We start from the raw sequence: 465,915 nt of genomic DNA on the forward strand, positions 1-465,915 counted from the left end.
ATAAAATAGCTATACTACTAAAGTTACTATTAAGTTAAAAGGATAAGATAAGCTACTAGGGCTAGTAGTGATAATTAGTAAGAAAGGAATATTATAAAATAAAAACACTATCCTATTAAACTCTAAGGCTAATATTTATATTTTTAATAACTAAAAGTAGTTTATAAATTTTACTCCTCTATAAGTCTTTATTAGCTTTATTAGCTAAAATATATAACTTTTAATTACTAGTAATAATAATATATTACTTATATTAGTAAATAAATCTAGTAATTAAAAATTACTTACTATTATAAATATAGTACTTTTACTTAATACTAAATACAATATTATTTCCCTTTTTTAGCTAAATATAAAAAAAAAACTTACTAAATATTAGAATATAAATAAGATTACTATTAACTATAACAGCTAGCAAATTAAGTTTATTATATAGTATAATAGCCTTTTCCAGTTAAAGTTTTATAAGCTAATAAATCTTATTTATCCTACAGATTATTTTATTAATCTAGTTAAATATAATAGTTTTATTTAGTAATATTATTACGCTATAGGGCATCTTTCTCTTCCCAATATAATTATCTTACTTAATATCAGCAAAGGCCTTTCTATTACTAAAGCATAAATTTAAAAAGTTATTACTTTAAGGGAAATATATTCTATTTATATAATTGCTAAAGCACTAAATAAAGTTTTAAAGGAACTTACTTATTAATAAAAAACTAAGCTTAGTACGCTAATATATACTAATATATAAAGACCCTACCCAATTAAGTTTTATAATAGACTTTGCTATTTTATATTTTTTACAAATAATATTACCTAGTTAACCTAGGAAAAGGGTTTTCATATAAAAAATCAAATTCCAGCAGTCTTTTATTCCCTATACTAAGAGATTAAAACTTGATTTAAAATTATTATTAGGGCATACTAGTTTAATAGAGAATTTTATTAAGGTTTAATTAATAAGTATTTAGAATATTACTATATTTAATTTAAGGTTACTATTACTTACAGCTATTACATAAGAGAAACTTATAAACGCATTAATTAAATACTATAAAACAAAGCTGCTCCTATAATTTAAAAACACACTATCACTAGCTAACTAATAAAATTAATTATAGAACTAGCGCTTTATACAATCTGAAACTCTAAGCTTCCTAAAAATCTATAGTTAAAAGCTATACAGTATAGCATATAAATAAAGAATCGGTTACTAATAAAGGCTTTTTGCAATTAAGTTCCTGTTTAACTTAAAATCTACTTAACTATACATTATCTCCTACTTATCTTTTTAACGTTTACTCCTAATAACCCTCAAAGTACTTTATTATCCTTAGAAATTCTATTTTCTAACATATCTATATAGCAAGTTAAGACTCACAAGAATATAACTCTATAGCAAGCTACCTATAGTATTAAGCTTAAGCTTAATTATAAATAAGTTTAGAGAATTAGAGTTTAAGTAATAATTCCGCCTAAAGCTTATAATATTAGTAAGCTTTATATACCTAAGGCTTAGCTAAAATAGTTTATTAAAATAAATAGTAAAGCTATTTATAAAGTTTAAAATAAGAAAAAGTATAAAATATTTTGTATTAGTAAAGCTAAAGTATAAAGAAGTTATAGAAAAAAAAACTTATACAATAGTAAATTTTTTACTTAAAGAAAAAAGCAAAAACATTAGTAAAACCGTTTTTTAATACAGCTTAGTAATAATAACGCTAATAAAGCTAATTATTACTTAAATTTAAATAAAATTTAATCAGCTACAAATAATATAGCCCTTAATAATAAAGATATTTTCTATAAGTTTAAGAATAATAATAAAAACCTACTTTTTAATAACTCTTTTTTATTATTAAAATAAAATACTAACCCTTCTTAATCTTTAAAAAATTAACCCTGCAATAATAAGCACAACATTAACAACACTACTTCTAAAACTCCAAGCTTTAATTACAACCAATAAATAAATCTCAAATTTAAATTCTTTACTACTACTATCTATATAATTATAATAAATAATTCCTTATTTAACAACTTATATATCTTATCCAATAATATAATAAATAATAATACAACCCCTACTAATAAAGTTAATTCAGTTAATTCTACTCCTATTTCCTAATAAATTCTGGAAAATAAAGCAATTAAGCATAAAAGCAAGGTATACTACTCTTGTATAATAAGGGGGAATTGTTATATCTTCATTAAATACATTAATAAAAACAAAGATATAAGGTCCACAATATGCACTAAATATAAAGGAATTAAATAAAAAACCTATTTTAAAATTAATAAGGCTAAATATACTTAAGTTCGCTATAAGGCTAAAAAGTAAAAACAAAAGCAAACTAACAAGCCTATATAACAATAAAGTATACTTAAGAATTAAAAATACTATTACTATTAAACAATAAAAAAAGCATATAATAAAAATATACTTTGCAATATATATTTAGCTACTAAATTTAAGTAAGTTATTAAAGCATATAAATCGAAATAAGGTTTATAAGCTAAAAAGTATAATTATTATTTATAAACTTACAGAATTTGCAATAATCTTTTATATATATTGTATATCTTTAACAAATTAAACTATATATTTATATTAATAGATAATTTAGTTAAAATAATTTATTTTATAGTAAAAAGGGAAAAAGCAATTTTAAATATTAATAATAGCAAACTTTATTAATTCTATACTAAATTAGGCTATTTAAAATAAATATATTAGTTTTATAACTCCTATACGCGTTATATTATAAAACCTATAGCCTATATAAAGGTTAATAAAAACAATAAAACTATCCTACAATATACAATTAAAGCTTAAAAAGTATCTATAAATATAGGAAAACCTAAGCTTTATAAAAACTAGGCAGATTTAGCCTATATTCAGCTATAGTAGTGCAAGTTTATAAGCAGGCTAAGGCTTATAGCAAAATTTTAACCTTAACTTAAAATAAAAAGGAAATATTAAATAAAAATAATATTAAAATACAATTTTCCCTATTTATAAAAACTAGTAATATTTAAATTAAGCAAGCTATATATATAAAATGCTTTAAAAAAGTTATAAATAATTCTTTACTAACAAATTATATAATATACTAAGGCTATTATATTAATAAATATTACTAATAAGCAGCTTAATATAGTATATAACAGGATTGCTTAGCAGAATTCTGAGTTTTAAATATAAAATTATAATATATTTCAAATTAACTAAATAGCTACTACTATTAGTAATATCCTATAAACCAAATTCTCTTTTAATATACAACTTAAATATATATATTTGTATAATTATTAGCATTTTTTTACTATTTTTATTTTAATATTAAATAACTTTTTAATAAATTACACTTTTTAAGTATATAATAATAATATTAAAGCTTAAAAATAGAATTAAGCATATTTTAAAGGTTTTATAAATAATATAAATAAAGTATTTAATTATAAAAAAGTTTATATAGTTTAAGCTAAAAGTTTTAATAGCCTTTTTAATTAAGATATTTTTATTTATAATAACTTATTAAATAGTAACTATAATAGTTTTTTAAAAAAACTTTTTTTTAATAGTAATATAATATTATATCTTTCTCTTTATAATATACTTGCTGCTATTTAATAAAATACTATAACTAATTTTTAGTTCTATATTAAAGCAATAAAAAGCTTTAATATTATAAAATAAATTAAAGGTATAGGAAAAAAGCGCGCTAGTATTATTAAAAATAAAACCTTTAAAAAGGTTCTAATTAATAGTATACTTAAAGGAACTATGTTTATTATATTTAAATAGGTATAAATAAAATAATTTACTATTAATAAATAAATTGTTAAGTATAAGGTTTAACTTTATATTAAGAGCTTTTAGTAAAAACTAAATATTAATTATTATAAAATATATACTATTATTATTAAAGCTATATTATAAAAAATTATTATTACTATTATTGCAATTTTAAAATAGCTTTTTTATATTATAAATATCAAAATAGCTTTTTTTAATAGGGATTTTAAAAAACTTATTTATATAAGGCCTTTTATAAAATATAATAATTATAGCTAGTTTTTAGCTAATAAACCTAATAAGCGGGTTTATATTTAAGGAATATTTAAAGTAGTAATATTTTAAATAATATATAATAATAGTAAATTAAAAGCTTTATAATTATTTTAAGTAAATATTTAGATTAACTATTAAAAAGCTATTTTAAGCTAATATTATTTACTAGTAATAAGTGTAATTTATATAGTTTATTTTTTTAGCTAAAGTAATAAGAGTATTATTTTTAGTAGCTTATTTAAAGTATTGCTTACCTAGAATAATAAGAGTATTAAATTATTTAAATTATTTAAAGTAAAGTATTGCTTTAATTGTTTTAGTTATTTTTTTGCTTTATTATATAACCTGCTTTTATTATATAGCGAATTTTTTTAAGCTTGCCTTGCTAGCCTATAAGGTTTATTTGCGTTTTTAAAGGATTAATAGTGCTTTCCTAGTTTTATTTCTATTATATTTATAATATTATTTTCTTTTTTTATTGCTTTTTTGTTTCTGAAGAATTTAAGTAAGTTCTTTTCTCTTTTATTTCCTTTTATGTATTTATTATATTTGTTTTGCTAATAATTATGTTGTTGTGTATAGAGAAACTATATTTTAAGAAATTAGATTAGTATAATTAATTATTTACGTTTATTGAGTTGTTAGGTTTTAAAGTTATACCTTATTTATTTTATTTTGTAAAGGGGTGGTTTTATTGGATAATAAAGAGTATTTCCTGTTATTCTGCCTATATTAAGTAAGGTAAGAGGTGTAATAGCTTTAAGGTACTAATAAGTGCTTATAAGTTTTAGTTTTCCTTATTTTTCTATTTTTTTTTTTTTTTTTTTTTTTCTTTTAACTATTTTTTTAGTATTTTGGGTTATTATAGAAAAAAAGAAGTTGCGTTTTTAAAAGCTTAAGGCTTAAAAGGCTTTATATAAAGCTTATTATTAGGTAAGTAAGGTAATAGCTTGTTTAAATTATTTGTATTATTAAAGAAAGTTTTTAGTTTATTATAAAGCTAGTTTAGTAAATAAAGGTTTAGCTGCCTTAAATACATTTAAAAAGGCTAATTATATTAAGGCTATTAACCGAATTATAGCTAAAAAGTTTAAAGCTATTTTTAATATTTAATAGAATAAGGGTTTTAGTATTATAAATTAAGGTTTTATAATAGAGTTTGCTAATATAGATTTTTTTAGCTAATTATTTAATAATATATTTAAAATACTTTTTAATAGTTTGCTAAGTTTTAAATAGGTTTTTATAAATTATTTTTATTACTATAATTCTCTTATTTAATTAGGTATTTTATTGTTTTTTTATATATTTAATAGTTTAGGATACGTTTTATTTTATATTCCGGTTTATAGTTATTAAGCTTAATACTAGTAGCTAGTGTTATATTAATTGGTATAGGTTTTAATATAGAAATGTGGAAGATTAGGTAAATTTTTATTTCTTTTAATAGTACAAGTTTATAGTTTATTTTTAATGTTTTTTTTTTGATTTTAAATGGTTTAATTTTTTTAAAGTTAAGTTTGTTATTAGGTTGCTTAGTTTTAATTTGTTTTTTATAGAGTAGGTAGACTATATTTTCCTTTTTAAAGGTTGGTTCCTTTAACTTTTATTAGTTTATCTATTTTGCTATACGTTTTTGGATAAATCCTAAGTTTGCTATAATTTTTCTATAGATGTTTTTAATTTATTCTATATAGTTGGTAGCTTATAGTGCTTTTATATTAGAAATTAGGTATTAATAGATATTTAAATTAAATCTATAGTTAATATAAAATAGCGAAATATTAGTAATATATATATCTATATTATTATATGCGAATTGTGCTAATAATAGTAATAGTATTTAATTATTTTATTAGTAGTTAATATAGCAGTATATATATTATTTTAATATTTAGTTAAGTTATTTTATTTACTTATTTATTTATAAATATACTGTTATTAAAAGTTTATATTTAGCTTTTAGTTATTTTATTAAAAAAGACTAGAAGTTTAATATAAATAGTTTATTTTAATTAAATATAATTTTATTTAATAGCTTATATTAGCTAATAATTATTCTAAAGAATATATAGGTAAGTTTTTCTACTATATTAGCTTTTTTATAAGGTATAAAGTACATATACTTTGTAAATCTATTTATTATAATTAGGATACTATTATAGCTAACTCCTATTATTAGTTTTTTAAATAAAGGAAGTTTAATAATAAAGTCTAAGCTAATTAATTTTTATAATTTATTTAATATTAATAGTAGTTATAATAGCTTATATAACTTATATTTTATAGGTTTACTTTTATTATAAAGGTTATATTTATTAATAATTTAAGCTATTTTTTATTTTATATTAGGGAAGTTTTAATATTATTTTAGCTTTAAATATATAGCTTAAATACTTTAATAGCTATATACTAGTATTTTATAAAGTTCTTTAATAACTTCCTTTTAAAAAGCTATTAAGAGGTAGTATTTTTCTTTATAAAATAGGGTTTTATTTATATCTTATAACTGCTTTTTTTCATTGCTTAAAATATCTTTATAGCTTTATTTTACCTAATTAAGTTAGTTTATAGTAAACTATACTTAATAAGCTATTATAATTTATTGCTTTAATAGGTTATTTTTTAGTTAATTTATAGTAAACTACTTTTTTAAGTACCTTATACTTAAGCTTTTATTTAGGTTTTTATAAAGTATTGTATAGGTTTTAGGTAGAACCTTTTATTAATAGTTTAACTATTTACTAAAAGTATTTGCTTTTTTATTTTTAAATTCCTTTTAATATATAATTTTAGTATTAAACTATAAAAGGTATTCTAACTATTAAATTTACTATTTATTAAGTTTCTTAATAGTTATAAAGTATATTAAATTTTTATAGTTTATAAATACTTATACTTAATATTTTACTTTAATTAAATAATATTCCTATTTTTTAAATATTTTAATAATTACTATTAATTCTTTATTATATATTAGATAGTTTAGTTTAGGTTTATTAAGTTTTTATAAAAAGAATATAATAGAGTAAAATTATCCTTATTTATTATATTATTTTAATTCTTTTTTAATAGTAAAGTTTAAAGTATTAATGCTTATTTTATAAACTTTTTTAAGGTTTATTTTTATAAGTATAGGTTTTAAGAGAATTTATTCCTTAATTTTATTAAATGTATTTTATTCTTTTTTTCCTTATTTAAAGAGTTAATTTTTTTTAATAAGGTTAGTTAATAGTATAAATAACTTTTTATAGTTTTTAATATATTATTAATAAAAGTTAATATAACTTTAGAAGCTTTTAACTTTTTTAATGTTAGTTAGGGTTAGCTAATTTTTAATTATTGCAATTTTAAAAGCCTATATTTTAATTTCTCCTAGTTGAATTGTATATTTAAGGAAATCAACTTTTTATATATAAAAATAACTCTTTTCTAGTTTTACTAAAAGTTTAGTATTTTAAAGAGTTTAAAGGACTTAGTATATATACTGCTTATATTGTTTAAGCGTTTTTAAAAAGATTAGGATATTATTTAGGTAAATTATTATAAAGTAGTTAAAGTATTTTTATAGAATATTATTAATTATTGTTTAAAAAAAAGTAGGTGTATTAATAAGGCTAAAAAGTATAATTAAGTATTTAAAGTAATTATATTTTATTTTAAAGGTGGTTTTCTATTTTTCTTTATATTTTATTTTAATAAGGTTGTAAGTACTTTTAAGATTTAGTACTATAAACTATTATATTTTTTAAAGTTTATTGCACAATTCTTTAATAAGCAGAAGGGGGTACTAATTTTTAATTATGATTTTGTTAAGCTGTTAGTAGTTTATATAGAGGCGTAGCTTTTTATTTTTTTTAAGTACAAAAAAGATAGGGTAGCTTATAGGTAATATAGACAGTTAGATATATCCCTTTTTTAGGTTATTGTTAAGGTATTTTTATAATGCTTTAAGCTGTTTTTTATTAAGGTTATAAATTTTGTAAAACTTAGGGTGATTTTCTTTTTTTAGGGGTATTTTATAGTTCTATTGATTGTGCTTAGGTAGTTTAGTATTAAGTGTTATTTAAAATAGCTTTAAGTATTTTTGGTATTTTTTTAGGATTTATTTTAAGTTGTTTGTTTTTTTTTGTTGTTATATAAAATAGATAAACTTTTTAAGTAGCAGCTGTATTATCTTATAGTGCGCTAGACGTTATTGTTTCTGTGTTTGTTATAAAGTTTTTTTTAGGGATGTAACTGTGATTTTTGGGATTTTTAATAGGTGGTATACTTATTTAAGTATTATTTAGATTTTTTGTATCTACTGCTATACTACTTAAGCTAACTGCTTTATTTTTTTTTTAATTTATAGCGGATTAAAGTGCTGCTACTGTTTATTTAACTTATTTAAGGGGTTAGCTATTTCTGTTTTAGTAATTAAGTTCTTTTTTTGTTTTTAGAGAGGTTTACTATATGAATTTGTATAAGCGCTAGTATTGCGGTTATTCTTAAAAACTAAATTTATTCCTTTATTTTTAACTTTCCTATTTATTAGTTAGTTTTAATAAATCTAGCTAATAGTTTAGTTAATTTAAGGGTTACTCTTTTTAAGCTATAGAATTTCTAGTATAATTTTGTGTTTTGTTATATTTATAATATTAAATTGGATGATTTCCTTATAATTGTTGAAAATAACTAGTAGATAATTAGTTTTTATATTAATAATCCTGTTTTTGTAAAGTACCTTTTGTTTATTAATAGTATTAAGTATATAGGGTTTTGTTTTCTATTACTATAGTATCTTATATTAGTTTATTATTATTAATAATATAAAGTTTTTTTATGCTTTGCTGTTTAGGAGTATTATAAAGGGTTATTATTTAATCTATAGTATGATTTTTATATGCTTGTATTCTTTAGTGTTTATTACGTAGAGAAACTTTTTTGTGTTAGTTAAAGCTGGTTAAGGCTTATTTAAACTTAGCTTTAGTTGTTTTTTATTATCTAGTTTTTTACTAGGATTTTCTTAATTTGTTAAATAGCTTTTTATATAAGCCCTTTTACTGCTTTTAGCGCTTATACTGTAATAGTAAGGTTTTTTAGTATTATATCTTTTTTATTAAATAGTAAAATTATATTAGGTTAATAATATTAGTATTAATTCTAAAGTTTTAGTTTAAGGTATATTTAATAGTTGGTTTATAAATAGTGCTTTTATAGTTTAAGGTTTTATAAGTAGTATAGGGGGTAATTTATTTAAAGTTTAAGAATTATATATTCTTAGCTTAGGAAGTATTATTAAATATTTTAATATTGTAGTTCCTTTTGCTTATAAAGCCTTATTATTTTTATTATATTTAGCTATTTAGGGAAAAAATCCTCCTTAATTTTGCTTATATAATGTATTTTATATTTATTAAAAATATATAAAGCCTATAAGATTTTCTTATAGTTTAAGTGCTAATAGTGTATTTAAGGGTTATTGTTGGGAAAATGCGCTAATAGTAGTATAGGGAGTTCTTTATAAACCGCTAATATTATTATACTTTTATTTTATTTTAGGATTGCAATTTAGGTAATATTAGTATTAAGTGCTATAAAGGGTGCTTTATTTATTTATTTATAGGGGTTTTAGTTTTTTAAATTTAAAAATACTATCTAGTTAGTGCTAATTATAATTATAAATAGCTTTTATTTTACTATTATAAGAGTTTTTTAGCCTTTAGGCGCCTTTAAGAACTATCCTAATGCTTTTTTACTTAAAAGGTATATATTATAATTATTATTATAGTATACTATTTAGCTTATAAATGTATAATTTTCTATAGGTTTTTTAATAGCTAGGTTAGCCTATTATTGCTTTAATATTAATTTCTAATTATTCTTTTTTTTATTTTAGTAATCTTATATAAAGTATCCTTTTTTATCATAATTATAGTATTTAATATTTTTTTTAGGTTTTTTTTAAATAGTATTAAGTTTTATTAGGCCTAAATACTACTTACTAGCTATTGTTTATAGCTAGTACTATTTTTTAAAGTTTAGCTTATTTTACTAGTAGAAGAGATATATTAGGTTCTACCCCTTTTTTTTAAGTTTACGCTTATAAATTTAGTTATTAATTTAAATAGCTAATTCTATATATTAAATAAAATTATCTAGTTAGTTTAATTTAAATAATTTATTTTTTACTTTATCTTTTAACCTATTATAAAATATAAAAATCTTTATAATATTAGTATAGTTAACTTTAGTATAAATTCAGCAAAACTCCGCAATATAAATTATAGCAAGTCCCTTCTAGCATAATCTTATAAGTTCCCTTTCTACTTACTATTCCTTATCTAAGTTCTAAAAAAGTAATCTAAAGGTAAGCTTATAATTTTTAAAATTGCTAAAAATATTCTAAGTTTCTTACTTATATTATTTAAACTTATCTTTTTTAAAAAAGTTTATAAAGTAAAGTTTAAACCATATTAAAGCCTGTTCTTTTAAAAAAAGAGGCTATATATATAACTCGTTCTCTATTAAACTAATTATTAAGGCTATAAAAGCACTAATAAGCTTTAATTTAAATAAAATAGGCTTATAATTATCCTAAGGAATTATTATAGAGGGTTAGGTTAATAAGCTTAATAAATTCCTTAGGTTTAATTGGAGTATTAATAATATTAGTAGCGCTTTAAAGTGTTTTAACTTTAGCTTTAAGTTTTTCTACTTTATTATTTTAGCTAGCCTATCCCTAAATATAGGCACAAAGTTTTTTAATTTTTTTAATTATTTTAAAGTATTAAGCTTATAAGAGTTTAAAGTTGTTATTATTTAGCTTTTGCTAGAAGTTTTTTTAGGTATAGCTAAAAGATATATTAAAGTAAAAATAATAACTATATAAGTTATTACTTAAGGTTTATATAAAACGTTTAAATAAGAGCAGTCAAAATATAATAATTACAGCTAATTTTTAGTTAATAAACTTAGTAAATAAGTTTATATTTAAAAAATATTTAAAGTAATAATATTTTAAGCAATATATAATAATAGTGGATTAAAAGCTTTATAGCTATTTTAAGTAAATATTTAAATTAACTATTAAAAAGCTATTTTAAGCTAATGCTATTTACTAATAATAAGCGTAATTTATATAGTTTATTTTTTTAGCTAAAATAATAAAAGTATTACTTTTAACAGCTTATTTAAAGCGTTACTTATTTAGAGTAATAAGAGTATTAAATTATTTAGATTATTTAGAGTAAAGCGTTGTTTTAATTATTTTAGTTATCCTTTTGCTTTATTATATAACCTACTTCTGTTATATAGTAAATCCTTTTAAGCTTACCCTGCTAGCCTATAGGGTTTATCTGCGCCTTTAGGGGATTAATAGTGCTTTCCTAGTTCTATTCCTATTATATTTATAATACAAAATAAAAAATTTTTAAAAAAATAATTTAAAAACTTTAAAAAACTATTTATAAGCTTAAATAAATACTAAAGAAATAGTATTTTAAAATCTCTATAAAGCTTATAAAATAGAGTTTTTAAAAATTACCTTTTAATAAATATATCTTTATTAACCTAACTAATGCTATTATTATTAAAATTTAAGTTAATAATCTTTTTATTACTATTAAATTAATAAAAATAATAATATTATTAAAAAAAAAACTCTATAATATATTTAAAATAAAGAATAATACTAAAGTAATGCTTTATTTAAAAGTATAAGTTTAATAAAAGTTTAATAAAATTATATTATACCAAGCTTATTATATTATTTATATACTTAAGCATTTTAAATAGTAAAAGCTACTTAAAAAAGCAATTCCGCTTTTATTCAAAGTTATACTATAAAAGAATTAAAACTTAATTAATTTAAAGTTTTTACAAAAATACTAAAAATAAAGTAAATATCTTAACTTTTTTATATTATAAATACAGCTAAATATTATATTTATAAATTAACTTTACTTTTAATATAATTTTACTTTATTAAGGAATTATAATAAAACTCTAAATTATATATATAAATATTTTTTTAAATTTCCTAATATTAGTATTAAATATAAAAGAAAATTTACAAATTTAATAGCATTTACTAATTTTAATTTTACTAAATATTTTAATACTAAATAATTTACTACTAAATAAGTTATTATCTTTAAAAAAGCACTAATTTTATAATATTTATAATAATAAAAAATAATAACTTTATTAATAACTTATATTAAGTATATTACTATAGCTAAATTAGCTAAAGAGCTAATTTAAGTTAAAGGATTTATAAATTTTTTCAATTTTTTAAAGTTTACAATAAATACTATACTTATATATATTAATAATAATATAGCAATTATAATTACTTAAAATCCATATATTTACAGTAAAACTAAATATATTAATATTTATTATTATTTTATTTAAAAGTATATAATAAAAATTAAAAATATTATTATATATTATATAAATACTAAGTTTAATATTATTAATATTTTTATTAAAACTTTTTTTTAAAATAAGCACTATAAGCTAATAAAGTTAATAAAATTAATTAATATTTAATTAAGCAGTAATCTATAAAGTAATTTAAAGAAAGTAACTAAGGAAGAATTTAAAAAATATAAAGGAAGCAAAACTTATAAAAGTTTTTAAAGTTAAGGAAAAAGTTAAAAATATACTCTAAAATATTCACTTATTCTCTACTTTATAAAAAGGTATCTATTGCCTATAAGGCAATAGTAGTTATAGCTTTATAATTAAAGCCTTTCCTCCCTTTAGGAGGAATTAGGAGTTTTAATAGCTAAGCAAGCTAATCAAGGTTTTCTCTTATTTATTACCCGCAGCGAGGTCAAACCAAGTTCATGACTTTCATCAGAGGACCGGTGAGTTGCCTCACAAATCTGGAGCCACTCCCTCAACCGATTCATGTCAGCTCGCTCCTTCTGCACCAATCTTCCGCCCAGAGGCTTTTTCGGCTCTTCTTCAACTCTGTGTATCACGAATCGCCTTGCAGTTCCCGATCGACTCCCGAGTTAAACCTCTAGCCTGAGAGCATATTCGGGACCCTCGTCGATTACGTTGATGGAGAAGCGGCTGTCCTTTGAATCATCTGCCGTCCCTGGGGGTAAGATTCCGTCGTGAACGATTTTCTGTCTTAATAGTGTGCAAAATGCACAGCTATTTTCGACATTCATGACATTTCCCACACCGTTAAGCTCGATCTGTGTGGGAAGCGAAGGGCTGTTATTACTAGGAAGCCCGTGTTGTTTCAACAGAATGTCGAAGTCAAGGTGCCGGCACATCTCGCAGAGATACCCAGAGTCGTCCTCAGAGAGAACATCCGGGTTCGCAATGAACCATTCTTCGTTCAGTGGTGCTTCGGGACTGAGAGGCTCCCATTTTGTCTTGAATTGGTGGCTCTTGTACTTTTTGTGAATCTTCCGTTGTTCTTCCTTCTCAAGCTCCATGATCCGTTCTTCTTCCCCATCCTCACCTCTTACAGTAATTGTGAGACGCTCGAGATCCTTGTCAGAGAGCATGTCTTTGCTGTACTTCTTGTGAGCTGTATCCATCGTTGCAATGTCTTTCGCACCTCGCCGCTGTAACAGATCTATCAACTTGGCGGCAGATGCTTCCTCGGCGTCGGGCGGCTGATTCGAAGACGTTGAGGTTGTAGACTAAGTAGTGTCTGACGAGGCCTCTCTAAGTTGAGGGTTTGATCAGTATTTTCCGCCGTAGCAGGGGGTGTGAGTGGATCCCGCGGCAAGCATAGATTAATAGATTAAACAGGGGTGCTGCAACATCATCTGAATCCGCTTGGGAGCCCCTCCAGGCTGGTAGGTCCCTTCTCCTGGACAGTTAACGAGGAACCAATAAATCACAGCTGACTTGTTATGGTATTTGACTGTAGTTGAGTTACATGGTCAAAGAGTTCCGTTCTGACTAGTTAATAGTGATTAGAAGACGCTACAGGGAATTCCGACATGTGCGAGATACCCGGGTACCTAGGTATGTTAGATGAGTTCATATGTAAGCAGGATGCTACCTGGGTGTAAAGCTATCTAGGCTGGCAGGCTCCGGAGGACCTGCCCTCGGGGCCGCATTTGCTCTCCGGGACTGCGCCGCAAGGTCCTATCAGCCCCAGCTCAGCCACCGGTTCAGAAGGGCGCAGAGAAGGCCAGGTCCAAATTCCGGGTCGGTAACCGGTTCCATCTGACCTATATTTAGGGTGTGCGGCTCAAACGATCAAAGCTCACCATTTTTCGGCCGCCCACGTGGAAATGGTCGCGTTCACGCGGTCCTCACAACGGGAGCACAACGATGCTTGCTCGTCTTGGTCTGGTATTTGAACCGATTGTCTGGTGTTTCAAGTACCCTCTAATCCCTGGAACGTCTTCGCGCCTTTTCCCTTGCCAACGCCAGAATATGCTAGATTACTCATCGTCTTGCTGACACTGGTCAGCTTTTCAATCTCACACCCCACCCAACATGGCCGCTACATATTACGGCCAAAGCTACCGGCCCCTCCCGTTTCCATCAGCCTCCGCCTCAGACAGAACCACGCTCTCAAAGCTTGATGTGACCTGCAGCCGCTTGATGTTGAGTGGCATAGGTGTGAGCGGTGCCGAGGAGCAATTCGATCGTGAGTCGTCCGTCTCACCGTTTCCCCTCGATTCGCTGTCACCGTCGGTTGTAGAACCTACGGATGATTCTGACCACGCGCTCATAGTCCTCTGGAAGCTCAGCCCTCGAGACCGTTGCTTGGGCTGCAGCTCGTTGGTCCCGCTACTTGTCCATCCCAACGACTCGTACCCTTCGTCTGACGCCGAAGGCGCTGCAGGCAAAGGGCCGCGCGCCGTGTTGGACCGGTCTCTTCTTGAAGCTTGATCAGCCGCCGTGATCGTGGCCGCGCTCACGCCTGACCACAGAGGCTTTTCGACTTCCTGGTCCATGCTCGTGTCCACCCTTAGGCTTGAGTTCCGCGCGGGTGATCTGGCTCTGAGATGGCCCTCGTTGGAGTGTGGTCGTAACGTGGCTTCAGGGTATGGTGGATTCTCGACCTCTACTTCCATCTCTTGGCCTTGAAGCCACTGCAGTGCGTAGTCGCTTGCAGCCCCCACGTCATGTGTGGCTTTACGCAAATGGCAAAACTCTGGGTAGTCGACAGCTGGCTTGGGGGTCTTGCCGGTGATCTTATCCGCGTTCGACATCGCTATCTCAAAACAGTGTGGACAAAACCGAGGTTTCGACTTAACACCGTTCTGATCATCCAAGTCGTCGGGATCAGCGCCAAAAAGACTCAAAGGAAATGAGACGGTCCGGTTGCTGGGATCGATGCTCATGGAATTACGCCGAGCCAGTGTGACCGGGGCATCCAAGTGAAGCCCTCCCTCTTCCAGGACGTCAACCACGCTGCAGAACAACTCGTCGTCGGTGATCTTGCCGATGTCAGGGACATGTCCTTCGTTGGAGTTGAACAGTCCAGCCATGGGCCGCTTCCCAGAAAAAATGGACCATATTGAGACGGCTAGGGCGTAGTAGTCGTCGAATGGTGTCGAAGCTGCTCCATCGTAGGATCGATCTGGTGACGTGTACTCCGCTGTTGGTGATTCCCCCGGCCATGTGCTGAGGTCGCTGTCATCTATCATCCGTGCTGACGAGAAGTCTACTATCTTGAGAGCGTCACTCCCTGGCTCCTTAACAAATTTCTCCGGTCTAATATCGCCGTGCAGTATACCTTTGCGATGTAAAGCCGTCACCACTACCAACATGTGCTTCGCGATCGAGACGCGCTCAGCTGGGAGGATCTTAGACACGTCAATGGGATATCCCAGCTCCATCAACGCGCCCTTCTGATACCACTGTGAGCTCATGTCATCGACCACTCCGACCTTGCTAACAACACCGAGGGTGAGGTCGCCAGCAATCAACATGAGTTTTGTCTCTCGCTTCCTGCAGACTGGTTTGTACGCCAAAGTGTTGCTGTACTTGTAGATGGGACACTGGCTACCATTTGAGATAATGGAGGCTGAGGAGTCTTCGAGATGCTGACACAAAAGTCGAGGATCGGTCTCAAGCATCATCGGAGGCAAAGACTCCGCCGTTGCGTCCGGGAACCACGCGACCGTGGCTGTGTGATCCATCATCATTTTCACTCAATCGAGACCGAGCCGTATGACCGTTTGGTTGGACCCAAACGAGATGGGAAAAGATTTCAACGCTCAAGAATTGTTTGGGGCAAATTGAGTGAGGCCGGTAAGCCCCTCGTCGTGAACAGGTGGGTATCATTCATCTTCACGAACGATCAAACCAATATTCTTGGGGCGATACTGATGATAAAAAGCAGAATTCAACTTTTGAAAGTCCTTGGCATCATTCTAACGAACGATTCTAATAATAACTGCTGGTGTTTGGGACATTCCATTGGCAGTGGAGTTTCGAGCCCGCGAAGCGGCCAGGTCGGGTCTGGGGACGGTTTGGCCACTCTCAGACCGGCCACTAACAGCCGAGCGGCAAAGCCACGCGCAGCCTCTGTTAGTGCAGGGGCTGACACTGCCGTGGCCGCTTTCAGACCACATCGTCATCAATACTGGCTTCAAGCAGCCCTACCCACCCGCTTTGAAACGGAATGCTCACGTTTTTTGCGGTCCATGACCGAGAGCCTCAAACCGGGACTGACTGAGGTCGACCATATGAATAGCCGGGCTCCGTGGTCCCGGCAGGAGACCAGCAGTCTCTCGGCCCCTGATGTCCAATACTTCCCTCTCTTGCTCAAAAATACGGCCTCTTCTTCCGGCACCAGCCGTTTGAGCTTCAAGGCCCAGTACGTTGCCTGGTCTCATAGATCCACTCTTATTTTCCGGCCAGGCCTGTCGATACACAGAGACAGCAGGTTGAACAAGTTTCCTTTTCTCTCTCTTCCCGTTTCGGTTGGACGCTACGGTCATACAATCCCGTAAGGTCGCTCATTGTGCCCTCGTCTGGTTTGATTCTCCGCTTCACACCCAGCGGCGACCGCATCGGTAACGCTTGCGTGCTCGCTAGGCCGGCCAAGCCAAGTATCTAGCCACGCCCTATCCACCCAGACCGTACGGTTTGATCTGCAAGGGTGATCGAGAGGCAAGTGTTTCTCGAAGTATAATACCCAAGTGGTAGAAACATTTCCAGGACAACACCACCAGACCACTCGACCCACCGAAACATTCTTTCCTTCGTTCACTCACCTCCCAATGCCCCGTGTCAAGAGTTCACTGCGGAGAGAAGGTCCACTCAGCCCTCCAGCAGTAACAACAGAGTTTGATTCTCAACCTCAATCGTTTCCTATCAGCCCCTGCTCAACCAAACTCTGCTCTATCGAAGAGCCTTTTGACGAAGAATCACAACTCGTCGACAACGAAAAGGAATGTGCAAGTTCACCTACCTCGGCTACGACCGCTGCGATGAGCCAGAGAGGCACTATCTCATCCGTCGTGAGAAATGTAGCGCCAAAGCCAATCTAAAGAATTGGTGCGCTCCTCACGAGCAAGAAGAAGCCTCCACGGCGGACCAGGCTGGCAAGTTCTGGGTGTCGCTGCCGTGTCCCATGTGTGCAGAAATACCTGTGGTCTATGATCAGCCTCTGCTGGAGATCGCTCATTCCCGTCGTTCAGTTCTTCCGGCGCCTCACTATGACGCCGTTACTAGGAAATATTCGCGTCTTCCCAGACACCACACGGCTGAGGATGACTTGCCAGCTGACGTGGTTCCGCCGCCGCTCAAGACCACACGCATGCAGGTCCAACGGGCAGCTACTGAGTCCATCATCACCAAATCCAAAGCCTCGAAGGCTGCTGAGTCTTCGAACGGTGAATACACGCTCCCAGCGACTACCTATGTTCCTCCCACGCGGGAGCTAAACCTTCCTAAACCACTCCCTGTCCCGCAACCTGCTACTCTTACACCACCTTCTAGTCGAGAGTCAAGTCGGTCGCCTCCACAGATTCGAATGGATGGCGCACTGCGAACTACTCCTCCCGGAGACGGCAGCCGTCGAGAGTTGGACTCTATCCGTGAAAAGGCTAGGGCTGCAAATGCCGCCGCGATGGAGGCGAGACCTCCCACGGCTGAGAGATTCCGTTCAGGCTCCGCATCGTCTGCTTCAAGCAATGGGACCGGTCGCCCAAGTCAGCCATCTCGCCAGGCCTCAAATGCATCTATAACAACAGCTTCTTCATATGCCAGTAGAGCCGCTATCAAGACAGGCCACAGGCCTCAGAGGCAAGCAAGCGCGACCCGCTCTCCTCCTCAAGACAGCGTTGCAGACACCCTAGCAAACGCGGCCCTGAGGAGTATTGGGATTGACCGCACCGGGACTCGCTCTACAGCGGCTTCTGACTCCCCGGAGCGTGGTCGGAGACCTCGTCGTCGTCCCACAGGGGGGTCAAGCAGTGACAGGTCCGACTCTCCATCGGTTTGGCGGCCCACCATCAGCCCTCCCGTCCTGCAGAAGGACAGTCTCGGCCTGGGCCAAGTCGATGACAGTGTCGAGCCATTCAGACAGCGCCTGGTTCCCTTTCCCCCAAACAAGGGAGCTGCCACTCTCAACGCTGTCTCTATCGCCAAAGGAAAAGGCCTAGTGGAAAGCCCACCGCGACCCAAGACTCCTCACCCACAGAGCAACAAGCCACCGGTGTTGAGGCTATTCCCCAACGATGCCGATGATGAGGAGATCGCAGCCGCTGCCTTCGAGAGGATGTTCGCCGCCGAGTCAAAGGCGCAAGCATACCAGGTCAAGGTTCAGGCACAGGCGCAGGCCGACGCAAAAGCCCAAGTGCAGACCCAGATCCAGGCCAGGGTCGCAGCGCAGTCGGCCTCACAAAGCGATGCCCAGACTGCCGCCGCGAAGAAGGACAAGTCCCTGCCCTCCGTCCCGGCGGCCCTGCGGCGTGTCAAGACCGGCCAGGTCAAGACGGTCAATGTCCCCCCGCCCCGGCCGCCGCGACGCCAGAACACCTCCGACAGCTCGAGCTCTGCCGCGTCCTCGTTCAAGTCGCCGCCCCAGCCGTCCTCTGCCACGATCATGAAGGTCAACATGGGCCCTACGTTCAGCCTTGCTGGAGTCAGTGGGAAGTCACAGGAGTTTGAGATCGTCACTGGACCTGATGGGACTATGCTGCAGGAACCGGTGCTGGGACAGGCTTTCTAGTTTGTCTAGAAAGAGATTGATTATTTTGGGGGTTGGAAGAATAGGGGGAGTGGTGAGGGCGCTGTGCCTCTGTGATCTCTTGCTGTGTGAGAGACGATACACTCTTTTTACCCATTTCTTTTGTGGCGATCTCGAAAATCATTTCTTTGGGAAGCTGGATCGCGTGTAAAACTATTTGGACGGTTGAAGTTGATTTATGGGGTGTACAAAAACAATACTTGATTTGTAGTTGGCAAAGGAATAGGATGGATACCACTTGGGAATATCAGTAGGAGTCATTCATTGTTACATACATCGCAATATGACTTCATATATCGCAATCAATGCTGTCCTTCCTGATGAAATGATGTATTCCAGCGCCCACAGAACATCCCATGCTTACGAATATGGTCTTGCGCTGAAAATGGCTCTGTCCAAATTTGGTTCAAGATGAAGTAGCCCATGCGCTACCAGACTTGGCAACAGCAAATATTTCGGAATCCTGCTGATTGAACCTTCTGATTATGTTATAATGGAGACGAGATGGAGTGAAGTGCCACAATTGAACGCGTAGGAGCCGAGGCCTTCAAGAGTGCTGGATTCCAAAGGCGTAGCCAAGATGATGTAGTGCCGGTAATCCCATTGAATTATGAGTCAAGAGTAGTAAAGACCCAAATTTGTGCCCACAGCAAGGCATCTTTAGCATCAAAACGCAAGCCACACAGATTTAGCGCTGTCTCACGGGCATGTGTGGTGTTTTGACATTGGAGAGGATCCGGGGATTTACCGCTAGGCGTCGTCGTGGTGGGTCTGGGGTAGTGGAATTGGTTTTGTGGGGGTTTTGCGGGGAAAAGCTTTCCCCAGCTCAACTGGAGAAGACAAAGTCCCAATTGCCGAGTGCCGCAGGACTGGCCTAAGTCAGGTGGACGAAGCTGCTCCTAGCGAGCACTTAGTTCGTCAAACCTCAGTTCTGGTTCAACGGCTCGTCGATTCTCCGCAAACATCGAGGCTCGTCAAAGTTGAAAAAGGGCGTCTTTCGCCCGGTCGTGCGTGCAGTACTCTCTCCATCGCTTCGTTACTTACTCTTCATACTCTGTAAACTCGTTCCTTTTTCAGACATTGGGCAGGACACGAGGCAACATGGCAGATGTCTCTATTCATCCGTCAACATGGCCGCTCTACGTCTGGCTATCGCTCCTGATTGCCCTGCCAGCCGTCACTCTCCTCTATGACATTGTGACCTGGCTCCGAATGCCACCCGGCCCTACGCCTTTACCCTTCATCGGCAACAAGCTGCAGCTCCCTCAGTCGAAGCCATGGGTGCAGTTCCAAGAATGGTCGAAGAAGTACGGCCCAATCTACACCATCTGGATAGGCCGCCGCCCCACTGTCATCATCTCCGACCCGGTCATTGCTACCGAGCTCATGGAATCGCGGAGCAGCAAGTACTCCAGCCGTCCACGGATGGTAGCAATGGGCGAGCTGCTCTGGGACGGCGCAAGCGTTCTCGTGAAGCCCTATGGAAAGGAGTGGAGCGTCCGCCGGAGACTTCTTCATCTCGCCCTCACGCCCAAGGCGTTGCGGCTGTATAAACCGGTCCAGGAGGCCGAGGCATCCCGGCTTGCATACGGGCTCTTGAGCCGCCCGAATGACTATGTCAAGCTCATCGAGACTTTCACGTCGAGCGTGGTATTCTGCGTGGCGTACGGGCATCGAATTGATTCGCTTCACGCCAAGGTCATTGGTCAGAGGTTCGAGTTCATGCATTACTCTGCATCGCTGAATGTCCCTGGCAAGTATTTGGTCGAGACGATCCCAGCTTTGAAGTATGTCCCTGACATATTGGCACCATGGAAGAGGGATATCAAGGAGCACGGGCGAAGAGAGGCTGCTGCGAATATGGATTTGGTCAATGTCGTTAAGGGAGACATTGCTAAGGCTGAGAAAGAGTCTTCACAAGAAAAGCTGCCAGATTCGCTATGCAAGATGCTACTGGAGATGCGACAGACGGAGAACATCCCACTCTCAGATCGCGACTTCTCCTTCGTCCCGGCCTCCCTGTTCGGCGCTGGGTCAGATACCACAGCATCATCCATGTGTACCGCCTTTTTGGCCCTGATTACTCACCCGGAAACTCTTGAGGCAGCGCACGCCGAGCTAGACGCTGTCATCGGCCAAGACCGCACACCGACGTTCGAGGATGAGGCGAACCTCCCTTATATCAGAGCACTGGTCAAGGAAGTCCTGCGGTGGAGGCCGGTCGCCGTCCTAGGCGGCACGCCTCATGCTTCGACAGAAGATGACCACTATGAAGGCTACTACATTCCAGCAGGCACGACTGTGTTGGGTAATTCATGGGCAATCAATTTGAACGAGGAGTATTATCCTAATCCGCATCACTTTAACCCATTGCGTTTCCTAGACGGGAACATCAATGCCAGACTTAAGCAAACTGCCACGACCACTATCCAAATTAGCGAGAAGCACGACCTTGAGCTTGGAGGAAAGGCCCATCCCTCAAAGAGCGGGCACTCATCTTTCGGCTGGGGGCGACGCATTTGCCCCGGCGCAAATTTGGCCACGAACTCACTGTACATCGCATTGGCTAAGCTGCTTTGGGCGTACGATATCAAGCCTATTCCAGGTCGCTTGTATGACACGTTCAAGTATACGGAAGGGTTCAACATCAGGCCTCAGCCGTTCGAATGTGTTATCCGCGTCAGGAGTGAGAAGCACAAGATGGTTTTGGAGGGGGAAACGGAGCAGGCCAAGGCGTTCTTGGAGAGATTCACGCCATTTAGCGAATAATTAGTTTGCTACTTAGTCTTGTGATTTCACAGGTTTATATTAATTACGGCCCGAGTCTCTGTAAACACGTGTGGGAACCGAACAACATCATAGTGACTTATCACGATCATTTTCGAACGGACAGAAATTTGGCAACAAGTCTCAATAGGTCTGAAATTACTATCACTGCACTATTTGCTTTGTGTCAGGACCAGCTTCCAGAAGCTAGTTGATAGTCCATCTATCTCTTAGGCTACTCCATTTGGGCATCGTCATCCTCGATCAGCCAAGCGGCAGTACCAGCAGTGTACTTCGGCGGGTTGTACGGCTTTAGAGGGTTAATCTCGTATTTCGGGGGGATAAGCCGGCCAACACTGCCGTAAGCCGCCTGCCACGGTATCTTCATGTCCTCGGGGATCTCCCAGCTCAAAGATTCATTCCGCAACCACAAACGAGTGAGCCAGCGCCGCATGGTGTCCTCCTCGATCCCATTCGTGACCATGGCCGGGCTTCCCTCCTCGGCTCCCTTGGCGTCCGCGTCGACGTACGAGTCCCGCTTGTGAAGCATGCTGAGGTTGTTGATAAACAGGATATCACCAGCTTGGGCCGGGATGGGAACGGCATGCTTCTCAGCGAGATCGTTGAGGACCTTGAGAGCGCGTAGCTGTAGCTCAGTAAGGTAACAGCCTTCGGACCGCTTCTCAGCCGTTGCAGGGTGAAGGCCGAGACGACCTGGGTCAGCAGAGACTGTGGATACATGGGTCAGAGATGTTCTACCAAAACGGAGGAAGTCTGAGAGCTTACTGATGACATGACCTCGATGATGAGCAATCAGAGGCATTGTTGCCATGCGAAGGGGATTAGCGCCAAGCTGGACTGGCCATTCTGCAGCCTCCAGAGTCTTGAGGATTTCAGGCTGCTTAAGGAGATCGTTGTATATTGCTGCAGCTGAAGCAAGTGATGTAGCACCTCCCTCAGCAGCAATCCGTCGGTACTGTAGGACGAGTATCTCACAGCCCATATCGGTATGGAAAGGCAACGCCGAATTGGTGTGGATTCCGTGGCGCTTTTCCGGTGGCACCTACAAGAAGATCAGTACTTTTGTTCAAGGCTCCGCAGTCATAGGCGTCGAAATGCCCCTTTATCTCCGGAAGCGAGGGCAATTCTACGTGATGAGTGATATTCTTCCTTCATGGCGCGTTCTAGGCAGCCGATGAGTTGTTTTTGAGTGGTGGCAGGAGCCCCTGGGGCAGTCGCTGGATTCAAGACATCATCCAGATTCAATGCAGTATTCTTAACATAGTATAGGACTCGGAAACATCTGTGTACTTACATTCTGCCACTCCTTAGCATCAGTAATATGAGAAATCATGTCACGATTCTTGTTCTGAGCACCTATCTCGCGAGTTAGCTTCCAAATCGATTTTACTCTGGGACACGCTGATCATTACTTACCACGCTGAGACCCAATGTGGCTACCTAGACCCAGGAACATAGTTATGTTATCCTCATTTGAGTATTTGGCAGGGTCTAGACCATGGAGTAGGGCAAATCCCGTGCCCTCGTGGAGGTTGCGGGCGATAGCCTCGAGACGTGGACCAACGGTGGGGAGAGGGAATGTTTCGGCGGAGACGTTGTAACTCTGAGCCTCAGTTGCCTTGAAGGTCTCTCTGGCAGTTTCGATTTCGGCAACCTCGGATTGGCTCAGGTTGACGGTGTAGCCAATCTTACTAGAGCCGCTACCGGCCCTTGGGTCTGCCATGTTGGTGTGCATATTGCTGGAGATATTCTGAGATGTCTGACAGAGCTTCTCTGTAGATGTTTATTAATTGAAGATTTTAGGTGAATCAATTGTGTGCAATATTGGTGATTTTGCTTTTTTTTCGGGCTGAGTGTCGATATGATGAGATTTCTTTGCTTCTCATGGGACGAAAGAGTCGTATCTCACAAAAAAGCAGATCCGACTGCTGAAGAAATCCTGTCTTTTTATAGCCCCAAGTTTTATTGTGGTTCACCTAAGACCATTACTCATGCACAAGTCGTTTTTCAAGTCATAAAAAGAAAGTAAGTGATCATCCGCTCCTGGAGAAACGCAGTGAACCATGTTCACAGGCTAGTCACATGCACACGGAGGAATATTACCGTCCAAAGAGCGAATGATTTGACCTGAATGATTTGACCCATTGTTGAAGCTTTCCGCTCTCATAATCGTGCTATGCTCTATTATATAAGTCACAAGTCGTGTCTGAATGCCACGTATCAAGTGAGCTCTGCTGTGTGGATGATAGTCATCCCTAAACGGCACATCCTGGATAGTCACAAGGGAGAATGGACATCCAGAAGATATGGAATGAGGGCTGCTTGTGTGACTAAATCATGGTGCGAGATTCAAACTAGCTTATCCAGGTACATATGTTGGCACATTTCTGACAGGCTTGATTAGTGATTCAGGATTGTTCTACAGCGAGCGGGCTGTGGACAAGTTTGGGACCCACTGAGGCTGTCTGCGCATCAAGTCGATTTGGCCTCCGATTTCCAGGCGTTTTGCAATGCCATTGTCAATGCCTGACACGGTCCTTACGTCGTCACGGCATGGAGGCTCGATTTGTCTGTAGAAAATTGTTGAGTTCTGTTAAGGTTCGCCTAACGAAAAGAGAGGCGACGGCAATATTAGCTGCGCGCGTGCCCTAGAAGCTATTTACAGTACGGCGGTGGGTTGATAAGATAATCCTATCGATAAGGGCCCTGTAGGTCCAAGCCCAGAGGGCCCCGCTGGCATTCAGTCCCACGCCCTCACATCTGATTTTCAGGCGGGTTGCAATCCCGTTGTCAATGCCGAGAATTTTCTCCCTGCATTGCCAATACTCTCTCGCCGATCGCCTTATTCTTCTTCGAACTCCCTTCCAGGCCGCCTAGAATATCCTCACTCCACTCTCCACTGCTCGGTATTATCATATCAAATGTCTCTCTAATTACCGCATACTGGTAGTAACCGCACCTTGCAATAGGTTGCGTCTTCCGCACATCCAGGATCCCATCCGTCAGCACATCATCGGCAATGTGGACAGCGATCACACGCCCAATAACCACATCAACGCTACCCATGGGTGGGTTGCCGGGCAGTCGCAGAGTGGTGTGGTAGACACACTCAAACTTGACCGGGCTCGCCTTGACCATGGGAAGCTGAGGGTCCTTGAGTGCTGTGGTGAACTCCTTCTCTAGCCCAGCCCGGGCAAACTCGTCAACGTCTGCTGGAACCTGCTCGGCGGTCGTGTTGACGGCCTCGCGCAGATCCCATGTCGCTAGGTTCCAGACGAAGCGACCTGTGGCCTCGACGTTGGCTACCGTATCCTTACGGCGGTTGGAGGGTGTCTGGTTGGCGGAGAACATGACATACGGAGGGTCAAAGGTGAGATTGTTGAACTGCGAGTAAGGAGCGAGATTGTGCACGCCCGAGGGTGAGGTCGTGCTGATCCATCCTATGGGCCGAGGGACAACGCACGCCTTGGGGTTGATTAGAGACGCAGGCTCCGTCACGGGCTAGAGGGTTTGTCCCTACCTTGAAAGGGTCATGGTCCAGACCGTGATCTGTTTTCCCTGGTTCGTAGAACATGTCGAAGACTGTGTGATGGTCAGGAGTGTGGCTGGAGCTAAGTCTGTCGAGAAACTACTCTGGGGGTAACATTTGAAGTCGGGCCGGGCCTTTCGTTGCGGAAAAGCCGAGGGGCATTGCAAGTGGAGTAGCCGACGTTCATGTACTGTACGGACGAAGCATCGTTGTTGTAACTAATACCAACGCGTGTGGTCAGGATCCAGTAAACAGCACGGCTTGGACTGAATATGGACATTTTCAGTAGCTCTGCTTGACCTCGGACATCAAATCCACACAGCAAACAAGCTCACAGTGGGTATTATCTACTGTCCACCCCTCACCTCGTGGATTGATTGCCAGCCCTGTGGTGACTAGTGCGCCCCATATGTGCCATCCATTGGCTGTCTTCCCTATTCAGTCACAGGTGACACTAAGCTTCTGTCGCCAGGAAGGAGTACTTCTGGAATGGCACCAGGATTAATATATTGGAACAGAGCGTCGGGACAGTAGACAACGCGCGTCATCAGGGAGGGTTTGAAAGACAAAGAGGTGCGTGTTTTTTCCAAGGCCTCTGGGCCTTGGATCCCGACGCTAAGGCCGCCCACCTCGGTTACGAATTGCTTATCTCTGTGTGCGAGCTCATTCGTGGTCAGGACACCAGGAAACTGGAGGTTCAAGGTACTTGTAGCGCCATATTTGACTCTCACCCCGCCCCCCACCTGCAGCTAGCACGCGAAGCAAGACAGGGGACCCCACCTAGCCCACCGTCTGAGGTGCCCTGCCATCGAACCGTTCGCCGCCGTCGCCTATCGCCCGTCGAGTCGCTCGTCCGCTTCCAATTTCCTGTTCCAAACAACGGCGATTTGCCTGTCAGCAAGAGCCATTTTCTTGCATGCTGATCGAATCTGCATTGTATCAATAGAGTTGAGGTGACAAATGGATCCACCCTGTCGGCGCCACTCCCTGCCTCCCTGCAGCTGGGTTCTGGGATCTTGTTGCGACGCCCTCACATCGCCGCCATGTCTCTAAAGCTAAAAAAACCATCCGACCTCCTTCTAAGTCTCCCTCTCCCTTAACACAGATCTGATCTGATCTGATCTAATCGTGTCTTGTGTTGTCTTTCCTTGGCTGGAATCTTGCACACGTTGCACTCCTTTGATCCAGCAAATTCGCAGTCTCGCATTGCGCTCTGCCAAGGACCACGCGATCCGCCAGATATGGCTTCCGATAAGGACATCCCATCAGCTCGGAGCGACGAGAAGACCAGTCTCGGTCCCTATGATGAGGACGTGGGCGTTGTCGAGGTCAGGGGGAATAAAGATGCCCTGCAGCGGCACCTTGGCAACCGCCAGATTCAGATGATTGCTATTGGAGGCTCAATCGGAACGGCACTGTTTGTCTCGATTGGCAATGGCTTGATGGACGGCGGGCCAGGCTCGCTGCTTATCGCATTTGCCCTGTACTCGGCATTGCTTGGGTTGGTAAACAACTGCATGGCCGAGATGGCCGTGTATATGCCCATCTCAGGTATGCAGTGCGCCCCTTGTTCTGCCCCCAGATATCCAAGCCAGCAGCGTACTGACAATCGCTTGTAGGCTCCTTTATCCGTTTTGCGGGCAAATGGGTCGATGAAGCCTTCGGTTTCATGACGGGTTGGAACTTCTTCCTATACGAAGCCACTATGATTCCATTCGAGATATCTGCCATCAACCTCGTACTGACATTCTGGCGGGATGACATTCCTGTGGCAGCCGTTTGTGCAGCCTGTATCGTCCTTTACGCCCTGATCAACATCTTTGCCGTCAAGTTCTATGGCGAGGCCGAGTTCTGGCTTTCCAGCGGCAAATTCTTGCTCATCATCATCGTCTTTTGCTTCACCTTCGTCACAATGTGCGGAGGCAACCCCCAGCACGACGCCTTCGGCTTTCGGTACTGGGCGAACCCGGGCTCGTTTGCAGAGCACATTCACACTGGCTCATTGGGCCGCTTCCAGGGTTTTCTCGGTGCGCTGTGGTCTGCGGCCTTCACCATTGTTGGCCCGGAGTACCTGGCCATGGTCGCTGGCGAGGCACAGCGCCCCCGGACTTATCTGAAGCAGGCTTTCAAGACGGTCTACTGGCGCTTCGGCGTCTTCTTTATCGGTGGAGCTCTCTGCGTCGGTATTATCCTGCCGTATAACGACCCAACCCTCAACGCCGGCGATGGCGCCGGCACCGCGGCAGCCAGCCCGTACGTGATTGCGATGCGTAACATGCAGGTTTCTGTGCTCCCACACCTTGTCAACGCCCTTTTGGTCACCAGCATTTTCTCAGCCGGAAACGCATATGTGTACTGCTCCATGCGGTCCCTCTACGGGCTTGCGCTAGAGGGACAGGCGCCGCGCTTCCTGGCCAAGTGCACGCGCTCTGGAATTCCTGTGTGGTGCTTCGCCGTCACCATGATATTCCCTTTCCTCTCCTTCCTCGCGGTCTCGAACGGCACCGCGCAGGCTGTGCAGTGGCTGGCCAACCTTACTGAGGCAGCACAAATTATCGATTACATCGTCATGTGCCTGACCTACATCTACTTCTACCGCGCCCTGAAGGTCCAGGGCGTCGACCGCAACACACTCCCCTACACGGGCTGGTTCCAGCCCTACAGCGCGTGGATCGGCCTGGTCGGCGAGATCTTTGTCGTCTTCTGCTACGGCTACGAGACATTCCTTCCTGGGAACTGGGACGTCGGCACCTTCTTCAGCTACTACCTCATGGTGTTTGTTGCTGTGATAACGTACACGGCGTGGAAGATAATCAAGAGGACCAAGGTCGTGAGGCCCGAGGAGGCGGACCTGGTGTGGGACAAGCCTGTCATTGATGCTTATGAGGACGCGCTCAAGACGAAGCCCGAGGGGTTCTGGAACGAGGTGTTGCAGTTGGTCCGGCTGAAGAAGAAGAAAAACGAGCCCGTTGTGGACGAGTGAGAAGATATCGGCTTCATCACTGTGTGATCGTACTTGATGGCTCTTCTCTCTTTTATCGTATATATTCGTGCCCCAATGCGCACAATCCAGCTCCGGCGCGAGTGTGCCACCCCGACTTGTCTGCTTAAGCTGCACGAGGCCATCACTTGACCGTCGCACGTGTTGTGAGGAAGCTAACTGACTACTTGGTCTTGTGTGTTGGACTTGTCTTTCGGCGACGGCTGCCCGAACCACTTGTCGCCTTTGATTGACCACCTGCGTAAATGATTGTTTGCCCTGACAGTCCGTTCCGGGACAGTATCTGCTAGCTGTAGCAGCTGGAAGCCCAGCGGCCATCGGCCCCTACTCTGCTACACCTGTACGCGTCTTTGAACGAGTGCGCATGGAGCACTTTCCCATGCCGTATTTCAATGTGCAGTGATCAAGTCTTAGGTGAGTAACGAGCCCAGATTTGGGAGTACTGTGGCTCCAATTGCTCGACATGGAACGGTCCAGCTTCGAAAGCCATTCTGGCCCCTGATCTCAAGAATTCGGCGTTTAACACTGCCTTAGTATCTGCACCGTTTCTGACATCTCCGTCTTCACCTTGAGGCAGTTATATAATTTGAATAACGGGAACTACCACTGGGTCTCTTCATTGCATGCGCCGTTGTGCTGCAGCGTGAATAGTTGGCATTGATGCTCCTCTTATACCTCAAAAACTGATTCTGTCTTGGTGGAGACGATGCGCTGTCGGAGCTGATGACTTGCATCAGTAAAAGTGCGGGCCTTTGAATTTTGCCCCCCCCCCCTGCAAGAATTCGCTGGGATGTTTTTCAAGTAGGCATAGCGGACCCACTACAAAACTGGCTCGTGCTGACTTTGAAAGTCACTTTTAACAAATTTAATACACAGTCCATACGGGTTAGTCCTTTGGGAACTCGGCAGCGCCTATCGGCATTGTTGCTCCTCGCCCCAGCCGGCCCTTTTAAAATTAAAGAAGACTGAATTACAATAGGGCTGGCTGGGGCGAAGGGACGAGCGTAAGCGAGAGGCCGGTAGGCCGTACCCGAGTTCTTAGAGGACCAACCCGTAGAGACTGTGGAATAATTGTTAAAGAGTGAAAAGTTGTTTTTTGAGGTCTTTGCGTAAAAATGGGTCCGCTATGCCTACTTGAAAAACATCCCAGCGAATTCTTGCAGGGGGGGGGGCAAAATTCAAAGGCCCGGTAAAAGTGTGTGGGGAGCCTGCAGGTCCACGTTCAGGCATCCTGCGTGGAAGCGCAGTCAATCGGGAACCTTGCTCAGCAATGAGCGACTGTAAGCCGCTTACAGATGCATTATAGGATATGCAGTGGGACGCCACGCATGGAATTGATTGGCATCGGCTACGTCTTGAATCTGCGGCCCTCAGGTACTCAAGAGCAGCCACGTCGTTCTTCATTACTTTGCCACATAATTACCCTCTTCATCCCAACTTACTTTACTGTCTCACACGAGGAAGCTCGTGTGACGGATGTCCCACGATGGACAACAAGCTGAATCCTCAAAATGACCCGAATCGACAATCTGTAGATGGCCCGCGCCACGCTGAGACCACGAATCATGGGCCTTCTTCCCTTTTCCCACAAAGTGCACTTGGCGGAGGAACGTCGTTTTGGTCTGAGAGCGTTGTTGTTATGCCAGACCAGCCTCTGGCTTCGTCTCAAGCTGTGATGAATTGGGGACAGATCCCACAGAAATCGCTCATCGATGACGCGACACAGACTACCTCTGGCTTCAATTCTCACACGCAATGGAGCACACAATCGGTATTTGATGATGGCAACCGTCCTCAAACCTCTGATTCAGAAGTAATAGCAAAACTGCTCGATTGCCTGCCCTTATGGAACACCCGCAACAGAAAGCGTTCCTCAAAGCTGAGGACCAAGTTCATGGGAATTCTACAAGATTACCCCGATGTAAATCTTAATAAGCTGGTCAATGGCAAGGCCTTGTTACACGCTGTATGCCGACAAAGCAAGGTTGACGTGCTCGACTTACTCCTTCAATCACCACATATCAATGTCAACATTCGAGACGGCCACAAATCTCAAACTCCTCTGCATGTTGCAGTCACTCAAGGAACACTATCATCAGTCGAGCAGCTCCTTAACGTGGCCGAAATTGACGTGCAAGCGGAGGATGCAGACGGCTATATTGCTGTGCATTATGCAGCAAACAGTGCGATGCCGACGGCTGATACGTGGTCATTGGAAAAAGAGATAAAAGATTACAGCCGCGTCTTTCTTCAGCTCTGTCGAGATGGAGCTGTCAATGCCAAGACACCAGAGAGAAGAGGTCCTCTTCACCTTGCCGCGGAAGCTGGAAACATTCCGGCCTTGAACGTTCTTCTAGCACAACCCGACCTGGATATCAACATGAAAGATGTGCATGGGGACACAGCACTCCATTTAGCTAAAAATGACGAAGTCATTGATTTGCTATTGGACAAGGCTCTGGACGCCAATGTTCAAAATATTGACGGAAACACGGCCTTGCACTGCGAACTAGCGCGGCGCTTGATGGTGTTGACCCAGCCTCTTTTCACACACACGAGACTGGATGCAGACATGCCAAACAAGAAAGGAGAGCAATTGATGCATATCGCAGCCGCCCAACGTTCCATTGATGTGTTTAATCACTTGGCCGCAACACCGCCGTCCGGAAACATAAATATGCAAACTGAAAGCGGAGAGACGGTATTACATATAGCAATTCAGGCTGAAAACACCGACTTTGTCAAGCATCTACTTACTCTACCCAATATCGATGTCAACGTTCGGGATGAAAGACTTCAAACGCCGCTGCACTTGGCGTGCGAGAAAGGGAACATCAACATTGTCAATGATCTACTGACTTTTCCAAGAATCGATGTTAATATCAAAGATCAAAGGCTCCAAACACCACTGCACCTGGCATGCGGAAAAGGGCACACCGAAATCGTCAAGGATCTGCGAAGTGTTTCAAGCATTGATGTAAACGCTCAGGATGAAAAATCTCGGACACCATTGCACCTGGCATGCGAAGAAGGGCACATCGACAGTGTCCGTATATTGCTGGACCATGCACATATCCTTGCCCAAGCCCGAGCCACGGATTGCCGCCACATCGCCAGCGGACTGGCTTCCGGAACACAAATTGTGTGCGATTCGCTGCCAATCACATTGGACATAGATCAGCGAGTCCCAGATAGCGGTGCAACTGCACTGCATTTTGCCGCCCATGGAGGTCATCTGGAAACAGTCTTCATTCTCCTTGAGCATGGTGCAAACCCGCAACTCACTTGCAGAAGCTTTGTCAACCCAAGCAACGCTGTCGAGCCCGACGCCGCTGGTGTGGCCACTAAGATCGAGGTTATTGACTTGATCCGGCGCTATCGATGGCGATCAATATCACTAAACCCAGATCCCCCATCTCCCGCTCAAGAGGCCTTGCTAGAAACTCATGCGAGTGGTGTCTACGTTGTCTGGGAGTGGCCAAGAGCCGAGCATTCGTTGAATGAGCACAGCAGAAATCCGAGACGCAGAAGGCAAAGAATTTTCCCCGACGTCAGCTCGATAAAAAGGATGTATGATCGTCTCGGATCAGGATTCCGAAAAGGACTCCAACCTTGTGAGGAAGAACAATGGCAAATAAGGCACGCCTCCAATCCGTCATTTCCTAAACTTGAAAGGAAGGGATATGATGGCCGCTACAAGAGAGTTTTTGAAAAGGAGCGAGAAACCAAGTGGGTTCACTTTTCCGCGCAGAACGTGAGTCATACCAGTGCAAAACTTGTCGATACTTGACAGAGAAGAGGCTGACCACGGACTATATAGCGTCAATGGGTTGAGGTCGGTCACATCCATGATCCGAAATCATGCATCTTAGTTGGCTCACCGGCAATGTCGTGCAGGACTTCTGCAGACTGATGTATTCTTATGACTCACTCCGTTCTGAGGGTATGGACGTATTGACTTTTATTGATGATACATTTGACCAAGGAAGCACAAGTGGAATTTCCAATGAGGATCTTTATCGAGAGCACTGTGTCAACGTTTCAAACCTTTCCGTGGTTACGGGTCAGGTACGACATGCCTCTGTAATCTCCAGGTACAGCCTTGTCTCATTGCATTCTGACACATGCCAAGGAGACAATCGAGGACTCTTCGACACCGCGGAAAAGCAGCATCACCTATAGCGGCGGAGAAGCAGGGCACGAGGTTCAGCATTACTCTGTCGCTGACATAGTAGTAGGTCTAGACAGAGCGGCAGCTTGCTGTTCGAGTGTCTCGCATTACACCGCTAAATGACCTCTATGGGCAGATACCACTCATTGATATCGACATGATGAGTCCTGGATTTGTCTCGAATGACATCTCATACGTCCATAACAACAATGGCCGACCATCAGTATTGACCATGGATCCTTATGAGAGCCAGGGACTCAACGTCAAAGAACAAAGACATGTTGAGATGATGAAATCATTTCATTCTGCCTTCAATGCCCAACGAGCAAGAACTCTGGACCATTATTTTCATCGTGACCTTGCTGACACAGATTTGCAAATGGTCAATGCTGAGCAGGTTGTGTCTCGCTTCATTCATTATGAGCAGGCAAAACGAGAACCGTGTTCGAGGCAGCATAATATTTGCAACGACAAGCTACGTCTCAAACCACGCAGTAGGGGCTACTCATTGACCAAAGTTCTCAAAAAGCCAATGGGGACGACTGCAGCTGATTTGGAAAATGCATGGGTTGACGAAGGACGCGAAAAGTCGAATATCAGATCTGAACCTTCTCGACAATTCGTCCTTGTTGTCCCTCAAATTTGGCTGTGGAAAATTGACAGTAAGGAGCAACCTCTGGCCTTTTATATGGGCATTCTAGTCTCTATCGATTCAGTTTCGCTGAATCTTCATCAGATGTCCTGATCACCGCGTTTCCGGCCAAATGGGACTCTTCCAACATGCATTCAGCCCCGGAGTATATCAGATCTCGGGTCGAGATGCAAAAGGAGGATGTGAGCTCGGACAAGCTGCTGCATGAGATCTTAGTGGCGTGCTTGGAATATCAACCCACTTTCTCGCTTTTCGGACGGCAGCTCACTTATCAGGACGCATTCTCTGGAGAGATTTCGAGAATTGTGAGTCTTTATTGGTCAACTACCATCCCATCCTACAGCCACTGCGCTAAGAAGAACCCAATGCAGTCGCGTGATATCGATTATTGTTACAAAAGCTTCCGAAATGACCTTGGAAAGTCCGATGACAGGTTTCTGGATTCCTTCAGAACGGCAACCACATCTTTGCTGGACATCGATGACGTCCTCAACGAGCTGACCATGATCAAGCGAGTTTATCAGAACCAGGCTCAAGTATGGGAGGATATGCACAAGGACCAGACCTTAGCAATGGAATGCAGTTGTCGCCCAGACCATGCCCCACGTCGGTTGTACACCGTGATGACAAGACTCGAAGAGGACGCACAGAGGGTTCGAGAGTCCGTAAGTTTTGAACAGTACCTCACATATACTATGGACAATGCTGAGTCCTCGACAGGTCGTCACTCTTTTGCAATTGACACAAGGCTCAGCGAGCACTGAGAATGCTTTGAAAGCATCAGAACAGTCCAAGATTCTGGCCATTTTTACCGTGGTGACCGTTATATTCGTACGTAATTCCATTCCCGGAAGCTCCTAGCTCACTAAAACGTCTCTAGACGCCGCTGTCGTGGATTGCTGCACTCTTTGCTCTGAAGATAGAAAGCTTCCATGCTGAGGAGGCATGGACATCTGGGCAGGTTGCTGGTGGCTCGAGTAAGTTCTCAGGCTGTGTTACATTTTCTCCAAGATAAAGATCATGCGAGTCATTGGGTACTAATTTCTAAATTCTCTAGTCATTTGTCTTGTAGGTACGCTCATTCTGTGCGCGTTGGGCTGGAAATGGTTGAATCGTGATCGCGCGGCCGGTGAACAGGGCGACGGGCTACGATCAGAGCGCCGCACATGCAGTTCGTGACCATGAGACTCGAAATAGCGTAGGAATCATCACGCACAATCTATGCACAATCATTATGACTTCTTCAAATCCTTGTATATTCCTTTAAGTAGAGTATGATATACAGCTATGTCTAGGAAACATTACGCCTGCGCATCACCATTGCCATTTTTCTCGATAGAAGATCCATGCGGTGACTGCCCAGCGTCCAGCTCAGGCAATGTCAGTTGGTCGAGAGGTATGAGAAATCTCTCCCTCCACGAGGCATTGTTCCTCCGGGCAGCGATCACCAAATGGCCAGCCCAGCACACGAACACCACAATAAAGCCGATGATATTCTGCATCGCAGTCTCGATACGAGATTGCGAATGCGGTATGACAGGTGGCAGGGCAGCGCTAACAATAAGTGAGACCATGCAACACACGATTATGAATGCAGCGAGATAGCTGCCCCAGACGCCCGTAGGTGATCTCCACTCGAGCTCGTTGACGTTGCGGCCTTGTCGCTTCATCGCGCGGTGGAGGCGTATATGGCAGACGCATATGCTCAACCACTGTAGTTGTCAGTCAAAATGTGAACTCGTTCCTATTTCTTTCTTGATGGGAGCTTGGGAAACTGTTTTTACCGTGAAGAAGTTGCTCGTCGAGGCCAGTGCAAGGAGCCACTCAAATATGTAAGACCCATCAGGAGCAGCGGCAATCCAGGCCAACTGCGCCACGACCAAGACAGCAAGAAGCGAGTTTAACGGCAACCCGCTCTTCATAGTCCTCGCGAATATTCTCGGGCCCATCCCTTGTTTGCAGATTGCCGTCAAGCTCCTCGAAGAAGCAAAGAATGCCGAGCTGCCCATACTGAATACCGCAGCGATAAGAAAGGCGTTGATGACATGCGGGAGAACCTTGATGCCAGCCTTTTGAACGGCAGCGACAAAGGGCGAAATGGCGTGAAGGTTGGCGAAATCGGGCTCGAGGAAGGCTGACGGTTTGAGGACGAGGCCGACGACGAATAGTGGGAGAAGGTAGCATACTATCAGACGGCCGACAACAAGCATCGATGCCAACGGCATGACCCTTCGAGGTTCTCGGCACTCCGCTGCCGCGAGGCCGAGCATTTCTGTTCCGCCGTAGGCCATTCCTGCGGCGACGAAGACGGATATGAAGCCAGCTCCACCATTAAGAAAGGCTTGTCCACTAGAACAAAGTTGTCAGCATAGTTGGACTCAATCATGAGTCTGATGCATAACCTACTTTTGCCAGTTTTCAAAGCCACGCCCATTGGCTTCGCGCGTTCCTCCACCAGCAATGACAACACCTGTAATCGTGAACATCACCAGGACGATAATTTTCGCAATGCCGAGGGCACGCTCCACCTCAGCATATGCCTTCGCTCCGAGGATATGCACTGCGAACAAACCTACTATGAGAACAGGAACCAGCGCAATGTCCGGCACTGCGTCGCCCCAGTATCTCTCAATGAGTATAATGACCGTAATTTCGAAGGGAACTATAAGCATGAAGTTGATATTATAGTTCCATCCCATGGCAAAGCCCCAGCTGGGAGAGATAAATCGGATCGAGAAGTCGTAGAAGGAGCCCTGGACGGGGAAGCTGGCCGACAGCTCGCCCAGCGCGCACATTGTCAGCCAGACCGCGAGGCCGACGATGGCAAACGCAAAGAAGAGCCCGCCTGGTCCGCCTTGTTGGAGGCCTTTGCCTGAGGCGATAAACAAGCCGGCACCGATGGAGCCTCCCAGCGCCATGAATATGAATTGGCGCGTCGAGATCTGTTCCCTGAGGCCTGTATTCTCAATTTCTCTGGGTCGCTCGCCGACCTCCTCGACAACAGTCCCATCGTGTGACGACCGCGTCGCACGCCTGATAATGTCGAAGAGTGACCAGATTATTGAGTCGATGAAGAGAATCACGCAGCACATTTTACAGATGTGGGAAAGGATCAATAAGGCAATCAGAAACGTTTCCAGGCAGCAATAATAATTAAATAGTGGGATCCGACAGCAAGGATCTCGTTGCACATGCGCACGTCGGGGTGGAAACGGGTTAATAACGTGGCCCAGCCCAGGCGAACAGCCAGTTCAGTGACATATTCGTAGTGGAACATGCGAAGTGTTCAAGTGACTATGCGCGATTGACCTAGTATCGCAGTAGGCAGCGATTGGCAGAGAGCTAATTTGTCTAGTGACACGTAATTATCTAGATAGCTGCACCAAAGGCTGAAGTCATATCCGTCTGAGTCAATTTAGCACTAGTGCAAGCCTACTGAAGTATTCAGATCCTGTGGCCTCCTATCTGCGATCAATCCACTCGAACGAAGTTCCAGCCCGAAAGCACGAAGCGTAGTCAAGGGCCACCTATGAGGATAAGTCAAGACAGCCAGAAAATCATCAAACTCGCGAATTTTAGGAGTCCTTGGCCAGTGTGATACTTTGGCGCGGTACTTCCTGCGTTCCCTACTCTGGAACCAGAATTTCAATGAACTCTCCACTAAATGATGTCGTTTCGCGCCGGGCTGCAAATAGAAGGAACGGCACCGGCCGAGCTCGAGTGGTTTTGTGATAGTCCATGCGCCATGATGGACGATGACAATCTGTGTGCATAGCGTAAAGATTGTGCTTGCTTGCGTTTTGAGAGCAGGAAATACTGAGAAGTCGTTGTTCATAAAGCGGGAGTACGTTTGAAGTAGTTCATCGTGACATTGAACGATGAGCTGTTGTGGCGAAGGGGTTGTCAGTCTGATCTCGATGACAAACGAGCTCACTGTGTGCTAGCCTCGTATAAGCGATGAGGTTGCTAAACTGCGCAGACCGCGAGCAAGACCGAGCAACATTCATGGTATCACGCTGATTGGAACGGGGATCCTTGGTCTTTTCGATGGTACTTGAATTAACTTGCAATGCTCCTCTTTAAAAGCTTCCTTAACGCCTCGCCATGCATGAGAACAGGGACCGGCAAAAGCAACAACGTAACAAACACCTGCTATAAAGAACAACTCGTGAAAGCAATATGAACCACAGACAAACCTTTCTTACCCGTGCCAACGGGGCCAAAAAAAAACTTACTCAGCACACACTTTGGCCCAAGCCATCAAGGCCCTCCCACGCCTTCTCCACAACCTTCTCGCCCATGCCGAAGACTCCGCTCAGTTGAACCAGCGAGTCTACCCTGAAGTGGTCTGGGCGAGTACCACCATAGTCAATACCATTCATACGCGCGACCAGACTCTGTGCCTTCTTTGCCCCGAAGCCGCGGAGGCCCTTGATCAGGTTCACATCACGCGAGTTCACAATATCAAGGAGCTGGTGCGTGCGTGGGTCGTCTGCTGGGAGGCGAGCGAGGGGATCAACCTCGGGAGTGGATGAAGCCTTGGCTCTGGACTTGGGTTGCGATTTAATAGGAGCACTGCCCACGTAGCTCTCATCTGCATCAGCGCCTGCGTCGTCATCGACGTATGCAGGATCGTCGCCATCGTCCTCTGCTTCAGGCTGGCGGCTTGCAGCCCTCTTCTTGCTGTTGGGCGGCTTCTGTTGTTCCTGGGTCTGCTCGCTAGCGTCAACTTTTGCACGCTTTGCAGCAATCTTTGACTTCAACTTCTCAATTTTGCCAAGCAGCTTCGGTTGCGTTGGGAAAAATCGCAACGCTGACTCGTAACAGTTCAGTGCAGCCTCGTCTTCCCCGTTCTCTTTGAGTTTTCTTGCTTGAAGTAGGAGCCGCATCCCTTCTGATTTGCCACCAGCTCCTTCACCCTGAGTATCTTCAATTCGTCGCTCGAGAGCGTCGAGTCTCCGTTGCACAGCTTCGCTGATATCAGCCGAAGCCGGCTGAACAGGAGGAGGCGCACGCTCCTCCTGTTGCTGAGACTCCGCTGCTGCCCTGGAAGCTAAAACTTCTTGTACTTTGCGCTCAACCATTTCTTCGATTTGTGCGGCTGACATGGTCGGTTGAGGTCGAGCCAACGCAGACGGCCGTGTCATTTTTAACGGGCGGGCAGGCGCATCAACGGCGTCAGATTTGCGTTTGCTGGAGAGTGGGTTCCTCGGTTGAGAAGACAGTGTTGCTGCGACAGGACGAGCAAGTGAAGTCTTGCTATCGACAAAGACACTGAACGCTTTGACTGGCTTTTCCCTCTCCTTTTCCTTTTCTGCCTTCTCCTTGGCGACCGTCCCCGCATGTACGTTGTGCACATTTGTCAGTGGCCTCAGAGGCTGTCTTTGGATTCCTGTTCCGCTCAAAGTCATGGACCGCGGCGCCTGCTTGAAAACGATTTCGTTCTCGATCTCCCGGACCTCAATCCTCTTCGCACGTGAGCTGACGTTCAAGCTGCTTAGGGTATCAAGGTGATAGCTCCGGACCGGAGCGAGGTTCAGGACCATGACAGTGATTCCATTATTTTGGCCAAGGGACAGGATACGCGTCATCTTGGATTCACGGTAGGGAATTCGCTTGTCACCACGAGAGATGGCATCGACGCACTGAGAGAGGACGAAGAGGGACTTGTTGATAGCAGCAGATTCGACAAGACGCTCGCGGTTGTTTTCAGTGCGACGATTGTCTTCTGATCCTGCTAGATCGATCATAGACACGGTACTCTCGAGGACCTGGTCACCTGTCGTCTGGGTGACTTTGACGCGCAAGATGGCATGACTTCGACTGCTGTGGGCATTCAGCTTCGTGGCTGCCGTGATGCGGTTGTTGTTCGCCTCAATGTATAGCGTCTCAAAATCTTTCAGGTCCTCACATGACTGCTCTGACAGACCAACTACAATCGTCTTGCCATTGGCTTCACGCAGAGGCAGCCCGGAAGGTGTTCGCTTCTCTGGAGGCTGGAGGAGATCAAACACCTTGTCGTTGTAAATTTCGTAGTAAGACAGGGTAACGTCGACTATGGTCGCGCCGTTGGAGTCCTTGGTGATCTTTTTCCCTCGGCGGAAGACATTGCTGAGGAGCCGGGGGATGAGGCCTCTGTCAGCCAGCTTCAGCCCTCCTCGCATCGTATATGTCTTTCCCGTGCCAGTGACTCCGTACGCGAATATTGTAACATCGAGGCCTTGGAAAAGGGCTTTCAAGTGAGGTGAGACTGTTGTAGAGCTTCTGTCAGTGTCTGTGTTGGCGGTGCGCATGGGTCAAGATTCGACCTGCCTTCGGCAGTAAACAAGGCCTCCTGTGTCGCTAACTGATCGTAGACACCGCCGAAGGAGAAGTTGAAATCCTCAGACTCGTTCTTTGGGTTTGGTATTCTGACGATGTTTGCCTTCTTGCTGCCATCCTTGCTGTCTGCGCGGACGATTACATCCTTCTCGATCTCGCCGTCCAGCAACGGCCGTATCCTTGCGACAACCCTCACAGACATGTTGGTACCAGTGCAGACGATGGTAGGGCATAGAAAGAAGGATAAGATTACGGAGTGAGATCAATTGAAAGGAAATAAGTGCAATTGACGCCTGGTCATACGATTCAACGGTTCCTTTCCCCTTCTCCGTACTGCGCACAGGTCCTAGGGGCTGAGAAGCCTCAAGTTTGAATAGCACGGGACAGACCCCTGTCCTGTATTGTACATATTGTGGAAGGTTTTGGTTGTCGCAGTAACGGCCGTGGAGCTTACCCCTGCCACCGTTCGAAAAGTTACTGTGGGGTCGACAGTTTCCAGTGCACTGCGCCAATTGCCCTGCAGCTCCAGTCTCGGTTGCCTGGCCCGTGCGCTGCTGAAGCTCTTCCGTCATATCCCAGGCACGCCAGGTACCGGGCTGGTCCGAATTTTGACGATGCAGTGGAGTGAACTTGTACGCATCCCACTCCAGACACTCCTTCTCTAACACTGCTGCTTCCGAGCAGCCCACAGCCCTATAATGCGAGGTCAAATGCCCCTTGTGAGGGCAGCACGGCCTCTAGGCAGGGTGCGGCCCTCCTGGATTTGCCTGCAGTGCCGCGCAATTCAGATCAGCGCATCCCCATCGACCGAGTCTCCTCGCTTGGGAGGTGATGCATTCGGCGCAGCGGTCGAGGCAAGAGACCCAGCAGGTACTTATGGACGTCTGTCTCGACTGGACTGAACCAGGTCACTAACATGACTTACAACCAGATGCTCGGTTCGAAGTACTCGGCTCTCCCTACTCCCTCCTCTCCGTCACCCTTTCAGCCTCCCAGAAGCTCTACACGAGAAGAGGTACTCTCGTGACTGTAGCAGGCAAGGCGCAGAACGTGAGCAGAACTGTGAATCGCTAGGGAGCTATACACAACTGACCACACGCCATTTTAACAGACACAATCCACCCTCCGACTTCTCTCCCCCTTCCGCCATGCCCTCCTCGCCATGCCATTCCTCTACCAGCGGATATCGTCGACCTCTCCAGTGACAGCTCTTATCGCCACCAAGTCGCCGAACACCACATTCTCCATTCTCCACCTGGACGGCACCACCGACTGGCAGATTGCCCAGCGAAATGCCCTCCTCGCCTGGACAGGGCACACCTTGAGCATCACACCTCGAATCCAACGCGGGCTGGCACCAGCACACTGGGGAAATCACCATGTCACAGGCAGAGGCCTAGTCGCACTGGCTGCACCGGGCCAGATATACCAGGTAACGCTGGGCGAAGGCGAGGAGCTGGTGGTGCATCCCAGTCATGTAGTTGCATACAGCGTGGATAGGAATTTGCCGCTGCCCTTCCGATTTAAGAGCTCATCCTGGACCCTGCAGCTTCCATCTCTGCCGGAGAGCCTGGTGCCGAAAGGCTGGGCCAAGTTCTGGAAGGATACCAAAGAGACGGGTTTCTACAAGTTTCTGGCCAGGGTTCTGTTCAGCCTCAGGACAACAGCTAGGAGGTCTATCTTTGGAGACCGACTATTTCTACAGTTCAAGGGCCCTACGACTATACTGATGTCTAGCCGAGGCGTCAGAGTCAGTGACGTTCTGACGAGGGAGCAAGTTAATGAGATTGCAGACGCCGAGGCTGGCGTGGTGCCCAAAGCAGTGGAGGCAGCTGCTAAGCCGCAGAAGCAAGTGACTGGCTCCGAAGCGCCGACTGGACCTACGAGCGAGAAACCGTTGGCTGTACATGTGGCCACGGTGGGCAAAGACGGAAAGGTTCGCTTCGAGGACAGCAAGGATCTGAACGACTTTGTCAGATCGTGAGCGAGGTGTCCCATCGCGTGACCGTCCTCGACCAGGAGGCAGCCACACTTGCAGTAATTCATATGTATCAACACAGCATCTACGAATAAACAATGATGATCCAACGTTCACATGGCGGCACAGTCAGCCTCGCAGATCGTTAGTTGGGAATTGAGCAGCGTCTTCATTGGCCACTTGTCTGAAGACGGAATCGATTTCAGTAATCCTTCAAAAGTTCGCTAAACCCAGGAAAGCGCCTCGTATGTTAGACTCGCTGTCAAGCCCTCAGGATGAGGAGGTGGGGCCGGTACGAGAAGGATGAGAGCGCATGAGATTTTGTCAGCGCGGGTGACATGATGTGAACCCGGACCGAGTCACCGGCTTATTCGGCCCCGAAGACACGGAAATGTCCACCCAGTAATCGGTGTATTGTGCGCATGCTTACGGCGCACTCGCAGGTCCGAATCCACGCTCCGGGAGCCCAGCTCAATGGTACGCCGATCAAATACCACGGCGACTTTATCTGATCTTTAGATAACTTTGCTTGGCACCAGCTCGAATCTCCGAAGACCCTAACCGAGGACAGGTTCGTCCCGAGTCAGTGGGGGCCGACAACAAGGGCCAATGTGTAAGGGCGTGGCGCTTGGCTTCGCTACTCGCGTCCCACTTACCTCCGATCAAGACGGCGTTTTTGGCCCGATCTTCGTTCGGCGCTAGACTCGCTTCCGTCCAGCGATATCAATGCCATGATTTACTCAGGGAAAGTATGTGCGAACGATGAGCAGTGGCACTTCGCCAGGTGACCCTCCCTACTTGGGCCACCTGCCCAACATCACCACGCCACACATCATTTAGGATCACATTGATATTGGTATTGACATTGATATCGATATTGATGTTGATGTTGATCATGATACCTGTATAAACTCCCAAGCAGTGTATTCTTGTGGCTTGGATCTTGTGAGTACCCTGGCAACGCCAGACCCAGGCAAGCAACCAACCCACATTCCGTTGGTCTCGCAACGGCTCCACGCCCTTTATCTCCGGATTCCTTCACCCAAGCAGCTTCCTTGGTCGTAGACGCTAGCGCCAGCCTGCTGCTTACCGAGCTCAGTCATAGCTGGCCGCATAGTCTAGATCGGGATCGGCCTAATCTTTCGACCTTGAAAGGGCTGGCCCCCCAGACTCCCTTGGTGCCGCAGTCTGGGGTGTAGCGGCAGCCTTGTTGTCTCTCTGGAAACTCGGTCTTTTGCAGACAAGAATGCCGGTCGTAGCTCCGAACTTGGAGCTGAAGTACGGAGCAATTTCCATACACCCTTTCCATTATCAATTTTCTTTTTCAAGGTGATCCATTAAAAGCCTCCTTTCTCCTCCCTTGGAACATACAAGTGTCCACTGTGCAAAATTTGACCACTGATCTTGAAGACAAGACCACATCCACTCTTCGTTCTGTCCAATCGAGCCTTTGCTGCACGCATTTAAAAACTGAACTGCCAACCCACCCCTGAGGCTCAACTAATGCGCGAAAACAAGCTTAATTCAACTTCAAATTGCCACGCCCGCGCTCTTGGCCTTCGAAGCCAAGTCAGAAGCGTATAAGCGCACAAACACCAACCAGGAACTTCTCAACGCTTAGCCAAACTTCAAAATGCCTGACTCTGTCAGCGCGAAGTCAGACTCGTCGAGAGACCTCGACGACAAGCAACGAAAGGAAGATGCGACCCCCTACCAGTCAAAAAGGCCGTCCTTGGATCGCATCCAATCGAAGAACAGTCAAACAAATGCAAACACCTTTGGAGAACCAAGAAACGTCGCCGAGGCAGACATCATAGAGGGTGAGAGGGAGGCGGCTCAGGATGGCGAAAAGAAAGCCGCTGGTCCACCGCCTGGCTCAGGTTTCCACCCCAGCGACTTCCCCGACGGCGGGCTTCAGGCCTGGATGGTGGTCTTTGGTGGCTGGTGCGGCCTCTTTTGCACCTTCGGGTTCATCAACTGCATCGGCGTGTTCCAGGAGTACTACGTTCGCGGCCCACTTTCCGACTACTCGGCCAGTACCGTCTCGTGGATCACGTCAATGGAGGTCTGGGGCATGGTCTTCTTCGGACTGATCTTCGGGCGCGTCTTTGATGTTTACGGCCCGCGGTGGATGCTCATCATCGGCACGGTAATCTACATCTTCGCCTTGATGATGACGAGTCTCTGCTCCGAGTACTGGCAGTTCTTCCTCGCGCAGGGAGTGTGCGCCGGAATTTCCGCGTCGGCCGTGTTCAACGCCTGCATGACGAGTGTCTTCTCCTGGTTCTTTAAGAAGAGAGCCGCAGCGCTCGGCATCATGGTGAGCGGCAGCTCCGTCGGCGGCGTTGTTATGCCGATCATGATCCAGAAGCTTATCCCCAAGATCGGCTTCCCTTGGACGATGCGAGCAGTGGCTTTTGTCTACCTAGGGCTGCTCGCCATCAGCTGCGTGACCATCAAGACCAGGCTGCCTCCACAGCCGAAGCCACTGGTCGTCGCAGACTACCTCGCGGGTTTCAGGGAGCCAGCGTTCGCCCTGACCTTGGCCGGAAACTTCCTCTTCTTCTGGGGCATGTTCATCCCCTTCAATTATGTCATTTTGCAGGCACAAAAGGCTGGCATGGACCCGACTCTCGTTGAGTATCTCCTGCCTATCATCAACGCCGTCAGGTAAGAGAGATCCTCCCCAACCCTATTGAGCAAAATTATATTCCCTGTGCTAACGTGTCACAATAGCATATTCGGACGAATTGTTCCAGGGATTGTCGCAGACAAGGTGGGCCGCTATAACACGGTCGTATGTATAACAACGCTGTCGACGATTGTGACCCTTGCCGTCTGGATTCCTTCCAACAACTCGTCAGCCGCTCTCATCGTCTTCGCGATCCTCTTTGGTTTCGCCTCTGGTGGCGTCATCTCTATCAGCCCCTCCCTCATCGCACAAATCTCCGACATCCGCCAGATTGGTAACCGCAACGGCATTGCGTTCGTTGCTATGAGTTTCGGTGCTCTGACTGGCTCACCCATCGCCGGCGCCATTGTGTCTCGCCAGCACGGTGACTATCTGGGCCTGCAGCTATTCTGCGGCTTGGCTATGGGTTGTTCGGTATTTGTCTACATTGCTGCACGGTTTGTGCAGGTGGGATTCAAGATGACGAAGATCTGACGGAGACCTTCGGGCGTACATGTACGATAGATGTGATGTGGATGCACTTTCATGTTCAATGATACCAGGGGGACCTATGATGGCATTGCATTACGACACCATTGCATTGAATGGATAGAACACGGCTTCACCGGGGCGTATCTACATAGACCAGGGGCGGATACAAGATGGCACAATACAGCTCCAGAGCAACACATAATTACAACTCGACTTCAACCATGTTCATTGAGTGCTCTGCGATCGCAGAATTCCGAGGCGCCTGCATGCACATTGGCACATGAAATCATCACGAAGTCTTTGGCGCCGGTCTGCCGCACTTAGCTAATGCAGGTCTCTGCCTGGGCCTCCCAACCACACAAATGCCAACGTTTCCCAGCCATTTCTGCCGTGCCGCCGCGCCACGGGTCATGTGCGACCCGCAAAAAGGACTCCCTCACCGGGCGGTGCCATGGCGCCGCCTGTCTCACTCGCAGTGCATGCGTGTTGTGTGGGTGGGTGGGTGCGCGCACATGTTGCGGCCCACATTTTCCCACCTCGCAGAAGCATTCGGGCTGTGTCACAGCCTCCTCCTCCACTAATAAGCGCTCGCACTCTTCGCTCTGTGGTGCAGCCAGGCAGCGTGCTGATCTGTCTGCCTTGGTACAATGCTGTGCCGCATGCGCGCTGCGCACTTTTGCTTCGCATTCCGTCTTTTGTTTCAAGCTGCACCTAAGAATGATGAGCCTCTATATCCCCGCATGCTCGGGCTTGTATTTGGTGGGTAGGATGAAAATAGTTCGCTCTCGCACGTAGTAGCCAGCTGGCAGCCTAGTTCTGTTTCAATTTCGATCTGTCTTATGTGCTGTTTGCGGAACTCCCGTCGCTAGTTGACGTCCATGTTTCCCACGTATCGCAGCATTACACACAATTGCCACGAGGCTCACACGTAGGCATGACTTCACCGTCCTCTGCAGCAGGAGCCGAACCATGTTCTAACACTGGACCAGTCTAGACCCTGAAATCGCCTATTCTTTCACCCTAAGAAGGCGTACCGCTCAGAAGCAAATCGAGAAATCAATTCTGACTCTTCAAACAACATGGACCAAGCTCTGGTCAAAGATGTCGATGACCAGCCGCAGTCATCATGGTACCGGAAGCCTGATGGGCATCCTCGACTAGCAAATATCCAGGGCCAGCCACAAATTGATTCTGTCCTCACCGACGACGACGACGACCATGTCAGAGAAGCCGATGGAGAGGAACCACATTCGGCGTGGTATCGAAAACCACGGCCCGAGCGGCTGTCGAGTATAGGGCCGGATCTCGAGCTCGCCGAGCCGGCAGGTGAAAAGGAGCGGAAGATCTGTGGGGTCTCCAGGCCGACTTTTATTGTCATCTTGTTCTTCTTGATAGTCGTGGTGGCAGCTGCGATTGCTGGTGGTGTTGCCGGTTCGCAGGCTTGGAGGTGAGTTTAGCATCATGCGTGATGTTGCAAGTGAGCTTCGCATGCTGACGGGATCGATCTAGGGGGTCCACTTCAACATCACAGTCGGCGGCTTCGTAATTGAACCTAGCACAGGTGCAATAATTGGTTTAAGGGGGTGGCCGAAGTGCTGGGTGTCATCTTTCCCAAAGGCCGGAACAAGGACAGGCTGGATTCTGGTCCTGTTCCCTATATGAGCCTTCGAACGAAAGAGTAGAGGGAGACTGAATTGAGGAATATTGTATGGAGGTGCAAGGGGAAAATGGCTGCCGCATGGCTTGATGAATAGTCAAAAATCTTCGGGGGAAGCTGTTGTGGTCGATGGGAAGAGGCTGGATCAACGATCCGCATCAGGGAGCCTATCCACACGTATTAACAAGGTAGCGAAATGCGAACCCACCGTGCCTGAATCAATGCCTTCGTCTTATAGCTTATCATGTAAGTCATACTGCATTCGGTACCGTAGTATATCAAATACAGATCCAAAGCACCTTTGATGATTTCCGACACTTCGCACAACTTCAGTCGTGTGTGGTCGTTGGTCAAACTCCTTCCACTCTTCCAGACTCTATCAATGAGGAGGAGGCCATGATGGCAAGGCATGGAATTCAGTTTCCAGACAGTAACGTACAAATATTTCTGCACTCTAGACTGGCTAAGGTGCTGTTGGTTGCAATATGCTAGAACTGGCTCTGGCTAGTCTCTACCAAGGTATAAAAGCGGTGGAGGCATCGGCTACGGACGGCTATGTATCGGCTACGGGCGGTGACTGTTTCTACACATCGGTTACCGACGATGACCGTTGTTATGAACTTTTCTGATGAATTTGAATTACCCGAACTGGGCAGTCCTGATTCAGACGGCGATTAGTCGTCGCGAAATCAAGATTGGAATTTTTGAAAACAATTCCGCTCGCATTATCTTTAGTTGAGCCAACAATGAAGCCATCATATGGATATTCTCACTTCAATGCCATTGTAGATCAACCCTGGAACGTCATCTTCGGCAACGGACTCGAGCCTACAATCCAGGCAGGACGACTTCGGAACGCAGTGACGAAACAAGATGGCAAAGATTCGGCTAAGGATTGGAGTTTGACGGATGCGCCTACTCTGACCCAGCAACGAACAAGCATTTAAATGCCCTTTCTCCAATTGCTATGAGGTAGAGTTCACTGCCATCTTCTCCAACTCTTTGGGCATCATAACTTTCGAGCAACATTTGAATTCAGACAAGTCAAGCCAACTCTCACCATGTCAGCCACCACGAAAACTGTTACCTTGGTCACCACCACAGCTCCCCAGATCAAGCAGTTGAAGCCTTGTTTCGGCGTTGTGGTTGAAGGTTTCGACTTTGCGGAAGATGTCACCGAGGAGAGCTATCACTTGGTAGAGGAATTAGTGAAGAAGGTAAACCTACTAGCCATTACTCTATGACCTTCTTAACTGACGGATTGACTACAGTACGGTGTAGTTGTTATTCGAAAGAGCAACCTGACCGACGGGACCCACATCAAGCTGGCTCGCAGTTTTGGTGAGCTGGACGATGTCAAGCCCTATAACAAGGCAGGTAGGAAGAACCGCCTCAAATATGATGAGCTATTCGACGTTGGCAATATAGAGGTTGATGGATCTATCGTGGACCCGAAGAGCCCCCGTGGCCAAGCCAACAGGGGCAACAGTCTATTTCACGTCGACTCCAGCTTCAATCCTCGTCGGGCTGGCCTTTCTCTCCTGCTCTCTCATGAGCTGCCTCCCCCGGGTACTGGTGGCAGCACAGAATTCTGCGACACCAGAGCAGCGTGGGACGACCTTGACCAGGAGACCAAGAAGGATCTCCTCGATAATGACTACATCGGGTGTCATTCCGTTATGCACTCCAGAAAGCTGGCCGCTCCGAACCACTTCGCAAACATTGAACCCACGGATTACCCTATGGGCCGTCATAGGATAGCACAGAAGCATGAGAGGTCGGGTCGTATGAACTTGTACCTTGCCATGCATATCCATCATATCGAGGGTCTTGAATCTGAGGCATCCAAGCAACTCTTCGACAAGCTCTTTACACATGCTACGCAAGACAAGTACCGCCTTATGGTTGAATGGGAAAATGTTGGAGACCTTGTCGTCTGGGACAACACTTGCACAATGCATAGGGCAGTAGGCGGTGAATTTGCCTTCAAATACAAGAGGGACATGAGACGTGCTACTGTCCACGATGACAGCAGCCAGGCGTGGGGCCTAAATGAACACGTAGACACTCGACAAGGCCTTCCTTGAGCGATTTACGTCTTCGCGTTCATGTTGTGTTAGCAAGAAATGTATTATAACTTAGGAAATTCAAGAATGCGTGGAATATCGAGCCAGATCACTCTAATTCTCGCGCACAAACTGAGACCAGCAATAACGGTCGAAGTGGACAGACGAGTGGTGAGGTTGAGGATGGAATCAGAACACCATCCATCCTCCTAGTTGCAAAGAACGAACCACTTAGTTACAGGTCGGCTTAATCGACCATTTCAAGTACTTCTTGGTTCTGTAACTTTATGAATGCTCCGACCGAACTTGCTGTCATCGGTTGGAATGACAAGCTATTTCATTGCCACCTCTGTATAAGTTTGTTTCTGAAACAAGCTTGCGAAGACAATAAAAGACCCCAAGAACTCGAAGTGAAGGTCATTTAGTCTATAGCACTATTTGATCACCTTGTAGGAATAATGCCTTCTCCCAAGATAATCTGTGCATTTTGCTTCCAGATCTTGGAAAAATGTCACTCTATTTGGTTCTCCGCAATGCAACCCTGGACCCCACATCTCCCAGATACTTATCGGATGCGGGAAATGTGAAGTCAGACCGCATGGCCGACCGTTGCCGAGTGAAGTTTCTACAAGAAACAATTGATATTCTCCTTCCGAACCTCCCCAATTCCCGATGCTTGGTACTAAAACCCTCTACCGACGGCATGACAATCGGAACCGGTAAACGTTCTTATCGGGCATGCTTAAGGTGCCGACGGCGCAAAGCCAAGTGCAATCTGTAAGGAATCCTGCCTCGATGCATCGTGAAGCTGTTTGGCTCATGTGTCCCTCGCAGTGATGGTGTAGGCGAGCCAAAGAAGCCTCCCTGTGTGTCGTGTCACAACTCGGGCAGCCAGTGTGTGCTGGTTGAGTCTAGACGAGGAAACAACTTTCGGTCAAATCGAGCAGGCCAAGGAGCAACGCATTCCTCAGAACGTTCCATCAGCACCCAAGGCAAAGCTCGCCGCGCTTTCGCCGCGCCCTCAATATCAGAACATGACGACGCTATCCCATCTACCGATGATTCGCAGATGGACAACGACAAATATGAAGAGCGGACAACAGACGATAGCTTACGCATGGAACTTAGAAACCCTGCAGATGCTCTGCAATTCCTGGCACGCTCGAGCGACGCCTCATCAAATCGGCCTTCAAGTCATGGCCGGCATCAGCGTGGGCGTGGTTCTCCTGCAAACACTACCACAAATCCCTCCATACCTGGTCCGTCTTCGTCCATCGACAGTGTACTTGCCATGAGCGACGGTGATCATGACCAGCATCACGGCAGACCGCCCACAACGGCACTCGATGATTATGATTTAGTTCAGAGAGGACTGCTGCATCCGAGTGTTTTGCCAGAGTTGCTCCTCACGTCAGCCTTCCGAGCCCATTGAATAGGTCAAGAATTCGACTGATAATAAAGAGTAGGTTTGCCCGAAACTACCATCCTTACTGCCCCATTGTTCCCTCTTACATGCTGGGGCCGTCGGGTGTGGAAAAGTTACAGCGATCCGATTACTTCTTACTCACGGTCATTCTCACCATCGCTTCAAGAGACTCACCAAATCACTCTCTTACACACCGGTACTGCTGGGATCACACTCAACGCCTCTTGCTTGAAGTACTTCTGGCACAATCCTGGGCCCAGACCCCGCGGACCGTAGAAGGCCTGCTGCTCTTATCCGAGTGGTTGCCCCACATTCAGACCAAGCAGCCGGCTTCAGAGACGCCGAAAAATCTGTTTAGCGAAGATAGAACGGCTTGGTCTCTAGTAGGTCTTGCGATACGACAAGGTTACCTTCTCTGCTTGGACCGAGCCGCCTTTAGACACGCTGGAGATAGTGAGTCGAAGGAACGAGAGGAGCGCAAGAGGCTCATTTGGGTCCGTGAGTACACATCGTAACGCAGAATTGTCATGAAAAGGAAAGTTGCTAATTGCTTCTCCAGACGTGTTTCTGGTGGACCGACAAATTTCTGCCCGCTTAGGGCAATCATTTTGGTCTCGTGGCCCCTCTTTATCCGCGCAATTCACAGCCGAAGACTTTCCTAGCCTCAAGCCTGTTCCAGGCATCAGGGATGAAGATTACGCATCCATCCTGCAGGCCAACATTGAACTCACCCAGATCTTGCACAATGCTCACGCGATACTCTACTCGTCGACAGAAATGACTCTGACCATGGTATATGACGGCGACTACGCTCGTTATCTGGACGACTTTCTTCGGTCAACTAACAGCTGGCATGCGAAATGGAACGTCGTTCAAGCATCCCACAAAATCAAAAGCACACTGCTTTTGACGTACGAGTACATCTGTCTATACATAAACGCTTTCTCATTCCAAGCTGTTCTTACGCGAACGGCGGCTCCTCGGCCGTCATTGCCAAAACGGCAAAGGACTTGCAAACGACCTCTAGCGGAATTGTTCTCAGGCGGAGTCATGTCTTCTCCCGATGGCCGGTATGTGTTTGACGCCATCAGTGCAGCGAAGAACCTTTTGGGTCTGGTGAATAGTCTCGATCCACAGCGAGTAATATGTTACTTGCCATCACGTTATTATCTGTAAGTTCCACCAGTAAGTCCAGTCTTGTTCGAAGATTGATGCCACTAAAATCAGCTGCTAGATATGGAGTGTACGCAACAGTCTTCCTCTACAAGGCCCAATGCGCCGGAGCCTTTCAAAACGACGTTCAGCGCCAAGAAGTCGCCGATTTAGTACTTCGGTTCATCGCCGTAATGAAAGAAGCTCCATCTATCGAAACACACATATGTCATGGTTACAGCCGGATGTTAAGACAACTCTGGCAAGGGCGACCCAATGCCCACCACGCCTCCTCACGAAACACCCACCCACAATCCAACACTGATACGTCCAGGTATGAGCAGGGAGGGTCTGAAAATGTTGCGGAATCGACTGGCTTACCGCTGGGGTTGTCGCCAGTACCACCCCGAGCTGACCAAGATGGTCCGGTGTTGAGCTGGGATGGCCTTGGGAACATGAATTCGGACTTCATGTTTGGAAACCTGGGGCAGGAAAACGATATAGCAGCTTTTCCGACGATCGAAGCATATCCTTTTGGGACATTCTGGCCTGGGATCACAGATTTTGGGCAGCAGGGAGAGATTCAGAAAAATTCATGGGAACAACAGGATCCTGCGGCCGATGGGGTTCATGGAATGAGATTCGGGCAAACTGGAATGGAATTTCCAGGGACGGTTTAGTTCACGACTTCGTTCACATCCGTAGTTGGTGGTATCACATTTGAGGTTTCAACAGTTCGCAATTTGTACATGAACACCATATAGGCAGTCTCAACCAGTGAGCTTTTCAGTGAAAACCCCCCTCCCTATTTCCACTTCTCAACGAACTTCCCAACTTCGTCGAGATTCTCCCTGTGATCGACATACACCAGAAACATAAGAAAAGGAGCTCAATAAGATAAACAAAAAAATCCGTTTAGCATCCATATGCAGATATCGTGCTCGCGAAGCCAGAGGCGACGGTAGCCTGCAAGGCATCAACCTGGCTAGTGTAGGCAGAATCGACTACGGAGTATCAGCACTGCACACTCGCGCCCCATGTGGGTGGAGTACTTACTGGTGCCTTCAAGGGCCGTGAAGAATGCATCCGAGTCCGTCTAAACCACATCAGTATCTCCCTATCCACGGAAGACGGAACAATGCTCCGAGGATAACACTTACAGACAGCGTTGACAAAGCCGAGCAGACCGAGCTCGTGTATCCGGACGAGGCAACAACCGATTCCTACCAAGAGCCAACATGTCAGTTGCTTAAATAACATCACCATTTCAGCTCAACAGGCCAGAACGCACCTTGGCCGTAGCATCGCTCAGAGTGTCGGAGATCTGGGTAGTCAGGCTCGACACGGACGCGTAGATGGTAGCCGAGTCGGAGGCGGCCAGCGCGCCGGTGGAAGTGATCTCTGAGGTTGCGGTGGTGGTGGCGGAGGCCAGGGTGTTGTAGCTGGTGAGCAGCGAGAGGGCCTGAAGGAGCGAGCCGGTGAAGGCGTTGATGGCCGTGTTGAAGGAGGTCAGGTCCGAGCTGATGGTGGCGATGTCGGTCTCGATCTCTGCCGCCGTGCGCTTGTCGATGGGGCTGGCGACGGCGAGGCCGAAGAGGCTGGTGATGAGGATCTTGGAGAATTGCATGTTTATTGTTTTCCCTGGATTAATGTGCTTATGTTGAATCGTTTTCGATGTGACGAGAGATAAGTTCTTCCGCTCCTCTTCTCCCATGCTCCAGATATGCAGACATCCTCTCGAATTTATAGATATCTCTCATACTCACCAGACTCTGGAAGCGGCGCCCGCGGATTTCCAGATGGCAGTGCGTCGTAAAGGCATTGCAGCTATCACGACCAACGCACGGTCGAGTAATTGAGGCATGTGCACTTCGTGCCGGCCTGTGACCTTGACATTGGCTTTGGTGCGGGCTTGACGATGCCACCTGTCTATCCTGTTCTGGAAGTGCCTCCGGAGGGCGGGGTCAGAGTTCGGAGTTCTTGGATACCACCTGTATAATTCATGACCTGTCTGGAGAAAGACTCAAGCGGGTACCACGGAGCCGATGAGAAGGTAACTTCCACCGCCCCAGTCCTTTATTCATATTGGTGCTACTTTGAGTTGCGCGTCCAGGATGGCGGTGACACCCAATGAGACGAGGCGGACGGCATTCTGGTGATGGTGGCATTTTCATCGCATACTAAGTTGCAGCCTCTGCTCCTTCCCGAACGGGCTCCGAGGTTATCATGGACTAGGTGCTCGGGACTTGAGTGGGGTCAACAAACTCAATCGCTTACTGAAGAGCAGCATACCACGTGCCCAGATGTAAGGTCGCAGTTGTCCGCAGTCAATCGAGTATCATTGATAGCGAAGAGATAGACTCGGCCAAGTCTGTCTCTCGCTGGCAATCTTTCGCCTTGAATTGCTAGGCGAGCCATCAATTCACAATTCATTTGCAGAGTCATCCAAAAGACACATTATCCAATCACTCAAGCATACGCCCGAAAGTGTCCGCGGACAGCCTTGGGCGACCAAATACCTGCTTGTCAGCAGTGGTGCCCCGCTTCGACGTTACAGCCGCGCGAGATCTCATGCAGGGCGGGACTGCTACCTCCTGCATACCAGTCAGCGTGCCAATGTGTAGTGGTCCCCGTGCTTGCAGAAACATGGCCCATTTGCTGGGTCATGATGGACTCCGCGGAGGAGCTGCGACGGGAAGTGGGAACATCTCGGGATGTTGAGGTCTTGTTTAGAAGGGGACAATTATCGTGAACCAAGTCGTTGAAGCCGGCTTTGCTTTGCTTGTGAGGCCCGGCTGGTGGCTTGGCACTTTTGTGTTTGAAAGCTACCAGATATATTGACTTGAGAATCTTGGCAGGTTGTATTCAATAATCTGCTTAGGTGCGTAGTGTAGTAAGTGGATGGGCCAGTAATGGTCCGGGCTGCTTTAGAGACTCATGCTGGCTTCGAGCTAAACGATTTAAAAAGCAACTAGGCATAGCAGACTGAACGTGAAGTTGTGTCCGTCCTTGAGGATGCAGATTTGCCTGTTGTTATGCAGGAGGCATCCTTACTAGATCCCTATGATACTTCACCACTGCTCGGAGTATATTTCATGAACGCCCTTCCCAGAAGACAGTTCAGTCAACAGATGCAGTCACTCAGAATATGTATTATGCGAGATCCAATTATTAGCCAAGATCTCTTCTAAAAAGGCCAGGGGTACGGAGTATATTCTCCCAATAGCCCGCCTCAAATTGTCAAAATCACGCGCACGCTTTCACAGTATCATCACAAATCGCGGGTCCCTATCATCGCCGCTCCCCTCAAACTCGGCATACTTGCCGTCCCGCTTGTCCTTGTTCACCTTTTTGCAGTACAGCACGTTCGCTAGCACAGCCACCCAGGCGTAGCAGAGTAGTCCTAGGATGACTGTGTGGCCCTTGTGGTACAGCGGCCCTTCAGAGCTAGGGTAGTTGAATGCTAGATGAAAATGTTAACACGAGAGGCCAGACATAAAAATACGGAAATGCGCATTGAAGGACGAAATAGTTCAGGAAAGGATGCAAGGGGCAGGGACTCACTAGCGACGAAACCCCCGGCGTTGGCGATGGCGAGCTGCAGTGCGGACGTTGTGGCCCGCTTGTAGTGGCCGGCGGAGTTGTTTGAGTTCCAGACCAGCACGCATGGCACGCTAGAGTACATGCCTATGGCCATGAGGCAGGTCATGCCGAACCGGACCTGGGCTGAGCTGACGTTGGCGATGACGGCGTAACCCACGATGGCGATGGGGAGGGTGAAGAGCATGATGGTGCCGCGCAGCTTGAGGCGGTCGGAGAGGAAAGCGACGAAGACTGTGCATCAGGGACGCGTCAGTATGTATCGCAAAGGATTGTTGAGGCGAATTACTGCTAACCTGTGACTGGGGTGGCGACGGCGTAGGGAATGACCGACCACAGCTGGGTCTGGTTGGCATTGGAGGTGATGTGCATGTCGTTGATAATTGTTGGTAGAAATAGGGCGAAGGAATAGAGCCCGGAGAGAATGGCGAAGTAGGCGGTGGCAGTCAGCCAGAGTTGTATGTTCAGAACGCCTCGCTTGACCTCGGACCACCGGAACTTCTCTTCTCTCTCGTGGTTGACGCTGCAATCCCAGATTAGCAAAGAATATTCCAGAGGTGAAAATGCAATTGCAGGATATATGACCAGTGAAAATGGCTTACTTGAACCTCTCCCCTGCAGTAGTCTCCCCAGACAGCCTCTTGGCAGCGAATTCCCGCTCCTCAGGAGTGAGGAAAGACGCAGTCTGCAGGTTGCTAGCGAGGAAGAAGTACGCGATGACACCACAGACGACGGTCAGCAGCCCCTCGATGATGAATATCCACCTCCAGCCTTCCAAACCACCTCGGGGTCCAATGGCAGAAAGTCCTCGGGCGAGCAGCCCGCCAAAGGCACCCGACAGCGACGCGGCGGTGTAGAAGATGCCAATTCGCAAGGCCATCTCGCCGCGCGTGTATAGACCGGAGAGATACAGCACCATGCCGGGGAGCAGGCCACCTTCTGTCATGCCCAAGATGGCGCGAACGGCGACGAAGGAGCCATAGTTACGGACGAAGCCTAGGCACATGGTCACTATACCCCAGGCGCAGGCCAGGGCGGCCAGCCAGACGCGGGGGGTGAGACGCTTCAGAATCAGGTTGGAGGGGAGCTCGCTGTGGGATGGCACGTGGTTAGCTACTTGATTGGGAATATACAGTTGAGAAAACAGTGTTGTATCGAGGCCGATCTGAACTAAGTTTGTTCTGACATAGGGTTGCACGGCAGTGTACGAATATGGTTGGTAGGTGGTATAGATGTGCCGTGCCAATCACTGACTGACCTCGCAACATAAGTCGCATAGAATACAGCCAGCCCCTGGTTGTACTGCAGGTTAGAGATATTCAGGTCCTCCTCGAGGCCGATGATCTTTGCGTTGCCAACATTTGTCCTGTCGAGAAAGGAGCACAGGAACAGCAGGGCTAGGATAGGCAGGACGCGTGTGTCTGTCTTGAAGAGGATGTTTCTTGTCATGTGGGCATTGTGTTCGTGGTGTAGGTGTGAGTCCTCGATGACGGCATCTGAGGGCTTGTCGACGTCGTTGTCGACGTCTGCCAGGGAGGAGGGCTTCATCTTTGTGCTCTAGTAACAACGGGCAGATTTGAGTATCTGAACAAGAAGAACAAATTGGTTTGGAGATAGATATTGGGGCTTAAAAGTTTTCCGCAGAGACAGCGCGGGCCAAAATATAGATAGCAAGACAGACGGATGCTACGTAAACAAAACCAAACACAAGAAACATGGGACGGACGCGGTGTGAAGGGAGAGAGTCACCAGTAGCCGAGTCAACTGCCCAGATGGAGTCAAGTGAATGAAAGGGCAGCGTAAGCGGAATCGGCAGCGTTGAGCGTTGAGGGCCAAGACCTGCTGGCATCCACAGTTGGCGTGGCCTTTCCCCAGACCCCACGGAAGCTTGTCAGCATCAAGCTCATTTTCTTCCCCAGGAGACCCATCTCAGCGACTGGAGCGAGCCCACTTCCCCGCAATCCACCACTGCTGACCCCCGCAGCAGTTCTCTGTCCAATGACTTGTTTGATTCAGAGTGTCTATGAGTAATCCTCCTCCTCCTGAGGGGTTCTTGGCTCTCCACATCCTGACCTAGGCCGTTCTGGGGACTGGGTCTGATCCAGTGCCGGGGAATTGGGAATTGGGGATTGGGGATTGGGGGATTAGGGATTGGAGGCTGGTGAAGAAGTGACTCGACTCGCTTATTATACGGGCAGAGAGCAAGAGGCTGAGACAGAGGCGGAGGCAGAGACATGTCAATCAGTCCTTATCTAGAATATACCAAGATACCCTCGGAAGAGACATGAGGAAAGGGATAGACTTGCTTCTCATCTGTCACAGTAAAGCATGCTTCCGGCATTGCGACTGCGATGTTGACCATCGCTCTCTTCTCTCCTTGTTCTCTCATCGTTTGGTCTTGGCCCCAAGGGTGGCGCTTACGTACCGGCACTAATAGGAAAAGTGAAGAGTGGACCCTGATTACGGCCCTGGCCCTGAGCGGTACTTGTTCTGACCCCCGACCCCGTTGACGTCAAGATAACGCCGAGCTTCGGCGGGCATTGATGAACGGTCTCGACGGGCTGTTCCGGCGTCATGAACATGGAGAACCCGAGCACTGCCCGAAGCATACAGCCAGCACCTTGTCCGCGGCCACCAGGGTCGAGTTGTGCATTTATTTGTTGATATATTGTCTTGTCTAGATTTTGCTTCATTTAGTACCAATTGGATCCAGCCATCACCAGCAACAGCAAGAAACATGGCTGCTACAACCCGCCAGCTGCGGCGCTCGATGCCCACCCTCGTCGCCTCTACGCGATCACCACAAGCAGCAGCAGTAAAGACGGTGCCATTATGTCTCGGCCGCTATAGCTGTCTGAGAACTAATGCCACAACCGCTCTCGCCTCCACAACAGTAGCAGCATCCTCCTGTCGCCTGTTCTCTTCCTCTACAGCCCGCCGCTCAGCCGGGCTCAGCTCCCATGAGAGTGAGAGCACGGCGCCAACGCCCAACCGCGGCGCGTCCAAGCTGTTCCCTGACGCCGACGCGGCCGTGGCAGACATCAAGTCAGGCTCCACCATCCTGTCCTCGGGCTTCGGCCTCTGCGGCGTGGCAGAGACTCTTATCACCGCCCTGCACCGCCGCGGCAAAGACAGCCTGCACTCGCTGACGGCCGTGTCCAACAACGCCGGCGTCGAGGGCAAGGGCGGACTATCGGTTCTGACCAAGGAGGGCCAGGTCAACCGCCTGGTCCTCAGCTACCTGGGCAGCAACAAGGTCCTGGAGAAGAAGTACCTGACCGGCGACATCGCCATCGAGCTGTGCCCACAGGGCACCCTGGCTGAGAGGATCCGGAGCGCGGGTGCTGGCATCCCGGCCTTCTTCACTGCCACCGGTGCTCGTAAGTAGACGATCCTCATCCTCGCTGATCGCGCATTGATCTGACACGTATATCCCCAAAAATTAGACTCCCTCCTCCAGGACGGCAAGATCCCCGTGCGCCTCTCCCCGTCAGGCAAGGTGCTGGAGAACGGGCGGCCGCGCGAGACGCGCATCTTCAACGGCAAGACGTACCTGATGGAGACGGCGCTCCCGGGCGACGTGGCGATCCTGCGCGCGTGGAAGGCCGACAAGGCGGGCAACTGCGTCTTCCGCTACACGACCAAGGCCTTCGGGCCCATCATGGCCAAGGCCGCGACCCTGACCATCGTCGAGGCCGAGCACATCGTCGAGATCGGCGAGATCGACCCCAACGACGTCGACCTGCCGGGTATCTTTGTCGACCGCATCGTCCCCGCCACGGCCGAGAAGCAGATCGATATCCTCAAGCTGCGCGAGGAGGAGTCCGGTAGCGGCGATGGTGCCAAGGCCGCTGTGAGCCCTGCACAAGAGAAGCGGAACCGCATTGCGCGGCGCGCGGCCAAGGAGCTCAAGGATGGTTTCTACGTTAACCTGGGAGTGGGCCTGCCGACGCTGGCGCCCAGCTTCGTGCCTGAGGGTCGCAAGGTGTGGCTGCAGAGCGAGAACGGCATTCTGGGCATGGGGCCGTACCCGACTAAGGATGAGGTCGATCCGTGAGTCCGACCATTCCTCCCTCTTACCTGCCCCCTTCCCCATCTATTCCATACATCATCTGTGGAACTTCCATGATGCTAACAGCAGTGTCACCCATCCAGCGACATCATCAACGCCGGCAAGGAAACAGTAACCCTCCTCCCGGGCGCAGCGACCTTCGACTCGTCCGAGTCCTTCACCATGATCCGCGGCGGGCACGTGGACGTGTCGATCCTGGGGGCGCTGCAGGTGTCCGCGTCGGGCGACCTGGCCAACTTCATGATCCCGGGCAAGGTGTTCAAGGGCATGGGCGGCGCGATGGACCTGGTGTCGAACCCGGACCAGACCAAGATCGTCGTCACCACCGAGCACGTCGCCAAGGACGGCGCCTCCAAGGTCGTCCAGCTGTGCACGCTGCCGCTGACGGGCGCCCGCGTCGTCAGCACCATCATCACGGATCTCTGCGTCTTCCAGGTCGACCGCGAGGCGGGCACCCTGACGCTTACTGAGATCGCGCCTGGCGTGGAGGTCGAGGAGGTCAAGGCAAAGACGGATGCTAAGTTTGTTGTGGCTGATGACCTCCAGGTTATGGAGTAGGTGTAATATTGGGAGTGGTTGTTTGCGAGGGCTTTCTTGTAGATGATGCATTTTGATTTTGGACATAATTTTTCATCTCTTCCTGGGCATTTCAGTCTGGAGCCGGCGCAAGTAGTGTGGATTACCGAGAGCACATAGAACGAATTGCAGTCAATATCCCAGAATAATAGGACAACTTCAATCGAGTTCTTGCCAAGTCGCAGATGCATATGTATTCTCAACATGAGATCAACGTTATCTGCAAGCGTTCTATCACCTCCACCATCAAAACACTTCTACAACTTGGAGGCAAAATTGTTCCCAATAGCCTCGACAATCCCATCCACGCTCCGCAGCACCCACTCACCGCCCTCATCCGAAGCAAGCCACTCGATCCCCTCCTTCTCAGCCTCACTCTCGGCCTCGCGCGCATGGATCCCCTGATCAACCGCCTTGCGCAGCCCAAACACATGCGACAGCACCTGGGGGCCCACGCCCGTCTGCGCGCGCAGGCACGCGATGGCCACGAGGCTGGTCAGCACCCGCCCCACGGTCGCGAGCCCGCCGCGCTCGGCGCCCTCGGGGTTCGACAGCAGCGGCGCGTAGTGGCTGCCGAGGATGTGCACGGGCAGGTCCGGGTGGGACTCGGCCAGCCGGGCGATGAGCTTGCCGTCGAAGGGGTCGTACACGCTGCGCCAGAGCCCCAGCCCCGTCTCGTTGCGGCGCGCGAGGTTCTCCGGGGTGATGGTGCGTGAGGAGCGCGTCTCGAGCCCGGCTTGGACGTCTTTGGGGAGCGAGGCGCGGAAGGCGCCCAGGCTGTTTATCGAGCGCGGGATGCCGTTGAAGGAGATGCACTTGAGCCCGACCTCGCGGATTAGTTCGGCTGAGGGGACCGGGTCGAGGGGACGGTAGGTCTTTGCGGCTGGGTTGGACGCTGTGGCTTGGAGCGCTGCGAGGGAGTCGGGGGAGTTGAGGGTGAAGGTTGCTGCTGACTGGATTGGGAGTTCAGCATGTTGCATTTAGCAGGGGGACAAGAGGATGGTGAAGTAGGTGTCGACATACAGATAAGGCTATCCATGGCCTTGGGCCCAGGTTCTTGGATTGTGCCTCGCTGGCTATGCGCTCGTAGATCTTGGCGATGCCGATCGGGGCCTTTGCCGGCCCAGGGCGGGAGAAGGGCGCATTGATGAGCTCCTTGAGGGCTGGTGAGAGCTTCGACATGGTGGACGTATGGTGTGCGTGTGCGCGCGTGTGTCGTGTGGGTTGCTCTCTGACGGTGGTGTATATGTCTCGGCAGATGCTGTGTGAGCCCCTCCAGACGAGAATACTCTTCAATTGGGCCAGACCTCTACTCTCAAATGAGCTCGGCTTCTTGCGAGTAGCCTACTTGACCATATAAGTGATGTGCGTGTGTGTCTGTGGGATCGCAATAAGCAGGACAATTGAAGGCAGCCAAGAAAGAGCCGAGAATGGCACGAGTTCTGGCAGCCGGTTGCATCATCATCTCGTCTCGTTCTCGTCCCCTTCGCGGCCGTTGGACCGGAACGTGGGGAGGGCGTGGGGCTGAACACACCCAGCTGCTGCAGCTATTGGGGCTTGGACTTGCACATGCAAAGAAAGGCGACTGGGAACGGGAAGCGCGGCGGGTAGAAAAACAGCCGTCCGGAAAAGCCGCGGAGCTGTGCTGGGGGCTGAGGTCGCGCTGGGCGGAAACACGGCCGAGATTGTGTCGTGCCGGGGCTCGGGCGAGTCGGACAAGCCTGCTGCACTCTTGTCACTTGTAGGAACCGACTGGCGACTAGGGTCATGGGCTGTAATGAAGAGTTAGAGAGCCGGAAACATAGATAGACTAGATAGCAGTTGAAATGAGAGGAGCAATGTTGACTTTTGGTCGAGAGCCTAGACCTGAACCTGACCTGAAGCTGTCGTGAAAAGTAAGAGGCAGATCATGAGTAAATCACAGAGAGAAAAGCAGAAGCAGCCCTGGTGGCTAGGGTGAGTTTGCACCTGAAATTGAACTGGCTTCAGAGGGTGCATGCGCTAATACAGTCCCGCCCTTCAGCGGTGCCGCTGCCTCTATGGCAGTATGCTTCAGTGAGCTGTCAACCACTGGGCCAGGAGCAATAGCACGGGTAACGCGAACTGACGATGACTTCATGCAGCACATCCATTGGACCAGACAAAATAGTGAGAAAACATGGAAGGCTGTCACAGATCACAGGATAAATGCTGACAGAACCAAAGTCGGATGCAAGTAATGCACACACGAGCCCCCATGCTCAAAACCCTGTCCTCCTTCGCAGCCCGTGACGGTGAGCTCTCATCCTATACTAAAATACTCAAAAAATACAACGAAGGTACAGGCCAATGCTCACACAGAATCACCCAGGGATCCCCTCCCTCTGGACAGGCCTCTCAGCCTCCATCCTCCGCCAGTCAACCTACTCAACCGCCCGCTTCGGCCTGTACAACATCCTGGCCCAGCACCTAAAGTCCAAATCGCCCACCGGCCAGCTCTCCTCCTGGACCACCATCGGCGCCGCAGGGGTAGCGGGCGGCCTCGCGGGCGTCATCGGCAACCCGGCAGAGGTGATACTCGTGCGCATGTGCGCCGACGGCGCGAAGCCACCACCAGAGCCCGCAAACTACCCGGATGCCGTACGCGGGCTCTGGCGCATCGCGCGCGACGAGGGGCTGGGCACTTTCGCGCGAGGGCTGGGCCCCACGGTCGTGAGGAGCGTGCTGATGAATGTTGGGCAGATTGCACCGTAGGTTTTGTTGATATATCCGCCTCTTCAGGTTGTTGGTGGTTGTTGGTTGTTGTGTAAGGCAAAGGAACGGAGGCGGCAGTGGTTATCATGTCTAACACGCCTGCCACCAGATACACCGCGGCCAAACGCGCCCTGCTAGCAAAGACGACCCTGCAAGACGACGTGAAAACGCACATGCTGTCCAGTCTCGTCGCCGGCACCGTGGCCACCACCATCTGCGCACCCGCCGACGTGCTCAAGAGCCGGGTCCAGGCTGCCAGCAAGGCCGGCGGTTCCTCTGTGCGTTTCTCATTTTCTTGACTCCACTCTCCTCCATTAAATCCGCTTTCTTTCGGCAATGATGAAGGAGCTGACTTGGGAACAGAGCCTCCTCCAGATCACAACCCAAGGCCTGCGCCAAGAGGGGCCCCTGTTCCTCATGAAGGGCTGGACGCCGGCGTGGCTGCGCTTGACGTGAGTTGAACACCGGTTTCCTTCCTTCTCCGAGGGCCTTATAAAAGCTTGGATCGTTCATGCTAACAGCTCTTGCATCCCACAGCCCGCACACAATCTTGACATTCGTCTTCATGGAGAAGCTGCAGGATGTGGTTAACTGGAAGGCGGTTGGCGGCCCGCCCGTGGAGATCAAGGTCTGAACTCTCTTGCCTGGGTCCAGTCAAAGAGGCAGGATTTCTTCTTCTTGTGCTGTTCTTGCATACATACCTGGTGTTCATGGTGTTGGGTTGGATCAGGCTTGGCCTTTGACATGATTTTTTATTTCGCGGTTGGCACGGCATGAAGCATTCCAGGTTCCCCCATTTAGGACGAGTGTCTCGAGATGGAATGCATTGTGTAGTATATAATACACCTTGCTTTTTATGCTGGATAGATGCTGACAGGTCTCTTTCTCAAATATCGCGCAAATGTCCGATGGCAATGACGAGAGAGCAGCTGTCATCACCAATCTGTATGGTTTTACAGTAGCCCAATTACCGGCCCATTAGAGTCCATAGTCTGGCAGGTTGTTCCAGTTCAACATATAATCGAAGTTGGTCGCATCCTCCCAGCTGAACCCACCCCCGCCGCCGCTGGGCCCACTCCCACCCATTCCGCCAAACCCACCAGTGTCGAACTCGCCCCCTGTCCTGTTGAGCGCCTCCACGATCTGGTCGTCGCTCATGGCCGAGAATTGGAACAGGTCTGCTGGATGCGACGACCAACCGGGTGTGTCATACGCCGCGCCGAGGCCAGCTGACGGTGGCTGCGGGATGGCGAATCCACTCTGGCTCATACTGGCCCCTGATCCCGTCCGCGGGTGGGACTGGTGCGAAAATGGTACGCCGCCTGCTGCTTGCCGTGCCGATTCGGCGTATGCCGCCGGTGGTCGTGGTGTTCCGTGTCCGTGCCGCGAGGGGCCTGCGGTCTCAGCCGCGCTGGCTTCTTTCTTGACCAGCAGCCTCAGATATCTCCCGTAGAGTCGTCCCATGCCTTGACGGTGCTTAGTGATATTTCCAATCTTCTCCATCATGTCCGCAGTCTCCTCAATCAGCGTCCGTACACTTGGCGCTAGAACGCTGCTGCTGTTCCCACCCGACATTTGTGTGCTCAGCTTCAAGGCGAAACAGGCTGCAAAGGACACCATTATGGCCGTGTTGTTGGGCATCGAGAAGAGTTGCACCTCTCCCTGGACCGCGGCGCGCATCACATTCAAAGCTGCTGAAAGGCCAGCCGTCCTGAAGAAGTGGCGCACCTCGAGTGGCGCGGTAGGGTGGTTTATGACACTGCTGTAAATGGAAAGGCGGGTGTGCGTGACAAGCACCTCCACGTAGGGAGGCAGGCGGTGTTCTATCCAGTCAGTAACAACCGAAATGTGCTGCACCTAGGAAACTTACGAGGTCCTGTGCCGCCCAGAGTCATGCCCCACTCAAGATGCCATTGCTCAAAAAATTTGTCGACCGTGCTCTGTATTCTTCGGGGAGTCAGTTGAAACCTGCGAATTCGGCTGGTTCTGCTCTGGAGATGGTGTCACTTACGACTGGGCGATGAGGGATCCGTCTGTTAGCCCTCCTTTGGCTCCATCGCACAACGACCTAATGGCGGCGAATAGGTCATCCAAGTCCCTCCTCAACACAGCCATAGACACCAAGTGTCCATCCATCGGGTCTGCTATGTCTGATATGTGCCATCGGTCACATTTTCTTATGAGTGGTGTCATCGGAAGTGTCGAGGATCGGCCTCGAGCCAGACACATCCCTCTCTCGAGAACGAACAGGGCAATCCAACATCGCTCCCTCCGTCTTACAAGCCTGCGCCCAAGTTCTGAGTTGGGGTCGACGCTCTTGAAGCCACCTAACCTCAGGGCGAGCTCTGGGTCCATGCAGTCTTGCCTGGCCAGGTCTCCCGAGATGCCATTCTTGAATGCTTCCATTGGCATCGATACCTTGGACATCTGTAAATCAATGGCAATAGTCGTTGCCAATGACACGTACCAGCATGTCTCGTCGTCGGTGCTGTGTACACCTGGGCCCATCCAGGGAACATTGATCATGAAAGCCAGAACGATCTCCGTAGATCTGTGCCGTTTCTCGATAACCTTGTTGGTCAGCCATCTGCAGTGATTCGACAGTCGCTTTGACAGAGCGCCAGCAGACTCGATGAACAGCGCAGCGGCGGCCATTATGGATGTGAAGAGGAACGAGGAACGAGACCGCGTCCAGGGCACGGTGTAGATGACAGGATCCAGGCCCCAGCGTGTATGTGCGAGATTCCTGTGAAAGCTAAAGGGGTGAGTGTCAGCAGCGGTGGTATGCGGTATCTCAGACAGGTCCATATCTTACAAGTCAAAAAGCCTCTCGGCCTCATCCTCCGTCACCAGGCCCAGTTCAATCGGATCGTAGCCTTCGCCTCGATCCACATTGAAGTGGACTGTGCCGAAGAAGCTTTCCACGTATCTCATCTCGGGATCATTCTCCTCCACACCAACGCTCGCGGGGGCCTGGGATGCTGCCGTGCCTGGGGACTGGCTGTGGCTTGAGACGGGGGACAAGTGCAGGTTGGATGCCCTTGCCAACATGTGCAAGGGGTTCTCAGCATCGTCAACGGCAAGTCGCTCCTCGGGCTTTACGGGGTGGTGGGAGAAAGTGGATGTTCGGCGCCTGTGAGAGTCCTTGCGCGGCCTGGGGCTTTCTTCTTCTTCCGACGACGAGTCCTGAAGCTCGCTAGAGGCGGCAGTGCTGAGCCGGGGCCGCTTATTGCTGTCGCCAGTGCTATTCAGGTGAGCACCTTGGCCAGCTGCTATCATGGCCTTAAGCTCATTGATGGCTTTTCCCGCATCAGCGCCTTGGACGCCAGGCCCCGCTCTTCGGATCGCCTCCTCAACCTGGTAGAGAGCCTTCTCCAGGCCCTTACGTTTGCTGTAGGGTTGTTCAGTATGGGGTGGCCTCATGATCCAGAGGCGGGGGGGGGGGGGCCAGCAGGACTCACTTCTTGACACCTTTCCTCCTGCCAACGTTGAACGTTGGGCGAACACATTCAGAGCCGGTCTGTGCGCATCGACGACAGCGAACTGGATCGACGCCCTTCTCGCAGCGAACCTTACTCCTGCGGCAGGACAGGCAGGCGGCTATCTTGGAAGCGCGCTGCTCGTTGAGTGGAGACGCACTCTGTGGGCCGTTGCTCTGACCATTCTGGCTCTGGCTTGGGGAGAGGGCTGTGACAAGAGATAAGTCTGGGGTATGGCCAGAACCATTGCCGTTGGTGGAGTTGATAGGAGGGGAGGGCTGCTCCGGCTTGACAGTGACGGAGTCGGCTGAGGCCTTAGGGCGATCCATTGGGCGTGGGGTGTGGATCTGGCAGGTCCGACACCAAGATCCGGGGTGAAGAAGTGAGGGCCGAGGCGAAGACGATGGATAGTGATGAGAGGACGGATCGAGAAAGTTTCAGGGATGTAGATGCAGAGCCAGGCAGGCAGGCCAGGCAGGTTCGCCTGACTACAGTTTGTATAGTTCGTCCTGCCTGGTCATCGAGTCTAGCAGCAAGGAGATGAGCCTCGTCTCAAGCAGTGCCGGATGGATGGATCATGAGGCTGAACAGACAAACAACAGGTCCAGCAGTTGGTGTGAAGTGGATTTGTGGGCACAACCTCGGGAAGCCGGGTAGACTGGCAGACCAGCAGAAAGACTGAAGACTGGTCCCTGGCACGTGGAGCGGAGCGGACGCGTCGAATCCGGCAGCCGTCTAGTCGTCTTGGGGTTCAGTTGGGCTGGGCGATGCCATGCTAGGTCAGCCTGGGGGGACAAGGGGCCTATGTCGAGTCGAGTCGTGTGTGTGGCCGTGTTGAGCTGCACCGGAAGCTTGCCGCAGCGGTAGGCGGGTTTTGGGTGTGGGACAAGACGGGGAAGTCAAATGCTTGGTAGAGGTCGGCTTTGAGATCTGGTTTCCAACGGCGGGTGGATGTGTTTTGACACCTGCGCACGTAAGCAGGTCAGGGGAGTCGTCAGGGCATTATCCACCCAAAAACCCACTCCAAGTCCAGTCCACTCCAGTCCAATCCAGTCCAGTCGAACAGGCCAATTGCTTCAGATCAATCAGGCGCAACACTGGAGAGACACTGGGCATGAGGATGGTACTCTGTCTGGCAGCGTCAGAAAAAAAAGAGCAAAAGCCAAACGAAGCTCCAGAAACTGGGGTTGGGTTCGGTGATGGTGGGTGGCCACGACGGGAAGGACATGGCCCGTTTCAAAGTACCTTGGTACTTGCACTCATTCGAACCTTAAAAATCCTCCCAAGTTTTGGAGTCGTGGTCGTGGTCGTGGTTGGGGCGGGGCGGGGGTGGGGCACGAGGTACCAAAGTACCTATGCCTACCTACCTGGTAGGTATGCTATGCACCCAAGCACCTGCCTGCAAGTACAGTGGTATTCGCCCATTCCTTCCTTCCCCATCCAAAGACGGCCCTTTCCTCCTCCAGCCCTTCTAGCCCTCTCTAGCCCTCTCCAACCCTCTCAACTGTCCTGATCTGAACAAAGAAGCAGTCGCACCTTCCTCCGTGCCCTCCCCACACCCTTCCAGCCTTTTTTCATATATCCGGGCAAGGGGAAGGGAACACTCAAGGAGCCACCACTACCGACGGCTGTAGCCAAAACCAAGCCTACCCGCAAGTGCTGGCACCCTATATGGCCTATTTGGCCTATATGGCCAATATTCCAGCCATTCAAGTCTGCAAGACCAGGACAGACCGACCTGGCAGAGAATGCACCGTTGCACCACAGCTCGGAGGGCGGAGAATTCGATCTACCTGGGTCGTCTTGGCACTATCTGCGTCGCCGCCGTACCTTAAAAGTACGACTGTACGTTACACACAGTACGTAGAATTCCAAGGTTTAATCAAAAAACTCAAAGTCTGTCGATTCTGGGTGGCCGGTCCCAGCTGCCTGCAGGGCAGGGCAGGGCAGCCTGCGCGTTGCGGATGCTTCCACCCTTCTCACCCACCAACCTCGGACGGTACCGCGTCTATGGTTCAGCTCTTCAATTGCCCACCTGTCCATGTCTCGTCTCGTCGTCTTGTCGCCTCCAATGCTTCGTCCGGTCTGCCCAGTCTTCTCCGCTGCTCTTTGTTTCACCCCATCATTAGACTCCCCCCAAGCAGCGCAACATCGCGCACAATCTCCAACCGTGAACGACTCCATCCTATTCCCCATGAGACAGTGGCCCTGGTAAAAGACCTCGCCCTGCTAGGCGTTAGGGTCTCCTTTCCCTCGGGGAGTTCAGCCAATCGCCGGCACATCTCGTACCGAACCGCGACCCCAGATACCCGATCAAGATGGGCCCGCAGATGCTGATCGAGCACCCTCACCCTTTCATGGATCACTTGCCAGGCCTGACCATGCAGACGACCGCACGCACCTTACCAGAACTGACTCCAGCCCGGGCACAAACGTTTGCTGCCGCAATGCAGACATCCCAGAAACATTTCTGCAACTTTGAGATCTGACATTGTTCCTAATATCCTTTCGCGGGAAATCCGCGCGTGTTTCTCGGTCCTGCACTTATAGTTCCTGCGATGGCAGTGCCTGCCGCCTGTTCTGTTGATTGACCATAGACCTGCAACTGGTACTTCCGGCTGGCAATATCAGGGGCATGGTCGCTGTCTCGACAGCTTCTCTTCTTGGTTGCGAGTCTTTAACAAGTGTTCAAGGCGCCACCAGTATGTCTTGACTTCCTGATGGTAGGCTGACAGATAATGGGTGCTTTTGAACTGCGGCTCGCGCGGCGTAGCTGTTGCGCTTGGAGATTACCTGCATTTGTCTTCCAATTCGCGCTTCCCGTCTTACTCGCTTCATATGAACGCAGGTCACCTCGATGTTTTGCCACAAGTATCACTCAAGTGACTGGACACGCGCGCGCACTCACAATTTTGGAATGGGTCATTGATAAGGTTGTAGATTGTTGGTATTCAATGCTACACTGATTGGCCCTGTCTGCTGTCTCGTGCATCTGTTGTGGTCGATCCCGTGCCCTGATCCAACAATGAACCGTTTGAAACTGCAGCACATGGATCCCTAGATACTAGATTCATGGTCAATGCGCTCATATACGTTGGAACTCCCTCGATGTCTCGCGGAATCCGCTTCAAACTGCCAGAGTCTGTGCGTAAATGCTCAGCCTTCTGAATCCGAATAGCTATCTATAGATGTATATCAAACGCCATGCTGCACCCAACACGCAGCAAATCCGACTAATCCAGACACAGTCTCGAGGAATTACTACGAGTTCCTTACCAACAGCGCAGGAGTCCGGCCCTCGATGGCAGTGCGTCGTGACTACCTGCCTCTCACTGAAGGGTCATGTGGTTGCAAAAGCCCCTAGACAATTTCCACCATCTTACAACACTGGCCGGGTGACAGAGCAACAGGAAGGCCAAGATGCCCACAAAAGCGAGGATATAAAGAGTAGCAATCACCAATTTATGGCTGACGATGACCGGCCGCGCAAACTCGAGACGCGTGTTCTTGTCCCTGTTTGCACAAACAGCACCAGCCCGCCGAAGGCAAGCAGGCCCCTTCCCCTTTTCCCAGGGATGTCGGGAGCGAGCCGGTGTTGATGTGCCAGTACGGCCGAAGCTGAACGACAACCTGGAATGGGCGAGAATGGCAGCTGCCATCATAACCGTGATGCCCCAGGCGAGCGTCTGTGCGACTCCAGCATTGTGGATGTTATCTTTCAGCTATTAGGAGGTGCATGAAAACCGCGCGGACGACGGCCCCTGTGACGAGGGTGATCCCGTCAAATGTTACCAGGGTCCCGGGCAGGGCACACATGCCCCTGATATATATGTCATTGAGCGTGACACCATTGAAGTAATGTTGTCGCTGCTGCGCTAGGGAATCACAAACCCAACTGAGAAGCAAATGACCCGTACGAGCAGCCCAGTGTTCAGCCGTACTCTTCGGGAACAGCGAGGAGTAGACTCCGCTTGTTATGAGCAGGAAGGTAGCGAGGATGAAGACACGAAGTGGACCCAAGCCGCACCGTCTATTTGTTGCTTGAGGTTGTCGTGGAGCCAGCCGTAGATGCTGCATGGGGCATAACAGGCGGGGGGCTTCGGACTTGTGCTGAAGGGATTTGGGGTGCGATTGCGCCTCGATATTGACTGACATACCAGGTGTGCTGTTTCTCTCCCCTTCAGGACACAGAACACTTGCATCCACCTGTCGAGGGGAATTGGTTCGCGCTTATGAACAGGACAGCCGAAGGCGTCAAAACTATTCACCACTGTGAGGCTCAAAGTCGTGACATCGATACTTCCAAATAGAGTGGTATCCCTGTGGAGGTGATCTCGATACCTGAGGTGTCTACAGCCACACGAATGTGAGATATTGACCGGCAGCTTCTCAGGAGGTCTTTCCTGTTCCGTGTTGCATTGTAAAATAAATACATATATATTAAAAAAAGAAAAAAAGAAAGAAAAAACGTCCTCACCAGTTTACATAGGTACTATAGACAAGCAGTGTTTATTTGACCTGTCCAGCGTCACATCCGGATTCCATGCTTTCCGTGAAATGCCGAGATCCTGGATCCGCCCATCAAAGTTTGCGGTTTGTTATCTTTTTGAATTGTGAGTACGGCGTCCAAAGACAGTCGAGATTTCGAAGTTTATATCCAAACATATGTTTGGCATGGGTCGGACTGAAAGCCAGTTGCATCAAGTTTCCCAATTCATGCGAGGCCACTCTGGCGTCCATGGTCTTCTTATTTCTTTGTTGAGATCCAGGCTTATCAGATATTTCTGTGACTCTGTCATCTGAGAGGAGACATATTGAACTGGGAAAAACAATGGTCGCAAATGAAGCGCCGGATCTTGAGCCTGACTCAGTGGAAGATTTCAATTGCAAGTATAATAGATATTGCGAGCATTTGTGCATGTTTCCCCGGAAGGCGCTCATATTGATCTCCAAGTGCGTCCGTTTAGACGCATATCATTCAATAACACATAAGGATTTACCAGTAGACGCAATATCGAATTTGTCCTGTCACTCTAGCACTGCCCGAGTCTGTCTGTGTGCGGATCCCTTCCCTATCTTTTTACAGTCTTGCTTCTTTTTGCATGATTTTGTCATCAAGCTACACGCTTGAATTGTTAAATGAGCAATGGGGAAAATATTGAAAAGAATCTTGGTAGAAAATGGATTGGCTAACCACCATGTGTGTCTCTTGGGAAAGAGCACGCTGACGTCTTGATGTGTTGTCCCTACAACGAGATATACTGCATCGTGAGTGATTCGTACCCCATGTCAGGTTTGCAGAGTTTTTGCGAAGATGAATAGAATCTCGGCTTCTCCAAACTTCGACAAAAACTGACAATGCGAGACTTATGTACAATTTTGCGACTCGCAGACAGACCAGTCATCTGCGGGGCGGCAAGAGAGGAGAGAGTAGCTGAGGGGTCCAAACCAGGAACATGAAACCCGATACAAGAGGACCAACGTGCAATCTGCCTTCAACCGAGGGAAAGAAGCAGTTTCAGCACAGTGGAGAGAGCGTGGCAAAGTGTTGCGCGGCAGCTACGCCGCACACATTGGCTAGGCCTATCTGGAACTGATTGTGTGCAGACGCACATATCTAGGGGTCTTGGGAGCGGAATGCAAGTGGCGTGAGACGACCGGCGACAGCATCGAGGAGACGCGGCCCGCAGCCCGCAAATATTACCGTTCAGAGGTCGGGAAAGAAGTAAGACTATTTCCTGTCCAAGGCATTTCTGACGGAACATGCGCAACAGTCTGTTGTCCCATTGGCAAGAAGCAAATCCCATGCATGTAGATCCTGCGGTACTACCTATACATGTACGGTACCTAGGGAGGGAGGTAAGAGCCTTGGAAGTCACGTGCAGCTTTAGCTGCACGGCCTAAGCCAACACTTAAGGAGAAGACAATGACAGGTCTGATCTCACTTGTGATCCTTTGAGCATGTGCTCTCTCACTCCCTCCCCTTCAATCAATGGCACACGGCCGCCAGAGATGAGAAAATGAGCCGGTGCATCAAGATCCACGAGCTGCCGTTCCGCGACCACGACAACAATGTGTCCCTGATGGTCTTCTGGGCGCCCTCGGACCAGCCATTGCCCCCCTTGTACAGCTTCTCCATCTACGTCACGTGTCCGGATATCGCATCACCAGACCTGTTCAACGCGTCTCAACTCCTCAGGGCCCTCTGCGAGTCCAGCTACGCGCCAGAGACAAATGCCTACCGCTTGGATATCTATTTCGCGCCATGGGCGACGGTGGAGCACTGCATGAAACACTACGATGCAGAGAGGGCTGTAAGGGGGCTCTATACTGAGCAAACTGAGGCTCTGCGGAGCCCGATAGGGTCAAGGAGCAGCGACGAGTCTGCGGGAGGGAGACAGAAGCTCCCAGGGCTGGTATCTTCATACCTGCGCACGCCGGCGACATACCACCACGACGTGCTCTTCATATGCGACGAGCCCGACTGGCCAGATGGCGATGACTTTTACTTTGTGCAATTCCGGCCCGCGACGAACCTCGAAGAATTCGCGTTGGATGGAGGGCAGAAGCTGGACGAGACGCTCGAGATTGTCGAGTCGACGAGGATGCAGAGGCTTCCGGTGTGCCCGGACCCGGAGACATACGACGGGTCCGGGACGGTGCAGGGGAAGATGTATGACATGTTGCTGCTCAAGGACGAGCAGCTGAGCGAGCCCTACAAGGAGGCGATGGAGCGAGGGTGGCGGTCGTGGTGAGTGCGGCCTGGAAAGCGGCGCCCGGGGATCTTGTGCCACCATGAGCACTTGATGCCGATGGGGCAGCTTCATTTACACAGCGCTGAGTTAAGCGATTCCTATCTACCGGACTCATTAATTTTATATAATATATCTACACGAGATTTGACACCGCGCGCTAGAAAGAAGTTCTATTTCCAATGATCTGGAAAGCTTAGACAGCTTGTCCTCTACAGATATATCCCTTCACCTCTATTGATCATCTATACTGTACATTGGGAGATATGGATTTGATGTGACCCATTGAAAGTCATGACTTTCTATTGGATGCTCGGTCCTGGTGCTACATATCCAAGTCTGCCTATGTCTCATTGTACCAAAGCCAAATTTCTTTAATGTGACAGAAAATGGCTCTGGCCGCACAACGCTGCACAGTTCCAAACTCTGCTCCTACTGATTTCAATTCACATAGTTATTATCCTCCTTATTTTGTCTTTTGAAATACCAAAGCTGAATATGAGAATGCTAAAGCACCACCGTCCGCGCCGGTAGAGGTTCGGTACAAACCATCTCAAGAGCAAGGGGAACGTATGTCTTCGCGTTTTAATCAAAGCCTGAGATCAATATTTGTGCATGATCATCACACCAAGAGGCATGAACACAAGACTATGAGTAAAAATTAGCTCTTTCCGTGCCGCTCACGAGTCAAAATTACAACCGAGTCCCAACCGAGCCAAACAGCTTAGGTGCACCAGCAAAGTACATTGTTACTTGGGGCTATCAAGATCCGGGCAAAGGATACAAAGAAAAGTGGAACCGCATTTTGTATCATTGCGACTGTACGCTCCACACCGAGGGGTGCAAGTATGGCTAGACTGGTCTAAATTGTCCTAAATTGGATGAGCTGCTAATGGGGACAAAGAAGCCCTCAAATTCCCTAACAGGGATGGCTCAACAATCTCTCGGTGTCTATCAGTCGCTTGGCATTGATAGTGGCTGAATAGCTGGTTGAGGCTGTCAGACTGCCCGAGAAGCTTAGAGTCACCGAGGTCTATTGAGCACCAAAACAATCATAGAGCAAGGCTTCATCACTGAGGATTATTTCGCTTAACTTAGTAATACACGATCAGGGGCAACAAAGACTCTACTGCTGCTTTCAAGAATGTGCTGTTACCATTGACTCACTAAATCGAAGCGACATCGCGCTGTATTTAATAGTGCTTGACTCTGATGACGCTTTGTACCCAGTGGCGTACAGCCTTGTATACAACATGCAGCCTTATTCAAAGTGCGCAATTCTGATTGGCTTTAAGGTAAACCATGTATTGTAAGGGGGCAGTGGCCCTAGTTCCCATTCATGCCGGGGTATGCGGAAGCCAAATTGATGAGTACGTATATACGTTCACCAACATAAACCACTAATGCCCTTGCGACTAGCACCGCAGTCCGCTCACTGCAGTCCCCTTAAGGTACTGTTAAGAAACTTTAAACACGAAAGATTTTGAATTATAAAGTGGCTACGCCTCAAGTTCCGTGTCATGAAGAGTTGGCTTAAGCCGGTACCGGACAGCTCGTAGCGGACCCGCTAGAGGCTTCGACGGTGGCTTCCTGTCGAACCCTTAGACCGAAGCCGACTTGTCAATATGCCGGCCAGGCGCGACAGTGTTCTCAGTCTCAGTGAAACAGTGTAGTTACTCTGACCCAAGCATTTTGAGCCTTGCAGATACGAGGAGAAGGCTCTGACAGACGCATATGCTGTCCCAATTTGGACCCATCCGTGCGCAGCCAAGTGACATCCATAAGAGCGACCCTGTTCCCAGCCATAAACATCGAAGTTGTGAAATATCCGTTCCCGGTCAACATATTTTGAATAGACCCTAAACGGAGATCTACCATATCAACACCGCAAACATGTCTACTCTCTTCTCCATCAGAGGAGGCGTCCTTGGCCTCCTCAGTATGGACTACACTGCTTTTGCACCATTCACGACAACCGCGCGCGGACTAACGATTCCAAAGGAGAGGCGAATTCAAGAAGATTCTGCGTATTTCAGGATTTTCCTTGGTGTAGACGATGGAGACTTGGGCCATTCTGGTGGCGAACTCCCTGATGTTCATAGTCAGTAGCTTCTGCATTACCCCCCCCCCCTCCGGACCCCCCAGCACTTTGAAATCATCCCCGTGCTAGAGACATAGACTGTCTTACTGCTGCTCTCGACTTAAGGAATCTTTGATAAATTGCAGCTTGTGGGACAGACTAAGTGATTCACCTCTTTTCGTACGAACCGGGTTCTCTGAAACATAATGATAGCTAATTCCAAGCGTTGCAGTGTTCAATTATTATGGAGTCAAGACCGGAGGGGTTTCAGACCCTGGCGAGTAGGTCTCAAATCGTTTGCAATGGTTCCCTTCAATGGGTGTTGTCGTTGACTCGTATGGGGGATCGGGGTTCAACAAGGCAATAGAGGCTGACATTGACATGCAACACGATATAGATGGGTTGCACCTGGCTCGTCCGCAATCTTATGGGCCGGAGGCGAAGGCAAATGGGAAGGACACGCACCGCAACCCATATATACCTTGTTTACAGCCAATAACGACGCGATATGCGTTGCTCTCGCCACCACAGCCTTTCCGGGTCTAACAGGTCACTATGCTTGGAGCGGTGATTGGGGCTCTGAGTGTGCGGGCGACAATACAACAATTGGCACATGGTACTGTGAGTCTTTACACGACAATCGATGGCTGTGAATCAGCCCGGTTTGGCTTTTGAAGAGCCGATCGGATCAGCTAACGATGGGAATCAGTCAGCGGCGTCGTAATCCCCGGGACCAACTACTATGTAAGTAAAGCTTGTTCCTCTCCATCTCACCTCAAAGCAGGGCCACAAGTGGAGCTCTCATACGATTACCCTTGAAACTTCGCGTCTGAATGTTAAACCGCTAACGCCAAAATCTAGCCCAATTGTTTGTGGATCGACCGGAATGGTGGACAGCCTGCCACAGCTTTCCAAGTAAACTGGGTCGACTTGAAGCCGGGTGAAGGCGACAAGCGCATTGGGAAAAGCCCCCATGACAAGTGCCAAACGCCTAGTTTCAACATCTGTGAGTCGATTAAATGTGTTCATGATGATTATGATGATGACGTTCCCCAATATTTGTGGGAGGACAGTTACGAAAGAGTGCAAGTGTATCTCTTACAAAGCGGCAGCATCATCTTCTCTAGTAAACCCGGAGTTCGTTTCGATACGTTTCTTGCAAAAACGTACTAACCGTTTCGTATAGTTCAGAGCCATGATCCCACAGGCATTATCTACGAAAAACAGGAAACAGACGACCATGGCGTGCCTCTGAGCTATTCGAAGCCAGCAACTTCCCGCGAGAACGCGAGAACACGACGTTCTGTCGCTGCGGCCAAATTTCGATTCGAGCAGAAGTGGAGCAATGTTTTGGTGGTGGATGACCTCCCTGCTCATTCTGCCCACACTCTCTGCGAATCCTCTTCCTCCGCGGGGCCAAGCTTCGTGAATGAAGAGGACGGCTACTTCTGCGACATGGAGACGAGGACAGTCTACCCAGTGTGCAAGCAGCAGAGCCACACCGATGTCTGCTTCGACACGGAGCAGAATGACCTTGGTGAGTTGCCCAACTGTGATATTTGCTATGTCTCGGAATGGTGATTTCGGACGCCGCTGGCCAATTCTCCATCACTGTCCTCGTGACAGAAACATTATGCTTTTTGCGCAAAAAACTGATCAATAAATAGTTGGCCCAGGACTCCAGAAGCGGTCGATTCCTTATAACGTGCAAGACTGGAGAAAGAATAGAGGAAAGTGGGTCGACCTGGCTGGACTCTAGCCTTCCACGATCTAGGCCAGAGTATTGGGGGTTTGGGGATAAACGATGTCTATGCTTGAAAGATCTAATTTCTGCTTTGGTGCCAAATACTTGCTCATTTGGATTGATTTACTATATTATTCAACTGATAGTTCTTTCAAGAACATAAAAAGAAATGAAAAAAAAAATCGCTACCGTTCTATGAGCTGTAAATAACTCCCACTTGAAGAAGACTCAGCCCGGCCCAAGCGAAGAGTGCGTGGGTTTCTTATTGGGGCTGTCAGCTGGCCATACTAGTCCTGTTTTGCTGCGATAGAACTTAATTCTACTTCGACATAAAAGTTGGGTTTCACTTTGAGACTATTGAAATGTGAAATAAATTACATTTGTAATAAATAGTGATCGTGATAGCAATAATTGTAACAAGGTGCAACCAATCAAGAGTGAACCCCATCTGTACGATTGATTTGTTGTTTGTGGGACTGGAAGAACCGATAAAGGGAGACGGGCACGTTCACGATACAAAGGACAACAGCTCATTGGAAGAACGAAGTCGCCATAAGCTATGCTCCACCCGGGCTTGATGGATGCCTTCAAGGCAGGCAGTCGCCCAATAGTAACTCGCAAAGCACGCCGAATCATCGAGCTAGAGACTTCAAAAGTTCAGCTGTCCATGTGAGGGCCGCGTTGCCCGTCAATCCTTTACACGCGTTAATATCCATCACCTTACGCCCCAAAAATCTCTCCGCACACCGCATCTTCCAGACAAACAAGAGGTGCCTGGGCCTATGTCACTCAACCCTTCGACCGGTAGAAGGCGGTGAGCACCAGTAGAAACACAGCCATGTCCTCCTGCTTTCGCAGTCGTGCAAGAACGCCAACAGATAGGGTGACACTGCAGAATGCGTGATATAGGAGTACAACTTCTAGTCGCCTCTTACACCAGGATTAGATGATAGGCTTACCCAGCCTGGCCACAGGTTCTACCACCACGGCGTCTCGGCGGTGGCGACACTGGCTCATATAGGAGGTCGGACAGGGTTCCGTCGTCGAAGCTTTCTCTCTGTGTCAGTGTCTGCCTTGCTGCTCGCACGCAGGATTGCTTTCGAATTCTTCTGACCTCGATCGTAAGTTATGTTTCATTCGGGGAAAACAGGTATGCTTCCCCATGATTTGGCACGCCATAGGGTTAGACATATCGTAAACGACTGTATGCGGAGCCAGTCTAGTCAGCATTAGAATTTGTGCCCTCGGAAAATCGATAGAAGTTTTATGGGCAAAACATAACGGGAGAGAATTAATATCAAAGTTCAGGTGCAATTGGATGAAAAAAATCCGCAGCCTTCAGGTATTCCGAGCAATGCAAGCCATCGGAGCTAAATTCCCAGCAATGCAAGCCTTCGGAGGTCTGTGATAAGCGTTGAGTTTGGTGCACAGCGTTGGAACATGGACGAGAGTGTCAGATATATAGAGCTTCAGAAACTTCTCAGCAAGTGAAACGTAGTACATACATCTGACCCATGTCTATTGTGGCCAGTTCTGGAGCGTGATGTTCTGACCGCTGGTAAAATTGTCCCCGGGGAGGCGGATAAGCTGGACCGTAAAACCTTTGACTTGCTCTATATTAAAAATGAGCAAAATCATCTTCTCGAGTATTCGTGGTTGCTGACCACACTTCTTGCCATTATCAGGCCCCTGTGTGACGAAAAAGCAGAACCCGCACAAATTCCACCATGTTTCTTCAGCCACCCAAATTATGTTTCTGAGCCTATTGAGAGTGTGCTGGGCCCAAATACCCGACAGTGACGTCGGAAATTACCCAAGCGGTGTTCTGACGTTGATAGGTGCCAGTTGGCTCTTCTTCAGGAACAGCACTTCTACCTTGTATGGCATGGTACCTCAATACTGGCTGCTACCAGGTCTTCAGACAGCGCGGAAACAGCATCGGGATGACCTCAAAAATGTGAGATGCTGCGAAAAGAACTGCTACAATGGTGTTTCCGCCGATATAATCGACCAAGCTGAGAGGCTTCGAAGGAAATTCACGGACCGGGGCGTTAACCTTGAGGATGCAAGCAAGCAGATTGTAGCTTCGGGGTCTTGGAGCTTTTCCACATTGGCAGAAGCAAGTGACGAGCAAGTCATACGAGCGAGTGAGCTATTCCTCGCAAGTCAAGCTCAGAGGGTCAGGACAAGCGGTGGATCTCTGATTTTGACTGCTGGGAGAGAGATGTGAATGCTGGGGCGCAGAGTTTCTGGACTTACGGTACCGTCGCAACTGTCGCGGAACTTCTGCGTAAAAGTGTCGTCGTAAAGACAGTCGACGCAATCACCGTCAGAGTCGGAAGTCGACGGAGAACAATGGACATCACAAGTGTTGCGGGCCTCCTTACTCATTCTGTTGCTGCAGCTGCAGCTCGAGATGCTCAAGCATGCGTCGTCTTCGAAGCCATGCTCATCTCGATATGGGCTGGCGTTGCTTCCATCAATCATCAGCGACCGACGATGGCCAATAACGTTACTCCGCCACAATGCGCCAACCCAGTTCTCGTTCCAGCCTCCACTCTTAAACTACGGTCGGTAACACCACCTCAAGGTGCCAACATAGCATATGAGCCTATCCAGACACATGGATTGTGGGTTTACATCGTATTAATCACCGCCGCTCGAGTTACTATCAGTGGCGCTACAGGTCTTGGTTCCTCGGGAAGTCTTTGGTTGGCTGTGTTTACTGGCTTGTACCTGACCAATCCTTCTGCTGCTGGCTCCTTTGGCCGGGAGAAGTATGATGCTCGCGCGGACAGTGGACTAATGAGCGGAGGTGGCTTCTATATGAACTTCAATCGGGACACGATGACCATGCACGTCAAGCTCCATGACAGACTAGAGAGTGTTTCTGTTGTTCTCTCGTTGATGGTTGTCGTTATTATCAGGCTTTTCAAGTTGAGGTTGAGGTCTCTTCTTGGCTATGGCACTTGGGTCCCTTCTGCCCCATGGCAAATGGTTCCGGGTATCTTGCTGTCTACCTGGGCCAGTTTCGTTTATTCCTCCGAGCTCACTGGAAACTTGGACAAGAAGAGACCGGAGTCCAAGGACATAATGTTTGTTTTGTACAAGGCCTTTATCTTAGCTTCTTCTGTTGCTTGTGTTTGCTTGGGTCTAGCGAGCATGACGGCTTCATACGGAGCATTCCCCCCGGCGAGAAGTCTGAGATGGGCAGCGTATGGGGTTGCAGAGTTCCACAGCTGGCATGTTGGAGTATACCAATTTGGAATTGGTAAGGTCGACGGGCCAGACATGTGGTTTGCCGCGACCTCGACACTAGCTGCGATGTGGGGAGCAGCACTTTTGGCTGTAGCAGCTGATCCGGGAGAGTCCTTATTATAGATAGTCACCTCATTACACAGATATACTTAATGTTGAGCTCAAAACGTGCTTATATAACCCGCGACTCTGGTGACTAGGCCAAGATTATTGTTCATTGTCGACCAACCTACGGCAACGTCCTCGGAATGGGAAAGCGCTGGGTGGGCCAAGTTGATCCTGGTGCACGACAATGCCCGGTGGAAGAGCGGCGATACCGCATCTCAAGAGGGAACTCGACTGGCGCTGATAAATTGAAATTGTTTATGATCATATAATATCGGTCGCATTGGAAATTGTTGCCCAGAGAGGCTATCCCACAAGGACGGAATGTTTGCGCTACAAGATTCCAACAGGTGAAGGGACTCGATAGCTCTAACCTTTACCTGCGACAGGCACTTGTACTTCTCCGAACCTCATAGGGACCCAGGCGCTCTCAGGCTTTGGAGTATTTATGCAGGTCCTTCGTCGTCAAAGAAGATCTCGTTGAGTAGACTGTACAACACTTGCTGGCCAGCCCACTGTTCCTCAACAGTCGGCCTGATCTGCTCAGGTGGCAGCACAAAGCCGAAGGTGCCCGTGTCTGGCAACTCAATTGTCCACGAAAAGTCCGCTCCTCCAATACTATACACGTGGTCGCGGGAATTTCCCACCGAGCGGTAAAGAATAGCACCCCCGGGGCCAAACGTGAATGTAGTCCTGCGATCGGAACTGTCCCGAATGGTCTCGCTCATTAGGGATCCGGTCCTGCTCCATTTCCCGAGTTGAGGAAGGTAAATAGTCTCGTTGTACCCGTAAGGGAAGAGGAAGTACTGGCCGTAGCTGTGCCAGTCAATGTACAGCTTTATGCCGACGGTGTCTCGCAGCTCACGCACGAGGCCGTCAAGGCCTTTGTTCTCTGGCGAATCTGAAGGGGCTTCTCCACCGTAGGTCTGCCCGCACGGGTCGGAAGAAGCACCACTGCTAGTTGGGTTCCAAGAAAACTCCCAGTTTCTGTTGATATCACGGCCGACGCAGGTTGAGTTTCCTGGGCCTGGCTGGCGATTCTTTCGCCACAGTCGATTGGTTGTTTGAGTGTAGACAAAGCCTATTCCATGTAAGTTTGATACCAGGCTCCAACGGCAAGAATCTCGACTGACCATCAGGATTGACTATGGGAATGATGTAGAAGTCAAAACTGTCCAGAAAAGCCCTCGTGTCATTATCACCCGCCTTGTAGCCGTTGATGAGCTGCAGTGTAAGATACTCAACAACCTATGTCGAGTCTGATCAGCCTAATGCTTCATGATGAGTGACAAGGGCCTCATTACCAAAGTCGTGATCCATTCCCGGGCGTGCACAGTACCGTGGTACAGGACCGCTGGCTTGCCGGGGCCGGCGTCACCCCACAGGTGAATGCCAAACAGATCCCGACCCTCATAGGATGTACCGGAGGAGATCAGCTCAGAGTTGTTTGGAAATAGCGTCTGGAGGTCTTCGAAATATTGTATATGCTCTTCATATGGATGGTAAGTATCGTACCAGGAGAGGTCGTCGGCCTGTCTCTTCCACGTGCTCAGTGGAGCGGACTCTGCCGCAATGGACTTCCCGAGATCTGCATGGAGAGTCGTGCTTCTGAGACTGAGGGACTCGAATTCGGCGAGTTTCTCAGGTGGGACGACAACATCGAAGTAGTTTCCCACGGTTTCTTCTTTCCACGGCTGCAAGGATATGCTGGCCAGTCTTTTCAACACAGCATTAGGTCGCCCGTTCGTCTCTACACGTAGCACTTGATGTCCGTCATATTGCTTTTTGTTGGACTGTGCATGGCTCAGTGTGATGGAGCCAAGACTTGAACAAGCCCAAAAGAAATTTGAGAAACGCATGGTAGGAATCGGCACTGAAGGTTCAGCCTGATACGTTACCTAGTGGGCTTGGATTCGATCACCATGGAGCAAGGCACATAATACTCAATCATGGATATATGCAGGTCAGATTGAACCATTTATACTGCTCAGGCAGGCATGGTTAACACTTCTATGTCCACTTTCATTTAGTCATGTCGAAAGGTTCATCATTGATAGCATGAGGGGAACTTTGTAGCCGTCAGCGCACATATGTACCTGCCACATCGGTTCTTGGAAAATCTTGGCTTTTCTTGTCCCGCAACTGCAATGCCCCTCTCGCCACTCACTAGAGGATGGCGCCATGCTTCACAAAAAGCTTTCCCAAAGATGGAGGTGTTCACGCCAAGCACAACGAGTCGACGACACGAGGTGGTGAGAATGTAATTAAACTCAAAGAAGTGGCCGAGTCAGGAAAGTTGAAGCATCTCGGGAGCAACGGAACAGCTTGTTTGAATATCTCTATACGTCAGGTAGTCCCTTTCATTCCACCACCTTTCGCGCCGCCAGGTCGTATCGATCTCCATTTCTCAGATAGTAAAATATAGCCGAAGAATCAGGCAGATTCTTCAAATCACTCCCCTCTCGCGACCAAAATCCCCCATCGTAGACAGCAATATAGCTCGCCCCAATCACCTCAGCATCATTCCCGGAAACAACCAGCGCCGTGTTCTCGTCGATCCCAAAGCCAAGCAGCTCAGGCCTGACCTTGAGGATGTCAAACATGTCGAACACGCGGTTGCGTACGAGCACATGCTGGTCGATAGCCGTGTTCTTGATATAACCAAACCCAACCTGATGATCTCCGACCATAACCTGGTTGTTGGCAGTGTCGCCGCGCGCAAGGAAGCTCCCCTGGATGCTGGCGCCTGCACTGGACCCCCCGATGACGCCGCCGCGGCTCAGGACCGCTGCAAATTCGGCTTCAGTCCGCGTGCCCGCGTACGCATCGACGAGGCGCCACTGCCGCCCGCCGCCGAACCACACGCCCCGCGCATCCAGCAGCGGCCGTACGAACTCCTCCGTGTCCGCCACCTGCGGGTCGTACGTGTGCAGCACCGTGACGTTCTTGACGCCGAGGCGCCGGAACGCCGCCGCGCCCGCCGCGTCCTGGTCGTAGGACTCGGCGCCGTCGGCCGTGGGGATCACCACGATGGGGGCGTCGCTGCCGCCGGCGAGGTCGATGACGCGCTGGTAGATGTTGTCGCTGAGGGTGCCACCGCCCACGATGACGAGGGAGCCTGTCTCGGGCCCGACCGTGGATGAGTTCTGCGCGTTGACTACGGCGAGCAGGCCCATCGCTGCAGTGGTGAGGCGGAGGAGGTTGGTGGTGATCTTCATCTTGCCGGGCTGGTGGGGTTCAGTCTGTTTTACCTGACGATATGGCCAGTTTAGTCCCGGCAAATTCGACGGCACACTATCTTATTTAAATCCTCACTCCCGCTTGACAAATCTATCACCACCATAATTGCAGAGATCGCGCCATGGCAAACCCGCGCCCAGTGATCGGCATTGAGATTCCCGCTTAAGGCAGGTGTCGTTAAGCATCCCGCCTAACCTCTTGGCTGGAACTTTGATGCATGGCACATCATCACCACTTCCACAAAAGGGTGCACTCTATCGCAGCCGACTATGATGCGTTGATGCCTTTCATCATCCCAAACCAAAATGATCACACAGGCTGGACGAGCTCACAAGACAGCGCGAAAAGGTTGGGGGTCATTTCTGGATTTTACGCGGCTGATTCTTTCGCTCTTTCGATCCTCAGTCTGACGAGTGAGGAAAGGAATAATCCCTCTGTTTCATGCCCTTCCTCCAGTATTGACTACTAGAATACATGGGTATCAGTATTGATGTTGCACATGGTAATCCAAAACAGACGCCGACGACCGTAGCATGAGTTGCCATTCTCCGTCCCATCATTTCCAGCTTACACCAGCAGAGCCCATCCAGGAGAGAGGCTTTAGACCAACCCAAAAAGCAAAGCAAACCATCACGGCCCAAACCCTTCTCCAACCATAGCAAGTAAGTAACAATATTCTCAGACGACACTGTGCTTCGCAAAGAGCAAGCCCGCACATCAAACCTCATCATAAGGATGGTCCCGGCCACAATCAAGGTCGTCGGTCTCGTACGCGCGGAAGTGGATCTCCCGCCCGCCAGTCTCAAAGCGAGAGATGCCGCAGTACTCCTCGAACCCGCCCGCGTTCCAGGTCTGGCCAACCTCTTCCTCGTCGTGCTTTACTGTCCGGTAATCGACGCCGAAGCTGAGCCACCAAGCCGTCTGGGAGTAGACACTGACGGCTTCGAGGCTCCTGAGGTTGCTGCTGAGTGACAACATCTCCGCGAGGGATTTCACGAAGTCGAGCGTCGACTGACCCGCATACGCAGGGTCGCTGGGCAAGTCTTTTTTGAAGTGGCGGAGCTTGTTGTTCCAGCAGCTGAGGCACGTGTAGAGCCGCAGGTTCACGAGACGGTCTGGCAGGACCGTGGGTGGGAGCGGCTGCGCCTGGAACTCGCCGCGCGGACCACGGAAGCGCATCAGATGGTGCATGCCGATCGTCAGATCCCTGAGATTGTGTAACCCACGGAGGCTGGTGATGCCGCCGTAGGGGCCCAGGTGCACGGGAAAGTTGATTTGTTTCGAGGCCTCTGGCTTGGGGTAATCTAGCTGCAGTTCCAGCTTGGCGAGCGTTGTCAGCCTGGCGAGGCCGCGGCTTAGATTTCGCTGACCAAGTTTGACCTGTTCAGGGTCCTTTTCAGGGTCCTCTTCAGAGTTCTGTTCAGAGTTCTGTTCAGAGTTCTGTTCAAAGTCGGAGGGATCATATAGCTGGTTTGTCTTTTTAGGATTGTTCCGGAGCCTGAGAACCGTCAAATTTGGGAAGCACTCGCAGATGCGGTGCACCTGGGATGGGACGATGGCAGAACTCCTCAGCACGAACTCCGTCACCTGGGGGTAATGGGGTCCGATGCCATGAGCGTCATTGAGGATCGTTTCCCACTGCCCTGTGTCCCTAACCGACACGACCCTTCGCAGTGAAGGAAGTGTAAAGAATATACAATAACTGTATGGTATGTCGTTGCTGGTAAAGTAAAAGTCTGTGAGTTGAGACAGGAAAGTTCCAGCGCCTTGAATATGCCATGTTACCAGGAAAAAGAAGTAGTCATAGCCGACTGCGATCGTACTAGTCAGTAATTTTCATTATCACACAAGATTTGCACCAGGTCAATGGCTCCCAATTTTGGGGACGCAAGATCTCAAACCACACTCAGTGATCCTGAAGATAGCCAGACTGCGACGGAAGTGTGATTGGAGTAGTGTCACTCACCATCAGATCCTGCATAGTGAAAGGTGGTAGGGTTACTATTGTACCAACAAGTCCGGCATTCTTCCAAGTTGAGATATAACAGCCGCAGGTTTGTGGTTACGGCGAGGACGCTGTGCAAACGCTGACCCACGTCGATTGCAAATCCGGGGCCGCATCCTGAACAGATCTTGGGGTTGAGAAACAAGCTGCGTACTCGCTCTCCAAGCTCGGGACGGGTATTGATGGTCCTTACGAACAGTGACAATGTATGGAGGTCCGCAATCTCTACTGATCGGTACAGAAAGTGCGAGGCGATAATTTTCCATCCCCGCGAAACCAAACAGAGATTGGTGAGATTTCGTCTTGCATCTGCTGTCAGGTCTGGTTTCGGATCTTGTTTTGACATATTTCCTCCGTCGATCAGGTGTTCAACGATTTCAAGATGCACTTCCGCCTTCAGTTCAGAGATTGGGGACGAGACTGGCGCAGGAGTCGGGGCTGGATTGGGGGTGTGGGAACTCATAGTTGACCACCTCAGCATGCCGTCCCCCTTTGGTAAATACTGTTGATGACTGGTTACCAGTGTATATAGAGTATGCGTGATGGGCGAGAGCGTCAATCGTTGAGCGAGAATCAACACAGCACGCGGCAGCTATTCTTCACCTTCAGCAGGAGTCGTGGGAAAATTCACGTATTCTTTTCGTTTTGATCGAATGGCGACGTCCTAAGATACAGAGATCACAGGGATAGGCCCGTGGCTGTCAGATCTCAGTCCATTGTCGTGGTGATGGCAGGAATAACGATGGTTTTGCAGAAGGGGCGATTAGAAGATCCAGGTGCAAGCTCCGTGGAAGTTGCGAACAAATTATGGCCACATCCCCACCGAAATTGTGGCCTGGCTTAGAGCCTCGTCGCAGCTTTAACACGATCTAAGTCCCTATAGACCGTGGCGGCTTCCACAGAGCCTCACACCGGGCTTGTCACTTGCAGCCCAGGTCCGTGCGCATTCACCGCACACAGCCTTTACAAGCAGTAGATACTGAGTTAATCGGCACATATGGTTGATTATATCACTTATCTCTGCGGCTGGCGGCCCCTGCTACCTTCAAGTCCGCCTCTGATGCCGAGATCGACTCAGAACTATGCCCACACTACCTAGGTAGTGTAACGTCAAGCCGCATATGGGATCACACACACACGGACAGAAAATTCGAGAAGAGAAAGGAAAGAGTAAAACAAGCCTGGAATTAGTGCATATAATTTCCAGGTATCAGTATCAGGCCTTGATGTGCTTGCCCACTGGGTGGGTTCGTCTTCGACAAACGTGCCCGAGCGTTCTCAGTGGCACATAGTACCGTCTGCAGCAATTACAGTATCCCAAGTCGCACAATGCGAACACCTCCTTGTCCCAATTTGGGTTTACTGTAGAGTCCCAGATGTCGAGTAAGCCGTTCATCTTCGATATTTTGAGATTGCCCTCAAGGTCCGAAAGGTCTGACACCGACCGTGAACTTCCCTTGTTGGTGTCCTGTGTATCGCCTATATGCACCGGGCTGGCTTCTTGGGTCTTGTGCGATTGACGGTCCTGGTGAGACGCCGGTGAATTCGTGACTTGTGAAGACCGTCGACGGTGCCGTGGTGGATTCGACTTGTATTTTTTGGAGGCTGACGACCGCCCGAAGGGCTTGGATGTAGGGGAGAGCGGTGTTAAGCCCGGTCTGCGCCCCTGTACCCTCGGGACCCGAGACGAGCTTGTTTGATCCTCATCATTGTGTTCATGCTTTACAGGGACGCTTTCGTCGTGACGAACAGACTTCCAGGGAGACGCCAAGAACTCTCGAGATATTCGCGTAGCCGACTGTAGAATCCTCTCTGGCGGGGGTCGACCTTCCCGCCTTCGAGAGACGTTTTGAAGACCGCCTCGTGTCGGTGTCTCGGGTTCGAGGTTCTGGAATTCTTTGCCGTCCACTTGGTTGTTGTTGTGTAGGCGTCTACTGTGGGGGCGTTGATGCCGCTTCCTGCCTCGAGGTCCTTCGCTGTATCTTCCAGTCGGTGGGCTTTCCTGATCATTTCTATCCTGCTGATTCTGGGGTAACGCTTGGCCTGTGTACAAGGGGTTCATCTCATAGGCATAGCTATTACTGAACGATGTTAGCGATAGAGTGCTGGTGCCGAGTGCTTGTCCATGGAGGGGAAGTGTCGCAGCTGACTTGTCTTGGAGCGAGTAGCTGCTGTTTTGTGTTGGCGGCATGGCAAGTTGTGTGCCGTAGTAACCAGCTTGGGAATTCCATGCACTAAGAGTGTAGTTTTCGAAGGTTCCATCCCAAGAATTGTGTTGTCCGCTGTGGTGGGATTGGACAGGCCTGAAATTGTTTGGTGATGACGTGTGGTAGTAGCGGCCGTTTGCGTCGTTGTATGGCAATGGAAATGAAGCTGCTGGAGGCAAATGTCGTGGTGGTGGCAGATGCCGTGGTGGTGGCAGGATGAAGTTCTGGGAGGATGGTTGGAGAGGAGACTGCATCTCACGATGATACTGTATATCTCTCCAGCCTCTATGGCGAAGAGGATCAAAAGGTGGGTTCATGGTGATTGATGGGACGGAAGGTCGCTTGGGGCCGATTGAAGGCTGTGGGGTGTGAGCAGAAGCTATTCTGGACGAGGAGCAAACGGGTTGTGATGCACTTTCCCACAAAGTCGTGAGTGACGTGAAAAGGCTCCCCTGCGAATTTCTTTGTGGCCTTGTTTCGAAGGTTGAACTCGAGGAGGTTGGGTCGATTCAGGATGACAAAGTCCCGTGCAAAATGGGTGGCCTGGCACATGGCCCCAGCTGCCCAAGTGCAACTGCCAGTTGGACAGCCAAACACCCACCTGCTGTGTTGACGATATTGTCACACCTGTAACTCCACTGGCAGGGTGGCAGGCAGTTATCTGCCCACCTGAGCACTTCAAAATATTTCGAGTGGGCCCTTTGATGGTTTGTTCAATTCACCCTTTAGCTACATATGTACAGAGGTAGACTGACTGTCAATACCCAGGCAACGCTCAGACATGGTCTGGCCGGTACTCGTCCTTCAACGCGCCAAATCCGATCCTCGCCTTGTAGCTCTCGGGCTCGAACCCTCCAAAGTCATGCACCGTGTAGTGCATCTGCAGAAAGTCCGACCCGAACAGGAACAGTCCATCGGAGCCGCTCGTGTCGAATGGCGGCCAGCAGTACTTGTCCTCGCCCGTCGCGAACCCAGGCTTCTTGAGCATGTCTCCCGTGAGCACAAGCGCGCTGGGGTTATACCCGTCGCCGATGTTGAACTCAATCGACCACGCGTCCGTGAACTCGGTGCACAGCGGGATGTGGTCGCCGCCGATGATGGCCGTCCAGTTCATGCCGATGCTGGCGTAGATGCTGTCGATCAGCGGGTCAGGCACCGAGATGCGCCCTGCGCCCGTGTCGAACACGCCCCACGCTCCGGAGAGCGTCACAGTCGACTGCGTCTTGTTGGGCGTCGTGCCGACCGCGTACTGCATGTCGACGCGCCACAGCTGGGCGCGCTCGTCAGGCGGGGACAGGTCGGCCCAGACGAGGTCGCCGTCCACATAAGTGTCCTCGTGCGAGCCGCCCAGCGTCAGCCTTCCCTCGCCGGCGCTGTCGCCTGTGCTCTCCAGCTCGACACCGTAGTAGAGGCCGAAGCGCGACTCGTCGAGCTTGCCAGACCACAGCAATGTCTCCACCAGGGTCGTCGTGTTTGCGTCGGAGATGGTGCTGAAGGCCAGGCCCAGGAACCCATCCGCTGGGATGTTGAACCAGGACGACTGGTACGCCTCCAGGAAGCTCTGTGTCCAGACGGTCTCGGGGGCGGAGGGGAACGTGAAGACGTCCTCCATGCCCGCTCCGGCCGTGACTCCTCCGAGGTAGTCGATGGAGGCGTACGAGCCCGTGGCATTTGCGGTCGACGACGCCGTCTCGTTGTAGCCGGTGCGGTTGAATCCGCTGTTATTAGGACACAGGGCTGTCCCATCGCAAGTTCCGGCAACCATCCAAGTCGTCGAGCTTCCAGTGTCAAACAACAGTGTGTGTGTAACAGGTGGCGTTCCAACCTCCACGTCCACCACGGACTGGACTGCACGTTAGTATATGTCATCCTCAAATGAGGGTTGCGTGGCACAACTCACGTAGCCGTTCTTCAGCCATATTGGAAGCTCAAGCACCGCTGAAAGGGCGCCTGGCAAGCAAGCCAGGGAGAGCAGAGCGGCCGACATTCTTCACAAGCGAGCGGAAGCTGTCCGGGAACCAAAAAAGCGAGTGTTGGTCAGCGCTGGGAGCCGATGGACGCGAACAGAACAACCTCTGCCATGCATTGGGCGACGGCCATGTTATATAGGGCGCATGCGTTCATCCCATGTTTCCAGCCCGACGTTGCGGGTGGGTTCATTTCGGGGTGGGTAGGCCGAAGGTGGCAGGTGTCATCCCAGCCCAGTGAGGGTTGCTGCTCCATAATGATGCTATTTGGGTTCATGCGTTCTCCACTTCCCGCAGTTGGCGTTTTTCTAGCAGCATACCAACACGAGGATTTCGTATTAAGGGGCTACCATGCGGCCTGTCGCAGCCTGTACAGCAAGAAACGATGACAAAATCCCGGAATTTTTTTGTTGATACTCGTGATTCACTGGCCTTTGGCAGTCCCATAAACTGCCCCGATTAGGGGTAGAACGCTCAGATGTCGTTGCCAGTACAAGTACAGATTTATGGAGATGTCTATTTGCCAAGGGCTCAATGATCTATGGAACATGCCCGTCCTTGTCCGTGTTCCCGCGGGGCCGCCCCTGAATGGGTGGAACCCCCACCCCCACCCCCACACTGCTCAAATTAAGCTTGTTTTCTTGGACTGTCACCGGTCAACTACTACACTCCATTATCCGGCCGGTGGCTCGACCTCAATTCCACAGTGTTACTGGCAAGTCGACCCGCCAGCCGTAGAGACACACTGAAGTGGTGACAAGCACGCCCCGAGCAGCCCCATCCAGTCATGCAGCCAGTGTTGCAGCACGTCCCAACGACAGTGTCACAAGGCCACGGATCCGCACAATCGTTGTAATCTTTGCAAGCTGCGCCAGGGCAACCCCAGAAGCAGGAGGTGCTGAGACAGTTGTATCGACAGGTGGCAGACGTTATAGCGGGTGACAGGGTGGCGGTATTGGTAACATTAATGGCTGCGTCCTGGTTCACGGAAGTCAAGACAGCGGCTGCCGCTGCTGACGAGGCGGGAGACGGATCTGATAATTGAGATTGTGATGTCGAAATGGGGTCCGTAGTGAACATGCTCTGTTCCGTGGATGTGGACGGGTCCGCACTCATATCTGAAGGATGTAACACATATGTGACAATGCACGGTTCTGTGCCTCGAGCACAGAAGAGGGATGTTGTAGATGTCCTGCACTGGGATCAGCCCTCTATATTTGTGTGAAGGCGAGATACCGGTGATTGTACCATGCGAGTTGCAAAGTGCTATCTTGCTTGTCTCCACCTTTCCTCGCCAAAACAGCAGTGATAGGCGTAGCAATAATACCCAAGACCATTATAACAATGATCAAAAAGCAAGCCACCCAGAATCTGTTTCGATTCAACCAGGGTGGGGAGTGGTGATGGGACTCGCGATGGTCGTAGTACGGACCGCAGAATTGCTGACCACCACCTGCCCTACCCCCTGTGAAGACTGCGCCCAGGGAGAGGTATCGGGAGATTCCATCTCTTGTTGGGTTGTCGGCTCTCGTTGGTTGGTTTGTCTCCACTGGCGAGCCCGGATGCATATTGATGTCTGTCACCTCGCGGCGCAAACTTTAAGCCGCAGCATCAGGCTGCATGTGCTTGTCTGCGATACGACACAGCTTCCGTCTGCTTGCAGCTCCGTGGGTGTATATGGAGGACCATTGAGACTCTGTGAGGAAATTTAAAAAGAAAAAGTATTGGATGACATGCAGCTGGCTTGACGATCCAAGGAGTGCGGTGGGCTACACTGCGTCAATATCAGGGGCGATCGCTCATGCAGCCCTTACGGTTTAAGTACCGACCATAGTTCGGAAATTAAATCATTACGTTATTGGACGTACAGCTATTCAACGAAGCATTCATAGACATGTTTGAAACACAACCAACAACGGCGAATGGTCTCCGATGGAAAGCATCTCCTTTCCCTATATCGTAACTCGAATGGAAGGAATTTTGTTTGAGCGACTGCTCAATTCTGAGAACGCAGAAACAATATTCCATGATCCCGGAAGACCGTGCTCCGTGAGAGAATCTCCTTCGAGGAAAGAATGATCACTGTCTTCATCTTTCGGTGTGACCATGTCTGCGGACTACGCCGCACTGCTGCCAAGTCTATGATAGCGGAAGTCCGGTAACGCAAGGCCGATAAAGCAAGACCAGTGCCCCAGAGCTCGCGAATGTAAACAGCTGATGAATCTGCCGTGCGCTGAAGGAGTGTTAAGATTGGAGGAAAATAAGCATGGGCATCGCATGGTCCTGAGGATCGGGCCAAGACGGACTGTGATAGAAGCTGCAATCAGAAGAAGAAACGTGGGTGGCAAGCTGATAACAACACGACGTCTATCTAAAGTTGGAGGCTGGTTTAATGCCCAACGTACCTAGGTGCCTAAGTAGTCTGGTCACGCATTACTAACGCTGCGGTTACACAGCAGGAGAAGCCGTTGCAACTAGGATATAAAGGCAAGCCAAGTGGCTCGGTCAGTACAGAATCATCATCCGATCACCGCTACTGCATTGCTGCGCCCAGCAAAGCACAACAAGGCAGTTAGGAGGGCTGAGACAAGGCTCCATACAGATCTCTGCAAACCCCGCAGAAGCAGTCACGACGTGTAAGTACACCGATTAAATCACTATTCACACCTTCATACCAACTTGAAAATATGTACCCCCATCATTCTTCAGGCTCAGCAGACTCGAAGGGAGTATATCGCGACCGCGACCTGGGCTACTCGGACCCTCGGTTTCCGACATGGAGGCACTTGGGGCAGCAGCGGCGATCTCGCAGTTTCTCGTACAATTCATTGCCACTGTGAATCTAGCTAAAAGGATTAAAGGTTCTTCGCAGTCTCTGAAGCAATACCAGGAGCAATTGGAAGGCCTCCGAGGCCTCTGCGAAGACATTAGTAACAATCCTGTGTTGGGTACCGAGGTCCAGAGGGAGACACAGTCCATACTACACACTATTGGCGCCCACCAAGACGTCTCCATCCTCTTGAAAAGGGGACGTTTCCATCGAGCCCTTGTCTTCATCCTCAAAGAACGATCGTTTGGGGAGCTGTTCGCTACCCTTGAAAACAAGAAGACAGCCTTGTCACTTCGCCTACAAAGCATCAATTACTTGGCTATACAGGACATTCGTATTGGGATCACTTCGATGGATGTAAGCAATGCTCTGAGAATCCATTTCCTGTGTCCCAGTTCCCTTTTCCGTGCTGACCTTGTCCAGGCTCACCGTCAGCAGAGCACTACTACCTACGGAGTGCCGACACCTCCATGCTCGCCGACACGGACCGAAATGTCGCAGTAAAATCAAATGACGCATCGTGGGCCACCTAGTCAAGCTCCTCAACCCGCCCGCTTTGAATACGTAGGCCAGGTCCCTCGTGACACTCGTCAAACACAAACGGCGGTCTACAGTAATTGCGTGGCAGACGATGGTGTTGAACAACACAATGGACCAACGGTTGAGGGGTTCTCCTTGACGGGCAACAGTCAGTTCGATACTAGAGTGGTGCCGCAATATAATGGAAACGTATCTCGAGGTCGCGGTACACAGGTTGCTGGTCTCACTTACCACCCCCAAAACAGACATGGCCATCAGGTACTTCAAGTTGATTATGTACCCACGGCCCCGGGTGTTTGGAACGGGCTGAAGGTGGAAAAGATGAAAGACGCCAATGGAAAGTCTCTTGTTGGGCGCCAGCAACTTGGGACGTGGGTCAAAAACTGACCGGTTGTGTAGCAGGAGTCAACGCACAGATACAACATACGATTACCATGGAGGGGGGGGGAGGCGTGGACACTTGTGTATAAGGACTACAGACTGATAAATTCTATGGGCGTTGGGAGATGCATTCGATGGCTGCTCATGCAGTTTCAAAGCTTGAAAAAAGAAATAAAAAGCTCGTTCACTACCTCGGCATTCATAATATCCACGTGCAAATATGCAAGCAGGTCTGGATAGATCCATTCACACCCAGGTCGGAGATCATGCCTTCCAATAAGACGGAAACTATAGTATTCCCACCACGTAACTGGTTGAACCCAGGAAGACGCTGTATGACGGCCAATCCACAATGAGGTGTGTCTCGCATCCAATCTCCCTCAGTATTATAGTGTGACCCGACCACCAAACTCGATTTGAAAGCCGTCCGAAACGGCCGCTCAGGCACACGGTGAGAAGGATTCGCAGAGATCGAGACCACCTATAACTAGCGTGAGCGGCCGCGTTGGGGATCTTCTCATCGCTGGCTATCGATCATCGCTGGCTATCGATCATCGCTGGCTATCGATCATCGCTGGCTATCGTTTTCTAAACTCTTGATCCAAAGCGTAGCACATAGGCGGCATATATCAGTGGATAAACTTGATAGACTGTAGTGGTCAAAAGCGGCCACTGAAAGTGCACATGCGGTGTTTGTACTGGTCTGTGAGCATGCAAACCGCAGTTCCACTCAAAACAGACTAAGCTCCTGCCCAAACTGGAGACTCGCTGATTGACCTTCTCTGTGGAACTGTCGGATACACTGAAACATGAGATTCACACAGCTTAGACGTAAATCAAAGGTCATGCATAATTCTTTTCCCTCTAATTCCACGGCCTCTTTAGTGGTCAACAAAGTGAACTATACCCTCGTCCGTCACAAATATGGGTCTCATACGGGCTCGCAACCTAGGCCTCAATTATTTCTCAAAGAATTGCCATTATTCCGAATCGCAAGTTGAGCGTGATCAGGTCGGAAGAGAATTGTGACAATGGTCTATTAGCATCCCATGGCTCATACGCCTGTCATGTTGGCGCAGACCTTCGCCTGACATTAACATAGTATCGATGTCGGCCATGCTCGCGTCAGGTTGCTCGGCACCACACTAGGTCGACTGCTTCTAGTGGACGTTATCCGTGACTCCAAACCAAATCGATTGATACGCGTGAGCGCTACTCAGGCCGTCAAGTACATACAAACACGTTGGCAGGCTCGTTTACCAACGTTTCAATTCCATTTGGGGTGATCGAGGCAGGCAACAACACCGCGACAGTCTCCCAACGCCACTTCTACTCAGCGGAAGGCAAGTAGACGGCTACCATCCGTGAGGCCCCGAACACCCTGTTGCACCGTACTGAATCGAGTGTAGCCACAGCTCTCGCTCTCAAAATGATTGACAATGGCAGCAAGGCTGACGAACTCCTTGGGGCATTTCGGACAATGGTATAACTTCTGCTGGTCTGCACGGTGTTAACAGCGAGCTCACCGAAGGGGATATAAAACGGAGGGCAACCCACGAGCAGGAGACTGAAGGTGCTGATTGAGGCTGGAGAGCTGGGTAAAGGTGCGGCTGCAGAGGTAGCACTCAAAGGCGCCCAGGTAGGGGTTCCACGCCCTGCCGGTGGCCTCGAAGGAGTCGGAGCCCGTCCAGCCGATGAGGTTTTTGGAGATGACGCCGGACGGGTCCTTCTGGCGCACGATCCTGTAAACGGAGTCGCGGTCAAGGCCGGCGGCCTTGGGGCATGCGCTGCTCTCGATGTGGTGCACCAGGCCCGTGGCGGAGGTGAAGCCGCGCTGGCAGAAGGGGCAGCTGATAGAGCCGCCGAGGTGGACGGACGAGCGCAGGTGCTGCTGGATGTTGTTGAGGTTCATGAAATAGCGGCTGCAGTCGGCACAGTAGTGGTGGACGTCAACCTCATGTTCCTTCCGCGACTCCTCTGTCGGACGTGTCTCATTGCAGCACGAACATTCATGTTCGAAGTGGTTTTTGTCGACCATGTGCTGCCATTGGGCGTGCGCCGAGTTGAAGCATCGCCAACATCGAGTGCAATTGAACGACATGATGGGAACGAGATCGCAGCTGTAATATCTTTGATGGTCTTGTTTGTCTACAGTAGAGTGAGACGAGCCAGCAACGGTTGATGCAGTGGGAAAGGAATTCGAAGGGAAGGGAGAGCATGAAGCAAACGGATCCTCAGAACTGGAGACAATGCATGTAGCCGCCTAGGTCTGTGCTTGGGCGCTGTTACTTCGGAGACCGCAATCTGCCCCTCCTTCCCTCGAATTACCATAGTCGCAACTGATAAAGACGTTGCTTCCTCTTCAGAACTGTCAAATATATTCGAAAACTCTCTGCACCCTTTACATACCTGATGTTTTGTGTCTTTACGGATTGAGTCAAGAAATGCGGTCTGGCGCCTTTCAGTTACCCACAGAGTACATCCAGCCCCACTCCATCCCTTGGCTCCAACATTTGCCCGAATACATTGTCCTTATAGGCTCAAGGGATGCTCCAGCTCAATGCCGTGCATGAGGTGAGATTTCGCGCTTTTCAACCCGGTGAAAGCAGGAGCTTTCAACATAAGATACACTCGAGCAGTCTGGACTTCCTAAGCTTAGTATCATATATATCTTATCAATCAACATTGCTGTCTTAGAGACCGTTTGTTACTACCCTTTTCATTCAATAAATGGAACCCTGTTGCTTTGGAGATAGCACCCCTTGTTTACATGTGTAAACAACTGGTTTTTGGTGAATTAGGGATAACAACATCGGCCCTGTTTCAACAAATGAAGTATATCTCGGAAGGAGGGCTTTCACAGCTGCTTACCTAGGCATACACTTACAAGGCTCGGGAATACGGACACACCCCACAACACCATGCGTACCCTCAACTTCCTGGCAGCAAGGCTCATTTGTATACCAAGCTACACCATATCATGGCTTCTGAGGTCGATTGTCTCCAATTTGACTCGCACACAATCCGTATTGAGAAGCATATTGCGCCAGTCTTGACATCACGCGGCTTAATCGTCCTGTCCCTTTACTAAAAAGTTTCCCCAGGACAGCTGCCGAAAGCTACACGATAGAAACTAATGCACAGAGCCCTAAAATGGCTACTCACAAGTGGTTAAGATGCTTTCTATGAAGGTTTATGACGCAGTATTAAATGTTATCGTTCACTTCGTTGATAAGGCCTCGATGCCAATTGCCAAAAATAATCCTGTTTACTGGCCGAATACGTCTATCATCACCTAGTCATGCGGCTATCCTCTTGGAAACTTGAACCTGCGTTTGTTGCTGTTCAAACTATTGAGGCTGATCCATTCACACCTGAGCGGTACCAACTCAGGTTCCAGTTTCCAAGTACCTTGGGCTATCAAGGACGTAATCAAAAGTCATTTCAGCGAGCCCAGGACCATCGACCTTCCGAGTAAATGACTAAACCCGGTCGTGCCAGTCTCCAGTCAATAAGCGTAGAACACCCGACTCGCTACATCAGTCTGACGAAGTCTCTTATTCTGCTGCCTGAGGTCCCATTGCATGAGCCAGAATAGCAACACAGACATAGCAGCACCAGAAGCACATGTGATAAGCGGAAGGGCATATCTTGGAGCAGACGATTCAGGCCAGAGGTACTGATCCCCAGTCAGTGAATGACGATGCATTGCGGATGGAAACAAGGAGAGAGGAAAAAGAGAATGAAGCGCACCGGAGTCCAGATCAACGTCGAACTAGCAGACATGTTCCCCAGCCCGATTGCCACGGCCCTCTTCTCCTTGGTCTGCGCGCATGTGCTGGCTATCCACGACTGCGTGATGGACGTGCCGCCCCATGTGCCGATGATGAACACGAAGGCCGCAAAATATCTCACGGAGGGGTTCATCGTGGCCGCAGCGAGAGCGAAGCCAACGGCCGCGAGCGTCTTCAGTGAGGTGAGGTGCCATGTGCGCTCATTGAAGTGCCCGGAAGAGATGGACACGCACATCGCCGAGACGCAGGCTATCAGGTAGGGTGGGCATGTCATGACGAGGGTTTTGAACTGGCCGAACCCTTGTTTTGGATGAATTGGTCAGTACCGGCTGACAGAGAAGCGTCTCAGGGCCTCACTTACCAAGTGTTGCAAGCAGCGTGGGCAGGAATATCCGCAGGCTGCCGGCAAAAGCATTGACGTGCTGTATGACCATAAACAGCCAGACCCTACGATCCCTCATCGCATCCTTGAACCCCTGCACCATGCTCCCGTCCTCTCCGAGCTCAACGGTGTCCTCGGCTATCCTGTCGTGGGCTAGCTGGCGCTCCGCCGGGGTGAGCCACTTCGTCTTGAGCGGCTCATCCGGCAGAATGAAGAACGACAGCGCGGACACGGCCACCGCGATGGCGCCGAAGATAATATACAGCCACCTCCAGCCCGACAAGCCGAGCTTGCCGCGCATGGCGCGGAAGAGAGGGGCGGCCAGAAGCCCGTTCATGCCCGTGGCGAAGATAGTGGCCGTGTAAACGAGGGTCATGCGCGCCGCGATCTCCTTCCTCTTGTAGAAAAGAGAGATGACATACATGCAGCCCGGGTAGATCGGTGCCGCGACCAACCCCAGGAAGAAGCGCTGGATGAGCAAGCTCCGGCCGTTGTGAAGGACGGCCGTGAGGGCGGTGCCGACCGACATGACACCCATCGTCACGGACAGGTATATCGGCGGCGGGACCTTGGTCAGGAGCATGTTGGAAGGGACCTGTACCAGCAGGTAGCCGATGTAGTGGATCGATATGGCGAGGGAGAACTCGGTCCCTGAGATGCCGAGCTCGCGCTCGAAGCCGTCGAGCCGCGCGACGCTGAGGGACTGACGGGTGAAGAAGTTCAAGAACACCAGGATCCAGACAACGGGCTAGTGGATGTTACTTCGCGGCCTGTCTGGGGAGGTTGTTGATGAGACTGAACTCACCATGATGAACATATCGAGTTTGCGGACAAGCTTGATCTCTGCAGGGTCGGTCTTCGCCGATGCTCCGGAGTAATCGACTCTCACAGCTGTGTCCTCGTGAGACTGCCCGGTGATGGGAGATCCTTTTGGATCTGGATATATCTCAACTGTGACATGATGCTCTGCCACGGCCGACTTTTCTTCAATTGAGTGCATGTTGCGTGATCTACGAGATTATACTCTGTTACATGTTATTACGACGTTTTAGAAAGCAGCATTCTCTGAAAATTCTTCAGAGAGCCTCACGCAGAGTATTTGATCCTGAAGCGATGTCTCTCGCCGAGCCCGAGAAAGTTCACCGTCTCCATCTTTTCATGCTCGGCATGTAACAGTTGGCGGGATCATATTGGAGCCATGAGAGGTAATGTCAGTGGTTGCATTCCCATTTGATGGAATGCAACTAACAGAAGCATGAGGTCTGGATAAGACTTTCGGTGACTTGGCATCCAATTGTAACCACTTTAGCCAGCTTGGCTGCGAAGTGTACTTCCAGAACATCCCCAAAGACGAAAGTCACGCAAGCCCATTCATCCATGTGTAAGCTTTGCTGAGAATTCGCAAGCTGGAACTCGAAGGCTGATCCTGATCGACTCCAGCTAATCTCAACAGGCGTTTTGGGACTCGCAACATCCTCCGCCAACTTCATACCCGGATATGGTTGTCTCCGTGACCGACTGGAGTATCTCACGGGCAAAATTTCCTTATGTTGCATCTCAGAATGGCGTTGGGCATCCATCACTGTCCATTATGCCCCCTCGAGTTACGCGTCCAGTAGACTAGAATCAGGAGCGAAAAGCACGACTGACGAAGATATGAAACCGGGCCTGCTTATCAAGCATTGGAAAAGGTGAAGAAGAGACCGTCGACGGTCAGGCTCAAATTTGGCGAGTCTATATCTTTGCGTGTGGATTGCGGCGCATTGCACATGTATGAGCTGGCCATGCATCATGCCGGTACGTGAGCAAGAAAGAGGTGTCAGCTGCGTGCTGACTTGTATCATCCATGCTCTTGCATGGATCCTACCCAGGTTGGCAACGGGCCTTGCCGACTGACACAAGAGTGCCCCTCCAGGATGAAAGAACTGTAGATTCCATCAGAGAACGGCGGTGGTTGGCGAGGATTGTTTGACTGTGAGTGTGAAAGGATACCTGACAATTGTTGTCCAGCGTGTACAGCTGGTGGCAGCTGGCTGACGGCCGACATCCATTCAAGCTTGACATTGGCATCGAGCTGTTGTGGAGCCCTGCAATAGCTGTCACTATCAAAGGCCTCTATCTCACCACGAAATCAACCAACGCGCTTCTCAATACCAAGAATTCGGCTCGAGTCTTCGAGTCACATCGTCTAAAGCATATCAAACTGCAGAAAAAGCGGGCGAGATGAGTGACAACCGGGACAATGCCGGGCCAAGTCCAGCCGCCAACTCTTCACTGCCCCCAGAAGCCATCGAGCTCGCAACGCGAATGTACAACGCAGCCAGGCAAGGCGACAAGGACCTCCTCACACAGGCAATTTCCGCCGGCCTGCCACCGAACCTGACCAACGACAAGGGCGACACATTGGTACGCGAAACCTTGGGGGCGAGGTCACATTCCGGACCGCCCCACATGTCCGGACAGTCCCTGTGCGGTGTACTTCGCGAGAGCTGACAAGCAGAGCAGCTCATGCTGGCGGCCTACCACGGCCACGCCGACCTCGTCAAGTTCCTCATTCAGCACGGCGCAGACCCCAACAGGCTGAACGACCGTCTCCAGAGTCCGCTGGCGGGAGCAGTTTTCAAGAAGGAGGATGACGTCATCGAGGTCAGGAATCTCAGAGCCCTTGTTATATATGTTATGTCCTTCCGACTATCAGGTTTAAAATTTACCATCCATGACATGCTTTTAAAGATGCCCGGGTTCTGCCTCATTGATGCCTTGATGCATTGCTGGCCCTCGCTAACGAGATCTGAACAGGCTCTAATCGACGGCGGCGCTGACCCAGACCACGGCACACCGTCGGCCCTTGAGTGTGTTGCGATGTTCAAGCAGGACGACAAGTGGAGGGCAAAGTTCGAGTCCGCACCCGGCCGAGGGAAGGCTGTCTCCAGCGAAGGCCAATGATATGCAATTTCAACAAGCTCGTGCTCAAACTTACATGTGATGTGGGCCGTCGTCCCTTCGTGCGAGCTGTAGCCTGTCTCGCAGTGTTTCTGCACATGTGCCTTGGCCGTGACTTGACGACTTATTGACTGACTGACTGACTGCAACGATCCAGCACTAGGTTAAAGTCTTGAAAAGTCAGGTTTTGGGAATTTCATGAACAGAGGTGGCTTTGATTAAGCCTCTCCGCCATCTAATCTTTCTCGCCGGTCTGCATCCAATTGCGAACGCAATGATGGTTTTGTCGGATCACTCTTTGTTATGGAAGCGTGTTGGGCGCATCGCACGACCCGCCAACATGTGCCATATTTGTGAGCGGGGATTTGGCCCTTTGTTTCGACCATTCGACTTCGAAAGAAGACAGCGTTTGCTTTGGGTAGAGGAGGCAGGTCCGGGCTTTTCTAGTCAAGTTGCATAAGTTTCAATCCCCTCATCGCGCATAAAACTGAGAGTATAGATATAATGTGTAAGACCCTGATATCGCGCTTCCCATCCCTTCACCTACTAACAAGGCTGCCGGAGCATTTAGGTGCAGAGTATCGAGTGGAAACATCATGTCCGTCATGCAAAACAATCAAGAGTGTGTCTAACTCCTACAGGCCCTGCCTGGACGCTACAGACCGAGGTGTTGGAATCTGTGAGAGGGTCGAAGGGAAATCAATTGACTTGAAGTGGCTGTGTGGCAAGGCAGAGTGCGAGGGGCTCGCAGACATTGACTGGAAAGCGGAGTGTCAATGGAGAGAGAAGCATGAGGATTGTAGAACGCGTTTGGGAATAGATTGAATGCAGCCCGCAAGCGAATGGGACCTCATTCGGGCTCTACGACTTTGCGAGACTAGGTACTGTCAGCGATTACTATTCGCACATCCAATGATTTTCAAGGCAACCGGCAAATCGGCAACGGAGTGTGAGTACCATCAAACATGGACAGCCCCAAAGAGCCCTGTCACCGACATTTTATATTTCTGGCAACCAGCATATGCTCTCTTTGATCTGCAGTCGCAGCAATGGAACTTGCACGAAACATGTGTTCGTCTATAGTACCAAGTGAGTCACATTCAGTGGCATATTCCCGTCGGTTGTTGACGCGGTATACGGTCTTCTCGTAGTAGATCCGCTTACCTAGACTGTCTGTGGTTATGAAGTAGTTGAATCGACTAGGCGAAGTTATACCAAGCTATCTTTAGGAATGTTTTAGCTCAGATATCTACCTGGATTTCTGTACTCTCCCCGCTATTTAGATACGTACTGCAACATCCACGGTTGTTGTCTTCACCAAAAACCTAGGCAGCTCCACTCGAACCAGCCGGTGACAGTTGATCTTGCTGATCCTGGGGCTGTTTCCCCAGCATCTGGTTATTTTTGGTTTTTTGCTCTCTGTTGTGGACCGCGAAAGCCAATCGACGCAACATCAATTATCAAATTCGTGCCGTCTCTGCCGTGAGAGAGCGGTTGTTTTTGTATCACGCAGCAGCAGCTGACCACGTTACCGTGTTGTGGCGTAGAGCCGCAGATCCGGGAGGGCCTCGGACGTTCCGGGGCAGGGTGGTTTCAAGGGGGGTCCCCTGACGCTGACCTGCGTCCCCGGATTTCAGGAGGCTCAGGGGCAACTGCGGGGCCCTTTCGGACGTGACACGGCTTGCGGCTGAACTGGATATGGTAACCGTGGTACTTGGCCCAAACTGCCCTACCGTCCTGAAACACCTCTCTGCTCGCTCACATGCACATGCGCATTTTGGGCCCGGACGGCTCAGATACCGCCAGCCAGACAAGGGGCAAGCGATGAGCCTCGTTGCACAGCATGATGCCACCTTGAACGGGAGTAGACGAGACTGGCAATTTTGCTGTAAGCATATACAGTTGCGTGTCAAGTATGTGTTTACAGATACGTGTATATGTTTTGTGCGGCTCTAACTTCGCCGCCCTGTGTCAGCCCTAGCGATGCAGCGAGCTGTCCCTGTTGGTCCTTTCTTGGCCTCGCCCGCGGAACTTCTCAAACACTAATGAACAAAAAATCAGACCACTATCAAGGCGCGCCGAGATGATCACCAGCGCTATCCTGTGCCTCCCGTCCTCGCGGGTTTCGAGTCTTAGGCTGCTATGGCGGCAACGGATTTACCTTTTTTGATCCTCAAACCACACCGCTGTCCGTTTTCTTTTCGGGCCTTTCATCCAACGTGACCGCATAGTTAACCTCCCGCCATACCCTGCCAAGCCAACCGTTGGGCGGGTTATTTCACAAAAGTCATCCCAAATGTATATGCGCAGTCGGCAGATATCACATTTTATCGTATGTTCCTAAGAGCTATTCGTCCCACTCTCACAACATCCTTCTCGGCAGCTACTTTGATAGTTCGCTCTTAATGTCAGATATCATGTCGCCTGCCCGAGCCTTACCTACAGTTGAGACTGTTCCTGAGGCCCGGGACGCAGGCCCAGCGGCCATTGGCGAGCAACAGGAGCAGGCGGAGGCGGCGCGGGACCGTCACGACTCCGAGGATATGGTCTGTGGGAATAGCGGGCTGCCCTCAATTAAGGACGACTACCCAAGCAGGAGGCATCAGAGCGGCTCACCACAGCTTCATCCTCTTCTGAAGGCGCGCCCGAGGAGCAGAGACCGGCGCAGAAGCAGTGCAATACCCGTCGCAAGGTCAGAGCTGCACCGACGTGCCTCGGCCGACTTCTCATGGCATGGATTTGAGGAAAACCAACTCGGCTCAAGTGGCTCAGATCTCGACCCGCGAGGCTCAGCATCACGACGGCTAACAAGGCAGCCGAAGCGCGCTCGACTGTCTTTCCCATCCGCATTCTCTGGTTTGACGCTGCCCGCAACCAGAACCAGTGCTTATGGCAGCTCAAGCAGTGATGATTCGACGCCCAAAACGACATCATTAGCCGGGATGGCTCCTGAGTCGCAGCTTGCAGCAGCTGACCAAGGCGCCGCCGTCAAGGTTGGAGCTCCCTCTATCCCGGACTTCCTCAACTCCCTGGACGAGGATACGCCCACCGTGGCAGTCGACGGTAAAGAGCAAAGCATCCCGGAGACTGCGTCATGGAACGCCACCACCACCGATGGCAAGGCGTCCCCAAGCGCCCAAAGCGCGTCTTCGTCATCCTCTACCACATCAGACAGTCCGTATAGCGATTTGTCCTCAGAGAGGACGACAGACACCGAACGAAGCTCCAGCCCGGAGAGGAGCGTGGAGGGGGACGAGACACCGGTGGCTCCCGTCACCAACTTGGCCGAGACGGGTCTGCACGCGGCAGGAAAGCGCCGTAGCAGCCTCTTCGACGTGGATCGGTATGGCACACCCGAGATGCCACGAGGAACGGCCAATCTGCCACACATCCCAGTCAGCGTCTTGACCCCGCGCGTACCAAATCAAGGCCACCCAAAGCATCTACCACGGGCTGAGAAATTGCCACTCTCTGGCTATGAGTTGCTCGCATCGCGGATCTCGGCGTCGTCTTCGCCAGGGGCTCGGAGCCACCCCGGCTCTGACACATCCTCATCGACCGCTACGCCACGAGACCACATCCCGAGACGCCACAGCAGTGCCAGCAATATGGCTTACCGGAGCAGTTTACTAGAGGCGGAGCCCACCATCCAGCCCATCTACAGGAGGTTCAAGGCTATGAACCACCGCTTATTACTTCACCTGCAGGATGAACTGAGCGAGTTGGAGGAGCAATTACACAGACTAGACACGACAGATACCCAGACGAGAAGACTGCAGAACCGTATACTACCAGCAAGCAGGCGAGCAGAGGCCCTGGCTGGGGGAGAGCTTCAGTCACACAAGACCGACATCCTGGCCAAGATTGGGTTCAAGCTAGGCCAGTACAGTTAGTAACCCGCATAAAAAAGGCTTGATCTTATTCTCTACAAGGGAATCCTTTGCTAATATCTTGTCTATAGACCATGCGCTATCTTCATACACAGCCACACGGGACATCCCATCACCGTCTCCCTCTGACATTCATGAGTATCGCCGCTACCTCGCCACACATCAACCAGTCACAGAAGTCGAAGCGCGCTTCCTTGACTCCAGCGATGACCTTGTCACCCTCGCCCCACCAACCTCATCACCCCCAAGCCGTGCCCCAAGCCCATCAGCCAGCGGCACGACTGCAGCAGCGCGAGCGCGGGACCACTACTACCAAACCCTAAAGACCCTCGAAGCCGAAGCCGAGCCCGCATCCGGGTCCGGGTCCGGTGCCGAGCCAGAGCCGGCATCCCCGATCCCCATCCCTGGCACCATGCACGGCAACTCGTGGCGCACCAACCGCGGCCACCTCCGCGGCAGCAGCATGAGCCACAGTCCCAGCCCCGGTCTAGCCCCGCTGCCGACCCCGAGACTGTCGCGGCCGCGCTCGAGCTCCGAGGCCATCTCGCCCCGGGCGGGCACCCCGGTCGCCGGTGGCAAGGCGGATGCCGCCGCCGCCACCGTCCCAACCATCACGGTTGATCATGCCAAGCTCGCACCGGGCCCCTGGGAGGCGGAGCTTACGCCCGCGCCCGCGCCCGCGCCTACGGTGGGCTCCTCGTCGGTAATGCACGTGGCCATCGCGTTGGCCGTGGCGGTCCTGCTGCCGATCCTCGCGTTTCCTGTCGTCCCTGGCTTTGTGGGCCGCCTGATCGTCGTATGTCTGGTGGGTATGTCAGTCGTTGGGTCGGTTGTGCAGTCTGGGAGCGTCGAATGCGGCGCCGGGGGGTTCAGCAGGGATTTGTTTTTGAGCGTTGCTATTTATACTGGCGTCATGGCCGTTACAGCTGGTGTGCTCCAGAGCTAGCGAGCACTTCGTTGTAGTAAGCTTGAGATCTGAGTAAGGATATACTAGTACGCATTTTGTGTGGGAGCAGGCCGTCTTAAACAGAATATCATGTGGAAGTCGTCATGTACCTTTGACGAAGCAACTTCAGATTGGATCAAGGAGATCAGGCCCGCAAGACTAGGGGAAATAATTCATGACTAAGGAGCAAATCAAAAGAATTATCCATCGATCATCACATAGCATACAGGTCGACTTTATGAGACTGAACAGACCAGGCACTTCGAATACGCATTCGCAAACACCTTACAAACCCCTAATATTCTAGTACAATTGGAGCTGTGTTCTTGAGAATATTCACCGGTGTAAGACCATCAGTACTTGGGGCGTTGCAAACAACTGGGTCTCAATTCACTTTGTCCGCCCTGCCTCGCTGCGCCAGCTACCCATCGATTATTTCTTTCTAGGCAAATTTCCATCTTTCGGCCACCTTAACCTAAATCTTTTCCCACTGTCCTTTCCAGTAAAAAGGATGTTGGCCATCCATCCGCACCAATTTGAGGTTGTGAGATAGTTTGGGGTCATCAACAGCAGATTTGGTATGTTCATGCCCTTTTATGAGAGCCTTACCAAACGTCAATTGCACATCATCATACTCGTTTGCGTCTACGCTTTGTTATGGATGTGACGAAGCTAACAGCTGCAGTACACCGCAAGAAACGTCCCGAGAGAATCTTCATCTATTCCTGTGCAAAGATGGCTTCGCCCTCTTCCACGGCCCACGACTGGGTCACCGTGGACCAAGCTGAGATTGAAAAGATCGACCGTGCACTCCGAATCCCTGGCTTTTACTTCCAGCCAGGCAAGTTCGTCATTGGAAGAAAGAGAGCATACATGATGATTGCGCTGGGGGCTTTGGACATTCGCCGCAATTGCGCTGGCAAGCAACCTCTTGTCGTTCAACGTCTCTGTACCATCTTCCAGGCCATTCTTGACAAAGATGTCATTGTCATCGATATCAACCAAGATGCCTTCTACGAAACTGCCCTCGCCAAAATCTCAATGAAGCACCCCGAGATCTCACAGCACCTGTCCGCCTCGTCCCTCCGTTACATTGTCGAGCACTACCGCCATGCGTTCTATCATGGCCAGAAGAAACAGAACCGCGACGTGCCCACCGAGGCCACGGGTCCTACTGAGCGCGCGACGCACACGAGCGCCCGCGCCAAACTGATTGAGCTCGTGGGAGATTGGTCGCGGGCACAGAGCATGGCGTGGCGCGACAAAGACGAGCAGGCCAAGAAAAAGCTGCCCGTCGAGGCGAGACCCGAGTCCATGGGAAACGTCTTCCTGCGTTTGAGGCAAGACTGCAAGGAGCTTCAGGTCAACATCAAGCAGCACGAGGAGGGAAACACCGCTTTAGAGCAGCAGAAAGCCATTCTAGAACAGGAGAACGCCGCTCTAGAGCGTGAGAACGCCGCTCTAGAGCAGGAGAGCGCCGTTCTAGAGCAGGAGAACGCTCGGCTGAAGAAGATGAGGGTCAAGGCGCAGAACCAGTTGAGGGAGCAGGCTGATCGCCACAAGGCGCAAATTGAGCAGCTCGACGCGCGCAGCGACCGAATGCGAGACAGGATTGTTGACATGGACGATGAAATCGCCAGCCTGAGGCGCCAGCTGGACACCGACGGGGACAACAGCCCTTGGCGCCCTGTCCGCGACCGACCTGAGTACCGTGGCATGTTCCCTCCGGATGGTCCCAGATTCCCTGGCTACTGATTTCGAGGACGACTCATGCCAAGCCATGTTCATGGTATATTGCGGGCCTGGCATCTGAATTGCCGATGTGGACATCGATCGGGTGAGCGACAGATGATGGTCCTCTATGGAGCGGAGCTAGCAATGTAAATCGACAAGACGGTGCGGTCCGTTCAGGATAGGCCCGAATGGCCTGCAAAAAAAAACAGGCTGAAGATCCTTGTTGACTTCACACGGTCGTCATTCGCGATTTGAGGTCGGATACGAGGATCGCACATTGTCTGAAGGCACTAGCACGGTTTGCAGAATATCTTAGAGCGTAACTTCGCTTCATGAGTGATCTGCCTGATAGGAAGCCTCAACGAAAAGCATTTTACTGAATACATACCAACTGCCGAAGACCATGTGAATTTGAATTGTAAGATAGCACGTGTGAGAAATAATAGCCCCTCGAAGTACAGAAACACAACTAGGCCATCTCAATATCGGTGGTCATTATGTGTACTATTTGCTTACATATTGATCTGCACTTACACCGTATAGCTCGTTGCTTAAGAAGAGCTGCGGCTTCTTTACTCTGGTCTACAAAAGTCGATGATTCTAGTTTCTCGTACTATATCCTTATAGTCCGGTACTGATTGCGTTAATCTTCCTTTGTGGGAAGTAAGACAGTCTGTAGCGTGCGTCTCATGCATACCTCAGTCATACCTGGGCATGCGTCAATTAGGCTTCATGAGACCATACGAATACCGGTGAATACCGTACCAAGGGAAAGCCACTCAGGCCACTTTCAAGCATGCGTCATACGCTGAGGCAGTTTCAGCAGACAGTAACCATTGGCAGGAGATTTAATCATTGATCACTTGGACCACAGTACCGCATGCAGCAAAAAGCTTTGTTTTTTTTATGAGAGAATAGTAGTTAACAATTAAGTACCAGGCACAGCAATTCAGGTTCTGCTGTGGATCTTAATGTTGTAGGTATGACATAGGAAACCCATTGCCTCCTCGGCCCCAACACCACAGGAACCACCTAGCCAGGCTTTCCATCGCTTAAATACCGTTTGACAAATTGTTTCAGACCTGACTCCTGCGTGTTCGATATCCCGTTAATTTCTGTGTAGGGGGGAGACGACCCAGTCTCCCAGCTGCTCCTGTGCCGCAGGTTTCTCGCACTCACTGCGGCCTCAGGGCACCGCCCTCGTAGGCGGAGAATCTCCCGCTAATGAACTGCCGCACACTCTTACCCCAGAAGGCGATCGGGACGGCGAATAGGCCGACGACCAGCAGAGCAACGCCGATTGCGGAATTAACGGCAACGTAGCCTACAGCGGCGTTCCACATGGGCAGCACGGCGGTGATGCCGTAGCTGGCGACGTAGCTCACGCCGCCGACCACTGCGATGCCCGCGGCGGCCCACTGAGGCAGGGACTCGGTCACCCACATGGTGTTGACGACACTGCCTGACGCGAAGCTGAAGGCGTTGAGGCCATAAGCGACGTGGTACGCGGCGGGGTGCCATTTATCGCGAGCGGCGAAGCCGTAGATGAAGACGCTGAGAGCGCCGCTCACGACGGGCAGGACAAACGCAGGTAGGTAGAACTCTGCGTGGCGGATACCCTTGTTGCGCAGCGTCAGGCGCTTCATGACGTTGTTGAGCATGAAGAAGGCGGCGGGCAGGGCGAGGAAGCTGCCCGAGGCGGCCGAGAAGTTGACGCGCGAGACGGCGGAGGCGGGGAGGTGGTAGGGAGCCTCGGCCATGCGCACGGGGAAGCCGATGCCGATGGACATCATGCCCGCGAAGTTGATGGCGTTGAGCAGCGTGACCCAGAAGACGAGCGGGTTCGCCATGCAGAGGAATATCTGGATGAAGCCCGCCCACGCGGCCCGCGGCTCGCACACCGACCGCTTCCAGATGCGGAGCGGCGTCACCCGCCATGTGTGTACCGGCAGGTCGGTCAGGCTCGGTAGGCCGTTCTCCATGGCCCGGATCGACCTCGTGTCGCCGCCTGGCACGTCCCACCACTCCTCGTACATGCGTACCTTCTCCGTGCCGGACTGGACAAGGACCCGGCCGTCGAAGGCGACTGGTGGTCGTAGGAAATATGTCTCGGGGACAAAGAAGAATATGACTATGAGAAGAATTATGCTGGGGATGGCCAGTCCCCTGTAGACACTGTGGTAGTCTTTGCCGACGTCGACTATCAACGGCAAGTTCGCGAGGACCAGCAGCGGTATGCCACCACCGACACACCAGAACGTGGCGATGGCGAGAGGACGTTCATGAATGAAGGTCAAGTCGATGAGTTGAAGGATGGTCTATGAGTCCTGTTAGTACCACTGAAATCCGGGCAAAACGAATGAGATGACATACTGTGCTCAGTGTAGCGCCACCAGCCAGGCCCATGACGCATATGGCCCCGAGTAGCTGGTGGTAGTTGTTGGTGAAACCGGCCCAAAAGCTTGCCACGGACATCATCAAGGCTGAGGCGATAATGATTGGTCTTCTGCCAAAGGCCACGGAGAGGGGAATCCAGAGAAAGAAACTCAGTCCCATCATCAATGTCGGGCTACCAGAGAGTGTTTCGACCGAGAATGGTGCCATTTCCTAAATCCTCATTAGTTGCCATCGTGGGAACAGCTCTCTGGTCGAGGCGGCCATACCTCTGTGGTGAAGGTGTGAAGGAAAGCCTTGTAAAGATTGCCTGGAGACTGTATGGCAAACATGCAGATGGATGAGTGGATCAACAATGTCGCATATATGAACAGCCGCCGGGAACGTTCGAAGTTGAGGGGGTCGGAGGGCGACTCGCTGGGGATAGGCAGGCTCAGCAGGCGGCCGTCAGAAGCGATGAGGAAGACACTGCCAGCGATGTCCATGGATTCACGCTTTGAACGAGTGGATGTGGTCGTCTCCGCCTGCGAAGGGTCCGCGATCGATTCCTTGTTGATACTGTCGACGGAGGACTCCCAGTCGAAGAGAGCCCGCTCCGTGTTGGTCATCTCGACTTCCTTGGCCATGCTGGGCTCGTGTTCTCGCCTTCAATGAGGCTGCTGGGTTGGGGCAGTCGAGTGGTGAACACCACCGGTTAGATATATGGAGCACGCTCCTGTGGTCATTCGCTATGTTGTTGATGGCGGGAAGGGAGGATAGGATAGGCCGGGGAAGAGAAGTTGGGTTTTCACTTCATTTTAAGCAAGATGATGACTTGCAGCGTGGACTTGGCTACTGGAACCTTGTCGAGTCGGCAGCATCAACCCGAAAGCAAATGATCGTTTTCTGCCAGTATCTCGGTATAGTCGCATTCGGGCACCTAGTGAGGTAGAGCGAGGTACGCCATTTGCATTATAGAGGTGTGCTCTCGGACGTCCATGTCGGACGCTGTCGCTTACAACACCCTCCAGAGGAACTCTGCATTGGCTCCCCAGGACAAAAAGGCTGTGAATTAAACTTTCGTTTTCGTTTCTTCTGGGCCAAGACAGTTCATTTGACAACGGACGGACATGTCGGCCTCGGCGCGCTCCAGGGGTAGACCTTATTGACTTTCCGCACCAGGGGTCCTGAAACAGGTGCAACCTCGCTCTCCGAGGCTGGCAAGGGCCCTCGCCGACCTATCGCGAGGTGCTGAGGGCTGCATAGGCAAAGTTTGTCGTTTGTGGGTTTCAAAGCTCCAGACGGCGACGATGTCGGGCTGAGAGTGGACAGTGGCAGTCCGAGGATAACCCTTCTCACCAACCTTCTTCCTCGCTGTTCACGCCGTGCTGGTGTCCACGCGCGAGCTAGCACGGCGACTACAGAGGTGTAAAATATATGCTTATTTTCGGATTCTAGCCGTGCCGTGCCAGTGAGCGTGAGGGCACGGGGCTGCCCGAAGATTCACCGCTTGGTTGTTGGCTGGGAGAACCGAACTGGCGGGCCGATGCTTTGTGCCATCTGGGTCACGGATTTGTGAGCGACGGAGCTTGTATTGTCGTTAGAGCCCGCCGGACTTGACATTGCTCCATAGACGCCCCGCTTGACTCTTGCTCGCGTGGTTCGTGACCGCCACGGCCCACTATTTGTTTCGATACACACTATACAGAATACCTAGGCTATAGCAGCCATCCGGGGAGATAGTGCATGCGGCAGTTCGTTTCCTACCCTAAAGCCCACCGGATCAGTCCCGCCCATCATGACCTGCCGCCTCGGTCACTTGCATGACTCCGATCGACGAGGGGTGAGAGCCATTGAACGACTCGTCACAGCCGCCATCGAGAAGATCGAGAGGAAACGTCTTCCTCATCGGGCGACGATGACTCCACCACCCATGTGATCGCTTACGAATGACCCACTGGCGCCCAGACCCGCGCGTGCGCACCTAACCTCAGCGTGGGGGAGACGTTGAGCTGGCTGGACAGGGCTGGAAGCCTTGGCTGTGCGTAGCAGGGCCATCTCAATCTCCCCCCTTTCTAGGAATGGATTGGGCACTGCGCGTCGAGCGAGCCAAGAAGCAAGCGAGCAATCTGAGAGGCAGGGTGAATTTCGGCCCCCAGGGATGTGTGATGGCTGAGCACGAACAAGTTCAGCTCCTCAGCTCTGCCTTTCTTGCGCGCGCAAGCCCCCTCCCTAGGCTCGTCGTTGCGTGTTATCAGACGACCTCAGAGCTGCTCGCCCTGAAGGTTTGGATGAAGCGGCCACGTCCGTGCCGTCATGTCAGGCGCAGGCGAAGGCGGAGCCTCGGGCTTCCTCCCAAGATCTGGAGCCAGCCCCGCCGCAGAAATGAGAAGAAATTTCAGGCGTTTGCGGCTCCATGAACCCGACCCGCAGAATAGGGTTGTCGAGAAACAATGGATCCCTGCCAAAGCTTATTCGAACCTCTCAAACCACTGTCAAACGTGGGGCTACTCAACACCTCCCCTGTCGGTTCTCCCCCCCACCCCTGCGCCCCCCTTGGAGTCTGCCTACGATGTCACCGTCGACGGGCTCTTGAGGCACACATCACCTATTCGTGACAGCCAAGGAGATGGGTACCATTGGGCGTACTGCGAGTCGAGATTCTACCTAGGCACTGGTCGACACGACTTTCTTTAGCAGCCACCTGCCTAGTCCGGACCACCAGCTCCCGAATTCGGCGCCGAAATTCCATCCACGGGACTACGGATCTTGGAGTCGACAACCATGACCAGGATGCTGCTGAGTCTCGACCGGTGAGGCGCTTGTTCTCGGCGTCTATGCAGTGACATTGCACAGACAAGTCTGGACCTGGGCAGGTCAGATCACCATGAGCCAGCAGAGTGAACGTGCGAATCGTCAGTCAGTGAAGGAATAGCCTCAGTCTGCCCATTTGTCCTTTACTATAGTACATGTGGGTTTCCACGTGGCTAGATGGGTATTCCACAATATCCCATGCTTTTGCGTGCACAATCTTATTGGGCACAAGGTTGAGACTCGTGGCCTGCGCAGCGTCATATTGTGATCTGCAGTCAGCCATTCGGCAGTATAGTTTCGACCGCAGGCTGATGGCGTGAGGGAGAGGAACGTCCTAACTTTCTGGTAGCGAAATCTTGCCCAGGGGATGGTTTGCATGGGAATCGAGATGGTCCCAAATAATTATACACGCAAAAAGTGGAAACCGTTCTGACGCTCGCCTAACCGTGACTTCGTCGTCCCGGGCCCCTCGGAAACTATCGATCAGTGCCCTGCGAGCATCATGGACGAGCTTTTGCATAAGCGCGAGACCCGTCTAGCTCTGTCTATTCGCCCATCACACGCTGATCCTCACCATAGCCTTGCAGGGGGCAACTGACAAACGACGAACCTCTGACTGCGTGTTCCTCCAGCGTTGCAATCCACGTATTTGGTCCCGCTCGCTAACACGCACGCAGACGCGCGTGCATTAAACCCGTCGGTTGGCACCCGGGGAATAGTGCCAATGATGTTTGACTGAAGATCAAACAGGCAATACTGCGCTATTTACCAAAAACTCCCCGTGATTCGCCCTAGACACCCGTCACGGCATGTGCTTGACCTGTTACGATCCTCAATGGTTCGTTCAGGCGGAGTGCCCAGGTAGCATGACATGCTTAGAGGCAGGTACAAGCTGACCGGTCTGGATGGCTGAACCTTATTGCGCTAGGACTCTTCCCGCTGTCTGGGATCAAGCGTGGGCGCCTGCAGGGTGAGATCTTTATTTCGTTGATTATGCCGCTTATGCTATGCACGAGAGTACGCGCAAACAATGACAAAATTACCCGACAGGTAAGGCGTGACGGGGAGCTCCACATTCTTGGGCTTTATGCCACCCCTGGCTCTTGAGTATAGTTTCTAACTAGACAGCGGTCCGCACGCCTCTCAAGAGCCGACATGTCGATATATTGACAGAATCATATTATATTATAGAGGGGTTATGATTGCTAAAGACCGTTCTGATATACTACACTATATGCAGCTAACAGAGGGACCGAGTCCTGGTGTGGTAGTAGTTCTGACAGTTGGCAGACACAACAAGCACGTGCACTATGACCTGTGAGTAGTTCATGACTTGCGCAAGCCTCTTCTCCTCGAACTACCCATCAAATTGGTTTTTCGTCCCATCACACAGATTCAAATCAGGCTCAAAACTCGCCGAGAAATAGCTGTCGCTTCTGACGGCTCTGTTAGGTCCGGAACCCCTGCATGTGCATGTGCATGTGCCTGTGCACAGAGCCGAGACCCTCATGTCCCAGCTGTGAACTCTATTCCCACCGCTCTGCTTGCGCAGGCCTCGGCCCCCTCGAATATGACAGATTTCGAAAGATGAGTTCAACGGGTGCCAAGATCTTTATTCTCCGTAGCTGACATTTTTAGACGAAGCCGTGCGGGAGTTGTCGTGGTTCAGCTCGCCAAGAGCGGACGAATGATCAGCTTCCGCTGGGCTGCCAGGCTGCGCGGACTGACACAGACATCCCACACCAGAGATGAGTTGATTGCTACGCTTGAATTGTTGCGATTTGTCGGCCTGTGGTAGCACTCGTCAGTCCTTGGGCCCTTGCAATACCACCTCCACCTCCCACTGGAATCAGCTGAGACGCGGGGCGACGTCCGAACAATCGTTGGGCATCCCGCTGCGCCATCTCGTCGGGCGATGCGTTGCTGATCACAGCCCGTCAGATATGCATTCCACGCGGCGGAGGAATCTGAGATACCACGCCATCGGTGTAGTGGAAACAAAACGGGGCTCAACGGGCCACTCGCATGAGTTGCTGGACCACCGTGACGATCCAGATAATGTCTCAACGCGTCGTGTTCCAGAGATCGCCGGATGTGTCCATCCATTCAGGCCGCTACCGATCTTTTGGGCTGTGTTCATCTGAGCCTGAGGTTCTTCTTTGGGTCTCGACGCAATCTGCGTTTAGTACTGTAGTAGAAGTCCCCTAAAGTGCTCGGAAGCCATTGGCGCCGGCGGAGGGTCCCATTTTTCCTTTGGCGGAATATGAGCCACTATTCGTAAGATCATTGTTTGTATGAAGATTCACAACAACTCCTCCAATAGAAATTGCCGTTTACGTTGTCAAGGAAGACGTGACCCATACCGCTCTGCCGTGTATTACGTGAGAAGGGCCTAGAATCAAAATCAGCAGATCACAATCTAAGGAAGTGGATGCGAAGGCGAGAAGGGTATCATTGAAGCCAAACTCAAACTACGCATATAGCTCACCGGTAGCACCGGGGCAGGACATGATACGCACCAGTTCGCCTTACATTGCTCAAGGTCTCTTGGTATGACCAGGTCTGAATGGCATTCGTGTGCTCTGTACCGCATATCCGGCTTGTTCATGCCTTGAAATGAATCGAGATGATACTTGGGATACCATCACTCGCTTCAGTTTGCAACCTCCTGGTTTCTAAATGCGCACCATATGCTGAGTATACTTTTCTCGGGTGTCCATTTCCGCGGGGATCCGGTAGACGCTGCTCACCGCATTTCATCATAAATTCCTTCATAGGATTCGTAATTCCAGTGAAACGTCAGGGGCCGACGTGCTAGGTAAACATTTACGGCATTCAGGATCCATACGCCCGCGGCTCCATGGACTTGCTCTATGCTAGGAGAAGGGGCGTCACAATTCAATCGCAATGAACGGGATGTTGGAGTACAGCCTGACCAAAATGTCCCCCATTGGGAACACTCATGTAGGAGGGCCTGTAGAAAGTGCTGGCTGTTAGGATAGCTTCCTGTATTTTGATAGAACAACTTGTAAATTTAACGAAACACGCTCCCGAGCCTAGTGAGGTCTTTCTTAGACCGCTTCTTTAATGGTGAGTACATGAACGATTTGTGAGTGTGGACCACGTAAAACTTTAGGTGCAGATGCAGTAGCTACAACAACACAGCCTGGCCGACATTGTGAGTATGAACACTCAAAGAAAGATTCCGAATCTCTTGTTGCACATCATTTGTGTTTGGCTAAGTTGCTTCTCGGGCCGTTCTCATCAGTATATACGACCGAAAGAACACTACATGGAATGGAAATGTCTCTTCTGAACCCTGACGCACTTGTAACTTCCCAGCCATTCAGTACAGCATAAGGGCCACCTCCCTACGTTTAACGGCAATCTTCAGAAACAAGGAAAGACTCAGCACACTTGTGAAATCTAAACATCTTCACAATCCAGAAACGTCCTATACCAAGCCCACTAATTTCGAAACTCTGCAAGCACCAAAGACCGCTAGCCAAACAGCAAAAAGGGACCCCGGGTGAGAAGGCTTCTGGATTGGGGAAGCTCCGGAGAAAACCGCCTTGAGGTGGATGATGCATGCAAGAACGCAGGAGATATCGGAGCGCCCAGTATCCCGTTGCCCGGAAGCAGATCTTGCTTCATCAGGAAGTCGGTAGTTCTTGAGATGGTGTTTAGACGATCGCTCCCGTCCAACTTACTTCGTACCTCACTTCATGGTAGAACGTTTGTCCAATTAACATGGCTAGCGATACCTTAGTGACTGCGCATCGTTCTATAATGAAATAAACACTGAAGACTATGCCGGGGATGAGGCCGAGGCATTGAGGGAGAACAGGATGGGTGTCTAGTAGACAATCTGTATATTAGTGATCAGTGATTGGCAGCGGCTTCGGGGAGATTCTCGTTTGCGGCAGGTGATTGTCATTACTTGGACATAGGAGACTGTGGCATTGTTAGCGTTGATGGCCAATCGGGGCCGCCTGTCATCCTTTCGTGAGATGTTATGTTTGGAAAGATCGGACATATCGCCACAAGCAGAGCCTGGGGAAGACGGCATATAATCAACTGTATAGGGCTGAACATTCGATCCGGACTGTTCAAAACGGGAGGAGTTCTTGAGACGTCACGCATGACGCGAGCGGGCACTAGGCAAGACCTGCATCGAGACGATAACCCGCCGGCAGTTGAATGATGCGATCATCCCGTCCCAACTCCCATGCACAACGGGAACCACGGACTGCCCACAGCGAGCCTGGGACAAAGCAATGGTCCAAAAGCCCGATTTCAGCGCTGACACGTCTGGACCGTACCTCCGACCCCGGCTTATCCCAAAGAGACCGGACCCTCCGACCGGGGATATGGATACGGGTCCGTCCACCGGCGGCGAAGCCGGGACCCAGGCAGAGCATCCACCGGCGGCCACCGCCGAGCGAAGCAAACTCTGGTTCGACGAGACGGTCGTCGTGCCAGACGCGTTCCGAGATGTCCTGGTGACCTACAGCCACATTCCCCCGGGGGACGTAGACGAGCACGTCATCCAGATCGTGAGTCGCAACCGGCCAATTGCTCGTGTCGACCCTAACCATTGACATATCGTCCGGCACAGCGCAACAAGGCCTGGGAAGTCCACCACTACCCATGCCTGGGCCAGTTCCGCTTCCTCGAGCTCAACCTCTCGAGCCGGCCGCAGGGGGACCTGTACGCGCGCCTCCTGTCGACTCTCAAGTCGGCCTCGTCGCCGACCTTCCTGGACGTGGGCACCTGCCTGGGCCAGGACGTCCGCAAGCTGATCCACGACGGGGCGCCGCCTGCGACCGTGGCAGGGGCAGAGCTCTCGCCCACGTTCATCAAGCTGGGCTACGAGCTGTTCCGCGACTCGCCGGGGGAGGTGGCGATGGTGCAGGCGAACATACTCGAGCCGCTGGCTGAGGGAGAGCCGCTGGACCAGTTCAAGCGCCAGCTGCGGGTCGTGCAGCTGGGCATGATATTGCACCTGTTCACGTGGGAGGAGCAGATCACTGCGTTTGAAAACGCGATCGCTCTGCTGCGCGATGAGCCGGGCGTACTGATTATTGGACAAGCTACGGGGAACTTGGATGGCGTTGTCACTCAGACGCTTACTGTTGGTGGTGCCAACAGGGGAACATGCAAGCACAATGTCGACAGCTTCAAAAGGCTCGTCAAGGAGGTCGAGACGCGGACGGGAACGCAGTGGGATGTCAAAGCTGAGTTGGACGAGGGATTGAGTGTCCACGATGGGAAGAGGACCTGGGACGACCCCAAGACGAGAAGGCTATTATTCGAACTGGAAAGGAGGCAATGAAGAGCTTTCGGGGGTAGGCTCGACTCTGCGATCACATGTTCATTTTCAACAGCCAAGCGCGAGAAGTGTGAACGTATCGTCTTGTGCCCATACGGGCGAAGTGTCATTGATTTGGACGGAAGCTACGGGAATCTGAACCTAACGCCGCTCGCTACCTAGAGAGGAGAGCGGCCCCAGACGCCGTTCAACCGTACCGTGGCATTCATTTCATGCAAATCGTGCAATTGCTTTTCCATGCCAGAACCCTTGTTCCCTGACCCTCAAGAATGATTTTGTTGGATCGCGGGAGAGAAATCAACTACCAGCTTCCAGTGATCTGCTTGCACTTCTTTTACGAAGTCTTGGCACCCTGGGTAGGAGTGATCTTCTTGCCGTCCTTGTTGTATCGGACACGTGGGGGAGGAGCACGGTTGCGACGACCCTCACGAGATCGGACACTATTGGGTGTTCTAGTCAGCATATTTGTTCGTCGGTCGGAGGGGGATGGCGATGGAGTCCGTTTGCCGCCAAGGTTCTTCTCAGCCGCCTGTGTCTGGCAGGTATACAGCTTGCCCAAAGGGCGGCCGTGATACCATGCCAGACACAGTTGTCCTCCATCCAGGACAAACGTACCGAACGATCTTGCCGTGAATGGCACAAGAGACGCAGTACTGCAGCTTGAGGTACATCTTGGGGACGGTGTACTCGGCGAAGACCGAGGCGTCAGAGATGTCACCTGCAGGAAACGTTGGTTAGCATGGTGGGCGACGAAACGATTGGGCTGGGTATAGCAGTGCAGCAGCAGCCGCAGCCTGGCTATCTTGACATACGAATAGCAGCAGACTCAACCATGTTGCGGATGGTGAATCTCTTGATGGCCTTGTCCTTGGGCGTGCATCGCGAGCAGTTGGAGCAACGGATGGGGTTCACGTGGCCGCGACCCTTCTTGTTGCGGCCATTGTTCTTTCTCTGTAGTTGGGTAGCAGTAAGTCAGCATTTGCGCAGTTAAGAAGTATGTCGTCGAAGAGTGGTGTCGATGGTTGGAGCAGAGAACGCGACAGAGCGGACGTCCAAGCAGCAAGGCGAGTACAATCCGTGTCTGTGGTAGCAAGGCCTCCAGACCATCGTGACGACTTGAAGCAGTTGTTGGAGGGGTACGTGTGGGCGCGAATCATACCTTCTTAGGCATCTTGACGACTTTGGCTGACGAAAATCGTTAAGTGTTGGTCGTTGAGGGGAGAGAGAGAAACAGAAATCTGATCTCTGGAAATTTAATGGAGGTTTGCTCTGCTGCAGCGGCCCAGTCCCAGCGAAAATGGCGGTCCACAACCAGAAAACCTGAGTCCTAACAGACTTTGCAGCGGTCCAAGGCTAACCGGTGTTAGCGTGGCGATGGTGCCCTACTGCCGTCACGTGAATGCCCCGCTAGTCTGGCCTGTCATTGGCTCAGATCCTGCTGCACCAGACAGTGGCTCGTGTGGCCCCAAACCTGCCAAAATCTCGACCTCAAATCGCAGCCACTGCTCTGATTTTCTTTCCTCCCTCCTCCATCAACGAACATCTTCACGGGACTGGCTTATGACGGGATAATACCCTAGGTACGTCTCGAACACGATGATGTTGTTGCTCGACGGCATCATGGCTTTCTTGTCCCCTTCATGATCATTCATGTCACTGCACTTTCGATCCCCCCGTCTTGTCTTCCTCTTGTTCATGATACCCGGCATTCTTCTCGTCGCTTGCGACAGTTGATCGCCACCACAACTTTTTTTGCATTTCCATTTCAGCTGGGGACTGCAAGCCAGACAGACCAAGTGCAGTGCGAATCTTTCGTCTGCTCGACGTCTCTATCGCTCGCACGCTCTCCCACTGAAATATCCTTATCGCCCCACATCACAAATTCCCACCCAAGCCCTGCACCTTTTTAAATCCAAGCCAGCCTCAGCCGTGATTTTTTTCTAACCCTTCCTCCTTCCTGCCAGTAGGACAGCCCATCATGCAGATCTTCGTCAAGACCCTCACGGGCAAGACTATCACCCTTGAGGTGGAGTCTTCCGACACCATCGACAATGTCAAGTCCAAGATCCAGGACAAGGAAGGCATTCCCCCAGACCAGCAGCGTCTGATCTTCGCCGGCAAGCAGCTCGAGGACGGCCGCACCCTCTCCGACTACAACATCCAGAAGGAGTCCACCCTGCACCTGGTGCTGCGACTCCGTGGTGGTGGCAAGAAGAGGAAGAAGAAGGTCTACACCACCCCCAAGAAGATCAAGCACAAGCGCAAGAAGACCAAGTTGGCCGTCCTTAAGTACTACAAGGTCGACAGCGACGGCAAGATCGAGCGTCTCCGCCGCGAGTGCCCCGCTGACACTGTAAGCCTACCCACGACAATCTCTTCGGTATCACATTGATTACTAACACTTCCCCTCTAGTGCGGTGCTGGTGTCTTCATGGCTGCCCACAAGGACCGTCAATACTGCGGTCGCTGCCACCTCACCTACGTCTTCGAGAAGTCCTCATAAACGGTGTATTTCGGTTCCATGGATGGACGGACGGAGCAACGGGTTCAATATTCACAGGGACGGGGAAAAGTTTGACACTTGCGCATTCAAGGGCTTCTGATACTACGATAAGGTATCACGGGATGTGATCATGGACTCATCTAGTACTCGTCATCTGGCTGGCGGAATGGGAAAATACCAAAAATGAAGGTCATGATCACGACTTAATTCCTTGCTTCCTTTATGATATTGTGACATGTCTGCACTCGACGACCTCCCTCGTATCTCAGGAACTTGGGCCTTTTGAACTAAGTTGGACTCTTCCTGCCCTGCAGCATTTACCTCGCAAATGGTTTTTGAAAGTGCGTTGTGGCTTGCTACCCGCTCCGCAATTAACAAATCAGCACAAATACAGCGTCGACCAGTAAGGGGCAGGAAATGAAAACCCCCGAAGCTTCACCTGGTCTATCTTTCTTGGTAAAAAACAAACAAGCCATCTTCGGCACGATGCATACCTGTCAAGGATCTCGGTATTGACTGTTGGATGGCTGCTTTAGAAACTCCATCCATGCACATGACGGCCCTTGCGTAGACTGATGCCCGGTCATTTATGGCTGTTCTTTGATGCTTTGGTCTGCATTCTCATAGGAAGTTACTTATTGTAGATCAGGACTTAGGGAGGAGTGTATGCATCAGGATTCAATTTCGAGGCTTGCTTGGCTGGAAACAAGTATGACTATATACAAGGAGCGATATTTGGAAAAGCTAATCGTTCTGACAAGGTGGTATCTTACTCCCTGAACCCGTTCCTCAGGTTCTCCCACTCGCTCTCGGGGCATTCCAGCTGGTTCAGGTCCCTCCTCAGAGCGCCGGGCCCGCCAAACACGTCCACCACGTTCTCGATCAGGCTCTCCCTGCCCCTCCGGTCCGACGAGCTCTCCCACCACATGCCGCCGCCGAGGTGGTGGTTCTTGATATACACGGCCTTGTCCCTGGCCATGGGCAGCGTGTCGTAGCTGACCATCATCCTCCTGCTTGGGTCGTAGCTGTAGCTCGCGCCGCTGTCATGGTCGTAGAACTCCTTAGCCCCCGCCAGCGGCAGCGCCTTGTAGTCGTACACGCCCCGCTCCCAGCTGCCCTCTCCGATGCCGCTGTACGGCCGCCCCACTCCGTCCGTGTTCTCGAATGCGCGCCCGTACAGCGGCATGCCCACCACGATCTTGGATGGGTGCACGTAGCGCGTGTAATACTCCAACGCCCTGGCGGTGCTGAAGGGTGTGGTGTTGGGGTGAACCTTGTTAGGGTATAAGTTCGCCTGGTGACCGGCGACCTGATCCCAGGACCCGGCATAGTCGTAGGCCATGAGGTTCCAGAAGTCCAGGTAGCGATCCATGCCGCGCAGGTCCAGCTTCTCGTAGTTCTGAGGCCCGGCCGGACAGGCCACAGTCAGTTCGAAATGGTGGTGGTTCCCGTGCTCGGGCGACGGCGGCAGTGACCGCGCGTAGGCATCCATTTCCTCCCGGCAGGCCTTCAGCAGGGCCACCCAGTCGGCGGCCTCTGAGGCGTTCTGTGGGTACTCCCAGTCAATGTCGAGCCCGTCAAAGCCGTAATTCTTGATAAGGTTGACGGCCGTCCTGGCGAAGTTGGCTCGGCCCTGTGGCGTCGATGCTGGCTGCTTGAAATTGGAGGAGTAGGTCCATCCGCCGATGGATAGGAGTACCTTCAGGTTGCGGTTGCGGCGCTTGAGAAGGTTGAGTTGTTTTAGGCAGCCGTAGAGCTTGTGCCCATCCTCCCACTTGTCACCATCCCAGTGGATTTCCGAGTCGGCCCAGCTGTCAGTAAGGTAGCTGTTGGAGGTGTTAGTCTAAGAGCGAGGATTCCTAGCGGCCGTGAGAGACTTACACTTCGCCGGATTCTGGTCGGACATTGGCGAATGCATAAAGGATATGGGTGAGATTTTCGACTGGCAGCTCCCAGGGAAAGTGTTTGCGGCCGTAGATGGCCCAGTTGACGAAGTATGCTACGCTTCGGTAGCCCTTAGTTACTGGTCCTCCGCCCATGGTGTCGTTCGGGGTCGTTAGGTGCTGCGTATTGAGGCCTTGGGAGTAAGAGTTGTCAAATTCCTGAATGTTGTGTTGAAGAAGAGGTATCTGCTGGGCCTGGATGAAGAGGGCAAGGCTTATAAGGAGAAGGAAGACTGATATAATGGACAACAGGCGGCCTCTAGCTAGCATGGTGAAGAGGGAACGAGGTGGTCACTGCCTCGCGGGTACGTGTAAACGAGTACGGATATATGCAGGTACTGTGGCGTAGCTAATACTAAGGAGGGGCGGCCAGCCGGCCAAACATGGCAGAAGGGGGGCGATGACAGCTGTTGTGTCAGGGGTGTTGAGGAGCTGGGGAGCACAAGGACGTCTTTGATTCGAGTGATTTGACAAGGGAATGGATGGATGTCCATGAAGGCGTGCGTCAACTAGCCAGCTAGCCTAGGAAGACACACGTTGTCGGCCTTAACAGAGACAATCAAGATGGCAGTTTCCGAGACGGCAAATGATGTGACATATCAGACAAACTGGAGAAGACCCGCCAGGAACATACCATGCTTCACCTTCTCCTTGAGTTTGTCGAACATGATGGAGATGGTGCAGGCGAGAAAGCCCGAGACCGAGTAATAATTGAGGGGCCGTTTTTGTTTACTTCCAATGAAGCTCGGATCTTGAAACCTGCAGAGGCAAAGAACGAGGTGGCTCAGCTGCAAGAAATGGAGCTTCAGCCTTGATGGGCGGCCGTTCGGAAGATGACGACACCGTTGAATCCGTGCCACCCGCCGACATCCAAACGTCGAGGGGTCCTCTCATACCGCACCGTACTGTAGGGATCTACCAGCTGGTGGCTGTGGCGACGGGCCGTCTCACAGCTGGGTGTAATGTGGGGTATCGCTAGTGCACTGAGACTAGCGTGGACAAGGATGTCCCACCATCCATGGGCCGGTGCAGTGCGCTTGGTCTGGGTGCAGCTCCAACTGCAGAGAGAAATTTTGGATCGTAAAGAAAAAAAAACTTCGAGCTGCCGGCTGTCTAAAGCAACGACATCCACACTCTCTGTCAGCAGCAGCAGCAGCAGCAGCAGCACTCCTGCCACAGCCGTCTTGCCAGACTTCCCCATCAAGATGGCCAACATCAATTATCTGCTGTATGAGTCGGCGGCTGGTTATGCCGTCTTCGAGGTCGTCAACCAGGCCGACAGCGTTGGCCTGCAGCTGAAAGAGGTGCAGAACTCACTTCAGAGCCTCGCGACTTTCAGCAAACATGTGAAGCTCGTCAACTTCACCCCATACCGGTAGGACACCACTTACTGCGACCGAGGACCGATATAATTGCTTCAGGGCCTCGTCGCTGACATATTTTGACAGAAACGCCGCCGAGACCCTTGAAAATGTCAACCTCATTTCCGAGGGTATCATGCCCGACTATCTCAAGTCCATCCTCGAGTTGAACCTCCCCCAGACCAGTGGCAACAAGTCCAAGATCGTCCTCGGTGTCCAAGACAAGAAGCTTGCCGGCGAGATCAGCTCCACCTTCAAGGGCGTCGAATGCGAGACGAGTGAGACCTCAGAGGTTGTCGCAGACCTCCTCCGCGGTATCAGGGTGCACGCCGAGAAGTTGCTCAAGGGCCTGCAAGATGGTGATCTGGGCCGCGCTCAGCTCGGCATGGGTCACGCCTACTCGCGCGCAAAGGTCAAGTTCAGCGTGCACAAGAACGACAACCACATCATCCAGGCCATCGCGACACTGGATGCGCTCGACAAGGGCATCAACCAGGGCTCCATGCGCGTTCGCGAGTGGTACGGCTGGCACTTCCCCGAGCTGGTCAAGATTGTGTCCGACAATGGTACTTACGCCAAGTTGGTTCTGGCCATCGGTGACAAGAAGTCCCTGAGCGATGACAAGCTGCACGAGATCGCCGCTGTGATCGACGACGATGGTGAGAAGGCACAGGACATCATCAATGCCGCTAAGATCTCCATGGGCTTGGACATCACCGAGTCCGACATGATCATGGTCAAGTCATTTGCCACCTCCGTCAGCAAGATGGCCGACTACAGGAAATCCCTTTCCAACTCCCTCGACGCCAAGATGGGTCAAGTCGCCCCCAACCTGCAGTGCATCCTCGGAACACCCGTCGCCGCACGTCTGATCTCACATGCCGGCTCGCTCACCAACCTCGCCAAGTACCCTGCTTCCACCCTCCAGATTCTCGGTGCCGAGAAGGCTCTTTTCCGTGCCCTCAAGACCAAGGGTGCCACACCCAAGTACGGTTTGATCTACCAATCATCCTTCATTGGACGTGCCGGTCCCCGTGTCAAGGGTCGCATCAGCAGATACCTGGCCAACAAGTGCAGTATGGCGTCTCGTATCGATAACTTCTCAGAACACCCCTCAGCACGTTTCGGTGAGGTCCTGCGGCAACAGCTTGAGGACCGGTTGGAGTTTTACGCCACCGGCAAGAAGCCCATCAAGAATGAGGAGGCAATGAGCAACGCAATGAAGGCCATTCTCGGAGATGGCAATGATGACCTTGCCATCGACACTGAGATGATTGACGCTCACCCCGCGCAGGAGGTCGAGGAGAGCAAGAAGTCCAAGAAGGACAAGAAAGAGAAGAAGCGCAAGAGTGAGGCCATGGACATCGACGAGCCAACAGAGAAGTCTGACAAGAAAGACAAGAAGAAGAGGAAGAGCGATGCAGATGGTGACAAGAAGGAAAAGAAGAAGAAGAAGGACAAGAAGGTGGAGGCCTAGAATGCTTCGTCTTCTGATAATTTGCCTCTTGACACCCCGCAAACTCTACCTGAACCTTCAGTCCTCAAGCCTGGTGGGAAAAGAAAGGTCAGCCTTCTGGATTCTCCTGAACCTCTGCCTTGCCCTGGCCGCAGCGCGGAAGACGCCGATGACAAGATGCGGAAGAAGCCAGAGCGGCCGGCAAAGGTTAAGAAGGGGAAGGCCAAGAAACTTTCACCTCTGACCCATAATTTCACGACGAAGAAGATCTTACGCGCCCAAAAGCGTCTCTTGAAGCAGCAGAAGAAGCGCCAAGAAAAGGCGAGATCCTCTGTGGAACACAAGGCACATCTCGGGTTTGCATAGAAGCAGAAGGCCGGCGGGTTTGGGGGTATCTGAGATCTGTTAGCTCGCACGGGGAATTTCCATTCCTATTGATCTGTTCTTGGGTTCGTCTCGGAGTTGCAAGGGCGTGGGAGATATCGGCATTGGAGTTAGGGATTCATTTTTTCTGTGTTTTTGTTCAGTCGAAATCTTTTTCTGATATGGCCGCTTTGGCCCACTGGCTGACTGGCTGACTGACTGGACACGACGTGTTGTATCATCAATCGATCAATCAAACCTCATACCCATCTAGCTGTAGTAGCTGCAGGAAGGGGAAAACTAAAAGAAAGAAAGTATCAGTGAAAAGTTCAACATCAGCACTGCGGTGCTCACAGTACTTTTTGTGTGTTTTACTCGATTATTGGATTTACAGAATTGCTCTCTTTTCTTTTGTCAATTCCCTTTGCCCTTAAATGTATCGACCAGCCCATCCGCCCATCCAACCACCCGCCGGGACCTTGGCCTATGCTTTGTGTGAGAGAAATTTAAACGCCGCGACGCCCGTCTGCTTGCTTGCTCGCTTGCTTCTTTAGTAGTTAATTTGATATCGACATCAACACCGTCGTCATAACCCTCCCCCTCTCTGCTCTGCATGCACCGCTGAGAGTGGCCTTCCATTCAAGCCTGGTACTGCTGTGCCCGCTCAGACTCTCCCCTGTTCCATGCTCGCCGCAACAACCTCACATAGCTCTCTCCCTCTCGCTGCCTAAACCCCACATGATCTTCATATCTCGTCCACGGAGCTCGAAGCCGTGATGCTCAGCGATAGCCCTTCCTACTGCATCTGCTGAGCTGCCGCGGCTGCCGCTGCTTGGCCCGCGGTGTTCTATCATCCGCACTCTAACGCATCTGCAGAAGCACGCGCACACTATGAGCCTTCGCTGCCAAACTCGTGTGTCCACTCGGTGTTCCGCTTCAGGTCCTCTTGCGACACCGTCGGCCGCGACGACTTGACCGATTTCACAAAGTCCTTGAAGTCGACGATGGGCTCGAGCAGCTGTTCCGTATCCACCTCCTCCCACGTCATCTCTATTGCATTAGGCTCGCCCGGCGAGCAGGGCGTTACCTTCTCCTGGCCGTCTAACTCGACCTGTCGTTGCCATACCGCGTTAGCCAAAAGGTGAACGATGCGGGGTCCTGAATGAACGTAGATATCAGAAAAGCGTCAAAGCACGTACCTTCTTGAAATGTGTAGCCTGCTGAATCTTGCGCACGGGTTGCATCAGCGCGTCCTGCACCGCGACAGCAATGTCGCTGCCCGAGTAGCCCTCGCTCAGCTTGGCCAGCTCCCTGTAGTCCTCTGACTTGAGGCTGGTCTTGGTGTCGCCGACGGCGATCTTGAACATGGTAGTCCGCGCCGCGATGTCGGGCAGCGAGATGTGCACGCGGCGCTGGAAACGCCGTCGGATGGCCGCGTCCAGCTGCCAGGGGATGTTTGTGGCGCCCAGCACGAGCACGCCCGTCGAGTCCTTGCCGACACCGTCCATCTGAACCAGCATCTCTGTTTTTATACGCCTCGAGGCCTCGGACTCGCCCTCGCCACGGGGCCCGCACAGGGCGTCGACCTCGTCGATGAAGATGATGGATGGCTTATTCTCGCGGGCCATGTTGAAGAGTTGTTTGACTAGCCTGTCGGGACGAGCATGTTAGCGCGCCTGTCTTTCCTCGTGCTTCCTCAGTCTGTTCCTCGCGGAGGCGGACGTACCTTTCTGACTCTCCCATCCACTTGCTCACCAGATCCGAACTACTCACGCTGAAGAAGGTGCTCTTCGCCTCGGTGGCCAGCGCCTTAGCCAAGTAACTCTTTCCCGTACCGGGAGGCCCGTAAAGTAGGATACCCTTCCACGGCTTCCTGTTTCCCTGGAACATCTGGGGGAACTTGATGGGCAGTAGGACGGCCTCCTTGAGGGCCTCCTTGGCGCCCTCGAGGCCGGCGACGTCCTCCCACTTGACATTGGGGCGGTCCTGCAGGATGGCGCCGGCCAGGGCGTTGCGCAACTTCTTGCTGTCCTCGTCGACGGGGGCGCCGTCTTCGCCATTCTCCTTGCCCTTGCCCGTGCCGCCGGTGGAGGAGCCATTAGCACCCACCATGCCAGGTTTCTTGCGCTTTGCGTCGGCGTCGGACAGGTGAGCTTTTAGCTTCTCGGCGCGGTCCATGTATTCGGCGGTCTTTGTGCGGATCATCTCCTTGGACTTGGGGTTCTTCTCCCACTTGAGGGCGAGCATGAAGAGTTCCAGCGACTGGTAGTACATCTGATAGGCCTTGTCGTACTGGGCCGCATTGTCGGCCTCGATGGCCTTGCGCACCTGGTCGATTGCGCGACCGAGGAAGTCGGTGTTGGACATGATGGCTGGTTGTGTTGTTTTGCGGTCGGCACCGCTTCTGCTGTTGCTGCTGCTGCTATTATTGCTCGGAGGAGGGGGGTTCAGAGGCGGAGGCGAATGTGGAGATGGAGGAGCTGATAGTGGCCCCGCTGGTTGAGGATGTCAACACCGGGCCGTGCAGGCAGGATTTCACCAGTCGAGAGCCGTGGGCTCGGTAGCTATGGTCGCAGTCGCAATCGCAATCGGCGTCACTCTAATGGCAGACAAGTCGGGTCGAGGGATAGTTGGAGGAGGTGCCGAGATACGACTGAGTAAGGACTCAGCAGTCAGTGGCCTGGGACGAGTGGACGTTTCGAGCTGGAGTCTTGCTGGCCTTGGCACGCCATTTCTTTTGGATTGGCGGGGTCGAAAGGGCAGAGAGACAGCGGCGCCTGGACTGGCAGGCTAGAGCACAAGTGACGTTACTCCAGGCCCCATACCTTGGTACTCCATACCTGGGTTAGGTAGTTTACTGTACTGAGGTACTGAGCTAGACACACACACAAAGCCTAAGTGCACCAGATCTGCTGGACCTGACCCAGTGCGCGGGAAGTGCGTGCTCCGTACCCCCAGGTACAGGGACAATGAGGCTCATCCACACTCACTCAGCTGGCAGAATTGAGTGCCAACCACAGGATACACACACAACACACAGATGGACAATGCAGACAACCTACCTAAACATAGCATTCAGTACTGGTCTCTTCTCTGCTGCATTTTCAAAGCACAATGCTTCATTGAGTGTCTGAATACAGAATCTATTTCATCTTTCCTTTCATAGACAGCCTAGTATCAGCACAGCTTTGAAGCCTGCCAAGGATCCTCCCAGATAAGATCAAGATCGCAAAACTCATCAGGGGACGGACGGAAACTCACCCTGACCCCTGAGCCAGCACCGCCGACGGCCACTTTGACCTAGTCTATAAACACTACAGCCACACCTCACATATCGCTCACAATATGTCAGAGGCACAGGCCAAGCTGCAGGCCCTCTCAGAGGACTTTACCAAATTACAAACAGGTTTGTGCACACACAAATGGAATCGTATGAGACCGCAACGCTAACCCTTCCTCACAGAGCTGCAGACCACAGTGTCGTCGCGGCAGAAGCTCGAGGCTCAGAGGCAGGAGAACAGCGGCGTCAAGAGCGAGTTCGGCAAGCTCAAGGACGACGAGGCCATCTACAAGCTCGTGGGGCCCGCGCTGCTCAAGCAGGACAAGGTCGAGGCGGAGGCTACCGTCGACGGCCGCCTCGAGTTCATCAACAAGGAGATCACCCGCCAGGAGGCCCAGATCAAGGAGACCCAGGAGAAGCTCGAGAAGATCAAGGGCGACATCATCAGGATCCAGACCAGCGCCCAGTCTGCCGCCCAGGGCCAGTCTGCCGCCGCGGCTGGCGCGGCCAAGGCATGAGTGGGTGACCGCGTGTGTGCGTGAGTGCATGCGTGTGACGGAACCTGGCAGAGAAGCAGGGAAGCAAGCAAGCTCACAGCGACGTGGCCTGGGCGGGTGCGTCACCTGCGGAAGCACCCAGGGAAGACGCTGATGACCTCTCAAAACATCACGGTTCGTTAAAATGTCACGCAAGTGGCCGGACTGGAAAATGGAGTTGAATGGAGAATGATATGTTCTGAGGGAGGCATTCTATTCATCTAAAGATACCAGATGCCAGGTCCAAAATGCAAAATGCCAATTCCAATCCCAACGCCACGCTCATGATTAGGAGATGAGCGCCAGGCCTGAAAATCCAAAAAACCCCAGTACCGGTACCAATGCTTGTGTTACTGCGCCTTTTATCCCCGCCTGTGATGCCCTCTATCGCCGTCCCAAATACCGCTGACTTTGCTTGCCAGCGCCCATGCAATGACCCTCTAGTTCAAAACCATAATTTGGAAGACATCGGGCACGCCGAAATCCCTCTGCATGTGAGGGCCGTCGTCCCACAACTGCTTGGTGACGAGGTCCTGCTCGCTGACCTCCACGACGGACACCTCGGTGCCGCGCTTCTTGTTCTCGGGTGCGGCCACGACCTCGGCCCCAGCGACGGGCTTGCCGCTGACGGCGTCCATGATCATGTTGCCGATGTGGGCCTTCTCGAAGCAGTTGGACCACACGGGGCTCTTCTCGATGGCGTCGAGCATGACCTTGCGCTCCTCGCTGGCGGCGAACCGCTGCAGCTTGGCGTCGAAGACCTCGGGCGACAGCGTGTGGCTGCAGGTGGCCACCTTGCGCAGCAGGTAGACCAGGCCCGCGATGGCCTGCGCGAAGATGCAGGCCTTGGCGTCCGCGTCCATGGTCGCCAGGATGCGCTGGTCCGGCTCGTCGAGCACGAAGGCGCGGTGGTCTGCGTCGAAGATGGACGAGAGCATCTTGCGCAGGCACAGGAAGTCTATTGCGTCTTGGTTCTGGACGGGCAGCTTTTGCAGGGCCGAGGCGAAGATGCAGCGGCAGAGGTGGAAGATTGTCTCATCGGGAATGGTGGTGACATGGTTGTGATGTATCACAAAGAGAGGGTATGAGGTCTCAATGGTTTCTGAAGTGGGTTTGTTAGCATGGTTGATTGGATAATACGGGAGTGGGTTTTGTTTGTGTTCATACATACCTCGGCACTTGGCATCGAGAACTGCGGTAAAGTCTTGATTTTGGAAACCCATGTTGTTTACTTTGTCTAAATTTATTTTGAGGCACTCTTGAGTGAGAGAGTCAGATGCGTGCTGATATATGAAGAGTTGGTTTGGTGTGTGTGTGAATACGGTAATGACAACGTGATGAACGACTTGATTATGGTGAGCAGCCCGTCTCGAGGACGGGCAGGCTTTATATCGTACGGGCAAAACTTTGTGCCAGCCTTACAGCCTCGTCTAAGGGCTGGGTAAACACTGGCAACCAGAGACACGGAAGTAGGCGGCCATGTTCCGAGGCGGGACGAGCCTCAGGATGGCGTGGCATGACAGACAGAATCGGGAGACTACGGCGTGCAGAAGGCTGGTCGAGATTGCGCTTGCAATCCCTTGCGTGGGGGCCAGCAGAGAGTCAGTGTGGGCAATGCAAGACAGGACGCAGAAATTTGTATCACTGAATCTGTGTGAGAGTCGGGAAAATCAGCCCAGCAGGCGTCAGAGTTGGCTGTTCGTAGGTTACAGAAGTTGGACGATGTGGTCCAGGCGCTGAGGCATGGTAAGAGAGTGCTGTCCCGGTTTCTCCCGACCGTCGGAGATGAGCGCCCCAGCGCAGGGCCTGGAACAGCAGGACCGCTGAACCACTGGACAGCATTTCGTCAGGGCGGCGCAGGGCAGGCTGACAGGGCAAGGGACAGCAGCAAGGACAGCAAAGTGTTTGCCTCATCAGCACCACTTGAGCAGGGGAGATATTGCGAAAATTATTTGCAATCTCTGCTGGTCCTGAGTTTGGGCCATCTCATTCTTGTTTGGAATATCAGGCCCACCGCATTCAAAATCTCGGGTGTCCGTGGAAGCATATGCCTAGGGTAATAAGTGACACCTCTCTTGCATTCTGTCTCAACCTGCTTTCTCAGTCTCTTGAAAGGATCGCCCTTGGCACGTAGTTCAGATCTACATTCCAAGATTGCCAACTTCAAGGGCGAATGTCTCTGCTTACTGTAGATGGTGACGAACTCTGCGCAAATTGGCAGAGATAGAGAGAGAGGCAATCAAGAAATGGTGGTAACGGACATGAAGAAAAGTTCCAGTGATTACCCTTCGCATATCTTGGCTTCAATCAGAGTTCAAATGCTGAATTGGGAACAGTAGATAAGCTCAATATCGTAATTAGGTACATGTGGAGATCTATGTATTGATTTGGAGACAACATCTGAGTTATGACAAGAGACTCGAGAAGAATTAATTCTGTTGTTGCTTTCTTTGGTCCCCTTATCGATATCGGTATCGGAATGCTTAGGTCACCCGCAGGTCCGATAAGCGCACTGACCAGGCGGGCTCATCAAGTGCCCCGCCAAGAATCCCCCGACGGCAGGGCGATGATCGATCGCGGGGCTCCCAGGCCGAGCTCCCAACAGTGATGTGTACGCTGCCTCTGGCGGGCGCAGTGCCATGTACCTTGGTAGCCTTGCTAGTCCGCTGCCCGCCTACGCGTGGGCGCCTGATCTGCAACACGAGCCGGCCCAGAAATTAATTAACTGACAACCATCGCCGAAACACACGACAACAGTCTACGCTGCAGTGATATCTGTCGTATTCTGCCTGCCTTCCCACTGCGCATGCTGGACCTCGTGTGTTCCAAGACTTTCAGTCTGTAGTCAGACAGTCTTCCTCTAGACTGACCGACCGACTAACCAACTGACTGATTGTACCACCTCGCGTCGCCTCCTCTCCTGTGCCGAGCCCAACCGTTTCCTATCGCATTCCGACATGCGCCGCCACCCCGAAGTGATCGTCTAGCCACCTTCTTCACCAGACCGTTTGACGGCACAGTCCAGCGAGGTCGCCCAATATGAACACCACTTGGACTTTGCCAGACCGGCCGCTGAGTGTCAAGGAGATTGACGTGGAGGCCAGAAAGTTCGAGTTTAATGGTCTCGTCGCCCTGAAGCAATGGCTGCGCGCCGCCGATACCCTCCTCCGTCAGGTACCATCGTCTTTGCAGCCACTCCGCCCTTTCGCTGCTAACACTCTGGTCCCTCGCAGGGCAACATGTATGCTCGGGAAGGCAACATGAGCCAAGCCTACCTCCTCCTCCTCCGATACTCGACCCTCGTTCTAGAGCACCTTCCCAAGCATCCCGAGGCCAAGACACCCGAAGGGAAAAGGGGACTGAAGCCGCTCGCTGCGGGCCTGCCAAAGGTCATCGACACGCTGGCCCACCTGAAGCCCCAGATTGCCGAAGCCCACGATGAATGGGTCAAGATACATGCGAGCCAGCGCGATGGATCCGTTCAGCTGGAAGGAGAGAAGTCCCCCTACGAGAAACAGGCGGCGAGGGATCCAGCACTGTCGTGGAACCCAAACGTCCGGGCCAAGCTGTTGGATGCAGGCGAGCATCAGGACCTGGCAGTCGACCTTGCCCAACGAGAAATCAGACGGCGAGATGCGGCTCGTAAGGCGACCCGCCAAGCTGGGATTTCGGAAGAGGAAGAGCAGGCACGACGCGGCGCTGGACTCTGGGACGACTGGGACATTCCTGTCCCTCGGGATGGAAGGGGCGCTCGTGATGATGGTGATGACATCAGGCGCAACATGGACGCTGCGCGACGCAGACTGGACCAAAGCGACCAAGCCGGACGACCACCAAGCCCGGACAGCAACTACTCATCACGACCAAACAGCTACAGTGTTTATGATCGACGACCATCTTACCAATACCCTTCCATTTCGAGATCCTCGGTGCCGCAGTACGAGGGTTCTGTCGGTGACACGTACAACCGCCGCCCTGTTCGCCCACCTCCTCGTCCAGCGAAAGAGCCCTCATCGCAGTCCCGTTACGAGCCACAGTCCGCCCCTCCGCGACCGAACAAGGACCCTGTCGCCTCACTCGACTCAGCATATAACACGTCCTCGCCGACCGGACAGCCCCAGGCCCCAGAGCTGCCACCGAAGTCGATGGACCGGAAAGAGCGCTACACCTTCAGGCCAGCGGCCTACCTCGAGAATGGCACTCCTATCCGGCCAGTGTTCCTGCCAGATAGGCTGCGTGACGAGTTCCTCACCATTGCTGCACAAAACACTAGAAAGGGACTCGAGATGTGTGGCATACTGTGCGGGACATCAGTCAACAACGCCTTGTTTGTAAGCTGCCTCGTAATACCAAAGCAGACATGCACCACCGACACCTGCGAGACGGACAACGAGGAAGATGTCATCGAGTTCTGCATGAGGGAGGACCTCATGGTGTTTGGATGGATACATACCCATCCGACTCAAACGTGCTTCATGAGCTCCAGAGATCTGCATACTCAGTCTGGCTATCAGGTCATGATGCCGGAGAGTATCGCCATCGTTTGTGCTCCAAGATCTGACCCTTCGTAAGCATTGGGCCCACCCTTTTCCTCTTGTGTTCCCACCCTGAACATGAGCATGGATGGATATTCGGATCTCGGCTAACATCCACATAGCTACGGCATCTTCCGACTCACGAATCCACCAGGGCTTGACCACATCCTCCACTGCACACAGTCCTCCACCTTTCACCAGCATAGCATCAACGGTCTGTATACCGACGCTAAGCACCCGGGCGGCCATGTCTATCACTCCAACCAGTTAGATTTTCACATTGAGGACTTGCGTCAGCCCTCGAGAATATAGGTGGCGCACAAGGGCTGCACAAAGATGATCGATTGTCCATACATTTCTCGTATCACCCTCACGGGATGGGGCGCAGGAAACCAAAGCGGAAGACACATATTCACTTTGACTGTCCGGGGAGTTTAATTCCAGAGGAAGATGGTGAAGAATCTCTTATACCTGGGTCATCTCAGTTCAGTTACCAGGACTTTTGTTCATATGGTGCTTGGTGACTCGAGCGCTGATCTCTATGACGAACCTGGAAGCTTATGTTCCCTCTTGTTGGCACCTTCCAAGTCTAAGCGGTGAAGAGCTGGGTTGAGAGGCCTTGGCCCTTTTGTATGCGAAGCAGGTCATGATTCAAGCCGGGTTAGTTGACCAGACCACTTGCATTCGACTGTGTGAAGCCCAGGGCTATTTTCAACACTAGAGCGCATAAAAGCTGCCCGGTGAGGATGACCTCTTCGATACGAACGGTTTTCTCAGAAAGAAGGATGCAGAGTGGTATTTAGGACCCGGAAGAGATATATCCGGTGCCTGAACGAGCCCTGCCGCGGCCGCCTCGTGTGTGTTGTGACCTTTTCCTAAGCATAGCGTCGGCGTTTGATTTGTGGATTGCCTTCTAGGTCGCGGGTTTGCTGAGCATATGGGGCTGCGTGGCACTGGAATACTGCTAGGCAGATGTTTGCAGGAAAACCGCCTTCTAGCGGAGGATGATGTGTAATGCAAGCTTTCCTGCTCCCACTTGCCGATATAAACATGTGCCGTCCGACCATGTCGGATGTCACCCTGTGGTCTTGGTAGTCTCTGGTGTGACACCGACCTTACCCGGCGTCTTGGGTTGCACTTGAGCGTCCATGGGTTTCCAGTGAATCACGTAAAGTCGTTTTGCCTCATGCGACGGCTTATTCGAACCTTGTCGGCCGCTCGTCCGGGCTCCTGGTTTTCGGGAGCAACTTCGCCTTTCTTGATAACTCACGGAGCCTCATATGGCCACCTATTACCCGACCAACACACCCTTCCTATAAGATAATCCATTACAGAACTACAACCTATACCGAGTATAAATCTGGATGTTTGACGACTTGGTGCTTGAATTGAAACAATTCCTTCTAGATCCCTTTCTATAATATCCTTCGGCAATTCTGCAACCTCAGCTGATTGATTGCAGGACCATGCGGTGTGCTTACATGCAGACTGCTGTGACAGACCTGGATGCTACCTGGCTTAGCTACCCTAGCACGCCTAGCTACCTGAACTGCCTAAGTGCAACACTGCTGGAACAACAGCATCTGAGCTCGCCCAAAGAACTTCGCCAGAGGTCAGGTCGAGACCGCCCTATATTCACATCACGGATATTCCGGTCAGGTGCCAAGGCATGGGAAGTTGCCAATCCCAACATGGTTCACGCCAACAAGGCGCCATCACCAGCATAGGATCTGAGCTCTCGCCAGACTATCTGAAACTGGAAATGTCAGCCCTAGTGGAGGAACGACGTCGCCTCCACGTGAAACGGCCTGCTTCCTATATACCACCCCAGCCCCGTTGGGTATTGCCATGCTGCCATGCTGCCATGTGGGTGGCAGGGCCAGGGTGATGGGGCGTGTTTGACGGCCAGGACAAATAGTCCGTGGGCAAACAGCCGAAAGCTTATTCCCAGCTGCCACCGAAAACGTCGCCCGCATGCAGGGGAGAGGCGAGTCAGACTATGTTTAAGCTTCGGCACTGCGTTTGGACAAGCATATTGGACGTGTGCCAACGGTGTCGGAGGCCCGTCGAGTCATTTGCCGGTCGCTTTGCTGACACGGGCGGAAATGCAATCGAAGCGACCTCAAGCCGCCCTATTGCCATTCTTGTGTCCCGTCCGTCATTTGAAGCCTGTCTCGTATAATGTTTGCATCGTATTAGCCAGGTATCCTCCGACGATCTTCCGGACGGTCGGAAGGCGAGGGGCCCGGGCCAGATTATATTGGCACGCCTTTCCGGGCGGCGCGCCTCTTATAGCATTCTTCTAGAGCTTTGCCCCCCACTATTCTGCCAACGCTTGGCCACCTTGAGGAATTATTAAGATGTAATGTTGGGCCTGGTTGCTCTTTCCCCTCGCTTGCTCCCATGGCAGACATGTCGGGCAATCTAAGCTCCACGGCGGCTATTGCCGACCATCGCACCTATACCGACGATGGACTGTCCTGGCCAAACCGCAAAACTGACTTCATTGCCGTGTTGGTCCCATTTCTAGTACGTCCACTCGACTGCAGAACGCTGAAGCTGAGACTAATGTAAATGCCTATTAACTAGGCTTTGGCGTGGATCGCTGTAGCTCTTCGGCTTTACACACGGTTCCGGATCGTTCGTGCGCCCGGATGGGATGACTTTTTCATCGTTCTCGCTTTGGTATGCGCAACTGTCGATCCTCAACTCAGACCACCGAGGATGAGTAGGCTGACAAGAAGCATTCACAGGTCTTCGGATCTACAAGTGGGATCAGCTTGGCTGTTGGTAGGAGGCTACCCATAACGTTGAGCTGATCCTTGAACGTTCACTCACTCTTTTCTAGCAACTAGATATGGCATGGGACATCATATGCGTGATATCGCACCAGGGGATCTGGAAATATTAGTTAAGGTAAACTAGCTCGACTGCATACAATCTTTTGGTGCTGGCTTTGCTGATACAGTTCAAAGATATTCTGGATTTCAAACGCATCGTTCACCACCAGCAACTCTCTGGTCAAGGTCTCACTGCTTCTGCAATACCTCCGGACCTTCGTGGACCCGCGGCTCCGACGGCTCTGTATCGGGCTTACCATCCTTACTTGCGCATATGGTCTCGCGTTTGCGTTCATGGGCTGGTTCCCGTGTTTCCCAGTGGAGGGTTTCTGGCGCCGACAAGTAAAGGCATTCTGCTATGGGTGAGCTCGCTATCCTCATATCGATGTCTTATCTAATACAAACCACCTGCTTACCCAAGCCATAGCTACGGTTCTAGAGACGGCACCGAGTTATACGCAGCAGTCCTTTCCGCCAATGCTATCAACATGGCGCTCGATATCATGATCTTCCTCCTCCCCATTCCCCTGCTGTTCCGGAGGGACACCTCGCGTAAGACAAAGGTCGGCCTGTTGGTTTTATTTGGCCTGGGGATTGCGTAAGTAGACGCCGCCTGTCGGAAATGACCCAAGGCTAGTGGATGATGCTGATACATCTTACTAGCATTAATGTGATTGCCGGCTTGCGCCTGGTTACAAACCACGTCTTGAACCAGGAGGGTGACAAAGCGGATTTGACATACGATTTCGTCAAGATATTCGTCCTCGGCGAAGCGGAAAACAGGCTCTCCTGCATTTTGGGCTCCATCCCCGTCTTCTGGCCAGTGGTCTCGCAAAAGATACAGGAAATATTCATCACGAGGGAGTTCAGGGTGGAAAGTACTTACCACATCTCCCTCGACCCACAACGGCGGTGGAAAGATGACGATCAGCCGCAGCCGTACAACGGGAAACAGGGAGGCGGGCACGACATCGAGATGCAGAGTCCGCCCCTTGGACAACATGGGAAGGGCGGCCTGGAGTATCAAGAGGATGAAGTCCTGGAGACAGGCTTACGGCACCCTGGACGACTGGTAGACGTGGATAACTACACTCGCGCCTGGATTGGGCCCTTTGCGGAAGATGAGAACATGCAGCAACCAGTCATAAGTGAGGTCAAAGCGGAAAAGTCGTCGGGAAGATAATCAATAAGGCATACCAAATAATCATTTTCAATTATTAATCTCATTACAGCCAATCTCGCTCCCCAAAGCCTTGACAAATTTTGATCGCCTCGGTCTCGCATCTTGGACCGATGGATCTACTAAGAGGAAACAAAGAGTCAGGATCGGCCGCACATCACGTTTCGCATTAGCTACTGGGGCGCTTGACTAGGTACTCAGTCTCGGGTAAGATGCATGAGATTCTGATAGTAGTCTCCTTCATAAGCTTTCCCTGAAAGCCCTTCCCGGTCCACGGTCTCCTATACCTCACGCAGAGACCTTACGCACCGACGTGTTGCCGAGCTTATTCTGGCAGAACCATCACTCGCAAGCCTTTATGACCTCGGCCAGGATAAGCATCAAAGCCGTCTATCGTGATTTTGATATCCCTCTCGAAGTCAACATCATAGAGCTCGAGTCGATGGCCAAACCGCGACACGAGGATAGCAGTGGTCAAGTACATCTCGGAGTAAGCGAGGTGGAGCCCAATACACATTCGTGATCCTCCACCAAAGACGGTAGAAAGCGCCCATTTACGACGGCGACTCGCTGAATCCTCAGTCATCTCACCACCATCATCTTCACCTAATGCCGCCTCTTCGGGAATCGAGCCGAGTGCCGATGGCAGCCAACGCTCAGGTCTGAAAGCGTCGGGCTCGGGGAAGATTTTTGGATCTTCCAGAATGTCAATGAACGACATGCCGACTGGGATCCCGCGGGGGATCATCTCGACGTGACCGTCTGGGCGTCGATACGAATAGTCCTCATCCGGAGAAACTCTGGCAAAACGATGAGGGGGCCCCTTGCTCAGCCTCAATCCCTCCATTACCACTGCCGTTAGATAAGGAAGCCTTTCAAGATCCGCAGTTGAACGAATTGTGGAGGGGTCCGGGTAGGCCCTGCGCAACTCCTCCCTGAGGCTTGCGAGGCACTCTGGTCGGCTGAGAAGGTAGTAGACTATAGCGTTCAGGGCGTTTGCCGTTGTCATTGTTCCAGCACCACTCAATGTGAACGCCTCCTCCGTCAGCCGGGAAACAGACTTCTCGAAGGGCGGTACGTCGGCATCAAGCATCGATGCGAAGACATTAGCAGGCAGACTATCATCTTCTGGGCTGTCGGGGACCTTCTCATCCGTGATTTGGGCAGAATGCTCTTCTACCAGAGTTGTCACCCGCTGATGAAGCTCTTTCTGTTTCTCCTGTGCATACAACAGGCTTGCCGCCACTCTTGACTTTCTTCCTGAAAGCCGGCCCAAGGGTAACAAAAAGAGCCACGGGAATTGGCGGAGAAGGTGATTTGAACGACTCCCGACAACCCGGCCTTCATACCAGTCTCTGCCCAAGTCTTCGAGGTCTAGAAAGCCGCTGGGCTGTCCAAAACATACTTTGGTGATGACATCGCCTGTGAGCGCCATGAAGGCATGCGTCAAGTTTACTACTCCCTTTGATGTCGGATCTAACTGAGACTTTTCTTCGAGCCTTGAGCAAAGCTTGTTGATCTTGCCGATGATGAGAGGCTCGAGTCTTCTGATCGAAGATTTCGAGAAGAAAGGAGCTACTTGGTTCCTTCTCCTCTTGTGCAGATCATGCGGGAGAGTCTTAAAGGATGACATGCGCGTCCAACTGTTCTCGGTGAGCGTAATCTCATGCTTTCCCAAGACGTTGAAGCCTTACGATTGGCGAACAGCCCATATCCACTTGTCGGTTTTCCTCTTTGCCGAGCTGACGTATAGAACATTGAAGAAATTTGGATCGTTGCAATGAACCTCACATGGGTTGATGCGGACAAAGGGGCCTCAAATTGCCAGTCAGCATGAAATGTCTCTCTTTGAGCTATGCAAACTTGCGTTGCACTTCGTTTCGCTATTGTGGCATACATACCGTACCTCTCATGGAGTTCACGAATCTTCCAAGTGTACTGTCCTTCATGCGGCCAAACGTCGTAATAGAATTCATACCAGTAACAGAGAGCCGCCAGTCGTGGGCCTGGGAACTTTGCCGAGGGACTAAGATACAGCCGGTAGATTGCAAGCCATGCTGAATAGATACCAATAAATCCTATGAGAATTGAGTAAAAATTGATCATTGGCAGTAAGGACGTAAGTGTCCCAGTGGAGGTCACTGGGTCGATTAGTTTGTCGAAATCCATGGCAGGGCCGTTGAAGCCGTTGAAGCCGTTGATAGACACTGACGAGACTGAGGCAGTCAGATTAAACAAGCGCCTTTGAGATTGGAGAACGCAAAATCAATCTATCACTTGTCCCCGTGCACGACGTGATGATAATCTTGGTCAGAGAGGGTGTCATGCTGAGTAAAGCCCCCCCTCTCTTCGTTAACTATCGACTGGCTCAGTCTCACCAATGCCAAGTCTGTCGGCAGTACAGCGGCTGCAGTGCTACCCGCCTTCATGCACTTGGGGCCAATTACTTGTATCCTTGACAGAGCTGTCATACACTTTAAGCTCGATCTGCAAATTTAATTACTCAAGCTGCATACGTCGCCGGTGAGAGCCGGTATCTGTAGCTCTCCAATGCTACAAGACCAAGATACACAGGCTCCACCAATGTAGTTCAAAAGAAAAACAAGTGCCACCTTCAGAATGTTCAAAACCTAGTGAAATCTCACCACCTGGTGAACGCATAGAGTTTGATTGCTGCCGGAAACTGAGATTCGAATCGGTAATATGACGCAAAAATCACCAGCGACCCAGCATACCGTTGATCTGGTGAAACAGTATGAGAACGTGAGAGACATCTGATCCTTGCTAAACTGCCAGACACTCAGCGCTGCTTAGAAATACTAACAAGAACAAGGGAGTTGACACAGCTGTTGATCTGGTAGCCGGCCACGAGAATGAATCCCTGGATCCTGCCGAGGCACGGAGAATTCGGAACAAGATTGACCGTGTTATTCTCCCTCTGCTATTCTCAGTATACATTCGTAAGCAGTGACCCAAAAGACATACAAGCGCACCCTCATACCGCCCCTGCTGACTCTTTACTGCCTTGTGCGTTAGTACAATACCTGGACAAGTGGGCGACACCCGTTATTTACTTGAGTCCAGCACTGTAGCTGACCCGCCGCCATGAATCATATATAGGACAACTATAGGAGCATCCTCCATCCTGGGGCTTATCACTGACAATCACCTTACAGCGGACCAGTTCAATATTCTCGGGTCTGCATTCTACATTGGCAAGCCCTTATCAATGACTGCGTCCGCAAGCTGTCTACTGACGAACATACCACAGGATATATTATCTGGTCATATCCCCATTCCTGGGCTTTGCAGCGTTTCCCCGTTGGCAAATATCTGGCAGCAAATATTCTACTTTGGGCTTTATTTCTGGGGCTTCAGTGCCTGTGTACCAATTTCGGTGGTCTTTGTCAGTCTCCCTTCGGTGGTCCTGCATTAGTCTATTGAATCATGCGCGGCTCTAACCTGTGCCGTGGACATACAGTCATAATTCGATTCTTATTAGGTGCTTCTGAAGGCTGTATGACCAATGGCGTGATGGTAGCCACCTCCATGTTCTACAACCGCACTGAGATTGGGCAACGAATCGGGTGGACCATTCAGTGCAACGGATTTGCTCAGATCATATCTGGCTTCCTCGCCTACGGTATTGCACATTCAAGTCCCACGAGAAAGCCTGCCCAGTGGCAATTACTGTTGATCGTCTATACATTTCTGTCACTAATTCTTGGCGTGTTATTTTGGTGGTTGTTTCCCGACAACCCTGTAGAGGCTCGGTTCTTGACCAAGGACGAGAAGATCAAAGCGGTAGAGCGCATTCAGTCGAACCAAATTGGCATTGAGACGAAGGTGTGGAAGCATGAACAAGTTATCGAAGCAATCAGAGACCCCAAGACTTGGCTGTTTTTCTTCCTTGCTGCAATTTCGTAAGTCCAAGCTCCAACCAAATATACCTTCCCATCTAGTGTCTGCAAGATCACTTTCCACCATACAGCCTACCATGTGCTTTGCCTCCGAAAAGTCTACCAGTAGCGGCTCTGACGATGGCTACTCTTCAGTAATCTTCAGAACGGCATTGGAACGCAATATAGCCTGATCATACAGTCATTCGGCTTTACGACTGTGCAGACTACAGCGCTCAATATCCCCGCGGGTGCAGCTCAAATCATATCTACTACACTTGCGACACTTATCCTCCGTCGTTTTCCTGTGAGTATGACTGACCCTGAAGTTATCATTTGTCATGGTTTAAGAATAATGAGGGCAGTTGTCTGACCTACATGTTTGAATTAGAATGCTAGAGGCTGGATAGCCATTGCGTTCTTCGTCCCATCGGTGCTAGCCGTCGTGTTGCTCATGAGTCTACCGTGGAGCAACCGAGTCGGGCTTCTTTGCGCTTACTATGTAATGTGCTTTGGTGGAGCGCCATCTTGGGCAATGATTGTGGGCTGGGTCGCCATTACATCTTCAGGCCACACCAAGGTAAATCACTTGAACCCATAACTCCCTTAATTTGATCTAGAGCATGAAGTACCTCAGCTCCAGCTTGACATAATTTGAACTAATCTCAGGATCATATTAGAAACTTGCTGTCAACGCTATTTTCCTAATTGGATACTCTCTAGGCCAGACCCTGTGCACGCTATTCTGGAGGGCTCAGTACAAGCCCAGGAATTATGTGCCATACAGCATCTGTCTCGTACGTACAACACTCATCCCATGTTCAACACGGAAAAAGGCACCGTATCCTGACATATTTACTCTAGGCATCTTACGTCTGCAACTTCGTCCTGCTATTTGCTATTCGTTGGCTCCTCAACAAGGAAAATCAACGACGAGATGCATTGCAGGCGGGAAATCCAGTGGACAGGAATGGTTATGTAGAAAGATCCGATTCTACAGGGCAACGCTATCTTCAAAAGGTTGACAAAGGTCTTTTGGACATGACAGACAGACAAAATCTGTCTTTCCGGTACAGCCTCTGAAATTGACCTACACTTGCTTGAGGAATTCAATTGTCATCTTCAACATGGGACAATCAACATGATAAATTATTTGGCTCAAAGATTCAAATACAGCAAAGCCATTGAGAAGACAGTAGCAGGAACAACATGAGGGTGAAGTGACATTTAGGAGGACTAGAAAGTAGCGGGTGTGAGGGAAAGGGCTGGTAGTAACGGAAGTAGGGACTACGCGTGCATTTGGGAAGAGGTGACTTGGAAGTTATTACCGACGGGATATATCGTGGGCACTCAATGCAGATACACAAGCTGACGGGCAGGCCTCGTGAGATGGCTCAATGCGCTTCCAACACAAAGACGTAATACTTCCCAGGACGAATGTTGGCATTTCACGACCTTCTCCACGGGACAAGAAATGGGTGAGTGATTATATCGTTTCATGTTTGGATTTCCGAGGATAGGAAGCTGAGAAGGCCTGGTGTCTGATATGTCCGTGATGCTTCGTAAGCTTTACGTGCGGGATGTAAATGCAGCTCTGCTCGGATTTACGGAATTCACAATAAGAAACAGTCTGACTACTCCTCTGTGCCAAGCACGTTATGCTCTGGCGCCTGCAAAACCTCGGCATCTTTTACCGTTACTACACTAGCTTCCTTTCGGTCTCATATGTGTATTCGGGTTCACGTGAAACAGTCCCCCAAAAGTGTCTCTTTTGCGGCGATTGCCCTCCCTCTATGAAGCAATTTTTCGCAGATCTGGAGGCAAACCACCCTCGTACTTTCTTCTGTAATTCTCACATAACAACATGAATTCACAGAATAGCAGCCAAGCACCGGTCGACGTTCCCGTACTTATAGTTGGCGGCGGAGCTAGCGGCCTGCTTGCTGCATATCTGCTTTCTAGGCTCGGAGGTTAGCATGTGTGACTTGTGGAATTCTTCATTTGGCCACTTGACCCCAGAAAGCACGTGCATTTACTAAGATACCACGCAGTAAAATCCCTCGTTATCGAGAAATATCCCCAACGATTAGCTGCTCCAAAGGCCCACGCCATCTGCCCCAGAAGCTTCGAGCTTTGCAGACAATTTGGGCTTGACACGAGAGCGCTTCGTCAGATCGGAACATCTCGTGACGATGCACACTGGGTGAAGTTTCTAACCAACCTCAGCGGAGAGAAGATTGGGGTTCTTCCATACGAGAGAATGGACCCTGACGTGCTAAATGATACACCCGAGGTATGTAGACTTCGAGGGAGCTAGGTTCTTGCACTTCGGGACTGGACTGATCTGGAATGTGTCACCATTGTAGATGATCCATAATGTCCCTCAGCCAGAATTTGAAGCTTTCATTGCTAAAAGTCTCACAGGAGATCCCAACGTTGAAGTTAGAAAAGGTGTTGCTTTCGAATCCTGCTCACAGGTAAGTTCTTCCCAGATGTGGCCGTTATTCAATGATACTTCATATCGCGTTCGATCTCAGTGATTGACAAACTTCAGGCAGGAAGTCAGGTTCTTACCACCGTGGCGATGAGAGATACCAAGGATACATATAAAATTCGTTCGAATTTTGTGTTGGGCTGTGACGGTGCCAAGAGCCAAGTTCGCAAATGGCTCGGCGTAGAGAGCGAGGGAGAAGACAGCTGTAAGATCGCATCAAACCGAAGCCTCACATTCGTATAATTTTCCTCCAACGTACAGCCAAATTCATGAATACTAATATCAACTTCTCAGATGAGACAATGATGACAATTCATTTCAACGCCGACCTGCGACCAGTAGTTGGGAAACGAGTAGGCATGTTGCATTGGATCGCTGATCCAGCCTGCTCAGGCTTCGTCATCGCGTACGATCTATCGGGCAATCAAGTCTTGATCAGCAACTTCGATTCCAGAAGACTGCCATTAGAGAGTTGGACTGAGGAGATTGCCCGCGAGATTGTTAGAGCAGCAATTGGGCGGGACGACGTCACATTCGATGTTCTCAGTTACAGGCCTTGGATTCTTAGCAGAAAAGTCGCCAAAAAGTACCACATCGGTAATGTCTTCCTTTGCGGCGACGCGGCTCACTCTTTCCCACCAACTGGGGGGCTTGGACTCAACTCGGGACTAGCAGATGTGCACAACATTGCGTATAAGATTGCTGCGGTGCTTCAGGGCCGGGCAACGCCTAGGCTTTTAGAGACTTACGTCGAGGAGCGCCGGCCTATCGCTATGGTGAACGCAGCTCAGAGTGTTAAGAACGGAAAGAAGATCTTCTCCTTCTTAAAGATTCTGGGCACTGCTGGGATCAAAGACGTCCAAGAAGCGAGGGCGACCCTGTTGCGGAGCATTCACGATCCAGAAAAGCAGCAGATGATCGCCGATGAGGTCGAGGGGCAGAGGGAACATTTCGATAATGTGAGTACACACACCTGATGTCACCAAAGGGAGACTTGCAAATTGAAATGTTTCAAGCTTGAAATTCATATTGGCTATGTCTATGGGAGGAACGAAGCTCCCGCCCACGCATCGCACTATACCCACAAGTTCGTGCCTGGGGCTCGGCTTCCACATGCATGGATCAGGATATTGGGGACTGCAGACTTGGCCCCCGTCGACGTCTCATACGTCAAGGAATTCTCGGAACAGGACATCAAGTCACGCCAGTATTCAACATTGGACCTATGCCCGTATGATAGTTTCACCCTTCTCGTCGGTTCGCGAGACCAATGGGCCCAGCGCTTCGGAGCGCTGGAGGCTGCGATGAAGCGGTACGGGGTCACATTAAACCTGAGCGTCGCTTACGATGACTTTGACTTTGTTTATGAGAGCCAGGGATATCTTTTTGCTACGGAAGCGAAGCTGAACTCCGGAGGCGGTCTTCTCATCAGGCCAGATCAGCATATGCTACGGCTTGTCCAGCCGATGGACTCTGTGACAGACATCGAAAAGTCATTGGTGTGGCACTTGGGCTTTTGATCAAGATTAAGTCATCATTTTATTTTACTATCAGACGTAAAGGGCCAGATCTGGTGATTGATTCATTGGCTCATTCTTTACATTTTGTATTTGACTGCGTCACGAGCTGAGGTCTCAGTTTCTTGCGCACCTATCTTATGCCTTCGCAAACGTCGAGTTTGGGTCCTTTGTCATAAAGGAGAAAAGGTAATCCCTCTTCCCCAGAGGAACCCCTTTCATCCGCAGAATAGCATAGGTGGTTTGTAGGTGGAAGTAGATGTTCGGAATCGCAAAGGTTGTGGCATAGGCTAAACCACTTGTCTTGTAGACAAAGGGTCCAGCTTTCCTGCATTGATATTAGCATATCCAGTTCAATCATAAGCTCCACATACTGGTCATTGACTTACACATCGACCAACTGGCTCTCTTTGTCGTTGACGGCTTCTGGCTTGACACTGTTTAGCAGCTCCCGGGTCTTGTTGATCCGAGCAAAGAGCTGCTCGAAGGTAGTCTCGTCGTCGTCCCATACCCCCACCTGCACACCCGCTACCCTCTCGACAAATAACTTGACCCCGTTAGAAACGGCTTGAACTTGGAAAGGCACAGGTTTCATGTCTTCATATAGCTTGGCTGTGGCGTATTCGGCATTGACGTCAACATTGTTCTCTTTGGCATGACTCTCGGCCTTGGTGAGAATAGCTTGAAGAGCGTCGAGGATGCTACCCATCATGGGAACAATCGAGTTGAAGAAAGAGGTGTCAGCCATCTTGACCTGAAGCCTGGAGACAGTGAGAAGTGACGATGTGCGATATTGATGTTCAGATGCGCCTAACGTGGAATGTGTGGGGCCAGTTTCAGTTGGGGAGGTAGAGATGGTGGGATCTAGAGTGGACTTCGTGCTAGACGAACTCTGCCGCTTTATAAGAGCCCAAGGGAATGTTCCACCGTCATTCATGCACTGGCGTGTTCAAACCAACTGGTCACCGAGGTGCAGATGAGGAGCAGCTCTGAGCTGAGACTTTTCTAGCGCATTTCGGGGACTTTGCGTTTCCAAGGTGACTTACCCCTGCCCGTCAGCCCTCTGTCCCATTATGTTTACTAATGCAAGCGGATTACACTGGGGCGTTGGCGTGCTGCAACGTCTTGTCACCAATCATGCTGGTAGACGCTGACAAATTCTCATCGGGGAATAGCGTTACAACGCGGAATAGCGGTGCAATTATAGGCCGTCTCACAAATCCAAGAAACAGATCCAATGTGAAGTGCATCGATGGAAAGTAGATCGAAATAAAGAACAAAGGAATGAGATGCATGTGAGAGAATGAAGTTATCGTGAAACGATTGCGACTGCGAGTTGTGATCCATCTTGTAGTGGTGGGCGGCCCTTTTGTCAAATAACTCTAATCAGGGCTAACGGCGCGGGCCGATGAGAATGGCCAATCCCTTTGGCGCCAAGGGCTGTTGCGCAATGGACAGACGATATGGCAAGATCGTCCGAACTGGGATTGCGTGCTCATGAGCACATCACGAGATATCAAAAAAGGGATGATCATGTATGGACTATCAATGATACCCTAGCCTGAACAATTTCTCCTATGCGATACAGCAGGTGTACGGTTGCGAAGTCGCATACTCGACTCCGAACCTCCAGTGAATTGCAGTAAGTGACATGTTGGGGACTGTCAAAACACGGAGCAGATTTCCTTTCAGTTATTTTGAGGATGTGCTCGTCAAAATGAATTGGGGGCTTTGCGCCTGTTCCTGATGTATGCTGCTATATTCTTTATCTAATTTGCGACAAAGGAGATCCCTCTCTATCCCAACCATGCGTCCAGACCGACTCTACCTAAAGCTTACAGAAGCAGTCCAACTTCCCTCCAAGCCTGGATATACTTAGCAATCGTTTGCGACGAGACACTTTGTGCATTTCTTAAGATTTTGGAAACTTTTCGGGCCCTTGATGTATCCAAGACAATGTCGCCGTCCGACATGTGCTGAAATTCCTTTCCAAGGAAGTCCGTCAAAAGGCCACTGCCCGAATCGTTCTCTGTGGACCCTCTCTGGTTTATTAACCTCGTCCACTCTTCAAATTCGACAAAACATGACGGCTTATGCCCCAGCTCCTTTGCGATCTCGCTCATCACAGCCATCCAATCTTGTCGAATAGGGTTTTCCATGTGATAAGCCAGTTTCATGGGACCCGATGAGAAGAGCAGTTCAACCATCGACCTCGCGGCGACATCGATCGGCAGCCACGACAGTGTCTGTAAATGCGAATTATGTCAGTCCACCGAGCACGCATGAATCAGTATTGGGAAGCTCACCCCATCAAGCCGCGGAAACACCCGGGACTCATGCGATATCTTGATCAAGGCAGGCAAATGCTCCTTCGCGTTCCAATACCCACTGCCCTCAGCCCCAGACAGCTGGCCCGCCCTGACAAAACTCACCTCCATCTCTGAGGGCCAGTCATCGGCGGCTTTCGCAAGGATGCGCTCGCATACCAGTTTTGCCTTGCCGTAGCCGAGACTAGTACATCGTGGATCCGTGATGACCTCTTCTGGTACAGTGTGACTGCCGTAGATGACGGGATATTTGCCTACAACTGCAATCGATGAGACAAAGAGCAGTCGTGGTTTCAGCAGAGGCCTCTTGGTACGGACATCTCGTGCCAGCTGCAGGAGTCCTTGCAGGAAGCCAAACTGGCTTTCGAAGGACTCAAGTGGCCGCTGAAAATCGACTGGCCAAGCTGCGTGCAAGATGTGGGTGATCTTGCTGCATAATCCCTCATAGGCGTCGGAGGTCAAGCCGAACCGAGCCGCAGTTGGATTTCCTTGGACAACGGCCACCTTGGTCCGCAGGTTCGACGGTATCGTGGCGCCCTTCTGTTCCGCAGCCTCAATGTGCTGCTCAACCAACGAAGTGGGTACATCATCATAGCTTCTAGAGCTGCGGGCAAAGCAGACAACTTCTGTCACCTGCGGCAGAGTTGCCAGATGTGAGAGAAGATACGAGCCAAGACTGCCGGTACTTCCTGTGAGCAGTATAGTCAGTCCGTTTTGCTCTTGCGATAAACTAAAGCGTGAGACGTATTCGTCGATCAGTGTCTCCTCTCCATTGATATTGGATAATGTTTGTCCCCTCAGGATCTGGCAGAGCTTGTTTATGGTGGGGTGTTTGTACACCAAGTCGGCTGTGATTTTTCCTTTGGGCAAGAGACCATGGCTCCCTTTCACGATAGCGATAATTCCTCTCTGAATGCGGACCACCTGAAGCGAGTTGACTCCCAATTCGAAGAAGTCATCATCAGGTTCCAAAGGCTGAGAAAGTTGCATCTCGCCCCTGATCATCGCCCCTAATGTGTCTTCGAGACGGCCGTTTTCAGGCTCCGAGACCGTTTGAACGCTTCTTTCAGAATCTTCGTTGCTGTACACCCGGCGAATTCTCCTTTCATATTGCTGATATGCTTCTTTGCGTAACACTGAGCCCTTGTCAGACCTTGGAAGGCTTTCTCCAGGGCCCAGGACCACAAGGTGCGCCAGGGATGATATTTGGGCGTGGCTGTCCATTTGCCGACATGCCTTCTGGACGAGTGGCCATATTGCTGTCTTGAACTTTTGCATGTCTTCGACTGGCTGTGAAGGCTCAAGCAGCAAGCCAATCTCGAATTCTCCTTCACCAAAGGCCAGAGCAGCTTTTACAAGGTTGCTATCAGACACGATAGATTCCAGTGCCTTTGGTTGTACTTTCATTCCATTGACTAAGACAAGCAGGTCATCTTGCCGGCCGATGGCCCGGAATGCAGGGGTTGATGATTTAGTATCACTCAAGAAACGATCCTGGAGGACAAATGGCTCGGTCCATCCGAATGGCGTTACAGAAAGCTGATAATATTGCTGTCCACTGGCCTCGTCAATACCACTTGGCTCAACATTGACGTGTACGTCGTTCCTCAGTGGCCAATAGTGCCAGTCATATCCTTTCCCTGGGACCATGAAAGGGCCGAGTGGACCGGTTTCGGTTGATCCGAAGTGATTGAGAAGCTTGACACCTTTCTCAACCAATTGGTCTCCGGTAGCAACACTAAGTGGGCCTCCACCACAGGCCACATACTGCAAGGCCTTGAGAGGTGCGATTCCATCATCATCAGGGAGCTTTGAAATCTCCTCCAGAATATAAGGAACTGTTGTGAAAGATTTGGCTTTATGTTTTCGTAGGAGTGCCACTGTAGAACACGCTGTTGAGATTTCATGGGGTGGCGGCAGGAGGATGGGCTTTCCGATTCCGAGTGCCAGACAAGCAACGACTAAGCCGAATCCCTAACATTGTGTTGTGTATTTAGTGTGTTTCTGAGGCGGAATATAGTTCTAGGTTTAAAATGTGACTCACGTGGTATAGGGGAAGCATGGACAAATTCAGCCCCTCAACATCTTCCATTTCGGTGCGGCGATGGCAGCATGCATATCCAAGCAACATTTTGTGTGACTGGTACACAGGCTTGGGAAGACCAGTAGTCCCAGATGTGTGAAGGATGATCACGTTGCGGTCCGAATCGCCGACAAAGTGTTGCGGCCAGAATATCTTGGCGTCAGCTGCGTCAGCTTTGCCTTCCTTCGAGTCTGACAAGTAGTCCTCGAAAGCCCTTGCCACTTGTATTTTGGTGCCACCCCGACCATACTCGAGACTTGTTGTCTCGAAGGCTGCCTTCACAGTGTCCACATGTCGAGGAGACGTAATGACAGCTTGCGCCTTGAGAGTTGTGAGTAGATGCTGGATAGACGCGGGATTGAGTCGAGCAGAAAGCAGAATCGCTGGAACACCCATAGATAGAAGAGAGAACAGGTGGATCAACAGGCTGATGTCACTGTCCATAACCAAGGCCACCGGGTCGGGCTTAACATGAGCCTGATCACTGCTGCTCACATTCGAATCGTCGAGGCCGGTAAAGCATCCTCGCAGATCATCGGAGCACTGCCATACCGCACGGCGGAGCTGAAGCATGGTGACCTGCTCAGCCTTTGTTGTTTCTCCATCACGTGGCTTCAGTGCTTGCACACAGTAAAGAGCACTCGGGTTGATCTTTGCGTTGTACTCGATGAGTTCGGGAATCGTGCGGATATAACTGGAGGATGAAGACTGTTGCAAGTCAATGTCCGCTGGCCTGAAGACTTGTGTGTGCTGTATAACGAGGCCACCATCGGGCAGAACGTTGTATGTCATGATGATTGCGCTGCAATTTCGGAGAATTCAAAGTGTGTTCTGAACGTAAACTCCGCAAAGGACATTTCATTAGCGGCGGTCAGACTCTTTATGGTGCTGCCGATGCGTCTTGTTGGATTGCACCCATACCAAGTCCGGAATGAAGTCCGCTCTACGGTGATATTTATGGTACAGCTGGGAAAGCAAGGGAAGCTCTCACTTTATCATGGTCCTTACTCACCGTACAGGCGGCTCTTCCACCCAAGATGTTGCATTAGTGGTGTTTGGTACCAGCTGGCAAACCTCCATTTCCGCAGCCGGCCAATCACACAACGGTGGACACACACCACACGATAACTGTGACATTGGCGGAGTGCTCAGCTCAGCCGCCCCCGAAGATCTTCGCAGCTGTGGAATGACAACGGTAACACAATGCGATTGTTTGTGTGCGAGTGTGGCACACTTGCAAAACACAAAGATCTGAACCTGGAACTCAATTCGTGGTTTCAGTTTGTATTTGTCCCAGTCACGGAACATCATTTACTTGGCGAGCGTCATTTTGTCCGCTACTCTTTCCAGGTGACCATTTTATTGCATGAAAGGAAGTCTTTGCAGAATTACTAGTGGCACAACCAAGGAATTCTCCGTCAGAAGGAATTTCCCGACAGCTAATTCCGGTTGTCTTCATTAGGCACTAAACTCTGCTGCATCTAGGCATGGCATTAAAGACCAGCCGATGACGGACTCCCGAACAGTTTCCAGCCCATGACTCCAACCACCAAATTAATAGTACCACTCCGCGAGTTGAACAAAAATCCAGGCAAGTAAGGCTGACGAACACAGACTCATGACGGCTACGACGGGTGACATGAGTGTGTACAGCTTTAGGAAGCGTCCACTTGCACGAACGAGTTCCAGCTCCTTGTCCACCTCTCGATCCAGACAGTCTCGGATCTCCCGACAGAGAGAAGGAATGAGCTCGTGGACTCCCGCACCGAAACGGATCGAGATCTCTTGCAGGCTGCGCCGAGCGCTGGCTTGACAGCCACCCATGACCGTTTGTAGTGATTCTAGATTGCAGTCAGCACAGGAGAGGAAAACAATCGCCAACTACGGATGCTTACCAGCGGGCCATCCTAAGATCATGGCCTTATCCTCCAAGATCTCTTCGGCGCAACCGTTGACGAGGCGGATGGTAAGACAATTGATCAAGATGTGGTAGGCGAGCGGCATGAGTGTGAGAGTCAGGATGAGGATCCATATCCAGATCCACATGTGGAGGGACATGTTGAGAAGTTCTGATGTTGTTAGATACCAGCGGAGGCTTGCTTGTTTCTGTAAAGCTTTAGAGAAGAAATGAAACGAGAGTCACAAGTCTTGAGACTGTGTCTACGAAGTGGCAGGTTTTAAGGCAAGTTTCAAATGCGTTGCTGGTAAGTTAACCAGCATTAATAATACGTCGTTCAGACTCGAAATTCACTTCAATCCACAATGAGACACAACTAATTGAGCTAAATCAATTCAATCGTCTTAGGTCTGTCGCTGACTGCTGTAGTGAATCCTTCTTCATTCACTGCCCAAGTGGTAGCGTGACTTAGATGCAGGCCGTGTAGATTCTCTGGATTCCTTGCAGACCCTAGCTCTTACAAGTGATAGTACAGGTAGGCGGACAATCGCGTCAGTGATCTGCGATGTTCACTCTATCTATCCGCTGCAGTATCTCGAATAGTCTTCCGCAATACTTATGACAGCAGCTGAATGCCACAGTGAAACAGATCTCATGGGACAATCGTCTGTCGGACAGCTCTCGTGAGACAGACTGCCCCATCATACCCCACTTGGCATCCTGTTTTCCTTTGTGCCGATGAAAGCAGATACTCCAGGTTTGATACATTGCCATTCCTCAACTTGGCCAATTTTGCCAGGGCGTGGTCCACATTTGCGGAAATCCCATGTCGAGATTTGCCGACAGCGCAGCATCAACCGTGTTCAAGTCGAAGCCGGGGTCAAAGTGCCCGAAGATGTCAACATCCAGCATATCGCCCAGAGCCGTAGCCGGCAGGGCCTGGGATGAACTAGGCTGTTGAGCCGCCACGACGCCTTCATCAGGCGCCGTGTTCAGTGGTGCAGGTGAAGGTCTTCCTGGAGCCTGCTGCAAACGTGGAGTGGGAAGTTGCTGCAAGGGGCTCTCGCCTGTCTGTGTATGGGTTGACCTTGGTGTAGCGGCGATGCTTCCTGGTGGCTGTTTGTCTGTTTCCCTGACGTACACGTTTCTCTTGCTGCCGAGTGTTACCTCAGCGGGCAACGCCCTGCGGCTTGCTGGTCTTGCGTCAGTCGGGCTTGGAGTAGTACCGTTTGCGACTCCTGCGGCTCCTGAGTTGACCAGCCCTTTTGTCGTCTTATCCATCTCCTGCAGAATGGCTTCACCCAGTCCTGCATTGACGCGAGCACATGTGAATATATCGCCCAGCCTCTTCAGTAAGGCTACAACCTCCTTGAATCTTGTCTTCCCTCTTAGCCGGTACAATGGAATTTTGGAATACCGCATCTTCCGGTACGAGACGGACAGCGACAGTGCGAGGGCGTAAGGTACAAATGGTGTGATTGTGATACGGTCTGGCGATGTTGGAAACGACATTGCGAAGGTTACCGAGTCAACTATGCGGTCCGCGGACAACGACCGACGGGCATTGATATTGGGATGTGGGAGATGAGCTTGTGCTGGGGCCGATGGGGCGAAGGCGCTGGATGGTTGTCGACAAGAGAGGATAGAAATGGCGTGGTAGAATATCTCTATGCTGGCTGAGTTACGAACAGGCCCATGGTTAGCTTACTTCCGGGTTTCGGAACCACAGATAAATCAGAGAACAAACTGTATATGGGATGTAATTTTCCGACATCGTGGAGATTGACATTGCAATGTTCATGGGAGTTGTAACAGCACGTAGAGCGAATCATTACTTACAGTGCATCCATGGAGCGATTTTGTCCGCCCCAGCATCCATGATCATGCTTTCGAAGACCGGAAGCACCACTGTGTCATCTTCCTTGCTGCGAGGACGATACAGGCAGATGACCTTATCTAGCATGGTGACAACACTCAAAAGCAACCTAAAACCGGGTTCTTTCTGGGCGGCTATGCACTCATTCAAGACGCGGTCGGTATCTTGTTCGTGCAGGAGGCAGGGCCGGCCGTGGAAGGCCGCGTTCATCCTGTCAAGGGCCCAGAGGGCGCAGTACAGCGTCTCGGCCTCTTTACTTCGCTCGTCCTGTACCCCAGACCCCACCAGGTGGATGCCTATGCTCTGAGAGTAATGCACGGCCTGGGAAAATATGAGCGCGGGCAGATCCTGCTCTGATGCGCGCGTTGGTTGGTAAAAGAAGGCAAGGAAGAGGGCTCGAATGTGGTCCGTTCGATCGGTGAGAACCTGCTCGTCCAAGAATGAAAGCAGGGCCTTGAACAATGGTCGTTGGAAGTCTGGAACTGATAGAATTGGACCACCAGAATCGAGGCGCAAGTATCTTGACGCGCATGTCTCAACACTTGTTGCAAGGGAAATAGCCTTCAAGATGCTGTTAGCAAAACACGCCATTTTGGAGACAGATTCATCATGGCCCGTATGGCGTCAGGCAGGGGACATGCTCAGCAGAACGGGATTCAACATCATGCCCCAGAGCGCCAGATCATTGTTAAGTAGATAATGCTACGGCCACCCAAAAGCCGTTACTTCGTATGCTTTCGAATTGTCCTATGGGCCAGGCTCTTTGCACAACAATGTGTTCTTAAGCAGATGGCTGAAGTTGGGCAACAACATCGGTATTCTATAAGGGCATCACGAACCTGTCTGAAAATAATGTCTTTTGCGCATTTTGGTCTGCGTGTAGCATGTACGTCGGCTTCCCTGAGTATGGGCCACATTGTCTGGAATCGGTCCAGATAAATTGCGTAGAGGTGATGATAATCCTCGTCAGGCGGACACACCGCGGAAATATTAGATGGTCTCAAGACTCCACCTCGATCACTGTTGAAACGATCAGTCAAAAGAGGGAAAAGAGTTTCAATGGAACAGCCAATCAACCATAGACGGATGCCAGAGCATGTCAATTGGGGAACCGGCTTTAACCGCCCCATTGAGTGCCCTCCTTCCGAAAATGCGAAGTGAAAAGTGAAGTTTTCAACAAAACATGGAGTGGACGCTCCAGTCTGGCACATGTGGACTGAATGAACTATGGGTGAGGATGGCAACGCGACATAACAATAGAACTAGCATGGAGTCTATTGTAACAAAAAGGTCATAGAATCGGCACCATGAGTGATCTTTCCAGGCTGGTCATGTAAGGGGGTGCAGGTTCAATTCCAACATTTGGTGAAAGAGGAAGAATATGAGATACATCGACTGAAGACATAAAGAGGTCCGGGTACTCACCGGGATTGTGGACCATCGTCGTGGTGTTCCGGGCTTCCAGTTGAGGGAGGCAGCCTCCCTGACAGAGTACGAAATGATATTGGGCCGTCTTGAGCAGACTGCGAGCCCGCGGGTTCGTCCTGTGTCGCCACTGAACTCTGCCTCCTGACATTGCTATCATCGTCAGATCGTCGAACTGGCAGCCAGGTACCAATGTCAGAGGTATTTCGCCGGGATGGATCTCTGGCTATCTTGCTTGTGGCTTCGAGGAAGATGCTCTCGGGGCTGAGGTCTCCTACAAACCGAGAGGTTGACAGCTCAATGAGCTGAGAAGCAACCTCTCGAGTTGAAGATGCCCCTGAGTTCTGCTCTGGTGATTGGGGAGAGTTTGGAAGAGTCCCTGAACGATTAGAACCGGAGCCGTCAGGCTGCTGCGGGTCGGCCTGGAGATGAGCATAGATACTTTTCTGATGAGAAGCATCGGCGAAGAAGCGCGGCCCTGGCGAGTCTGATACGTGAGAGCATCGTTTCTAATGCTCATGTTAGTATTACTGGTGACTCTTTGCCCCACCCCACAAATACAGTCACTGCTGTGCAGACCGATCTCGGTGATTCGCATGCTATATCAAGGCCGTCATGGTAGCACACAGGGCGATATTGGATGCGCATGAATGCCTCACCTTTCTTTTGCGACATGGATCGCAGGCCTGCTGAACCTGACGCCGTTTCACAGGCAAACCATCTTGATCCGAGGCAACGAACTTGACGGGTCTTTTCTGTGGGGGCTCAGCCATGGCTGAGAAGGGAGAATCCGATCGGAGTAGACGAATTCGGCGAGCAGACAGGTTTAGCCTGAGGGACTGTTAGACGTGTCGGAGTATTCCCGAAGATTGAGGCGGGCGGGCTGCGGGATTTACTGCGGCTATTCCTGAACTGGGCGGTCCGAACGTGACCGAGGCTCAAGTACGCTTGTCTGTGACCTAGACTTGAGACAAATGTCGGATTGACGGACGGCAACAGGCTCGCAGCCCTTGAAAGCTGCTTTTTCGTCGTGTCTGACTTAGCGGGTGGCTCGGCGGCGGTGAGGTGTCCTGAAGGCATGAAGTCGGAGCATAACCGTTTCAAGAAGTCCCGATGTGGGTCTGCTCATCTCAAGCTTTGGACTTTTCCGTCGGAGCCGCAACATTTGAACTCCACACGGTTCACCCACTTCCCCGCGCCCGAGACGAAGCTGGTGAGATAGGATGGAGTCTGGGGTAATTTTATCCCAGCCCACAGACCGAATATGACCATAGACTTAATTTAGTCTAAGGCGTATGCCATTCTCCAAATTCCCGGGCCCGTTTACTCATGGCCGTCTAAGCGAGATGGCGCACCGTTGACTTTGATCCGCCTGGGCGCCGTCTGGCTGCAATTGCGTCACTAGGGTGCCGAAACTTGCAGTCTAGGATATTAATCCAAGATCCATGTCCACTCATTTCGTGATCACGGACAGTAGTGTGAAGGTATAAGTCAAGTAAGTGCCCTGCGGTCTTTCTCAAAGAGGTAGTACCGACAAGATTCAGGAAGAGCGGCATCTTTATAATCCCCAAACCCGCATCTGATAGGAAATATGGTGAGACTCCCAGGCACTTCGTGTTTTGAAGGTAACTGAAGATTCTCTCACTTTACTATCACTCTCTTGAAATTGCGCAAGATGCTCCAGTCAGCAATCAAGCGAGCCGGCCGCCACTTGGCAGTCGCTGCCTCCCAACGGCGCGCGGTCAATATGGCGGCCGTGGCGACTGCGAGTCAGGATAAACGAGAAGGCGACATATCAGACTCGTTCGCCTCCTTGGCCGGTGTGAAAGATGAACCACTTCCAGATCATTTTCGCCAACTCAAATTGTCGTTGGTTGAAGGACGAGAAGAGAAGGTAAAAGCCAGCTGGCACAGACTACTCCAAAGACTGGAAATTGAGAATAGTGTAATCGACGAATTGGGCTCAAAAGTGATCCCAGAAGTGCGATTTGACCATCTCGACGAGGACCTCTCCACAGCCAAGGATGCAATCAAGAAACGCGGCGCCGCGGTTATTAGGGGAGTTATACCGGAAGACGAAGCACGCCAGTACAAATTCGATCTCGAGGAGTATATTCGCAAGAACCCACAAACAAAAGGTAAAGTCACACTTTACACCAAATCATAACGAGAGCCACCGAAGAAGAAATTCCCATGTACATGACCTGTTGTCTGCGCAATGTTATTAACTTACGCTGTTGTTAGGCTTTCCGCAAAACGACCCACAAGTCTGGGAGCTATATTGGTCAGCGCCACAGCTGCACGCTCGCACGAACCCGAACTTCATGAAGGTGCAAAAAGCCCTGATGCAAGCAACGTGGTCCCTGTCCGACCCCAGCTCGCTCATATCCATCTCGCAACCCCTCTCCTACGCCGATCGCCTCCGCATACGCCAGCCAGGCGACGCCGCTTTCGCCCTAGGGCCGCATATGGACGGAGGCAGTGTGGAGCGGTGGATGCGGGAGGGCTACGGCAAAGGGGGCGTGTACGACGCTGTGTTCGAGGGCGAATGGGAAACAAAGTACGACCCCTGGGACGGCAGCACACGGGTCAATGCTGTCAACGACCTGTATAATGGCCTCGGCGCGTGCAGCGTGTTCCGGATGTACCAGGGGTGGCTGAGCATGAGCAGCGTTGGGCCAAGAGAGGGAGCGGTATTATTCAACCCGCTGTTGAAGCTTGCGTCGGCTTATACGCTGCTCAGGCCATTCTTCAGGCCGAAGAAGACGGTCGACCTGGAGGTCGCTAAGGGGGGCAGTGCCGAAAGACTGGAATTCCTGGCACCTGATAACTGGGAGTTCACGGCTGGCGACCAAATGACAAGTGAGATACCTGGTGCTACTCCAGGATACGGTATGGAGTTTCCGAAGTTGGCTATGCATCCACACCTGGAGTTGGACCGAACGATGGTGCATACGCCGCGGGTGAACCCTGGCGACTTTGTTGTTTGGCATTGTGATAGTAAGTTTTTCCTCCTCTTCTACAGCATGCTTGCTCTTCCCAATGCCCTGGTGCCAGCTTCAATTGTTTTGGATATCGAGCGTATTCTCTCCCGTTCTTCACTGCCAGTTTGCGTGATCGCTTTGGTCAAATCCAGCATCGTCTGACACACCACAGCTATTCACGCCGTGGACTTCGAGCACAAGGGCAAGAGAGACTCTAGTGTGTTGTATATTCCAGTTTGCCCAATCACGGAGATCAACGCCAAGTATGTCTCCAGAATGCGAGACGCCTGGCGTAATGGAACCCCTGGTCCGGATTTCCCTGGCGGCAAAGGCGAGTCAGAGCATGTCGACAGGCCAACCGAGAGCTTCCTGAGATCAATTGCCAACACCGATGGTCTGGCTTCAGTGGGCCTTGAGCCTATCCCAGAGCCAAGGAACGGCAGCGAAGGAGAAAAGGAGGTTGTGCGTAGAGCAAATCACACGCTGGGGTTCTAATGAAGGAAATCGTCAAGTCGGATGCAGAGCAAAAGCGTCTTACGAATCTTGCTCTTGCTTGGGCTCTCGAATACGTACCAAATAATTAATATCAATCAGAAAGCATCCGCGATAGCACCTTGCATGTTGGACGAACATCATCGAGGTGATTAATCTCGGGCCGTGAGGCCACGGATTAAGATTTAGCACTAGATGGTCAAGTACATAGTCTTGGGGTACCAGCTCCCAGACTCTGCCTTCCTGTGGCTCAAACCAGGGGTATCTTGTACACAGCAATATCCAGCCATCCTCAGCTTTGTCAAGGCCGCCGGGGATCGCCGCCTCCAGTCCCCGACCTGGAAGCACGTCTCGCGCCGATGATCGACAGCCCGAAGCCATCCCTCGGGGCCGTGTACGGCTCACTTGCTGCCTCAGACCATGAGAAGTCCGCGTCTGACTCCCCATCCCAGGAAGACGGAGCATGGGAAGACAACCGGCTACTCAACCTGACGCTTGGCTGTCTTTCGACCGCCTCGACTTCCTCGAAAACTTGCTCGTCACGCTCGCCCGACTCGTCCTGCTGCCCCTGCTGCGTCTGCTTGCCTTGCTCGCGCGGTGACTCCTCCTTGAGCCCTTCCGGGCCGCCGCCATGGCTGCCACCCTCTCCAGCCTGCCGGCCCAGCTGCGCTTCTTGAATGCCGCCCTCGGGTTCGTGTTCGTCGTTTCCACCGCCGCTGCTGCCACCTCTGGCTCCCCAGCTGTCGCTTCTTGTGGCGTCTCCGCTCTCTCCGCTGCCGTCATCATTGTCAACCGGTGAGGCCTCTTGGCTGGTGGCCAGCGGGGCCAGTTGCTCACCTTCCACGACCATCGGCGTCCTTGGCGTCGCTAGCGGCGTGTCCGAGTAGGTCACATACGATCCGTGCCCGTCTGTTTGCTGGAGCCAGTCTTGAGCTGGCTCGTGCGGCCCGCCCACATACTCCGGCGCGAGAGCCTGCGCCGGTGCAGGCGCAAGACCCGTGAGATCGGCGTTTGATGCAGTGTGCCACGCATATTCAGGCATGCTGCTATCCGCTCCCGTACTTACTTCTGAGGTCCGTGGGAAGGCCGAATTTCGCGTCAGAGCATGCGGTGGAGGCGGTGGAAGCTGTATGTCATCCGGGAGAGGCTCGAGCCCTTGTGCGAATGTGGCACTAGGTCGCCAGGTCCGCCATGAGTTTGGCCGCGAGTATGGCGCCATGAAGACTGGATTTTGTGACAGGCCACGGCTGGGCTGTACGGATGCCATTTGCGGCTTCACGTCGACAGGGCTTGCAGTGTAAGCCATTGACTCTGCCTCGGACATGAGCGATTTGTGCATGTCGCCCCCGCGTCCGGATGGTCGGCGGACTGAGTCGATTCCTCGAGATCCGCTGTTGAACATTGAGTTGTTGGTGAAGCGTCTCGTCACCGGGGTTAGTAGGCGTTGCCGTGTACGACGAGAGCAGAGGCAGACTGCTCCGAGTATTATGAAGAAAAAGGAAAGTATTCCAACTGTTTCACGGTCAGCCACTTCTTCCAACGAACGCATCAAGCAGGCCAGAGTTGCGTACCAACGATACCCGCTATAGTTCCGGGAGCGATGGTTGGTGCTCGGGATGCAGCAGCAGGCGAGGTGGTGTTCGATGGGGCAGCTTGATATGGAGTACTGGCGATGAAGGGATTGCTCGTGGTGGAAGCCGTTAAGAGGCTCGTTTGTGCAGTCGACGAAGGAGATGCGGTCATGAAGGATGTCAGGGTCATACGCGGACTGTCGACCGGGGAGGTCGATGTGGTTGTTTGTGTACTCACGATGGTCGTCACTTGCGTTGATACTTGTGTGGAGGTTTGTGCCGTCGTGATGACGGTTGTCTGAGTCTGTACGCTGGTTTGTATTGTCTGGACTGAGGTCACCGCCGTCGAGGTCGTGAGACTGCTTGAAGTCGTCACTCCCGGCGGCGCAGGTGGTGCTGGCGGCGGCGGAGGTGGTGCAACTGTTGATGGAGGGTTTAGCGGTGGCACAGGCGTCTCTTGCGCAGGATCGCCAGCATTAAGGACGATTGAGTTCGACGGAGCAGCCGCAGTCGGCAAAGGCTCAACTGCTGGAGCTGGAGGAGGGGCAGATGGAGTAGATTTCCCCTTGCCACCATCCTCTTTACCTTTGCCATCTTTGCCACCAATGTTATTCCTCCTGCCGCTCGTGAAAGGAATAAATCTTGATCACTCACCTCCTTTGCCATCTTTGCCTTTTCCCTGGCGACGAAACAATGGAGGGGCCTTGACAGTCTCTCTCACGACTGTCTTCGCTGATTCGGCCCGAGCAATATTTGGCCTGTGGCGTCGTTTGTGAAAACCACGACCTCGCCTTATTGTCTCCACAGCCATCCTGACCGAGACTGTGCTGCGTCCCCAGCCTTGAGCTTGCCTGCGGTCACCGTTGGGTCTTCAGCGGAAAGAAAGACGGCACAGCCATGTGAAAGCATGCGGCAATGCGGTCACCGTAGGTCTCGAAAGAGTGCGGTAGGTGAAATGGTGGCAGTCGATGGTATTAGTCTAATATGAACATAAAGAAACGACGTTTCATGCATTGGCCTGGAGTCATTATTCGGGAAGGGCTTGGTCTCGGGTATTATGGTGCCGAAGAATTACACAAATCGGTTTTGTTTTGTCTCCTGCCAGGGAGATCGACGAGCTGCTGCAACAGCCAGGGCGACATGTGCTTCACATCTTCCACGGACTGCCCCTGCAACACGCCTCTTGGCCTAGAATTCCCCGCGGCACCTTTGGCCTGACAGGAGACCACCCGCACAAGCCAAGCCTAGGCGAAACCCTCTTACAACCGAGACGGTAGGTCGAGAGGTGGGACTCGTCTGGCCGTTCTGTTGGTTCCTTCTGTGTCTCGTTCATCGAAACGTCGAGGCATCATGTCAAGCTGTGTGCTACCGCGCCGGGCCCCACTGCGAGATCGATGTTGAGTTGACAGCACACGGGCCCGTTGTATCGAATTAGCAACACTTTAGATAGAACTTCGGGAAATTTTGCATCCAGAAAGATGAGACTCCTCAGGCGCTGTGACGGCCGTCTTGTCCGATATTCTTCAATAACGATCTTGCTTGATTGGATCGATCATCAGGCGTCGAGATAGGTTGAGGACGTAGGACGGATTGCTCAGGTGTCAACCCCAGCCCTCGGCGAGACGCAGACGGAGATCGGACCAGGCAAAACAAGCTTCTCTCTCAAACGGCCGAGCCCTGATTCAGCCAAGGGGCCTAAGCGCCTACTTGAAATTCCACTAAGTACTGCATGCAAGCAATCCCAAAAATGGTGTGGAGAAGCATCATCCTAGCGCCTATCAGGGGATCAAACAACGGGGTGGATTGGCAACTTATTCATCACGAAATATCATGGTACTGACTGTCTTCCACATACTGGGCAGCGCCACAAAACCTATCTTGACCTGCCCAGAGCATAATTAGAGTGGCAAACCCCACAGGGTTCGAAGCGACGTAAAGACCCCTACGCTGCAATGCGGGATGTTCCGAGCCATCAAATCCGAGCCATTCAAGCATGCCGTGGTACAGTAGCACTGGTATTTTCCGCAGAGTCAAGGCGACGCTAGCTAGGATCTTGACGATGCCAACGGAGGTCAAGGAAACGACTAAAGCCAACGCCTTCCAATCTATAGCGGATTGCATCGAAGTCATCTTGCCTCAGAAAGCGGTCATAGATGATCTGCAAGAAAAGCTATCCCAGGTCCGCACAATTCGTATTCGACTTGCACATGGACTAACCTAGAAAAAGGTGTCTCCGGGCTTGCATGGAAGGGCCGTGTATTTCCATGTTCATCTGAGGTCGGTCCGTGATCGATCCCAGGTAAATGAGGCAATATGAAAGATCGCCCCGAGCACCGGGTCTGTCCGGAATCCTGGGAAGACATGCGTATAGAGTTGTAGATCACTGACAAAGATCGCCCGTCATTTCGCGCCGAAATATAAGAAATGAGTGGAGTAGAGAAGGAGTATATGATATCGTGCAACAAAACCCGTATTGTATGGATGGGGCTCTCCACAGACGTGGCTATATGGTGCGTTATATGATCCGCGCATATGCTTTGTATGCAGACGAGTAAGCATCTTACAATGTGGGTTGACAGCTGAGGCGCAAAAGATGGGTCGGAGCCACCCAGCCCGCCGGCTTCCGGTTTTCCGGGTCTAGAATTTCGAGCATCCACTTGCGCTCCAAATAAGGGCTGGCACAGTTTGGTTTTGTGTTTACGTCGTCCGTGGATAACATGTTTGGTCTCGACTCCGGCTTGCGGAAGCTTGTCACATTTGACATTTCAAAGCTATGCCGTCAACGCAGGGTTTGATATGTCATAGTGGACACTACGTCAGCCTAGCCAAAATAATACTCCCTCCGAGAAAGGGGGTTCAAGAGACGGAAAGACAGATCGGTGTTACTATGGTGATCATGCTGAGTACAGTTTCCTCGAAGCTTGCAGCGGTTCTGGTGAGACCAGATCTAAAAGACGCTTCGTGCAATCTGAGACCCACGGCTGCGGGTTTACTGCCATCATCTCTTCACTCTCACGAGGCGCCTTGAACCTTGTTCCCATCATCACTGCAAGTGCTTGGCTGTCGACTGCCAAGATGACCAAGACACCTGAAGTTACGTTGCGAGGCCGATGCATTGTCGATGTACGATGGGAAGGACCATCTGACAGCATACAAATCTGCCATTAGATGATCCCTTTCTCTCCTTGCTGAAGTCTAATCCGTCGTATTTCCGGCCCAAGTTCGGCCACCAAGACAAGAATGTTTATCGATCATTTGCGGGCCATCTTTCTGTCTTCAAGTACCATTTGGTCTTTCGTGATGACAATTTGAATATATCGTACGCTGTTCATAACTCCGAAAAAGCTGATTGAGCACGCAAACTTAGTGCATCCGACAGTCAAAAGTGCAATGCTCAGCATGCTTTCTCAAGTCACAACTCCTCCTTCTCATGGTAGGATGATGACCACTAAACGTGAATGAAGTGCGCCATTGGAGTATCGAGTGCTTGCTACGTAATCACCATTGTCGGGTGGGCACGAGCAGTTGGCAAACAAAGGGCAGGTTCACAAGGCGCCAAGAAAACAGGACAGCGTGTTGCGAGAACTTTGGGCACAATCCCAAGTCTTGAGAATGGGGATTGACATCCGAGAAAAGCGCCGAAAGAAGAGTCTTGGCATGTCCATGGATTGATAGGTTGAGCATAGGATCTCGTACAGATCGGCGGCTAGAACCAGAACATTTGAGGAAATATTTTGAAAAGAGCGAGAGTAGCAAGATAAAGGGGCGACGTCTTTCGTTACATTGGCTCGGGTCAAGGCCGAAATGGAACAAGCGAGGAAGACTGTGGAAGGCAGCCCTCCTGTAGGAGTGGTTTGCAGTACAGATCTTTTGGAGGGAAGACCCGGTCGCGGTGCCCTGACAGCGGCCGGCGGGCCGCCGGCGGGAACCGTTCAAGGGTGACAGAGCAGTGACGCTGTGTCCCTCACATGTTTTCAAAACTCATGCCCCCCAATATCTGCAGCTCCCAACACGAACTGGACCGTTTCATCGAAAGAAGAGAAACAAGGAGCTGTATGGTGCTGTGTCAAGTCCATCTCCACCAATCTGTGTTTTGTTCCCAGTTGTCAGGCCGGGCTTATGGGCGCCTGATGAATTGGCGCTACAACCTCAAACTCCAATGTCCAGGACCACCATACTCATCGGGGAAAGTCCAATCTCATTCAGCTACTCATGTTCTTCATAGCTAGGAAGTAGTCTTCTGCATAATTACTGCCAGCTCTCACGACTGCGTACAAGAGACATAGACAAGAACTGGGCTGGGGAACTCACGTTGAGCAAAGGACGTGAATCTTGTAGAATCGCACAGGACATCCCACACGTTCCAGGACTATTGCCTAGAACAAGAAAATCTATCATAAAGGAAACTCATATATCACGGGAGAATATAAGTGAATTCCCCGAACATCACTCAGTACATACTGAGAAGAATCTGCAGCCCGTCACCGTTAGAGTCAATGCAACAGAAAAAGAATTGCAAAAAGCAAAAGAACGAAGGTGCTGTCGTACTTACTGACAGGCTCGTAGTGTTGCGGGGAAGGTCGCGTCACGATCCGGATCAGTGGACCCAAGCTCGTGGGTCTCCTGTGCGAGTGTGGGCCACGCTAGACCACATTCGGCGGTAAGTAAATATTTTGATAACAACAAATGGGGTCGAGCTCGAAACGCGTTTATTCCTCCGCCTGGTGAGGCACAGGGCAGCCCGATTCCGAATCAGCGCACCCTGGCCATCCCAGGTATTTGAATACTGCATCCCAGGATCAGGCCTAGGATCCTCTCACTCCACATCCAAACCCAGCCGAGCCCCGGATCGCTGCATACTGCTGTGCATGTGTACCATATTATTATCACCCCACGTCTAAACGAGGACTATGTCTGTTGTGCTTGAAGACCTCCCCATTGCACTGCGGCGGACGCGTCGGAGCAGCGCCGTGTTACACAGTCATCCTCAAGAACCGCAGCCGCCAAAGTCCCCAAATGTTTCGACGCCTAGCCGTGGAGCCAAGAAGAGAGTCCGCTTCTCAGACCCAGGTCCTGCCTCTGACCACAATGCCCAAGTCGATGACGAACCCGTGTCTGGATCGACGGGGTTGACACCGCACATCCGTCGGACAACGCTCGAGCCTGGCTCTGGAACTAAGAGACGTCGTCACTCTGGTCCAGTCGCTGTAGACCGCCCAGATGCGTTTGACTCTACCATTGACACGCGATATAGTGGCGAGGTGACCTTCCTCCCGCTCCGTCAAGTTCTGGATGGTCGCGTTAAGAGACGCATCCGGCGTAATGGACTCAGCGAGGAGATCAACGTCATCACTGCCGAGCGGAAAAGAAAGGCACAACAAACCAGTGACGAGATTGCTACTCTGAAGTCTGAGGTTGCTGCCAAGGACGCTGAGATCCGTCGCTTATCTGGTGCCACAGAAATTGGTCAAGAAGAAGACGACACTCAGGATAGCATCGACGAGCTTAAAAGGCAGGTCTCGCAGCTCAGACGGGTCCTGAAGAGTCCTGACTCGTCAAACGAGACCGAGGACACCATCGACTACAATACCACTCACATGGACTGGGCCATACAAGTTCGAGATCCTTGCCCCAGCGAGTACTCGGACATGGAGCTTGACATCGACGACGAAGATGAGGATCTCGAGTTCGGCGACAGGACAATCGCGGAACTGGCTTGCAGCACGCCTTCCCGTCGGTCGGCAAACATAAGAAACTCATTTCCCACACCCCCGTCGACCAGTCCACATCTAGGACCGATAATGCCAAGCAGGCGGCATCCTGTCACTCCTACTTCCCAGGCCGCAGTGCAAACCTCGTTCACCAAGGCCGACAGGGAAGAGCTGGAAGACGAGCTCGCATCGCTCCAGCTGGAAATTGCCAAGCTCACCGGCACGCTTGAGACATATGAGTCGATGACAGCACGCTTGTCCGAGAAGCTGTCCCCCTTCGCGCCCAAGGACGGCTCCGCGGCAGCTCTGATCATGGATTCACGCTCGCCTGCCGTCAAGGTCGAGGCCCAGTTCAACAACCTCCTGCAGGCCTTCTCGGACCGCAGCGCGGTACTCACTGGCCTGGACGCGTCTCTAGGTGAGCTCGGCTTCCCTGGTAATGACGCCGCGGAGGTCGTGCTGTCGCTGTCCTCCGCATTCAGGACCGCGCGCCTGGAGCTCGAGTACCTCACGCCCGGAGAAATCGCCCTACCACTCACGGCAGCCGGCGCGTCGGTACTGGACCTTCTCCTTACACGGTTGCGCGAGCTTGCGAAGCGGACTCTCGAGTGCGAGGATGCCATCGACGAGTACCATGTCCTCGAGCATTCGCTGCGCAAACAGCTCAGTGCCCGTGCGGAGATCATGGACGCCGTGAAGGCCGAGAAGGACGCACTGGCCGACCAGGCCAAGAAGAAGGATGCGCACATCAAGGAGCTCGAGATCGGGGTGCAGCGGCTCAAGGGCGCCGTCAAGTCGTATACCCGAGATGTGTCCGAGCTGGAGGGCCTCGTGCAAAGATTGGAGGGTGATTTGGACACAGCCAACAAAGACTTACGGGCGGCCAAGGAGCAGAACGATGCTGACGCGGACGAATGGTCCGAAGCTGTCAAGGAGAAAGAGTGGAACATCACGATGCTGGAGGAGAATCTGGGCTTGGCCCTGGAGCAGACCTCAGAGTTGAAAGACCAGCTCGAAGAGCTGCGGACAAAGCATAAGGAGGAGGTCTTCTCCATGTCCCAGAGGCATGGCGTCGATCTGGTTATGCGAGACTCAAGGGTGTCAGAGCTCAGACTCGAGGTTGACCGCGTCAATGAGGCCCTGCGTGAAGCCCATGAGACGGTGTCAAACCTCCGTGTTGAGAATGGCTCGTTGAATGATCGCTTGAACTCTGAAAAGGCGAAGGCTAAGGCAGCCATCGATACTATGAGGAACGAGCTGGAGAGGGTTGTGCGGATGGGCCAGGACCTCATGGCCACGCCTAGAAAGAATCCCGGGCGAGGATCACGCGCTCATTGAACGGGAAATGTTTCCTTGAACATTAATCTCATCATTGCCTTTGTTGTCACTCATCACTGGTGTCAGTTATATACAGCGTTCATTTTCTTTGGTACTAGCATTTCGGCGCAGGAGGTAGGCTGGAGCAACCTGCAATCAAAAGGCCAAGTTCCGCAATTGTGTCCATAGGACAAGCGCCTCTTCTGGAAAGTGTCCATGCATGGTTTCAAGAATGTTGTTGTCGCGAGTCTATTAAAATTTTGTACACATAAATCTCCCTATCGAACGCACTCAATCATCGAATTCGTTCCTGTCGCCATCCGGGTGCATAACGGTAGCTTCATTGCGATGCAACGTCTGGGCCTGGGCTTTACATCGGTCGGCCCCACTAAAGTCTGATTGATGAATATTGATTTCTGGCCGTACGAGATTTCAACCCAGCGTTATGCCAAGGATGCCGTCACGAACTAAACCTAGAATCGATCACTGCCTCTCCAAAGAGAACGAGGCACACAGGTGAGGGGCTTCAACTTGGCCTCTTATCTACGGAAGTCACGCTGAGCTAGTTCAGCTAGAGTTCGCTTGGCTGATGAAAGGGAACGGAGCCTCGGATTTTCCGGAGTAGCTTCGAGCTCAGCATCTCACCGCGGGGTGGAGATTACGCGGTAAGCTCTTGGCTCTTTGGCGATTTGGAATCGTTCGGGAAATACTGTATGTTGCGTGTTAGATGCGTGTAGGTCTCCCTGGCGGAACCGAAGAATACGAATTCGAGAGTTCAGCCTGAGCCTCACATGCGCAAATGAGGGAGTCTAATCCGCCGAGCTTGCCGCGTAGTAAAAATTGTCTGTTTCGACGCCCCTGAGAATCCTGCTGCATGCGAACTGACGTCTTTGCAAGCTACCAATATGCCTTGGGCAAGATATATTGAAGTCACGGGGTGGGACAAGAATGCCAATCCCATCCTTTCGCTCTCCCGACTGGAGTGGCTTGTATGCTGAGCCTTGCCAATGTCGCCCAGCCAATCCGCCGGCGGATCTTGGCATAATATTACGATGAATTTCTGAGTTCATGCTTCCAGGACAAATGAATGGTGCAAGCATGTACCGTTGTCTAAATATCATATAAGCCTTAAGCGTGCTCAGCTAGCAGTTTAACGGATGAACATCTCTGTTGTCCCAACTTTTGAGACTCGTAGGTCATCTTGGACCATTCCATCAGGTGATCAGCCTCTGAGCGCTGATTGATACTACTCGCCGATCACTCATACTCACTTGGTCTTGACCAACATGGCTTCCTTGAAAATCTTGCTCCTCTTACAGGCTGTACTTTTATCGGTCAACCATGCAACAGCAAAGCCCATCTCCTTGATTAAGAGACAGTCGGTTGAAGACGAATATGACTTCGTCATCTGCGGAGGTAAGCAGCTTACCAGATGCTGCGAAAGGCTTTTTTTTATTCTATTGCTTGCTACTGACTTAGCAAAATATTCCAACAGGTGGAACGGCTGGACTTGTACTTGCTAACCGGCTCACCGAGTCTGGTAACCAAAGGGTCCTCGTTTTGGAGGCTGGTCAAGAACCTACAATCGTTGCGGCATACCAAACCCCAGGAGGGAATCAATTCATTAAAGGCGCGTTTAACCTGCCAAAATTTCATTGCATTATGCCTTGATTAACGGAGCTTATAGGGAGCACCATTGACTGGAATTTTGTCACCGTTCCACAGAGAGGGCTAGAAGGCCGGCAGCTTCAATATCTGCGTAAATTGTCCTTCACTGTGAGGATCTGGTAGCAAAGCGCTAACGCGAAGATAGGTGGTAAGGCCGGGGGTGGATCTAGCTCCACAAACGGTCTGTATTACGCCCGAGGAAGTGCGAGTGTCTACGATGAATGGGTTGCTTTGGGTAATCCAGGATGGGGTTGGGACGATGTGTATCCCCTCTTCGTCAAAGTACGAATGTCTGTTATGTCGTTTATCCAGCTTCTGGCTCCTTTACAGCTTGCCGTCACCGGAGGAATAAGGCGATCCCCCTGTCCATGTGTCTGACAATTGTATTCACGCTGTGAAACTACTTGCAGCTTTATTTGGGTCTAGCCTACCTGATTGGCGTATGCATATGCTAACAATCAGATTTAGAGCACCCACCTCAACAAGCCTGAGGACGCTGTATATGCCCAGGCCAATGGCTTTGACCAGACTTTCCAAACATATGAAGCCGACGCTTATGGCGACGGACCCCTTCAGCTCAGCTACCAAGGCTACGTTCCTGACTCCAATGTCGGCTTCATGCGCGCACTCGAAGCAATCAACGTTTCGATCGTGAACGAGCTGAACACCGGAAATCCAACGGGAGTTAAGCAGGGGTTGGGCACACTGGATAACAGACTGCGTCGGAGCTCTAGCTTTGATAGCTTCTACCGACAGGCCCAAAATCGATCTAACCTGGACGTTCTTTTCAACGCACCTGTCTCAGAATTGGTCATGGACACGGAGGGTGACACCCCTACCGCAACTGGAGTCGTCTTTGTCGACCAGAGTACCGGGTTGATCCACCAAGTTAACGCATCAAAGGAAGTCATCCTGAGCATGGGTGCTTTCCATTCCCCTCAGATGTTGATGCTCTCGGTAAGCACAGATCACAAACAGACACCTTAACAACATTCGGAATATTGTTCACTGACTCGTCGGCTGATTATAGGGTATCGGGCCCGCCTCAGAGCTCGACGCCTTCGGAATTACGCCGCTGGTTGTGAACGAGAACGTTGGACGCAAGTAAGGTGCGAAGATTCATCCTGGCAATCAAATGCTAAAATTATCTTAGTTTGAACGATCACAGTGTATTCAGCATCATGGCCACTGCCCGACCTGAGTCCTCTACAACAGAAATGGCTGCGACCGTGCAGAACCTGCAGAATGCTCAAGCTCAGTACTTCCAGAACTTATCAGGGCCATATACTGCCCCCTCTGGTATTACCAATGGCTTCCTAAAATTCTCAGAAGACGAACTTGAAGCCCTCAATCTGACCGAGATCATCACTCGTAATCTCGCTAGTCAGAATCATATCGAGTTTCTTTACGAAAGCGTGTGGTATCCCTGGATTCCAACACCTTTCTATGCACCTCGAGACAATGAATCTTACATCTCGCTTACCGCGAGCTCCATGGTACAGCTATCACGAGGGAACGTCAGTTTACGATCAAGTTCCATGTCTGACCCGCCCGTGATCAATCCAAACGTAAGTGATGCCACTCTGCAACCAAGACTGGGATATGTACTACGAATAAAGCCGCTAACGTGTTATAAAGTACTACACCGAAGATACCGGAACAGACCGGGCTGTCGCCATAGAGTCATTCCGGGATCTGCGTCGGATTCTCGCTGATCCAGAGCTGTCACAGTACACCGTTGGGCCAAACAATGGCGAGGTGAGCCCGGGAGTTGAAAACGTGTCTGATGATGATGAGGATGCTATCTTCGAATATGTTAAGGCCAACACATTTCCAAACTGGCACGCTTCTGGTACCGTGCAGATGCTGCCTCTTGAGGACGGTGGTGTCGTCGATCCTCGCTTGAGGGTTTACGGAGTTGACTCGTTGAGGGTCATCGACTGTAGTGTGATGCCGATTTTGCCGGATGTCAATATTCTTGCTTCTGTGTACATGATTGCTGAGAAGGGATCAGAGCTGATCAGAGAGGACTGGGATGATTAAACAGGCGTCGCCTGGAAAACGTCGATTGGGGTACACGATTGAGTTATCAGTACACCTGCTCTGTCCGCCCGCTCGAGGAAAGGAATATCCTGTGAGACATTTCACTTCAGAGGGCTCGTCATGATGCCCAACTTAGCTACTTATTTTCCTGAATCAACCAACTACTTATCCATGGCATGCACTTGAAGTCCTGGACAGTTCGCAGTGATGACTCCAAGCACTTGTGCAAAGTCATTCTCGTGATGCGTTGAGGCAAGCTGATCTGGATCCTGAAAATAGGGAAGTTGATTCGCAAGAAGCATCATTACTATTAGGTACTATTGACGATAAGAAACTATTCTTCAATCTCCTTATAAACGGGAGGTTCCTTTGCTTTTGCCTTTCCTTTGACATCCAAAGCTCTCAATCTCTCTTGTTTCTCGAACTTCTTCATGGCTTTCTTCTTCTCTCGTCTCTCCTTCATCACAACCTTAGCCGTATTCTTCAGAACCCGTCTCTTGGATGCAATGATCCCACCATCAACCAACACGTCAGCGCCGGTGATGTAGCTCGCCCCCTCCGAAGCCAAAAACTTGATCACGGGCACGACCTCCTCAGGCCTTCCCATCCGTTCCATTGGGCCAGAATTAACGAGGGTAGACAAATTCGGACGAGAAGCATAGTGGAGAGTCATATCCGTCTCGATGACCCCTGGCGACACAGTCACTATACGCACTCCTCCTGGCCCGGTCGCTGAGGGCTGCGCCAGGGGTCGTACCATCTTCCTGGCATAAATCTGCATGCACCTCTTGGACATCGAGTATGCTGTGTACGGCCAGCGTTTGAGTGCCCACAGCGTCGGCGACCGCGACCCGTTAAGGTGCCGCTTCACGGCGAGGTCGACCACATAGTTTTGCACCAATTTCCCACCAAGTGACGCGACGAGGATCACCACTCCACCTGGCTGCTGCATTTCGGGAGCGAGTGCGTCGACCAGGCGCCTGGTAGCAGTGAAGTTGACATCGAAGATGCGCTTACCGTCCTTGATGGCCGGTGAGACGCCAGCTGTGTGGACCAGGGCCGAGATCTTTCGTCCGCCAAGCGCGGCTTTCACCTGAGAAGGGAAATCGGCGCGTGTGATGTCTCCAGTCACTGCCGTGATGGAGCGTGTGGACAAGAGGTTCCGGACGGAGTGCATGGCTGCGTCGACGGATTTGAGGTCGCAGAGGATGAGCGACCGGCCCTCGAGTGCGAACTCCTGGGCGATCGCTCGTCCGAGACTACCCGCCGCGCCGGTTATGACTGCTACCGGCCTGTTAAAATCGGTGCCGCTCATAGTGATTCAGTCTGGACGGTTGTATATTAGGCAAGCAGTTGCATGCGACAAGTGTATTCGCTCTCTCACAATTTTCGTAATAAGGAGTGAATATCACGAAACATCTCCGAATTGATACACCCGCCTCTCAATTCAATTCTCGATATATAATTGCCACTGTCACTGATACATATAATCACGGCAATAGTGTTGAGCCTGTGATTCTGTTTTTGATCGAAGCCGTCACACGTGCTAGCACTGCCTCTGCCGAGAGCCGTACGTAAGGAGACCGCGTCACGGCCTTGGCTTAGCAGGAACAGACGCAGCTGAAAACATCTAATATTGACCAATTACTGGATGCAGTTTTTCAACATGAAACTGTGAATGGGCATAGATCTCTAATTTACAAGAAGCTAAGTTTGTATGTATGGCAGAGTCAGCTTTTTCTCTCACACCCTCCTCACATAAACGCCAGCCTGAGGCCCAGAAAAGGTGTGTCACTGAAGGGATGATCAGCTGAAAATTTAAGGTATTGAATCATGGTTGCATCGAAGATCACAAAATCTGACTAGAGCAGCGGCACTTCAATATCTGCTAGACTCGATGCAACTGAATTCGCGGAAACAAAACGGTTTTATACAGCACTCCGCTGTAGCGGGTGCTTCGTTTGATCATTTCAAACAATTCTGGTTCTTGTAAGGTCATGAACACAATCTTGTTTTAGAGTATCCAGAGACTGAGTGAAGAGCTTATGTGTCCAATGTCTCTTAGTACAGCGAATATTGAGGTCTATGGGCGTGGCTTAAAAATGGTGATCTAACCTCAGTGATCTCGAAAGTTGATCTCACCGTCGGAATCTACCGTGAGCCTTAGGTCTCTCGATCTTGTCCCAAAATCCCAAGTATGTGCTCAAGTAGTTCATCTGAGTTAGGCCCAACAGGATTGGCCAAGTCCACAGCCTCCATGGCATCATCCGGGGGGTATATCAACTTCTGATTGATGAACTCCTTGACCTTCTTCGCCTGGTAGCCCTTCAAATCCACCTTCCTCTCCCATCCCCGACCAATTACAGCACCCCAAGGGCCAAGGTCGAGACAGCAGATGTATGCAGCCTGCGAGTACTCCACCATCGGTTCGCCCAACAGACCTGCCGCGGCATTGTGACCAGAAACGCGGCCGAGCTGGAGCGCATGCTGGCACGACATCAGAGCATGGTGGTCTTTTTTGTCTGCCAGAGCACAAGCGGCATCACCAGTAGCAAAGACGTGTTCGGTTGACAAGGTTTGAAGATAACTATCAACGTGGAGGCGAGAGAGGTTGTCCTTGGGCCCATCAATCTGCTGCGTCAGGGGTGTTGCCACCACTCCTGCAGTCCAGATAGTGGTCTTGGTCTCGATACGCTCACCGGATGTGAGAGTTAAACCCTCGGCATCCACAGATGAGACCGCTGCTCCAGTTCTGACTTCTATCTTCAGCTCTTCTAGGGCTTGGGTGATGACGGGCCGGGGCCCGGGTCCAAGGCCAGGCCCGAGCTGATCTGCGCTCTCAACGATGATGACGCGAGGGTTGGCAATGTGTCCAAGGAGACGCCTGGGTAGTTCGGTTGCAAGCTCGATGCCGGTGAAGCCGGCTCCGCACACAACAATGGTATCGCGAGCAGGACTTTTGGGGGCGGCTGCGAGGCCATTGAGATGCTCCTCGAGTCTAGTGGCAGATTCAAGAGCATCGATATCGAATGCAAACTCCTGGAGTCCTGGAATACTCTGAGGCTTTTTGACCGAACTACCAGCTGCGAGAATGAGGCGATCGTAGCTGAAAGGAGTTGTCAATTTCACATTTGATGTAGACCGGGCGTGAATATAGTGCGCTTTGGTGTCAATGGTTTCGACCTTGCCTTGGAAGAATTCAATGTCTCCAGAGCGTAACAGAGCACCAAGAGGGTGAGTCATGCTGGCAGCGTTGGCTTCGTACAGTCTTGGACGAAGAACCAAGCTTGGCTCGGGAGCGATGACCAATATCTTGATTTCTTCCTCTTGATTCCTGAGGTTGATGAGACGCTTAGCTGAAAGGGCACTCCATAGACCGGCAAACCCAGCGCCTATAATGATAATTTTCTTCGGCATTGTTGTGAGAATCTGAGGGGTGTGAATAAGACGAGAATAAACCTTTTTACCGTGGAATGTGATTTGGTCAGATTAAGATGTGGACATGGCATATTGAATGCGACCAGCTATTTATTACTTCCGCTGAGACCACACACCGTGTGCTCGGTGTCGTCATCAGGTGAGACATAGGTTGGCAACATCAAAGGTAGTCTTTCATGTCCGCGCTTTGGCGTTCCGGGTTTCCAACGGTCACTTAGTACGCAAATACAGCATGGTGGCACGTGTTATAAGAGAGGCGCGAAGTATGTGCAAGCGTTACCAGCTTGTGGTGCGGGCGCCCGCTGACGGTAGCACACCGGATACCCGCATTGCCGCAACGGATACCCGAATAGCCTACCCGGCAGGTTCCGCCTCTCTCTTTCTACTTCACACGCAAACCCAAGATGAGTCCCCATTTAAGCCTTGTTCCTTAGCCAGCTCACTTCCAACTCAATGCCCGTGAATGCTACCAGTACAGCGACGTCACAGGCCCGCGGAGCAACGCGCTCCTCTTTGGCTTGTCTGCCATGCCGCTCACGCCATCTGAAATGCGATGCCACACGACCACATTGCAACCGTTGTCTCGAGGTCGCAAGAGACTGCCACTATGCCCCGTCACGTCGAGGTGGACTGGATCGTGCCGCGCTAGCAGAGAGGCGCAAACGGCTCGCAGCGGCGGAAACCATCACCCCCGACTCCACGCACGACGGCCCTCCGCAAATAACGCCCGTGGTTCGACCGCATCGGGAATCAACGTCTCGACTTGTGGAAATGCAAAATACTTCCAATGACTTGATTATACCGGATGGCACTGGATTGAATAATGAAACTTCTACTCCGATGTCACCACGAACACCTCGGACCCAGATTGAAGACGTTGAGACAGATCCTCTGGTTACCTCGTACTATAGAAACTTTCACAAGTTTCACCCATTTCTTCCGCCTCGGAAGACCTTTACACATGTTTACAATGATCCGGCCAAACTGTTTGATCTTACACCACTTATCGCTGTTATGCGCCTGGTTGGACACATATACGCCGCTCAAGAATGGTCTGTCCAGCTAAAGGACCACGCTGAGGCCTGCATTTCGCAGACGCAACCAACAGACCCTGTACTTGTTCAGTGCCGTCTGTTGTACTCTGTTGTGTTGTTCTGGCATAGCTACAAGACAGAAGCCAATTGCCAGATGAAATCTGCAGTGAAGCTCGCCCTTGACCTGGAAATGTACCGGCAAGAATTTGCCAACGATCACGGTGCTGGAAATCCCGTGTTGGCAGAGTGTTGGAGGCGGACATGGTGGATGTTATATATTGTGGACGCCTACTACGCAGGGACGTTGGGAACAATGAACTTTGCCGTTGTGGATATCGACGCGACCGTTGATCTCCCGTGCGAGGAGCTCGAGTATGAGTCAGGAGTCAGTTCTGCGATCCTCTTGACTGTGTTACTTCTGGCCAGAAAGCTGACTTACTCCAGCGAATTCCAGTCTCGAAGTCCCTAGCAGACTTTGACTGCCGGGAGTTCGCCCCTGAGGGCTCCTCGTTTTCCTCGTTCGCATACCTGATCGGTGCAGTCAGGTGTGCAGCATTGGCGATATCAACCTCGCCCAAGATTGCAGCCAAAGAGGACTCAGTGGGTATGATTCAGTCCGCTGACTCCATCATTGACGCATGGTCACTCTTGCTTCCGAAAGACCGCAAACTGGTTATGACGAAGACCGGAGACATCGACGAGCTCATGTTTCAAGCACACCTGCTCATTCATGTGTAAGAATTCCACATAATCATTGTGTCCAATTGTTATATGACTTTTCCTGCTGACAATACCATTAGAGCCACGATCGGTCTGCATAGGCCGCTGTCTGATCTCAAATTTAACCCCGTTGAGGATGTCTCAAGCTGCGCAAGAGAGCCGCCTCCGGATAATCCCACACCGGATCTCATCAACGTACACACAGTCCGTGTACTAAAGTCAGTGGAAGCACAAATACGTCTCCTGGCATTACCAGCTCGACCGTTCCATCACACTCCCTTTGTTACCTGCATGGTCAGCGAAGGGACACTGGCCCTGCTCTCAGCCTGCGCCTTCCAGCTAAGCGGGAAAGAGTTGGCGATTGCCAGAGATCAGATCCGAATGACTATCGGTTGCCTCAAAGACTTAGGCGAGTTCTGGCCGAGGACTGCAAGCAATGTAAATGAAATACAGACTATTGCTCGTCATGTGCTGAGGCTCGGTGGCTCCAAACCCCCCACCAGTAGCAATACGCGCAAGTCGAGCGATGTACCGAGCCTCTCAGGTGCTGAAAGTCTTGAAAGTCTCGAATCTGCAGCTGAAGCTTCTAGTAGTTCTGACAGTCTCCTGGGATCTTTGGGGTCGATGGAAGATGTCTGTGGGTGGTACAATCTGAGCGATCTAGGCCCTGAACTAGAGCAGTGGATGGGCAATGAGCTATGATATGAAAAATTATCTATTTGAAGCAATTACAGAGTGTAGAGGAAGCCTATGTAGTGGTTCAAAGTACGCACATCTACTACCTAAGAAACTGGGCTCGTAATATTTTACTGCTAGAGAAGGTTGTATGCAGTAGAATGGAGTTTACTTCAGAGAGAAGAAAACTCCCTATATTGGTCGTATCAAGAAATTCACACGCTTGCGAAGGAAAAAAAAGAGAGAAAAAAAGAAAGGAAAAAAGTCGCTGAAAATAGCTAAAACGAATGAGAATTTGTCGAATTCAATCAGCTGCTGAATTCCAACCAAGGCCAGTTGGAGACCATACTCGACGCTATTCGACAAAGTAATTCAATTAATAGTAACTGTCCGTCCGTATATCCAGTTCTAACTATCACGTAGAATGGTTACTGTTAAGGTCAATTTAGTCTTCCTGGATGGCTTCCACAAAATTGACTACCACCTTCGGTCCCCGATTTCTCAGCCGCGCATGTGCCCATGCCTGTTCCGCCTCATCGACTGGGAATGTCTTTACTGCCAGAGCCTCGATCAAACCATCATCAAGCATTCCAGCCAGGCTGCCCAATCTCTCAGAATTTGGCGACACGATGAAGTGCTTGTACCGCACGCCAGGGAGGCTGGCAGACTCAGCAGGTTCACTTCCCCCGAATGCCCAGGGTGGTGGCGGATCCCCGACCGTGATGATAGCCCCGTCTTCCTTGATAGCTTCCCAAGACCTGGTCAGAACATCTCCACCCACCGTATCAAACACCAGGTCTACATCCTTGACCTGGTGCTCCCAGCTCGAACTGTTGTAATCAAGAACTTCACGAGCCCCCAGCTTCCGCAAATACTCGTGATTGCGTGGCGAGGCCAGAGCAATGACATGGCAACCGGTCATTTTGGTGGCGAGCTGTACAGCCAAGGACCCAACTGCTCCAGAGGCTCCCGTGATTAGGACTCTCTTGTCGGGTTCCGCCTTCCCGTGGTCCACGATCGCCTCCCAAGCGGTTAGAAACGGGATCGGCAGTGCTGCAGCTTCCTCATGAGACAATGATGCCGGCTTCAGGGCGACCTCATCAACAAGACAGATGGCGTATTCAGCCTGGCCCTCGCCGCGGTTGGCTGAGATGAGTGCAAAGACTTCCTGGCCGACTTCCAATGGCCCATGATAGTCGGGACCTGTGGCGGAGATGACCCCCGATATTTCATGTCCTGGGATCCGAGTCGCGGTGTTATAGAGCTCGGGCCAGAGCACCTCGTCTCCAGTGATTCCTGCAGCGTACACTTTGACGAGGAACTCGTTGCGACGAGGGGCGGGCTTTACCATGGAGTCACTAGTAGTAACTCGCGGGGATGATACGTCCCCAAGGACTTGGATGGCCTTCATTGGGCTTAATAAGAATTGTTTGAATATCGAAGGTGCTAAGACAACGCTATGGAGGAGACAACGACATATTCACTAGGGCTGGTAGAAGATCATTCGCGAGGGAGGCGTTTTTAAATTCTTTTGGCTGTCCTACTAAGTAGCCGTCTGCGCGTGTCGGGAACCCTTGAAGTGGCGTCCCGAGGAGAATATCCGTCTGAATTTGGGGATCATGCTACAGCTAAAAATAATGATATGAATGGGTCGTGCTATGGTGAATAGCTCTCGAAAAAAGGAACATGTCAGAAAAGGTGATAACCGAATGAGCTAGGGGTCGGATTCGGACCTGTGGTCGAATACCCGGATACCCGCCCGGGACGGGTACCGCCCGACCACGCCGGCCTCGCCGACTCGCATCACATTTGACCGGTCGACATGTGATACATTTCCTTTCATCCACCAGCTCGTACCTTGACATGTCTTCTATGATCCTCGTTGAAATAAATTAGCCCCTTGGTACCCGTGTACAGAAGCCGGCTGCATCGTCCTATCAAGCCCTGTATTAAGACGACAACGAGTGTTCAACTAGTGAACGAGTCTTCACAGAGCGCATCACTTACGTTCACTATGGAGTCCAAAGAAACAGACGCACAGTGAGTAGTGTGTTGGGACTTCTTTGCTAGTAAGCGAGATAAAGTACTGAATATAGCCACCTCACAGATCTCGGCCCTGCGAGACCATCACCATCCTATACGATTACGAGCTCAAGAACGCACCTGGGAAGTCCATCGTCGGCCTCGAAGTCACATACCCGCCAGGCGGCTTTACCCCACCCCACACACACGCAGGAGCCACAGTCGTGGCGCATGTGACCGAGGGGAGCATACTGAGCGGCATGAACGGGAATCCGCCCAGGGTGTACGAGGCGGGAGAGAGCTTCATGGAGACTCCCAGCTGCCACCACACGGTTGGGGAGAACAACAGCATTGAAATCCCTGCGAAGCTTGTTGCGATCTTTGTTGTGGATACTGAGGTTGTGCGCAAGGGCTACGAGGGTCTGACGGTGATTGATGAGGAATGGGTAGTATCCAAATAAATGCACATATAAGCCAGGAGGACGACAGGTCGCAAGGCCCCTAGTGGTTTGGAGTAAATCTTAAAAGAGGCCTCGCGAACCAGTCCGAGGAGAGGTGTTCCCGTGGCGAAAATGATGTTTGAAACCACTCACGTACACTATGATGTAACACTACACTATGCTTGAAGCCATGTGCACTAAGAAGTTACTCAGATATTTGGCAAAGTCGGGCACATACCGGTGATCACCAGTTCTTCTCCGCTCTATTTCCGTTTTGTAGCCTGGGTGCGTGATACTTTCCATCGCCAACAGGCTGTCAGCCGCGCACGCAACTTAGACGAGACGGCAGTGTGGTCTAAGCCGACAACCCTACGTGAATTCCCATCATGGTAGATGCTAGTATGTCCCGACAAAGCTATAAATATTGAAGAGTATATCTAAATCTACTTGATCCAAGGCACGGAACACATGCAACAACAAAATAAAGCAGAGGATGAAAAGGGGAAACATTGGATAATTAAGGCCGAGTATACTGCCAGCGGAACTGGGACGTGAAAACTTTGTCAGTTTGTCAGTGAGAGAAATTCCCGAGACGATTTTGACTGGGAAGGCTAGAATGTGTAAAATCCGATGTTTTCGCGAACAGCCTCAACAAATCCGCTCATCTCGGTGTTTGCAAAGTGCGTGCAACTTTTTCGAGTAGATACGCTGGACTTGTGCGCTCACCACTAGACTAATTGGCAGAACAACACGCATGAGACATTTCGTCAAGCAGTTTTGGGACCAAGGTCTAGTCTGGTCTCCTTGATCATTCGGGTGCGGTGTCCACAGAATAGTAAACTCGGCGGCGTGATTATAAAATTGTTCTCTTCTTCTAGCCGTAATAGCCGTATCACTACCTCCTCAATCTCCTCCTACTTCTCCCAACAAGATCAGGGTATCTATTGTTGACCATAAAAATGAAGTCCAAAACTATTCCAAATAGACCTAGTTGCTAAACACCTAGGCCTTCTCCTCATCGTGCTGCACTAACACACCATTACCACCTTGGGAGGACGAACCATTGTCCCCGTGGCTAGTGGTAGCCTTCTCCTCATCGCCGTGCCGCCCCAGACCGTGTCCATGGGCACGGCCCTCCTCGGTATCGGAATAGTCGACCAGCAGCTCGCCGTTCTTGCCGTACCGCCTCGGCTCGACCTTGGCCTGGTGCACGACCTCGAACACGCCCTTGAAGCCAGGCGAGACGTTGTGGAAGATGCTGTCCATCTCCTCGAGACTCCGGTACGCGGTCTCGGGGTAGAAGAAGTAGACGGAGGGCACCATGAAGGCGTTGATGACGGCGAAGATGATGTAGGTCTGGTAGCCGATGGTGTCGAAGGCGACCGGGGTGATCATGACAACCATGAAGTTGAAGATCCAGTTTCCAGATGTGGACAGCGCGTTCGCAGGTGCACGGATGCGGAGCGGCACAATCTCAGCAGGGTAGAGCCAAGTCATACCAAGCCACCCGACAGCGAAAAACGTGTTGAAGACGAACAAGAAGACGATGCCCGCTATGTTGGCACCTTTGTTGTTCGGGTCCGAGTTGACGCCCGCCAGGATTGCCATGGTGGCCGCCTGGCCCACAGCGCCGAAGAGCATGAGCTTCCTGCGGCCGACGCGCTCCACGAGGAAGACTGCAGGCCAGGAGGCGATGAAGTACTCTGTGCCGTTGAGGGCCGCGAGGAGACGGGACATGAAGTCGGACATGCCCAGGTTGCTGTAGATGACGGCGGCGTAGTATGTGATGAGGTTGATTCCAGAAATTTGTTGGAACATTTGGTTGATATAGGCGAGGAGTGTGCGATGCAGATTGCGGTCCTTCCCCATGGTGAACAGGTCGGCGAATGTCCCCTTGGACATCTCGAGAACGGTGTCCTTGATTTCGTTGAACTCGCTGTTGATGACCTTGTCGCTGACATCCACGTCGCTCAAGGCGGCGAGGACCTCACGCGCCTCATCCTCGCGTCCTTTAAGGATGAGCCACCGAGGAGACTCAGGAAGACCCGGGATGAAGGCCAGGATGAAAAGACAGAAGACAATCTGGAATGCCAAAGGGAATCGCCAAGCCACGGAACCAGGAGCGAAGGAGAGGCCAAGATCAACCCAATAGGATATCATGATACCGCCGGTGATCAGGGCGCCCTCGATCATGACGAGCTTGCCACGCTTGTGAGCGTGAGAAGTCTCGGACTGCCAGGTTGGGACGGTGGACGTATTGCCTCCGTTTCCTAGGCCGGTGATGATCCTGCCAACAATGAAGTGAGGGAGAGTGTATGCCGAAGCCTGGAGTGCGGCGCCAACGAGCATGATTGAGGTTCCAAGCATGATCATTTTCTTGCGGCCAAGGGGATTGCCGATAAAGATGGTGATGACAGCGCCGAGGAAGCACCCCAAGTTGTAGGACGCGACGGCAATGCCTTGGTACGTGGAGCGGGTAGCTGAGTCTGGGCCAGCGGACGGGTCGATATCTGGGAACTGAGCAAGGAAGATGGGCAGGGTCAAGATGCCACCCATGACACCTTGGTCTAGATTGAAGGTCAGCGGTGATTCTGAGCGATGTCAACGAGGACGATGTGAGCCGTACCATATCCAAACAGCAGGAAATCACAGCCTGCAATAACGCCGACAGCCCAGTTCAGGGAATGGCCCCTGAGGCCGTAGAATTTCTTCATGGTGAAGGCTTTTGATATGCTGTGAGAGACAGAGCTCGGATGTGGGCTGCTGGAAACTCTTCCAATGCTTGGATTTGTACTATCAGAAGCGGATGAGAACCGGTCGGGACAGGTGGAGTGTGACAAGGTTCGAAGTTATTATATGATGGCCACGTTGAACATGTCTACTATACTCTCCCGGTACGGTGTAGCTGGGATGAGAGATGGACCGGCGAAGGCGAGGTTGGTGGTGTAAGCACCATGAATCAGACTAAAACTGTCGTCGAGGTATGATGCCAAGTTCGGGTTGCCCCAAGAGGGAAGAGAAGTCATAAAAAAGAGGCAATGCCTGTAACTACTGCAGCCGAGCCGAGATCCTGGGTGTCTTGGAGCAGCGGCATGAGGGCGAAGTGTAGATTTATAAGAAGCGTGTCAGGCGAACCAGGCACGTCGCCGCTTGGACGGCATCGAGGTACCACCAGGAGCCGCTGCACAGACCAAAAAAAATCCAAATTGTCGGGTGAGGTACGATGGCAACGTACCAGCCGAAGGAGGGGACGTGAGTGGACGGAGAAGGCCGAGTTCGACAGGCGGGTTACCAGAAAAGGAAATCCGTGAGACGACAGGCTTGGGTAAGGGAGGGGGCCTAGCTTGGCGGGTGTCTGGGGAATTGGGGGATTTAGGCTCTCATCCCGCTGCTGTTGCAGGCTGGGGTTAGTGGTGCAAGCGGTTTGGTAGGTAATAGGCTAGAGTTAATGATGCCCCCAGTTTGTGGAGATCCCCATCTGTGTGTGTATGGATGGGTCCGGGGTCGAAAAAGCTGGGGGAGTGAGATGGGGACGGGCGACGTCATGTCAGGCAGTTTGCAGCTCCTGTGTGCCGTGCATTGTGGGACCATGAGCTGTGGTGTCCCCTGGAAACAAGCCAGTGCAGCCAACAAAACCTTCTCGACGTCTGAATACGCCTGAGCTGGCGAACGGGTCGAAATGGGTCTTGGGCTGAGATGGGCCGATTGCAAGGACAAGCAGACAGGGGAAATAATTGTAGATGAAGGGGCGGTGGCCAGCAACGTGTTGATTGATCGACAATCGATGAACGACTGCAGGTTGATTGTAACTGCATGTCGTCTGTTCATCCACCACGTGAAGGCAAGGGAGAAAGTCAATTCAGCACTGACGATCCGAGTGACAGATGCTGCTGCGCATGCACGTTCCAATGTTCTGGGCCACTGAAGATCGATTGGAGGCTGAATGTGCTCAAGGTTGTCTCACAGATCTATCCGACCTCAGCTCAGGGGAAAAGACAGCATGATAGTTGGTGACAGTGTTGATCGTTCCCTTGTTGACACTGCCACACGATATACGATGCACTCTGTCCCTTCCCACTCATACAGTAACCTCACATTCCTGCCTCTCCATACTGACCAAAACCGCAGGCGCAAGCGCTGAATGCAGTGTGCAACTGCCCTCGGCATCCCGACCAATAGAGTTGACGTCATGGGGCATCCCAGTCTGCTGCAGATCCGCTCTTTCCCCATGCTCAGCACCCGGATTTTGCCCGACGGATGGACTGAACTGTACTGAACTGAAGTGCCTGACTCCCCACCTGTACTTGACTCCCCGAACCCTGGACCTTGAAGAAGAGGTACGAGATGAAACAAAACTGCACCAGACAAACACCTCTGTAGTGGCGGCCGAGGTGGGCTGCCATCTTCTCTTAGCAGCAGATATCACTTGACGAGGCTGTTAACTAGCAAAGAAAACTTTACCTAGGCAAGGTTCATCTTGCTGTATTTGGAGATGCCCCAATCCTTCAATCTTACCAGACCAAGCGAAGCTCACGTCTTTCATCAAAAACCTGCTGTCGGAGCCTTGAATGACCAGGGCAACCACGACAGCCTCCTTCGGAGCGCAGCGTAAAAGTTTGACTGCACGATCCCAGATACACATCAGTGGCTGTAGGATTCACGCTGTCTCCACCGTGCTGAACGATCGCTCTTCGCGATGGGCAACCGCGGTAAAGACTAAACGTCTCGCTCGCCAGCCAGCCTTCGCCGGCCTCATATCAACTCACCGGCCCGCTGACGTCGTCATTCTCGGCCTTTTCGCGGCGGCGTATCACGGCGGCGGGTCCCGGGGCTGCATCCTCCCACGCGGCGAGATCCCTGCGATCGACGGCCCTTATCCACATTTTCCATGAAACCCGCCGATATGCGCGATCTAGAAAACACGCCGAGATGCTCTGATGTGCGATGAACGAGTCCCTTCATTTGAGGGTCCTCTCTCGTCATCTCAGACGTCGCTTGTGCTCGACTGGAGTCACGGGGCAACCTTCCACTCTTTGATCATGCGTCGACAAACCTCAAGAGCAAGACTCGGGATGTTGTCGTTTCGTCGCGTTGCGCCAATGATGTCGAAGGATATGGTGAACTGTCAACCCCGAGGTCTTTCACGTTCCTGTCAACGTGCGTTGTTGACGCGTTATAAACCAAGCGGCCTGGACGTTCCTCGACCAGCACACATCCTACGATCCAGGTTTGCCCGTTACCCTCTACATTTCACTCCGACCCAGCGGAACTGGCCGGCAAGATTGAGAGCAGAACACAGTCGCTTCATGGCTGATCATATCGCCAGTCATCCAAGCCTCACCCTCGAATCCGCCAAGCAAGAAGCAAATGGGAGCGAAGATAACCATCGACGCTGGCCTAACCTGGCTACGGCACTTGGGGGCGGTCGTTGTCTGCCTGGCCGAGTGGCTTAATAATATCCGGACTTGTCGACAGGTTCCAGTCACGCAGACAGTGTCGGCGAGCCCGTGATCTGCTTGCGCTCGGCAGTAATCTCAGTCAGCGCGTGCAAGTCTCACATGAAGGGTGACAAGAAAAGGGGTTGGCTTCTTCCGGAGGCACCCATTTGATCACTTGACTGCGGAGCGACTCGCGTTGCTTCCCTTGCTCTCATTAAGTTTTTCATTATTTGTGATTATGGTAATTACGTCGACGCTTCCTGGGTATCTCTACTCCTCGTCAAACAGATTCCTCTTGCCAACGAACGTCCCGTTCTCAGCCTTGTCCGAGTAAAACGTCACGGAATCCGTCGAGTTGTCATACTCGGACGCGGTACCACACTTCTCCGAGAATCCGCTAAACAGATCCGCCCTGTCCTGCACCCATGTCTCAAATGTCGACCTGGAGCAGGTGGTTCCGGGCCCATCGCCGCAATCCGGCAGTGGCTGCGGCGCATTGTTGACCAGCACACGGTAGTAGTCCCCATCCTCGTACCCATAGCTGCCAGTGCAGTTAAGTCTCTCAAAGGCAATGTTAGTCATGAAAGGCAAGACATGGCTGCTCTTCCAGGCACGGCGGTAGTTGATCCTGTCCAGGGGCATAGTATCATTGATGGTCGCCTCGGAACCGCCAAACGCCGAGTTGTTAAACAGGCCCATGGCCACCAGCACCGTCGGCGGCAACTCGCGATGCGTGAAGCTGACATACAGGTCCTGCACGTCCGAGCTGTCCGGCTCGGCCATCAGCAGCCCAGCGGTCGCGTTGACCCATGGCAGGCCGATGGCCCCGGTTACCTCGCTGCCGTAACCGACGTTGTAGTGATATTGCACGTCCGCGGTGTATTCCCACGCCAGCCAGTCATCCGGGCTGAACAGGTCGAGGTCGCAGAACGGCGAGCTGCCTCGGATCACGGACTCGTACCCGCATAGCTGCATCATGCCGTAGACGTCGTCGGACGTGAAGTTGAAGGCGGGCGCCGCGGCGTTGAGCCGCGCCACGATGGGCTTGGTGAACTTCTTCAAGTACACGCTGCTCTGGTCGCTACCCGCGCTGGAGCTGTACTTGGGGCAGGCCTTGTAGGGGGTCAGGTTGTCGGCGCCGCCCTCGTCGCTCTCGTAGACAGACACCAGGCTGATGGTGTTGTCCTCGCCGGCGGGCTCGAAGCCCCGGATCAGGGCCTTGGCCGACTCGTACGTCCGCTCGGCCGAGCTGGCCCATATCTTCTTGGGCAGCTTCAGGTTGGGGTACCGGAAGGACATGCTGGCCCCCAGTTGGGTGGCCTCGAGCTTGCCGACGCGTGTGAGCAGCTCGCTCTCGGCCTCGCTGATGGGCGGGGACCACTTGCTCAGGAAGCTGAGGTCCGGGATCTTGGACCAGTCTATCGAGGTCTTGTTCTGGAACTTGGAGATGAAGGGCTCCATGTACTCCTCGTAGTCGAAGTCGTTGGCGTAGATAGCAGCATGCCGCACCAGGTAGGCTGCGCGAACGGGCGTGCATCCTTGAGGCGCCGCAGGGTCTATCTCCGGGTCGAGGGGCTCGAAGTAGGGTGCCACGCCGCCAAGGTGTTCGAGGGGGTTGAAGGCATAGTTGCTGAACAAAGGCACGGCGGCTTGGGTGAGAGGGAGCAGGAGAGCTCCTCCCAGCAGGTTGGAGGCCACATGCATCGTGGGAGCTGGCTCTCAGGAGGTGGGATGGTGTGAGGGCTGGAGACCTAAGCTGAGCTGAACTGAGCTGAACTGAGCTGAACTGAGTTGAGCTGGCCAAGATCTGGTTTTCATGGAGGCAGCCGGGAGGAGAACAAGCATTTTGTAGCTCGCTGGTCAAGCTTTGTTCTCCGCCAAGGTGATCCCAGCGCCGTTAATGATCAAGGCACAGGCCATTGATGGGCCAAGGCCCAGAGAGGCAAGGCAGAGAGGCCTGTGGTACCGGGCCAGTGTGATGTCAAAGGGCAGGCCGGAAGATCCCCTGGAACCAACTGTTTACATTACATTATCACATCTGTGCCCGCAAGATTGGGATGACGACATGGGGCGTAGCATTCTCAGGCACAGCGCCCAGTGGGAGCAAACGACTGGGGCCTGTAAGTGGTGCTGGCAGGCTGAGCCCCACTCGGCCAGCTAACGGCAAGGTCCAGTTAAGCTTCGCCCAGCCAGCCCAGCCCCCTGGGAGAAATCATCCGAAAGCACGCTTGGGCTGATGATCTGCCGGTAATAACAACGGACGGATCGGGGTTCCATCAGACGTCATGTTGATCTCAAGTCACAATTTCTCAACCTTGCTGACCGCCTGAACATTTGGGTCATCTTCTCCCCAAAGCTGGGCCAGATCTTTTGGTTTGATATTGTTGGCCTGGATATAAATGACCTGTGCTCAGGCCTGCATCGTCATACCCAGGAATTTAATGTCTTTTGGGGTACTCGGTACCATATCCATCTCTCGTGAACCAGCTCCCCCGTCACGGCGCGGTCCGATCGCGACGCGTCGCTGGGTGTTTGCAGGTTTGCCTCGGCTCCGTGTCAAAGGAACAACCACCGGGCTTTCAACGACGGTCGACTGTCTGAATGTATTTCTGATACACATAATAATGATCAATTCGAGGCACTCATGAACATTGATTCGCTCGCATCAATGTCCACCTAATAAGCTGGTATCATCCAAGTTTTTCACTCCGGCCGGCGATGACAGCTGCCAAGAGAATTTCTCACCAAACTGCCCTATCATAGCACCCTGCTTTCGAGCCATGGTGTGTGCTCTGCACCGTTCCCATAAACATCTAGCGCTCTTTAGTCTCCCAGTGCTATGCCTCAGCTGGAATTATCCTATGGCCGCATTCAAGTGCCGCGACATCAGCGCATATGAGTTAAATGGGTCTATTGTTGTGAGGAAAATCCGAACGATCAGTGCATGCACTCCACACTATGGACAGGGACCAGAAGAATAGGTGTGCGACTCGAGGAAACCCTCTGTAAGATCAAGCTTACACGTGGTTAGCCCGTCTTACCTAGGCACAAGATATACGGTCCGATCAGTGTTCTCGACACGAATACCTAGTCTGCGTCTGGAAGCAGTGAAACGCAAAGGACCGTCCAGTACGTTCTCGTTCGATCATGTAAGTTCCAGATACAGGATATTCATATGTGAAGAAGCAAAGCCGTGAAGTCATCTCCCAGGGACAAATGACTTGCGCTCAAACCCAGTGTGCCAGCCGATTCAATCCACATATTTACAGCCTCGCATGTAGCAAACATTTAGGGTTGGCCATGTGGTATTGCCAGAAAGACCAGCCCTATGTGTCTAGAATTCGGCTTGTACTGGCGCCAAGCCGATTTTGTCAATAGGACGATGCTGGTGGGTCGCGAATGCAACCCATCCGCCCCGGCGACGTGCATGCAGAAGCCGGTCTTATCCCCGCTCGTTCAGCCGCAAATCCTTCACACAGTGGTTTAATAGGACATACCAGTAAGATTCATTGAAGGCGAAACTTCGACATTCAGTCACCAGATGCCACTCAAGCATGGACTTTCCTCCGCCCCGCCGTCGTGAAACATTGCCGGCCCGTCTAGGAGGTGCTCAACAGCAGCATACGCAACCTACCGCTGTTCCAGGTACGACGTATGCCCCTCCGCCGGGGCCAGGCTATAGTCATCATGCGCAGGTGAGGCTATCCGAATGTTCGGCATATAATGCGAAATATGCGACTGATTCTTTCCTCCAGCCTGTCTACTATGCACCGGTCTTTCCGACTGGTCCCTCGTCAGGCCCAAGACCAGAAACATATTATCCCCAGCAAGCATTTTATCCCCAGCCACCGGTCCACTACGTTCAAGCGGTGGCCACAAGGGTAGAAAATGATCATTTCTCACCAGCACCTCAGTCAAGCTCCTTGATTGATGAGGAACTCAATCGTCGGCGAACAAGCGAAACCCCTCGTCACAGGTCGCCATCGCCGATAGTGGTTGAGCGGAGAAGCGACGCAAGATCTCGATCTAAACGAACTAGATTCGAAGACGATGACGAATACAATTCCAGCAGCGACTCGTCTGAATCTGTGGAAAGGGTCGTCATTCGATCATACCATACCTCCCGCCGCGAATCTGGATATACTGAAAATGATAGCTCCACAGTCTACTCTTTCTCTCCTTCTCGCGCATCACGGGCGCCATCTTCTTCTCGTGAAGAGGATGTAGAAAAATCCGAAAATGGCTCAGTACCGCAGGAGAATGGAACACCACGTGTTCGGGCTACTTATGTTTTCGAGTCTCGGTATACTGGTGAGAGCCGTTTGGGAGACCCGCATACTGTGAAATTGTCTGTGCAAAGGACTACCGCTGTCAAGCAGAAGCATCTCTTCAGATGGATGTAGGTCTAATGCTCCTTTTCTGGAGCCACCAATCATATCTAATAGGTCTGGCAGACACACCACACGATCTTCCATGGACTTTGATGATTTTGCGGTAATTATAGAGCAGTGTTGTTTCTATGGCGGCGTCTGCTAATAAGAAATGTAGACTATCGCATCCCAGGTCCCTACCCTGAACGTTTCAGAGAGGAAAGCAATTGCCCAACTTCTCCCTCGCGTCAAACGCAAGTTCGTCAAAACTATACAGACGTCAAACGGTAAAGATGTACAGTACATGGAGCCATCAGTTGTTCCGTACAAAATACCCGATGGCGGCAAGGATCGCAGTGTCGTCACTCGGACCGCGATATGGGTCTGCCTTCCGTACTTCAGTCTTGAGAACTACTCTGGTCTACTCTCTGCTGAGAAGTCATCTGAATTCCCCGTCCAGACGCTTCTTCAGGCGCAGTTCTCAAAGAGTGCCCGTGAGCGCGACATGCAACAGGCAGTGTGTCAGAACGGCCGGGCAGCCAACGGACGTTGCTTCCACATCGCGCAGCTGTGGTGCCTAATAATCGACAAATGTAACCTACCTTCTCCAATTTCCCTTCGCCTTTCTTGCGCACGCATTGGAACATGGCACTAATTCGTATCATTTGCAGCTCTGCTCCTGACCTATGGACGGATGACCGAAGATACACTTTGTGCTGAGTCCAGAGGGAGCATGACTAAAATTGCAATAGAGAATGTCATATCCCCAGCCAAGTCACGGCTGATGGTATCCTATCGCGGATCTGTTACTTGGGCATTCCTCTTGGAAGAATGCCAAACCTGGACAGTAAGCTCCACTACCTCCAGATCTTATTCAAACGAGTGACGATCGCTAACATGATAAAGGACTTCTTGTCTCACTTCCGAGAGTTTTGGCCTAGGCGAGTAGTGTTTTTCATAAACAAACGCCAAATCAGTGCAGAAGACTGGCCCAGAATCTGGCACGGCGCCCAACGCGTCAACAAGAATTTGGTCATGGACGTTGATATCGGGTAAGCCGAGATGATTCTTCATCTTCTCTCTTCTCTACGAGACTAAATGCAAACCAGACCCGATCCCAAACCACCTCCACGACGTCTTCAACAATTGCCAGGTGGTACCCAAATTTCAAGCACTCAAGATTCTACGAAGAACAAACAGGCCAGTGGGCCTCAAGTTAAGTCTAGCGTCGAGCAGGCTGAAAAGCTTTCCCCGGACTGGAAGCCAGATCATGCAAGCAGGACCAACTCAATCCCCAGTCCTGAGTCCATTTCGATCTTTGCATTCCTTGAAGGGGTCTCGCAGCCCTCGGGTGTTGACGAATCAGTCTTGAACGAACACCTCCTCGAGGTCGAAGACTTCCTTCTGAACCAGACAAACTTTACTGATCGTAAAGCCTACCGAGGTTGTAATCCTTCTTCCCGCAACGATGTTTACGGAATATTGGAAAAGCGGGGCTCTCATCTGAGCCAATCCTTGGATTCCTCAAGCAAAGACCAACAAGACTATGAGGAAGACGTGGACATATTCAATGCTGCCGACACTATTTTTCGGTTCTTCTTCCCGGCGCATGTAGAGGTGGCAACTGTGGGCAAGTTCTGGGGTGCCTTGAAATTTCTTGTGGAGGTGAGAACCAAGGGCTTTGAAATGTCTTTGTTGTTTCAAATGACGTTTAAAAATTGACTGATTTCTCGAGCAGCATCCTAGAGAGGGCTCTCCGCTAGCCAAAAGGATTCGCAGGCATCGTTCCTTTGTCATCAGGGTTATGAGAAGTCTAACCGTCACCATCGCTTCATTCAACGAAACCTTTGGATACTCGGATAGTTCTAGCCAGATGAACATGACCATTCCCGACGACTTCAAAAATGCCTGGCTGCATCTTACGATGAGTCTCATTTTTGTTCCATACGATGAAGTTATGAGCGAAACTCTCCTTCTTATTGCTCAGCTGCTCATTGAGGGAGGCATCGAGGAGATCGTCAAGTCAATGTTCACAAAATCTCTTACGGAGAATGCTGTGATTCTACCAATGGAACTCTTATCATTGATGAGCCTGAAGATGCTTCAAGATTCGACGGCAGGTCTCCCTGACATCAGTCAGACATACTCCGCGTATCTTGAGTCTGTGGTTAGTAATATCTCCAAAAAGATTGAAGCATTGCTCCGCACACACAGTTGACAATTCATGATGACCAGGCGGCCGATATTGCAAACAAGCCTTCGGATCGATTACATGAACGCCGAATAGGGCTCCTGAAGCAGGAAATCACGGTCATACAGAAAACTCTCGACGCTCAACATCGAATCATGGATGTCCTAGAAACGAACTCCAAGCCACAAGTAGCAAGTAACGAGTACATGACGTCTATGGACAACCCCAACATCGGGTATGAGAGCTACAGAAGCCGGGTCGAGTCAAGCTCAAGGCGCAACTCCCCCAGGAGCAGGTCCTCCCCAAGGACTATCGACGTCTCAGTGAGATCGCCCATGTACAATGCCGAAAATACAAGATCCCACACATATGCCAGATCTAGATACCAAGACAACGACTTTTCAAATCGGACAGTAACATATGACCGAGACAACCGTACACACTCCGCTTATTATGACGAGGACGCACAAGTGTACTACGACACCACCCAGTCTAACCCTGACTTCAAGCTGGCACCTACAGATGCGGGTGGATATCGCAAGCTGTTTACCGAGGAGTGTTTCCGACACATTGACCGTCGAAAGCGGGAGTTTGGCGAGTTTCGATACCAAGCCTCGCTGCTGGAAGAAGAGGTTTGTACACCACTCCAACTAGTGGACCTACAGCTTTGCCTCCCTGAGCATGTATGCTGACAGTGTTTGCAGAATCAAAACAAAGTCGAGACTACCAAAGACCGCCAGGAGCGCGCCATCTATGCATTCACCATCGTGACTGTCATATTTCTCCCACTGAGCTCTATTGCGAGCATATTTGGCATAAACACAAAGGACGTGCGAGACATGGACCTTGGCCAGTGGGTGTATTGGGCCACAGCCATCCCGGTCACGGCGGCTGTCGTCTTCTTTGGGCTGCTTTGGACCGGTGAGCTGGGTAATATCCTCCGCTGGGCTGCCTCATTTGGCTCGCATGTGAGGGGTGGCTACCAGAGGATTCCCGATGAGTATTATGATGGAGACGCTATGTATGACCGCCGTGTAAGGGCTGCAGAAATGGTGAGAGTCGTGGAGAGGGAGAGGCTGGGTGGTTACCGTAGCCGGTCTCCCTCCCCACCACCGCCGCCGCCGCCAGCTTTTGTCCGCCGCCAAGTCTTTTATAACAGATGAGTGGGTGCAGCAGAGTCACTAGGTTGCATGAATATTGTATGAAAGATCGCCCTGTCTGGTCTTCTGATGAACAGCATGAGTGAGAGAACTACATATCGGTAATACGACCACACTAGACACTAATGCTAAAATTCTTAGCTTTCATCGCATGTTGTTTCCCTCCCTGACTCTGCGCGACGGTATCTCCCCTCGTCAACGCCATAACCTTCTTGACTTCCCACTCCCAAGCAGTCAGCTGACTGTCCTCGTCATCGTCTCCGTCGCCAACCAAACTCTTCATGCGTGCATTGCGCTCGGGCCTGACAAGAAGAGCCAGACTGAGCCGATCGCGAAAGCGCTGTGCACCCGGGGCATACTTGATACGATGAACATTGCTGCGTAGCAAGCCACCCGTCCACTGGACCATGGCGTCGCCGAGATTCACCACCAGACAGCCCGGACGCGGCCGCACCCACAGCCAGGCGGAGTCATCTGCAGGGGACCGACCGGGGGCCAGGATCTGAAGCCCGCCGAGCACGTTTGCGAGCAGGGTGATGGTTCCAAAGTCGGTGTGGTGGATCATGCTTGTGCGGAGGTCCTCTGTGGCTGGACTTGCGAACGCTTTGATTAGGCGGACGACAGTGCCGGAGGGCTTGGTGGGCTCCTGCAAGGATGTGAAGGTATCCGTCGGTAGACCGAGCTGGGTCGCGATGGCTGAGCTGATCGTGGCGATCACACTTCGGCCATGGATCAAAAACGAGGTGAAGAGTTCCAGGTGGGTGTGTACGAGCGGCGGGAGCGGCTGCAGAGTCGTGTTTCCCATGAGGCCGTCCTGGCCCACATTGAACCATTCAAACCGATCTGGTTCGTCGGTCTCGGTTTTGGCAGAGCCACGAGGTTTGAACCTTTCATGTGTAAGATGGGCATGGAATTGAGACTCCAATACCAAAAAAAAAAAAAGAAAGAAAAAAAAGGATCAAATCCAGGAGAGTAGCTTACCCGAGAAAGCTTCTTGGGACATCGTGCAGGTACTGCTCTTTGGTCTCCCTTGGGAGGTCCATGATGTCTCTACCGGCCAAGAAGAGCTGATCAATCTCCTTTATCAACTGATTTCCCAGCACGTCGCCATCCAGGTCGAGCAGGAAGAAACCCAGTTCTTGACAGGCGGCCAGAAGATTTTGGGCGGCGGCCTCATTGCCCGAATGCAGACTTGCCAGCGAGATGGTCTGCATGGACGCCGTGGGTATGTCATCCGGAAAGGGTGGGATATCTTGGAAAAGCTTATGCGACGCCATGTTTGGGAGACAGGTCTTAACACCTGGGTTTGGATGCGAAGATGGTTGGTGACCGAAGATACAGGAAGTGCTCGTGGGATGTAATTATTTGCCAAGTCCCGAATTCTCAAGTGCTGACATTTGCAAATGGTCGGCACGTCATGGCTTGGTCTTGGTCATTATTTTCATCACGGTATATGCCTGTCTGACCAGTTATACATTTGCAATAGCCCCGCATCGGAATCCTAATGCTACTGAGGAAGACTCTCTGTTGGTGAGACCAGCAATCAGTACACCATCTCCAGCTGAGTTCCCTTTCATCCTTTCCACACTTTGTGTCAGATTGATATTATTGCTATCTCCTATTCTTTTTCTTCTTTTAAATTTTAATCCGTCCAAAAGTGTTTGCTTCAAACCAAAAAAAGAAGCAACGAGTCCAAAAATATTCAGGTACTGCCGTGTATGCCTTTTCGTACCTTTCCCTTACACGTACCTGTAATAAGAGTCCATACCTGTTTGCTCATCAGTCCCATGATCGTCCAGGGCTCTACGTGCTCATTCATGCCACAGAAGTGATTCTTCACAACCAGTACCGTGATTCTGAGTACCCGTTCTGACGATTCCAAAGATCTTCGCTATATTGCTAGGCTTAGCGTCCTTTAAGTCGTTGCAGCCTCTTGTACTCGCCATATTGTGTTTGAAGGGCTTTCTTTGACCGACCCATTGCCGCTTCGATTGCCTCCCACTCCCAATGTTGTTCATCCTTCAACGTCACGAGCATCTTGTTTTCTTTTTCTGTCCATCTCTTGAATACTTTCTCTTGAGGTTGAGCGTGAGACTGCGGCTGTCTGAGTTCGCCCTTTTTTTTTGTAATATATCGATTTACAAGATGTATATGTCCGACCCAATTCCTTCCCAATCTCATACCAAGTCTTTCCTTCGTTTCTCAACCTGAAAAGGATGGTGAGTTCTGCGTCCGGCCAAGAGTCACCTGCTCTATCTCGGGGCTCGAGATCCGCTCTGCCTCCGAGAGATGGTTCTGTGCTTCGGCCTCCTGGCTGAGGGTAAGGCTGCTGTATGGGCTGCATGGGCTGCATGGGCTGCATGGGCTGCATCTGCTGCATGGGCTGCATCTGCTGCATCTGCTGCATTTGCTGTCGTTGCCTCTGTTGCTCCGCCTCCGGGTTCATACGGAACCGCAGATCTCGTAGGAGATCATCCTGAAGTCGTTCCAGCTCACGCTCCTCCTCAAGGCGCGCCTGTTCTCGTCGCTCGTTTTCTTGTTGAAGCTGCATTCGTTCCTCCGGAGTCAGTTCCCTTGGCTGTGGTTGTAGTAGCTCCTTCTTGGCAAAAGGCACTTTCATGTTTGCGAGTTGACTCGGGGGCATATTGTGAGATTGGGTGCCACCCTGCGGGCCGGTGACATAAGCCATTGTGCCGCCGAAGCCCTCACTCACAGAAGGTCGATTCGTTGATGATTCTCCCTGTAGACTTGTTCCAGGATTTGCATAGCCTATTTCCCCGGAATACTCATTGGCAACTCGAGGAAAGAGCGAGAGATAGGGAGCATGCTGAACGTACGCGGGAGCCGAGATTTGGCGGGAGGCACTGGCGGTAGAGTTCGGGTGAGCTCTGTACGATTTAGTCTGCTCGGCCATGTCGGTTTTATTGAAGATGGCTTTTTTGTCGTTTCCAAATAAACAGTTGTGGTAGCTGTTGGCTGTGCTTTAAGGACAAAATTGATGCGTTTGTCGATTTGGTGAACGCTTGACCGAGTCTTGGGGGCCTGGAGAAAGCTACGGAAGGGAAAAAGGTTCAAAGGGGAGAAGTCCCAAGTATTTATATGATGAAGAAAGTTAGTGACTGGTACAGTATCGGTTATGAACCACTGATTGCCAAAGCTCGTCCGTTGACGAAATGGATAAGAGTCGAGTCACAGGCGGTGGCTCACCTGGTACGTACTATTCATCTGCAAACGTAGTACCCGGAGAACAAGCCTTTTGACAATCCAACGCTCCCTGAACGATCCAATATCATCTGAACATGGTCATGAGTAATTTATATTCGTGATCTTGACTGCTCAGATTCTGTCGTGACCGAGTGTTCTTCTTAGGGTCAAACTTAGCAGAAATTCTTCTAAAGCTAATTCCCGCTGAATCAGATTTCCTCGCGCAATGCATTACTGCTCACTCCCTCAATCATATTTCTGGCTCACCATTTATCGGTCAATCCTCCCATAGCCTTTTGTATAATACACAAGGCCCTAGGTAGACACTGACAGCAGGGTCTCTGCAGGTTTCTTGCAACCTTCGTGAGCCTGAAATAAAGCCGGTTTCCCGCACTGATGATGGTAAAATAGTCCAATGGTGACATCACGATCCGGCCGCACACCTCTCACCCTATTCACACGCCGGTGCCCCAAAACCGCATCCCAATACTGATGCATATCCAGCCCTCCGTGCCAGCGACCTCTTTACCCTCGAGGCCATGGGCTATGACCCCAGTACAATAGCCGAGCGTGGTATCGTCTGGGCTGAGGACCAGGACTCGTTCGGCCATGTTCTGCATTCGCAGTAGATTCACTTCCTGGGCACCTGCTTCCATCGATTCGTGGAGAGCTACGAGGAGTTCCTCAGCGAGCAGGGATACGATGGCATGATTCACGCCTGAACTATTGTGCCTATTGTACGTAAGCACGAGTTGGACATCCGGAGGCAGGTCAAGTATCTGGACTCGGTGCGTGTGAAGCTTTGTCGTTCCCATGTGTGATAAATATTCGTCGTTTTGATCAAATAAGGAAGCTTACGTTGGAGACAGCTCATCGCGGCTCACCGGCACGAACGGCATTGAGCCAACGCGTAACAACGGAACCACATCTCTCTATTCGCTCAAGCAGCAGGCCATTCTTGCCCAAGTGAAAGGCTCCGTCACCTACGTGAATGTCAAGACTGGTCGCCCCATCGAAATTCGCACCCTTGGCGGTGGATGGCCGGCCTTGTATGATGTTTTGACACAACATTCCGAACGTGCTGGTACCCTTAAGGAGAAATGGGACAACAACAACACCAACAGGTCAAGAATACGAGTGGTAAGGGCAGCCGAAGCGAGCGAAGTTACTTCTTTTTCACCTCGGGTTGGGCTGACTTTTTGGGGAAGTAGTCAGATTTATATTACTGCTACCTCCTTTTTTTTTTGTTTCTTCTTTTAAATTTTATATGGTCCAAAATTGTTTTCTCCAAACCATGAAGAGAACCAAGGAGTCCAAAATAATCAGGTACTGCCGTGTATGCCTTTGCGCATTTTCAGCTCGCACGTACCTGGTCCCAAAAATATATTGTCATTCTGCCAATCTGTCCTGCGATGCTCCCATATTGCACCGGCCTCCGTCGTGCTGAAGCAATGACCCTTCAGGGCCAATGCCGTGCCTGATGCTGCGAAGGGGCTTGGCTGTATTGCTGGGCCTGGCTTGGTCCACTTTAGCTTGGTCTAGCTTGGCTTGACCCAGCTCGGTCTTTTTTGCCTTTTCTCTTTTTAAGATCGTCAGCGTGCTGTCGGGCAGCGGGGCCAGTCCGGCCAAGTTCCCTCCCGACATCTTCCCACTCCAGCCCTGCAGCCCTTAACTCCCGAAGCTTGGCATTGTCTGCCTCAGTCCAATGCGCCATTGCGAATCGTGGAGGATTTAAGTCATGTTCGCCTGGCCTATAAGCTCCCTGTCGCCCGGCTTGGCTTCCTCTGCCATGTTGTGACTGCGACTGTAGCTGTTGCTGTCTCTGTTGCTGCTCACGAGGTAGTTGCCCCTGTGGCGGCTGCTGAAAATTCATTGATGGGGCTTGTGGATGACTTGCCCGAAGAACCTCATATCCTGTAGGTCCGAAAGTTGGCGGAGGCGGCTGCAGGAAGTCTCTTGATGAGGCTCGTGACTGACTTGCATCAGGAGCCACATGGGCTGTTGGTCTGAAGTTTGGCGGAGGCAGCTGCGGAAAGTTAAGTGATGGGTCTCGTGGTTGATTCAGCCCATGGATCGCATACCCTATTGTTGCTCCCTGTGGTGGTTGCGGGAGATTCATCGATGGGAGTCGAGGTTGATTTGTCCCGGTAGTTGTATAACCTGTTGTTGCGAAGTTTGGCGGAGCTTGCTGTCGTTTTTGCTGTCCATAAGATTGTTGTCCCTGTGGTGGCTGTGCGAGTCTCATCAATTGGGCTTGTGATTGATTCGCCTCAGGGAGCGTATGCCCTGCTGTTGCGAAACTTGGCGGAGCTTGCTGTATCTGTTGCTGCTCGTGAGGTTGTTGCCCCTGCGGCGGCCGTGGGAAATTCATTGATGAGGCTTGTGATTGGCTTGCCCCAGAAGCCGCATCTGCAGTTGGTACGAAATTTGGTGGAGCAGTTTCGAGAAATTCCGCATAACTGTGAATGGGCTTACCCACAGCGTAAGGTCGGGTCTGTCGAGGAGCGTCTCGAGCAGAGGATTGGCCACCTCCACGATCCTGGTACTGATCGGACATATTGGAATATATTGAGGGTATAGTTGGTATTTTGCTATCTGTCTGACAATGATGCTCTCTGGTCGTTTTGTTTTGTGATGACGCGGGAATCCGAGTGGATTTGTGGATTTGGTAAATCGTGTAGGGGCTTAGAAGATTTGAGAAAATTGGGGATCCAGAGACAAAACAGACGAAGTATTTATATGGAATATACAATGAGTAACTGTAAGATTCTCAGTCATGAAATGATCGTCGCCAAATCACAAACTCCTAGTGGACTCAGCGTGAGACTCGAGGCATGTACCGTGGCTCGCCCGACAATTCCTACTCACCCGCAGATGTGATAACCAAAGAGCTCGCCCGTTGAAATGATAACGCCCCCTTCATGGCCCAAAATCATCTCAAGATTCTCATATGCCGCTTCGATTCTTAACGGTTTGAAGCACTAGATTAGCTAAGTTGAGCAGTTGTTGTTCTCTTTTTTCACTCGGAGAAAGGGAGTACCATTGACTCTACGAGAAATTATCACATTGATGTCGCTGCTACTTCCAGAATATCGTACCAAGAATCCAAAATGAGGTGCCTATAGCCAGACATAGAAGCATCCAAACCCATGTGTCCAGTGAAAATCTGATGAGCCTCGCGCAGCTGTCACTCGCGTGGCCCCTGAGTCAAAGACCATGCTGACGTTCTGCTCACCTTTGCCTCGAATCTCTGGCATCTGACATGAACTTCCTGAAAGTCCGTGATTATTATTTTCAGCTCGTCTCCCATGCAAGTGTTTTGTTAAGTCTCTCTGCATCGGAGCGCAGCTTGGCCGATTCCCAAGCCAAACCAATGCCTCCGACGCCATCCCTGTAAATTCGATCCCCCTCTGCGAGTTTTCACTCACCATTTCCGCCGTCCACTTGATCCTTACTCCTGTGTTTTCACGTGTGGTGGCATCCTGCGGCGCGCCGACGTCTTGCTGGGCCGAATCTTCCCCAGCCTTTACTCCCTTGTTCTTGATACGCTCATACTTTGTTCTGCATGTCTTTTCCGACCGTTCCATGAATTTTGAGGTTTGCGACCATCTCACACCCATCAAATCTCTTAGCACTATGAGCTGGTGGGCCTTTAGTTCGATCCAAATATCGCCCGGCTTTGGAACACGTCGGGGTTCAGGAGATGGATTCTGCTGCGAGCGTTAAGCTGCTCCTCCGACATTACCCTCCCTCGAGCCTCCTGCAGGACTGATAGCCACTGGATGGGCTGCGATTCGTTGATGAAACCAGGTCATCATAAGAGTAACCGGCGGTGTTCATGTATTTACGAAGGAAAGGCAAAGCTACCGATGAGGTTGTCTGCTGACTCATCGCAGGAGCCAAATTCTCTATTTGGCTCTAGGGTTTTGGGGAGCACTTGAGGGATACTGCGCGTACGCGTAAACAGGCTGGCTGAAGCCTTATTCAAGAACATTGGCTTAGGCTGAATACTGTGGAGAAGATTTCTTCTTCAAAAGCATCTAATACTTGCTGCTGCGTTGAAATTTGGTGCGGCGGATTCGTTTTCAATTTCCTCCCGATCCATCCACTCCTTTTCCAAAATCATGCCGAAAGTCGAGGCACAGGACGTGCGGCTCATGTGGCAAGGCGTACTCACCTGCAGATCTGGCACCAGAACAAGCCACTCGACGAAACAGTCCCATCGAGAAGGGTCAACATCATCACCAGATAATCAAAAGTTCTGGGTGTCCACAGGCCTATCGAGTCACGTCCGCCTGTGATCACTGCAAGTCGACCAGCCAAGTCATCGTACATCTGGCCCTCAGCTTCGGAAGCAGTCTTCATGCTGACGCCTTGATGGCGTCGTGAACATCGGATGCCTCTTTATTAATTCTGTCAATGACGATAGCCATGCTGATTCAAATGTCAAGATTGGCACAAGACATGTAGATTCGACGGAACATCTGAGGAAGAAGTGCAACGCAGGTGGCGAATGGAACAGCATCAAGGTTGCTGGCAGACGGCGCAAAACTCGGTTCAGGTGACAGGATTACCGTTCTAACTTAGCCGTAGCTTGGAACCTGCCGTTTAAAGAACTATGGCACAGCTCGATGCTGGCCACTCTGCTCTATCACTTCAAAATGATATACTTTAGCTCAGGGAAATCATGCCCGCTGCGCTCCCAGTGCATAACGCCATGGACGTACGTCTCGCCGACCAGGGAAAACTCATTGCCACGATCAAGATTCGGTCTCTTCCTCACAAGCATCGGCACTTTGGAGCCAGCCAGTACCCAGACCTCGTCGCCTTTCCTGACCGACTTCATACCTGTCCCAAGAAGGCCGTTGTCCGTCCGAAACAGTCGCCTTGAACTGCCGCTGGCGATATCAAACTCATGTTGCAGCTCTGCTAGATTTATCGGCGAGTATGAGCCTTGGAAAATGGCTTCCATTATCGTCGTCATGCACCTCTTGTACTCGGCAAGGCCTTCCGGCTCTGATTTGAGCAGTTCATGCCAGCGTGGTTGGACGTCCGGGGCGTGAGTATGACTCTGGTGTGGCATGAAGTCAATATCAGACCACGGCGCTAGGGTATGTCTGATTTGCAGGTTCAGGATGTACTCCATGAACAATTTCGCGCAATGACGCGGTGCTGGGTGTTGCCGTGAGTACACGTCCGTTATCAACGTTCGCCAAAGGACCTCGAGACGAGATTGGGGCATCGCTCCGGCCATGGTCCAGTCTGGGAGCTGGGGGTACTTTTCATCCAGACCCAGTGCTAGGTTCACAATACTAGCCCAGTACTCTGTCGAGCATTCCGCCTCGTGCTGCAACAATGCAGTATCCTCGACCACGCCGATCTTTGACCCCTGAACACGGAGGATTCCTCGGCTCATGCCTTCGTCGCTCACTGGAGGCTCCCATCGCGAATTCCCACAGGCCGACCAAGATACCGCGCCACGAAACCGAAGCGGGTAGGGCGACAGCTGGACGCTGAAGTCAGGGACCCAGCTCGGCAGACCCTCCAGCTTCGTAAGACTTGCATCCTGCACGTGTGACAACATATGCAGGCCTCGATGGGCGAACAGTAGCTGCGTCATCAACCGCGTATAGACATCTTGGACTGGAAGCTCGTAGTCCGGCCAGATAGACGTCGCCGGTGCTCCACATACCGACGTCTTCGTATCCGCGAGACCAGCGAAGGCGTACACCTTGTCTCGAGGGTCCGTGGCGAGCTTATCCCGGTGGACTTGTATGAGCCGGTCGAGAGGGATAGGGTCCGGTGCAGCTTTGACAGGTTGGGATAGAGCATCACTGTCACTACCAGGAACAGTCCCAACGTCCTGGGCCCTAGGACCACGGTCGCCGACCAAGTCAACATGGTGGCTGCGAGCCCGTTCCCTGAGTCTGAGAATCTTCCGAGTGCGCATGAGCGAGAGAGCTCCCGGGGGGAATTCGGTCCGCGAAGTCAGAAAATCGGAATAAATGCCCGGGTCGTCGCGAACGCTAGGAATGTGCCGCATCTTTTCGGTGCAGAGGTGGTGGTACCACCGCTTGGCGTGTATGAAGGATAACGTCGTGGCCAGCTGGGTCCAATAGACCATGCGGTCGCCACAGACGACGGTGGCCCGCCTCGCGAGAGCGAGCTCCTGAACCACCCAGGCCCGTTGGAACCACGGCCGGCTGACCAGCGCGAGAAGGCCCAGCCATTGGTGGTGGGTGATGTTGCCCCGCAGCCCGATGGCCTCGGCGACTCTCGAATACCAGCTGCTGTCGAAAAAGTCTGTGTAGCTGGTGTCGTCCCAAGCCTGTTTCGCTTTGGAGCTCAAATGAGAAGACCTTAGCGTTATCAAGGGCGAGATGGCTTCGACAACCTCGAGTGCGTCTGTTGTGAATTGGTCCTCTGGCCCAAGCCAGATAATCACACCCTGCGCCGAGCGGAACACATCTGCCATGATAGCGACCTGAGCATTCCGCTCCAAGACATTGGACTGGTCGACACAAATTGCGTCTATCCAGAAATACTGAGGTTTGCAGGAGAGGCCGCGTAAGAGCGGAGAAGGGTGCTGCCTCGAGCTGATGGTGGCTGTAATAGAAGAGGACCTTGAGGCGAGCATCTGCAAGGCAGAAAGGAGATTGGGCGTCACTGCAAGAGACTGGGAGTCAACAACGATGTGTGGGACTGAGTCTCTGCTCCTGTGATGGCGGAAATGGTGTTGCAATTGTGAGCGCTCGTCCGACTCTGGTTTGCAAGCTTTCGAGAAAGGCGTCAACGGATCACCCCAAGTGTAGGAAAGGGCTTCGAATTCGGGTGTCTGGGACAGCCTGAATATCTTCAACGAGAAGCTAAGCTCATTGCTTGAACTGCTCGGACGTCCTTCTCCATTGTGCCTCCGCACCTCCAGGAGACGGACAAATTTCTCAGGGTCCAGACATTGTGACGCATCGGGGAGTGGCCTGTACTGGTATGAGGCGAAAGCTCTCCGTTGTGAGCAGCAGCGAAGAGAGGCAGCAGCCCATGGCCTCAGCTGCATTGCATTTCAGATGTCGCGCCTGGGGCCGGGTCCATCATGCGCAGCATCAAAGATGTAGACATGGGGAGGTGAGGTGCGGGAGAGGAGCTGATATGCATGAGAGTGGGGAGGCAGCCAGCGGTTCCGTGGCCGCCAGACTGGTCTTGGGAATGAGGTCGCATTGGAGGACATTCCGACAGGGGTCGGCACGCGGGAGCATTTGAGTTTGGAGAGGCAGATGCCAAGGTGGAGGAGAATCAGACCACCACCATCAAGCACACGCGACCTCTTTCTATCTTATTCTATTTCTAGTCTAACCACCTGTTGCTTTCTACAACGTCTATCTTCTCTCTTCTACGATGCCAGTCTAATTATCTGGGGTAGTAATGATGTCTACCTCTATCGCTTCCATATTGCGCGTGTATATCGTTTCGTCATGATGCCTCCGTCTATTCCATCTCCACCCAGCCAATTCGGAACACCTTGTATCCAACCTCGTCAGCTCGCCCGACACCCTTCCTCTTCTCCAGCCTCTCCTTGCCCACAATCCGCAATACCATCTTCCCATCTTCCGACTTGGGACAGTCCTTGACATCCGCAAAGGATGTCTCGACGGTATCGGTGACGCCCTCAAACCGGCCATTAGGCCTAACCGATGCAATGAGCCAGAAAACACCGTCGCGGGCAAGCAACTTAGCGGCGCAGTCGCGCAGCCAGGCTGCATGCTCTGGGGCATAGACCACATCTGTCGCAATGAGCATCTCTGCTGCAATGTCAAGAGGCGGGTCGAGGCAGGGATTCGACCAATCGAGCAGACAGGTCTCAACAGCGGCATTGTCTCGCTCGGTGAAGTTTGCGACAATATTACTTTGCAAATTTTCAAGCACAGCGGGGTGGTAGTCTGTCGCGATGACCTTTGCGCAAGGCACACCAAGTCGAGGAAGCAACTTGGCCATAGTGATGCCCACCAAGCCCGTCCCGGCGCCCAACTCGACGATGCGCGGCGCGCGACCCAGCTTTTCGACAGTCAGATCGAACCTCTCTGGGTAAGAGCACATCAGATCCGACACCACAATCGACGCGCCCCAGCTCTGCAAGCCCACATCCGTGTGATCCGTCCCCGTGGCCGGAGTTCCGTCGGTCAATCGCACCTCAATCTTGTCGCCCGCCTGCCCGTCCTGCGGGAAGCAGAACTCCCTCTCGATCGCGCCCGACCCCTCGTCCTCGTCCGCGTCCGTCGCAGTGCTGAACGAGGCCAATATGTATGAGGCATCATCAACAAGTCGCTGCTGTGCATCTTCGTCGGCATCGGGCAGCAGCTCGTCCGCGCGCGAGATCAGGGTCGTCAGCCAGCGGACGGCGAACTGTCGCTCGTAGGGGTCCTGGCGGAGTTCGGCAACGTGGTCTTGATCCGTTATGGTATCACAAGGGTCGGCTTCTTGTTCGTCGCCCGATGCGTATCCGGAGTCGACAGGCTGGGGTGTCGATGCACCGCTGCTCGCGTTGGCTGTCGTGGCCCGGGGCACAAGGAGGGAGTCGTCTTGGCTGGGTGGCAGGGACGGCTTGCTGAAGGCAGCAGCTCGAGGAAGGGGGCAGTAGATGTTGCGGAGGTCATGTAACGCGCGATCGATCTTGTCTAGAGTCAGGTCGTCTGGGGACGAGCAGCGCAGCCGAGGCAGGCTGCTCGTGGGAGGCAGCAGAGTAATGGGGGCCCTCATCTGGACTGTCCCGAGCACAAAGAGAGAGAAGAATGATGGGGAAAGGACTGGAGGACGGCGGCGACAGAAGCGAAGGCCTGACGGGTGGCTAATCTTGGTTTTGATGGTACACCGAGTCGGTCAAGAGATGGCCACCAGGTTGTACAAAGGAGGGGCGCAAGGAGATTTGTCTGGTGGTCACCGTCGCGACCCGAGTTTGTGAGCCTCTGTCCGAACCGTCGCCATCCTGATTGGGTCTAAGGGTGTTTTGGTCGGTTGGGGCCAGGAGAAAGGGTCAGGCAGAGTCAGGGCAATGTGTCGAAATCCCAGATTTTTTGCCATGAAGCCGAGGACCCTGGCGGGCCCGGGGATCGTGGATCGTGAATAAGGATTGCCCATATGCGGTTAGCTTGCTTTTTTAGGCCCCAGGTCTAGATCCAGGGGCACATGTGTAGAGGGTTGGAGGGTCTGAGAGTCAAAACTAGATTCCACATGTGTAGAGTCAGTCCTGAAGTCGGGTCGGGACTCGCCTGAGGTCAGGGTTAGGGATTGACCAACGCTGCTTGCAAAGCAACTGGTTAGGGTGCCCCCAAAAGTGGCACCTATTGAAGTTTGGGCTAGGAGATCGCGGAGTGCTGTAAAGTGAGTGCTTCCAGATTCAGACTCCGCCTTACTTTGTCCTTCTAACACACATATTTAGGCAGGCATGTCATCGGCTGAAAGTCCCTGCATAACAGATGAGTGTGAGATTGTTTCCCCATCATGATGCGAGCGAGCTGCAATATGCTTTTGATTGAGGCAACGACGATAATGTTTTGCTATCCAATATAGGCCGCTTGAGTATCTCGATGATAATGTTTACAAGGAGTATCTACCAATCGTCATATATCTAAGGAGTGTCTACTAGCTGTTGTCCTTGATTTCCCCGCTTGTGAGAAAGCTGTAAAAAGAAACACATTTTCGAGCACATATTTTTCCATACTTTTACCGATGGAAGAGCGCACAATCAAACCCGCCGCCAGTCCTGGATTCTAGGAGCCTGACGCTTCTGTACCCCTGGCCCACGAAGCATGTTGGAGCCCTCAAAGTCAAAGCACGGCTTCTCATTACCAGAATGCCCAGTTTTGCCATTGCTGTCGCAGAAAGGATACAGCGTCTTGGTATCCATGTCGCAGTACATCCGGCCCCGGGCATCAGCAAAGCTGGGGCCGCGCGACCCCTTGCTCTTGCACAGGCCCTCGGCCGTATGCCGCTCGTGGTTGTTGATGACTAGGACGTTGGCGAACCTCTCGGCCATGCTTGGGCCTCGACGGACAGGTTGGCTGGGTTTCCGGGGCCGTTGCTGCTGCCTCTGCCGCTGCGGCTGCTGCTCGCCGTGCGAGGCATCTTGCTGTCGTTTGTCGATGGTTATAGTCTTGGTGATCCACGAATCTGAGGTGGTGGACGAAGAGGGAAACCTAGTGGTGCTGATTGTTGTGCTACTTGTTTCTTCAGAGCTTTCAGACCGCGTTGTCGTAGTCGATTCAGGATCCGTCTTTGTCTTGGTGATCTTGGTGGTCGTATACTCGGTTGTCGTCTCCTCAGTCGTCGTATACTCAGTCGTCGTACGCTCAGTCGTTGTGCTCTCACTTGTACTTGTATCACTTGTCGTGGTCGGCTCAGTTGTTGCTGTCGGCTCAGTTGTCGTGGTCGGTTCAGTTGTCGTGGTCGGCTCACTTGTTGTTGTCGGCTCAGCTGTTGTTGTTGTTGACTCAGTTGTGGTTTCGGAAGTTTCCGTTGAAGTTCGAGTTGTGGTCGTCTTAGAGGTTGTAGAAAGACTTGTCGTCGGGACAATGTCAGGCCTTTTGTCAATTTCACCCGGTCGCAAGTTAAGCTCCCGCGGATCATAGTTCTTGTACAGTCTGAATGAACGACTGTCACACAAAGCTTCTGCGCTGGTATTGAGACGGGGATCGTCTTCACTTGTTTTCATGTCTACCCAGTTCACATGGAATCCTTGGACGGGCCGGTTAGTTGCGTTGGTGCCTTTCGGATAATCCAGATCTTTTTCATCGTTCCAGTTGTAAACCCAGATGCAGTCGGGAACGTAACCACCGCTGCCAGGGACAATCATCCCGCTGTCTATGGTGCTCCGTCAGAAACTTCAAAATTCGTACACGGTAGTCTGTCGGAACAGGGTGGGGGACATGGTCTAGTCACTCACAGTACCATTGAGCGCCCAACTTCTCGCATGCACGACCCCAGCCTCCTGACCACGCGTGCTCTGTCCCTTTCGATGGCCAATGAATGGTGGCCCAAGCGATACTTGCAGTTGGTTAGTCATGAGAGATGTTTCACCATTTTATCTTGTCTTTCCATGTGGTTGGATGTATTAAGAAGTGACTGCTCTGCCTGCAATCAATGCAGGCGTTTCGCTTCGCGAACAGGGCATATTCGAAGAGCTTCACTGTAGATGGGCGGGCAGTGGAGCCATAGAAAAAAAAATGTTCTTACCATACGTTGTTATCACCGCCCTCACGCCCATCGTAGTTTCCTGAGAACAAAGTGTAGTGTCCCAACTCCTGCTCTGTTTGGGGAACCACGATGTTATTTGTGTCACCAGACCAAACACCCTGATTTATGAAATGCCACCGATCAGCAACCATTCATGGCTGAACGTCCAAGTCGTAAGAAACAGTCCAAACAATAGTATTTGAAAATATAAGTGTTGCGAAATTTCGCCTATCGGGTCGAGTCGCCCTCACCGCGGAACCTCGAAACCTTCGCAAGCACAGTCGGCTTACTCTCTTGTAATTCCAGACACCTAGATCACCGCTACTGAATAGTTGTACTCACATTAAAATTTAAAGTCTTGCCCACAAGCACTGCCCTTTGGCTATACACGCGAACATCAGGCATGATGCCGCCCGCGTAGCCCAAGCCTGGCCCCGAGCCCTCCGGGTCGACGCCGGCGGCTATCCATATTGTCGACGGGTTGGTTCCAGACCTAGATAATAAATAAGGGTCAGGGTCGCCCGTGAAGGCTTCTGTTCCGAAATTGACCAGGCCGAGGGTGTTTGGGACATAGCCCCACTCGGAAGTAACAATTCCCAGGGCCTGAGCCATTGCTGCAATTCTTGCGGGCTGGGTCAAAAAGAGGACGCAGAAAGGGGAGAGCAGAGAGAAACTGTCTCATAAGTTACTCCCGCCCGTCTCGGCATTCAAATACGCTGTCTACTAGGCATTTCGAATTCCCATCATAGACGACTGCTCCGAAAAATTACTCAAACCCGCCTTGAACGAATGTTTCACCGGTTCACACTGACTTCATCTTGAAATCATAGCGAGTATTGCTGTAAGCACTCTGTGATGGTGTTGCACTCCAGAATCTATTAAGACAGGCTAGGATGTACGGTACGTACTAGTGCAGCCGCCGACTCATGATGGTTTTTGAACGATGGCATTAATTACAGACATAGCCGGTGCTATGGGCTTCCACTATGGCCTCTCTAGCAAAGAGCACTCGCACCGGGACTATGCACTAAGCAAGAAAGCTTAAGTCGTAGCATAGCTAAGCACTAACCCTACGATGAACCTGACTCGGCACGATGTGACATTCGATCTTGAATAGATCAATGTTGTCTGAGGGAACACTACACTATTTGCACAGAAGGCTCGGTGCGTGCTCTCGCCTCTTGAACACAGTTCTGTGTTTTTCGGCAATTGAGGCGTAGAAGACCGCGAGTAACTGCCGGGACTAGACATGTTGGGTGGATCGAAATATTGCGCGGAGATCACCGCACTTCAGCTAGAGCACGTCACATTAAGCTAGCAGTCCCGATCGAAACTGCCTCTACCGGCTTCAGAGCAATAGCAGCAATACTGTACATGTAGTGCAAAGTTGACTTAAAGGACATGGAGACTGTTTTGATCAGCAGAGAAATGTTCCGACGCTGGGTTCCTGCGTCGTAGGGCGCTTGTGGGTCGTGGCTCGATGACGCCGATCAGAAGCATGAGCCTCCAAACTTACTGTCACCATTGGCACCTCGAAATGCCATCTACTGGTAAAAAAGTGGCTTGACAGCAGGCCCTGCACGTCAGATGCAGGTACGGATGCAAGGTGAGATCACGCGAATCCGGGGCATTGGATCGCGCTGGCCCGAGGGCTTGCAGACAGGCCTGGCCTGGCTGGGGGCCGAGACAAGAAAGACGGGTGCGGTGGCAGCCCTTGGCCTGGGACCAGGTCGACCCCTGAACTCCTGAAATAACATGATAGACAGGCCAGCGAAGCCGGTTAGACTGGCCGCCAACACAGCAGGTAAGTGCCTAGGTCAAGTGAAGCGCGGGACGGAGCGACTGGCAGGTGAAGCAGAAGCGGTCTCTTGTGCAAGCGAGATTCTGAAGGGGTGAAGGCTTGGCCGCGTCCTCGTCCTCATCCGGGCCGGAGAGTCGTCGACATCGACATGACAACGAGACAGGTAGATAGACTATCCATCTACGTACATCCGTAAATAATCAGAGCAGATAGTTACCCAGGCAGTCAATGTGTATCGGCATCTGCAGTGTCGCTCAATATTTCAGCTGCGAGTTTAAACTCTCGAATGCTGCAGCTGGGCGCAGATCACTTGTCTCAACTCGTGCATTCACTGGCAGACAGCCCGATCGTCAGGGGTCTCCCATTCCGGGACAAATAAATGGAGAAAACGCCATCGCTTCCACGGTGGGCCGAAATTGAGCTGAGCCCGACCCTGGGATCTACCTTTGATTAACCTGAAACCGTGCGAGCACGTTGCAAACAAGCAGACTGGCAGACGGTGGCAGAGGACGGCCTGGAGGGCCAGGGAAAAAAAGCTTGGGCCAGGACTGAAGCATGAAAATAATTACGCCGTCGCCAACGTTGCTGGGGGCGGGTTCTTCTGTTTGGCTGATGGATTTGAGATTTTGATTGCATGACTTCCGCTCCATTCGGCCCCCCCTGAATCCATTCTCCATCCATCCTTCCAAGGTTCCGTTCCGTTCCTGCGCACGCAAACACTTCTCTCTCATGCACCTGTCTGTCCGTTCCCGTCGTAGCATCACCATCACCATCACGCCCTGACTTGAATCCGGGCACCAATCTTGATCTTCACATCCGGATGCCATGAGGCATTTCAGTTTTCTGCATACGCAATAGCAGTAACCCACACTCCTTTTTTCCTCTCTGAATCGCAAACCGCATTGCATCTCATTGTGTCTACTCTTTCCCGCCCTTGCGCAACCCTACGCTCCTTTCCTTGCGTTTACGTTTACCCCTGAATCGTGTCCGTCCATCTATTCCTCCGTGAATATCGATCGAGACGAGATCTCCGACACGAATCCTAGGAAAACAAAGATTAGAAGACAACATAATCCACCATACCACAGCGCAGCACAGCACATGTAAGGGTTGACGACGCAGAAATGTCTTCCCAAACCCGTGTCAGATCCCGCTCGTCCGTCGAGCACATCTTCGACCTGGTCGAAGGTCTCGACGAGGACCAGCTGCACAACCTGCTGCACGAGCTCAACAGCTCCACCGAAACCAATGTGCCCGTGTCCAAGGGCGTCGAGTACTTTGAGGAGCAACGCCGAGCCCGAGCAGAAGCAAAAGTCCTGCGCCCGACGCCCTCCTTCCTGAACTCACCGCACGAGCCCGTCGACTGGCCGCGTCAGAAACCCAGGCCTGTGAGCGGCTCGCAATGGCGACAGAGCATGCGTGTCGTGTCGACGCCCTACGGTAACCTGGGGAGGCACCAGACTGAGCCCATCAGCCCTCCACTAACCGCCAGCCCACCATCGAGCCCGCCGCTCAGCCCGCCCAGCACCGAGAGCCCACTCAGCCCGAGGCGGACAGTCACCACGCCCATACTGCCCATGGAGAAGTCGGCCAAACACGAGATCGAGTCACTCCCGCTGCAGAGGCCACTCAGCCCACCGAGACACGACGACGACGGACGAGAGCGCGAGTCACGGCCATCGCTGCACGAATTCGGCGGCTTCAGCTTCGGCTTCGACGGTGCCGCCGGACCCTCAGAGCCGGAAACACCACATCAGCCCAAGAAGGAAGTACGCCCAGTCAGCCCACTCTCGTCGCAGCAGCAGGGCGGCACACCTCCTCCACCACGCGCCGACTTCAACAGGATCAGCACCATGCCGCTGCCCAGCTTCGCCAGCGGCTCGGCGATGGATATGCTGCACGACCTGCCGCGGCCGCGCACGTCGACGGGCGACGCCGCCACGACCGCCAACTCCTTCAAGCCCCGCGCGTTCCGCCGCATCAGCAGGCCGCAGTTCCTCTCGCCCGTCAACATCCCCACGCCCGACGCCCTCGCCGAGCGCCTGTCGGAGTACTTCTTCGACGGACCGTCGTCGCCGCCCGCGGCCCCCGCGAACTTCTCAGCATTCCCGACAAGCTCCCGGCCGTCCGAGCCCGAGCTCTCGATGGAGCAGATGCTCAAGGAGCCGCAGGCGCCGCGGAGCAAGCTCGTCTTTGGGCGGGTGGAGAAGGAGGTGCCGAATGTCGGCATCTTTGAGGTCCTGACGGAAGGCTAGGCTCGGGTGCTGGGTGGGCCATCTCGGACCCGAGGTTGCACTGGTGGAACGACGAAGCTTTGAGGGAACCGGGAAGTGGAGGAGGGCACAGATGGGAGAGGACGGTTTTGCGGCTTGGCGAAGGCCGAACCCCCCCAAATCACCCACCGAATTGATTTGATCAGTACTGCGTTTTAATCTGCATGCATCGCATGGCGTTGGTGTCTTTTTTTGTCACATGGAGCAGGCTTCATTGCCCATATCTTCCGCTTTATATTTGTTTTTTGTGTGTGTCCGTCTGTCTGGGAAGAAAGAAAAGAGACCTGTTTCGCTTCGTTTCGCTTCGTGGGTTCAAGGGTTCGCCAGTCAGTCAGTCGTACAGTTCGTACATATCGGTCTGCGTGGGCGGCCTGAATTGCCGTCCCACACAGGCTCGGGCCTCTCGGTCAACCGTCAATGACATTGGATAACGTTGAGATTTATTCGTGTCCGCCAGATGTTCTCATTTTCTGAGCACAGTTGGTGGTACGTGATTACCCATCTGGAGAGCGCAATGTAGTGTGGATGGACTTTATTGCTGAGGACCGATCCATCATTGCACCTCGTGAGCGGCCTGCTTTGTTCGTTCACTTTTCAAAAACGATGTGTCCGATCTCGCTGTCTGGCGCAATTGTACAAAGGTCTTGCATGCTATGACGTCCAACCAATTACCACTTCAATTGAACCATGCCTCTATGCATGGCTGAGCCTGCTGCACGGTTGTCTCAACGACGGGACCAACACACAGGCGGGCCATGGCTAGTGCTCAACTAGTTCACATTTCCAGGCGCGGATATTTGACGGGAATCATAACCTCCCGATTGAATTGCGTCCAAGTCGTCTCCGTTCGCAGCGCGTTGGACCTTGTTGTCCTTCTGCTGTATACCCTTTTGTATTGCTTGTGTGTCTTTCCCTTGCGAATGGTGAGTTCAACCCTCTCAGGGCTTTCATCACCCAGCTTGTGTCCTGCTATCGTGTGCATTAGTCTGAGCCCCGCCTTGCGAGAGACGATGAAGTCGACAGTGTAGTCTGCGGTAGGTTGAGTGCTCTGACGCCACACTGTCAGGGTAGCGTGAAACACAAATGTACTTCTTTTCTTGCTTGTTAGATATGAAAACGATGAATGTGCCTCGAGAGCCTTCTCCGCTTTTACCGATAGTAGAAATCTCTTAATTAATTGGGGGGGAAGCACCAGCTATTGATGTGAAACTATCGTCTTTCATAAAAGCTGGGCTCCTCACGCCCGAAGATTTTGGCTGAACGCCTTCAGATGCAAGTGAAAACAGAGACTATTTATAAGCCCCCTACGTTGTGCCTCAGCACGTAAAGTGAACGTCATGGCATGGAAGCTGAGCGGTGTGAATTCCTGAGCGATGCTGCTTGGTTTACTGTTTGTTTATTGTTGATTTTTTAATTTAAGAAAGTAAACAAAATAAAAATGTAAGAGGCTAATCAAATAGAGGCTTGTCATGTACTGCGAAAGTGCAAAAGTTGACGATATTGAAGGTCGAGAGCCTGAACGCCATTTGGCTTGCGGCTGCACATATGTTCCCGTCACTTTATTTGGCCCTTCACAGCATGCTTCTCGGTCCAGTCGTTCTAGTAAGATGGTAATGACCAGATTTTGATTGAAAAGGGCCAGATCTGATCAACGGTTTTCTAGGTATTGGCCACCTTCTGCGTGCACACCAGCACGAGCATGGTCTAGTTATGATCCAGATCGAGGATACTACGGTCTCCAGGGCCATGGAAATATTTCCCGGAAGAAAAAAAACAAGTTTTAATCTAGTTTGAGGAATTTTCTAGTGTCTTTGGGAATCTATAACAGGTCATGCGGGCTGCTTGTTGATAACGGATGGCTTGGATAATGGCCTTATTGTCTTACCTTCTTTCTTTTCCCCTGTTTTCATTCTATGCAATACCTCCGCTGAAACGTAGTAGAGTCATCTATAGCAAAGTGTACCATCCATCACGGTTCTCAAATTTTCAAGTGGCGCATATACTGGAACTAGGGCTCAGTAGATAGCCTGGACCAAGAAAATTGCGTGTAAATATTATGGACAAAATGAGTCCCCTGAGGGTTCATATAACGCACCATTCTGTACTCGGTCAGGTTTTCCGCCCCGAGTCTATCATCTTCGGATAGAATCTGCATTCTGCTACCATGAAATCTCGTCAATCTTTTTTAGTCTCAGTATCAGCATCACTTCTCGTCGCCGCAATCGGTGCATATTGCTCGCGAGAAACCATGGGCGCTATGGACACCGAAAAGATCATCAAAGATCCGCAGAGCCGGCAACTGCTTGGATTTCCAGAGGAGATCCTTATACAAATATTTCAAGCGGTCCATGACACACCCCCCGATTCCAACCGCCAGAATGATGAAGAGAGGGCTCGTTACGATCAGGGCACTCGAGATATCCAGAGTATTCGACTTACGTGCCGGAAATTCAATAGACTCAGCTCGGAGTTTCTCATCAAATTTGTCGGGGTGGACATTAGCGAGAACTCCCTTACTCGGCTCCAGTCAATAATGGAACAACCCGCAATCTGCAAAGGTGTTAGGATGATCCGCATTCGGCTGCTGGCATACGACCCTTTCTTGCACAGAAACCAGTTCGCATATGTGCATGAGATGGTTAGACATTTGGAACTTTACAGCCCTTTGATGAAAAAGGACGCTCGTCTGCTCGCCAACTATTACATTGAAGCTTGGCGAACAGGCAGGTGGACGGGAATTCGACACCTATTCGCAGGACTAGGAATTCATCACGAGCTATACAGCCTGCGGTACTGCGAGCAACATTTTGTTTCACAGCAAAAATTTCTTGCCGTTGTTTTGAATGCATTGCAAAGGAGCAAGCAGAAGCTGAGAATCGAAATTACCGATTGCAACGACTTTGGGCGACAATACCAGCAAACAATACGTCGGGCTACCATATACAACCTCCTTTCCACGATTGCGAGACCTCGAGGTTCCACATGGCTACAACTTCACAGATTCCATCCCCACGCCTCTCGAAGCTTCGAGTGGATGATTCCTTCACTTCTGGCGGCCTTTAATGATCCCAGTATTCACATCTCGGAACTACACTTCGAAATCACCAGAACCAGGCGACCACAGCCAATGGCTTTTTCTGAGGAAATGTCGAGATCGATTCAACTGGCATTGCAAGATTTGCAAAAGTTCAAATACACCAGCCATGCTTACCCCGGGAACAGGTTGCCTGAACCAGATATGAAGTGCCAACTTTATTCCTGTCTTCCACCCAAATCACTGAAAGAGCTGTGTCTGCGGCGCGTCGAGCTCGAACCGCAACGGCAGTGGTCCAATCTGCAGAAAATTGCGCTCATGGAAGTCCAGTTCGATGTCGAGAGGCTCGCCAGTCTGTTGCAACCAATTGAGCCTCACACAGCCGCCATCCGCCTGAGGAAATGCAGGCTTTCGGAAGGCTCATGGGCCGACGTCATAGACCTCTTGAGGGTCAAGCAACGAGAAGCCGTTCTGATATCGCCCATGGGGCAGGAAGTGATCTGGATGTCGCCAGAGAACCGCAACTATCTCTTTGTGCACCTCCCGGACTGGCACGACGGTAACAGCAAGGCAGAGCAGTACGTCCGAGGATGGATCAATGACAACCCTATTCGCCAGCATGATGGGTAGTCGGTGGTACAATGGACACAGGACAGACTACCGATTTTGTACTCGTGCTGCAGCGCCGGGTAGTATTGGTCAACGTCGTTGGTATATCGAGCGAGGCCGGTAATTAGTCATGGAGAGAAAAAAAACACTGGGACCAAGCCCTTTTTGTACGTCAGCCTGTTTACTATGATAGGCTCCCAACTTTACAATTTGATGAGACCAAGTTAGTTACAAAATTGTTCCTTTGGGGGATTGAGCCTGGGTATATTTATGCCGGGGGATTGACCAAGAATTCACGAAGAACCTAGACTAGCTAGGCAGTGCGGGGGACCTGAGGTCGAATCGTCAAATGTACCATAATAGCGTGTACGCATATATATACATGAAAGAGAAATGCCAAGTACTTTATGAGCCTTCGAAATATCTCAAGGGTTGTAACTCGTGACACTCAGATACTGGACGTCGAAGTAAGTAGTGGTCGTGGGTCCGGGAGAGCCGCTGGATCCAAGCATTTGGTAGTCAATGATCAGGTTGAACGGCGCTCCAACCATCTTTGCCCCGTACTGCGTCGTGATGAGCGTGCCATCCATGTAGAAGTTAATCTTCACCGTCGTCCCATCAGACTCAGCGCGCAGCTCTGCGAGAATCGTACGCCACGCGGTCGTGGGCGAGGGGTAAGTCACATCCACGGCCTTGACCTCTGAGCTTGTGTTGCTATATTTCTGCGCATTAGCGACCTGAGATTTTTGTCACGGCTGAGAAGGTGTCTCAGGAGCGATGTGGAGTCCTAGACCTACAAGGTATTGAAGCTGATCTTGCCAGTGCCTTTCCACTCGGCCAGATCAATCTCTGGAGGCCAGCTATTGGCTCCATTGAGCCAGAAAGCAGGCCAGGTACCCTTAGCAACGGGTGCCACGAAGTTGGCCTTGAAGTCGAGACCGCCGCCTTTCTGAACCGTGAACTTCTGCTTCGCATATACTGTTCCACTGTTGTAAGACAGCTTGCTGTTGCCCGATTGTGGCCCAGTGTAGTCCGACTTGAGCTGCAGGTAGGCGTTGTGAATAATGCTGACTTGTGCCTTGGACATCAGTGCGGCACCGTTGTGTGTGTCGCCCCATGGGTAGTTGTAGTTGAAATAGGACTCAAAAGTCTCGGTGGAGCTGAAGCTGGTGTCTGGGATGAGGGTGGTCGCTCGTTTCTTCAGCTCACGCTCGTGGAGTGGGCTGGAGGGCGAGGCAGCAGTGAGGCCGGCCAGGAAGGCGACGAAGAGGCTAGAGATCATCATGGTGGATGCTTGGAGAAGCCGCCTTAGAAGAAGACTCTCACTTTAGTGGAATGTTATAAGATCTGGCGAGGCGAGACAATGCAGGGATTCTCCGCGCTGTCCAAGATTAAGAATGCCCCAAGAGATGCGATGAACTGCCAGGCGCCGAATATTGTAATTCGACGAGCTTGCTCACATATTTATCAGTGCCTGTGGGCGTGGACCAGAAGTACTGGAAACAAAGTTTCATTTACATGAACCTACGGAGGCAGGGATCGTCAAGACGAAAGGGGTAGCCCGCGCGCGCCATTGGAGGACAAAAGTGACCCCATGGTGCCCACCTGGAGCTGGACCAGCATGGTGGTAGGCGCGAGGTGTCGTGTTTAAACGAGCTTCTCTAAGCCGCAACGGCAGTCGGCTTCGAATCATGTGGTTCAATAAGGTTCAAGGTGGTATTTTGCCGATCACTGCTCCACGAGCACCGTATTTTGAGTTCCATCATGTTTCCCATTCGGCCCGCCTCGGACCATACCGAATTGCTCCAAGCCAATGCCAAACATCATTGTAGGTATGCATGCCAGTTCAAGTCATTGTAGTCGAGCCTTTCAGTGGAATTTCATCACTTGCATGAACCGGTATGATCCGGGACGGGGCATCGAGGAGTCTAAAAGCGTGGGACGGAGTGAAGTTTGGGGTGGGCAGATGGGCAACACAACGGCTGAGGATGCTGTCAGTGTGAAAAAGAGGGTCCATGTTTCAAGCTTTCCGGGGTTGACCGCCTTAGCTTCTTCCCGGCTTGAGTATTGACTTGAGGTAGCACCCCTGAACTGAGCTTCCAAATTTATCGCCAGCTGAAAAGCTTGGTTTTGCTTTAAATGTTATAATTGTATTCACAGTGACGCTGGCCGGCTATCATTGAACGCTCGTGAAATCCTTGCTGGAATAGTGGAAGACCCGGATCACGCGGACATCCTGAAGTAGCAACGGTCATTACTCATATAATGCTTTATAATGCTACGGTGTCTAAGACTGCAGGTGGTGTGGGTTTCTAGCGCCTTGATCTACCACTTATGCCCCATACAAGGGAGGTCGTTTATCCAAGCACAACATGAAGCTACTGACGATTGGAGAAGACAGCCGGCCCCGATATACCCGCACTTGGTTCGGTGCACGGGTATTTGGATAAATATGGTGACCAGGATTGGGTCTAATCATCTATAGTTCTAAGTCCACCGCGGGACAAGTTTTGGACAACGTCAGCTCTAAAGTTGCATGGCTCAAATTGGCCGAGCTGCCAACTCTAACAATCAGTAGAACGAGACATACATTTGAATCTGTGGCTCCAATCGAGTCGCCTCACTGGCCGGACATATCACCAGTACAACAAATGACGCGGTATGGTTTCCACAAGCTGCTAGGTTGGGACAGAAAGGTACGGAAAGGGATATTCACTCGGGGTAGGGCTTTCACAACCGATCAAAGGCCTTGAATTCCAATATTGTTGACGCTTTAAGTGCACAGCGTAGCACCTCTCAACATTCCCGAAGTCGAGTCATCATTTTATTTGCATTCCGTCGATTTCACTGGGCATCAGTTGCAGACTGCTGAATACACCGATTCTCCCGGATCCGAGCTCATATCCCTGACACCGAGACCAACCATTTGATAGCGAAGCGTATTCAAGCTCTTTAATGTCTGAAAAGGAAATATTTTTTTTTCTTTTTCGCAGCAGTCTTTAGGAGCTTCTCGAGCAGCCTCGTCCACAGCTCTAAATTCATCTCCACACTGCTTGGATCATCATCTGACTTTCCGGACGCCAATTATCTGACTTGGCAAAGTGACTTGCTCACTTGCCAACTTGCCAATAACAAGGCCAGAGTCATGAGATTAGATCGGAAATGTTGTCGAATTGTGGTTCTCCTGTTTCCTTCATCATGAATTGCATCATCATGAGCAGTAGGGTATGCTGGGAGCAAGGACTGCTAGCAAGTCATAGAGTCTGGTGATAACGTTCACTAATTCCTCACTGATGTGGTGCAGGATTGAAGCTGGGAGACTTTTAAAGAGAACATCAGGCTTTATGAAGGATAGGTTGATGGACTTGGGAGGCTTTACTCGTCAGGGTGCACCTTGACATTCTCTATATCCCAATGGCAACCAGGTAGCTCCTACTTACCTGCCAGCCTGAGGATTCAATGTGCATGCATTTTGGGAGCACCAAACGAGTGACTTGTCAGCGGGGAGAGTCGAACTCAGACGATTCACAAAGATTGTGACAGGCTACCTGCTCCAGTCACTTAACCACTGCTCTCGTCTCGCGTTATGTTTCCATGCTATTTAAACGTCTCCAAATGCGCCGCGATGGTTTTCGAAAGCTTTCCATCTTCACACTTATCAGCTTATTTCTATCAACAGACAACATGAGTTCAGTGTACAGTCTTCCAAACCGTCAAAACTTTGAGGAAATACCTTTGAGAAACCTCAATCGAACGCAGCAGACCGAGTGGCCTGTGTATCAAGCCATGCAGACAGAAGGTAGAAGAAAGTGGATGACCATCATTATCCTCGCTATTTTGGCGTTCATCCTCGCTGCTTCAACCGCAACCTTGGGGGCGCTCTTGAGCAAATGTGAACACTCACTACAGACCCCACAGAATGACACATCTCAGACACCAGGGAATGATACAGCATCCACACCCGTCACCATCACTACCACGAAGATCGCAACAGTTCCAAGTACGACAACAACCAAGACCGTACCCCCAGCGACGCAGACCGCTGTACACACTGTGACCGAAGTGTCTTATGTGACCACAGAATTCACGAAGTCTTCAGTCTTAACTACCAGTGTTACAGTGAGCCAGACCAAGGATCCCCATGACGGACAACGCTGTACTAACAACCAAAAGTATGGAGGTCAGGAACTTCACGACCTTAATAACGATTACGATCTCCTGATGGTCGACGCTCTGGAATTTGCGGTGAGCAACGGCCTGGATCTTGGAGGTGACGAGTACATGGACGTCGCGATGAGGAGCATATTCTTATGTTCGAGCAGTGATTCCATCGAGCTCGTAGAAGCTTGTGAGTCCGGCTATGATCATGGTGATGGAGGCATTTCGTGCAACTCTGGGGGCACTTACCCAACTACATCTGCCAAACCTCTCAGACTACTGAAAAAGCCACGACCACAACCCAGAGTTTAAGAGGATTTATGTACGTAGAAGGTAGGCGGTAAAATAGGTGTGGTACTACGATTGTTTCAGATGTCTCGGACTGGCTCCCAGGGCTCAGGACACATTCAAAATATTTTTACGTAGTCATCGCCGACTCTGTCCTGGTGGTGACCTCGTCACCTACCGGTTGATCGAAATACAAATTCAAAATATAAGAAATAATATGTCTTGATCCGTCCGCCATTTTTCCAGTGGAATGTTTCGTCTATTACATTACGCAGTTGTGTAGATGCCATTCTTCTCGTGTGAGACCACCCTCAGGAACTCCGCTTCTACATCATGCTCTGTTAACCAGGTCATATCTGGCCTATTTGCGATACGGCTTCTCATTTCCGCATCAGTCTCTTTCTTTTCCCCATCCTTTCCATTGACCCCGGTCCATCTTTTTTTCTGCGCGGCGCCATGGACTAGATCTAAGACACGCGTCACAAGCGGCCGGCGCGTCTCGTCGTAGAGTGTTAGAGCCTTTCCTAGAAGCTCTTGAGTAGGCTTGCCTTCCTGTGGCCACACATGAGCTAGTGCAAGTGTCAAGGCGTATGCGTCGTTGATAGCCAGCGATCCTCCTGCTGCGAAGGCTCCGCCATGAGTATGTCCAGCGTCACCAAGCAGGGCGACCCGGCCCTCGAAGACGAGGCTGGAAAGAGCTGTGCCGGCGTGGTTGGGGTATGTCTTTGTGTACGGCACAGCGTTGACTATGGATTCCACTACAGGGTTCCATCCCTGCTTTGAGAGTCAGCAGCTGAGTCGAGAATTTGGGAGCATTTAGAATTACTCTGTATAGGCTCCTGAGAAACTCCACGTCACCTGGACCACTCCATTTAGCGTTGCGGTACGGACTACTTGGATCTTCAGGGTCGGCAATGTAACTGCCAACTACAGTATACTGGTTCTTTCCTGGATATGAACATTCAGCATTGAACAACCTTTATCACCGTCGCGTAGAAAGAGAGAGAGAAAGAGGAAGGTTCCGTACCTAGCCTCGAAGCGAACAGAGTCCTCTCATGGCCAACCCAGAAGACGGCATCATCAGGTAAACCATCGATATGGTCGACCAAGGACACATCAAATGCCGATCGAAACGCAACCTGACCAGTCCACTTCAGCTCGTGCTGGGACGCAAAGGCTTGCCTCACTTTCGAATGTATCCCATCTGCCCCGAGGACCAAGTCGGCCTCGATCTTATCACCTTTCTCAAAGATGATGACAGCGGGAGTCCCTTCTCTCTCGATCGTAACTTCGGCGATCCTAACCCCTAATCTAATCTCGACACCGCCGGCCTCCTTTACAGCCTGCACCAAAGCCGCTTGCAGATGTGCCCTGTGGAATCGGCCCATGAGGTGCCTCTCCTTGACCTCGCTTCTCACCTCATCGTGCCCCAGCTCTTCATTTGTCGACCAATGCCGGTAGATCATGGGCCATTGACCTCGCTGCCGGAACGAGATAGACCCATCAAGTGCTGCATCTACGCCGAGTTTATCTAGGATGCGCAGTCCGCTCGGGTTGAGACCAATACTGGCGCCGATCTCACGGAGCTCGGTGGCTTTTTCATAAATGGTGATTTGGATGAGTTGATTAGGGAGCAGCCTGCGGACCGAGAGTGCAGCTGCCAGGCCTGCGATGCCGGCACCGATGATAGCGATACGGAATGGGTCGCCGGCCATTCTGTTGACAACTCAAGTGACGCTGTTGGTGTATTTACAGTGCACAGGATGATCTCGACTTGTATCGTAGGATGAGTCCCGAATGACTTCTTCCGGTCTCTGGAAGGAGTGGTTCTCTATTAGTGATCTTGGCCATCTTGTATTACTACTATGCGGCTCCAACGACGCGTATTATAAAGTTTCGTGCGGCAGCTCCGACCCGGCCGACCAGTGGGGGCACAGCAAAATATGCGAACCACTTTCACCTTGGCGCCATTTACGAGGCGACTGACGTGCTAGACTCCTTTGCAAATAACGCACTTTGCGTCTCTTTATGAGCCAGACGGCGACTGATTGAGACTTGACGACGGTGGTCTGGCTGCACAAGTTCTTACAATAGCATGCCAAAGCCAGAGCACTAACCAGACCCGTCAGTTGGCTCACAAAACACCATAAAGTTGATTTTCACCCACAAATAATGCATTTCACGCGAAGAGCTACCAAGTTTCTCAAGGTTCTACCTCCTAATTAATGTCGTAAGCCGTAACGCATAGATGAATAGTGAGTCAGTTGTTCTCTGGATCATCAAATGCTTCGTCATCACTTGCACATTTACGAACTTTTTACCGATATTCTGGGAAGCCGAATAAATATGTGCGCCAGGCAGGCCTTGAATGCCTATCTGTCTACTAAATTATTATCGAGCAACACTAAAAACAAGACTAGAGACGCGAAATTTTCAGCATATGAGAAAATCGCGATGCTCCCTTCTCATATATAGTTGTCTCAGAAACTGGCGCTGGATAAACTTCTCCCTCATCAAGTTGCACATAGGAAGTGAATCCCGCATGTACTCAAGATGAGACTCAAGCTCTCTTAAACCACTCTCAATATCGACTTCATTCGCCCTGAGAACCCCGAGTATGGAAGATGCATCAGTATCGAGCAATAGTCCAAGGGCATTCATCGTGCCAACTTGCCGCAAAGAAATACCACAATTAGTCAGTAAAGAAAGCAAATACCTCACTTTACCGACAATGACCTCAAAATTCTCCACAGGCGGAAGTGAACCATCGCTAGTGCCTTCAGCTTGCCTGGGATCAGAGGGCTGTGTCTCTGGCAGAGATTGGTCCGGCCAAATCTCCATCCTGATCTCAGCTAGAGCCCGAAATGCCTCGGGCCAGGAGACTGCTTCCAATTCTGAAATCATTCTGTTCCAAAGGGCCAAGTCCTGCCATCGATCGAGATAAATTGAAACCTTCTTGAGAGTGTGTTCCAAGCCAGCAGAGTCCATTTCCGCCTCTGGGTAGTGGCTTATGTGGTCGACCCACTGCGCGTATCGTCTCCTATCTACTGCTAACAATGGAGAGGACACAACTATCGTTTCAGTGCCCACCGTATCTGAGGAAGGGCTGTGCGAAACATTTGTGAACCTCGAATGCGCCCAGGAATCCAGGAAGAGAAACTCTTGCTGATCGAAAGTAACTAGACGGGAGACGAGCTCATCACCTCTGTAGCTAGGCGCATGAGGAGATGCTCTTTGCGACTGGAATCCCTCACCATCATTCCATGCCACAGCGATAGCGAGGCCGCACACCGCCACTATGCGGTACACTCCGGGAAGTGCATCTATTGGTCTCAGGAGGAGAAAGTCGTCACAATTTGGTACCTCCACAATCCAGTCATCCTGTAAGGCGAAGGAATGGGACGGGTCGGACCCGTCACGCGCAGCGTAAATGGCCCATTTCACAGCGGATGTAGATGGAGTGAGAATGACGGAGTTAGATCGAATGTGGCAGAATTTGAGAGCTCCTAATCCTCGGTCATACCGGAGCACGGGGTATGCTTCCACCAGTAGAGCTCCGGTTCCCTGCAGCACTCGAAATGAGAACCCTTTGCGTCTGCTGTAGTTCAAGGACGTATGGCTTGCACTCCTCGGTCTGATTGTGTCGTAGTATCTAAGCGTCTCATCCCTGTCTGTAGAGAAAGTGTCACGCTTTTGATCCTCACGAAACTGTCTGTCGATATCATCCGCGAAATTAGGTCTATTGGAACTGGTCCACGAAGGCACCCACGAGGGTGAGCCTGGCACCGGACCGGAATATTCCCATTTATCCTCGTAAGCTGCCTGTTTCAATATATTGCCTTGCCCATGTCGAGTTAGAAAATAGGCTGCTATGCCGATATTTATTTCAGCTGCGGACTTTGAGTAGTCGGCGGCTAACCCTTCCAAATGAGCACCCTGCACCAGGCCCAGTAGCGCAAAGACTTTGTCTTTGGAGTCCGCTGCAAGGCAGCTCGAGGTCTCATTGAGAAGGGTTGAGAAACCGTGGAAGTCTTCTATGGGGAGGATCTTTCGCAACCGGAGCCATGACGGGATATTGAATGCTCTGTTGGATTTGTTGGGTTCAACTAAGCGGGCCTTGAGCAGAGATTGAAGGGGTATGGAGGAGTTTCCCAGGACGACTTCTGCCTCTTTTGACAATAGAATTTCCTGGACAACCCATACGCGAGACCAGTATGGCCGATCGAAAAGAGCACGAACAGCCATTTCATCTCTCCAAGCGTCCCAGGTGACATCCCCTTGGGTGCCGCTGTAGAACACGTTCTCGCTCGTCTTTTTCAAGAGACGGGCATCTGGGGTCTCCTCATCGTCACCGAGAAATACTGTGACCGACGATGCCCGGGAGTAGACTATGGTATCTGGAGTCAGCGACTAAAGCGCCAAAGCAGAAGCTTTTAAAACAAGGGGGAAAATAATTCGCCCATCATATGTCCATGGTGTCTCTGAATCTATATCCTGACAAAATGTTCTGAGGAAAGTAATAAGAAGGAAACCACGGATAGCAGATATCTCTTTCTTGAAAGGTTTAAAATTACATCCGGAGGCTGCTTACTATCACGCATCAACCCAACCTGATGTGATTTCTCGCTTGTGCTGAGCTGATCCATACACACGGAGTCGACCCATAGTATCTTTATCTCATGCACAGAGCGGATTCGCCGTAAAGCTGCTGCGCAATTCGAGGTAATGGGAAGGGGTGTCCATAAGTTGCCCAGAAATATTTCTTCACTCAGACTGCGGCTGCCATCTGCGTTGGCCCAGGTATAAGAGAGTGCCGTGTAAATTGGGCGCGTAGATAGGCTCGTAGTCACTAAAGTGCCATGAAGAACCTCATCATGTGTGAGCTTTGAGGGCGATAGATACAGCAAGCGTATTTCGTCAACGCCTGTGAGCGGGTCGTAAATCACGGACTTCGTGTCGTTTGTTGTTTTACTTGGATGTTCCTTCTGGCCTTGTTCGGCGCCTTTGTGATCGTAACTTGTCCCGAGATTAAGCTTCTCTAGCAGATCACCATGGCTGCCAGTGCCAGAAGGTCTAGGGCTTGTCTCACTATTGTTCTCTCGGCTCTGATTAAAACGTTGTTGCCGCTGCTGTTGTTCCTCCAGGATTCTCCCCAGTTGCTTCAAGGTGCCTCTTATACTGGCGTCTTCAACCTCATCAGGACGAGAAAACTCAATTGTAGGTGGCCAGTCTAGATTTAAGTTGGCGGAAGTCTCTTCACTTTGTGACTGGCCTTTGTGAAGTTCGCCGAAGTTGTACGTCTCATCGCGGCTGTAAAAGGACCCACAGCTCAAGCAAGTGGGCATCGCGTCAATGACTATTACATCTGCTCTTCGGCAGCTTACTTCATGCCAGTTTTCCATGTTGGTCAGTGAGGCTGGTAGCTCATTATCGGTAGAATCAAGGGGTTTGCCGCTTGTTGAGCATGTTCTTGGTGATATTTAATCGGTCGGTGAAGTCAGACGGGGACTGGATACGATGTGTATAGATGACGTGAGCCCTGCACGTGCGGGGTAAAGTCGATAAAGATGATAAGGTATAACAGTTGGTTTCCTACAAGCGGATAGATGTGCAAGCAGTCATCGTGCACCCATATCTGTAAACAGTGCATCTCATAACCTCAGTAATGCCAGCCCAACTGACACGTTTAGAATCTGAACCGCTATAACGTAATATCTAACAGGGCAACAATAATTAGGAGTGGAAAGGCTCGTATTCAGGTAAGACGGAAGGATTAAGTCCAAATGAATTAACACAATCCTTTCGTCTGATTTTTAATGATCATTTACTTTGAGCAACGTACTTTTACCAATAGCAGGCTCTCCTCCCCGGTCAAGTGCATAACACGATTATCGCCAAGGCTCTTCAATAGGTCTTTGTCTCACTTGACTAACTTTTGCCCATGTATTTTTCGTTATGCTGATGAGCTATTGCTCAAGTGCGTTAGATACTTGATCCATGGCGTTTCTCAGCCTTCGCTTGACGCCGTACTAACTTATTTTCTTTGTGTGAATGTAAGCTTATGCCGTGGCGCCTAGCCTCGCTTCGCAAACCTCTCGGTGACCCCAGAAGTGGCGACGAGGCTTAGACAGATCGCAGGCAGACATCTTCTGTATAAATATTGAAGCGACCGTCGCATAAATTATGTAGCTAAAGCTGTCTCACTCTAAACTAAGTCCTGAAACGTTCATCAAAATACATTCCCATCATGTTGTATTTGTCTTTTGTGCCCGTGCTGGCGCTCTTGTTGTCTGGAGTGACCGCCGAGTACACATCCACTGCCTCAACTTGTAGTGCCTTAGCCGAAAAGCTTCCAGAGCTAGTATTCTTTCCGGACAGCAACACTTACAATGCATCCATCGCCTCGTACCCATGGCGACAAACCCAGCTCCATCCCAACTGCGTCGTTCAGCCAATCACAGCCACGGATGTCGCAGCTGCTGTTACCGTCCTTCGCGAGGACGGGGCCAAGTTCGCCTTGAGGGGAGGAGGACACAGCATTAACGTGGGCTTCAACAACATTCAAAACGGTGTCACAATTAGCCTTGAAAGGATGAACAAGGTCGAGTTGGAGGGAGATGTTGCCCAGGTTGGCGCAGGGACCACGGGCCAGCAGCTGTACGAACAATTGGAACTGTACGGCATGTCTGCATTGGGACCAAGGCTTGGGGGAGTAGGAGTGGCAGGTTTCACTACCGGAGGTACGTTCACATATTAGTACTCTGTTGACAGCGTCACTGACAGAAGCAGGGGCTATCTCGTTCTCCGGTCCCGAGCGAGGATGGGCAGCTGATTCAATTCTCAACGTTGAAATCGTCCTAGCCGACTCATCAATTATCAACGCAAACTCCACTTCTCATGCTGACCTGCTCGCTGCTGTCAAGGGTGGCCAGTCTAATTTTGGAATCATCACACGCTTCGACCTGCAGGCTTTCCCAGCCCGTCCGGTTTGGGGAGGTCTCATCAACTATGAAGCTGAACAGGACAAGTCTCTCATCACGGCTTTCAGCGAGTTTAAGAAACCCGAGAACTACGATCCATACGCAGCCGGATGGATTTCGTACCAGTACAATGGCACCAACGGCAAGCTCATTCCTGGGTCATCGATGTGGTACAGCAGAGCCGACGAAGCTCCGGGAGCTCTGGGCCGCATCACTAATATCGGACCTCACTCTTTGGACCTTACACAGGTGGCACTGCCATCTGCACACTCCAAAGCGGCGAATGACGGGTTTAAGTCAGGTGGCCTCTACCGGTGAGTATTCATAGACATTCATCATCATCTCAAGTGCGCATCGTTACTAGATAGCAGAATGATCTGACATTAGAACAGTACAATCTGGACGACGCTGTCCTTCCACATTTCGCCCACAATCCTACACCGCATCTACGATCATTGGCTCACCAACATACCTGCCGTGACCGAGGCCAATTCCATCGGAACGGATCATCCCTTTTCGGAGCTGTACATTCAGTCAGGCATGCCGCGTCCATGCGAGTCCACCAACTCATCCGCACTTCCCAATGGCCTCGGCTGGCCTCCAGTACCTTCATCGAACGCTGGTCATCCCTGGAAAGACGTCGTAGTCTTCCAGCTGTGCCTGAGCTGGCAGGATGAGCGTGCCACAAATGGGCTCGAGGACGCAGCCAAGAAGATGATTGCTGAGTTTGAAGGTATGATCCGGGACGAGGGATTGGAGACTGAATGGTTTTATATGAACTATGCGGCAGACTGGCAGGATGTCATCGGCGGATATGGGGCCGAGACGAAGGAGATGCTGCAGAATGTTGCGAAGGAGTATGATCCTGAAGGCCTTTGGCAAACGCAGCTGGAGGGCGGTTTCAAGGTCTTCTAATACCTAGACACCAAAATAGTAATGTTTGACAAGGCAGTCTGCAGTTCAAGAACGGCCTTTGTTCCTGACCGGAATATCCTCTACTGCCATTCTCCGTGCAATCCTCTTCATTGCGGCGTCTCTTTTCTCGGTTTTATCTCGCCGATGGGACTCAGCAGCTGGGCCAAGCACTTCCAGCAGAGCCATGTTGGGCATGCCAAATTGTCCTGTCAGTGGCCAGGGCCGTCGGTCATACCGCCCGTTCCGAATCGCCACGTTGTCGTCGGTATACTTTTTCAGTTCCTCTGGCGTCCCCTTCTCGGACTGGCGGCTCTGGTGTTCCAAGACCTTGATGAGGTCGACGAACACAGTGCTGTCGGGCAGCTCGATGCCAAACTTCTCAATCGAATTGAGTGAGTCGCGCAGATCGTGACTGACAACGCAGATGGACACGTATTGGGAGTATAGCTCAGAGAATATCTCTCGTACTTTGGCAACTGCGTCATCGTGGTATAGCGAGAATTCTTCGCGACAGTCGTACATGCCATGCCACGGCCTCGGCCGGAGCCTCTTGTTTTCCTTTGTCTTTTCCAGGACGGTGATGATCTTCTTGCAAATTTGCCGCGTAGGGTGCCGCTCGCCAGTCTTTGACCCCCAGACGGGGTTCCCCGCTGGCGACAGTATGTCCAGGTCGATTAGCGGCATGCCCGGAAGGTCAGGCCCGGTCGGCTCGCACGCCACAATGACAACTTTCTCGCTCTTCCAGCAGTCTGCAAGTTTGACGTTTTCATTTACGCAGTCTTCGACTCTTCGCAACTCGCCCTTTGTGAGGAGGTGTGGTTGAGGCTGCGCCATTGCTTTGCCGCAAGATTTTCGGGTTTAGATCGTGTGCGTTTAATTGGTAAGGTAATGTTTTTGATATTGAAAAACAGAAGTTTCTACCGCAGTGAGATGGGCTTCTCAAGTCAAGTATTGTGTTCTCAGCATGAACTGCATTTATGGAATAGCTGTGACCATGGCTGTAACATATTATGTCTGTCGCGGGGCTTTGACCAGGGCATGAGTCACTCGGTAATGCACTCAGCGTATGCGGTAGTGTCGCAGCCACAAAACCAAGATCTGTTCCTGGCTGATATCACAGGCATTGCGGGCATGAGCAGGGCAACATGTCGCCGGCTGAACGTCGGTAAGGGTCATCGCCTCAGCGGTTCTCACTCCGCCATCACTACTACTCTAGCGACTTGTACATCTGGCATATACACCGGTGCATATATCCACTTTTCATTGGCGCCTCGCTCATGAATCATGTCCCTAGCCCTCGGCCAGGATTGAGGCAAAGAAGCGGAGGGAGAGCACTTCAACGCCACACTCAAGCAGCATTCGCCGGCGACAAGTTCCGACGACCATTTTTGGAAACAATTAGATCGCGAGAACTTCGGCAACCTATTCGGTCAATTCTCGCCCGTATCCTACCGCATAGAAGCCATGAGTCGTCTGCTATCAGTAGCTGCAGGCGACGACGGCTTCCAGTACGTCGATTCGCAAGTGCAAGGTCCATCTGTACGGACACGCCGATGAAAGTGTTTCACACAGCCAGACGGGCTGTTTTCACGCATGGCGGAGTTGCGCATCACATCGATTTCAGAAATGAGCTGCAGCACATCCTGCCCACTAGAAATGTGACTACAATTGCAATGCTCTTAGACATCACTCTTGCCCGAACTCGTGCGGCGGTGCCACGGCTTCCTTAGCAATTTTGTACATAATGACAAGTGCATCAGACGCCGACTTGTCTTCATGTTGAGGATCGTCTGTTTCAAAACTATCAAGAGCACTTCTCAAGAGCTGGACGTCCCTTTGGGCCCCAGAAGTTCGCTTGTTCAGCATTATATGTATGAGTAGGCTGTCCAAATTCCAGCCGATTTGACTGAGAGGCCGTCTTTTCATATTGAATCACATCAGTACTATGCAACCATAAAGACACATGAAGCCGGTACTCACTGCGCTAAGGGATGGTTGTAGTCGAGGCGCTTAGCCAAAGCAAGTAGCTCTCTCACTGCGCCTGCACACTGGCCCACTGCAGCTGCTGACTGGTCGCGAACGGCAGGGTCGCTGAAGAGCAGGGGATGGGTGAAGATGGAGGAGTATATAGCAATTACAGTCTGAAAGTAGATCCAATGTATATCCGTGATTTGAATCTGTTGGAGATTACCAGGCTCTGTGGGTCTTGCTGGCGGTATTATTGACGTCGGTAGGCTGTCCTTCCATTGTCGAAGCTGTTCAAGTAATCGATTACTTGTATCTAGGAACTCTTCACTAGACTTCGTGTAAGAAGATGGTGATCGAAGCCCCTCCCATGCTCTGTTTTGGATCCTGGCCACGGCAACTTGCTCTCGCAAGCAGTTGACCGTTGTGCCTCCAGGCAGGCAGATGATGCCCAGGCAATCTTCCGAACGCTTATCAGGCAAGCAAACAATGAGGCTTTCAGTGAGAAGCGGTGGTTTTCCAAGCCTTAGGGATAGGTCTTGATCCAAAATATAGGTACGATACAGGAGCCGGCTCTTCTGCAGATCTTGTGCGGATGTGGGGGCTGCACTGGAAAGGGTCGCGTGGTAACCGGCCAGTAGAACCATTTGCGCAGTCGATCCCAAGATCATCGACGCTGTGGAGCTTCTAGAAGTTGACGTGAGGTAGGTGGCCTGGATAAGAAATAACGTCAATATCTACAGCGCCTCGGTGTTAGAATGAGCATACCATTAAGAGCAACGCACCAATGTTAATACTATCGGGCACTTCCATCAAGATATCCGGCAGCATTCGGAGAGCGTTCTGGAAAAGTTTGTCCGATGCCCTGTTTTGTGCATCATCCGTCATCCATAAAGCACATGCACAAACCATATTCACAGCGGCATGCCCGCCCGATCTAGAAGGCTGTGTTCTGTCAAAATGATGTTGGAACACAGTCGTTATCTCATCGGTTTCGAAAAAAGAGAAAATGTTGTTAAAGTGCTTGAGAAAGGCTAAGTGGACTTCATTAGAGTGTGTCGAAGAATGGGACGTAGGCTCTCACTTCTCAGGCAATGCATCGCAGCGTCGGCAGCAGGAGACGGATAGTCAGGGCGGTCAGCGAGCATCGTCGTGGGCGAAAATGTCGATGGTTTCTCGGCGCACAATTTACTGAAGCTGTGACTTCCGAGCATGTAGTCGACGCACTTGATGTGTTCGGGATTAAAGATGGCGCAGGAGCCTTGGACTGATCAGCGGCAAGCTTCTGTGGAGGTATAGCGAGATATGCCCTGTATTACAACCCACTTTGAAATTTGAATCTAGGGACATGTGGACTCGGCAACGACACTCTTGCAATGGGAATCGCGTCACGAAGTATCAACCGATATAGAATGTCTGGATGGATTATGTAGGACTCCTCGAACAGATTATCGAATCCGAGATGGGCCAAGGGAGACAGATGAAGGGGCTTCCGTTGCAGCTGGCCAGCTGTCGTGGTATTAGACAGCAAATTGCCAACCATCTGTTCGTCCTGCTCCGTGATTCGAGCCACATCACCACGAGATCTAGTTGGAAGACGGAGATCAGCGTCGGGTGCGAACCTGCAAGCACACAGAGACTTACTTCCGGTTAGTGGGTGCGCGGAGTCTAGCGTGCGAATACGCACAATCCAGGCGTCGCGACGTACAGGCCGAGCATGCAGGCAGTCTGGAATCACATTTGACCTATGTTTCAATTAGCGGGGACGCCTGGAAATGGTGGTTTGTAGTACAACCTTTCGCATTCGACAAGGAGTACAAGCCCATCGGGACCGTTCTCCCAAACCCGCTGACCGCTGAGCAATATTCCCACTCATCATATCGGATGTCATCGGGGTTAGAGCTCAGGGGCTGGTCAGCATGCTGTTGTTCCGGAGACGTGTCTATCTTGTCCCGGGGAGGATAGAGCGATTGCGAAGAAGGCTATCATCATGGCCGGGACCCTCACTAGGTTGTTTGGGCTTAGCTGCTTAGTAATGAGGTTAGAGGCTCCGACAGCGTTTATACTTCAAAGACCCCACAGATGTTCCGGCGCTCCCCTTTGCAGCCTGATCAAAAAAGCGTTGTTTCCAAATACCCTGTGAAAACACCAATACCTATGACTTGAAATAATGAATTGTACGAGTTGCTACTTATGATATGTCAATATTTCATGATTCCGGTACAGTCAGTATAGACTGCTGTCTTCAGAGAGGCGGTTGAAAATTCATCAGGATCTGAGTTTCTGGTGGCTTTGTACTTAGCTGTAAGTCAGATAGTGCCGTTACGCGGGTCCTAAGCCATGGTCTTTGAATCGGGCTCCCTGTCCCTCCGCTGTCGATTGTTCCGGCATCCGACTCCCCGAACCCCCGGACCGGTAACCTCTAAGCTCCGTGCTTGGAATGATCGGACACATAGGGTCCTTATTCCGACTCTGTACTACCGGACCACCTGTCAATGTCGCGACGCATCAATGAGTATTGATTAGACGATCATTGATTGTGCCGAGGAAACCACCATTACGCCAGGAGACTGGATCGATTCTATTTTCAGGTATAGCAGAAAAGATGTTTATAAATGTGACAGGCCCGCTCGAGTACTTTTTGTTCAGTCCCGCCGACAATGTAGATTTTCAGTTACTGCCATCGTCTGATCAGTTTGATTTCTGGCACACACCATAATGTCTTCGGAAGGCATCAAAGTTGCAATTTTCGGCGCCGCCGGCGAATCGGCCGGGCGAATACTAAGCGGGTTGCTCGAATCGAAGACTCCTATATATGTGAGTTTCCTCATACTGACATATGCGTACGAGACCATCTCTGCCAACGGAACCTGATCTGATATTGAATGGTGTAGAAAGTGACTGCTTTGGCCCGGTCTGCATCGTCCTCGAAGCCGGTCTACACGGAGTTGGCCGCGCAAGGCGTCAACGTCGTCGCTGTTGACTTAAATGGGCCGGAAGCGGAACTTGTATCAGCGTTGCAGGGGCAAGATGTAATCATTGCGTCGGTTCCTCCCAATGCCCTGGAGTCCCAACTGCCTTTGATCCGCGCCGCCAAGCTTGCCAACGTCAAACGTTTCATACCCAGCGCTTTCGCCATGGCTATCACCCCAAACGGTGTCAGCACCGTTCAAAAGGAAGTATGTCATCGCCCCAAGAATGAGAGGAAATGTGCTTGTATTTTTAGTTTCTGTGTGTACATTTTCTGACACAACTGCAGAAAGAGGAGATTTACGCGGAGCTCGCGGCTTCTGGACTGTCCTACACAATAATCGATGTCGGCTGGTGGTATAACGGATTCATTCCCAAGATACCCTCGGGAAAGACAGACCATGCTATTGCTCTCCCTGATTCATCCAGAATCTAGTTCCTGGGGACGGAGAAATGAAGACATACGTGGTTGACAACGAAGACGTTGGGAATTTTGTCGCTCGTATCATCGCAGACCCCAGGACGATCAATAAGAGAGTAATGGCTGCAGGAGCGAGCTTATCTTTCAACGAGATGTTCGGCATCGCCGAGGAGTTGACAGGGGAGAAAGCTCTCCGCAAATACGTACGTCTTCCAGAATCTTTCAGCCTTCAGAAACCATCAGGCCAACCATTAACATGCGTCCTCCAGGCTTCGGCGGATGAGCTCAAAAGCATGATCGACGATATTAGCTCCAAGAGTCAAAATGATCCAAGCAATTATTTTCTCCTCGTGGGCAAGTTCTGGTTGGAGTATTACTACTCGTCTTTCATTGATGGCGACAACAGTCCCGAGGGAGCGAAGCGTCTAGGCTACATTCTTGCCACTGATCTCTACCCTGATATGAACCCACGTTGCTTCAAGGACTTTTTCAAAGATATCCTGGCTAAAAGGAGACGGCTTCCTTATTCCGATAGGTTTTAATTTTATTTACCCATTCTCGGCCGCCAGTGACCTAAAGTTTTGTTTTGGTGGTTCCGGTTTTACATCAGCAGAAGTGCATACGTTTGGCAAATATGCATACAATTAAATGCTGACTCCAGGCCCCTGAGAGGCGGTTCACCCCTGCATAGTCGATAGACTTCAAGAGTGGCACATAGACTAGATACGGTATGGTCAAGAATTATCAAGGTAGGAAGGGATTATATTACTAGGATATCAAGAAATCGCGATGCTCCGACCCAAAAAGCCGCTTCAGGGTACGCAACTGAACAAATTTGATCCGCAAATCATAGCACACAATCGTCGACTGCTCCATGAATTCCCAGCATGATTCCACTCCCGTCCAGTCTTCGAAGATTGTCGCTTCTTTGGCTTGGATATCTTCGACACTCCAGGTGTCTGGTATATTGTTGATACTGTTCCGCAATAACGAGCAGGTTTTCGTCGACATAAAGTGTCCTAGGCATTTTTCGCCTTCATTTGTTTCCAGAGGAATGTCCACAAGTCGTCCCACTATGTCATCAAAAAGTTGACAAAGCCTAAGTTCCCAACGCATGAGATCCTCCGTTTCGTCGTGAGAATCAGTCCACCGTTCCCTCTGGGTCAGATAATGCCAGACGTCCGCTTTTATTCTTGCGAGCTCCTTCAACTTTTCAGACCATGATAGTGCAACCACGAGGCGGTACATTCTAGACCAAAGATCGAGGTCCTCCCATCTCTCCAAGTACATGGACACCGTTCTCACCACAGCGTCAAACTTGCCAAGCCAGTCATCGCCAGTGGGAGGTGTGAATCTCGTTTCCAGCCACCGACTGTACTCCATCAAAATTGTTTGTGATAGGTCGATCAGTGAATCGCCAACTCCTGGCGCACGTGGAGCTATCAATTTGTCCATTTGAGTCGTGGAGTCCCACGTAGAGAGAAAAAGTAATTCCTGCAGGCCAAAGGACATTAGTGGCATCCAAAGTCTATAGTCCCTGCTCGGGGGTTCCTCCGACAACGACCCGTTTTGCTCAGTCAGGTCTGATTGTACTGGTCGTCGGGATCGTGTGACCAAGAGTACTGACGACAACGAAGCGATCTCATACGTGCCAGGTGCTCTGCCGGAGGGCGTAAGGTGTAGCAATTCGTCACAACCGGGCACTTCAATGATCCAGTTGTCATCTAGGTCAAATAAAGCGTCCGTCTGGATGCATATGCCCCAACTGGTTTGATTCGCCGTGAGTAGGCAAGTATGGCGGTCATATACCTGTTATAAATTGCAAGTCAAAGCGGTTTGTAGGATGTCGGAATCCACATGTGATACATGAACAATAGGCGATGCTCGAAGTAGTAGTATGCCATTCTCACCAAATACTCTGAAAGTATTCAGGGGTGCCTGAGAGGGCTCGTAGCTTCTCGGATGTATGACGGTCAGGTGATGGTATTCCATACGGCCCGGTCTCCTGCCACACGCGGCAAGAATCGCCCGCCATCGATTGAGAGTGGGAGGCTTCCTGTCCTGGAAGAGCTCGGTCTCATGGAGAGACAAAGCTCTGCCGAATGGAATCCACGATGGCAATTGACGATCCGGAGCATGGATATCATCTTGGTCTCGTATTTGAGTGCTGAAAGCCGCACACGCAGCCGCTTTGAGAAGCCCTGACTGTCCGTGGCGAATCAGGAAGTACGCGGCAAGACCAATATAAATCTCCGACAACGTCTTCGTATAATCGGCTATCAAGCCTTCCAGACTCGCTCCTTGCATAAGTCCAAACAAAGCAAAGACCATGTCTCTTTCATCAGATGCTTTGCATGTGGAGGTTTTGTTTAAAAGGTCAGAAAATGCTGCCACATCCCCAAAGGGCGAAGTGCCATGAGAGTACACCCATAGAGGCAACAGGTCCTTGGCAGCTTCTGGAAGTCTTTTCATGAAGTTTTCGGTGAACTCATGGAAGGGTATGCTTGCACTTCCAAATATGAGATCAGCCCTCCTTGCAAGCAGAACCTCCTGTATCACCCAGATGCGCGACCAATACGGTCGCCGAAATAGATCCAAGACACTGTGAAAGTCGAACTCGCCGCCCCAATCATATTTTACTGCTTTCCCGGCGCGAAAGCGATCATCACTCAGCCTTTGCATTAGTTGTGCTGATGGGCTGCTAGTGTCATGGCCTGTGTCTCCGCCCAGGAAAATAGCCACGGATTCGGCCCGTGAATAGATATCCCTCATCAGTGAGACCTGGTGAGATCTCTCTCCAGTATTTGCCTGATCAATACAAATAGCGTCTATCCAAACAGTGCGTGTACCCCCTCTCGATCGTAGCCGACGGAGTGCTGCTGCGCAGTTCCTCGTGATTGCGAACGGGGTCCAAGCACTCCCGAGGAAGATCCTCTCGCGTAAAGTTCTGTCTCCATCTGCATCTGCCCACGTATAGGACAAAGCGATATAATCAGGTCGGTGAGACAACTTTGTTGGCCTAAGGAACCCGTGAAGAGGTTGTGCTACAGTATCATAAGAGTCCAAATGAAGGAGGCGGATCTCATCAGTACCCATCAACGAGTGATACACAGCATCTGGATTCATGCTTTGCATTTGAATTCTTGAAGCTGCGTATGGATCCAACTTTTTGGTAGATTTCTGAGTTCCATAAACTGAAGTCACTGCATGATCCGTGAGGAGTCCTGTTCCTACGCTGTACCCGACTTCTGTCCTTGTCGTTAAGTCGTGTTCCGTGAAGGGCTCGTACTTTGAGGGTGTCATTTCGGAAGTTCCGCTACCTTTAACGATCTCTTGATCCAAGTTAGTATGAATTCTCCTGACTCCTGGGTCCGTGACGTCGTCTGGACTGGAAAAAGTGATCGAAGAGGGCCAGTCGAGAGTGAGGCGGGATGAGGCTTTATCGACCGCTGGGGTGTGCTTGCTCAGCTGTCCCTGTGCCTCGTCTTCATTATGAATGAAGAGTGATCCACAGCTGAGGCATGTCGGATTATTTTCCATCAGCACTACATCCGGCCGTCTGCAGTCTCTTTCGTGCCAGCTCTTCATCCTGGGCCAAGTCCAAAGCACTAATGAGGTCGTGGTGCCGGTGTCAGAATTCAGGCACAATAAGGCTGCTGAGGCGGGGTCAGGAAACAAGAATTGAAGCGTAGCCTGTCTGCAGGTAAGCGACATGAAATCAGTAGCGGTCAACCCACATTTGCAGTAGCTCGTCAATTGCATACTGGCGTATGCTGCGTAATTGCATAAGCAGGCAGAGAAGACATTCCCTCTGGCTGATCCCAAGTCGCCACGCCTCTGTAATCTCTGCTCTATAGTAGCCTTTGAACCGATACTGAATCGTTTGGAGCAAGAATCTTCCAGATCGAGGAATCCGAAATCGGAGTGGCCGAGAGGTCCAGAAACTCAGAAACGGCGGTCCCATACTTGCCTCAATCTGGGAACTTATAAGTTTGGCGTTTGCATGGATTCCGATGCTGGGACGGTAAGGTCAGAATAACAAAGTCATGGAGCACTTCAAAATAAATCGTCATTAAGTGGACCATGAAGCGCAGTCATGGCAGGTATTCCCTCGCGAGACAGAAGTGGTGATCTCATAGAAGGTGTCCACACAGGAGTCTATGGAGGGCATCACGTTGAATGCAGCCTATTGAAAGTCACCCCATGAGAGGCGTCCAACTCTCTTCATTTCATCCCGTATTATCTTAGGTATCAAGCTTCTTTCCTCTTGACCTCGGATCAGGCACAGGGATCAACTCCGTACTCAACCGAGCAGTCCTCACACCTTCCGTACAGGTCATCGAAGACACAAAAGGCAGGCTCCGCGTTGTAAGCATAGGAGCAGAAGCGCCACTCGATCTGACACATGCCCTTTTCGACCTTTCCCACATTGATGGTCTCAGTCTGCTCCTTGAAGCCCCACAACTTGCGTAGGGCGATGGGATTGACGATGGCCCTGGGGCCGCGGAAGATGACAACGCGACTCGCCGGCTCTTTCAGGTATGCGGGCTGTGGTCGGTGAGCAAGCGTGATCTTGGCCCTCTTTCCCTTGACGTAGATACCCTGGTCTGGCTTGTTGCCGATCTGAACCAGGCGCGTGGCAGCCTCGGGGCGCATGAACCGGACGCTGGCAACGGACATGGCGGGAGGGACGTTGTTGGGCCCGGGGATTACGTAGACGTCGCAGGCGAGAACCTTGCCTGGCTTGTGCTCGGCGATAGCCTCGAGGATCATGGACTCGGTGGAACCATCGGGGATGCTCCAGATCGTGACGGCACAATTGCGATTGGTGCCGACGGAGGCGATAGGATTCTCTGTTGAGCAGTTGTCAGTAGCTTTTTGAACAGTGCGCTCACGCAATGCATTGCGACAAGTCACGTACCAGTTTCCTTGCTCTCAGCTTTAATGCTATCAGTCATCTTGCCGTCAGTGTTGCTTTGTTGCATTCCTAGGGTCAAGATTTCAGTAAACCGCTCAAAGCCATCGTTCGATGCGACACTGACCTTTTTTGTTGACCTCAGCCATTTCATCCTGCTCTTCCACCTCGTTTGTAGATGTTGCCTGATCCTTGTGTGGTCTCAAAGCTGCGTGGTAGAGTGCAGTGTCTGTGAGATACATCAGTGATAGGATGCGAAGCTGTTAATTCTGGCGAGGCTTACCCTTCAGTCGGGACGCGAGCTCCTTCTCGTCGGAGCTGGTGCCTCTTGGAGCGACGTTGCTTGCAGTACTGGTAGAAGAATAGAAGACTGTGAGGTGATGAGAGACTTGTTCGGCTATCAGAAAATTTCTACTTGCCGTTTTTTGGAATACCGAGGGTCTGAGAAATCTTTTCAGGATTCTGGCTTATCGTTGTCGGGAGGAGGTCAGAGTAGGTGGTGCTGTCCCCCAGCTGGCCACTCTGGTTCTGATGGCCATGATGGGCCTGCCTCCTCCCTCGTCTGCGCGCACGTGACTCAGTCATGTTATATCTGCACGGGTGGTATGGAATAGAGGTGTGAAAAGGATGGAGAAGGGCTGTGGAATGGTGTTGAAATCCCCTTCTGTGTCGCTACATCGTGAAATTGGCCCAGGGGGCCTCCTGGGGATGACTCTTCAGAGGCCAATAACTGCAACAGTTGCTAGCTAGTCTAATGAGTCCATCGTATCTTGCTGAACGAAGTCGCGACCTAGAGGTTATTCGATGACATGTCCCCAGTACTCCCATGCTCGTTCAATATGGAGCCCGACCCCTTGACAAAAAATCATTGTTCACTAAATGCAATTCTCAAGGTGACCTCTTTAATTCTAGATCTCCATATGCCATCGACTTGTCGGCGACTACCTTTATTCCTTTACATGCCCCATAAGCTTTTAGACCACAAGAAAGGAATTGACAGTTCATCAAACTTTTTGAAGCTCACAGTCAAGAGATAGTATCAGACTCCCGTGTATGTCATGTCCATGCCATTTCCACTACTTAAGTACTCCCCGAGGGGCTTCATGCACAGGAAATTATCCACACTGGCATTTTCTCAAATTAAAGCCAGACTTCGGATGGACTCTTATAAGATATACAACAAAGAGGCTCGTTTTATAAAAGCAAAGCCTTTAGACGAAAAGTCCTCCCGTCTAAAATATTGTCATCGCTGTTGCGATTGTTGGACCAATCTGGCGAAGTATTCCCTGCCAATGTTGACGCAGTACGACTATTGAGACCTCGGGCTTAGTGAACCTTCCATTCTGCCTCTGATACTTTATGGTTTATATTTTGGGCAATCCTTTACTGCAAGCCTCACCGTGTTCTTGATCAAACTTTGAACAGAACGTTAAACGGTTAAGAACACTACACAGAATGCCACCCATAGAGAGGCCTTTTTAGCTCATTTCCAGTACATTCTATGAGCTATATGTCTCCATGCTCTCTAATTAATTACGAGAACCTTTATTGAGCTACTGAGGCTTATGACCTAGCAATTTGTGCATGACTTTCTAGTTCCAGCTAAGCATGGATATGAGCAGAAACATACTAGTACAGAGTGCGCAATACAATCATTGATAGATGCTTTGATTTAATGTAGGGCGTCGGTACTATTCATGTGAAGAGAATTTTAGTTCTGGTAAACAGTCCCAACTCAGCCCAGCAAGCACTACTGTGTCTGTCCTTAATCAGTCGTTACTCCATGATTCAAGAAGTCAGAAAACGCGTCCCTACAAAGTCGTGGCCTAGTAGCAAGCGATGGTCTGATTGCGAAGGCCGTCAGATTATGCATGGACCTTGTTCTAACCTGCCATCCGAACGCTTACTTCCATGAGATGTTAATCTGATGACAAGGTAGGCTTTTGCAAAAGTGACAGGTCTCATCAGAGCCTGTCATTGGTGAAGTGGCGGCATTCCAAGAGGGGGCTTAAGTATGTCCACCCACTATGTATGGGACTGGGGGCGGTTTTCAAGACAAAAAACGGCAAATGGGTATTTATGCGTGCGAGAGCGGAAACACCACCGGATAGAAACACATTGGCCGTGTGGTCTGGCCTGTCATAGCAAGCTTCAGTGTTGGGGATCAGGTGACGGCCAAAATATTGTGCCGCGGGCGAAGGATGCTGCCGAGGGGAGCATGGCGCCCACGGCTGAGGGTCTTGATGTTGGTGGTGACCGAGGTGACGCCGAGGGCGAGGGTAATGGCGATAATTAAATCGACCAGCAGGGCGGCGCAAATCCAATCAACGGAGACTGGATGGTGCTGGGAGGTGTTCTTGCGTTGCGCTTGTTTATAGTGGAATCTATTTCTGGTTTCAATAGTTGTGTCAAAGAAACCTTTGGAAGGCAACAGGATATTTGGATACGTGTATATGATGAGCTTGGCTTAATTGAAGTTAAATATCTCATGGCGCCGAGCTGTCACGCCCACGGTGGGCTTTACCCCGCGCCCATCACCCCACGAGCCCCACCGTCGCATAACCATGTACCTCATCGCGGACCGAGAAACCAGGAAACATGGAACATGCAAGCAGCCGCGGACCAAGCCCGTCCAGCATCAAGCACTCAATCGAACCAACCAGCTACAAAATAGCCTGAATACTGGCGTCTCCATGGCGAGCGGATGATTTTCCACCACGGCTCCTTGCGCTCCAATCACGATGGATTGCGCTTCACGAGCTCCAGTGTCTTGCTGCTCTATATAAACCTAGCTAGCTAGGTAGCTCGCACACATTGCCCCTCTGCCTCTTGTCGTCCTCAGAGCCACGCACGTAGCACGACCGACTGTACGCCAGACAACACCAAGGACATTCCCTAAGAGCACAGAGCGGACCAGCTGCAACCATGTCCACAGACGAGATCTCCTTCCTGCCGCTGGGCGCCATCCTCCAGTCATTCCACGTCGGCGGCATCAACATCGTGCAAGGCTTCCCAGCGCAGGAGCACTACGAGGCGCACAACAGCGCACACTTCGGCGCCACCATCGGCCGGGTCGCCAACCGCATCTCGGCCGCCACCATCGACTCGCTCAACGGCCAGTCCTACAAGCTGAAGGCCAACAACGGGCCCAACAACCTGCACGGCGGCGAGAAGGGCTGGGGCAAGAAGGTCTGGGACGGGCCCAAGCCCATCGGCACAAAGGAGGAGGCCGCCCCTGGCTTCGGCAAGTTCAAGGAGGGCGGCGAGAGCGTCAAGTTCACCCAGCACTCGCCCGACGGCGACGAGGGCTTCCCCGGCACCGTCGAAGCGACCGTCGTCTACACCGCGGGCAAGGACGACAAGGGCGCCACGATCCTGGGCATGGAGTACGAGGCCAAGCTGGTGGGCGGTGCGGATGAGACGGCCATCAACATGACGAACCACTCGTAAGTGGGCCCCACCTCCCAGTCACTCACTGCCTTTGCGCGATGTATCTGACCGTAGCGGATATGTGCCCAACAGCTACTTCAACCTCTCAGGCGGCCCCTCCATCGAGGGCACCGAGGTCGAGCTCGTATCAAACGCCTACCTCCCCGTCGACGACGGCGGCATCCCGACCACGACCAAGGCGGCCACTTACCCCGGAATCGAGAGCAAGAAGCCCTTCACGCTGGGCGCGGCCGAGCCCGACGTGGACGACTGCTTCGTCGTCGACGACGCCACCGCGTCCTCCGTGCCCCTCGACACCCGCGGCCGGCCGCTGACGAGGCTCGTCGCCGCCCGCCACCCGGCCACCGGCATCCACCTCGAGGTCTACAGCACCGAGCCCGCCTACCAGTTCTACACGGGCAAGTACATCGACGTGCCAGCCGTGGGTGGCGCCGCGGCAAGGGCGCCGCGCAGCGGCTTCTGCGTTGAGCCTAGTCGATACGTCAATGCGCTCAACGTGCCTGAGTGGAAGGGCCAGACGCTGCTGAAGAAGGGGGATACATATGGAGCACGCATTGTGTACAAGGCTTGGAAGGAGTAGGTGGGAGAGCTTGGGGCATTCGGTCTGCAGATTGCATCTTGCTGTCTCTGGGACAATGTTTGCATGTAGCATAGTCCTACACATCACACCACACCATACCCTTAGCATACCGCGCTGAATTAATCACATATCATCCATGCCAATGTCCTGGTCCTGATCGTCGACATCCGCGTCTCCTTGCGCCGGCGGAGCAGCAGCCGCCTTCTCGCTCTGCTTCCTATAAAGCCCAGCCAGGAACTCACTCGTGCTCGCCTCTTCGATACCCTTGTCCTCCCTCTTCTTCAGGAACCGCGGGAACCGCATACTCAACCCCCTGTCCTCGCTGACCAGCCCGATGGCAGCCGTGTACACGGGGCTGAGCGTGATGTCGGCAAATGCCATCTCCCACACCTCCTGCGGCTCGAACCAGACGTCGGGCTGCGGGCCAGAGTACTCGACGAAGCCCGGCTGACGGGCGTGCGTGTTTTTCGGCTCGCCGCTGCCGCCCTCGCCACCGTCGTCGTAGAACTCCTTGTTGGCCTTGTAGAAGGCATCCGTGAACCCGCTGATGCATTTGGTCACAACCTCGAGGCTGCCCGTCTCGTCGTTGCGGCACGCCAGCAGGATCGGCGACCACCATTTATTCTTCCGACCCTGCCCGTGCCACCCGGCCACGGGAACGAGGTCCAGCGTGTCAAAGGTCGTGCCGTAGTCTTTCTTGACTTTCAGCCACGAGTCGAGGCGCTTGTCCGGCTCGTATGTCGCGAGCAGGGGCTTGCGGCGGGACTTCTTCTTTTCTTCGCCGCCTTCTTGCTCCTCGGCCTTGGCCTTGCCCTTCTTCGCCTTCTTTCCTTTCGCGCTTGCAGGTGGTGGTGGTGGCTTTGTAGCCTCCTCGCCAGCCTCGCCTGTATCGTCGCCTTGGTAGGCGAGGTCAGGCAGGTTGTCGAGGATCTTGACCATGATGCCTTCACATTTGATGTCTGTGGCCTGCTTGAAGAAGTCCGAGACAGTTTCCGGGTCTTGTGATGTGGCATCGATGCTGTTGACCCACGTGAAATGGTGTGGAACCTCCGTGAACAGCGATCGCAGTAATTCTCGACGCTCGCGAAATGGTCGATCGAGGAGCGGCTGTCCATTCAGATACATTAAATCAAAAGCATACATGCAGACATCGATGGTAACGCTTCCGATTTGTACGTCCTTCCTGGCTCTGTTAGACAAAGTTTGGAAAGTCTTGAGCTCTCCATTCTGACGGTCGATCGCGACGACTTCGCCTTCCATGATAAAGCTGCCGACACCCTCACCTCGGATCTTGGGCATGAGAGCGACAAGATCGGGGTACTTGTCGGTCATCACCTCGAGGTGGCGCGAGAAAATCGTCACTTTCCCCTTCTCGTCGCAGTGAATCTGGGCGCGTTGGCCGTCGTACTTGAACTCGCAGGCAAACTCGCGGCCGTCGAGCTTCGTCAACATCTCGGCCAAATCTCTTGTGATACTGCCCAACATGGGCCGTAGTGGGACGTGTAAGGTCAGACCGCATCGAATTAATAATTCCTCACATACGCCGATCTCAAGCATGACAGGGACAAGATCGTTGTAATTGGGCCGCCGGGCAAAGCAAGCCTTCACAATCTCTTCAGCCTTCGCGTATATCTCCGTGAGTTCTTCCTTTTTCATTGCCGCGAGCTCCTTTTGGCCTCTGATGGGGAAGTCAGCTCCCGGCGGACGGGATAGCAGAAAAGCCCGAGAAAGGGCAATAAGCATGGTTGTTTTGACTGCACCAATGCGAAGGTGTTGACACAGAGTTCGCACGATATACCTGCTCTCCTCGCCGCCCCTCGCATCTTGCAATAAACGGTCCACGATCCTCTGCTTCTGCTCGACGCTCCCCTGGCCAGAACTGTTTGCGATCTTGACCAAAGACTCGTATACAGCCCTAATTGTCAGCGGCTTCGGCTTGCGCAAAGTGAAGCTCTGCTTCTTCTTTGCTTCAAAAGCCACGTCCCCTGGGTCGCCGTACTTGTCGTAAATAGTCTTGAGGGCACGGCCGTCCAAACCACAGACCTGTTTCAAAGCCTTGGAGATCGCTGAGCCACCCAAGCCCAGCTCAAGAGAGATGTATGGCGGTGATATAGAGTTCGTGGCGAGCCAAACCGCAGGCAGAAGGCTGGCAGGGTCTGCTTCGATGAGGAGGCGGACGCAATTGACCAGCGCATCGACGGTCTTTATCCGCTTTGTTGTCCCGCCCACTATTACGAAGCATCTTGTGAGCAAAGCATATGACGCGTTTCCGCCTTCCGCAGCCCATGCTTTTTGCAGATCGGGAATGTACTTCGCCGGCTCGAATGTTAAAGGACTCTCGTCTAGGGGAATTGTCGCTGAAGCCGATTCCTCAGCTTCTGCCATGGACTGCAACGACAGTGTGTTCTTTCCCATCTGCTTGAAAGCTGAGGGAGGTGCACTTTGGGGTGTTCCGGGAGTCTCGGGTGTTTCTAACCTGGTAGCTGGTGCTTTGGGCTGGTCGACATCTTGGATGCTCTCCGCTTCTGCACCAACCTGATCTCCATCAGGCCGTCCAGATTGAGCGTCCTCCTGATCCCATTCGGCCTGAAGCTTTCTGGCAAGCTCCTCGTCTGTCAGCTCCCGCTCATTGGGTGTTGCGACTGGCCCGTCCGGCTTCTCAGGAATCGGCTCAGGCGCATTTTGCTTCTGCTTTGCAAAGAAATATTCAAGGCCCTTTGATGGCTGCTTGCTGTCACCATTCAGCTTCCGCTTCTTCGCTGGACTGGCCATGATGGACGCTTCCAAGGCTACACGGAGTCTTATGATATGCTGATCATCCAGGAAGGCTCAGGTGGTACCCGTCACTCAGGGCATTTCTACTTCCTGATGAGTCTCGGGACATCATTAGATGCTAACGTCCCGTCGCCATTATGTGGTGTGCAATTCGTTCATGAAGATCTCATAAGAGGCAGTTGTCTTTGATAGACTTTCTTTTAGGAGATTGGTAATCCGATGGACTGATAGAGAATGAGACGTTTCCTGCGACGAAATTCCCTTGACCTCGATACTTGCTCTCCTATCGACAGGTAAACTTGGCATGGGATAGCAAACGTAATCTGGTAGGCAGACTCTACGTGAAGGGCCTCTGAGGTTGCCTTGAGCACTGGTGATGTCACTGCCGTCCAGGCCCATTGTCGCGTCTCGTCGGGCTAGACGCGCTAATTGGCCCGAGCGGTCTCTGACTTCTTCCGTCGACCGGGAGCTAGTCCACTTTGGGCCTTAGCGCATCACACACCAAAAGGGAGCCTGACTCCTCTTACCCAGGCGCGCATGTTCAATCTTTGATGGTGGGGCAACCCAATGGAAGATAGACCTCGACAACTGGACTTTTGAACCTCACCCAAGCTATACACACCTTGTCCGCACCTCCCAGCAACACCCACCCAACGTTGCCCAACATGAGCAACACCGAGGATCCCCAGGAGAGGCCGCAAGACATTAACCAGATAATAACTGGTCTTGAGCGGTACAACCCAGAGGCCGTCGGCCCCCTCGAGAACTACCTCCAGCAGCAATGCGAGCAACGGTTTTGCGACGGCAACTCCAACAGGGTACTGCTGAAGCTGTACGTTCACCTTGACTTCTTGACCATATCATCTGTGCTGCTTGTGTATTGTGACGATTCAAATTTAATCACGTTTCCTATTACCTGACTGTCCCGCGGTCCACGCGACTGCGGCGCATGAAGTCACATCTAATTATATCTGACCTACCTACATCTTGCACGCTGGACACCGCCTCGACGGACAATCGCATATTATGTCGCGATGACTGCTGGCTAACTTACTGCCCGTTAAGGTACCAACTCAACCCAGACCGCATCAAGGATGAGGTCATCACAAACATCCTCGTCAAGGCCATGACCGCCTTCCCGTCACCACAGTTCAACCTCGCCCTCCACCTCCTCGCTCCCTCATCCCTCGCACCCGGCACCGAGCTGAGCGAGGCAGTCACCAAGCTCCGCGCCCTCAACGCACACCTCCAAGGCGCATCGTTCAGCCGCTTCTGGGCAACCCTGGATTCGGACGACTTGTACGCCGATCTGACCACCGACATCGATGGTTTCGAGGACACCATCCGTGTCCACATCGCCCAGCTTGTCAGCGAAGCCTTTAGGGAAGTGCAGACAGACATCCTGGAGGGCTGGCTCGGTCTTGAGGGCAAGGACGCCGTCGAGAAGTACGTCACCGAGACCTGCGGCTGGAAAGTAGAGGGCGACAAGGTGCTCATTCCCAAGAATGCCGACAACGAGGCCAAGAAGGCTGAGATCAGGGAGGACGTTAACGTGGATATGTTCGCACGCATTATCCGGAGATCTTGGGAAGAGGTTGCATGAACCTCATGCAGCGAATGGACGAGTAGGGAGAACCCGAGCCCGGACGGGTAAGAGAGGGGGGGGCTTTCGGAGCGTGGCATGGTTGCATTTAGCACATTGGCGTTATGGACGGTGGGATATTCTTGGGCCCGAAGATGGCCTGATCGATGACTTGGTAGCCAGGCGTTCGCCGAGCTGAGGAATAAAAAAGTCTATAATTGCCTCCATCCACTCTTCGCAAGCTCGCACCAAAACAAGTCTTTCTTGAGAGGTTGAACGAGCACATCGACTGCGAAATGCAATAGCATCACTCGACCATCACCCAGTTGGCTCATGAGGTTTAAAATTGCCACGATATTTAACCTTGACCACGCTCGTTGTTTACCAGCCATCGCATCAGTGCTTTAGATCAAGAGGAGTCTTCTGATGCGCAAAGCTCGATAGCGGTAAGAAGGCCTCGGGGCCATTTTTCTGGTCTCACTTTGAGCCTCCTTCCGTCAATAGCTTGCTCGGCATTCAAACGGGTGTACCGCTCCTGGCTGCGTTCTTGAATGCTGTGTGACCGACATCATGCTCTGTACGAGCATGTCGCCCAACAAAAACTCTGGCCCAGCGTGAATGGGAGGCTGTGACCAAACATCGTGATACCCGGGATTCGTTCGGGGCTGCTTGAGCTCGTCGGATGCGGGCGTGTTTGTGCGGTTTATAAGTCGCCTTCGTGCCCCCGTCCAAAGTGGCAAGTCGTCCTCGCGCAAACATTCCTTTTCCCAGCAACCTCCTGGCGTGCTTCCGTACTTGTTGCAGTACGGCTTCGAGAAATCAGTCCGACTAGCCTCGAGCGAGTATGAATTACCGCATTCCAAAGCTAGCAGAGTCGGAAACTCGGCAGCCAGCTCTCCCGTGCTGGGATGAGGATGCCGTGAGCGAGGCTGATGTACGGCGCTTTGTCCACCGCAAGTCCCTTCTCAAACTGAATGAGTTTTGTTACCCCAGACACTGATCTCCCTTAAGAAACAGGCTCTTCCGATCCCTCTTTAGTCTTGGGAATCGAGGATAGACATTGCGGCATCTGGCAATCGGCCCCCAACTCAAAGTGCCATGCATCATTTGGCGATCAGGGAACAACGGCAACTGTTGGCGCCTTCGGACAACTTTTGCAGTTCAGCCATTTCCTCGGTACTGGGAGCTCTGGCATCTTCAGCGCGGACCAGCCTTCAGTGCAAGCGCCTTGTTGGGTTGGACGCAGAGCGGATGATCTTCGGGAATTGTCGCAGCAGCCGTTCCATATCGGTCCAGCAATCCCACATATCTGGTCCTATGGTCTGAGGTTTCCGGATCTCCTCACGAAGCCGAACGCTCAGCCCCAGCTTAAGTGGGCATACTGGAGATGGCCGCGCCACGAATATTCTCGAGGAGATTTTGAGAACTACCCCAAACTGAAGTTGACTACGCAATGGATGGTTCATGAGAAAACTATTCTACAGCAGTGCCTTCTGAGGAATGATGGCGACAATGATATCCAAATTGATGTGGAATTTTCCAAACCAATGGAAATCAGGGACCTGGATCAATTCTGCATGCCCAACGAATTCAACAGGTGGACAACCCGCAATCATTACGTGGGACCAGGGCCAAAAGGCTACAGTTGGGTCTGGATGCATAGATTCCCAGAGGCTAGTCTTGGGTGTGGGGCTACGCGAGCAACTGATTTTACGCCAAATTCTGTTGGCAATATCGACACGCGCCGTTCAGACACGTCGCCTGGGCGTAGCCCTTTGCCAAGAAATGAAGGTATAGAGACTGCAACACATAATTCATTGGAGGCAACTACGTAGATTTCCCCGGCTAATAAAACCTCATCATCTAGGTCACGAAGATGAGTCTGGGCCTTACGAGTCGTTCTATAGAGGAGATACCTTTGACGACCAAAAAGGGTCGACTCCTGACCCAGATAAAACCCAGGTGGAAAAGAAGACCCCATACGGAGTAACTGTCATTACTTCTGTCGCAAATGATGGACAAGTCCAACGTTTCGAAAACGGGATCACTCCGCAGAAGTGGCCTGTGGTTGTCAAGAGCCAGCAGATGCCAGAGCCAACTGATCGACGCCAAACTGTTGAGCTGGTCGTTGCATATAGACTGGTCCACTTCGCAACACCCGAGGTCCACTGGAAGGCCGCCATCATTCCCTATCAAAGCATGCATGTCGATCAATTTCTCAGAGAGCAAGCACCACTTCGCCCATTCCCAACCTCGATTTTCTCAACATTCAAAGAACACTATCCAAACAGAGAGCAGAGCAGGGACGACTTCGTCGACGGTGGTTGCATCGAATCTCCTGAGGATGTAAAGTGGTCACATCAAAACAAGGTTGAGGAAACAAAACGCGTCCAGACGCAACATGTACGTATGGATATCTTAGTCGGTACCCCTGGGCTATCATCACCACAGAACCACCTGGAATTCGTGATCCGAAGGAATTTAGAGCACATTCTGTCGGTTTGCTCAATCCAGGTGACGCCAGATAGTTCTGGTATCATTACTTCCACTGCCGTTCCACATTATTTGCATGATGTAAACGCAGTTGCTTTGACATGCGGCGACATGTCGGGCCATGCAATACGCTGGTCTTCTAGCTTGTAAGTCTTCCAGGTAACACCGAGGACATTGAATGTAGTAACCCTCGTATTTGTTTTAGTTTTGCATATCGATTTTTGGTTGAAGTCTACAAGAGACTTTGTCATCTTCCAAAGGAGCCAGACATTAATTCTATCCTCTCCCGAATCGAAACAACTTGTCGAGGCCATCTCAAGTGGCTTCACCTCATTCATCAAGAAGGAGACGGACGACGCTTTGAATCCAAGTATCAGGTCACAGGAAAGCCCATACTTCGGCCCCGCCGTGTCATCCGTTCTTGCCCATCGGAAGACAGTCTCCTTGACACAGGATTTCAGATCCTGAAAGCAGCAGCCTACACGGAACTATCAGCTGGGAACGATGTCGCGTATGAGCTAATGAGCAATTGGGCTCCTCCCTGGTTGGTGTTTATGGAAACCTCAGACAAGCGCTTGAAATATGCATGGCCGAGCGCTGAGGTTGAGGGCACTGGTGTCTTCCGGCTGAAAAAAACCACGTCTGGATCTGGCGAGCACTGAAGTCGCTGGAGAAATGTAATAGTCAAGCATGGAATCTAATGCTTAAGGTGTGTACCTTGAAAGAAACTACGGCGCTTGGAGTCAGCGTTCGAGTCAGCCTGCCGTTCCCGCTGACGAGCAGTAGAATTGTGACAGCGCGCCCACCCCGATTGCGAAGAACGATATCGCGAGGCTACGCAGGCATTTTGCTTCTGAAGTCTTCTTGCGTGAAGTTTATGGGCGATTCGTTACAGAAAATGATGTCTTGCGCCAACCTATGCTCGCTGTCACGAGGTCTACGAGGGAATCCAGATTCCTGTTACATGCCCGCGACACAGCGCTCTTCTACGACGAAATGTTTGATTTCTTTTCGGGCGATGCAGCCAACAAGGAAGGGTGGAGCAAAACAATAGATTGTCAGAAGTATCATGATGGAACCCAAGAATCAATCTGGAAAAATCCTTTGCGCCACGCGCTATGCGTTATGATGGGCACCAGAGGACTTAGTATCAACAGCAAGCTGCCGGATGAACTGGTTCAAACAGCGACAGAAGCTCTATTTCGCATGTGCAGCCCAAATGGTTCCTTTCCTGGACAGCAACACCTTTCGAGGAGGAATCCGCGATTTCGATCTACAGACAAAGACATGGACCGATATTATAATGCTAGTTTCGAGATACCATATATTCTATTGACCCATATGAGTCGATTAAGCGATGTTTACAACCGGCTTGCCTCGCCAATCATAGAGCCGACAAATTCCGAGCCAAACCTCGATGGAAGACTCAAAAGCAATATCCATTCACAAGGACCTGCAGGTAATGAGCAATTTCATCAAGCTCAGAGAGATGCCGGCCTCTGGATATGTGATTCAGGACAGCGTGAGATGCTTCTGCTTCTTTCGGAATTCGTTCTACAGCGATCACGAGCTCTTAATTCTGATGGTCGTGAGGTCTTGGGGAATGTCAGTCGAGCAAAGAATCATCAACGTTTCGTCATGAAGAAATCTGTGCCTTTCAACAATTCGATCGAATCCAGCAATATCATAGAGGATGAATGGTTGTTCAACTATCCGCAGTTCTTAATGACGAGGAAGCCCCTGAAGAGTGTTGTTTTCGAAACCGCTTCGGATGATCTGGAGACTGGGCCAGGGTTCTCAGAGGCTGACAGGATACCTAGACTATTCAACAGGTATGGTATGGCTTCTTTCAAGCATCCAAATACCGGAAGCTTACCCAGTACCGTGAACAGATATGATGAGGGAGAATTACGCTTTTGTGTCGTAGATGTCCCCAGCTCGAAGTCTATCGAGGGCGACCGGAGGGATCGCCGCCCCGACTGCCAATTTGGTACCTCTCCTGAGTTCCTTGAAAAACTGCTCACACCTGTCAGGACAGAGCGAGATTCTAAAAAACGTCTGCTTTACTTTTCCAGGGCTAACGGGGAAATCGTTTCCATCTGCTTTGGCGCAAGTGAAACCTCTGAGGGACGAAACATGATGGACTTCTTTCGAAGGCATTCTCGCCACGAAAAGCACGCCATCGACCGATGCAGTATCGTTCATAACTCCTGGGAAACGGAATTGCATTTGAGTTACTACCAAATCCTAGACGAATCTAATAATATGTGGCCTGGAATCCCTCCGTTCGAGAGCGAGCCGTTTCCTGGAAGTCGGGGGAAGAAAATTGCCCGGGCTTCGACCAGTTTTCGATTCAACGGTGACCTTTTTGACCGCTATTGGACATGCCATTGGCTCGCATACGTTCACAAAGGCTTGGAAAATGGCTGGCATGGGTCTCACAATTGTCTTAACAGACCGAAGGACCGCCAGCGAAAAGTTCTTGAGCAACGATTCTTTGCTGAAATACTTACGAACTTGACGTTGAGCGCTGGAGACATTTTGGCAGAGATAAAGTCCTGCTTGGGTGTTAAATCAGGATCATTTTCCAGCCCCATTCCCAACATAGATGCGTACTCATCTTGGAGCGCTCTCTGGGCGGGGTTCGAGCCTCTGCTCCAGACGTTGGAAGAGGATCTTGCATCCACTCAAGTCATTGTTGATCAATGGGAATCAAGAGAGGAGGAAAGAGGGAAAGAAAAGCCTCGCTGGACTCGTGATCGTGAGAGAAAATATGGAGCCTCGATCACGAAACTCCATCGTGAGATCAAGCGTCAGACTAGCACGCTACAATACCTACACGCGAATATCAGGTCATTGCGCGAATCCTGCTCAAATCGCCTCGTCAGAGCCCGAGAGGAACTCAGCTTTCGCAGCGAGCAGAACATTGCGTCGTTCACATATGTCACAGTCGTCTTCCTACCCCTTGGTTTTATCGCTAGCATTTTCAGCATGAATGGGTCTCCAGAAACAAGTCTTGTGATCAACATGGTGGTCACTTCAGTCGTTGCACTGGCTATCACGGTTTTCGTATTGATGAATGCCAAGGCTCTCGCAAGCGTCGTGGACAAGGTATCAAGCAATTTCAGCAAGCTCACTAATGATACGATGCGATCCAGTTTGATCATCCAGGGCCGGGAAGGACTGAAACTCAAGCACAAGGCTCATAACGGTGGCCGCCTCAGCCCAGACTCTAGGCGAGATTCTTCGAAAGACAAGATTCCGCGGAGATTGGTATTTTGGACTGGTTACATCTTCTTTGAGGTACCCGCGAGGAGAATTGCACTTGCCTGTCGCGCACTTGCACGGCCGCGAAACAATCTCAATGATCTTGAAGATTTAATAAAGTTCGCGCGCAAGAAAGCTGGATTCGACAACAACGAAGCGCCCGCCACGCCAATTTCAGCCGCGAACGCCGTACAATTCCTCTCCAAGACTACCGGACACGTGGCTATAGATTTTCATGGAAAAAGGATTGCTCGCGTCCTTCTAGGATTCATCCTAGTACCAGTTTTCCTGGCGACCTGGATCTGTCAGATCCTCTACTTCAACATTTTAGATATGCTCAATCTTCTCGGAGGTAGGTTCTCCAAGAACTTATTTTATCAGTACCGATGATTTCTTAACGAACGCGGACAACGCAGAACTACTACGCAGCGGGCTATACTATGCATTTTTGGCTGATGTCGACGGATCTGACTCTGCTCTGATATCCAAGCTGACGGAGCCGCCGCAATACTTGCGGCCGATTAGGGGCATCAGGAATTATCTCAGGCCACGAGAGGAAAGGTTTGAACCGATATCACGTGAAACTTCGTCGCTCTCGAGTGGTAGTGAGTTTTGAAATTAACACTCCTGTCTTGAGATCAATTCCTAGGTATCTTGACGAGCGTTAGCTGCCCAAAAGCAATTGGCGGTATCTGCCTAGGCGGTTGGAGGGGCTGTCTTGCCTGGACTGTACATAGGCGCAGGACCTCATGCTGTCGGTCTCATCGTAGCAGCAGGGTATAACTGTCAGAATATATAAATCCCCTAATCTGCACACTGTCAGCGCTTTTTGATTCCGACAATAACCAACGTTTGGGCCACGTGTTGTGTCTTGGGTGCTCCATGGAAGGTTGAATACATTGGGCTGTAATGGAGTGGCAGGCGAGCAAGTCCATGATGTTTGAACAGACATGCAGAAAGCTCTCAAAGTGATCGTACCATTGATATGCCTCTATTCCAAGTCAGTATCGCTGTCCCGTGATAAAAGTTGCCACGTTTGCACTGAATTGCAGTTACAGATGGCACTTTCCTGCGTAGCAAAGATAGATACCCGTGTGTAAGTGTGCAGTCTGAAGATGTCTCTTTTAGGCGCAAGATTTAATCTCTGACTGATGACTTGGTCACACAATAAGATGAATATCGATGCCATTTCTATAAGAATTGTCTATTCAAAGTCCACACAGGATGTTCCTCATGCTAGGACTAAAGTCTGGAATGTCCTGGAAACACCAGTAATTATCAAACCAGAAGAACCGTGACTGTTTAGTACACAGCTTCTCCCCCCAAATTCTGGACCGAATGAACCATCGAGGTCCTCCCTCTGATTGCGGTTTTGACGGCGCAAATCTATCACCAGCCCTCTACCTCCTCTGCGTCAACTCCTCCCACTGCACACCAGCCCACTCCTCCAGATACCCAGCCTCGCCATCAGCAGTGCCCGTCGGGACGCAGTCCGTAGCGCAAGTGCCAACGATGACAGTGCCCCAGTCCATGCCCTCAAGCCCATCCTCCTCGCTCTCCAGCTCGGCGATGGCGCCCGGCACGAGCTGCACCTCAAAGACCCTCTCGCCGCGGCAGTTGGGGCAGGGCGGCACGCGACCGCCCGCCCCGTCGTGTAGCCTCCGGCCCACGGCGTCCGTCTTGCTGTACAGCAGCGGCTGCCCGTTGAACTCGTAGCGGATGCACTGGTCCGGGTTCTGCGCGAGCCGGTCCGCAAACTTCTGGAACGTGCTGTCGATCGTGCTCTCGAACACGTCCTTGTCCTCCTTGCCGCCGCCTGAGCCGGCCCCGGCGCCGTCGTCGATGTCCATGCTGGTCGGGACATCTTTCGGCGCCGGGATTGGGTCAAGTGTCTCGTAGTCTGCGTCGGCGAGGTAGCTCAAGGGGTACAGCTTTGGCTGCTCGGACTCTGACGGCCACGGCTCTGGCGGGGGAGGAGGGCCGAGTTTCTCGGCTTCTTGGGGGTTGTTGAGGGATAGTGTTTCGGCAAAGGTCTTGGGTAGGTCTTTCGTGGAGTACTTGGATGATGTCGGTTCGGACTCCGGTTCGGGCTGTGGTGATTTTGTTTGTGTTGTCTCGGCGCTTCCTGTGCTAAATGGGTTTCCGGAAGGCTTCGCGAAGGGATTCGCGCCAGCAGAACTGCCGCCTGAGGAGAACGGGTTCGCTGCTCCGCCGGCCCCAAACGCTCCTTTGCCTTGGACGCCGAATAGTGCCTCGCCCAAGCCCTTTTCCTTCTCCTTCCTCTCCGCCTCAGCCTTCTCTTTCTCTTCCTTGTCCTGTTGCTCCTTCTCTTTGCGTTGCTTAGCCTTCGCAGCCGCCTCAGCCGAAATTCGCACTCCCCTCAGGGCACGTATGCTCCCCTCCTTCCGCCGACATGACTTCCGCCGGCACGAGAACACGTATAACCGCCTCTCGTGGCCTGGGAAGCGCTCGTTTAGCTCGGCATTGAGCTGGAGGAGGACCACCATGAGGTCATTGCAGACCTTGCAGCGAGCGAGAGATGAGGATGGTGCTTTGGAGGAATCGAGCCATTCCTATGGAGGACAAGTCAGCTTCTGCGGTTTTGTTCGTGCTTGTGGTCTTCTTGGATGAGATGGCCGGCTCACTGGTCTGCCCCCTAGGCGGCTGATTGTGTCCTCGTCTGCATCTTTGGAAGCGTATCCGAGGAGGACATTGGTTTCTGTATAGTCCTGATCTTCGTCGAGCGAGTCGTCACTGTCGTATGGCGCCATTTTGTCTTGCTTTGCAGAGATCGCCGTCGTTATACACCAGCTGCATCGGATGGCGGGGTTCGAAATTTGTCTTGGAGCTCGCAGCTCACAACAACTTTAAAGTGGGTCCTTCTTATCAGCTCTGATAAGCATGTGAGTGGTTTGGGGAGAAGCCTGCTAATGTCACATCGTCCAGCTTCGCTGTCGAAATTCTGCTGAGCTGCCCCAGATTGGCTTGAAAGAAGACTATACCCATGCTGGCATATGTAGACTTGATTAGGCTGCCGAGGACGTTGACGAAAAGGGACCACATGGTACCGATGCGTCTCTATACCGTTGGCCATTCTGATATAGACACTATAAACGCCTTGCCTCTACAATGGTATCATCTCTTCGACGTACATCTATCTTTTCCCGTTACATGCTGTCATTGGGTCCGTCCATGCCTGGACCTGGGCCACCTTGACGCCCCATTTGCCTGGCCTTCAGCAGCTCGTCGCAGAGTAGCAGGTTCGAGGCAATACCAGCGCTGGATGCAACGCAATTCCTCAGCACGCGGAAAGAGTCGAAGACACCCTCCAAGGTTGGGTCCATGGGCTCGCCTGTAGACAGATCCAAGCCGACGATTGCACCTTCGCGGTGCTCGTCTTGGAGCGCAGCCACTGTAATGAGGATTAGTAGACGGTCTGGATTGGTGAGAAGATGAGTTGCACTCACAAGCATCCTGGATATCGTGGCCAGCGTTCGCCGCCAGCGTCTTGGGAATGATCAGGAGCGCATCTGCGAACGCCTCAACACCCCACTTGGCCTTGCCCTTGACAGTCTTTGCAAAAGCATCGCTCTTCAGGTGCGCCGCGCACGCGACCTGGAAAGCACCACCACCAGGCACAACGCTCTTGTCGACAATCATGTTATACACGCTCCTCAGACCATCACGGACCGCATCTGTGACTTGTGTGATGGTGTGCGCATTGGGGCCCTTGATCAGTAGCGTGACTGACTTGGGGTCCTTGACGTCCTCAATGAATGTGTACTTCTCCTCGCCCAGCTGCTGCTCATAGACTTGACCAGCCCAGCCTAGCACGTCGGGTGACAAGTCATCGACGCTGTTCTGTGAAATGCCACCGCAGATGAGCTGTAATCTCTCCATGTTCCTCCTCTTGGCACGTCGGAGTGCTAGGATACCGTTCTTCGCCAGAACGTCCAGCGAGAGAGGGTCAATACCCTTCTGGTTGATGATGACGAAGTTCTTCTTGGGATCATTGCCGCAAACCTCCTTCTTCAACTCCACAATCTTCTTGAGCTTGGCGTCCACGAATCGGCGCTCACTGTCAACGAGCTTGTCCCGCTGGTCAGCGCTCGAGTAGAAGAAGCTCGAGTTGATCTCGGTCTTCTCGTACTCCAAGCTAACGTTCAGTGTCAGGATAAACGCGTTTTCCACCCTCTTAGGCATGTCTGGGTGTCGTGCACCGTGGTCCAGCGCCAGTCCCTTGATCAACTGAGTGTCGCTTGCTGTACGGTGCTGCATCTTCATGATCTCAACCATGTGTAGATCGGGCTTGGTACCGGCCTCGTAGATGGCCAGGACGGCGTCCACAATATCAGGGGTAAGTTTGTTTGCCAGCGTAGCGTTCAACTTTGTCGCCAGGGATGTCCGCGCCACGTTGAGGAGCAGCTCACGATCCACCTCCTTGGAAAGCTTAAACGAGTCCAGAAACTTCAAAGCCTCGGTCTTGGCTATCTCGAAACCATCGGTGATGATCCGGGGGTGCAGGCCTTCGCTGATGTAACGGTCGGCTTGCTTGAGCAGCTCGCCGACGAGCAGGACGACCGAGGTGGTACCGTCGCCGCAGATGTCGTCTTGGGCGGTGGCAGCACGGGCAATCATGACGGCGGTGGGGTTCTGGATCTGCATCTCACGGAGGAGGACGTTGCCGTCTTTGGTGAGCTTGATTTGGCCGGCGCCATCGACGAGCCTGTGGTCGACGCGTTGAGGGTCAGTTCAGATTGCGCTTGAGAGCAAAGGACAAGCATATGTCGGGAAAGGCAGGCGTACATCTTGATCGTGCCCAGGGGGCCGAGGTTGGACTTGAGGACATCTTGCAGACCCTCACCGGCGCTGATGTTGACCTTGAGAGCTTCGCCCCGCCGCTGTAGACAGATACCCGTTAGCAGAGGATGTGGAGGGGTTCACGGAAAGGAGCTCCGTACTCTTGACTCGGCCTTGGGGTTGAGGAGTTGTGCCGCCGACATCTTGACAGAGTGCGATCGAGAAGGAGGGCTGAGCAGTCGCGTGTGAGCTTTCCAGGGGGGTGAGAGAGCTCGAGGGGATGCAGTCGTCTTCTTCAGGCCGCCGCGGTGTGATGAAGCTGCAAGCTGCTCTGTGTCCCTCTCTCCGCGTTCACCTTCTAGAATTTTTGGCCTTGCCGCTAGGAGACGCTGCCGGCAGGGGTAGGGGACGTGGGGCCGCCTGGCAGTCCTGGACAGTGCAGGAGGAACCCGACAGGAGGGAGAGCTTGGGCCAGCCAGGCGGTGTCAACCTTGGAAGCTCCTGGAATGGGAGGTACTTGTCATCTCACGCGTTTCAGTGCACATGCAAGGTACTCGCCATCCACAGGGCTGCATGAGACAATGACAAGTGTTTGGAAATGTTCCACCACTTCTCCCCCATCCCATAGACCCGTCAAGCTTTCGTGAGCAGGTGGTTGCTTCCTCATCATACTCGAGCCAGTGAGGGGACGACGTGCGCGTCTTTGTACTTGTAACAGAAGGAGGCATGCTTGAGCCTTGTTTTTAATCTTGCCGTGTATTGATTCTCTTGTTTACTTTGCATCCCTTTGACCGTTGCTCTGTCGACTCGGTCAACATACGTCTGAGCTCGGCTCCGTCTGATCTTACCTACGTCGACCTTGTCGATCTCATTGATTATCCTGATCCTGATCCTGATCCGAAGCAAGGATGAAGTGGCTTGATAGCTTCAAAGCGGCCATCCCTGGTCTGCTTGCTTCACCAGGAGCAGACAATACGGACACGTCGCAGTCTGTCTTGGTTGACGATGCCGCGAGCAATGTGAGACAGGTTGCTATTATAGGTCAGTGGGCCGTTCAGCCACGGGCAGCATCGAACACGTGTTCCTGTTACCCATGCCATGCATGGAACTGGGCATGAAATCCTTTTCAAGAGGGGCCTCGATATGAAAGGCAGCACCACGGGTGGACTTTTCAATGTACTATCTGGTCCTCGCTGCTGACACGATCTCTAGGTGCGGGTGCTGCCGGCTCTTCCGCTGCGTATCACTTATCGAAGTATGCCTCTGAAGCTGGAGTAGAATTAAACATAACTGTTTATGAGAAGACGGACCGCATCGGTGGCCGGACTCTGACGGTCGATGCTTACGGCATCCCCTCGGAGCCTGTCGAGGTTGGAGCCAGTATTTTCGTCGACGTTAATAAGATTTTGTGGAATGCTAGCCAGGACTTCGATTTGGATCTCCGGGACCCCTATGGCGACGCCGATCGACTGACCGTGATCTGGGATGGCGACAACTTTGTGTACGAGTCTGCCTCCAGCACCTCATGGTGGTGGGATATAACGAAGCTACTATGGAAGTATGGCACGTCACCGTATAAAGCACAGAAGCTTATGCAGTCGACCGTGGCCACGTTCCTCAAGCTATACGAGGAGCCATATTTCCCCTTCAGATCGTTGAGCACGCGGGCGTTTGAGTTGGATCTGGTGAAGGTCACCAGCGTGACTGGGGAGCAATATTTGGCCGACAACGGCATCTCTGCGGCATTCTCACATGACATTGTCGAGGCGGCCACGAGGGTCAACTACGCATCTAACCTCGACTCCATCCATGGTCTTGATACGATGGTCTCTATGGCGCCCGAGGGAGCCAAGGCAGTGGTCGGTGGCAACTGGAAGATTTTCGAACGGATGGTTGCAAAGTCGGGAGCTCACCTCTACCTGAACACCTCAGTCTCTTCCATCTCTGTGGGAACGAAGCCGGGAGCGGCAAACCCCAAATACTTGGTCAACGGCGGCTCGGCTGGCGTCGCTTTCGACAATGTTGTCCTTGCCACACCATACCAGTTCAGCGACATCAAGACCTCCGACGACGTCCTCCAGACCGCCATCGACGAGATTCCCTATGTGAAGCTATACGTCACGCTGTTCGCCTCTCCCTTCCAGCTGAGCGCCGAGTATCTCGGTCTCAAGCCTGGCGCCCAGGTCCCTACGAGCGTCCTCACCGCTTTCGCCAAGGCTGCCGACGGCAGCTCGGGCCTCGAGGGCGCAGGCAAGACGGGATTTTTTTCCATCAGTACTCTACGTTCCATCACCAACCCATCGACCGGCAAGACGGAATATCTGTACAAGATCTTCTCGCCCATGGAGGTCACATCCGAGTTCCTCTCCTCTGTCCTGGGTGTCGAGGTCCCTAAGACGCTCACTGGCGCGGCCCCTGCAGCTACACCTGCTGGAGACAACGATACAGTTGTCGTGGAGCCAGTCTCGTGGCTGCACAAGCATGTTTTTCACTCTTACCCCAAGGCCCTGCCGCGGGTCACGTTCCAGGATCCTATCGTTGGCAACGGAGTCTACTATACGTCTGGTATGGAAGGCTTCATCTCAACAATGGAAACGAATGCTCTTATGGGCAAGAATGTGGCCAGGCTAATTGTGGATGACGCATTGGGCCTGAGCACAGGGCATGCGGTGACTGAGGAGAAGGAGACGGAGAGCATGGAAGCGGACGAGACTGTTATGGTTGCGGAGAAGCAGACAGAGGTGAAGAGTGAGGAGTCGCATGTGGCTGCTGAAGAGCTGTAGGTGACCTTGTTGCAGCGGTTTTGGGCGGAGTTCGTCAAGATATCGTTCCTGAGGTAGGTACTCAGACTAGACGTGATTGATGAGGGAATGGATTGGGGAATTATTTGGTTTCGTTGAGGCTCGGAATATTTCTATCGGGAAGGAAAGGAGTAGGCATAGCGAGACCAGGAATTGGACATGGGAGATTAGTTCCAACAGTTGAGTATGGCACGGTATCTTTGCACACCATGGAAAGGAATGTGACTTGAGACCACTGCTACAATAAAGTAGAAACGCTGTCAAGTTCCCTGAGGAAATTATTAAACATTTTAGCCTGTTATGTTGGGCGCAGAAGTGCCCTCCTTGTGAGCAATGTCCTGGACGAAACGCGACGTGTGTATCATTTCGGCTCAGGAAAGAAAGTTCGCCTGGTCGACTTTCCCTGCTAGAGCCCGTAGGCATGTGACTGGGTTCTTTCGAAGGAGGAAGATATCATGGTCTGGTACACATACCAACTGAGCCAGGATCTTTATGTATATACATGTATGGAAGGCAAGTGACTTGTATTCTCAAAGCGAAAAGAGGAACGATCTGTGCGCACGGAGTCTTAACTTGCTGGTACGAGAGTGCCCCTTTCGTGCATCTGCAGGTAGCATGCCAGATCAGACGCTGCTTTGCGCCTTGCCTTCCTTGGCCTAGCGGAATCGATGTCCGTGCGTCATGTGGCAAGCTCAGGCCTCCCAGCGGCCTGGGCCAATTTTCATTCACTCGCTTAGAATGACGCAGCAACCACGACCGGGGGCCTCCCCTGTGCCTGCCTTCCCAGAGGTCTAGGCTGATCATCTTCTATCAGTAGCAGGTGCAGTGACAGGGCTTTGCGAGTTCATTCTCCTTCAACCTCTCGCAACATCCAGCACCTTTCCACCTTTCCCTCGCATCGCTGGCCCGGAACTGAAAACAGCGTACAGCCTTCCACGCCATCTTGACTGTCGCTGACCTGTCAAGATGTTCGTCCTGCGAAATGGTGAGTCCTCATTGCACTGCACTGTCCTGCCTTGCCGACTTGTTGCCCCGCCAATCTGCATAAACACCAGCACACACACCCCTCAGTCACATCATCGCCACTGGTCTCTGGCCAGGGAGCTGGAACCCAACCATCCATTCTATCACACCCAAGACTTTGTCTTGTTTCACTTCCAACCAACACCAACTAACATCTGTCTCAGTCAGCAAACTCATCTTCGGCGCTGGTGGCCAAGAGTCCATGATCGAGCTCCCCCAGGGCCAACTCTACCTAGTCCGACCTCTCTCTCCAAAGGGCTACTCCGAGCTCATCTTCAAGGATGCCTCTGCTCGCATCCGAAGAACCGGTCAGGATTTCCAGTACCAACTAGTCGTCCAGCGCGTCTTTGAGGAAGGTGAAGCCGAGTTGCTAGCCGAGGAAGAAGGTGAGGACGCTGAAATCGACGCTCTTGCATCCGATCGCGACGAGAAGACATTCCTCCTCGACGAGGCCATCCACTTCCGCGTCAAGAATAGAGAGACTTCGACTGAGAAAGTCCTTTGCTGGAAGGATCTCAGCGGTGACGCGGGCGACGTCTTCGAGTTCGTGTGCGACCCAGCCGCAGGTGGCCAGCAGATCGAGCAATTCGAGCTCGTGGCAAAGCAGTGCCAGTACGAACGCAAGTACCGCAAACCTTTCACAACGGCTTCCGACCAGGATCTGCAGCAGTTCGAGTTCGACGAGCAGCCTATACCCCAAGCGAGTCCTATTCACAGCCCCACCCTTGGTCGTTCCATCGACTCAGTTGATCAGATGTCTCTGAACAAGCGCCCAACTACTACCAATATTGGGGTCAAGAGGGGCAAGCAGCCAGCCGAGGAAGAACACGAGGAGACGTCTCCCAAGGCAAGAAGTACCGCTCCTCCCAAGTTCGAAGCTGCACCGGAGCCGAGTGAGCTATTAGCTGCCGAGTCTGCGGAGCTTCACTTCTTCGACTTTCCCTCGGGCGCCTTCGTCCTGCAGGACGCCTCTGTCACTGCAACAGTCACTGAGGTTGGCAACTGGAAGTACTGGCTCAATGTGGAGAGCAAGGACCGCAGCTGGCTTGGCATCCCCGTCATTGCCGACATCAACCCTGTGTTCAACTTTGAGTTCTTATCCTTCATCTTCAATCAGTTCTCTGATGATGGCTCTGCCTACTCGTGGCTGCTACGGTTTAAGGATCAGACACAGCTCGAGCGTTTCCAGGAAGGGCTGCTTCGGGCTCTTTGGGAGCAGCTGAACGAGATCAAGTGGACGAAAGTAAAGGAGACAGAGCGTGACTATGTTACGGATGCCTTTGCAGATCTTGCGATGGAGGACGCTGAAGCTCAGGAGGCTGAGCCTGAGGAAGAGGAAGAGCATACCGAGGAGGAGGAAGAAGAGGACGATGACGCCCCCCGGAGCGAGCACTACGACAGCGACGAGGACGAGGACGACGTCGCGGTCAAGCCAAACGACAAGGAGACAAACAAAGCCATCGCCGTTGGCTACAAGCATGACCGGTCATTTGTTGTTCGGGGCTCCAAGATCGGCGTCTTCAGGCATACGCCCAACAATAAGCTCGAGTTCAGCACCACCATCTCCAAGGTCGAGACTCCTGATGGCAAGCTCTTCACGCCCAAGAAGGTGATGCTGCACAACGAGGACAACAATATGATCTTGCAAAACGACACCGATCCTAACAAGCTCTACCGCATGGATCTTGAGTACGGCAAAGTTGTCGACGAGTGGAAGATCCATGATGATATCGACGCCATCACGTTTGCTCCGGAGAACAAATTCGCACAGATGACGTCCGAGCCCACCTTCCTCGGTATCAGCCGCAACGCCCTCTACCGAGTCGATCCTCGACTGTCGGGCAACAAGCTCGTTGACTCACAACTGAAGCAATATGTCTCCAAGAACGACTTCTCGTCCGTCGCAACTACAGAGAAGGGCCACATTGCTGTTGCCTCTAACAAGGGTGATATCCGACTATTCGACCGACTCGGCATCAACGCAAAGACGCATATTCCCGCCCTCGGCGAGCCCATCATCGGGCTTGACGTCTCTGCTGACGGTCGTTGGGTGTTGGCAACTTGCCGTACGTACCTGCTCCTCATCGACGCGCAGCAAAAGTCTGGCAAGAATGAGGGCAAGCTTGGCTTTGAGAAGTCCTTCGCCGCAGATGCAAAACCACAGCCCCGCCGTCTGGCGCTGACGCCGGAGCACGTTGCCCAATTCGCCTACGAAACCGGCAAGGGAGTGTCTTTCACCCCAGCCAAGTTCAACGCCGGCCAGAACTCGGAGGAGACTTCAATCATCTCGGCCACGGGCCCTTATGTGATCGAGTGGAACCTCAAGCGGGTCCTGAGGGGACAGAAGGCGCCGTACATGATCAAGCGCTATGCGGATACTGTCAAGGCGGATGACTTCCGATTTGGAAGCGACCGCAACGTCATCTACGCGCTGCCGAACGAGGTCAACATGCTGCAGAAGGAGAAGCTCAAGCGACCTACCCGCGAGAGTATCGCGGGCCCGAGTACGAGACGCAGCGCTGGTGCCTATTCCACGCCTAGGAGGGGTGGTCCTGTTGACCGGCTGAGGAAGGAGGATATCGTCAACTCGCCATACTAGATGTCGGATATTGGCCTTAGTGGCTGCAGTGTGTTGTGAGATACCTCGACTAGCGTGTTAGCTTTACAGTGGGATCGCCCTTCCTCTAGGCGAGCTTAGTGTCGTTGCCTCAAAACGAGAATCAAGGGGCTTTGAATGTGGGGACATATGAGGGACAACAAGGGCAGGGACAGCACCGGAGTGGCTTATTTGATTTCACAGCTTGGGGCGTTTTACCAACAATACGGCTTGTTCGGTCCCTCCTGGGATCGAGACTTCTTTTTTGTCCTTGATTTCGCTTCACCTTGACTGATTACCTACTGCGTGCTTCTTTTCTGTCTATTTTTGACAAGTGCTTAGATACCTCCCCCATGCGAGTGCGTATAAGAATGAAATGGTTCCAGGCCCACCTTATTTCTTGCCGTTCATGCTGTGACTGAAACAGGCTGGGCTCTATGGGTGAATGACGTGGGATCATGATACATAAGATAGATACCTTAGATAGCTGGAATACCAAACGATTGATCACTTACTGCAGAGGGCAACGGTATCTGATATGTGACACTAGATATTATGGCACTGATTCATACAACGGCTCACGAGAATGTTCCAGAAGGGAAACGCCTGTATTGTGCCTATTCCGAGACTCCAACTCCAAATGCTACAAGTAGTGATAACCGGAACTATGTGGGTTTTGTAGGTTAGGTTGTGTCATCCGTCCAACCACCCACCCAATCTTGCTTCTCAAGCGGTAGTGCCACAGTGTATGTGTCGAAACGATTTCCCTGGTAATTCTCAGTTCAGTGTTTGCCACACCATGTCATTTCTCAATATTGACTCCACGGGTGGCTGCCCGACTTTGGACGTCCGCGGGCTTTCTAGGACGCCTCTTCGGTCTCTTTGTCGCCAGCCTTTCCGCCCGTGACAGTCTCTACGGCACCCTTGATCTTGTCGTTGATCTTCTCCTTCAAGGGGATCTTGGGTGGTCCATTGCCGACGGGGATGCCGCCCTGGCCCTTGCCTACGGTAGCGTCCAGCCGCTTCATTTCGGTGACAAACTGCTTGCCCCACCACGCGGACGTGTACTTGAACACATACTTCTCCAGTTTTCGGTAGTTGGCCTCGCGCTGCTCGGCCGACATGGTCACAGCATCATGGATCGCATTTGCCATGTCCTCCGTGTTCCAGGGGTTGACGATCAGGGAGCCAGAGAGGGACTGCGCGGCACCGGTGAACTCGGACAGGATCATGACGCCGTGGCGCTCGCGCTGCGTGGCGATGTACTCGTACGAGACCAGGTTCATGCCGTCACGCGTCGAGGTCACGAAGCAGGCGTCGGAGACGGCGTACAGGGCCGTCAGCTCCTCGAAGCTGACGCTCTGGTGCAGGAAGTGGATGGGCATGAACTCGATCGTGCCAAACCGGCCGTTGATGCGGCCGACGAGCTCATTCACCACTGCGCGCAGGTTCTGGTACTCTTCGACGTCCTGCCGAGATGGCACGGCAACCTGTACCAAGACAATCTTGCCGATCCACTCGGGATGCTCTGTCAGGAAGACCTCCAATGCGTGAAGCTTCTGAGGCACGCCCTTGATATAGTCCAGTCTGTCAACACCAACGATGAGCTTGACGCCCTCGAACTTGCGTGCCAGCGCAGCGATACGCTCCTGGACCTTCTGTTTCTTAAGGCCTTCGACGAACTTTTCCGGGTCGATACCAATGGGGAAAGCGCCGACAGTTACAAACTTCCCGTTGAAGTCGACGCCATTGGGTGTTGTTGTTGCTGACAGGATACGGCTGCATGAGGACAAGAAGTGACGGGCATAGTCATAGGTGTGGAAGCCGATCAAGTCACAGTGCAGGACGCCATACAGGAGGGCCTCGCGGACGGGGATGATACGGTAGACTTCGGAAGAGGGAAAGGGAGTGTGGAGGAAGAAGCCGATCTTGACGTTCTTCTTGGAGTCGCCAATCAGCTCCCGCAGCATCTGGGGAAGGAGCATAAGGTGGTAGTCATGGACCCAGATCATGTCATTGTCCTCGACGTCGGCGACGACAGTCTTGGCAAAGAGCTGGTTGACTTCATGGTAGGCGGCCCAGGCAGACTCGTCGAAGGTGATCTCGCCGGGGTGGTAGTGGAAGAGTGGCCAAAGAATCTCATCTGTGTAACAGGATGTCAGCACAATGTGGCGTGGTGTTGCGGGAGGGGGTCAGGACAGGGCGGGGAGCATACTGGAGAAACCATTGTAATGCTTGTCGGCCAGATCGTCGTCGATGAAGACCGGGTGAGCATTGCACTCCTTCTTGAGCATGTCCTTCATGTGGCCAGTCTCGTTTTCGGGTACTTGCAAACCAGGCCAGCCGTACCACTCGTAGGTCATGGTCTTGGACAGACCGCTCAGGCCGGTGACAAGGCCACCAGAGGACATGGAGAAATTGTACTGGCCATCGTCACTGCGCTTGATGGTCAGGGGCAGGCGGTTCGAGATGATGCGTAGGCGGCTGTTGCCGTTTGTGTTGGGCTCTTCGTTCGGCATGCTGAAGGTATGTAATGTAGGATATTGTCGATGCGACCGAGAATGCGCCCTGCTGTATTTGTTGGCCTCGTATGGACGGTCGCAATGGGGCTTGGATGGTTTTCTCTGTGTTTAAGAGGTTCCTTGTCTAAGAACAGGCAGGTCCTGGAGGAATCGACCGATGGGAGGAGGACAGGCTCAGTCGATGGCGGGGTGGGTATATTGGGCCTGAGGTGACTGTTGAGTGGTGCACTGGATTGGGCGACGAGAGGTCGAGAGGTCGAGATATGATGTGGTCAGAGGGCAGAAATATTGCCTCAAAGGAAGGTGGGCAGGGAAGAGGGTGCTTGGCTGGAGCGAGAGAGCAGATAGGTTGGATTGGTATGGCAAGGTGTGACGACGATGGTTCTAGAATGGAAGTTGGCAGAGAGGAATCCTCAAAATGTAGACACAGGCTGAGGCTGGAGCTTTCATTCCGCCCAAAATGCTTTGAGCTACATGCGACCGACGTAATTTTGCGGTCAAAAGTGGATGGGCGCTTGTGCCGGGGTAAGTACCTACCGTTAATTTTTGGGAACCAAGTACCCATTTCCTTGAATTCGAGTGGCACTTATTCAGGTAGACCAGCACCTTGATCGCCTGCATTCCTGCGCTTTAGATTTTTCTGACCAATGCTAGTGAGGTAGTTGAGATATTTAGCAACTCTGGCTGAATTTATCTGAATTCTCCCCATGTTTGTTGCGGCATATCGTTTTGTCCATCTTCTGTTGACTTCGACTGCCGATACCAGGGTACATGAACAGTACTTGAATATGACACATCCTTGTCATCCCGCTATCGATAACGAACAAAGCTGCCCCACTGCCCCGCCAGCCAGCCGTTATCCGTTAGACGTTGGGCGAGGTGGGTTGAGCTTCACAGTGTCTCGTCTCAGTTCTCCAGTGCTCTCAAATGGTCTGGATTGAGCATGACTATGTGTCTCCTCAACTGTCACGGCTCACAAGCAGGAAGCACCCTACATCTATGGAGGACGTCTTGGTCCGGCAGCATGCACCAACCCTGCTAGGCTCTAATATCACCGGCCAAGACCGCTCCAAGCGTGATAACAACATGGCAGGGGCTTGGTGACAGCCCTATTAAGCTATCTGCTCTACTGCCGCCCAATCGTTTTGCCACGACCCTTCCAGACCATTCAACCTTGGTCTGCCTGTCTGGACAACCAAGTAGACGGTGGATTACTGGATTTGCGCACCTCCAGTATCCTGCTCCTCATTAATTCGGACTGACTGTCCCGGCAGCTCTTCCAACATCCGAGCGCCCGTGATATTTGAGAAGACAGGAATGGATACACTCATCTGAGGAAGGGGTAAGGGACTCGTCTTGAGCCCTATACTTGCCTGAGTCTGTACCAGGGCCGGCTATTTGCATCAACCCTTGTGGGACATGTATGCGAAAGTTGTCAACAGGGAATAATTCCACACAATCCAGCCCTTCAGCTTTGGATATGAGTTCTAGTATCTACTCCAACAGAGCTGGTCTGTCTTACAGAATTGCAGATTCGGCGACTGAATGCCACTCGATGATCGAGTGAAAGGCCCAAGGGCAATGGCCAGGCAGCCTCAATTTTCAACAGCCGTGTACCAGTACGAGTTGGTTGAACATGATGTACTTGGCAGACGACTCTAATAAACGAACTCTCTAATCCATTCGTCCTAATTCTAGCTCGGATCTAAATGTCTCTCAACCGCTCCTTGCGATCTGACTGACTTTCGTTACCAGCTCTCCAACCGCCAGCACCGTACTGCCGCCCATGATCTCAAATACCGGCACATCCGCAGCAAACTGCTTCCCCATCCAATTCCGCAGCTCCACGGCAACAAGGGAGTCTACACCGAAGGCATGAAGGGGCTGTGTCACGTCAACATCATCAGGCTTGATAGCAAGGGCCCGCGCCAACTTCTTGGCGAGCGCATCCACCACCACAGCCGCCCGATCCTCGGGTGACGCCGCCTGCCGGAACAGCTCTGCGGTGTCGACGGCGTCACCGCCGGCGGCAGCAGAGCCGGCGTGCTGCAAGGCGCCCCCACGGGGCCGGCTGAAGTAGGCGAACAGCGGCCGATGGAGGAACTCCAGGGGCTCCAGCGCGCGAGACAACCTGTCGGCTGGTGTCATGAGGCCCATGGAGATCTGACATCCGGCGGCGTCCGGGCCAGTGATGGGCCGTATAGGGTCGCAGCACACGTCCAGCAGGGAGAGGAATTCGTGCTCCTCGATCGGGTCGAGGCCTTGTGTTCGCTCCAAGTGCCTCTGCAGGTTCTCCGTCTCGGCCACACGGCCCACGTCGCCCATGACGCCGAGGTCGATGGATAGAGCGTTCTGGCCGTGATAGGTTCTGTAGTGGGCCAGGGAATCTTGGAAGGTATTCCCGGCTGCATAGTTCGTCTGGCCGGGGTGTCCAAGAACGCCGGCGACAGATGACAGCATGATAAAGAAATCCACGTCGGGAAGCAGGAGATGTAGGTTCCAAGAGGACGGGACCTTGGAGCGGATGGTACTGGACCACTGGTCATAGCTCATATTGTCGAAAATGGCGTCCTGTAGGGGTTTTGTCAGCGACTGAGAGAACCGAGAGCAATTCAACGCAGGTCTGGGTCTCGCCGGAGGACTTACACTAAGCACCATGGCTGCATTGATGCATCCACGGACGGGTGGCATCGTGCTGCCACATTCCTCAAGCACTTGCGAGATTGACTCGAGCGACGAGACATCACACTTTGGTGCCACAACAGTGACGCCTTGCTCACGAAGTTCGCCCACAACATCGGCAGCTGCTCCAGAATCTGCTAATCCTGATCTTGATGGGACAATCAAGTGTTTCGCGCCCCTCTTCACTAGCCATCTCAGTATGGACCGGCCGATCCCACCCAGCCCTCCAGCAACAAGGTACGTGGCGTCCTCCTTGAATGACCAGGTTCTCTTGTTAATGAGATATTTCTGAACACGAAGTCGTTAGTTATCTGCGTCTAATCCAGAAATTGATTCTTGCGAAGCTCCTTACCTGGACTTGAGTTGAACGATCCACTCTTATCACAATGCGACCAGTATTTTTGCCGCTCTGGAAATAACGGAAGGCATCCTCCACAGCGTTGACATCGTACACATGCAGAGGCCGGGGGTAGTAGATGCGGCCATCAGAAGCCAGGCCCATGGCCTTCTCCATAAGCCTGCTTGCAGTCTCTTTCCTTCCCGTGTCGAAGAAGAGGTGCCTCAGATCGACCGCACAGAACATGACGTTGTTGGCGAAGTGCGCCATGGGCAATGAGGAGTTTGCGTTGATGTCGGCCTTTCCAATCTCAATGAACCTTCCATACGGGGCAATGCACTCCCACGAGGCCCGCAGACTTTCCCCGACCAGCGAGTTGAGGACAACATCGACGCCATAGCCACCCGTTACCCTCATAATACCACTTGCGAACGAGGTATTCCTGCTATAGAAGATGTGATCCTCCGGGATGCCATACTGGTCCATCAGCAGCCTCTTCTTGTGTTCATACCCTACCGTGGCAAACACCTCAGCGCCGGCAAGCTGTGCGATTTGTACGGCCAGCTGTCCCGTCGCGCCCGAGGCCGAGTGGATCAGCACTTTATCGCCCTCGCGTAGGCGTGCCACCTCCATCAGGGCCTGCCAGGCCGTGATGGCTGGGTTGATAACGGCGCAGGCCTCCTCAAACGACAGCGACTCCGGGATTGGGACGACAAGCCGCTCACCTGCCCGCGGGAACGTACGCATACAGCCCGTTGCAAGCATGCAGACGCGGTCCCCAGGCTTAATGCGTGAGCACTCCCGGCCAACTCTGGTCACCACTCCGGCACAATCCGACCCAAAGGAGAAGGCCTCGTGCTCCAACCGGCCAAGGGCGCCGAACACATCGCGGAAGTTCACGGCCCAGGAACGAGCCTCGATCTCGACTTCGTCCGGGCCCAGGTCCGCCTCGTGGTAGTCAGTGTCCTCCTCGAAGCGCAGCGTCTCCAGGTGCCCGCGCATGCCCATGTCGAGCTTGAGTGGCGGGCCTGGGAGCCACGGCTCGGTGCGCATCTCGGGGTGGTCGCATGAGGCTAGTTCCCGGTTGCTCTCGTTGTCCTCAACTAGACGCGGTACCAAGATCTGACCGTCCCGGACACGGAATTCAAGCTCAGTGGATGGCGGCGCACTCGCGCCGGCAGCTCCGAACGCGCAGTCCAAGACCGTTGCAATATGCTTGGTATTGCCGGCTGTACTATCCTCCTTCTTCCCCGATCCCTCCAGTGAGAGCGAGACGATATGTTTGCTGTTGAACTCTGCGCGCAGTGAACGGAGGAAGCCGTCCTTCAGACCAGAATGAGCAAATAAGCTTGCTGCTGTTGAAGTGTCTTGGATGTCCGCAGACGTGACCCATAAGAGGTTCTCAGCCTGCTGTATCCAGTTCTTGAGGACGTCGAACGTGGGCTCAGGAATGTTGGCCAGGAACGGCCTGCCTAGATCGGCGAGGAAAACCACCAAGTCGTTTTCTTTCACCTTTGCATCGGCCCAAGCAGTGACGGGATAGACATCGGCCTTTCGTCCGCTTGAGACGGACAGGTCTCCAGCCAAGGATGTAGCCACGCTCCTCTGATGCTCATCGTCGCCATCCACGACCAGCAGAGTCCTGCTTTGGGTAGTTGACGATGGAGCTGTGGATGCATCCAGGGCAGTGGAGAGTATGATACTAGCGTGATGCGCAGCATCGGATTGATAGTCTCTTACGACCAGGTCGTTTCCAGAGAATCCACTTTCCTTTAGCAAAGAATGCCACTCAGCATCTGTCATGGTCGGCCTCTGAGTGTCTTGCGTCTTGTCCTCAGCAGACCACCAACCCGGCAGGACTCCGAATGCGAAGTCCGTGATAAGCGAATCCGTCGCAGTTATGTCGTGCAGAATAAGGTGACCTCCTGGCTTCAGAACATGCCGAATACTCTTTAGGGTCGCTGACAGACTGCCAGCTACGCGCGAGGCGTAGCAAGCCACGATCAAGTCATATGAACCGGCCTCGAAACCTTGCTTGGTCATATCTTCTCTCGGGTCCAAACTCTTGTACATCATCCGATCTTCGTGGTCCACGAGCTGCTCTCGGGCCTGGTCAAGGGCCTCCGCTGATGCATCGGTATACACATATTCAGCAAAGGCCATGCCAGCCGTACGGTCTTCAACCTGATGGAGTATGGACAGCAGGAAACTGGTGATAGAGCCCTTGTCGCCACCAGAGCCGACCTCGAGAATCTTCAACTCGGGGGTCTGATGCACCAGAAGCTCCAGGTAACGAGTAAGCCTGCCATCACAGATGCGGTCGAGGAAGTCTTTGTGAAAGTCTTGTGCTGCCGCCGCTGAGAAGGGCTGTGCGTCAACATCGCATTTCGCACTGGCAAGAGTGGTCAGGTACTGAGAAATCTCTGTCAAGATCCTCCAGGATGGTTTCTCCAATACCAGGTCCTCCAAAGCGGAATTCAGGCTGGCCTCATCGAGAACTTCGGCATCTGTGCTGTCTTGCAATGATTGGTATTGGCTGATGATCCAACCCACATACTCTTTGATATGCGGCGGCATCGCTGATGAGTCGAAAGACCTAAGCTCCCGAGCCTTCAGCCGCACGATAGACTGCAGTATCTTCCTGAGCTCGACCACGGGTCTCTCTTCTTCCGAGGAAGAGGGTGTCCCACAGTAGGTTTGCAACGCGTCCTGCTCAAGCAAGGACAGCTGCGGCTTCCACTCGATGAGATGGATCGGCTTTGTCTTCCTCTCGCTGCTGCTTGGATCGTTGCTCAGGACTGGGGATAGTTCAAAGTCCTCAATGTGGCAGAGCGGCGACCCATCATCTGCCAGGACCACGACGGACGTCTCTATGCCCGATCCGACGGTCTTCAACTTCGATTCCGTCGCCACCCTGATCTCCTTTGTCTCCGGATGCTGCCAGCCCTTGGCTGAGATCCAGGCGGACCGCATCCTGTGGGGGATGATAGTCGGTAGGGATACCGATGCGCCTTCTGACGGTGCGGCGTAGCAAATATGGCAGGCGGCATCGAGGACCGCGGGGTGAACAACGCCTGCATACGCTTCCAGCGGTGGTTCGACGCTGACGCGCGCTGTCGTCCGCTCATGGCCGTCCCAGTGTAGGTCCTCGGCTAGCGAGAACTTTTCGCCATATTTGAGGCCGTGGTTGTAAAGCCACTGGTAGAAGTTGTCCTTCTCGACACGCTTGTTGGAGGATTCTTTGGCCTGCATGTAGCGTTGGGCAAGGCTCTGGGCCGTACTTTGCGCCTCATGTCCACCGTCCACCTCGTCAAGGGCCTCTTCATACTCAATATGGATAGTGGCACTGAAGCACTGGCTCCAGAAGGTGTCTATATAAGCAAAGAGCTGGACTTCGAAGCGCTGAGAAGTTTTCTCGTAGGCCTGATGCAGTGGACGCAAAGCTGTTGTAACCTCGGTTGTTCCCTCTTGGTGGATGATAATAGGGGCTGTGAAGGAGGCTTCTTTGACGTAGTAACCGAGGATGTGCTTATGGGGATTGGCCATCTGCTTCACGGCCTCTAAAGCCATCATGATACTCCCTGTCGCGGGGTAGAGGATGGTCTTGTCAATGATGTGGTCTGCAATCCACGGCATGTCCTCCACGCTCAGAAGCTTTCGCCATCGGGGGAGCAGCGGATTCCAATCCGGCGAGCGTGTGCCCAAGACCGTCCTGGGGACGGGCTCGCGGAAACGCCAGTCGCGGCTGATACGGGACTCGTGCCAGTGCAGCTGGGTATGGTCAAAGGGGTATTGGGGAAGATCGACGAGATATGAAGGGTGTTGCTCGCTATCACTACCTTGTCGTATCGCCGCCGTGATGGACACCGGGTATCCCTGGGTGAAGAACGCGCCCACCGTCGTCAGCACGCTCTTGACTGGCGATTCGAATCTGGAAAGCAGAGATGTATATCTGAAGCTTCCGCCGCCAACGGCCTGTCTCAATGTGTCTTGCACAGGCCGCCGCAGAGCCGCATGAGGTCCAACCTCGAGGAAGTCGGTCACCGTCTTGAAGCCACTTTCCATTTTGGGTGCTCCAAGAACGATGTACTGCAGTGCATCGGCGAACCGGACAGGCGAGACTAGGTTGTCCACCCAGTACTGTCCATTGGAAAGCGAAGCGGGTGAGATGCTCTGACCTGTCACGGATGACACCATGAAGGCGGCCGTGTTGTGGGCTGAAGGTCTCGCCTCCACAGGGCCGACACAGCTGAGGTACTCCTCGACGATGGCCTTCATGACAGGGGAGTGGTAAGCAACCCCTGTCCTCAGCTTCTGGCTGAATATCCCGTCGGCGTCAAGGTGTTCCTTGAGCTGATCAATGGCCTTCTCGTTGCCAGACAGGGTCACGTTGGACGGACTGTTGACGCAGGCGACATGTATCTTCCTGGTTGACGCGCTTACGTCCAGCCCGACCTTCTCCAGATATGCATCGACTTGGGCCTCCGGGAGGTTGGCAGACATCATAGCACCGGGGTCCGCGCTGATGGACTTCACCAGCTTTCCGGTAAGCCATCCTCTGTAGTAAGCAACCTTGCAGGCCGACTCGAATGACAGAGCCCCAACAGAGTACGCCGCGGCAACCTCGCCTGACGAGTGGCCAACCACGACATTCGGAACAAGACCGAGATCTTCAAGCAGATCAACGAGCGCAAGCTGCAGGGCTGTGCACAGCGGTTGACTGATACCGGGCGTGTCAATTCCTGTTCCGTTCTGTAACACGTCTGTATACACAAATTTTGATCGTCAGTATTTCCCGTGAGCGTGTTGGGTCAAGGAATATTGTCCAGAGAATGGGGTTTCTTTCTTACCTAGGATCGACCACTCGGCGCCCAGCTGGTGGTAAAAGCTATCTGCCTTGGCAAGTGACGACTCAAACACAGGATACTGCAGAAGCTCCAGACCCATGCGTGCGTACTGGGCTCCCTGACCAGTGAAGACGAAGGCTAGCCCCTTCTCGCGGGAAGGTCGAACCCCTCTGGAAGGCTGGAGACGGGCGGGGTTCTCAGCAGACATGTCGGTGCTTACAACAGAGTAGCATCTCCAGTTCATGACGCTGCGCCGAGCCGCAAGAGTGTATGCGAGCTTCTCCAGTCGGGGCGCGGACCCATAGATGTTAGTTGTAAAGTACTGCTCGTGGTCTTGCAGCATTTTCGTCAGAGTGGCCTCGTCTTTCGCCGACCATACGAGCAGTTCGTAGCTTGACGCTTTGGGAGAGGAGGGCACATGGTCAGCTGTCTCCTGCGTGGGCTCCTCCTGTGTGCTTGTCTGCGGGATGGGCTTCTGCTTAACACCGACAGATGCATGCTTTGACCCGTTGAGGCCATTAGGGGTACCAGCACCATTGACACCATTTGGCGTAGCATGACCATTTGTGACGACATGGCCATTTGATAAGCCATCGCCATTTGGGATATCGTGACCATTTGGCAAGCCATGACCATTCAGCATGCCATTGCCGTTTGGGATGCCGTTCTCGATCTGTGCCGGCTTTGGGGGCGATAAAGGGGCGAGAGTGCGGCGAGCCCCGTTGACAGCGAGAATTGCTAGCATGCCTTGCGCGTCATCCATAATGGCGTGTCCATTGGACCCGCCGAACCCGAATGAGTTGATAGAGATCCGACGAAGACCGTCACACGGCCATGCGATGCGTTTTGTGGGAATCTGAAAGCCATTCCGTTAGCATACTTGGGCCATTGACAGTAGGATTGAGCGCACGCTGCAGTACCTGGATATTGCTGGATCTCGCGGGGATCTTGGGGTTCAGCTTCTCGAACAATGCATTGGGTGGTATGATACCCTTTTCGAGCATCAAGATGCACTTGATGATACTTGCAAGTCCACTGGCGCCTTCTGTATGGCCGAAACTGGCTTTCAAAGAGCCTCTGTGTACATTGTTAGGAGAATTGCGATCGTGTCGAAGGGATTTGGGGTTGATGAATTTCAAAGAGCACTTACACATATAGCGGTTCTTCTCGAGAACGGCTCGACCTGAAGATTCTACCTAGGGCCTTCATCTCGGTCGTGTCTCCAATTTGCGTCCCGGTACCTATTCAAATCATTTCAGTCCGGATGTCTCAATCAGTAGGGTTCTAAAGTGCCACTTACCATGGGCTTCTACGTATCGTGTCGATTCGAGGCCGAGATTGCAACTCTGATATACCCCTCGGATGAGCTCCTCCTGGGCGGTGACGCTTGGCTGAGTTATACCCGGGGTCCTTCCATCTGAGTTCGATGATGTTGCCCTGATGACTCCGCGGATGACGTCTCCATCTCTGATGGCGTCGCTGAGTCTCTTCATGACAAGCACCACGATGCCTTCGCCCCTTGAGTATCCGTTTGCTCGCTGATCAAAACTGTAGCTCAGTCCATCTTTGGACAACAGATTGAGGTTGCCCAGATACATGGACGTCTCCGGGCTCAAGATCACGTTAGAGCCGGTGACCAGTGCCTGAGAAGAGGTCAGCTATGGGATCTTCTGATGAGTTATCGACGCATTCTTTTCCTCACCATGGATGCTTCTCCTCTCTGCAAGCTCTGGCAGGCCAGATGGGTGGCAACCATGCTCGAAGAACAAGCAGTGTCTACTTGCATATTTGGTCCCCTAAGATCGAAGTACCATCCGAGTCTGTTGGCCAACAGGGCTGGCGATGTACCACTAGATACGTGTGTTGGCGCTTCATCAGGGGCCTTGACCACGATTCTCATGTAATCCTCCGTCATGGAACCGGAGAAGACAGCCGTCTTGGTACCCGCCACACGCTCAACAGGGATTCCGGCTATACTTCATCAGAAATGATCACACAAGAAGCATTCACAGGTTTTAGTGAGACAACAACATACCATTTTCCAGGGCTCGATACGCCGTTTCCAGCAACATACGCTGTGCAGGGTCCATAGCGGCCGCCTCTGTTCTTCATTTCAGCATATAAACTCGGTAATTACAAGCTCCTGGGTTTTGCTGACCTTTGGGGGTGATGGAAAAAAAAGGTGCATCGAAAGCAGCAGGATCTCCCTTCAGGAAGTGACCTCCTCTAGATGGTAGCTTTACATAAGGTTAGGATTATACTCTTCCACAAGTGCAGAACTCATGAACGTACGTTATTCTGGGCAGCAGAGTTTGCTTCGTGAAAAGCGTCAATGTTCTTCACTCGAGACTCAGGATACGGTGTCATGACATTTCTTCCACTCTCCAAGATCTCCCACAAGCTGGCCTCATCTTCGGCCCCCTGGGCCAGCTTGAAGGAGAAGCCCGTAACTGCTATGGGCTCCATGTTGTCCAGCTCAGGAAGATATTGGACTTCAAAAATGAAGAAGAATATTAGGGAGATGAAGTATGCTGGCGTGTTGTGTTTGTGCCTCAAAGATGGACGGTAAGCACTTAGACTTTGGACTGGGTGCCTAATTACTCATCTCAAAGGGTATGGAATAGCACCGCATCAAAGACTGCACATGGACGTGGGCAAGTCTCAATACGTTGATTTGAACAATCAGTGCAGAGTGTTGACTGTATTATAAACAATAAGGCCAACACCAAGCCAAGGTCGACTTCAAGCGCCAGTCCGAAGTGATGGCATCAGTGAGCCGCTTGGGGCTGAAGATACTTGACTTCATAATACAACCCAAATCAGGCACATCCGTGACAGGGTGATGCACCTGGGGGCTATTTCACAGACAACACGACATTGATCGAAAAGGCATCCGGGGTACCTTGACATGACATTACGATCTGAAGTACAGTGACAACCACCACCAAAGAGCTCTGGACGTAGCAGACTACCTTGTCTGGGCAGGCAGATCACAGCCAACTTTTCATAGAACCAGAACTGACACCTCACAGCGCAGACAGTGTCTCACACACTCGGTTACTGACCTAATGAATTTGAAGCTAATCAGAGTATAGAAACATGACTGCAGATCAAGTTCCAGGCCCATGCTCGCATGGAGCGTAGCTTCAATGTTAGCGCTTATCCACTAAAGGTACAGCTGTTGACTGCACAGTCTTCAATCACTGTATGTGGGTGTCCGATTTTTTCTCGACCAACACAAGAGACAGGTCACACGTCTAACCCAACTAGATTGGATAAGGCTGAATCCATCAGGCCAGGTGGAAGGATTCATAGGAATGAGTCTAAGCGCCAGGATTGGTGCCAAGCCGTTTTCCCTGCATCGAGCTGCTGAATTAGTGAAAGGCGCTGCTTTGTGTGACATCGCTGTAGCCAGACGCTGTGGCACGGAGACTGCCAAATTACGGAACACCATCTTCGCATCACGAAAAACTAAGTGGCGCCAGAAAGTTCTGACATCCGTCCAGGTGGCTGGCCCCCACGCAGCCACTTTGCCTAGGCCAGGCTTCTTCGACGAGTTTCGGCTTTTGACGACCAGGCAGAAGAAGGCTAGGGTGATTGCAAATCGCCACCAACATGTGAATTTGGATCTGCATACATCTCCCGCTCCATGTTACAGCCCACGCAACTAAGAGTGCTGGGTATTGAATTGAGTATGCGTCTTGTAGAATTGCGACTCTTCTATTGTTGTTCTTGTACTGAATTTGGCTACTGACAAAAACCAAAATACAAAGTGATAAAACTACTCGGCAAAGCCATATCCGCTTAGGTTTTCTTCTTTCATCCATGTGTAGAACTCCTTTGCTGCCTTTGACACCTTCTCTGTCGTTGCTCCAGCTTCTATCTCCCTCATTTCCTCCACCCACGCGAATGTCGCATCTATAAATTGGGTAACCTGCTCATGAGTGTTGGAAGCGTGGAGTATGATGCGAAGCCGGCCTTGTCCAAGGGGCACAACTGGGTAATTCACGGGAAAGGTGCAGAAACCAGCTGATAGCAACGCGAAGTATAGCCACCATACATATTTCTGGCGGGTGGATACTGTGACAATGTGAGTGAAAAAGGGGCGTTCTTCCCACCCCTCTACCAAGGGAACGGAAAGAAGCCCGTCTTCTTCAGCCTTTTCCCAATCAGGATGTGAGGTAATAGACTCATAGAAGTGCCTGGCCAGTTCCTGAATGTGTTCTTGGGCCTAGAATATGTCAACGTGTGTCCTTTGAGTTTGGTAAGGTAGATCTCACCTCAAGTGTGCGGCCACTTGTCAGCAAAGAATAACCGGATTTGATGGCTGCCACAAAGAGAAATGATGGCGAGGTGGTATAGATGATAGAGCGGCCAAAGTTGACAAGGGCACTCTTTACGGTCCTATTCCCTAGAATAATGGCTGCGAGTCGTTAGCAGATGGGTAATCGGAAGTAGTAACACCGTACATATGCTAGAAGAGGAAAGCGTACCACCTGTCGCGCCCATTGCCTTCCCATATGAGTGCACAACAACCGCGATCTCATCCTGCAGACCCAGTTCACAAACCAACCCTGCGCCCTTAGGCCCAATGACCCCAACACTATGTGCCTCGTCCACCACGAACTGAACATTTCCCTCTTGGCCATGGAATACTTCCTTTGCAACGCTGATAAATTCTTGGAGTGGGCACACATCTCCGTCCATGCTGTAGAAGGACTCAAGCGCAACAAGAACACAACGCTTTCCCTGTCGCACGAGCGGCTGCGTATCAAGGGCATCCTGCAATGCCGATCGGAAGGCCTCAATGTCGCTATGAGGAAATTCGATCTTCTGGATAGCTAGGGATTGTTTGATACCCTCAAGAGTACTGGCGTGAACTAGGGAATCGTACAAGATGACGTCCCCCGGTCGTGGGATAGCAGTCCAGACGGCGATATTGGCCTCGAAGGCCGAGCTCACAAGAAGCCCGGCCTCTGCGCCGTGAAAGGCGGCGATCTGGCTCTCGGCCTCCTCTAGGTAAGGGTAGTTGCCGTCCATGAGCCGGACGCCGGTTGATCCCAGGCTGAAATCCGGGTGGGCCGCCTGCTCGGCCAAGAACTCGGCACGCCGTTCCGGGCTGGCTGCGAGGCCCAGGATATCTCCTGAGCAAAAATCAGCGACATGGTCGTATGTCTGCCAACTGTTTTGTGAGATGGAGTAGAAGTTGTGTGCGGCGCGGCGGACGTCGAGAGCGTCCTCAATGTTGCGGTAGAATAGCGGGAGGGCTTTGGTCGCGTGTGGCCGCACGCACTGTTGTCGAATCCGGATCGCAGCGGACCCAGAAGGGCCCAGTGGTGAGCCTCTGTCAACCGTGACTGTCATGGTGAGTAAATGCTCCTTGAGCTATGATAGTCGAGGCGCTTCTACAGTTTCGCACCTTCTATCTTCATTTCCGGAGACAAGGATGAAATGTAGGAGGCTGCGTTGACAGATGGAAGGCCCATGGTGTCTGATATTGCAGGCAGAAGAAAGGGAGGCCGACAACCAATATGCATGTTGACTTCATTGATTGATCCACTTCCCCTTAGTCTTACCTGCTAAGATCAGCTTGTGGAGGTATACTTCCACAAAACTCACTCTTCAAGTATCGATACATTCCGTCATGTTCTTGCTCGTAGGCACTGTGTCCGGAAGGTGATCAGCCTAACCAGCCCTACCGACACCACAAAAGTGGACATAAAAGTTGAGCCCGGGTATTCCCGTATGTCCACGGCCCGTATTAACCGGGTGACAGGAAGGATCAGCTTGAGAAATGTTTCCGCTAAAAGACGAACTAAGGATGCATGTGACGGCAGTGAAAGAGCCGTTGACGGAGCTGAGCCGCGGTGCGGTCCGGAAGTCGAACTATCCGTCGTACAGTCCTTCAGGCAGCTGGGGCAAGACAGAGGGTCTTTTTGCTGTACGACCCCCTTTTCTTGATGGAATGCAACTCTGGACGGGCAGCCTTTCCCAAAGAAGACTGAAGAATCTCTCAAACCGGCCACTATTGATGTTATCAAGAGGGCCGAATCCTTCGTTCGACCTTATGCACGTTGCCGCTGATGTATGCAGACTAAAAGTCCCGATTTCGTGCTCGTGTCTGCCTACACTGTCCCTCCGTGAACAAACCGCGTAAGCCAGTCAATTAATTGGACGAAAATGAGATCTCAGCTCGGATTCAGGGTTGCACTTGGAAGGATTCTGACGTTACCATCAAGCACCCGAGCAATATTGTCGTTTCGTAGTGAACCCATGCCGTCTTCTCGCGACTGAGACCTTGTCAGCAGTCGGATTTTGCACTACCAGGATACGCCTAGCCAGGTCTAGATGGCTGGGCAAGACGACGTGGCTAAAGGCTGAATGTGACCTCGTCTCTGTTCGCGGCTGGGCATTGACGTTTTCATTTTTGTGTGCCAACTTCACACAACAACATAAGGCTGTTTCGCGATATTACGAATATCACATAAGTCTTTCACTTTGAGAATCGATGTCAAACATATTTAATTACTAGATACAGCCAGAGATAGCGATGTAAGTACTCGAAAAAGAGGTGAAAAGAATTACACAGGTATTCCGGGGGTACCAAAGGACCCGCCGGTCTTCTAGGGGAAGTCGTGGGTGGAACCAAGGTGTCCAAATGCTTTTATCCTTTTTGTCGTCGAATCGAGTACTGCAATCACTCGCCGCTATGCCGAAGCTTTAACCTCTATCACGTGCGCTCATAAGGCCCCTGCTCCCTTTCCACGTCCACATCCCATCGAGTCTCCCTGATGATGGCATTGGGTGGGTGGTCTGCCTTGTGGGCCGCTGGGTCGCCGGGTGTCGCCTGTACCGAGACCAAGCCAAACGTATCCGCATCGCTGATGTCCCAAAGCCCACGTCGCTTCCGCGGCGTCGTACTCCTGCCAAAATTCTTGATACTGGGCCGGCCACTGGTGGGATCTGACTGCATTTGCACGGTGGAGATTCCGAGCTTGCTGAGAAGATTCGTAAAGGAATCCGAGGCCTGGATGCCCTGGACGACCTTGGGGATACCGGGAACACCTACGATGAGGAATCCAGCCGCGATCTCGCCGGCGCCCCAAAGACCGACGTTTGCTATCCAGAAGTACTCATCGTCAGAGTAGAGCAGCTGCAAAAGATAGACCAAGCGAGCTAAACCGGCGGCAGTGGCACTTTGGGGTGAAGAGTAAAGTCAGTATCGAGTCAACTGGTTATTCAGGCAAGTTGTGCCCAGCCGGCGGGCACTTACAAGATACCAATAACAAACAGCAGTGATATACCCATCCTCTTAGCCTTTGACATATGCAATTTCCATATAACCCACTGAGGTAGTAAGAGGATAGCAATGTCAGAGGCCAGGTTAATGAGGGTGGATGCGAAGTTGTTGGCCGCGATGTCGATCGGGCAGCTGCCCCCCACAAACAATGGATCCCAAATCTTTTGTCGGGGCCAGCACCGGAATATTTCGAGAAAGGTTCCAGAGACGTAATAAATGACATTACCCCAGATCAAGAATTGAAAAGTCCAGTACATCTTGTTCTTCTGACCCCTGGGCACGAAAATGCGTAACCAATCGAGTAGGATGGCGAGCTTGACAAACATAATGGAGACGCCATAGTTGATCGATGCTAGATGTATGAGCTTTGGGGTTGTCAGTGTGAAACTGTGACGCACAATCCATATGCAGATGCTCAAGTTGTGCTCTTACCCACAAGATACGTTCAAGGTCCCTCAGCTTCACGTCCCACTCGTGGACATTGATGCCCGGCCATATTGAACACTCGTAGAGCGGGTACATGTATCCAGCATACACTCCCTGAAACGAGTCAGCAGCGCCCAGTGAGACATGTGCGCAAAGAACTTCCACATACCAAACCCATGACGAGGAACACATCTTCAATGTGGAATCTTCCCATGTGATACCTTGAAGCCAGGCGTAGTAGGACGGCTAGGGTCGCAAGAATGCTGCAAAAGATGACCACAAAGTATCCGACAGCATGATGGCGGTCCTGAACGTCGAAGTTGGGCGTGGTCCCCGCTGGCGGCTCGATCGCGGGTCCGTCGAGGTCCGTTAAAGTCGCCGCGCGCCCCAGAATGGCCCACATCTTGGTAGACGTGAAGATGGGAGTGGATTTGGAAGAGCAGCAGCAGCAGAGCTCATGGTTCACAACGACATTGCAGAATTGGGGGCAGACCGTCATGTAGTAGAATCAGCCGCATGAGATACGTGTAAGCCGCCACTTTGGCATCCCACATCCGAAGAAGCGATTGGATGTGGAGTGCGCCATTCTTGCTATTTCGGTGGGCTCGGCATAACGGCTAAGTGTGAATCCTTTCCCAAGCAGGGCTCCCGCAGCCGGAAGGATTTGGAGGATTACTTTGATGCATAGTGATGCAATGGTCATTGGTTGACAGGCGAATGGGTTGACATACCGGTGCTGACTATCATCTGTCGTGTATCCCACCTGATCGGAAATAAGAGATTGTATGAAATGAGGGGGCCAGGGATCGTTTGGAGCCCTGCAGCTGTTGGGTGGCTTGGGGGCCAACTCGCATGCACTTATGTTGGTGTCGCCTGCCGAGGCCCAATCACAGGTGAATTCCCAGGTGCACTTTTCATTAACGTGGTATGATTGTTCGAGATGACTGCAGGCGAAGAACTCGAGCTCCGGGCAGTGTAAGACAAACAAACTCGCACAGTCTGGTGCTCGCACGGTGTGTAAGTAACGTGTTCGAATGTTTCACAAGACGGAATGCATGCAAGGAAGCAATATACGATTCCAGACGCGGCTATCCAATGTTCTTGGCCGATGGGGGTCTCAGCTGTTACACAGACTTCTAGGCAACAACGTATTGAAGCCTGTGATACCCTCCGTTTTCAAGTCTTTTGAGGCTCTTCCGACTTTGTGCGACACCAACACTCAGCCCTTCTTGTCATCATCGTTTTGGCGCTAAACGCTCCCTTAGCCAGCTACTCGCTTCTCGGCAAGACGTACCGAGGATATTCGTCGCACCTGAGAGCACCGGAGCCGCCCACATGCACGAACGTCCATCGGAGACCAGGCACCTCCCCATCTGACCAGGCAGGCTACCCGGACATTGCATCTCCTATGAGGTCTTCACGATGTTCCGTTCGAAGCACAAAAGCACAACAGACCGCGCAGAGCCCAAGCTGCTACGCAAACTCGGCAACAAGTCTGTCACCCCACTGCTATCTTTAAGCCGCAAGGCATAAGCTGACGCACGTAGTGAGGTATACCAGCTTGCTATGTACCTGTTGGACCAATACAGAGGTACCTCTGTTTCAAGCCGATACTCGATTCCCGTGACGCTCTCGGGTCCTGAGTCGCGAGATGAGCTGGTTCGAGCCGTTGAAAACGCCATTGTCGACGCGGTTCTCAAACATGGTGTCCTGCAGGTTGCAATTGCAGATGCTCACTCCAAGAGCCCCACGTGGGTTCAGTTAGAGACCCTTAACTTGCGCCAGCACGTCACATGGCACTTCAAGGACTCTGAGGCGGAGCTCGAAGGTATCTTACAAGAAATCCTCGCAGACGAGGTTGATGCCACGTACCCTGAACTTGACAGCCGGCCAGGATGGAGAGTTGTCGTCATTCGTCCTCAGCAAACACAGTTTGTGGAGATCGTGTTCACTTGGAATCACCCTCACTGCGACGGCATGAGTGGCAAGATATTCCATGCAAGTCTTCTGGAAAGTCTGGACAGCGCAGCACTGGGGAAAGACGCAGAGAATGACACAGACGACTTGTCAGTAATCAAATTGCCAGACTCGCCTCCCAATTTACCTCCACCGGTCGAGGAAATTTGCAAGCTGCCTGTGACGCTCCCTTTTATCCTCAAAACAATGTGGGAAGAATGGGGCCCAACAATGCTCACAGCAAAGCCAACACTGGCAAAATGGGCACCGATACCTAGCCGCTCAAGCCCATTCAAGACACAGGTTCGCGCCTTCACAGTCGAGGCCGAACCGCTGGGGAACATCCTACGCGCTTGCCGACAGCACAAGACAACACTCACCGGCCTCCTCCATGTGCTCACACTCACCTCACTCGCCTCGCAGCTGGCTGAGGACGCCGCGCCTGCTTTCGCAAGCGGCACCACCATGGACATGCGGCGATACGTGGACCCGAAACCCCCGGCGTACCCCTGGCTCGAGCCCGACCGAACCATGGGGAACTTCGTGACTATCATGACGCACGAATTCGAGCGCGGGCTCGTGAGCCAGATCCGCTCCCTGGTCTCCCGCTCTGCAACCGACCCACCCACCTCTGGAACAGTCGAGGGAGGGAACAGAGCCGAGGTATTGTCCGCCGAGCTTGTGGACCTGATCTGGTCGGACGCCGCCAGGGTGCGGGGAGAAATGGAACAGAGGCTCGCAATGGGTCTCAAGAATGACATAGTTGGAATCATGAAGTTCATCGGGGACTGGCAGCAGGAGATGGCCAACGCGGCCCGCAAGCCCCGGGTGCACTCGTGGTGGATCACGGGCACCGGTGTCCTGGACGGGAAGTCGTCCAAGACGGGCCCCGGCAGCGGTAGTGCACCGTCCCTGCCGCCGGTATCGTCTAGTACTGATGACGTCTGGGCGATCCGGAGGGCGCAGTTCGCACTGAGCACGGAGACGACTGCCGCTGCGATCAACATCTCGCCCCTGACGGTATCCGGAGAGCGGCTGTGCGTTGGCGGCAGCTGGCAGGATTGCCTTTTTGATGAGTCTCTTGGGGAACGTGTAATGGCTGACTTGGAGGGCTGGCTGGGCCAACTGGCTCAGCAATCGTCATAGCTAACCTACAGGAGCGAGAGAAAGGTACATGGTAACCTGAGGCTGGAGCCACTTTCAAGACCCGGCTGCTGAAGGTATAGGGCTGTCATGGCTCAGGGATACTAGTAGTGACAGCCACTTGGGAAGCTCGACGTAGACGTAAGGAATTAATGTTCATGTGCTGAGGTGCACTTGCTTGATAGCTCAGCTCCTCTCAGTCTCAAGTTGCTGCACGTCTTCAAAAGTCTTGCTCACTCGGCAAAACTCATTCTCTTCTACTTAAATCTCCCACTGCCTCAGCTTTGAGTAAAGCTTCTCATGATAATAGCATTACTAAATGCATAGAAAAGACACTAGTAGGAAAAACTCCATTGTACCGAGTATTTTGCACTTGACATAAAAGAATTAGACTCCTATGGTGTTGTATTTAAGATTTAGTCTAAATCCTTTTCGGGAATAGCAAGAGTATATGTTTCATTTGGCCTCACGTGGTTAATCCATTGTCTGCACGGGTTACCTCAGACTGACTATTTGCAGGGGCATGTTTTGAGTCCGAAAGTCCGATGTCAATCAACGACTCGCGCAAGCGTGCGAACTATCCCCCTTCTCTTCAGACACCCCGTTGGGACACTGCCACGGCATTGACGAGACCGTTTGCAGGTTGCGAGTACAAGCTGCCGGTATCAGATGTCACTGCCACGAGGTGAAGTTGCTCTGCCGAATCAGGTTCAATCAGCCTCACAACGGTCCGGAGCCCAAGTTCGTCCAATGGCTGAGTCGATTCTGCAACGTTAGATGCAAACCGTGCGAGCAGGCGTGACTTGCAGCGCACTCCTGCCAAGAGCAAAGGCTAACGCTTAAACGACATTTACGGCGACGACGGCGACGACTAGCAGAGACTCTGTCATGTTCGTGCTTCTTTTTGTCCATCGACTCGGACAGGCGGGTTGAAACTTCGCGAAGCTTGTCTTCGCCTCACTTGGTCACCCCGTGGTTTTCTGAAACTGACGAGAGAGGGCTTGTGGATCCCGTGAAGTGGGACCTCCCCCAGATCACGTCAAGCCCGCCGAAACTCGGCAAAGCTCGCTCGCTCAAGCGAGGGTTGGCGATAACAGCCGCAGTAAGACCGCGCTGCGGCTATGCGCGACACCACACTCCATGCGGTCCAGCCATTATAGATAAGCTTCCCCAAAGGATCTGTATAAGCGACTTGGGACGATGCACGGCAGCTGTAGGGCTTTTGTGCTTGGCTGGAATGCCTCGCCCGTGTGCTCAGACCTTTTGCTGCGAAATCAAACAGCCGCCCGCGCGCTTCACCCAATCTGCATAAACGTCAATTTTTCAGGGCAGGCCCGAAATAGACATTCCAGGACTTGGCCCTCGCCAATCCAGGTTGCTGGACCCGGTCGGGTCATTTGCGGATCAGGGATCGACGTGGAAGCCCGCGCCAACCCCTGAATTCATCTTTGTACGGGCCACGAGTCAGTCGTGATATTTACGTGCGGCAGCACTCTGTACTGGTATAATATCTCGGAGTTCTTGATGGCGATGATCCACTCGTCCACGCATGGGTTCCGCTGCGCCCTGCTTGGCTCCATGGGTAATCGAGTAAAGCCATCTCTTTCCTCTGCTGTCAGCCTTTTTTCGCTTTCCTGAGTTTGTTCGCGAGTCGAAATTATCACCACTCGACCGACGTCCTGCCCAACGACCGAATTGATGGCACGAATCTCATGACCCGCGACCCCTGACTTCGACACCTGCGGACGAAGACCCCACGATCCACTCTGGGGGAGGGTCATCACTCTCTTTGGCAGTGTCTATTTCGGCTGGGTCGGCGTGCTCATCCGGTGTGACCGCCGCTACCAGTCATTACTCTCAAATTATCGACATCACTCGAGCCTGTGGTGCTTATACAAGTCACGATGGATCCAAGGGCGGGCTTCGACGGGCTCGTTGCCTCAGTCACCTTCTCCGGCAGTCTCATTTCATTCATAGCTACATCGTGCGTCCTGGCCTCGTACGCCTATTATCGCCATGAGCAACGTTCTTTTCGTCATGCCTTGGTCTTCAACCTGGCATTGGCTGGTACGTGCCCTTTGCCCTCCACATATGGCCTAGCATAATCGATTCATGTCCATTGCATCGACTGGTTACTTCAGTGAAGACGAACACTGACGTCGTGTACAGAATTCGTAAATACACTGAACAATACAGTATCAGGAATTATATATCTACGCGATCATGCTCTGTATCCCAGCACAGCATGCACAATAAATGGTTTTATTGGCCAAATGTCCGTGCAAGCATCGGACTTCTCTATCCTCGTCATCGCGCTCGTCACACTCCTTACCATAACCCGGACGACATATATGCCAAACGCCTCGACATGGCGTAAGGTCGCAATCTGCGTCTCCGTATGGGTGATTCCCTTCATCACCGCGACGATAGCAACTTCCATGGGCAAGATGGGCCCCGTGAGCGGCAACTGGTGCTGGATTATGAGCTCTCAGACGGGCCTTCGGTATGCACTGACGCACGGGTGGAGAATTGCCATCATCTTCTTTACCGCCGGGATCTACATCTTCGTGTGGTGGTACATGAACCGGCACTTCCGCTCGATGGTCAGCACCACTATCACTGACCTGAGCGGCGCGACGGAGCGCTCCCGGCGCCGGCGGAAGGGATTTAACAAAATGGACAACGGCCAGGACGACGAGCAGCAAGACACGGAGCTGTCGACAGTCAGCAAGTCGAGGATATCGAGGGTGCTGGAGGACCAATGGGAGATGTCAGCCCCCGAAGCAGCCTACGTGAGGACCAATGAAGACGATATGCACGATGAGTTCGCGTCCGGGGACCGCAAGAGAGCACGACGCAGCAGGGCCAGCTCGATGTGCTCCGTGTCCGACTCGGATGTCGACTACAACGACATCCACGACCAGATCATCGAGGAGGAGACGGGCCACCGGCCACCGACGATGAAGACGACTGCGAACCGCAAGGCACCACCACCGGCGCTCAGCGGGAGCAAATTCGACGCCATGGTCACGACCGACAGCGAGTTCCCACAGCGGCGGCAAACGCGGCAGATGGAGCGTGAGATCAAGCGCATGCTGTTGCTCAACGCGTACCCGATCATGTACGTGATCCTGTGGATCCCCGGGCTGGTCAACCGCTTCATGGAGGCGACGGGCAACACGTCGCAGAGCAGGGTGCTGGCGGCGCTGCAGTCGAGCAGTCAATTTGTCGGGCTGGCGAACGCGCTGACGTACGGGTTTAATACGGCGCTCAGAAAGAAGATCAAGGTATGGTGGCGGAGGAAGGGGAGGAAGGGGAGGTCCGGCAGGAGACGGAGTGGGGCTTGAGTGCTCCTGTTAGGGAGCGGCTAATGACTGACGATGAGCGTTGATAATGTCTTTTATTCGATTGATACCACTTTTGACCCATACAATCCTCTACGCGGCTCGTCTATGTCGTCCGTCAACTTCCCGACTCGTCCCACAGCTGGCTCTTTGTTGAACTTGATAAATAACCTGTGTATATGTTCTATACTCAGCTTATGTGCGATGCCATGGAATGTTGTGGTCAAAAAACCTCACAAAACATCGTCACATGTTCAGTCTTGGGAACGCTGATTGTGAAATGTCGTGTCACGTCGCTGTAGTGAGAGAAACGAGCCGGGTTGAACCCTGGCCCCGCTCCCTTGTTCAACCTTCGACCACCTTCCACTCACCCTCACCTTCAGAGGCCCTTCAGCTCTCGATATCCCACCAATTCTCATCCACCGGCCCCCAAAAAACGCATAGTACAATGGCAGGCTCTTCACTGTGGCTGACGCCACCACCAACCCACCCTCTGCACGGGATCATCACCAAGCTCATCGATACGACCCTCCCAGCGCACTTCCCAGATCAGTCCCCGCGCCCACCAACCTTCGCGCCACACCTGACCCTAACGTCCGGCATCGACCCCAGCGTCTACGGTGATCAGCCCCAGAAATGGCTGGATAGCATTCCGTTTCCTGAGGCGTCCAAGTCAGTGGTGCGCTTCGAGAGTGTGAAGTCGCAGGACTTCTATTTCCGGAGATGCTACATCAAGTGCGATTTCGATGGCGCGAAGGACGTCGCAGCCATTGCTAGGGCGCGCGGTGTCGAGGGGGAGGATGACGTCGGCCCAAAAACGAAATCGTGGCTTTCGGATTGGAGGGAGGCCTTTGGACCTCATGTCAGTCTGATGTAGTGAGTCCTGTCCATTCATTTCTAGGCGCTGGTTATTTCTGAGGCCCAATCTCTTTATTGGTTTGACGTTAGTTGACGATGCGCGGCAGTGGCGATGTGACCATCGATGAAGCGAAGCTGAAAGAAATCGAAGACGCAGTAAAGCAGTCTGGCGTGGATCTGGGGCATGAGTCTCATGACATGGGTGGCTGGGAAGGCGGCGTCGTTTGGCTCGTGTCCACAGAGAGAGGGATTGAGCATTGGAAGCCTATCGCGACCAGGACATTGTGAAGCTTCATGACACGGGTGAGCGTGGTGGTTCAACAGATGGTCCTAGGCTTTCAACGATGGTCTTGTGTCTCCAGACCGTGAGTGACTAAGTTGTGATACTAAAAGCAAATGCGTATCAAAGATGTGGTTTTATAATTCGTTAGACTTCCGACCGCCTAACAGCTTTTGTGTCTCATTGAGTGCACAATCTCTGAGTCGCCCAAGTTGCTCAAATCCTTATTCCCAATGTCATTCTGAACTATAGCCCTGAATGCAATATCGATAGCGGAAATGGAGACGTCTTGAGGGGACACTGAGACGCTCGGGAAATTTTGGAACAAAATCCCCCAAGTAGCGGGATCTTATTGTTGTTTTTGTGAACTCCAAAAGCTTTGAGCTGTTGAGGTTGGAGGGGGTAGATCGGCGGCCGTGTAATTAAGTAGCCATCTTAGTGAGTTCCTAATGTTGTCAGATCTAGTTCCTCTACTTGAATCGAACGCTTGAGTAGTAAATACTTGCAGACCACAGATTTGAAGAGACATAAATTATCACGTAAAATGCTGTCCATGATGCTGTGATTCGACCATGCTGCAATAAGAGACACTTGAAGAGTGTTAGCTGTGTTGTCATGTTTATAACTGCGTGGTGCTCGTCAATTGTCTATACCCCATTGGCAGGCAAACGTTCCTATTTGATTTATACTATCATACCTCTATGATGTCTTCGATGTGAAGCATACCTGCTTGAATCGACCATGGGTTGGACCGTCCTGGTGCTCAGCACAAAGTAATGTCGGTGGCCATCCGAGAAGTCTCAAAGGCATCGCAGTCTGATTCCTTGAATGTATCCATGACATGGCCAGTAAGATCTCCGGATCGACGGAGCGTGCTTCATCACTATTGACTGATCGGCATGGCTCTATGGGACCTAGGATACCACCATTTCAAGTACACCAAAAAAAAGTATAAGACATGCATAGGTTATCAGAGTATTCATATGAGTAAGCAATTACCGATAACAATGGATTCACCGTAAATATGTATGCAGCCATGAAATATGTACAATGCAGTGTTTTGTAGGTGTAGGAGGATCCAATGGACAAAACCTCTGAACGGCTGCACGAGTGATCTGTTGAAGGCACCCACTCACGCTGTAACCGCATAGGCATGGGCTGTGTCGTATATAATTTTCAGAGAAGCGTCGAATTTTCCAAACATTTAAGTACAACGTCATGGTTGGCACACGTGGACGCGTTTAACCTTATGGCAAGAATGAATCTTTCGAAGCACCCTACTCGATGGATTGTTCTAAAGTTACATTTCAGTAATTTTGTTGCTCAAGGTGAGAACACAAGACGGTAGGACTGATGGTCTGACCTCAAAAGGTCTTTTAAGTCCAAACAAACTACTCACGGAGACAGTAAGTCGACATTGCTTTGCAAACACAGGTGACTACCGCGTTGGCACACAAGCCACTAGTTTTATGACTGAATGTCAATGATCCTACTTGTCTAAGTGTGATCATTCCGTCTATTGTACTTATGAACATTTCACGATTATATCTATTTGGAAGCATAAAAAGGTTTCACAATGGGATGACATGTATCCGGATTGTCGTAACTAGAACTGCAACGCTTAGGTCCCATATGCACAAAGATTCCAGCAATTTTTCTAAAACAGAGAAGATAAGCAGATAGGGATGCGAGCAAAAGGTATTACCTAATCAGAGAACTTCCTTTCAAATGGCAGATGAGTTACAACAATTTTAGCACTCCAGACAACCATCTTTCAATTACCTCCGCACCTTCGCCTTTCTTGCTCCTGAAGAAGACCTCATCAATGATCATCTCCTCATGCGAATGCTTCGGCGTTACAACGAATGTGAACCTGTCCGTCCCTTTCTGCTCGTCACGATTGACTCTCTCAGCATCGGCCTCGGAGAACCCGTTCTTGACCGTCGCGGCGAAGGCCCGAATTCCATCAATCAGGACCTCGCCTCCTCCTCCCCAGATCATCATCTTGTCCACCACGCTGCGGGCTATGTCAGCCCACCACTCTGCCGGAGAAGTGACGGGTTGCGAGTATTGATCATGCTGTCCCCCCGGCTCGATATAGGCGTTGGACGCTCGCCTCAATGCCCTTGGCGTCAAATAGTCGGATTCGGCGTTACTGGAGATAGATGACTCATTGACTTGGAAGGATATCCACGGCGAGATCAGGAGGGCGGCATGTAAGGGGCGTGAAAGCGTAACGGCCGGGACTTGAGGGTGCGGACGAGCAATATGTTCCAGCAATGCGGCAGCCAAATTTCCACCGGCTGAGTCTCCGCCGAGTAGTATTGACGATGGATCGCGATGCTCGTCCACTAGTAGGTAATTGAGTGCCAATGCGGCCTGCTTGAGCTGCGTGGGGTATGCCGCGCCGGGTGAAAGGGTATACGTCAAGGAAAATATCGCGAAGTCCTGGCCTCGTTTCGCCATATCACGTTGCAACGTGAACTGATATCTTAGATGCCCCATGGTTGCTGGTGCATAGAAGCCACCACCTGGGAATCAGTCAGCAAAGGCAGCGAGGACGTACAAGCTTGAAGAACGCACCATGGAAATACAGCATGACGTGGTTGGCCTGTTCAGGCCCGATCCAGTGCCCCTGAGCACCTGAGCCCAGTTCTACGCTTTTGAGCTTCTCGTGTTTCCATTTGGCCACTCTCTCATACACTTTATCCGTCGTTGGAACAATGGCTTGTATCTGTTGCGTGCTCAATCCGCCAAGAAGCTCTCTCACTGCAGCACCCAGTCAGCTCTTGGGTTCCATGGAGGAATCTTCGCTACAACAAACAATGGACCAAAAATGGATTATTTCCTGCCCATAGCCTGTCTTTCAAGCATAGCCCACTGTCAAGTCTGGCAGGAGTGGTCCTCTAGAAAACAGACCGCGGTGTCCGGGTGATGCTTACTGGCGGCATACATGACATCTCGCTTGTAGGTCGGGGCCCCCAATCCCTTTGTGCGCTTGCCGGATGAGGAGGTCAACGCACGCTTCACAAATGCAGCCTCGACTTTCAGTAGCTCCAGCGGGATTGCCGCCTTGCTGGCGGAGTCCTTAGGATCAGCCATGATGTTTACTCACACCTCGACTGTCAGACCACATGCATTTGACAGAGGGACAGTAGGTGAGGGATGATTGAGTTCACTTTAAAACATTGACAGTCTTGAGCAAGGCAATCGAAACAATGTATATCAACAGCTTCCGCATGTGAACCGAGGCTGGTGCTAAGCTAGGTACATGGATCATCTGGGATTGGAGAGGAAAGTGACTCTGTGAGCCAATCGCATGGATACCACCGTGTTGTTTCAGACTATACTTCCAGGGATGACGCCAGCTTCGCTATCACAGTAGCATCGTTCACGGCAGACAAAATACTCCGTCGCTGCCGGTTGTCTCTGCGTACAGTTCAGAACAGGTATGCAAACATTACACCTGACCTGAGCGACGGAGGCTGTCAGACTTTCGGGCGATAGGGCATTGCCGGAAGTTTAACTGTGATGATCGCACTGAGGGACGCGAATGACAGGCAGGTATGGATTATTGTGTTATTATTCATTGGGTATTCTGTATTTTGCTAACACAAGCTTCATTCACCATTCAGCTGATCACTAGAGACATGGATAAAAGTTAACGTTTTAATTTTCGGTCCTTTTGGTACGACATATTATAATCTCTCTTTCGACTCCATTACCTGCCCAACAATCATTTCGGAATGGTAAACCCTAGAGTCAAAATTGCAACCTTTTGCGCCTCCTTGCCCTGTGGTCAACGACTGCAACAGCGACATATCCGTAGCTACCCTACTTAAACACAAGAAAGAAATCACCACTTGCTAGATGATTGCACATCCAGCCGAGACGCCTACACGAAGCGCATGACCATCGAGCCACCCAACGAACCAGCTGGGCACTCAACAGCACAATTGCACGATCCGTCAGGATTGATAGATCCCATCCCGGTCAGAGGCTGCGACACAGCATTAGCCGCTGATGCGGCCGGGGCCGGAAGCGTGACAGGCGCGAGGTCACCTGGAGAAGCCGTCAAAGTCGGTGCGGGAGGCAGTTGTGAAGCGGCCCCTGGGTTCGCGCCACTAAACGCGGCGATGGCCCGGTCGAAGATGCCAGAGAGCTCGTTCAGAGCCTGGACGACGTTGGGCGTGTTCGGCGCGACCTTGCTGGCGAGTGCAACGGCCAGGTCGTTGCTGGCATCCCTCTGCTGCTGCAGACCGGCGGCTACCAGCGCAGAGGAGCCCGTCTGATCCAGGATAGGCTTCTGCGCGATGAGGTCGTTGATGGTGAGGTTGGTGTTCTGCCGCAGTGCAGACGTCGTCGTGGCGAGGTTGAGTGAGTCCTCAAGACTCAGCGGCTCGGATTGTCGGATCTGGGCGCTCGCATTCTGAAGCAGTGGCACGGCTTGCATGCCGAGCTGTAGGAGGGAGGCGCCTGTGCCTTGGGCGATTCCCAGGATCGCTGTGTCGACTCTTTGGAGACCGACGTTGATGGCGTCGAGGGAAGCTTGAATTGACGCCAGGTCTCTCTTGTGGTTGTCGGGAGAGGCAGCGTAGACTGCCCCCAGGTAAATGAGCATGTATAGCCAATACATCGCGACCTATATATCGGTGGTCGGCCCAACCAGCACTGAGTTGAAGTGGTTTAGGATCTCATGAAGCCTTTGCAGGTGGCTTCATCGGCTGTGACAGCATCGAGGGAGGAAGAAGACCTTCAAGAGCCACATCCCACCAGAGACAAGGCGCACACACGTTATGATATACTCTCAAGCAGGTGTGCATTTAAGCCCCTTGGCCGGGGTAGGAGCTTGGGGGCTGTCTTTTCCGGATCCGAGCTGTCTGAACCGATAGAGGAGTCATCCGGAGCAGATCGTGACCAGATCTCCGTGCATGGATTCTCCTTAATGCAAGATGTCTCTGCGACACCCGCGAGTGCGGCGATTCGTACCCCCTGTTCAATACTCCCTGTGACTTTTTAGCCCAAATAGGCTATCATGCTGCCAAAAAACTCAATCAACCCCTGCCAGCCAAAATAGCATATAAACCCTTACATCCTTCTTTATACTTTATAAAATTGCTACTTTTTTATTGCTTAGTTAGTTGCTTATTGCACAGTTAAGCTATAGCTATATTACTTTTTTTAATGCATGCAATCACTACTCTTATATATGCAACTACCTAAATTAACTTTATCATTTATACAATAATCACACTTTTTTTATTACTAAAAATAGCTTTATTAGATTTAGTAACTTTAAAAATAATTCCTTTAGTTATACTTACTAATTTAGCAGCCTTAAAAATAGAGTTTTTTGATAATTAAGATAATAACCTTATAAATAACTTAAAAAGCATAGCTATAGCTAAAAACTAGCCTATTATACTTATAATGCTTTCTTTACCTTATAATTATCAATTTTTAACTAAAAAAGACTTTAAGTTATTTATAAACCTTTATAGCAATATTTAGGGCTATATAGTTGCTAAAAAGTAATTTTAAAATAAAAACAAATTGAGTAAAAAGATATAGTTTTATTATACTTATAGCAGCTACCCTTTTCCTAATGCTAATACTCCCAATACTAAAACAGTTAAAATTAGCTATTTTTTTACTTTTAATATTAACTGCTTAAAGAGGATTAGTTATAAGTGAAAAATTAATTTCTTTAAAGTATTACTATATAATTATAGCTTTAAAATTACCTTTTATAGTTTACTATCTTTATAGTAAATTAATTATAAGAGTTGTAAATATATTAAAAGTATTGCTTTTTTAATTAAGCAAACTTATTAATTAATTTAGCTGTTTTTTAAAGTAAAGAATAATAAGTATATATTTGTTTGCTAAAAAAATATTAAAAGCTTGCTTTTTGCAATTTAATAAAAAGAATATAGCAATTATACTTTTATTTAATACTTTATTCTTTTAATAGCGAAAACTTGTAATTATTATAACTATAAGGTTAATAAAAAGGGCTAGCTAAAGTATGCTTATTAGTTATTTTTTAAGAATTTTAATATTTTAGTAAAAAATTCAAAGGTTATTATTATTAATAATACTTATAAAGCAAGTTTTATATAACAGCTAATTCTTTTACAGTAATTTTATACTATTGCAAATTAACTTTTTTAATATTCCGCTTTTTAAAATTATTATTTAGTTAGCTGTTAAAACTATACTAAATTTAGCCTATACTATTAGTTCTGTAAAAGATGAGCCTTTTTTTATATAAACATTTAAGCAGGATAAAAAATTATATTGTTTAGCTAAAGCTAACAACCCTATTATTGCTTTAACTAATTAAAATAAAGCTTAATGCAATACAATTAAAAAAGTATATAAAATAATATAATTGCAGTTGTATATATAGTATATTTTTAAAAACTTTATTAAGGCAATAAAGAACTTCTAAATTGAATTCCTAATGCTAACTGCTAACCTATTTATGCTTAAAACGCTTGCTTAATGTAATTGCTTAATTAACACCTTTCCTATAATAGTTAATAATAATGCTAGCCTAAAAGAATATATATAGAACTCTTAGAGTATATATAAATGGTTTAGCGATTTTATTTATGCTAAATTGTAAGAGAACTATAATGCTTTTGTTTAAAATTTTAAGTACTTTTAAGAAAAAAACTAATTTAGTTAGTTTATAAAGATATTTGCATAGTTTTTGTATATTAATACTTTTGCTATAAACTTTATTAACTATTATTATAAAATCTTTACTTATTGTATATAAATTTTAATTGCTTATACGTTTAACTATTGCAATTATTGTTTAATAATTATGCAGCTAAGCAAAAGTAGCTATTATAAGTTTAAATTATTTTTATATGGTTAAAATAATAAATTTACATAAATGCTTAAAAGCTTGCTTTTAGCTAGTAATGTTTATAAAGACTAGTATAAATTTTAAATTAACAAAGAATTCCTTAATTTGCTTTAGAAGTATTAAAATATTAATTTAATATAAAATCTTATATTTTACATTTTAAAAAGTATAATAGTATTAATTTAAAAGTAATATATTACAATAATAAGGGTATATAAAAATTTTAAAGCCTACTTACTTAAACTTTACATAAACAAAATTTAAAAGCAAATAAGTATACTTTATTGCCACTATATTTTTATACAGTATTTATACAAAGTTTTAAATTATAGTAAATCTTTAAAAATTGTGTATATAAAAAAATTACAAAAAGAGAATATTTCTTACTACTAATAGTTAAAATCTTAAAGGGTATATATTTACCTTATATAAATTAGTTAAGCTAATAACTTTTTAATAAGCAAATAACCCTTTTAAGAATATTTATTACTTAAAGCTTTTACACTAAAAGGAGCAAAAGCTATATAACGCACTATATAAGCTGCTAAACGTTCTTAAACTAAACAAGTTCTACTAAGCACAAAAAGTATACTTTTACTAAACGCTAAAAGGGCTAAATAATACTCCACAATCAAGTTTAGCTACGCCTTTATTAACAAACTCTATACTAAAAGCAATACTAAAAATACCTTATCGCTTATTCCTACTATTATAAGCAGCTTATTCAGAATCCTTATAAACCCTTTCGAGTTAGAAAAAAAGCTATACAACAGCTAAACCAGCTATAGTACTACCACTACAGTAATTTAAGCTATATTAAGAATATAGCCCTCTCTCTAAAAGTTAGCAACTGCTATATCCACTAGCTTAGTAAAGTAATAGTAATTATATATTAATAGCAAAATTAATTGGATTATTTATATAGCTAATATCAAATTAGCTGCCGCAAAGCCCAAGCTAAACAGTATTAATACAATTATTATAAAATTAGTATTAAAATATACTTATTATATATAAAGAAACTATTAACTATTACTTTTATAGCCTTTAATAATTAGCTAGCTGTTTAAGCAAAAAAGCAACTTTTAATAAGTTTATATAGTAATTCCTTTAAGGCCTTAAATGCTAACTATTACCTATAAATAAATAGCAATAATTTAGTTATTAATTATTAATAAGCATAATACCTTTTTAATTAGCATATTAGCTAATAATAGCTAATTATTAATATTTTAATTAAATAAAAAAAAAATTAAATTTAAGTAATTTAAACTAAAAGCACTTACTTTATAATAAACCTACTTTTTTTACTTAAGTTTAACTAAGTAAAAATGCTACTAAACTGCTTTACACTATTACTTTACACTTTTATTAATTAATTAACTTAGTAACTAATTAATTAGCTAAGCAGCTAGCTTTTAAAAACTATAAGCTTTAGCAAGCGCCTAACCGCTTAAGGAACTTATAGCAGCAACAGCTTTAATAGCTACAAAGGCTCTAACCATTACTATAACCCTAGGGATGATTGTTCTGCTATTCCTAGTAATGATAAGTGGCGGCCTGGCCGCTAACAACAACAACAGCGACAATAGCAGCAATGGCAGCAACAGCAGCCTGCTTTTATCACTATTATTCAACAGCAGCCCACCCTTATTACCCCCAGCTAATAAGCAGCAGCCCTTATCTCCCTTAACTAATAGGCAGCGGCCCTTGTTACTCCCAGCTAACAGCAGCTGGGCGATGGAATTGGCAATATCACAGCATCAGCAGCAGCAGCAATAACAGCCCGCCATCATCCCCGCCACTCGATAACAGCTCATCCTTACCATCACCCAAAAGCAACCCGCCCTTATCACCCTCAGCTAACAGCAGCGACCCTCCTTTCATCCACTTAATAGCAATTAAGCAATAGCATCGGTAATATTACAGTATTAGCAGTAGCAATAGCAAAAAAAACGCTGCCCAAAAAAGAAATTACAAAGGCAACTTAAACCCACAGCCCCAAGCTCCAAAAAAAAAAAGCTCAAAGTTACCACAAAAGTGTATCATCATTTAAGCACTAAGCTTAATCAGAGTTTTCAAATATTATTATCACCCTTTAATCAGCTACACCACATAACCAAAATTATTAATATTATTACAATTTAGCGGTTTATTAAGCAACGCGCAATAATAATAACAACATTAAGTCAAACAAGCAACCAGCCGCTTAAAAAACTTATAGTAGCAATAACAGCGGCAGTAGCAACAACAACAACATTAAGCTAAACAACAGTAAAGAACTACAAATTTATACTTAACGGAACGCCAGTTAGCTGCTAGCTATTACTAATATTTTAATTAAACGGAAAAGACTATAGATTTGAGTGATTTAGCCTAAAAGCACTATAAATAACAAATATATATATACCACCCCTAAACCATTACTTAACCTTAAAGTAATCACATGTATAGCTAAATAGGTGTTTAGCGATAGCTGTAAGTTAGTTAACTAATACATACGCGCCCCAGCCTGCTAGCATACACTGCACTTTAGGTGTATAAGGCTATTAAGCGTGTACTTATACAGACCTAGTGTGGCGTAAAAGTACTCCCTAGGGAGGGTACATCTGCGCCGGCCCAGCTACCCATTTGGGTATAGTAAGTCACAGGGGGTGTTGAACAGGGGGTACGAATCGCCGCACTCGACACCCGCCAAGGACCCTGACACTGGCAGATGGCAGCTGTCCGGATAACCGTAGATCAACAGCTGTGGGTACCATGAGCACAGAATATCTCTCAAACAAAATACATCATGTTATGAATGCGGTTCATGGTATATGTAGCATTGTGGCTGCAGATCATTCGTTGATGGGACGGCCGTTTCAGATCAACCCCTAGGCGTAGCCGGCCCTCTCCCTCACTTCATGCTTTCAAGTCCTCGCAGTAGCCTGACTACGACGCTATAATTTGGAGCAGAAGACTGCCAAAAATTCAAAATCAACCACGGAGACAAGTGCCGTCTGAGTGCAACCCACCATCGTACCCTCGAACGTGACGAGTCGAAGAGCTAAACCATAGGCAGTAAAGTGAATCAATCGACATGCAACCCATGCACTGGGTGAACCTGGCCATGCTGCCCCGGTCACACGCTTACCGCAGTAGTCGAACTACATTGACCAGCAACCCTTGCGGGACAATGGTGGTCAAGTATACTATAAGGCATCGATATTGAAAGAGTCCGGAGGCTCCATTGGACCCTGGGACCGGATCGCATACCGAGTCGTACCACCAACTCAGATTCCTCGGACATGGGAGGCACGGGGGCATTGATTAGGCATAGACATACCTCTAGCCTGGCCAGATTAGGTACTGTGGCCGGATGAGATGAGCACGGAGAAGTGTGCTTCCGTCTGAGACGCGAGTGGCATACGAGTCCAGTATTTGGAAGACTCGGATATTAATGTATTGTTTTGCTGACATTTCCTGACATGGGTGCCACAAGAGCGTGTATGCCATGCTAAATCATCTTCGTGTCAACAGCATCCGCAATGCTTCGACTGAGTGCCAATAATCACGCATGCATCAATAGCATCAAGGCAGGCACATAAGTGGCACACGAATCGAGTATGGAATAAGATGCAACCAAGATAAATCTTCCTCGTGAGGCCGCCGCAAACATGTGCAAGAAGAAGAGAAAAAGCAAAATAAGATTAAAGGAGGAAGAGAGAGACCCTTTCCTTAGCCAAACACAGGTCCCGACTGTTCGGGAAATGTTCTCATCGTAGTCCGCGATCTGCCTCAATGTCCAGTCTCAAAAGTCAGGCCATTTGAAATCTAAGAGATGTGTCGACTGAAGAGGCCTATCGGATCAACGAGAGCATAAGCTACAATATAGACGAGAGAAACTTCTAGTACCGAAAATTTCAGGCAGATGCGAGTCGCAGAATTGACAAATCAATATAATCACATTCAGCCTGGCCTCGAACACCTGTGATGAAGAGACATGTGCATTGATTTATTTATGTACAAGATCATTCAATATGCACACATAAAAAGCATGATCCGTCTCATCTTGGATCAGAGCCTCATCTCGGAGCCTAGGCAGCCGCGAGATCGGATGAAGTAAGACCGATTGTGAACTCATCTGAACTCAATCTATCTAAAAGGCAGTTTGCTGAGCATAATATTGTTGGATGAGAGAGATTTTCGCCTCTGAGGTCGCACTACCAATGGTCTCGTTTCCTGCAAGGCTGATGTTTTGGAACGAGTCACCAATGTTGAACATGTTTCCGGTATCGGCGGTGTTGGGCGCCCAGTAGGGCAGGCTGGCGCTGGCGTTGCCATATGAGTCGCCGTAATTTGGGTTTCCCGTCTTGACAAAGTTTGCCCAGTATGCAGAGACCACGCTCTGGATATAGAAGTCCTGATCGACAAAGGGGTAGACATCGCTGTTGGCATACAGCGCATTCAGCACGTACATGATCTCGGACTGGTGGAAAGCGCCCTGGTCCTGTCCTGGGGGCGCGTGGTTCCAGAGGTATGTCCAGATAGGAGCGGTGGCGTTCGAGCGGACGACGCGATCGGTCGCGTACATCCATTGGGAGACGGAGCCGAGGTCGAGGGTCGCGAGATTCCACGCTGCATTGGCGGAGGTGGTGGTGTTGCCAGTGGGGTACAGCTCAAAGTACTGCGACGACAGATTGGCCCATTTCAGTGCACACACCTCGTTGATATAGGAGGCGTTGTAGGAATTGGTAGGAGACGCGCCATTTTCATCATGGGTGCCACCAGTGATCAGAGGAACATCGTTAGCTGGGCCCTGCAGCAACTGGTCCATGTATTTCTCGGGCAGGACATAGTTGTCCAGTACGGGCTTGAAAATCAGAGGGTAGCCAGCGCTGACGGCAGTGACCCACCACATGTCTGCTGCGCCGACGCGATCTTGCGAGCCCACGAGCAGGTCATCGACGGAGACGCTCTCAGACCGCAGCTCCGCGATGCTGGTGGCGTTGTGGTTGGTCGTGTAGTTTACACCGTGCTCAAGTGCGCGGGACATGTTGACATATGAGGTCGCTAAACCGTTGATCCACGGGTTGGTAGGGTAGTGGATGCCGGACTCAGAGATGGCACCGGCGAAGAGCCCCTTGAACAAAGCACTGTTCACGGCGTGGTAGACCTGGGAGGAGCCGAAAGACTGGCCCATGATAGTGACTCTATCTGGATCTCCACCAAAGTTGGCGATATTGGACTGAACCCACTCCAGGGCGGCCTTGTGGTCTAGAATACCCCAGTTGCCTGAGGAGTTATGGCCGTTCTCAGCAAGAGACTCGGCGTTCAGGTCCGGATGGGCCAAGAAGCCGAAGGCGTCATCGCGACGGTTGAAAGTCACGACAATAATATCATGCTGTAGAGCCATTCCACCACCGTACCACCATGCATTGTTGGAGGTCTCGTCGGAGCCCTGGTTCCAGACTATGACAGGGAGCTTGTCGGTCGAGGAGTTGGCTGAAGTCCACACGTTGAGGTTTAAGCAGTCCTCGCTGTAGCCCGCGGTATCCTTGCTGGGGCATGGAGCGCCCCATGTGTCGGCAACCAAAGTCTGGTTCCATGGCTCTCTGGGTTGAGGGGCCCTCCAACGGTTCTGGTAGGCTGTTGAGGCGGCGAACGGAATGCCAAGGAAATTGGCAACGTTGCTGGACGAGACGCCGAAGTAGGTCTCGAGCTCGGTCTGGTTGGTGAAGTACTGGTAGCCCTGAACCGGACCAAGGGTGGTTTGGATGACCTTGCCGTACATCTCGGCATCCGCACGGGCCATGAGAGCGGCCGCAGACAGAGCCAACCTGAGGTTGCGGCGGGCCATCATCATGATGTGATAGGATGCTCAATACTCCAGAGGCTAATTTGGAAGAGCAGTTGTTGTGGCAGAGGAACGTAAGAATCCTGGGGACCTGGGAGTGCTCCTTACCGCAAGGCACAACTTCAAATGATTTATATACATATCGATCGCCGCTTGTGCCACTCTGCTGTCGTTATGTTTGCGTAAACAGGCGGATACTGCTGTATACCGGTTCGGACCTGCACCAAAGTATCTGTGTGGTGAATCTCGGAGCTCCGAGCCAACTCGTCGTGCTCGATGGACCCTGGAGGTTGTCAATCTGGTGACGGACCCATCCTTATGAGTCGTTCGAGGATGCTCTGATCCCTGCCTGACAACCCTGAACGCAATCGCACATACCACTGACAGATGCCACTCATTGTGGTCGACGGTATCTGGAATCAAACTTGGTTGAGAGAAACCATCGGTCGACTTGAAGAGGGTGCACATGTGTAAATTTACGGCTGAGAAACGAGTCAATGACTAGACAAAAAGCCTCATGTGCGCAGCTCAAATCCTGCGGCGAACATCCACAGAGATCACGCGAGTTTGTGATAAAGTTGATGACATGGGCCTTTTTCATGATCATGAAGAACATCTGAGAGTTGGGCACCACAAGTTCCTTGACCAGAGCATGCTGTCTAGTCCGACCGGCTCCGAGTCCTCCTTTTTATGATTAGATGATTAGTGGATGGCTAGTCAAGAACTGACGCGGCATCCCTGCTCTGCGATCGGCAGATAAACAAATGCAGGCCAGGAAGTGCTCGTATCCGTATTGCAAAGAGTATTCAAGCCAAACAGCGGCGAAGCCACGCAATCGATGCGAAAATGTCATTAGGCCTTTTAAAGCCAGCATTATGACTTGGCCGTGGACAAGACATGTATCGTATTACCTAATATGACCTGCATCGCACCGAAGTCCCTTCTTGATGAATCATTCAGTGAGATCTACTCAAAACACGGCCGAGCTCAGTTGCTGCACGTTTTGCTCGCCCTAGCTAGCTATGGGTACACCCACATTTACCAACTGTGATTGGGCTGCGAAGCTCGCAATTCGATCGTTAGCCACGTTGCTCCATCTAATATCTAAAGCACTACGACCAGCGTGGCGCCGTTCTAACCACTGAAGACGGGCGCTTTTGAGGCCGCATAGAGTGTACGTATACACGTATCTATGTATAGATATGCTCGAGGAAGAGGGTCAAGTAAGAGGATCCACAGGATATACAGAGCTGCACTATAGTAGAGTTGGCCGCATTGCACTGGGCACCAACGGCTTGGCGCATGGCATCTATCGAGATGATAACATGGGCATCCAAGTACGGTACGCGCAACGTCAGTCAACCTATAATATTTCTACATGGTACGTTGTGGGCAAAGGAATCACATGCGAATTTTCGCAGGTCGTAGAAAGCAGTTGCAGTACTGTGCTGATTAATTGTAAAGTAGAAGCAACTTCAACGACTTTGCAATTGGACGATGGCGATCATACCGGCCGCGTATTCGCCCGACCCTCCTCGGGGATCTGATCATCCTCGGCGCTATGAATTGTGAACGTGGACAGATCACCAGGAAGAGAGAGATGGAGCAAGGATATTTATATACTTCTTTTTTCTTCTGGAAACATATTAAACTCATGGCTATGGGAAGTGGTAGAACAAATGCGAAAATGAAGAGCGCCCCTGCCCGCCCTTGGATGGAACTCCACAGACGGAAACGTGCATGTTGAAATGTGCACTCAATCCCACAAGTCGATTGCACACCTCTCTTTACTTATCACCGAGATGCAGCACATCGATTGCAATATATGTGATCTTTTCAAGAATGTTTGCCGTGAACCTGCTGATCAGTCTAATCCAAGTCGCGAGGTGTGACTGATAGTTGATGTGTGATTCCGGAACAATTGTGTGCAGGAAAACGACAAGAAGTCTCAGGAGATAAAATCAGATGGAAGTTATTTGCAAAATTCCATCCATTGAGAAGGCTCCTTGAGTTTGCTGCTGGGCTGTCTGATGACCGCATCCGACCAAGGGATGTGTCGGTGCCCCCTACTCCTTTTCTACTGTCCCCGGCGCAACCACAGGCACGCGCCATCACCACCTCAACTGGACCCCTAGCAACCAGCTACTGGAATTCGCCCACCTTGGACTCACTGCAACGGCCAGACACCTCTAATTGAATATTTCGATGCAAGACTCCCCCATCTCCTTCGCCTTGTTTTCTCGCAAAGCAGTTTCATTCATTTCACACCAAGTTGATTTTAAACCTCATACAAAGCAATCACACGCACGCTTGGCCCAGCTTTACTCCAACTGCAACAAGACGCGTACTCGACGGCATCAACCGATTAAGACAAATGCGCACATTTACAACAACCAAATAACCATTCCAACGTGAGGGTTCGGTCTGAGACCCCGGGACTTCTGCAACTTAGCATTGATTTTGAGTTTCGACCATCTCGCGGGGGCATCATTCGCATTCACTGCGTAGTGGCAGTCGATAGCTGCGAAGGAAGTCTTCATGATGAGACGCCCTAGTCTGCCAGCGATTCGTCACACGAGCATGCTGGGCATAAACTTGGCAGGGACTTGCCAACCCACATTTTGGGTCCGTATGTGGCCAGCCAGCACCACAGCCACGCCCGAGGAGCCATGCGATCTCGCTACTAAACCATCAACGCCCACGGTCTCTCACCAAGAGCCTCGGCCGAGCTATCTGTGTATTCTCGACGAGTGCCTCCAAAAGTACGGGGCGATGGAGCCCTTCCGCGCTCTTTTCGATCCGAGCATTTTTGGCACTGATGCGGACGAACTTGAGACGACGGACACTACGAGCTCAACCGAGTCACTGCCGATCCCTTGTTCGCCTGGCAGCGAGGGTTTCTCGTTCCAGGACATTTATACAAGTACCACAATGCAGCATTTTCTTCCTCCGGTTCCTGTGCTCAAGAAATCACACCATAACCTGGTACACATCACCACCCCGGCGCAACGGCAGGAGTTCTCATTGACCCTACCCGACTTATGTCTGTCGGGTAGCGGCGCATGGGCCTCTTTCTGCACCTCGTTCCCTGATGAGTTTCTGTGGGAAGGAATCGAAAGAGGTGAATACGCTGACAGGGAATATTCTCGAATGTCAGACCCACATTCACCTTGCCATCTGAATATCCACACACCTGGCAGCGACAGCATGATACTATTTCGCAAAATGTTCGACGACCAGTGCAGAGGTATCAAAGATAGCGATCTGTACGGTCTGGTTGCAAATATATCTAGCATGAATATCAACGGATGTACTTCTCCATCTCTGTCTTCAGTATCCGTGGAGAACTGCTCAAGCCTGTCAAGCAGTCTCACTTCTAGTCGACGGTCTTCGTGGGCCACCAGCATCAGCACATCTCACGACGGTGAAAACGATCAGAAATCAGCTTATTTCCATACAAAATTTGACTTAGAGTCGGTTCGGACAGAAGATGATCTGGATCTCCTGAAAGATTTTCAGCACTACCACAAGCTTATTGATAAGGGCACTCCACAAAACTATCACAACAGGTGCATCGGCGCAGAAAGAACAAGCCAGCTGGGAAATGAAGACGTGCTCACACCAGAAACGGCCGAATCAATCTCAGCGAATTTTGCACACGTGGCTGGAAGGGATGTAGTCTCCGACGGCCAGAAAGCATCTGTCATCAAAGCCGTGTGTCATATAGAAGCAAAACATACACAACCAAACAACGCACCAGCTTTCAATAGCCACGGTACTGCTACTCCATCATCACCTCCGGCAGAGGCAGCCGCCTGGGCGCACTCGTACTGCCACGCAGACCCCGAGTTTGCGAAGCTTAAACTACTCACGGACGACGGGGGCCGTGAGTACGTGCTATACCGTGACTGTTTTCACTGCGTGCCCATCGAGCTGGCTCCCGAATTCGTGCGGGCTGTCGAGGCAGATGAATACGGGTGCGGGACTATGTGCGACGACGTTATAGGCGGCACTACGCTTGGGACAATCCCGGAAGAAGAGAACGAGGGCTAGTAGTCTTCGTCTGTCCAACAAGCCGTACATGGAGACAAGCAGAACGTTGATGCATCGTGCAAGAATGAGGAAGACAATAGGATCGAACACGCCGCGCTGTCCAATCATTTCCACCCAGCCTATGTCCTTCAGAAGGTCAACATGGAAGATTGATATGAACCGAAATTCATGGCAAGGGTTCGTGCTCCCTGCCGCGTCGGGATCGGTGCTCGCCTGCCTTTCAGGGACCGCAGCTAGAGAGCGTGCGGGAAACGAATTACGACCAGAAACACTTCAGTGGGAATGGATGGGGCCACGAATACGAGTTGGCTCTCGAATTTGAAAAGGAACGGAATCTGCTCAACTCTTGCTGGGGTTTACAGGCCGATAAAGAGCGTCAAACCTGATCAATCTGGAAGGAATTACAGGCGTTTCGGTTAGGACAAGCAAATGAAGACGGGAATGACTGGCCTCTGTGCCGCAAACAGAGATACGATTATCAGGGTTGATGACAAAAACACGCATGGATTGAATAATGAGATCCGCGAACATTCTGAGAAACAACTCTCTTTGTCTTGTAATCCTGGCCGTGAAAAATGTGATTATCATAATCATACACTCACACGTGCCGTCTGGCCCAGTCAGACTGGCATGACATGGTCTATGGACAGACAAGAACCTTAAGCCTAAGAAATATCCTGTTGCATCACAGGAAAGCTTCGCAAACCCGACCGACAAGAAAATTTCAGCAAAGCTCGAGAAAATTTCAAAATCAGTAAGAATTCGACGAAATCTGGTAGAACATGAGTTATCCTAGCAAATTTTGGGGTTGCAACAGGATCTTTGAGATCCCGCACACATGTAGACCGCCTCCTCAGAATTTTTGGTCTTCCTCACCTTTCTTCTTCTTGTGGTCCTGCTGTTAAGCGACGATCGAACGAAGCTGTTGCTAGGTAGAGTCTCAACACAGTTGATCGCCAATCGGGCATCCATGTTTGACTCTGGAACCCCCCCCCTTCGGTCAGTTGCAATTGCGTCGGCAGGATTCTGATGTCTGGACTATCTCGGCTTGAATCTAGGTTGTGGCATTCGGGTGCATGTGCTCGGTCGACATGAAGTTTTCTGGCCCAAGGCTTAGAACTGACGGTGATTCACCATGGAACCACCGAGCCCATGTAGAGAGCTAGCTAACACATTTGGAGGGCCATGAATATATTTGTTGAATTTGATTTACATACTAGTACGTACCTAAATGAAAGACAGAATGGTAGAACAGGGCTTACCATACAGCTCGGGTGGGACCTAAATGTATAGTACGGCCTAGTCTCCGCCGGACCATGGGCGAAAACATGCATATCAATTATGTGGTCGTTTAGAAATTTAAATGCAGTAATTTGTAAGTTCGCGCGCACATGTCTAAATTAAATGAGAGGAAAGAATGATATTTGAGCAGAGCAACAGAAGCTCGATCCTCTTTTCAAATCCGTTGAAACTTATATTTCACAAATCTTCCTTCGTGACCAAAACAGCATTTTGAACCCTCAAGCCCTCTTGATTAACCAAACCCAGCTATGGCTCCATTGACTTCTTTTCGGGGGATGATCTACTCCCTCCCGCCTTTTGATGGTAATCCATTCATCGACCACGCCAGTATCACCACTCGAGACCTACACTCAACAGCTCCATTGCTTCCTAGGACGCCGCCGCAGATTATCGCGACGGCGGTGGTATCGGGACTCATCCTAATTACGGCGATCATTATCGTCTTCATGGTCTATAAATGTTGGGCGCGGACCACGACGCGTGATGAGCCTGTTGTGTCCCAGACCAATGCGGACCCCGGGAATGAACACGCCGCCCGCGCTGCGTTGGCGGGCACATCAAGCTTAGAGTTTGGCTTCGCACCTCGCTCTACCCGGGAAATCGAGGAACGAGCTTTGAATTGGGGGCGAAATCAACCTCGTAGCGATCGCACGCAGGGGGACAATGTTGTGGCTCGTCCAGCCGCGGCCGTGACACGCGGTGCGGACAGGCAAGAATCGCCGACCCCGGCCCCGGCCCCGCCGCCTTGTAAGCACCTTTCAGATAGTATTCTCCTCTTCCCCATTTTTGGCATCTGCCATATCCAGAAGGATCTTCTCTGTTTACTTTCGAAACCTGGCTACCTGGAGCCTGCCAGGCAGGCTAGACGCGTACTGTGTCCAGCTTCACCCTCTTCCACAGCATTCCTTCCCCAGCGCTCCGGTAGCTAACTTGATACTTCACAGATGAGCAACCGCCGAAATATTCCCCTCTTGGTTGTTAAATATATCAACAACGAACGATGAGCCATCAGAGTGTTGAAACAGTTATGTTATTCGGGAAATTCAGAGAATTAGTTCACCGCCTGCTTTACAGTTCATAAATATCGTGTGTGGCTCAGCATATTTGGAAAATGTCGCTCAAGGGTGGACTCTATTGAACTATGGGAAAATGAAGAGGCCAGACTTCAAGGGATTGGGAGCGACTGCCTCAGTTGCAAAATTATGGTCATTAATTCATTATTTGTTCAGAATCGTGGAACGATGTCTGGGCCCACAATGACCGCGGTCTAGTCCTTCTGGCACGTTTTGGTCAGATACAGATAGAAACGTATGAGATTTCACCGGCCACTCCAACTTCCAGAGAAAATGCACACGACTGTTGAGAATATGTCAAGCCCAAGGCACCTGACTGGAACCAAGTAGAGACTAAAGAAATTGGACCACCAATCGCCTAGCCCTTTCGTCTCCTACAGCTGGAACTTGTGGTCCTGCCTGTCCTGCCTGACCTGTTCCTCACTGGTGACCATCAGGTACTCCCACCTCTTGCGAACAGTGGTGTAACCAAAGAGGTACGAGCCACCGTGATCCACTATGTATTCGGACACCAACTTCCAGGGAACATTGTCACGGGTGATTTCGTCCACATCCTTCGTGAATTTGATCACGGCCCTCTTAAGAAGCTTGTCCTGCGTTACGGGTGACACGAGATTAGTACATATTGGTATCATGAAAGGGAAACGAAGCCACGTAAGCTGAGACCACTGAACAGGGAAGGGAATGGAAGCAGCAGCCGTTCTCTGATAAAAGAAGTGAGTACAAAGACTTACGTCAATCTCCAGGAATTCAGGCTTCCGCACCCTCGCCTCCTTCGGCTTGGTCAAGGTGCGGAAGCGGCCTCGAAGGGTAGACTCTGCCTCCGTAAAGCCGCCCTTCTTGCGAATCTCCTTGTATGTCATGCCCGCCATCTTGGATGTGACCAGAAACTCGTCCCTCTCGGAGCGAGGCGGGGTCACAGACGCCTCCGCGGCACCGTCGGAATTGGTGCTGGCGAGGGCTTTGGACGATGCCTTGCCATGAGTTGGCTTAACATTGGCTTCGGATCCACCTGTGTGACGCTGGTGAGATGAATGTGACTGGGTGTTGGAAGGAGCCTTGGTTTTTGGCTTTGTTCGCTTGGAGTTGGTTGCTGAAGCTTTATCAGCAGCCGCCTCACCCCCATGGCGGCGTTTTGGTCCACTGGCGGGAGCGGCAGCCTTGGCACGGGGTGCCTTGTCCGGCAGCTGCTTCCGGCCCGCAGGGTTAATCTTCGATGCTGATTCACGTCTTGCTGGCCGGACAGAGGATGACAAAATCTCCTCCTGAGACACAGGAACGCCTGACGCCACGTCAGAGTCACTGTCCATCCGGAAAGGATTGTGCAATGACTCGGAAGAGGATGAGCTAGGTAGGCTGGGAACGTTCTTGAGACGGAGCATATTGGGCGATATGGTCTCCGGTTCCGCAAAGACTGCTCGGGGAGCGATGGGCAAGCTGTGCGTAAGGGAGGTGGAAAGGAAGGCTTGTGGGATGGCGCCGGGGTTGTGGCAGGACGGAGCCTCGGCTGGAAAAACGGAAGGGCTATGGAAGCACTCGTCCGTGACATCCATGTCCATCATGTCAGGTGGCCCAATCGAGGATGAGAAGCTGCCAAACAATGTGTTGGGTGAGCTCCCGTTCACACGGCAGCTAGAGGAGGAAGAGCTGTCGGGGTTGGGTACACCGCCCGTCGCCGTACCCAGATCGAATGATGGGCCGACGGTCTGGCTACTCTGAAAAATGGGTAGTCCATGGGCCAAATGATCATGAAAACCATATGCTTGGATGTATTCGTTGTTGCCGCCAGGGGCTGCTGGCCATCTGTGTGAGCCTTGAGGATTGGCGGCACGAGAGGAGGCATCATTGACCCTGGATGAGTTTGAGGCAGTATTCCAAATGCTCTCAGCATTTGCGAGATTTGCTTCGGGCTGCGGAGCACCATTGTTCGCGTGGAAACTGCTCTGTCGGCGGGCACGAACATTGCCATGGTTGCTATTTCTCGAGGATGGATGTGAGACATGTTGCGAGTTGTGACCGGGTGCCAGTGTAAGCTCAGTCGGAGCATGGTGGTGGCTGTTGCCGGCCAGTGAACGGAATGCTTCGTTTGGATCTTCCATCTGCAAGAGACTTCGAGGTCAGTGTCCCACCATTTTCCGAGACATGGAACAAAGGACTGGAGAAAATAAGCATCTTACATTCTGAAACCACACCATGGATTGATCAAAGTCGTTGGTCCGAAGCTGGTACTGTTGAGACTCGGGTCTGTCCACATTGAAAGTGCCGTAGGAATTATCGCTGCGACTGGGCGCCATCTTCTGAAGGCCGGCACAAAATGCAACCTGTTTTGCATACAGGAGGTAGAGACTTTGGGTATCTTGCTTCAAGAACAAGTCTGTGTTTGAGAGATCAAAAGCGAAGTTGGTCTCAGGTGATGAGCCCCATTGACCTTGCCATTCATTGAACACCTCTCCGACGGGACCCGTGCTTCTGATAAACATCTTGCAGGCTTGCGTATCCTTACTGGCTTCTGTGAGGTTTGCCTCCGGAGAGGTCGAAGGGACTGAATGGCTGAAGCTCCTCGCCGTCGCCGAGACTGCCTTTCTGATGACGTTGCGCGAGTGAAAGTTCAGTATTTTCTCACCGCTGATGCTGTGCAATCCAGCCCTCTGTCACGTTATGTGTCTTCCGGCCTGACAGTCTTGTCGCGCTTGTGATTCTTTCCCCACTGTGGTTTGTTTTCTGACTGTGGGTAGGCTGAATGATATTGGCGAGATGGGATGATCGCTGTTCGCAAGGCCGCAGCACTGAAAGGCGGAGAGGAACGACTGGCTTTTGCCGGATGGTGAGGCAAATGGTTCTGTGAGAGAGGCGGTCTAAGGTTCTGGTTCCGCATGCAGGTTCAAGGCAGGCTGCCGATGAGGCCCGCCGAACTGTTGGGCACGGCGTGGAGTCAGGTAGGGGTCCAGTATTTGAAGCGCAAGAGCGTGTCGGTGATTCTGGTTGAATTATGATTATGGCTGCTCACACCGTAAGCGGTCAGCCTCTTGACTTTGGAGTTGGAGGCAGAATTGTGAGGCCTTGGGTTGTTTTAGAGTTGGTAGGATGAAGGTGCAAAACAATCAAGGAAGTGATGAAGACGGTGGGCAAGCAAATCCGGAAAACTCATATCAGACTCTGTTATGTTGAAAGCAATTCACGAAACATTGGATGAAAGATCAAGAATTTGGCCAGAGGTTTAAGTTTATCTTAACTTCACACGCATTGCGAACCCTTCCATGGAACATGGCCATGTCGAAAGTGGTTCAGATGGGCAACGTCATTCCATTTTACAGCTTATCACGCATTACAATCCCTGAGGTTCTCATGGGCGGGAGACCTGCAGGACCCGACATGCAACGTTTTCAAAATTGTATTTCAGTCTTGCCTCTTTTGTGGCCTCCCCCTCCCCCATACGAGATGATGAGGAAGTGTGTATGTCTGCCTACCCTACAAAGACCTTGTCGCGCGGGACAGCAAATGGGTTTGTCACTTGTCACGGAGGATTCTCACATCTCAATATTGGCTTGTCAACATGGACATCGTTCCGTCAATAAATTAATCGGAAGAAACTAGAAGTATCGACGAGCGGACTGACTCTCATTGGCTTCTCCGTTCGCCCGCGGGGTTTCGATGCGGATCTCTTTCCATAACTCACACGCCGCGGCCTAAAAGGCCTGAGACATCGATACGCGAATAGCCTGTGAGTGAATGTGTCGCAGCAAGTGCCAGTACCAAGAAGCATACCAAGTGCGGAATGATGATTGCCAGTCAGGGTGTGCGAATCGTATTGAATCATGCTCGGGAGAGAGGATGGGAGCACGACATCCAGAACCTTGTCTTGATGGCAGGTATCAGCAACTGCAGAATCGCTCGGTACAAACCACATAATATGCAAGATCCTGCACGCCATTCTCCTCGTCCGATTGGGTGGTCAGCTCTGGTGCTCGTAAGGGATCCCGATCACCCTACCCTGCACTGGTTTCTGCAAGTTTGCCTAATAACAACCTTATTCGGCAGGAAATTGAGGGCTAGACTCCATCGAGAGAGCAGCGAGATCTTTACGATTGCGAACAGGTTCTCGTGACCTCGAGATCGCTACTTGACGTTCCCGAGTGTACTGGGTCTTCACTAAATTGCTAGACTGGCTTGGGATGGGTAGGACGGTCAACCATTGGACGCCAGCAGCTATTTGCTAACTTTCAGTTGGGACAGATGTTGAGTCATCCAGTACTACAAACGAAGGCCCTCGGTGGCAAATGTGGAGTTGGGCCCTGATGCAGGCAACCGTTGCCGTCTACTGTGTTACCACAACGACTGGGGATGTTTCTGGCTCAGAGGTCGTTCGCGAGACGATCTTGACCCAAGCTCAGACCATCAGCTTTTCTCAGAGGAGAGAATCAGAAAGCTTCGGGAGGGAGACATGCAAGTGATGGCGGGTGGGTCGCCCAGGAACCCGGTCATGATGCTGCACGGGAGGACAGTCCCTGGTGACTGCAGATGCCATGCATGCTGAAGTGATAAGGGTCCATTTCCAGCAGCCATCCATCAATACTTGACGAATAAGTGGCCAGAACGAGTGCACTTACACAGCTTCTGTTCGCAGACATCTCCCCGACCCCTGGTTGGATCAAACTGCAGACGACGCAAATGCATGCTTTATGGCCACAGTACAACGATTGGAAGCGCGGATCAATTAACAGAGGCGAAGAAGACCCTGAGGATGGTCGTATGTGAAGACACGGGCCCATTTTGACCGACATTGGCAACCCAGAATGTGCATCTTCACATTGGACTGGCGACAGCAACTTGGCAGCAGCTCCACCCCTTGTGAGACAACGTGCAGTCTGCCGAGTACCAATTCAAACGCGGCTTCGGACTTCATACTTACAGACGTATCTAAATTGAACACACTCTGGTAATTCCTAGAATGTCCGATATTTGCATCATCCCTAGGCCCACTCCCAGGGTAAGAGGCAAGCTTCTGCGAACTAAATTCAACGTCGGACAAAACAAATGCTTAATAATATCAACCACAGTCGAATTTGATCCATCATAGCATTCACAAATGGGCGTGAACGAATAATTGATGAGGGCTCAAATAGCTCAAGTGCGTCCACCGCGATCTCAATCTTTAGTAATTATGAATCGTCAGTTAGTTGAGATAGCGTCTGTATTTTTTTAAGGTGCTCCTAATCCACTATAATAAACCCAAGGAACTTGGACCGGAATTTTTATTTGATCTACCTGGTCTTTGCCTCCATGTTCTTTGACTGGAATTTCTCATCGCGGACATCATTACATGTTGCTGCCAGACCCTAAATGCAACTAATTATATTGAAAGAACGTCTGGAAGCATTGTATTTGAGTCAGCTCAATTTCGGATGCAGAAAGAGATGCAGTACTTATAAGCATAGTGACCTGACCTCAGACGGGAACAGGCGCGTCAAATGAGCGCAGACAATGATCAAACAGCACGAGGGTCACACATGGCAAACTCTTCCATCCTAATATCATGTTGTAATATACTGAAGTGAAGGTACCAAGGCTGATGTCGCTCCTGTTGAATTGATGATAAACCTGACTGACAACAAGGCTTGAGCCCTTGGTCTTCAAGAGCACAAGCGTGAATAAGCAATGAGTGATTTGTACGATTGCATACTACCTCACTTGCTTTGTCAATCAGCCAGGCCTAAAGACCTCATGCCCTGAGCAGATTCGAGTTGAATCTAAGCAACTTTATGGCAGCTAGCATAGGCTGTCTAATAAGCAACCAGGCCGAACAATCATCGTGTTCACTCAAACGCTTGCCAGGGGATGGAGTCTATCTGTGATATTTACCTAGTGGTTTCTTCTGATACCTAATTTAAATCTGTATGTCAGCCTACTGCAAGGATATCACTACTACCCACAAATCGGCGACATTCCCCCTTGATGGCTGTTTGGTAATACGACCACGTCCATCCCAAAAATCATTTTCTTTGTCGGACATGAAACGAATTTCATAGAAAGGCATTGACCAAGATGAGATACTGTGTGGGCTGCTGCTATACCCGAAAGCATCGAGCTGAGGCTCACAAGCTGGCCAAGATTGTTATCTTGAGCCGGCGAATTAGACTCAAGGGCTGCTGAAGTGGTCACTCGGTCCAACGCTCCTAGCCTCGTCTCTCCGCCTCGCGTGCCCCGTCGGCCTCGCTGAATCAGCGAGCAAAGCCTAGGCCCTTGCGAGGGTGTTGTCCCTCGGGGACGGGGCACTGGCCATGTTTTCTTTTCAGTCTGTTACCCTCGTCCATTCTGTCGTTGCTCATTGTTTCCTAACGAGGCCAACAACGACATCATCATTGATCAGCTGCAAGTCTGCTCTTCCCACCAACGGCGATCGTAAGAAGCTGCTCTATGTCGGCCCCCCTTGTACTGGTCACTGAGAGAAACAGCAATATGGCTTCACCTGCTGACAACCTGGAGGCCAAATCCTCCCACGGTCTAGCTAAGGCTCATCGCGTCACCGACGAAGTAGACCCCGGTCAGTATCCAATTCATCTACACTCCTTGCTGCACTGGATTGAGTTAGCTGACCCTGGGTACCAGGTATGGAACGAAGCCAAGATCGTGTTGGCCCAACCACTCAGTCGGTTGAGTGTGAGGCGAGCACCGCAATCCCTGAGACCGTTCATCAATTCATCGACGCTGCCAGTAACGGCTTACCCCATTGCCAATCCTTGATCACCCAGGAAGACCTGCCCCAGACCTACCCGGCAGCCCCAGCCGCTTCCACTTCCACAGTTGCTACCTCCACCACTGCGTCCACCACGACCATCATCCCGCGAGACTTCCCCAGATGCTGGTACTGCTTCAAACACCTACGCATTTGCGACGGCGCCCGCCCTTGCAGCTCCTGCATCAAAAACAAGAGGACATGCCGTGACGTTGACCGGGAGCTACTCGGCCAGTTCCCTGAGCGTGCGAGAGCCTTGGTTGAGGAAGGCTACCTGCGGAAGCCGAGCACTGGCAAGGGCACGAAGCGTGCTGCTGCTACATCCCATGGTGAGCAGAATGTCCAGAATGTGAAGAAGAGCAAGGTCGCGACGAGCACTATTACTGTCCAGTCCGCCCTTGAGCTCTTCAAGCAGAAGCAGGCGACAGAGCTCAAGCACTGTTACCGGGTCATCAATGAGCTGCTCAGCGACAAGTATTCCGATTGCAACGTTCACTTTCTGTACCCTGTTGACCACGTTGCATTGAACCTTCCGCACTACCGCAGCATCGTCGAGTTTCCTAGTAAGCAGCTTCCGAATACCATCTCAATCCTTTCAGGAGCAAACGTCTGCCATCTGTGGTCTATTTGATTACTTGCGTCAAGGCCTTTCGTCAGTCTGCAGATTCTGAGACAGGCCATCGGCACATGGTGGCTTGATTATTTCTCCCAGTTTCCGTAACAGGTTCTGCTTTAGCGCTTTGGTGGCTGACTCCAGATGCTGCAGTGGATTTGAGCACGATGAAAGAGAACATGGAGGACGGCGAATACAAGACTGCGAAGGAGTTCAGGGAGGACTCCAAGCGGGTGGTACATGCCGCCAAGCTGTTCAACCAGGATGGCTCTGAGGTCTTTGAGGCCGCAAACAAGCTAGATGAGGTCTTCAAGACTGTCTGGGACGAGACGAAGCAGGAAAAGAAGAAGAAGCCCGAGAAGAAAGATCCAACGGCAATGAAGAACAGCGCCTGAATGAGACGCCAACCACGGAGGAGAGCTATCTGAATATTCGGATGCTTTGCGCACCATTACACCTCGGGTGATTTGAGGATGGATATTGGCGGCGCAAAGACGTATGTCTAGAATTTCGGGTACTCGAGAGGGAGGCGAGAGGAGCCACAGTGACCGATGCGATGCGACCTACACTTGATGGCCGCACAGTTATCGCTGCTGTCATCGTTGGTTTCAAAAGCCGCTCCAGAGGCGTACAAGGCCTACCATCTGACCAGTCTTACCTCAACCTGAGTGTAAGAAGATGTTTCTGAGAGCTTGGAAGGAGGAGTGGATGAAAATGAGGAATTTTGAGAGATGGGGAAGGTCCAGAGCGATGTTCTGGCATGGCCGTTTTCAAGTCCAAAAACCTGTTCAACTATCAGCCCACCTATCCGTTCTTTAGTTGACCATCAAAGTGCTCGTGTCATAAAAAATTCGAAGCTGTTTAAAGAAAGCAAATGTCATGTCCACTACAACGGCTTGCATTGTCTTTAGCTCCGGACTTGTGCAGACCGGAGATTGCTTGCAACCCGAGAATGTGATCCCTGGCCCGCTCAACAAGGTCGCCGCCAACGCGGCTAAGTCAAACCTGTTCCCGCCAAAGTTTATGACCCAGACTGACGTTGATCGTCAGTATCCGGGCGATCTTCAGCTGTCTAATCATGTGGCCTGCTCCCCATCTTCTTCCACCCCGCCTACAACCTTGACCCGCATATCAAGGAACCGCCCCTCCCACGCCGAGAGTGATGAGAGTCAGTACCTGCATTATCTTGGCGGCTTTCTCGGCACCCGTGTATTCGTTCAAATCTTGAGCCCGAGTCAATCCTCTGAGCTTTCATTTTTCAGTCAATACTTTAATGAGAAGATGATTTGAAAAGATGAAAATTACCACTTCATTCATATAGATCATGTTACTGGCTACTCGAAGACAACTGTTTAGCATGATGCCCAGTTGTGACCGAAGGGTTGTGGATAAGCACGGTTACTCACCGCACAAGCCAAGTCGCAAAGCACCACGAATCAACGACTGGGAAAATCTGATTTATGATCGATGTACTTCAGGGATCCAAAGCCAGGGCGCTCGGATCAGCCTTGCCATGCCAGATGAGCACATGCAATGTCAGCAGCGTGCAGGACATCATACTATGGGGCCCCAAGATTTGGGAGGGCACACCAGCACGCAGATGATTTCCAGGATCTACTTAACCAACGTAGGACTTGGCGTAGGGAATGGTGTGAAAATAAAATCGATCTTGCACAATGGCTTTGCTACAATAACCTGCGACGACTGCGTGGATATTCGTCCGAGATTGCAGCTAGACCCTTTTGTGTACACTGTTGGTCGTATACTCACAGCAAATGAGAAGATGTAGGTGTTTGAACAATGTCGAATGTCTAGCGGAATTGGAATTAGGGTATATTTCATAATTATGCTGCCTTATACATCTTGCGTATCCGACTTCTTCAATTCCACAACTTCGTACTCCTTTGTGACGGTAATTATTCCCTTCGTTGATGCTGATGAGTCAACATTCTTCCAGACGCTTCTTCGAGGTGAAGAGAACAGCGAAGGGAAGTTGTTTGACTTGAAGAATTCTGGCAAAATGGTTTGCAGCAGTGGCCTCAGCGCCGGCACAGAGCCAGTAATGATAATGAAACCTGTCTCAACCACAGACCAGTTGTAGTAAGAGACGGTGACAACTACAATTGAAATCATGTCAATGATAGTCCAACGAGACAGGAGATTAGGTACTCACAAGTAACGTCAATGTTGTCGGCCAAACCCCGAAGAGACACAACCCTGACAATACTGAAGGCACAGGCACTATCACAATAGTTAGATGATAAATCCCCTCTAATCGTGCGACGGCATGGATGAGACTTACATCAGCCCAGTCAGAAACAGGGCACAAAGACATGCCTTCTGTGCTGCCGGCATCTTCAACCTCAGAAAATACGGGATAGGAGTGAGGCATATCACAAAGTCGGTCACGACGTTCACGATCCCCAGGGCAAGGACCACCGTCTCGAGTCCGTAGCACTTTCCTTGCTCCGGCCCTCCAATGACCCAGCTGAATTGCACAGGCGAGCACTGGAAGATGACCAAGAAGGCTTGGCACGTGCAGCACAGGATGACAAGAGCAGCTGTGGCAAAAAGGAAGAGTCGAAGGTATTTCAGTGGATTGGGAAAGATCCTCAGTAGGGTGGCGATGACTGAGATCTTGGCCAGCACGATGGAGGGTGAGAGCAGGATGAGGGCGAGGTAATTGAGTTTCTGGACCCGGGTGGCGACGGCGAATTGCTCCTCTTTGGTATCGCCTGGTAGATCCCAAATATGTCGTCCGACACCAACGGGCACAGCGGCGAGGTTGACAGCACAGAATGAGAAGAACCAGAAGGCGGAACCGATCATGAGGTCTATCGTCCGGAGCATGGTTAGTACAAAGGAAAGAATGAAGTCCTTGAGCCAACACTACTTACAGTCATCCAGATACAACTTCCTTGTCATGGACAGCTTGGTGAAAGCCCTCAGAGAGACAAAGATAGCCACCAGACATATGAAAAGAATGTTGACAGTCAACACGGACCATGCCCTGCTGCTGTGGTCGGCGGTGCTGAAGGCTGTCAAGTCATCGTGCCCTAAGGACTCTTGAACGAACATATTGACAATATTACACCATTACCAAACCAGGCTGGAGCGATGCTTAAGCAGGTGAGTACCAAGATTCTAATAACATTAGTAGCTAAGAACGATCAACACGAACAGCCTCAGGGGCCTCCGTCGACCTTGTCACCCGGGCAGCCTTATATTTGAAGGCCGAGGCGGAAGTGCACGGCTCCAACTCAAATGGCAACATCCGATGGCTGCTCATCCGGTGTTGGACCCAGCAGCGAAGCGCTAGGACCCATTGTTCACCAGGCATTTACCGCAGTGGGCTGTGGAATCTGTGGAGAGTTCGAGCCTGAACAGACTGATTGTCCGTGCTCATATCCACAGCAGATGGGGACCCGGGTCTCAAAGTGGTGAGAAATGTCCGGCGCCTGCGGTGCGGTGATATGTTAACCTTATCGCCCGCTTGATCGTGTCACTTGGGCAAGAGTCGGCGCTCGCGTAATCTGCCGCTGCCCGGATTTGCCTGATGTTGGTCCTGGGTTGTTGACTCGACTGCCGCGGTCATCAGCACAACTCGCGCGGCGACATATACCGGCTGGGAGGATTTGGCAATCGGCTATCAATTAGACGTGGAGCCTGCATCGAGTAAGCAGGTCATTCGACAGGGTGCGATTGTCGCCTGCTGTTCCGCGGTTCCCACATTTGCCGCCAGCCTATGGAGAAAGGGGCCTGTGTCACACCTCACGTTTCGACGCTTAACAGCTACACGTGTAGCCCACGTGGGCGAAACCTCGGGTCAGACAATCAAACATCAATATCCGTTGTGCTCTGCTCGTCAACGGGACAAGCCGCTATAACATTTGAGGCAATGAAATTCTTGCAGGAGTAGCCGGTCACGTCAATGTTTTGACAACTTGGTGTCACGCGTGTGGGAAACACTGACGGATTGTGATTGTTCAATGCAATGCAAAGTGTTTGAATTTTAACCTTACGCAAGCGTTCAGCACGTTGTCGCAGGGACCATCCCTCCGGTACCCCCTGGCCACCTCCACAAGCCGTCTGTGCTGCAAAGTTGCTCCTTGATACATTAATGAGACGACGTCTACACGTTCTCGGCGTGCTCGTCCCTAACCTCTGGCTTACTATGCAAAACACCACCGTCGCTGCTCTCCTTCTCGCCGTCGCTGGGCAACTCTTCCATACCAGCCTTCCTCCTTATTCTTGCCATCTCCTCTGCTGAGGGAGGGACCCACTTGGCCGACTGGCGCGGGTTCACTCGTTCTAGATACATCGTATCTATTTCTTCTAACGTTCTGCCCTGGCCTTCAATGACGAAGAAATATACCAATATGCCGGCGACCAAGTTGCAACCAGCAAAGACGTAGCCCAGCGCAAAGTCGATATCTTCGGTTATGAACGGCGTGAAGAAGGCAATGAGGAAGTTCCATGTCCAGTTGCTTGCTGTTGCCAGAGCCATGCCCTTTGCACGGTACTTGGAAGGGTAGATCTCTGCAATGAGCGTCCAGACCATAGGCCCCCAGGTCGTCGCGTAGCCCAAGATGAACAAACAAGCCATGACAATAAGTGCGATGCCGGCTTCGGGAGTGCTCGATGGGTCGTTAACATCGAGAACGAAGTGACCCACAGATGCGAAAACCATGAAGAAGACAAACATCCAAATGGATCCAGCCACGAGACACTTGCGTCGGCCGTAGTGCTCCACGAGGTACAGTCCGATGAATGTTACTCCGAAGTTGATTCCGTTGAGAATCAGTTGCGTGACAAATGATGAGATCTGAACTGAATTGAAAATTGTCTGTCGACTGCCATTAGTATGGACATCTAATTGGCTGCACCACCTATTGTGCCGCAAGAGGGGGTACACATACCGTTCCGTAGTAGAAGAAGTAGTTGGCACCAGTAAGCTGCTGAAACATTTGAAGCATGATTCCAAGGGCAATCCGATATGCCATTCTAGGGGCTTTGAACATGTCAACCATGCCGGCAATAGGACCTGTTCCTTTCTGCTGCATCTCAGCGCGGAACTTGTGCTCCAGCTCCTCCATCTGTATATAGATAGCGTAGTGGTTGTCTGGAGCACCGTACACACGTTGCAGAGTCTCCTTTGCCTCTGCGCTACGGCCCTGGCGGTAGACATACCGCGGGGTCTCCTTGAAGCCCCAGATGCCGACACCAAGAATCAGCGTCCAGAGCCAGCCAAGGCCGACGACGATGCGCCACGAGCCGGAGTTATCCCGCTGGTGTGTGTACGTGCCATAGTTGAAACATGCAGCGAGGAAGATGCCCATCGTGATGAACAGCTGGTACGTGCACACGAGGGCGCCGCGGATCCATGGAGGGGCGGTCTCGGCCTGGAACATGGGCACCAGCAGGCTCAGTGCGCCGACGCCAAAGCCCGCGACCAGCCGGCCGATCATGAACTGCTGCCAGGAGGAGCTCGAGGCGACCTGGATGACGAACCCAACGGCGACAATGATGCTCCAAAAGCATATTGATGGCCTCCGCCCGAACTTGTCCGCGAAGGGGGCGGCGATGAGGGCCCCGACCAGGGTGCCTATCGACAGCAGACCGACAATCAGGCCGGATCGTACAGTACTGAACCCGTAAGACCCGTCGGGTTGCAGCTCGCCGAATCGTTGTAGGAAGTCGGGCATTTCTTGAAAGCCCGATATTTGACCAGTGTCGTATCTGCAGTTTCTTGTAGTCAGCGACTGTGCGTATGCAACATAAATTATGCATAGTTTGGAAACTCCAATGCGAGTGCATACCCAAAGATCAGACCACCCATGGACACTAAGAGACCCATACAGAAACTCCGGCCTGATACCCGCTTGAGAGGGGAGTAGTCAAGATGAGCAAGCTCTTGTCGAGCATCAGTGCTCGTTTCGGAGTTGGGATTGACATGGTCAAAAGTGACCTTGCCGTTTAGACTTAACATATCGAGGAACGGACTTCAAAAGAAGGAAATGGAGTATAATTGTAGCTCATCAGTATAGAGGAAAACAATGGAAGCAGTAAGTAGAGGCTGGAGAGATGAGAAGCGCGAAATGTTAGGAGCTCAAATGTAGGCAGTAAAGGGAAGTAAGGACGTTTTATGGCTGTACTATGTGATGCAACGCCGAAGAAGGGCCACTCTAGTGCAGTGTCGATGTGCCGTTCAAACCTTCTCCATAAATGATAGTCAGTCTCTCCACGGGGTCGCAGTTGTGGATATATGGGGAAGGTCCCAGCAGCAAACTCCACCAAATTAATGCTGCCCACGGGGTTAAAAAAAACCGCGAATCCTGCTTCCGTATGCCCAGGCCAGCATGACATCGATACAACGGCATGGGTTGTTCCTCCAGACTCGACCGTTTTGTCATTTCTGACCATCTGACCGTTGGGGGACTCGAGCTGATTGGCACATCCGCCCTACAATGACCACGACTCTTTGCGGCTCTGTGCGGCTGATCTCCCTGCTTGGCAGCGTATTGCCTGGCGACAGTAAAACATCCCGTTGGTCGGATAGACCGGGTACGGCACGGGTAACCGACGTCATACCCGCAAAAGCCTAGTCGACGTCATCCGCTCAAAAAATGTGCTTTCTTTTTGTGTACCACTGACTACCCAGTCGAGAATCGACCCACTTATCAGACACGTCTGTTGCTTTGTTACGCAGCGTTATTCCCTTCCCCAGATTGGCCCCCCGAGATTCAACTGGAGAAGAACCCACCGCTGAGGCAGATCCAATTCGGCCCGTTTCCCGGCGCAAGCTGGACAAGATCGTCGAGCGTGTCTTTTTCTCTTGCTGGCGCGGCACCACTCACCTTCACCGAGGTGGCACCGAGATCGATGACCATCGCGAGTTTATGCTCGCCCGGCAGCCCGGAATTAAGCACGTGCTGACCCCGTATCCATTGCAGTGGGAGTGATTACCAACATATCTGGGTAGCTTTCCTCGCGGCAAGAATACAAACCTGTGGGCCTGATAAGTCTCTGCTCCGCCGTGACTTCCGCGAGTGTCCATACATGCGCCTGTGACTCTGATTCTCCTGCACTAGAGACCATCTCTCAACTGCGAGGCGGTGTCTTCTTCGGACCGATTGGGATGCTGACCATTCTCCACGCATTATGTCGGGCAAGTTCCACGTTCCCTTATCCGTTCCTCGATACGATCAACATGTAAGCGGACCACTGGATAATTCTGAATTTCATCGGCACTACAGTGTTATTCGATTTAGTTTTTACTTCATGTCCGGTGGACGTCGACCTATCGGCCTAGATTAGACAGTGCCGTCGGTGCTCACAATCCCGAGGTCAGTGCCTGCACTGTCAATACACCACCAAGGCGGCATTCACGGATGTCAACGTAGGTATTGTAGGTGGAGCACACGGAGCTTGATTACCGGATCGCCGGCGAATCGCCGGGGCTGTTTCGGACCCGGCAGTCTATACTCCTTCCTCTGTAAAGGTTGATCTAGTCTGCGTGTGAAGCTCTCTGAAGTCCACATATACTCCGAACTTCCTGGGAACTGGTGCTCTAGTGTCATGCCATCCAATGAGCTACGCGGCACTCCTTTTTGGGTGACCGCCACGTGCAGGATCGGCTCTAGAGTTTCAGGAGAGCTGGCATGGTGGCAAGCAAACCGATTGATTGCATGCCAATGCCGATCATTGTGAATCTGGGACATGGCTCAACGTCAAACGGCCTGGTCCGATGTAGATGTGCCGTTGGACATGCCTGTCAGTGCACGGCCGGTCGATGTGAGAAATCAGCTTCAACTGCGGGTAGTTGTTTACTCTGAACGGGACTTAGTTGCCGCCCCCAGGGCACTACAAGGATGGCGAATGGCTGGCCCATGAACAATATTTCCAAGGTAGGACATTGCGCTGCTGCGAAATCTTGCTTACACATCCCGGACGCATCAATAATTGTTTCCGGTAGATGCGAGGACTAAACCCTTGTCACTGGTCAACTGGTGGCAGCTCAGCTACCAACACCAATTACTCATCTCAAGTCTTTCCTTGACTTCAGATGTCATGCCGAAGAAATGAACTATCCTCCAAAGTGCTGGGACCAAGTCTCATTTTATGACAGCGGCAACAACTCCCGAGATTTGCGGTTTCATCATACTAGCGAGCTATAGACAAGGGCTTGAAACCCACATAATTCAGCCAACCGAGCAAATTCAGGCTTCAGGAATTGACCGCGTTTCTGGAAGTGGACTGTTGTTACTAGGCGGAGATCACGGACAAAGTCGCCTTACGTTATGAAGGCAGAGGCCGTCTCGTGCTTTTATAGCAGCCCGCCTTAGTGTAGTAAGTATGCTTCAATAAGGAGACAGAGCAAAGAACCTTGGTTAAGAACTAGGAAACATGTAAAAATCCCAACAGATTTTGCCAAACCCTCCAGATAAGTAGATGATCAATTATCTAGCTGAAATTGTTGAATGAGACACAAAGGGCAGCAAAGTCCTCCCCAGAGCCACGAGCGTAATGTCACCAAGGTCGAAACAACTGAAATATTTCGTTCATTTTCTTCCATTGCCTCAATATTTTCCTCCTCACCTTGTTCATATTTCTTCTACTCCTTTCTGTCTCTTGTTTTCTTGTCTTCGCCATTTCATAGTGTCGCTGGCAAATAACGAGAGCCCAGTTGGAGCGCATTTACTAGAAAGACACATCTCAGAACAATTTTTCAAGTACGTCAAATAGGAGCTCTCAGTGGCTTGATAAAAAAGCTTTTGCAGCTTGCAGCGAGATTTCTCAATTTGATTGAGCTCTCAGCGCCATCACATCCATGCCTGAGACACGTGAAAGCGGACGTGTCATCCTAGCTACATACATTTCTTTCTAAAATCCATTAATTATCTCTTGATATTGATTTTTGGGAATGAACTAATAGACGATTTATACGCGTCATGAAAGCAGAGTTGGCCACACTGAGGAGGCCAGAATGGAGACATGCAAGTGTCCAAGACATAGATTCGTACAATGAACATGCCTGCACTGAGTCTTCATGACAGGACACAGATCAAAACTATGAGCATTCTCCGTTTAAAAATGTCGAAATGATGCATTTTAGCAATAACAAGAGGGCGGGAGGACCGATGTACTGCTAGAGGATGTGTGTCCCGGAGCTGTCTTGAGATGCGGCCGAAGCCGGGCTTGCGGGACGAACCAACATCCTATCTATATGTAGAAGGAGAAGTAGAGACAAATCAATTCATGGTACTTAGAGCTTTCAAGGGGCTCGCCAAGTATCTATCATCCCGTACGACATCAGTCTTACGACAATTCTTCCTCAGCATTCTCAGAGACCAATACTATTCTGGGGACCACCAGTACCGCCGCCGTTGACCGTTATCAGCATTCTCAAAGAGCTGCCTTCATGGAACTGGCCCTTTCTGGTCCTCATATAGTCTTCTCTACTTCGGTCTCTGATAGGGTTAGATTATCACTTTCATGCAGCCAACTTTGATAATCAGTTATCATCGCCATTGTCAAATGTGCGGTCAGAAGTACACCCTGCCCAACGCGCTTTGACCCGCTTCTGTTAGAAACATGAAATGCTAGCAGAGTTTGTGATCCACGACGATGAGTATTATTATGCACGAATCATCATGATATAGAAACACCTTGCTCGTTCAAACAATGTAGGATGGATTTTGCAAATCATGGAAGAATCCCGTAATGCTGAGTATGTTGGCTCATATCCTCCGTTTTGATAATATTGAGCCGTCATTAAGGCACCAAATGGTAGTCACCCTTCTTCGAATGAGTATTGCTGAAAGCAGGTCACTGATTGTCGCCCTATGCTATACGGTCCCAAATACCGAGGCTGGTAGCGATGAAGCGCCGTAGATATCCAGGGATTCTATATTAGTGGATCCAGGAGCATGGAACAGTAGTCACAAACCCTCAGTTAATCCTGCTTAGGTCAAGCTGAAGTAATCTCCCACTATCAATTGGAACAACTAGGTGCTGAAAGACCTAAGGGGTGCCTACGAAAGTAGTTTCCCACCCGTCATTCCAAGCTTGACCGCACGGATACGCCGGGCTACAGATGCCCGCCAGTCGGCTTTTTGCGCTAGATTAACCGTTCAATGCCAAAGAGACTGCGAAGAGTCATTAATTATATTTGAAAAGGTGGCGATATTCGCATAGTCGAATCCGATTTTCGACTTGTTGTTCCAGATGTAGGTGTAACGCTGCCTCTGATCTGATTCAATCACAAAATGTTCACGCGCCGGGTAATCTATTTTAGGTCCCGCCGACGACCTATAGATGCATGTATGCGAATACAGAAGAAGTTATCAACACATAATCTATGACATGTCCGCCCTGAGGCCGAATCTCTGGCATAAGGCTGCGTATTCCACCTTTGGAGTAGGAACTCTGGGAGTGGTTACGGCCACCCGCTCAATGCAGCCATTGCGATCGGACCTTGGTGTAATGATACATCTTTCCAAGGCATAGTAGTACGTTGAATCGATCAGTCAGTTTAGTCTGGGTCGGCATTGCCATTTCCCCGCGCATCTATATGCATGTCTCAAAAATCTATCTCTCAGGCGGAGAAGACATAACACGCACAACTGTATAATGTTGGGAAGACGATTTCTTGCTCCAGGGAGTCGTAATCGACTATCTCGATGATTATCCCACGGCATGCACAATCCCTGGGCCAATGCAGGCCCGGATTAGGCACACAAAGCACAAAGTATGGCCGGTCGTCTTCCGTGTGCTTTACAGAGCATTTGGCGCCTATTGTATAACATTTAGAGACGCCGCAATTCCAGATTTGCATGAGGAAATTCATGATATCAGACCGTGATGCTGCAATTGAGGTATTGATTTCTGGATTGTGCTATGCAACCCGATAAACATGCTGCTATGCTCATTCTTGTGTGTTTCAATCTACCTAGGTATCAATTCGTCGGAGTGACTGAATCTTCCGAAGAATCTGAATGCAACAATAACAAAGTCTAGATTCTACCGCAATTGTTCTAGGACAAATTTTGAATATCCACGTTGGCCTTTGTTTTCTTATCATCTTTGTAGGTAATGAGTTGATGGAGATCTCCGCTTGACTAAGCTTTAGAAGAGAATTTTGAGGGGACCAGAAATTGTCGGCTAAGATGAACTAATAATCCCGAAGCAGCAGCGCGATTTTAAAGTTGATGTCTCACACATGTAAAATTCTGGGCCCACGCCAAAACCCGAATTTCCCCCAATTTTCTTTTCCCCCTTACCACTCACTCAACACCGGCTGCCTCAGTGCATGTAGCACTAACCTGTGAATCACCACCATCTTGTGACGACAATTGCTCTAAGTTGCCACCGAGACCTTCCTTCGCTTCAATCTGATGAGTGATGAATTGATTCGCCTCTCATTCCATCCCAACAATTCGAATTCACTTGCACTGGAGCTTGAGCTGGACATCAACATTGAAGTTGTCTCGACGTCAGCATTGATATCATCGAGGAGGGAAGAAAAATCACGTCTCGATCAGGAAATCAGATTATCTGTCCCTTCCCATCCCAATTGGCAGGTCTGCAGCCAGGTCGGGTTTTCTCTGACGTCGCCCACACTTGCGATCCATCTGGCCATTTTCATGAGATCCGTAGCCAGAGAGAGAAACACACGTTGAGGAACTTGAAAAGTGGGGCTGGTCCGGCGCCAGCGAAAAAAGCATACCAGCGGCGAGCAGCGAGCAAGGAGAAGCGAGCAGCTAGGAGCTAGGAGCCAAGCACCCAAAGATCTGGCCGAATAAGGAAGAAAGAAAGCACGACCCCGGGAACCAAAAAAATTGACAGGGGCAGAAAGCAACTCCCGCCTGCCGCCAGGGAAAACAGAGAAAGAAAAACTTTTTTTCTTTTCTTTTCTATTCCCCTGGCCCTTCTCCCATCATCAAACACCATCCATCCCGTCCCCGTCCAAGCTTCAGACTCGTCCACTTCCCCGCCCTAATTGTTTTCGCCCACCATTCCATTCCCACTTACCATTGATTCACATCAATTCGGCAACCACTTTCTGTCGCCTTTCACTGATGACCGTCCATCATCCACTCAACAACGAATATTAATTGGGCCCGGGAATTCAAACTCAAAACAGCGGCCTCTGTTTAGCGCACCTGCACTTGACATTTCTGCACACTCCAGCGCAACCACCTCGTCTGCCAACGTGCACGAGATTGGTGTATATTTGTTTTATTTTCTTTTCTTTCTTCTTTTTGCTGCGCCTATCAGACGGCACCTTCTCACCTACACTACGATAACTCAAAATGCCTCGCCGTCAAGCTGCCTCAGCCGCTGTCGCCAGCGACGAGCCCCAGCAGCGACTTGGTCCTCTTACGAAGATCCTCAATGACCACGACTTTGCAGATGTCTTCCATGGTGAGGTAAGTCATCTTAGACTGATTTGAGTGTGCACTCAGTCCTCCCTGGCCACTTCAAAGCCCAGGCATCGCATGTGACGTGAATGCGTCCATTCATCAATATTTGCGTCACGCCACATCCACAATTCATCTCCCGTGTGATATTCGCTCATCAGACCCACTCTTACCGTTGCGCCCTCGCAGACTTCTTCCAAGTTCGGCCGCAAGATGACCAGCGCCCCCCACGGAGATGCAGATGGTGATGCCGACATGGTTGGCGATGATGGCCGCAACGGTCATGCAGCAGTCATAAACGGAACCACCAACGGAACTCCTGCTGGTTCCCGACTGCCTCGCAAGGGAAGCTTCGATTTCGAGAACACGCCCGTTGACCTGAATGAGCTCATGTTGCGCCAGCTGAAGGAGGATCGTGATGGTCTGCGCTACGATGTAGAGTGGACTCGTCATCAGGTCGGCATGGTTAACATCACGCCCGCCGAGTCTCGAAGCTACCAGTTGCGGCTCTTGGATCTTGGACACCAGCTCCGCCAGGTCAATCACCGCATCCACATGCGAGAGGCCGAGATGCACAACGCTTACCGCTTTGGTCCTGCTCCTGCGCCTTACGGCCACCAGATGTACACGCCCAATCCTGCTCAGCAAGTCTCATTCATGAATGCGGAGCCTCCTCAGGAGCGTCGTGGCCCAGGCCGTCCCCTCGGATCCAAGAACCGCGCTCGGGAATCTCTGGCACCGGCTTCCACTCCCGGCTCTCAGCCTCCTCCCAACAGCGCCCAGAAGGCTGCTGCTTTGGCGAGCGCCGGCGCTAAGCGCATACTGCCCTCCGAGATCACTGTGGCCACCCGTAAGTCTGGCAGCGCCGCACCCTGCACCCCCTTGTTCCGGATGTTCTGGTCTTTTTGGCCTTCCAACCGGGGCAAAAATGAATACCCCCTGTGTATTTGGTCATTCAGTCACACTAACCACGGAAAATGTAGCGAGCGGAGACGAGGGCGAGTCTCGTCCCTTGGCCAAGCGCCCACGTGTTGAGGTTGGTTCACCGCTGGGTAGCCCCGCGGAGGAGGACAACAAAGTTACGGGCGATGCCACCACGGTCGATGTCGCTCACAGCGGCGATACCACTAATGAGGATACCACCGTGGAGAACGTCGTAGCCGACGCAGCAACCCCGAAAATCAAGGCAGCGACGGGATCCGTCCTCGCCGCTCCTACTCCATCGACCCCCATCGTCCCATCCATCTCTGCCAACCCCAGCGGTGCGCACGTCGGCCCCAACGCCGTGGCCCAGGGCACCACGCCGGGAGGCGGCGCGGACGAGACCGGGCCGGGCGGCAGCGCATACCAGCGCCTAGGCCACTGGATGTGCACGCTGTGCACGTCGCAGAAGTACCTGCAGCACCCGGCACCCAAGCAGCCGTCGGAGCCGTCGTCCTGGCCCCTGCGCGACGTCAGCAAGATAGTTACGCACTACACGCGCATGCACGGGGAGCACAACCGTATGGAGCGCTGCATGGAGCTCGGCACCGCCCTGCAGGCCAACCTCGGGCCCTTCCGCTACTGGATCCAGGAGACCAAGCGCGAGAAGATCCCCCTCGAGGACGTCCGCGAGGCCCTCGCCACCCTGCAGCGCGGCCAGCTGCCCGACCTCCTCCGCCGCTTCTCGACCGCCGCTAGGGCGTTTCCTAACTAGAATGCGGCGAGAGTCTGGCGGTTGGGCCCTTTGTTTAGCTTGATTGTACGTATAGCTGAATGGAAGCTGGGATCGCGGAGGCTTCTGATTTCCCGTCCATTGTGGAGGAGATCTGGAACGCAATGGCCAATTGGAGAAAACGGTGAAAAGTGGAGCACGAAATTGGCTGTCACGGCGGTCTCCGACGGAGAGGTGATCACGAAAGACGAACAGAAAAGGGGCGATGTTGAAGCAGCACCAGCTCACCGATCCCTGTGTCCACACATCTGCTTGGAAAGATGCCTCCATTGACTAAAGAAAAAAAAAAGGTGGGGGGGTGAGTCACCCTCTATCACGGGCAAAGTGCCAGTCACCTTGGTTTTTTGTCAAAGAAGGAATGCAGCAATTTTTAGGGGCCCAAGCCCCTGTGTGTCACTATCACCATGAGGGTGGCTATCATTACGGGACCGGACCAGTATTGATCGGATGCGTTGAGTACACCATTTCAGCAAATCAGGGGGAACGGGCAACAACAAGCATTAACTGTGGATGATGAGGCGTACCGGCTTGGCTTGGGAATGACAAAAAAGGCGTTGGTGTTAATAGCTCTACGGGGTCTCCCCCTTGACGAATCGATATTTTTGGCCTTGAATTGAGTGTGCTTCATGTCTTTGTGTGACTCTGCTGCAAATCTGCATGACCTCAGCCAGCTCACTACACCTTCAGCCTGGCCTTTCTGGGTTTTGTCCCCCTTCTGCTGCATGTTTGCTAGAATCTGTGATTTACGGCCTGTGACGACCATGCGTGAAATAATGGGCTAAGTCATTATCAATTTTTGCGTCAGTCTCTCTCTTTGGCTTCTACACACATGTTGACAGCTTCTAGATACAATTGGACACCGCTGTCGCTGGTTTCAAAGCATATGCTTACCGACTACTTTAGAAGTCCTCATCATTATACCTCAATTTACCATTACAAATTCTACCCTGTTCAAGGACCTTCGTCCCCACTGCTGGCTCACGAGCTTGCTATTCTTATGGTTGCGAGACGGCATGCTTGACGGGGTTTCTCGCCGAAGTTGGTGGGACTGTTGATGTTGCGCTCGTAGGATTCACAGCGCGAATCTCATCCATCCGAATGACATGATGTTGGTTCTCATCATCAGACTCCCTTGTGCTCAACCATAAAGAACCACGCCGGCGGCGACTGCCCAGCCCAACCGGCCTGTCTGCGGCGCCGACTGTGTTGCCATGCGGGCGGGCGCTTGCGCCAGAACTGGACCCGGCGCCGGCATCCTTGGCGTCGCTTCCTGACAAGCTTTCTTCTTCAACGGGGTTGGAGAACTTGGTGTGCTTCTTCATCCGCTTCTGCCGGGCTGCTTTGACCTCGGATTTCATCTTTGTGACTTTGTCTTCGACCTTGCGCACGAGGTCTCTGCTCTTCCAGTCCAGGCTCAAGTATACTCTATCGTACAGGCCTGACTTAATTATCGTGAGGGTGATGAGGTACTTGTAGATGAGCCAGATGACAGTCCTGACGTAGTCGCTGAACGCGATGACGAGGGCAAAGAAGATTATGCCAGTGGATATTGCGACTGTAATCAGCAGTTAGTTGGAGCTGAGGGTTGCGACTCGAATGGTGTGGCTCTTACACATGTATCTGAACTGGCTCTGAAGAGTCATTGGATTGTCGTTACCCGCGATCTCCTTGTTGTTCATGCCGAAGATGCTCGCGATGAAGCCCAATGGGAGCTGTTGTGTTCAATCAGCCTAGACCTCACAGCCCGCTCAAATGAAAGAGTGCTTACGAAGATGATTGTCATAACAGTGAAGATGATGATGGCTCGACCTTGCCTCATCGTCTCCTCAGCTTGTTTAGTAGACTGCCAAGTCTGGAAGACGGAAGCCTGTTGCTGTTTGAGATTGAGGAGGTGGTCCAGCTACAAATGTCCGATATCAGCTGCAAATTCTCTTCGGGCCATTACAGAATCATCATGGGACTTACACTTGTTGACGTACTCTCCGCGCTCTTCCTCAGGCCCTCGAGCTCGCCGATCTGGTCGTCAACATCACTCAACAACTCGTCGGCCGTGTTGACAAACCAGAAATAGTCGTCGTGGCGTTTCCAATTCTTGTCCTTGGATTCGCCGACTGGGGTAGTGGGCAGCTTGTCCTTCCAGGTACCCGAAGGATCTAATATGTGAGTCACTTCTTTCTTGAACTTTTTCATGACATCCCTTTGCTGAGTTGTGATATATATCATTATGTCAAGCTCATCAATGATATCTTTGATCTCACGCTGTAGTTGTCCCTCCTTGTTGATGTTCAGTAGCGGGATGACGAAGTCGCTTAGGTTTGTTGGGAGATGACCCGGTCTAGCGAAGTTTCCGAGCTTTCCAGTCCATTCCCAAAGATGCTCGAAGCTGATAGTCTGCTTGTTATTCTAGAATGTTGTCAGTCGCTTGAAGCCGTGGTGTCTAGCCATGGTGTCTAGGAGCTGTACTTACAACGTTGCCGATCGACTCCGAGAAAATGTCCATTACTTGAGGTTGACGGTCCTGAATGAATAGTAAGCTAGGCAAGCTACTAGGAGAATGAGCGCCGAATAACCACTCACCTGGGTCTTGGTTCGGTCAAAAAAAGTGTTCGAACATTCATCCAGAATGATCAATGCCAGGTCGAACACCGTTCTTATGTGATCTTTTCTGAGGTTCTTCATCCTTGAGCGGATGGACTTGTGAACGCCAGAAGAGTCCTGCTTGTTCACGCCGTAACGTTTAGGGAAGCAGGTTATTATTGTCTGTTCGTCGAGAATCCACATCCACAACTGGTCAACCATGACCACTCGTGAAACTTTCCGGATATGATCTCGGCAGTGTGGACACCGATTGGCAATGTTTTTAATTTCCTCGGGAGTGCAATCTGTCGAGGTGGCGTGGTCTCGGGGGCGCCTATGTGAGAAGGCTGGTCTATTTTCATTGTTCCTTTCTTCACAGTCCCATTTGAATATTTGCGTTCTATCGCACTTTTCGTGTTTCAACTTCTTCAAATCCAGTCCTCGGCCTTTCAGTTTCTGTGTTGGTTTCAAGTTATGCCGGAGGTTCTGATCAACGGTCGTTCCACGATAGACGACTTGGTCTCGGTCTCTCGATTTAGTTGTCTTTAGGGTCCAATAGTAGGCCTGATCCAAGGTACGGCGTGGATGTAGAGGAGGATCATTGTGAAGGTATTTTTGGATGAACCTCCTATCTCGATAGTTCGCCATGGCTTCGTAGAGCACGGCAGCATCCAGTAGTATTTGCCCTACTGGGGTTCCTGCAATAATTCTGCTCTTCTCCTTCTTGAAGGGAGAAGATTCAGCGGCTCCTTCTTTGCGATTCTTGAGCCAGTTTCGCCAGAGGAAAGTACTAGCACGACGGGCAGGGCTCTGGGAACGTTGGTCGTCTTTCGGCCACGCCACATCCTTGCCTTTCTTGGACAGGCAAGGGATGGTCAAATCTCCGCGATCACTCTGTCGTTGTTTCTTTAGTCTGCTGTCCCTCTCTTGTCTCTCATCCCAATGTCTTTTAGACTCAGTATCAAGCGTCTGGGACAGCTTTTCCCTTTGTCGATCTGTCTCCCAGTGCAAATATGGCATCTTGGAGGTAGATAACCATACATCAGCTGATGGACTCTACGTAATTAAGTATGAATTACACGCTAAGAAAGGACTCACAAATAGAACAATATTCTTAGGTGCAGCTTCAACTTGGTCCGGATCTGAACCTCGTCAGTACATAACAGTGATGTCTGTGGCTCCGCGAAGATAAAGACACTTTGAAGTCTTTGGAGATGCCGCCAAGAGAATAGGAATGAAGCTCACTAGATGAGACCGTCTCACAAAGTGGCCGGAGATGTCGAGCATGAACAGAAGCCGACCGGCCCCCGTGTTGCTGTCCTTTCCAGAATTCGGGTCGCAGAATTGCAGATGTCTTAGTTCTCTTGTGCAACTTTCCTCTAAAGATTCCATCGTACTTTAGATCATCCTCGTCGAAATATCGCGCAATGGCTTTCTGACTTTGGAGTCAGCACAGTGTCCTGGAACTTTGTCTCTCGAGTAATTTGCTATCAATGGGGTTCATACCTCAATCCACTATAATCTGTTAAATGAACTGCATTGAAATTGAAAGGAAGTGGTTCTAGACAATCGCTTTGCATGAGGATATGGGGGCGAGACTGACCTGCATGTTATTTGCAGGGAAGTGAAAGTAGCTAATGCTTTCTTTCGGATGTGATTCCTTGGCCAAAGGATTCGACTTTTCCTTTTCTTTCAACAAATGAGACACAGCAATCTTGTGGTTCGGAAAATGGCCGTTGAATCGAGGGTCCTTGAGTTCTTTCTCCGGTTGAGACTGCACATATCGGATAAGGTATGCGTTCAAATCTCGATCGGGGTCGTAGGCAGGGGTTGAATACTGCGAATTAGAAGTACCTGGGTCTCTCTGCTCTTTGGAATTGGGCCGGCCCATGGTCAATCTCCAAGTCTGTACTGCCCTGATGCCGTCCGGGTCTGTGTATAACTCGCACGCTCTCCATGCCTTCATACTTTTCGCCAAGTTCCGTAGCAGAGAAGACTCCTCTCTGTCGTGTTGTAAGACGTGTCGTAGGTATTGGATGCGACGCAACTCGGACTCGACCTGCTTCTGATGCTCTTTGTCTAGGCGTTCGAAATATTGTTCCCTTTCACAAAACTCTAGACAGCCAAGATAGTGAAGTATCATATCTCTAACTTCATCATCCTTGTGTTCCTCTGCACTGAGGCATGTAGGTGTAATGTCGTGGTCGCCCATGCTGTGATCCGTGTATGCAGTGGACAATTTGGCATTTCAATGAATTGTAGGGCCTGCAAATGCGCAGAATTTCCGGAAACGCGGAAATGACCAGTATTTATCAAGGATAAATGTATATCTATACATCTTGGGCTGTAGGACAAAAACAAGCCTGGTGCGCATGCACCGACGCCCACTTGGCGACACATGTGAATCGGGGCCACTGAAAACCCTGGTAGATGAGGCTCTTCTGCACACACACCAATGTTTAGAGGAAGCAATAGCCTGTGCCGTTCATGCAGGCATCCAGTCAGCGCTGTCATCATTGGAGAATCTGCACTACGCCCCGGGACGCTTATTTCTCAGCGCCGAGGACGCCATCAAGATACGGGCGAATGGCCTTGGCTCGATCAGACCGGGATGGAGGGTGATTTGCAGCAAGTCTGCTCAGCTCGCCAAAATTTCTAGCCCTACCAACCATTATTTTGCAGATTGTGGTCCATTTTTCCTAGTAGTCAGACGGTCTTTTTGACTAGTCGCTGTGCTCGACGCGATCCTCGTAGGAATTCAAGATGGTGTAGGGACGAGGCTGTGGGATTCGCATGACAAATTCGGGTACACCGAGAATCGTGATGGCTGTGAAAAATCATCAGATGGTAGTCAACAAATTCAGACGGCGCAGTTGAAGTTCGCATGCAACCGATATATCGAAATAGCCAGATCAAGCCAAGCAGGGAAAATAGGCACCACGATCCTGAAACGGAAAGATTGGCTCAACCACTATGCAGAACAAACGAATCGAAGATTTGAGAGCCATCCGAGCAGAGCTTCAGTATCAGGTGAGCCATCATCTGGATCAAGAGTCACCATTGAATGTCAACCGCCACCCACCACCCACCACTTCATTATTTCAAGCTTGGTCGAGCGTCTGCACAAGAGATTCGTCGTTCCAAAGTCTTGCGCATGTCTGACAATATACGGAAGAGTTGATCGCCGCCAGGATGAAATGGCTGCTCATTTCCAGATCTGCAATGTTGCAGGCATCCAGGTCTTCACATCTGAGGGCGTCCACCGTTGGGATGTACTCAAGATTTCGTGACACTGCCGTCGACTTCGTCATTGCGCCCAGGCGTTCTTGGTTAGGAGGTCTGTGCAGCTGAGTGCCCATGATGGAATAGCCTAGGCAGAAATCAACGCTGAGTGAGGGGGAAATTCGACTCAGGACGTTCGATGAACAACTTAAGAAGTCGGGCGAAAGGCCGTCATTTGTAGCTCGGATTCTGTAGAGTAACTGACTATGCCGGAAACGGACGGTCGTCTAGCCATCGAGGGACGGGCGACGCTGAGACTCATTAGCCATGCATCGCTAGACATGAAGCCTCAAGCATCAGATAGGAAGTCAAGCATGACCGCTTGCTATTGAAATGACCATCTGCAGAATCATGATCAGCTTTGGGTATCACCTCCAACATGAGCGTGCGTACGCGTTGATCCGGACGAGGATATCGAGGTAGGACGTGAAGCGCGCCGCTTTGCTGAGTTCTCCTTGAAACCGGGCATGAGGACATGATGATGACCCGAAATTCATTTGGTTAGGCGCAGTCCTTGCGCAGATCACTGTCGAGCCCATTGCAAAGATAGTGAAAGTTTAAGGTTGGGATTTACAACTATGAGGACGGTTGATTGCGAAAACGAGAGAGTTAGAAATTCGCAATCGGGGGCTAGCTACAATCCGGAGCTAAAGCACGGTTTATTGTAAATCTTCCTGAGTGTGGGTGATGTGGTCGCTTAGATATTAATAGATCACTGAGTATGTGATGTTCCACCAAGAAGGGAACTCTCGTGGGCCCTCAACAATAATAGGGGTCTTTCCCGGGGACGCGTGCACTATTTTGGAATGACGGTTTTAGCTGCTCGTCACTGTCAGACAGCGATCGGTGTTAAGATATCGCTGGAGTCTATCGGCCTGGAACAACGACGCTTGGGCTTTTATGCTTTGTCCTCCAAGCAAAAATAGTATTAGCTCGATCTGCCAAGCCAAGATCGGTAGGGTCTTGCAGTTTTTACTGGCGGTCAATTGTTATGAGCCACCCTGGGAACCGCGTTCTCGGGTCCCAGACGTCAGCCGTGGGCCGGGCTGTCAGGTCGCTCCCGTATTCGTACTTCAACGTTCCGTGTGTGGTCTAGAAGCTTGCAGCACCACAGTTCTTCACCGCGCAAATTGAGAGCAGCTACCCTACCGACACGCAGGGCTGTGGCTTATCGGGCTTAATGGATTCAGTCGAGGCTATGGCTCTCTCGCTTCGTTCCGAACTTTCCATTATTGTAGTGCCTTCGCATCACAGGTACGAGAGCGATGAAGATCAGTTTAGCAGAATGTAGAAACATGGTCTATAAGATGAATGACAACTCCACGACTTAATGCAATGATTCTGAATATCCTCATCAGCATCTCTCCTATCTTGTCTATTGTTTCCTTCTTAGCCAGCTATACTGTTCTGTAATCCCGGGTCTCAATATCCACCTCGAAGCCCACGCTGCTGCAGCATCTTTGACCCACTGCCGCCTTCCTTGATCGAAACCATTCAATACACAAGACCGGAAACACATACCGAAAATGGGTCTCTTCGACTACCGATTCAAGCTCCCGGTACACCTCGTGGAGTTAGTCCTGATCATTGGAGTGTGCTCCATCTCCACTGCCCGACTCTTTCTGCCCGGTGTGAACACCAGGACCAGGGCCAACACGATAGCGCTGGGATTTGTAAGTCGGGAACTGCAAACTTTCTTTGATATAATCATTGATCGAGGCTAATTGATATATCTGTTGTTCTCAGTCGGCGAAATCCATTAACTTCATCCTTTACCAACTCCTGACGGAACACGTGCAGCGACTGCGCAGGTGGAGGAGCCTGAAGGCCTACAGCATCATCAATGGCTTGGAGGTCGTCTTCTGGGCGGCAGTCGTGTTCCTCCTCATCCAGGCGAATATTTCGGTCTGCGTCGGTGTAGGGTGCACCCTGAGCTGGGTCGTCGTGGGCATGTCCATCTGCTTGAGGTAAGGCTGACCCTCCCTCCTCCCCGACCGTCGAGATCCGAAACAGACCGTAGAACTAACCTTGTCTTCATAGTATGCTATCAGCTTATGCGTTCGGAATCGCCTTCTTTGCCTTCCGTGAGATGCGCGCGGCGCAGAGAGTCGGCCGCCACGGCGATGACACCCACGAGCTGCGACACCAGGTGCACCACGATCGGTACTCCACCTCGGTCAGCAGAGAAGATATGAGGAAGTAATGAAAGAAAATTGCTCGATAAAATCCACTAGGATGGAAAGTTCAAATGTCATGGCGTAGCTGGGAAGAAAGGGCTAAAAGGAGACCCGGGACTATAGGATTTGTTGCTGGCTCAGTGGGTACTGCATGTGCAGCATTGGTCGTTTCATGGATGTTATTTTTTTTTGTTTTCATCGTTATACAGGAGGACATTGGACCGCTAAGCGAATAGATGCTCGACAAGATGAAACGGGTAGAATGATGAATGGGATGATACCAGGGTAGAAATTGATTTTTGTTGGCTTTACCACGGGCCCACTGAAGTGTGGAATAGGCCAGAGCAAACTTCATCCGAGAAAATGCTACTAATGATGCGAAGTAAGACGTAGCCCTGATAGCATACTCATAAAAGCCCAAGCCGGAAAGAAAATTTAGATGGTATGATGGCGCCGTAGTCGTCACACTACGGCTGAGGCTACATGCCATGGAAAAGGTTGGAATGTGTGAATGCCCTCTGGAATCCGGTATACTCTTGCGTGGCCGTGTCGTCACACGATATTTGGCGCAGCGATACTCGAACAGCTATCATGATATATCGCGACTACTGACCAACATAATATCAAAACACCAGATACTCCGACAGCAGAAGCAGCGCGATATACCTGCAAAAACAAGATCAAATCCCAACGGCAGTGCCTCTACTGACAGCACGCCTTACCACCCTCCCCAATCTTCAACTCAGCAACGCCATCCACAACCCCGTTGAGCCCCACGCTGCAGTTGAACTCCTGCCGACTGGGCGGCACATCCAGCGCCGGGTTCCGATCAAAGAAGTTGACAGGCCGCATGGTAACCTTGAGCATCTCCATCGGCATGACAGGGAAGTCCTCAACCCGAGGAATATGGTTGATGCCAAACTGGACCCAGACGACCGGGCCGGGGCTACCGGCAGCAGCAGGGGCGAGGTCATCCTGACGGCCCGCCCACGCCCGCACGCCGGTGCCGCCGCGCGACTGGTTCGTGTAGTAGCCGCCCGCGAAGAGCTCGTTCTCCGCGTACCGCGTGACGTAGATGCTGTGGTCGGCGAACTCGGCGCGCCGGGCGTGGTAGCTCTCGGCGTCGGCGAGGATGGGCTGCATCGGCGGCACGTGCAGCTTGTAGGCGACGCTGCTGCCGTTGACCGGGTTCTTGACGCCCGTGTTGACGATCTTGAAGGTGCGGTTGTTGGCGGTGTCCAGGTCGTACCCGCCTGATGTCGTGATGGGCGTGCGCTTGACGGTGTAGCCCACGCCGTGCGGGTTCTCCTTTGCGTCGCGGGGGAGCGCGTGCGCCTCCTCGTAGACTACCTGCTGGTTCTCTGCGCCTGCGATCATTGGGTCCACGCGGAGTGAGAAGAAGTGCTGGTGGTAGGCGGCTAGCACGCCCGGGTGCACGACTGTGCCGTAGGGGTGCGGCTCCTTGGTGAGGTCCAGGTCCACGGGCTGCGTCGACAGGATGCCGGTTGCACGGACTTCGTAGGTGATGTCTCCGGCCAGGCTGAAGTTCCAGGCGAGAATGTATTCGTAGTTGCTGACCGTCAGGATGGTCTGCAGCACTAGCTCGCGGTTGCGCACGGCGACGGCACGGTTGGTGCGGTAGTTGGTGTGCTTCCACAGGAGGCCGGAATCTTGCTCGTGGATACAGACGACGTTGGGGTAGTCCTGGGGCTTGCCCTCGGTGTCCGCCAGTACGCTTGAGATGTAGTAAATGGAGCCCAGGCAGTCGCAACCCAGGCTGAGATTGTTGGCCATGATGCCAGCTCCGACATCACCTAGGTCGAAAGCCTGCTTCTTGTGGAAGGGGTGACGCGGATCAGCGTAGGGGATGGCCATGTCGGAGAGGGATAGACGATAGAACAGAGGCTTGCCGTCGTAGTGCACATCGTACAGGACCATGCCCTCGCGCTGGTTAAAGCCGACTTTGAATTCCCACTTCTGCCATTTGATCACCTTGCCCAAGCCGTCTGCACTGAACTCCTCGACGGTAAAACTTGCTCCCTCGGGTTGAACCACCCGCAGTGGCTTCAGGTCCTTTCGGAGCCCATTAGGCTGCGCCTCAGGAATATATTCGTTTGGTGGCACGGGACCCTTCCACGCCTCGAGCGGCTTCACGGTGGTGTCTTTGCCGGTGGGCACGATGTCGATCCGAGTGACCTTATAGTCAACAGTGTCGACAACAGGCGAAATGGGAAGTGGGAATGCGTAGTGGCAGCTGTCTTCCTCCCGTGAGTTTTGTGGGTCGCGCATGTACAGGAAGCACTGCTTGACCCGCTTGTGGTCGGAGAAGAGGCCCTCGTGGACGCCATCGGACCCGTAGATCCAGGGATCGGAGACGACAACACTGCCCTCTGGCAGCTTCAGCTTCTCCAGCTCGGCTTGCACGCCGGGATCGGCTAGCATGGCTTTCTCGATGGCGATGATCTCCTCCCCATCACCGGGAGCGTGAATGAAAGGGCCGAGCCGGACATTGCTCTCGACTTTGGCGGTGCTGAGGTTGACGACAGCTTCGTGCAGTTTATCCTATGAGCGTATGAGTTCTTGCTCGTGGGTTTAGTGGGAGAATTTTGGTGATCACGGAATGCATACAGTGTTGCGAAGGTAGTACACCACCTGGCTCCTTCTATCAATGGATTTGACTGGCCGGCCAGCCCTCTCCGCCTCCAAGTATGGAGCCAACTCAGTCTTTGGTGGCTCCAAGAGGGTGACAACCTTGAACTGGAACTTGGTGCCCTCGGGCCATTGTGCCCTGATCAGATCTGATGACTGAGTGATCTCATTTGCAGTCAGGGGGCCCAGAGGGTGTGATGGTGCCGACTTCTTCTCGACGCCGTTGGCACTGGTAGTGGTTTTGGTCTGGCTGAGGGCTGCCGGCTCCGATGCTGTGGATGTTGTAGTGTCGTTGGCAGTCATGTTGCTGGTTTGAGGACAGTGCTAAGAACCAACCAAACAATGGGGCAAGATATGTGAGGGTCGAGTCAAGCCCAAGCGGATAGTGAATCTATAATTTGGCTTGAACTGGTTTTATACTCGTCTACCGGGCCGGTTTTGGGGAGAAACAAATTCCCTTCAGTGAGGAAAGCGAGACGAGATAGAAGACGCCCGTGGTGATAAACCGGCAAGTTTATAGTCTAAAATGCCAAACACGTTGCCTACTATCGTTCTGCTGATGACCCGTCGAGGGGGGGAACTCTGTTTCCAAATTTGGATGTTAAAGGGAGAAACCCACGGGCGACGAGGGTCATTCTGGGCAAACGCTTATCGGAGATCTGCCCCACGCACCCCTCCCTCCTCGCCTCGAGGCCGGTCCCGATATCGAAGTGATTCGGGTGGGAAACTAAAACCGGGTGGACATGCCGCAACGGGTCTAATGCAAGCCAAAGCCCAAACTCAGGATGATTTAGAATGGTCATTGGGTCTTCCCAATTGTGCTCCTGTCGTGCGGCCGCCTTCTCAGGGATGATCGTTTCCCAACTCCCTCCGGACCCGGCAGATGATGCCGCTGTGGAGGCTTACTCCCGGACGGAGAGTCCATGGCTGACCTCCGATGCCCACTCGGCTGCCGACGGTCCCGAGTAGCCGATGATACCCATCTCTCGGGAAGAATATATATGCTGTGCTTATGGTAGAAAACGCAGAAGCCCCCGATTCTGCGTATCGCCTGGCATGCTTTGCTGACTCGCTGAGTTGCTGGAATGCTCGAATCGGCCGACTGGAAAAAATTGATCATTGGCTGCGTCGACCATGAATGTAATGTACAAATTTTTGGACCGCAGCGTCGCTCCTCGCCGCATTGAAATGAACGCGTCGCTCCACTATTAATGTAGCCGGCAGCCTCGAGCCATCCTCCACACCTCTCCCGAGAGTGGTCGTTCTCCCATGCAAGAAACCTGTCCGATCCTCCAGAAAGCTGATATGTACCTGACCTTGAAGCAGTGCTTTCATAAACTGGCTGGGCTGGGTTCCCAATGCTGAATTCGACTAAACTCGCGACCTGCCCCATCTTCCCACCACCTGTTGATCAGAAGATGCCCTTGGTCACCCAGCGGCTGGCGCTGACCATCCACAATCTCGAGTACCACTGGTGAGCCTTCTCCATGTACTTGGGCATGGGCCCCAGGATGCCGTCGTGCTTGTTCTTGGAGTCGAAGAAGCAGCTCTTGAGGCCCAGCTCGACCTCGCCCCGCTCCTTGTCGACCTCGGCGTACATGACGAACAGGCCGTCGCTCTCGCGTGGGCCGGGGTTTCGAGAGGGGCTGTCGCCGCAGCGCACGGTAATGGCCGAGGGTGTCTTCTCGACGACCTCGAAGTGGTCTGTTATTCGTGTGCCGGGCTCGTAGTTGGATGTGGCCAGGTCGCGCGGGGACCAGAGCTGGTCGGAGGTCTGGGCTTGGTACTTGTTGGCGAGGATGCGGCGCTGGGAGTGGTAGCCTGATTGATTTCCGAGTTGTTAGTATTTGGGCCCATCATTAATCATAGACCCAGCGCAAGAAGAATAGAAGAGAAGCATAGAAAGGTGTAAGGAAGCCTACCCCAGCCGGCCCAGACGCCGCGGCAGAACTCGAGCGCTAGGTCGCCTTCCTTCTCCAGCAGCTCTGGTCGGATCTTGGATAATGGTATGCGTTTGATGCAGACATCTTGGGTGGAGGGGTTGCCTTGCACGTTGTAGCGGCGGTAGGTATTGGAATTCCAAATGGGGTCTTCGCGGGGCAGCGGGCGGATGATGGAGGTGGAGCCGGCGACGTAGCCCACGAAGGCGGTGCCTGTGAGGACGGTCGTGTATAACGTCTTTTTGATGATACCCATTGTGTCTGGCTGTTTTCTCATGGGATAACAAGAAGGGGAGACACAGGCAGGGAGAGAAGAGACAATGACAGGCTGGCGTGGTGCTGCAAAAATTAGCTGGGTTGGAGTTTTGGAATTGGAGCTGGCAGGTGGTTTGTCGCGTGATGGTTGCGTCGACACAGTACAAACATGCGCCTCCCCCCAATGCCTCATGGTCAGGGCGGGTGGAGAGCACGGCAGAGCTCCTCAGCCTGCACCCATGCTTAACTTGGGTGTTAGACCTCGGATGATGAGCGACCAGCCCTGCCTTCTTTGCAGCTTTTCCGATGTGCCCCTAAGATTTCGGCCCTGGGAGCTCCCCCAGCCCCCTGTAAATGTGCCGGTTCGCGGGGTAACTCGGGACGGTCGACGTCGCTGTTCGGGCTGTCCCGGCCCCGAAGCACCCACAATCATCAACGCTGCACAGTGTTGGTACATGTCTGCATCTCATCTCAACGGCGAGATCCGTCTCTCAACACCAATTAAGAAATCCAATTACAGTCAGTCAATTACTGTTGGATGGCCACCGAGGGTGGTCAGCAAGATCTGCACCGTGGCCATAATCTCACGTCTCCATTATTGATCCTCACCTGCCAGCCCCTAGCCATGGATCGAGTCCATCAGCTTGTCATATCAAACACCTCTTCAACACAACAAAAGGCACTGGAGTTGCCTACTCCCTTGTCTGATCTCCACTCAACGTGCTGTCTGTCTGAATAGCCTCATCGCACAAGATCATGTCTGTGTTGCATCCAGTGATGCCTCTGTCACAGGCTACAGTGGAGCAGACGTCCCTGATGAGCGCATCTGACACAGAATTCGTCTCAACCTAGGCTGTCAAAGCTGAACCTCTACAGCTTCTAGACGCTTGTCATAATTGTTTCAGCTTGGCATTTTCCTTAAATCCCATAGAATCTCAACCTCGTATTATCTGGTTGAAGAGGTGGTTGAGTGATTGACTTTGCCAGAATTCGTGCATTTGTGAGCGCGTGTACGCATATCCAAGCTTGCAAAGATGGGCCTCTACCGGAGACGGCAGCTTCGCGCCGCCCTGTCGTTGCTGTTATATCCTTTCGCTTTCGCAATTCTACTCACCTTCATTGTCAAGCTGCTCTTTGGCCGCCAAACACAATCTCCTTCACCACTGACAACCACATCGAGCAGCCTTCAGCCCAGCACTATATCCAAGGCCCTGGTCGTCGCTTCCACCACAAAGGAAGACACGGCATGGCTTTCACAGATCCCCTCCTCCCTGAACTGGACCCTGAACCACTACCGCGTCGACGCGCCCCTTTCCCCAAGACTCAGCGTCCCCTCCAACCGCGGCAACGAGGCCATGGTCTACCTGACCTACATCATCGACAACTACGACGCCCTGCCGGACGTCATATTCTTCCACCACGCCCACGCTACCGCCTGGCATCAGAAGCTGTCCAGTGTGGAAGAGGTCTCACGCCTCAGGCCAGAGTACATCCTCAAGGCGGGCTACGCCTCGGCCCGCTGCCTGCCCGGCTGCGAGAACGTCGTCAAGCTCGAGGGCGGCGAGCCCGCCGACTGGGCTGACTTTCCCCAGCTGTCGCGCAAGGAGCACCTCGTCACGGTGCTCGACGCGTTCCTCGAGCCGGGCCGGTTCCCCGAGGAGGCGGCCGTCCCCGCGCACCTGGCCGCGCCGTGCTGTGCGCAGTTTGCCGTCAGCAGGGCGAGGGTGCTGCGCAGGGATCAGGAATGGTGGGTCAAGCTGAGGGAGTGGTTGATTGAGGTGCCGTTACCGAGTATGAACTCGGGGAGGCTGATGGAGCACTTGTGGCATGTCTTCTTTGGGATGGAGCCGGTCTAGTAAGTCTCTTCTTTTTGACGAATAGTTGCAATGGATGTCGGTGGTATGGTTCGCTGATATTTCGGCTATAGCTGTCCGAGTCTTGAGGCTTGTCAGTGCCATGTATTCGGCGTGGGGGACAATTGTGAGAGCTATTTCGAGCAGGAAAAATACATGTGAGTCGATAGGCTGAGTTGAGGCGTATTATGAGGGGTACTCCCAATTGAAATCTGGCTTGAGTATGTCTTCCAGTTTCTCTATTTCCTTTTAAAATCCTTGTTGACTGAAGACAGAATGCCCGCCAAAACGAGATCTTTCGTATGAATTCCCGACTTCACAGTCTACGCCTCGTACCTTGCTCAAGATGGAAGCTTTGCAACGCCTGGACCCAAGCTGCCACTGGAAACCCCCCAATCTCGGCACGCCGCATATTGTACTGTAATGTACTCCTCCCCGTACAAGTACGCTCACGGCTGGCGCCATGTGGAATACACGGATCATTCGTAGCCGGGGATGATATTCTTGTATTGCTCCCAGCTTCACCGGGACCGCCGCCAGAAAGATGAAAAAGGCCCAGCCTTTCCAACCCCCATAATTCGACCAACTCGTTCGGCCCTCCACCCACCGACCGCAACAGATCACCAACCAGCGGACGACCAAACCTCAGCCCAACTTCGGGCCCGGCACATCCGAAACGAAGTGCTTCATCAGCACGCTGTTATTCTTGCGTTCCATTCTGCCTGTTATTGAATCGTCATCAGCGCATGCTTACACAAATCATTTCTTCGCGGTCTTGTTGCCGCGTAGCTCAACCTTACTCCAATAACTGCGCGACTGCTGCCGCGCCTTATCCTGCTGCTTGAACTGTCGCACCACGAAGGCCCGCTGCTCTGCTGGCGGCAGGTGCGCCAGGGCGGTGCGGTCGTTGAGCGACATCTTTGCCAGCGCGACCGAGAGCGTCGAGCGGCTGTTGGTCTCTGCGCGGCGCTCCAGACGGGTCAGGGCCCGGCTTGTGTCCGCAGAGGGCTCCGCTGGGGACACCGATGGGTCGATGCCGTCTTCGTTGGGTGCAGCCGATTGTGTGAAATTGGACAGTGGATCCGATCCCAGAAGGGCCTGGTCCGCGCCACGGCGGGTGGGCTTTGGCGTCTCGGAGAGAGGGCGGTGGTATTTCGGAAGCTGCGCTGAGCGATGGGAGAGGAGCTTGCCCGAGGAAAGGAGGAGGCTTTTATCCCTCAGCCTCAGGGGCGCACCACTCGTCCCCCTGCTCGATGCCGGTGCTGCTTCCACCTCGTCCTCGGAGCCAAGCCCGTCCTCGGTGGAGCTGCCATCGCTTCCGTCCCCGAGGTCCTCGTAAAAGTCCCGGAACTCGCTCTCATCGTCCTCCAGATCGACTCGACAGTGGCCCTTGCCCATCATGTGCTGCTGCACGGCGTGCGCGCTCTGTCTCTGCGTGTGGCAGAAGAGACACTCGTGGTAGGTCGATATCACGAGGTGCATGTACTGCACCAGGGTCTCCAGGTCGACCGCGAGCGTGAGGGAGTTGTTGTCTATGGCTGAGGGGATGAAGAAGGAGTGCTTCTTGCTCATGTGGGACAGATTGGACTCGAAGTCTGGAGAGGCGGTGTTGCAGAACAGGCATTTTGTTGAGGTGAAGGTCGGTCCTTCGGGCTCACTTTTTGACTCCTGGAGCGTGGTCTCGTCGATATCTGAAGCTTCCACGTCGTCTTTGTCTTCTTCGGTGGGAACCTCTGGGCTATTGGTTCTGATGCCATGTAAGTACGGGCTCAAGCACTCTTCTCGGATATACCAACGCGAATGTTAGAGTGAGTTACCTATTTGGAAGCGACTTCTGTGATGCAGTGGCCTTGCCCTTTCCTGTGGATGGTGCCTCTACTACGGAAGCACCCATCAGGTCCGTACTTGCCGTCATTTTATTTGTGTGAGCTGTGCTGGGCGAGGTCGACGTAGCTTGGGTGTGAAGCATTCTTAAGGCACACAGTCAAGGACTGCTGGAAGCTGGCTGGCTGATCTTAACCAAGTTGCTGGGCTCCTCTTCTGCCATTGCGCGTAGCGACATGTCCACCCTTTATATCCACCCAATTTTGTTTCCAGACTCACCATCTTCGACATACATCAATAGAAAATCCTGTAACGGTTGCGTCACTTAGTCCCATGTAATTCAATTGGTGAATCAGGCATGGATTGGATCGTATGTGAAGCTGCTTGGGTTGTGATTAGTACCCAGGTTGTCCTGAGAATTTCAGGGTCTAGGCCTTCGAATGGTGGTACAGCAGTATCAATTAGTCGGCTAAATAGTGCGTGATCCTGCTAGTGCAGTACGTACCAGGCCATACTCTCGCTCAGAATGACTCATGCCGATGCAAGGCGATCCCGCGGGATCCTTCGCCGCTTCGCCGAGCTTGAACAGGGAGGTGGAAATTCAAACAAGACGACAACAAAGGAACCTGGTATGTGTACTATTGGATGTCTGCACCGTTGTATAGCCGATGTTCCAGGCTATGATCTGTCTACCAGTGTGGAAATGCTTCTCGATGCCTCGAAACTGTACAGATTTAAGGGTCTTGACGTTCCCAACCTTGACCCCTTACTTTTGAATTTGTGGTTGAGCCATCATCAAATTGGGGAGACCCTCGTCATTTTTTCTATCTGCCTTTACTTAAACACTCACTGGCGCTCTTCATGATTCCATTATTGAGTTTCCAGCCAATTTCTGGGTGTCTTTCACCTCTAGGTGGCGTTCTCATCAGGTTTTGTGTGGCGAATATCAAATGCCACTTCTGCTATCATCATATATTAGCAGACTTTCTGCGACCAACACTTGCGGAAGAATTTGTCAGATCAACGAGCCATTTCATTGGCAATCTACCAACCTGAGGGTATTTTAACGGATCCTGAAAAAATCTGATCCGCTGCCTTCTCAGGCCTTGATCGTCTTTCGACGCTTGCTTGCCTAGGCCAAGCCGTCTTGTCCGGTAATCTTTCATACATATGTGTCGGGTTCTACTGGATCCGGCCAAATACCCTCTGATTGAGGGCTCCTGGTCTGCAACGACTGCTCTGAGATTTATTTCTCGTCCGGTCAATCGGCCCAGGCCACTCACCATCCAGATTCGACTAATGCTTATCCAGCGAAGCGTTGCGACAAAGGAACAAGAAAAAAAAGAACGATATTCGCTAACTAGGTAGCTCCGCGTAGATTTGATCTAGAAGGAAATGTATCCTAGCAAGCGACGAAAACGAACACCAATATAGACAGCATGGTTGCTAGAATAAGGAAATAGACTCGCCGGCTCTGCGCGATGTTGAAGATGATTGGAAAGATCGAGAACAATACCTCTATCATCAACCCTCCTGTTTAGCGACCCCTAGATCCGGAATCATTGTAATTCACAATATAACTGTGCTAAAGTGAGGAAGGGGTCAAGCTAACATGCGCTTCACTGAACTTGGTACACCTCGATCAAACTTGCCCCAACGGCACGAACCTGTCTCCAGGCACCAGGTCCAAAAATACTACCAGCCGCCTGAATCCTGTGTTAGGTTAGATACTCAGGTATATAGCCCACAAAGCGCGCGACGGTGTAGCAAAATTCTGTTTCGACATGAGTACTTATTAATGTACTTACTTGCGGTGTACGGCGTAGCCGTATTAACGCATGCAGGTCCTGTCTTGTAGTTCAACAAGACCGACGATGAATCATCAGAATCATCAGACTGTGAAGACTCAAGATGCTAGTTCAACGAAATTCGATTCGAAACCACCACCGAAGCTGAGAACGGGATACAAAGCCTAATACACCCTACCGCCCAAGAACGAGCCTGAAAAACGCTTGAATCCCACCATCGTTGCCAAGGGTGAGGCTAGGACCCAGCGACTGACCAGGCAAAGCGGGACCGAAATCGACGCTAACCCTCGTTCGTATTCTACACGACGGCATGGCTTACCCCCCACCCATTTTGGTCCTCACGATCGGAGTTGTGGGTCAATCGATACTTCCGATTTGTGTGTTATGCGGCTTATAATGAAGTGATCATAGGTATCTGCTCCATCGCTGAAATCATGAAGCACTTAGGTACGAGTATTTAAAACCGCTCGCCACATCCAGTTCAGGCGTCCGCAGGTCTCCATGTGTAGCACTTTCATTTGCATCTGCCTGTCTGTAATTGCCAAATATTGACACCAACACTCTCATATCACTTCTAATAACAGGAACGTGCATATAACTCTCACCAAAATGCCACCATCAAACAAAGCAGCCTGGCTCCAGAAGCCCAAAGCCCGCCTGACCGTCTCGTCCGCGCCATACACCCAGCCCGGTCCAAACGAGATTGTAATCCGTTCCCGCGCCATCGCGGTGAACCTCTGCGACTGGGCAAAACAGGACCTGGGCGACATGATATTCCCTTGGGTCAAGTACCCTTTCGTGCTGGGCGAGGATGTTGCAGGCGAGGTCGTCGAGGTCGGTTCCTCCGTGAGCGCCTTCCAGATCGGGGACCGCGTACTGGGCCACGCGTTCGGGGCAGACAACAAGAGCGCCGGGGCCAGTGAGGGCGCCTTCCAGGAATACGTCGTCCTCCAGGCCCGCTTGGTTGCGCGGATACCGGATGCAGTAACGTTCGAGCGCGCCTGTGTGCTGCCGGTCTGCCTGAGTACTGCCGCCAGCGGGATCCACTGTGAGAAGTATATGGGGCTGAGCTTGCCTTCCATTCAAAATTACTCTCCAAAGGAAGGGAAGAAGGCTGGCAAAGTCCTTGTCGTTTGGGGGGCGAGCACCGCCGTCGGGATGAATTGTGTACAGCTCGGCGTTGCGGCTGGGTACACCGTCATTGCTACCGCCGGCAAGCACAACTTCGACTATGTCCGCTCACTTGGAGCGCACGAGGTATTCGACTACCGCAGTGCGGGTTGCGTTGGGGACATCATCAAGGCCACCCAGAAAATTGGGACAGGATGTGCCGGGGCCGTTGCCATCGGAGCCTGGTCGATCATACCATGCATAGATATCGTCTCAGCCTGCTGTAAGGGCACCGACAAGAAGTATGTCGCGCAAATGTCCCTGATTGGGCCGGGTCCACCGCAGCCAGGAGCATTGAATCTGATGTCGTGGTTGGCCCAGGTAAGCTGGGCGTGGGCCACAACCCTGGTGAAGAAAAGTTTGAAGGGAGTCAAGGTCGAGTTTGTCTGGGGATCTGACCTGTACAACGATGGTGTTGCAGAGGCAGTGTACGGTGACTTTTTGCCTAGTGCTCTCGCACAGGGCAGGTTTGTGCCGGCGCCGGAGCCACAAATTGTCGGGCATGGGCTGGACAAGGTCCAGGAGGCGTTCGAGGTGGGCAAGAAGGGTGTGTCGGCGAAGAAGATTGTGGTGACTGTTTGATAGGGACTCTCCTGTACTGTCTGTCACACCAACACAAAACTCAGTTTGTAATCCAAGTCATATATAGATGTTTGACACACAGCTTGAGACGCATCAATATAAAAAGGGCACAGGTTTCAGAAGAATGCCAGAAGACATGCGACTCAAAACGCAACATAATTGAAATCCAGCATTGCTATCAGCGTCCAAGCACTAGAAGCAACAGGAAAGAAACCAGCATTGCCATCGACAACACAGCATCGGACGCCACGGAAAAGAAACTAGCATCACTATCGACATCGCAATTTCAGAGTCAACAAGACAAGAACCCAGCTGATTCATCGATTTCGTGAAAGCATTAGCAATGCCTCAAGACTCAGACGCTCAAAATTCGGGCAGTCAAGGCTCGGGCAGTCAAGGCTCGGGCAGTCAAGGCCCAGATAGTCAAGGCTCAGGCACTGACGGCTCAGGCACTCAAGGCGGCTACAGTGGCCAGACTGGACAGAGTGATGGTGCCAGCGTGCGAGGGGGGCATCATGGGGGTTCCGGTTGGGGGAAGTGAGGTGACTTTGGGAGGCAAGTGGCCGTCTTCATAGGGCAAGGTAGCTGGGAAATATGATACCTGATTCACCTTGATCTATGCCCCGACCCAGTCAAGGTTTCTGAGTGACACCAGCGGCGAAGAAAAGATAACAGAGGAATGTAGCGCATCACGATCTATGCTCTCCAACTAGGAGAGCCTAGGTGGAGCATGCTTTCAACAATGGCGAGTGGGACCTGATGTGACGGGATTGATCATCAGTTGAGGAAACCCGAAAATCCTTTGTTGCCCGCTGGGACAGAACAACGCCAGCATGACTGGAAGAAGCCAACGCAGCCCCCCCCCCCCCTTATTTCCCAAGCACTACTTGAGTCTCCCAGAGAACGCCAGCATGTGCCACTGCAAAAATTGGAGCGTTTCTCCGTAATGTTTCTCTCGTTTCCCGCCCAGGCTGTGCCATATTTTGCAGATAACGTGAACACGATCCACGCGATCTCATCGAAAATCACGCTGTAGACCCATGGGAGCGTCTAGTCTGCCTCTTGGATAACCCGAGGACCAAATTTCTGGATGCTCGCGCTTTTCATCATGTTCCATCGAGTCGTCCTCGCAGGCTTCAGAGACTCTAGATTGGAAAGGCGGGTTGAAGGAGCCTCGTCGAAGGCATCGGTCGTTGCAGCCCTGCATGTTCGAGGACGCGTGCGATCGGTTTCATGGATTCGAGGACGACACGACAAGGTTTGAACTCGATTCGAGCAGACCCAAAGAACTGGCCTTTCAGAGGACTGGGGCTTCGACTGCTCGCATAATTGACCCGTGCCGTCGCGAAATGGTCGGTCGTAGTATTGTTGAATTGTTGGAAAGGACTGCGGTCGATGTCGAATCGATTAAGCTCCAAAAGGGACAGGGAAGCTCCAGGTGGGGCAGCTGTGGAGGGGGAGCATGGGCCAGCTTGCACCCCAACTTTGGGCTCAGTGCACACTGCCCCATTACTTACCACGCCGAAACACACCAGACCTCAACCACATCTCACAGTATCTGATATTTCGAGAACGGAAGAGAAGACACGTCTCTCCTCTGGACTCGTTCTGGCTTATCCTCGCCTGCGCAGCTAGCTGACCAGAAAGATTATCGTCTAGTGTTCTCCTCACGTAGTGCAGTGGAGCTGCGAGTCAGCCCTACTTGGGGGACTATCAACAACTTGGGCGAGCTGCCGGCAACAACATCGCACAGCATGAGCTGGTCACGGGGTCCCTGACCAACCCATTCATCCATGGCAGCTCCCTAAGTCTGAATACCGTGGCATCGCCGAGAGCTTGTCACTATCGCCGTTCTCGGACCAGCTCTATCCTCCAAGCTTTCCCCACACCTTCTCCGGGGCTCCAGATTGGAGGCCGGAGCGCCGCGAGATAAGACTGGCAAGAGAATTGGGGACTTGCCATGCGGGAGGAACATCTATCCCTCAGATGCCGTAACTGCCTTTGGCGAGAACGGCGATGTTGGCTCGAGATGATGAAATCCGGCCTTCTCAGATGAGGAGGTCTCTGGAGTTTAAATAGATCCACGCTGCTTGAACATCAGCTGTTAATAGAGCCATTCAGCCACCGCCGTTACCCACACTCAAGCTCTCGTGTTGCTGTATACCAGTGTAAGTGACGACCAGAATATCTGGAACACTGACATATTGGTGACTGATGCCCAATTCAGTGAACTAGATAACCGAACACAACCAAGGACCTCAACACCAGTACGTCTTGAACTTACACTGGCGCAATGGCCACCGAGGAAAGCAAGCCACTCGCCTTCTCCGTGTACAAGAATGCCCCCAAGGAGTTCAAGCCCAAGCTCCTGGCCGAGCCCAACGTCTACCTGCAGGATATCTTCAGCTCGGAGAAGGTGAACCCGGAGAAGCCGATGTCATCGGGTATCTTCCGCCTTGAAAAGGGCAAGGAGCTTGAGTACCTGTACATGTATGATGAGATGAAGATCATCCTCGAGGGCGAGTTCACCATCAGTGACGAGACGGGCCAGAAGACCAAGGCCGTGCCGGGCGACCACTTCTTCTTCCCCAGCGGGAGCAAGATCACCTTCACCACCGAGGACTATGGACTGGCCCTGTATGTTGGGCAGCGGAACAAGGACCAGGCTTGAGTGGGGACGGATTGCTGCAGTGATGGTCTGAAGTGGGTGTGGACTAGCCAGACATTGGGGCTTGTCCTTGACATACTGTACTTGTTCAGCTTGGCTTGCTTCATGGTGTGCGACAGCTTTCACTATGTGCAATGTGCGGACAAATTTGCCAGTAGCCTGTGTTGTGCCTCAAATCTAGCATTCGGAGCAATAAAAGTTCGATTTCGGTCTTCTTGTGAGCTGCGAATCCTGGCGCGCGTAAGTGAGAAATGATGACCGGCGTTTTCAAGGTTGAGGTGAAGTCGCGGCAGTCCCCCACTCCCCTCAGCTGTTAGTATCACAGTTGTAAGCAAGTAGGTTTCTTAACACGTATTCGAAGCAAGCAGTGACTTTCCCATCCACTCTCCCTGGATCAAACTCCGAGGGGATTCCGGTCTGTGAAGACAAATGACAACCAGATAATGGGCTTTTTGTGCTGGTGCACAACGTTGAATGGTGGCTTTTGCTTGGTGCGAGGACGGGGCGGAATAGACAAACGACGGTCAGCTTCTAGGCCACCACTAACGTACACATGTCTCCATGCACACGTGCCCGGCAACCCAGCAGGGAACATCGCCTCATCCCAAGTTCCTGAGTCTAAACGCCGTCATTCCATCCGACGCGCTCTCATTCACCCATCGCTTTGACCTACTCCAACGAACGAATACTATCCTGGGTTGCTGGCTTTCGTGGTCGCTTGAAGTTCCCATATAAGACCGCAATCCAAGGACCAACCGCCTCTCCCAGGAGGCGTCCATATCGAGCGACCCCACACTGCCCGCATCCTCAGGCACGACATCAATTGATCCCAATCTGGGAGGCCCTTTTGATACCAGACCCACAGCTCGTGGCTATTTCCTGTTTCCTATCTTTTTTTTTAAAAAAAAAAAAATACTGCTGGAGTTATGGCAGATGCATGCGACCGGTTGAAGGCACTGCCAAATGAGCTCTACAATCAAATCCTGTCCCACCTGGACCTCCTCTCAATCAGGACCCTCCGCCTGGCATCGCTACTACATGCGCGGAAATGCCTAAGCCCAGCTTTCCTCGCATATTATAGCGAGCAGGAGACAGACCTCACACCAACCAGCTTGCGGCGCCTGCGTGAGGTAACCGCGCATTCTGCTTTCAGGCCCGCCGTCAAGAGTCTCATTGTGGTCGCCGTCTTCCACGATCCGAGTAGCCTGCTCGCGAGGATCCGGCGCCTACGTGATCCCGTGCGGACAGCAAGGAAAATGACTGCGACCGAGCGGAATAAAGAACTGCTGGATAGGATAGGGCAGCTCTATGGCATCATGAGTAGCCGTCATGAGCAGAAAGGACAGTTTAGTGACGACATCGTGGCAGGCCTGTCCCGTAGTCTCGAGAACCTCGGCTCACTGGACGTACTGAAATTGACGACACGGGTGGTTCGCCCGCGTCTCGACAGTCCTGATCCAACAAATGCCGGCCGAGGGGTGAATTGGAACTGTCTCTGGGCGGACTGTCACAGGCTACTCAAAATCGTGACATCTGCGATGAGCAAAAGCCAAGTGGAGGTCGCGACTTTTTCTATTTTCAACGACTGCTTTGGCAAAGTACAAGTAAGTGCGGTCTCTATTTCTTCCGCCTGGTTTATTTTCTAGGATGAGATCACTGAATGAAGCATGTAGTCACCGCTATTCCTCGATCTGGATAAAGACCTCGCAAATTCCGACTTTCTAGCACGCACAGGCACCAACATTAAGAACCTAAATCTCGCCTTTTCAACAGTAACCTTAGTTTCAGTGACATCAGATATCATCTTTGACAATGATGGTTCTATGAGACATCTCCCTGCGATCCGAATGCCCGCAAACGACACCGCAGTCAGGGCAGCCGAAAACTTCCCAGGGGTCGCTGCCTTCCTCAGGCATACCCCAAACCTCGAAACCCTGGACCTCTTTATGTACAATACCATGGAAGGTGCTCCCTGGGCATATAACAATATCTTCAACCACATTTCCAAAAGCTTGCGCTTCCCCAAGCTCCAGCGTCTCACCCTCCGAGGTATCTGGGCCGCGCCAAATTCTCTTCTGCTCTTCTTGCGCAACCACCCGACTTTAACGCACGTCGATCTGAGGGAGGTACATATCACCGGGGGAACCTGGGAGCCGATACTGAAGCATTTCCGGTGCATGCCCAAGCTGGCCATGCTGCACCTCGAGAACCTCTGGAGCGGTTCCGAGCACCTGCTCAATCTCCTGCCCAAGGATCCCGTGTTCCAGGACAGCGAAAGGGTGCCTGGGAACTTTTACCCGATTAGACACGGCGCGATGGTCCACACTAGAGATATTGGCATGGAGGAGCTCAAGAAGGGCCTGGATTTCGTGAAGAGCCGCGGCAGCAGCCGCGGAAAGGGGTCTCGCCACTTGATGCAGTGGATCCAGAAGCGCAAGCTCGACTACGGCCCTCCAGAAGATCCCTACGTCAGTTCACGATAGAGGCAGGCGCATCTTCAGCTTTGGGTTGTTGGTCTCCTACGGTCTGGCGTCTACTACGCACCGACTCTGGACGGAAATGTTAGAGGATGCGCGCGATACCAAGCGATGGCAATCTACTGCCAGGGCTTACATCGTACAAAAGTACGGCTGGAATAACGAGAGCGAGGCCGGGCCTCGCTGATGCACAGTGTGCTAGATGCTATCGCCAGATGTTTGTACGGCCAGACAGAGGCCTATAGTGAAAGATTTGGTCAGAAAACTTTGTTAAATACACGACAATACAGAGGAATAATACGGTTCAAAGGAAATGTAGAATTCATCAATTCAATGCCAGCCCTTTACATCCGTTTGCTTATAAAATGAGCCCATTGAAGTATTTTGTAGCACTGGTCGATCGACTTTCCCAACCTCAACCAACCATCAGAGGGCATTGCCTCCTTTCGGCACCCAAGATATGAGAGCCCTCCCCTACACCGCAGCTGACCTGACCCGAGCCCTCCTAGATAGGCTTCAATTGGTAGCAAATTGAAAATTCTCAAACCAAGGTTGCGAGCGCCCCAATGTAAGGGCCGAAACTGCCGCTGAGCCTGAGGGCATGTACGTTTTCATGATTGTTGCTCTGCTCTCTCCGCCACCCTGCTTGGCTACTCAGACCTCTTCTTCGCTCATGCGTTGGAGTCTGTAAAGGCAGGGAAGCCACTAGGCCAGATAGACTGAGCCTCACATGCCAGGAGATTTTGCAAAGTGATAGCATCTTGTCCTTTGTCGTCGTAGAATTCGGGTGCGAGCGTTGGCCCCGCTCCTTGGCCAGAGCATCAACAGTGTGAGGCCCGGCTCGGTTCACCCGACCAAACGGGAAACAATCGCGTGGCATGGGGCGCTCTATAAATAATTTCTCAAGGCATATCTACCACCAGTCCGATATTATTGCCAGTCGAGTTTCGAGGGCAAGTGCGTTGCGACGTGGCAGCCTTTGATAGAGCACAGCTTGAATCGCAGTGGCGGTGTCGGGATAGAAAGCCGGAGAACACAGCCATTCGAGTATGCTTGTCCATTTATTGACCTCTAGAATAGATTGTCACGAATCGAGAAGAGCTTATCATAATTTGAGGAGTGTCTGCACGTATAGACATGGGCAATTCTTGAGATTTGCTGAGCCACAATTCCATTTACACGTTTCTCAACAAACCGGCATGGCTACAATGACAGCCAAAAAGAATATTCTGCTGGGATCTGAAGTAAATCGGAAGAGAAGAGTTGGCAAACCGACTCCACTGTGCGCTGGCGCAGCAGGGCGCATGCCCGACCGTGAATCCTACGCACCGGGACAAGCGATCTTTTAGGTGAAGCCTGACCGCGGACTTTGCCGATTGGGCATTTTGCGTTACAGCATATGCGGCCAAGGCTCGCTGGGATGCTGCGGATTGACCCCCAGTTGTGAGCGTCGGGCAGGACGTCGTGGCCGTTTGAACCACAGATGAGACGGCCGGATTGACCACAGAGCTGCGTGGAAGGCTGTTCAAAGGCGTGTGGTTGGTAAAGGGCAAAGACAATAAGATGTCGAATCAGTGATTAAAGTATGATAATTTTGAATGTCAACAAAATGTCATGGTGCGGAGAGAATGAGACCGACTGAAAAGCCAGGGCTGTAGCTGTGATGATGCTACACTTCGAGAGACACCTGCAGTATCGTCGCCACTGAATTTCTCCTAGCACAAGTATTGCCCTTGACTATTCTATCCGCTTTCAGAATTCTAAATCATCTAAGACTTTTCTTACATCTACAAGTTCGTGATATATTTATACGGTTCTTCATTACAGACCCTTTGTGCTCCATTTTCGCAGCCGCTCCCCGTAGAACCACAATACAACTGGGGACCCAATGCCGATGAATACTGTCATGAGTCCTAAAAACGTATTCCCCCAGCCCAGACCCATAACATCATACATTCGTGGTGCAAACAAAGGGAAGCCAAATCCAGCCATCGTGCGCATGAAAGCTCCCACGGCAGCCGCCGAGGCGGCATAGCGATGGTCGTATGCATCGGTGACATATGCCTGTGCGGATTGGAAGGCGATGATCAGACCTACGGCGAGGAGGAAGCAGCCCGTATTTGGAACCATCCAGTGAAGTTGGTTCTGAGCGGACCACCCGTAGAGGAAAAGACCCGCGGGCGGGAGGATGCCGCCTATGATCATTGGTGGGATGCGCCATTCTGGTAGCCCATCCGTTGTATTGTATCGACGTTGGTAGTAAGCATATAACTGTATTGTGTTAGAGAGAGCTGTGTCTCAGTTCTGGGGTGAATTCACTTACTTTGTCCATCACAGGATGGCTTATTTGAAGTCCGACGATGAAGCCTGCGCCTAGAGACAAATAGTTCAAACTTGCCTGGCCCTTGTCCATGTCGTAGATGCCGTCCCATACTTGTTCATAAGTGGAAAGACTGCATTTTTGTTAATACCAACAGCCAACATCTTCGGAGATTTGTATTCGAATCAAATGCTACTTACACCAAATACATGATGCCATAGAGAAAGGCCCGGTACAGACTTGGAAACTGGATGGCGGGGTGGGCAAACAACATGATGAAGGGTAGGACAAGGCGTCTTCTGACAATACTGGCGTAGCTTCGATCGGGATTGTCATACTCCGTCCTTAGGTCAGGATTTCCTGTGACCTTGCGCATCTTCTTTGCCTTATCACCTAGAATCTTCGGGGCATATGTCTCGCGGAGAAAGAAGTATGCTGCTGTTTGAACTAGAAGATCGAATATTGATGTGATCCAAAAGATCCAACCCCAGTAAATCTTGTCGACCACGTAGGCGCCCATGATTGGTGCCACTGTGGGACTGATGAAGGTGAGCATTCCGTAGATGGCTTGGCCTTTGCCTCGTTCTTCTTTGCGCCAGCAGTCAGCCAGCACGCCATTGCACAGCTGCGAGGGTGAATGAAATCAGCACGGGTCGTCTTGATCTCTAGTAAACAAAGCTTACAGCTTGAGGTGCACTTCCTCCTATGCCGCTGAGGAACCGGAAGAGGTACAGTTGTTCTTTTGTCTTGGCAAAAGGGCAGACGGTATTGAAGATCAAGTAAATCAGGTTGGCCCATTGTAGAACCTTGACACGGCCGAACAATTCCGACAATGGAGCAAGAACGAACGGTCCCTGTGCAAAGCCAAGGAGGAAGATTGAAAGCACCAAGGCCCTGGCAAAACCTTCAGGTATGTCATATTGATCACCGATGTCTTCGAGGGCAGGCGTGACCATGGTGGACGAGAATGGCGAGATGAAGGTGAAGCAGGAGACGAGAATGGTCGCTGTCCATTTCCTACCAGCGGACCAATTAAGAGGATTCTCGATATCGTATGGGCTATCCCAGGTTACCTGATGAGGTTTGCTGTCGTTAGCGGCTTATCGCAAAGTTTCGCTGTTGAAGGGTATGGGTAAATCGAAAACGGTCAGCGATGTGACCACCTACCAAATTGGGATCTTGCTTTAAGCTTCTATTATTGCCTTCTCCGGCTTCTTCTTCTTCTTCTTCTTCTTCAGAAGGCCGCTCCAAGAGCGAGTCTAATGACTCTGTGGTATTGTTGCCATGGTTGAACCGTAGTACACTGTCGAGTTTGATGATAGGTGTGCTATTGGTACGAGTCTCGAAGGAGAAAGTCTGCAAGCGACTAAGCCGATGGATGCCATCTTCCGCTGGATCAGGCCTCTCGTATCGGTGTTTTCTGAGTGGCATTTTGGTTTGTGATCTACCAGTGCACCAATCACACGAACTGCCCGAGATTGCTTTGTTAAAGCCTGACGAAGAAGCATCGTTGGGCCATAAAAGGTTTTATCCAATTCCTGAACCCGCTACAGCGGTCTGGCAGAAGACGTATTGAGCCATTGTGTGTCAGTGACAAGCACGTGCTCATGGCCTGTAGGAATAGCCACAGGGGCGGAGAGAGTCCGCCGCAGCTCACATCTACTAGCCTCCGTGAATGGACATTATTTCGGTATACGAACAGCTGGCGATGAGTGGCCATGATCCGCCGAGGGTGGCTGCATTCTGGCCAAGACACACTTGTACAGCACTTGAGCAGATCAAGATACCATGCCTTGCAAAGGCCGCAGGGGCCTGTTGTTGTCGACCAGTGACGGTTATTCCCCCCGGTCGACCACTCACACCATCGGCAGTTATACCTGGGCGTGTCTTCCGATTGTTCTTTGGGGGTTGCATATAGCCCGCCGAACCCGAGGCGGTGGTATGTCCACTGACCTGATAGAGGTACTCGAGCGTGGATCAAGAGACGCCGAGAAGATTGGCTGTGTTATCGTGCCCCATCTTTCAGACCCCAACTGCACTTGTCTTTGGATGTTCCAAACTTAGCAACGACAAGCGCACCTGTGAGTGGCTATGCCACAAACGGTCGACTTTCTAGTGCCTATCAAACCAGGTGGCCAAGCACAGCTAACAGACTTGGCATTGACGTCAAATACATATCCATGTTCTGCAAGAGACACTCTGCGGCCACACAGAAGCTGGATTACTAGATTGATCGTGAGGCGCGGTCCTATCTCAGCGTGACATTGTTCAGCTTGCGATAAAAGGCGATGAACCCATGCTAGTCAAGAAAATCCCCTGAGAAATGACACACTTGAGCAAATGACGGTAGTTTCACCGTATTAGTGGACTGGGCTCGCCGCAGGACATGGCGACATCGGAATAATTCGACCGCAGACATGTTGGCAGCGAGATAGCCATCATGTCAATCATACGACTTCAAGTCCTTGTAGGTCTTTGTAAAAGGTGGCTGTGGATGATCCCCGATTGTTTCTTGCTGCTGCTAAATATGGAGTGTCAAGGCTGAGCTTGCATCCTCAAGCTCATCTGACAGCGCATTTGTCCCGGGCAGGGCTGGAAGATAGGGCTATTCTCTAGCCTCGGTGTTGGTCGACAGTGCTTCGTTCTGAAAGAGGTAGTCGAGCACGCGAGTACAAAATATCGTGATGAGAACGTCCCGAGTAATTGTCATGATAATGTTGACCAAGTCATTTGAGACAGTGCAGTGAAAGTACTCAACTGCAACACAAACCAAACGTCTCAGTCTCTGCCACTCGCTTATACGTTCACTTGCATCAATCCAACTTGGAGAATGACATCTCCATTCATCGGCAACCGAGCTCGCAAGGCGAGCGATCTTCGCAGACCACCTCCGCGGACCTCTCCTCCCTCCAGCCTGTCTCCGCCTCCGAACCGCCTCTCGCCAGGAAGCAGCATTCGTGGTAGCCACTCGCCGGTACGCAGCCGGAGTCCTCGTCCTCTGGATCTTCGTATTCTCATTGCACCATCCGGTTTCAAAGAAGCGCTTGGGCCAGAGGATGTAGCTGCGGCAATCGAAGATGGCATTCGCCGGGTGATTGTTGAGGACACTGCCACCGTCATCAAACTTCCGCTCCACGACGGTGGTGAGGGCTTCTGCAAGGCTCTTATCGCTGCCCAGGGTGGGGAAATCATTGAGACCATCGTCATGGGACCCATTGGGGAAGCTGTTCAAAGCCACTTTGGTCTTACCGGTGAAAACAAGGAAATCGCGGTCTTGGACATGGCGGCTGCTGCTGGCCTCCGGCTTGTTCCGAAGACACACCGTGACCCGACGCGGACAACAACTTATGGTGTGGGAGAATTGATGAGAACTGCTCTTAATACAGGTGCCTCGAAGATTATCATCGGTTGTGGTGACTCTGGCACCTCGGATGGTGGAGCGGGTATGCTGCAGGCCCTGGGTGTAAAACTTCTTGATGCAGATGGAAACGAGCTGCCGCCTGCCAGTGGCGGAGCTTTGCTGCCACAGCTGACTAGTATCTCCATCAAAGACATTCACCCTCGTCTTCGACCAGGAGCAGCGGATTGCGCCAAAATCGAAGCCGTCTGCAACATCAAGAACATCCTCTGCGGCCCTGACGGCGTGGCTAGAGTCTATGGTCCCCAGAAAGGTGCAACGCAAACCCAGGTCGAGGTATTATCTGACGCCCTGGACAGATTTGCAGCCGCCCTACAACCTATTCTCGCTACCGATATCTCCCACGTCCCAGGCAGTGGCGCCTCTGGTGGGCTAGGAGCAGGCTTGATGCTGCTAGGCGCTGAGCTTCGCGCCCGATCTGAAGCCATCAATGATTACTTCCACATCGACGATATCCTCGAACAGCGCTGGGACTTCGTCTTTACTGCTGAAGGGAGCTTAGACTCGCAGTCTGCCAAAGGTAAAATGACTGTTGAAGTTGCACGCCGAGCTCGCGACTATGGCGCTCAGGTCATCGCGTTGGCTGGGACCATCGGGGACGGGGCTGACACGGTGTACGAAGAGGGCATTGAGGCATTCACGAGTATTTTGAACGCGCCGCTGTCACTGGAACAGGCGATCAGTGACACCGAGAAGTTGCTCAAAGATTCGAGCGAGAGAACAATGAGGATGATTCAGACAGGGATGTCTATCAGGCAGTTGGACGGTGAATGGGAAACTCTAAATGAGAGTCGGAGGGAGTCGAACCTGGCTGGTTTGGGAATCGTCAGAGCGTTTACGAGTTGAGTTATCTTATGGCGGTTCGTCGAAACATCTATCCTGAAACCTGACACCGCTGTTCATTTCGCTTGCTTGGCTGGCTCCTTCATTATCTTTATTCCTTTATTTCATTCATCAACAGTCGCTCTCTAACTTCCATGAACGAGTAAACAATCCATGTGTTTAACACAGCACAGGTCTTCATTTCAGATTTCAATGCTGACATGTTTGAGTATGCGTGGGCCACCTGCGTCGAAGCCTTCATCGAGACCTTCACAGCCTGCAGCCTGGTCTTACGGAAACGGCCTTGTCGGCGGGTCCTCATATCCATCCACGCTCTATTGAAAGAGGATATAATTATTGTCAACTTATGTTCGCCTGAAATGGCCCGAAGACCGATAAGGCCCCATCTTTCTCTTATTTTCGCCGCAACCCTTTATTCGTCCTTGAATTGTCCAACTCAGGTGCGCACACACATAGCATGACGCCTACTCGCAATCGTCATATCTAAGACAGCGAATGCAAAAGATAATTTGATTGCATGTAGTCTAGAGTGCCCTGAGCCATTCAAGCCCGCTGCCAGGCTTTGCGTATGACGGTGGCTCCATTCCCACTTCTCCTCAACGACAGAGCCCTCTGCCCCCCTGGGGTAGCTTATTCCAAGCCTTCGGAGATCTCGACGTGCACCAAGTCATCCTGTCCATCTCCAACGAGAACATCAGCGCTGATGTGACCGCGGACGAGACTCTTCCGGGGCACAATCTGAGTGCCAGATTGGCCTTTCTTGTCTTCGATATCAAGTGTGCCTTTGCCAAGCACGTGGTCGATGTACTTCTGGCTTCTTAGCTTCACCCCAAGAATCTCAGTCCCAATTTCCCACACCGGAGTGGCACTCCAACCATGGCAGTCGCTCCGCATCATGCTCTCGCTTTCAGCCCAAGTCGTCAAGTTGTCGGCAATCATCCTCTCCCACGGCTGAATCAACGTAGACCAGCACTCTTCGTAAACATCGGCGAGGCTGACGGCCCTGAACATGTAGAATCCCAAAGCAAAGCTCGCCTTGACAAGACCATATTGTTCTCTCTGAAGAATTGATCGCCTCAAGAGCACCTTGGCGTCCTCGCCGCTGACACATCCTGCTAAGACCGCAAAGATCTGGCAGTGTTGGCTGACTTCGCCATTTGTTCCAGGCCCATCGAGGAAGAAACCGGTTTCCCTATCGAAACAGTGCTTTCTGACTGCCTCAATGAGTTCATCGCGTCTTCGAGTGTACTCTTCAGCTGTGTCATATCTTCCCAGGAAGCAGCACAACTCGCTTGCTCTGGACAAGACGTAAGCATAGACAAGAGAGTGGTACGTCGCCGATCCGGTTTTGTAATATGCCGGTGGCACAGCGAGGCCCCAAAAGCCCTTCGACGGTGTCGCCCATCCTTCAGCCCAGTCCACAAAAGCCCAAGTGTCTTGATCAAATTGGCCGACAAGGCCGGTAACTGGATTGACTCGCTGGTGGAAGTAGTTCAACACACCGTCAACGGCTCCCAAGTAGCTCCTGACCAGTGCTTCGTCTCCGAAGTGCACCATGTGGTCCCAGACCATCAGTACCCAGAACAGCGAGAAGGTGGGAATGTTTGTAGCTCGCCCAGGACACGGGGCATGAGTCTCAATCAGGCCGTCCTCGCGTCGGGTGGCGTAGAATTCTTGCATCGCTTTGCGGGCCAGGCAATCGTCGCGGGAGAGGAGGTACGTGAACAGGATCATGCTGCGTGTGTCCATGGCGAACTGATTCTGCTCGTAGAAAGGACAGTCTTCGTATGTTTCATGCATGCAATTGCGCAGGGTATTGACACTTATGTCCCAGAGCTTGCGGGTCAGGGTATCTGATGTTTGAATCTTGGTTCGTATTTCGAGGGGGTAGTGTGTTGAGCGGAAAGTGAGAGAATCAATGCTGACTGGAGCACTGGATCCGGTTGTCGTGACGGTAAGGCGAATGTAGCGGAAAGTGCGGAACCAGAAAGGAGAATAATGGTTGGATCCCTTGTGAAGGGCGTATGTGTCCTTCATCCCATACAAGATTCCATTGTTATAATCAGTTCTGTCATTTTTAACGCGGCTAGTGACTGATTCCATCGGAGCTTCATAGCATTCGGAACAGAGTATCTCGACTCTTGGCGCCGATGTATTGTTGTCGAATTCATTGGAAGTCATAAGGAGGTCTATGAATCCAGTTGTCAACTCACTTGTCTCGATCTCAACCCAGTGTGATGAGTTCGCAGGAACGCTGACCGCAGCGTTTCCTGAAAGCAGCTGTCTCCACTCTTCGGCCGACGCTGGGTCTGAACATCTCACGACACCATCGAAGCGAGTGGTGTTTTCTGGCAAAACTGGTATGCCTCTGGGGAACAATCGCCAAGGATCGACCATGGGAGACATTTTTCGTTGAGGTGTTGCGGGTATCGCGGCAGGCCAGGTACTGTCATCGAATCCTGCCAGTTGCCAGCCATTTTGCAGCTTGCTGCCATCCACATTTTCATTTAGGCTGAGAAATTGAGGTCCCAGCCTGTAATCCCAGTCTTCATCTGGAACTAGACTTGTTGCAGTATCCTTGCATGTTTTCCACCCATAATCGGTACCGAGATTGAGGTCCTAGAAGACAGTTTATCAGAGGTGAAATAGCAAGAGCCAACATTAGAGAAAAACTTACCCCAACTTCGCAGCTTAGAATGAAGCCTGGAAATGGGCTCCTGATCATGCTAAGGCAGCCATCATGGCTACTTGAGAAGCGCAAAACTCTCGCTGCCAATACATTTGAGCCTTGTTTGAGATGTCCGGCTATGTTTATCGTGTCGTAATACCACCGGGAAAGATAGCTCTTGGCCGGCCCGAAGCCGACGCTCACTCCATTTAGATACAAGCGAAAGCGAGTATCAGCTGACACATGCAAGAGGACTTCTGATGCCGGCTCCCTTTCGAGCTCAAAGGTCTTCCGAAACAAAACAAATTGTCCCTTGGCCGCTGAATCATCGAAATTCGGCGTCCATATCCAACTGGACTTGCCTGGAACAAATGGTGAATTTTGCATGTTTTACCTTGAGCTGCCTTGATAATAGCCCCAGTTTGATGGCAACGAATGAGAAAGAAGGAACAAAGTGCCGCAAGGACTCAACTAATTGTTTTCTTGATCAGCATGTTGTGTGCGGAGATAACGTCGAACAGAGCCGCGTAAGGCTGTGTCCGGGATAGCCGGCGGATAAGCCGCTGATGCAAACAGGGGTTTTTCATAGTGAGTCGGCGGGTTTTCCGAGTGCAGGACCCACAAAACTAAGCGTCTTCCCCGTGGGGTAGGCTGAGATACTCTGTTGAATACCGGGGATGGCGGTGGCCTCGCTGCAACAGTTCCCGAGACTGTAATTGACAAACTATTGTGATCCACTTTCTCTTTTCTGCTCTCCTTCCTCTTCTTTCTGATACCGAACACGACAATCATCTACCTCCAGAGACCTGTTCACTTTTCTGACCAACATTTTCTTTGAATATCAAAATGGGGCCTGAGACTGGACTACAGCCGCTCCCCGAAGAGCAGAAGTCGCAGACTGCCCATATTGAGGAGGCAAATCAATCATCATTTGGACAAGATGCCGGGCACGACTCTTTGCTGGACGAAGATAGACTTGGTGTCGCCCAGACTCTACTCAAGAATCCAATCATTATCCTGTGTGCTTTGTATGGCAATATCGGGGCATTGATGTATGGCTTCGACAATATCACCTTGTCTCTTTGTCTAGACATGCAACCGTTTGTGTGAGTAGTACTTGCGATTCCTGATACTGACGATGTGCCCGATATGCTGACTTCGTATTCAATTCGCAGTAAACAATTCGGCATCCTCGAAAATGGCGAATATATCATCCCAGCTTACTGGCAATCATTGTGGAATGCCATTCCACAACTCACGACAGCACTCGGAGCTTGGGTATCTGGACCCATCTCAGATCGACTCGGCCGTCGGTATACAATGCTCATCGCGGGCGCCTTATCGATAATTGGGGTGGCAGTGGTGTTCACTTCCTCTGCAAGCCCGCAATTTCTGGTGGGAAAGATGATCAATAGCCTCGGTCTCGGCATGGCACTTGCTTCTGGGCAGACATATATATCAGAAATCGCACCGACAAAGATCAGAGGTATCGCGCTGGCCGTATACACTGTGTCTTTGGTATGTACCCACCTCAGCATTCATTCCACGTTCATTGTTATTACCAAAGACTGACTATTGTGTTTTTATTAGAGTGTCGGGTACCTCATCGCCGCATCTGTCTCACTTAGCCGTGTCACAATCATGGACCAGTCATCGTACAAAGTAGTTTTTGCTGCGGAGTGGATTTGGCCGGCGCTTCTTGTCCTCGGCGCTTTCATCGTTCCAGAGTCACCATACTACCTCATTCGCAAGAACCAGACAGACTCCGCTACCAAGGCCCTTACCAAGCTACATCGAACCAACACTTGGATTCAAGTTCAAGCCCGCCTCAAGACTATGCAAGAGACCATTCAACGCGAAGCTTTGGTCGAATCCGGAGAGGCATCATTCCGTGACTGCTTCAGGGGTACAAATTGGCGACGAACTCGTATTGTGCTATACGCCAATGGCCTTTCGCAAATGACAGGCGCAACCTTCATCAACAACTCACCTTACTTCATGGTTCTCGCGGGCTTGTCCGCAACAAACACGGCTATGATGGTAGAAGTCGGCATCGCCATGTCTATATTTTCCAGCATCTTGACCCTCTGGGCGATGGCACGTGTCGGTCGTCGGACCATCGTCTTGTCAGGTATTGCCCTCGCTGCTGTTCTTTTCTTCATCATGGGCATTGCCGCGTCTGTGCCAACACAATCCTCGGCGTCTTTGTGGTGCGTGGCAATCACCTTACAGATGGTCTGGCTCAGCATTGGCCCTGCCAACGGCCCTGCTCTTGCGGTCGCTGCAGAGGTTTCCAGCATCAGACTGAGAGCCAAGACGCTGGCCATAGGCTTCTTTTTCAACTACTTCTACAGCACGATATGGAACATTGTCGTCCCATACATGTTCAACCCTACCGAGGGAAATCTCGGGGGCCTCATGGGTTGGATCTTTTTCGCCACGTCAGTTGTTGCTTTTGGAGTGATGTGGATTGAGCTGCCCGAAACCAAGGACCTGTCTTTTGAGCAGATCGATCGGCGGTTCGAGCAGAAGGTCATCACAAGAGGTTTTGCGAACTTGTCCATCGACCCTAGTATTTCAACCAAATTGGATGACATCGAAATGGGAGGTGTCGCGAATGCGGAGGGATCAGGCCGTTGAAGGCTGGGGATGTGGATTTGGATCTTGTAGATGGTGAACACTTGATTTCATTTGCAGACACCATTTTTCGAAAGCCTGTGATAATGAAGAGACTGTTGCATTGGCAAAAGAAAATGTGCGCACATCGCAGTCCAGAGGAATCCTTTCAGCTCAGTTTCATGGAACGGACAGACTTACCGAGGCCGGAACCACGTATGCTATCCACTTCTCAGGCGTATGAATGAGACGATGACCCACAAGAGGTTTATTGAGCCCAATGTTTAACTACATAGAAACTTTGGCGAATCTCGAGTCTGAAGGAGCGCGTATCTAAAACATACCCAAATCTCCGAGTGTCCTTGTCTTTACCCCTTTCCGTTCTCACTGGCACTCTGGCATTAGTAATGAATAATCCAGATTCCATTTTCACCGTACTTTTGGGACTAGTCTGTCAGACCTTAGGGAAAATATCCTCAGCGCAGAAGGGAACTTCAGTTAATATGTTTCGATATGTTGGTGCAGGGAATCCTTGCTTGTGCTGATGTGGAGGATCGCCATAAAATCGTTGAGCCGCAAACCTTAATCCGACTTCGCAAATATGGTTATTATTTTTCCCCAATACATATTGAACCTGGGACATTTTCCAACTTTCAATTAAGAAAAATAAGCGGTTTTGGGGTTCGGAAAATGATTCCCCTTTAAGGTGAAATGCGTCCTAGTGGCCGTGTTGTTGCGGATTGAGGCTTTGCGGGGCCAGCAGCCGCCCCTTTAATTTCTTGCCGCGCGTTGCTCGGCGATGTTGTCCGAGGTGCTTTTCGGAACATGGCCTACCGTTTTATCCTTGCCGACGGCAGCCCCTTTCCACCTGTTGAAATGCTGGAATTTTTGGCCAATACTTGTTTCGTTTCTTCCTGTATCTTTGTTTCCATTCCACACCTTGTTTAGTTTCATTTGCAGCGGCGTCCAGCAGCATTTTTTTCGTTCATTTCTTGAGATCGCTCACGGAACTGGTTTCCATTCCATCCACTCTTTACTTACACACTAGAAACAGCTCAAAATGTTCTCTGTCAGCCAAATTATTGCCTTGGCTACGGCCTTGTCTTCTGCCTCTGCTGCGTGCGTTCCAAGGGGAAGCTCCGGCTCCGGCTCCGAGACGACTCCAACTTCGGCTGCGCCGACGACCACCTCGTCTTTGGTCGCCAGCAATCTCCCGGTTCAAGCTGTTTCTACCTCGGCCTCGAGCGCTGCCCCGACCAGCTCTGCAGCTGCCGCTTCGTCCTCCTCATCAGCATCCAGCGATGGCACCAAGTATTTTGCCGTGTTGTCAGTGAATACTTATCCCTGCAAACCTGACCTTGATTTCTAACCTTTCTCAAATTCTAGTGGTGACTCGTACTCGTCAACCGGCTTCTACATCGAGGGAGGCTTCCCCTCGGCCTCAAATCCTTTAGGATCAGGCGGCTCCACCACCACTGGCGGTCTGAACTGGGTCGGCATGGTGACCGAGCAGCTTAACAGCTCCCTGGTGCTTACCTACGACTTTGCTTATTATGGCGCTGACATCTCTAATGCCATTATCAACACTGGCGTCACTACAGACTTGATTGCACAGGTGGGCGAGTTTGAGGACAACTTGGTTCCCGCCCCGACCGAGGCTCCGTGGACGGCTGAGAACCTGCTTGTTGCCGTCTGGATAGGCATCAACGATATTGGTCAATGCTTTTGGCAATCTTCTCAGTATACAACATGCCCCATTGATGAGGCACTGACAAAGTACTTCGATCTGTTGCAAAACTTGTACACAGACGGCGCGAGAAACTTTGTGCTCAACACAGTTCCGCGTGAGTCCCCCTTTCCGTGAAAAATACGAGGTCACCGTTGTGATTGAATTATAACTGACGCTTCTTTTACTGCAGCCTTTTACAAGGCGCCAGCGTTCAAGGACCAGTCTGAAACTTCCGTGGAGGGGCTCATCTCCAACCTCGACTCGTTCAACTCCAAGCTCGCCACGAAGCTTGCTGACTTCAAGTCCAGCAACACCGGTGTCACTGCTCAGGTCTTCAACACCACCTCGTATTTCTGGGAGGTCTTCAATGACCCGACCTCATTCGGCCTGGACAGTGACATCACAGCTGCGAATGCGGACGGGACTTCTGCCGTGTGGTATGACAACTACCACCCTGGACAGGCTATTCACACTTTGGTTGCCAAGGGATTCGTGGCCGCCTTGGCGGACTTCTTTTGAGGGAGAGATAAGAGGTAGTACATGGATGCTCACATGAGCTTCTTGATGGAGGCCGAGGTGACAAGCGTTTTGACGTGTACATATTTCAAGCCGCAATGCAACTGCACATACAGAGAATTTATCGAATGAGACTTCATCTCTCGAGCAGAGCAAACCCAACCGCTTCCGTTTTGAATGTGAAGTGACAAGCAATGTTCTTCTTTTGATACCAGAGACCGTCGCTATTGTCTCAGCCGAATCAAGGTTTCCCCTATCCAAACCTAGTCATCTGTGAGCCTGGAGACATTGCGCGCACAATTTACATCGCGTGACAAAGCTGATTATTTGCCACTTGAAAATGTAAAGACAGCACGGTTTTCACATGCAAGGGTCTGGTACCGCTTTAGTCAGACATGATTCCTTGTGGATGGGGATACGTGCATGCTGTGCCGTGAAAGGCGTTCTTGGCGATGGCGGTGGGAATGGCAGAATTTATTCTTGAGACAATAATGTCCCGAGACTGTCGCAACAGAATGTCCGGGCAGTAGAGCAATGTCGGTGCACTGGTAGTCAATGTTGAAATCGACCAGGACAAACGTCTCAACGTATCTCTCAAAATAATGATCTCTTGAATACTTTGAATACCCACTCAGCCAGAACAGAGAAGCGGTGCAAGACATCTGTCGGCCGCTATGAACTCTCGCTGCGTCATAAAAGTGTGCTGGCCAGCCAAGACTGATCCATGAGGTGCGGCTTAAATGTAAGGGTGCGGCGAGTGACCCGAGATGAGAAGCTTAAAATCCGGTTGGCTACGCCTGAAGGGGAACGGTCTTCAACCAAGTAATTTCTTCTACGCGTGAGTAAAACGTGACCCGAAGATCATGACAAGGTGTCAGCTAAGCGTGTCTAGAGTGTCATAGATCATGTGGGACGACCTTATATGGCGAGTTTTAAGGTGCGAAACCAAGCAAATGGACGTCCGGAACTTGCGATATCATTTCTGAAGTTACTGACGAACAGGTGACCAGCTCTGAGACCACAATTGTGTATCCCCACGGCGAGCCCGTAGCTTCGACGCAGAACCTTATTGATCCTTGAAAGGAGGCTGGGTTTGAGTCCATCCTCAATGACAAGTTCAGCCGACGGGCCGGATGAGGCTCGAGTTCTGGCTTCGGGGAGAAGGTTTTGAGACATGGGGCGCCGAAGGCATATGAGGATGCTTAATCTGGTGATGCGTATAGTGGCATCAGGGCGCCCGCTCGAAAGTTCGGACACAACGCCCGTAGGCGCCGCCTCGCATGAAGACTATGCCCGCGCCGGGCAACTGTGTCATCTGTCAAACCAAGCATTGTCCTAAGTGACTTCGGCTTAACCTTGTTCGGGCGATTCTACCACCCAGAAAATTAAGCCTTGCTTCAAAGATGCTAAGCGCAGCCACTTTGTGGCGCCTTGGCAGTTCGACCCCTGTCGATCGGACACGCGCAGGACAGTTTCATCACGAAGCCGAACCCCTTGATAGCATATAGGACAAACTTTACGGGAGTTGTCGTCTCGTGTGTGTTCGGAGGAAAGCCAATCGGGCATGACCCAACCTACTTTCTCACCTCTGGGAAGGAAATATAAGACGATTCGGTCGAGAGCTGCCAGGCACTATGTTCAGGCTTGACCGCCACCACCATCTGTTTCTATTCATTGAGAGGCGAGTACATGAGGATGTCCAGCTTTACGAAAGATAAACTAACACCCACTTAGCTGTGCTCAACCGTCTCGGCGACCACTTTTAATTGAACAGTCCCTCGTTTAACGTACTATCTACTCGTCTAATTATTGCAAATATGAAGCTGTCCCTGGCTCTCGTTACCCTCTTGGCGACTTTCACCGTAGCCTTGCCTCAGAACAAAGCCGGGCAAGGCACTCAGGCCCAGACCCAGGCTCAAGCTCAAAAGCAACAAGGCAAGGCCAATGGTGCACAGGCCAAAGGACAGGGCAATAATGCTGCTGCTGCCGCTGCTAATGCCGCTGCCGCAAAAGCTCCTCCTGCTGCGGCCGCAGCTGACAACGGAGTGAATGCGAAGGCCAACAATGGCGCAGACGTGAGTTCAGCCAGCGTCCATTGCCACGGATAGCGGAGAATATGAACACCGAGACTTACCTAACATGTAGGGTATAACCGCCGCCGCCAAGGTGGACGCTGCTGTGTTGCTGTCTCAAAATGGTGACGGTACGTCAATGGCCCGCAGCTCCCATGTAGCCAAAGAACATCTAGCTTATAATGACAACTACTAGCCGGAGCCGCCGACTCTGGCGCAGCCTTCGAGAAGGCCGTCCAGGCCATCGTGGACTCTGGCAATCAGGCCGATGTCGCAACCCTGAAAGCTGCCGGAGTCGATGTCGATGCAGTCACTGGGGGAGGCGGTGCCGCTGCGAAGCAGGGCGGCCAAGGCCAGGCTGCTCAAGGAGCTGCTGCTGCTGCCGCGGCGGCTAAGAAGGGAGGCCAAGGACAGGCTGCCCAAGCAGGCGCTGCTGCGGCCCAAAAGGGAGCTCAAGGCCAGGCTGCTCAAGGACAGGCTGCTCAAGGCCAGGCTGCTCAAGCAGCCGGTACTGCTGCCAAACAAGGCGCTCAAGGTCAGGCACAGCAGGCTAAAGGAGCCGCGAATGCAGCTCAAACCCAAGGAGACGCAGCTGCGAATTAGGTTCCGAGTGATACTTGAATAGTACGATCAATCTCGTTTTTCTTCCAGATGAAATTCATGTTTACTTTTGACCTCTTGTCTAACGCCTAGTGCAGAGGAGTTGGCCTGCTTCACATCTTCCCCTCTCTCCTTTTCCCGTCTGAAGTATTGGCGCGCGCTCCTAAGTCTGTCTAATCCTTGATCCCTGTCTCAATTCTATACCCTGTGGACGTATATGTGCAGGAATCCGAGTCAATTAAGGATGAGGAAGTGACCGGGTCATGAGAGCCATACTTGCATGGAATTGCCATTGTCGACTAATCTATAGCTTCCAAGGATACCAAGGTTGTGCAAAATATTCACAAAATTGGAAAGTGACAAGATAGACGTTACTTATACATAGATATCTACAGATAGTTGTGCAAGTCACAAGAGCTTACGTCGTCAGACGTGATCGCACGGACGTCTTCTTCCTGGAGCAAGACTTTCTGACTACATGCCGAGTTGTTCGTGGTTCTGAGGGAACCCTCCCTATTCTCGCTCGCAACATTGAGTTGATGCAACTTAAACTCTTGCTTTATGTTTATTTTGAACATCATTCACATGCCACAGGCGGCACTGTCCCCGATCCATATTATTCGGTCGTCTTCCATCTTGGCGTGACTTCGTTTTGATTTGTCCCTCTCTCCCAGGTGTGGAAAAGCAAATTGGTGATGTGCCTCAATCATACGGTGGTAGGCATCTTACTGTTGCATCACCTAGTCCATATTGGACTAGCACGCGCATGTGGTAAGCCGGGGGGCATCCGTATCATGCTGACACCCACAGCCACGCCCGTTATCAACAACACTCGTCAGAATCTTCGCTAACCGATATCATCTCAATCGCTCGACGCTCTGAGAAGCGATTTTGGTGACCATGGCCGGCAATGCAGGTTCAGTCGCCGTGGTCTTGGCTCTTTTTGCCACGTCAATTCTAGCGACAGTACCGCAACCTCTCACATTCACTCACCGCGGGGCCGCATCCGTGTTGCCGTTGCTGCTTGATGCGACTCTGACAGATCTTTCTCTCGGGCTTGAAAGCGGCGCATTCACCAGTGCGGATCTCGTTCAAGCTTACGTCGCCCGGATCGAGGAAACAAATCACCGCCTGCATGCCGTCACAGAAATTAACCCTGATGCTCTCAGTATCGCCGTATCCCTCGATATAGCCCGACAAAATGGAGATGTCCTCGGTCCCTTGCACGGGATACCCGTCCTTATCAAGAACAACATCGCCACGGCAGACAAAATGAACACCACCGCCGGATCGTATGCACTCCTAGGCGCAACAGTACCGTATGATAGTACTGTTGCTGCAAAGCTCCGTGAAGCAGGTGTAATCATCCTAGGAAAGTCCAACTTGAGCCAGTGGTCAGAGGCAAGGAGTCAAAATTCGAGCAGTGGATGGTCTGCGCATGGTGGGCAGACTGAAGCTGCTTACTATCCGGGTCAGGATCCTTGCGGATCTTCAGCGGGAAGTGGCGTCGCAACTTCTCTTGGGTTAGCGTGGGCCACACTGGGTACGGAGACTGCGGGTTCGATACAGTGCCCGGCCTGCTTCAACAATGTCGTTGGAAGTAAGTTGTTTTCCGCAGATTATGTTTTCCCCCAGGGCGATCTTCGTTGGTGAATTCTGCCTAAGCGATCGGCATCCACCGTGAATTTGTTGGCAGTCCACTTGACTAACAATGACCCAGTCAAGCCCACTGTGGGACTCACCTCGCGACATCTTGTGATCCCGATTTCCGAACACCAAGATACCGTGGGACCACTGGCGCGGACCGTGAAGGACGCAGCTTTTCTACTCAGTGCTATTGTGGGCAAGGACACTTTGGACAATTACACCTCTGCTATTCCTTTTGGTACCAATGGGTTCCCCGATTACGTTTCGGCATGCCAGCTCGCGGCTCTCAAAGGCAAGCGCATTGGGGTCACTCGCGGGCTCATCGACTTCTCCGAGTTTGGCATACCTGAAGCAGTCGCCGAGCCCCTGATAGCCGCCTTCAACGATTCTCTGGCCGTCATTCGCTCCGCTGGTGCAGAAGTTATCGACGACATTTTCCTTCCCGGCTGGAAATCATATGTGGAGGGCCAATACATGTCGAGCGTCCTTCGTGCGGACCTTCTCACAGACATCGCGAGATATCTCTCTCACCTTGATTCAAACCCAAATAATATCTCCTCACTGCAGGATGTCTGGAACTTCACTCGTCATTTTCCAGAGGAGGAGTACCCAGCCCGCGACACCTACGTATTTGATCTTGCACTTGAGAGCGGCTTGAACAACACCCATCCTGACGTTTGGTTTAACCGTACATACGGTATGCAATTGATCGGAAACCTGGGAATTCTAGGCGCGATGAAGAACCACTCGCTGGATGCCATTGTGCTGCCCACATATTTCGCGGAGTACCCACCAGCAATGCTGGGTACTCCAGCGGTGACTGTTCCAATGTGCCGGTATCCGGACGACATGCCGATCATAAAGAATAATTTTGGTAATCTTGTCGAGATTGGGCCAAACGTGCCTTTCGGCATCAGCTTCTTAGGGGAGAGTTTCTCCGAAGAGAAGCTCATAGGCATGGCGTACGCATTCGAACAAAGGACGATGGTCAGACAAAAGGTCCGTCCGTACATGTACCCTAAATCGGAAATCAGGGATTTCGTCCACGCCACTGTGGAATCGGATGAGTTGGAGTTATGAGCATGTGGATAGAACCTTGCCATTCTTGAGGCTGTCCTTTCTGCGACGGTCAGCGCTTCCACATTCTCTCCACGGGCGACGCGACTCATGGCTGGAGTCATGTTATCGTGTACTCCGTGTCATCCCGTTTCGGCATGTTGAGGACGATCCAGGCTGAAAACCAGAGCTGAGAGGCGGGGTCGACATGCATTACAGCCTGTCATTGCGTCACACAGTGGCCTGTATGGCAATATGAAGGTCGCGAAGATCATCAGCCAAGGAAAACAGTTGAAGTAGGGATCGTTCATCAGGTAACAATTCGGATTTGATGTACCCTGACCGTCTTTATTAGCCGTTCGTGTTGAAAAATGCTTGAAATTGTGCAGCGAGTCATATAGGGCTGAAGTGGATATTGTCAAGCCCAATCGGGCGGACGACCCAGCATTATGGACATCTTGATTGGTGTAAAGGAGTTCGCGATGTTTGAGGTTATTTGAAGCTTGGATGATCCCCAGCGTTATTCCAATTTAGGCCTCCCCTGATGAAAGGCTCGTGGCCTTTCCGAGCTCTGGTATTTTGTTCACATGGTCCGGCCGGGGATAACCTTTTCTATCCTTTGACTAGACCCGTGCACTAGTCGACTTTGCCATCTCGCCCCAGACATCACTTGTCTACCTTGAGACATGGCCGCCTCGGTGGGCATTGAGCTCCAGCAGCGCTCACGGGTAGGCGACTCAACACAGCCACCCCGTGGAGAATCCTCCTCCAATGCCGCCAGTGCGCGAAGCTCCCTGGAAATTGAACCTTCTCACGCAACAGCGAACCCTGACATGAAGTCCCACGGTATGACGGCAACAGATAAAGAAATTGGAACATGGTCGGCGAAATCATCACCCACGATGGAAGCGGGGAGGTCAACAGATCCAGATACGCCATCTTGGCCTTTCCAAGAAGACCACCAGCCTCGGCACAACCAGCACCCGAGCGGATCAAGGAACGCAAGATCGCCAAGCCATCTTTCTGAGGTTCTTCAACACTGGTTCCTTGAGATTCTTACCATCCTGGTCGCAGTCCTCCTCATAGCCGCCATCATCTTTCTCCTGGCGCATTATGACAGGAAAACCATGCCAGAATGGCCGTTCGACATCAATCTCAACACTGTAATCGCTTTGCTGTCGACATTTCTGCGGGCAGCAATGCTTGCGGCTGTCGCTGAGATCGTTGGTCAGATTAAGTGGACATGGTTCACCGAACGCACACGACCCCTACACCACCTGCAAGACTTTGACTCTGCCTCTCGATCCGTACTCGGAAGTCTGCGGTTGTTGGCGGTCGTCTTGTGGAATTTTGGCTGGACCTCTGCTGGACTATTGGGCATCGCAGCTGCATTGGTCACGATTGCCAGCCTCGCAGTGGGTCCATTTACCCAACAGGCACTGAAAACAGCAATGTGTCCAACGTTGCTGCCAAATGCGAGGGCAGAGATTCCATCCGCCAATTATGTTCCAGGAAGGTCAGCCTATTACCGTATCGGAGCGGGAACGTTCGAGCTCGAAATCGATATGAAGGGTGCCATGATCGGAGGACTCACAAATCCTGATGGCAAGGACAATGAAGTCGAGGTCTCCTGTGCTAGCTCGAACTGCACATGGGAGGATTATGGCACTGGTGCGACCCACGCGAGTATAGGTCTCTGCAGTGCATGCCTGGACACGACAAAGTATGTCAGTGGACCTGACAAGGGAGGCAATCTGACTCTGCCAGACTATGAGGCCTTCATCAATTATGGCCCAGGCGGACAGTACATGTGGGTGGGCTACAGCAATCTCACTTGGGCAACTGATCTCTTCAGTGAGGACTTCGCTACAGCAGCAAGTGTGGCCATCAGCAACTTTAGCATGCTGCTGTCCTCAACGTCGCCCTGCACAAAGAGGCCCAACTCGGGTTTTTACGACTGTCCGCACAAGATTTCACAATCCGATAATCAGTACTTCGACGGTCTCGGTGACTACATTGCCACCTCATGCACGCTTTACCCCTGCATGAAGGAGTACCGCGGGCGATATAGAGGAGGCAGATACTCGGAGGAAATTGTCCGAACGAAACCCGCGCTTCCCAACAAGCAGGAAACAAGTTCGTATACCTACACATGGAACTACACTGCCGTTCGCTCGCCTTGCATTCTTGACGACGGTGATTACTTCACCAATATTAGCAACACGTCTCTCGCCTCGCACATCATGAACGCCAGTACCTGGTACATGCCGAATAACATGTCAGCCGCGCCGCACATTTCGGGTCGAACCTGGGCAAACATATCACTAACCAACCAACTGGACAATACCGTTACGAACACCAGCGTGCCAAACGCCTGCCTCTACAAGATGGACGGGACCTACGCGTCAGCCATGAGCAACCAGATGAGCAACTCACTCTTCTCTGGAGACTGCTCCTACGACAGCTCGCAGGCGGGCCACATCAACTGTGGCGACTCATGGTGGCTCGCACCGCTGTGGGGCCAAATGAACGCCACATTCGAGTCCCTCGACCAAGCCATCGAGGACTTTGCCACTACCGTCACAAACAAGCTTCGCATGACCGGCAACGGGCCGGACGTCAAGGTGGGGGACACCCCTCAGCGTTCGTCGACGCTGGGACTGGTCTATGAGAGCTCCACGTGCACGTATTTCGACCAGCGGTGGGTGTCCCTACCGATAATCCTAGTTTTGATCTGTGCCGTGCTCCTCCTGTGGATCATCGTCAAGAATTATACCGATCCGGATCAGCCCGTGTGGAAAGGGAGCTTGTTACCGTTGATGTTCTTCGGGCTCCACGGCCCCGGCGGATCGTCCCATGATCGAAGGGATGGTGATGGGCTCAATAGGAGTGAAACGTTTGTAAGGAGTAATGGCCGTGCGGCGCCTGAGCTGGGCAGGATTCGTGACGAAGCAGGCCGCATGTGGGTCAGATTTCACGGCGGTAAGGACCCTGGGTTCGTCGATCTGGGTACTCCGAAGAATCATCGAGACGCCGAAGCGAGTGTTTCCTCTTTATTGGCAGATCAAGGGCAGTCTAAGCGACGGTCTCAATGGCTAGACGCCGATATCCCTCCTGGAAGGCCGAGGAGAGGGACAATTTTGTAGTATAATCAGTTTAGATATTAGTAGACTTTAAATCATAATAGTATAGTCCTATATGACGTTCTCTATTTTACCGAAAGTCCAAGTCCTGACATGACAGAGCTACTATGCCAATACTCACGACTGAATGATCAACGTAATTATGAAGAGACAGTTTTATGACTATAGCAAACAGGTTTGGGCTCTGAGGTTCAGAGGCACGTTTGTGCTCTTCCACGTGCCTCCCGTAGATACACAAAGTGGTTCATGCCGAGACTCCTCTGTTTCGTCGTCCAGAATGGATTCCCACCGTAAGAGAATGATTCAGCCTTCGGCCATCTCGGTGGTTGGTCGCTTTGTGAAGAGAGTGGTAAGTAAAGATTGCAGAACGGGCATGAAGAACAAGATACCGACACAATTCGGAAATCCATGACTCCAGCTCCACCACTACCAAATTTCCGACGTCATTGTCGTTGTTTCGATGTTTACTCAACGGAGACAAGGACAACGTCCAAAGCACCGCGGAGGACTTAGCGAGAACTATAAGCAATACTACGGGCCTGTCCTGAACCGACATCATACCAGGTTGCGTTCCCTCATGCACGTTTCAACTCTTGATTATTTTCTGAGATTTACCATGGCGGATCTCACTGGTAAACTTCGTCTCGTTCACGCGAGGGAACTTGATCGTAGCAAAACTTCCTATATCGAAATCTGCCATGGGACAATCGGTTGTGGGATAACCTGTTACAGGAAGAGCTGTTGTTCCACAGTAGAATAACTTGTTATGGGATAACCTGTTGTGGACTAATCTCTCCTAGGTTTACTTGCTATCACCCAACTTGCTGTGGAATCATCTTTTATGGGATAAATTGCTGTTGCTTGTCTTGTTATCGCATAACCTACTGTAGGATAACCTATTGTGGGATAATCGACTGCGGAATGACCGACTATGGGACAATCTTCTGCGGGATGACCTCTTGTGGGATAATCTGAAATATCTCAAAAGATTTGGCACAGATCACTACACATATACGGGACAGCGATAGGAATGGCCGGAAGACTTGATAAATACGAGAAGCATGGTGGTGTCTGCATCAACAACTGTTGGACATTTTTGACGTCATTGCAGTGATTTCCGAATCCAAGAATCTGTGAAATGAAAAGAATACCGCTTGTTTTCCCGTTATCTACAATTTAGTATCTGCCTCAGTCCTGTGCTATCGCCAAGCAGTCCACACAAAGATGAGAGGTAATCTACATGCATTGACACTTTTAAGTGTACTAGACACTATGGAGGATACAAGGGAATTCGTAACTCGTCGCAAGGCAGCGTACCATCTCGCTACATCAAGCAGCAAGCCGAGAACGGAACCCACACTCGCCAGTTGTTTCACTGGGCGACACCACAGGCCAGAGCTGACACTCTGCTTAAACCAAGCTGAGGGCGAACCGCTTATGCAGCACCGCCGAGAGCTCCGAGGAGAGCACCCTGAGATGATGTTAGTTGAGGAACCTTGAGAAGGAAGAATATCAAAGATGACTTACAAGTCCACCAGCTCCACCGGCCGCACCACCAGCACCGCCAGCCGCTCCTCCGGCAGCACCCGCACCGCCAGTCAAGCCTCCCAGGAGGGCGCCCTGAGTATGTCGTTAGCACTCTGTTCATGCTCAAAGTCGGCACTTGCCAGCCGGCAAAGCTGAGTACAAATCGCAATGCCATTTCACCGTGATATCGGGGAACTTACAAGTCCACCAGCGCCACCAGCCGCACCGCCGGCGCCACCAGCTCCGCCTCCCGTAAGACCACCCAACAAAGCGCCCTAGAAGAAAATCCCAAGTTAGCAATGTGATTCGAAGAATCCAAGTCCGGATACGAGCCAAACCATTGCCGTGTACGGCTTTACGGCTGGGCTCGGGCCAGGCGATTGCTTGAAACATCGGTGAACACTTACGAGGCCACCAGCACCTGCGGCGCCGCCAGCTGGCGCAGCAGCAGGGGTGCTCGATGAAGTACCGGAAGTGCTGCCAGCGCCACCAGCCTTAGGAGCAGCGGAGGACTTGGGAGTGGCACTGGATGTGCCTGAGCCGGATCCAGCCTTGGGGGCCGCGGTCGAAGTTCCGTTGCCTGGCTTAGCACTAGCACCTCCAGTAGCGGCACCTATTTCGAGTCAGCTTTCAGGGACCAAACAAATAAGAAATCTTTCTGCAGGGGGGAAGAATTACCAGTCGTTGCACCGGCGGAGTAGGTCTGGATGGCCGAATCGAGGACAGTGTTGATTTGACCGAGAGACTGCTGAGCAATGCTCTGACCGATGGCGGGGATCTTCTGCACGACGGCGTCACCGAGGGCTGAGGCAGAGGTCTTCTGGTCCTGGAGTTGAGTGGCGACAACTGAGGAGACACCGAGCTGGTCGAAGACGGGCTTCTTGGCGATGAGGCTCTGGACGGTCTTGTTGGCCGAGGTGGTCAGGCCGGTGGCGGTCTGTTGCAGGGACAGGGCGTCTGTCAGGGACAAGGCGTCGGTGCCCTGGATCTGCGTGGTGGCGGTCTTGATGGTGTTCTGTGCGTTGGTGCTCGCGCCGAGGATGCCGGTCACGCTGTTGGGGTCTTGAGCGTTGACGGCGTCGACTGCTGTTCCGAGCCCGTCAAGAGCAGTCTGGACAGAGCCGATGGCTTGCTGGATCGTCGCCAGATCCCTCTTGTTCAATGATGGAGCCGCGATGGCGGAGCCCGCCAGGAGCGTGGTCAGGAGTGTGAACTTCATGGTTGCTTGGTATTACTTGTTAAAGTCGCCTGGGCTTAACTGGCATCCAGTGCCGCGGAAATGAAGGAGAAGGAAGGGTTAATAACTGTTATCGAAAGAGTGATGAGCCGAGTACGAGGGAGGAAAAGTAGCTCGAAGGGAATGCCGTCGAGATAAATAGTCCCATCTTGAGAGGCTTTCTTTGGACGTTTTGAGTCGCAACGAACGGGCCTTCTTTGACATCTTGGAAGCCGCACTTCTCCCAACCTCTCCTCATTAGGAATAAACACAGCCACGCGAATATGTGACAAGTTTCTAGATTTCGATGCACGCAGGAAATACCCCTGCCGCTTGACGTTCCCAGATCTGGAAGCGCAAAGGAAGTTTTCAAACTATGATCCAAGCTTGTCTGTCGAACCGCTGTGTTGGAAGATCGGTCGAAACACGACCAGGTCTCGGTAGGGGTCAAGGCGGCTCCCCACGTCGCTCCCAGCATGGCTGCGGGACTAAGGGCGATCGCTGGGGAACGGCTTGGAGATCCAGACAACCCAGGCACTTGGCTCGCCGGCAACTTGCGATTGGTCCGCCATCTTCCTCCCGACTTGCCTATATTGTCCGCCTTCGACCTGTCAACTCTCCAGGTCGCCGCATCAGTGGATGGATTGAGCCATCCCACCGTCGACGCATCGATTGCCAAGTAAGCCAGTGGACTGTTCATCGCATTTGAAATTACTTGACCCGGTCGTCCCAGAATTGCGTTGACAGTTGACAGCCTCGAAGAAGGGCTGTCTACCGAGAGCGAAATGCTGCAGATGAAGTCGTCTCAAATCCGTGCTTCATGTGTTTCCATCGCTAAACCGCATCCGGAAATCCATGAGAAACACAGCACAAGGCATTGCTCATTGTGCTTTCCCCCTTCTACAGTCCATGCGAGGATTTTCTGGTAAGCTTTGCTGATCAGTCACACAAGGCTCTGGGATCACCGCCACCTGGGCTCCCCTCCCTGGCGCGTTCTAGGATCTCTGTTCGTCTGCTCCATTAGGCTTCGCTGGCCGCCTGGGCGCCCGGATTCGCTTGGTGAGGCAGACTAGGAACCACAAAAATAGACCGCGCGGGCCAGTCAAGTCTTCCCATCCATCTTCTCGCTGTGCTTGGGACGACGAGAGTGGCGATGACATGGAATGCACATGCGAATGGCAGACGATTTCGGCCGAGGCCTTTACCTGACAGCACGTTAGGGTTCAGGGTCTCACCTCACATCTGCCGCACACGCCGAGATGAGTGGCCAGAGTATGGTCTTCGTCTTGCCCGATTTCATGTTTGGCATCTCTCGGCGTGGAGTCACTCCATCTTTGGACGTGTCGTCTCATTCCATGTTTCCATCTCCGCGAAAACACACTCGGATTGGTGCTTTGCGACAATATAGAGCCCCAATCGTACGTCATGTCTCCAGTATATGTTTTTCTTTATGGTTAACGTCGATCAAACCTAATCGCCGTGCTTGGTACTTGAGCAGCAGAAACAGCCAAGACGTTGCAATCGCTCTCTCGCACCGCCTCGCAATCTCTCCTATTCGGTGTTGCGTATATCGTCAATTTCTCGTTGTGGCAGAGATGTTAGTCGCTATTCACAGACTCCGTGACGCCGTTCTGATCGCTATTCTAGCAGATTTCTGCTCGCAATCTGCCCTGTGGAAAGACTTTGAGCGGTGTTCCAGTCGCACCAATGACTACCCTAGGGTAAATCCGTTTGAATCTGTATCCACATGTGTTGCGACTTACAGAGTTGGCAGGCCCAGTTGTGGTGTGTGCAAGCGCCATATATGACACACTCACAAGGGAATTCAAGACTTGGAGAGAATCAGCACAGTGATTTTCGATGTCGGCCTTTCCATTGTTTGAAGGGGCTGCCCGAGTAGGTTTTGAGTGTGCCTTGCAGGAGAAGGGACGAATAACCCCAACGTCCCCTACGGACCCCGGCTTGACTTTCGTGATATCCTCTTAGATACGCGTGTTACAAAACCCTAAATCAGAGCTCGAATCTATCGCAAACGATGTGGGAAGCGAATAGTTGATGTGAGCAAAATGAAATTGTTCGGCTTCCAAATCTTCCCATCTAGCGCCCGTGGGGTCGTGGTCGAATCGCATGCACATGTACCAATGTGGCAGGCGATCGGTGACTACACTAGCCGTGTTGCTAGACCATCACCCCGCGAACGCCATCTGTGGTGACCTGACACCATTTCTCTCTGCTGTAGACTGAATCATGATTCGCATGCTGGTGGAATGACAGTGTCGGCTGGCCCCGAAACGTGAAACCAGTGCCGAATGTCACACCCGCGCCCCTGGCGTCGCAGCACCGGCACGACGGGTCCCCGGCCCAAATCGTAAGGCGCCCCAGCAGCCTGCATCGATTTCCTATTACGGTATGGCCTTTCGAGAAAGGCGATGGAAGGCTCTCTGTCTCAGTCCACGGTTGCATTGCCTGATGGACAGGCCTCAGAGACTTGGGTCAATACGCCAATGACTCAATATTGCGAATTGAGGGCGATGAGATTATTGCCAGTATCTGTGAATCAATCGGAAAATTAGAGATACGCAAATGAAACGTGTCATAACATAGCTCGGCAGAGCCGGATGCTCTAGTGGAGGCCAGACGAGCGCGAGCAGGCTTTGTACGGAAACAAGGCAGAATGCATGCGCTTTGAGAATTTGTGCGCGTGTGAACTATTGGTCCGGACCCGACGTGGCGAGACTCAAATAAAATTCCTTCAATACTCCAAAAAAGATTTGATGACTTGGCAGTCAGACAGAGTGAGCTCTGATACATTCTAGGAGAACCAAGGCAGTTTGGAGGTCCGCACGGCCTGGCTTGTGGCGTGGCTCGTTCTCAAAAACACGCATATGATCGGCCGAGACCTCATGGCAGATCTGGAGAGCACGGCCTGTGTCCCACAATCGATCTGCCTCTTCCGGATCAGATTTACTGCCTCCGTGTCTCGGTCACTTTTCGGCCCTTGCTGCCACGCGAATCTGTACCGTCCTCGACGTGGTAAGTCTACGGCTTGATCTTGCAAAGACGCCCCACTGTGTGCCGTGTTGCTTCCACGCCTTTAACCAGAAGTTGGAGTAAAAATCGATCAATCCATCATCTCCCATGGAATGATTCTTCTCGATCGCGTGGGGAGCGTAGTCTCTGTAGAAAGTTGCGAGACAGGCCGCCTGCCCTGAGCCGTCTAGCTTCAGCCTTCGTTTGATACTACATTCCTCAGAGTCAGTTTCCAAAGCCCCAACCAACCTTTTGAAACAAAAGACAGATGGAGGAGAGTACTGACTGAAGCTTGACATAGCGCTGCAAGGCAAGCATTCATATACAGCGGACTCACCACATCCCCACCAGTGCTGGAGTAGTGCATACCATTGGATTCGCAAACTAATCCAATATCAAAATGCGAAGTCACATCTCGGTGTCGCCGTGAACCATACGACGTTGGCTCCGATCCATGCCAGGCCAGAGAATGCTCATCACGGTGCGAGTGTCATCGATCTCTCCCTGACTGCGCTGGTCAAAATCGAGGAAGTCGTTGATCTCATGGACGAGAATATCAACGACGTGGTTCCTCAGCTTGAGCATGGACATATGGCTGGCGAACATCCAGAGATGAATCAGGTTTGGCCCCGACATGCTCGGCCGAGCACAGCAAAGATACATGGAGTTTCGGGTGGTCGGAGAGAATGCTCTGAGTACACAACCATTTCAAAAGGTAGGCCAATGTGCTGACAGACTTGGTAGGCAGAATCAACTCTTTGGATTCGGGCTCCTGCAGGGTGTCGGCCAGCGCTGCTCGGCACTAAGGGGACTTCCCGATAAGAAAATAACCATGAACAAGCATGGGTTGGTCGCTGCCGGGAATCTTGATCTTCACTGCTGCCTTGCAAGGACGAAAATGAATCACCGATGATGCTTATATCTCATCCACAATAGAATAGGACAAGTAGAGAAGTAGTATGAATAGAAGATTGAACATACCCAAACCTGTCTATGATACCTTGAACCTTGTCCAAGAGATTCTTCACAGTAACCCCAAGCTGCTCGTCCGAGCCCTCTGCAATAGTGGCACCCGATTCTGGGCTGGTGTTTGATTCAGTTGTAAGATTCGCGGGCTCGGCACGGTACGGTCTCCAGCCGACTCTTCGCCAAGGGCGCTGTCCAAGATCTTGATGGCACGAGTGACCGGAGTATCGAGCACATCAACCAGAGCCTTGGTGTCCAAACAATTTGTCTTGAGTTTCGCGACGTTCGAGCCCAAAATGAGCTGACCAAAAGGAATACGACTTGAAGGTATGACGTTTGCTTCTGGCCTGTGAACCTTCCCAACTGCTCAGTCGTTGTGGAATAGGCTTGAGGAAGATAGCACAAGCCCCTACAGTCGCGGCAGAACAACTGCTGAGACTAAACATGATATTCAGCTCAAGGGTCAAGTCTCGGCCAATAAGTACCGGATACTAGTGAGATCAGCAGCAAGTCAGCCTTTAGCATTGATTTGAGGTTGTAAAGAATCTCAGGGTAACCGCCCTCAGACTCTGAGTTGTAGAATATATACAAACACTTCATCTATGCTATATAGCCGGAGCCAGGTACTTCGTCGACTGATCCAGATCCCGATGAAAGAGACTTCTTTGAAACTAAGGCTCGATGATTGTGTAGTATAATAATAGTAAAGCTACTTTCATTCTGAGGTCAGTGTAGAAGACCTGAAAAACACGTGGCAAAAAGAATATTTAGCCTGCCTCATTACATGTAAGAACCTGGCGCATATGTCTCATTTGTACAATATTTCGAGACTCAGCAGCCTTGTCTGGAACACTTGTAATGACAATCACCTCAGTTACTAAAGCTATTTGTGGCACCCAACATTGCCTGATCATGTAGAGACGGTAATTGAAAATACCAATTTGAGAAAAATGAGAGATCTGTGAATACAAGTCCTTGAATCTCGATCTCACAGCTCATCAAAACAGTGCCTGCAGTCATGGAAGCATGCAAACACTGACTGCAGGTAATTGACAAAGTTCACGATGTCTCAATTCCAAGGTTGTTCTCTGATGCCTGCCATACCCGCCTCCTCAATGATCAGCGAGTTCTGTTCTGCAGGGCAGTTACGCCAGATTACCTGACCTGCCTACAGGCGACTAGCATAGTGACATCAGTAAGTTACTCAACCTGATACGGGTCAGTACATACCATTAGAAAGCTCAAGCCGGACGCATTAGAGAGGAAATTATGTCGTCCTGAGGGTTAGGGCTTGACCACCTTGGACAGCAGCTCGGAAATGATCGCGGCACCCAGTCCGCATTCGGCATCAGACCCCGGGCGACGGGCCGCTCCCTGGCAGAATGATTCGCGCCATTGGACGTTGAGATAGGCATGGCACCATGGCTACATGCTATACCATATTGAGGTCTCAGGTACGACCTTACGCGTTCGTATCGGACCTCCCACATGATAACAGTTCATCCAAGGTGGTGCCCGCCAGGATGGTACTGCGCATGTAATCACGAACAAGTCTAGCCAGGGGAACATTCCCCACATGGTTCTATCTAGGCAACTTCAAGGTTCAAGATCACCGGTAACGTTACCCCAACAAACGCTTCTGGAGTGCGGAGTCAGTCCAGGATATGCTCGATGACGATTCTTCGCGTTGATGGCGACCGGGTCTCGTGACTGGTGACAGGCCCGGATAAATAACAGCCATAGCTGGCCAGCCTCAGGTTGACACGATGGACCTCACCATTGTATCTACGCAAAAGGTTCTGTCGTGGCTGACAGAAAAGACGAGCGTGGCAATGAAAGTTTCGCCTGTGAAGATGGCCCTCGCGGGCCTTTGGGCAACATGTTGGTTGAAGCCCTCCGCCACGAAATCAGTTCGCCCCGCTGACAGGTTCTTACAGCATACGTTGCCGGCGATCTTCTCGGGATACCAACACTGCCGTACAGCGTGTCGGACGGGACTTATGACTTGTCCAGTGTCCAAAACATCGTGGTAGATGCCCAGTATGCCTCGTCCGTGGATGATTCAATGGCTACCTTGATCCCGCCCACTCTGTTCGAGTTCGCTCAAACATTCGCGGATGATCTGGCAAACATCTTCAACATCGACGCGACAGTCACCAATGGTACCAATGGCACGTCCGATAGCATCTTCCTGACGCTGGGCGATCCAAGCGCCTATCTCAACGCGTCAGGAGACCCGTCCCCAGAAGGTTACACTATCTCTGTGAACTCGAACGCGATCACCATCACTGGTGCCAGCCCGCTCGGTGCCTGGTGGGGAACGCGGACAGTCCTGCAACAAGCCACACTGAACAATGGGTCCATCCAACAGGGCTCCGGATCAGATACACCTGGATGGGCTACTAGAGGCATGATGCTTGATGCCGGCCGCCACTTCTACCCCAAAGAGTTTATCACGGAACTGTGTTCGTACATGTCATTCTTTAAACAGAATACATTCCACCTTCACCTCAGCGACAACCTATACAACAATGTGGCAATTTACTCCGAAGAGCGCTCTCTGGAGTTGTATGCTAGATTTAGGTTGTGGTCTGACGCTGAAGCACTTGCGGGCCTGAACAAGTACAAGAACGAGTCATATACTCGCGAAGACTTTGACGAGATCCAATCGACATGTGCTTCTCGTGGTGTCACCATCATTCCGGAGATCGAGGCACCGGGTCACGCACTGGTCATTGTGCAATGGAAGCCTGAATTGGGATATTCAGGTGACTTGAGTCTTCTGAATATCAGCCATCCTGAGACGATTCCAACAATGAAAACGATCTGGGGCGAGTTCCTTCCTTGGTTCCACACCAAGGTGGTCTCCATCGGCGCAGATGAGTACACCGGACCATCGGCCGACTACAATACCTTCGTGAACGCCATGGCCAGCTATGTCGGCGGTGAATCAGGCAAGTTCATTAGGATATGGGGCACGTTCCCACCGGTCTACAACGACACGTACCACAACATCTATCAAAACGTATCTGTTCAACACTGGGAATTCTTCGAGGATAACCCCTATTTCGACTACATACTGAACAACTACTCCGTGGTCAACTCCAATGACGATTTCTACATCGTGAATAAGTGGGCTCCTGCAGGGGGATACTTGAACCACATCAACTTGACCAAGACATTTTATGGCACGCCGCCAGACGAAAGCTATTGGCGTCCACATGTCTTCGATCAAAAGAACGCGTCCCAAAACCCTCCCGAGTCCAATCCATTCGTCCTGGGGTCTATCGTCCCGATGTGGAATGATTACGGCGCCAACACATCAGTGTATACCGAAGCGTATTACGCCTGGCGTGACGGTATCCCTGCCCTCGCCGACAAGCAATGGGGAGGAAACCTATCAGAGGCAGACTTTGGCAACGTATTTGAGACCCTACATCCTGCCGTACCCGGACAGAACCTCGACCGCACCATTCCTTCTGAAGGCGAGGTCATATTCAATTACACTTTTGCAGGCAACGCCTCGTTCGCAGACGCTTCGCCCAACAGCTTCAGCGTAGAAACCGACTGCGTATCCAGTGGATCCTTGCTCGCAGTGTCGCCTTCTTGCTCGGTCGTGACGCCGTTGTCATCCAAAGGACGCAATTACACACTCACACTCTCCGGGCTGACTATCTCGTCGCTCGATCTTCCCTCGAACGCAACGCTGCTGACTGGTGGCGACTCTACGCTCCTTTTGACGCCGAATATTACCTTCTTCGCTGGCGGCAACTACTTCCGTCTCAACACCTCGCTGCCTCTGAACGAGACGCTTGATTTGAGCATCATCGCGCGAGGGAACAGGACCTATGCGTCCGTCAATTCTGCGCCTGAGGAAGAATTTCTCACCAAGATTGGGTACAATGGCTTGAGCTTCCACTGGGCGGAGATCGCCTTTGAGGCTCCTTTGAACAAGATCGGCGGAGAAGGAAGTGGATGGAGTGGGACGCTGGGTGGGTTCAGTTTGACTTCGACAGCGTGATGGGAAAGCTTCGAGGAAAGGCCGGACTGTTAAGTGCATACGTCACAATGTATATAACTTAGGTGTATATGCACAATCACAAACTTGCAAAACATTTACTTACCGCTAAGACGGTCATCAACGCGCCTAGAGGGCCTGAAACACAGGTCAGATGATAAGCCATCATCATATACTCTCCCTATCCGTAAGTACCACAAAAAGGACAAGACTCTATTCAAGTACTGTACACTTTAGCCGAAGCATACTAGGAGCGACCAATGCTTTCCATAAGCTCGCATTATCATCTTGACTGAGTGGCACTTGCCCCAGATGCTAGGAGGTCAATTCGTGATGTCTTTCGTGTGTTCATAAATACATTCAGTACAGGAAAGAAGATGCTCGGTCATTGATTTCGTTTGGTTGTCAGCCTCTTCGGCAGATCACGAATTATCATTGGCATTCATGCTAATTCTGGGTGTGAAACCTCCTCCTTATTCATCCCTCCTTATACTAGGGTATACGTTGTACCACAAAATGAGGGAGCCAGGATACCAGGAATGGCCTGCTCAATCAGAAATTTGAACTTGTATCCGGTGCAGTGCCCGGGCATGAGTACCTTAGGTCCCAGGCTCTTGAGGTCTGCAAGAGAAGACTCCAACTTCTCAGGCTGGTTGTCAGCCAGGTGGAAACCTCCAACCACGGCGTATAATGGTACTCCTTGCACAAGATCAATGGCATGCTTGGAAACATTGATAACACCAGCGTGGCTGCAGCCTGTGAAGACGACAAGGCCTTTGCCCTTGAGGTTGCACATGACCAGTCGCTCGTCGCTAATGGACTCATCTGAAGACCATTTGCCAGTGCTCTCGCTGAATCGCATACCGCCTCTGATTCCGAGCTCATACGGAGTCGCGCGAGGAATGGCGCCGGAGGTGAGGAAGAACCCATCCAACACAGGATGCACGTCACTCTTCTTGAGTAAAACCCCACCAGCGTCCTTAATCTCGTCGAAAGCAGGATCTGCCTCTAGGCTGACGATCGTGCCGTCGGGCGTCATCATGCCCCTGTAGTCCGGTCTGTCCGGATGCAGATCGACAACGACCTTGGGAGGCTTGGTGTTGACTCCTCTCTGTATCTTGGACGCGTTTATCATTCGTATGGCCTCGAGCATCCCTCCTGAGTGGTCGCGGTGCCAGTGAGACAGGTGTATGTGCTCGATCGAGGCGATGTTAGCGCGGATTCGCGTGGCATTCCGTTCCCATGTCGACTCCTCCGGGCCAGTGTCAAACAGCATTGTGTGCGTTGCGTCACCTTTCTTGGCGGTGATCATGAGTGACAGTCCATGGGCTCCGCAGCAGATGTTTCCCATCTTCAACTCGGCCACCGCGCCCCCTCTGTCATCTCCCGAGGGTAGTCGGTCCAGCGAAACTCCTTGGAGGAACCCGGTGTACTGTACAGCGGGGTTGTTGGATGGTGAGATGGGGTCGACTTCATTGTCGACTATGACTTTGATCTCAATATAATCGACTTCCAGTAGACCGTGTGATGCCATCATAGGTGCCGAATTTGGGAGTCAAGAGTATTGAGATTTAGTGTGTAAATGTAGGAATGAGGAGATGTAAGACGGACAATTGAACGTTCGAAGTCTGTACTAGTCGCAGATGTTGAGCGAGATCTCCCGAGGTTTTGCCGGACGGTTCAGTCACTTGATCCGAAAGTGCAATCAAGCAGCCTTCAGTTTTAGCCCTAGTAACTATTGGAGTCGTGTATATTGAAAGTGACATCATATGAAATATGTATTCGGCAACATGCGATACTTGCAATTGTCAGTACGCTTGACGGTGGACTGATTTCCGTCTTTAATTGCTCGCCATGCCCAGGCGGCTCCATAGCTATTCAACACGACTCTCAGATTCAAGCACCTTCATTCATGTGGAGTAATCGTGAGAAGGACAGCTTATATAGCACGCGAGACATTCAAAAGACGTTCGTTGTGAGACGTCGAGCTGGTTTGAAAAATGAAGATGTCCGCTTACTTAGCATCTTGTCGACGTCTAATTATGGCCTCAGCCTCAAGATTCAGCGCTGCAAAGTGCATCTTAGAAGCAAGAGTACTATAGAATCTCGTGGTATCAGACCTGATAATGCCACAGATTCTACAGTTATTAGGTCATTGCTGTTTCGCGTTTTGCGATCACTAAGTGCCTAAATATATGCGGTAGAAGCCATGGTTGAAATCCGGCGCCACTTATTCAGAAGAGAGCAAGCAAGCCTAAAGTTTATGACATTCTCAAGAGGCTTATGATGGGATAGTAGCTAGTTCTGCATGATCGAGCCTCTTCCCAGGAAACACAACGCCAAGGTGTCGAATGTGGGTGGAGCTTCAAACGGCAATATTGAAGTGGTCACTTGCCCACCCTCAACACTACGTTCGAGCTAATTCATTGTGCAATGGGATATGGTTCCATAAGAGTTGTAAACAAATCTCAACTATTCATTATTAGGGTATCATGATGTGGGTGCTTCTCATTATCAGTTGGGATCCCGGAATAGCTTCGTAAACTTATGGGGCTGGCCGGACCGCAAGCATTTCACCCAGCATTCTCGCAATTCGCTCCTTCCGATCCAAAATACCAAAGGTTCCGGTAGAGGCCAATTAGTGACGACTTTGTGCAGGGCCAGCTCAAGGGACTCAGTAGCCCCTTCTCGATTCGGTCATGCTGTTGCGTCAAAGCAGCTGTGATGCAGCATGGCCCACGTAGCGTCCCTTCCTTCAACCCTACCAAGGACATCGAAGACCATAATTTTCAACCCGCAACCAGCACGTCAAGTAGACAGAAGGGCTTGAATCCAAGCAAAACCTTCAAAAACTTATCGCTTTTGCCTCTGGAAACCGTACATGCTGTTCATGTCTCCTCGTCGTCATTGCTGGGGGCCCTCTCCTGGTGTCTGAGGGGGCTCGGAGAGGAGTGAATCACAGGAGGATCGGACGCTTGCACATCTGTCGCTAAGAGTATACGGTCCCCTGCTCTTGGATTGCAGTCTTCAGGCTCAATGGTGCGACCAAATACTGTAATACCTGCAGATGCAACTGGAGAGGATTTTACGTAGCAATCATATCCGTACCGCGGACGTTGGTAGAGTTCCGTCAAACGATCGAAAACGTGATCATCCAATTGTTCCCCAGTCATACCCAATATTTGCTGCTGGTGTTTCCAATAGTCGTTTTCTGGGGCGCCTAATGGTAGACCAGGCAGTAGTAAATATGTAATTGGTCCATTGAACGAGAACCAATTCGGTAACAGCTGGCTACCCAACAGTCTGTAAAAACTGTCTAAAAACGTTGGACAGAGGCCGCTGCCACTGTACTGAATCATTGCATGTTAGTAATACAGAGAAACAATATAAACAAGTAATAAACAATCACTTACTCCGGTTTGTTCGTCATTTGGGTCTTCGCGCCATTTGATGTATATTGACTGTATAAAGACAAGATCATGGCCTGTGTCGCGAAGCGAATTTTTCACCTCATCGCTGTTGATGCGTCGCAATGGCTCGGGTGAGCTGTTAATGCCTGTACCATACAAGGCCCTTAAACAGTAGGCTAGCTCCTTGTCACTGTCATTATATAATCTAAGGTTTGGACGACACCACTCATCCAACCAGTATCCCGGATTGATGTTGCGATTAGCCCCCGTCGGTTTGGAAATACGCCAGGCTGTGATATGTCCGATCTCCCTTTCTACGCTGCTGGGGCGCGTAATGTAAAAATTGGCGTGATATCCTAAACGGGATCTGAACCCTTGAGGACATGTTTGTATAGTAACGAGTGTCCGAAGGGTTACTGTCTCCTTCTTGAAACTCACACCCGTTGTTATAGCTTGGGCCCTAGCCAGGGTTTCCCCGCTGCTGGAAGACCCAACCGTCCCTGGCGCATTCGACACAGCTGAAGTGGACATGCCTACCTTTGCTGTTCAACGCACTCTACTGTCTCCAAACGAGATGTCCTCGTTGCACTTGACGTTGATGTAAAACGTATTTGTGTTGTTGAACCGAGTTAGGGAAAGTGAAGCTGTGGGCGAAATGATGACCCGGTGCAAGTGAGCACAGGCTGCGAGTTACTAAGTACTGAGCTTTCACATCGTTTGTTAACTTGGATAATTGTATTGAATTTGCTTATCTGGAATTAAGACTAGTATCTCACGTGGTCCTTGTCTGGATCCGGATGCGGGAACACAGCCGTAGTTCAAAGCAACAAGTAATACCATTCCGGAAAAAGCATCACATTATTTCATCGTATGACTCGAACACGCATGCGAAATACTTCCCTTGGAAGACCTTTGTCTACTGTGAGTATAGTCACCTCCAGTTTTCCACAAAGGTCTTCTTGAGGAAGATATTGAGGAATTAGAACTCGCTGAGAATTTTGTGGATTGCAATGGATTTCACTGAGACTATAGACAGGGAAATCGAGCAATCAACACAGCTGCTACATGTGCATAAGAGATATAGAGCTTCCCAGCGACAGTTAGGTTGATCTCTGACGTTGACTCATACGTGAGTAGATGCCGTATCGCCATAGGAATACAACAGAGCCAAACACCATGCGACTTGCTACCAAAACCGCCTAAGTAAATGATCAAAATTCTACCTGAATGCAAGAGAGGGGATAATGAAGGTGAATTTCGACTTATCACATCATAACACCATGAAGGGTAGGAAAATTCATAGCCAGAATCCCATTACTTTAATAGGGTTTGCAATCGCAGTGCATTCCTTTCCTTTGGTGATAGCTGTTCCAGATATTCATACCAATCAAAGATATATCACTGCTAATATCTCTTGATATGAGAAAATTGAAGAAGTTAGGAAACGAAAGCTCGCTGGCTCGCTGGCTCCCTTCGCCATGTATAGACCAGGCACGTGCTCAAAATTCCGCGTACTACTGACGGCAAACACTGGAGACCAAACTTCGGAACTGATAAATTGAACTCACAGGTATCATTTTCAATGAATAGACAGAACACGCGAGACTTAGGACTCGGATCACTCCAGCTATGTGCAAATGCACGAGGTGTGCGGGCGCGGATTATGTTCTTCATGGTCACCAGACACAGGCCAGAGTATCAAATTACCCGGTGCCTAGGCGAGGGAGGAGTACTCCGTCAAATCTTTTGATATGATGATTGAGGCCTATCGCAGCTAGTCTCAAGGGACCTACGCAACCTCACAAAATCCACAGGCATCAGCTGGCCAGGGTGTCAGTATCCTCTGATGACGATGACAAAGTCATTCTGGTTGGATTTGGCTTCATGTTGATATATCGTGCATCAGAGTTTGAAAAGAGAATTTGGTTCCCAAAGTTCTCAAGTCGACTCCCATCTTGCGTGACATGGCCCCAAACTCCCATCCGTGGCCTTGGCCATTGGGGACGCTGTTAGGGCGGCCTGACCGGTGGCCATTTCTCACACACCAACGCACCAACACAATCAGGCCACCCAAGGTCGTTTGCTTCAGCCGGGAAAATTGAGACCATGCGACATCCAATCAGATATCCCGAAACCAGCGTTGGCTTCTTCGTAGCATATAGTGCGCCCTTTGTTGGTTAATTCGTGCAACGCTCAGAGACCACCATTCGACCACGGCCAGCGGACTATTTATATCACTACATGAAGGTTATGGAACTGCAGGCAGATTTGCAGCTATGAGGCCACAGAAATCACACCCATCGATGATTTAAGAGGCTGGAATGTCTCGAATGGCAGCTATCAGCTAATTGACTTCTTCCAACACATCCCTTCCAACAAGAAATCACACCCCCCCCCTTTTTTTTTACTTTCACTTGAGGCTTTGCAATCATGGCTAAGACCGGAGACTACCTGAATGTGAGGTTCAAGGCAGGCTATGACGGGAAGCCTTATAATAGCTTCCAGATACGGCGTACTTTCAAGAGGATTCTCAACGCTGCGGGTATTGTTCAGGAGGAGACAACCAAAACCCTGGTAGATAAAGAAAGCATGGGCTTAAATGGAGCGTTGGTGAGAAAGCCATGTCTGTTGTGCAAGCTACGACTCAAGAAAGCAATTGCAAACAAACCGTCTTCGAGCTTCAAACTCTGCGGACATCAGATCACAAAATCTATTAGGGACTTCAACAATGCGAACAAGGACAATGGCAAGTGCCAGAAACTCGTGTACGTCCTGCGGCACGGAGAGGCAGATCACAATGTGTGGAAGAAAGTGTTTGGTGTCCTGAGATGGACAAAGGTAATGAGAAAACTCACCTGAAACATGCACGAACATAGAAACTTACTTTTCGAAGGACCCCGAGTACAAAAGGCAGCCAATATTTACATATGAAGGGCAAGAATATTGCATTATTGACCCACCGCTCACTAAGCGAGGGGTTCAGCAGGCCGATGATGCAAATGCGAAATTGCTACAACTTAAGAAACAGGGGTTCATGATGCCGAAGAGGGCCTTCGTCAGTCTATTATATCGTACCATGATGACTTTCGAGCACGCGCTCGCAGGCATTGGCATTCCATCGGGAAAAGCCCACGTTCTCGATGAACTCCTCGAACAGAGGACAGGAAATGGCCCAGATATTTTACTGAGGGAATACACTCGCGCAAAGAACCCTATAGAGCCACCGCCCCCTACTAAAGGCGGAGCTCATGGGTATGAGTGGATTGAGACAGACGAGAATTTGGACAGAGACGAGAGAATGACCACAGATGAGATTATGAGGGCCAGGGTAGAAAGATTGCACAATGCCATCTTCGACATGGATGACAGCGACTGCATCATCCTAGTCACGCATTCTTTGCTCATCCAACACGCCCTCAAGAGCATGGTAGACGGCAACGCCAATGTGCTGAAGGACTTCATGCTAGATGAAGGGGGTCTATTTGCCTACGTTGTGGAAGGCAAGAGGACAGGTCCGGGCGCCGCGGCGGACGAATTAAAGCGCAAGAAAATCAAGCTCGTGTCTGAATGGAAGGAGGAGATGGGTCCGCGACGAGAATCAGCATTCTCTGATAGAGAAGCCCCCCAAAGGCCTGCTCCAGTCAGAATAGAAGACACGATAATGGCGAAGCACACCAAACCAACGAACCCGACGAAAGCGGACAGCACCAGCCAAAGCTTGCCACCACCGACTGCGCAGGTTGAGAGAGCTCTTCCTGCAGCTCCTCAACCTCTAGCGGCCACACAAGCCCCGTCTCCACGCAGTGGCCGCTCTCGTGGATCAGCTTCAACTAAGTCTACCGTTCAGCATGTCGGCAGGTCTGGGAACACCACAAGCAGGGTTGGCAGCACCACGACAAACAAGAACAGCAATAGGAACATGAGCGCGGTACCTCATGAGAAGAGCTCAACAGGGGAGAGGAGGGGAAAGACTGCGAGAGGCACTCAAAGTGACAGCCGGAAGTAATTGGAGCTTTGTTTCGCAGCCATCCTTAGAATGGTGGGAAAACAAAATGACGGCAGTTGGGTGATTGAAGCAAGAGAATTAGATTTATCTTGTCAGTGATCAACTAAGCTTGCTGTGAAGACACCAGTTCGATTATTTTGCTTTGAATGTGCGAAAACTGTCTTGATTGCGTAAACTGTTTCCACTTTTTAACGTAGGTATGACCAGAAAACGTAGATCCCCCATCACTCCTCATTCACAGACGGCCAACTTGTCAGGCCACCACCTAGCCCATCAGCATCTTGATCCTGTGATTGTTGCAAAGATACAAGAACCAATCTTCGGAGAGCAGGTCGAACATACAATGGCCTCTCTGCATACACCACTTGCTTCCCGCCTGATGAGACACCAACCTACAACACGGCCTACTGCTTCGGTCTTGTAATCATGGTAACAATATGATGGACAAGTGTTTCTCCTGGCCGCTAGTCCGAACAGAAACTGCAATCAGATACGGCTTGTCATATTCATCTCGTCCAGATGTGTTTCCCGGAGGTCTGAGGCGCATCTTGTCTCTGCGCTACTTAGGTAGCCCACGTGCCCAGTGCTCTTGATTGGTCCAGCGCCCTAGAAACAAAGATCACAAGCAAAGAAACATAGAATCTTATCTAGACGAGTCCTTGATCGAAACGTGCATTTAGACCTTGCCGGTTGGCAAATTGAGCCAGTGGTAGTACGGACGCAGGGCCTGATTGGATGCGATCTGCGTGGCGTCCCGGTCTTCATCAGAGGCCAGAGAATGTTTGTGGCAGAGTGGGGATCAAGTTCCTTTCTCCGCAAACATCAGCCATCCATTATCTCACGCACCTGAGGGAGCATACGCATGTGCGCGCATCTTGATTGGCACCCTGGCCACCTGAGCGGGTAGTTCCATGCGCCGTTTGGTCGACCTCCATGCAAAAATAAATTCCCGTCTCTAGGCACCTATCATGTCAATTGAGAATGGGTAAACTGGCGCGTATTGCTCGCAAGACGTAAATATGTGGGCACGAGCGGCATTTGATCGGGCTCATGCGGCCGGGATTTGAACACAAAGACCGGGCGTGGGGCCGAACTTACCGAGTCTGCACCGGTCCGAGAACGCGTTCGATGACATGATCATGTTTATCGGCCGGCCCCGTAGTCCGGTGATGTGAAATTCAGTCTTGATTCAGTGGTGACATGTTTCAGAGATGTCATCGAACCCTCGGGTGGAAAGGGTTGGGGCAGAGGCCCACGGAGAGGTCCACAGGGGCAAAGGTCGCGCAATAATTAGTAGCAGATGTGCCAACCACCAGCAATATTAGACTTTAGTCAGATTGACATCAAGTAATCCCAGTTGATACGATCATCTCATAGCCGAATACAGATTGGGAGTGTTTGATGCGCAGCTGCAGCTAAGTAGAACTGGTGGGCCCCATAAAACGGTCTCCATTGATATTCTCTCAGTGAGCAAATAACCCAAGGCACAGTGGTCTGACAGCGGAAGACTCAGTCCCGAAAAGGCTTTTGGTGCATAGAAGCCGCGTTACCATCGAAGCCCTGACGGCATGTTGCAGAACTGTGTTCGGGATTCTTCCACACCAGAGCCCGATGCGTGGTGGTGTCCCAAACCAGCGCCCAGTCGAACTCGTGAGACCATGACGTTGATGAGCCCCAACAATCTTTGTGTTACACTGGATGAGAATGTATTTAAAGATGAGTCCTGCATAAGCAGCGCCTTTTGAGTTTTCAAGAAGCATCCTCGTTCCGCAAACACTTCAGCGAAAGCTTCACAAAGGACAAACAATCTATTCTTACACAGTCGAAGAAACTCATTTTGAGCAATCCCTTCATGATGCCTATCACCAAGTACAAGGCTGCAGCTGTCACCTCGGAGCCAGGAGTAAGTTTGATGCATTGTAGACACTACGAAATCTCTCATGGCCCTGTTGCTCACATGTCGTAGTGGTTCGACCTCGAGGCTTGCGTCCAGAAGACTGTCAACTTCATCAACGAAGCTGGCCAAGCTGGCTGCAAGCTTGTTGCCTTCCCTGAAGTCTGTGAGTAGGATATCCTCCTTGGCGAACTCGTTCTCTTTGCAAGTTCGAGCCCCAGTCTCACTGTCATACACTAATTCCCTGGCAGGGATCCCGGGCTACCCCTACTGGATGTGGAAAGTCAACTACCTGCAGTCACTCCCGATGCTGAAGAAGTACCGGGAGAACTCTCTTCCAGTTGATTCTGAAGAAATGCGCCGAATTCGTCGTGCAGCCCGCGATAATCAGATTTATGTCTCGCTTGGCTTCTCCGAGATCGACCACGCCACGTTGTACCTCGCCCAGACTCTTATTGACCCGGAGGGCAACATTATCAACCACCGACGCAAGATCAAGCCTACCCATGTCGAGAAGCTCGTCTATGGCGACGGGTCCGGCGACACTTTTCAGTCTGTTACACAGACAGAGCTTGGAAGATTGGGCCAGCTCAACTGCTGGGAGAACATGAACCCATTCCTGAAGTCCCTCAACGTTGCCCAAGGCGAGCAGATTCATATTGCTGCTTGGCCAGTCTATCCCGGCGTCGAGCGTCAGGTTGCGCCTGACCCCGCGACGAACTATGCAGACACCGCGTCCGACTTCGTCACGCCAGCGTATGCATACGAGACCGGTACCTGGACCCTGGCTCCATTCCAGCGCCTCAGTGTCGAGGGACTCAAGAAGACCACCCCCGAGGGTGTCGAGCCCGAAACCGACCCCACTCCTTACAATGGACACGCCCGCATCTACCGCCCTGACGGTAGTCTGGTCGTGAAGCCAGAGAAGGACTTCGACGGGCTTCTCTTTGTGGACATTGACCTAAACGAGACGCACCTGACCAAGGTCCTGGCCGACTTCGCCGGCCACTACATGCGACCAGACCTCATTCGACTACTAGTGGACACCCGCAGGAAGGAGCTCGTCACGGAGGCTGATCCGGATGGAGGCATCGCTACGTACACCACGGCGCATCGGTTGGGCCTTGACAAGCCGCTCGACCCCAAGCCAGAGAGGGAAGGCCAGGGCGTTGCTGGCAGGCGAGACCCCGCGTCCAAGACTTCGAAAGTACCAAATGACCTGTGAGGGAACAATGGGCAGCATTGGCATAAGCAAGGATATCTCTACTCTGTAACTTACTAAGCATGATTCTTATATAAATGGTGCCGCGAAAGAAGTTGTGATAGCCTCGTTATCATCTGGCCTTGGTCAGATTCACTCTTTTTAATACATGAACGAGAGCTAGAGAACTAATCAGAAGCTGTACAACGGGCGCCTAGTTTCAAGAGAATCGCGCCAACCAGAAACCGTGTACTCTCTAATCAGTCATATCGAACTTTTACTTTCATTCTTGTCGAGCTCTTAGAGAAAGCATGGGAGTCATTCCACAGTCTCCTTATTGTGCTATGTATTACATATTACCTGCTACTGAATGTTCTGAGTTCAAATCAGTTCTCTGCGAGCAGCCCTTCGCAAGTGGAGGATTTTGATCTGAAGTGGAAACAGGGTTGAATCTTGCCCTGAGCTGTCCATTTGCGTTCCCAATTGAGCCAGGCCTGCTTGGCTTTTCGGTCTCAAAAATGAGTCCATGTCGTTACATGCTCAAGCAAGCCCACAGTGCCAAGGTCACACGAATGGCCTTTGAGGCGGGGATGAGGGAAATCCTTTCACTGCCTGATAACTCCGGATTTGATTGGTTAAATACAGCTTTCTCCATCATGGAAATCCACAATTTATAAGTGCTCAAGTGCTTTCAGTATCACATCTTTGTCACACCTGTCCGGAATTGCTGAAAGCTACTGCCTTTTTGAGCTTGCGATGTTCCTGGAACACTGGTCGCGTGACGATTGTAAGCATCATCTGCGATTGATCAAACCTTCGACGTTCAAAAAAAAAAGGGAATGGTGAGTTTTTGAAATGGACTGGCCTGAAACTTGACTGACATGAAGTACAAGAATGGGATTCGAGTTGTCGTTCGAGGCGGTAAACGCGTTTTCCCCCAACTTTTTGCACACATTTGTGGGGCGCAGGGACATCTCATCAGTTCAGCAGAGATCCCATGTCAAGTCCACTGTCACCCGGCAATTCAATCTAGTGGCGGCCGATACAGTAGTGTATTGCTGAAGACGGTTGCCAGCACTCTAATAGCAATCTTTTTTTTCTTCTTGAAATCGGTTGCGCTTCCAGCTTTCTACATCTCTCCCCAAGTGTGTAATACAGTCATTCGGTACCGCATGATCCCTACAAACCGCCTTCTCGACCTCTTAGTGCCGCTGAGAGGGCAACAAGCATTTCTCAAATACAAAGCTGACGAGCCTTGTTGTAAGAGTTTAAGTCTTTGCGACGGTGTGATGATTCAAAGATGTCAAGCGGGCAGACCATCCGCAAGGAACTTTCAAATAAAGGCTTACTCTTTGAAATCAAAATTGGACATCTATATCGAGATAGAGGGTATTCCAACTAAGCGGTACATTAGTAATTGTCCCTATGAGCTCGGAAGGTTAGTCCATGATCAAGGCTTTGATCGGTTGTGCAGCAAAGAGGGCTCGCAAGAGTCAAAACTGCTGGCTCCAAGCAAGCGAAAAGGAATGCCGAATGATGAGCCGCTTGAATTTCAGAGTACCCTTTCAAAATTTATGAAGTACATGAACTAGTACGTGGGCTCACTCCGTGCGGAGCCCCATTCCTATGGCTCTTTCTGAGCCTTAATTCGGTCTCAGCCTTGGGTGAATCCCTAGGACTATTCTAGTAATACTGCCGCGATCTCGAAAAGTCCAACACGTCATTACCGAGCTCCATATGGCTTACTTACCCTCTGCCCAGCAAAAGAAAAGGAAAGAAGAAAAAATGACAACACGTTATCATATGGTTTTCACATCTCACTGCACGCAAGAACTTTAGTTCAACTTCCAAAAAAGAAATTGGATTTTACAGCTGCCGTGGGGCCGTGTGGCCCTACGGCTGTACTGATTTATCACATAGATGCCACGGCAGCGTAGCGAACACCCGAGCAAATCTAATACTTTACAAAGGACTAAGACGAATTCGAGTTCATTTAGCATTATACAATAACAAATTCCCGCCGCTCACCCTTGGGACATGGATGAATAGCTGTTCCAATCTCAGGAAATAGCCTGGAGGAGGGGAATATGCCAATGATATTCAAGCCATCTGTGTCATCATCCATGTCAGCATCGCGAAACATCAATCCATAGACATACGCCTCCCCGACAAGAGTGAAGCCTCCCGTTGACAAGGGCCTCAGTATAGAGGGCATTTCGGCGCCGTCCAGGTATGCAACCACGTCACCTTTCTGCATCTCCGCCGGACCGAGGCCCAAGTACCCGTCCGTAGACAAAAACGGCCTCCGCCCTTTGCCGACTTCCTTCACGCGTTTCAAAAAGGCCTCAATGCTAGTCATCGTGTCCTTAGCCCCTTCGACGTTTACGAGGTTGCCCAGCACCGAATCGGCATAGTCATCAAAGTAGATTCGATAATACAGACCGGGGTGACGGCAGAATTCTGCAATTGGAATGCTGTCGATTACAGGAGGGTAAGAGTTTTCCTTGTCCATGAATGTTTCGGCGATCTCCCAGCAGGCATAAAAACTGTGGAGCTTCATCTCGCGGGATGGTGACTCACGGCGCCACAGGGCGTTGAGGGAGGTTTCCGCGGACACAGGGTCAAGAAGCAGCCTATACCCTTCGAAAAGCTTGTTCAGAGACCACTGGTTCTCGAAACTTCCTCGCCCGCTTTCCCAGCCGCCAGCGAAAATTGTGCTCGCAAATGCCTTATGGCGGTCTTCCACGGTTCGGTATGCCGTAGCAGACTGTTCAATCATGTCCTTTGCAGCGAGTAGCTTAGCCTGGATGCTCCAGATCCGCCTAATGAGACTTAAGGTTTCTGTACGGGCGTTCCACATGGCCGGCAGAAAAGATTGCACGGTGGTGAGAGTATTGCCCCCTACAACCAGGGCTGGAAGACCAGCTGAGGAGACTGTGAACCTGTATGCTCGAGGTCCAGCATATTTGCCAACACCTGGCTTGGACAGTATTTTGAGGAAGGAGGGGAGCAAGGGTGCATGCGAACGCAAGATGCTCGCGAGTGTTTTGGTGCTCGACAGCGCCGACCAATCTGGTACCCACGACGGAAGCTTGGCCACTTTTTTAGGCCACTGGACATGAGTGATGACCACGAGTCCTCTCTTCTTGATGCACGAGCTCGCCAGCTCTATGTAGATATCCGCGACGTCCCTGCTGTAGTCCAGCCGAATCCCAAGCTCCTCCACATCAGTTGCAATCCCAAAGAGCCCAAACACATGGTCAGCAGGCATGGAGGCCTGAAGCCCCCCGGAAACGGCGTTCCAGTCGATGAGATCCCACAGTTCCTTTTTCCCGTCTCTATCGTGTCTAAAATCCAGCATGGGACATATGGAAATCTGCTGTGTATCCTTCGCACGAATCCATTGCTTCTCGGAGGGCAGCACGTTGTCGGTGCCTTGTGTGGAAGACAGCGGGTCGCAGCTGTCCGCTACTTGCATTGCCTTTATGATGATGCGCAGCGCGGTGAAGAGGGTTTCTGACGATATACACCACGTAGAGCACGTGAACAGGATCTCGTTCGCGAGCACCAACTCCTGCAGGATCCACACGCGACACCAGAAGGCCAGTTCAGAGAACCCGACGAGCGCCAACATTGAGATTTCGTAAGTCCCATCACCATTTGCCCGACTGAATGGGCCCTGAACAAGCTTGATACCGCGCACCCACTCGATAATGTCCATTTCAATGAAGCGCAGATCGGCAGCCGTTCCCAGAATGTCTAGCGGCCGCCAAGCGCGATATCCAAATCTTGCCAGGCCTTCGCGCGAGAGCGCCGCGAAGACATTGATAAGCTCGCCGGGCCGGAAGTAGACGCGTTCCGGGTAGGTTCCCATCCAGGCGTGGACCATGTGTGCCGAACTGTAGACGTCTCGCATCATGGCCACCTGCCAACTCTTCTCGTCGTTGTCGCGCTGGTTGATGCACAGAGCGTCGATCCAGAAGTAGGTCTGCTGGTCTGCGGATTTCATGGTGCGGTAGTGCACGAGGGCCGAGAAAAGGTTGTCGGTTACCTCAATCTCGCAGCTTTCCAGTGTCTCTTCTTCTGCCACAGCAGTGGTATCTTCGATGGACTCGCCTTTCAGGCCTGCCTTCTGGGGCACTTGCAACGTGATGCAGCGGCCTTCTTTAGACGGTCCCCATACGTACGACAGGGCTCGAAACTTGGGTGGCTCGAGTAGGCTTGCCTTTACCATGCGCAGACTGAGGGGCCTCTTCGCCTCTTCGTCTATGTCGATCACCCTGGTGAAGAAGTCATCGCCAGCCCCCTCGAAATGAAACTCGATCAACCGGACCTCTTTCTTGGATTGCTCCAGGGGCAGACGCTGATAGGGCAGTGCCCATGTATCTGTGCCAGACATAACGGAAAATCACTTCCAACGTTGGGATACTTTATCCCCTCATCGGGTGTTGAGCACAACTAACACATGCGCGAGGTTGATAGCGACAAGTAAACCCAATCTTCCCGATTTGTGAACCTTTGGACGTTTGAATAGGTCTAATTGCGTCTTAATCGAGGGTCTCTGCACTGGCTTCCGGCTGTAGCTGAAATTAACGCAAGGAAGGTGGGGATGTATGAAGGCAAAATCTTGACGACCAACAGGTACTATAACGTGGAAGAATGCTGTGGGGCTTTGTTGGAAATTACAAATCAAGCCCCAGTTGTGCAACCACTAAAACTGCAGCAGTTGTTGTCGTACATTCACCCAGTATTTTTGTTTCGATGACAATAATTATTAGAACTGTGTATTATATTAAACAAATAAAATAGATTTTATAAATTTTGTACATCATTGTTCAAACACGTAATGCTATTCCAAATATCACAGGATCAAGAATAATGTATAATGATACCAAAAAGAAACAATGTTTTTTTTTTTTGCCTTCCAATTTGGGCATTCACTTGGATTATCAAAACATCAGAAAATCGACCTACAACCGGCAGGAAATCAGCCTGAAACATATAGACGGTGTGGCAGAGCGTTGTTTAGTGTGGCCGAGTCTGTTGACGTCGGGTATTTTCCAGGACGCATGGATTAGACGCACACTTCATCTACCCAGAAAACCTCTCTCTGCTGAGAAATTCTCACATAAAGAGTATAGTTTAGAGCCGAGATATGTCATTGATATTGTTAAACATTGGATTCAAAGTCGTCATAACTATCTTCAGCCACAAATGGCATCTCAACTGTTCAGACCTGAAACTTTTACGTCCCTCTGCCAAAGTTTCCAGACTTACTGTAAACGGCAGGATAAAGGTCTGAACCTCGGTCTTCCATTTCAGAATGAGAATCTAAAGCCCGCAGAATACTGCTTACCCTTGACATTGCCATCGGCATCCAACACGTCACTATTGTTGAAGTAGAACCTAGAACCATCACCCGAAGTTGCTGTGCCTTGAGTCCATGCACGCTGGATGTCCGCATACATTCGCTGCATGTCCACATCCATTCGCCGCATGTCCTCTGCAAAACGCCGCCAATTTGCTCTGTGCTGGGCATCCATGCGCTGCTTATCGATTCTTAGGTGGGCATTCATGCGCTGTATATTGGCTCTGAATTGAGCTTCTTGCGCTCTTTCTCGATCCCGTTGTGCTCTGGCTTGAGCTTCCGCACGCTCCCTGTTCGCCATAGCTCGATCTCTCTGGTCCTTAGATGGTCGGGTTGAAGACTGATATCGATTGGTGTTGTGCATCCTAGAGGGCTCTGCGAAACCCACTTTTCTTAATACGTGACGAAAGCTCTGTAAGCGGCAGGGTAAGGACAACGTACCATACTGACGAGTTGGGGCTAGAGCCAAGCTTTCTCTAGATTCGGAAGTTACACGCGTGTTCTCGGTCCCAGATACAGCTGGGGCTGGGACATTTTGTGTAGCCGAGTGTTCGATTCGTCGTACTCCATGGCCATTTCGATCAGTACTGACCACGACTAGTGAAAGTTGCTGGTTAGTCTCCTACAGATTGTCTTGCTTCGCTGATTATATAGCAGAACAGACGATACGACCCTTACCTCTACCATCAGCGCCAGTAGAAGAATAAAAAGATACAGAACCGCTCTCAAGTGTCAAGGTGCGTCCGCCGATGTTGACTCGTAGAGGACGGGGTAAGTTATATGTAGTAGTGTTGGCGTCTCCTCTCGCGACTTCTGATAGATTATCACCTTCTGAATCAGTTGAAGTGTCTGAAAATGGTCTATTTAACGGCCGTGACTGCCCGACCGGCCGAGTTGGCTTGTTGGTCTGTTGAGCTGGCTCTCGTTCAAATCGACGCGGGTCAGTGTTGGCAGCAGAAGAAAACCCAACACGGTTTCGTTTTGGCGGCCTAGGATTTGCATGACGATTGGCATCAGGCTGGTCGACGGGGTCATTCGGTCTTTTCATCACCGTGCTGCTCTGCATAATGTCCGGTGTCTGGTAAGTCGTATTACCAGCAAAATCGAAACCAGAAAATATTCTGTTAGGGCCAGTAGAATAAAAAGTACGGCCAGAGTATGCTATGTGGACACGATCTCGTAGGGCTTGGATACTCGATAGATTCAGCGGAATGGACCGTTGGAGACGTGCTATCCAGCCAGACCAAATCGCTGCAAATGTTAGGGTCAAAAAGATAATAGCAGATGTTATAGCCCGTGATGGGGATTCTTGTGCAAGCAACACAAAGTCGTCCAGCGATTCCAGGACGTAATTCATAACAGATGTCATTTCGCTGCGACTGTAAGCTGAAGACCTCCGAGGTCTGCGAGACATGAAAGGAAAAAGGAAATAGCATATTGGGTTCATCCTAAATATCGAGCTTGTTGAAGCGGTAATGCGTGAACAAAGGCTGTCTTGAACGCTCTAGGTGGTTTGATTCCTTTCAGCCACATTGACCGACTCGCTAGATTTGTGAACAATGGCAGATGCTGCCGCAACCGGTATACATACTGGATGTCTCAAAGAATCCGCCCACCTGATGATTTCAGGGGCCTAGAGCTCACATTCGAGATAACCTTTGGTGTGGACAGCCAGCCCGACTACGGCTTGCCTGATCTCCTCAACGCGTTTGGCCATTCCTGGGAATTTTGGGTTTCTTTGTCCTTGAATTTTATTGCTAACTTTCGTCATTGTGAAATAGTACATCAACCTTGCGCATTCATAGAGTGAGCGCAATTTGGCGAACGACCAGACGGAGTCGAACTCTCTTTGTGATGTAGTTCCTAAGGCAATAAGAAAAGGCAGCAAAGCTTAAAGCCACTAGAAAGAGAAAGTTGTATCACTAACTCTGAGCTTTTTATTGAGCTCTGCTGCTTCACAAGTGGAACGCTCCGGGTAGCTCATTTCCATCTTCATTGATTATGACATCCCGCTATGTTGATCGAGGCCTCCATGCCGATACAATCAAAACAGCTGCAACAGCACCCACCATTAGGCCGAATACAAACCCGGGTCCTTGTGTCGACTCTTGCTTCCTGTTCGACATCTCTAGCAGAAAATCGTTTGCCAGCGGATCATCACTCCGGTTCAAAAACTGTCCCCAATTGACGTATTTGACTGGCCCACCCTTATCAAGCGGACACTCAAGATTCAAACCAAACCAAGGCCTCCCGATATTCAAGGATTTCACACCGTACTCATGCCACTGCGCCATCGTGCTAATTTGAACCGTGCTGAACAACAGTGTGCACCACATCTGAAGCATATTTAACAAAAGTGCCTGCTCCCGCCTGCTAAACCCGGCGGCAGTTGGACCCGGCGGCAGCACCGCTAGCACAAAAAAGTAATCCCATCGGCTGTTATGCATAGCGAAATGGTGAAAAGAGGGCTTGTCACGACGGTAGCGGAAGTTTTGGTCCTGTCGGCGGACGCGGTATGACATGTCCTCCGCCTGCCCGACGAAGAAACGCCATTTGTTGTCTCTGCCCTCGATTATGTGAAGGTATACACCTCTTTCACCCTTGTAGATGTCGCCCGCATTTGAACGGATCCTAGACGCATGAATCAAGGTCAGGCTTCTCACTGTATGACGCTGCGTTGTCGATTGTGGTTACAGGATCTCACATTTCCTGCCATGGCATCGAGTTCGATGTCGAAAATGTCTTGAAGACTTCATCACGCATACTGGAGAAGATCAGGTCTCTAACGGCAACGCAGTGACGGCCTTGGCGGCCTGGGGTCGGAGCATTGTCGTAGAGCCCTTCGTATTGTTTATATCCTTTTGGTGGGTCGGATAGCTGCGCAATAAGATGAGATAGTAGGTCCCGGGCATTTTTTCTGTTGATGCCGAACATCTTCGGGTTTTAAGCCTGGCCGGAAATTTTGAGGAAGAGAAGAGAAAAGAGGAGGACATATGCGGCCGGAAATTAAAGGACCAGAAAGCTGATATTACCTGCAGGTCACGTGAAGATTGAAATGGTGGTACTGCATCAGACATGTGGCGGCTGCTTGAGGGAGTACACCTCTCTGCGAGGACCTGCCGTAGTAGATCATGTTCATGGGGCGTTCGTCAAGATCATTTCGTCCCAATCATCAACGTTACATCTACATGACTTCATACTGATTTATCAGGCGCATTGGGACAAGGCCGCGTAGAACCACAACTCCAGCATGCACGATGCCCCACCTGACTTTTGAAAGCACATCTGCGACAACCCAGACCAGCCCGTTCGTTCGTTTCCTCCCTTGGTTCATTATAACTTCTCTCATTGAGCCCGCCATCCCTGCGACCAGATCATCCATCTCCTTCTTTGAATCCCAGACGATTTCGTCGCTGCCGTCACTGTCATCATCTTCGAAGTGGCTTTCATCTTCGAAGCGCCCTCTGCGGGTCGACTTAGCATGGTGAAAGGCCCAGCAGCTCAAAGTGGCCAGATAAAGACACCATGGGACATGAAACAGGCTCGTCAAGTGAGAAGACTCCATGATAGGTTTGCCTGGCCCACCGGAGTTGGCGCTGCCATCACTCGTCATGAGATCGCCGAGCATCGCCGCACCATGCCAAGCCGCGGTCGCAGCTCGCTCTCTACTGTTGGACGCCCAACGCTTAACCACGCGCGATGAGCGGATATAGTCTTGTTGCTGAACGGGTCTTCCCAGAATGTGGCGGGCGCCCGCATAGATCTGCACGTCAAGGAAGTCCATGTGAAGCAGTGCTTGAGCCGCGTGGTAGACGGCCCTGTAGGCGGCGGAGAAGGCTGGCCACTCGGAATCAGAAGCACCACCTGGCTCAGCCGAAGTCAGTGCTGCGTGATGACAGTACAAGTCGAAATCGGCTTTCCAGCGATCGTATCCTTTGCCTAACAAGTCCTTCCACGACGCCGGGCCAGTAGTGGACACGACACCAAGCGAAGTCTGGTCCCGTCTTTGCATGTCCCAGGCAATGGACATAAGCCCATGCAGGACTAAGACTTGGCCTAGTGCATCCAGATTGTGGACGCCGGTGGCCGTAGTTTGAGGAGTCAGATACGATCTCAGCGTCGGAAGAAACATGGGTGTCGCACTGTTGTCCGGAGATGGCGATGGTGCATGGCGGGTGGAGCTGGGCCATGCTCTTGCCCACAGCTCAGCATCTGGGGCTTCCCACACGGCCTGGGCGCATGGCATCGCGCAGCGTAACTCGAACGCGGACATACAAAGACTCTGGCAGAACAAAACTGCGTGCTGTGTGTCCCACATAAAGCACAGAAGCGCGAGCCTCTTTTTCTGTTCTGCAATTGCCCAGAGCTTCCAAGCCTCGGCCAAGGAAACACCGTCTTGTGGCGCGGGGGTCTTTGTGATACTCTGGCAGTCTGACCTCCGGATGAGGTTTATCAAGAGGCCATGAAACAGATGGCTCATATCATGTTGCTTCTGTCCGGCTCTTGACTTCCCAAAGCATTCTACCAGCAAGATCGTTTGCAATGTCCATAATTCGGGTCGGGGAGAAAAGCCAGCATGGGCAAAGATGCTTGGCCGAATAACGTCATGGATGCACACAGCGAGCTGGTGGGCCCCCTTATCTAGATAAGTTGCTCCAAGTAAAAGAATCGAGAGTAAAAGTAATGGCTCGGCGGTGCTAGGATTGAACGTGGGCATATGTATCAAAGGGTAGGTAGTGTTGAATTGCGTAAAAAACAAGTCCAGCCAAGTTTGGACGCTTTGGAGGGACAATAGAGGATGGTCTCGCACCGACGTGTTGGGCGGCTGGTCCGGGATGTTGGGGTCGGCAGCTTCGATGACAACAAGAAGCCGATCTAGTATCTCTTGATCGATTTTTGGTATCATTGTGAAAGCCTCCAGCATTGACAATGGTCGTTCGCGATTGATAATCCTCTTTGACATTTGTGGGCGAAGCCGAGGATCTATCTCATTCCTGCTTGGTGCCCTTCTGTCGGAGGTTTTTTGCTGTCTCGAGCCGCTCTCTGCGCCTGTTCGCTGACCATGATCATCCAACGTATCGGATTGCCTCGCTGTCCTTGTCTCCCTACCGACTGAGGAAACTCGCATCTCTGCGGATGAACGCGCACTCCCCCGCGCATTTTCATCCGACTTATCCTCATGCCAGCTGCGCCAAGTCGCGCTGGTTAGAGACTCTGGTGTGGGATTTTGAGCTTGTTGAGGTGGCGCCATATCGGCCTTCTGTGGCTCTCCAGCCCCGGTGTCGTTGAATATGGTTGGTTCTGAAAAGCTATCTCTGGCGCTTGTGAGCCCAAAGCCAGATGCAGTAGCTGCCTCTAGATTAAAAAGCCAGTTGTAATCCAATGCAGTGGTATATGGCATATTGAAAGAGCTGGCGGTATCGGGTTGGAAAACGGGATGGTATTCCAGTTGCCCATTGTTCGGTGACGGGCCTAGTTGTGTGTTTGTGAGATTTGACTCTTCGGCATAGCCCAAACCAACATGTGGAAAGTAAGTGGCCACAGAGTCTGTTGGAAAACCAGCCGTATTGTCGAGGGCATCAATACAGCCACCAAAGTCGTCGTCTGTTTCTTGAACAATTTGATATGGATGAGTACTCTGGTTGTATCGACCCTCGTCGGACACAGGTGGTGAAACAACTTGTATCGCCCCGTCGAACTCGGAATTGACCCACGGGCCGGGGTCGTCTGCCTCTGAGGGCCGGGGTCGTTTGGAGACAACCGTTCCGTCCGGAGCTTTCCAGGAGCGCTTGCGGGTGTCGAGGGTGCCAAAGCCAGGTCCACCAGCTTCTTCGTCTCTCTGACGGTGGCGATTCATGTGTCTGTCTGTATTATAGTCAGTGGGACCATCCCCCAAGGTAATGGCAAGTTTCCCGTGATGGTTTCCAGGCTTACCTAAAAGATCCGGCCGCCTGAAGTGAGCACTACAGCGAGAGCAGGTAAAGTCCCCTGCCTCAGAGTGGTTCAGAGCGTGTCTTTGCATGTGTTCTAGACGCGTGAAGCGCTTGTTACATCCCGTATGCGTACATTCGAATCTCTTGGAGCTCTGTTTCTTTCCCGCACTCCTACCTTCGCCAGCCCCTAAGCTCGGGTCGGCTGCAACATGGATGGCATCGGCCATGGGTGCAGTCTGCCCGTCCATCCCGTCCATTTTCGGTAATAGCGTCAATCTACCCAAGAGTGGGCAGGACGAAGTCGTTGGAAAGGTGATATGGCGAGAATAGCAGCACGCCGTAGATGGGGGAGGACGGTAAACTTATTAGTGGTGCCAAGGCACTTGTACTCGTCAATGCTCGTCTGCTTGTGTCGGCCTTATCAGCTCCCCACCCGAGCCCTCCGTCCCCGGATATGTCTTCGGGTGGCTACCCCACCTCCGCCGCTGGCGTCTGCATGTGCATACATGCCGGCGGCGATCATTTTGATGCGACTCGAGCAGATAAGCACGCCCGCTTATGTCGCGATAGAAGCCCGTGTATCTGTGTAACTGTCACCAAGACACTGTACCCCAAGTGCTAACGGCAACTGGAATTAGAGGTGCTTCCCCACTTGATATTCGTGCCACACTGGGGTTAAGTCGAATTCCCGCCAGCATGAAGCTTAGGTAAGAATGTGTCGCTGTGAGGCTTCGATGGCACCCTCCGAGCCGACGTTCCGATGAGGAGGCCCCAGCCGTGTAAAGATTCCACTGACTCCAACCAAGGAAACTTCTTCGACAATACTAGAGCTTTGTGTAGTCCCAACCCACATTGAAAGACGTGCATTTCTAATTCCACAGCTACTAGTAGTTGTCTGTACTTGACCAAATCCGAATCCAGCATCAAGACTCTTGCTCTACGGCAGCAAGAGAAGTCGTCCTAGACCCCGGCCTTGTTTACAATGGCGTTTTGGAACGACATCCAAACCCAACAGAAGGTTCACAGAGATGAAGCAAGCAGGCTTCATGTAAGTTGCCCATGATTGTGGTTTGAAGGCAACATAAGCTGACATATTCAAGGTAATCATCGTTGGTGGAGGTCTGGGAGGCCTGGGAGCTGCTATCGCCTCACTCCTAGCAGGACACGACGTGACAGTTCTCGAGGCTGCATCTAATATTGGCGAGGTCGGCGCAGGGATACAGGTTCTGCCCAACTCGGCACGGGTGCTCTTCTCGTGGGGGCTGAAAGATACGCTCGAGCCATACGCCACCAAGCCTACGCAGTGTAACTTCATCGGATGGAGGGGAAATCACCTCTCGGAAATGGATTATGTTGCGTACGCCTCAGCCACAGGGGCGCCGTTTTGGGACTTCTACCGGATGAACCTCCACAAATGTCTTCTGGATAGGGCAGTTGAGCTGGGTGCTAAGCTCGTTACGAATGCCAGGGCTACTGATTTCACCGTGAATTCTGATCAGTCAACTTCGACAGTTACTTGTGCGGACGGGAGGACATTCGAGGCAGATCTTGTTGTTGGGGCCGATGGCATCAACTCAAATTTGCGGGAGGCGTTCTTGGGGAGGGACGATCCTCCTATTCCAACTGGTGACCTGGCGTACCGTCTCATGCTCAACACCGAAGAAATGAGAAAGGACCCTGACCTACGTGAATTTGTTGAGAAACCACAGGTTAATTACTGGGTTGGGCCGGGCAAGCATGCGGTCAATTATGTCCTCAGGGGCAAAGCAGCGACAGGCCACGATTACACCAGCGATCCAAACCTCCTGTTTAACATGGTACTGTTGGTGCCAGACGATATGCCAGCAGGGGCAAATACACTGGAGGGGAACATCGAGGAAATGCGAGCCCATTTTGCAGACTGGGACCCTCGAATTCCAAAGTTACTATCAATGTGTGACTCAGTGCTGAAGTGGCGGCTGATGATCCGTCCCGGTCTTGAGCCGACATGGTCTCATCCGTCAGGGACGTTCACTATGCTTGGCGATGCAGTACATGCTACACTTCCTTACTTGGCCAGTGGTGCCGGAATGGCGCTCGAGGATGCCGGTGTGCTTGGCCTTTGCCTAGGCCGTCTGGAAGGAAAGTCGTCTGCAGAGAAGAGGAAAGCATTGGCTGTGTACGAGGCATGCAGACGGGAGAGGACTGAAGAAGTGGTTAGGAGGGGCACCTATAATCAGTGGATCTATCATCTGGAAGACGGGGACGAGCAACGAGACCGAGACGCCAAGTTCAGACTTTTCGGAGATTTGGATAGACAGTGGCTGAGTGAGAAGAACCCCGTTCTGCCCGCAGCCAACGAAACAGGGAACGATCCTTTCCCGTGGCGGTATCACGGTGTTGCTCGTTGGCTTCTGACATATGATATGTGGAAGGATGTCGCAGCGAGATGGTCACAAAGCGAAATACCTGAGACTGCAAGTATGGAAGCAGCCCGGCTTTGATATAGGGGTCTTATTCAAGTTCATCATAAAGAGAGATCTTTGGTTTGGTTGCTTTGAACCTCATCGAAGTCGGCTATCGGAATCGATTTGTGCTTGAAACGTCAATGTATTTCACATAAGCTTCGTTGACATATGAGGGACGTGACACGTATTTGTGGAACATTTTTGCCCAGTATTGGAATTTCAATGCCCGCAACACCATAAATTTGACATTACGAAGCCATCTTTTGAAGCTCAAGATAAGCACTATAAAATGCTATGTTGTAGGAACACTGAAGGGTTCAGTGAGCAGGCGACGAATGAAACAATTTGACGGCTTCTCCTTGCGCGAAGGCTTCTATAATAATACTATTCCACTTCAGTCATTACCTTGATGCGCAGTACCTCAATATTGGTATATAAGTGAATATCAGAGTCACCTTCAGATGTTCAAAGTAAAACTCTGATACGCCAACGAGAGGGAATCACACCAAAGCAATACGCTGGCAAATAATGCATAAGATAGTGATCAGTAGGCAGAAGTAGTTCAGTCAAAGTTGAACAATGTCTTTGAGGACTTTAGGAAACGGTGGTTAAACGTGAATTCTTTTCTATTACTCTGTATGTGTGGGTCGGTGTAACCAACCGCCAGGTCTTCTGGCCGGCATTCTGACAAAGTATCCCAGCCGGGTCTCTCGCGAAGAGCTTTAATTTTTGATATCCGCGTAAAATGGATAGTCATTATAACCCTTCTCAGGCGGGTCAGCGCCATAAAAAGTGGTCCTGTCGTATGGATTCAACGGGAGTCCACTTCTCAGCCGTTCTACCAGATCAGGATTCGCGATAAAGTGTCGACCGAATACGATCAGATCAGCATCGTCACTCTCTACCTTCGGTGCTGCATTTTCGCGGTTGAAGCTCCCAGCGGCGAAGAATCTTATTCCCCCAGACTTCAGAATATTCCGGAATGGTGTCAATGAGTTCTTCTTGATGGGAGCCGTGTCTGATCCGGTACTGGCGGTGTACTCAGCAAGCGACTCCATCTTCTGTTGCTCATCGAGAACTTCATCGAAACGAGGTTCTATCCTATAGTTGTTTCAATCATCAGAGTCGCCTCTTTGCAACGAATATCTGGGATAGATTGCTCACATGTGAACATAGGCAGGTCGTTGCGTTGCAGGCAGGCCGGCAATCTTCTCGCACAGGAATGCCCAATGTTTGTTGGGGTCGCTGTCTCGAGTGTCCTGAAAGTAATTGTATGGAGACAGGCGAATACCAACTCGCTCCGCCCCCACGGCGTCGCAAACTGCTTTTATGACTTCCAGAACGAATCTGGATCGGTTCTCAATGGAGCCTCCATATTCGTCAGTCCTCTTATTGACATTGTCATGGAGGAATTGGTCCAGCAGATATCCATTGGCACCATGAATCTCAATACCGTCGAACCCAGCCTCATTGATAGCTCTCTTTGCTGCTGCCGCCCACTCAGCAGTCAACTCGTGGATTTCGTCCACTGTCAAAGGCCGAGGGGGTTTCTCAGCACATGAGCTTCCGTCCAAGTAAGATCCCGACATCGGAATATCACTTGAAGATACGCATTGTTTACCCCCTCGCATCCCGGTTGATGAGGCCCGCCCTGTGTGCCAGAGTTGACTCAGGATAAGGCCTCCCTTGGCATGGACGGCGTCAGTGACTTTGCGCCATCCTTCCAGTTGCTCCTGAGTAAATACTCCTGGGCATCCTGGGTACGCGCTGGCATCCAGGCAAATATCCGTAGCCTCAGTGAGCTGGAGGCCACCGGGAGTTGCACGGTCTGAGTAGTACTTGACGACTCGAGGTCCTGGGATGTAAACTCCTCGCGACGAGAAGTCATTTCTCATGCGTGTGAGTGGTGCCTGAGACGAAATGTGAGCCAATGACACCGCAGTGGAGACCCTTTACTGGCAAATATTGGTGCACTCACCTGGGCAATGCGATGCTGCAGCTGCCATTTTCCCAGTTGAAGAGGCTTGAAAAGTGCAGTCTCTCCAAGAGGTGCGAAAGATGCAGAAGGCGAAACAGATCCCATCTTGTCTCTACCGGGCTGGTATAACCGTGATAGAAAAAAATGATGTTCGAGTAATCTAGGTGAATGTTGTAGAGACAACGCCTTGTTTACTTGAATGAATGGAGATGGCCTTCTGGACAAAGACATTGAAATATGTTGGCCATGTTGAAAGCGACCTGCCACGGCCCTACGTCTGCCAGGTTAGCCCCAATAAACGGCTCCAGGGAACAACGCTGGTGCCGCCATGTTCAGATGTCCTTGTCTCGGGTAAAGGAAGTGGAGTGTTTCTCCACTGCAGCGGTCGGGTCGAAAATGGGGGTGAGGGACAGGGGTGCCAAGTGCCAGTGGCACCCGGGCGAGGACAAGCCCGCTTGCCACAATGACGATAAGATTCGTAGATTTCAGCAATATGTATCACGCTGCCTGGTAGATTGAAACCAGACCTGGTAAGGAGTTTGATGCCTGTCGTGGGTCAACGGCCCAGGTGCCACTAGAAGGTCAGGCCTCTGGGCTGACTGCGTCAAGCGAACACCAGTGACATACTATCATGTCTTCCTGGCCTTCACTGGACTTGCAGACAACTTTTGTATCGTTGAGAACCATCTCCGTGATAGAGACTAAGTGCGATGACAATTCTAAATGGAAAGACTTGCCGAACATCATAGCAAGAACAGTTGAATGTAGGCTTTACAAGCGCAATTACATTTCACATGAAGCCAAATATCAAAGTCCCGAACATATGTATTTCAATTTTACCTCTCTTCCGGTATACACAACCAATGATACACCAAAGTAAAATGATCAGCTTTGGAAATCATATTTGTCCAGGAGCTTCTCAGATGGAGGCATGACCATGAGTCTCGAATGGCAGGCCCAGACAAAAGAATCCAGCCACAATCCAAAGCGCAGCGCTTGCATAAATAGGAACCGTGGAGTATCCGGCGTAAGTTGAAATAAAAGACGCTACCAATCCACCAACTCGTAGCAGCGTTGCAGCAATTCCCGTCCCAGTTCCTCGAACCGGTCCTGGGAACGACTCTGGCGTGAATGCGAACATGATCGCGTATTCTGTGAAGACCACGTTTAGTTTGTAGTTTTGCCAGGAGGGTATGTTCAAGATTGAGTGGGTCAACTCACCGAAGTTACCAAGTATGGCAGTGGCACACTGGAATCCGATATCCGCCGCCTCGGTTCCAACGCTTGTGTACGCAAACAGGAAAACGCCAGTCAGGACAGCTGATATAGCCATCATCCAACGACGGCCCAAACGTGTCTCGACGGAGAAGCCGGCTGCGATCGGCCCAACAACACCAACAATAGATACAATGCAGTAGACCATATAAGTATGATTGAGCGAGCTGTTGACGGAGTATGTCGTTTTCGTCTCGAGATACGATGTGATGAAAGCGAAGTACAGCGGGTACGCCACCCCGATGGTCAGCCAGATCAAGAAAATCACCGAGCTGTGCCGAGCCATTTTGCGACTCGCGAAGAGCTTGCGGTAGCTATGACTGCTGTAATCTTTGAAGTTCTCAGTGATGATCTGTTTATAGGAAAGCGGTGCTTTTGTTTCTCCAGCTGCAACATGTTCGGTCTGTTCAACTTGTGTGGGAGACGCCTGTTGGGCTTCATCAATGGCTTTGAGCATATCCAAGGTCAATGTTTCGGGCTTCCCGTTGTATCGAGCGACGTAGTTCACCGCCTCTACTGCCTCAGCGTCGCGTCCTCTGGAAAGAAGGTACCGGGGGGACTCGGGCATTTTGAAGATGAAAATTCGAATGAGGGCAAAGGCGATGGCTAGAGCGCCGAGGGTAATCATGACATAGCGCCTGGAGACAATTTGGTCAGTACCATCAAACTGGAGGTTTCTTGGGGGAAGGGTTGCTTGCTTACCAGCCCATGTTGGATCGCGCAGAGCAGGGTGCCTCGGAGCTCTCGCAAGCGTAGTTCGCGAGGAATACCCATGCTAACAGCGAGACAATAACTTGCCCCAGGTTCCACCAAGCCGAAAGGCTCGTCAACATCCACTGCCGTTCTTGCGGGATGAACTCCAAGAATATAATACTGTCCACAGGGACATTTCCACCGGCAGCTGTGCCAATTACAGCCCAAAGTGAGCAGAACGTTACAAAATTTTGTGACCCGGCCACGGCGCAGGCAAAAATTCCACCGATCAGAATCGTGGCATTGAAAGCGGGCTTTCGGCCGATCAGGTCCGCGGTGATGCCCCAGAAAGATGCGCCGATAATCAGTCCCACGTAGTAAGCGACGGAACTGAAGCTGAGATACGTGATGTCGGTGAACTCGTTCGCAACCGGTGGCCTGACGGCGGTAATTCCTTGACTCCAGAAATTGTCGACGACCCAGCCGAAGCCATTCACTATGAAGAGGTACCATTGGAACCTGACAAAGAATAGTCGTTAGATGCCATCCATTTGGTTGTCGATGGCGTACAAAACTTGCCTTCCCATCCCAATTTCAGCCAAATGATGTGCTACCAACTCTGACTTCAAACGATATGCATCGCTAACGGAATTGCCGTAAAAGTCGGAGACTTCTTGATCGTCCGCGACACCTAGTTCGCCATGGCCTACTGAAGGCTCCCTGGTGAGCACTTCTTTGCCCTTCGACTCCTCACTCTTCTCTGATGACATATTGAGACGAATGGAACAAAGTCTGGTAGTTGAGACTGTACGGAACAATTGGAATGTCGGAAGGCCTTCAAGTCGTGGCATTCATTGCTGAGAATACTTTGTGAGGACAGGTATGCATTAAATTGAGAAGCACGCAGAGCTACTGTTCATCACAACGACCCCTGGGCATTTGTTCAGCCGGTATCTGGTTAGGAGCGTCTTCAACGAGGCGGCTGGTGCTATAGCGAGCCACCAAGGCATCGAAGCCCAGATAATCGGTGTTCTGTGTCCTGAAGAGCTGACCAATCAGCAGATGGCAATCTATCAACTAAAAGATTCTGGCCGTTGCTTCCACTGGTCCGCTCGTGTCAGATCTCCTAGCGAGGTCATGACCCCGAGTACCAAGATTCCCACCCCTGTAAGGTTTGCCCTGCCAATTTGGAGTTTCCCCATTTACGATAACAAGTGATATGGCCGATGTAGCTCTCTGATATCCACTGAGAAACTCTAAAATGCGTGTCTTCATTTGACTTGCTCAGATAAGCCCTCTACTTGGCCTGACACATCAAGCTGGCTTCTTGATCCCACGTGCTCGCATTTAGGTCAACTCTTGCACATTCTAGCGCCCAGGGACATCCATGAATAGAACATTCAAGGCGACAAGATAATTCGAAGCTGATCTGAATCGCAGATATTCTGGCATGTGTTGTGAGGGAACTTGTTGACATGATTTCAAGTCCTACACAGAGCTGGAGAAACCGGTGTGATGTTTGATTCTCACTCTGGTTGCCGTGTCTCACACTTTCTATATCTGTGTGATCAAATTAGTGGCATCTGCAAGAAGCCATTATAGTAGCTCTCCAGACAGCGAGCGGCCTCCTGGCCTGCGTCATCACCTGCTGTGCTGAACTTCATAACAGAGCCAACATAGCCGTCAGGTCGCACAGTGACAACAGCCGCCTGGTCAGATCCAAATTCTCCGAGCCACTTCTCCATACACCGTTGACCTTGTGTGTCAAGATGTGGGACATTATCCAGGTATACAGTCCATTTGCTTCTGCTGAGCAGAGGCGGCAGTGAAGTCAGTTCGAATTTATCCTTCTCCGTCGTTGCTAAATCAAAGTTAGCGGAGCTTAGCGATGCTGTGGCATCTTTGACCTACTTATAAGAGAATATGTGAATAGCTGGCTGAGTGGTGTATATCTCTCTGGCCGATAGTAGACGTCCTTTGCCCTGCGTGGTCTGGGAAACTCCTGATATGATTTGCTGGCTGCAGCCGATACTTGGGACAGAAACGAGGTTTCTGACATGATCGTGTCGCTAAACCTCCGTAGAAAACTCGACGACCCAATCACGTCCGGCACAATGAGGAAAATGCGGAACTGCCCCAGAATCGGTATGTCTAGCTGAACATCGACAGGGTTGTCATCAATGTAACGTGTGGCTTTGGCAGGCGGCAGGTTTTGCCCGGGATGTGCTGCACCTTGCAACACATGCCCGTTTTGAAGACCCTTTGCAGGCGGCCCGAGGTCATTGAGAACGTTGCGCCCGTATTCAACGCCAGCGCCGGATATGAAGCCTATGTTCGTGCGAAAGTTCTCCGCAAGGGCTTTGGCATCACCTCCGGCAATGCTGTTGGCATGCTCGTAGTCAAAGTCGATCAGATCGTGAGCAATTTTCTTTCGCTCTTCTTCGTATGTCCCCAGCAGGATGTCCTTCTTCGCCAGCCCTCGCACAGCAAGGTTTAACTTCCAGCCCAAGTTCCATGAATCATGCATGCTAGTGTTCATCCCTTGGGCTGCCTTCGGACTGTGCGTATGGCTGGCATCGCCAGCGATGAAGACACGAGGAGCCTCGCCGGTGGAATCTGAGAAGCGGGCTGCCACTCTTTGCGTGACGCGGTAGTTCCCAAACCATTCCACGGAGAGCCATTCCAGGCTGTAGGGTGACATAATCTTCCTAGCTTGGTCCATGACGAATGTTTCGTCAACGGAGTCCTGTTGGTTCTTGACTTCGATGTAAAATCGCGTGAGGTTGCGTTCCCGAGGAATGATCAGGACTGAGCCATGCTCCTCCGAATAAACCACAGTCTTGCTCCAGATATCGGGGAAGTCGGTATCAAGTTCACCATCCAGTACGCCCCAGTAAGAATCGTGTGGGTTTCCTTCCGCGTATGTTCCAGGGATGCCTTGGCGAACTCGTGAACGAGCTCCATCACAACCAACGAGGTAGTCAGACTGTAGACTTCTTTCCGCATCTGCATGCGTATACGTGACTTGAATTGGAGCGCCTGCATCTCCTAAGTCGTAGCCAAACGTCTCAAATTGGCATCCACGCTTGACCTCAACTCCACTTTGCCTCAAGTCTTCGACGAACATGCCCTCCACCATGCCTTGGTGGCATAACAGGATGAAAGGGTGGAGCACATCGACTGCCGCAGGTGGATAATGAACCTCACGCCCGACACGCAGCAACGCGGCTGCTCCGTTGCCGTCAAGCTGAGATCGCCACATGCAGATGTCAAACACTTTCACTCCTGTGTCCAGGAGCTCACCCCCAAGACGCAGCATCTGAAAGGTCTCGATAGTCTTTGGTTGAAGTCCATCAGCCCTGCCAACCGTGGTCTGATCTGGCCGGTCGTCAAGTATCTCTACTTTGATGCCGAACCTCGCCAGCAGTGCTCTAAAAAGTATCAAGTCAGTAATTGCTCGGTCCGAGGCAATGGGATCTCTTACGCCAACATGATGCCGGCCGGTCCAGCACCAACCACACAGACATCGCATCTTGAAGGTCCACCAGCCATGTTCCCCTGACCATTTATCGCGTTAATCTTGTTGAGTGTCATATCAAATTATTTTGCTAGGAAACAAATGGCGACAACTGAGGCCCGATTGTGCGGGAAATGAGGCGACAGAAAGCTCGACTTTCATACAACAAACGATGTTCTGTTGTTGCTCGGCCACTTGGTCTTTGGTCGGCCCATTCGAATTACCCATCAGCTCATGGCATGTCGTGAGTCTGCTGACTACAGCAGTTCTATCGTCCTACCCTTGACGGATGCCCAAAGGCCGTCCGATGACTTGCCATCTGCGCTCGGTACATGCCGGAGGGAGGCGTTTGGACGTGGAGATGGCACGCACCAACCCCACTCTTGGCTACTTCGTCGATCCCTGCAGCAGAACGAAAGGCATTCAGATCAGCTACGTTGTAATCAATGCCGAATTAGGGCAGATAAGCGCGCAGAGCTACGCAAAATCAGACACGCGCCAGTCAATCGACAGAGCGGTGCATGCCTCGCTACCTACCTATCTCAGGATTATGCAATTAGCGGAGCTAGAAGCCGCTAGCGACTTGCAATTGATAATCAGTCAAATTAGTACGTCGAAAATGTGGGCTAGCGAACGAGACTGTAGGCGGTAATCACCTTCCGTAACCGGGCCGGATAATCGTGACCGGCATTCATTGCCAACTCGGACGTTGCACAGTAAATCTCTGATGGAAAAGAAGTCTTGCCTGCGACAACAAACATTTGTGGCAAGTGACTGATGGTATTTCGGTGCTAATCAAGATGACCTGGCAGGATATTGTTGATGAGAAACGCCGCATCCAGGCACATGCAGTCGAACAGTTCGGGGCCTCGGATGGGAATACAGAGTTCGAGAAGGTAGATTTCAATGGCAATGGCGACTTGTCCAGCCTTGTCGAGGAAAGTGTTGTCCTGAGCCAACTTGCCAGTTCAGAGCTTTCTTGTAAGAGTCTCATCGCACGCCGAATTAGACAGTGAGTGAAATCATCGAGCTGTCCAATGCTTCCTCAGGGCTTTGAACACAAATCCAATTAACTTTACCCAGGATCTGCACAATTCACAATTTGGTAAGCAAGCACTGTAAATGAAATCTCATAGTGATTGCGTCACGTTGCAATGTACCCATGGGAGGGCGAGACTGCTAAGTGAAGTTTTCTATTATCAAACAGACAAACTGGTAAGCCCAAATCTGGTCATACTGGAAGGAAGACCTCTAAGTACTTATTTCAGCTTAACGGAAGTCTGTTTTAAAGATGCTCTAAGCACTGCCCATGACTTAGACAAATATCTCGCTCAACACAATGAACCCTTAGGGCCCCTGCACGGTGTCGTAACAACCTTGAAGGACCAATTCAATGTTAAAGGTTACGACACTACACTGGGGTATGTTGGAAGGGCGTTCGCTCCGGCAGAGGATGACGCTACAGTGGTCAAGATGTTAAAAGTATTGGGCGCTGTCATCGTGGCAAAGACCAACCTACCCCAAAGCATCATGTGGTGCGAGACGGAGAATCCTCTTTGGGGCCTGACCACCAACCCTTATAACCATGACTACACACCTGGCGGTTCGACGGGAGGGGAGGCTGTCCTCATCGCCAGTGGTGCTAGTATGCTTGGCATGGGAACGGATATAGGAGGAAGTATACGCATTCCATCGCACATGATGGGCATATATGGCTTTAAGCCAAGTGTATGTATCATCGTCCACTGCTCTTCCCTCATTCCACTTGGTCTAGTGGTGACTGATGATCAATGCGATTTACAGAGCTCGAGATTGCCTTACAATGGTGTGCCCGTCTCGACGGAGGGACAAGAACATGTGCCATCGTCTGTTGGGCCTATGGCCCGAAGTCTGGATATGATCCATCTGTCAATGAAGTCACTGATTGACTCAAAGCCTTGGGATCTTGATGCCAGATGTGTTCCAATTCCATGGCGCGAAACTGTGTATCGCGATGTTACCTCGCGACCCTTGGTCATCGGAGTCCTTGCAGACGATGGGGTTGCTCGGCCACATCCGCCAATATCCCGTGTGCTTCAGGACGCTGTGAAGGCTCTCCGAGCCGCAGGCCATGAAATCGTCGAGTGGAATGCCGACCTACATCCTGAGTGTATTCAGGTCTTGGACGAATTTTACACAGCGGATGGAGGTGAAGACATTCGTAATGCGGTCACAGCCGCAGGCGAACCGTTCATTCCACATGTTGAGAAACTTATCAACCGAGGCCAAGCTATCTCTGTATTTGAATACTGGCAGCTGAACCGGCGGAAGTGGGCCTTGCAGCAGGCATATCTCAAAAAGTGGGACAGCTTACGCACGAGCGACGGGAAGACCGTTGATGCACTTCTCATGCCTCCTATGCCACACACTGCCGTGCCTCACAAGGGCTGTCGATGGGTGGGGTACACGAAAATATGGAATGTCCTCGATTACACAGCCCTGGTAGTACCAGGTGGTACTGTGAGTGTGGAAGATGTTCAGGCACCCTGGGAGTTTGAGCCGCGAGGCGAGGTGGATGAGTGGAGTTTGGAGCTATGGAAAGCGAATAGGGAAGAGATGGCGAAGCTTAGATTGCCTGTCGGGCTGCAAATAGTAGGCCGCAAGCTAGAGGAAGAAAAGGTTCTTGGAGTTGGAAAAGTCGTGGATGATCTTTTGCGAGGTATCAAGGGCCATTAGATGTAGATATAGACTAGAGTATTGCATTTTGGTTGACAGTCCTCCTTTTCTATCTTCGCTAAAATGAAAATGAAGATGCAAATCATTTGAACGGTCATCATATTCTCCGGCACACACGTTATAGACATGTATATAGGGACTCGAGTTTTCAGGTGCGGGAATGCATGAGGACATTTGTTGAATTTGGTTCTATGGATATCACATAGCTGACATTGACTGTGATGTATTACGCCTCGAATAATCACCATTTCGTTACACCCCCGTCCACCACAATGTCCGTCCCAGTACAATACTTGCTAGCGTCGCTCGCCAAGAACACACATGCCCCCTTGATATCATCTGGCTCTGCGACCCGACCAAGCATGATCTCATCTTTCCAGCTCTCCAACAAATGCGGGAAGGGGCTCGTCATTTCCGTGCGAACATACCCAGGGCTCACAGAATTTACCCGTATACCATACTTATTCATCTCTGCAGCCATTGGCGCAACCATTGCCTTCACGGCGCCTTTGGTCCCGCAATATGCACTTGAGCGCTGAGAGCGAATGGCAATATACGAAGCCATACTGGCGACAAGAATGATGCTACCACACTTCGTCCCATTTTCAATCATTCTCTTTGCCGCCATCTGCGCAGAGAAGTAGACACCCTTGCAGTTGACTCCAAACAATCTGTCGAAATCTGCCTCTGTGGTGTCCAGGAGCTCAACATTCTTATTCACGCCTGCACATGCAACGAGAATGTCAAGCTTTCCACCAAAGTCCAACTTGAAGGCTTCAAATCCTGTCTTGAGACTTTCGAGGGAAGTCACATCGACAGTATATGCTTTCGTTTGCACGCCATGATCGACTGTGAGTTGTGCTAGAGCCGGCGAAGGTGGAATCACATCGAAGACGGCCACGTCTGCACCTGCTTCAGCCAGGCCCTGAGCGAACGCAAGGCCGCAGCCTCTGGCTCCCCCGGTGACCAAAGCGACTCTGCCTTTCAACGAGAACTGAACATATGAAATATTTGATTAGCTCTTACTTGATCTTCAAGTGCGATTCGCTTCGGCTGCCCATTTTGCACGTACCTTAGACATGCTTCTTGTTCACAACTCAGTCTTTTAAGCTGTAAATGATGTTCAAGAACCTCTCTCAAAATTCAATATCAGTGTAGATTAGATCTGTAGCATTTGAACATCGATAGCACAGAGTGATGTGTGCAACTATGCCTGGGATACCCGCACCCGGGCATTTTCCGCAAACGACATCGGCGCTGTGAGTACTCTTTGAAGCCACATGTCTAAAGCATCATCATTGAGATTGTTGCTTCTACGGTAGGTGTCTATGAAAAAAAAATCGAGATAACGCGAACTGCTTGTAACACGAGAATAAGTGGTGAATGAGAGAGTGGGGTTGAGCATCCCAGCCAACTCGTCAAGAGTGGGAAAGGAGGGGAAGCCCCAGCCCAATGGTGGGCTTGGCCGTCCACTATCGGCTGCCCGTTTCTTTGCCGTTACTACCCTCACTACCGACGAGCATTTCGTACAGTGTCGAACGCTCCACGGAGTGATAGCGAGTGTGCATAGCCGGAGTCACATTTTCAGAAGTCACATTGGATGCGAACCCCACTCCAAACACACCTCCATTGTGCTAACCCCAGAAGGACTGACTGACTTGTACCGGCCACCCAATATATGGTAAACAAGTACATCAGTGAGCGAAAATCAACACCATAGAGTCGATCATTGTCACTTCAGAGCGTGCAAGTCACTGCGGAAAGCATCGCGATACTAGCATCACGATGGGCAAGAAGGAGGTTTTGGTCTGGTGAGTGCTGCAAGGTCAAGTGTTTTTGGACCAGCCAGAACAAGCTAATATCGGATAGTTACGGGGTAGATATCGATGCGGTGGCAGGTTGGCTAGGATCCTATGGAGGCGAAGACAGCACCAGCGACATCAGTCGAGGTAGGTTTGACAATGACACCACGAGCCGTGGTCTTGCAGTAGATTCTTACTTAAGACAGGAATTTGGGCTGGGACTATCGGGACTCGTAGGCTCTTGAAGCTCTTCGAGAAGTACAACATCAAGGCATCCTGGTTTATTCCGGGCCATTCCCTGGAGACTTTTCCGGAGGAGTGTGCTATGGTCCGCGATGCCGGGCACGAAATTGGCCTGCATGGGTACAGCCATGAAAACCCAAGTGATATGACGATCGAGCAGCAGAGAGACGTGTTGGACAAGACTTGGAAAATGCTAACAGACTTCTGTGGCAAGCCCCCTCGCGGCTCTGTGGCTCCCTGGTGGGAAACCAGCAAGGAAGGCACCGAGCTTATGCTGAGTTATGGAATCGAATACGATCACTCAATGTCGCACCATGATTGTCAGGCATACTGGCTCCGCACAGGAGATTCGTGGACGAAGATTGACTACTCGAAGAAGGCTGAAGAGTGGATGAAGCCGCTCGAGAAAGGCCAAGAAACTGGGCTTGTGGAAATCCCCGGTTCTTGGTACATCGATGACCTGCCCCCAATGATGTTCATTAAGAATAGTGCCAATTCGCATGGATGGGTCAATCCTAGGTAATGTCTCATTCGAGCTTGTCAGTGAGACGTGGAAAGCTGATTGTTGACAGAGACGTTGAGGATATCTGGAAGGACCACTTCGATTACTTCTATCGGGAATACGGTAAGCTATCGTTTCATCCGCTTCATACGAACATGCACTAACATTCTCGATCTTGAGATGAATTCATCTTCCCCATGACAATCCATCCGGATGTTTCAGGTCGTCCACATGTCCTGCTTATGCACGAACGCATCATCGAGCACATCAATAAGCACGAGGGTGTGCGGTGGGTGACAATGGCAGAGGTATGTCATATTATTCTAACAAACGGAACTACCGAGACACTAATTATGGTGCTTTGAAGATGAGTGACCACTTCAAGAGCAAAAATACGCCAGCACCTGGAGCCCTGATGCCTGCAGATGCGCAAGAGGTGATGCGCAAGTATCGCGAATCGCAAAAGAAGACTACGTGAATTCTAGATAGACCATGTAGAGTAATTGAATTCTTTATCCATTCATCGACTGCTATAAAGCTGCTGCTTGGCTCGTTTGACTTTGTCTTGTGAGACTGATTCGAATTACTTGTGTCATGGTTGAGGCTTTGTACCTGGAGTTCTACGCCGAAGCCGTAGCTACGGACATTTGTAGGGTCGAGCTCTGACCAACCGGGCCAACATATGACCAAAGTGAATCTTGAACAGCACGACTGAACCTTCATACGAAATATCGCCACCTTGGATCTTTGGCCCCCAACGCACTCACAGCTCGCGTTTCAATGTCTCCAGCCTTCAAGACAATTCCATGTTCCCGATCTTTCTTTGAGTTTTCCCTCCGCATCCAAAGACCCATGCCTAAGGTGAAGCAAATGCAGACCACATTGCACGCGGCGGTTGCACCGAGTGTTGGGATATAACGCGGAGCATAATTAGTTCGGAACGTTGCCCCGGATAATATACCTCCAAGATTTCCAAGACCAACAAGCAGACCCGTTGTCGCTGCCCGAGATGTCTCGCTGAGATTATTGTTATTATGCCAGCTGTGTACGAGGCAGCTGGGGATGTAAGCGCCGCTACATAGCAGAAAACAAGCGAAGTATGCTACTGCAATGTTGGAAGTGTTGGAGTCAGGTGGAACCGCTGCCAAGATGACAAGGCCTGCTAAGCTGAGGAGCAATGCGCCGATGATGTGAAACGAACGTTCCCGGGCTTTGTCTGAGCTCCGCGTCACAGCCAGAAGGACCAAGAATCCAACGACATTCGGCGGAACGGTAAGAAGGTTTGTGATAACAGTGCTGTATCCGAGTCGCTTGAGGATTAGAGGCAGAAAGTTTGCTGTTGTGGCAAACACCACGGGATAGGTGAAACTGATGATGCACCATACCGCAAATTTGCGGTCATTCCAGCTGCGGAAACAGTCCTTGATGGTGAAGGCTTCGCCGATTTGTCCCGATCCATCACGAAGCTGTCTCATCTTAGCCGTGGCCTTCTCTTCTTCAGTAAGAAACCAGGCAGTCGAGGGCGTCGCTGGAAGCCAGAAGAAGGCGACAATTCCCATGACGACTGTCATGCCTCCTTCAATGATAAACAGCCACATCCATCCTTTCACATCTGAATCTTTGATCTGGAAGACACCAAAAGCCAGGAGACCAGAAAATGCCCCGGCTAGCAGTGCGCTTCCGAAGAACAGAGCGATACGGAAGCCCAGCTCCCCTCGAGTGTAAAACAGGGTGAGATAGAATACAGCACCAGCGAAGAATCCGGCTTCCAAGGCCCTGGCATCGACATGAGCGATCAATCATCGACAAATGAATAAATCGAGGGGAAGGCTGAAGGAAAGCTTACGCTAAGACTAGACGAACAACCAAGATGCTGGCGAAGTTGGTGCAGGCTGCTTGAAGCATAGACATTGCACCCCAGCCGGTCATGAGAAGCGGGAGCATAATCTTTCCGGAGAACCGCTTCGTCAACATGTTCAGGGGGAGATCACAAAGACCATTGGGTATGTAAAATAGAAGGACAAGCAATGAGTACTCCTGCCCGACAAAGTGTAAGTCTTTCCCCATCCCGTCTGTCTCGGCGTTTCCCAGATTGCTCTGCCCAAGGTCTTTCTGTCAGTAAGGTATGCGGGATTTGGCTGGACAATTGTACGACTGACTCTGTCGATGGAGTTGAAGAAGTACATGACGCTGAGGAACGGTAAAAGCCACAAATCTAACTTTCGAACTGACGCAATGGATGAGCATTAGTGGTTTAATTCCAATTATATGAAAACGTTGCATCCATACTCACCATATCTTCGTTCAGTGTTGACGTCCGCATGTAGCACCTCAGATGCACATACTTGTCCCTCCGCTGTCGAGCGGTCATCTGTCGATGGGACGTCCAAGATGACACGCTTCTTCTCAAAATCACTTGACTCTGCCATTTCCCGAGCGCTTTACGAAACTCAGGTCGCAAGTATAGCCGCGGTTTGTTGAGCTCGATGTTAAAAGTGACTGTTCGGTTTCGGGGTCGCTCTATGCTCAGATTTGTACTGTCTGACCAGATCCACTAAGGTTCTTTTCGCCGACGAAAGCTATCATGAACATGATGATAAGTGGCAGTTTTGGTGACCAAAGTAGTACAAGTGCGTCACTTCTTGATAGGCATGCAGCCACATCAAGCTGCATGGTTGCATGACCGGAATCAAAAGTGGGAAAGCTTACCTAAGAGGCTCACTATCGTATTTCGCTCAGGTTTGATGATGCTGTAGGCCTTTCACATCCAGCAAACCAATTCCCGATAGTCAGTGATAATGTTTGGGACAGAGTTTTTGGGGGGGGAGGGGGAGGGGGAAAGGGGGTGCTCGTCTTTTTTCCTTTTCTTTCTTTTTTCTTTGCACCCTTTCATCCTCTTTCTGCGCCTCAGTAATGGTCTCGTTAAGTCAATTTGCTATGCGAACGATAAGTATAGTCAAATTTCGCTCTAAAAATGTTTCAGGCATTTTTCGCTATAAACATGGATGAAGACCAAACCGGCATTAAGGTCGTGTTTATGCAGGAAGAAATGGTCGATTACCGTGTAGATCTGATTGATTCCCCTTGTGAAATCATCGATGAGCAATCATGGTCAAATATTGGTCCAATCTTTATTGTATGCTACATGATTGTTCTCAACACAAGAAAACCACCAACGCCACAGACAATCCACATCTCAAGCAGCAGCGATCGGTGCATTAACTGCTGGAGATGGCATTGTCGCCGGAGTACTTTCAATCACCTTCTCTAGACCCTGCTTGAAAAGCTGTGCCCTGCCATAGGACTCGGCATAAGCTGCAGATACGGCCTCCTGCACTGTAATGGGAGGGAACTTCGCTGGCTCCCCCGGTGCCTTGCATGTCGGGATACACTCGACTAGGTAGTCGGGATTACCAGATACAAATAAAGGAATGGAGTAGCGCTCCTTGCCTGACTTGTTGATGACCCGATGTACGTTACTCTTATACTTCTCATTGGTCCATCGCGACATGAGATTGCCTAGGTTTACGACAAAAGCGCCCTTTGTAGGCTCGACCTAGGATTCAGGTTAGGACGTTTAACTCAGTGGGGACGTCAGTTATTGAACAGGTACTCACATCAATCCAAGTTTCAGACCGTTTGTCCCAGACCTGCAGACCATCTACTTCGTCCTGCAGGAGTAGAGTGATCGCCCCGAAGTCTGTGTGAGCGCCAATACCACGAGACAGTTTCTCATCTGCATCCGCCGGTTGACTTGGGTAGTGAAGCAGGCGCATTGTTGCCACCGCACCGTCCATATACCGAGAAAAGTAGTCCTGCTCAAGGTCCAAGGAAAGTGCCAGGGCTTTCAGCAAGTCCGCAGCTAAGTTTACGGTTGACTTGTAGTATGTCATAGTCGACTCCTGGAATGTAGCTCCCAGCGGCTCAGGCCATTGATTGGGCCCGCTGTTGAGTTTCTTGTTGATGAAGTAGGGATGATCGGTCGAGATATCATCGCCAATATAGAAGCCTTCTTTCAGCTCAGGCTGCGTACCCTCCTCCAAAATTTGTGATCGAAGCATCTCATATCCGCGGTTCCAGGTGTTGTTGTTCTTAGAAACCCTCTGCTTTTCCTCGAGATCAAGCGCAAAGAACTCCTTAGCGCTGTTCATGACAGCGCTCTGATGGTCAAGCGGAACAGAATGGTTCTTGATTTGGAAGAAGCCATTATACAGGCAACTCTCCCGGATCTGGCTCACGACCTTTTCTTTTACCGTCGGGTCAGACGAGTAAAACTCTGAGAGAGTGTGATATAGTCAGCCATCGTGGTCCAGAACACATTGATCGAATGGTGTGGGGCTCATACCAGAAAAGTCAATGAGGGGGATTTCATTGGACATTTTGTCGAGATTCGAGCGAGGAATGCTACGAGAAACGATAACGCAAGCAGGAATAGATGGTAGTGGCTACGACTGCTGGCTTCAACTTTGATGTTTGTTACTCAAAATTTCCAGTCACGAAAGGTCGATGCTCCTCAAATGTAGACAGATATCGCATAAGACCTTCACGCAAGCGTTGCCAAGGTGGGTAGGCGACTTGTACAAGCCGGCGAGCTGCGATTTGTGTAGCGTATCCGCTTAGGATCCCCAAGATGGGGAAGCTCCTTAGATCCGACGCAAATGTCAACCAAGGCCCTGCTTGCACCGATTTCCCGACTCCCGAAGCTCTGCCGCCATCCTGCACGGAGGGGTCCGGCCAACCTCCTTCCAGTGAATATCTAGGGAGATTAGCTCTCGTATGCTCCTTATCTGCGAAACCCAGACGTGCACAAAGTTTCCCCACTCTTATCACACCTACAGGCAATCCGGCACACATGCCGAGCCAGGACCAGGGTCCAGCCCATTTGGCAGTCATGCTGAGCTCATGTCTATTATGGCGAGAGCCTCGAGCATACCTACATGTAGGCGACAAGCAATGAAGACGGGTTGGACTCGAGAACAGCATCCATTGGGAAGTACTGCTCTGTCTTTGATCATCCAATCAACCCCTCGTTTGCTAGCATCATGTGGCGGCTGTTAGGCATTTCTCAGAAAGATGAACAAACTAAGCCCGAGCCAAAAAGAGGGCTGCCAGCATCGTGGTATCGCTCGCCCGCGATGTATCAGCTTGAACGTCGCGCGATATTTTCTCAGAAATGGATTTTGGTGACACATGTCCTCCGGCTGAGCGAGTCTGGGAAGTTCGTCTCATTTACACACGCCAACTACTCCTTTTTCCTGATCCGTGATCGAAGCGGCTCTATCAATGGCTTCCACAATATCTGCCGGCATCGTGCGTACCCTGTCATCGAGAAGAAGTGTGGAACGGCCAGCATTCTCAGCTGCAAATATCACGGATGGTCCTACGGATTGAAAGGGAACCTTGCCAAAGCTCCCCGGTTTGACACTGTCGAGGGTTTTGACAAGAGTCAACATGGTCTACTGCCTGTGCACGTCCATGTCGATAAGACTGGGTTTGTGTGGGTCAATTTGGAGGCTACCGGCGATGATGGAAAGCCCAGCCTCGCATGGGAAGACCAACTCAACGGCGTGGATGAAAGCCAAAGGATGAATAAGTTCGACTTTTCCGAAGAATTCGATTACGACCACGAGTGGGATATGGATGTCGATGCAAACTGGAAGGGGCTTATTGAGAACTATAATGAGTGCTATCACTGTCCAACGTCTCATCCACTAATTGCCGGCGTTTCGGACGTGTCAAAATATCGCGTTGAGCCGAATGGAGACGGTATTCTCGAGCACGAGATCATCAACAAGGATCAAGAGGCCAAGCAGTTTCGAAGGTCTATCACCTACTTTTATCCCAGTACCTCTGTCACAATCACGTGCGTATTTCCCCTCGACCAAGGCAAGGCAAAAAGTCTATACGATGGTGCTGACGTTTAAATCCAGTGAGAATATGTTCTACATTCAGCGCATGATACCTGTAACAGCAACAACTAGCAAAGTTGAGAATGAGGTCTACCGACACAAAAATGCCACAGATGAGGAGTTTGAGAAGATAAATGCATTTTATCATCAGGTTCTTGCAGAGGACAAAGATCTCTGCGATGGTTCACAAAGAAATATCAGCGCAGGCGTATACGTCAACGGAGAGTACCACCCGGAGAAGGAAAAGGTGAGCATCCCTTTCTGGACCGGAATGTTATGGTGAATATCTAACATTTTGGTGCATAGGGACCATTACATTTTCAATCCACAGTTCGTAGGGATGTGATCGGGCATCGGAATAAAGAGGAAGAACAAGGTGGGCGTGAGATATGGCCCGCTGTACCTCGAATAACGGGTGAGACAAGGACGAGTAAGTTGGACGAGGAGGAGGAGTTCTGCTCGAAATTAGAGGCCACAACCTGTGTAGGTGCTAGAGCTGAACTTGTATGGTAGAATATGGAATAGCTTTCACTCGTTCTCGACAGTGTCCATATCCAAGGTACGACACAATGGATGGGGTGCTAGAGGCCATCAAGCCAAATGCAAATACACCTTGTAAAATCATAAGCAATTTTGTCCCACGCCCTTTTCTTCTTGTTCTTGAAACGGGAACTAGATTAGTGGGTTCCGCATACTATGGGATACTCTTTTTTCAACCTTAAATGCAACAGCATGAGAACGAGCTCTTGCGCCTGGGATAGTGCCAGGAGCAACTCAGGGTACTCTTAATCAGTCCTGCCATTCGCATGAAATGTTACAGAGTACTTTGGGACCTTTACGAATCATTGGCCAACGCCGTGACTTGATGAAGCCGCGTAAAGACATGCAAGGCTGTCCAGCACCAATCAAGAAAATGCTCCTCTCACGTAATTAGATCGAGTCTAACCATTGATTTGCAGGTGACCGTAGAAGACTGTTTGGGAAGGGAAAAGTTGATTTCTACCTGCACATTTTCAATCACGGCTGAGCGACTACATGAAGTTTCATAAAAACTTGCAAAGACCATTGCAAATTTGGCCCAAACGATACTGCCGCCAAAGATAGCAAGCCCTATCGGCAGAAGCACAACGAATCTGGTTATTCAGGCCCGCAGGGCTTGTCGTTCCACTGAATGCGTTTGTTGTCTGCTCCTTTTTACCTCTAGCCTTCCAGCTACAAACATTGATTCAGCACCAGCTATACACACGAACTCACAACACTCGTTGCGAGCCAACATGGACCTTGCTTTCATCCTCGTCGTGATCTGCCAAGTGCTTGTCTCCAGTGCATGGCCAGAGCTTCACTTTTCCGATGATCAAACCTTTCACATCACAATATTTGAGGACTTGCACTTCGGAGAAGGGCCAGACACAGACTGGGGCCCACGTCACGATGCGAACACTTTGAAGACTATGAAACGCGTTCTTGAGGACGAGTCCCCGGAGCTTGTGGTTCTTAATGGTGATTTGATCACTGGGGCGGACACTTTTAAGGAGAACTCAACCGATTACGTGGACATGATCGTGGCGCCCATTGTAGAAGCTGGATTACCTTGGGCATCTACGTACGGTAGTGAGTCAAGCACCGAGTCTCTGCCCAGCTTCAATTCACTAACAGAACTTTTTGTCGGTCAGACCATGACTCTGATTTCAATCTGTCCAGGAAAGACATTTACAGCCGGGAAAAGACCTATGAAAATAGCTTGACTGGGTGTGATGTCAATCAGAATGATTCTGGTGTCTCCAACTACTACCTCCCTGTTTACACCAATGATACTTCTTCAATCCCAGTCATGATCCTTTGGTTCTTCGACAGCGGGGGCGGGTGAGTTCCTTCCACACCAGATTTGTGTCAAGAGATCACATGTGCTGACATAATTTCCGCGACGCAGCCGTCAGCAAGCCCAGAACGGGGCGGCTATCAGCCGGCCGGATTGGGTTGACGGCAGTGTGGTGTCTTGGTTCGAGGAGACCAGAGATCAGCTCCAAACCACGTACGGGACAGCAATACCATCTCTTGCCTTCTTCCACATCCCAGTCCGTGCTTCCGCAGCTTTTCAGTCAGCTGCAGTCAACTCAAGCACAGCACCTGGGATCAATGCAGACGGCCAGTTCCCCGGACAAGGCAGCAAAGAGCAAGACACACCACTCATGCAGGCTTTACTAAATTCCAAAAATCTGACCGCAGCTTTCAGTGGCCACCAGCATGGTGATGACTGGTGTTTCAAGTGGGATAAGCAGCTGAGTGGGATGAATTTAATTGGTGATGGACTGAACCTTTGCTTCAGCAGGCGTACGGGATATGGAGGCTATGGGGACTGGAAGAGAGGCTCTAGACAAATTCTCGTGAGTCTTGAGTCGCTTGGAAACTCAGTTGAGACGTGGAATCGTCTTGAAGATGGGAGTGTCAGTGGAGAGGTGACTTTGAACTCCACATTTGGCACAGACAATTACCCCTTGGTTCAGTCTTAACTCACGTACCGTCGACAAAAGTTGCCCCATTGAAACTAAACCTAGGTAGAATTATGAGGTGAATTATACATGACACAGGCAAAAGTCAAGAGTTAAACAAAAGATCATGCTGGAGCAGCTAGGTAAACACATGATCAGAAACATGAGCCGTTGCTTCCCGGGCACCTGTCTTTTACAATCCTGATTTCTGTCAACGTGGGAGAGAACTCTTTTGCAGGAACAGCTTCATAATGAGTTCAGTCAATGTTGGTGATGAATAGATGATGAAATTGTTCTCTGCTGGCTCCCTTATCGAGATGGCCCTTGCTGCCCTACAGCTTTCCTTTAAAACAGCTGTTTGTTTCTTCCCTTTCTCCAAGTCCAACGTATTTTTTGTCAGCGGCTTTTTTCTCATCTTCCTATTGTCATTGTTGGTACCCGAGAGCCCATCTTTTATACCCCAGTCCGAACCAAGTTTGGTATTATGTCCACCATCAGGAGACAGACGAGGCATTGATATTCCGCAACTACCATAGCAGGTTTCTTGACAGTCTCTGTGAATTAACATATTACATAATGCAGCATGTTTTACAAATGCGGGAAGGTTTGCCGAGGACATATATAAGTTGCTCCTCATCCATCTTTTGATCACTTGCATACTTTCACAAAACTCGAAGGCATATTGTGTAAGTGCGTGTGATATGCATCTTGAAAATGTAATCAAGGTAATGGACGCAAACTATACACTGGTAGACTGAGCTTATAACTACATCGCAGCGGGCTACCAGTCGGTGGACATGTATATTTCCATAGGTTGTTCAGGAGATAGATATTTGCCCAGCTACAACATGTCGCAACTGGTGGGGGATGTTCCAGAGAGTTATTAGTGAAGAAATCATATTCTCGAAAGAATAGTCCACTAATTCATGATACCCCTTTATCCCGTCAGCAATTGGCTTCTAGAATACTCTGACTTTGAATGATCCCATGAGCTCCTGCCCATTGTCCAATCCCACTCCCAATACCTTCCAGTCGCCTCCCAAAAGTAGATCTGTGGTCACGGGTTGGTACGTTGTCGGGTTTGAGATGAGGCCCTTCCCAAAAAGTATGTCCTTCCACCATGACTTTCGCAACAAATCATCAAATGAGGCAAGGTTCTCCGGCTTGAAGACATCCAGCATTTGGTAGAGCGTTGCCTTATACATGTTCCGAGGGCTGTGGTGGAAAAGAAGGAAATAAACTGAAGGATCAGCCCCAGCTTCTAGATATGCCTCGGTGATCTTGGATAGTCGCTCTAGCCATTCCCGATCCAGATGAAGTGGCCAGGAGGATGCAACCCGTCTCTTCCAGCAATATAACTTAACATTACTGGCGAAGTCTCGCAAGAAAACCATCCAGACTGTGGTGTTGTAGTCAAGGCCACTTGATTGATGTCCCATGCTCTGGTGAATGGACTCCCAGGTCGGTGGTGCGCCGCTCCATTCCTCTATGTGGGCCTCTTGGTTTTGCCGTTCTCGGTCTGGGCCCACTTGAAGGTCAAATATTTTTAATGACTCGTCCGGGCGGTGGCCATTGCTGAGAAGATACCGTGTTGTCTCTACATCCGCTGCAAATGACGATGATAGGAGCAGGTTAAGTTCAGAAAGGGACGCGGGGTTCCTGCTGCGATGGCTGGTAATAGAAGATAGTCGAGCTTTCACGAACTCCCCTTGAGCCCAGTACGCTGCCCAGTGAAGGAAGGAAGTGCTGTCTAGAGCATTCCGAGAGTGATATCTCCAGGAGACCTCGTCGTTGATGAGCATTCGACCGAGTAGAAATGGAGGGAATGAATCTTGTGATTGAAGTAATGCCTTTTCAAAGTCTCGCAGACATTCCTTTGGAGGCGGATCGTTTTTACGTGAGCATGATCCTAACCAGACAAATGTATACTCGAAGAGGGATCTCAGATTGTTTGTGACGCTGGCGTCTGCATCCTCCCCAAGTCCACTAATCTGATCTGCATGGATGAAACGTCGGCGCGTTCTGCATTTGGCTTCGAGGCTTCGCAGTCGGCAGTAGGCTTGCGCCTCCAGCTCTGGGCTTGAGAAAGGGCTTGGCCGAACACCGGTCTTCCAGCGTTGTGTTAGGAAGTCACGGACAGAGCGGTGATAGAGGTCGACACGGTATCTGAAATAAGGAGCAGGATCATGAGTATCGACGACTTCGAGGAGACCTTGGGTGAGCTGATGTATCAAGCTTGTGACACGTTGTATTCTTGGAGAAATACTCTCTTCGCTGTAGTCTTCTTGATCATCATCGAGCGGAGCGTTTGCGTCTGGAGAACCAAGGAACCACTCCAGTTCGTCCAGCCAGGAAAATATTAGCGCGTTTAGAGGTGATTCAAAAGGATTATGTGCAGCAAGATAGAGTACCATATTCGAACGCATCTGCACATACGGCGCTTTCTCGACTCTTTGCAAAATCAGCTCGAACAGGCTGTCCAAGCTATCGCGCTCAATGCATTCTTGCAGCCTCCGGCGGAGGGCCTTCTCGCTGTCATCCCGGTCCAGAACCTGATTGATCAGGGTTCGAACCACCATGCTAGCCCAGAGAAAAATTCCCTGAGCATTTTCTGTGATGTCTTGCACAAGCCCAAGGCAATTCCTCTGAGCTTCCAATAACTTAGGCTTCGACAACGACATTGTGAACTTCACCTCGGCAAAATTCGTTATATCGCTGCGAGTAAGTTTGTGGAATTCAACGACATCCCCTGCCTCCCGGAAGGTTTCGATGAAGACGGTGTATGGTCGGGCTGAACACATGATCTTGACATTGTTCAGTGACGCCCACGAGACAAGCTGGCTGGCAAGGTTTTCGTGGCTCAAATTATCCCCTTGGTGTTCATCGAGCCCATCGATGAAGCAGAAAAAGCAATATGTGTCCTCAGTTCTCAGACTCAGCAGTCTCTCGAAAGCATCTTGGAGTTCTGATAGTCGATACTCCACAGCGTCGATCTCGTCCGCCGACTGATGTGGAAAGACGTCACCAGTGAGCTCGGGGCATTGGCTCAAAACCTGAAAAAGAATTGAGCGGAAGAAACCTTCGATGGACTCCTGTAGTGGATCATCAGACTGCCAAAAGAAGACCTTGATGGCAACTAGCTTCTTAGTCCCCGCCCATGCCTTGAGGCTTGAATCCGTAAGTTCTTTATGAGCAACATACTTCATGAACGTGGATTTGCCGCAACCCGCCTTGCCCTCAATAAGTAGTGTGCTTCCCGGATATCGGAGGAAGTCCATGAATATCCTCGACGTCTTCATCCTGAGAGTCTCCTCTGATTCTTCTAGGGGCTCATCGCATGCGATGGAGTCAGAGTGTAGTGTAAGGTGCGAAACAAGTCTAGGCTGCTCCGAGGCAGTTTCAAATACCCACTTGAAAGTATCTCCTGTTGCATCTATGACCTCATCTTCTCTGCGAAAGATCGAGCGGTAGAAAAGACGGCGTAGAATTTGATTCTGAGATGGCATGGCCTGAACAAGAGCGTACAGATGTTGAGCCTGGCTGACAAGATCTTCCAGAGATCGAGACAATTGAGAGGTGCCGACGTCCGGAGGCCCCATGTAAATTTGAAGATCATCAAGTCTATCGTTGGTTTGAGTGAGAAGTTCCTGGATTTGTTGTCTGTCATGATCACTCTTCTTCTTGGCTAGGTCGAAATGCTCGAGGTATTGTAATGTTTGCGATAATCGATATTCCACATCTTCCATTTTTCGTGCATTGGAGTTATGAAGAGTGTTCGCATGGTACAGCATAGTGTCCAAGGTTTTCTTGATTGGAGACTGCTGCTTGCTGCATCCTTTTTGTTAGCCGATATGATACATCAATTTGGTGCGCTGGGCCACGGACAACAAGAGCCAAAGTAGCCGTTCGGATATCTGCTGACGATATCTATCCAAACGCGCCTCCATCGAGGCTGCTTCTTTCTGCTTTCTCAAAATCCGGCATGTTGCGACGAAACTTTGCCATTTCCCTGGCGTCTTGGGTAAGAACTTGTGCAACAGCTGCAAAAGCTCGTCGGAAAGCTCTTGGCATTTGCTCGCCAATTCGACGAGGTCAAGATCATTAGAACTCTGTGGATGAGATCGCAGCTCTGCTGTGACGCGCTGTAGATCGCCTACTACCACGCCGGTATGGTCGTTGATCTGGGTTGCCCCATTCACAGATGTGTACACTTCATGGGTGCCACGCACAATCTTAAACGCCACATCGATGAAGGCGACGATAGAAGATGCCAGGCCAATCGCCTCCATACTTATTGCAGACAGGTTGAGCCGATCTAGAAGGTGATTTCCAGGCTTTGAGTCCGGGGCTAGGCCTTCTGCGTTACGATAGTCATCGCGAATCCGCCAGTGCAGCTTGTTGTAGGAAGAGAGGGGCCGAGTTTCTAGGATGATTCAATGTTGATCCGCTCATTGTGGCCGCCGGTTAGGCCCGGTGGCAGGCAACCATTCGCTCTTAGACTCTAGCAGCCTGCAGTCCGGCGTCCGGTCAGCTGAACTTGTCCTGCAGCTTTGCAGGGATCAGATTCCAACAAAGGATGGGAGACCGGTGGCTTATGTATTTACATATTAACACAAGCGAGTATCCAACAACGGCAGCGCTCGCTGGGGCATTGCGAAGTGGTTTGACCCGCTTTTCGATGAGTTCAAAAAGAAAATGTTGAATGCGCAAAGATTATGACATAGCAGACCTCTTCGATGTCAACGATTCTCATGCTCAATCATATAAAACTATCTCTCATAATCTAGGAAATTGAGTCAAAAACCTATCGCTTGTTGATATTAACAAGGGCACGCATCATCTACAATGTGAAAACACGGCGAACATAGTCGTCCTACATCCTTGAGGGTTGTTCGGTCGATAGTTGATGCAGCGTACGAGCAGCACTTCCATGACTATTGGGCGTTTAGGACCGTGTTGAACACTGTGTGAGAAATCATATGGGTTAAATGCTGACGGCAAGCCGACGATTGACTCCACCGCTACATGATATGACTTTTCCCAGTGTTCGCATTTTTGTACAATGGCCGTTCCATTACGCTTATTACACGAAGAAACCCATTTTTGCAACTCTATATTTCGTAGTTTTGCAACCCTAGGTCTCCGAGGATGACTACATTGCCAATCAAGTTACGGAGACACCGATCGGCGAATCCGGTATTGATTTAAAGAGGCCGACGCGACGTTCAAACCAGTGTCAGAAAGACAGTGCTCTACACCGATTCTTATATCGATATACATACGAAAGATAGGAAATATTGCGACTGTACGAAGAGGCTTCTCACAAAAAGGTCCCGATGTAAGTGTTGATGCCACAATGTCTCTCTTTGTGAACGTTGTGCAGGCGACGCAAAATCAAGTCACCATGGATTTACGGTGATGGTGAATGCGAACTGGTCGAAGCCTGTGTCAAGCCTATCGGAGCCAATCCCCTGGGTTGTGTGAAATGGACAGCTACATGCGGTTGAAGGGCTTGTCAATGCGATTCACGCTGCGCCTAAATAATGGGCAATATTCTTTATCACATATCCAAAGAGTGGGACACGTGCAACATCCCAGAGGGACACTCATTTTCATACAGACTGCGTCTTAAAGGAGGTCAACTTCCAGCCAATTCAGGAGATTTGTCAAAACTCCGTCCGATCAGTCAATCGGTCCACGACTGTGCTTGATCCAAGAAATTTCGAGAACTGACAGGTTAACGTTGACGCATTGGTATTGGCAGATGTTCGGGAACTGAACAAAGGCTCGGCCTCGAGACTTGGTAATTCGATGATGATGAAATCGATGGCAATTGGAGGAAGGGTGCAGAGGACCGCGAATTCGTAATCATACAGCCATCATTCCTTTGGCATGCAATCATTGAACAGCCTTCGGGGGCCTATTGATATCGGATAGCTTGATCGAGATTCTCTTAGTGACCCCCAAGAAATTTCACAACCTCTTCGCAAACAATTTCTGGGATCTCGGTCTGTGGCCAATGGCCAGCCCCCTCAAATATTCTCGTGCCCCTGTAATCGCTTGCCGTCTTCCCCGTCTCGAAGCCCTCAAGCGCACCAGGCCTCTGATAGTTTCCCCAATCCGCAGTACCGCTTATGTACGTTGTGGGCACCTCGAACTTCTGACCCGCGAATACGGCCATGGCAGATCCCGCGTTCCGTGGATCCGTCGAGCTCCGATACCAGTTCAACATGCCTTGGAAGCCCGTCCGTTTGAATTCTGAGACGTAAACATCCAGCTCTTCGTCACTCATAAATTTCCTTGTGAGGCTAACATCCTCTGCACGCATATTCTGCTCGACTATATCTGGCATTGTGGAGCCGAGTGGCATAATGTAATACTCCGGCATACGGGTAAGTTGATCAGCTGTCCAGCCCGTGAGTCGGCCTATATCGCCATGGCCCTTCCATACGTGGCTTTTGAGGTGCACATAACCACGAAGGAACGCTGGAAGTCCTTGTTGGGGGTTTTCCCAATCATACGCGGCTGACGATGTGCTATTGTACCACTGGTAATGCTTGAGTGGTGGATTTCTCTGAGCGAGACTTGTGTGGACGTCTGGATCCCTGGGCAGTGATCTTTCACCCTCTCCTGATGTGGACGATTCCATTGGGGGGAGTGTTATCGGTCCTGGAGGCACATGGCCCACTGCAGCATTTAGAGTTAGCCATCAAAGCACCAAGGACGAAGTTTCATTGGGACAGAGGTCGAAGTAGATCATCATGTGCTCAGTGCCTGTCTCGAAAGGTGAAGCCTATCAAACGGCCAGGTTCAAGCAGTGAGACAGATTACGCATATGGCGGGTGTTGTTCCCGAAAAATTGAAGCTTTGATCCGGAAGCTGCTTACTGAAGACCGCGGCTTTGAACAGGTCAGGCCGGGAGAGTGCACAAACACTCGCTGCTGTAGCACCAAAATCGTGGCCAACTACACAAGCCGCCGTATCATGGCCAAGACCTCTCATCAAAGCAATGTTGTCCAGAATCAATTGGACTGGGGTGAACTGCGAGAGGTTTGTATGCGCATAGCTGCTTGTGTCCCATCCTGTAGTGCGTCCGTACCCACGTGAGTCTGGGGCGACGACGTGGTAACCTTTGGCTGAGAGAGGGAGGATGGCTTTGCGCCATGTATATGCCAGCTCTGGATAGCCGTGGAAGAGGAGGATCAAAGGATCTTTGGGGTCACCAGCTTCAAGAATGAAGATCTTAAGACCACATGTGGCGATGCCAGTCAGGTCGATATAACGTTGGACAATGCCATGCGGCAAAGGAAGTGGTGAAAGATTAGCCATTTCTTGCAATTTTCAGTGCCTTTTTACCACTTATTACTAGATTAAGCTGCTAATACTCATGCAAAGCTTGCGATGAAGAGCAGTGTTGGATTAATTTGCGGTGGTATGTTGAGGAAATGCTCGCAGCAAGGGATGAGGGGAACCTTGGTTGGCGCGCCCTCCGAGCTACACGTGCCGACAGCTCGGCATGATGAGTAAGAGGGCCCCAATTTACATGAAAACCGGAGGGAATACAGATGGCAGACTTCATGACCTCTCATTCCATCCCTCGATCAGAATCTCAGCCGCCCTCTCCGCAACAGCATACACATCGGCTTGGATGTTTCCCCTAGGAATCAGGGGGAAAACACTGGCGTCGACCACACGCAGGCCGTTCACACCATAGACCCTCAGCTTGGGATCGACCACACCACCATCGTCCCTGGGGAGCATGGCCGCGGTTCCGCACACGTGATAATGCGGCGTGAAGCCGTTCTTCACAGCCTCCTTGGCCTCGTCCAGAGTCTGCACCCTCTTGCCCCCGTTGTGGATCCGGCGCCCACTCTCCTTGAACAGCTCGCGCAAGGGGCTCGTGTCGCGGAGCGTCTCCAGCAGGAGGGCATGTCTCGCGTGTAGCTCCAGATCCAGCGGGTGCGTCATGGTCCGCGGGTCCACGATTGGTAGCTTCTCCGGGTCGGACGACTGGATGTGGACCGAGCCGCGGCTGAAGGGGTGGTTGAGCACGGCGACCATGGACGCGTAGAAGCCGTCTTCCTTCATTGCGAAGGTTGCTTGCGGCGATGGATCCGCGCTGGGTGTGATCTGGAAGGGCGCGAGTGTGTATTGCGCTGAGCAGTCATCCGGCGCCCGGATCTGCGCGCGGAGAACCTCATACTGCTTCTTCAACGCGGCTGGGACGGGCTGGTTGTCGAAATGCTCCGGGAGAAGCTCGTCTACGGATGCTGGGCTCAGATCCTGGTTTTGCAATGGCAGGAACGCCGAGGCGAGGGCGTGGGTGCTCAGAGGGCCGGCCTTTGCGGTGTTAAATGCCCCGAGTGCCATCTGCACCACTTCTGGGTTGCGCATCTGGTCGGCCGACGTTGCTGGGTCCGCGACTTCCCAAGAGAATGGGACGAAGCCGTGGTCCTGTAGGTTCTCGCCTACATTAGGGTTTTCTACTAGGCATTCGATACCGTTCTTCTGAAGGACTTCAGTGCTTCCAATGCCGGAGAGCTCTAGAACTTGGGGCGTCTTGAGGGCGCCGGCTGCCAGAATTACTTCATGGCTCGCTGCGACGCGATGTGTCTGTCCATCTTTCGCTTTGAACTCGACACCGGTTGCTTTGACCTGACCATCTGCGTCTTTTTCCAGCAGGACCTTTGAGACAAGAGCCTCAGTGACCACACGTAAGTTTTGCCTCCTCGCAACCTCTTCCGAGAGGTATGCGTTTCCGGCATGGCTCCTCTCCTTGGTGATGGGATCAATCGTGGCAGGGTTATTGAACGAGCCCACAGCGACTCCACTGATAGGGTCGCCAATCAATTTTCTGTTCAGATTCGCCCATGCACGTGGCCAGGCAGAGTTGAAGGGCGGGTAACCAGCTCCGCTCCCGTATGAAACCTGCAGGGGACCACTTGTGCCCTGGGCGTCTTTCACCACATAGTCGAGCATGAGGTCCTCCTGAGTCTTAGACTCTGGCGCCGTGTACGTGTGGAACTTCCGGAAGTAAGGCGCCATTGACTGCCATCCCCAGCCGGCATTTCCCAGCTTCTCCCAAGAGTCGAAACCTGAGCGGGACGGATAGATCACCATACCAAGGTTGATGCTGGCAAAGTTAGCATCCTGCCTGCGGTTACTGGAGTTTAAGGTCACACTCACGCGGATGAGCCTCCCAAAGTCTTTCCTTGCGGCTGACCAAGCCTCCGGTTATTGAGGCCAGACTAAAAAGAGAGTATCAGTTTTCAAGCCCTGCGCTCGAAGGCAACCTTGATGGTCACGGCTAGGCATACCTGAGGCTCAGTGGATATGCACCAATCGAAGTCGGGGTCAAAGTAAGTACTCAGTGCTAGACCTTGAATCGAGATCCTTGGATCCTGTCTGCGATCGGCGCCAGCTTCCAGCACCAGGACCTTGATGTCAGGGTTTTCGGTCAGTCGAGAGGCAACTACCAGTCCTGCAGCTCCGCCGCCAACGACTACAAAGTCGAATTTGGACGTCTCGAGGCCAGCGACGGAAGACAGGCCTGCAGCTTGTGAAGCCATGGTATCAATCGTTCTTGCAGAGGAAGTGAGTTGAAGGGTGTGTTTTTGGATTCCAAGGAGACGATGAGAATAGACTAAGTAACAAGTCGATGGTTGCTTGGTTCAAATCATATGAGACATACTCGGAGAAGCGCATTTCGATACTCCCAACACTCCGACTTCCTCCACCACCGGGCGATGATTCCCAGCCGATTTGCTGCCATCGTAGGATTCTGGGTGGGGGCTCCTCGCGGGCCCGACTCCGACGAGGCAGATTCGAGCAAGCCAACACGACGTGGACTGTCGTTTCCGACGCGTAGTCTGGTAATGGTCCACACTGGGCAGTCAGCGATCGGCGCTCACTGGCTGCACCACCGGTCCTGTGCCGCGAGATTGCAGCTTGCATACATGGCCTCGCGTTCCATGTGGGCGTCCAGGGATTCGCTTCAGGTACAGCGGTAGCTCATGCCGTTCACAATGTAGAAATGCAACAGTTTGTACTCAGTGCTTCTCCACTCTGTCTAGTTAAGGGAGGTGCATGTCCCGGAACGTCGTTATCATGCATGTGTTGGTCGAGAAAACTGATGTATCTGAAAGACAGCGTCCCTTGGCGAGACTTGCGATTCAGTTCGCAATAGCACATGGCTCCACTGTGATAGGATGGGGTGGACCCATCACACTCTGGGGCTCTCTGCACATCCTAAATCCACACTTTGGCTAGGCTCCAAAGGGACGGGCCGGCTCTCAGTACGGCAAGCTGGCCACGCACAGACACATCCGTTCTTGTCGACGCTCTTCTATAGATGAGGTCCAGGCATGAGCATTTTCTAAACTTACATGAAATCAGACTAGTTTTCACGACTGCAGTGACGAAGCCAACGATATATCAGAGAGGATATCAAACACACCTAGGAGTGCTCGGGCCTGGCCTACATTGGAAGATATGTACGGCTCTGGTGGAGCAGCCCACTCGCAACAGCGATCCTTTAGTGGAGACTCTATTATTGTGTGTGTGGTTCAGCAAGGTACGGATCGTCGCAACTTTCTCAAAAGGACAATGCTCAAGGGGCCTAGACTGGAGATGATAGACATAGTCACATCAAGGAGGACAAGGAGTCTCTGGAATAGGTGGTTGTAAGTAGATGCCTGACCGCAACCGATGCTATTGGTAAGTGCCGAATGGTACCTGAGAGCCGTTTGAGTTTGTCATTTCTCAGAAAAGACTGCTTGCGAATGGCAGCCCAATCCTGCGTGCAGGGTCAATTCCTTTCAAATGTGATGGGCGATTCCCAGGCTCCTGGCTCTTTCGCAGAGCCGAGGTCACATTCACCGTTCTGGGTCTCTGCATCACATATGGGCAGGGCCCAACTAGATCTGAAAGGGGCTCAAAATATTATGGATGGTTGATTCTTGACCTTCTTTTGTCGTTCCGTCAAGATACACCACAGCTGCTACCATGACAATATACGCGGCTGACACGCCGGAGACCCTCAACCCCTTAATCGTCACGACTTTCTTCGGAGCGGTGGCACTACTGAGCTGCATAGGACGGCTATATGCCCTCAAGAAGAGGAACCAGAGCTTCCGCGAGGAGGAGTACTGTATCGCCACAGCTCTCATCCTGACCTATGTGTCTTTGGGAATACAATGGGCTTGCGTCGTATACGGTGGAACGGGGAGGCACATCGCCGACGTCGACATGCCCGACGTTGTCCTGACCCTTAAGCTCATTCTTCCGTTCGAAGCTCTCTACGGGCTCACACTCATGTTCGTCAAGCTGGCCGTGCTGCGCTTCTACAGCAGGATCTTTGCCCCGAGTGCATGGGTGACCTGGAGTGTGAGGGTCACCGCAGCTGCGGTGGTCATGTGGATGGTGTCGGTTGTCCTTGAGACGTTCCTTCTCTGCCGACCTCTCGCTTTCAACTGGGACACCACCATCGATGGCGTCTGCGGAGACCGAAATGCTGTATTTGTGATTGCCGGAGTCACAAACATGGTGACGGATTTCATGGTCTTACTGCTCCCAGTACCTTGTATTTGGAAGCTACAAATGCCCGTCGGCCAAAAGATCGGGCTCCTCCTTGTCTTCTGCATGGGGATTCTGTGAGTATACAGTCATCATTGCGCTTTCTATGCCCGCATCTAACATAATACAGTATTACTGCAATCTCCATCGTCCGGCTCCAATCGCTCATGGTCATCTCCTTCGAGGATCCCACATGGACACTGCCGATGGGCCTGCTATGGACCGTCCTCGAGCCAGAGCTCGCTATCATCAACGCCAACCTTCCTCTGATGCGTCGGTTCTTCGCCAAAATCATCCCCAAGATGCTCTCCTTCTCTCGATCCAAGAGTACTGTCCAGCGAAGCAAGAAGAATGACTTCGAGAAGCTCAGCGACAACGGCATCCTCTTGCGCACGATAGGGGGCGGCTTCGTGCCGAGGAATAACGTGGTCGTTGGCGCGGAGAACTACAAGGCCAGCGAGGGCTCTAGTACGACTGGCATAATACAAGAGCGGTCTATCCGCGTGGACTACGATAACATCAGTGATGAAGACACTGGCTCGGATCATAATGATCGTCGTGCTCGCGTTAGCGTGGTATAATGCAGAGGATACAAATGAGAGTCTTTGCGACAGCCATGAGAACGTCCCGCTTTGATAGCCGGGCTCTTAAGTGTCACCATCCTCTAAGTAGATTATAATAGACGAGCTTCTACACAGAGTCAATAATGGAATGCAACAACACCCGGCTGGGTCCAGTTTATAAAAGAAGTGACCGTTCTGGGCATCTTCTTAGCTATCTTGTACTTTCATTAGCAATCGCCAAAAAATGAAGGGGCAAAAGGTATGTGCTGGTTTGCCAGACCTGGTGACGCTGTATATTGAGTCTAGATACCCTCCTCCCTTGCTAACTACCCAATCGAAAATTGCCTGCGCCCCTCGTATTGTATTCCAGCGCAAATAGCATGTCGCTCTATCGTCATCTATGGCTCTGGAAATTCTATGAATCAATGAACTACAAGCAAGTAACATTACTTGCCCTCCGTAAACGCAACCATGGTCCTTCAAATATGACATTAACCCCTGACACACCAGCTCAGCGAAGCACACCCTGCTTCCGTGCCAGGTCCAAGATCGCGTTCACTACTCTCCCGACATCAGGCGTCTTAAAGGGCAACCTGTGGTTTCCCTCCCACTGGATCAGTTTCGTGGTGCCCGGCTCGCACCACTCGGACAGCAGCACCTCGTGGAAATCCAGTCCGGGGTCCTGCATGCCATGGACATGGATAGTCGGCACGTGCAGCACCCGCTTCGCCGCAAGGTTGCTGGCATAGTCGAACTTCTCACCCGCGCCCAGCCAGTCGGCCGAGTCCGGGTCGGGCTGGATGAGCGGGCCGCGGCCGGCCATGAGGACGCCGAAGCGGAAGTCGCAGCCGGCGCGGCGCAACCCACCCAGGGCGGCCGGGTTCTCCTGCTGGCGAAGCAGCACGGAGGCGGCCATCTTGGCGCCCTGGCTGAAGCCGAGGACGCCGACCCAGGGCCCCGTGGCGCCGCGGCGGTCGTCGGCGTCCATGGCGTCGGCGATGGCGCGCTCGTCTAGGTCCCACGTCTCCTTGGGCTGCCGCTCGACGGCGTTGGGCTCCGTCGTCAGCACCCAGCGCTTGAAGGGCCCGCACTCGGCGTAGACGGTCAGCACGTCGGGCCCGGCGATCGAGGGCAGCGGTGCCTCGACGTAGACAGTGCGGAAGTGTGGCTTTAGGTGGTAGTCGATGCTGCGGCACTGCATGTGGAAGATGCGCGAGTTGGTACCGCCGCCGTGCAGCATGAGAATGCGCGGCAGGCCGAGCGTGGAAGGGTCCGGGGGAGGCAGGTCTCCTAGTTCCATGATGGGCGCTTGGTGGTTTGTTGTCTGAGGCGCGTCTGTAGGTTTCAGGAGTGATGTGGATGCCAAAAGTCGTATGCCGAGAATGCCACGAGTGCAGTTGTCGGAGTACGGTCCGCGAGTCGAGGTGTCTCGCTGGCCGGGTTGGTTGGCCGGTGGGTGCAAGGGTCTCCGAGATGTGGCAGCCCAGCCTATCGTTGCGCCGACAAGTCTCAGGACGTCTGGATCAAAGAAACGCCGGATTATTTCTCTCTGTAAAACAACGTCAAGAATTTTCAGGCTGACGACGAAACTAGAAGATTATCGAAGAAAATTCGGTCATTTGTGAGACGTGAGATGAGAGTCAGGCAAACGAAGCCGGAGTAGCTTTGACTCCGGGACACACTGCCCGACCACACGCCTAGATTCGGCAAACGAAGCCAGCGCCGGACTTTGGCTGCTGTAAGACTTTAGTGGATCCCGCCAGACTGATCAGATTTCCCGATCTGAGTGGCCATTAACAATGACGGAGCCCGGTGATGTGCATGCGTTTGACGGGGCAGATTCCATCTTGCAATGGCGGCTGAACAATCCTTCCAAGCAAGGTCTTCCTTCGTGGCACTTGTTTGAGCCTAGCAGACATGCTCAGGGAGACCAATACAGCCTGGGCGTGCTCCTGCATTTATCCCCCCTTTGCCGCCTCCATGCTTCGTGAATTCTGAAGCTGAGTCCTATGGTTGCTGCGTAGTGACAGTGGTAATCTCGGAACTCGAGACTGGATCGATGTACGGCTCTGTGAATGTGCCGTGCCGTTGTTGGCTCAGTCAGCCCGACGTGAGACCAGATGAAGCCCAGGCGGTGCTTACACCGGCGAGCACGGGCAATGAGCGAGACTTAGATGCTGTTGTATCATGTAAAATGCCACGAGGGATTCTATCCACGGCACACCATGTTTCCATTTTGTACCAGATGTAGGGGCGTTAGACCCATGAAGTAAGGGCTCACGGTAGTTGCACAATTGTCAAGTAAACAAGTTGATCGACGACGGCCCGACATTCAAGGATCAGGGCTAATGCTAGTTTCGTCTCTTTGGACAGCGACTACGCTTCCTTGCGTCCGTGCACACACGTCAGAGTATTGATGAGACTCGAATCAAGTTGAAATCGCTGCGGCCGTACGCTTCAACGTCTTGAACGCGGCACAGCAGAGGGCAAACTGGCTGAGCGGATGCGGATTCGCGGTGATGGAAGCCCATCCCCAGCCACCCCACGTTGGCCGATAGCCCTGCAGCGATGGACCTAGGATCATGGATTTGGAGCTGGGAGAATGGAGATGGAGCTGGAGCTGGAGCTGCACCAGGAAGCTCCACAAGGTCGCAGCCAAGCAGACTGGCAGATACAGTAAACAGACAGGCGTCTGTAGGGCTGTCACCGTCACATATCCTCGTCACGCTGTCAAAGCAGGTACAGAAGCTTGCGAGGGTGAAGCCTCAAATAGCCGAGCCATTGATGTTTTCTAGAACGACCTGAAAGGTGCAGGGCAGGGGTCTATCCAAGGTTCTAGTCGATGTGTCTCCATGGGTGCAGAGACTCAAAAGCTGCTGGTAAACACATCTGGGCGAACACTAAAATTGGCTCCCAGCCACCAGCCCACAACCCACCCAATCTCTGTGCGATCCTGCCAGCCTGCCCGCCTTTCCCGCCTGCCACCCAGCACCGAGGATCCGGGAAGACACCACAGCAGCTTAGCAGGCGCGAATCCTGGGCCAGCATCCTTGCTGCCGATGGTGCTGCTCATCGATCCTCCCAGTCCTCCTCCCTGGTCCATGGCTGCCGTCGCGTCGCATTGCCAACAAATCTACTGTTAACGCCTTTTCTACCCTGTCTCGTCCGCAACACACGCATCACCCTCGCTACAACCACAGCCTCGCTTCAAGCAGCACCTCACAATGCGGTGACAATTTGATCAAACCCCCTTTCCAGCATGCAAAGAAGTCTAGCAGTCACGGACACAACTCACCTCGCCTCACCTCCAAACGACTGGAACCGAAGAAACAAGCTGCAGCTCCGCGCGCGCCGCCGCCGCCAATCGGGGCCCGTCCACCACCACCTGCGTGCATCGCGGCCCAATTCCACCGCACATAGCTCCTGACGACGAATTGCTCTCGCCCTAGACGTGGCGCTTTGGCACGGACATATTGCTGAAAGACGGCCACCATCCGATCAGATTTGTCGGGTTCACTGCACGCGCGAGCCTGCCAGCACACCTTTGCCGCCTTGCGAGGCGTTGGACGTTGACAGCGCTTGATCAGACCGTCAGGCTGTAGAAGGACAATATACATATACGCAGACGCGATAAGGGGCCATAGTAGGACCCAAGAAGGAGGCAACGGACGACCACACACCAAGAGGCGCACCTCCCACCTTCGTTCCACAACACAAGCGAACGCCGCTCTGCGCGCGAAGACGAGATTATCGATCAGCGAACCAACCTCCAGTTCTTCACGCGCACTCGCACATACACGGCCGTCACTCTAATTAACATACACAATGGCGTCCTCAGTAACAGACTCGTCCGTCGTGTACGAGCGGCGCATCGAGCGCCTCCACAAGTACCACTGGCCCGCCATCCAGCTGAACCTGTGGATGCTGTTCATGCTCGTCGCGTCGTCCGCTATCCTCGGCATCTTCGCGACCTTTGTCCAGATCCAGGGCCAGCTCGGGCTAGGCGTGCCATGGTAAGTTTCCTTGCTTGCTTGCTTGCTTGCTTGCCTCCTTGCCGCACCTCTGTCCCTCGAGGAAGAAGAAAAACAAATCGCTGACCACCCGACAGGTACTTCCCCTACTACATCACCGTCGCGGCGCTGGTGATAGTCTTCATCGTGATCCTGCTGTGGCTCATCTTCCAGCGGCGGCTGCTGCCCTCGATCGTCATGATCGGCGGCTTCATGCTGTTCGTGCTGTGGCTGGTCGGGCTGATCGTGACGAGCGTCCAGCTCTGGGGGCCCTCGGGCAGCGTCTCGTCCAACTGCAACGCCGCCGTCTTCGACCAGAACCCGACGGGGCAGACCCTCGAGACCCTCGCCTGGCTGCAGCAGCGCAGCATCTGCCAGGGCTGGCAGGCCGTCTTCGCCCTCGGGCTTGTGGGGTCCATCTTCCTGCTGTGGATCATGATCATGGCGTACCAGGTCTTTGCGGATAATGCTTAGGCTCTTTTTTTGTTGGTGCGCATGGGATGTTGTTATGTTCTTAATGTGTTTATGCAGATATGGATATGCGGGTTTTGTGTTTTGATTCTTTTTGTCTTTTGTTTACAGATGTCATCTGGGATATAAGTCTGCTTGGTTGTAGGACGGGCCGCAGCACAGAACCGCACGGCATATTGGGAATGGTCTCTGTTTGACGGGTGACACCCGTCAGGGACACATCGATATCGGATGGAAATGGGTTTGCATTATTGGAGTCCGGAGTGGCACGAGGCTGGGCTGCTCAAGGGAGCAGACAGTGACTTCAGCTTCAGATTAAGTCTTACGCTCCACAAATGCATGAATAAATAGCATTATAGTTCACAACACCTCATGTCGACACTGTACAATACGCTGTGTACAAGCTGGTAGTATCACCCACTGATAAGGTACGGATCATACCAAGGTGTGTCACACTATTCTCCATTCGCACGTATAAGATCATACGGAATTTCATTAAAAGTTGTCATTCTTGGCCATGTATCTCATGGCGATTAAAACGTGGTATCGTCAACTCTGTTTAAGAGGTAGAGAGGCCTCCTGTCCTGTCCATTCCTAACGCCAGGTGCCCAAAATAGCACCACCCCATGATTCCCATCCGTCCATGATCTATCCCAAACACAGACATTTCCCGGTCAAGGAAGGAATCTAGTTGGAGATCTTGGGGTCGACCTTCTTGCCGGTGGCCTTCTCGAAGAGGCCGCGAGCACCGTCGGTGATCTTCTCGGCCGTGTTCTTGTCGACGTTGTGGCCTGACTTCTTGGCGCCCATGGCAAAGGCTATTAAGGGAGAGGTCAGCTGGGTATTCTTGTTTCTGGTTGTGAAGAGGGGTTTGGCGGGATGGGAACAAAGAAATGGATCTGGGCCGGATAGAGGAATAGGACTCACCCTTGTCAACGTAGTCGTCCTTCTGACCGGCTGGGGCGCCACCGGCGGCGGGCTGCTGAGAGGTCTTGTTGGTGAAAGCGTCCATGATGACTGGAGATTTTGGTGGAGAGTAGTTGGTAGGAAGTTCTGCGTTGTATAGAAGAGATTGGGTTTGATGATGATGAGGTACGATGAGGGGAAGACAGAGACAAGAAGGGGGATGCCTTTATAGCAGCTGGTCGAGGTGATTGCTAGCTGCTTGAGCTTGATCGCAAACGGAGTAGCGTGAAGTGAAAGCAAGCTGGTGAGGTGAGGTGAGGTCAAGCTTGGAAAGCATATCCAGGCTCGTGGTTGGATGGTGGGGGCGGGGAGGGAAGGAGGCAGGGTCAGGTCGCGCAATTACATCACCAGCCATCACAAGCTTGGAGGCCTGGAACAACAAAGGGCAGGGACGGGTTACATGGAAATAGATACTTGCATGGGTGTATACTTGGACAGTCAGGTCATGTCGCACTCGACTACCTACGCATACACGCAGTTTCGTATCTATATAGGTCTATTTCATCACTGCTTACATGTCTGCGGTTTCTAAAGTTGGTCGTGAGGGAGATCTCCACCGCCAACTTCCCCATCTGGAGGGGTATTCAGGTAGATCAGGCTTGACCCAAAACCACGGACAAGGCAAGATGGGGCCCTATGATGTGATCGTCCAATGTCTCTGGTTCCAGAGGCGGGAGGGAGCATGGGCGGAAATCGAGCTTTCTCCCGGGTCGAGCCTGGGTCGACGGTCGACGGGTCCCTGAATGGTCCCTGAACTTTGTTCCTCAGCTGTGACGTCATACCTGCTCGCGACGAGATACGACGGCACCTATCAACATGAGGAGCATGACCGATGGCCCATGGCTGATGGAACGGTCGATGAGATACCATCAGGTCAGAGCAGGGGAAAACAGGTATGATTGAGTTCATTAGAGAGTGTGCTGGTGCCAATGGTTGCTGAGTGCAGAGGCAATATTGTTCGGGTCATCAGCTGCTTCGTGAACGGGCATCAAATCTACCCACTCAAGTGCGAATCCCCTCACACAACCCAGACTGCCGTTCCATATGGTGAGGAGAGAATCCATAAACGCGCCTTCAAAATAAGTCATGTAGATGAATGAATCCAAAACCCCCCCTTGGCCAGTCCGTCAGTCACACGGCGACTTCATCCTATTCCCCAGCCCCAAAGAACGCCCCTCACAAGTTCAAATTGAGGCCCTTTGTGGGCTGTTTTTCTCCAGACACCATCCGGTTCAATTCCAATTCCGTTCCCAAACCCAGCCCAGCCCAGCCCATAATCCCCCCCAGACCGAGGGTATCTTTTCCCTTGTTTCTTTGCTTTTTTACATGGCCACCGAGAAGGCTTGCGACTCCTCGATAGCGCTCCGGATTTGATCTGATATGGACAGTTAGTAACGTAGACTCTACCCACCAGGCCGCCAGGCCAGACTCACCTCTCATCCCGCCCAAAGCCTCAAAAGCAGTCGCATAATTAGACAGCGTGGCGTAGATGCTGCTCAGGCCCTGCTGCAGCCTGACCAGCAGGCTATTGACCGCCAGCGGCCGCGGCCCGCCGCCGCCGTTACCGCTGGCATCTACGACGATGCCGCCGGCCGCGACGGCCGCCAGGTTCAGCGGGCCGTTGTTGTGACCATTGTTGGTGTTGGGCACCGCGCCGCCGCCCGCCCCGCCCGCGATGCTCGCCACCTCGGCGCTGTACGGGTACATGCTCTTGGTCTTCTGGTGCACCATCAGCAGCGCGTACGCGCACTGCATCGCACAGCACGCGAACGACGGCATCGTCCGCGGGCACACCGTCGCGCTCGTCGGCGACAGGTAGCACGGCGCTCCTGCCGCCCCTCCTCCTTGTTGGTGCTGCTGCTGCTGCTGCGTGTGGTGCGCCACGCCCGTCGGGTTCGGGAACGGCAGCTCGTCGAAGCTGTGCGCGATGTTCAGCGCCGACTTGAGGCAGATCTTGGCGCTCTGGTGGCTGCTGAACGGGAAGCTCGTCAGCTGCTGCTGCTGCGCCGTCATGGCCCCGTGCTGCTGCGCCTGGCCGAACGGCGCCGCGGGCCCGGACGCGGGGAAGCTCGTCTGCTGCAGGGCCCCCGCGCCGTCCGACGACGGCGACCGGATCGACGACGCCGTGCCGCTCGCCGGCGTGGTGGAGATGCTGGTGAAGGGGTTGGCGAACGAGCTGCAGCTGCACGTGGGCCAGCGGCGCGGCTCGTCGCCCGCCGGGCCGGGGTTGTCGGCGTCGCGCAGCGACTTGAGGTCGCAGTGCTTGCGCGAGAAGACGGGGATGTCGAAGAAGGCGCAGTACCGGTGCAGCTTGATGCGCGCGCTGTTGAGCTTGATGCTGGCCATGCACCGCAGCGACCGCGCCACCACCGCCTCTCCCGGCCCCACTGGCGACGCCGTCGTCGACGTCAGCGGCCACGTCTCGCTCTTCGCCAGCAGCGGCTCTAGCAGCGCCTCGAGCTCCTTCATCCGCTCGTAGATGGGGTTCATGTCGGCGTTGTCGCGCACCGCTTTGTTCAGCTCGATCACGAACTGCGTCGCTGCTAAGATGGCCCGCTGGGCTTGAATGTACACGGCGAATGCCTAGGTGGAAGTTGTCAGTTGTGACTTCTTTTAATGAGATTCGTGTTAGTGAGTTCGTGGGTTTGTTCTCGTACCTCTGGATCTGCGGCGAACGTCGGGAACTTGGCCGTGTAGCTCGGTGAGAAGGAAGCGAAACTCGGCTTCTGGATGACGTTAGAAGTCTTAAAGATGAATTAGCAATACACTCTGGCACAAGAATTCCTTACCGTATTGCTTACAATTGCGCCTTGCGCGACACACACAAACTAGAGTAAAAACAAGTTAGAAATTTAGAGAAAGGTGTTAGCCGGGAAGTGGAAGACCCTACTGTCATCCACCAAACCCTCCTCCTCGCCTCAGTAAACTCATCCTCGATACTACACGAGTGAAGCGACATGTCCATGCCAGCCATGAGCGCCTGGCCGGCCCGGTTCTGCATCTTCTTGATGTTCCCGCGCTGCGCGTACTCGTATACGCTCAGGACATCCAGCGCGATGATGCACTCGAGCTCAACGGGCACGCGCGCGTGGAAGGGCCGGCGGAACGCGTGATTGTGCTCCTCGCTCAGTGGGCGCGACGGATCTGTGGCGCTGTCCGGGATCTCCTCGTCGCTCTCCATCGTCTCGAAGGCCGTCTGCGCGAAGTACTGCGCGTACTTGCGCCGAAAGAGCTGCGAGTCGCGCGAGCCGTGGTTCACATCCTCCGGGCACGGAATCAGCGCCAGGATGGCCGAGATGGCCAGGCTGATGGGCGAGGTCGGCTCGAAGCCCTCCTCGAAGACGTCGATCTGGTTCTGCAAGCGTGGAATGGGGCGGTCCACCGGGATGTGATCTGGGGGAGGGAGAATGGGGAGGAACGGATGTATGAAGACATAATATGCGTCAAGTCTGTCGCGAGAAGTCAGTAAGAACCAAGAAGAAAAAGTCGAGGTATGAGTCCCAGGCCCATGGGGGATTTACATGGCAGCATCACTCTGATATGACCGGACCATGGGCACCACATGCGAAGGTGTGCCTGTGCCAGAAACATCCGAGCTGAATCCACTTCCGAGAACAGGGCCGGTGCTGTTCATGAACAAACTGTCAAAAATGAGGTCGCTGTCTTGGACCCAGTCCTCGAGGTGCTTGAGCCCAGCACCAGGGTCGATATAATTTTGGATCGATATGGCTGGGCATGCCACAGTCAGCGCACACTCAGGTGGACTATTACCAGTGACGGAAGGCCACTCCGACTCACGGTCACGGGGCACGTCGGCGGGCTCTTGAGAGAGCAACGCAAAGACATCGTCGGGCAGCTGCTTGGGCTCATCACTGCGGCCGGTCCGGGGCTTCTTGCGGCATCGAGGGCCACCCCGGCGACTAGGAGTATATACACAGTCCCGACTTCTACTCTGGCACTGCAAGGGGCATTCAGATGAGTCTGCATCACGATCGGAGCTCCGGGTTCAAGAAGGGAGGGGCGCATACAGTTGCACACGGCCTTCCGCCGTCACAACGAGTCCGAGCAGCCCGGCTGCAGTTCATGGTCAGCCAGCGAACGTCTAACGGGGTCAGGAGCATTCAACAGCAGTCAGGAACAAGGGGCAGAGCAGTCCGACCCGACCAATGCGGCCAGGCCAGACCCGCTCCGGAGCCATGATAGAGGCCCTGAGAGGATGAGACGTGCATGAGGGGGACTCAATCGCCGGGCGGGAGAAGGAGGTGTGGGCGGGTTCGCGTCCGGGGAAAGCGGGCGCGAAAGATGGCGTGACGTACCAAGCCAGACAGGCCGATTTGACCGGGGGCGCGGCGAACTTCTTCTTGGTCACGCCACTCGGCGCAGCGGCGGATGGGGCGGCGACGGATGCAGCGTGCTCCGCCATGACGGGATTTGTTGGGTCCTTGGTGTCCATCAGGCGACGGTGACTGTCGTGGACAGACTTTGGGTGGACCGAGATCATTCGTTCGGCGTATGCTCGTGGAGTCAAGAAAAGCAGACGCCGGCAGATAGGGGATGGGATATGGTGGGAGGTGGTGGGATATGATGGGATATGGTGGGATAGGACAGGACAGGTTAGGTCAAGGGCCAGGCAGGCCAGGACGGGATGGATCCAGGTCGAGGAGACGATCGGCCGGGGGAGACGTGGGCGGCGATAAGGACTAATCGCCCACTTCCAATCCTCACAGGTCGGGGGCCAGTTCAGATGTGGTCGGGAACTGCAGTCAGAGGCCAGAGACCACACCGCACAGCTCCTCTGATGGTCGGCCGGCTTCTGGTCTGGACTGGACAGCTCGCAGGTTTGGAGCTTGAGTCGCAATTTTGGCGAGCCAAGGCAGGGATTGGGTCGAGGTCAGAACCCAGGGACGCGGCGAAAAGTATCGGCAGGTCGGCTCATCGAAGGGACCGCGCGAACGGGGGTTGGGCAAAAGTCAAAAAATAAGGCAGGATTCGGATCAGAACCAGAATCAGAGTCAGGATAAGGATCAGATCAGCTCAGCTCATCAGTTCAGTTCAGCTGCAGGCCCTGTCGCATAATGCTTTCGTCTTGTCGAGTTTTTGATAGGAGAACCAGCCAGCCAGAACAGTCAGTTAGTCGATCAGTCATCAAGATAGATGGACAACAGACAGGCGCAGACGGCAGACAGAGCAAATATCGGACTCGGGATCTGGCATGTGGTCCTTGTCCATGTCCTTGTCCTGGTCCCAGTCCTGGTCCGTGGTCCGTGGTCCACAAGCAGAAAGAGAGCAAGCAGCTTGGTCTTGGTCTTGGCCAGCTTGCCTCGCGGAAACATGGCGGGGGAGCGAAAAGCACTCGCCTCAGCTCATGGACCCGACTCATGCGAATCCAATCGGAGGCAAATCCATGGCGTCGCACGAGGGCGTCCTTGGTCGAGTGGGCCCCTCACAAAAGCCTGAGACGTGATAGGGCTGATCAAGAAAACATGGGGCCCCTCAACCTTTCGCGTCCTGTCTTCGATACGACAGCAACTCGTAGTCGGTCTCTCTCCTCTGCCTCTATCTCTTCCTCCCCCAGGCATGTCAGCATGCCAGTAATACCCCTAGCAAAGCTTCCCGCCCAAGACCAGCTTTGGGTCCTACTGCTAAACCATACAGCATAATAGCTGGCTGATGAGTGATTATTAAACCAGCTTGCATCCCAGCCACTGTTACATCGCCACCCCCACAATCCCCTCCCTCCCGCCGATGGACAAACTGGCATTGTCAGAAGGGCTAGGGTCATGCCTCCTGTTTTCTATCTTTGCCTCCCGTTGTAGTTCATGTACCACAGTACTGTAGCAGTATCATGGCTATCCTCCCATGCTTTCAAGGCCGCAGGACTAGGTGAACCCGTGACCTATCAACCTCTATATCAATCATACAATAAGACAAGCTTTACCATCCAGCTTGATTGAAGATGAGGTCTAATTATGATTACCCAGCAACGCAACACAGATTACCTGGGTGACGACATAATGAAACCTGCCACAGCCATTAATACAACTGTAATTTCAGCACGAGTTCATAGTGCGTACAGTAGATTCAAGCATCCGGTCTTGGAGATGATTCTCGGACATGGAGCAGGCATAAGGTTTCCGCGGGTTCGCAACTCTCAAACGCCATCTGGCCGCGCCGCTGGTCAGAAGCCTGCAGCTCGAGGGATCGCCTCCAGATGGTCTCCCCGACTGTCACCCCAGGTAGCCAGCCAACAGGGCGTCAATCCACGCCACCGGGCCCAGCTCCAGGATCTGAAGTCACGTCGTATTCCCATAATCTCCCATACCCTGAGCGATTGCCTCCCGTGGTCCCCTAGCAAGGGCACCACACCTCGGACATGTCACGACATGTGATACTAGGCAGGTAACATCAACGCTTTCTTGGAATGTGCCTATCCCAGTCGCACAGGAAATGGCGCGCGCGCGACGACCAGTATTAGAACACCATTGTTGTCGTTTCGGCTCTTATCCATACCGGATTGACCGTGCACAAACTAGCCGTGGTGATTCGTTATCCTGACAAGAGGCGCTCGCGGGATTTGAGGATATCTCTACCTGGGTCCGAACCATCAGCTCGGCTTGGCACCAAGTTCTTCTTGATAAATCAGCCACAACTGAGTACCTGCAATAGTCCAGGAACTAGGGTTGTTCCTAGGCCATTGCGAAAAGCACTAAGTGAAAGGGGCGAGGGATTGCGTGCAGGTGTTGGCAGGTGTTCCAGTGTAACTTCGACGCTACCATGGTTCGCACCCGGTGACAAGCCAGAGATCTGAAACCAGTGGAATTCCGGTTGACATTGACTTACGGGACAGCCGACGTGCAGCATATCGGTATCATAGCCCTATGTGATCCCAGAAGTAGTGTGCATATTACTACTAGCTCGACCGCTCGACCGCTCGGCCCGTTCGCAGCTAACTTCTCTCATAAGTCGAGCAAACCACATGATACAAACATGGAAACTTCAGTGCACCGCGCGTGGGGTCACAGTCCAACATCTGAGCAATTTCAGGGTATCTAAAGCGCCGAGAGCGTGTGTGGTGCGGGCGCGTCAGATTCGCAGCGTGAGACTTGGACCGATGATTAGTTTTCGCGGATTGTTCCAACGGTTCATTAGCGAGCAACAAGATTTGAAACCAAGGCATGGCATTTTGAGTCAGGTTGAATGTTCAACCAGATGCTGGTAGATAAAAATCTGCCTTGAGAATGGCTTCTTCAGTCGTCCGTAAGCCGTGGTGCGTACCGGCAATTAGGACCCACGCCATTCAGTGTACAATTGATGCTCTCACTGAGAGCACATGTGATACCGACAGGGGACCACCATCATGGAAAACACCTCCATTACAACTCTGTTTTGGCTCCTCTGTCGCAGTCCTTACAACTCCTTCGGCGCCTTGCTTGAGAGGCTCGCGTTCAGGACGGCCACGGCCTTAGCGGCACTCTATCAGACAACGCTTGTTCTTCGGCGCCATCATAAAAAAGATCTTTGGCTCCATGTCTTCATCGCACATACCATCCAGGGTAGATACTTCCGCCCGCGGAAACTCAATAAAGAACCGCGCGACGGCAAGCCTCAGCTCCAGCCTGGCCAGGTGAACCCCGAGGCATACTGTGAGCATTCAGTCAATTTTATGTCACACACCACGTATGTTGGGACGAATTAAACTCACTGCGAGAGCCGCCTCCCCACGGCATGAAAGCATCCCTCATTTCTTTGGTGGTGGCCTCCCATCGCGACGGGTTGAATGTCTCCGGGGCGGGGTAGATATCCGCCATCCTATGCATGCTATACGCCTGCGTTGACACGACCGTACCGGCGGGGAGCTGATATCCGCCCAGGGTAGCACCACCGGGGGGCACGACGCGGGGGAGGCCGGCCGGGGCAGAGGCATAGAGCCGCAGGGCCTCGTCGATAACGTTGTTGAGGTACGGGAGGTGGCGGAGGTCCTTGTCGTCGAAACCCTTGGGCAAGGTCGCCAGCTCCTTGGCCAGCCTTGTCTTGACCGCGGGGTCTCGGCACACGGCCCAGATGAGGTAGGTTAGGGTCAGCGCGGTAGTGTCGCTCCCGGCCAGGATATATATCATTGCCTCGTCGCGTATCTCCTTCATGGTCAGAACCTCGTCCTCCTCACCCTTGAAAAGCTTGGTGAAGAGCGTTGGTGGTGGGTTTTCTGGGTCCTTCTCCACGAGTCTCTGATATCTCTTCAAAGAATCTTCAGCAAATTGGATATTCTTTCGGACGACGTCCGTGGTGTCCCGGAATCCTGGAATTGGTATATATAGCCCGATCTTGGCTATTAATGGGAAAGTTGTTCTTTTAGCGCCGGTTCTGATGTGAGTCTCCAAGTTCTTGGTATATTCGTTTTTCTATGTATTGTTAGAGATCTGAAAAGGCGTGTTGCAAGGGGTTTGCTAGACGTACCTCTCCCGACTCCAGGGTTCGGAAGGATTCCCCGAAAGAGAGCTCGCCAACAGTGTCTGTAGCCATAAACAAAGACCACTTTAAAATGTCCGTCGCCCCCCGACTGTTCGTTTCCTCTTTCATCCTCTGGATGGCCAACTCGACTCGCTGCTCCACAACTGGGTGAAAGACTTTCAGGTTTGTCTCAGACAGCGGCCCCTGAAGCAGTCGGCGGTGGCGACGGTGAAATTCTATGTCTGTAGTGCTGAACACATTCTCTGTGCCAGGGGTAGCGAATGTCCTGTACCATGGTGCCTTGACATACGTTGCCTTGACCGAATGAATTTCCTTAGCAGCTGAGACGTCCAACACGTCGACTTCGTGGGGGCTGATGCGGACGACAGGACCTAGATTCTCACTGGTATGAGTTTCCATATCTGCATTCCGGGATGTGGGCTAGACTGACCATATTTTTCGTGCAAGGCATGTACGTACTGCGTCTTACTTCCGCCAAGCCAGAGGCGCCTCAGGACCACGTCGGTGTATTTGGAGTACCATGGGCCTGGGATCTTGGCCAGGGGGCTTAGGAGTACCTTCGAATACAGAAGGACACCGAATGTCACTAAGGCGAAGATGGCAAATCCGGTCGAAGGGAAACCCCCTGTCATCAACTGCGTAGCAGCCATTTCCAATGTTCAGCGGACGCACCACCTGTGCCACAAAGCGCAGGGACCGTGAGGTGACTCGAACTGAAAGTGGCAGCCGATGCAGTTTACTAGAGGACTACTCGTTAGAAAGAGTACCAGATACAACGTTTGAGACCGGTCGTGATGTTCTGAAGCGACGACACCGATGATACTGAAAGCCTGAGAGCCTGAAGTTAAATAGGTCAACTAGAAAAGGTAGTACAGCGGGTGTACTTTCACGATACGGGGTTTCAGGACCCCTGTACACAGTATGAGCACCCAGTATATTATTAGGCAGAGTCTGGGAGGTTGTAGCATGGCTTTCAACCGTTCCGAGAGTCAGGGCGCGCGCCCCAGCGAAGGGATATTACAATCAGCCTACGAGTCATTGTTGCGAAAGTCAAAAACTCTGGTATTAATAGCAATTTATAATTCCAACACAAAGCACTGCTTTACACATCACCGACTTCCGGTGCTATTATTCTGATATGAATCCTGCCTAGCATATCTACTCGCGAACTTCAACAGCATCAGTGCCTCATTGGGGACAGGCAGATGGGGAAAATTGTTTTCGGGGCGATAGACTCACAACAAGTGCTCCCAGAAACACATAAAGTCAAGAAAGAGGGGCAATGAAAATAAATTACAATCTCTATGTCATCTCAAGTACTGTGTCTCTAAAGTACTTGAAGAATCTCCTCCACTGGTTTATCCCAGTTGTCCGGATTCACCAACCACAAAGTAAGCCTTTCTAGATCTTGCGCAATGTGTCCTGCACCATCCTCGTCTAGGATCGCTGTCCTGACAATGACCACATAAGTAACACCATCCGGGCCACCTAAGCCGGCCCTCACCCCAAGCCCCATGCCTCTAGCTGAGCTCTCAGTCGGGTTGTGATTAAGAACCTCAATGTTTTCGTACGGGTCTCCTATGGAGGCCCCGACACCAGGGGACCAGTTGAACCACTGGCTTCGTACAGCCTTCTCTATCAGATGCCCCTTTGGTCCCAGTGAATCCATGATCAATTGCGCCGGAGCCGCAGCATGCCGCGTCAATTCCTCCTGGTCCTCCTGCACGCGCCCCAACAGTCCGAGCGCGCTCTCACCATAGCACACCTCAAGCATGTTGATGACACTCGTGAACGTAGGGCCAGACACATCTGCAGCATCGAAGTGGCCGAGGGCCTCTATGCTTTTTGGCAGGAACGGAAACCTGCTACGGCAAGCCTCAAAGTTGGAGAACACCGCGTGTGTCGCCCCTGTGCGGTGGACATTCAGCAGCGCCTGCGCCGTCTTCAGGATCGTCGCCGGCATGAGCCCATGCTCCTCGCGCAGGCGGCGAATATCGGGCGCGTCGAACATCCGGCGCACCATGGCGCCGCCAGAGGTCACTTCCTGTGGCGGCATACCGGGCCAGATTGCATTTTTGAGAGAGGCAAGGCGGCGCAGACGTGAGACGTGCCATTGCACTGAGGCCATGGCTTCGGGCGAGGTGCGCAGGCTATGATAGCTGTCGGACCAGAGCTTGAAGTCAACATGTTGGCGCAGGGGCTGGCCCATCAATGCGAGGCATTTCTCGAGGTCGTCACAGACCAGTTGTACCATGAAGGCGTCGACGATGTTGTGGTGCGTGGCAAGGATGGCGCCGCCGGTGCCAGTTTCCTCGATGGAAAAGAGTTTGACTTTTGCTAAGAGACCGGGGCGTTGACATTTAGTTTTATTTGGATAGATGGGAATTTGCTCTCTTAGGTCATTTTTCGTCTTCACGCTCCCGCCGTCTTCGAAGATCAGGTCGAAAAGCTTCCTCCCGGGCCGGATGACGACGTGCAGGTTTTCATTTTGTGATTCACCAGGTGTGCGAACTATGAATGATCCAAGCAAACGGTTGTTTGTCAGTGTCTTCTCAAGGGCTTCTCGCAGTTGCTTGTGGATGTTAGCATGAGAGTCACATGCAGGGAAATAGACTGTTCGGTGTCTTACAAGCTTGCTGGCTTGGTGGGCCAAGAGTCCAGTGTTGATGCCCAAGGGATCAAGCACCCTTTGAAACACATTCAAGTGATCATGGCATGGGAACACTGCTTCTACGTCGTCCCAATCCAGTCCGTGGGGAGCAAGGGTCCTAGATACCGTCTCTCTTGTAGCTGCGAAAAGGCTCCGGTCTTTGGCGACGTGTACCAAGTCCTCCATGCTTGGTGGTTCAGCTCGCTTTCTTTTATTACCAGCAATGACAGTAGGGCTTGGTCCTTTGGCAGAGCTTTTTGTCTTCAGCAGTTCGATCTGCCCGGCGATGGTACCGGCGCTGTTCATCTCTGCCATTGACAACATCTTCCCTGTCTTGAGCCTGATTTTCCCGCGCACTCTGATGATGAGAATGCTATCAGCAAATGTGGAAACCGGGGCATTCAACGAAATGCTGGAAATATCCTGTCCAGTCGCCCTCGCCCAGATCTCCTTGACAGCTTCAGCAAGGCTTTCGTCACTTTTGTTGCTGTTGGCGTTTTTCTCCGCAGACTCGACGTCCTCGAGATACTTCCTCACAATTTCTGCTAGCTTGACCTTTTGAATTTTCCCGGACATGGTACGTGGATAGTCAGGCATGGCAAGCTGACTGAGTGAGATCACCTCAGCTGGGACATACATAGTCCCCATATTGGTGGCCACGGTAGTCCTGATGAGTTCGCAGATATCTGCGGTCAGCCCCCTGCAGCTTATCACGACCACGGGGACCTCTCCGGCTACGGATTCTGGCACGCCAACGACTTGCGGATCCAGCCGTGCGAGCTTTGGGTTGCGACGGATGGCTGTTTCAATAGCCGTTGGTGAGATGTTCTCGCCACCGCGAATAATCCTGGATGGTTTGTATGTGGTCAGCAACCAAACATTTCCACATGCATACGTGCTTTCCTTGATATACGCACATGTCTTTGTAACGGCCGGTAATGAAGATGCAGCCTTTTCTATTGATCCTGGCTTGGTCCCCTGTCTTCAACCATCTGCGGCCTTTAGAGTCGATATAGAAGCTGCTCTGGCCAGCGCCGCCGAGGTAACGTGCGATGGCTGGACCTGAGGCCTGGAGCTCTCCCAAGTCCCCCATAGGCACGGATTTGTTTGTTTCTGGGTCAGCAACTCGGAATGCGTGGCCCGGTCCTGCCCAGCCAACTGGCACCACTCCCTCGTCAGAGACGCGCGACGCGTTGGCGTTGTCTGAAGGGACGCCCCTAACTACTGGTCCCTCCGTCACTGCGTAATTCCGATCAGAATGTGATAATTCAAACGTAGTAGTAAAGAAACTCTATCTGTGAAAAACTTACTTCCAAATAGCGCCTCGGCGCTGTTCGCTCCTAAAATATCTGTGGTGAGCCTGATCGTGTCAGGAGACACCACCGCCCCAGCGTACACCACAGAGTCCAGATCTTCCAGGGGTCCATCTTGCAAACATTCTGCGGCAAGCAGTGCGTGCAGCATCGTAGGAACGAGATCGATATGCGTGATACGTTCCCGACGCAGGGTCTCCAGCATTCCATCTGGTTGAAAGGCTGGCCCAGGAAATATCCACGCTGCTCCCCAGCAATAGGCGTTCCAGTGGCTGTAAAATGCCAGGAGATGATTGTTCGGAAGCACACAGCAGCATTTGGAGTTTGGGGGAAGACCGCCCTGATCTGGACGCATCTTAATGCCCTCGAGGTGGTGGGAGTAGTCAGAGTAACGGTGGAAGACACCCTTGGGAAGGCTTGTTGTTCCACTTGTGAACAGAACTGTGCCACTCCTCTGCCAGTGCATCTCTTTATCTCGTCTGTGGCCGTTGGTGTGATGACGCGACGCGTTCATCAGGCTCGTGAATGGAATCCATCCATCTCTTGCTGCCATATCATTCACAACGACTTTCATGGCCTGGCTTAAATCCCCCAAGGCATCGACTCGTTTGCTTGTCTTGCCATCTCCAGCTATGACGACTGATAGACTGGAGGTACTTGCCAGAAACGCAGTCTGGATCATCGATCTCAGTTCAACGTCGTTGTCCAAGTTGCGTGGATTGAGAGGGACAAGCACACATCCCATCTCGTAAGCGGCCCATCTTTTGTTCTCGTCAATCTTCGACGCGACTTTGTTCAACGATGAGCTCAGGACTTACTTAATGAGAACAAATTCCGCACAATTTTGTATGAATGTGAAAATGAGTGTCCCAGGCACAACATCAGAGGCTCTGAAGCCTGCGACGAGGCGAGCAATGCCACCCCTCAAGTCTTTGAATGTCCATCTCAAATACCCCGGGGCATGACTATCATTACTCAGAGGGATGCTCTGGATACCGAATAAATCATGTGGTTGACCAACACTTGCAAGCGCAAGACTGTCCGGATGCTCGGATACTGTTTTCTCAAAAAATTCCCAAGCGGAGTGAACTTGCGCTGGAAGAGGCAGGCCGTGAACTTCGCTTGGTTCAACCTCTGCTTGTGGCATGATGTCCCGTCGGTGACTTTCGATAGAAATTGAGCGTAGACAGGTGGTCGACATTGTGTCGTAGTACGAACGCTTGTGACTGTACTATCAGCACGACGTCGTCGGTCATTTTGCTGGGAAAGTCACGAGTATATCTTCGTTAATGGATATCTTTCGTATTCGTCTCGTTGGGACGAAAAGCTCGGACCTTGTCTATCTGGACTGAGTCGATCAGAGGCAGGGGCTTGTATGAAAATGCCAAATCTTATAGCAGCCTGACAACGTCTCAATTACTATGTTGGTTATAGGTCTCCACAAGTAATAGGAATGGCCGTTGCGGCAGAGCGCGCGCGCGAGCGAAACACGCACTGTACAAACTTTATCTGGTATTTCTTCATGACAACTTCCTCCACAATGGTCTCATCTAAATATACAGGTTTGCAATGGGCGCCGAATTGAATGCCAAGAGTCATGTAATCCCTCACCTCTGCCGGAACAAATTAAGGATATTGAATTTGCAATCGTGCAGACATGGCACGGATCAGTGACGATGAAAATGTTGTGATCAACTTTGCGAGGCTTTGACATATGTTTTTCGCAAGGCTGAACCAGCTTCATTAAGAAAATTAGCAAGTAAACAAAGCATTTGCACAGCAACTACGATCTGGGGTGGACTTATTTCATGTCGTACGAATAGGCAGTTTGATTCTATAATATGTATGCTGAAAATCTATTTCTCGAATGCAGAGTCGCATTAAAGCCGGAGTATAGTTAGACGTAGGACGTGCAGCGGTGATCGGGACCCTGTTAAAGCCCGGTCTTAGAGCGATTAACCCCTGGCGGTCCGTAAACTATGTTACCCCTGACAGGGCGCAATTTATTTCTGTCTAGTGCGGCATCGAGCACTGAATCATGTCCATCAAACAACAAGGCACGGCACTGAGAGGCTATTAGTTACAGGGCAACGGATACAACCACCTCGGAGCATGCGAATTTTGCACTACTCTCGCATCTTTGCCCACTTCATTTCCACACAAAGTGCTCACCGCTTGCTAGCATGGATTTTGACAGAGATCTGGTTGAGTGGGAGCCTCGTGATGCAGCAAACCCGCACAATTGGTCAATGAAGAGAAAGTTGTTCATCTCGCTTGTCCTCAACACGCTGCCGTTCGTGGTCAATGTGTCCGCCGGAGTCTTGTCGGGCTCCAGCACACAGATTGCCGAGGACTTCCATGTCCCCCGTACCATGGTTGTGTTGATCGTCACCATGTTTTTGCTGGTAGGAAACCGCAAGTCCCATCAATCAGATTGTGTAGAAGAAAGCTGATGCATTGTGTGATGGATAGGGCTATGCGGTCGGTCCTCTAATGTTTGGGCCTTTGTCTGAGCGTATTGGGAGAAAGCTCCCTATAATGAGTTAGTGACTCCCAAAGCGCATATCCAGATTCCTTTGAGCCACCAGACTGACACATCTCAAGTTGGCATAATCGGTTTCGCCTCTTTTTCTCTTCCAATCGCCTTGGCACAGAACTTCTACACAATCTTGATATGCCGGTTCCTGAGCGGCACATTCGGGGCTGCGTCCAGTAAGTCAATTTCACGCCACTTATTGCTTTTTCTGTCTTACGACTACTGCGAATGCTGATATGAATATTGCAAAGTGGCTGTTACTGGCGGTGCAATTGGCGACATTTGGCCTAGTCCCGTCGCGCGAGGGGTTGGTCTAGACGTGCTCGTCATGACGGGCTATCTCGGACCTGCACTAGGTCCCATCATTGGCACTTACATAACCAACACTTCCCTAGGCTGGCGGTGGGCTCTATGGGTTCTTCTTACTGCCGGCCCCAGCGGTGGGCCGAAGGCCTGCCGCTGGGGGCCGGCAGTAAGAATTAGGTAAGCGGGAAGCGCTCCATTCTCTGAGCGAGCATAAGCGAGCAATTACAGCAGTCATAAGTAGCTCACCCAGCTCCCCACAACGGCCCACCCAGCTCTTTAGTTTAGCCTACCCAGTATATATTTTTATTAAAAAATTAGAAAAAAATAGAAATATTACCCTAACTTTTAAATTTTATAATAAAATATATTATAAGCTTTTAGTTTATTTAAAGTATTTAATAAAATATTTTAAAAAGCTAAATAAGCTATTTATATTAATATTAATTTTTTTTTAAAAAAAAATTATATATTAAAGAATTTAAAAGAAAATTTTAAAAAGCTATAAATATTAAAGTATTTTTAAAAAAGTTTTAAGAATTAATGAATAGATCTTTAAGGAAATTTTAGAGAAATTTTAAAAATTTATAGATGCCAGGGAAATCTCAAGGAAATGTCAAGGATTTCGTAGGTGCTGTGGAAATCTTAAGGAAATCTCAAAGATTTGTAAATGCTGGGGAAATCTCAAGGAAATCTCAAGGATTTGTAAATGCTGGGGAAATCTCAAGGAAATCTCAAGGATTTGTAAATGCTGGGGAAATCTCAAGGAAAATCTTAAGGATTTGTAAATGCTGGGGAAATCTCAAGGAAATCTCAAGGATTTGTAAATGCTGGGGAAATCTCAAGGAAATCTCAA

The 465,915-nt window shown here is 51.0% G+C and overlaps 149 protein-coding genes across 149 annotated transcripts; 71 read left to right on the forward strand and 78 right to left on the reverse strand.

Annotated features, from left to right (window-relative positions):
* Nucleotides 1-13,089: 13,089 nt before the first annotated feature.
* On the reverse strand, nucleotides 13,090-16,206 carry J7T55_003807 (uncharacterized protein; the record flags this gene model as incomplete). The annotated part of the gene is made up of 5 exons (XM_053143154.1): nucleotides 13,090-13,175; nucleotides 13,266-13,707; nucleotides 14,143-14,188; nucleotides 14,314-14,415; nucleotides 14,576-16,206. 5 exons carry the CDS (start codon nucleotides 16,204-16,206, stop codon nucleotides 13,090-13,092), a joined length of 2,307 nt encoding a protein of 768 aa, XP_052994052.1.
* Nucleotides 16,207-17,459: 1,253 nt separating this feature from the next.
* On the forward strand, nucleotides 17,460-19,241 carry J7T55_003808 (uncharacterized protein; the record flags this gene model as incomplete). The annotated part of the gene is made up of 1 exon (XM_053143155.1): nucleotides 17,460-19,241. The coding sequence occupies one exon, from the start codon at nucleotides 17,460-17,462 to the stop codon at nucleotides 19,239-19,241; it is 1,782 nt and encodes a 593-aa protein (XP_052994053.1).
* A 1,119-nt stretch (nucleotides 19,242-20,360) lies between these two features.
* Nucleotides 20,361-22,028, forward strand: J7T55_003809 (flavonoid 3-hydroxylase; the record flags this gene model as incomplete). Its single annotated transcript, XM_053143156.1, has 1 exon — nucleotides 20,361-22,028. The coding sequence occupies one exon, from the start codon at nucleotides 20,361-20,363 to the stop codon at nucleotides 22,026-22,028; it is 1,668 nt and encodes a 555-aa protein (XP_052994054.1).
* Nucleotides 22,029-22,260: 232 nt separating this feature from the next.
* J7T55_003810 (taurine catabolism dioxygenase) lies at nucleotides 22,261-23,781 on the reverse strand (the record flags this gene model as incomplete). The annotated part of the gene is made up of 4 exons (XM_053143157.1): nucleotides 22,261-22,754; nucleotides 22,812-23,088; nucleotides 23,341-23,402; nucleotides 23,463-23,781. The coding sequence occupies 4 exons, from the start codon at nucleotides 23,779-23,781 to the stop codon at nucleotides 22,261-22,263; spliced, it is 1,152 nt and encodes a 383-aa protein (XP_052994055.1).
* A 684-nt stretch (nucleotides 23,782-24,465) lies between these two features.
* On the reverse strand, nucleotides 24,466-25,620 carry J7T55_003811 (uncharacterized protein; the record flags this gene model as incomplete). The annotated part of the gene is made up of 3 exons (XM_053143158.1): nucleotides 24,466-24,616; nucleotides 25,006-25,511; nucleotides 25,567-25,620. 3 exons carry the CDS (start codon nucleotides 25,618-25,620, stop codon nucleotides 24,466-24,468), a joined length of 711 nt encoding a protein of 236 aa, XP_052994056.1.
* A 1,196-nt stretch (nucleotides 25,621-26,816) lies between these two features.
* On the forward strand, nucleotides 26,817-28,558 carry J7T55_003812 (ral permease agp2; the record flags this gene model as incomplete). The annotated part of the gene is made up of 2 exons (XM_053143159.1): nucleotides 26,817-27,126; nucleotides 27,195-28,558. 2 exons carry the CDS (start codon nucleotides 26,817-26,819, stop codon nucleotides 28,556-28,558), a joined length of 1,674 nt encoding a protein of 557 aa, XP_052994057.1.
* Nucleotides 28,559-30,062: 1,504 nt separating this feature from the next.
* On the forward strand, nucleotides 30,063-34,578 carry J7T55_003813 (uncharacterized protein; the record flags this gene model as incomplete). Its single annotated transcript, XM_053143160.1, has 9 exons — nucleotides 30,063-32,146; nucleotides 32,252-32,330; nucleotides 32,474-32,644; nucleotides 32,709-32,810; nucleotides 32,884-33,409; nucleotides 33,484-34,064; nucleotides 34,120-34,230; nucleotides 34,280-34,376; nucleotides 34,457-34,578. The coding sequence occupies 9 exons, from the start codon at nucleotides 30,063-30,065 to the stop codon at nucleotides 34,576-34,578; spliced, it is 3,873 nt and encodes a 1,290-aa protein (XP_052994058.1).
* Nucleotides 34,579-34,700: 122 nt separating this feature from the next.
* J7T55_003814 (permease) lies at nucleotides 34,701-36,491 on the reverse strand (the record flags this gene model as incomplete). The annotated part of the gene is made up of 3 exons (XM_053143161.1): nucleotides 34,701-35,111; nucleotides 35,175-35,748; nucleotides 35,806-36,491. The coding sequence occupies 3 exons, from the start codon at nucleotides 36,489-36,491 to the stop codon at nucleotides 34,701-34,703; spliced, it is 1,671 nt and encodes a 556-aa protein (XP_052994059.1).
* A 1,143-nt stretch (nucleotides 36,492-37,634) lies between these two features.
* J7T55_003815 (kinesin heavy chain) lies at nucleotides 37,635-39,922 on the reverse strand (the record flags this gene model as incomplete). Its single annotated transcript, XM_053143162.1, has 2 exons — nucleotides 37,635-39,663; nucleotides 39,747-39,922. 2 exons carry the CDS (start codon nucleotides 39,920-39,922, stop codon nucleotides 37,635-37,637), a joined length of 2,205 nt encoding a protein of 734 aa, XP_052994060.1.
* Nucleotides 39,923-40,430: 508 nt separating this feature from the next.
* Nucleotides 40,431-41,704, forward strand: J7T55_003816 (uncharacterized protein; the record flags this gene model as incomplete). Its single annotated transcript, XM_053143164.1, has 3 exons — nucleotides 40,431-40,590; nucleotides 40,652-40,770; nucleotides 40,832-41,704. 3 exons carry the CDS (start codon nucleotides 40,431-40,433, stop codon nucleotides 41,702-41,704), a joined length of 1,152 nt encoding a protein of 383 aa, XP_052994061.1.
* Nucleotides 41,705-43,331: 1,627 nt separating this feature from the next.
* On the forward strand, nucleotides 43,332-44,864 carry J7T55_003817 (riboflavin transporter mch5; the record flags this gene model as incomplete). The annotated part of the gene is made up of 2 exons (XM_053143165.1): nucleotides 43,332-44,368; nucleotides 44,435-44,864. 2 exons carry the CDS (start codon nucleotides 43,332-43,334, stop codon nucleotides 44,862-44,864), a joined length of 1,467 nt encoding a protein of 488 aa, XP_052994062.1.
* Nucleotides 44,865-45,940: 1,076 nt separating this feature from the next.
* On the forward strand, nucleotides 45,941-46,407 carry J7T55_003818 (uncharacterized protein; the record flags this gene model as incomplete). The annotated part of the gene is made up of 2 exons (XM_053143166.1): nucleotides 45,941-46,308; nucleotides 46,371-46,407. The coding sequence occupies 2 exons, from the start codon at nucleotides 45,941-45,943 to the stop codon at nucleotides 46,405-46,407; spliced, it is 405 nt and encodes a 134-aa protein (XP_052994063.1).
* Nucleotides 46,408-47,579: 1,172 nt separating this feature from the next.
* On the forward strand, nucleotides 47,580-48,605 carry J7T55_003819 (lpha-ketoglutarate-dependentdichlorophenoxyacetate dioxygenase; the record flags this gene model as incomplete). Its single annotated transcript, XM_053143167.1, has 2 exons — nucleotides 47,580-47,735; nucleotides 47,790-48,605. The coding sequence occupies 2 exons, from the start codon at nucleotides 47,580-47,582 to the stop codon at nucleotides 48,603-48,605; spliced, it is 972 nt and encodes a 323-aa protein (XP_052994064.1).
* Nucleotides 48,606-49,287: 682 nt separating this feature from the next.
* On the forward strand, nucleotides 49,288-51,842 carry J7T55_003820 (uncharacterized protein; the record flags this gene model as incomplete). The annotated part of the gene is made up of 6 exons (XM_053143168.1): nucleotides 49,288-49,361; nucleotides 49,419-49,450; nucleotides 49,500-49,843; nucleotides 50,130-50,508; nucleotides 50,570-51,080; nucleotides 51,245-51,842. The coding sequence occupies 6 exons, from the start codon at nucleotides 49,288-49,290 to the stop codon at nucleotides 51,840-51,842; spliced, it is 1,938 nt and encodes a 645-aa protein (XP_052994065.1).
* Nucleotides 51,843-52,077: 235 nt separating this feature from the next.
* On the reverse strand, nucleotides 52,078-52,789 carry J7T55_003821 (hydrophobic surface binding protein a; the record flags this gene model as incomplete). The annotated part of the gene is made up of 4 exons (XM_053143169.1): nucleotides 52,078-52,166; nucleotides 52,219-52,258; nucleotides 52,323-52,385; nucleotides 52,454-52,789. The coding sequence occupies 4 exons, from the start codon at nucleotides 52,787-52,789 to the stop codon at nucleotides 52,078-52,080; spliced, it is 528 nt and encodes a 175-aa protein (XP_052994066.1).
* A 1,633-nt stretch (nucleotides 52,790-54,422) lies between these two features.
* On the reverse strand, nucleotides 54,423-56,310 carry J7T55_003822 (major facilitator superfamily transporter; the record flags this gene model as incomplete). The annotated part of the gene is made up of 5 exons (XM_053143170.1): nucleotides 54,423-54,625; nucleotides 54,727-54,996; nucleotides 55,059-55,285; nucleotides 55,365-55,853; nucleotides 56,021-56,310. The coding sequence occupies 5 exons, from the start codon at nucleotides 56,308-56,310 to the stop codon at nucleotides 54,423-54,425; spliced, it is 1,479 nt and encodes a 492-aa protein (XP_052994067.1).
* A 1,189-nt stretch (nucleotides 56,311-57,499) lies between these two features.
* On the forward strand, nucleotides 57,500-59,392 carry J7T55_003823 (uncharacterized protein; the record flags this gene model as incomplete). The annotated part of the gene is made up of 3 exons (XM_053143171.1): nucleotides 57,500-58,142; nucleotides 58,209-58,815; nucleotides 58,918-59,392. 3 exons carry the CDS (start codon nucleotides 57,500-57,502, stop codon nucleotides 59,390-59,392), a joined length of 1,725 nt encoding a protein of 574 aa, XP_052994068.1.
* Nucleotides 59,393-59,667: 275 nt separating this feature from the next.
* Nucleotides 59,668-60,592, reverse strand: J7T55_003824 (conserved mitochondrial protein; the record flags this gene model as incomplete). Its single annotated transcript, XM_053143172.1, has 2 exons — nucleotides 59,668-60,363; nucleotides 60,434-60,592. The coding sequence occupies 2 exons, from the start codon at nucleotides 60,590-60,592 to the stop codon at nucleotides 59,668-59,670; spliced, it is 855 nt and encodes a 284-aa protein (XP_052994069.1).
* Nucleotides 60,593-61,646: 1,054 nt separating this feature from the next.
* J7T55_003825 (uncharacterized protein) lies at nucleotides 61,647-62,777 on the forward strand (the record flags this gene model as incomplete). Its single annotated transcript, XM_053143173.1, has 5 exons — nucleotides 61,647-61,683; nucleotides 61,761-62,139; nucleotides 62,253-62,421; nucleotides 62,507-62,595; nucleotides 62,681-62,777. The coding sequence occupies 5 exons, from the start codon at nucleotides 61,647-61,649 to the stop codon at nucleotides 62,775-62,777; spliced, it is 771 nt and encodes a 256-aa protein (XP_052994070.1).
* A 344-nt stretch (nucleotides 62,778-63,121) lies between these two features.
* J7T55_003826 (uncharacterized protein) lies at nucleotides 63,122-65,951 on the reverse strand (the record flags this gene model as incomplete). Its single annotated transcript, XM_053143175.1, has 5 exons — nucleotides 63,122-63,966; nucleotides 64,014-64,090; nucleotides 64,155-64,898; nucleotides 64,959-65,534; nucleotides 65,605-65,951. The coding sequence occupies 5 exons, from the start codon at nucleotides 65,949-65,951 to the stop codon at nucleotides 63,122-63,124; spliced, it is 2,589 nt and encodes an 862-aa protein (XP_052994071.1).
* Nucleotides 65,952-71,642: 5,691 nt separating this feature from the next.
* On the forward strand, nucleotides 71,643-72,377 carry J7T55_003827 (uncharacterized protein; the record flags this gene model as incomplete). The annotated part of the gene is made up of 1 exon (XM_053143176.1): nucleotides 71,643-72,377. One exon carries the CDS (start codon nucleotides 71,643-71,645, stop codon nucleotides 72,375-72,377), a length of 735 nt encoding a protein of 244 aa, XP_052994072.1.
* Nucleotides 72,378-74,267: 1,890 nt separating this feature from the next.
* J7T55_003828 (uncharacterized protein) lies at nucleotides 74,268-76,035 on the forward strand (the record flags this gene model as incomplete). Its single annotated transcript, XM_053143177.1, has 6 exons — nucleotides 74,268-74,475; nucleotides 74,687-74,735; nucleotides 74,852-75,075; nucleotides 75,164-75,198; nucleotides 75,316-75,460; nucleotides 75,641-76,035. The coding sequence occupies 6 exons, from the start codon at nucleotides 74,268-74,270 to the stop codon at nucleotides 76,033-76,035; spliced, it is 1,056 nt and encodes a 351-aa protein (XP_052994073.1).
* A 1,547-nt stretch (nucleotides 76,036-77,582) lies between these two features.
* J7T55_003829 (uncharacterized protein) lies at nucleotides 77,583-79,813 on the forward strand (the record flags this gene model as incomplete). The annotated part of the gene is made up of 6 exons (XM_053143178.1): nucleotides 77,583-77,598; nucleotides 77,730-77,756; nucleotides 77,884-78,321; nucleotides 78,375-79,293; nucleotides 79,356-79,469; nucleotides 79,657-79,813. 6 exons carry the CDS (start codon nucleotides 77,583-77,585, stop codon nucleotides 79,811-79,813), a joined length of 1,671 nt encoding a protein of 556 aa, XP_052994074.1.
* Nucleotides 79,814-80,007: 194 nt separating this feature from the next.
* On the reverse strand, nucleotides 80,008-81,420 carry J7T55_003830 (zinc carboxypeptidase; the record flags this gene model as incomplete). Its single annotated transcript, XM_053143179.1, has 3 exons — nucleotides 80,008-80,642; nucleotides 80,695-80,809; nucleotides 80,866-81,420. The coding sequence occupies 3 exons, from the start codon at nucleotides 81,418-81,420 to the stop codon at nucleotides 80,008-80,010; spliced, it is 1,305 nt and encodes a 434-aa protein (XP_052994075.1).
* Nucleotides 81,421-81,921: 501 nt separating this feature from the next.
* Nucleotides 81,922-82,779, reverse strand: J7T55_003831 (uncharacterized protein; the record flags this gene model as incomplete). The annotated part of the gene is made up of 1 exon (XM_053143180.1): nucleotides 81,922-82,779. One exon carries the CDS (start codon nucleotides 82,777-82,779, stop codon nucleotides 81,922-81,924), a length of 858 nt encoding a protein of 285 aa, XP_052994076.1.
* Nucleotides 82,780-83,518: 739 nt separating this feature from the next.
* J7T55_003832 (uncharacterized protein) lies at nucleotides 83,519-84,782 on the reverse strand (the record flags this gene model as incomplete). Its single annotated transcript, XM_053143181.1, has 2 exons — nucleotides 83,519-84,388; nucleotides 84,768-84,782. The coding sequence occupies 2 exons, from the start codon at nucleotides 84,780-84,782 to the stop codon at nucleotides 83,519-83,521; spliced, it is 885 nt and encodes a 294-aa protein (XP_052994077.1).
* A 1,746-nt stretch (nucleotides 84,783-86,528) lies between these two features.
* On the reverse strand, nucleotides 86,529-86,816 carry J7T55_003833 (uncharacterized protein; the record flags this gene model as incomplete). Its single annotated transcript, XM_053143182.1, has 1 exon — nucleotides 86,529-86,816. The coding sequence occupies one exon, from the start codon at nucleotides 86,814-86,816 to the stop codon at nucleotides 86,529-86,531; it is 288 nt and encodes a 95-aa protein (XP_052994078.1).
* Nucleotides 86,817-87,788: 972 nt separating this feature from the next.
* On the reverse strand, nucleotides 87,789-89,000 carry J7T55_003834 (pepsinogen c; the record flags this gene model as incomplete). The annotated part of the gene is made up of 2 exons (XM_053143183.1): nucleotides 87,789-88,856; nucleotides 88,914-89,000. The coding sequence occupies 2 exons, from the start codon at nucleotides 88,998-89,000 to the stop codon at nucleotides 87,789-87,791; spliced, it is 1,155 nt and encodes a 384-aa protein (XP_052994079.1).
* A 5,064-nt stretch (nucleotides 89,001-94,064) lies between these two features.
* On the reverse strand, nucleotides 94,065-94,832 carry J7T55_003835 (zinc finger protein; the record flags this gene model as incomplete). The annotated part of the gene is made up of 2 exons (XM_053143184.1): nucleotides 94,065-94,231; nucleotides 94,289-94,832. The coding sequence occupies 2 exons, from the start codon at nucleotides 94,830-94,832 to the stop codon at nucleotides 94,065-94,067; spliced, it is 711 nt and encodes a 236-aa protein (XP_052994080.1).
* A 1,407-nt stretch (nucleotides 94,833-96,239) lies between these two features.
* Nucleotides 96,240-97,907, reverse strand: J7T55_003836 (uncharacterized protein; the record flags this gene model as incomplete). The annotated part of the gene is made up of 4 exons (XM_053143186.1): nucleotides 96,240-96,410; nucleotides 96,485-96,825; nucleotides 96,887-97,655; nucleotides 97,713-97,907. 4 exons carry the CDS (start codon nucleotides 97,905-97,907, stop codon nucleotides 96,240-96,242), a joined length of 1,476 nt encoding a protein of 491 aa, XP_052994081.1.
* Nucleotides 97,908-99,130: 1,223 nt separating this feature from the next.
* On the forward strand, nucleotides 99,131-99,853 carry J7T55_003837 (uncharacterized protein; the record flags this gene model as incomplete). The annotated part of the gene is made up of 3 exons (XM_053143187.1): nucleotides 99,131-99,313; nucleotides 99,413-99,553; nucleotides 99,707-99,853. 3 exons carry the CDS (start codon nucleotides 99,131-99,133, stop codon nucleotides 99,851-99,853), a joined length of 471 nt encoding a protein of 156 aa, XP_052994082.1.
* Nucleotides 99,854-102,267: 2,414 nt separating this feature from the next.
* J7T55_003838 (uncharacterized protein) lies at nucleotides 102,268-106,441 on the forward strand (the record flags this gene model as incomplete). Its single annotated transcript, XM_053143188.1, has 3 exons — nucleotides 102,268-103,738; nucleotides 103,812-104,549; nucleotides 105,372-106,441. The coding sequence occupies 3 exons, from the start codon at nucleotides 102,268-102,270 to the stop codon at nucleotides 106,439-106,441; spliced, it is 3,279 nt and encodes a 1,092-aa protein (XP_052994083.1).
* A 1,154-nt stretch (nucleotides 106,442-107,595) lies between these two features.
* On the reverse strand, nucleotides 107,596-109,440 carry J7T55_003839 (major facilitator superfamily transporter; the record flags this gene model as incomplete). The annotated part of the gene is made up of 3 exons (XM_053143189.1): nucleotides 107,596-108,738; nucleotides 108,794-109,027; nucleotides 109,084-109,440. 3 exons carry the CDS (start codon nucleotides 109,438-109,440, stop codon nucleotides 107,596-107,598), a joined length of 1,734 nt encoding a protein of 577 aa, XP_052994084.1.
* Nucleotides 109,441-115,884: 6,444 nt separating this feature from the next.
* J7T55_003840 (methyltransferase domain-containing protein) lies at nucleotides 115,885-116,942 on the forward strand (the record flags this gene model as incomplete). Its single annotated transcript, XM_053143190.1, has 2 exons — nucleotides 115,885-116,163; nucleotides 116,226-116,942. 2 exons carry the CDS (start codon nucleotides 115,885-115,887, stop codon nucleotides 116,940-116,942), a joined length of 996 nt encoding a protein of 331 aa, XP_052994085.1.
* A 331-nt stretch (nucleotides 116,943-117,273) lies between these two features.
* Nucleotides 117,274-118,110, reverse strand: J7T55_003841 (40s ribosomal protein; the record flags this gene model as incomplete). The annotated part of the gene is made up of 4 exons (XM_053143191.1): nucleotides 117,274-117,379; nucleotides 117,555-117,657; nucleotides 117,752-117,890; nucleotides 118,099-118,110. 4 exons carry the CDS (start codon nucleotides 118,108-118,110, stop codon nucleotides 117,274-117,276), a joined length of 360 nt encoding a protein of 119 aa, XP_052994086.1.
* An 807-nt stretch (nucleotides 118,111-118,917) lies between these two features.
* Nucleotides 118,918-119,442, forward strand: J7T55_003842 (ubiquitin-40s ribosomal protein s31 fusion protein; the record flags this gene model as incomplete). The annotated part of the gene is made up of 2 exons (XM_053143192.1): nucleotides 118,918-119,292; nucleotides 119,353-119,442. The coding sequence occupies 2 exons, from the start codon at nucleotides 118,918-118,920 to the stop codon at nucleotides 119,440-119,442; spliced, it is 465 nt and encodes a 154-aa protein (XP_052994087.1).
* Nucleotides 119,443-120,211: 769 nt separating this feature from the next.
* On the reverse strand, nucleotides 120,212-122,053 carry J7T55_003843 (glycosyl hydrolase family 18; the record flags this gene model as incomplete). The annotated part of the gene is made up of 3 exons (XM_053143193.1): nucleotides 120,212-121,268; nucleotides 121,324-121,519; nucleotides 122,020-122,053. 3 exons carry the CDS (start codon nucleotides 122,051-122,053, stop codon nucleotides 120,212-120,214), a joined length of 1,287 nt encoding a protein of 428 aa, XP_052994088.1.
* Nucleotides 122,054-122,199: 146 nt separating this feature from the next.
* On the forward strand, nucleotides 122,200-124,223 carry J7T55_003844 (SIK1; the record flags this gene model as incomplete). The annotated part of the gene is made up of 3 exons (XM_053143194.1): nucleotides 122,200-122,344; nucleotides 122,505-122,760; nucleotides 122,834-124,223. 3 exons carry the CDS (start codon nucleotides 122,200-122,202, stop codon nucleotides 124,221-124,223), a joined length of 1,791 nt encoding a protein of 596 aa, XP_052994089.1.
* Nucleotides 124,224-125,454: 1,231 nt separating this feature from the next.
* J7T55_003845 (vacuolar protein sorting-associated protein vps4) lies at nucleotides 125,455-126,932 on the reverse strand (the record flags this gene model as incomplete). The annotated part of the gene is made up of 3 exons (XM_053143195.1): nucleotides 125,455-125,676; nucleotides 125,765-126,215; nucleotides 126,292-126,932. The coding sequence occupies 3 exons, from the start codon at nucleotides 126,930-126,932 to the stop codon at nucleotides 125,455-125,457; spliced, it is 1,314 nt and encodes a 437-aa protein (XP_052994090.1).
* Nucleotides 126,933-127,910: 978 nt separating this feature from the next.
* Nucleotides 127,911-128,363, forward strand: J7T55_003846 (prefoldin subunit 6; the record flags this gene model as incomplete). Its single annotated transcript, XM_053143197.1, has 2 exons — nucleotides 127,911-127,971; nucleotides 128,029-128,363. 2 exons carry the CDS (start codon nucleotides 127,911-127,913, stop codon nucleotides 128,361-128,363), a joined length of 396 nt encoding a protein of 131 aa, XP_052994091.1.
* A 458-nt stretch (nucleotides 128,364-128,821) lies between these two features.
* J7T55_003847 (uncharacterized protein) lies at nucleotides 128,822-129,604 on the reverse strand (the record flags this gene model as incomplete). The annotated part of the gene is made up of 2 exons (XM_053143198.1): nucleotides 128,822-129,483; nucleotides 129,553-129,604. 2 exons carry the CDS (start codon nucleotides 129,602-129,604, stop codon nucleotides 128,822-128,824), a joined length of 714 nt encoding a protein of 237 aa, XP_052994092.1.
* Nucleotides 129,605-131,420: 1,816 nt separating this feature from the next.
* Nucleotides 131,421-133,228, forward strand: J7T55_003848 (stam-binding protein; the record flags this gene model as incomplete). The annotated part of the gene is made up of 3 exons (XM_053143199.1): nucleotides 131,421-131,555; nucleotides 131,615-132,948; nucleotides 133,039-133,228. The coding sequence occupies 3 exons, from the start codon at nucleotides 131,421-131,423 to the stop codon at nucleotides 133,226-133,228; spliced, it is 1,659 nt and encodes a 552-aa protein (XP_052994093.1).
* Nucleotides 133,229-135,319: 2,091 nt separating this feature from the next.
* J7T55_003849 (uncharacterized protein) lies at nucleotides 135,320-136,939 on the forward strand (the record flags this gene model as incomplete). The annotated part of the gene is made up of 7 exons (XM_053143200.1): nucleotides 135,320-135,445; nucleotides 135,506-135,601; nucleotides 135,670-135,706; nucleotides 135,810-135,832; nucleotides 135,892-136,118; nucleotides 136,184-136,354; nucleotides 136,420-136,939. 7 exons carry the CDS (start codon nucleotides 135,320-135,322, stop codon nucleotides 136,937-136,939), a joined length of 1,200 nt encoding a protein of 399 aa, XP_052994094.1.
* A 322-nt stretch (nucleotides 136,940-137,261) lies between these two features.
* J7T55_003850 (cytochrome P450) lies at nucleotides 137,262-139,262 on the reverse strand (the record flags this gene model as incomplete). Its single annotated transcript, XM_053143201.1, has 4 exons — nucleotides 137,262-138,579; nucleotides 138,631-138,751; nucleotides 138,838-139,152; nucleotides 139,214-139,262. The coding sequence occupies 4 exons, from the start codon at nucleotides 139,260-139,262 to the stop codon at nucleotides 137,262-137,264; spliced, it is 1,803 nt and encodes a 600-aa protein (XP_052994095.1).
* Nucleotides 139,263-139,639: 377 nt separating this feature from the next.
* J7T55_003851 (uncharacterized protein) lies at nucleotides 139,640-144,849 on the forward strand (the record flags this gene model as incomplete). Its single annotated transcript, XM_053143202.1, has 16 exons — nucleotides 139,640-139,699; nucleotides 139,770-139,896; nucleotides 140,113-140,184; nucleotides 140,478-140,594; nucleotides 140,703-140,859; nucleotides 140,992-141,142; nucleotides 141,227-141,415; nucleotides 141,516-141,632; nucleotides 141,700-141,808; nucleotides 142,252-142,313; nucleotides 142,488-142,572; nucleotides 142,926-143,128; nucleotides 143,202-143,312; nucleotides 143,390-143,534; nucleotides 143,624-144,288; nucleotides 144,346-144,849. 16 exons carry the CDS (start codon nucleotides 139,640-139,642, stop codon nucleotides 144,847-144,849), a joined length of 2,874 nt encoding a protein of 957 aa, XP_052994096.1.
* A 135-nt stretch (nucleotides 144,850-144,984) lies between these two features.
* Nucleotides 144,985-145,985, reverse strand: J7T55_003852 (helix-turn-helix-domain containing protein type; the record flags this gene model as incomplete). Its single annotated transcript, XM_053143203.1, has 3 exons — nucleotides 144,985-145,174; nucleotides 145,236-145,607; nucleotides 145,945-145,985. The coding sequence occupies 3 exons, from the start codon at nucleotides 145,983-145,985 to the stop codon at nucleotides 144,985-144,987; spliced, it is 603 nt and encodes a 200-aa protein (XP_052994097.1).
* A 436-nt stretch (nucleotides 145,986-146,421) lies between these two features.
* On the reverse strand, nucleotides 146,422-151,314 carry J7T55_003853 (uncharacterized protein; the record flags this gene model as incomplete). Its single annotated transcript, XM_053143204.1, has 8 exons — nucleotides 146,422-146,507; nucleotides 146,686-146,711; nucleotides 146,935-147,092; nucleotides 147,153-149,147; nucleotides 149,218-150,058; nucleotides 150,269-150,435; nucleotides 150,937-151,097; nucleotides 151,152-151,314. The coding sequence occupies 8 exons, from the start codon at nucleotides 151,312-151,314 to the stop codon at nucleotides 146,422-146,424; spliced, it is 3,597 nt and encodes a 1,198-aa protein (XP_052994098.1).
* A 616-nt stretch (nucleotides 151,315-151,930) lies between these two features.
* Nucleotides 151,931-155,227, reverse strand: J7T55_003854 (fungal specific transcription factor; the record flags this gene model as incomplete). Its single annotated transcript, XM_053143205.1, has 5 exons — nucleotides 151,931-152,829; nucleotides 152,993-153,590; nucleotides 153,920-154,049; nucleotides 154,455-154,941; nucleotides 155,128-155,227. 5 exons carry the CDS (start codon nucleotides 155,225-155,227, stop codon nucleotides 151,931-151,933), a joined length of 2,214 nt encoding a protein of 737 aa, XP_052994099.1.
* A 902-nt stretch (nucleotides 155,228-156,129) lies between these two features.
* Nucleotides 156,130-157,933, forward strand: J7T55_003855 (uncharacterized protein; the record flags this gene model as incomplete). Its single annotated transcript, XM_053143206.1, has 3 exons — nucleotides 156,130-156,592; nucleotides 156,699-157,454; nucleotides 157,611-157,933. The coding sequence occupies 3 exons, from the start codon at nucleotides 156,130-156,132 to the stop codon at nucleotides 157,931-157,933; spliced, it is 1,542 nt and encodes a 513-aa protein (XP_052994100.1).
* Nucleotides 157,934-158,231: 298 nt separating this feature from the next.
* Nucleotides 158,232-160,834, reverse strand: J7T55_003856 (uncharacterized protein; the record flags this gene model as incomplete). The annotated part of the gene is made up of 4 exons (XM_053143208.1): nucleotides 158,232-159,321; nucleotides 159,502-159,921; nucleotides 160,319-160,352; nucleotides 160,765-160,834. 4 exons carry the CDS (start codon nucleotides 160,832-160,834, stop codon nucleotides 158,232-158,234), a joined length of 1,614 nt encoding a protein of 537 aa, XP_052994101.1.
* Nucleotides 160,835-164,411: 3,577 nt separating this feature from the next.
* On the forward strand, nucleotides 164,412-166,550 carry J7T55_003857 (uncharacterized protein; the record flags this gene model as incomplete). Its single annotated transcript, XM_053143209.1, has 1 exon — nucleotides 164,412-166,550. One exon carries the CDS (start codon nucleotides 164,412-164,414, stop codon nucleotides 166,548-166,550), a length of 2,139 nt encoding a protein of 712 aa, XP_052994102.1.
* Nucleotides 166,551-167,815: 1,265 nt separating this feature from the next.
* Nucleotides 167,816-170,240, forward strand: J7T55_003858 (choline dehydrogenase; the record flags this gene model as incomplete). Its single annotated transcript, XM_053143210.1, has 7 exons — nucleotides 167,816-167,945; nucleotides 168,025-168,099; nucleotides 168,343-168,479; nucleotides 168,666-169,154; nucleotides 169,228-169,301; nucleotides 169,351-169,765; nucleotides 169,836-170,240. 7 exons carry the CDS (start codon nucleotides 167,816-167,818, stop codon nucleotides 170,238-170,240), a joined length of 1,725 nt encoding a protein of 574 aa, XP_052994103.1.
* Nucleotides 170,241-170,574: 334 nt separating this feature from the next.
* J7T55_003859 (uncharacterized protein) lies at nucleotides 170,575-171,555 on the reverse strand (the record flags this gene model as incomplete). The annotated part of the gene is made up of 1 exon (XM_053143211.1): nucleotides 170,575-171,555. One exon carries the CDS (start codon nucleotides 171,553-171,555, stop codon nucleotides 170,575-170,577), a length of 981 nt encoding a protein of 326 aa, XP_052994104.1.
* An 848-nt stretch (nucleotides 171,556-172,403) lies between these two features.
* Nucleotides 172,404-173,657, reverse strand: J7T55_003860 (uncharacterized protein; the record flags this gene model as incomplete). The annotated part of the gene is made up of 1 exon (XM_053143212.1): nucleotides 172,404-173,657. One exon carries the CDS (start codon nucleotides 173,655-173,657, stop codon nucleotides 172,404-172,406), a length of 1,254 nt encoding a protein of 417 aa, XP_052994105.1.
* Nucleotides 173,658-174,131: 474 nt separating this feature from the next.
* Nucleotides 174,132-176,134, forward strand: J7T55_003861 (uncharacterized protein; the record flags this gene model as incomplete). Its single annotated transcript, XM_053143213.1, has 3 exons — nucleotides 174,132-175,097; nucleotides 175,157-175,446; nucleotides 175,513-176,134. The coding sequence occupies 3 exons, from the start codon at nucleotides 174,132-174,134 to the stop codon at nucleotides 176,132-176,134; spliced, it is 1,878 nt and encodes a 625-aa protein (XP_052994106.1).
* Nucleotides 176,135-176,552: 418 nt separating this feature from the next.
* J7T55_003862 (uncharacterized protein) lies at nucleotides 176,553-177,518 on the reverse strand (the record flags this gene model as incomplete). Its single annotated transcript, XM_053143214.1, has 1 exon — nucleotides 176,553-177,518. One exon carries the CDS (start codon nucleotides 177,516-177,518, stop codon nucleotides 176,553-176,555), a length of 966 nt encoding a protein of 321 aa, XP_052994107.1.
* Nucleotides 177,519-178,121: 603 nt separating this feature from the next.
* Nucleotides 178,122-178,590, forward strand: J7T55_003863 (cupin domain protein; the record flags this gene model as incomplete). The annotated part of the gene is made up of 2 exons (XM_053143215.1): nucleotides 178,122-178,147; nucleotides 178,215-178,590. 2 exons carry the CDS (start codon nucleotides 178,122-178,124, stop codon nucleotides 178,588-178,590), a joined length of 402 nt encoding a protein of 133 aa, XP_052994108.1.
* A 981-nt stretch (nucleotides 178,591-179,571) lies between these two features.
* J7T55_003864 (sugar transporter stl1) lies at nucleotides 179,572-181,283 on the reverse strand (the record flags this gene model as incomplete). Its single annotated transcript, XM_053143216.1, has 2 exons — nucleotides 179,572-181,136; nucleotides 181,196-181,283. The coding sequence occupies 2 exons, from the start codon at nucleotides 181,281-181,283 to the stop codon at nucleotides 179,572-179,574; spliced, it is 1,653 nt and encodes a 550-aa protein (XP_052994109.1).
* Nucleotides 181,284-184,277: 2,994 nt separating this feature from the next.
* Nucleotides 184,278-185,711, reverse strand: J7T55_003865 (repressible acid phosphatase; the record flags this gene model as incomplete). Its single annotated transcript, XM_053143217.1, has 1 exon — nucleotides 184,278-185,711. The coding sequence occupies one exon, from the start codon at nucleotides 185,709-185,711 to the stop codon at nucleotides 184,278-184,280; it is 1,434 nt and encodes a 477-aa protein (XP_052994110.1).
* Nucleotides 185,712-188,480: 2,769 nt separating this feature from the next.
* J7T55_003866 (uncharacterized protein) lies at nucleotides 188,481-191,731 on the forward strand (the record flags this gene model as incomplete). The annotated part of the gene is made up of 8 exons (XM_053143219.1): nucleotides 188,481-188,501; nucleotides 188,571-188,871; nucleotides 189,049-189,224; nucleotides 189,284-189,429; nucleotides 189,487-190,042; nucleotides 190,116-190,544; nucleotides 190,613-191,200; nucleotides 191,273-191,731. 8 exons carry the CDS (start codon nucleotides 188,481-188,483, stop codon nucleotides 191,729-191,731), a joined length of 2,676 nt encoding a protein of 891 aa, XP_052994111.1.
* Nucleotides 191,732-195,387: 3,656 nt separating this feature from the next.
* J7T55_003868 (uncharacterized protein) lies at nucleotides 195,388-195,747 on the reverse strand (the record flags this gene model as incomplete). The annotated part of the gene is made up of 1 exon (XM_053143220.1): nucleotides 195,388-195,747. The coding sequence occupies one exon, from the start codon at nucleotides 195,745-195,747 to the stop codon at nucleotides 195,388-195,390; it is 360 nt and encodes a 119-aa protein (XP_052994112.1).
* A 3,836-nt stretch (nucleotides 195,748-199,583) lies between these two features.
* J7T55_003870 (uncharacterized protein) lies at nucleotides 199,584-201,986 on the reverse strand (the record flags this gene model as incomplete). Its single annotated transcript, XM_053143221.1, has 1 exon — nucleotides 199,584-201,986. The coding sequence occupies one exon, from the start codon at nucleotides 201,984-201,986 to the stop codon at nucleotides 199,584-199,586; it is 2,403 nt and encodes an 800-aa protein (XP_052994113.1).
* Nucleotides 201,987-202,414: 428 nt separating this feature from the next.
* On the reverse strand, nucleotides 202,415-203,683 carry J7T55_003871 (methyltransferase domain-containing protein; the record flags this gene model as incomplete). Its single annotated transcript, XM_053143222.1, has 1 exon — nucleotides 202,415-203,683. The coding sequence occupies one exon, from the start codon at nucleotides 203,681-203,683 to the stop codon at nucleotides 202,415-202,417; it is 1,269 nt and encodes a 422-aa protein (XP_052994114.1).
* A 985-nt stretch (nucleotides 203,684-204,668) lies between these two features.
* Nucleotides 204,669-206,767, reverse strand: J7T55_003872 (uncharacterized protein; the record flags this gene model as incomplete). The annotated part of the gene is made up of 4 exons (XM_053143223.1): nucleotides 204,669-205,783; nucleotides 205,866-205,966; nucleotides 206,156-206,274; nucleotides 206,498-206,767. The coding sequence occupies 4 exons, from the start codon at nucleotides 206,765-206,767 to the stop codon at nucleotides 204,669-204,671; spliced, it is 1,605 nt and encodes a 534-aa protein (XP_052994115.1).
* A 2,313-nt stretch (nucleotides 206,768-209,080) lies between these two features.
* Nucleotides 209,081-210,211, forward strand: J7T55_003873 (uncharacterized protein; the record flags this gene model as incomplete). The annotated part of the gene is made up of 1 exon (XM_053143224.1): nucleotides 209,081-210,211. One exon carries the CDS (start codon nucleotides 209,081-209,083, stop codon nucleotides 210,209-210,211), a length of 1,131 nt encoding a protein of 376 aa, XP_052994116.1.
* Nucleotides 210,212-212,477: 2,266 nt separating this feature from the next.
* Nucleotides 212,478-213,893, forward strand: J7T55_003874 (uncharacterized protein; the record flags this gene model as incomplete). Its single annotated transcript, XM_053143225.1, has 1 exon — nucleotides 212,478-213,893. The coding sequence occupies one exon, from the start codon at nucleotides 212,478-212,480 to the stop codon at nucleotides 213,891-213,893; it is 1,416 nt and encodes a 471-aa protein (XP_052994117.1).
* Nucleotides 213,894-214,297: 404 nt separating this feature from the next.
* On the reverse strand, nucleotides 214,298-215,157 carry J7T55_003875 (glycoside hydrolase; the record flags this gene model as incomplete). Its single annotated transcript, XM_053143226.1, has 2 exons — nucleotides 214,298-214,586; nucleotides 214,670-215,157. 2 exons carry the CDS (start codon nucleotides 215,155-215,157, stop codon nucleotides 214,298-214,300), a joined length of 777 nt encoding a protein of 258 aa, XP_052994118.1.
* Nucleotides 215,158-217,556: 2,399 nt separating this feature from the next.
* J7T55_003876 (uncharacterized protein) lies at nucleotides 217,557-218,503 on the forward strand (the record flags this gene model as incomplete). Its single annotated transcript, XM_053143228.1, has 3 exons — nucleotides 217,557-217,991; nucleotides 218,046-218,220; nucleotides 218,457-218,503. The coding sequence occupies 3 exons, from the start codon at nucleotides 217,557-217,559 to the stop codon at nucleotides 218,501-218,503; spliced, it is 657 nt and encodes a 218-aa protein (XP_052994119.1).
* An 82-nt stretch (nucleotides 218,504-218,585) lies between these two features.
* On the reverse strand, nucleotides 218,586-222,919 carry J7T55_003877 (uncharacterized protein; the record flags this gene model as incomplete). Its single annotated transcript, XM_053143229.1, has 6 exons — nucleotides 218,586-219,092; nucleotides 219,145-219,266; nucleotides 219,346-220,034; nucleotides 220,408-220,430; nucleotides 221,040-222,706; nucleotides 222,910-222,919. The coding sequence occupies 6 exons, from the start codon at nucleotides 222,917-222,919 to the stop codon at nucleotides 218,586-218,588; spliced, it is 3,018 nt and encodes a 1,005-aa protein (XP_052994120.1).
* Nucleotides 222,920-224,565: 1,646 nt separating this feature from the next.
* J7T55_003878 (FAD-binding domain-containing protein) lies at nucleotides 224,566-226,213 on the forward strand (the record flags this gene model as incomplete). Its single annotated transcript, XM_053143230.1, has 3 exons — nucleotides 224,566-225,058; nucleotides 225,108-225,612; nucleotides 225,691-226,213. 3 exons carry the CDS (start codon nucleotides 224,566-224,568, stop codon nucleotides 226,211-226,213), a joined length of 1,521 nt encoding a protein of 506 aa, XP_052994121.1.
* Nucleotides 226,214-226,258: 45 nt separating this feature from the next.
* On the reverse strand, nucleotides 226,259-227,047 carry J7T55_003879 (uncharacterized protein; the record flags this gene model as incomplete). The annotated part of the gene is made up of 1 exon (XM_053143231.1): nucleotides 226,259-227,047. The coding sequence occupies one exon, from the start codon at nucleotides 227,045-227,047 to the stop codon at nucleotides 226,259-226,261; it is 789 nt and encodes a 262-aa protein (XP_052994122.1).
* Nucleotides 227,048-227,251: 204 nt separating this feature from the next.
* J7T55_003880 (uncharacterized protein) lies at nucleotides 227,252-227,770 on the forward strand (the record flags this gene model as incomplete). Its single annotated transcript, XM_053143232.1, has 2 exons — nucleotides 227,252-227,378; nucleotides 227,616-227,770. 2 exons carry the CDS (start codon nucleotides 227,252-227,254, stop codon nucleotides 227,768-227,770), a joined length of 282 nt encoding a protein of 93 aa, XP_052994123.1.
* Nucleotides 227,771-227,899: 129 nt separating this feature from the next.
* J7T55_003881 (fungal specific transcription factor) lies at nucleotides 227,900-229,326 on the reverse strand (the record flags this gene model as incomplete). The annotated part of the gene is made up of 5 exons (XM_053143233.1): nucleotides 227,900-228,131; nucleotides 228,194-228,891; nucleotides 228,947-229,021; nucleotides 229,088-229,212; nucleotides 229,263-229,326. 5 exons carry the CDS (start codon nucleotides 229,324-229,326, stop codon nucleotides 227,900-227,902), a joined length of 1,194 nt encoding a protein of 397 aa, XP_052994124.1.
* Nucleotides 229,327-230,896: 1,570 nt separating this feature from the next.
* J7T55_003882 (isoflavone reductase) lies at nucleotides 230,897-232,111 on the forward strand (the record flags this gene model as incomplete). The annotated part of the gene is made up of 5 exons (XM_053143234.1): nucleotides 230,897-230,995; nucleotides 231,073-231,357; nucleotides 231,438-231,494; nucleotides 231,578-231,772; nucleotides 231,839-232,111. The coding sequence occupies 5 exons, from the start codon at nucleotides 230,897-230,899 to the stop codon at nucleotides 232,109-232,111; spliced, it is 909 nt and encodes a 302-aa protein (XP_052994125.1).
* A 226-nt stretch (nucleotides 232,112-232,337) lies between these two features.
* On the reverse strand, nucleotides 232,338-237,069 carry J7T55_003883 (uncharacterized protein; the record flags this gene model as incomplete). The annotated part of the gene is made up of 7 exons (XM_053143235.1): nucleotides 232,338-233,293; nucleotides 233,480-235,266; nucleotides 235,894-236,422; nucleotides 236,491-236,556; nucleotides 236,612-236,713; nucleotides 236,768-236,854; nucleotides 236,919-237,069. The coding sequence occupies 7 exons, from the start codon at nucleotides 237,067-237,069 to the stop codon at nucleotides 232,338-232,340; spliced, it is 3,678 nt and encodes a 1,225-aa protein (XP_052994126.1).
* Nucleotides 237,070-239,409: 2,340 nt separating this feature from the next.
* On the forward strand, nucleotides 239,410-240,514 carry J7T55_003884 (ldose 1-epimerase; the record flags this gene model as incomplete). The annotated part of the gene is made up of 2 exons (XM_053143236.1): nucleotides 239,410-239,930; nucleotides 239,989-240,514. The coding sequence occupies 2 exons, from the start codon at nucleotides 239,410-239,412 to the stop codon at nucleotides 240,512-240,514; spliced, it is 1,047 nt and encodes a 348-aa protein (XP_052994127.1).
* A 123-nt stretch (nucleotides 240,515-240,637) lies between these two features.
* Nucleotides 240,638-243,286, reverse strand: J7T55_003885 (DNA ligase 1; the record flags this gene model as incomplete). The annotated part of the gene is made up of 1 exon (XM_053143237.1): nucleotides 240,638-243,286. The coding sequence occupies one exon, from the start codon at nucleotides 243,284-243,286 to the stop codon at nucleotides 240,638-240,640; it is 2,649 nt and encodes an 882-aa protein (XP_052994128.1).
* A 668-nt stretch (nucleotides 243,287-243,954) lies between these two features.
* Nucleotides 243,955-244,892, forward strand: J7T55_003886 (eukaryotic translation initiation factor 3 subunit; the record flags this gene model as incomplete). Its single annotated transcript, XM_053143239.1, has 2 exons — nucleotides 243,955-244,121; nucleotides 244,355-244,892. The coding sequence occupies 2 exons, from the start codon at nucleotides 243,955-243,957 to the stop codon at nucleotides 244,890-244,892; spliced, it is 705 nt and encodes a 234-aa protein (XP_052994129.1).
* Nucleotides 244,893-245,715: 823 nt separating this feature from the next.
* J7T55_003887 (uncharacterized protein) lies at nucleotides 245,716-251,247 on the forward strand (the record flags this gene model as incomplete). The annotated part of the gene is made up of 7 exons (XM_053143240.1): nucleotides 245,716-245,805; nucleotides 245,990-246,662; nucleotides 246,739-247,510; nucleotides 247,604-247,734; nucleotides 247,818-247,908; nucleotides 248,162-250,983; nucleotides 251,048-251,247. The coding sequence occupies 7 exons, from the start codon at nucleotides 245,716-245,718 to the stop codon at nucleotides 251,245-251,247; spliced, it is 4,779 nt and encodes a 1,592-aa protein (XP_052994130.1).
* A 784-nt stretch (nucleotides 251,248-252,031) lies between these two features.
* On the reverse strand, nucleotides 252,032-253,402 carry J7T55_003888 (uncharacterized protein; the record flags this gene model as incomplete). Its single annotated transcript, XM_053143241.1, has 2 exons — nucleotides 252,032-253,204; nucleotides 253,277-253,402. The coding sequence occupies 2 exons, from the start codon at nucleotides 253,400-253,402 to the stop codon at nucleotides 252,032-252,034; spliced, it is 1,299 nt and encodes a 432-aa protein (XP_052994131.1).
* Nucleotides 253,403-253,798: 396 nt separating this feature from the next.
* Nucleotides 253,799-255,634, reverse strand: J7T55_003889 (t-complex protein 1 subunit zeta; the record flags this gene model as incomplete). The annotated part of the gene is made up of 4 exons (XM_053143242.1): nucleotides 253,799-254,043; nucleotides 254,099-255,357; nucleotides 255,438-255,532; nucleotides 255,593-255,634. The coding sequence occupies 4 exons, from the start codon at nucleotides 255,632-255,634 to the stop codon at nucleotides 253,799-253,801; spliced, it is 1,641 nt and encodes a 546-aa protein (XP_052994132.1).
* A 705-nt stretch (nucleotides 255,635-256,339) lies between these two features.
* J7T55_003890 (prenylcysteine oxidase) lies at nucleotides 256,340-258,214 on the forward strand (the record flags this gene model as incomplete). The annotated part of the gene is made up of 2 exons (XM_053143243.1): nucleotides 256,340-256,472; nucleotides 256,644-258,214. The coding sequence occupies 2 exons, from the start codon at nucleotides 256,340-256,342 to the stop codon at nucleotides 258,212-258,214; spliced, it is 1,704 nt and encodes a 567-aa protein (XP_052994133.1).
* A 984-nt stretch (nucleotides 258,215-259,198) lies between these two features.
* On the forward strand, nucleotides 259,199-261,854 carry J7T55_003891 (uncharacterized protein; the record flags this gene model as incomplete). The annotated part of the gene is made up of 2 exons (XM_053143244.1): nucleotides 259,199-259,217; nucleotides 259,420-261,854. The coding sequence occupies 2 exons, from the start codon at nucleotides 259,199-259,201 to the stop codon at nucleotides 261,852-261,854; spliced, it is 2,454 nt and encodes an 817-aa protein (XP_052994134.1).
* Nucleotides 261,855-262,711: 857 nt separating this feature from the next.
* On the reverse strand, nucleotides 262,712-264,370 carry J7T55_003892 (trehalose-phosphate synthase; the record flags this gene model as incomplete). The annotated part of the gene is made up of 2 exons (XM_053143245.1): nucleotides 262,712-263,994; nucleotides 264,067-264,370. 2 exons carry the CDS (start codon nucleotides 264,368-264,370, stop codon nucleotides 262,712-262,714), a joined length of 1,587 nt encoding a protein of 528 aa, XP_052994135.1.
* A 1,719-nt stretch (nucleotides 264,371-266,089) lies between these two features.
* Nucleotides 266,090-274,705, reverse strand: J7T55_003893 (uncharacterized protein; the record flags this gene model as incomplete). Its single annotated transcript, XM_053143246.1, has 11 exons — nucleotides 266,090-266,944; nucleotides 267,020-267,343; nucleotides 267,408-272,155; nucleotides 272,243-273,095; nucleotides 273,160-273,316; nucleotides 273,390-273,480; nucleotides 273,540-273,882; nucleotides 274,098-274,210; nucleotides 274,275-274,340; nucleotides 274,398-274,476; nucleotides 274,532-274,705. The coding sequence occupies 11 exons, from the start codon at nucleotides 274,703-274,705 to the stop codon at nucleotides 266,090-266,092; spliced, it is 7,803 nt and encodes a 2,600-aa protein (XP_052994136.1).
* A 1,315-nt stretch (nucleotides 274,706-276,020) lies between these two features.
* On the reverse strand, nucleotides 276,021-277,725 carry J7T55_003894 (aminotransferase; the record flags this gene model as incomplete). Its single annotated transcript, XM_053143247.1, has 4 exons — nucleotides 276,021-276,470; nucleotides 276,520-276,650; nucleotides 276,709-277,596; nucleotides 277,659-277,725. 4 exons carry the CDS (start codon nucleotides 277,723-277,725, stop codon nucleotides 276,021-276,023), a joined length of 1,536 nt encoding a protein of 511 aa, XP_052994137.1.
* A 1,244-nt stretch (nucleotides 277,726-278,969) lies between these two features.
* On the reverse strand, nucleotides 278,970-280,368 carry J7T55_003895 (uncharacterized protein; the record flags this gene model as incomplete). The annotated part of the gene is made up of 4 exons (XM_053143248.1): nucleotides 278,970-279,435; nucleotides 279,513-279,904; nucleotides 279,972-280,079; nucleotides 280,135-280,368. The coding sequence occupies 4 exons, from the start codon at nucleotides 280,366-280,368 to the stop codon at nucleotides 278,970-278,972; spliced, it is 1,200 nt and encodes a 399-aa protein (XP_052994138.1).
* Nucleotides 280,369-281,387: 1,019 nt separating this feature from the next.
* J7T55_003896 (uncharacterized protein) lies at nucleotides 281,388-283,067 on the forward strand (the record flags this gene model as incomplete). The annotated part of the gene is made up of 2 exons (XM_053143251.1): nucleotides 281,388-281,458; nucleotides 281,513-283,067. 2 exons carry the CDS (start codon nucleotides 281,388-281,390, stop codon nucleotides 283,065-283,067), a joined length of 1,626 nt encoding a protein of 541 aa, XP_052994139.1.
* Nucleotides 283,068-285,337: 2,270 nt separating this feature from the next.
* J7T55_003897 (uncharacterized protein) lies at nucleotides 285,338-286,411 on the forward strand (the record flags this gene model as incomplete). The annotated part of the gene is made up of 1 exon (XM_053143252.1): nucleotides 285,338-286,411. The coding sequence occupies one exon, from the start codon at nucleotides 285,338-285,340 to the stop codon at nucleotides 286,409-286,411; it is 1,074 nt and encodes a 357-aa protein (XP_052994140.1).
* A 445-nt stretch (nucleotides 286,412-286,856) lies between these two features.
* J7T55_003898 (cyclic-nucleotide phosphodiesterase) lies at nucleotides 286,857-287,554 on the forward strand (the record flags this gene model as incomplete). The annotated part of the gene is made up of 2 exons (XM_053143253.1): nucleotides 286,857-287,270; nucleotides 287,357-287,554. 2 exons carry the CDS (start codon nucleotides 286,857-286,859, stop codon nucleotides 287,552-287,554), a joined length of 612 nt encoding a protein of 203 aa, XP_052994141.1.
* A 1,701-nt stretch (nucleotides 287,555-289,255) lies between these two features.
* J7T55_003899 (alpha/beta hydrolase fold protein) lies at nucleotides 289,256-290,648 on the reverse strand (the record flags this gene model as incomplete). The annotated part of the gene is made up of 4 exons (XM_053143254.1): nucleotides 289,256-289,267; nucleotides 289,329-290,077; nucleotides 290,130-290,315; nucleotides 290,489-290,648. The coding sequence occupies 4 exons, from the start codon at nucleotides 290,646-290,648 to the stop codon at nucleotides 289,256-289,258; spliced, it is 1,107 nt and encodes a 368-aa protein (XP_052994142.1).
* A 793-nt stretch (nucleotides 290,649-291,441) lies between these two features.
* Nucleotides 291,442-292,182, reverse strand: J7T55_003900 (uncharacterized protein; the record flags this gene model as incomplete). The annotated part of the gene is made up of 1 exon (XM_053143255.1): nucleotides 291,442-292,182. The coding sequence occupies one exon, from the start codon at nucleotides 292,180-292,182 to the stop codon at nucleotides 291,442-291,444; it is 741 nt and encodes a 246-aa protein (XP_052994143.1).
* A 6,385-nt stretch (nucleotides 292,183-298,567) lies between these two features.
* On the reverse strand, nucleotides 298,568-300,274 carry J7T55_003901 (carboxylesterase; the record flags this gene model as incomplete). The annotated part of the gene is made up of 1 exon (XM_053143256.1): nucleotides 298,568-300,274. One exon carries the CDS (start codon nucleotides 300,272-300,274, stop codon nucleotides 298,568-298,570), a length of 1,707 nt encoding a protein of 568 aa, XP_052994144.1.
* A 2,622-nt stretch (nucleotides 300,275-302,896) lies between these two features.
* Nucleotides 302,897-304,318, forward strand: J7T55_003902 (uncharacterized protein; the record flags this gene model as incomplete). Its single annotated transcript, XM_053143257.1, has 1 exon — nucleotides 302,897-304,318. The coding sequence occupies one exon, from the start codon at nucleotides 302,897-302,899 to the stop codon at nucleotides 304,316-304,318; it is 1,422 nt and encodes a 473-aa protein (XP_052994145.1).
* Nucleotides 304,319-305,868: 1,550 nt separating this feature from the next.
* On the forward strand, nucleotides 305,869-306,549 carry J7T55_003903 (uncharacterized protein; the record flags this gene model as incomplete). The annotated part of the gene is made up of 1 exon (XM_053143258.1): nucleotides 305,869-306,549. The coding sequence occupies one exon, from the start codon at nucleotides 305,869-305,871 to the stop codon at nucleotides 306,547-306,549; it is 681 nt and encodes a 226-aa protein (XP_052994146.1).
* A 6,600-nt stretch (nucleotides 306,550-313,149) lies between these two features.
* Nucleotides 313,150-314,434, forward strand: J7T55_003905 (bdf1 transcription factor; the record flags this gene model as incomplete). The annotated part of the gene is made up of 3 exons (XM_053143259.1): nucleotides 313,150-313,234; nucleotides 313,300-313,989; nucleotides 314,193-314,434. 3 exons carry the CDS (start codon nucleotides 313,150-313,152, stop codon nucleotides 314,432-314,434), a joined length of 1,017 nt encoding a protein of 338 aa, XP_052994147.1.
* A 484-nt stretch (nucleotides 314,435-314,918) lies between these two features.
* Nucleotides 314,919-315,329, forward strand: J7T55_003906 (uncharacterized protein; the record flags this gene model as incomplete). The annotated part of the gene is made up of 1 exon (XM_053143261.1): nucleotides 314,919-315,329. The coding sequence occupies one exon, from the start codon at nucleotides 314,919-314,921 to the stop codon at nucleotides 315,327-315,329; it is 411 nt and encodes a 136-aa protein (XP_052994148.1).
* A 564-nt stretch (nucleotides 315,330-315,893) lies between these two features.
* On the reverse strand, nucleotides 315,894-320,028 carry J7T55_003907 (hexose transporter; the record flags this gene model as incomplete). The annotated part of the gene is made up of 10 exons (XM_053143262.1): nucleotides 315,894-316,156; nucleotides 316,213-316,280; nucleotides 316,342-316,873; nucleotides 316,937-317,070; nucleotides 317,384-317,497; nucleotides 317,546-317,685; nucleotides 318,062-318,147; nucleotides 318,213-318,864; nucleotides 318,959-319,778; nucleotides 319,859-320,028. The coding sequence occupies 10 exons, from the start codon at nucleotides 320,026-320,028 to the stop codon at nucleotides 315,894-315,896; spliced, it is 2,979 nt and encodes a 992-aa protein (XP_052994149.1).
* Nucleotides 320,029-320,782: 754 nt separating this feature from the next.
* Nucleotides 320,783-321,199, reverse strand: J7T55_003908 (uncharacterized protein; the record flags this gene model as incomplete). Its single annotated transcript, XM_053143263.1, has 2 exons — nucleotides 320,783-320,971; nucleotides 321,047-321,199. The coding sequence occupies 2 exons, from the start codon at nucleotides 321,197-321,199 to the stop codon at nucleotides 320,783-320,785; spliced, it is 342 nt and encodes a 113-aa protein (XP_052994150.1).
* Nucleotides 321,200-326,353: 5,154 nt separating this feature from the next.
* Nucleotides 326,354-328,157, forward strand: J7T55_003909 (uncharacterized protein; the record flags this gene model as incomplete). Its single annotated transcript, XM_053143264.1, has 3 exons — nucleotides 326,354-326,470; nucleotides 326,651-327,311; nucleotides 327,445-328,157. 3 exons carry the CDS (start codon nucleotides 326,354-326,356, stop codon nucleotides 328,155-328,157), a joined length of 1,491 nt encoding a protein of 496 aa, XP_052994151.1.
* A 1,013-nt stretch (nucleotides 328,158-329,170) lies between these two features.
* J7T55_003910 (nkyrin repeat protein) lies at nucleotides 329,171-332,964 on the reverse strand (the record flags this gene model as incomplete). Its single annotated transcript, XM_053143265.1, has 10 exons — nucleotides 329,171-329,730; nucleotides 329,788-329,887; nucleotides 329,944-330,075; nucleotides 330,141-330,578; nucleotides 330,753-330,962; nucleotides 331,443-331,698; nucleotides 331,851-331,894; nucleotides 331,998-332,067; nucleotides 332,150-332,187; nucleotides 332,356-332,964. The coding sequence occupies 10 exons, from the start codon at nucleotides 332,962-332,964 to the stop codon at nucleotides 329,171-329,173; spliced, it is 2,457 nt and encodes an 818-aa protein (XP_052994152.1).
* Nucleotides 332,965-333,475: 511 nt separating this feature from the next.
* Nucleotides 333,476-334,111, reverse strand: J7T55_003911 (uncharacterized protein; the record flags this gene model as incomplete). Its single annotated transcript, XM_053143266.1, has 2 exons — nucleotides 333,476-333,579; nucleotides 333,916-334,111. The coding sequence occupies 2 exons, from the start codon at nucleotides 334,109-334,111 to the stop codon at nucleotides 333,476-333,478; spliced, it is 300 nt and encodes a 99-aa protein (XP_052994153.1).
* A 1,449-nt stretch (nucleotides 334,112-335,560) lies between these two features.
* On the forward strand, nucleotides 335,561-336,237 carry J7T55_003912 (cytochrome p450; the record flags this gene model as incomplete). The annotated part of the gene is made up of 3 exons (XM_053143267.1): nucleotides 335,561-335,707; nucleotides 335,781-336,001; nucleotides 336,075-336,237. The coding sequence occupies 3 exons, from the start codon at nucleotides 335,561-335,563 to the stop codon at nucleotides 336,235-336,237; spliced, it is 531 nt and encodes a 176-aa protein (XP_052994154.1).
* A 676-nt stretch (nucleotides 336,238-336,913) lies between these two features.
* Nucleotides 336,914-339,163, reverse strand: J7T55_003913 (copper amine oxidase 1; the record flags this gene model as incomplete). Its single annotated transcript, XM_053143268.1, has 2 exons — nucleotides 336,914-338,773; nucleotides 338,840-339,163. 2 exons carry the CDS (start codon nucleotides 339,161-339,163, stop codon nucleotides 336,914-336,916), a joined length of 2,184 nt encoding a protein of 727 aa, XP_052994155.1.
* A 1,108-nt stretch (nucleotides 339,164-340,271) lies between these two features.
* J7T55_003914 (uncharacterized protein) lies at nucleotides 340,272-341,056 on the reverse strand (the record flags this gene model as incomplete). Its single annotated transcript, XM_053143269.1, has 2 exons — nucleotides 340,272-340,681; nucleotides 340,783-341,056. The coding sequence occupies 2 exons, from the start codon at nucleotides 341,054-341,056 to the stop codon at nucleotides 340,272-340,274; spliced, it is 684 nt and encodes a 227-aa protein (XP_052994156.1).
* A 1,033-nt stretch (nucleotides 341,057-342,089) lies between these two features.
* On the forward strand, nucleotides 342,090-342,911 carry J7T55_003915 (uncharacterized protein; the record flags this gene model as incomplete). The annotated part of the gene is made up of 1 exon (XM_053143270.1): nucleotides 342,090-342,911. One exon carries the CDS (start codon nucleotides 342,090-342,092, stop codon nucleotides 342,909-342,911), a length of 822 nt encoding a protein of 273 aa, XP_052994157.1.
* Nucleotides 342,912-343,553: 642 nt separating this feature from the next.
* On the reverse strand, nucleotides 343,554-344,823 carry J7T55_003916 (pre-60s factor; the record flags this gene model as incomplete). Its single annotated transcript, XM_053143272.1, has 3 exons — nucleotides 343,554-343,630; nucleotides 343,709-344,646; nucleotides 344,726-344,823. 3 exons carry the CDS (start codon nucleotides 344,821-344,823, stop codon nucleotides 343,554-343,556), a joined length of 1,113 nt encoding a protein of 370 aa, XP_052994158.1.
* A 2,326-nt stretch (nucleotides 344,824-347,149) lies between these two features.
* On the forward strand, nucleotides 347,150-348,292 carry J7T55_003917 (zinc-binding oxidoreductase; the record flags this gene model as incomplete). The annotated part of the gene is made up of 1 exon (XM_053143273.1): nucleotides 347,150-348,292. The coding sequence occupies one exon, from the start codon at nucleotides 347,150-347,152 to the stop codon at nucleotides 348,290-348,292; it is 1,143 nt and encodes a 380-aa protein (XP_052994159.1).
* Nucleotides 348,293-349,342: 1,050 nt separating this feature from the next.
* J7T55_003918 (uncharacterized protein) lies at nucleotides 349,343-350,087 on the reverse strand (the record flags this gene model as incomplete). Its single annotated transcript, XM_053143274.1, has 4 exons — nucleotides 349,343-349,493; nucleotides 349,574-349,739; nucleotides 349,810-349,927; nucleotides 349,995-350,087. 4 exons carry the CDS (start codon nucleotides 350,085-350,087, stop codon nucleotides 349,343-349,345), a joined length of 528 nt encoding a protein of 175 aa, XP_052994160.1.
* A 498-nt stretch (nucleotides 350,088-350,585) lies between these two features.
* On the forward strand, nucleotides 350,586-350,963 carry J7T55_003919 (ethanolamine utilization protein; the record flags this gene model as incomplete). The annotated part of the gene is made up of 1 exon (XM_053143275.1): nucleotides 350,586-350,963. One exon carries the CDS (start codon nucleotides 350,586-350,588, stop codon nucleotides 350,961-350,963), a length of 378 nt encoding a protein of 125 aa, XP_052994161.1.
* Nucleotides 350,964-351,886: 923 nt separating this feature from the next.
* J7T55_003920 (uncharacterized protein) lies at nucleotides 351,887-353,443 on the forward strand (the record flags this gene model as incomplete). The annotated part of the gene is made up of 2 exons (XM_053143276.1): nucleotides 351,887-352,564; nucleotides 352,634-353,443. 2 exons carry the CDS (start codon nucleotides 351,887-351,889, stop codon nucleotides 353,441-353,443), a joined length of 1,488 nt encoding a protein of 495 aa, XP_052994162.1.
* Nucleotides 353,444-355,258: 1,815 nt separating this feature from the next.
* Nucleotides 355,259-357,188, reverse strand: J7T55_003921 (MFS multidrug transporter; the record flags this gene model as incomplete). The annotated part of the gene is made up of 5 exons (XM_053143277.1): nucleotides 355,259-355,708; nucleotides 355,761-355,890; nucleotides 355,958-356,382; nucleotides 356,441-356,830; nucleotides 356,925-357,188. 5 exons carry the CDS (start codon nucleotides 357,186-357,188, stop codon nucleotides 355,259-355,261), a joined length of 1,659 nt encoding a protein of 552 aa, XP_052994163.1.
* A 1,399-nt stretch (nucleotides 357,189-358,587) lies between these two features.
* On the forward strand, nucleotides 358,588-360,021 carry J7T55_003922 (glycerate kinase; the record flags this gene model as incomplete). Its single annotated transcript, XM_053143278.1, has 1 exon — nucleotides 358,588-360,021. One exon carries the CDS (start codon nucleotides 358,588-358,590, stop codon nucleotides 360,019-360,021), a length of 1,434 nt encoding a protein of 477 aa, XP_052994164.1.
* A 627-nt stretch (nucleotides 360,022-360,648) lies between these two features.
* Nucleotides 360,649-363,073, reverse strand: J7T55_003923 (Six-hairpin glycosidase-like protein; the record flags this gene model as incomplete). Its single annotated transcript, XM_053143279.1, has 2 exons — nucleotides 360,649-362,637; nucleotides 362,696-363,073. The coding sequence occupies 2 exons, from the start codon at nucleotides 363,071-363,073 to the stop codon at nucleotides 360,649-360,651; spliced, it is 2,367 nt and encodes a 788-aa protein (XP_052994165.1).
* Nucleotides 363,074-363,532: 459 nt separating this feature from the next.
* Nucleotides 363,533-365,326, forward strand: J7T55_003924 (uncharacterized protein; the record flags this gene model as incomplete). Its single annotated transcript, XM_053143280.1, has 3 exons — nucleotides 363,533-363,792; nucleotides 363,862-364,204; nucleotides 364,277-365,326. The coding sequence occupies 3 exons, from the start codon at nucleotides 363,533-363,535 to the stop codon at nucleotides 365,324-365,326; spliced, it is 1,653 nt and encodes a 550-aa protein (XP_052994166.1).
* A 1,036-nt stretch (nucleotides 365,327-366,362) lies between these two features.
* Nucleotides 366,363-367,550, forward strand: J7T55_003925 (uncharacterized protein; the record flags this gene model as incomplete). Its single annotated transcript, XM_053143281.1, has 3 exons — nucleotides 366,363-366,628; nucleotides 366,689-367,146; nucleotides 367,222-367,550. The coding sequence occupies 3 exons, from the start codon at nucleotides 366,363-366,365 to the stop codon at nucleotides 367,548-367,550; spliced, it is 1,053 nt and encodes a 350-aa protein (XP_052994167.1).
* A 1,814-nt stretch (nucleotides 367,551-369,364) lies between these two features.
* J7T55_003926 (uncharacterized protein) lies at nucleotides 369,365-370,222 on the forward strand (the record flags this gene model as incomplete). The annotated part of the gene is made up of 3 exons (XM_053143283.1): nucleotides 369,365-369,622; nucleotides 369,693-369,750; nucleotides 369,816-370,222. 3 exons carry the CDS (start codon nucleotides 369,365-369,367, stop codon nucleotides 370,220-370,222), a joined length of 723 nt encoding a protein of 240 aa, XP_052994168.1.
* An 897-nt stretch (nucleotides 370,223-371,119) lies between these two features.
* J7T55_003927 (amidase) lies at nucleotides 371,120-373,384 on the forward strand (the record flags this gene model as incomplete). Its single annotated transcript, XM_053143284.1, has 4 exons — nucleotides 371,120-371,819; nucleotides 371,940-372,939; nucleotides 373,111-373,218; nucleotides 373,312-373,384. The coding sequence occupies 4 exons, from the start codon at nucleotides 371,120-371,122 to the stop codon at nucleotides 373,382-373,384; spliced, it is 1,881 nt and encodes a 626-aa protein (XP_052994169.1).
* Nucleotides 373,385-373,608: 224 nt separating this feature from the next.
* Nucleotides 373,609-376,068, forward strand: J7T55_003928 (uncharacterized protein; the record flags this gene model as incomplete). The annotated part of the gene is made up of 1 exon (XM_053143285.1): nucleotides 373,609-376,068. One exon carries the CDS (start codon nucleotides 373,609-373,611, stop codon nucleotides 376,066-376,068), a length of 2,460 nt encoding a protein of 819 aa, XP_052994170.1.
* A 1,432-nt stretch (nucleotides 376,069-377,500) lies between these two features.
* Nucleotides 377,501-378,811, reverse strand: J7T55_003929 (cell wall protein; the record flags this gene model as incomplete). Its single annotated transcript, XM_053143286.1, has 5 exons — nucleotides 377,501-377,536; nucleotides 377,593-377,685; nucleotides 377,793-377,867; nucleotides 378,000-378,205; nucleotides 378,271-378,811. 5 exons carry the CDS (start codon nucleotides 378,809-378,811, stop codon nucleotides 377,501-377,503), a joined length of 951 nt encoding a protein of 316 aa, XP_052994171.1.
* Nucleotides 378,812-379,284: 473 nt separating this feature from the next.
* Nucleotides 379,285-383,129, forward strand: J7T55_003930 (uncharacterized protein; the record flags this gene model as incomplete). The annotated part of the gene is made up of 13 exons (XM_053143287.1): nucleotides 379,285-379,487; nucleotides 379,542-379,607; nucleotides 379,715-379,733; nucleotides 380,029-380,125; nucleotides 380,307-380,405; nucleotides 380,459-380,529; nucleotides 381,083-381,215; nucleotides 381,286-381,354; nucleotides 381,421-381,464; nucleotides 381,625-381,841; nucleotides 382,140-382,459; nucleotides 382,587-382,684; nucleotides 382,976-383,129. The coding sequence occupies 13 exons, from the start codon at nucleotides 379,285-379,287 to the stop codon at nucleotides 383,127-383,129; spliced, it is 1,590 nt and encodes a 529-aa protein (XP_052994172.1).
* Nucleotides 383,130-384,570: 1,441 nt separating this feature from the next.
* On the forward strand, nucleotides 384,571-386,825 carry J7T55_003931 (glycosyl hydrolase family 20; the record flags this gene model as incomplete). Its single annotated transcript, XM_053143288.1, has 2 exons — nucleotides 384,571-384,685; nucleotides 384,742-386,825. 2 exons carry the CDS (start codon nucleotides 384,571-384,573, stop codon nucleotides 386,823-386,825), a joined length of 2,199 nt encoding a protein of 732 aa, XP_052994173.1.
* Nucleotides 386,826-387,309: 484 nt separating this feature from the next.
* J7T55_003932 (metallo-beta-lactamase superfamily protein) lies at nucleotides 387,310-388,359 on the reverse strand (the record flags this gene model as incomplete). The annotated part of the gene is made up of 1 exon (XM_053143289.1): nucleotides 387,310-388,359. One exon carries the CDS (start codon nucleotides 388,357-388,359, stop codon nucleotides 387,310-387,312), a length of 1,050 nt encoding a protein of 349 aa, XP_052994174.1.
* Nucleotides 388,360-392,662: 4,303 nt separating this feature from the next.
* J7T55_003933 (uncharacterized protein) lies at nucleotides 392,663-394,238 on the forward strand (the record flags this gene model as incomplete). Its single annotated transcript, XM_053143290.1, has 2 exons — nucleotides 392,663-393,070; nucleotides 393,126-394,238. The coding sequence occupies 2 exons, from the start codon at nucleotides 392,663-392,665 to the stop codon at nucleotides 394,236-394,238; spliced, it is 1,521 nt and encodes a 506-aa protein (XP_052994175.1).
* Nucleotides 394,239-395,849: 1,611 nt separating this feature from the next.
* J7T55_003934 (cyanide hydratase) lies at nucleotides 395,850-397,357 on the forward strand (the record flags this gene model as incomplete). The annotated part of the gene is made up of 4 exons (XM_053143291.1): nucleotides 395,850-395,888; nucleotides 396,061-396,141; nucleotides 396,205-396,298; nucleotides 396,384-397,357. 4 exons carry the CDS (start codon nucleotides 395,850-395,852, stop codon nucleotides 397,355-397,357), a joined length of 1,188 nt encoding a protein of 395 aa, XP_052994176.1.
* Nucleotides 397,358-399,332: 1,975 nt separating this feature from the next.
* Nucleotides 399,333-401,732, reverse strand: J7T55_003935 (Heterokaryon incompatibility protein 6; the record flags this gene model as incomplete). Its single annotated transcript, XM_053143292.1, has 1 exon — nucleotides 399,333-401,732. One exon carries the CDS (start codon nucleotides 401,730-401,732, stop codon nucleotides 399,333-399,335), a length of 2,400 nt encoding a protein of 799 aa, XP_052994177.1.
* A 1,173-nt stretch (nucleotides 401,733-402,905) lies between these two features.
* Nucleotides 402,906-403,767, reverse strand: J7T55_003936 (uncharacterized protein; the record flags this gene model as incomplete). Its single annotated transcript, XM_053143294.1, has 3 exons — nucleotides 402,906-402,991; nucleotides 403,143-403,298; nucleotides 403,380-403,767. The coding sequence occupies 3 exons, from the start codon at nucleotides 403,765-403,767 to the stop codon at nucleotides 402,906-402,908; spliced, it is 630 nt and encodes a 209-aa protein (XP_052994178.1).
* An 889-nt stretch (nucleotides 403,768-404,656) lies between these two features.
* J7T55_003937 (uncharacterized protein) lies at nucleotides 404,657-408,891 on the reverse strand (the record flags this gene model as incomplete). Its single annotated transcript, XM_053143295.1, has 9 exons — nucleotides 404,657-404,713; nucleotides 404,771-405,332; nucleotides 405,406-405,578; nucleotides 405,734-405,785; nucleotides 405,902-406,165; nucleotides 406,241-407,193; nucleotides 407,512-408,566; nucleotides 408,636-408,728; nucleotides 408,810-408,891. 9 exons carry the CDS (start codon nucleotides 408,889-408,891, stop codon nucleotides 404,657-404,659), a joined length of 3,291 nt encoding a protein of 1,096 aa, XP_052994179.1.
* Nucleotides 408,892-409,616: 725 nt separating this feature from the next.
* On the forward strand, nucleotides 409,617-411,117 carry J7T55_003938 (uncharacterized protein; the record flags this gene model as incomplete). The annotated part of the gene is made up of 2 exons (XM_053143296.1): nucleotides 409,617-409,682; nucleotides 409,735-411,117. The coding sequence occupies 2 exons, from the start codon at nucleotides 409,617-409,619 to the stop codon at nucleotides 411,115-411,117; spliced, it is 1,449 nt and encodes a 482-aa protein (XP_052994180.1).
* Nucleotides 411,118-411,803: 686 nt separating this feature from the next.
* Nucleotides 411,804-413,164, reverse strand: J7T55_003939 (flavin oxidoreductase/NADH oxidase; the record flags this gene model as incomplete). Its single annotated transcript, XM_053143297.1, has 3 exons — nucleotides 411,804-412,182; nucleotides 412,246-412,991; nucleotides 413,060-413,164. The coding sequence occupies 3 exons, from the start codon at nucleotides 413,162-413,164 to the stop codon at nucleotides 411,804-411,806; spliced, it is 1,230 nt and encodes a 409-aa protein (XP_052994181.1).
* Nucleotides 413,165-413,978: 814 nt separating this feature from the next.
* On the reverse strand, nucleotides 413,979-415,797 carry J7T55_003940 (uncharacterized protein; the record flags this gene model as incomplete). Its single annotated transcript, XM_053143298.1, has 3 exons — nucleotides 413,979-414,972; nucleotides 415,037-415,546; nucleotides 415,598-415,797. The coding sequence occupies 3 exons, from the start codon at nucleotides 415,795-415,797 to the stop codon at nucleotides 413,979-413,981; spliced, it is 1,704 nt and encodes a 567-aa protein (XP_052994182.1).
* A 53-nt stretch (nucleotides 415,798-415,850) lies between these two features.
* J7T55_003941 (uncharacterized protein) lies at nucleotides 415,851-416,245 on the forward strand (the record flags this gene model as incomplete). The annotated part of the gene is made up of 2 exons (XM_053143299.1): nucleotides 415,851-415,897; nucleotides 415,975-416,245. The coding sequence occupies 2 exons, from the start codon at nucleotides 415,851-415,853 to the stop codon at nucleotides 416,243-416,245; spliced, it is 318 nt and encodes a 105-aa protein (XP_052994183.1).
* A 350-nt stretch (nucleotides 416,246-416,595) lies between these two features.
* Nucleotides 416,596-418,519, reverse strand: J7T55_003942 (FAD binding domain-containing protein; the record flags this gene model as incomplete). The annotated part of the gene is made up of 3 exons (XM_053143300.1): nucleotides 416,596-416,888; nucleotides 416,939-418,458; nucleotides 418,512-418,519. The coding sequence occupies 3 exons, from the start codon at nucleotides 418,517-418,519 to the stop codon at nucleotides 416,596-416,598; spliced, it is 1,821 nt and encodes a 606-aa protein (XP_052994184.1).
* Nucleotides 418,520-421,500: 2,981 nt separating this feature from the next.
* J7T55_003944 (short chain dehydrogenase) lies at nucleotides 421,501-422,340 on the reverse strand (the record flags this gene model as incomplete). The annotated part of the gene is made up of 2 exons (XM_053143301.1): nucleotides 421,501-422,253; nucleotides 422,332-422,340. The coding sequence occupies 2 exons, from the start codon at nucleotides 422,338-422,340 to the stop codon at nucleotides 421,501-421,503; spliced, it is 762 nt and encodes a 253-aa protein (XP_052994185.1).
* A 704-nt stretch (nucleotides 422,341-423,044) lies between these two features.
* On the forward strand, nucleotides 423,045-424,284 carry J7T55_003945 (Peptidoglycan deacetylase; the record flags this gene model as incomplete). The annotated part of the gene is made up of 6 exons (XM_053143302.1): nucleotides 423,045-423,070; nucleotides 423,129-423,208; nucleotides 423,268-423,823; nucleotides 423,877-423,929; nucleotides 423,987-424,114; nucleotides 424,174-424,284. 6 exons carry the CDS (start codon nucleotides 423,045-423,047, stop codon nucleotides 424,282-424,284), a joined length of 954 nt encoding a protein of 317 aa, XP_052994186.1.
* A 241-nt stretch (nucleotides 424,285-424,525) lies between these two features.
* J7T55_003946 (uncharacterized protein) lies at nucleotides 424,526-426,235 on the reverse strand (the record flags this gene model as incomplete). The annotated part of the gene is made up of 4 exons (XM_053143304.1): nucleotides 424,526-425,582; nucleotides 425,653-425,903; nucleotides 425,966-426,033; nucleotides 426,100-426,235. 4 exons carry the CDS (start codon nucleotides 426,233-426,235, stop codon nucleotides 424,526-424,528), a joined length of 1,512 nt encoding a protein of 503 aa, XP_052994187.1.
* A 767-nt stretch (nucleotides 426,236-427,002) lies between these two features.
* On the reverse strand, nucleotides 427,003-428,185 carry J7T55_003947 (2og-fe oxygenase; the record flags this gene model as incomplete). The annotated part of the gene is made up of 3 exons (XM_053143305.1): nucleotides 427,003-427,362; nucleotides 427,424-428,082; nucleotides 428,152-428,185. 3 exons carry the CDS (start codon nucleotides 428,183-428,185, stop codon nucleotides 427,003-427,005), a joined length of 1,053 nt encoding a protein of 350 aa, XP_052994188.1.
* Nucleotides 428,186-428,941: 756 nt separating this feature from the next.
* On the forward strand, nucleotides 428,942-430,061 carry J7T55_003948 (Choline monooxygenase; the record flags this gene model as incomplete). The annotated part of the gene is made up of 3 exons (XM_053143306.1): nucleotides 428,942-429,669; nucleotides 429,737-429,962; nucleotides 430,047-430,061. 3 exons carry the CDS (start codon nucleotides 428,942-428,944, stop codon nucleotides 430,059-430,061), a joined length of 969 nt encoding a protein of 322 aa, XP_052994189.1.
* Nucleotides 430,062-430,989: 928 nt separating this feature from the next.
* On the forward strand, nucleotides 430,990-432,225 carry J7T55_003949 (Metallo-dependent phosphatase; the record flags this gene model as incomplete). The annotated part of the gene is made up of 3 exons (XM_053143307.1): nucleotides 430,990-431,326; nucleotides 431,389-431,578; nucleotides 431,646-432,225. The coding sequence occupies 3 exons, from the start codon at nucleotides 430,990-430,992 to the stop codon at nucleotides 432,223-432,225; spliced, it is 1,107 nt and encodes a 368-aa protein (XP_052994190.1).
* Nucleotides 432,226-433,163: 938 nt separating this feature from the next.
* On the reverse strand, nucleotides 433,164-436,493 carry J7T55_003950 (uncharacterized protein; the record flags this gene model as incomplete). Its single annotated transcript, XM_053143308.1, has 2 exons — nucleotides 433,164-436,032; nucleotides 436,090-436,493. The coding sequence occupies 2 exons, from the start codon at nucleotides 436,491-436,493 to the stop codon at nucleotides 433,164-433,166; spliced, it is 3,273 nt and encodes a 1,090-aa protein (XP_052994191.1).
* Nucleotides 436,494-438,157: 1,664 nt separating this feature from the next.
* On the reverse strand, nucleotides 438,158-439,533 carry J7T55_003951 (ryl-alcohol dehydrogenase; the record flags this gene model as incomplete). Its single annotated transcript, XM_053143309.1, has 2 exons — nucleotides 438,158-438,891; nucleotides 439,092-439,533. 2 exons carry the CDS (start codon nucleotides 439,531-439,533, stop codon nucleotides 438,158-438,160), a joined length of 1,176 nt encoding a protein of 391 aa, XP_052994192.1.
* A 246-nt stretch (nucleotides 439,534-439,779) lies between these two features.
* J7T55_003952 (ryl-alcohol dehydrogenase) lies at nucleotides 439,780-441,773 on the reverse strand (the record flags this gene model as incomplete). Its single annotated transcript, XM_053143310.1, has 3 exons — nucleotides 439,780-441,337; nucleotides 441,391-441,452; nucleotides 441,522-441,773. The coding sequence occupies 3 exons, from the start codon at nucleotides 441,771-441,773 to the stop codon at nucleotides 439,780-439,782; spliced, it is 1,872 nt and encodes a 623-aa protein (XP_052994193.1).
* Nucleotides 441,774-443,208: 1,435 nt separating this feature from the next.
* On the forward strand, nucleotides 443,209-444,359 carry J7T55_003953 (uncharacterized protein; the record flags this gene model as incomplete). Its single annotated transcript, XM_053143311.1, has 2 exons — nucleotides 443,209-443,855; nucleotides 443,909-444,359. The coding sequence occupies 2 exons, from the start codon at nucleotides 443,209-443,211 to the stop codon at nucleotides 444,357-444,359; spliced, it is 1,098 nt and encodes a 365-aa protein (XP_052994194.1).
* Nucleotides 444,360-444,852: 493 nt separating this feature from the next.
* Nucleotides 444,853-445,641, reverse strand: J7T55_003954 (citrinin biosynthesis oxidoreductase; the record flags this gene model as incomplete). The annotated part of the gene is made up of 1 exon (XM_053143312.1): nucleotides 444,853-445,641. One exon carries the CDS (start codon nucleotides 445,639-445,641, stop codon nucleotides 444,853-444,855), a length of 789 nt encoding a protein of 262 aa, XP_052994195.1.
* A 2,525-nt stretch (nucleotides 445,642-448,166) lies between these two features.
* J7T55_003955 (uncharacterized protein) lies at nucleotides 448,167-448,825 on the forward strand (the record flags this gene model as incomplete). The annotated part of the gene is made up of 2 exons (XM_053143313.1): nucleotides 448,167-448,354; nucleotides 448,450-448,825. The coding sequence occupies 2 exons, from the start codon at nucleotides 448,167-448,169 to the stop codon at nucleotides 448,823-448,825; spliced, it is 564 nt and encodes a 187-aa protein (XP_052994196.1).
* Nucleotides 448,826-449,509: 684 nt separating this feature from the next.
* Nucleotides 449,510-449,834, reverse strand: J7T55_003956 (uncharacterized protein; the record flags this gene model as incomplete). Its single annotated transcript, XM_053143315.1, has 2 exons — nucleotides 449,510-449,640; nucleotides 449,750-449,834. 2 exons carry the CDS (start codon nucleotides 449,832-449,834, stop codon nucleotides 449,510-449,512), a joined length of 216 nt encoding a protein of 71 aa, XP_052994197.1.
* Nucleotides 449,835-451,110: 1,276 nt separating this feature from the next.
* On the reverse strand, nucleotides 451,111-454,289 carry J7T55_003957 (uncharacterized protein; the record flags this gene model as incomplete). The annotated part of the gene is made up of 8 exons (XM_053143316.1): nucleotides 451,111-451,163; nucleotides 451,222-452,371; nucleotides 452,446-452,532; nucleotides 452,590-452,616; nucleotides 452,679-453,237; nucleotides 453,310-453,517; nucleotides 453,587-453,708; nucleotides 454,105-454,289. The coding sequence occupies 8 exons, from the start codon at nucleotides 454,287-454,289 to the stop codon at nucleotides 451,111-451,113; spliced, it is 2,391 nt and encodes a 796-aa protein (XP_052994198.1).
* A 2,961-nt stretch (nucleotides 454,290-457,250) lies between these two features.
* On the reverse strand, nucleotides 457,251-463,476 carry J7T55_003958 (uncharacterized protein; the record flags this gene model as incomplete). Its single annotated transcript, XM_053143317.1, has 10 exons — nucleotides 457,251-457,429; nucleotides 457,491-458,187; nucleotides 458,243-458,639; nucleotides 458,717-458,892; nucleotides 459,594-460,829; nucleotides 460,887-461,754; nucleotides 461,825-462,146; nucleotides 462,218-462,981; nucleotides 463,039-463,276; nucleotides 463,353-463,476. 10 exons carry the CDS (start codon nucleotides 463,474-463,476, stop codon nucleotides 457,251-457,253), a joined length of 5,001 nt encoding a protein of 1,666 aa, XP_052994199.1.
* A 993-nt stretch (nucleotides 463,477-464,469) lies between these two features.
* Nucleotides 464,470-465,232, forward strand: J7T55_003959 (MFS general substrate transporter; the record flags this gene model as incomplete). Its single annotated transcript, XM_053143318.1, has 5 exons — nucleotides 464,470-464,625; nucleotides 464,693-464,762; nucleotides 464,825-464,932; nucleotides 465,008-465,075; nucleotides 465,152-465,232. The coding sequence occupies 5 exons, from the start codon at nucleotides 464,470-464,472 to the stop codon at nucleotides 465,230-465,232; spliced, it is 483 nt and encodes a 160-aa protein (XP_052994200.1).
* Nucleotides 465,233-465,915: the final 683 nt, after the last annotated feature.

This window comes from Diaporthe amygdali, assembly GCF_026229845.1.
Source record: "Diaporthe amygdali strain CAA958 chromosome Unknown NODE_13_length_1014660_cov_65_381101, whole genome shotgun sequence".
NCBI classification, from domain to species: domain Eukaryota; kingdom Fungi; phylum Ascomycota; class Sordariomycetes; order Diaporthales; family Diaporthaceae; genus Diaporthe; species Diaporthe amygdali.